At 53.2% G+C, this 484709-nt stretch overlaps 130 protein-coding genes across 130 annotated transcripts; 53 read left to right on the top strand and 77 right to left on the bottom strand.

The window, feature by feature from the left end:
• Window positions 1-4894: 4894 nt before the first annotated feature.
• EsH8_IV_000313 (cytochrome P450) lies at window positions 4895-6463 on the top strand (the record flags this gene model as incomplete). The annotated part of the gene is made up of 1 exon (XM_083265203.1): window positions 4895-6463. One exon carries the CDS (start codon window positions 4895-4897, stop codon window positions 6461-6463), a length of 1569 nt encoding a protein of 522 aa, XP_083124098.1.
• Window positions 6464-6842: 379 nt separating this feature from the next.
• On the bottom strand, window positions 6843-8202 carry EsH8_IV_000312 (uncharacterized protein; the record flags this gene model as incomplete). The annotated part of the gene is made up of 3 exons (XM_083265202.1): window positions 6843-7397; window positions 7457-7915; window positions 7975-8202. The coding sequence occupies 3 exons, from the start codon at window positions 8200-8202 to the stop codon at window positions 6843-6845; spliced, it is 1242 nt and encodes a 413-aa protein (XP_083124097.1).
• Window positions 8203-10728: 2526 nt separating this feature from the next.
• On the top strand, window positions 10729-15473 carry EsH8_IV_000311 (uncharacterized protein; the record flags this gene model as incomplete). Its single annotated transcript, XM_083265201.1, has 6 exons — window positions 10729-11817; window positions 11877-13406; window positions 13471-14418; window positions 14471-14704; window positions 14759-14988; window positions 15050-15473. 6 exons carry the CDS (start codon window positions 10729-10731, stop codon window positions 15471-15473), a joined length of 4455 nt encoding a protein of 1484 aa, XP_083124096.1.
• Window positions 15474-18610: 3137 nt separating this feature from the next.
• Window positions 18611-20599, top strand: EsH8_IV_000310 (tetratricopeptide repeat protein; the record flags this gene model as incomplete). Its single annotated transcript, XM_083265200.1, has 1 exon — window positions 18611-20599. One exon carries the CDS (start codon window positions 18611-18613, stop codon window positions 20597-20599), a length of 1989 nt encoding a protein of 662 aa, XP_083124095.1.
• Window positions 20600-21293: 694 nt separating this feature from the next.
• EsH8_IV_000309 (aromatic alcohol reductase) lies at window positions 21294-22232 on the top strand (the record flags this gene model as incomplete). Its single annotated transcript, XM_083265199.1, has 1 exon — window positions 21294-22232. One exon carries the CDS (start codon window positions 21294-21296, stop codon window positions 22230-22232), a length of 939 nt encoding a protein of 312 aa, XP_083124094.1.
• Window positions 22233-22483: 251 nt separating this feature from the next.
• EsH8_IV_000308 (uncharacterized protein) lies at window positions 22484-23613 on the bottom strand (the record flags this gene model as incomplete). The annotated part of the gene is made up of 2 exons (XM_083265198.1): window positions 22484-22878; window positions 22956-23613. The coding sequence occupies 2 exons, from the start codon at window positions 23611-23613 to the stop codon at window positions 22484-22486; spliced, it is 1053 nt and encodes a 350-aa protein (XP_083124093.1).
• A 5343-nt stretch (window positions 23614-28956) lies between these two features.
• EsH8_IV_000307 (pectate lyase) lies at window positions 28957-29991 on the top strand (the record flags this gene model as incomplete). Its single annotated transcript, XM_083265197.1, has 2 exons — window positions 28957-29758; window positions 29819-29991. The coding sequence occupies 2 exons, from the start codon at window positions 28957-28959 to the stop codon at window positions 29989-29991; spliced, it is 975 nt and encodes a 324-aa protein (XP_083124092.1).
• Window positions 29992-30850: 859 nt separating this feature from the next.
• EsH8_IV_000306 (uncharacterized protein) lies at window positions 30851-32655 on the bottom strand (the record flags this gene model as incomplete). Its single annotated transcript, XM_083265196.1, has 3 exons — window positions 30851-31655; window positions 31714-32198; window positions 32260-32655. 3 exons carry the CDS (start codon window positions 32653-32655, stop codon window positions 30851-30853), a joined length of 1686 nt encoding a protein of 561 aa, XP_083124091.1.
• Window positions 32656-39002: 6347 nt separating this feature from the next.
• On the top strand, window positions 39003-40176 carry EsH8_IV_000305 (cytochrome P450; the record flags this gene model as incomplete). Its single annotated transcript, XM_083265195.1, has 2 exons — window positions 39003-39415; window positions 39480-40176. The coding sequence occupies 2 exons, from the start codon at window positions 39003-39005 to the stop codon at window positions 40174-40176; spliced, it is 1110 nt and encodes a 369-aa protein (XP_083124090.1).
• A 1553-nt stretch (window positions 40177-41729) lies between these two features.
• EsH8_IV_000304 (uncharacterized protein) lies at window positions 41730-42865 on the top strand (the record flags this gene model as incomplete). Its single annotated transcript, XM_083265194.1, has 2 exons — window positions 41730-41921; window positions 42050-42865. 2 exons carry the CDS (start codon window positions 41730-41732, stop codon window positions 42863-42865), a joined length of 1008 nt encoding a protein of 335 aa, XP_083124089.1.
• A 3546-nt stretch (window positions 42866-46411) lies between these two features.
• Window positions 46412-47395, bottom strand: EsH8_IV_000303 (chaperonin 10-like protein; the record flags this gene model as incomplete). The annotated part of the gene is made up of 1 exon (XM_083265193.1): window positions 46412-47395. The coding sequence occupies one exon, from the start codon at window positions 47393-47395 to the stop codon at window positions 46412-46414; it is 984 nt and encodes a 327-aa protein (XP_083124088.1).
• Window positions 47396-50366: 2971 nt separating this feature from the next.
• EsH8_IV_000302 (uncharacterized protein) lies at window positions 50367-51446 on the bottom strand (the record flags this gene model as incomplete). The annotated part of the gene is made up of 2 exons (XM_083265192.1): window positions 50367-50970; window positions 51028-51446. The coding sequence occupies 2 exons, from the start codon at window positions 51444-51446 to the stop codon at window positions 50367-50369; spliced, it is 1023 nt and encodes a 340-aa protein (XP_083124087.1).
• Window positions 51447-51605: 159 nt separating this feature from the next.
• On the bottom strand, window positions 51606-51806 carry EsH8_IV_000301 (uncharacterized protein; the record flags this gene model as incomplete). The annotated part of the gene is made up of 1 exon (XM_083265191.1): window positions 51606-51806. The coding sequence occupies one exon, from the start codon at window positions 51804-51806 to the stop codon at window positions 51606-51608; it is 201 nt and encodes a 66-aa protein (XP_083124086.1).
• A 16687-nt stretch (window positions 51807-68493) lies between these two features.
• On the top strand, window positions 68494-70116 carry EsH8_IV_000300 (major facilitator superfamily domain-containing protein; the record flags this gene model as incomplete). The annotated part of the gene is made up of 3 exons (XM_083265190.1): window positions 68494-68647; window positions 68710-69713; window positions 69775-70116. The coding sequence occupies 3 exons, from the start codon at window positions 68494-68496 to the stop codon at window positions 70114-70116; spliced, it is 1500 nt and encodes a 499-aa protein (XP_083124085.1).
• Window positions 70117-71157: 1041 nt separating this feature from the next.
• On the bottom strand, window positions 71158-72200 carry EsH8_IV_000299 (oxidase ustYa family protein; the record flags this gene model as incomplete). Its single annotated transcript, XM_083265189.1, has 4 exons — window positions 71158-71351; window positions 71422-71655; window positions 71710-71835; window positions 71891-72200. The coding sequence occupies 4 exons, from the start codon at window positions 72198-72200 to the stop codon at window positions 71158-71160; spliced, it is 864 nt and encodes a 287-aa protein (XP_083124084.1).
• Window positions 72201-73868: 1668 nt separating this feature from the next.
• Window positions 73869-75211, top strand: EsH8_IV_000298 (uncharacterized protein; the record flags this gene model as incomplete). The annotated part of the gene is made up of 3 exons (XM_083265188.1): window positions 73869-73976; window positions 74038-74106; window positions 74171-75211. The coding sequence occupies 3 exons, from the start codon at window positions 73869-73871 to the stop codon at window positions 75209-75211; spliced, it is 1218 nt and encodes a 405-aa protein (XP_083124083.1).
• Window positions 75212-76727: 1516 nt separating this feature from the next.
• Window positions 76728-77819, top strand: EsH8_IV_000297 (JAB1/Mov34/MPN/PAD-1 ubiquitin protease-domain-containing protein; the record flags this gene model as incomplete). The annotated part of the gene is made up of 2 exons (XM_083265187.1): window positions 76728-76752; window positions 76819-77819. 2 exons carry the CDS (start codon window positions 76728-76730, stop codon window positions 77817-77819), a joined length of 1026 nt encoding a protein of 341 aa, XP_083124082.1.
• Window positions 77820-85546: 7727 nt separating this feature from the next.
• On the bottom strand, window positions 85547-87235 carry EsH8_IV_000296 (uncharacterized protein; the record flags this gene model as incomplete). The annotated part of the gene is made up of 1 exon (XM_083265186.1): window positions 85547-87235. One exon carries the CDS (start codon window positions 87233-87235, stop codon window positions 85547-85549), a length of 1689 nt encoding a protein of 562 aa, XP_083124081.1.
• Window positions 87236-94164: 6929 nt separating this feature from the next.
• On the bottom strand, window positions 94165-103107 carry EsH8_IV_000295 (mitochondrial protein from FMP27-domain-containing protein; the record flags this gene model as incomplete). The annotated part of the gene is made up of 1 exon (XM_083265185.1): window positions 94165-103107. One exon carries the CDS (start codon window positions 103105-103107, stop codon window positions 94165-94167), a length of 8943 nt encoding a protein of 2980 aa, XP_083124080.1.
• Window positions 103108-105174: 2067 nt separating this feature from the next.
• Window positions 105175-106875, bottom strand: EsH8_IV_000294 (uncharacterized protein; the record flags this gene model as incomplete). Its single annotated transcript, XM_083265184.1, has 1 exon — window positions 105175-106875. The coding sequence occupies one exon, from the start codon at window positions 106873-106875 to the stop codon at window positions 105175-105177; it is 1701 nt and encodes a 566-aa protein (XP_083124079.1).
• A 464-nt stretch (window positions 106876-107339) lies between these two features.
• EsH8_IV_000293 (uncharacterized protein) lies at window positions 107340-108227 on the bottom strand (the record flags this gene model as incomplete). The annotated part of the gene is made up of 4 exons (XM_083265183.1): window positions 107340-107659; window positions 107711-107827; window positions 107887-108000; window positions 108107-108227. 4 exons carry the CDS (start codon window positions 108225-108227, stop codon window positions 107340-107342), a joined length of 672 nt encoding a protein of 223 aa, XP_083124078.1.
• An 811-nt stretch (window positions 108228-109038) lies between these two features.
• On the top strand, window positions 109039-111182 carry EsH8_IV_000292 (uncharacterized protein; the record flags this gene model as incomplete). The annotated part of the gene is made up of 6 exons (XM_083265182.1): window positions 109039-109042; window positions 109117-109173; window positions 109291-109332; window positions 109462-109557; window positions 109610-109906; window positions 109960-111182. 6 exons carry the CDS (start codon window positions 109039-109041, stop codon window positions 111180-111182), a joined length of 1719 nt encoding a protein of 572 aa, XP_083124077.1.
• Window positions 111183-112482: 1300 nt separating this feature from the next.
• EsH8_IV_000291 (GTPase RIA1) lies at window positions 112483-115768 on the bottom strand (the record flags this gene model as incomplete). The annotated part of the gene is made up of 2 exons (XM_083265181.1): window positions 112483-115650; window positions 115706-115768. 2 exons carry the CDS (start codon window positions 115766-115768, stop codon window positions 112483-112485), a joined length of 3231 nt encoding a protein of 1076 aa, XP_083124076.1.
• A 1032-nt stretch (window positions 115769-116800) lies between these two features.
• On the top strand, window positions 116801-118432 carry EsH8_IV_000290 (translation initiation factor 3 complex subunit L; the record flags this gene model as incomplete). The annotated part of the gene is made up of 3 exons (XM_083265180.1): window positions 116801-117115; window positions 117211-118251; window positions 118349-118432. 3 exons carry the CDS (start codon window positions 116801-116803, stop codon window positions 118430-118432), a joined length of 1440 nt encoding a protein of 479 aa, XP_083124075.1.
• Window positions 118433-125142: 6710 nt separating this feature from the next.
• EsH8_IV_000289 (universal stress protein) lies at window positions 125143-128094 on the top strand (the record flags this gene model as incomplete). The annotated part of the gene is made up of 3 exons (XM_083265179.1): window positions 125143-125684; window positions 126946-127327; window positions 127402-128094. The coding sequence occupies 3 exons, from the start codon at window positions 125143-125145 to the stop codon at window positions 128092-128094; spliced, it is 1617 nt and encodes a 538-aa protein (XP_083124074.1).
• Window positions 128095-128838: 744 nt separating this feature from the next.
• On the top strand, window positions 128839-130464 carry EsH8_IV_000288 (Abscisic acid G-protein coupled receptor-domain-containing protein; the record flags this gene model as incomplete). The annotated part of the gene is made up of 1 exon (XM_083265178.1): window positions 128839-130464. The coding sequence occupies one exon, from the start codon at window positions 128839-128841 to the stop codon at window positions 130462-130464; it is 1626 nt and encodes a 541-aa protein (XP_083124073.1).
• Window positions 130465-131007: 543 nt separating this feature from the next.
• Window positions 131008-132406, bottom strand: EsH8_IV_000287 (M20 family metallopeptidase; the record flags this gene model as incomplete). Its single annotated transcript, XM_083265177.1, has 2 exons — window positions 131008-131972; window positions 132082-132406. The coding sequence occupies 2 exons, from the start codon at window positions 132404-132406 to the stop codon at window positions 131008-131010; spliced, it is 1290 nt and encodes a 429-aa protein (XP_083124072.1).
• Window positions 132407-135068: 2662 nt separating this feature from the next.
• Window positions 135069-136759, top strand: EsH8_IV_000286 (uncharacterized protein; the record flags this gene model as incomplete). The annotated part of the gene is made up of 3 exons (XM_083265176.1): window positions 135069-136187; window positions 136241-136669; window positions 136736-136759. 3 exons carry the CDS (start codon window positions 135069-135071, stop codon window positions 136757-136759), a joined length of 1572 nt encoding a protein of 523 aa, XP_083124071.1.
• A 1596-nt stretch (window positions 136760-138355) lies between these two features.
• On the top strand, window positions 138356-139694 carry EsH8_IV_000285 (uncharacterized protein; the record flags this gene model as incomplete). The annotated part of the gene is made up of 5 exons (XM_083265175.1): window positions 138356-138556; window positions 138620-138656; window positions 138733-138803; window positions 138859-139040; window positions 139109-139694. The coding sequence occupies 5 exons, from the start codon at window positions 138356-138358 to the stop codon at window positions 139692-139694; spliced, it is 1077 nt and encodes a 358-aa protein (XP_083124070.1).
• A 94-nt stretch (window positions 139695-139788) lies between these two features.
• EsH8_IV_000284 (uncharacterized protein) lies at window positions 139789-141117 on the bottom strand (the record flags this gene model as incomplete). The annotated part of the gene is made up of 1 exon (XM_083265174.1): window positions 139789-141117. The coding sequence occupies one exon, from the start codon at window positions 141115-141117 to the stop codon at window positions 139789-139791; it is 1329 nt and encodes a 442-aa protein (XP_083124069.1).
• A 2459-nt stretch (window positions 141118-143576) lies between these two features.
• On the top strand, window positions 143577-145704 carry EsH8_IV_000283 (Zn(II)2Cys6 transcription factor domain-containing protein; the record flags this gene model as incomplete). Its single annotated transcript, XM_083265173.1, has 2 exons — window positions 143577-143626; window positions 143862-145704. The coding sequence occupies 2 exons, from the start codon at window positions 143577-143579 to the stop codon at window positions 145702-145704; spliced, it is 1893 nt and encodes a 630-aa protein (XP_083124068.1).
• Window positions 145705-147395: 1691 nt separating this feature from the next.
• Window positions 147396-149464, bottom strand: EsH8_IV_000282 (uncharacterized protein; the record flags this gene model as incomplete). The annotated part of the gene is made up of 2 exons (XM_083265172.1): window positions 147396-148255; window positions 149164-149464. 2 exons carry the CDS (start codon window positions 149462-149464, stop codon window positions 147396-147398), a joined length of 1161 nt encoding a protein of 386 aa, XP_083124067.1.
• A 1188-nt stretch (window positions 149465-150652) lies between these two features.
• EsH8_IV_000281 (saccharopine dehydrogenase (NADP+, L-glutamate-forming)) lies at window positions 150653-152932 on the bottom strand (the record flags this gene model as incomplete). The annotated part of the gene is made up of 13 exons (XM_083265171.1): window positions 150653-150691; window positions 150751-150866; window positions 150919-151034; window positions 151127-151215; window positions 151334-151592; window positions 151651-151735; window positions 151828-151866; window positions 151973-152055; window positions 152176-152299; window positions 152352-152372; window positions 152440-152721; window positions 152781-152860; window positions 152919-152932. 13 exons carry the CDS (start codon window positions 152930-152932, stop codon window positions 150653-150655), a joined length of 1347 nt encoding a protein of 448 aa, XP_083124066.1.
• Window positions 152933-154131: 1199 nt separating this feature from the next.
• On the bottom strand, window positions 154132-155236 carry EsH8_IV_000280 (uncharacterized protein; the record flags this gene model as incomplete). Its single annotated transcript, XM_083265170.1, has 2 exons — window positions 154132-154984; window positions 155055-155236. 2 exons carry the CDS (start codon window positions 155234-155236, stop codon window positions 154132-154134), a joined length of 1035 nt encoding a protein of 344 aa, XP_083124065.1.
• Window positions 155237-156505: 1269 nt separating this feature from the next.
• Window positions 156506-157874, bottom strand: EsH8_IV_000279 (TauD/TfdA family dioxygenase; the record flags this gene model as incomplete). Its single annotated transcript, XM_083265169.1, has 3 exons — window positions 156506-156669; window positions 156737-157463; window positions 157557-157874. 3 exons carry the CDS (start codon window positions 157872-157874, stop codon window positions 156506-156508), a joined length of 1209 nt encoding a protein of 402 aa, XP_083124064.1.
• Window positions 157875-159133: 1259 nt separating this feature from the next.
• On the bottom strand, window positions 159134-162447 carry EsH8_IV_000278 (hydantoinase/oxoprolinase family protein; the record flags this gene model as incomplete). The annotated part of the gene is made up of 6 exons (XM_083265168.1): window positions 159134-159388; window positions 159456-159905; window positions 159987-160242; window positions 160311-160780; window positions 160837-162349; window positions 162407-162447. 6 exons carry the CDS (start codon window positions 162445-162447, stop codon window positions 159134-159136), a joined length of 2985 nt encoding a protein of 994 aa, XP_083124063.1.
• Window positions 162448-165725: 3278 nt separating this feature from the next.
• EsH8_IV_000277 (uncharacterized protein) lies at window positions 165726-167593 on the bottom strand (the record flags this gene model as incomplete). Its single annotated transcript, XM_083265167.1, has 5 exons — window positions 165726-165987; window positions 166042-166199; window positions 166279-166510; window positions 166583-166992; window positions 167048-167593. 5 exons carry the CDS (start codon window positions 167591-167593, stop codon window positions 165726-165728), a joined length of 1608 nt encoding a protein of 535 aa, XP_083124062.1.
• Window positions 167594-168445: 852 nt separating this feature from the next.
• On the bottom strand, window positions 168446-172528 carry EsH8_IV_000276 (uncharacterized protein; the record flags this gene model as incomplete). The annotated part of the gene is made up of 8 exons (XM_083265166.1): window positions 168446-168595; window positions 168648-168740; window positions 168795-169010; window positions 169062-169309; window positions 169368-169926; window positions 169983-170086; window positions 170137-170181; window positions 171025-172528. 8 exons carry the CDS (start codon window positions 172526-172528, stop codon window positions 168446-168448), a joined length of 2919 nt encoding a protein of 972 aa, XP_083124061.1.
• Window positions 172529-173546: 1018 nt separating this feature from the next.
• Window positions 173547-175674, top strand: EsH8_IV_000275 (uncharacterized protein; the record flags this gene model as incomplete). The annotated part of the gene is made up of 4 exons (XM_083265165.1): window positions 173547-173838; window positions 173950-174561; window positions 174630-174725; window positions 174785-175674. The coding sequence occupies 4 exons, from the start codon at window positions 173547-173549 to the stop codon at window positions 175672-175674; spliced, it is 1890 nt and encodes a 629-aa protein (XP_083124060.1).
• A 590-nt stretch (window positions 175675-176264) lies between these two features.
• On the bottom strand, window positions 176265-178050 carry EsH8_IV_000274 (FAD-binding oxidoreductase; the record flags this gene model as incomplete). Its single annotated transcript, XM_083265164.1, has 5 exons — window positions 176265-176760; window positions 176826-177138; window positions 177212-177383; window positions 177547-177710; window positions 177780-178050. 5 exons carry the CDS (start codon window positions 178048-178050, stop codon window positions 176265-176267), a joined length of 1416 nt encoding a protein of 471 aa, XP_083124059.1.
• Window positions 178051-180556: 2506 nt separating this feature from the next.
• On the top strand, window positions 180557-182098 carry EsH8_IV_000273 (uncharacterized protein; the record flags this gene model as incomplete). Its single annotated transcript, XM_083265163.1, has 7 exons — window positions 180557-180740; window positions 180803-180822; window positions 180904-180937; window positions 180998-181071; window positions 181141-181517; window positions 181582-181677; window positions 181741-182098. The coding sequence occupies 7 exons, from the start codon at window positions 180557-180559 to the stop codon at window positions 182096-182098; spliced, it is 1143 nt and encodes a 380-aa protein (XP_083124058.1).
• Window positions 182099-183454: 1356 nt separating this feature from the next.
• On the top strand, window positions 183455-184963 carry EsH8_IV_000272 (DUF1593 domain-containing protein; the record flags this gene model as incomplete). Its single annotated transcript, XM_083265162.1, has 1 exon — window positions 183455-184963. One exon carries the CDS (start codon window positions 183455-183457, stop codon window positions 184961-184963), a length of 1509 nt encoding a protein of 502 aa, XP_083124057.1.
• A 184-nt stretch (window positions 184964-185147) lies between these two features.
• EsH8_IV_000271 (Mpv17/PMP22 family protein) lies at window positions 185148-185714 on the bottom strand (the record flags this gene model as incomplete). The annotated part of the gene is made up of 1 exon (XM_083265161.1): window positions 185148-185714. One exon carries the CDS (start codon window positions 185712-185714, stop codon window positions 185148-185150), a length of 567 nt encoding a protein of 188 aa, XP_083124056.1.
• Window positions 185715-190897: 5183 nt separating this feature from the next.
• Window positions 190898-191962, top strand: EsH8_IV_000270 (uncharacterized protein; the record flags this gene model as incomplete). The annotated part of the gene is made up of 1 exon (XM_083265160.1): window positions 190898-191962. The coding sequence occupies one exon, from the start codon at window positions 190898-190900 to the stop codon at window positions 191960-191962; it is 1065 nt and encodes a 354-aa protein (XP_083124055.1).
• A 2250-nt stretch (window positions 191963-194212) lies between these two features.
• Window positions 194213-197028, top strand: EsH8_IV_000269 (uncharacterized protein; the record flags this gene model as incomplete). The annotated part of the gene is made up of 6 exons (XM_083265159.1): window positions 194213-194621; window positions 195556-195601; window positions 195663-196109; window positions 196168-196599; window positions 196661-196771; window positions 196839-197028. The coding sequence occupies 6 exons, from the start codon at window positions 194213-194215 to the stop codon at window positions 197026-197028; spliced, it is 1635 nt and encodes a 544-aa protein (XP_083124054.1).
• Window positions 197029-197515: 487 nt separating this feature from the next.
• On the bottom strand, window positions 197516-198449 carry EsH8_IV_000268 (ceramidase; the record flags this gene model as incomplete). Its single annotated transcript, XM_083265158.1, has 3 exons — window positions 197516-198165; window positions 198224-198297; window positions 198364-198449. 3 exons carry the CDS (start codon window positions 198447-198449, stop codon window positions 197516-197518), a joined length of 810 nt encoding a protein of 269 aa, XP_083124053.1.
• Window positions 198450-199191: 742 nt separating this feature from the next.
• EsH8_IV_000267 (EthD domain-containing protein) lies at window positions 199192-199575 on the bottom strand (the record flags this gene model as incomplete). The annotated part of the gene is made up of 1 exon (XM_083265157.1): window positions 199192-199575. One exon carries the CDS (start codon window positions 199573-199575, stop codon window positions 199192-199194), a length of 384 nt encoding a protein of 127 aa, XP_083124052.1.
• A 704-nt stretch (window positions 199576-200279) lies between these two features.
• Window positions 200280-201635, bottom strand: EsH8_IV_000266 (heme peroxidase; the record flags this gene model as incomplete). The annotated part of the gene is made up of 3 exons (XM_083265156.1): window positions 200280-200519; window positions 200587-201003; window positions 201057-201635. 3 exons carry the CDS (start codon window positions 201633-201635, stop codon window positions 200280-200282), a joined length of 1236 nt encoding a protein of 411 aa, XP_083124051.1.
• Window positions 201636-204259: 2624 nt separating this feature from the next.
• On the bottom strand, window positions 204260-209682 carry EsH8_IV_000265 (uncharacterized protein; the record flags this gene model as incomplete). Its single annotated transcript, XM_083265155.1, has 3 exons — window positions 204260-204796; window positions 204849-209228; window positions 209284-209682. 3 exons carry the CDS (start codon window positions 209680-209682, stop codon window positions 204260-204262), a joined length of 5316 nt encoding a protein of 1771 aa, XP_083124050.1.
• A 544-nt stretch (window positions 209683-210226) lies between these two features.
• EsH8_IV_000264 (uncharacterized protein) lies at window positions 210227-213035 on the top strand (the record flags this gene model as incomplete). Its single annotated transcript, XM_083265154.1, has 4 exons — window positions 210227-210436; window positions 210503-212222; window positions 212275-212554; window positions 212612-213035. 4 exons carry the CDS (start codon window positions 210227-210229, stop codon window positions 213033-213035), a joined length of 2634 nt encoding a protein of 877 aa, XP_083124049.1.
• A 1174-nt stretch (window positions 213036-214209) lies between these two features.
• EsH8_IV_000263 (mitochondrial-processing protease subunit alpha) lies at window positions 214210-215928 on the bottom strand (the record flags this gene model as incomplete). Its single annotated transcript, XM_083265153.1, has 1 exon — window positions 214210-215928. The coding sequence occupies one exon, from the start codon at window positions 215926-215928 to the stop codon at window positions 214210-214212; it is 1719 nt and encodes a 572-aa protein (XP_083124048.1).
• Window positions 215929-225022: 9094 nt separating this feature from the next.
• On the bottom strand, window positions 225023-227931 carry EsH8_IV_000262 (tethering complex subunit VPS16; the record flags this gene model as incomplete). The annotated part of the gene is made up of 4 exons (XM_083265152.1): window positions 225023-225274; window positions 225480-225561; window positions 225694-226936; window positions 226995-227931. 4 exons carry the CDS (start codon window positions 227929-227931, stop codon window positions 225023-225025), a joined length of 2514 nt encoding a protein of 837 aa, XP_083124047.1.
• Window positions 227932-228527: 596 nt separating this feature from the next.
• Window positions 228528-229280, top strand: EsH8_IV_000261 (autophagy-related protein 16; the record flags this gene model as incomplete). The annotated part of the gene is made up of 3 exons (XM_083265151.1): window positions 228528-228612; window positions 228707-229056; window positions 229125-229280. The coding sequence occupies 3 exons, from the start codon at window positions 228528-228530 to the stop codon at window positions 229278-229280; spliced, it is 591 nt and encodes a 196-aa protein (XP_083124046.1).
• Window positions 229281-229598: 318 nt separating this feature from the next.
• Window positions 229599-231132, bottom strand: EsH8_IV_000260 (histone methyltransferase DOT1; the record flags this gene model as incomplete). Its single annotated transcript, XM_083265150.1, has 2 exons — window positions 229599-230520; window positions 230579-231132. The coding sequence occupies 2 exons, from the start codon at window positions 231130-231132 to the stop codon at window positions 229599-229601; spliced, it is 1476 nt and encodes a 491-aa protein (XP_083124045.1).
• Window positions 231133-232647: 1515 nt separating this feature from the next.
• Window positions 232648-233691, bottom strand: EsH8_IV_000259 (uncharacterized protein; the record flags this gene model as incomplete). The annotated part of the gene is made up of 1 exon (XM_083265149.1): window positions 232648-233691. The coding sequence occupies one exon, from the start codon at window positions 233689-233691 to the stop codon at window positions 232648-232650; it is 1044 nt and encodes a 347-aa protein (XP_083124044.1).
• A 3044-nt stretch (window positions 233692-236735) lies between these two features.
• EsH8_IV_000258 (NmrA/HSCARG family protein) lies at window positions 236736-237799 on the bottom strand (the record flags this gene model as incomplete). The annotated part of the gene is made up of 3 exons (XM_083265148.1): window positions 236736-237073; window positions 237147-237564; window positions 237626-237799. 3 exons carry the CDS (start codon window positions 237797-237799, stop codon window positions 236736-236738), a joined length of 930 nt encoding a protein of 309 aa, XP_083124043.1.
• A 1134-nt stretch (window positions 237800-238933) lies between these two features.
• Window positions 238934-240934, bottom strand: EsH8_IV_000257 (HET domain-containing protein; the record flags this gene model as incomplete). Its single annotated transcript, XM_083265147.1, has 1 exon — window positions 238934-240934. One exon carries the CDS (start codon window positions 240932-240934, stop codon window positions 238934-238936), a length of 2001 nt encoding a protein of 666 aa, XP_083124042.1.
• A 975-nt stretch (window positions 240935-241909) lies between these two features.
• EsH8_IV_000256 (uncharacterized protein) lies at window positions 241910-242893 on the bottom strand (the record flags this gene model as incomplete). The annotated part of the gene is made up of 2 exons (XM_083265146.1): window positions 241910-242572; window positions 242639-242893. The coding sequence occupies 2 exons, from the start codon at window positions 242891-242893 to the stop codon at window positions 241910-241912; spliced, it is 918 nt and encodes a 305-aa protein (XP_083124041.1).
• Window positions 242894-244085: 1192 nt separating this feature from the next.
• Window positions 244086-245436, top strand: EsH8_IV_000255 (uncharacterized protein; the record flags this gene model as incomplete). The annotated part of the gene is made up of 3 exons (XM_083265145.1): window positions 244086-244578; window positions 244634-245003; window positions 245079-245436. The coding sequence occupies 3 exons, from the start codon at window positions 244086-244088 to the stop codon at window positions 245434-245436; spliced, it is 1221 nt and encodes a 406-aa protein (XP_083124040.1).
• A 1538-nt stretch (window positions 245437-246974) lies between these two features.
• Window positions 246975-247933, top strand: EsH8_IV_000254 (SDR family NAD(P)-dependent oxidoreductase; the record flags this gene model as incomplete). Its single annotated transcript, XM_083265144.1, has 3 exons — window positions 246975-247467; window positions 247538-247711; window positions 247926-247933. The coding sequence occupies 3 exons, from the start codon at window positions 246975-246977 to the stop codon at window positions 247931-247933; spliced, it is 675 nt and encodes a 224-aa protein (XP_083124039.1).
• A 263-nt stretch (window positions 247934-248196) lies between these two features.
• EsH8_IV_000253 (uncharacterized protein) lies at window positions 248197-250994 on the bottom strand (the record flags this gene model as incomplete). The annotated part of the gene is made up of 4 exons (XM_083265143.1): window positions 248197-249663; window positions 249719-250389; window positions 250444-250771; window positions 250881-250994. 4 exons carry the CDS (start codon window positions 250992-250994, stop codon window positions 248197-248199), a joined length of 2580 nt encoding a protein of 859 aa, XP_083124038.1.
• Window positions 250995-254410: 3416 nt separating this feature from the next.
• Window positions 254411-255919, bottom strand: EsH8_IV_000252 (uncharacterized protein; the record flags this gene model as incomplete). The annotated part of the gene is made up of 1 exon (XM_083265142.1): window positions 254411-255919. The coding sequence occupies one exon, from the start codon at window positions 255917-255919 to the stop codon at window positions 254411-254413; it is 1509 nt and encodes a 502-aa protein (XP_083124037.1).
• Window positions 255920-257211: 1292 nt separating this feature from the next.
• Window positions 257212-258224, top strand: EsH8_IV_000251 (uncharacterized protein; the record flags this gene model as incomplete). The annotated part of the gene is made up of 2 exons (XM_083265141.1): window positions 257212-257568; window positions 257751-258224. 2 exons carry the CDS (start codon window positions 257212-257214, stop codon window positions 258222-258224), a joined length of 831 nt encoding a protein of 276 aa, XP_083124036.1.
• A 153-nt stretch (window positions 258225-258377) lies between these two features.
• Window positions 258378-260044, bottom strand: EsH8_IV_000250 (M14 family metallopeptidase; the record flags this gene model as incomplete). Its single annotated transcript, XM_083265140.1, has 2 exons — window positions 258378-259762; window positions 259813-260044. 2 exons carry the CDS (start codon window positions 260042-260044, stop codon window positions 258378-258380), a joined length of 1617 nt encoding a protein of 538 aa, XP_083124035.1.
• An 841-nt stretch (window positions 260045-260885) lies between these two features.
• On the bottom strand, window positions 260886-262601 carry EsH8_IV_000249 (major facilitator superfamily domain-containing protein; the record flags this gene model as incomplete). The annotated part of the gene is made up of 3 exons (XM_083265139.1): window positions 260886-261014; window positions 261071-262348; window positions 262425-262601. 3 exons carry the CDS (start codon window positions 262599-262601, stop codon window positions 260886-260888), a joined length of 1584 nt encoding a protein of 527 aa, XP_083124034.1.
• A 1047-nt stretch (window positions 262602-263648) lies between these two features.
• Window positions 263649-265664, top strand: EsH8_IV_000248 (uncharacterized protein; the record flags this gene model as incomplete). The annotated part of the gene is made up of 5 exons (XM_083265138.1): window positions 263649-263752; window positions 263821-264518; window positions 264655-264819; window positions 265364-265380; window positions 265452-265664. 5 exons carry the CDS (start codon window positions 263649-263651, stop codon window positions 265662-265664), a joined length of 1197 nt encoding a protein of 398 aa, XP_083124033.1.
• A 6765-nt stretch (window positions 265665-272429) lies between these two features.
• On the top strand, window positions 272430-273372 carry EsH8_IV_000247 (uncharacterized protein; the record flags this gene model as incomplete). Its single annotated transcript, XM_083265137.1, has 3 exons — window positions 272430-272613; window positions 272676-272747; window positions 272813-273372. The coding sequence occupies 3 exons, from the start codon at window positions 272430-272432 to the stop codon at window positions 273370-273372; spliced, it is 816 nt and encodes a 271-aa protein (XP_083124032.1).
• Window positions 273373-273967: 595 nt separating this feature from the next.
• EsH8_IV_000246 (uncharacterized protein) lies at window positions 273968-277013 on the top strand (the record flags this gene model as incomplete). Its single annotated transcript, XM_083265136.1, has 2 exons — window positions 273968-274071; window positions 274121-277013. 2 exons carry the CDS (start codon window positions 273968-273970, stop codon window positions 277011-277013), a joined length of 2997 nt encoding a protein of 998 aa, XP_083124031.1.
• A 189-nt stretch (window positions 277014-277202) lies between these two features.
• Window positions 277203-278032, bottom strand: EsH8_IV_000245 (uracil phosphoribosyltransferase; the record flags this gene model as incomplete). The annotated part of the gene is made up of 3 exons (XM_083265135.1): window positions 277203-277609; window positions 277681-277780; window positions 277844-278032. The coding sequence occupies 3 exons, from the start codon at window positions 278030-278032 to the stop codon at window positions 277203-277205; spliced, it is 696 nt and encodes a 231-aa protein (XP_083124030.1).
• A 787-nt stretch (window positions 278033-278819) lies between these two features.
• EsH8_IV_000244 (CrcB-like protein-domain-containing protein) lies at window positions 278820-280322 on the top strand (the record flags this gene model as incomplete). Its single annotated transcript, XM_083265134.1, has 1 exon — window positions 278820-280322. The coding sequence occupies one exon, from the start codon at window positions 278820-278822 to the stop codon at window positions 280320-280322; it is 1503 nt and encodes a 500-aa protein (XP_083124029.1).
• A 267-nt stretch (window positions 280323-280589) lies between these two features.
• On the bottom strand, window positions 280590-281617 carry EsH8_IV_000243 (uncharacterized protein; the record flags this gene model as incomplete). Its single annotated transcript, XM_083265133.1, has 3 exons — window positions 280590-280949; window positions 281011-281187; window positions 281246-281617. The coding sequence occupies 3 exons, from the start codon at window positions 281615-281617 to the stop codon at window positions 280590-280592; spliced, it is 909 nt and encodes a 302-aa protein (XP_083124028.1).
• A 3259-nt stretch (window positions 281618-284876) lies between these two features.
• EsH8_IV_000242 (uncharacterized protein) lies at window positions 284877-286463 on the top strand (the record flags this gene model as incomplete). Its single annotated transcript, XM_083265132.1, has 1 exon — window positions 284877-286463. The coding sequence occupies one exon, from the start codon at window positions 284877-284879 to the stop codon at window positions 286461-286463; it is 1587 nt and encodes a 528-aa protein (XP_083124027.1).
• A 610-nt stretch (window positions 286464-287073) lies between these two features.
• Window positions 287074-288155, bottom strand: EsH8_IV_000241 (uncharacterized protein; the record flags this gene model as incomplete). The annotated part of the gene is made up of 2 exons (XM_083265131.1): window positions 287074-287637; window positions 287931-288155. The coding sequence occupies 2 exons, from the start codon at window positions 288153-288155 to the stop codon at window positions 287074-287076; spliced, it is 789 nt and encodes a 262-aa protein (XP_083124026.1).
• Window positions 288156-296522: 8367 nt separating this feature from the next.
• On the top strand, window positions 296523-297193 carry EsH8_IV_000240 (uncharacterized protein; the record flags this gene model as incomplete). The annotated part of the gene is made up of 3 exons (XM_083265130.1): window positions 296523-296690; window positions 296764-297030; window positions 297113-297193. The coding sequence occupies 3 exons, from the start codon at window positions 296523-296525 to the stop codon at window positions 297191-297193; spliced, it is 516 nt and encodes a 171-aa protein (XP_083124025.1).
• Window positions 297194-300185: 2992 nt separating this feature from the next.
• EsH8_IV_000239 (uncharacterized protein) lies at window positions 300186-300836 on the bottom strand (the record flags this gene model as incomplete). Its single annotated transcript, XM_083265129.1, has 2 exons — window positions 300186-300716; window positions 300786-300836. 2 exons carry the CDS (start codon window positions 300834-300836, stop codon window positions 300186-300188), a joined length of 582 nt encoding a protein of 193 aa, XP_083124024.1.
• A 417-nt stretch (window positions 300837-301253) lies between these two features.
• Window positions 301254-302102, bottom strand: EsH8_IV_000238 (glutathione S-transferase; the record flags this gene model as incomplete). Its single annotated transcript, XM_083265128.1, has 2 exons — window positions 301254-301448; window positions 301503-302102. 2 exons carry the CDS (start codon window positions 302100-302102, stop codon window positions 301254-301256), a joined length of 795 nt encoding a protein of 264 aa, XP_083124023.1.
• A 2166-nt stretch (window positions 302103-304268) lies between these two features.
• On the bottom strand, window positions 304269-305524 carry EsH8_IV_000237 (zinc-dependent alcohol dehydrogenase family protein; the record flags this gene model as incomplete). Its single annotated transcript, XM_083265127.1, has 4 exons — window positions 304269-304443; window positions 304521-304875; window positions 304945-305035; window positions 305093-305524. The coding sequence occupies 4 exons, from the start codon at window positions 305522-305524 to the stop codon at window positions 304269-304271; spliced, it is 1053 nt and encodes a 350-aa protein (XP_083124022.1).
• A 1107-nt stretch (window positions 305525-306631) lies between these two features.
• EsH8_IV_000236 (NmrA-like family protein) lies at window positions 306632-307576 on the bottom strand (the record flags this gene model as incomplete). Its single annotated transcript, XM_083265126.1, has 1 exon — window positions 306632-307576. One exon carries the CDS (start codon window positions 307574-307576, stop codon window positions 306632-306634), a length of 945 nt encoding a protein of 314 aa, XP_083124021.1.
• Window positions 307577-308944: 1368 nt separating this feature from the next.
• On the bottom strand, window positions 308945-311760 carry EsH8_IV_000235 (ankyrin repeat domain-containing protein; the record flags this gene model as incomplete). Its single annotated transcript, XM_083265125.1, has 4 exons — window positions 308945-311022; window positions 311092-311305; window positions 311361-311675; window positions 311746-311760. The coding sequence occupies 4 exons, from the start codon at window positions 311758-311760 to the stop codon at window positions 308945-308947; spliced, it is 2622 nt and encodes an 873-aa protein (XP_083124020.1).
• Window positions 311761-314424: 2664 nt separating this feature from the next.
• Window positions 314425-316472, top strand: EsH8_IV_000234 (uncharacterized protein; the record flags this gene model as incomplete). Its single annotated transcript, XM_083265124.1, has 3 exons — window positions 314425-314711; window positions 314824-315440; window positions 315538-316472. 3 exons carry the CDS (start codon window positions 314425-314427, stop codon window positions 316470-316472), a joined length of 1839 nt encoding a protein of 612 aa, XP_083124019.1.
• An 869-nt stretch (window positions 316473-317341) lies between these two features.
• On the top strand, window positions 317342-321694 carry EsH8_IV_000233 (uncharacterized protein; the record flags this gene model as incomplete). Its single annotated transcript, XM_083265123.1, has 3 exons — window positions 317342-317894; window positions 317943-318014; window positions 318066-321694. 3 exons carry the CDS (start codon window positions 317342-317344, stop codon window positions 321692-321694), a joined length of 4254 nt encoding a protein of 1417 aa, XP_083124018.1.
• A 4277-nt stretch (window positions 321695-325971) lies between these two features.
• EsH8_IV_000232 (uncharacterized protein) lies at window positions 325972-327644 on the bottom strand (the record flags this gene model as incomplete). The annotated part of the gene is made up of 4 exons (XM_083265122.1): window positions 325972-326153; window positions 326217-326913; window positions 326991-327512; window positions 327579-327644. The coding sequence occupies 4 exons, from the start codon at window positions 327642-327644 to the stop codon at window positions 325972-325974; spliced, it is 1467 nt and encodes a 488-aa protein (XP_083124017.1).
• A 2044-nt stretch (window positions 327645-329688) lies between these two features.
• Window positions 329689-331548, top strand: EsH8_IV_000231 (uncharacterized protein; the record flags this gene model as incomplete). The annotated part of the gene is made up of 7 exons (XM_083265121.1): window positions 329689-329788; window positions 329870-329920; window positions 329978-329992; window positions 330042-330292; window positions 330348-330381; window positions 330443-331349; window positions 331404-331548. 7 exons carry the CDS (start codon window positions 329689-329691, stop codon window positions 331546-331548), a joined length of 1503 nt encoding a protein of 500 aa, XP_083124016.1.
• Window positions 331549-334755: 3207 nt separating this feature from the next.
• EsH8_IV_000230 (concanavalin A-like lectin/glucanase domain-containing protein) lies at window positions 334756-335678 on the top strand (the record flags this gene model as incomplete). The annotated part of the gene is made up of 2 exons (XM_083265120.1): window positions 334756-335523; window positions 335598-335678. The coding sequence occupies 2 exons, from the start codon at window positions 334756-334758 to the stop codon at window positions 335676-335678; spliced, it is 849 nt and encodes a 282-aa protein (XP_083124015.1).
• Window positions 335679-336017: 339 nt separating this feature from the next.
• Window positions 336018-337071, bottom strand: EsH8_IV_000229 (uncharacterized protein; the record flags this gene model as incomplete). The annotated part of the gene is made up of 2 exons (XM_083265119.1): window positions 336018-336253; window positions 336312-337071. The coding sequence occupies 2 exons, from the start codon at window positions 337069-337071 to the stop codon at window positions 336018-336020; spliced, it is 996 nt and encodes a 331-aa protein (XP_083124014.1).
• A 1368-nt stretch (window positions 337072-338439) lies between these two features.
• Window positions 338440-340116, top strand: EsH8_IV_000228 (HET domain-containing protein; the record flags this gene model as incomplete). The annotated part of the gene is made up of 1 exon (XM_083265118.1): window positions 338440-340116. One exon carries the CDS (start codon window positions 338440-338442, stop codon window positions 340114-340116), a length of 1677 nt encoding a protein of 558 aa, XP_083124013.1.
• Window positions 340117-344139: 4023 nt separating this feature from the next.
• Window positions 344140-345666, bottom strand: EsH8_IV_000227 (uncharacterized protein; the record flags this gene model as incomplete). Its single annotated transcript, XM_083265117.1, has 1 exon — window positions 344140-345666. The coding sequence occupies one exon, from the start codon at window positions 345664-345666 to the stop codon at window positions 344140-344142; it is 1527 nt and encodes a 508-aa protein (XP_083124012.1).
• An 11224-nt stretch (window positions 345667-356890) lies between these two features.
• On the top strand, window positions 356891-357438 carry EsH8_IV_000226 (uncharacterized protein; the record flags this gene model as incomplete). Its single annotated transcript, XM_083265116.1, has 2 exons — window positions 356891-357054; window positions 357192-357438. 2 exons carry the CDS (start codon window positions 356891-356893, stop codon window positions 357436-357438), a joined length of 411 nt encoding a protein of 136 aa, XP_083124011.1.
• A 2741-nt stretch (window positions 357439-360179) lies between these two features.
• On the bottom strand, window positions 360180-361205 carry EsH8_IV_000225 (uncharacterized protein; the record flags this gene model as incomplete). The annotated part of the gene is made up of 1 exon (XM_083265115.1): window positions 360180-361205. The coding sequence occupies one exon, from the start codon at window positions 361203-361205 to the stop codon at window positions 360180-360182; it is 1026 nt and encodes a 341-aa protein (XP_083124010.1).
• Window positions 361206-364575: 3370 nt separating this feature from the next.
• Window positions 364576-366434, top strand: EsH8_IV_000224 (amino acid permease/ SLC12A domain-containing protein; the record flags this gene model as incomplete). The annotated part of the gene is made up of 3 exons (XM_083265114.1): window positions 364576-366019; window positions 366080-366191; window positions 366257-366434. The coding sequence occupies 3 exons, from the start codon at window positions 364576-364578 to the stop codon at window positions 366432-366434; spliced, it is 1734 nt and encodes a 577-aa protein (XP_083124009.1).
• A 1506-nt stretch (window positions 366435-367940) lies between these two features.
• On the top strand, window positions 367941-370045 carry EsH8_IV_000223 (sugar porter family MFS transporter; the record flags this gene model as incomplete). Its single annotated transcript, XM_083265113.1, has 10 exons — window positions 367941-368041; window positions 368099-368256; window positions 368312-368416; window positions 368475-368834; window positions 368900-369088; window positions 369145-369231; window positions 369284-369506; window positions 369558-369659; window positions 369716-369880; window positions 369943-370045. 10 exons carry the CDS (start codon window positions 367941-367943, stop codon window positions 370043-370045), a joined length of 1593 nt encoding a protein of 530 aa, XP_083124008.1.
• Window positions 370046-371290: 1245 nt separating this feature from the next.
• Window positions 371291-372081, bottom strand: EsH8_IV_000222 (uncharacterized protein; the record flags this gene model as incomplete). Its single annotated transcript, XM_083265112.1, has 2 exons — window positions 371291-371341; window positions 371398-372081. The coding sequence occupies 2 exons, from the start codon at window positions 372079-372081 to the stop codon at window positions 371291-371293; spliced, it is 735 nt and encodes a 244-aa protein (XP_083124007.1).
• A 2815-nt stretch (window positions 372082-374896) lies between these two features.
• Window positions 374897-375568, bottom strand: EsH8_IV_000221 (uncharacterized protein; the record flags this gene model as incomplete). The annotated part of the gene is made up of 2 exons (XM_083265111.1): window positions 374897-375487; window positions 375557-375568. The coding sequence occupies 2 exons, from the start codon at window positions 375566-375568 to the stop codon at window positions 374897-374899; spliced, it is 603 nt and encodes a 200-aa protein (XP_083124006.1).
• A 766-nt stretch (window positions 375569-376334) lies between these two features.
• On the bottom strand, window positions 376335-377344 carry EsH8_IV_000220 (dihydrodipicolinate synthase family protein; the record flags this gene model as incomplete). Its single annotated transcript, XM_083265110.1, has 2 exons — window positions 376335-377143; window positions 377206-377344. The coding sequence occupies 2 exons, from the start codon at window positions 377342-377344 to the stop codon at window positions 376335-376337; spliced, it is 948 nt and encodes a 315-aa protein (XP_083124005.1).
• An 887-nt stretch (window positions 377345-378231) lies between these two features.
• On the bottom strand, window positions 378232-380290 carry EsH8_IV_000219 (transcription factor domain-containing protein; the record flags this gene model as incomplete). The annotated part of the gene is made up of 3 exons (XM_083265109.1): window positions 378232-379662; window positions 379723-380050; window positions 380199-380290. 3 exons carry the CDS (start codon window positions 380288-380290, stop codon window positions 378232-378234), a joined length of 1851 nt encoding a protein of 616 aa, XP_083124004.1.
• Window positions 380291-384024: 3734 nt separating this feature from the next.
• Window positions 384025-386188, top strand: EsH8_IV_000218 (general substrate transporter; the record flags this gene model as incomplete). Its single annotated transcript, XM_083265108.1, has 7 exons — window positions 384025-384130; window positions 384365-384492; window positions 384546-385517; window positions 385577-385600; window positions 385684-385766; window positions 385822-385955; window positions 386010-386188. The coding sequence occupies 7 exons, from the start codon at window positions 384025-384027 to the stop codon at window positions 386186-386188; spliced, it is 1626 nt and encodes a 541-aa protein (XP_083124003.1).
• Window positions 386189-386973: 785 nt separating this feature from the next.
• EsH8_IV_000217 (uncharacterized protein) lies at window positions 386974-387795 on the bottom strand (the record flags this gene model as incomplete). The annotated part of the gene is made up of 1 exon (XM_083265107.1): window positions 386974-387795. The coding sequence occupies one exon, from the start codon at window positions 387793-387795 to the stop codon at window positions 386974-386976; it is 822 nt and encodes a 273-aa protein (XP_083124002.1).
• Window positions 387796-389020: 1225 nt separating this feature from the next.
• Window positions 389021-390875, top strand: EsH8_IV_000216 (aldehyde dehydrogenase family protein; the record flags this gene model as incomplete). Its single annotated transcript, XM_083265106.1, has 7 exons — window positions 389021-389338; window positions 389421-389653; window positions 389707-389922; window positions 389982-390042; window positions 390091-390123; window positions 390191-390494; window positions 390580-390875. The coding sequence occupies 7 exons, from the start codon at window positions 389021-389023 to the stop codon at window positions 390873-390875; spliced, it is 1461 nt and encodes a 486-aa protein (XP_083124001.1).
• Window positions 390876-395192: 4317 nt separating this feature from the next.
• On the top strand, window positions 395193-396968 carry EsH8_IV_000215 (uncharacterized protein; the record flags this gene model as incomplete). The annotated part of the gene is made up of 2 exons (XM_083265105.1): window positions 395193-395660; window positions 395718-396968. The coding sequence occupies 2 exons, from the start codon at window positions 395193-395195 to the stop codon at window positions 396966-396968; spliced, it is 1719 nt and encodes a 572-aa protein (XP_083124000.1).
• Window positions 396969-398444: 1476 nt separating this feature from the next.
• EsH8_IV_000214 (Gfo/Idh/MocA family protein) lies at window positions 398445-399700 on the top strand (the record flags this gene model as incomplete). Its single annotated transcript, XM_083265104.1, has 2 exons — window positions 398445-398505; window positions 398574-399700. 2 exons carry the CDS (start codon window positions 398445-398447, stop codon window positions 399698-399700), a joined length of 1188 nt encoding a protein of 395 aa, XP_083123999.1.
• A 482-nt stretch (window positions 399701-400182) lies between these two features.
• Window positions 400183-401409, bottom strand: EsH8_IV_000213 (uncharacterized protein; the record flags this gene model as incomplete). The annotated part of the gene is made up of 5 exons (XM_083265103.1): window positions 400183-400442; window positions 400502-400796; window positions 400846-400942; window positions 401007-401218; window positions 401299-401409. The coding sequence occupies 5 exons, from the start codon at window positions 401407-401409 to the stop codon at window positions 400183-400185; spliced, it is 975 nt and encodes a 324-aa protein (XP_083123998.1).
• Window positions 401410-402086: 677 nt separating this feature from the next.
• EsH8_IV_000212 (major facilitator superfamily domain-containing protein) lies at window positions 402087-403660 on the bottom strand (the record flags this gene model as incomplete). Its single annotated transcript, XM_083265102.1, has 6 exons — window positions 402087-402895; window positions 402952-403019; window positions 403073-403166; window positions 403220-403307; window positions 403361-403525; window positions 403577-403660. The coding sequence occupies 6 exons, from the start codon at window positions 403658-403660 to the stop codon at window positions 402087-402089; spliced, it is 1308 nt and encodes a 435-aa protein (XP_083123997.1).
• Window positions 403661-404665: 1005 nt separating this feature from the next.
• On the top strand, window positions 404666-406032 carry EsH8_IV_000211 (uncharacterized protein; the record flags this gene model as incomplete). Its single annotated transcript, XM_083265101.1, has 4 exons — window positions 404666-404759; window positions 404818-405080; window positions 405181-405581; window positions 405666-406032. The coding sequence occupies 4 exons, from the start codon at window positions 404666-404668 to the stop codon at window positions 406030-406032; spliced, it is 1125 nt and encodes a 374-aa protein (XP_083123996.1).
• A 95-nt stretch (window positions 406033-406127) lies between these two features.
• EsH8_IV_000210 (isopenicillin N synthase family dioxygenase) lies at window positions 406128-407247 on the bottom strand (the record flags this gene model as incomplete). The annotated part of the gene is made up of 2 exons (XM_083265100.1): window positions 406128-406814; window positions 406864-407247. The coding sequence occupies 2 exons, from the start codon at window positions 407245-407247 to the stop codon at window positions 406128-406130; spliced, it is 1071 nt and encodes a 356-aa protein (XP_083123995.1).
• Window positions 407248-408265: 1018 nt separating this feature from the next.
• EsH8_IV_000209 (uncharacterized protein) lies at window positions 408266-410305 on the bottom strand (the record flags this gene model as incomplete). Its single annotated transcript, XM_083265099.1, has 1 exon — window positions 408266-410305. The coding sequence occupies one exon, from the start codon at window positions 410303-410305 to the stop codon at window positions 408266-408268; it is 2040 nt and encodes a 679-aa protein (XP_083123994.1).
• Window positions 410306-411389: 1084 nt separating this feature from the next.
• EsH8_IV_000208 (uncharacterized protein) lies at window positions 411390-414179 on the top strand (the record flags this gene model as incomplete). The annotated part of the gene is made up of 6 exons (XM_083265098.1): window positions 411390-411545; window positions 411666-412117; window positions 412278-412599; window positions 412659-412984; window positions 413170-413499; window positions 413579-414179. 6 exons carry the CDS (start codon window positions 411390-411392, stop codon window positions 414177-414179), a joined length of 2187 nt encoding a protein of 728 aa, XP_083123993.1.
• A 2520-nt stretch (window positions 414180-416699) lies between these two features.
• Window positions 416700-417860, top strand: EsH8_IV_000207 (uncharacterized protein; the record flags this gene model as incomplete). The annotated part of the gene is made up of 1 exon (XM_083265097.1): window positions 416700-417860. One exon carries the CDS (start codon window positions 416700-416702, stop codon window positions 417858-417860), a length of 1161 nt encoding a protein of 386 aa, XP_083123992.1.
• Window positions 417861-418134: 274 nt separating this feature from the next.
• EsH8_IV_000206 (uncharacterized protein) lies at window positions 418135-418779 on the bottom strand (the record flags this gene model as incomplete). Its single annotated transcript, XM_083265096.1, has 1 exon — window positions 418135-418779. One exon carries the CDS (start codon window positions 418777-418779, stop codon window positions 418135-418137), a length of 645 nt encoding a protein of 214 aa, XP_083123991.1.
• Window positions 418780-419938: 1159 nt separating this feature from the next.
• On the bottom strand, window positions 419939-421509 carry EsH8_IV_000205 (uncharacterized protein; the record flags this gene model as incomplete). Its single annotated transcript, XM_083265095.1, has 2 exons — window positions 419939-420739; window positions 420790-421509. The coding sequence occupies 2 exons, from the start codon at window positions 421507-421509 to the stop codon at window positions 419939-419941; spliced, it is 1521 nt and encodes a 506-aa protein (XP_083123990.1).
• A 1485-nt stretch (window positions 421510-422994) lies between these two features.
• EsH8_IV_000204 (uncharacterized protein) lies at window positions 422995-425087 on the bottom strand (the record flags this gene model as incomplete). Its single annotated transcript, XM_083265094.1, has 2 exons — window positions 422995-424718; window positions 424772-425087. The coding sequence occupies 2 exons, from the start codon at window positions 425085-425087 to the stop codon at window positions 422995-422997; spliced, it is 2040 nt and encodes a 679-aa protein (XP_083123989.1).
• Window positions 425088-427383: 2296 nt separating this feature from the next.
• Window positions 427384-428619, bottom strand: EsH8_IV_000203 (uncharacterized protein; the record flags this gene model as incomplete). Its single annotated transcript, XM_083265093.1, has 2 exons — window positions 427384-427790; window positions 427968-428619. 2 exons carry the CDS (start codon window positions 428617-428619, stop codon window positions 427384-427386), a joined length of 1059 nt encoding a protein of 352 aa, XP_083123988.1.
• Window positions 428620-429996: 1377 nt separating this feature from the next.
• On the bottom strand, window positions 429997-430960 carry EsH8_IV_000202 (40S ribosomal protein eS19; the record flags this gene model as incomplete). Its single annotated transcript, XM_083265092.1, has 4 exons — window positions 429997-430046; window positions 430110-430415; window positions 430487-430550; window positions 430928-430960. 4 exons carry the CDS (start codon window positions 430958-430960, stop codon window positions 429997-429999), a joined length of 453 nt encoding a protein of 150 aa, XP_083123987.1.
• Window positions 430961-431739: 779 nt separating this feature from the next.
• Window positions 431740-432900, bottom strand: EsH8_IV_000201 (Zinc/iron permease; the record flags this gene model as incomplete). The annotated part of the gene is made up of 1 exon (XM_083265091.1): window positions 431740-432900. One exon carries the CDS (start codon window positions 432898-432900, stop codon window positions 431740-431742), a length of 1161 nt encoding a protein of 386 aa, XP_083123986.1.
• A 2341-nt stretch (window positions 432901-435241) lies between these two features.
• On the bottom strand, window positions 435242-436695 carry EsH8_IV_000200 (mitochondrial distribution and morphology protein 10; the record flags this gene model as incomplete). Its single annotated transcript, XM_083265090.1, has 2 exons — window positions 435242-436527; window positions 436599-436695. 2 exons carry the CDS (start codon window positions 436693-436695, stop codon window positions 435242-435244), a joined length of 1383 nt encoding a protein of 460 aa, XP_083123985.1.
• A 1640-nt stretch (window positions 436696-438335) lies between these two features.
• On the bottom strand, window positions 438336-439203 carry EsH8_IV_000199 (uncharacterized protein; the record flags this gene model as incomplete). The annotated part of the gene is made up of 3 exons (XM_083265089.1): window positions 438336-438626; window positions 438688-438750; window positions 438814-439203. The coding sequence occupies 3 exons, from the start codon at window positions 439201-439203 to the stop codon at window positions 438336-438338; spliced, it is 744 nt and encodes a 247-aa protein (XP_083123984.1).
• A 1534-nt stretch (window positions 439204-440737) lies between these two features.
• Window positions 440738-442426, bottom strand: EsH8_IV_000198 (Zn(II)2Cys6 transcription factor domain-containing protein; the record flags this gene model as incomplete). Its single annotated transcript, XM_083265088.1, has 2 exons — window positions 440738-442256; window positions 442323-442426. 2 exons carry the CDS (start codon window positions 442424-442426, stop codon window positions 440738-440740), a joined length of 1623 nt encoding a protein of 540 aa, XP_083123983.1.
• A 1004-nt stretch (window positions 442427-443430) lies between these two features.
• Window positions 443431-443931, top strand: EsH8_IV_000197 (HotDog domain-containing protein; the record flags this gene model as incomplete). The annotated part of the gene is made up of 1 exon (XM_083265087.1): window positions 443431-443931. One exon carries the CDS (start codon window positions 443431-443433, stop codon window positions 443929-443931), a length of 501 nt encoding a protein of 166 aa, XP_083123982.1.
• An 827-nt stretch (window positions 443932-444758) lies between these two features.
• Window positions 444759-446738, bottom strand: EsH8_IV_000196 (uncharacterized protein; the record flags this gene model as incomplete). Its single annotated transcript, XM_083265086.1, has 2 exons — window positions 444759-444927; window positions 445042-446738. The coding sequence occupies 2 exons, from the start codon at window positions 446736-446738 to the stop codon at window positions 444759-444761; spliced, it is 1866 nt and encodes a 621-aa protein (XP_083123981.1).
• A 977-nt stretch (window positions 446739-447715) lies between these two features.
• Window positions 447716-449199, bottom strand: EsH8_IV_000195 (RICIN domain-containing protein; the record flags this gene model as incomplete). Its single annotated transcript, XM_083265085.1, has 2 exons — window positions 447716-448795; window positions 448864-449199. The coding sequence occupies 2 exons, from the start codon at window positions 449197-449199 to the stop codon at window positions 447716-447718; spliced, it is 1416 nt and encodes a 471-aa protein (XP_083123980.1).
• A 1321-nt stretch (window positions 449200-450520) lies between these two features.
• EsH8_IV_000194 (glycoside hydrolase superfamily) lies at window positions 450521-451740 on the bottom strand (the record flags this gene model as incomplete). Its single annotated transcript, XM_083265084.1, has 2 exons — window positions 450521-451197; window positions 451248-451740. The coding sequence occupies 2 exons, from the start codon at window positions 451738-451740 to the stop codon at window positions 450521-450523; spliced, it is 1170 nt and encodes a 389-aa protein (XP_083123979.1).
• Window positions 451741-458110: 6370 nt separating this feature from the next.
• Window positions 458111-458924, top strand: EsH8_IV_000193 (chitin deacetylase; the record flags this gene model as incomplete). Its single annotated transcript, XM_083265083.1, has 2 exons — window positions 458111-458175; window positions 458240-458924. The coding sequence occupies 2 exons, from the start codon at window positions 458111-458113 to the stop codon at window positions 458922-458924; spliced, it is 750 nt and encodes a 249-aa protein (XP_083123978.1).
• A 2327-nt stretch (window positions 458925-461251) lies between these two features.
• Window positions 461252-463001, bottom strand: EsH8_IV_000192 (CFEM domain-containing protein; the record flags this gene model as incomplete). The annotated part of the gene is made up of 8 exons (XM_083265082.1): window positions 461252-461625; window positions 461683-461750; window positions 461799-462181; window positions 462246-462313; window positions 462368-462404; window positions 462468-462625; window positions 462710-462845; window positions 462900-463001. The coding sequence occupies 8 exons, from the start codon at window positions 462999-463001 to the stop codon at window positions 461252-461254; spliced, it is 1326 nt and encodes a 441-aa protein (XP_083123977.1).
• Window positions 463002-469438: 6437 nt separating this feature from the next.
• On the bottom strand, window positions 469439-470215 carry EsH8_IV_000191 (40S ribosomal protein uS9; the record flags this gene model as incomplete). The annotated part of the gene is made up of 3 exons (XM_083265081.1): window positions 469439-469729; window positions 469964-470035; window positions 470147-470215. The coding sequence occupies 3 exons, from the start codon at window positions 470213-470215 to the stop codon at window positions 469439-469441; spliced, it is 432 nt and encodes a 143-aa protein (XP_083123976.1).
• A 440-nt stretch (window positions 470216-470655) lies between these two features.
• On the top strand, window positions 470656-471438 carry EsH8_IV_000190 (ESCRT-II subunit protein SNF8; the record flags this gene model as incomplete). Its single annotated transcript, XM_083265080.1, has 1 exon — window positions 470656-471438. One exon carries the CDS (start codon window positions 470656-470658, stop codon window positions 471436-471438), a length of 783 nt encoding a protein of 260 aa, XP_083123975.1.
• A 672-nt stretch (window positions 471439-472110) lies between these two features.
• Window positions 472111-473090, bottom strand: EsH8_IV_000189 (Mpv17/PMP22 family protein; the record flags this gene model as incomplete). The annotated part of the gene is made up of 3 exons (XM_083265079.1): window positions 472111-472485; window positions 472545-472820; window positions 472920-473090. The coding sequence occupies 3 exons, from the start codon at window positions 473088-473090 to the stop codon at window positions 472111-472113; spliced, it is 822 nt and encodes a 273-aa protein (XP_083123974.1).
• A 1906-nt stretch (window positions 473091-474996) lies between these two features.
• On the top strand, window positions 474997-476306 carry EsH8_IV_000188 (uncharacterized protein; the record flags this gene model as incomplete). Its single annotated transcript, XM_083265078.1, has 4 exons — window positions 474997-475200; window positions 475248-475421; window positions 475475-475813; window positions 475863-476306. The coding sequence occupies 4 exons, from the start codon at window positions 474997-474999 to the stop codon at window positions 476304-476306; spliced, it is 1161 nt and encodes a 386-aa protein (XP_083123973.1).
• A 471-nt stretch (window positions 476307-476777) lies between these two features.
• EsH8_IV_000187 (prephenate dehydrogenase (NADP(+))) lies at window positions 476778-478575 on the bottom strand (the record flags this gene model as incomplete). The annotated part of the gene is made up of 4 exons (XM_083265077.1): window positions 476778-477823; window positions 477909-478020; window positions 478104-478271; window positions 478519-478575. 4 exons carry the CDS (start codon window positions 478573-478575, stop codon window positions 476778-476780), a joined length of 1383 nt encoding a protein of 460 aa, XP_083123972.1.
• A 581-nt stretch (window positions 478576-479156) lies between these two features.
• On the top strand, window positions 479157-480254 carry EsH8_IV_000186 (regulator of chromosome condensation 1/beta-lactamase-inhibitor protein II; the record flags this gene model as incomplete). Its single annotated transcript, XM_083265076.1, has 1 exon — window positions 479157-480254. One exon carries the CDS (start codon window positions 479157-479159, stop codon window positions 480252-480254), a length of 1098 nt encoding a protein of 365 aa, XP_083123971.1.
• Window positions 480255-480348: 94 nt separating this feature from the next.
• On the bottom strand, window positions 480349-482017 carry EsH8_IV_000185 (Rad9-domain-containing protein; the record flags this gene model as incomplete). Its single annotated transcript, XM_083265075.1, has 6 exons — window positions 480349-480492; window positions 480552-481156; window positions 481210-481425; window positions 481479-481626; window positions 481688-481825; window positions 481904-482017. The coding sequence occupies 6 exons, from the start codon at window positions 482015-482017 to the stop codon at window positions 480349-480351; spliced, it is 1365 nt and encodes a 454-aa protein (XP_083123970.1).
• A 382-nt stretch (window positions 482018-482399) lies between these two features.
• EsH8_IV_000184 (uncharacterized protein) lies at window positions 482400-484354 on the bottom strand (the record flags this gene model as incomplete). Its single annotated transcript, XM_083265074.1, has 3 exons — window positions 482400-483141; window positions 483478-483867; window positions 484167-484354. 3 exons carry the CDS (start codon window positions 484352-484354, stop codon window positions 482400-482402), a joined length of 1320 nt encoding a protein of 439 aa, XP_083123969.1.
• Between the last annotated feature and the right edge of the window lie 355 nt (window positions 484355-484709).

Here is a 484709-nt window from a genome sequence, read left to right as displayed (position 1 = left end):
CTTTTAACGGCAGATATAATAATTATTCTAAACCTATATAAATATACAAAAGTCCGAACGGATAATTAGTATAAACGTAAACAGCATTATAATCTTATTATAAATATAATTTAGGTTGAAAAACTAAAGAAGATAGAGACATCTAAGATATTCCTAAAAAACGTTAGTAAGAAGGAAAATAAATTTATATAAAATAGTTTATATATACCCTCTAGAAAGCAGACTATCCCTAGTATAAACGGTTCTACTAACTCTTAATCTTAATATTATAAATACTTTTACTAAAGATCTAGTAATCTTAAAACTTAATTAGAACCGTATTATTGCTACTCTTCTTTATATAAGACTTTAATAAAAGCTAATAGCTTCCAGCAGTAATAGTCGTTTTAATACCACGATCTAAACGAATAATATAAGGCATCCAGCCCCGTTAAGCTAAGACTTTTATATATTAGGCTGTTACGCTTTAAGATGTATACGTAGAGATCCTAACGTAGAACTATATAATATATTAAGAGTATATATTAATTCCAGTGTAAATTTTAAACCCGTATAGAAGTAATTTGTTATATACGTCAAGTAACTAAATAAAATTTAGCCTTAATATTGTCTATTCCTTCCGTCTATATTGAATTTCCTTTAGACAGTTTAATACCTCTTCTAGAAAGACTTCTTAATAGGCGTTATAAAGGATATTACGGCTAATAATATAACCTTGTTGGTGTAGATATATATAGAGATATTTACAACCGTAGCTTTAAGCCTTTTAAGCTTCTACTTCTATACTTTAGAAGAAGGCTACCGTACGGGCTTATGTAATTACAAGTTGTTCCTTATTTTATCGTCTAGGTATTCCATTCTTCTTTTACAAACTTAAAAGTCTAGTTAGTAAGATTACTACACCTTTACTTTAAAGAGTATAAAGGATAGCAGGATCTATTAATCTCTATTAAAAGAAGAGTATATAGATACGTTGGAGTAAAGCTTCTGTAAATATAGTATAGACTTTATACTAAACGTTCTATTTTACAAGTTGCCGTTTAAAAGTTGATAACGATATTTTTACTTTATAGCTTATATAAAGATAAGTAAGAATATTATTATAAGGGTATTACTCTTTAAGCTTTTTAAAAATAAGAGAATAAAAGGGAAGAAGATTAATTAATAGTTGTAGCATATTAGAAAGAAGAATTAACTTTAATATAGAATAAGAAACGTAGTTACTAAGATTTACGATTTACAGGTGTTGTTAGGTATAAGTATATTATATTATAAACTAGCTAACATGCTAGTAAACACTAAGACGGGATTATACGGATTATAATCTAACCTATACCTAATAGGGGGCCTCTATAGGGTCTTATACCCTAATATACACACTAGTACGAGTTATTACTATTAACTCTAGTCCTTTACGGCTAGGGACGGCCTATTCCTAAACGGATTAATACTAAGTTGTAACGTACGGCTATATACTCCTCTAATTACTTCTTAAAAGACAAGCTAGCTTCCTTACCCTTCTTGCTGCTTTTATACTCCTCTATAGCAGCCTGTTTAGAAGTAACAACGTCGTCAACTAAGCGTACGTATTAGTAAAGGCGTATTTATACTAGTATAGACGTATACTAACCTGTAATCTTGCTATTACTTAAGTCTGCAAACTAATTTAATATATACGTCATGCTACAGAAGGTAGAAGGCTTATACGCTTTCGTAATTCTTAATACGGCTTTAGCATTTAGTGTATCCTCCTTATTAGAAGTATCCTCCTTCTTACGCTTCTAAGGGGTAGAGTTAGAAGTCGTACTAGACTAAAAGCCTTTTTTCTTAACTGTTAACGTTAGTATTATTCCCTACAAGAGTATATATATACGTATAGTTTAGATTACAAGTGCTACTACTAGATCTATAGTTACAATTAGCGTAAGGACCCTCTATAAACGCCACGTAAGTTGTATATAGACCGTTACCCTTCTAATAATTATTATACGCTTTGTCTTTAGGCAGTTTAAATCTATATACCTACATCCAGACGCTATCAGCAGCTTGCAAGCGGTTACGGTTCTAAGTAGGCATGCACAGCTCCGTACTACAGTACTTCTTTTAGCACTTAATTATACGCTTCAGCTAAGATATATAAGTATATATAAGGCGTTATAGGAAAGTATAAGGGAACGTACATCCTCAGCATCTTCATTATAGCGCTATATAAGAGGACTAGAGACGTAATCTTTATAGACTAGACCTGTAGTTAGCTGTATGTTCCCAAGCAGGCCTATATAAGGGTGTATATACGTTTAAGGAGGTACTTAGTAAGTTCTAGAGAGTTAAGATTACGTTTGCCTCCGTTCGGGACCGTACGGGGCGTATCAACCGGGAGATCGACTTCGCTAATCTATAAGGGGACGTTAAGAGCCATGTTGACGTATATGTATCTATATTATATTATAAGCTAACGTATAGAGATGAAGGGGAGTATATATAATAATGTAAAGGTGTAAGGAAGCTGTAAGGAAAGTAGAAAAAAGAGAAACAAGGTAAATCCAGCAATAAAAAGGGTAAATTAAGAAAATAAAATAAAGTAAACGTATTACTGGAATCGCTTTAATTAAGAGCAGCTGTTAATTATAGCCAAGCTGATGAATTTATATTAAAGTAAAAAGAAATAAAAAAGGCAAGATGTATTAAAGGGGAATATGTTGTAAAACGGATGGGTACAGGTGGGTACACTTATAATCTTGTTAGTTGGCTAAAGAGAAAAGGAAGAAGAGATTCAAGGCTGGCAGCAAGGGGATAAAAAGATTTAATGTAGCCCCTGCGCTCGAGTCTAACCAATTACAGTTAGTGCCAGGCTACGCAGCGCTGTGGTTATCTACGGATATCTACGTATCTACTGTTCCTGCCCCGATTATAAGGCCGTTAACCCTACGGCAGGTGCGCCCCAATTGAAAAATGGAGTTTTGACACACTCCTTCTTGCAGGCTGCCGTACATTGGTGGCATGTGTGCCCTCATGAGCATCAAAATGTCGGTGATTTTCTGTAGGCGAGCGTCAATGCGCTCAATCTTGTCCTTGCTTCTCATTCGTATTTTGTTAACGTTGATGGTCCATCCTGTCGCCGGATAAATGCTGGAACTCATGAATGGGAACTTACTATTCTAATGATAAGAAGACTCTTTGCCCTTTGACTTTGTTCTCCAACTGGAGCCTCCGTTCACAAGTCACGTTATTTTGAATGCAATTTGCGCAAGGCGTTTCTCTACTGCACCGGACCTGGAAAGGTTGTTTTATTATCCATGAACACGCATAAGTGTTATTGGGAGTAGAATTGGGAGTATGGCTTGGTTGAAAGTGCCAGTTGTAGAAGTGGTTAAGTGGGAGTCATCGAACCTTGCGAGAAACACATAAATTACACTATAATTTTCACTTAGCTAGATCAACGGTCATGGTTGTTCTTCGAAACTCACCGAACGGTATACCGGAATCGCGTATCCAGCTTCAGTTTTCTCCACTATGGTTTTGTCCATGTCTGGTCGGTCACCGATTGCGCTGAAGCCTCTGGTCGAGGGTGATAAGGCAAGGAGCGATAGATCCCAATCAGGATTGTCACACCGGCAGGATGATCTGGTGCTAGCCCAGAAAGAGATAGAGAAAAAGAGATAGGCTGGCAACAACCCGATAAAAGGACACACGTCAGGACAGCGCGGTGCATGGGCTCACATCCATCATGTGGTAGGTATACCGGATGCCCGCCGGAGCCCGTGAGCCTCGAACGCGGTGCAAAACGCGGGTCTTATAGCAAGTTTGAACCAACCGATGGGGGCTAATATGGTTTAGGAAGGCTCAACGTTCCCCATCAAGAGCGGATGTCGCTCGGATACAGATACGGCCGGATGCAGTGTTGCTCCATGTGGTTGTGCGGCTATGCCTTGTCAGACAGAGACCTCCGCCGTATCAATGGCTTGGCCTATACCTTTTCTCACCTCCGCCAAATTCCCAACCTATCGACGAATTGTTGGATGAACTGCTAGACGAGCACGGGCATCGACTGGCCGTACTGCCATCCCAATTTCTATGTGTCATCATTTCCCGAATAGCGCAGGATACAATCGGGTTACACATTTTGTTCGAACAATACGACAAATTGTAGAGGTCCATTCTCCAAGGTAGTGCTTCGGTGCCGGAGCGCAAGGGAACGCGACCGCGTCCCGACGGACCCGACCTCCGAGATTTCTGGGGGTGAGGGCGCCGGGGACTTGGGTCTCACGGGTTAGGTGAGTTCCATGGGGGCTGCCCGGGCAGTGATACAGTGGGTGGACCCGCGAAGTGCGGAGGGAAGTAACTGGTGGTATTGCGCATTGCGCGCCCTTCCCCTACCGAATCAGACCACACATCATATTTGAGCCATGTGGCCATGGGGCCATGTGGTACGCACATATTGCTGTGCCATCTTGGCGCAGCTGGGTCATTATGTACACAACGACAACAACAGTAGAGGTTGAGATGCTTTGCCAAAATACTATCGCTTTTAACAGTCATGGTATTCATTATGCAGCAGAGCTCTTAAACCAATCCATGAGTATCTTAATTGAGTCACGCTAGACAAAGACAATGAACGATACGGCCTTGAAAATCTCAAGGTGAGCATGACTCGCGACACTGCGCGCTAGACAGTTCGCGACATCCCGTTCATAGGCTCGGTGACGAAAGCGCCTTCACCTCATTGGTATTCCTTTGAAGCGAGTGGGGGTTACGTCTGCTATGATGTGGAGTCGTCAGCAGACAAAGAAATGCCGGCAGTTGAAGAGTTGTTATGAGCGCCGGAACATTATCGCCAGTGCATGTCATGTCGAGAAGCATCTAACTCAGCTTCATACTCTTGTGTATCGGTAGAATGCCTTTTTTTGAAGGTATCGTCAACCCGTATCTAGGGGCAGGGGCTGCCATCCTCCTCGCCCTCATCCTCGCCGTTCTTCGTCCTAAACAGCCCGAGCTCCCACCCGGGACTACCCTTCCGCCTGGCCCCAGACCAAAACCCCTCATTGGGAACTTACTTTCGATCCCACCGGTGCACTCCTGGCTCACGTTCCACAAGTTAATCAAAGAGCACGGCCCCATCGTCCGTCTCTCCCTCCCAGGTCAAGAACACGTCCTTCTCGGCACCGAGACCGCCGCCAACGATCTACTCCGCCAGCGAGGCAATCTTTACAGCGACCGTCACCATGCATCGGCCTCGTCGCACCTGCTTACTGATGGGCACATGCTCCTGCTGCTCCCCTACGACGAGAGATGGCGAAATTATCGCAAATTCTTGCACCAGGTGACCATGTCGCCTGTCGCGCCGATGTATGAGACGGAGCAGAGGGTCGAGGCTATCAGGCTGCTGCGTGATTTGATCCGCAAACCAAAGGACTACGAGTCACTTTTCGAGCGCTTTAGCGTCGGGCTGGGCCTAAGAATAATCTACGGCCTGCGATTAGAGACTGGTCACGACCGCGATGCTAGGATGATTCTCGACATTGTCCACGAGTTAGAACGCGTGGGGTCCCCGGGAGCATACTTGGTCGATCTATTCCCGTCGCTCATGTATATACCAGAGTGGCTGGCCCCCTGGAAGAAGTACCTCCGAGCGAGGAGGAGGCGGGACGAGGACTTCTTTCAGGAGCTCGTTGAACGGAGCAAGTCGCCATCCTGGGCCAGAACTTGGCTGGAAACCAAGGAGCAATGGGGTTTATCGCTACGAGAGGCAGTTTGGATGCTCGGTTCTGTTTTTCAAGCAGCCGCAACCACGTCAGGATCTGCGCTCGCGTCGTTTGTACTCTGCATGGTGCGGAACGAGGGTTGGTTTGAGAGGCTTCAAAAAGAAGTGGACTCAGTCATTGGGCCGGACAGGCTGCCCACCTTCACTGACATGCCGCAACTGCCCCTGGTCAGAGCCTGTGTGAAGGAGACTTTGCGATACTATCCCATCACCGCCGGTGGGTTCCCTCATCGGCTTACAGAGGATGATACGTACAACGGGTACTTCTTTAAGAAGGGCACGGTGGTGCATGCCGTGCAGTGGGCGATTCAGCGCGATCCAGAGCTCTATCCCGATCCAGAAACTTTCAATCCCGACCGCTGGCTGGACCCGACATATCCGACCTATAAAGAGCCACTCACGGTATATCCAAACTTGCAGCAGTTTTCCGCTTTCGGCCACGGCCGCAGAATTTGCCAAGGCATCAATATCGCTGAGCGGAGCCTTAATCTAAAGATTGCGCTGTTGGCTTGGGGGTGTAATATCTCTAGATCCAAGGATGCCAATGGGAAGGAGGTGATTCCTCCAGTGTACGATTTTGTTGAAGGGTTTAACGTCCAGCCGAAGGCCTTTGATTTCGAGCTTCAGCCAAGGAGTAGCGAGCGAGCTGATTTGATAGAAAAAGCGTATGATCTGTCACTCAAGGAGGATCCACTGTTGTAACAATTTGATGCTAAAGGGAGTAGCAACTGCCACCAAGTCAGATTCAACGTCATTGAAAAGTAATACAACAGTTGAATCCAAACCGACTGAATTGTAACGTTGAGCACCAACGCATAGTATCTATTGCAGTGTTCCAGCTATCAATTTGAAAGGCTATCATGGCCAGACTTTATGAGCCCCAAAAAAAACTTAACAGGGACCAATGACATAGTCCGTCAGCTCCCAATAACGAAAGTTTCCATGAAAAACCCTAAGATACATGTTCAATCTAAACCCCGGGCACAGTTATGTAACTGCAAGCTCAGGTCAGTGAAGTCGAGTATTCGCAGTGATCGCTACAACCACATCGATCTGAAAGTGGTAGAAGCATACACAGGTCTTATATCAGAAAATCATGATGATTACCAGTTCCCGCCCCTGCTTCTATATCTGCCTGAGTCATCAGCCCCTCCATAGCTGAAGCCTTGTTGACTTTTCTTTTGGTCTCCATACACAAGCTCTGGAGAGCTTTCGACAACGGCACGAAGTCCTTCTCAACTTTTGACATCTTGAGCATCGTAGCAGCCAGATTCTCCAGCAGCTCAATGTCTTCGGAGTGAGAACGCGCGTCTGCGGCCCGAAATACACTGTTCAACAGGCAGGCGTAGGCGATGTAAGCGCGGTACATGCCGAATAGCAGGAATATTGATTCGGGATAGGAATTGTCCATTGTTAACAGGTTAACGACTCTAAGAAGAGACCGCGAAGCGTCAATAGCCAGGGGCGAGTCGGGAATGTCGGCATCGCAAGACATAGGGCGTGGCGAGTTGGAGCTCAGAACGGCCAACTTGCGTAGCATAAAGATGATGTACGTATAGCCTGTCAAGGTCACATCAGCTAGCAACCAGCAATTGGCTTTGTCGCCGCTGGCTACAAGTCGTCCCACCCAATCGATCTGCGACAGCCGTCAGCTTTGTTCAATCCGCAGCTCCCACGTTACAAGGTAGTTCTCACAATCTGGTACTCCGCAAATAGCTGTCCAATCTCGCGGCAGTATTCTTCGGTTTTGGACCTAATTATCGTCTCCTCGCAGTCTGGTTCCTCCAAGTCCTGGAAGAAGCGGACAAGGACGAACGTGAGCCTTGATCCAATCAAGAATGTTGCAGTAGGCACGGCGTTGAGATCCGGTAGCGTGCTCCCCGATAACCAGGGCAAGTTGACCTTCCACGTATTCATACTATCAGTTATGGCTGGGGGCCGGTTGAAAAGCAGTCTGAAGAAGAAGTCGATTTGGATGAGTTCCCAAAAACCCTTTCTATCAGAATCGAGCTTGGTCTCGTTCACAGCGGAAGGGTCGAGTTTTGAAGTGTATGCATCAAGATTGTGGAGGTTGAGGGCTTGTGCATATTCGCATGCATATGTATACATTCTCCAACTGAGCTCCTCGTCGAAGGTTTCAGCGGCAGTGCGGCACTGATTACAGAAAATGTTAGTAAATCGTGTGAATGGCTTAGGATGGCATAAAATTGTACCATGAAGAGGGCGGCGATAAAGTCCGTGGTGGTTCCTGTTGCCTCTCGCTGCCAAAGTGGAAGTGAGCGAAGGCAGCACAGATACAGCATTCGAGTGTATTTCAGAACTTCGAAGGAGTCTTCAGTCGTCGGACCAAGAGCACAGCCGTGGTAGAGGATGCCGTAGTACACGACGAGAATTGCTGGGTCAAGATGAACATGGGGCAGTCCAAGGAGATCAGGAATCATCTCGATTAAGGTTGGATTTATGAGACTGAGGAACATATCCGTATGCATATGTGTAAAGTAGTCTGGTGGCGTTGTCAGTCAAGGGATGATTCGAATTTCTGGAAGACCCCCCAATCCAGATAGAATCAAAGAAGACAACTGATGCCTTACTCTTAATCCACTGTTTGCACAGCTCAGAAGGAATCTTGACGTCTTGAGTTATGACAGCAGCCGAAACGCTCTGCAGCCTCAGTCTTTGCACTTGGTCGACCGCATCTTTGAGAATAGCTGTAACATCGAGTTCGGAAACAGCACTAGGGGTGGCGCATGAAGTCCAAGGAGAATCGACGACATGCCCACCGGCAGTACTTGATGGAGCAGGAGAAGAGGCGTTGGAGCCTGATGCATGCTGTGGCAGGATGGAGGCTCCGGTAGTAGAGGTAGGTGTTCTTTGCTGAGCTACCGGATTCTGGCCTGCTTTCGGAAGTGCCGTGTAGTGTTCTTCGACGCGCTGCAATCTTTCTAGGATGGTCAACAGCGCACCATCCGTTGTCCTGGGGCCGCCAAGACTGGGATGTTAGCCAACGATTTTTGCGTCTCATATCCAAGATGGAGGGCGAAGCTTACGATAAACGGTCCGTCAAAGACCGAATCACTTTTCGCTTAGCCCTTTGAGGGTAGATACACTCGGTGCCGTGTGTTTTGCATCTATCGCATGTTGGCATCACACGGCTGCAGCGGACCTAATGACGTAAAAAGAAAAACGGTCAGTCATGGCACTGAACGTAGTTGAAGAATAGCCAATGTTGACTCACCTTTCTGTGCTTGCATCTTTTGCACTATTCAAAACAGATTCAACGGCCAAGTCAGTCATGGGCCAAGGAGCGGGATGAGCCACCTTCGGACCCAGAATCGCGACAGGACGGACGATGGAGTGATGTGAAGGTCCGTCACTTACCGATAGCGGATTCAGCTGTGTTGGTTCGTCTGGCATGGCTAACTAAGCTGGCAGGAGTCTCGGAGAGCGGAGAATTGGTCGAGGGGCAGTAAATGCAGTCAAGAAAGACGGCGTTGGGGGACAAATAGCCCATGTAAAGGCCCGCAATGAGCCTACCTGAGCCCCTTGACGCATCGACGATTGCAATGCCGGCGACCACAACAGTGTTAGCTCTAAAGTTAGAGGTTCCGCTTTACGACTTGGCAAAACCTTGTCTGACGCAAGTCCATGCACACCCGCTTAGCGGAGGCCGCGGACATACTGACACGGAACCCGAGACAACTGGACCGCAGCGGAAAAGATAGAATGGCGATGAAAAGCGCCGGTGAGCAAAGTAGCTAGCGTCTGATGATGCTGGCATCAGCTGGCGACTAAGGAGACAAACTTGTTGGCAAACTCATAAATAAGGCCCTGATCCTGCTTGCTTTCCATCGCCGATTGCCAGTCACCAGCAGCACGTCACCAAACGCCATGGATCTAACAGCCTCTTGATTAGGTAAGCATGATAGTGAAATTCAAGGCGGTCCAGGATATCATTGCAGAGAAAGACAGCTGGCAATTGCCAGAAACTACACCCCCGAATGCGGTCTGTCTCAACCACTGATTTAAAAAGAAGCGTTGCATAAATCTGGCTTGAAAGAGAGCAGATTCAGCAGCGAGACTACAGCTACAAGTGGTTCGAAGGCGCAGAAAAGGGGTTTCCGCTGTTTTGATGAACATATTACATCGTAGGCACTTGGCGAAAGAACGCAAGTCGATCAGGGCCTAAAAGTACCGGGAAAAGTTGCCAGGAAGTTCCGCTATCCTGTTGCTAAATCATAATCAAACATACCAATCCTAACCAGAAGGCTATTTCCCATAATCTAACCTTGATCCTATCAACACAGACCTTAACCATAAAACCTAACCCTCAAACACAGTCTTGGTTCTAACAAAATCTGTCTACCACTTTTGTGGAATTACTTACATCAACTTAATCAAGAGAATTAAATATAATAATATATTTACGAGTTAAACTTTTACAATTCTGAATCATCACTTTGATTTACATGGGATGTACGTCAGGAAAGCTGGGATTGGGTGACACTCTATCCCAACCTTAATAATGGTGCAAGCAAAATGGGCTAAAATCAACTTCTTCTCCCTAGGTCTTGGCAAAGTCCGAGGCGCAGGCAAAACCGGCCTCATAGGGCTGAGGACACCCTTAATCGCGGACATTCGGACTGGAAACACCGAATGTCCGCCAGTCCGCCACCACGACAATCGACAACAATGGCGATGCTGCAAACTTCGCAAATTGGAGGGATCGGACTTTTGGACTGAAAAGGTTGACATTTATAAAACATCATCTCAAACATGGGATAGCACTTTTCCTCATTCTTTCCGCCGCAGTCAACTCATCTTCTCCTTTTTAAATTTGGATGCAGTTCGCCTGTCAGAGCTCACTTACACGCCGCATATCGTCCCAAAATCAGAAACTACAAGCTTCGGCCTGCCTCCCCTTCTGTGATATCTGGATCCGTCTGGTCTGAGCGACCTTCAAAGCGACAATGCGATCCAGCAGCGATACAGAAACGGGAAGCTGCGTTCTGCCTTCAACCCCGAACGAGAAGAAGGCTCAGCCGTCGAAGTCTGAATCTATTTCCGGCGGGGAAGTTGCCGAGAAGGAATGGGCGAAGCATGAGAGCGCCGCCGAGCAGGAGGCTCGGGTCAACAACGACGTCCTGCAACTCGCTCGCCGGTACACCACGCAATCGCTTGCCGCCCCAGGTTCTCTCTTCCCGGTACCTGCAGAAGGCCCTCTGAACCCGTCAAGCCCCTCGTTCAACGCCAGGAAGTGGGCGCGAGAATTTTACAAAATCCGCACCGACACCTCTGAAGGGAACCCGCCCAAGACGACTGGGATCGCCTTCAAGAACCTCAACGTTTTCGGATACGGCACATCCACCGATTACCAGAAGAGCGTGGGCAACGTCTTCCTCGAAGCCGCAACCGTCACGAGGAAGCTTCTGGGTGCCAAGGAGCAGCGCATTGACATTCTTCATGACCTCGAGGGTGTCGTTCATAGTGGCGAGATGCTTGCCGTGCTGGGCCCGCCGGGATCCGGATGTTCAACCCTTCTCAAGACCATTGCCGGTGACACGCACGGGTTCTACATCAGCGACGACGCCACGATCAACTATCAAGGCATTCACCCCGATAAAATGCGCACGGCATTCAGGGGCGAGGCCATTTACACGGCAGAGGTCGACGAACATTTCCCCCACTTGACCGTGGGAGACACATTGTACTTTGCAGCCCGAGCCCGGTGCCCGAAGAATATCCCCGAGAGTGTGTCGAGACAGGAGTACGCCGAGCATCTCCGTGATGTCACCATGGCCATGTTCGGTATCTCGCACACCAAGAACACCCGCGTGGGCGATGATTTTGTGCGCGGTGTCAGCGGTGGCGAGAGGAAGAGAGTCACTATTGCGGAGGCAGCGCTCAGTTACTCGCCACTGCAGTGCTGGGACAACAGTACCAGAGGCCTCGACAGCGCAAATGCTCTCGAGTTCTGCCGGACCCTGCGGACGCAAGCCGATGTCATGGGCTGCACGTCTTGTGTTGCCATCTACCAAGCATCCCAGGATGCGTACGACGTAAGTTTTCTATCTGGTCAGCATAATTCCTGACATGTTTTTGGCTGACAAGTTTCCAGGTTTTTGATAAAGTTGTCGTGTTGTACGAAGGCCGCCAAATCTTCTTCGGAAAGACGACCGAGGCGAAGGCCTATTTTGAGGGCCTCGGCTTCGTTTGTCCCGAGCAGCAAACAACGGCCGACTTCTTGACTTCAATGACCAGTCACCAAGAACGCGTTATCCGGCCCGGATGGGAGGGCAAAACGCCACGCAGCCCGGACGAGTTTGCCCGGGCGTGGAAGGCAAGCCAGCACCGCGCGAGACTCATGGACGACATCGAAGACTACCTGCGTCGCCATCCTTTTGACGGAGAGCACTACCAGAACTTTCTCAACTCCCGCAGAATCGACCAGTCCAAATCCCAACGCCAGAGGTCGCCTTTCACGCTCTCGTTCATGGAGCAGATGCGCCTGACCCTGTGGCGCAGCTGGGTCATGCTCAAGGGCGACCCGAGCATAACGCTGACCATGCTCGTCACCAACATCTTCGAGAGCTTGATCATCAGCAGTCTCTTCTACAACCTCCCCTCGGACACGTCCAGCTTCTTCCGCCGCGCCATTCTGCTCTTTTTCACGGTCATCATCAACGCCTTTGGAAGCATCCTCGAGATCATGACGCTGTACGCGAAGCGCAAGATTGTCGAAAAGCACGCCCGGTACGCCCTGTACCACCCCAGTGCTGAGGCTTTGTCAGCCATGATCGTGGACATGCCCTACAAGATCGTCAATGCTATCCTGATGAACACGACGCTTTATTTCATGGGCAACCTCCGACGCGAGCCCGGAGCCTTCTTCTTCTTCCTGCTCATCTCGTTCTCGATGACGATGACCATGTCGATGATGTTCCGCCTGATCGGCTCGGTCACCAAGTCCGTTGCCCAGGCGCTAGCTCCTGCATCGATCATTCTCCTCCTCATCGCGCTGTACACCGGTTTTGCCATTCCGACGCAGTACATGCAGAACTGGCTCGGCTGGATCAGGTGGCTCAACCCCGTCTACTACGGCCTCGAGAGCGTCATGGTCAACGAGTTCGTCGGGCGCGACTTCAGCTGCTCCGCATTCGTCCCCATGGGTCCTGGCTATGCCTCGGCCGCCCCCAATGAGAGGGTCTGCTCGACTGCGGGTTCCGTCCCCGGCCAGGACTTTGTCAGCGGCACAACCTATCTCACCACTTCGTACGGCTTCCAAAACTCTCACCGGTGGAGGAACTTTGGCGTCCTGATTGCGTACATGATCCTCTTCATGGGGCTGCATTTGTGGGCCACCGAGTACATTGCGTCCGAGCGATCAAAGGGCGAGGTTCTGGTGTTTAGCCGCAAGGCCATGAGCAAGCGCCGCAAGCAAGGCGTTACCGACGTCGAGACGTCTTCCTTCACCAAACAGCAGCAGAACAGCACAGACGACTCCGAGGGAGTATCCGGCATGGAGAAGCAGACGTCGGTGTTCCATTGGAAGGATGTCTGCTATGACATCAAGATCAAGGGCGAGCCTCGACGGATCCTGGACCACGTGGACGGCTGGGTCAAGCCCGGCACTCTGACTGCATTAATGGTAAAAACCAGCACCGTGGATGATTAACCCCTTTTGAGAATAATCTCGCTAACACCCAAGGCAGGGCGTCTCTGGAGCCGGCAAGACTACATTGTTAGATGTTCTCGCCACAAGAGTGACAATGGGCGTCATCTCCGGCGACATGCTTGTGAACGGACAGCCTCGGGACGACTCCTTCCAGCGGAAAACCGGATACGTCCAACAGCAAGACCTCCACCTCCACACTTCAACGGTCCGCGAGGCACTCAACTTCAGCGCCCTACTCAGGCAGCCCGGCCATTACTCGAGGGAGCAGAAGCTCGATTACGTCGACACCGTGATTGGCCTTTTGGGCATGGAGGAGTACTCGGATGCCGTCATCGGCGTCCCGGGCGAAGGCCTCAACGTCGAGCAGAGGAAGAGGCTCACCATCGGCGTCGAACTCGCGGCGCGCCCCCAGCTCCTGCTGTTCCTCGACGAGCCCACTTCCGGGCTCGACAGCCAGACATCGTGGTCCATCTGCAACCTCATGGAGAAACTGACAAAGAGCGGCCAGGCGATCCTCTGCACCATTCACCAGCCCTCGGCCATGTTGTTCCAGCGGTTTGACCGGCTTCTTCTTCTCGCCCGCGGCGGCCGCACCGTCTACTTTGGCGAGATTGGCAAGAACTCGCAGACCTTGATGGACTACTTTGTCCGCAACGGCGGCCCCGAATGCCCGCCGGGGGCCAACCCTGCGGAGCACATGTTGGAAGTCATTGGTGCCGCGCCGGGCGCCCATACCGACATCGACTGGCCCGCCGTCTGGCGCCAGACACCCGAGTACCAGGCGGTGCAGGACGAGCTGCGTCTGCTGTGCACCGGTCGCGCTGGCCAGCCTCTATCAACCACCACCACTCAGGCCTCGGCCAGCTACGAGGAGTTCGCGGCCGGTTTTTCAACCCAGTTAGTGGAGGTCACGAAGCGCGTTTTCCAGCAATACTGGCGAAGCCCCTCGTACATCTACTCCAAGGGAGTGCTGTCCTTTGGTGCTGTAAGTCCTCCCGCGGAGGCCTTGTAATTGAGCTGCAAATTAACCTAGACAGGCGCTCTTCATCGGACTATCTTTTCTGAACGCCAAGAACACGCAGCAAGGCCTGCAGAACCAGATGTTTGGCGTTTTCATCTTCCTCACTGTGTTCAGCCAGGTCGTGGAGCAGATCATGCCCGTCTTCGTGTCCCAGCGCACCATGTACGAGGCCCGCGAGCGGCCCTCAAAGGCGTACTCGTGGAAGGCGTTCATGTTTGCCAACATTGTCGTGGAGATGGCGTGGAACTCTGTGAGTAGTTGTCGTCGAGATGTTAGCCGTGGCGGCCCCGGCTAACCTTACCAGCTCGCCTCCGTCCTCTGCTTCGTCTGCTGGTACTTTCCCATCGGCCTGTACCGGAACGCCTACCCCACCGACGCCGTTGACTCCCGCGGGATCGCCATGTTCCTTCAGGTGTGGGTGTTCTTCATCTTCACCGGCTCCTTTGCCAACATGATGATTGCCGGCCTGCCCAACGCCGAGGTTGCCGGCGGCATCGTCAACCTCTTTGCCATCATGATGTTTGTGTTCTGCGGGTAAGTGCTGTTTGCTTCTAACCACGCCGCCTCAGACGTGACTAACACCGCGCGCGCGCAGAATCCTCGCCGGGCCGAACGACCTGCCGGGCTTCTGGATCTTCATGTACCGCGTCAACCCGTTCACGTACGTCGTGGAGGGCTTCCTGGGCACGTCGCTGGCCAACGCCGCGGTGCGCTGCGCGCCCAACGAGTTCGTGTCCTTCGCCGCCCCGAGCGGCCGGACCTGCGGCGAGTACATGGCCGACTACGTCGCCGCCGCGGGCGGCTACCTGGCGGACCTCGAGGCCGGCGGCGGCACCGACTGCCGGTACTGCGCCATGTCCGACACGAACGCGTTCCTGAAGCGGATCAACGTCGACTTTGACAACCGGTGGAGGAACTTTGGCCTGCTGTGGGCGTACTGCATCTTCAACATCGCCATGGCCGCCGTGATCTACTGGCTGGTGCGGATGCCCAAGACCAAGAAAGTCAAGAAGGACTAGCCGATGCCAAGTGCATCGAGGGGTTGGATTTCGGGAGGGGTGGGGGGAGATATAGACTTGCATCAACATCATTTCACACTCGGGTCGGTGTACGGATACTCAACATATAAAAACTGCCAACAACACTTTCCTTGACTTTTTTCTCGGTATTTAATAAATATAGATTTTCTTCTTTTGGTACAAACCTGGTGTCAACGGAACTTGGACGCGTGCGTGTAATTCCATCATTCGCAGCATGGGTGACGACGAGGGACCGCCTGTGAGCGAGCATCATGACATGGAGACGCAGAGTACTGTTAGTGAAAACCCCTGGCGGTCTTGCGAGAGAGACGGATGACCGAGAGACTCTTCATGAACACCTACTATGGAGGCGCCGTCAAATATGACTTCCTCATGCTTGCGCGACATCCCGAGGGCGTACGTGAAGTCCCGAGAGCAGGTAGAAAGTTGCAGGCCACGACCTGCCGACAGAACCGCCCCCGGAGATACGGCCTGGCTTCGATGGTGCATCAACAAACTCAAGGCTCTTCTGGGGTCACCGCCCACGGCCGTCGATCCCATTCCGACTCGTACCTGGCACCCCGGCTACGTCCGCCCCGTTCCAGCGCACGCACGACGGGCGACGCACGATGTCACCCTGCCAGTCGGGGGCGGGCCCGACGGGCGATCGCCCATGCCCGGTCAAGGCGGAGTGCGAAATGTGCTAACGGACGTCTTCAGCATGCACCGAAGGGAGGATGTGTTTGAGCCCGAGCCCGAGTTTCGGCCGCAGCGGTGGGACGGGCTGCGACCCGCGTGGGCGCATCGAGTCTCCCTTTCAAATGACGGAGCGCGAAAACGGGTCGCGACAGAGGCCACGCTCTCCGGGTGGTATTTGCCTGGCGTGGGAATCCAGAGCAATTCTTGGTCTCGTTGACCGAGGCGCCGTGTGCCCGCTGTCATACTGGTGCAGAGCAGTAGTTTCTTGGGCATTGGGGCTCGCGACGACTGGCCCGTACACGGAGAACAGGTAGACCGTCGCACTCGCATCCGAACACGGGCGGGGGTCCAGACGGGATTTAAAGCATGCAGGATGACGTCCCATGTGCGATCCAAAGAACAATAAAGCGCATGGAAAACACGGGCGACAATACAATGTTGGCGGGCGCGCACGATGCGAGGGCGGCATGGCGCATGCCTCGGCCGGGTGGGTGTGTCTGGTGTCGGCGTGGCTGAAGCTGTCGTATAGAATTCCAACGTCATTATTCCCGCAGAAGCACTAAAGCGCATCCGTGTCCTACATGGCAACCAGGCGACGGAGTGGTCGAAATGGGAAACGTGGCTCTCTGCCGGCATGGACGGGCGCCGTGTTTACGTTGGGGGAAGAGAAAAGAAGAAACTTGTTTACCAGGGCCCAGCCCAGGGGGTTGAGATCCGGGAATGCGCTCAGTCTCACTCACTGCCAGCGCAAACCCCCCCTCTCTCCCCCCTCCCCCCCCAAAAAAATAAGAAGAAAAAAAAAAGGAAAAGAAGAAGAGGTCTGTCTGTTGTTGGGCTGTTTCAGGTCATGTTCCTTCTGGAATGCGTCGTGCAGCTGGGGGACGGCCCCTAGTGCGGTCCCCTGAATGAATAACCAATCTTCTGTGAGTGTGCCCTGCTTCCTTTTCCCGGGCCATCCCATGTCATGTCAGTCAGACAGACAGGACTGTGCCGTCCCACGCGATGGCAGCATTGTTGTTGCTGCAGGGTGCCCGTAAGCTTTCCCAAGTCCGATGTACCCCCTTCCCTTCTTCCCTTAGCAGCGCTGCAGGGAGAAGGGCGAAGGAACAACTGATGCCGGGGGGGTGGGCACGGGGCGTCTTGGGGTTTCTAATAGCGCTATTTGTTGTGTCCTTTGAAGGGAAGAAAAGCTTCCTGGTGCATGTTTCTTCGAGCTCTCCCCCCCTCTCTCTCGCCGCCACCGCCACCGCCACAGGCGTCCCAATCTTGTCCAATGTCTCACCCAATTCAGATGCCCTTCAGGGAAATAAGAGTCTCCCGCTGTCCCTTTCTGCCCTTTCTGCCCAGGCTCGCTTCCTAAACCAGAAGGCCTGTCTGATGCTACTTGGCTATATTGCCCAGCGCAGATATCCCTACCGCACGACCACCAAGTTACGAGCACCGGCGGCCTGATCCTCCCACCTCCGTACGGTACGTGCCGGTGTTACCGGTGTTACCACGGCCGGGCCTGCGGTGATTGGGCGTCGGATGGCTTCGTTTTGAAGCACGTCCGCTGGCACGTCCTGATCTGCGGGACAAGTGCTTCGGCCTGAGTGGCCGCATGGTGCATGCACGCGGCCCAGCCCCCTCACGACCCCAAATATACAGACTGTGTGGTTCTCAACCTAATACCTCCGGCCCGCGGGGGGAGGGGGAGAAGGAAAAGCCAAAAGGTCAAGGGAGATCGCTCACCTCAACTGTTTGGGTTGGGCTCTGCGGCCTGCAGCAAGCGTTTCTTCCCGTCTCGCCGCCACCCCTCACCTTGTCTCGCCTCGTTTTCCATCACGCCGTCCAGCAGCCCATGCCGCTGACCGAGAACCACTTGAAGCTCGCCATACCTAGCTCGGCCGTGGTGTGGTGGCTAAACGGCGAGGGGGGGCTCTACGTGACTTTGTCTGTCTGGCACTGGCACCCCTTTTCTTTCATTTTTCGTTTTCCTACACAAGGTACTCTCCCACTCGTAACACTCAGACCCGACCTGCAGCAACAGACACACACACACACACACAACACACGCACGGCTCGGGTCAGGCTGAACTTGGCTTCTGAGGGAGAGCGGCCACTGGTCCGGGTCGTCTGGTCAATTGTCGCTCAATCCAAACCAATCCTTGACTCACTTTCATCTCACTTCACCCGCTGCTCACCCGGACGACGCGCATTCCTCACTCTCATTCTGCTTCTGCTGCTCCTCGCCTCCGCCGTCTTCTAGCTCTGGGCCAGCTGAAGATTTATAACGATTTTATTTTATTTTATTTTATTTACTTTACTTTCTTCCCAGCGATCCCAGGACGGCAAACCCCCCCGCGACGACGTGCAACGACGAACAAAGTCCCCCGGGGCTATTTCCCCCCCACAGCGCAACCCCGACGCGGTGAGCCAGCCCAACCCAGCCATTCGCCATGCGCCCGATCAAGGCCACGCAATGGAGGGCGGCGAGCCGCAACTCTGACAAAGTCTCAGTCCTCACCCTGCTGGGCATCTCCGAGCTCCTCAAGGTCCGCGGGAAATGGGGCATGGCACTCCGCCTCGGCAACTTCGCCCTGCACCGCTCGCAGGGCATGGGCACCCTGACCGAGGGCCTCGCCCTGCTGAGCGTCGGCCACGCATACCGCAACCAGACCCCCGAGGACTGGATCTCGGCCCAGCACCACCTCCGCATGGCCAAGCTGCTCCTCGAGGGCCTGCCCCCGAGCGAGGACCAGGCCTTCTACCTCATCCGCGCCGTCCTGCTCCTCGGGGACACCCTCGTGCGCCGCGAGGACATGGGCGACATCGTCGAGGCCGAGGAGCTGGCCCACCTGGCCGAGCGCCTGCTGCGCAAGAGCCGCGACCGCCCCAGCAAGACGTTCCGCTGGACCCTCTTCACCGGCTCGTGGCGCGACTTCTGCCTGCACTCCATGGTCGAGCTGGGCGAGATCTACTACTACACGAGCCGCTGGGCCGAGGGGGAGAAGCTGCTCAGCGAGCTGGTGCCGACCCTGGTCAAGAGGAGGGGGAAGCGCCACGTCACCACCATCGAGGCCCAGCGCGACCTGGCGAGCATGCTGGTGAACCAGGACAAATACGAGGAGGCCGAGGTCGCCTACCGGATCGCCCGCGACTGGAACGAGGAGGTGCCCGTCTTCGGCCACGAGGAGAAGGCCGCCATCGACTACAACATCGCCATGTGCCTCTCGGAGCGCGGCCGGGACAAGGAGGCCCGCGTCGAGATCGGGAACATGGACCTGGCCGCCGACCTGCTGCACTACGCCAACGGCGAGTGGACGCTGAAGCTGGCACGCCTCACGAGCCTGCGCCTCAAGAACTACGACGAGGTCATCGGCCTCTGCCGGCGCTTCCAGCGCGTCCTCGACGAGCACCGCGCCCGCTTCGGCCTGTGCAGCCCCGTCACCCTGCGCAACATGGAGGACCACGTCACCGCCCTCAAGGCCCTCCGCAGGTGGGACGAGGCCATCGCCATCCTCCGCGACATGTGCCGGCGCGAGGCCAGCGACGTCGCGCGCGTCGTCGAGCAGACGCTCGAGACGCGCCTAAACCTCGCCCACACCCTCCGCTACGCCGGCTACCACGAGGAGGCGGCCTTCGAGTACCGCAAGTGCCTCGAGATCGAGCGCGCGGCGTCCAACGACTTCCGCGACGAGGCCCAGATCCGCAACGTCCTCAAGTACCTGGCGTACCTATACGAGCTGGCGGGCGACCGCGTCAACGCCCTCATCGCCTACTCGCAGCTGCAGAGGGAGTACTGGAGCCGGCCGAGCCAGCACCAGAACTTCATCAAGTACGAGTGGTGCCGGGGCAAGATGTTCATGCTGCAGGGGCGCTGGGAGAACGCGCTGCGGCTGCTCCTCAGCGCCCTGGCGGTCAAGAGGGGCATCGAGACGGCCGTTTCCATCATCTCCGGCCTGCCCATCGAGGCCGTCCACGCCATGCAGCCGGGGAGGACACCGCCGGAGCCCGCGCGGCCGGACGACATCCTCGAGGTCGACGACGAGACGGACGACGAGGTGGACCGGGCGCCGCCGGAGAAGGCCGAGACGGGCGGACAGGTCCACGTCAAGGAGCTACATATCGAAGAGGGCGACGACGACGACCAGTCCTGGGACGAGGTCGACTGGTGGGAGGAGGTCATCAAGGACGCCGTGGACGCCGTCCGGCGGGAGGAGCCCTTCCAGGCCTGCACGCCGCTCGACGAGGCCGACTCCGAGGTCGACGAGGACGAGGTGCGGGAGACGGTCGACGCCGTCCTGACGTCCAAGAGCGGGTACCCCGCCGTGCCGGCCGGGGACGAGTGGTCACAGCCGCAGTGGCCGCGCCTCCCGGAGACGTACGAGGAGCTGGTGGTGCAGCAGCGGAGGGTCGTGGAGGAGACCCGGCCGTGGGTCCCGTAGAAAGCGATTTTTTTTTCCGGCGAACATTTACGGCAGAGAGGCGCAGCGGTGTGTGTGTGTGTATGTTTTGATGATATCCGGAGTTGAGCTTCGATGCCCGGTTTGGGCGCGTGTCTTCTGGCACCGGCGGACGGGAGGAAAGGTACATACGGGGGGATTTGGCGGGACTGGACATAATGACTCTTACGCCCTTCTACCACAAATTAATGATAGCTTGATTGTTCATCCTTGCTTCGTTGCGCCTTACCTCCAATCCAAGCTTTCTACGTTCAAAATGTTTAAAACAGCCCTTCACCGGGCAGGTCACGTCAGCCACGGCCGATCCCATCCTCCGGCCCCGCACATGTCACCCTGCAGTCCCGCCGATCCGCACGGCGTCCCCACGCGACCGGGGTTTACCGCCGTATCACCGGCGCTTACTCACCACGAAGCTCCGTGGAGGATTTTCGGCGACCAAGTTTCGCTGCGTTCTTACGTAGGGCTTGGCGCTCCTGCGGTCTTGGGATGGCAGCAAGAAAGTATTTCTGCATCGCCCGCGCGCCTTGCTGAAGCCGATAACCCAAAATCTACTCTCCCACCCTCTCAAAGCTGATATTCAACCCTTAGAATTCCGAATTTCAAAAGAAAAAACTCAAAAAAACATCACAGTACAATCCCTCAAAGCCGAGGAACCAATCGTCGCGCCGCACCAAAAATGTCGGTCCTCGTCTTGGGAGCCGGCGAGCTGGGCACAGCCATGCTCAAGTCCCTCGCATCGCACCCCTCGCGCCCGGCGGAGTCCCCCGTCTCCGTCCTCCTGCGGCCGTCCACCAACACGTCCGCCGACCCCTCCAAAGCCCAGTCCGTCGCGCAGATCAAAGCGCTCGGCGTGTGCGTCGAGGCGGGCGACGTCGTCGCCGACCCGGTCCGGGACCTCGCGCGCACCTTTGCAAAGTACGACACGGTCGTCAGCTGCACCGGCTTCGTCGGCCCCGCCGGCACGCAGAGGCGCATCTGCGAGGCCGCGCTGCTGGCCGGGGTGCGCCGGTACCTGCCCTGGCAGTTCGGCGTCGACTACGACGTCATCGGGCGCGGCAGCACCCAGGCGCTGTTCGACGAGCAGCTCGACGTCCGGGACATGCTGCGGGCGCAGCGGCGCACGGCGTGGGTCGTCGTCAGCACGGGGCTCTTCATGAGCTTTCTCTTCGTCGGGGACTTCGGCGTGGTCGACTTTGAGAGGAGGAAGCTGCGCGCGCTGGGGGCGTGGGACGTCGAGGTGACGCTCACGGGGCCCGACGACATCGCCAGGGTCGCGGCGGAGATTGTGTTCGACCCGCGCGATATCGACGGCCGGGAGACGAACGTGGCCTACGTCGCCGGGGACACCGTCTCGTACGGCCGGGCCGCGGACCTGGTCCAGCAGAGGTTCCCGGGGGTCGGGTTCGAGCGGGAGGAGTGGAGCATGGACGTCCTGCGGGCCAACCTCGAGAAGGACCCCCAGGACACCTGGAACAAGTATCGTGGCATCTTCGGGGCGGCAAAGGGCATCTCGTGGCCTGTCGAGAAGACCGTCAACTACGAGCGAGGCATTGGGCTGGAGGATCTGGAGACGTACTTGAGCAGGATGGAGACGCCGGCTGTGCTCAAGACCTAGTCGAGATACCTCGCTCAAGGCACATGGGATTCGATTTGAAGCACGAATTCCAACTAATATCAAATTCTATATTTAACGCCATTTAATGCAATACTTCTAACTCTATATTTTACCGTGTGCTTGTGCTCCCAGCGCCATTCTCTCTAGCATACAATGCCCGACTGTAACCCAGCGCAAACCTCCAAATTGACCACTCTAATATCGGGCTGCGTAGCTAACCCGAACATCAACCTGGCCAAAGAAACTCGCTCTTAGTAGTAAAGAATCATGGCAAGAGCGACATGCGCCGCCATGATCATCGGCCACCCGGCAAACGGCACCTTCAACCCAGCAGCGTTGCGTCCCCAATCATCGTCGTCGTCATTGTCATCGTCATCATCATCGTCGTCGTCGTCGTCATCCTCGCGAAGGTTCTGGGGCGCAACGCTGCCCGAAGTCACGTCCTTGGCGCGGACGCAGTGCAGAGTGGCCCGGCTCTCCGCACCGTCGCCGGAACCGCCCCAGGTCAGCATGACGGGCCAAATCATGCGGCTCGCGACGGCGTACTCGGCGCTCTGCCGGCTGTCGCGGTCGTTGTCGTCGTTGTCCCGGTCGTAAGACTGGGACCCGTAGGCGAAGATCTGGGCGCCGGAGCCGATGTTCGTGGCTGGGCGCGACGCATGTCAGTAACTGTCGCCTCACGATACCTGGTCAAGAGAGAGAGGGAAGCCCGGGCATGCTCACAGTAGCCGAAAGCCTCGTCTCGGTCATCCTCGATGAAGTCCTTGCACGCATTCGGCAACCCCGCCACCCCGCAGGAACCGAACTGGCCCGACGAGGTCTCCAGCAGCTTCTGCCTGCACTCGCTCGAGAGGAAAACGCCGCAGTCGCCGTTGTCGTTTTGCGAGTCGCTTCTCGCGACGCGCCGAAGCTTGGGCAGGAAGACGTTCACGCAGAGTTTCCAGCCGTTGTCGACGCCCCGCGGCTCGCCGACCTTGTTCAGCTGGATCGCGGTGCCGGTGAAATAGTCTCCATTTCTATCGTTGTCATCGTCGTCGTCGTCATCATCATCGTCATCGTCTCTCCCTCGGATCCGGTATGAAAGCTGCTGCAGCTGCCTCTTGTCGTTGCGGGTCGCATGGACGCGAGCAGCGACATTCACGCTGAGATCGAATGCAGCAGAGGTCCATGCTGCGTCACTGGCGGGCGGGAACGCCGAGGATACGTCCGGGCCATTGACGCGGTAGGTGGTCGTCAGGTTGGGGTTGGCGAGCGCCGAGTTCCAGTTCGACGTGCTGATCCCGTGAGGCGCGCCCTGGCCCTTGACGACGGACCAGTCCCTGTCTGCGAGAGAGGGGACGGCTGCGGCGACGAGCACGAGAGCTGTGGTAAGGTGCTGCATTTTGGATGTGATGACTCGGTGTTCCAAGACCTGGTGTGTTGTCTTCTTGCTGTTTCCATCTCATCGACGTGGACTTTGTCGCCATTTAAATCTGTCGCAAAAGTCTTGGCCTTCTTGAGCGACCCGAGATGTTCATTCGGGCCTCCGGGAGCTATGACAAGCGCTCATGATGTCGTCGGGGACTTATTCACAGAGCAGTGACACAAGGAGCATCAATTAGCCCAAGTTGGCCAATCGGAACACCGCAGGTTCCCGTCGGCATGTTGTGAGACGTGGTGTGCGATGGATGCTGCGGAGAAATTGGGTCTCCGGCAACGGACGGGGGTCGCACGAAAGAACACGGCGACGGCGATGACGGCTTGCCAAGGAATGAAGAGCACGACGATCACGTCCAAATAGAAATCGAAAACGAGGAATAGGCTTATTATTAAGCTTAGGTCGAGGTTAATCACGCCATGTGGTCCCTGTTCTCCATGAATGCCGACTCAACCGGCCGTCTTAGCCGGATGGTGTCCATAGCTCTTGACTACATCCCAAAGTGTTATGCCATTATAGGTGACCGAATGGAAAACAAAAAGAAAAGAGATTTTTTTTCTGATAAGGAGATATATAAACAGACTGCCTCGAACTTCAAAGGAGGTCTTCCATTACCATGTTAAAAAGTAAGGTATCAAGCTATGGAGCTGAAAGCACCGTATCAATGCTCGTTCACAATACAGTTTAGTAATACTGCAACAAGGTCGCGTTATCTATTTTTGCCATCTATCACTAATTTAAATTAATGAAATTTCGGTTTGAGCTGTTTTATGAAGTTGAAAGAAGTGTATTCATTGGGAATAACCCCCGCGGAGCGCATCGGTCGATGTTGCTATCCAGGCGTGACGAAAGACTATGCCTGCCTGTTGATCAAAAATGCTCGTTGCTTGTTGCTTTAAGATGCTAATAAAGTAGATGTGATATTCCACACCAAATCATTAAACTCAAAGCTTCCGTAGAAAAATGGAGTTTCACAAGCAAACGTGCACTTGAGCATAGTTCACTTTCGTTGAGATGTAATAGCACATCAAATGAACCATGATGCGATTATACAAAAAGTACTCGATGCTGGTCTTCTAGGTGCAAGTGATGAAGATGGGAACGAAGAGAACGGACTGATGCTCATGCTTTCTATCTTCGTTGAGTATACAATCACGTTGAAACATCCCAAATGCATGCGAAACCAATTTTAAGAGCAAGCGAATAGCATAGTACTACAATCCAGATCGTTCGCGAGACAGAATATGTTGATATGCTCAATGAAGGAACGCTGCCCATTGCATAGGTCCCATCGTTAACTAGAGAAATACCACATAATACCGCATTCTTGTCACCAATAAGAGGAGCGCGACAAACTGCAACATGGAGTTTGCGTTTGGGCGGCTCGTACCCGCACAATTAAATGCCAGTATTTCGCAACGAAATTAGGCTACTGAATAAACACCTCTTTATCAGTGGTATGGCGGGACACGTATTTTGCGCCAGCAGCAAAACAACTCTGGGCAACCAGCAACAAATAGGGATTGGTCCGGAGCTGTGAAGCGTACACCTGTCATCTGCTGTGCACTTAGCGTAACGTGAGAGCCTTCTCAGTAAGGCGAAAACATGGGATCCTGTCAGAAGTTTGGTGACGATAATGTTCTCAGCCTGAAGACGCCGCCGAACTGAAACCGTTGAATTGGCTCTTTTGGTACTCCATGTTTAGACATGTTAGCTGAGGGCGAGCCGGTACGGAAAATAGAGCATCCTGGGGGAACCCGTGGCAGCAAAGGTGAATGGAGACCGATGACGCGGATGTTGAGGATTCGTAAGACGAATTTTGTCGGTTCGGTCCTGTTCATTTCCCTCACACCCGAGAGCTTATCGATAACTCAAGTACCATCCGTTCCTGAAAAGCCTGGACTTTCTCTCAATGCGCGACTGCGTCTTCAACGTCTAATTTCCTTGCCAAGAATTTTGTGATGAACCAGTCAAGGAATAAATGGCCGCACGCCAGCTTGGACGGGGCAGATCCGAGGGTCAGCATTACGTCTGTTACTGATCGACGGCGACCAACAACAAATCCCCGATGTTTTCCCTCAAGTCAAAACATGACTTTATGTGGCCTGACGACGGAGGATCTGGTTTCCATGTATTATCGATATTCAACCAGAAACCGGCTGTAATGACTGAGTCGGTTCCTATCAGATCCCCGGAAAGCGACCGCAGCAATGGTTCGATCGGGTTGGTTGACGGGCATGAATGGACAAACAACTTGCAGATACGGCATTGACTTTGGTATTTGGCTCCCCGGCATGAACAGGTGCCTGCCGCTGGCGGATTCGAATTGAGTTTTCTGGTGTTTCGACAGCAAAGCATGCACGAACCAGCCGCAGCCTTGGCCAGTTCTAAGGGCGTCCTCGACTTTACTAACAGAGTTTCGGGAGGAAGAGCTTGACTCAGTTGCACGCACGAATTTTTTGCATCTGGCACTCAGGGAAAACCTAGCTACTCGGTTCGATTGTGTGATGGAATTTTCTGCCCCTTTTTCCTGGCGATGTTTCGTTCCAAAGCTCGGCGCCAAGCTGCGTCTGTCACATCAGCAAAGAGGTTGGACGTGCAGCTGGCGCAGACTTCCGGGCACCTCGGGCTTGGCTACTTCGAAGGGACGAACACGCTGCAGTACCTGTAAAAACGCGGCGGTGACCGCCCGACTGCAGTGAGTGAATGGAAACGACAACCGTTGAGGGTTATCGGAGATGTGTGTGCCCAAAAGAGATGCCGACAAGAGGCGCCAAGCCCCTTGCCATTGAAATGATACCCGTGTTCGTGTGCTAGTTCTATTTCGGTCTTGTCGCGCAGCTTTCGGCGGCTGATGCGACATTGATAACTGGATACCAGGGGCGCGGGAGCAGCAGGGTGATCGCAATCTTCCTGGCGCAGAGGGTGTAACGCCGCCGCCCACAGCGGCCGAGGCGTACCAACAGCGTTGAAGCTCGTCATCAAATGCACCGCCCACATCGACGGACATCGACCGCGAGAAGACGATTGGAGATGCTACATGCCGCCTTGAAAGATGCGTTGTCGTCTCAGCTTCACCCACCTCTGCTGGTCAGAAACAAACGTAGAGGTCACATGGGCCGCGGCGTCATCCTTGAACTGCATTGAAAGCCATCTGTCCAAGACAGAGTGAGGAGGCCAGGCCGCTGCGTCATTACCATTGCAAGATAAAGATCCTATGTTCCACGAATCACGAAATCAGACGAAGACGAGTCCTGCTGACAGCAGAGTCCGAGGATGGGGGCTGGTGTGTCGGTGGAGAAGCGCCTTCGTCGAGCTTATTATTATCCTAATTCTCTATCTCTGACAGCGGGCCAAGCTCTTCCCAATAGGAAAGGTGAGCTTAGGAGGCGGGAGGCAAAGTGTGAGTGCGACACAGGAGTATTCCGGCCCCCACATTGGAGAAAAATTCGGCCGGGACACGTCCGGTCTCTTGTAAATGACTTTTTACCCAGAGGGCCCGGACTCCGGAGGGTGGGCGAATGGTCCGGCCACCCTCCCCGACAGAATAAGGATTGACAAGCGGAAAATAATCACACCGAAACAGTGAAAGGTCAAATTTTCTTTCTCCAGGCCGCACGGATTCACGGCCGCCACTCCTAATGGTCTGTGGCCTCACACCACACACCTCCATAATAGGGGCCGATATATGCCAACTGCGTCACCGGTATTAACCCGTAGCGTCGGAAGGCCGGGCTATCCTTGGCGCATATGCGAGGGTCTATAGTTCTCAGCACACTGGTGCTCGACCCTTTGGTGTTATGATTTACCGAGGTCACGGTTCGCAATGGAGCCGCTCTAGACAAAGTTGTCATGCGACCGTGGACGACGATCAGAGCAAAATATCAGACGGGATCCTCCATCAAGACGACCTTAAACCATCTGAACCGAGGAAGCCGACACTTCGCCAGCCTGATGCGACGTGAGCATACCGACTGACTGACCAGGAGAGGTGACCGACCTGCAAGGTGGTAATGCGATCAGGGGCGACGACGGCAGTCAGGGGCTCCATGTCCCGTCACCGTCACCGTCACCCGTGGTCTGACTGACAAGTCTTCCCCGCCAAAGCACCGATCGACTTCATTCGCCTTCGCGGTCACGCCAGTAGACGGGAAGGGCAATATGGGCATCATCAATTAATATTTTTTCGTCTGAGAAAGTCTTGGCGATGCTTTAGAAAATTGGGGATTGTGGAGAACTGTAGATAGATGCGTTCACGGTGGTTGGCTTGGCTGATTTTCGGAGACCACTGGCGCTGGGCACGACTGTTTCGAAACGTCCTGCAAGGGGGCGGTTCGACATTGAGATGCGCCCCGAGCTGCTTGACAGGGGAAGTGGGCAGCAAGAATCATCGTGTGTGTGTGTGGGGAGTGCGATGGTGCGTGCGGGTGTGAGGATGAGTGGTGAGAAGAAAAGAGTCGTCGTGGACGTGCAGGCTACGCGGTGCGGATACAGTCTTGCGATCGTTCACGTCGGTGTGGGTGCGTGGCTTAGCCACCAACGGCCAGGGGCTCCTTGAATCCACCATCTCGTCGATCACTTTATTCCAGACCTGGGATTCGTCTGCGTTCAAGCTTCGAGGCCAAGAAGATCGAATTAAAGGGCGGGCCTGGCTAGTCAGGATGCCGGGGTGCCCAGTCCAGCGGTTAGTACCACAAGAGCCAATCTTGGCCTCTCTTTCAGGCAACGACTTGCGCACGATCAATCAAGTTGGGATGAGTCCATGTCCCAACGTGGAAGACGACTCCGTTTTGCAATGGAGCCGCTCCCGATGGGATACCACCCACCACGCACCAAGTTGGCGGCGTTGACAGGATCTCCTAAGCCCACTTTACGGAAACATGGTGGATTGGGCTCTAGTGCGATCTTCACTGCCTGCATCGACGCTTTCATTTCCTCCACGTCGCTTGTTGATTGATGCTGTGCACTCTGCGGAGGAAATGGAGCCTCCTAGTCTGCAGCAGACCTGATTCCCAGCCCGGAATCTGGACCTGGTCTAAGAGCCTGGTCGGCAGCAGTGTAACTGTGCGGTAGACATGGATCTGAGCAGACCCCAACTATCCCGGCATCTCAGTTGATATAAGTAATCGCGAGATATCCGGCCACATTCTGCATCTGTTCCTCATCACTTTCAACTCACCACCTCTTCAGTTTCCTCTCTTCATTACACTCTTTCAAGCAGGCTTGAATCCACTTCTTCACTCTTTCCTCGAGTAGACAAGCCTTTTCCCTCTCTCTTATCTCGTCTTTTTCACCAACACATTCACAATGAAGTACTCTTTCGCTGTCGCTCTTAGCACACTGGTGCTCGGCATCGCTGCCGCACCCGCCGCCAACCCGGTCGACGGTGGCAAGGCCATGGCCCACGCCGAGCGTGGCTACTTCGACTTCCTCCACCACGCTGCCCGCGATGAGAAGCCGACCAAGACCAAGTCCGCCAAGGGCGCGAAGAAGACCAAGCACGCCACCAAGACCCGCAGCCCGGGCTCTATCATCACCTCCGCCCCTGGCAACGGCACCGCTGAGTTTGCCATCCAGGCCGCCAGCAACGGCACTGCCGCCGCCGGCGGTCTCCCCGCCTCCTCCGGCACCTCCGTCCTCAAGGCCGCCCAGACCATCGCTGCTGGCGAGTCCTTCGACGGTGGCATGAAGGCCTTCGACCGTGGCGTCTCCTGCACCGGTCAGGCTGAGGGTGGCGACTCCGACGCCGTCTTCATTCTCGAGAAGGGCGCTAAGCTCTCCAACGTCATCATTGGACCCAACCAGATCGAGGGTGTCCACTGCATGGGTGGCTGCACTCTCAGCAACGTTTGGTGGTCCGCTGTTTGCGAGGACGCCTTCACCATCAAGAAGCAGGACGCCGGCGAGACCACCACCATCACCGGTAGCGGTGCCTTCGGGGCCGACGACAAGGTCCTCCAGCACAACGGCGGCGGTACCCTCTCCGTCAGCGGCTTCACCGTCGAGACTTTCGGCAAGCTGTACCGCAGCTGCGGTAACTGCAAGACCATGTACGAGCGCCACGTCATCTTCGACAACATCAACGCTTCCTCCGGAAAGCTCCTTGCTGGTAAGCCGCATCATTCTCCCCCGGTAACATCTTCCAGAAACTAACAGATCTTGTTTACAGGTATCAACTCCAACTACGGCGACACCGCCACATTCACCAACATCGTTGCCAGCAGTGTCAAGGAGGTCTGCACGGAGTTTGTTGGCAACGACAGCGGCGCCGAGCCTACGGAGAAGTCCTCCGGCCCCTCCACGTACTGCAAGTACTCCACCTCTGACATCAAGAGCTCTTAAGCTCCAAACACCACACGAGATCTATTCGGGCACATTTGACTCGAATGAGAGACCACAAGTGCCACATTCAGTGAAAAGGCACTCCAACATAGGCTTGTTTACTTGTAGATATTCTTCCTTCTTGTACATCCCCAATAGCGTATGTACTTAGAATCAAAAGCCCTGCGGGCAGTTCTTACAATCTGATGTTCCTAAATCGTTGCTTGCATGAACGCAACCCTAAATTCGGAAGTCCTGGTATTGCTACCATTCATCTTACTTCCGAAAAACTCATGAAGCGGTTGAATTATATGGCTGTTAATGAACTCGGACGTTTCCGCTAGTCGTAATATTCAACATCTTGAACTGGAAGTGTTTTATGCCTCTGCTTGTCATAATGACCGATGAATCCGTATCATGGTTTCAATCAAAATCAAACCCACTGGGAATCAGTTGAAGGACCCCGATTTCAATTTGAGGATACTTCTCATCCATCTGCGCTTTCATCCTTCGTCACGGGCTTCTTTTCTTCCGCCTCCGCTGAAGCTACGATTATAGCGCCACAACTGAATGCTGCAAAGCATGCAGTATGTAGATGGCGAAGTGGGTGGTGCAGATTTGTTACAGTTAATTATTTTAGCGGTGTCCATGCCTTTGCATATCTGCTCGCTTGTACTCCACACGTACAGCTGATTGCTGTTGGTTACAACACCAATACGCATTTTTGCTCCTCCATCAGTTTATTTCGCGTGACACCTAAGCCAATAGGGCAACCCCAGCTGGTCAAATGTAGAGGAGCCACCTGAAATCACGCCCCTTCTCGTTGAAATGATAACAGATGAGCCGACATGCCGCTGGAACAACAATACATGGTCGTCGCTTAACTCAAAGACCTTGGCGGTAATACGAGCTGCTGCAACGGGTGTACTATGTTCTCGCAAAAAAGCTTCTGGAACTCAATGTTCCACGACAAGTTCCTTTTGACGCACTGGACGAGGCATGCCTCGATGGCATTCAGATGATGCGGCAGCAACTTGTCGTCGCTCAGTTCCAGCCAGCGGTTGGCTGCTTGCAACCGCTCCCCGAATGTCTCCGTGCGACCATGCTGGTTCTCCGCAGCCCAAGTCTCGACCGACTTGTGTTGCAATATCTCCAACATTAGAATAGCCAACTCTAGCACTGTTGCTTTCGTTGCTTGTGTGTCCAGGCTGGAATCAAGTGGTTGGGCCAGTAATAGCTTAGGATTGATTGCCTGCTCTACGATTGGCGCCCATGCTGCTACATTCCCATTTCGCTCAACCAAAAACTTGATTGTTTGGTTGTTCCAAGGATCGCCACACCAAGACGTATGGCGAAGTTGGAGTACAGCCGTTGCCACATCTAGAGCCAGCAGAGTCTGTTGTTTTGGTGTCATGCGGGCGTCTTGGTTCTGTGACGCGGTTGCAAGGAAGTCTCGTAGGGTCGTAGTCGAGTTGAAAGACTGCTGTGACCTGATAACATCTTCCCTCAAGTTGAGCACATCGGCAGCGAGTTCGAGGGCAAGAGTATGGCCCTTCCTACAGGCCTCGCTAGCTTTCTCACACATGTTTGTAATACGGACACTAGTAGGTTGGGAACCATCACTACAAGCTGCTGTGACTGAGATAGTCGGGATATTTTGATTTTGCCCCTCAAAATTATTTGGCCTATGACGCCGTTTAGCTTGTGCCCATGCATTTTGCATATGAAATGTGTAATACGAACTGTGTCTGCCAGTTCCCAGTATCATTGATTTGGATTTCATTGGTGCGAGCCCTCACTTCAGCCTCTTGAAGCAACGATTCTTCGGCAGGGAAGCAGACACGGAAGATGATGTGCGCTGGCTGAACAATTTGAGGCGAGTTGACTATCCTGTTTTCTAGTCGAATCATCAGCGTGCCTTGGCCGTGGCAATCGCAAGTCCAGCATTGGCATGCTGCTCTGTATAGTGAAGTGGCACTGATCTGGACTTGAGAAAAGAGCTCAGCCATTTTCGTAGAACCGTTGGAAGGCTGTCTAGCTTCCCAATCTCGCTTCGTCTTAACACGTTTGAGGAGTTCCTCAAGCGAGTGTCTCTCGGTCCGGAGATCCTTAACAAGTGCGTCCAAGCTTCTTCGATCGATGGCGAATTTGAGCCGTCCTTTGATCAAAGAGGGGCCCTGAGGATCCGAGCTCGCACGAATGATAGCACTTAAATCATCCTTCGCCGCCTAATGACGAGCAAACTGTTAGTGACAAATATTACTTCGTCGCGGTAGCGGGTGGGCTTGCAGTCTTAGGTCGCACAATGTTTTCGAGCTTAGATGTGATGTCTTTCAAATGTTTTTCGTAGTAGCTTAGGATCTCGAGAAACCGTGGATAGAGCGGACCCAAATACCCCATCACCTTATCTCCAGTTTTGGCATCCCTTAGGACTGAGATACACCTTTCCTCAGGAGGGTCTACATCGTCAAGTATCTCGGATACCCTCGATTCCCGGAGAAGCTGCAGGATGTCCAGATAGAAAGCCGTCTTCTGTATCAAGAGTTGATGAATCAGATCATCGACGAGTCCTTGGAATTTCAAAAGCGTACTTAAAGACCCCTTTCCCTCTCGATAGTCGGCCAAAGCGTTGATTACAAGCGGAAGAACACCGAGAATGACACCAGCGGCTTCAAAGCCAGACATTGCGACTCGGAGGCCGGGTTGCCTGTTGATCCGAACTTAGGATGTCTTCTTTCTGATGACAGTCTCGGCAACGAGCGGAGCGTAGGATGCTTAGATTTTTGGAAGCTCGAGAAGCGGGGTAAGTCGCATCCTGTGGCAGTACTACTTAAACCACACTTTTTTGGTAGACTTAACGCCCGTCGCGCTCACGCCATGCATGCCTGCTTGTTCAAGCCTACAGGGCGCCTGATTCCTAACCCGCCCACCCACTTTTCGTACAGACAAATTGCATCCTTCTTCCTTCGCAGAGTTCACTTTATTTCGCTCAGCATACTCGCCGCCGTCAACAACCACCATGGTCTCGGAGGAGTCTCACCAGCACGAACTACAGTGCCTGGGTCTTGAAGTATTCAGGAGGTTCCAGGAATTGATCGAGATGCCTTGGGCAAATGACGAGGATACGGTCATTCCATCACGACGGGCTATCGAGTCAGAAGAAGAGAGGTTCAGGCTTTGGGCACAAAGCATGGGACTCATGCAAATGGGTCACGCATCTCTCGACTATCGGGTTCGGGACTCGTCGATAATCAAGTCGTCATTGGCTGATGTGCTATCTGAACTAGTGGCCCATCTCGAGAATCGTAAGCGTTCCAACTACGGTCATAGCAAGATACTAATCAACCAAAGTCGCATCAATCATTTTCGGTAATCGGCCTCCAGTAGAACAAAAGCGTCCTGCCGATAATTGCAGCAACACCACTTCCAGCCATTCTGACGAAGAGATATCTGTTTCCTCCTCTGACAACGGCTCCTTTCATGAAGCTGATTTTCGCTTGGCTAGCGTAGTGGAACGACTTGACACACTGTACAGGTTAGCAGCCAAGATAAGAAATCCTCGAAATCGCCCACAACGGCCGACCAAGGATCTATACAAGTATATACCAGAGAGCGAGCGAGCAGAATACAGAGCGTGCCAAGAGCAAATTGAAACCGCACTTATAGCCTTCGTGCAGCAACGTCAGCTGCTGGAGTCCGTCACGGAAACACAGCTCAAGGTCCTTGACATGAGTCAGAAAGAGCTCCTCGAGCGATATTCTTCAGATACACATTGGCTGGTCCGCCGGATTGGTATAGCCAACGCGCGAAGAAAGCAGCAGTTTGTCTACTGGGAAAGGCATGCTGAGCTTCTCGCCCGGGATGTCACCATGAAGATACCTACAATTCATAAAGAGGCTATGGCTGGTGTCTCCATTATGGCACCCACAGGAAAGCCAGCACGTTCTGTAGCAACTTCGGCAACTAAACTTGTCGATGCAAGATTAACAGGACCAGATGATCTCAAATCTGAAATCTCCCATCACAGCCGTGTGTCTACAGTGGTGAGCCCGCAGGGAGAGAAGTTGGCGTGGCCACCAGCGCCTCACCGCCTCGCTGGAAGCAAGTTCTTTTGCTGTCCTTATTGCAAGGTGCTATGTCCAGACACTTATTTAGGTGATAACCAATGGCGGTATGCGGTCACTTCTCAGTCCAGACGGCACACTACGTACACATTTTCTGACCATATCATTTCACTCAAGCATACATCAAATCCACGATTTGCAGCCTTATCAATGTACATATGAGGACTGCCCAGACCCTCATCGACTTTACAGCCAGCGACAAGAATGGATAGACCATGAGAACCAACACCGGCGTGTATGGTATTGCTACACCCATGACGAAGAATTCGAGACTCTGCCATCATATAAGCAGCATGTTGATGACAATCACCCTGGAGAAGACTCTTCCCCGGAGCTGCTGGCAGCCCTTGTAGGGTCGTCCTTGCAGCCGCATCGAGATTGCCCTCTTTGCCCGACCGCGTTTTCAGGCCTTGACCACATGCGAAAACACATAACGTATCACTTAGAGCGACTTGCACTCTTTGCACTCCCTAACACCGAGCAAGGGATGCATGACCAAACCATTTCAGGGCGGTCTGCAGACAGTATTCAAGTTGTAGAACACCGAGGACGTCGAGATTCTATAAGTGGCGACTTCAACAAAGAAGAGGCTGTTTCATTCTCTGAGTTTCTGAATTCACTAGCAGGCGAAACACAAAACACTAGCTCGTTCTCAGGAAAAGTGCAAGATTTTCACACAGCAATCCTGGAGTTAAAGGCGCAACATCTCGAGAACGACAATAATATAGACTTTGATCAATGGATTTCTCAAGGTTTAGTTCATGGAGCTGTTGGAGGATTTGGAGACGAATTGGAGCCATCTGAGAAGAAAACACGAGACGGGGACGAGGGGGCTACAGAGAATGGAGAATTTAGCAAGGAAATAATGAGTCTGTTGCTTGATCGACGAGGCGATTATATTACTGTCACAGAAGACATCGTCAAGGCGGCTGCAGGGAGTGAGTGGTATGGCAAAGAACTGATGAGCCTGTTGCTTGATCAGCGAGGCGATGATTTCACGGTCACAGAAGAAGTCGTCAAGGCAGCTGCAGGGAATGAGAGATCTGGCCATGAAGTGATGAAACTATTACTTGATAGACGAGGCGATGAAGTCAAGGTCACTGAAGACGTCATCAAGGCAGCTGCAGAAAATGACGGGTCCGGCGAGGCACTGATGAGGATGTTGCTTCATCAACAAGGCGATGGAGAGTTTGAGCTACAGCAAGTAATGGAGACGAGAAAGAGAGTACTTGGGAAGGAACATCCCAACACGCTCACCAGTATGACCAACCTGGCAGCGAAATACTGGGCCCAAGGGCAGTGGAAGGAAGCGACAGAGCTAGAAGTGCAAGTGGTAGATATAACAAAGAGGGTATTTGGGGAAGAACATCCTGATACGCTCACCAGTATGGCCAATCTGGCAGCGACATATCGGAATCAAGAGGAGTGGAAGGAGGCGGAAGAACTAGAGGTGCGGGTGATGGAAACAGCAAAAAGAGTACATGGAGAGGAACATCCTGTTACACTCGATAGGATGGCCAACTTGGCAACAACATACCAGAATGAAAAGCGGTGGAAAGACGCAGAAGAGCTACAAGTACGCGTAGTAGATATACGAAAGAGGGTGCTTGGGGAAGGACATCCCGATACGCTCACTAGTATAGCTAACCTAGCAGCGACATACTGGAACCAAGGGCAGTGGAAGAAGGCAGAAGAGCTCGAGGTGCAGGTGGTAGATATAAGCAAGAGGGTAGCTGGAGAGGAACACCCTGATACGCTCACTAGTATAGCTAACTTGGCAGCAACATACTGGAACCAAGGACGGTTGAAGGAGGCAGAACATCTAGAGATTCAAGTGATCGATATAAGTAAGAGAGTATTTGGGAAGGAACATCCTAATACAATTACTAGCATAGCCAACCTAGCAGCAACATACCGGAACCAAGGGCGGTGGAAGGAAGCGGAAGAGCTTGAAGTGCAAGTGGTAGATATAAGGAAGAAGGTGCTTGGGGATGAAAATCCTGATACAGTCACCAGCATGGCTAACCTGGCAGCAATATACCGAAATCAAGAGCGGTGGAAGGAAGCAGAAGAGCTAGAGGTGCAAGTATTAGACACAAGAAAGAGGGTGACTGGTGAGCAAAATCCTGATACGCTCACCAGCATGGCCAACCTAGCAGCAACATACCGGAAACAAGAGCGATGGAAGGAAGCAGAAGAGCTGGAGTTGCAAGTGGTACATACAAGGAAGAGAGTGCTTGGGGAGGAACATCCCAACACACTTACCAGTATGGCCAACTTAGCCCATACTTGGAAAGGCCAGAACCGGTTGATCAACGCAACAAATTTGATGCGCGACTGCCTAGAGCTTCGGCAACGTTGCCTTGGCGAAGATGATCCCGACACAAGATCCTCTCTTTCATATCTTAGGGAGTGGGAAAAGAGCATCCTAGAAGGTTAATATGTTCCGGTTGAGAGATGCGAATTGACTGTAAGCACGGTTTATTTAGATGGCCAGTAGCTTGGTTATGGCCCTAAAGAATACAAGTGATTACATTGCCGGTCCTGTTGAGCAAATCAAGCCCACTGATCTAGTCGCTAACCTGATCTGCAAGTCATATGACAATTATTGTAGAGGGTCAGAAACTTCCTCCCGAAATTTTGAATGAGGAATTCTGCTAGTTGGCACTGATACACTAACTGTTTGATTAATATGCTACATAGGGCTTCTACATGGGTAATATCACGTAAGACGCCAGCAGTTCTTCGATGAGCCGCTCCGGCTGTTTTCTCTCTGGATAGATTCTATGGATGGTACGTACGGTGTATGAGTCTTTCGATGTTACTACAGTATGTCTCTGGGTCTCTTAATATTCTGTTGGCAAGTTTCCTATCAGGATATGCTTCGCAGTATTCAGATTCGGCGCCGCGGATGTGGAAGAAGAGAAGGCTGGAAGGGGGGGCACAGGAGAGTACAAAGCACTTTTCGGTAGAGGTGGTTCTCTGGACGGATTACCAGTAGTGTACCAACGGCCAATTATGACTTTGTTGGGGATTGCTCTTTAACTGATTATCTCAACTAAAAATCCAACGACATTTCATTCGCCTTCTACCGTAGACATTAGCGAGTATTCTGTGGATTGCCCAGTCAGAATACGGGCGGGCGGTCAGCGGCAGCGGAACCAGGAGACTCTACCTTGGCCTATGCATTTAAATCGAGACTCAACCGAGAGTTGAATTCAGCAATACATCATAGCCCATTACTAAGTTGAACCGCGTATATTGCTTCATTCTGAAGCGTCCTGGACACTATAACGTAAACCGTCAATTTGAATCTAGCTACAATGTCATGTATTGTGCTTTCTATTACACCAGTGGGAAAATTTCATTCTATTTATTTTTAATTACCAGCGGCGCCACTGGTAATTCTGCCGCTCGGTTGTGACCGGATAACTTGCCATCCCAAGTTCACGCGGTCTGGCGGGCCAAGGGTGAGCGAAGGTTGACAGGGGATCAGTCAGGCATCTCTGCAGGACGCTTGCTAATTCATCAATGTTCCTTTAATCATCCGTATTCCGTCGGTGCTGCTTTGGAACCCCTGTATCTATTTATCAATTTAGGACTTGCAGGCCGCGTTGGCATATTCTCCCAGGTCGCAGACGATCCACTATTCGTCAGAGTCAGTTCACTTTATATGATGTATGTCTATTTAACGAAAGGCTGCACTTGAATGTTTTGTAAAACAAATCCCATGCGCAGTCTTCTGATGACCTCGCAGACAGTCTCGGTAGCTCAAGGGATAATTCTATGCCAAGGAATGAAGAGGCAACGGTCCCATCCTAGACACTAGGTTGCAGCAGCCATAAATGTTTGCATCTGCCATAAATGACTTTGAGCTAATACAAGCATATTTATTATTATTATTACTGGGGGTTTGGTTTGCCCCAAAAGTCTGGGGTGGTAATTGCTCGAGGTAGGTTGTTGTTTGCCCGAGATATCAATGGTACGTGCTATGCCCTTTGCTGCGCCTTACGACGCCAGGGGACATCATGTATCTGTGACTCTAGATGCATAATAGCCAGCTTGAGTCGCGGTGCAAACACCCTGAAAGAATGGGCATTTCCAAACTGGGTGCTAACTGGCCAATAGTGCCGCCTTAGCGGGCTGGCCGAGATGGTAGCAAACAGTTCCAACCAAAAGGATGAACTCAATGCACACGTTTCCAGGGGTCCATTGCATGCAGGGCCTACTTTGGCTGTTAATTATTCCCCAACAACTGTGAGGACTGGTACCAACTATAAACAAACAGAAGCATGACAGAGTGTGGAAATTTGCAACCTGCTGGCGGATACAAATACTCAACACGATCTATCCCAACATTGGAATCTCGACTTCTTCCTTAGGTTCTTATTCCAAAACGTACAACTACTCAATTGAACGAAGCATTAACATTGTGTTGTTATCCAAGCCAGGATGGCTGTGTCTTCGACGGATAATAGTCATGTATTGGCTTTTGCAGCCATTTCCCTGGCCTTCTTCTTCATTTATAAAGTCTTCTGGCCAGTCCACCTCGACTCGCAAGAGCCACCGATTCTACGTCCCAAGATTCCTTTCATAGGTCATCTTCTCAGTCTCGCGCAGCTCAAGTATAAATACCACGCTAGAAACCAGTACGTTGTTTTTATTCTGTCCCTTTAGTTCCATCAGTGTACATGCGTTGTTCCATGAACAGGAATGTCAGAGCAAAGGTAGAGACTTTGGGACGTCAGTATACGAGCCGATGGTGAACGGAAGAGACTGCACAGAACTAGCCACCTCACCAAAGCCATTCACTCATATACCAACCCAAAAATCACAGTTGTGATGTTGTGCGACGAGTATTTCATCATTAAACTAACAACCAATCCTCTACTCAGCGAAAAGTGCAAGATGCCTGCACACACACTGCCCATTCTTGGGAGAAAACTCTACGTGGTGTCGTCACCATATCTTGCGGCAGCCGTTATGCGAAAGCGCACGCTCAGCTTCGCACCTCTTCTTGCCAACTTCACAAATATTATGCTGGGCCTAGACGGGCCTGGTTTGGACATGTGGAAAGGTCCCGACTTTCACGCGGCATATTTCAGAGTTCTCTACAAAGGATTGGGTGGGGAATCACTGGCTAATCTTACCACCGCTCTTGTTGGCAACACTACCAATATCTTGAGCAGAATGCCTCATAGCGATGTTGATGTCACCAACTTTTATGAATGGATTCGTGAAGTTCTGACGGCAGCCACCACAGCCGCTTTATATGGAAGCAAGAATCCCCTGAAGGAGCCCAAGATGATAGAAACTTTCTGGTACAACTCCTCACAAGTCTTCCTCTTTCCAGGCCGTTCAGTCATTAAAAGTTTACGGTTACAGGACTTTCCACGACGGCATGCACAGGTTTCTCATACCTGCCGCGCCTTCGATCGTGGCCCCCACAGCTTACAAAGCGAGATATGAGGTGCAAGAAGGCATAGAAGCATACATCACAATGGAAAACGAAATGGCCGATGACGTTCCTCAATTCACCCGGGATAGAATCGGTATTGGGAAAAAGTTCGGCTTGTGCGCCAACGACATCTCTAAGATCGAATTCGGTTTCGCTATTGCGTCTCTTGCGAACACAACTGCTTTACTCTACTGGTTTCTTAGCCACATTTACAGCCAACCAGGGCTCCTGGCCAATATCCGCGAAGAGCTCCTTAATGTTGTTGAGGAGCACCAAGCCAGACAGCCGGAGCTAGCTGAAAGGCAGATGACACTCCATCTCGGAGGGATCAAAGATCGTTGCCCGCTGTTCTTTTCTTGTTTCCAGGAGACACAGCGTCTCACCGCCGTGGACAATGTCAACAGGGTCGTGACTGCGGATACGACCCTCACAGAGGGCGACAGAACCTTTGTTCTCAAAAAGGGACAGCACTTGCAAGTACCGTTGGCTATTCTACACAGGGATCCTGAAGTATGGGGGGAAGCCCCGGAGACTTGGATTAGCGATAGATTCTTGAAGATGGGTGAGAAAGCTGTCTCTCAGACTGGCTTTTTCCCCTTCGGCGGTGGCAAGCACCAGTGGTAAGTAAGCCCAAAGAAGAACGAAATGACACCCTTGAAACTAATCAAAGCTACAAATAGTCCAGGACGAAACCTTGCACGCGGTCTGGTTCTTGGTTCAGCTGCTCAACTGCTGCTGGGCCATGACATGCGTGGAACCGATGGTGGCTCCGTGATGGTCCCGACTGCGGAAGTCCCTTGGCCAACATCCGGTGTCGGAAAACCGGAGTTGGGGCCTGGGTTGCAGGTAAAACTTAGTCGAAGAAAGGGATGGGAGAATGTTGCATGGTCTTCGGCACATTGAAGTCTCTAGGTATGATATTCAGGTGCTGGTGTCAGAACTGGGTTGGGAACATGAAGCATTATTTCCCTAGCCTCTTCTGAAAATCAGTCAACTTTGTAACTTAGCATATGCAAACGTCTACTTTTCACAATACATGTCACTTAGACGTGACTGGTGCGGGTTTTCTTGGATTTTCAACTAGTTTAGCCTCTTAATATAACACCAAGTTTGTCGCCCAACTTGATATTATATTGAACCAAGGTCATCGAACATGATGGCTGCCAAGTATTTTGGATTCTCGGATTGACAGAACGCCAGAACGCCGGCTTGGCTCTGGAGTACTCTATTTGGTTTACTTCTCGTTCTGGACCTCATACTACTCTAATCATCTCTATCAGTACGGATAGAATATCTTTGTCCGCGTAGTTACCATGCTACATCATATGCCAGTAACATCCATGGGTATCTCAATGTTTGAGGAATCGATATCAGATACCATCACGGACTCCTCAAAATACAGGTACAGTCTTTTAGGCTTTAAATAAGAATCCAGCTTGCCCTCTGTATTTCCATTTCGACAACCCACTTCATTCAATAAACCACGTGGCTGTGTGACCCAGCTATGCCCGATCGCGCCTTCAACAAGATGACTGCACAAGTCAGGCTCTATCCAGACCCCGGGATTACGGAAGCTGATAGCAATAATGACGCCACTTTCTTACGTGCTGGTGCCGCCAAGATGTTTCTTATCACTGCAGCTTGTCACATAGCCATGATGAATGAAGCCCGGAGTAAAGGGGAGAAAAGCCAACAAAGAGCCAGTGAAGTGAGTGGGAACAGTTTATTAGTACTTAGTCACGAAGTCCGCCGAACTCCGCTCGGAGTTCGGGTGGGGGGGTCCTTACCCAATTCGATATGCTCGTTTCAAACAACCAATAATACAGCTTGCCTGCTGTTGCAAGTCAGCCATGCAGGTGAGCAAAGGCCATGCAAGTTTAGTTTGTTTGTGATTCAAGGCTTACACTGCAGGATCATCTCGGCTTTGATTTCTCGTCTACCATGCCCCTTAACGATGAATGAAATTCCGCTTTCAATTATGTTATGTTACTAGCGGGGAGAAAAATGCTTCAAGTTTACAAGATGTACGCGTTTATTACCTTTGTACATAAGAGAGACGTTCTCCCTCGCGATGGCAGCACTGCGTTTTCTTACATTCACCGTCTTCCAACTTCGACCCAGCTTATTGTTTTGAAATTGCAGAGAACACACCAATCCCAACACCAGCCATCGCCAATATGTCCCTAGCCTCGCTGCGCAACTGGCGCGCGCAGTGGTTCCCTCCTAGCCCAACTTTCACTGAGCAGCATCTGCAGCCCCAAAATGGTCGCGTTTTCATCGTCACTGGTGGCAACGCAGGCGTCGGCTACGAGCTCGTTAAGATGCTATATACCACCGGTGCCACCATTTACATGGCATCCCGCTCCAAAGTGAGTTTATATGCACCATTGAAACTACATGGGCGCTACTTAGTTCCCCCGGGTCTCGCTGCGTCACTGATACGGCCCCACTTCCCAATTTCCGTCTAGAGACTGACATTCGCCGCTTCGATCTTTAGGACCGCGCTGAAAAAGCAGTTGAAACTATCACGTCCGCCAAGCCGTCCCCGAAGACCCCCGGCTCAATCAAGATTCTCTCACTGGATCTCAGCGATCTTGATACTGTCAAATCAGCCGCCGCATCTTTTGCACAGCAAGAATCAAAACTCGACGTGCTGTGGAATAACGCCGGCACCGGCGGGCTGAATGTCGAGGTTGGCGCGAGAACGAAACAGGGCTTCGAGGCAATGGTCGGCATGCATTGCATTGGCGCGCAGCTCTTCACACATCTTCTGCTTCCTCAGCTCCGCGCAGCTGCCGCCGACGCCCCGAAGGGCTCCGTTCGTGTTATATGGACTGCGAGTTTCTTGGCCGATGCCTCGTCGCCTACCAATGGAATCGAGTTTGACCTCCTTGAAAAGGGCACATCGGACCGCGCACGCAATTACGCCGTGTCAAAGACCGGTAACTGGATGCTTGGCCGTGAGATGGCCACCCGGTACGGTGGTGATGGCATTGTTAGCGTTACACAGAACCCCGGCAACCTCAACACTGGAGCGTATAGCTCTATGCCGGCCCTGGCCATGTTATTCATTAAACCGGTGCTCCATGATCCCATATTCGGCGGCTATACAGAGCTGTTCGCGGGTCTTTCTCCAGAGATCTCACTGGAGACCAATGGCGCCTATGTCATTCCTTGGGGACGCATTCGCCTTGACGAGGACTGTCCTAGGAAGGATATCATTAATGCCTTGAAGTCTGAGGCAGAGGGTGGTTTAGGTTATGCCACAAAATTTTGGGACTGGTGCGAGTCGCAGTGGAAACCCTTTGTTTGAATCAGCCATGGATATTAGCATGCACACCAAAATTCATGCTATCTAACGAGAACGATCCTTTAGTGTCACAGCAAGCAGGAGTTGGAGTCTGATAACAATACGGAGACAGTATCTTGGACATAGATAAGCTAATAATTTGTTAACAAATATTCATTTGCTTTTGTTTGCTGAAACTGAATTATTTGAAGTGTACCTAAGGAAAGCGGGTGTAGCGTAGGAAATCAGATTGCACGTGCTTGCGGCCCCTGGAAGCAAGGGCGGCCGAAAACTGGGATGGCAGATACGCAACCCATCTTCATCTACTAGGTTGGACGGTGTGACTGAGTGTCGAGGGATGCGTAGGTATAAGGCGACACAGGTATGTGGTAAACCTAATTATGTCCCCAGACATTGCCACGCCCGTTATTTTGAATCCTGGTCGAGCTGCTGCCTAAAGACTTATTTGTTTATCCGCACACTCGGCTACAGATACGTTCTGCCACGAAGATACGCTCTGTGACGACTTATTACTATTCTCAAATTTGCAACAATTTCAGACGGCACGGTGTCATCAAATTGAACGCAATATTTTCCATTAAATATGTTCCAATCTCCAATTTGCCAATTTCGACAGTGCAAAAATTGTTGACTTTCTCTGCCAGCATTGCTACCCAAACCCGGAATGCGAATATGGCCCGGAGCGTGCCGGCCAATGCGGCATGATCAGCCATGAGCTTGATAGCTGCGTTGCTCTCGCCAGCTTGTGCCGAACTTCACGACTTCTGGATGCGGTCACAACTCCAATATTATACCATCATCCCTTTGGCTTCCGACTACGAAAGTCTCCCCAGCGTTCTCGGTGTGCTGCACACTCCTTGTCAAATAATCTCCCAGGTTGAGAGTTCGTCCTCGTCATCCGTCCACATCTCCCCGTTCATGGCTCCATCAACGATAGTTGGACCGACGAGTACCCAGCTTGATCCTTTCGGACGAACAATGAATGGTGCATCAACTCCAGCAAAAATACAAATTGAGTCCCCCGGGCGCAGGGTGTGAAGGCCTACTCCAGCTCGTCCATCGGCTGTGAAAAAAAACCGACCATTTTCCATATCTTTAAGTAGCATAGAGCATACTATGTCATTACTCCTGAGAACCTGGATCAGGCTGTCGACGTCGGTTGTTCCTCCGCTAATACCCAGACTGTTCGACAAGCTGTTGGTCCATGGGTAACACGCGAGTATCCAAAGTAGTAGGTCCCAAGCGTTCCGCAGTCGAGATCCTGGAGAAACTGCCCCGCAGGGCTCCTCAGCTGTTGATAAAAAGTATGTCAAAGCTTCGAAAAATGACACAGGAGCGGTGGGTGGGTGCCTCGAATAGTTGGTGCCCAACGCTAAGTTAGGAGATCCAATCTTCTCGCCGACGCAGTTTCCTATCTGGCCTATCTTCTTTCCGAGGAGGTATAAAGTGTAGCCACAGCTCGAGAATGAAATTGAAGATGCAGCTAGTCGGCAGGCGTTGGAGTCTATCCTTGATTCTGACCAATGATACAGTTCGGATCGTTCGCGGTTGGGAGCCCAGTCAACTGCCCAGGAAGGGAGTTTATCGGCACCATCTGACCCTATCGAGTAGAAAATAGTAATGAGGTTTCGAGTCTTCTCAATCAAAATCCTTGTAGCGTTGGCAAATATTTCTTCGACGGGCCGAGTATAATCCACGGTTATTTCGCCAAGGAGATGCGGGAATAGCTCTCGTACCGCAAATACCTTGTCTCGAGGATCAGTTGCGACCTTGCCGAGGATACCTTCCCAGAAATCCAGAAGGCTTAGTTCGCCAGTACTGCCGAGAAATTGAACACATACAGCATGAAAATACATGCTCGTTTGGGGGTGGAGATCAGCCCATGCACTCGTTTTCGACAGTGCCTTGAGACGACGAAACTGACAAAGGCTTGCATCAAGACAAAGAAGTGTAGCGGAAGGATGTGCAAACTCCTGCAAAGTCCACGTACGGGACCAGTAGGGTGCAGTCAGAATATGGTAAAGAACATCCTGTGGGCTGACTAAAACATTCTTTAGTAAATCTCCATCGTGTCTGGCAAAGTGAGTGTTGAGGTAGAAAGAGAATGCCTAGGATTTCCGAAGTATAAAGAATTGTGCAGTAAGGGCCGCCATGCCGCGATCGCCACATACCTTTGAGCAATATCTTAGTTATTGCCCGAGCAATAGCTAGGTAATAAAACCCTAACCTTGTATATATGCTGTAGTCAAGCCGTCTAGAGATATACGGTCTGAGGAGCTTTGAGAATGGACCCCAAACATCTATGAAATTTGTTTTCACAAAAGGCCCGATGATCTGAGTGGGCAGGAGATCTCTCCAAGTTCGTGGGGTCCATTCGTCACCCAACCACACCACCACATCTTTTGCCTCTCTATAAATGCTTGCCATCATAGCAACTTGCAAGCTTTTCTCATCATTCGAAGACTGATTGATGCAGATAGCATCAACCCAAAGCCCGATATTTGCAATATTTTGCTTGGGTTTGATGCGTTTGCGAAGCAGTCGTAGAGCAGCCGCACAATTGGGCGTTAAAAGAAGAGTTTGGGGGTGATGAGACGCATCACTGTCAGCAGTTACAGTCATAGGCTCAATGGGAATTTCATCTGCCCAAGTATACGATAAAGCCTGGTATGGTATAGGATTGTCGACATCAATCTCCACGAGTTTGCAACTGAGGGGTACGTCGAGGTCTTTGCTGGGATACAGCATGATCAATCTCGTCGATCGTGGACCAGAGAGAGGCGAGTAATTGTATTGGTTGTTGGTGCTCATCTCGTCGCGCAGGATTTCTGAAGTTGATCTATTGATGTGTTGCTCTCTGAGAATGTGAGTTGTCGCGATGATTTGCTAGAAGAAAGGGGAAAGAGACGAAGCTCAATCAGGCTGAGGGAAGAGGGGAGCTACAGGCTGTGAGTGTGACAGGGGTAGGGGAAGGCGTAGTGAGAATTAATTGGTCACGATCTCGGAACACCCAAATACAGACAGACAGACTCCTACACGCGACAGGGTGCGGCAGTTCGCTTATGAGCTGCCCTCAACATACACATGGGGTGTTGAGCTACACTCATGTCAACCAATGGGGATGCACGTCGAGACCACATCACAGATCCATCTTTGTTGTTCTGTAAACGACGCGTTATTGATCTTTGTTTAAAGCACGATACAAATTAACAAATAAGGCTCCAGGAAATTCCAACTAGAAATTAATTATAACGATTACTCTTTGAATTTAGACAGTTGGTATGCAATAGCCAACGTCACACACATCCGTGACGCTTCTCGGTCATAGCCAACATTCCACCCTTGTGAAATCTCTTGCTCTTTCTATTTACTCCTTCCATATCTGTATTTTCTGTATTATGGAGTTGGTATCGCTGGTAGGTTTAGTTCTCGAATGAGAGAAGCAATTATTATGGGTTCCTGGCACAGCTCTGCTGTACCTCCATGAAAGAACTTTTTGTATTATTCTTCAGCTACGATCTCGAGGTTTGTTCAACTTGACATTCGTTTTTACAACTTATTGTGACCTACTCCATTTTTGCTCGGATCCGCCCAGAGTCGTCCTTGGACCCCGCCTTTGTCCAAGGCCTCAAGTCCGGCGGGGATATCTGCGAAATGGATCTCTCTCAGTTCCGGCTCAATAGATTTGTTCGCCAGCAGCTCGAAAACGTTCTTCAAGTCGTCTTCGCTAGCACCAAATGATCCGACTAAAGTGGTGCTGCATCCGACCAAAGCATAGCTCCCGATTGTGAAATTTGCTGATGCCAATCCTACAACCACCACTTTCCCCCCTTCCTTCACACATTCGAGAGCCGAAGTTGTGGTAGTTTCGGTGCCAGCGAAGTCAACGATGACATCGAACGCCACATCCTTGGCCTCGTGAACGCTCTTAAAACAGCCTTGCGCTCCCAGGCGTTTGGCTTCCTTGAATTTGGAGTCGACAATGTCGATTCCGTACACATTGGCCCCCTTCAGCGCTGCAAAACCTAGGCCTGACATCCCCAGACCACCGATCCCGATAATGCCAATCGTCATGTCTGGATTTACACCAGCCTCAATGACCACGGCATGATATGCCGTCGCCATTGCGTCCGTCGCGACCGCAGCTTGAGAAAAGGGTACATCGTCTGGAATTCGAACCAATCGCGCCACCGGTGCAAGAGCATACCCGGCATAACCACCATCAAACCCAAGCCCAATAGCCATGTTCAGATCTCGTATCTTTATGGGGTACGCGAGGAGAGCCACAGCAACGCGATCGCCGGGGCAATAATCCACCACATCGGGGCCGACTGCCGTTATCAGCCCTGCCACCTCATGACCCAGAGTGAGGGGTTTCTTAAACACAGGGTTGTTTTCTTTGATTATGTGACAGTCTGAATGGCATAATCCAGCTGCTTTGACTTGAATCTGGACCTGCCCGGGTCCAGGCTTAGGGATTGGAATTTTGCGGAGGTCCAAGCTGCCTTTGGAAGTTAATTGGAAGGCTTGCATCTTGGCAACCAGTTTAGAATTTGAGAGTAGAAAAATTAAGACGATTTGATCTTCGTGTTGAACAGTTCACTCTCCAGTTGGATTTTAATAATGGTGCAACACCCTTTAAATGAGTGGTTTGGTCCCACCCCCGCACTTCAAATAATGGAAACCAGTGACGTTTCGCCCAGCATGAAGGATACAAACACGCGACAATCATCCCACTCAAGGGCGTGACGTCAGCAGAACTGATTCTGCGTTAGTACTCAAGATAATTCCAGCTACTCTCAGTGACAGTGGGAAACGGAGACCGCTCTCTGTGGGCCGGGCTTGGTCTTGAATATGGGGATAAATGTGTGCATAAGTAATTGCGCAGTCTGCCAACAGGTCCCCGACAACCCGTATATTGCTCAGATGAGGATGCCTCGGACATTGCCCGTGTAATGTCTGTGTCTGGACGACATGACTAGTGGAGGAGAAAATGGGCTAGGAATCCAATTATGAACGGTTGTTTTCAATATTTCTTCGGTTTAAACTACGTCTCCAAGAAACTGATATATATTTGGGATAGATATTACATCCTGCACTCTATATTCCACACTTATCACTCAACCAATGTGCAAATCGCACCGACCTTTTATCTACCAGTCTCCAGTATATATCCCCCAACCATAAGGACAGCAGCATCGTATTAGCAAAACCGACGGCCCAAGCAAACAGTAGACTATGCCCAGCCCCCACTAGCCGGAGCGTTAGGCCCTTCGTGAGGGGGCATTTACAGACGATCCAATGGACTAGATAGAGACTGTAACTAATCTCGCCAATGTAAAGCACCCAACGCGCGTTAAGGCCGCGTTGTACGATCGGCAAGTTCTCTAACGCAAGAACAAGCGCTATAGATGAGAAAAAATGAAAGAAATGCTCCGGGCTCATGCCTCCCATAGGTATCCAGCTGAACCGCGAGTATCCGGCGGCAGCGAGGCCGTCGCCATGTCTTGGGAAACCGCCGAAAAACAAGGCAAGAATGAGGACGTACCATGATGCAGCAGCAACGGTAGCACGAGCCCAGCCTCCCAGCAGGTCCGCCGGCAGCTTCGCCCGCACATGCCGGGCCTCCGCAATAAGCATCCCCACAAGGAAAAGACATTGCTGCAGTACACCATAGTTGAAGATGTAAGCCAGCAGCAGGAGTATTATTGGAACCCTCACGTAAGCTGAAGCCCGCGCAAGAGCCATACAGCACAAGAACACAAGCAGTGATCCTTGGTACTCGGCGGCCAGTGTCCAGCCTTGGGGTACTACGGTGGAGGCGCCAAGTGAGATAACGCCAACTAGTGACTGCCACAGATAATACACCTCTGCCCACAGACCACCTGGCGTAGGCTCCAACGTGTTGGGGCTCAAATGTAGGTAAAATGCCCGGAAATGAATCAATATGCCTGTAGCTGCGACAATAGGGATGACGGGAATGAAGAGCCGGAATGGGCGGCGGAAGAGACTTGATGGGAGAGAGTTGACCGCGTCAGTACCCCTTCCGGCGTGAGACTTCTTCAGTGGACCGTACGTCAGAGCGAATCCACTGATGATAAAGAAGACGGAAACCATAAAGGTTCCGGAGGTTAATATCCGGATGAATGGTAACTGTATCAGGTGATAGTCTTTTTCTGTTTCACCCCAGCCGCGGTTTATGAAATCGAAGTACTATACAGAGGCATGTTAGTCGATGTCGTAATATAAATTAGTACGTTAGTGTTTGCGCACGGTATCGGCAGAGCGGAATCAGAGCAGAGGACTAAAGGAGCTTTCTTATTTGCCAAGTCGGAACCGCTAATGCCCCCGTGAGGCCGACAAGAAGGAAGATGGGCATGTAAGCCCTAGCTATCACTTACATCATCTGTGCTGTGCTGAATAATGACAGTAAGTGATGCGATTCCGCGTAGGCCGTTAAGATACGACGTCTCATTGGGCTCAGGGATCACTGAGTCGTCGCCAGCGTGCCCCCAAGTATCAGCGATAAAGGATGGTATCGTGGCCCAAAACAGGCTTCGTATGCCCCAGCCAGTATAATAGCGGCGTGGTGGCTTCAATTCGAGTAGGGGGCTGCGCGGGGCGCCATACTCGGCTTCAGGGAGCCAGCTGCGTATTTTTTCGAGTGAATCATTGTACGTGATTCGAACCAGTACACCTAAGTTACCACGATTCACCATTTTAATCCAGGGCGACGGTTCAAAAAGGTGAGGGCTGGGCCTGGCGCAAAAGTGCTCTCGTCAGTAAGCAAAGTGGCAGATTGTGCTGTGATGATCAAACGAACGAGACACAGGGTATGATATTCCTTAGATATAAACAAATATGATGCTCTTTCGTCCGAGGGAGCACAGGGAAGGCCCAAATGGTGTTCGGAATTCGAAGGGAGAAATGGTTCCAAAGGGATATGCACAGTATCCCTTTCCCTGCGCCACCTCCATTTGCCGTATTCGCGGGAGGCGGCACGCAACAACACAATTATAAACATAAAGTAAATTTGCGAGTAGATCTAAAAGAATAACTATCATGGCTATGTTAGAATATACGCATGGTGTCACAGTCTTTCTGGCAGCCGTTCCGGATCTGCTAGAAGGGGTAAGACTGTCGTGGGGACGGGATCGATCCCGGAGGGATCGTGAGATGTCGCGAATAGAGGGCCAACGTAAATCAGGCAAACAGAGCAGAAAGGACCAAACAACACAAGCAGCAAAGTGAAAGCTAGGTATAAGCAAAGTGATATCTTCAAGGTTGAACCCCCCCCCATGGGTTCTGGCGTGTATCTGTCTATATACACCGCGGTCACGTGTTCCATCACGTGTCCTATGCCAAGCCTGGTTGACTTAGACGAAAAGACGTTGACAAGTGCCCCTCCTTTGAGAGGTAATCGTCCCGATTACTCCAACCGATCCCTGTATCCTTCATGTACAAACGCGAAATATCTCACAAGTCCCATATATTCTCTCGATCCTCACACGAACGACAGTCGAGTCCTCTTGGGCGCCGGTTCACGGACTTCCTCTTCCTCCACTGGCTCTGCCGGGCGCTTCGCCTGGCTGGTGCCGACCTTCCCCGCAATGTCGTCGACTTTCGCGACGAGGTCAGCGAATAGGCCCTTCTTGAACTTATCAAGCGCGGCCGCCGGGCCGACTTTCTTGCTGAGTGCCGACACAGTGGTTTCGATGCCAGTTATGGTGGCCTTGTGCTTCTCGAACCCTTCGCGTACGGCCTCTTGCATGTCATTAACGTACGTAGAGACTTTATTGATTTCCACAGTGTTCTTATCGACCTTGGGGATAAGCTTGTTCGCAATGTCGTTGCCTAGACGCATGTGGTTCGCGTTGGCTGTGTCAAGGTTCGCGGAAAGCTTGTTAACGGTCTCAAGGGCACCCTGGAGCGCTGTCTCCAGCGTCTTGATGCGCTCTTCATATGCCGCCGTTGTCTGGACGACGTTGTCGACTTTCTCGTCGAGCTCCTTGACAACGTTGTGAGTCGCCGGATTGATGTAAACGTACTCGAGTTGAGCGGCAGTCAGCAGGTCGAGTCGTCCCACCATAAGGAGGGTGCCGGCGATGCTGGCGTTAAGGTTGCCGGGTGGTTCCACGAAAGTTGCGCCGAGGATCTAGGCGTACGTGGGGAGGTACTCTGTCCATGGTTCACCTTTCAGGTACGCTCTGCGAACCTTGTCGATCTTGTCTGTGACCGTACGGAAGTATGCGACCGATGTAATGCCAGGGCGCTTGCACGACTCCTTAGACTCGTAGAATTTCTCAATCCAGTTCCAAACTTCGATGTGAAGTTCCGGGTTCGGGTTGGTCTTGAACGCCTGTTTGGCGCGTTTCTTAGCTTGCTCGTAAGTTGGGTACTGGATGGTACGGGGACCCTTGGGTGTTGCAGGGGTTCGCGAGCGCGCGTTCCTCGGGGTCTTGGGGGTCTTAGCACCCGAGACGACCGGTTCGTCCTCGCGATCCTCAAACGACTCGTTGTCGGTGTCATTAGACCGGTTGTCTTCCTGATCGGAGTCGGTCTCGGTATCCTCGCGATCGTCCATACTGTCCTCAGGATCTTAGGCCCCACTAGCTTGGGCGTAGTGGCGTCTTCTCAGGTTGGGGAACAAGGGCTTAGCCGAATCGGTGCCCTCCGCGTGTTCGGTGCTCTGTTCCTCGCGAGCGGACTCGTTTCCCGCAGGAGGCCGGGGCGGAGTCAGGACCTAGAGGTCCTCCTTGTCCATAATCGTCTCCTCGACTTGCTCGTCATCTTGCGCGTTAGACGCGGTCTCGTTATGGACTGGTTGTTCCATTTGAGCCTTGTTTTCCGCGATGAATTGTTCGAAGTCGAATGCCGCCTCGTCGAAGTTGCCGGCCACGTTGGTGGGCAGGTGAGCAGGTTGGTATTGACGGTTACCGCTCATTCTGGGTCGCGTCGCGGGTTACTGGTAGAGACGCACGCGAATATTCGTGCCTACTGTGTAGGTCAAAGGGAGAAATAGGGTGTAGCAGAATAGAAAGAAAAGAAAAGGTAGATATCGCGAGATTCTCGCGGCTCTGCTGCTAGAGGTTGGTTGTAGAAAGGAAAGTTGTTGTAGTGGTTGTAGGTGGGGATAAATAACCGTGCTGGGCCAATATCGGAAGGGGCAGTGAATGTAGGCAGTTGCGGCAGGAGCGGTGAATCTACGTAACTACGGCAGGAGCTGTGAATCCAAGCGGAGTTTGAGTAAGGATAGAGTAGGCAAGTACGGCTGGCGCAGCGATCTACTATTTATTTTATCGCCCGCCGTATTACCCCCGCCTAGCTGGAAATATCGCGTTGTTCGCGTTGTTGTTGGTAAGAATAATCCCTCAGCTTTGTTCCTGTTGAAGGGATTGTTTGAAGTGAAAGGGAAGCTGACCTTATTGAAAGGTGGTAGTTCGCAATCCGGCCGCAAACAATCTCTTTATACCTGGTTCTATTGTCCAGGCTGTTGTCTGGCTTCTCGCTTCGTTGCCGCCAGGAAGTTGTCTAAGGCCGACTGTAGTTTGCCTTTCTTACGGAATTCCACTGCCCAGTCGATAGGATTCGCGGTATCATACTCATCTACCTCCTCCATTGCTTTAGCGTTGAAGTTCTCACGAGGTTCCCAGGTATCCACCGCTACCGAATATCCCCGCCATCGCACGAGATACTCGGGCGCTGGGTGTTTGCCGCGTCGCCACCTGATCCTTCTCTTGACAATCCTTTCGACTTCATATTCTAGTACGCCGTCCACCTTAACTGGCTCCGGGGGAGATACCTCGCGATTAAAGGGATCCTCCCCCTGTAGTGCCTTCCATAGCTGGGCCACAGATATCACCGGGTGAACTCGCCAGTGGCTGGGGATGTTGAGCTCACAGGCGAGCGGTCCTGCTTTTCAGATCACTTAGAATAGCCCTGCTCTCTGTAGGGACCACTTGTGTTTCGGCTTGCCTGGGAGAGAGTACCCGTAGCCGAGGCGGATGTACACCTTGTCTCCCACATCGAAGTCCACCTGTTGGTGGCGCTCGTCATATCGTTCCTTGCGAATAAGCCCGGCTGCGTCTATAAGCGCCAACGCTTCTTTCTAGTATGTGTTCCGTAGTACGTCCAGAGACTCTGTCGGCGTATCCGCTTCACTAACAACGTCTATCACAGTTCGTAGGCGGAATCCCAGCGTCAACTCATTAGGGGAGCATCCCAGAGTGACTGATAGCGCGTTGTTGATCGTGTGTTGAAGTGACGGGAGGATCTCAGTCCACAGTATTTCCGGGTCGGTGAAAGTGTGGTATCGGATCGCGATTTCGACCGTTTAGTTCGTTCGCTCGCTCTGCCCGTCTGTCTGCAGGTGGTAGGCTGTGGCCACAAGTAACTTGGTGCGGAGGGCGTGGAATATCCCCCCCCATACGGCCGATACGAACTTTGGGTCTCGGTCGCTAATGATTTCCTTGGGAAGTCCCCAGTCGCAGAAGAGAAGTACCCGGATCAGTACCTGTGCCTAGTCCCGGGCCTTGTACTTTGTGTTTCCTGGAATCAATAAGATCTTCTTGCTAAACTTACATGTTACAGTATACAGGCTATCGTACGCCTTATAGCCAGGAACCATCCAGAACGAGGCCGTTGAGGAGGTCTCTGGCATGTCCGTAATGAAGTCGATTGTGATGGTGTGATATGGGATGCCGGGTGTAACGATAGGCTGGAGCGAACCCACTGGCTTCGTGCGATCCGTTCGATTTTCCTGGCACGTTGGGCAGTATGCAATATACCGTTTGACGGCACGTTTCTTGTTTTTAAAGTAAATGCCCCGGAGTTCAGCTAACATCCTGTCTGTTCCTAGGTGGAATTTCGCGTCATGCGCGAGAGCGAGCACGTCTACTGCCACGCTCTTGGGCACACAGAGTTCGCGCGTCCCGTCAGATGCAAGGTGGTATAGGCGTCCCTTCTCGTCAATCATGTATGGTTTCACTCTCCTATGCGATCTCGGTTTTTTGCGTCTCAGCTGTTCCGCTAACTTCCTTGCTTCCTGCGGGGAGATGTAGGGGATGTTACTTGCTTCCATCTTTTAGACTATAGCGCGCAGGTTGCGTAGCCGTTTGTCACCTTGGTATCCTGTTACAATCTTACGTGTGAGTTCTTCCGGAATATGGGTGAACGTTGCAGTCACCGTTCCTGATGGCATGCCTGCTGTGGTGGCTAGGTGTGCTGTCTCGGGTTCATCCACGTCGTCTTCGTCATTGATATCTGCCAGTTCATCCTGGTGTGGGAACCTAGCCGAGATGTCCGGGCGCGTCGTGGCCAGTCTGCTCAGCGCGTCTGGGACCACGTTAAGCTTTCCCGGGACATGGAAGATTTTCAGCCTGAACTGCAAGAGGTAGTTCGCTGCATTTGCCAGTTTAAGGTTTGCCTTATTGAGGTCCATGGTCCTCAACGAGGTATAGGTGACAATCCCGACCGTCGCCGCATGGTCGGTAAGGATGTTCACCTCGTTTCTGTTTGACTAGACTAATTTCCTGAGTTTCTTTACAGCCCAGACTACAGCCGCCACCTCTACCTCAGTGGCGCCGAAACGTTTTTCCGCTGTTGTAGTGGTCCGTAACAGGAAAAGTATAGGTCTAACGTGTTTCTACGCAATATCCCTGCCAGGGATCTTTGCGCCATCCCATTCCTCATCCAGCTGGAACACCATAAGGCCGAACCCATTAAGACAAGCGTCGACTTTAAAAAAGAGGGGTTTCTCAGGGTCGTGGTGATGTCTCACGGTTTAGTCGCAAAGTTGGTTCTGCAGGGCCCGCCATGCCTCAAGCTCTGATTCTGTTGGCTCAAACTTGGCCTTAGCGAAGCGAGCTGCCCGCGTCGCTCGGGATAGTTTCTTGGGTAAGTCGCCTTTCTCCCGCATCTGTGCCTGCATGTTGGTTTTCCGTTGCTGAAGTGGCGCAGTTATCACGTCATGCCAGGGTATCCCGTGGCGTAACCACCCTGACATTCCGAGATACATCTCGAGTGCCTTGAGATTTCGCGGGAACTCCAGTTTCCGGAATGCAGCTATACGGTCATCTGTTTTCCGGATTCCATCTCCATCCACGACGTATCCAAGCAATTGCACGGATGGGAACCCAATAAACGATTTTAAAGCGCCAATATGGATCCGGTTCTCATCCAATATTCGCAGGACTACCTCCAGGTGCTGAAGGTGTTGCTCCTCGGAGTCGCTGAAGATCACGATATCGTCAATATATGCCTTGACAAAGTGGCGGTGTTCATGGAACAGTCTATCCATAAACCGCTGGGCATAAGCTGGAGCGTTCTTAAATCCCATCAGGACCACGTTGGAGTACTCAAGTCCCCTAGGACTTATCATTACCATCCTGTCCCTATGTTTTAAGTACACGCCAAGTTGGTGGAAGAACCCAGATGCATCGAACATCGAGATTCGTTTCTTTCCGCGCAGTGCTCCCATAATATCCTCCTGGTCAGGGAGTGGGTATACGTCTGGGATTGCCCACCTATTGAGGGGGCGCATGTCACTAACTACCCGGCCCTTGTGTTTGGTCCCGTCCTCCTTGAATTTCCACACGATGAACAGGGGACAGGCGATTGCCGCTGGCTGCATCATCCACCCGGCTTTCCCGGCTGCATGGCGTTTGTCCATGTCCTCATCGAGGAATCTCCAGTCTTCCAGGCCAAGTGGGAATGGCTTGATGTTCTGCTTCTGGTTCTGCCATCCGTCTAGTAAGTTGATGCGCATCCTATCCTCATCCGGCATGGGAATTATCCCGCGATCCTTGTATATGTCGTTCTGGTCGATTAACTCCAGGAGCTGTAGGGCGAAATCCTCGTCGTCAGCGCATATTTCCACGCCCAGCTTGCTTTTCTTCGTTAGGTACGTGCGTGGCTTTAATATGCCGTATGACGGTGGCTCCCGATATGCCGGTGGTCGATCTGTTGGCTGCTCCGGCTGGTGGATGGCAGTCATGATGTTCTCGGGTATATCCGTGAAGTTCACGCATTCCATGGCAGCTATCTCGTCCAGATCATCTTCATCAATCAGCTGGGCCACCTCTTTCCCGCTGTATGGGACCAATCTTCCCAGCTTTACGCCCTGGCGTACGTGTATTGGCCGGCCTGAGGTGTTGAAAATAGGCATACGCCGTGGTGTGTGATGGTCCACTATTGCTTCGAGAAGGAACTCGTGGGTGGCGTGGAACGTATATGCGGCAGGTGTACCATCGGTTGCTTCCTTTGCGGGGAGTGGGATGAAGTCCACTGGGACCAAGTGGACTACCCCTGCCGGTATTGTCAAGTTCGCTGCGGCTGTGACTCTGCGGGTCACTAGGAAGCGGGACTCAATGGTTGCTGGTATGTTTATCCCCTGGGCCGAGCGGAGTGTGACTAACTTCTTGTTGAAGTCCACTACGACGCCGTGGTCGTCGCAGAATGGTGTCCCAAGGAGAAGTTTAGCTCCTAGGCCATCAACCAATCCGGCGGTAATTGTGATGTAAGCCATCACGTTGGTATCGCGGATGATCCCTAGGAGGTAGAAGTCGAACGTGGCCACCTCGTTGACTTCAAACGAGGAGTTGACTGCTTTCATCGCTCGTGGCTCTATCGGACGGATCCAAGCTTTTTTAGCGAATCGGGACACCCACTGCCTGTCCGCGAGAATCGTGGATGCTCCTGTATCAATACAGACAGAGTGGTCTTCGCCGTCAGGGTCCGCCCGCACGTTAATTCGGAGATGTGTTCGTCGGCGGCGTTGCCTCTTGGGGTCGGGTCGCACCGGGGCTTCAAGAATCTGTCCTTCTGAGATTGTGAAGTTGGCGGAGTTTCCGAGAGTGATCTCGGGTGGGATGTGAGTGCTGTCTGTAGCCAATGTGGCTTCAGTGTCTCCCTCCGCGCCTCGCAGGTAATCCTCTATGTCAGTCCATAGAGGTATGTCGTCTGGTGCTGATATCCCCGGTTGTAGTGTGGGTTTGTTTCGTTAGGCATCAGTTTTTAGTTTGTCCGTCCAATTAACAGTTGAATCTACTAGGTTATGCTCGTCGTCGTTCTCGGGATCTCCCCCTATCATATCGAGTGTGTAGCCTTCGTCAACGAGTTCATCAATGCGTTCGTCTCGGTCCTCATCGTCTTCCCACACGACCTGGGCGCGATCCATGTCGTACCCATTCCTTCGGCGGTATGACGCGTATCTGCAGCCATTGCCCCGGTCGTTCTGGTGGAACGGGCGTCTGTCCTGCCATGGCTGGTACCGTCGCTGTGGTTTGTCATACCGGTTGTCCTGGGGTCGCCGTTCCGTCCCTACGTTTCCGTGTTGGGTGCGGTGTCCAGCGTTATCATCCCGTATCCGCTGCGTTTTAACTCCGTTTGGTTGCCGTTCAGCGTTACGGTTGTCGTTCCACCTTTCACGTGGTCGATCCCCGCTACGGGGGTAGCTTCCGGCGCGCCGGTCCTGGTCTTGTCTAGCGCCCCAGTACGCTTCCTCTAAAGAAGTCGTGGTGTGGTGATCTTCACTTTCCTCCGTGCTGACGAACGCGGATCTGGTGGGGGCCGCCAAGTGGGCTTCCCGGATAGCCTTCCGGCGTTCCTCTGCCAGCGTAAGGAAGGAGTCAATAGTGTCTGTTGCCGTTGGCTCATGGAGGAATTGTCGGAATATGGGGGCGAGGTTTCAGTAGAACCGGGTTAACCACTAACGTAGCTGTAAGTCTCCCCATGCCCTTGCGTATTTAAAACAGTCCTAAGCAAATGACCGTAGGTCCCTGTCACTATGTATCATAGCCATTGTGAAGTGATGTTCCTGGAACCACTTTTCTGCGTCTGCTAGCGAAGGTCTAAACCGAAGTCGGATTCGTTCCCGAATTGCAGCCCATCCTTTAGCCCTCAGGTTGTTCTTCTCTAAGTCTAGCAGCTGGAAGTCCCACCAGTTGCAGGCAGCACCTCAAAGATAGAGGTGTATGTTGCTGCATAGCTGGTAGGCCTCGCCTAGGTCTGCCGTGTATAGGTCAACACCTTGTATCCAAGTTTCGACTTCTCGGTGTACTATCACCCCATTGTCGGTAAATATAGGGTCAGTTCCGTGTCGTCTTGTGTCAGCATCCGGGTAGAAGTAACTAATAGCCGGGTTTACCATCATATGTGGTTGGTGGGGCGTAGTTGATATCCTTAGAGCTGGGGTCGTTCTTAGGGCTTCTGTAAGTACTCAGACAAAAGAGTGGATCGCCATGTCCTGGTTGGCTTGCTGGTTTAGAATAGCTGTGGGGTATGTATTTATCCCCTGGTATTACGGGTTGTACGGCGTGTAACCTGTGTATTGCTGGGAGTAGGGCGGGGTGTTTTGTTGTGCCTGTGTAGGCGCCGTCAGATATAGCGGTGGATTTTGCCTGACTGTCCCATCTGAAGGTACACTGGCTGGTCCCGCTTGGTGCTGGAGTAGCGGTGTGCTGTTGGGTATAGGGGGTTGTGCTGGGGGATATTGCCCGTAGATGTTGGGATACATCCCGGGTGGAGGGTTGAAATTCTAGTGTGCCATGTTTAGCACATAGGCTTGTCCCTAGTATTAATGTAGACCTAGTAGGGGTTGCTGAAAACCTTGCTGAGGGTATAGCTTGTATTCCCATTGGGCCTGGGTTGTCATCGGATATTGCCCTAGAAGTCCTGGGAGTAGTCCTGGGGGTGTGTTATAAGGCCCTTGCTGTTGAAGCGGTTGTTTGTGATATCCCTCAGATGAATCAGGAGGTTGGGCTGTAGGGACAGCGTGATCTCCTTGACTCGTTCGAGGGGGTCTCACGGGTTCCTTTCCTTTCGAGGAGGATGCCTCCGACTGGGGGTTCTAGAGCGCAGTCATCGGGATTACCGTGGCCACTTCGTCCGGTGGAATAGGGGGCGGTTTTCGGGGTGGGAGTGGTTCCCGTGTCTGTTGCGGTCCTGGGGGTGTTATCTGTTCTTCTACGTGGGAGGTCTGCAAGTTTGTGCGACTGAGGGCTGGCAGTGGTGCGTGTTCGTGAAGTTGCGCGTTAATAAGAGGATCTTTCCGCGCTGCTCGTACGAGTCTGATCACCGCACGTATTGTTGACGTTGCTGCCCATGAGTCGCTGTTGTATCCTGCTGGGAGTTGGAATCCGTTCTCCCACTCTTCCTCTGTATATATTGGTTGAGAGGCTGAGTCCCAATCTAGTGTACACAGTCGTTGGGCGTCCTCAAGGAAAAATTAATCAAGTTCCTGTACGCACGGATCTCGTGGATTCGCCCGTCGCCAGGCTGTAAACCTGCAGCACTCTTTGATGTGCCCTGGTGTGATGAACATGGGATATGTATGTCGAGGTCGGTTGGAATTAGGGTCCTTCTCGTGACTGGTTACGAAAAGAAAATTCCTGGTGTCGTAAGAGGTTGTGCTACCACTTGTCACAGTCTTTCTGGCAGCCGTTCCGGATCTGCTAGAAGGGGTAAGACTGTCGTGGGGACGGGATCGATCCCGGAGGGATCGTGAGATGTCGCGAATAGAGGGCCAACGTAAATCAGGCAAACAGAGCAGAAAGGACCAAACAACACAAGCAGCAAAGTGAAAGCTAGGTATGAGCAAAGTGATATCTTCAAGGTTGAACCCCCCCCCATGGGTTCTGGCGTGTATCTGTCTATATACACCGCGGTCACGTGTTCCATCACGTGTCCTATGCCAAGCCTGGTTGACTTAGACGAAAAGACGTTGACACATGGTATGCATGGCGTGACAAATGTCATAATAAATATAACATCATAACAAAATCATTCTGACAGGCTTGAAAGCCAAGATCAGTTTCAGAAACTGCTCATAAAAAAAGAAAAAAGAAACGAAAACTGAAAAAAGAAAGGTTTATTGGTCATTTTCAACTCATTTCGAGGAAACGGGGTGAATGCTATTATGCTGAGATTCGAGTTGGACTGGGTGAGAGATGGAAGTAGGAGGACCTTCCGGATACTCGCTGTTGAGCGAGATCTAAACAGACCTGCGATAAAGGCTTAATCAACGGAATTTACTAACTAGCAGTCGCCAAACGGTACTTGGGTAGGAACGTGGTAGCATACAAAAGCCGTCTGGTTCGGCGGTCCTTATGACGGGTGAATAGAGAGGCCGAAACTGGATAGACTTTGACACGGAGCTAGAAGACGTTTAGAAAATACTAGTATAGAAACCACGGGTTACAGAGATGCCTAATGTCATTTACAATGTCGACAAGCTCATTGTTGCCAGGTATTTGGAGAGAATTCTATCGAGCTCCAAATCCCACCACAACTATCTGCTGATCGAACCCGTGGTTCCGATAGCTGAGTGCACCACTCTAATATATTACTCTGCAAGGGCAATTTTTTACAATTCCTCGGGGTCAGCGTGTGTATTTTTCAATTATACTCAAAACAGTCTTCAAAATCCTGTGATATATTGGAACAAGTAACGCCAAGCCAACTCCTCTGTCATTCCAAGCTCCCGATATTATTTTGGGTTCCGAGTTTAAATTATTATGGAAACAGCTGTAGATCCCGGGTCGTTTGTGTCCCGGTCGTGCTCCATTCTCCCCCACGTATTTAACAGTGGCATCCTTGGATCTTCAGCCATCACGTCACCAGTTGACTGATTGACGAATTCAAATTCCAGTGTCCTGCCAAATTTAGGAAACGCCTGCTCTCTCCAGGGACTTGGTGCTGCTAGATGAAAGTCCCTTCAATCGTTCAATCCTTACACAATGCACTTTCTTATGAGGGTATACCATCCGTAGGTTGCGCTTTGAGTAGATGTGGGTGGTACAGCAGAGGAACACTATGATTAAGTCTTCTATTAAAGTCTTTGTCGTGATGTTGCTTAGATCACAGAGATCAAAATAATTTTATAAAGACTAGTATAACCCAAGCGTGTTGCAAGACACTCAAATCCAATTCCCCATGGTATGGAAGCTACTTTAAAGACTGAGCACCAATATGTTCCCGGTAAAATACGTTGAACACCGAATAACAACCTCTGTGGGCTCTCAATACTGAGATAAATACTAGTGAATAAGCGAGAATAAACCTTATCAGGGCAGAATGTTCAGGGAAGCGGCCAACTCACTGGATCTACTGTTTCTGTTGGAATCACAGGGTATCTGTTGTATACAACAGGACTGCCCGTATGGGCTGGAGCTCGCCGAATATCTATGGTATATTCGGAAGCTGTAAATCGGTATGTAGAAGGGAAAGTAGAAGGTTGGCAGCGGCAGCAGCGGAAGTGTAGATATAGCTGTTGGCAGCCCGGAGACGTAATCTCCGGGCTCCGCTGCTGCGGCCGCTGCCGCGGCCGGCGGCCGGCAGCTGCTGCTGACCGCCTGCCCGTATTCTGGTCACATAATCCAACAGTTTCCGTGTGGTGGAATGCTGGCTGCATTCCATGACACCATATGTTGGCAGTTGGTCCTTGTATCAGAGTGCCAATTAGAGTCTCAAGTTTGTTTTTCCACTCTTGATTGTTGCTAAGGACTATCTAGGTGGTGAAAGAGAGATGATCACAGGGTATAGGTTGGGGAGAGGTTGGAGTTGGGCTCCCGTGCCAGAAGTTACAGTCTCGAATGCGAAAGATGATGGATGCGTGTATTCATTGGCTAGTAAACGACGAAGAAAAATAGCAATTTATGCTGGCAGTTATATTATGATTACTGAATCTATCGATTCCGTTGCCAGTCTTCACAATTCTAGATACTGTCCTTCGAGACGTCCATCTCCCTTGGCCTAGCAAATAGCTTCGACAGGCAGAGGAAAAGGGGTTGGATGGTCATCCTGGTGATGCTGAGTCAGACAATAGTCCAAAAGGATCAGGCAGTAGGGCCTGATCGGCTCGATAATTGTAATTCAGAGGCCTGCCAAGGAGCAACTTGCCAGCCACAACGGTGGTGCCCAGGTGGCTGATGTACCCCTATTAGTGCCCATTAGCCGAAGTTTGCCGTATACCGCAAGCAGCGAATGTCTTACCACCCCCTCCCTGTAGTCAAGGATCAGGGAACACAAAATAGGCTGCTGGCCACCAGAATCCAGTTCTAATTATCTAGCCCTTCAGGATCCAAGTGTATACAGTCCTTCTGCCAGTATTACGTTCAACCGCTATGGATTCTGATCATGGGTCCGATCATAGTAGTACCTCTGATAGCGAGGACCCCGCCCTTGACGAAATCGAAGTAGCAGCATCCCCTAGTGCCCAGTCACTTCCAGCCACCCAACGAACAGCTGAAGACAATGAGCAGGCCCTTAGATCCACTAGTGACAGGGTTCGCTGGGACCCTGTATCCACAAAGAGGTTCCTGCAGCTGTGCCTTGAAGCACGTATAGAAGGGCGTATCGGTCTTAGTAATAAGACCGTTGTGCTTAAGCAGGCAATAGGCTATATTGTACTGATCCTCCGCCGCGAATTCCCTAAGAATCCATATAGTATTAAGAACCTTACGATTAAATACCGTAATCTAAGCAGTATATTCCAAAAGGTTAAAGGTCTGACAGGCCTGTTAGGTATTAGGTACGACAATCGATCCGGAATAATCTCAGCACCAGAAGAACGGTGGATCTGGTGGCATAAGGCACATCCTGGCCACCAGTAGGTACAACGAAGAGGATTTCCATAGATGGTATCGATAATGGAGGAGTTGTAGCCAGCAGAAGTAGCAACCGGCGAGAATATACTCAAGGCTACTAAAATACAGCCTCTTCAGCAGCGGCGGCTCCCACCAAGATTCCGAGATATTAACGAAGTTGGGTCACCTGCTAGACAGTCAGTGCCAGCTGCAGCAGTACGGCAGGCTATACCTCTATCCCAAGCCACTACTGTGGCTTCGTCAGCCCCTCAGCCTGTAGCGGCAGCAGTACTAATTATCCCTACAGCCAACGGCCGTAGTAATAAGCGGTAGTGGGATCCAGACGAATTAACTGTTGTAGAGGATTCCGAAGTAACTGTAGTATCGTCAAGGGTAGTTAAGCAGCGTACGCCACGTCAGCAAAGGGACAGCTGCGTATTAGCAGCTGACGTACTTAGAAATCACGTACAGCGCGCGTAGGCTGCAAAAGGTGCCAAGAGCCCTGTTAGATCAGAAGATCTAGCGAGAGCTTTAGAGGCCTGCCAAGATATAGGTATTACAGCAGCAGGATCTAACGAGTTGATAGAGATTACAGGTGCCTTTCTTCATACGCCAATAAAAGCAGTAGCATTTAATAGTCTGCAAGCCAAGGTATTAAAGGTATCGTTTATTCGGGCTAATAGAATCGTGTTATCAGAAATAGTTAGTAAAGTAGAAGAGCAGTAGGTTGGTTGTTGGTTGTTAGAGGTTAGAGGTTGGAGGTTGGAGGTTGGAAGTTAGAAGTTAGCAAATTAAACAAGTAGAAGTTAGGCTGGCAGGTGGAATTATTATTATTGCCTGTATTATTCGTACTGCTGTTGACTTCTCTACGCAATACGTCGCTGCTGCTCCCTCTACAGACACACCGCAATATTAAACCGTACTTCAAACCCAGGCCTCTTATCGATCCAATAATCCGCCCTTATTTATAAGGCTCTTAATACTTCTTTTGCTTCAGCTGAATATTCTACTTCTTCTGGTGCTGGCGCCTTAAAACGAAGTAGGAAGTTCCATACAGCAGTTACTCTATATACCAGCTGAGTTTGTATAGCAAAGTCGTATTCTACTGGGCTGCCTTGCAGAATCTTGAACTTCCTCTTCACCAACCCAAGCACCCTTTCCGCCCAGCCTCAAATACGTGCGTAGGAAATATTATACAGCTCCTTCTTCAACGTTAGCTTGCAATCGTTAAATTCCTTTAGATAATATCGCTACCCAGCAAATAGGGTTACAATACCAGCCCGGCTATCACTAAACCCTCCATCAGCAAGGTAAAATCGACCTGGCGGCGGCTTGAAGTCTCGTGCCAGTGCTTAGGATAATAGCTGCTTATCGTTTATAGACCCTTCTGCACCAGCAAGTACGTACAAGAAGGTATAGTCAAAGTTAACTACAAAAAATACGTTCTATAATAGATTCCCCTTTCGATTAAAGAACCGTCGTTGCTAACTGAGAGGAATATAGGCAGGCAAGAGTGTACCGTCAATAGCACTAATACACCCGTTAAACTGCTGCCGCTTATTTAATAGTTCGATATACGGCGCAACGTACGATTCTTCTAGCTGCTTCACTACTTCGTTGTGAAGCTGGGCTACCGCATTAAGTATATAGTGGAAGATATTAGAGACGGTACTTTGCGCAATTTGGAATCGATAGGCTGCGTTCCGTTAAGGCTTGCCGTACGCAATGATATACAGGAAGACCATCAGCTTGTGTTCTACAGACTAATATCGCGAGTCTTTAACTCCCTACCGCTGCAGCCAGCAGGCTAGGCTGTAGAAGGCAGGTTTCGGCATTCGGAAGCAATCTTGGAATTCGACGTTACTGCCGTCCATTAGAAATTCCGCGATTTCGGTAGCCCGCAGCGATTACCCTGGATGGACAGGGATGCAGTCGAATATTACTAGGTACGCTCGGGTATCGTCGTCATCGTTAATCAGGTGCTTAAGCCCGTACAATACAACAAGGGCTATTGTATCGTCGTATTCGTCTTCATCTTCTTCATCTTCCTCATAGTGGCTGGGCTCATCGTCAACAGCAAGCACTACTTCAAACGGATCGATCTCATCCATATCAAATCGTAGAAAGTCACATCACCAAAGGGATAGATAGATCTCCTGATTCAACGCTGCCGTAATAGGCTGACGGCAAGGAAAAACCCTTTCCGGCGCCTCATCTCCAGCCTCACTAGCCCAGTTTTACAATTCCCTTATGCCGAGAATGCTTTTTGCGATTCTGGCCCTGATGAATGGATTCATTAGCCGCCAAACTACTTCCAGAAGTAAGACAGTCGATCACATCGATTACCAGCTAAAATATAGCGTGGTACGGTGGCTTACATGATCAGCAGCCCTCGGAAAGGTTCGTCAAGCCCTGTTTTGACTTATGCAGAGGAATCCAGGCTCAATACGGTATAGTGGTGACGGAAAAGCTATTTCCGCTGATTTTATGCTAACTGTGGCTCAGTTTTCCAATTACAATAATCGAGCCGATCAGGCCCGTAACAGGCTACTTAAATACACTAAATTAACAGGAAGAAACCCTTGCCCTATGGCTTTTCAAAATAACTATCTACCATGTTCAGCCATATTGATGACAATTCTGTATAGCTTCACCCAAGCTGTGCATGGTCGTGCCTTTTCTCGATCATGGAGACCCAAAACCTGCTGTGAGATTATTGTAGAATCGGAAGATCATTTTTGGTTCGGTGCCAGGTTTTCATGCTAGGGTGTTCTCCATTGCCACCTTCGGGTGTCAGACTGAGACAAACGCAGGGCCTCGGTATTGGCGTCGCCGGAAAAGGCGCGCCTGCGGCAATAACAGACGGGGTAGTTTCTGTCTTAGGTGAACCTGCGGAAAGGCAGTTCATCATCCTCCGCCTCCGGCTAGCCGACGGGCCAGTCACACTTTTTGTTGAAGTCAACATGGACGAAGGTCCTGTGGAGAGTGTGAGCCAGCTTCACCAGGACGAGACCCACAACAGACGGTCAATCTCCAACGCGGATTCATGCTACAGTATGCATTTGTTACGAAAGGGGGTGATAGAATTGGCCATGGGGTGGTGTTTGGCCGATACAGTGACAATGCCAGCTGGATTAAACGCAAGGGGTTTCTCCCAGGCAGGTTTCTCGTCGGTAAAAGACCAAATGTAGGCAGAAAGCGCGTCGATAAGCAACTGATCCGGGACGCTTAATTTAATTACTACAGGAGTCAACGTAATATTCCAGCGGTGTCTGAGACAGGGCGTGCTTTTAGAGGAGACAGGGACGCAGTGATTCCCCAGCGGAGCTCCACACATATTCCCACGACGAAGTGGTCGACACGCCAGTCTCGAGGGTGACGAAGGCTTGGCCGGGCTGGGCAATGACCCTGGAGACTCGTAATGCTCTACCCATGCAGCGCGTTGGTGAGCGGGATGCAGAACTCGATGTAGCTGTTCCCGCTCTGCCACACGGGCGGATTGGACCAGTGCTGCCGCCGGCGAAATGGAGTACAAAGCTCCAACCTGATTGCGGTCTCCAAAAGGATTTGGTCATATAATAATATCCGAAGATTGCAGTAGGATAATGGCAAAGGAATACATCCTTATTCGCTCAACGTGCCTACCCAGCTCATCTCCAACATCACTCGGCCGTATTACAGCGGCCACGTGTGTGTGTAGTTGAGTGAAGAGACGACACTTAGGTAGTGGATATCTGTGCCTATGATCTGGCGTATCTCGAAAATCAAATTGTGTGGCTTGAGGCCTCCGTATTGCCCTTTGACTGTGTTGAGTTGATGGATATCCGGTCGAGAGGATTTCGTTCCTACGGAGGATTGGAGTGATGCGAGATACCAAAGCTCGTCATCTCGTCTGTCTCTTACGAGACCGAGACGACTATTCGCAGTCTCGAATCGTCGTCGTGGCGAAAGAAGTATGTAGACCGAAAAAGTTGTTAGACTCAATGTAAACTTTCCACGCTGCTGCAACCTTGCCGATCGGCTCGGACGCGACCCACTGATGCCCGCCGGGCGGTGGGCCCAGGCCTGCAGACTGGTAGTGACATGCCCGCCGGCGGGCGCGGGCGCGGGCGCGGGCACTGCACATGCTCTGGCTGCGCGCCATCATATCGCGCTCCTCCCGACACGACACCATCAGAAATGTAAAATATTAACCGCTATCGTCAACCGACCCTCCAACCCCCCCGGAGATCCAGGCCGTGCCGCGCACTAAGCTTGCGGAGACACCGTGCCACATCCCGCGCTTCCGGTTTTAGGCGAACATGTGCGCCCAGACTTGGCATAGAGCAGATCCGACACTGCTATCTTTTCGTTTACGATGCGATAATTCCTGATAGGGTTTCGGTCGTAGCTATGACTGGCTTGTTTGTTGGCGCGGCTGCTGTCCTGTCTGACATGTCCCATGCCCGTGGGACGCAAAATGGATGGCCTTGATGTCATGGGTTAGGTGAGAAGACTCCCTCCCGCCCAAAGCTGGAGACTGGAGTCCGCTCTCCGGTAGCGGGGGGCTGTAGGCGCTCGGCTGGATCGGCTGTAGGCGTGTATGGGGCCATCTTGATCAATCGCTTTGTGTAATGGATGCGGTCTTCATGCAGACAATTGAAGTTAGACAGAGACAGAGAAGTCGGCCACTTTCCAAGCACCGATCACAGCGTCGGCCAACCTCCTAGAAGGCCGTTATCAGGAGCAATGCTAAGAACACGAGCTGCGGCACAGCGTTCTTAGATACACGAGTCAGGTCCCGGACGTCAGCTAGATGAGACGAACAAGATTTGGTTGCCTTCGCACCCTTCATTTGGTGAGCCTCTAATGACAATAGGCAAAGTCAAAAGGGAGACGCGGGATAGCAAACAAGGTATAACCCTCAACTGCCAGGCCCTTGTCTGACTCTTTCACCCCCGAGATAGAAAGCGTCCTAGTGTACTCCGTAAAGAAATGTTGCTGCCGAGCGGCATCATGCACGAGCCCCCCCGCCCCCCCATTCGGAGACCCACGGAGACTCTGAATAATACCATCATGTCTTCTCATCTGCAGTCTTGGCTAACGACAGGCTGAGAGATGACCCGAAGACGGATTGACTTCCCTCCTCGTCCTCGGTCCATGTATGTGCTTGCTGGCTGCGCGGAAATGCGGCATGCTGACAGGCTTCCAGTCCAAGTGTCTGGCATGTGTCCCTCCCAATGTCTCGAAAATTTTCTCTCGCCCTCTGCTCTGTGCCCTTCGAAAAAATTTTAAGCCACCCCGATTACCGGACGTAGGGGCGACTAAACCCCCAAACTTGGACGGGCCGCATGCAGGAGTCTAGTTGTGTCTTTCTGGGAAATAGTTCACGCGGTGCTAGTTTCCGAGTCCGGGGTCGCCCCCGGGAACGCAGAGTTGGAGGTGCCCAGACAGCCTTGCTTTGTCGTTATCTCAGGTGTCTCCGGGCCTCTGATTGGGCGAGGCGCTATCTCCCCCGCCGGCATTTACCAATTGACTTCACCCAAACGCTCGAATGGGTGAAGGGGGCGGAGACACCGAGCACTCGGGACATTCTCTGGGCGGCCTATCACAGCCCTCAATGGCCCAAAATTATAGAGATAAGGCAGCATTAGTTGTGTGAATACCGTTTCTAACAACCAGATTGTCGCGGGGTTGCGAAATGCTCTATGGGGATTTTACGGGTGGGAGTCGGGATGGATCGAACCATCTGCGTGGAACCCATGTGGCCGCCGCTAGGGTGGCCATTTGACTTATAACGCGTCAAGTTCCTCCAGGTTGCGAGAAAAAAGAGAAGAGAGAACTCCAAGTGCTCAACCAACTTCGCCAAACATCTAGTCGCCCGCCACCACCCCGGCTTAATAGACCCTTTACGTCAAGGTACCAACGGTCGTTGAACCTAGAGTTTAAATCCTTGACCGGTCAACACCAGGGTCCCCCCTCCACCGAGGTCAACAACGACATTCACCGAAGCCTCACCGAGAACATTTCACCAGCCGAGCCCATCGACCAACAACTCCAGTCGCCAAGATGCCTGACTGGAAGGCCATGTTCGCTCCGGCGCCGTCTCTGGACGTGCCCGGTCTCGAGACCGTCGACCTTGCCGACAAGGAAATGGAGCGCCGCATCGTCCGCAAGCAGGATCTCAGAATCCTCCCGTGGATCTGCATCACATATCTCCTGAGTATGTTTCCCCTATGAGCACCGCGAGGCTCGAACAAGTCGCCCCCTAACCCAGCGCAATAGACTACCTGGACCGTGTCAACCTTGGCAACGCCCGCACTCTCAACAACGACACCCCCGAAGACAACATCGTCACCCAGCTCAACCTCACCGGCCAGCGCTACAACGTCGCCGTCGCCCTCTTCTTCGTCCCCTACGTCATGATGGAGTTCCCCTCCAACATCATGCTCAAGTACTTCTCCCCCTCCAAGTGGATCTCCCGTATCATGGTCTCCTGGGGCATCGTCACCATCTGCACCGCCTCCGTCACCACCTACGGCGGCCTCCTGGCCGTCCGCATCATGCTCGGCCTTGCCGAGGCCGGCTTCTTCCCCGGTATCATGATGTACCTTTGCTTCTGGTACAAGCCCGAGGAGCGCGCCACCCGCATGGCCATCTTCGCCTCCTCCGTCGCCGTCGCCGGTGCCTTCGGCGGCCTCCTCGCCACGGGTATTTCCTTCCTCAACCGCAAGGGCGGCCTCACCGGGTGGCAGTGGCTCTTCATCCTCGAGGGCATCCCCGCCGTCATCGTCGGTGTCTTGGTCTGGTTCATGCTCCCCGACTACCCGCAGACCGCCGCCTGGCTCACGCCCCACGAGCGCGCCTTCGCCGTCAAGCGCCTCGGCCCCTACGCCCCGTCGATGAAGGACAAGCACTGGGACAGCAAGGTCGCCAAGAAGACGGTCGCCGACCCCTACTTCTGGCTCTTCGCCGTAATGTACTTCCTCATGACCAACTCGCTCAACGCCTTCGGCTACTTCGCGCCCACCATCGTCTCCTCGCTCGGCTTCAAGGGTTACAACGCCCAGCTGCTCACCGTCCCGCCCAACGTCTTCGCCATGTTCATCATCATCGGCAACTGTCTGCACAGCGACAGGACCATGGAGCGCTCTCGCCACGTCATCGGCGCCCTCATCTTCGTCGCCACCGGATACCTGCTCCTGGCCGTCGTGAAGCACTGGGGTGTGCGGTACATGGCCGTGTGCATCATCGCCTGCACCAACGCCGCCGTCCTTCCCTTCGTTGCTGTAAGTTGACACGCCCAGACCCCAAAAAAGCATATTGGATGAAGACTAATGAATAAAACAGCACCGAACTGCGACCGTTCAGGGCTCCACCGCGACCGCGCTCGCGACGGGCGGCATGATCGCCATCGCCAACTGCGGCGGCATCTCGGCTCCCTTCCTCTTCCCCAGCACCGACTCCCCCATGTACAGCATGGGCAACTGGACCATCTTCGGCTTCCTCGCGGCCACTGCCTTCCTCACGGGCTACGTCTGGTACGTGTTTGGCAGCCACTCCGGCTACAGGACGGGCGCCAAGGACGCGGCGGGCAACCTCGAGGTTCTGGACGCCGGTGCCGGTGACCCGGACGAACTCATGAACAAGAAGATGGGTATCGTGGTCGACAAGAAGGACGAGGAGGTGTAGACGGATATTTGATGGGAAAGGAATGGGAGTTGCGAGTGTGAATATGTGGATATAGAGACTGTTGATACCCCCGCCAGACTGGTGGAAAAACCCCTACAGAGGTTTAATGATGTTTTGTTTCGAGAAATTCGTAATTTTTACTTAAAGATGTGAGCGCGACGAACTTTGTGTTGGTCGACTGGGTTTACCGAACCGGTCTTCCCCCATGGACCGCGGCAGCTGGCAAACAAACCTTGTGGAATAAACCGTCTGATCCATTACCCAATAACAAGTTGTAGGATGTCCAAAGGGGAATCGCGGGTTCCACTGTCGACCGAATCCAATTCTCGCTAAGCCAGAAGCTTATTCAAAGTGAAAGAAGCTTTCGGGAACATGCACCACGAACCGTTTGTCCTACCCGAAGGTCAAATGCAGGGATTCCATAAAGGTGCATGAAGGCTTCGACATGCGTTCATTCCCTGTTACCATTGCATTCCTCGTCACTCACAAGCGACTCATGTAAGACAATGTTCGCCTATTTACCGTCCAGCAAGCAATTGGGCCTTCTAAATTAAGTGGTAAGTGGCTGGAGCGGCTAAGGGAAAAAATGAGACAAACCGACGCACGATTCATTACGAGAAAATTGCAAAAGAAATGGGCCCTAACCAGGGATCGAACCTGGGACCTCTCCCAGACTGAATTGTCTCAGACAACCCTAAGGGAGAATCATACCGCTAGACCATCAGGGCTGTTGTGGATTGGATTCCATGTGTTACCAGCTGGCGCTGGTGGATGTTGGACAGCTCGTTCCAATCGTGCCCTATAGTTCGCGCAGTGGACATGCCATCCAATTTCCAGGTATGAATAGCGTTCAGGTTTTGAAGGATGAGACGCTTTTCCCCAGAAGGGACTGCGCGCGTGCTTGACATAAACTCTGTCGATGCCTTGTATTTTTGAGTTGTTTCTAATCAATGCCATGCTTTGCTGATGCATCCTTGTCCTCGTGTTTTTATACATTTCCAAACACATACACACCACCACTCCGGTACGGACCGAAGCTCTCTATTCATCGTCCTCAAACGTCACTGAGTGGGTCAGTGCCCAGTCCCGGATGTCGTCAAAGTTGCGGCAGGTGTGCAGGGTGCTGAAGTCGGGCCAGTGGCCTTCGACCGGGAGGTCGGGGTACATCTTGAAGGTAAAAACACCGATGTCGGATTCGCACATGAGGTTCAACCTCAACGCTTCGATGCAGTGGTCTATACACGGAATGTCACATTAGCCATCGCGCCCAAATATCGGGTGTGAGTCATGATATGGTATGCATACCGAGGTGTCCTCTCAGGTCCGCGGGGTCGGTGGCGACATCACCGCCAACCTCCTTTCTCGAGTAGTAGTCGGGGTAGGTGGCCTGCCGCAGGAGGTTGAGGCAGTGAAGCTGGTGGAACACCTCGAGGCCGGCACGGTACCCCTCCTCGCCCGTGATGGGGTTCGTGATCTTGATGGACTTGGGGTCGAGACCCAGCTTCGTGAGCTCGCCGTGGGAGATCATCTGGTCGCCGACTGCATATTGTTAGCGCCGTGGAACCCGACAGTCCAGACGTTGTAGCTGCTCACTGTTGTTCGTGATGTGGTCCCATGCTCTGTCGATTTCGTATCCAGCGCCGACAAACGGTGACCAGTCCATGATGGGCGTCAGGTTATATCTTTCGGTGTGGTACTTGACAATTGGCGCCGCAGGAGCTGCAGACTGTTAGCCGCGATGAAGCGCGGCGGAACGCGACGACTCGATTCTTACAGTATGATGAGTACTTCTTCGTGTACATGGTGTCGTCATCTTGGTGGTTGCCATAGCGCATGCAGAACGACAACGCGAAGAGGGTGACGGATGTTGTCAACAGCACGGCGTGGGCTGCCCAGGGCCAGTAGCGCAGCATCCGGCGGGCCTTTTCTTTGCACGGGTGCTCATCGCCGAGCCTCATCCGTCTCCATGCCGGCTTTCTTGTGGTTTCCAAGTTCTCGGTGCTTTCCGTGTTCAGGCTCCCGGCGAGACTCTCGACCTCCTCCTCGGCGTACGGCACGGATTGATAGATCTTTTCTGAAGACATGATTAAAAAAAGGGTGGTATGTTACAAAAAAAACCGGTTGCACGCCAGGTGCTGATTAGAAAATTGAAGTGAATGCGAGACAATGACAGCAAGTGTGATGAGAAAAGACGAAGAGAAGGGCCAAGCAAAGAGAAGAGAAGAGAATGAGCAGTGGCGCGGACAAGAGCCGAAACGAACGGTTGAAGAGGCCAGCCCAATTGTCCGAGGGTAAGAAGAGACGAGTGCCAAGGGGATCGCTTCGGGGACGAAAATCAGATTACCAGAGTGCTGGAGGGATCAAAAACGATCAATGATGGGCGCATCGCCTTGGCCGTAAAACGCCTCCTCCATTGACGAAGAGAGTCGCTGTCTTCACTGCAACTGGCATAGCAAGATCGTCCTGTGGGCGTCTTTCAGCCACCAGAAACGTTTGGGCTGTTTGATCTTCGTTGCATGGTAACGGAGCGGCCATGAGACCTTTCATCTGAAGCAAGAATAGACGACACAGCGACTCCATCGCAACCTGGGCGGGAACCACGACCTCTCGTCCAATCACCCCGGCACAAACCACTCCTTTTGGAAAATCCCATGGACGAACTCGTGCGTCTTTTGGTTGTCAGTCTTGTCGGCTCTCCTGTTGGGCCCGTGTTTGGCCAAGCTGAGGCGTTGGTGCGGTGTCTCAGAACAGGGGTGTACCGAAACGCGGAGTTGGTGACACAGGGACTGGCTTGTGGGGAACCAACCACGCCCAACCAGCACACCCCAGGGACGGCCTGGAGCGTCTCTGCGGCTCAAACCCCCGGAAACTTGTTGCCGCGCTGTTCTCAATTCGCCGTGCAAGCCGGGTTCTTGCCCAGGTTCGGTCGCCGTTCCTTGGCGCCTGGGACTGTACCTGTATCAGAGACCCTTGTGCGGCTCTCAGGATGGACCACCATGGACCCCCTTTCGACGTATTTCTCCAGCCGATGGCGCCGTGACGACCTTCCGTAACAGCCTGTCGATCAAGCTTAGCATCAGATCCTGTTGGGTTCGGGGTAGAAGACACCCTTACCATTGGTCTGATGACTGCTGCAATGACCCTCGAGACCAGAGCTGGAAGCGAGGCCAAATGAATGTCATGTAGAATTGCAATAAGGCAGTGCGCTAGTCAAAGGACGGTAATGCACGCGCGGGACGCGGGTTCGGTCCCATTCAAGCCTCTCCGCAACTACGGTGGTGCCTTCGTCGTCATCTGGTTTTCCCCGGCAAGTATTGGCCAAGTCCCATCTTTGCGGTTGGTTCAGTCCAAGCAACCCTACGAAGCCGTCATAGCCCGTGGCCCTGTCTCTCTCGCCCCCCTCCAGACCCTTCCACCTGACATCCACAGTCTGAGACGTCTCTGGTCCTACACAGCAGGTCGATCACAGTTTGAAGCCCTCTAGTCGAAGGATGTCGTCTCAACCTTGGAGGCCTAGCCCATGCTCAGTGCTTTCACGATGGGACCTTGTCGCCTTGCAGGGGGAGAGACCGAGACATGAATGAGCTAGATATAAATCTCTCAAACCCGCTCATCAGCCCACCATTGCCTGATTCATCCGCACCTCTCATTCTACCTATCGGCCCTTGATCGCTTGACGCGACCTTTCATTCACTTCTTTGCTAATTCAGTTGCTGTCATTTGCTGCCGGCCAGCCAATCCTTCTTTTCAAGATGCATTACCCATCCTTTGGCCATTTCCTCTTGGCGAGCATCCTTGCCGCCCAGGGTGCTCAGTCTCTGTCCCTCATCCCCACGAGCGGGGTTGCCAGACGCTATGTAGTATGTTCAGAACGATGATTAGGGTTGTACTGTATGTGAGGACTAACGCGAGTTTAAATAGGCTCCCGCCTTGGCACTTGCCATGCCGGTTCTGGCTGCGCCGCAGGCTGCCGAGATTGAGGCACGCGAGGTAAGACATTTATCTTCTCAAATCTGCTCACGTCAAATACTTTATACTGACATGCCATACCTAGCCCCACCACAAGGGGAAGAAGACCAAGGCCGCCAAGGCCAACGCCAACAAGCGCGAAGAGCTCATTGCCGACGATGAAGATGACCTCGAGGCCCGTGATCTCGAGGCTCGTGAGCCTCACCACAAGGGAAAGAAGACCAAGGCCGCCAAGGCCAACAAGCGTGAAGAGCTTATTGAGGCGCGCGAGCCTCACCACAAGGGCAAGAAGACCAAGGCCGCCAAGGCCAACGCCAACAAGCGCGAAGAGCTCATTGCCGACGATGAAGATGATCTCGAGGCCCGCGATCTCGAGGCTCGTGAGCCCCACCACAAGGGCAAGAAGACCAAGGCTGCCAAAGCCAACGCCAACAAGCGCGATGAGTCCTCTGCCGAGGGTCCTCTCGAGGCCCGTGAGCCCCATCACAAGGGCAAGAAGACCAAGGCCGCCAAGGCTAACAAGCGTGAAGAGCTCATTGAGGCTCGTGAGCCTCACCACAAGGGCAAGAAGACCAAGGCTGCCAAGGCCAACGCCAATAAGCGTGATGAGTTCATTGCCGAAGACGAAGATGACCTCGAGGCCCGTGATCTTGAGGCTCGTGAGCCTCACCACAAGGGCAAGAAGACTAAGGCTGCCAAAGCCAACAAGCGTGAAGAGCTTATTGAGGCGCGCGAGCCTCACCACAAGGGCAAGAAGACCAAGGCCGCCAAGGCCAACGCCAACAAGCGCGATGAGTCCATTGCCGAAGACGAAGATGACCTCGAGGCCCGTGATCTCGAGGCTCGTGAGCCTCACCACAAGGGAAAGAAGACCAAGGCCGCCAAGGCTAACAAGCGTGATGAGTTCTCTGCTGAGGATGCTCTCGAGGCCCGTGAGCCCCATCACAAGGGCAAGAAGACCAAGGCTGCCAAGGCCAACAAGCGTGAAGAATTCATTGCTGCTGAAGGCGCTCTTGAGGCTCGCGAACCCCACCACAAGGGAAAGAAGACCAAGGCTGCCAAGGCTAACAAGCGCGATGAGCCCGCGGCTAGAGATGCTCTGACGGCTCGCGCTTTCACGGCCTAAACAGGACCCAGTTGACTGGCAACTCGACTTCTCTGACAAGAACGTCCTTGACCTCAGACGACCGCCCGTCCACCGTGCGCAGTCCAAGATTCACAGCGAAGCATTTCCAACTTCGGCCTTGGTGTCGGGTTCGTGGTCGAAAAGCATGGCCAATATTGTGTAGATTAGAATCAGCTATTCATTTTCGTATATTTTTAGCAGTAATAACCCACGGTACCTGAGAGGTCCTTCTCTTCGCCCATGTGTATTTTGATGTGATGTCAATCGTGAAACTGCATAGTTACAAGACCAACAGTTCAATGAACAGTCTCATGTTCTTAGCAACTTGCATGAACTGTCACAATGTTGCGACGATGTTGGTGTTTTGCATCCAAGTCACTTTGGGATGAAGTAAAAGCACCACAGAGTCGGCGCGGTTGAACGACGGCTGAACGACGGTTGAACGACGTAAGACGGCCAGGGCATCCTCGCGTTCGCGCTCGCGCTCGTGACAGGGATGTGGGCAGTGCGGTGAGGTGGAGAGCCCGTGCAAGGACAAAAGATTAGTCAATGAACGTCTAATAAATGACAGTGGTACGCGCAGCCCCATTCGGGACTGTAGATATCCGGGAGTGCCGTGACGTGTCGCTGCTGCGGCGTCCAGACTCAGGGAACTTGAGGCTTCCGAGTTCCACCTGCCAAGTGTTGCTTTGTCAACACCACCAGGACGCCCCAGTGATTCATTTTGGGGGACTCTGAGGCAGGAGTCGCAAATCTTGAGCTGCCGTCCAAGAATACTCTTGGTCACGTTCTCCAGTGTGACGGTGATCCGTCGGCCATCTCCCGCTGAATGGACCATGGATCGTGTAACCATCTCCCGCGATTGTTCGGCTTGGCAACCCCCGAGTTTCAGCGAATCGACGATCCGCATCGGCATAGCAGAAGGAACGTGCGAGCCCAGTTGAGTGCTGCTTTTTTAAATAGCATCATGAAGCGACCACGACATTGAACCTCGAGATTTCTGTAAGTTCAATAGCCCATATCGGCCACTGATGTTTGTGTCTGCTTGTGGCAAGTCTGAAGAGTCCAGCTGAATAAAGACTATTTGAACGTGTCGTCCGCGTTAAATGTATTGTCTCAAACACTGCGAACTCCATCTTGTCTTCTATCCGAAAAAATTAGAGGAGCTGGAATATATCCCGACTGACATGAACTTGGTATCGCGAATTGTCGTTATAGACTTTTCTGCCACTCAAATGTGGTCGGGTATCGGAGGAAAGAATGAACAACCCGCATGTCTCCTCCACGGGGAAGGATGGTCAGTGCCACAAAATATGGCTTACATAATACACGTGCCCGGACTTGGACTGGAGCCGAGTCCAGCAGCTTTATCTTATCGATAAGATACAGATGAGGCAGGCGCCTGGATGGTGGGGTAACTGCTGCACCAACGTCTCCAACCTTACCGTCAACCCTCACTTTCGCCATCGCCATCTCCTTCATACAGATCCTGCTCGCGCAGAACCGAGCAGACAAGATGGAGACAGCTCTCAAGTCGTGGGGTACGCTCTAATATTCCCACCTCCCCCTCATTGCCTCCCTGCGCCTGTGCTGACCGCCTCGTCTAGAGCTCGACAACAACGTCAAGTTAGTCGACCCCAAACGCGATGCCCTCTACAACCTCGACATCGATGCTCAAAAGGAAGCAATGAACGCCCGCCCGTGGGCAAGCAACCCGAACCACTTTAAAAATGTCCGCATAAGCGCCGTCGCCCTCATCAAGATGGTCATGCACGCCCGGTCAGGCGGCAATCTCGAGGTGATGGGTTTGATGCAGGGCTACGTCAACGGCGACACCTTTATCGTCACAGATGCTTTCCGACTACCCGTCGAGGGAACCGAGACCCGCGTCAACGCCCAGGGCGATGCCGAGGAGTACATGGTGGAGTACCTGAGCCTGTGCCGCGAGCAGGGCCGGATGGAGAACGTCGTTGGGTGGTACCACTCGCACCCGGGCTACGGCTGTTGGTTGTCCGGCATCGACGTCGGCACGCAGGCGCTGCAGCAGCAGTTCCAGGAACCCTTCCTTGCCGTCGTCATTGACCCCGACCGCACCATTAACGCGGGCAAGGTGGAGATTGGCGCATTCCGGACGTACCCCGAGAACTACGTCAAGGAGAAGGAGGGCAGTGGCGGTGTCACGAACGATGGCTGGCAGGAGGTACCTCTGGCCAAGGCGGCAGAGTTCGGCGCCCACGCGAGCAAATACTACAGCCTCGAGGTCTCGCATTTCAAGAGCACGCTCGAATCACACCTGCTGGAGCTTCTCTGGCACAAGTACTGGGTGCAGACGCTGAGCCAGAGCCCGCTCTTCACGAACCGCGACTACGGAAACAAGCAGATGCTCGACCTCGCATCCAAGATCAAGGAGACGACGACTCAGGTGGCGCGACAAGGTCGCAGCGCTTCGAGCATGAACTCTATGGGAACGGGCGGCAAGAAGGTCGACGGGCTGATTGAGAAGCTCGTCAAGGACACCAACACGGTGGCGACGCAAGAGCGGACCGGACAGGTGGCGATGGAGGTTAAGAAGAAGATCTTCAACGCCGTGAGCACGAATGCGTCGTGATCGGGGGACGGACATTTGCTATTTAATTCTCGGCCTCTTCAGAGGATTCCACAGGGCCTCTTGGGCATGATAGATGGCGTTCAGAGGATAGGGCGGGCGTTGGCCCCGAAATGACGACATGATTTGAGCCACTTCTTATGACACGGCTGATGTGCCTCCGACTTTGATTTCCCTCTCATTCAAAGACTCAAGTGAGTGCCTGGCGAGCCTCATGCGGTAAGTTCAAGGTGGCCGGGACACCGCCACTCGTAGTAAGGCATGGTATGAACCGTGACGTCCCGGCCCGGTTGGACTCCTTCGGGGAAGTACGCCCCCGTGATTATCTGCCGGGGATAATGTGGATACCTTGAGCCGTCGAGCGGGGCATCGGAGCCCCCGACTCGCATCCATCAGGAGACAGTCCGGTTCTTGGCTTGAGCCTCATTTCCTTTACGCAACATCTGCAAACAACCCCCGCGGTGCCGCACCCACGTTGAAGTTAATAGTTATCCCAATAAAACATACATTATCATAATTAAGATGAATAGGTCCGCTTGTGACCGTTAGTCTTGAGTGAAGACAAAAGAAAACATATTTAGATGCTGGCTCGAAAAGTTCCTTGCCTCCGGATTATTTTAACAACCGCCGCTTGGGATTTTCTTGGCTCTTCTCCCTTGAGTTACATGCTTCTTTGGCCGCATCTTGTGGTAAACATCTGTCATAGCTCGCCCTCTCTTTCCATTTTCACTTCATCTCGTTTTGATTCCATCGCTCAGTTGGAATATGCCTGCCCAGTCGGTTTCTTTTACGTTCCGTGTCATAGAAGGCACCGAAACACGGGCTCTTACAAAGTATACAGCACAGTCTTTAGAGGAGCGAGATTTTTAGTTGCAAAAATTTCAAGCCGTTTTAGCATCCTGATTTATTAGAAGCCTTCGTCACACAATATTCGGATATCATGCGCAAAAGAAATCGGCTTGTCCGCACCACGTTCTCCCATAGACGCGTACCAGCAGAATCCTCTCGACATTCAACCGACCGAGTGCTCAAGAGCAAGAGTATGACTTGCGGTAAGCAAACCCTCTTGAGGCAGAGTCACTTTTTCATACAGTGGCTTGACTCGGCAGCTGGCCCACTGATATGGCTTTCATGACCTGCTTGCTGGCTTCCTTTGGAGGCTGTCCAGCGCAAAAGGCTATGCCCTTCACGGCCACCCAAAATATATGGTATTCATCCGAGTTGGGTGATATGCCATTGCCCATAGTTCATGTTCCACGACGATAAACCATACATATCGACTTATAATCCTTGAATATATCGTATTCATCATCTGATATACGGCAGGGGTTCTTTACGTACTTTCACAGGCAAATGGAAGACTTCGTTTTCGCCCGATGGTTTAGGAGTTAACATTTGCAGCAGTGATGAAACACGAAGACTGCTTCAATAGCATGGTAGGGCTCACGATGTTGAGTGGGTGGAACTAACATCCGTATCACCGTTACAACTAACTCATCACTATGATATTACCCCGCGTGTCATTAATACTGTACACTGTCGTTTTTTCGCCACATTATACGCATCATCTCTAACCTACTTTGTGTTTTATTTCAATGTAGCTATCTTACAGCAAGATTTTAACAACAGCGGCAGGAGTTGCTCAGGCCATCTCTTGACAGAGCCCAAGCCAACAAATGCTCCTCGGGACATTCTACACCACAACGTCTACACGATTACGTCCCCGATGGACTGCCAACACTAGCGTATACTTATGATGCTTCGCGCAGGATCCTCGCCATGTGGCCAGCATGCCGAGAGGTGGTAGAATATACACGGCGGCGTTGGCCAACGGCGAAAGCTTGGACGGCCATGCTTGTTCCTCGAAGTCCTCGGCCCAGCACCGTGACATTGCAGTTTCCCGGGTGCGAGTACACAGGTTGAGGGAGGCGGTGACCGAACTGAATGGCACCCGGCATTGTCTTCAACGTTCGATGATACTCGGGTGTCCTGGACAATAAACCGGCAAGGACATCGCTCGATGGAAGTCGAATCCTTGAGAGGCCCCCAGTTGACAGCAGCACTCTCGCCGTGTTCAAGCGATCTCGGCCTCGTACATCAAGACCGTGTGTTTTCTTGTCGTCAACAAAATCTCTGTCCACGGCACCTGATCCGCACAGGTTAATTTGGATTGGCCCCCAAGTCATAGTGGCTCAAACAAACGAAAAGTTGTCATGAGAACAACCAAACTTTGGGCGTCACGAATGCACGTTTCTCACCACACTCCAAGGTCATATCGGACATGATGACAAAGCCCAGCGGTGTAGTCCCTGGCTTATGGCTTTTACCTGGCGAATCTCATGTGAAGCTCTCGACGTGACAACCCCCTCTCATCAATCTCTGTTGGTGATTCGTGATGTTCGCTCGAAGCCAGTTGTAAGTTGCCTCTTGATAGCACAACATGTCCAAGCGTCCGACAGTTCCATACTCACCAGGAACGACGACGAATGCAGCCCGGCAGGCGATCGAAAACGGCGGAGCCAAACAACCAAGTCGCCGCGGATTATAGACGCCGTCCTCATCCACCATGCCCATTTCCTCGTATGGGATTTTGAACCGGCGTGGATTTGCCCTCGGGGCCTCGCCTCAGAGTCGAAGGGTCCACTGAGACAACGGAGGCAGACTGTCTCGGATCGGGAGAAGAGGTCGAGACTCGGAAGCCGTCTTGTCGGCAACATCCTTCCTCCCTGCCATCAATCCTCCCCCGCCTTCGTGTCGTTGACGTCGACCAAGATGTCGATTTCATTGCCCTTCCGGTATCCGGCCAGCAGGGTCGAAGGGCATCGTCGAGTGTCCCTGGCTTAGACCGTTCTTATATCCCGTCCGGCAGCGCTGGCCACTTTCTCTTTCTCTTCCCCCTTGGGACTTTTCTCTACTCATCACTTCAACTCTTTTTCTTAACAAGGCCTCCTCTTCCCAAGTTTCAAAAGGGCATCCCGCCCCGCCTTCATCTATCGGTAATATCGATTCGGGCGTGGGTTCCGTCCGGGTTCGACCAAACACGCTCAGTAGCGCCAACCTCATGTTGTATATCGTGATACCAGAACACCCTTTGACGCATCGCCCCCGAATCCCTCCAATGTCTCACCGTACCTCGACCATAGGACCCCCGCATCTCAGTCTTGATATCTTTGACGGCATGTGGGATGGCAAGGAGACAACGACCCTCCAGGGCACCACATAATAACATAATAGGGAACAACGGGGAAGTGAGACGGGGGAGGGGGAGGGGGAGGGAGAGCCTCTTCTCTAAATAACCCCTCCTCCCTCTCAACAACACCTCGCCCAAGATGTCGCCATAAAACACCATCCTCATCCGACGGCACGCAATCCCCGCCACGGCCGCCACATCTCACACTCTGTTTTGTTCTACTCAACCCAGCCCCCCTCTGCATTCATCTTCGCAAACACCCCTTATCCTTGTCGGACGCCGTGAAACCTACCTGCCGTAGTTACACACGCAATCGTGTTTCTTACTTCAACCTCCCACACACACACACACACACATCCCCACAGGCCCGGGAATCACTTGGCGGGAGGACATGACACCCCCCCCCCCTCCTGCTGCGACACCAGCCACACCGCCCGCTCACAAGCCACCGGACCCTGAAGCCCGCCGGATCCTGAAGGGGACGGGGACCCCCTCGGAGACGGGGGACGAGTCCAAGGTACCCCCGAACTAGCCGGCGCATCTAGCTATGCCAATGCATGTCGCGGGTATGCTCCCCAAAACTCTCTTTTTTGTGTATTATTCATAATCCTTCACCCGTATCGTGATGTTCATAGTCACCTTCCCTAGCGCCCGTCACCATCCATGTACGGTACCACATCCACACACACACACACACGCACACGGTGAGGGTAGAGGAGGAAAAAAAAAACTCCCCCAAAAAAACCACGCCGTCCTCCGGCCGCATGTGGCCGCCAAAGCCGTATCTTCAGTAGGAAGGAAAAACCCATCGAGATCGCCTCACTGTCAGACGTGACATCTCTCGCGGTACGGCCCGCTATAGGACACGGCTTGCTTCCCAAAGGAACCCTTGGCCGTACCGAGGCAGAAACGTGCACTACTTGCTTTACCGGACGAGGAAGGCGGGAAAGAAAGAAACGGGAACGAGAGAGAAAAATAAATAAAAATAAGGGCACTTTTGTTTTCCCATGCTCATCTAAAGGGAGGCTACAGAAGTCCCCTCGTGTTCCATTGCCCCCCTTTCCATGCCTATCTCTCTCCGCCTTCCGTATGAGCTTCTAACGCCCTTTCTCGCCGTCTTGCCTCCTTCTCGAATGGGGAGACGTAGGGGCCATTCCCGCGGGGTGGCATCGATCAGGGTAATCATCCCAACCTCCTTCTAGAAGGCGTTTGGCTCCAGAATGCCGAAAAGCATAAAACCACACAAGATCACCCCCCTGCAAACCCTGTGAAGCTAACACCCCCCCCCCCCCCCCCCCCCCCCCCCCCTTCCCACCCTAATCCCAATCCCAATCCCTCAGGGATTAGGAGGGTGGAATTCCCCTTCGTACATTATCCTTTCTTTTTCTTTTTTTCTTTTCTTTTCTCGTCTTGACACCGCCTTCTTCCTGGCGCCAAGGGACCAAGGGAAGAAGAGGAGGGAGAGGGCAGGGAGGAAACAAGGGTCTCGTTCCTCAGCGCTTGCAGCGCCCGCACAGAGCTGGACCCTTAATCAATCCAACCCCTCAGCATATGGTAGAGTTCGCACTAGACCCCCTTTATTATATTTTTCCCGCACACGCAATATCCCCAAAACCCTGGGAAACGGAAAAATTGCATCGTGAACTCTGATGAGACGCACACAGGGGAATGCCAAATGGCAGAAAATGCCCTACTCTGGCGCACACACACGCCCCCCTCCCCCTCGCCACCGCCATGTGGGAGGAGAACACAAAACACAAAAAACGGGCGCACCATCGCGTAACGCGCGACGTCCCGAGCGGATCCCGACGATGTGGTAACATCATCTGCAAGGAGGTGGCGGAAAGATCCCCCCTTACCCACCCTTGCTGTGGACAAGCAACAATAACAAAAGCTGCTCCAGCTATCCGTACAAGAAACCCTCACAGAATGATTAAATCTGGAGCCTTTTATCCGCAAACCGCGAACCGCGTAACCGAGGGTGGGAATTTGTGTCCGTTTGGGCAAAGTCGCAGCTGTCAACTGCCGAGGCGTGGCGGTCCCCCGAGCGCACAAGCGCACAAAGTGGGAATTTCCTCCTTGACATCCGTAGAGCCTTGGTTCCGAGGGCGCCTTTGCTAGTCTCGGAAATGGAGCTGTCATGGTGAGCCACTGTCGGTGCGTTGCCGTCAAACATGAGATCGCGAAAAAAAAAAAAAAAAAAAAAGGTACCTCCACTCACCAAGGGCATCCGCCCGACATGTCCGATGGCATTTTCGGTCCGCCGAGCAAGCGAGCCAGACCTAATAAACAGTGTCTTCGGCTTGGCCGTGCCTGATGCGGTGAATGTGGTCCGCAGGCTGACCCCGACAACGTGTGACCGCCAGTCCACACACCCCGTTATCTCGGCCTCGCACTTAGCAGTGTCCTTTCGCTTGCAAGAGCAGCGCTAGCTCTGGTCTGCATGCTGCTGTTGTGTATGCATGTTGTTGCCCCGAGACACCGTTGGGTTAGGCCTCCTTGCATGCTCGTCCGACCAACGTGTTCCTGAACCTTGCCCTGCAAGGGTAAGAGTCAAGTCAGTCATTCAAACCAGTTGCCTCGCTGCCCAGTGAATGTCACCATGTAAAAAAAAATTATGTATCCAATATGTGATATAGATTGGTCTGCAACTAAAATCAATTGGATGCGCCCGTAGCGCGCACGCCGTAGCTCCTATGCGAATTCCGATGCCGCATTTCCTAAATCCTATACAGGTCCTGCTATTGTCGCAGTGCTGGAACAAAACCCCACCATGGGCGGTAACACCTTCCCAAACAAAATAAATAAAGTAAACTCCGGCTTTCATGTCGTCTCATCTTTCTAGCATCTCTATTGCAGAGATAAGGAAAAATTTCCCCAGCCCTGTCCTCGTCTGTTTGTGTGCGCACTTCCCTGACTCACGCCGCAGCCCCCCCGTTTGATCACATTGGCGTCACAATAACTTGGCCTGCACTTCACATGCAAGGCTCGAGTCAAAATTTGCCAAGGCGTGGGCTGTTCGCGTGGGGAACACCCAAAGGGGTTGGGTCAATGAGACCCAGTTCGTGCCGCGTGTGGGTTGTGCTCCCGGTGGGCGTCGAGGATTCCACGCTTTTCGACCAGCCCGTTGATCTCAGGGTCTGGCCTGAGTCCAGGTGAGTCGAATGACGAGGGCGACCGGGAAACGAAGGGGGAGGGGGGGAAAGAACCTCCCCCAAGAAAAATAAAATAAAATATGCATGCGCCTTCAAATGCTCGTGATCCCAGTCCGTCGCTATGCAAATGGTGTCGAGTCAAATAAAAATCAAGAAAGGTGTGAATGGCCCGGTTCTTTTGGTGGCAGGAGCATCCCATCCATCTGCAATCGTGCAGAGTGGGATGCGTTGCAAGGTGAGATGCTACCCCACAGCGCTGGGGTTGTCTTGGCTCTGCTGCAATTCGGAGCATGTCGGTGGTATCAGGCCACGCTCTCGGAACCGGGTCTTGGTGAAAGAAGTCGTGTGGGTGGGTATGCGTGTGCGAGTGTGTGTTGGAATGCGCTGCTGTGTGCGCGGTGTGCCGGACGTGTGTCCACCCCCCTCTGTTGTCCGTATTTTGATTTCCCCGTCTGGCTCTTCCAGTGTCATGTTGCCAACGCATCTCGCGTCTCCCAAATTTCGTGGATTGCTCCGCCCCCCTGTTTCATACAATTCGAAATGACTGAATGCCCGGATGGACCGAACCACTTTCTCTGCTCGCGATTCGCCTCTAGTCGGTCATGTTTGGTTCTAGAAAAGTCGACAAAAGAAGCAGGTGGTGCTGACCCGCTAAGGTGCTCATTTCGAAAATCGTGCCGCCGGCCAGCAAAAAGTTCCTCGCCATAGGCGGCAAGCGGTCGGCGGAATGCAAAAGGTCCCTCGCTATTACCAAACGGTAAGGTAAGAGCATGGAAAAGGCCCGCAGATCGACTCCTTCTAGAAGCGCAGAAAAAAATGGGTGCCGTCTCGGTTTGTCTCTCGGTGCCCCAGACGGTTTAGTTGACTATTCGGGCAGAAAATGGAACCCCTGGGCAGGGAGCCGGACGCGCGATGATGCTGACCATTCCGCGATATCGGATAAGGCAGGCACTTAGCACCAGGCCCCTGTCCGCTGGAATGCGGGCCCCAACGCTTCCCCGTAAATTAGCGTCCTGGGGGCCCTGTTGAATGACGATTCCACCCGGCAGCGACGGTGCAATCAGGGCAGCGCACACAGGGCGCAGAGCCCCGACCCTCCCTTTTCTGCCATCTCCGCGGACAACACCGTCGTGCGTAGCGTCACACACCGAGGGAAAGTCCCCACGGCAATAAACAAACATGCCGCCGGCCAAGGAACCTCACCGCCCCGAAGGCATCTGGCGTGCTCAACCCGTGGAGCACTTCAGCGCTGCGGCATCGGTGCCTGGTGATGGTTCGTCGAATGACTGTATCGTGAAATGCGCTGCCTTGGATGGGGTTCCAATATTCCGAATGTGCTTAGAAATTGAACTTGGGTGATGCCCACATCCGATGGGCGTGCTGCCTCATTGCGACACCGGGATCCATCGTGCCGGGACGCCGTCGGCGCCAACTTCATAGGCCTTTACACTCGATTTCCGTGGTGGCAAGGCCCAGCGGGCGCGGCCTGGTCGCTGGTCGTCGAGCTTTCCTTGCTTGCGCATGGCCATCTCCATGACGGCGATGCGGATAAAATCCGAATTCTCCCGCATTTCTCGCTGGCGCATGACCCCTGGAGGATAAGTGAATGCCGTCTGATTCGGAGATTGTGCTGGGGGCTGATAAGGTGTTGACTGAGTCGTGCCCGCCGATGTCGTCGGGGAGGGGCTCCGGGGTGGTGCGCTCCGGCTTCGCTGAACCTTGTATGTCTGCATCTGGATCGAGGCAGTAAAGCTTCGCGTGCCCGTGGGTGTAGCCGTCACTGGGTGGGGCTCAATTCGTGCGTTGGTCGTGGGGTTCAGGTACCGACGCAACGCGGCAGACGGCTCCTCCTCCAGTACCGGCGGCCGCCTCTCATCAGTGTAAGGCACCTTGGGGTCGATGGTTAGAATGGACCGGGTGAGGAAGTCGTCCGGCGGGATGGATGAAAAATTGATGGCCGAGATGGAGCGCGCAGCCGAACGGAGGGCGCGGAGTGATGCAGTAAGGTTGGACTTGAAAGCCGACTTCAAGGGTCGCAAAGGAAACGTGTAGTCGGAAAAGGAGAACTCCGACTTGGTGTCCTCCTCATCCTGGGATTCGTCGAAGACTCTGAAGTCCATCTCATCCACGTCAACCCGGTCATGAGACAGCGGGTGGTCCTCAGGCTGGCCGGGAGGTGATGAGACAGGCTCCAGAGAGCGCCTGGGCTGTCGGGATCGCTTTCTCCGCGGGCTGGATTGGTAAGGTGATCCGAGTGATGACAAAGTGTCGGTTGAGAAGGAATCGCCCAAGGAGGGCACCGATTCCACGGATACTGTCCTGGTGGACAGGACGGAGCCAATGCCGCTGTCACTGATGGACATATCATCGTCTGTCAAGTCGTCGGGCGGCGAGAGCAGCAGATCCATGGGGCTTTTGCCAAAAGTAAGACTAAGCTCCTTTTCGCACACCTGCTGCCTCTCAATGACAGCCTCCAAGGTCATAGGGTGATCTCTGGAGAGCCTTTGCTTGAGGCTTCGTCGCGGTCTGGGGATATCAGTGACGGCCAGCAGGGCCAACATGGCAGGAGGGACGGCATCCGGCGAGTGCACATCCCTGGGGCGGGAGGGCTTCCTCTGCGGGTGGCGATACGAGGTGCGGGACGGGTTTGACTTGGGTTTGGAAGGAATTTGAACTGGCGTAGTCGGTGTAGTCGGCCGGATGGTTACGCTGGTGGTAGTCCTGGGAGGGCTCGACGGCGCCAACTTAGAAGTTTCGCGGCAAGCATCCTTCCTTTTGGCCATGGTAGCTGTGGCGGCAGTGGGAGAAGCAGGGATAGGCGTGACGGTGACAGAGACGTTCTGGGCATCCTTTTTCCGATCCAGCAGGGCAGAAGGCAGAGCCGTTCTGTAGGTGTTGACGGAAGTGGTGTTCGTCGTTGCGGTCGTCGTCGTCGTCGTCGTCGAACTCGAACTAGTAGCGTAGAAGTTGTTGGTTGGTTTGCGCGTGAGTAGCGAAGAGGGAGGAGAGGAATCCGGAGGTGCGGTCGAGGCCGAGGGCTGCCTATTGTAGTAAAGGAAACTCCTTGGGGACATCATGGCGGCGTCTGGACATTCCCTGGTGGGCCAGTGGCTCGGCGGGGCAAGCCGGACCCGACAGGCAAGACAGGTTGACAGGGAAGGGGGTGTGTGTGGAAGGGGTGTAAGGGGACCAGATCAGGCACGCACGAGCACAAGCACCTCGGGGCCGCAGCAGCAGAGGACAGGGCAGAAAAGCAAGGCAAAGTGGGCTCAGCAGGAACCGGCGACGGCGGCCCAAACTAGTGCAAGGACAAGATGGGCTGGGTCGACCAGTGGAGTTGCGTGGCGGGCTGAGGCAGTCTGCAGAGGGCACGCACGACGTGGATTTAGGGGACCAGTTCGATGAGTTCCGGGCGTGGAAACGTTGCAAGGGACGTGCTCGCTGGCTTTCCGCGCCTGTTGGCCTCTTCTGGGAGTTTTATTGTGTCGTGTGCCGGGAGCAGGGGTCTGTCGTGGATGTTTTGGTAACGTAAAGCCAAGGGCGAACCAGCTAATCAGCGTCTAGGTTTTGTAGAGAGCTTCTGGAACGGGAATCGAGAGGGATGATTCAAGGGCGGTGATTGACAGGAGGTGACGCAGCGGAGACCAGGTCAAAAGGCTTGTAATGCGCGGTTGGCTCTCTGTGGAATTCGGGGGCCCGGCTTTTGCTGGAGCGAGCGAGCGACGTGGAAACAAGGAGGCCCGACAGACTGTGCCGCCTTTGCAGAGCGTAATGTCGGACTGAGGGTGGATTTGTGTGCAATGTCGGTGCGGGTGCGGTTTGCGCAAGGTTGCGGAGAGTGGGAAAGTGCGCGAGTCGGGTCGTCGTCAGAGGTTGATGGTAGATGGCGGTGGGCAGCGAGTGCGACGCGAGGAGCACCACAGGGAAGGCCTGGCGGTGACCGGGACGATGACCTCTTGGGTGCTTGGATATCGAAGGAAGATGACCGTCACGGGGGTGAATGCGAGACTTGAGATGACGATGGGCTTATTAGTATTAGGTACGAATAATCGAGATTTGGTCGGCGAGGAGGGCGTGGAGTTCGCGATGGTCGGATTCGAGGGTATCGGGTCGTGAGCGGTGCAGGCGAGGTTGGGGTGCAGAATAATGAGAGCAGCGAGGATGACGACAGACCAAAAAGCAGGGCGTGGCGAAATGAAGGAGACGACGCAGCACAGAACAATCGATGTTAGCCAAGATGGGAGGCTCTTGGTTTTAGGCGGCAAGCAGTGACATAGATAACCACACGACGAGACTACCAAGGCCGAGGCCTCGACTGATTAATCCAACATGACACCTCACTACCTAAGCATACGGAAGGCCGATAGATACAAGGCGAGCACTGACACTGATACGGGCGGAGATGGAGATGGAGATGGGCGCTGGGAGATAAGGACTCAACCTCACATGGTACGGAGTACCTGGGGGCCAGCGAAGGGGGGAGGGGGGGGAGTCAGGATGTCTACCTATCTTGGGTCACCTCAGCACAACACAAGACGGGAAGGGGGCGGGCAGTGAATGACTAGAGCAGAGACACGAGGCGAGGCGAGGCAAGGCAAGGCAAGGGAAGGAGCAGCTGAGCAAAGCAAGGAAGGGGGAAGGGAGGGCGGGAGGGAAAAAGAAGGCAGCCTGCGTGCCTTCTCGCCTTCTTGCTTATTGCTTCATGCCATGCCATGCCATGCCATGCCTCTCTCTTCTCTTGCCTCTTACCTCCTTCTCCCGATCTTCCTCCCTCCCTGTCGCGCTTGCTGCTGCTCCTACCGTACTCCTGCTCCTGTTGAGGTCGGGTGTTACCAGTTGCGCCTGCCCCGTTTGGGGTCTCACTCCTGCCTGCCCGATTTGGAGTTGTCTCTCATCCACCCCAAAGAGCAAGAACAAACGAAGGATGGGGCGCACAAGCCCCCTAGCTGAAGCCTGAGGGGATGGGGGGAGCACCACACACGCACACACACACACACACACACACACCACATAAACACACACACTTACGGATACTTGTGCAAGTCGCTGATAAGGATCCTAAGCTTCCAATTGCCCCTTCCCCTTTCCCCCTTCCTCTTCCCTTCCTCTGGTGACTTGTGACTGGCCAGCGTCACCCTTCCCACCCGCATGTTTTGGGACTTAGAGTTTGGGGTGACATGGGATTGGGGCTCAAAGATGGAGTCCACGGGGGGTCGCTGTGGTCACGCGTTGGACCTTCCCTCGGGGAATACGGCAATTCTCAGCATACCTACCTATCCAGCCAACGATAAAGAATATACTAAGATATGTATGTATTATGGTACGCCTGCGCCACACCCCCCGGGATGTTCAGCATTTCAGCCGACGGACGGCCAGCCTTCCACTGCCGGAATGTGTTTTTACCGGTTGTGTATTACCATTACCAACACAGGGCCTGGCCCAGGCTGACTGCCCACGCCGACACCGAGTTCTGTGACTGATAAGCGAGCACGGTGCACTATTGCGCATAGCACATAGTGTAGACCACGGCACTCACTGACGCGGGAAACACGCACCTGATTGGCCCCGGCGTCACCAGGCGGCCCTTTGGCTGTGGCAATAGCCGTCATAAGAGTGGGCATGTCTGGGTACCAAGACATTTTAGGACTCTTCAGCAGGGACACACCGTGTGAGCTGTGTCAGTGCCTGACTGACCCGATCGGGGTCCGGTCCTGCTAGCGGGCCACCTCCAAGGCGTCCCTCTACTCTCTACTGCCACTGCATAGTATGCACTAGTTATGCCGCACCCAATGAGGGGGCTCGGGGTTCGGCTTGGGATAAATCAGGAATAAACCACCTTATGTAAGACGCCGGCGAACGCTCGGCAGCCCCACTTGCTTCTGTCTGGTTATGCGCCGCGTGCCTTTTATTTTATGCCCCCGTCGCTTTTATGCGTGCTATGTAATACAACATCGACTCTGTCGTGTGCCCTCCACACCTCCCTCCCTCCTCCCTCCTCCGCCCTCTTTCCTTATCGCCGCCGAGCCAAAGACACAAACACCGCCATCCATGCTCCGTGGCATATTGTTCCATCCATCTCATCCGACCGACTGCAATGTGCAGTATGCCCACTTGCACTTCTTCCCGAACTCCTCCGTGTCCCCTCCCCTCTATTTGGATATGGAGAACAGCACAACATGTCGACCGAACCCCCGTGGGCCAGTGCGTGTCGTGGTAGCCTGGGGCCACTTCCACGCTGTATCCGACGTGACGACGGATGAGCTATATGGTGCTCCCCCCGGGATGACAGACTTCCCCCCCCCGACTCCCATCATGAATATGACCCTGACTCAAAGCCACGTTAGGATGAGCTCGCGCAAGATGGAGAAAAAGGAACTTGTGCTCTGCCACCTAGTCGAGGCACACCCACCACTGCTGCCACCGCCGCGCATCTGAGTTCTGACGGGGCCTTGGCCCCCCAAACGTCAATGAACGTTGTCGGACAGCTGCCCTTCCTCCGGAGCTTGCCCCCCCCCGGAGGGAGCCTTCCCTCATCCTTCGCAAGGTCCATCAAAAGCTCTCGTCGGCCTCCTCCGATCTCAGACAGGCCCTCAAGTGGTACTCGGTACGCACCTATGCTGCCCTTTACCCGATTCTCTGATAACTGCCCTCTCGGCTTATGCGATTCCCCTCCAGCAATGAGAAAGGAGGCCACCGGAGAGCACTCCGTGAGTGATTGAGGTATCGGTACACCGCGGCTAGTTTTAGCGTCGTACATACCTCGCCTTCCGTCCAATCCGTTGTCTTGGGCCCCCCCGTCTCGCTCGTTTGTTTCCTCAACCCAACAACGGGGGAGGCCTTGGACTACGTCGATCACCTCGGCGCCTCTCCCGCTTTCAGCACCATCAGACGTGTCATCGCCGCATTCACCAAGGCAACATCATCGGTCCTCGGGCATCGGGCAAAGAAACCCAATAGATGGTCGGTCCGTGTAGCTATTCCTCTACTCGGAAGACTGTCGTACCATCAGATAGGTGGCATGCTCTCAACTGTCTCTAGGGCTTTCATGGCTCATCCTGTCCCCCACGGCCGCGAATCTAATAATCCACTACGCCTGGGAGTTGTGCCTAATACGGACGACGGTCCAAGGTATCGGCGAGATTGTGCCCGCTGGCTTGCCCAGCCGTAACTCTCCGCCCCTCCCGTCCCAGCCGACATGGCAACATGATGTCCAGTGCTGTCTCTCGTGTCTCACTCCCACTCGCCCACCTAACCCCGCCATCTTGGCCATGCCCATTGTCCATCACTTGCCCTTCAAAGACCGCAAACATCCATCACTGATCAGGCCTTCTGCATCAGTCATCCATGCCCAAATGCGACGCCATCGGCCAGTCGCGACCGCCCAGTTCAAGCTCACACCAAACAGAAGTTAGATCGTCTTGTTCGTCATTTGTTCTCTGCACGACGGGGTCAATGTGCAACGCCGCCGTGCTCGCAGATGAGCAAGGCCAAGGCCACCACAAAATCTCGGATGCATTCCCGCAGCTGATGTTCAGGGCGCCGGGCCGGCCGTCTGCATACACTGTACACACGGAGGAACAGACCCAGGGCAGCTACACAACCCAAGTGCGAAGGAGAGGCATCATGCACCACGCTGAATCCAGCGGCGCCATCCCACACTCCCACGGAGGTCTCAGGCGCACCCTTATCGCCGTCCTCTGATTCGCTAGCTTCCACCCCAGCCCTGCGTCATACAACGCCGGCGTGGTCGTTGGCGTTGGGAGTGGGTGGGTGGCCACTATGTAAACCATTCCTCGAGCTCAACGAGGACCTGAGTCACCGCCATCCCACAACAAGTCTCCCGCTATATGATTTTGCGGGGTAACCCCAGCCCAGCGATGTGCAAACAACAGGCATGCAAGGGGGCCTCACCCAGTCGTTGTCGGATTCTTTTTTCTCAGGGCCAAACGTCCGTCAGCTGATCCCCAACCACGGCGCGGCTTCTGGCGCTGCTCATTCACCTAGCATCGGGGGCCATGGGCTACGCGTCGCATCGCGCTCGCACGAGATACGAGCACGAGCAGGCGCGGGCCGCACAGGCTTCGATATTATCCGTTGCCCAAGCTACGGCGACATGGCAGCTCCAACACCATCGTCAGTGCCAAGACCCCAAGACACGGCTCCGGATCTCAACGGCGCCCTCTAGCACGACGCCCTCCCCCTTCATTCTAAACCCAAAACCGCCAAATGCGCTTCACACTTTTTCTCCAACAATCTCCCGTTGTAGCCCGATTTTGGCCGTCTTCGAGCCGGCTTGCCGGCCACCCCTGTACCTCAGAAGATTCGTCTCACGCGTGGCTCAATACCTCACGTGCTTTATGTCTGTCCCATTTCGTGACCACCCTTCCAGCTACCATGTGGTCCTTCACCACCAATCCGAGCATAGTCATGGCTGGCCCAAGACAATCAGACGAGCTGTCACAATAGGTTCTCGAGTCGCGAGTTGGACCAGACCAAAGAAAGGAAGTACGTGTAAGTTTGACAGGGAAAGACATACGGGCTGGGGATCACTCGAATTTCTTCTACGCGAAAAGGCTCCCTCCCGCCAGGTCCAGACCTCTTTCTAGTGCTTTCAGCGCCTCACGCTCCTTCCCATGTCTTACATGAGATGGCTGCCCGAGCACACCCCCTCCCCGCAACGCCGGCGCCGCCCGTGGGCATGCGCCGTACGGCCTCGCCCTGAATTGCAACCACATGCCAACGTCTGCCCGTCGCCTACAGCTTGTGAGCCCGCAGAGAAGCGTAACGATGGAAGAGATATGCAGACTCGGGACCTTTGACCCCGGCAGCGCCGGCGTCTCCCATTCTGTGTTGTGATTCCTCCGCATGTTTCAATAGGCACATGCATCGCTGTCCCTCCTTGCCATGTATAGTTTCTCCGGCCATTTACGGATGGAACACTCATTGGGTAATTGACGTTATCTCTGTGACCTCGCGCCGCTCATAGCTCAAAAGGGAGATCGGAAAAAGAAACGGGGACGATCCTCCGTTTCTTGTTGGGCCTTTCAGCCGTCTGCACACATCAAAGTATGTGGCGCCTTGATTCCCAGTCATTTCTTCCAGGTAGAGCAGGGAGAAAATGGCTCTTGAAACACACCCTTCTTATCAGGCATCTGAAAAGAAAAAAAGGGGAGAGGGGAGGAGGAACCAGCCGAGGAGGGGGGAGGGGGGCGTGAGGCCTTCCAGATGGTTCCCACCAAACGCGACGGCCAAAACATCAATGTCAACTTGTCGTGATTCTTCGAGATTGACGGCACTGCGTCGTAGACCAGGCATGAAGCGCACAAAAACAAACATATGCTTTAAAAGGCTGACATGACATGTATTGATATTACACCAAGAGAGAAGAGGCGGGGAGGAGGGGGAGGATATACCATTGCCCCTCGAGGAAGGCCCTAAAGACCACCATCCCAGTGTTGAAACCCTTTCTTTTTTCTTCTTCTTCTTCTTCCGCTGCTTCTTCTTCGTCTTCTCTCTCTCTCTCTCTCTCTGTTTTTCTCTCGCGTCCACCCTTTCCCAACAAAAAAACCAGAACCAGAAACCCCAAAAAAGGGGTTTACGGAACCTCGTTGCTATGTACAAAAAAACACCCGACGACAATGACAACGACGACGACGCTGGATTGCTCGCTTTGCTCGCTTTAACATCCACCCATCCTTTTTAAGAACCTCCCCCCCTCCGCGTTCCCCCTATAAAAATGTTACAGAAAAAAAAAAAAGGGAAAAGAAAAACACAATAGTAGGGAACCGATGTGGTATGTGTGTTTGTGTGTACCGCCAACGCCGGGTATTGCAAGCGAACGGATCTAAGTTGCCTCCCTTTCCCGCCCATGTGATCCTCCCACTCACACAGTCTATTCTGGTATCTGTGTTTTCCTCTCTCCTTTTTTTATTAAAAAAAAAAGAAAAAAATCACCCTTGCTCATTACCACCGCCTGGGTATTGACACCCCAAATCTCTCTCCATTACCCCGACTTGACCCGGCTCGACAATCCGGGGAACCGCTTCGTGGCTTTGGGGCTCTCGGGGACATCGTCGTCCGGGTCCTCCTCCTTCTCCGGCGTCTCCTCCCTCTGGCTGCCGTCTCTTTGGCTATTTTCTCGTTGGGCCCCATCACGTTTCCGATGCGTCAGAGCGTTCAGCTTGTCCCGAAGATACGCGCTTCCTGCTGATTTGCGACGGTCGCCTGGCTCCACGCCAGTCCCGCCCGACCGCGACAGCGGTCTCATTGTCCCGCCGCCGGCCTTGTCGAACGGCGCCAGGCTGCTTCTAGAAGACGGCCGCAGCAGGTCGAAGCCCAGCCCTTGTGATGGCGCGCGACTATCCAGAGGCGTCGGCGGTGTCATCATGAGGAAGCTGGGGACGGCAGGGCCTTGTTGGTTACTAGACCCGGCCGTCCGCTGAGAACGTGCACTCGTGATGCTGGAGCTCCTGCTCGTAGATCGCGGTATGGGGATGCTGCTCGCCGAACTGCCGTGAAAAGAGCGCGGGGGTGATCGTGAATAGTCCACCGGCGAGTTGCCGTACATGCTCGACGAGTCGTCGCTGTTGTTAATACTGTCGGCGTCGTGTTGAGACGCGGACGAAGTAGTGGGCGCGATGAGCGAGGAGCCGCTTGCCAATTCTCGAAGCTTGCTCGCTTGTGCGTTGTTCGGACGGTGCTTGAATTTGTTACCAATGATGGCGCCAGTGTGTGAGATCAGAGCCTTAATGACGGCCTTCTTGAGGGCGAGAGCCAGGTCGAGGTTCGACCATGTCTTGTTGCGCCACTCGACTGCCGGCATGCGGAACACGAAGTCGTGTACGTCCTCCACGTTGCGATTGTCTTTGCCCTTGTAGCTGAGGCAAAGTACCACGGATGGCATCTTGATATGCGCGAAAGTCATGTAGTTGCTCGCACGAGACATCATCTTAGTGAGATCGTCCGACGGTTTGTTCTCCTCCGCCTTGGACTCCTTGCGCAGTCCGAAACGCGACTTCTTACCGTCGCCTCCGACCGAGCTGTCCTTTGACGAGAGTCCAGTTGAAGTACGGCCGACTCCAGGCCGGGGCTCTTTCGTTGACTTGAGTGACTCGTATGAAGGCTTCTTGGACGGAACTTTACCCGTGCCGACAGACCGGAAGAGACGGAACGTGTGGCCCTGGCCTTCGCCTGTGTTGACTGTAAGGGATTTCTTACTAGCAATCGACTTGGTCGGAGAGTCCGAGTTCAAAGTTGGGTGCAGGCGCAGCTCAAGTGAGCCCGGTCTCGTGTTGAACCCATCCTTGTCGCTGGCAGTGAGGCGGCCAGACCCGGACATCGAGTCGTCGTCTTCCTCGTCCTCTTCTGTGGGGAGGTGCTTCAGCATGAAAGGAGAATCATTCTTTCCGCCCGTTTTGTTTTCGCCGTCGATGCCCGGGAAGATGTACTCGAATATCCGCTTGCCAACTTCACGCTCTAGTTGGATCTTCATGGGGAATAGATTGACCTCGAAGTGGTCCATGACGGGTATGCCGGCGATGGCCTCGAGCATGTACCAGTATACCCGGATCATCTCTTGATTGCCCAGGTCGGCTGCACTTCGGTCGCCGTCGACGTACGGCGCGATGATTTCCGGGTACATGGCGTCGGGAAGGAGGTTCAGGCCAAAGACCTTGCCAACGCGAATCAGGTTGATGTGCGACCCGTCTGCGTTATCAGTTCGGTCGTACTCGACGTCCTTGAGCTGCAACTCGACCAACGGCTCCTTGTTGTCGCGAAGCATGTGCCAAACAGTGTCACGGGCTGTGATGCTCCACCTCAGCAGAGCGGTGCTCTCTGATGCCGTCTCGTACCTGCGCTGGGAGGATGTGATGGCCTTCATCATGAAGAATAGCTCATCCTCGCATGCTGCCAAGTCTCGTTCGAGAAGAAGTCGATCCTCCCAGCCTCGCTGATCCATGTATTTGGAGTAGATCTGGAAGTGGGACTTGATGTCTTGCAGTTGGCGAATCCGCTCCTGAAGCTTTTCTACCATCTCAGGCGTACCGCTGAGGTCGCTAAAGTCCGAAGCCAGCATGATCTTCTCCAGGCGCTCGCTTCGTGTCTTTTCGAGAGGCTCATTATACATGAGTAGGTCCAGTACAATGACGTACATCGCGTAGTAGTCACCAGAGTTGCAAAGAGCCCTGGCTTGGGGGAATTCGACCCAAAGGTTGTCCATCTTCCTCTCGTTGTTGGGGTGGGACGCATCGCCAGCGCCTTCGGTGTTGACCTCATCGTTATACTTCAGACGCAGGGTGTTGTACTTTTCGTAGCGGAGCATGGCGGATGTCTTCTGCACAACGCGGTTGAAGCCGAAGGGGTCTGTCTTGAAATCGAACATGACTTCCATGGGGACCCACGGAGGCCACGACGACGTGGCAGGGGTCCCATATCGACTGCCAGCGTATGTCGTGACGATATCCGAGAAGTAGGACTGATGAGTGACGAAGAATTGGGTGCTGTCCATGTTCACGAGGAATCTCCTCTGGACAAGACCACTGACTACGTCGGCAAGTCTCTTTTTGTCCATGACCTCGACAACCTTGAGTTCCATGCCCTTGGACGTAAGGATGACCACGTTCTTCTTGTTCTTGTCGCTCTGCAGCTGGATCTGCGGAGCAATGAGCCGAACGTGGTAGCTGTTCTGGGGTGTAAACTCATCCGAGATGCCGCTTGACAAGTCTTCGATTGGCACATTGGGTACGTCGTCGCCGGCATCTCCATCAGCATTAACGTATTTCTTGCCGTCTTTCAGGATGCTCTTGATTCGATCCTCAATGTCCTGCTTGAATTCGCGCTCTGCGGCATCGAGATCGGGAGAAGCACCCGCCGTGGCGCCTCCGGTTGGGGTCCTGTTCTTGCTTGCAGGCTTGGGGTTCTGCTTGGCCTTGTACTGTTCCTCCACGATGTCTAGAATGAACTTGACTGCAGGCCGCGATAAGTAGTAGACGAAACCTCTCCGCTGGCTGACTTGGTGGATATATCGAAGGACAATATTTCGAAGAGTATTGTTCCACTTGAAATGGAGGTTGTGGATGACGAAGCGGTTGTTGAAGTCGCTCTCAAATTCTGCCCCCGAAGGTATGGTCAAGGAATCGTCTTGGTCCAGCTCAACCGACTCGTCGGACTTGTTGCTCTCGCTCTCGCGCTTGAAGAGGTTGCTGCCGTCTGTCGGCGACTTGTTGTTCATTTGGTTCAGCATGTTTTGGAGGTAGAGCTTCTTCCTCTGCAGAATGGCCCCTTGCTGTTGCAAACTCTCAAATGCCGCGACCAACTTGGGGTCCTTCGCATCATCGCGCACAACCCTGAGTTCGGCCTCTCCGAGGCTTCTAGCATAGTTTTCAATCTGCACCTCAAGTTGGGCCAGTCGCTGTTGAATGAGCTGTGCCTGAACACGTCGCGGGTCGTCATCGTGGCTCATGATGCAGAAATGCGTCGGCTCGTCACCGAAGGGACTTTTGCGGTCCGGATCACCCGAGATGACCCCGCCGATATCCGTTTGCCGGAAGTACGTCAGACGAGGCGCATACGCAAGTGGGAGGATCTTAGTGTCAGGGTTAGGCTCGGTAGGTAGGATCCAGTCTAGTTCCACAAAGTCGTCCATGTCGATCCAGCTCAAGTCGTTGTCGGGGATCGTGAAGCGGGAGAGGTCGGCGTTGTCCTCTTGTTGGCTCGTCATCAGGTCGGCCATTGTGCCTTTCTTCATGGCCTCCGTTGTTGTCCCCCGTATACTAGCTGAAACAGCGCGGACATCGGCTGCGGCTAGATCAAGTTGGGCTGCATGAAGCTTAATGCCACTCGTCTTCCCCTTTGTCTTACGACCACGATCTCGAGTGTTGAACTCCTCACGCCTTTGATGAAGGTCTAGCATGAAGCTGTCAAACCGGACTTTGAGACCCGTTGCAGAGACGCCGCTGTCTGAAGCATCTTCAGCATCCTTATGCTTGTAGATGTGACTGAGGAACAACGGTGCCAGCAAGAGGTTATACTTGATGGTAGACAGATGTTTGCCAAACTTCTTGCTGTTTCTCTCCCTGCCTGGCCACAGTGGCCCTTGTCGGATAGGCAGTGCCATAGCCCCGCCAAAGAGGGACCACCAGGCGAAGAAATGAGTGAAGAAGCGAGGTGTGCAGTGGACCGTGTTGTAGCTTCTTGAGGGTTCCACGTTTGTTGCCATCCAGTCGCGGTCGACAGGAGCTCTGACAGCGATCGACAAGTGTATGTGCTGACTTCGAAATCCGCGGAAGGCATCGTACGGTTTGTCTTCGGGCTTGACGTGATGAGGTGCCCGCAGCATGACGTCGTAATGGGGTCTGAATTCGAAGCTGCGTTCCCCATTTTGAATTGCGCGTTCGAAGACGAGGCCGGTCATCCACTGCACCTTGCCAGAAAGCTTCATCACCACCTTCTTGAAGGAAGCTCCAGATTTGTAGCTGTCTTCACTCATGAGGCTGTCATCTTCCCCAGTCCGTCTTGCAGCCTCCCGTACCTGATGGCTATAGTCGGGTATTGCTAAGACGTACTCACCCGAATCGACCGTCATGAATCGCTTCGGGTCATCGTCAGCATTGATGTTCCACTTGACGTCGTTTCGCCAACACATCAGGAATCCAGCGCCATTGCCCGTCACGCAGTAAGGATCACGCGTTCCCTTGAGCGCAAGATGCATGTCGCCATCGCCTCTCCATGCAACGTGTATCCTGGAGTGGAAGTTGAGCCGGATCTTGTCCCAGAACCCGACTCTATCAGAGGGATCGACTTGGGGTTTGGTAAAGGACTCGATACCCATCATCATATCTTGGATGGCCGGCTGGTAGGCTGGACCCCAGGTGATTCTTGTCGGCAGAGCCGTGTTGATCTCGACTCGCATATTCGAATACGATTTGACCGGCCCAATGGTGCGACGGACGTCAATGGCGAAGCTGCCCTCGTTGCCTCCGCCAGGCTGATGGTTCCGTGGGGGTACAATGTTGACCTTGATCCTGCGGGTAGACTCCATTCCGCGGAATTCTTCCGCTATCACAAAGTTCGTCCTGAGAGACATTGCTGGTAGTCTTGTTGACTGGCCGGTCTTCAAACTGGGTATGTGTATCAGGGGGAGAGGGTAGTCACGCAAGGATATTCTCGCCTCACTAAGGTCGATTGAGACATGCATCGGAACAAGCAGCCCGTACTTCATATCCTTTGGCATCCCCTTTCCGACGGAGTGGATGAAGTCCGGCAGGTCCTTCATGGCGAAAGTGGGTTTGTCGATAATGAACTGAAGATCGGTAATGAGTGCGGACATGAGTGCTGGCCTTTGGGGCACCTCGAGGATGTTTTCCGTGTCCTCCAGGTCGTCGGGGAGTTGGTCAGGACCCCAGAAAAGGCCACGAATCTCCTTCATGCCGTTCTTTGCCATGAGGTAGAACCGATCGATTCGTTTCTTCCAGCTTTGCGCATTGTAAGCGTCCAACCTTGCCTGTGCCTCCTGCTCGGCGACCTTTGCGGATCCTGTGAGGCCGATCCCGCCACCATCAGGGTCATATCGTGGTGCTCTGCCTCTTGAGCGGTCATCGGTGCTGCGTCTCCGTCCATCTGCACTTTGGCTTCTGGCCCATGAGGCACCATTCTGCTGCCGTCCTCTGTGGAAGAGCGAGCGAGCACGCAACTTTCCTGACTCTCTTCTCGATTCTTCCTCGCGGACCTTTTTCTTTTTGACCTCAAAGGCTTCTTCTCGAGCAAGCCGCTGCATTTGTTCGACTCTACCTGCACGGTAGATCATCCCAAGCTTCCACTCGAAAGCGCCGTCTTCCAGCTCAAAGAGTAACGAGCGTGTGCGAACAGACACCTTTGGGACATTCTTGGGACCGCCAGGGACCTTGTCGAGGATGTACTCGTTTGTGCCGGTTTTGAAGCGGTGGTGAAGTTGCTTTATCGATTTGAGTGTATTGATGACATTGTCCGAAATCTTGTTAACCTGAACCTCGTGTGGGACAGCAAGCCTGATGGCGTCGGAGTTTATGTCAATCATCTTATCTTCTTGGAAGCCGCCGCTGTTGAGCTTTTTTCGGGACTTGCGGTAGTCGACCCGGCCTCCCTTTATGCTGACCATTCTGGCCCAGGTGCTTCGCATCCTGGGTGGCTGCACGTACAGGCGGACGAGTTTCGACGACAGGTACGGTGCGGACCATCTGTGCCGGCCAGCCTCGACGCCGTAAACTTGAAGCATCAACTGAGGGTCGTTAGGCAGTTCGGCCTTGACTTGAACAAGGGCTGCCTTGAGGTCGATGGCCACAAGTTCTGGTGTAACTGTGGATTGTTCACCCATGTCAAGGAAAGCCGATTCTGGCGACATTGGGGGAGCCAAGAAATCGCTGCAGGCATCTTTCCGCGGTGTCGTCGGCGACATTGGTGTCGGCATAACATCCTGGCCTGACCGCATGAAGGCTTTCCGAAGGATCATGATGGCCACGCCGACGGAGTAATGCCGGAAGAGAGAGTATTGCAGGAGGACGGTCCGTATTCCGGCATGAATATGGAAGATGGGGCCTTGCTGGTCACTCAAGGCCTGGAAAGCTACTTCGAACCGCGCCATGTTGACAAACGGTTCTAGCTCGACCCTGTCCTCCGACTCGACGATGTAAGCCTCTAGGCCACGGACATGAAATGTGACTCTCCGCCCATCCCCGTGGTTTTGCTGCTTCTTTCTAGGCGGCGGCGAAACAGGGTTTCTAAGTAGGTCCGAGTCAGGGGCCACTGTGCGGCTATTAGCCCTGCGACGAGACGGCCGCCGTTGAAGCCCTTCCAGTCTTTGTGCACGGTATTCCGCGGAAAACTCGTCGAGTTGCAAAGATACGCCGCGCGTGTCGTCCGAAATGTCTTCGTCGATGCCTGCAATTTCGATGCTGAAGTCCGATGCTTGAAGCTGGAACTGCAACAGCCATGACGGCATTGCACGAAGAATATTTTGACGCTTGGCAGATGTTTGTGAAGTGAAGCGCTTCTCTGGCTCCACGTTCATCCGCAGCTGTCGCACAATCTGCCTGAGACCGTCGGTGATCTCGGGTCGCACCATCTTGATTGCAAATGTTTGCAGATTGCCCGACGCAACAACGTGGACATCAGGGGTCGCACTGAGCTGTACCTTGAGCTCAAAAGACTCGGTCCGGATCAGGTCGAACCGATTACTCGATGACGTCTGGTAGTACAACTCGTGCGACTGTATCCTCATGGTAGAAGCAAGCGAATAATGCAGATCCTCCACAGTAGAATGAAAGGATTCCATGTCGAGTGAAATGGACGAAATGGACGATATAATTAAGTCAAAGTCGTCAGAAGCAGCATGCTGGTCAACGGCTGGAAGAGTAACCCGAAGGACTGGCTCGTGCATGGTAAATTTGATGTTAGCCTTCGGCAATAGTCGTGATATGAGCACATGCCGTGGTTGGCGGCCAGCTCGCGGCTTTGAAGATTTTGGCCGAAGCATGGCGACAAGGAGCGGCAGATGGCGAGGGTCCAGATCCACCGAGGGGGATGTCACTACGGAATTGGCGAAGAGTATATTTGCGTTTCTCTCCTCGGCTCCCACATCCTGCGCCATCTCGACTGTCTTGGACGGCAACGTCGTCTTGACAGTGGTTGTTGCCATGGGGATGTAAATCAGCCTCTCTGGCTTTCCGTCCCCGTCGTCAACACCGACAGATATGGACAATGCTGCAGCGAGAGCCTCGTGGGCGATGTCCTTGGACGGGAAGTACATCCTATGCGATGGAGACTTGGGATCGAGACGGTGCAGGTCGATACCGACCTCCTTCATGGAAGCGTTCAACAGAACAGGCTTGGCACCGGGCTTTACAGTCTCCACCCTCTTTGTCATGCCGACGAAACTGACTGCGAATTGGACCTCCTTAACGCCCCTCAAGATTGAGCTGATAAATTCCTTTGAATCAGATACCGTTTGGATCAGTTCCTGGTGGGTGCTGCCAGGCTGGGCAACCTCATGGATGATCTTGTCCATGAACACATCAGCCGGTTCCTCCGACAGGGGAGACGAGCGCGCAGCCAACTTGCACTGCTTGAGTCTCTGGACGCAAAGTTGAACGTCGTCATAAGGTATGTGGACGCGGCCCAGCTTCAGAGCAATTGCGGCATCCCGCAGGCCGTCCAGCGCTTCGTACAGAAACCCATGGATATTCAACGTGGCATTGTCCAGGATTTCGAGGGATTCCTTGCCCTCTGGTGTAAACAACACGCTGCGCAGCGTCACTATCCACTCGGCTTGGCGCTGCTTCTGCTTGTTCTTGTCGGTCCGGGATTGGAAGAAGAATCTTGCACGGTCTACCATCTTGCGCCGTGTGTCAACAGCAACTGTGAAGCTTCCAAACTGCACATCGCCCACGTCAACGACCTTGATCGTGGAGTTGGTGGCAACAACATCAACCATGCGCAGCCAGTTAAGCTTGCGGTGTGCCCTCTTCATCCGGTCCTTCAGCTTCATGAGATGTTTCCAAGCTTCGCTCCGAGACGGAGGTCCGCCATTCCGCCGCAACAACGGCACCTTTGACTGCTCCGCGGCCTGGGTGTCTGCCTCTTCCTCTGCGTCGGTGCTGTCGGAGTCGCCAGAACTGTCCTCACTCTTCTTCCCGTCAAGTTCGCCGATATCGACCGTAACAACCAGCTCGCTTATTACGACGCTCAGCCATGTGGGCTGGGCGAATGTCGGGCGGTGGACGTTGAGTCCCAGCCCGCGAACCTCGATCTTGAATCCATCTCTTGGGGTATAAGCGAGCCTCCTGAGGGAGAAGTAACCTATTCTCTGTATCGATACACCGGTGAGGATTCGAACGACGGCGAAGAGTATAAAGGAGGACAAGTAGAGGAGGACGACGACGCCGAAGATGAAGGTCGGGTTAAGCAGAGCCATAATGAGCCCGCAGACTACTCGCGCGTTCGATGGCTCGCCTCAGTATCTGTACCACCACCACCTCAGCATTAGCACAGCGGCTCCCGGCACAGAGTGGATGTTAAAGGGGAGGAGATAAAGCTGGCGAGACGGAGATGCAAGGGAGGACGACATGCCTGAAGAGAACCAGGTCTCTCTCTATGGAATCCCGCACGTTTACTTCCGCTTCCAACGATCCGAGCGCGCCATGTCGTCGAGGGTCGGTCCTTTTGTGTGGGTTTATGTGGCAGGTCGGTGGTGGGCGGTGATGTAAACTCAGCTTGCTGCAGCAAAAGCTCGGCGCCGACGCGGTGTGGTATCAACGAGGGTTGTAGTGCGGATAGCGGGTCGCAAGGGTCGAGCAAGAATCGCAAACGGTCGCAGGGACGGACGGCGGGCCAGACGATGATCGGATCCCTTGGTTGGTTCAGAAGGGAGAGTTGTGGGATCGAGCGGTGGGCGGTTTAGAAATTTGACGGCGGTGCGGAGAGTGCGTTCCGTTGGGGCAAAAAATAGGCTTGGTTAGACCTGGTGTGGGAGGATTCTCCAAAACGAAACGGGCGGATCGAAGATACAGGAACTCTTGCAGAAGAGTGACGCAGCTCAGCAGCAGGAATCTGGGGACCGGGTTGGCGAATGGCGGGAGAAGTCGTCTAAGCCCTTGGCCGCCGTCTGGTACTGATTTCTCGGCCCAGCATCCGCTCTTGGCTGAGTGTGTATTGGTCGGAGGGGGGGATGATCGGATATTCGGATGATCGGTTAATAACTGCGAAATGTATAATCAATATGAGGGATGACGGAGAGGCAGGTTGCTAGCCGGCAAACAAACACAGCCTATCTCGACTTGGTCTCAATGGCAACGACTGCTGGGAGACAAGAAGAGGATTGATTGGTAAGACATGCAACGATGGGCTTAATTAACGGGATATTTGGGACAGACAGGGAGGGCCAGGAGATTCAGCGTCGGTGCAGGGCGGGCTGGCGCTGGGTCGCGAAGTGACGGACTAGACGGAGCGACGGAATCCAGGAACAGGGCACTTGGGGATTGGCGGATGGGAAATGACACCAAGTACTGCGTCGCGGTAGTTACTGCACAAAGGTACTTTGGGGAGGGTCGATGTTGAATGCCAGCGGTTCCAGGCCCGCCAGATGCATGGCATTCCCTCGCTCTCAATTAATTCCCACCCCCGGGTTCGTAGAATGCCCTCGCCTCGCCTGGCCTGGCCCTCGGCCAGTTCCGTCGCTTACCTCATCCCATTGGCTGCTGGACCCCTTCCCCTGTGGGCCACTCCGGGTTCGCCAGGTGTCCACTGTTATCCCACCACCTGCTGGCCGCTGCCGCTGCCGCGCTGCCGCAGAATCGACGGGATTCAACAATTGCTTGCATTAGAGGGCCGTGCCCGCTGCTCAATGCGCCCGTGCGTTGGATGGGACGCTGTAGCGTCGGAGCTAGGGCTGCTCCAGTGAGCTAGCACGTGCAGTAGACGTCTCCAAATCTGCCAAACCGCGCCCGTCCGTCCCTACCGTCATCACCAGGGCTTGGAACCTTGCAGGGCCGATATCTCAGACCGTGAACCGACCCAAGATGGCTATGTCTTAGTGAGTGAGATAAACATGGCAAGGGGCATGGATGTGCGCAGGGACCAGCGAAACGTCGCTCCGTCAGTCCCAACGTCCAAACACCTTCAATTGAGCCATCTCGTCGTGCAAAGCAAGCTCATGTCTGGCCGTCATCCCCTTGGTCAACGGTGTATGACCCCGTGTTATTCGGGCGCCTGGTTTGTGTACCATCTGGGCCGGGACATCTCCCATCCGCTTACGTTATACACGCGCTGACTGCCCTCACCATCCCTTGGAGAATTGAGACAACAAACACGGCCCAAAACGTTGAATTACACATGGCAAGCCAACGGCGGCTACGCTATCATTGCTTATGCGAGTCATGCGCAAATGACATCAATTCCCCAGACATATAGCTATCATCTACCACTATCTCACCTACACTACAGTCAGCCAAGCATCATTATCAAGCCTGCATGTCAGTGATCTTCAGCCCGTATGAACACCACCGTACAAATCTGGCCCAACACTCGAATTTATGTCGAAAAACAGCGGCACAACGGGACTGTATATATCACTCGGAGGATTGTGCTCAAGTCCAACTTCGACCCTCAGCCTGCCACAGACGGCTCCATTCCCGGACACCAAAACCCGTGACTCGTCCAGCTTGTTCAGCCAACCATCCATGAATTGTTTGCGAGCCAGTGTACTCTTTTCGTTCCTATGCCTCTCAAAAAAGACGCGCCTCCACCCTGATTTCTTACAGCTCATAATGATGAGAGCCCAATCCCCGCCGTCATCGCCAATGTCGAAGTTGCGAAGCCGTATGCAAAAGCCCTTGATCTCTTTACCAGCAAGCGTTCTGGTCGAGTAGGGTGCCACCTGAACAAGCCCAGCTGCGGGGTCGAAGCCCGCAAAATCATCGTAAACGTGCCACCTCTTCAACGCGTTGTTGCAAGAAAACAGCCGGAACAAGACCTGTGTAGATCCAAGGCCGGATGGTTGAGTGTGTTCCCGGGTATGTCTTATTACAATGAGCTGTGATAGCTCAGAAAATCTTGGAAAGTATACAGCGATCGCAGGCTCCGCCACGTGCTTAGTAGGGATCGACAGATTCGCCAGTGGCCTGAGTCTATCTCTCCTGAACGTCGAGGACACACCAGTGGCCCACAATGGTATACAAATGATAGTGTCCTCATGGTCATCCGTGTCGTATCTGCAGTCGAGAGCTGCGTAGACTGTCGACGAAGAGTAGGTTTTGATGAGCGGGAGTGCTATGGAAAGGCCAAGGTTTGACATGGTGAACTCCTTTTGGAACGGCGAATTTCTCAACGGATACATTCCGCCCTTGATCACTCTACTGCAGCCAGCAAACACTGAAGGGTGTGGTGCCATCAGGGAAATCCAGTGCTGGCGCTGGGGTTCCATCGTCTTATCGGTCCAGTCCCAGGCAAAGAGGCTTTGATCCGTTGACATCTTCATGATCTCTTCTTGCAGTCTTCGAAAGGCCTCGGAACCTTCGCCGTACAGTAGAGGCATGTGTATCTGGAATATTCCCAAAAGACAGTAGGCCATGTCCTCGCTCCGCGTCGTCTGGCGGGTTGATGCCCATGACATTCTCTTGGCGAGGCAGGCCGAATACAGAGCCTCTGGATGGAGGAGAACATTAGTTTCGATCCCGGTGATGGAAACGAGCGATTGCGCGAGGACGGCCTTGCTGCCAATAGATTCCCAAGTGCTATCATAGAACGTCATCCTGGTAGGTGCAAGCAGCTCTTGCAAGGTCCAGCCCCTTGTGAACCACCGACATTGACTCAAGGATGTTTGGGATTGGCCGGGCTCGAGGTCTTCCAAGTACACATAGCAGACGGAGGATCCCTGGTACCATGCAAACATTGAGTTGATGGCTTCCGACAGCTCGGCGCTGCTTTTCTTGTCGATGCAGTCCGTGTCCACCCAAACATGACTGATTCCTTCCTGCTGAGCTATACGGCATGTGTTCTTGATCTTTTGGAATCCATGTTTGGCCTCTGTCCGGACTCGTGAGTCCGGGCCGCCTCGCTCCCATTCCTGCCACTCTTGAAGCGCAACTTCGTTCAGGCCCCACGTATGCGAGAGAATGGCGTACTTGGGGCGAGCCGACTCGAAGAATTCTTCGAGGTGCAGAGTTGAGGTATTGATTAATCTCATGGTAAAGCAGATTTCATATAGCTCGATCGGGGACTAGCCAACACCAAGTGGAGAGGTACCGTTGCAAGGCGATCGTGTTGGGAGGGGCAATTCAGTCTGCAGAGCCTCACCCCCAAGGATCAGGGGGACCTCCATGGTGATTGGCTAACTTCTGTGCGTGCAAACCAATCAGCATCAAGGGAATGTAACGCGAAGACTGGCCGTCGCAGTACTTGCGATTCACCGACTTCAACCAACGTCACTAAATCAATTGCGGCTGGTCATTCGGGTCGGCTAGCAAGGAAGCATATTCGTGTAAATGGTGCTGGTACCGCAGTAATAACACCGCAAAGGAGATGGAAGGAGTATAGAAAAATACAGCGGTCAGGGAGGGGCCCACTGATATAATGATACAATTTGTGTCTGTTGGTACATTCTATTATACTGTTGACAAGATAATACACACAAAGGAAACAAAACAAGGCCTAGTTCCTTGAACCTGGCGGCTGCGCTGCGGGCTCTTGTTCTTGCGACGGTGGTCGGGCTGCTTCCTTTGCAGCCCGCAGCTCGACGATTTTGTCGTCGATCAAGGCAATTTCGGCATCGATCTTTAGCATTTTCTCGTCAATCATTCCGCGATACTCGTCGTCTGAGAGCTTCTTGAGAGGGCTCCAACTTGATTCGAAGATGCTCTTCTTCTTCTCCGTGACTTCAGGTCTGCCTTGCACACTATTGACGATAGCCTGGCCCGTTCCTCCAACGAGCGAGAAGACAAGCACTCCGGGAATGATGTTTTTTGGGCCGCCTGAAGGTCGCTCATTAGACTGTATTTCGTGACAGAGGAAAGAGCACTCACGAATCAGTCCGCCAACCATTCCTGCCGTGCCTCCAGCAATAGTACTTGCTTGGATCTTGGATGAGTTGGTGAGCTTCCCTTCACCACCCCAGGCAGTCATAACCACTGTCCTTGAGACTGAACATTAAGAAAATCAGCATCCGGCCTCACACATAACAAGGTTTGATGCAACGTACGCCAGTAACTGGAGCCAAGGGCAAACCACTGAATCCCGGATGCCAGAGCGAACAGTGCTGGTGTAGAATCGCGGACGATGCCGGCAGCGATGCCACTGAACACGCCAAAGGTGCCTGCGTAAGACTTTGGTGAGCCATATGATCCAGCATTGTGGATAGATGCTCTTGAATAAGAATCAAGTGAGTTCCGATAGCATCCTTCTCCTATATAGCGACTTACCAGTCAAGGCGCCAACTTTCAGGGGCGGGCCCATGAGTTCGACCAGTCCCGGCGGCAGCAGACCCCGGCGCTGCTGCCGCGGCGGCTGCTCTGCCGTGTTGCCGCTCGCATCATCTGCCATGATGAATATGGCGGGAAGTTGCAGGAAGACGTCGTTGGGGCGGCGAGTGACGACCTGAGGGCCCGGCAGATATCAGATATGGCAGTTGATGTTCTGGAAGCTTTCCGCAAGGGGGGCTGACATGCAACAAACGGGGCGAAACCAAACAAGCGAGGGAGCGTTGCAAATGTTTCGTGCGGCTCAAAACAGTTTTACCCGTGCATACCCGCTAGATGCAAATGCGGGCTTGACTGCAAGTGCACATCATACCCTTCTGCCGCCGACCTTAAGCTTCCACAGTGAAGGGAGCGCCCAGTGCTTCAGCGTTTCCCCTCCCCCCGTGGCTCCGGAAGCCCCTCTCAAAAAATGGGATTGTTCAATCACGGGTTTTCCCGGCGTTGGTGGACCGTGCACTTGGCGGGGCGCTAGGTCGAAAAGGTGAGCTAGGCCGTGGCGGGGCTAGTGCCTCCCACCTCCGGCCACCTCGAGAAAATTGTCCAACCCTCACAAACTTTCAATCACCCTCTCTGCGCGGGTAAAACTTCGACCTTTCCTTCAAAGACTCAGCCCCAGCAAATCAACGCAAGCTGGGCCCAACAAGTCTATCGCATACCTCTGACGTATCGTATCGCCCATCGACTTCATCGACTCCCGGCGCTCGAGATTCCCTTTCCTAGGCGGCATCTCACCCTACAAAATATCCCTCGGATATCCAGTGCCTCCGCACCACCACCCGCACCCCTACCGAATAGCCGCTCCGTTCGGCCACTACAACTCCCTGCATCGCGCCTCGATCTAAATCGTTGCGCGAAGCCGCCTCAACACCGCAATCATGGGTGAGTAACCCGTCCTCTGTCGCACACTGCTGCCTCGCCCCGGAGCTGGACCAACGCTAACCCTGTCGTCATAGCGCCCAAGAAGAAGGAACAGCAGAAGATGTCGCTTGGCGACTTCCTGCAGGACTCAAGTCAGTCGCAACCCCTCGACAGCCTTTGCTTCATACCCCCGACTGCCGCCCTGTCGGCCCCTCTTTTGGCCGACAGGTTTGCAGCGCATATTTCGGACATGGACTGACATCTAGCAGGCTACGGAGGATCGTGGGCAGATGAGGTCGAGGATACCTACAGTGAGTTTCCGATACTGCTACCCAGCCATGCCCATAGACTCTTACTAACATTTCTGTAGCCGGTATGCGATACTCCCATGTCTCAGCCTCGCGCCCAACCGTTCTTTTCCCACTGACAAGTCGTTATAGGCACCCAGGCTCTCCCCCCTGCCGAGCGAGCAGGCTACCGTCCCAGCCAAGGTGGCTGGGGTAGCAGCGGCGGCGGTGGCGACCGCCCCGAGCGAAGTGAGTTTAACAAACGTGGGGAAACAAACGACCGCTTCTAACCATCCGATAGGAGACTATGGCGGCTACTCTTCCATCCGTGAAAACCTTCCCCAGCAGCTTCCCGACAAGCCCCCTTACACCGCTCACCTTGGCAACCTCTCGTACGATGCTACCGACGAGACTGTCAACGAGTTTTTCGAGGGCTGCAACATCGTTAGCGTTCGCATCATCGAGGACCGCGAGCAGCAGCGCCCCAAGGGCTTCGCCTACGCCGAGTTTGGTGACCTTGAGGGTTTGAAGCAGGCCCTGACCCTGGATGGTCAGACTTTCCAGGGCCGTGCCATCAGAATCAAGATTGCCGATCCCCGTAAGGACTTGTCTCTAAGAACTATTACTTCACAAATGCTGACTCTTCTATAGCTCGCGGCGGTGACCGTGGTGATTCGACCCGCGACTTCAGCGACTGGTCCCGCAAGGGCCCCCTGCCCGACTTGCCCGGACGTGGTGGAAGCGACCGCCGTCCCTCCGAGTTTGGTGAGCGTCGCGCCCCGCGTGAGCCTCGCGAGCCCCGTGAGGATGACGGCAAGGTCCGTGACTTTGGCAACTGGGAGCGCAGAGGTCCCCTTTCCCCTATCGCCCAGCCTGAGTCTGGCTCCCGTGACGGCAGCCGTCCTCGTACCAACGACGGACCCCGCGAGTTCCGTGACCGCCGTCAGTCTCCCGCTGCTTGGGGTGAGGGTCAGCCTCCTCGCCAGGAGTCTCGCCAGGACTCTCGTCCTCCCCGCCCCGAGCGTGTTCCCACCGCTGCCGACAAGGACAACCAGTGGAGAACCAGCATGCGCCCCGACGCCGCTGCCAAGTCCGGTAGCCAGTCTGGCGATGGCAGCGAGGCCCCCTCTTCTCCTGCCGCAGCTCCCGCTGCTCCCGTTGGCCGCCCCAAGCTGAACCTGGCCAAGCGAACTGTGTCCGAGGCCACCGACCTTCTGTCCCCCTCCGGCACTGACTCTAAGGCTAGCCCCTTCGGTGCCGCCCGTCCTATTGACACTGCCGCCAAGGAGCGCGCGATCGAGGAGAAGAAGCAGCAGGTGATCAAGGAGAAGCGCGAGGCCGAGGAGAAGGCCAAGGAAGAGCGCCGTCTCGCCAAGGAGGCCGCTGCCAAGGAGGCCGAGGAGAAGGCTGCCAAGGAGGCTGAGCAGGAGGCTGCCAAGGCCAACGGCGAGAACAAGGAGACCGAGGAGGCCGCCAAGGAGGAGGCCGCCCCGGAGGCTGAGGCTGCCCAGGAGAACGGTGCTTCCGACGAGCAAAAGGTCCCTATCCGATCCAGGGAGCCGAGAGAGCCCAAGGAGCCCAAGGAGCCTCGCGAGGCGCCCAAGTCCCGCGCTACCGAGTCGAGCAGCTGGAGATCCGCTGCTTCTGAGCAGAGAGGTCCCCGCGGCCCCCCGACCGGACCCCGCCGTGGCGGTCCTGGCGGTCCTCGCGGTGGCCGGGCTGAGGGTGCCCGTCCCCCTCGCGCCAACGGCCCCCCCGCCGACAAGCCGGCGTCCACTTCTGCGGCCGCCGAGGGTGATGCCCCTGTTGACGATGGTTGGACTACGGTCCCCAACAAGGGCCGACGCAACGTTGGACCTCGGGGCACTGCCTAGAGGGCGGGCGTGCGTAGTCCTATCATCCTTCAGCGTCCAGCCGGGCCCGATGGGGTTGAGTCCGCATTTGTCGCTGAGAAGATGCGCCCGCGTGTCTGCATGCGGAGCCTAGACGATATTTCTCGTCACATATACCCAGATGACTCCGAATACGATTCTGACGAACGACTTTACGCCACGAACCGCTTACTTGGGGCTTGACGGGCATGATTCTCCTCTTTTCCGATACTTTGCTTCCTCCCACGAACAAAACCGGCTCACGGATCGCTCAAGAAACATTTTCCTTTTTCTCGGCACCTCTGCGGTCCTTGCTTTGATGGCATTGCCATCATGGGCAAGACGGTCTCCTCGACTCAGCGACTGGAGAAGGCGCGCATTCGCACGCATTCATCGGAGTTTGCGAAGTGGTTACTTAAAAAAAGGTTCATGGATGTTGGAATGGAGGGGCTCATGACCATGTTTTATTTTTCTTTTCTCTCTTTTTCCTTTGTCCTCAACCCTCTGCTGCACTCGACACTCGCCGAGGGTCATGTCAAGGTCAGCGAACCTATCCGCCAGGATTTTCTGCTCCAAGTGACAATGGAGCATAGGGAATTCACAATCTCAACCAAAGTTCTACCACTCTCGACTCCCCTTTGCGGAATGCGACGCCCAGTGCAACGATAGATCCGTCCAATCGTGTTATTTGAACACGGACGACTGTTCTACGTTTTGATGATTTCTACTTTCCCTGTCCTCCTCGCATCACCCTCTACAATGTTTCGTGGCTTTTAAAATGATTTTTCAGGCCCCCTCTCCTATCCTTCCCTCTCCCCCCCTTCGATACCAAAAAATGATGGCGAGCTAGCTCATATCTTCCGGGCCTTGGTTCTTTTTCTCTGCGATGAATGGAAAATGGAACGATGGTGTCTGGGGACGGAGCGAAGTCTTTTTTGACGATGTTTTTTAGTGTGTCGGCGACTGTGGGTAGTTTGGGGGACGGGCCCGTGAAATGCAAATAGACGATAGGCAAGGGAATGAAATAAAAAGTACAAAATAATTGCTAGTCTCCGCGATTCGCGATGTGCGGCTCATGACCATCCCCAATGGGGTTTGTGGTGGGCAAGTCATTATCAACAACCAACGTGATGCTCTCTTTAAGAGCTTTTGTTTACAGAATTTTCTTTAAACCCATCACGGTGATGAAGGTCACTCATGTACAAATCAGATTGTCTTTGGATTACTCGCTACCGTTTTTCTAACCTCTTATTCCCAAGCCCTAACCCATATATATATCCCCAGCCGGCCCAGCCCAGCCGACTTACCTCTTCAAGGTCTTCTGCTTCTCCGCGTCTCTCGCCACGTTGCGTCCTTCGACCAGCAGGCCCTTCTTCCTCCTGACGCCGTCCATGTACCTCTTGGCCACGTTCTCCTTGTCCGCCAGCTCGCCGAGGTCCTCGAGGTCATCCTCGGTGAACGGCACCCAGAAGGGGTCCTCGTCGAGCACCTCGTAGCCGGCGAAGATGAGCTGGGGCTGCGCGGCGCCGCTCGTGCGCTTGCGCATCTCGTCGGCGAAGCCGAACGACTCGGCGACGGGGAGCACGGACTGGATGGTGAAGAAGGGCGTGCCCTCCTTCATGGCCTCGGAGAGGACGCGGCCGCGGCGGCGGGTGAGGACGTCGTAGACGCGGCCGAGGACCTCGGTCGAGGCCTGGATCTCGACGCTGTACATGGCCAGCATCAGCCGCGAGGACCAGTCGAGCATGCCGGCGCGGAGCGAGGCGGTGAAGGTCTTGATCACCTCGCCCGTCAGGCGGGGCAGGCGGTCGCGGGCCGTCGGCGGCGTGGGGTCGTCCTCGGTGGTGTGGATGACGACGTCCTCGACAAAGACGGCGATGCCCTGGACGGGCTCGTGGCAGAGCGGGCCCTGCGCGGTGGCGAGCTGGAAGGCGTAGGGGATCTTGTCGGCGACGTGGACCGGGCGGAGGGCCTCGTCGGCCTGGGGCGCCGCGGAGCCGTCGCGCTCGGCAGCCGGGGAGAAGAGCTTGGCGAGGAGGCCGTCCTTGGTCGAGTCGATGAGGATGTTGGGTCCGGTGCGGCGGGGCCCGAAGGCGGCGATGCGGTCGACGGCGGATTTGAAGTGCTCGCGGCCGCCGCGGCTGGACTCGAGGGCCGACTGGAGCTTCTGCTTGAAGTCGTCGAGCGACATGATCTTGGCGGCGGTCACGTCCGTGTCGACGTCGACATCGATCTTCTCTTCGCCGTTGGCGGCGCCCTCTGCCTCGCCCCCTGCGGCGGCGGCTGTGCGGTCCGAGTACATGCGCTTGATGACGTCGCCGTTCTTGAGCAGGAAGTCGGTGACGTCGGAGGGCAAGGGGCGGACCTGCAGGCGGATGGAGACCTGCTTGGAGGACGTCGTGCCGACGACGACGCCGCGGCCGAGTTCCTTGTTCGCGGGGGGTCGCATCTCGTCGGCGCGGACGATGGTCTCGCGGTACGGCACGATAGGGGCGCCCGCCTGGATGTCGCAGCGGGCGAAGCGCTCCTTGAGATCCGTCAGGCAGCGTTCGAGATGCAGTTCGCCGGCGGTCAGGAGGACGTGCTCGCCGCTGCTAAACTGCTCGTACTCGGCACAGGGGTCGGACTGGACGAGCAAGCGCAGGCCGTGGATCATCTTGTCAAGATCGGCGGGGTTGACCGGCTCGAGGGCGACGCGGACGATGGGCTTGCCGAGGTTGGCCACGCCGGCAAGGTTGACCGCACCCTCGATCTGGCTGCAGAGGGTACCGTTCTTGAGGAGGTGGCCCTCGAGGCCGCCAATGCCAAAGACGACGCCGGCGGGCACGGAGTCGAGGGCCTCGAGGTTGCGGCCCATGAGCATATACAGCGCGGTGACGGTGATCTGCACCGGCCGGGGGGAGGAGTTGGGGTTGGCGGGGGACCACTTTGGCGGCACGACCCAGAGGGAGTCGCCGACGGTCAGTGTGCCGGAGTACATGCGCGCGAAGCCGATGAGGTGCTCGGGGTCGATCTCCTTCTCCTCGTGCTCGGGCGCGTAGTCGTCGAGGTTGACTTCTTCGAGCGCCGTCGTCAGGTCCTCGACGCCGTTCGCCTTGGAGTTGGCCGCGGCTTGGGCGCGAGCGGCCTCCGCCCGCTTCTTGCGCGCAAGCTCCCGCGCCTCGTCGGCCGTCAGCTGGCCCGTCCGGCGCTTGTTCTGCGGCAGCTCGCTCTCGGGCACGGAAACCATTTTGCTGACGTACGCGACGACCGGGTCGGACGGGGAGGTCTTGAACGAAACCATGGCGTCCCTGATCTTTGCGTCGACGGCGTCCGAGCCGGGGACGTTTTGCAGAATCTCCGGCAGTCGTTCGGCCTGCGCCGCCGGCGGTGACGGGAGGGACTCCACAACGGAGACCAGCATTGCGGTCGACAGCGGGAGCCAGGACGAGAAGACGGTGGTCAGCAACAGCCGAGGGTCTCGGGAACGCATGATGTGAGGGGGGATGGTGAGCCCGAGGGACTTGGTGATCTTCTCCAACAACGCGGGGTCACCCTTGCCGTGGTCGCCGCCGACAGTCGCTTGGTAGGCCGTCCAGATGGGCTCCAACACCAGCTGAACAAACATGGGCTTCAGGTTCCTCCCCTTAAGATGCTTCTGGCCCAGAATCTTCTTGGTCTTGGGGTCGAGGTAGAAGCTACCCCAGAGCACCTTTTCCATCGTGCCCCGCTTGATGCCGAGCTTCTTCTCGTACAAGCCCGCAAACTGCCGCACGGTAAAGGCCCACCCGTCGATGGCACTGCTGAAGATGACGTTGTTCTTCTCCGGCGCAAAGTAGAGGTCCTCGTCGTCGCGCTCCTCGAACTGGAACTCGCCCGACTCGCTGACCTGCTCGACGCCGGCCTCCTTGGCGGCCGTGGCCTGGACGCGCTCCTCCATCCGCTCGCGCCAGTTGAGGTCCTCCTCCATGCGCTCGCCCTGGAAGAAGCTGCCGAGCACCGCGTTGACCTGTTCGAGGATCTTGCTGAGATGGGTGTAGGCCTCGCCGGGCGACATCTTGAGCTCGGTGACCAAGCGGTCGATCTTGTTGATGACGAGCAGGGGCTTCAGCTTCTCGGTCCACGTCTGCCTCAGAACCGTCACGGTCTGACTGCAGACTCCCTCGACGGCGTCGACCAGGACGACGGCGCCGTCGCACAGGCGCGAAGCGGTCGACACCTCGCTGCTGAAGTCGATGTGGCCGGGCGAGTCGATGAGGTTGATGAGGTACTCCTTCGCTTCCGGGGTGGCGTCCGGGGCTGACCTCCTCAGCATGGAGAAGTAGAGTGAGATGGCGGAGGATTCCATGGTGATGCCTCGCAGCTGCTCGTCGGGCCGCGAGTCCAGGTACCGGATCTTGCCGGCGAGCTTGGGTGAGATGATGCCGTTTGTGGCCAAGAGGGCGTCCGTCAACGACGTCTTGCCGTGGTCGACGTGGGCCAGAATGCAAATCTGACAGGATCATTAGCGACGTCATTTTGCGCATCCGTCACGAGGGAAGACGTACATTCCGCACATCGGTGGCATGCCTTTGCAGGCTGGCCAGCTTTTCGGGTGTGACAACAGGCATGATGAAAGGCTTATGAGGTAAAGAGACGGGGGACGTAGGAGGGCGAAGGGGGTATCAAAAGGTCTATGGACAGAATGTAATGCGGGGACGAAAGAGCAAAGTGAATGCGAAGCGCAGGTTGGTATGTATACGCCTCCGGATCTTGTCTAAAGCGACCGGGTTTCTGCGTCGCAAGAGGTGAGGCCTGGGGGGCAGTGTGGCTTGCGCAAGTCAGAACCGTTGGCCAAAGTCGCAATGAGGATGATGATTCGACAACTAATTGGTCCTGGCCTGTGACTAATAGACTGCACCCAACCGGGATTCAGATGAGTTCGAGAAACGTGAACGAAGCGCCTTGATTCGCCACTTTTTTTCTCTTTTTTTGGCTGCAAGTTTTGCACGGACAGCGATGACTCTTTTTTGTCCTGCAGCTCGTCGGAATGAGTAGTGGTCCTGGTTGTTCTTGACCAAAGCTTGACACAAAAAAAAGAGGCGGAGGCTCTGTGATGAGATGACGAGTGATGAGTGATGTTGTATAGCGTATGTATCTATGCAACTTTTTTTTTTCCCTTTCCCTGGCCTGCCCGACTGCTCCCTCTGCGTGGCCCGGCTTGGGATTGCTTGTCTGGGAATCGGGTCGGTTTAGTGACTTCAGGTTGGAATTACCTCAGCGGCAAAGCCTCCCTACCCCGCCACGACCCCGCCAAAGCACCGCTTAGTCGCATTCACCACGCTAGCCCCTACGCAACTTGTCCCCCTCCACAGGCATATCGCTCTATCGGGTAACCCTAACTCGCCAAAAATTCGGCCAAACTCTTGCGATAACCTCAGCAAAGCCCCTCAAACCCGCGGGATTAGCAGCGTTTCGAGGAAAAATTTCCCCTACCCCCCACCCACGCGAGCGATCGACCCGACCGCCTAATCTGTCCTCAACTTTCCCGAACGAGTTGACGACCACCTTTCCATCGCCCATTCCCCCTCGGATCCGGACGCATTTTCTCAACTTCTATTCCTGGTACTAGGAATAGTGGCCCCCCGAAAAACACCGACAAAATGAGTGGCTACCAGAATGGAGAGCGGCCCGTCCGCGCCGTGGACGACGACAGCGACGTCGAGGAGGAGGCCCTCGTCAACGACTACAAGGAGCAGGTCCAGTACGAGGACAACATTGGCGAGGACCTCGAGCAGGTCAACTCCCTCACCATGGCCCAGCAGACCGACGACATCCAGTCGCGTCTCGCCGCCGCCGCCCAGCCCCTCGACTTCTCCGCGCCCCTCGAGGTCAAGTTCCAGAGCTACGACTCCTACTGCAGTCTGTTCCACTTCATCCTCAACAGCGAGGGCCCCGTGGACCTCGAGCCCCCCTCGGTATGCTCCCCTCCCCTCTTGGATGCCGCGGTGCCGCGCAGCAGAGCAGATGGCGAAATGTGTGCGACGTGACCAGCTAACGTGTGCCGCAACAGTACTACTGGGCCTGGGACGTCATCGACGAGTTCATCTACCAGTTCAACTCCTTCTCGTCCTACCGCATGCGCATCGCCCGCCAGGGTAACAACGAGGAGGAGATGCAGGTCCTCAAGGAGAACCCCAACACCTGGGGCTGCTACAGCGTCCTCAACGTCCTCTACTCGCTGATCCAGCGCTCGCAAATCACCGAGCAGCTGGCCGCCATGCGCCGCAACGAGGACCCCATGGCCGTCGCCGGCGAGTACGGCAACAAGAACCTGTACCGCATGTTGGGATACTTCTCCATCATCGGTCTGCTCCGCGTCCACTGCCTTCTCGGCGACTTCAGCCTCGCCCTCAAGACGCTCGACGACATTGAGCTCAACAAGAAGGCCATGTTCGCCCGCGTCATGGCCGCCCACTTCACCACGTACTACTACGTCGGCTTCAGCTACATGATGATGCACCGCTACGCCGACGCCATCAAGATGTTCTCCCACATCCTGGTCTACGTCTCCCGTACCAAGAACTTCCAGAAGAACGCCCAGTACGACTCCATCACCAAGAAGAACGACCAGATGTACGCCCTCATCGCCATCTGCGTCGCCTTCCACCCCACCCGTCTCGACGACACCATCCACTCCGCCCTGCGCGAGAAGTACGGCGACCAGCTCCTGAAGCTCCAGCGCGGCGGCCCCGAGTCCCTGCCCATCTTCGAGGAGCTCTTCCGCGCCGCCTGCCCCAAGTTCATCTCTCCCGTGCCCCCCGACTTTGAGAACCCCGAGTCCAACATCGACCCCGTCGAGCACCACCTCGCCGTCTTCATGGAGGAGGTCAAGATCAACATGTGGAGCCCCACCGTCAAGTCCTACCTCCGCCTCTACACCACCATGGACCTCAACAAGCTGTCCGGCTTCCTCGAGGTCAAGCCCGACGAGCTCCGCTCGTGGCTCCTGGTCAACAAGCAGCGCACCAAGCAGCTGCGCTGGACCGACCACCCCAGCCTGTTGGATGGCGACCTGATCAACGTCGGCGACCTCGACTACGCCATGCAGGGCGTAAGTAACACCCCGTGCCAACAAGGCCACCTCCCCCTCCCCAACGCTATATTTCGTTTCGCGTAAGATATGCAAGTCAACTAACATGGACGCGCAGGACCTGATTCACATCTCCGAGGCCAAGGTGGGACGCAAGCTGGTGGACTGGTACCTCCGCAACCTGTCCCGCACGTACGCTTGAGCGACGGCAGCAGGAAACTAGGGCCTATACCAACCAGGAGGCAAGGTGGGGGGGGTGTAGGCGTGGAGCTGGCCGCGAAGGGGAGGAAGATACGAAAACGGGGGACCGCGGTCGGCGAGGCAGATGTGCGTGCGTGCGCGCGTGTGTGCGTATGTGTGTGTGTGTGCGTGTGTGTAGTTATCGAGACCTGCCAGCGGGTACATCTCCTCCTCCTCCTCCTCCACTTGACGACACCTGTGGTCGAGGCAGAGAGAGAGAGAGAGAGAAGGGGAAAAAAGTGGAAAAAGCTTGGGAAGAAATGGGGGGCCCGGTAGAGGGATGCTCGCATTGTTACGGCGTTCAGGCGTCTTTGCTTCCTGGAACACTGGACCTGGTTGGCTGGGCGGGAAGAAGTGAACCAAACGGGAATAATTAGAATTGAGTACGACGTCCATCCGAAAGACTTTCGAAGCGGTAGCTGCTGCTGCTGCTGCTGCTGCCGCGGCCGCTGCAGGTACACACGGGAGGAGCGAGAGAGACGTGCCGGCGCTGAGAGTAGGAAGAAGCACGGCGAAGGGACCAGGGGCTCTACGTTGAAGAAAGACGCCTAGTAGGAGTTCGTCACGAGATCTGAGCTGCCCCGCGTTGGACAATTTCACAGTGTCCAGCTACTTTTTCCTAGTGAAGTCAAATCAAGAAATCAGCCAAGAGGATCCGTCCCTCCTCCCTCCCTCGTGCGTGCAAGATAACCCGGATGCGGATCGTCGCCGAGGGTGTTTCTTTCAATTGTTTCCCCCCCGTTCCCGCGATACCCCTCCGAGTGGTCTACCCCCTCGTCCTCGCCATGCACGTAGGAGTGGGAACTTGGTGAGAACATGTAGGAGAAACACGCCAAGGCCGTTTTTCTGGGGAAGATTGCGACGTTGCCCGCTCAGACATGTGCATCTGACGCGATCCACACAAGCCGGGAAGCCAAGACGGGTACGAAGTATATCGAGACCATCGGCGGCGGCTGGCAGGCCTCTTTCTTTCAAACTCGATCGAGCTGGGCGGCGGAGTGGCTCACAGTCTGGTCCGAGGGAGGGGGCATCTGGGGAACATAACAGAGGAAAGGGGTCCGGTGCGTACAGCGTGAGGGGCTGAGGGGCTATCCTAGTTCATGGGGGAAATCTCGAGTCGGAGGTTGAAATGTGACCGTTCAGATAGATGAGGAGGTCCGTCAAGACCAGTCCCGTGGGACGATGCCGCACGTCCGATGCCCAAATTCGCCATAAGGGCTGAGCGGAGCCCGCGGGGAAGGGAATTCCGAATCAGGCATTGCGTCCGCAATACAACACCGTCGGCCAACCGGGGAAATCGTCGGGAGGGACGGGATGGTCCGCAAGGAGACTGGAGTATTGTTCCCTACTCAGTGTTCCCCAGTGGCTCGTTGCGAGCATGTGCCACTCGCGTGAGGCTAGTCTGTTTAATCTTCGACGGCGTCTCACGTTATTCTTCCTAGTTGGCCTAATTCTTGACCTTAAGTCTTGGCTGAGTCCCTGCGAGTCAGATTTCGCCCTGTGTGCGGCGTGCGCTGGTTTCGCCTATCCTAGGGTTGCCAAGAGTCAATCGAGTCGCTGGGCGTGTATTGAGAACATTGAGCAATGAAGATCACGGGCGCGCTTGACGTCGCCTTTTTGGACCAACCTGCATCACTGTCCGCACCAATGACTGGGGTGCTGGGACGAACGAGCATGGGAATATGGCAGATGAGCAATTGTCGCTCGGCTATTGTAGGCGCATTGGCATGCAGAGTATGCATGATTACGTCTGAACTTACGCAAGCGATCGCGGAATTCTGAGATGAGATTGCAGATGTGCACAATCTTTGGACTTGGCCGGCAGGAGGCGCTGATACTTGGTGGTGTCGGCTGTAGATCAGATAGGAAGGCTGCAGGGAGGAAGCAGGCAGGTTCTTAATAAGGGCTCGCGCTGGGTGAGATGGATGGCTAGCTGCGGGCCAACGACGTGCGCGGGTGCAACAAGGCCGGCCTGATAGACCTTACACCGCATCAGCTGCTGGCCTGCCCATAACCGCCGTGCGAAAACGCAAGATGTGGAGGCCAGCCACATCTAGTTCCTATGGCACCCTTGTTTCGATTCTGACTTGTGTGTCTGTCTGGTTGGTAGTTAGCCGGGCTCTAAGAGCGCCGTTATCTTTCGGGGGGGGGAAACAGGTTGTCTGTTCCGTTGATCGGCGGCGGCGGCGTTGGAAGGAAGCTGTTTTTTGGTTGTTGGAATTGGCCATAGACTGTCAAGGTGACAACTCCAGGCGAGATGAGATTTGACAGAACTGCTGACAAGAGAACGCGGGTCCCTGCCGGCCTCGTGGCTCGGATAAGTGATTTGTCTGGCCCCGTCGATGGACACCGCTAGGCCACCCTGCACCATTTGCTTCGGTGACACGGCGCGACGTACATGGTGTGTCTCGTCACGACGGGCGCTGTGCCGGTGAGAGGTAGTACATCAAGAGTGAGACGTTATCGACGGCAAACAAAAGAGTGCCGGAAAGATCGGGAAGTTTTTTTATTTTATTTTTCCTGGGCCGAATGACGGGCTGCGAATGGCATCATTGCAGCAAGAGGTGGTCGTCGAATGAGATAGAAAGGGTGGCAGGTGGGCGTCATCTCCATGCTCGCCTTGGCATGGGCTGCCTCCCCGACCGCTTGTGTCTGCCGGCTTGGTGTCTTGGAAGCGTACCCTTTTTTGGCTCTCTGTGTATTCCATTCTCGTGGCTGCATCGTTGTCTCGTCTGCAAAGTCGGCGTGGTCTAGCCGAGCCCTTCGAACTGTACCCTGGCGACCAAGACGGCTTCCTGCGACGTTTATGGGTCCTGGCCAAGAGATTCGCGTGCCGGAAGAGAGGTTAAGAGAATGAGCCGCGGCCCCCAGCTCCAATACGGGTTCGATCCACTGAGACAGAAGGCAGGCATACTGAAAGGAGAAGAAAAGGCAGCGAGACAAGGCAAAGAGATTCGGTTGGCTTGGCTCAGGCTTGGCATTGGGCACGAAGTGTGGATTGCATGGGCCGGCTTGCGAAGTTGCGGACCAGGGCTCAGCAGCGAGGCATGCCGTCTCATTAACGAGAAGAAATGAGAAGAAGCAAGGTTGGAGGGGAGAAAGCAGCTTAGGGCGGCGCACACCGACTCGAGTGTGAATTCTGAACAAGTCTTGTCCCCCCTCCTCCATGCTGGCAGACGAAAGAGATGGAGCGGCACGTCTGAGTGGTTTGCCAAGACATGTTTGGTGGTGGACGAGTGGTTGAGAAGGACGAGAGGGGAGGGAGGGGAGGTGTGAAGTTGCGACGAGTTGAGCGAAGGCGGCAAAACCAAAAGGGACAGACGATATTAGCAGGTCGAGGGCCGGCTGGGCAGACGTGGGAGTGCGTCGTGCCGTGTGCGACGGTGGTGTTTGGTGCTTTTTTGGTGCGTGCAAAGTAATCCACTGTTGGCGGAGACAACCCTGATTTCTCTGGGCAGGCCCGGCGGCGGCGATAATCAGCTTGGCGCACTACCTTATGCTGCCGGGTGCCGCCATCCACGATGGTGGGATTCCTGGGGGGGCTTCGGAGGTCGTGAGACGGGAAATATGGGAATATGGTATGATGCGAGGGCGATGACTGGTGAGGATGATGGGCGGCAGAGTCTGGATTGCGTTTTGTGAGCCCTAAGCCAGACACCGCCTTTGGGGGATGATGGCGTAATATTCGCCGGACAGAGTCTCATGCTGGAGCAGCCCTGGAGCAGAACACGTCAGGATGTCTGGGTAGGGGACTGGGACCACGGACGGGCATAGTTGGAGGAGACTTTGCATCCACCCACCTGCGAGCGAGGTCATGTCATGCCATGTCATTGCAGGACATGACAGGGCCGGAGGCGCAACGACTGGCGATGTGACAGAACAGCGCGACTGGCGCCGGCGTGTTCGTCCGTTCAGAGTTGACTCGAGCTGCGCCGTGTCGAGTCGAGTGAGGGTCGAGAGAGGGAGAGAGAGCTACTACTGCTGTATACTACGGCGTAGTGCATCAAGAAACATCGCCGACAGGGATGGCAGTTGATGGCGGGTGCTTGACGACGGGTCCGCAGAAGCTTGTAAATGAGCCAGATGTGTAATTAGAGCCAGCAGAGAGGCATTAGAGGCGGCGTAGAGGGCGAGTATGATTGGGCTCGGTACTTGGGGCTGTCTTGGCGGGGGTTTGGGTGGTGTTTTCATATTTATTTTGGGTCCGGCGCTGGCCGTGAGGAGGGGAGGGAGGGGAGGGCCTGGGAGGAGCGAGAACTGGAGGGACGCGGCCGACGTATGTACATACGTGTGTGTGTGGGTATGAAGTTCACCACTAACTAGGTATCTGGCCGGACAAGGAGGAGAGTTCTTTGCAAGGCCCCTTGTGTGGTCCCCTGTGTGGGTTGGTGTTGTTGGAGTCACTGTCCTGGCTGTGTGGTTGCAGTGGACGTGAGGGAGTGAGTTGAGGCAAGTCAACTTTGTGTGTTTGTTTGCATGTAACTGCTGCAATGGAAGTCGACATCTGCAGAAAGTGACATGCGGTAACATCTGTGGCCATGAATGGATGGGCAGACAGATACGCTCTCAGCCTGCGGACACTCTGCCGCTCTCTCGGCCGGGGAACGGACAGCAGCAGCCAGAGGCAGAGAGGCAGCTCCAGAGGCAGCTCAAGCAAGCCTACCTACATAGGTACGTCAAGTCAGGTGCAGCTTGTGCAGCAGGTGCCTGTGGAGGATCCTAGCTCCCACCCGACTCCACCACTTCACCTCGCTCACTCTCACTCTCTCACTCTTACCGCGGTACTATGCATGTACTTTGGGCTCAGCTGAGTGAGGTGTCACGGCGTGTATCTGTATCTGTATCTGTATCTGCAAATATCCTATCCTGTCAGCCTGCCTCGCCAGGTGGCAGCAACTAGGTAGGTAGGCTACAATTCACTACAATGCAGCAGTGCTGCTATAGTGCCCGTCTCAGGTAAGACCTGTAAGGCGATCACGAAAGAACGACGTCGGACGTTTCCCATGGAGGTCTCACTCACTCCTGCACAGAGGGAGTAGCACTGCATACACAGACGGTACTCAGTGTGGTATATTATGCGACTGTGCTGTGTGTTGTGTGACCGTACCTAGATACCTAGTTTGTGTAGTGTAGAACAGAACAAAACAGCCCCCCAGCCACCCCTGCTCTGTTTCCTTTCTTTTTTGCTGCTCAACACCCAGTGCTTGCTTGCACCTGCACCCGCACCTGCACCTACCTTACCTACCCTTACCTGTCTGCTTCCCGGGCCCCTCCCCTCCACCTTTCCGCCCTTCACCCCTTCCCCCTTCGGTGTGCCCCTCCCCGCCTGCCCTCCACCGCACGCAGGCCCAGCCCAGACCCGGCCAGGGCATCACCCCCCCACCCCTGCTCCTGCCTTTGCCTCAGCTCCTCCTGTCGCTGCGTTAGGTTGCGTTGCTTGCTGCTTGCCCGATGTCCCTCCACTCCACGCATTGTCCTGTGCGTCACGCTCGAGATTGGCACCGACTGAGCGAGCACTGCACTGCCGGTTGTACTTAGATGGGAGAGCTCCTCCGCAGTTCATCGCAAGCATCCATGCATCGCCTCGGTGCTTTTCTTGATCAAACAACGGCCCATGTGCCCAGACTTTTCAACACCATTCCTGAGCTTGTTTTCGCCTCGATTGTCTCATCCTCTCCCCATTCCGCGCCCGTCGACGGATACCATCCCCGCATTCACTCGTCTGGCGCAGCCTCGAAAGGAGCCCTCACTACCTCTGTAACCCGCCAAACCGCACCACCACCGGCTACAATCTGCCCAGCATCCAAGGCCAAGCAAATCCGGCTCTCGCTCTCTCTCTCGCCCCGGGCCTATCCAGTCGTATCCTCCAGCTCGTACCATTGCAGAAGCTGTCATCCCGGTCCGCCAACATCACCTGCTGACCGGACCCGTCTGCCATCTCTTAGCTTCTGCACCCGCGCTGCAGCTACGCCACACTCCGTTTCTTTCCATCCGCGACGACGACACCACCATACTCGGGCCTTTCTGTGCCTTGTGAGGCCCCGCGGGCCTTGGCAGAAACCGCCTCATACGCCTCATCTCTCCTAATAAGAGAGCACCCTCATCCACGCCCAGCCCGCGCGCCCGCGATACTTTTGCTTCGTTGGCATTGCTGCTCCATCTCTCATCGAAATAGCCTTTTCCCACAGCCCCTTCCTGCCCACAACGACGACCGAGTACCGAGGAACCCCAGCAAAACCTAGTCCGAACCAGCAGTACCGTACTCACCAAAAAACCAACCATAAACCTCGCGAGCTCCCCCGTCCATACCCGTCGCACTCTATCCATCCCATTGTCATACGTCCCTACCTTGGCCAGGGCACGTAGCGAGGTGACGCTCTGACCGTGTCCCCGTTTGGTTCGCAGGCTCCAGTCGACAGACGCCCCTTTCCATATTTAGACCGTGTAGTCAGTCCACCATCAGCCACCTGCGCGCGCAAACCATCACTTGAGCTTTTGCACATTGCTTTTCAGACCCTTCCAAGACACCTCGCATTGCGCTTCCTTTGGGCCCTTTTCCCCGACCCTGGCAACCCGACACACTTGCAACTTCATTTTGGAACCTGCTGGGCACGACTGTTTGCATGCCGTCCCCAGGCTAACCCGAGTCCCACAGCACCTCTAACGCCTTCGATGAGGCCATCAGAAAACTGGCGCAGTGTATTTTTGCTTCCGCAGAGCGCAAAGGAGAAGAAGAAGAACAAAGGCAGCAAGGACAGCCCTTCGCCGCCGCCGAGAATATCATTTCCCAAGCCTCGGTCGCCGCAGACTCCTCGTCGACACACAATGTCGGGACCTAGCCCACGTTCGATGCTCCCGTTTCAAAGTCCCGATTCCGATATCTCGCCCAAGACACCTCTGCAACCTTCGGATAAGACAAAATTAGATTATTTCTCCATTGCCTCGCAGAGGAGAAGGGACGACGACACCAAGGGCGGTGATGTAGAGCAATTGAGCCGCGCGACGACGCTTTCAAGCTTTGCAAGCCCGTCACTTGAGAGCAGAACAGGGAGCGTCTCTGCCGAATCGTCAAGAACAGAGTTTGAAGCACGGCATAGAGGGTCATCGATATCGTCGTTGGCTTTCGCACCGACACGCAACCCGTCGCTGCCGCAGGGCAATCAGAAGAAGACGGACAAGGAGCGTATCAGGGCATCGTCACCCCCACCCGAAAGGTAAGCGCATCATGTTTTCTTGTCGTCAATTTCTCAATTTTCCTTTCTTTCGCCGACCTACCAAAAAAAAAAAAAAAAAAAAAAACCACATCATCCGCGAGCACCGAGTTCCGGGGCCTCGTTCGGCAGGTTGTCGTGGGTGCTTGGTTTTCCATGTCAGAGTCGGAGAGGACGCAAGTACGTCACCGGCCAAACAGCATGGGCCAGGTGCAGCGTAGCTCGGGGGGGCCGGTCTAACTTATATGCCACCCCCCGTTCGCCTTACATGCGCCGATTCTGCAGCCCTTTTTTTCCACAGCAGCCATCAATTTGACAGCCTACTTCTCCGCGACATTCCCGCTCTCCGATTCGCCCCGTTTTCCCTCGGACGATGGAATTTTCCGGGTGCAATCCACACGGTATTCACCAAAGCCTACGGAGCTGCAATGCGCAGTCTATGCGGGGGAATAAGGATGCTGCGAGGAACGGCTGGGCTGGACCATTGACTCCGGCGTCTAGACCGAAGTGGTGGGGTTAGACGACTCGGTCACCGACGGAGCCAGAAGTCAACTTTTCCGGTTCTTAATCAGGACGGTGTCACTGCGACGGACCCCTATTCTCCATGAACAAGCGTCAGCGGAGCATGCTTTCATTTTTTGTCGGCTGCCGTATTGTCGAGTTCGTCCCCGGGCAACTCCAACAACAGTCTGTCTACTTGGACCACCCTCGCATCTCATCCACATACCTACAACCAAGGGCTTCTGTCACTGCACATTGCAATTTTTGCATCATGGCATCACCCGATGATGAACCCCTCCAGCTCATGATGCACTGTTATTCGCCGGGGCTACACATGGCTACCCCACTACCCCGCCGCATGCGCCTGTGCCTCCGTTTACACTGCACAAAGGAGCAAAGTCGGGCGGAGGGTGTAGGCTGCGGGCGCGAAGACCCAGGACCGTGATGGCACCTAAGGCGCTCATCCTCCACAGCCACCCCTAGCCTGGAGTAACCGGGAGGTCCCCGCAGGAGGAGGAAACGCTGTCATTGTCGCAATTGCCCAGCCATTTTCCTGCGTCCCGGCTGCCTCTTACCAAACCACAACATCGTTTTTCCCCCTCTGACTCTTACCCTGACCAGTGGTCTTGTCGCTCTTCGCACCCCACTGTGCTTCTCTCTCGATTAATCACAAATAATCTCACCCATCTCTCTGTGGCTCTGTTCGCCGTTTACTGTGTTATTACTTAATGGCGACGCTAACGCAATCCTCCGTGCCGGACAGGTTCCAGTCTCATGTCGCATTCGACAATCTCCCGCTGGGCGAAGCGACCAAGAACAACACGCTGTCGCTGACGTTGAATGTTCGACACAAGGGGTATCAGGCCCAGAGGAGATCGCGCACATTCATGGTCGGCGTGGACGAGCACGCCTATTCCGATTATGCGTTGCAATGGTTGCTCGACGAGCTGGTCGACGATGGAGACGAGATCGTGTGCGTGCGCGTGATTGAAAAGGAGCTGCGAGCCAACGACCCCAACAAGGCATACCAGGACGAGGCTCAGAACGTCATGAACTCGATTCTCAAGCGCAATGGCGCCAACCGGGCCATTAGCGTGGTGCTGGAGTACGCCAGCGGCAAGCTGCACGCGACCTTCCAGCGGCTGGTGAGTGAAGTCTTTGCGCAGCATACCTTGGCAAACGTTGTGGAGCAGGCACTGACGCACGTTGCAATTCCCAGATCCATATGTACCAACCCGCGATGCTCATCGTTGGCACCAGGGGCAGGTCGCTCGGTGGTCTCCAAGGCTTGGTCAACACGCGCAACTCCTTCTCCAAGTACTGCTTGCAGTATTCGCCCGTCCCGGTTGTTGTCGTCCGCCCAACGGAGAAGCGTGAAAAGAAGAAGTCCAAGAGGCGTAACGATTCTGACCGTCAGACGTACGTGAGAATGCTCTCGGCGACAGGAGGCAAACACGAGGCGGATAGTGAGAGAAGCAGCATGTACGAGGTGGAGATTTCGAACTCGCTGGACGATGAGGCACACCAGGTCGCCAAGGCGCTCGGACTGCCGGCTGCTTTCGATCCCACCATCAAGCCAGTCGACCTGAACGCTCTTCTGCATCCCAGACAGCCGTCGACACCGCCTGCGCTCTCTCAAACGAATACAGCCGGCACGGGCAGGTCATCGGCGCCGCCAAGCACTGTCGGGGATAGCGACGAAGAGGAGGATGATGAAGAAGACGAGTTCGAGGTACTCTCGGGCGATCAAATCATCAACTCTTCACAAAAGGATAAGCTCCATAAGATGGAGGCCAGTGAGGCGGCGGCCCTGAGGCAGAATAGGAAGTCCAGTCTCGACTCTAGCGCCAGCGGGGCTGATGAAGATGAAGATGACGAGTTGAAGGCGTCACGAAACAGCAGCAACAGTTGAAGCGGCTGGTTCGAAGAGAGAGGTCATGGTCGCGGCCTTTTGTGACGTTGAGCCGATGAAGCTCAGCTGTGCATAGGTATTCTTTCAAAGGGCGTTTTGGTTGACAACATGGGCACCTCTTTCGCGTGTCGGGAGGGTTGCTTTGCTATACGAGGTTCAGAGGGTGAATTGCACCCAAAGTCGACCCAGATATGTTCAGGCATTCGGCGTGGTAGCACTGCTTCTGTATGGAGCCCACGGGCTGATACCCAATAAAAGACATGAATTACCAATATAGAAACCATCCACACCAGTATCCTCTCCTCCCTGTGTCCCAACGCTCAATAAGGGGCCTCTGCATGGACAGGGCTTTATACGGAAGTAGAATCAAACGTGCACCCGTATAGCCTGAAAGCATGAGTGAGTCGTTCCTGAACGCCCATTGGCCGCTTCATCGTATCTTGCGGGGCTGTCAGTGGTAAATGTGGCACATGTGGCTGAAGCTTAACCGGAGGCCAGGTTGGCGTGGCTGGAGCAGACTCCGACGCAGAGGTTACGAATGTCTCTCCTCAGCTGTCGCACGTGGATCAGTTGGCCGAACCCAACAACTACATACCAGACAATGTCGAAGACAGCCCTGCTAATTCCTCGCTAAGGACAAATTCGCTGCCATCCCACGGGGCATAGGATGAATTCTGCTTCGCTCCATTGCCAATCACACATGTCTTTTCGATTTCGCGACAACGCCCCACCAAGCCGCCCCAGATGCCCTGGTTCAGCTCTTCCTGCGACGAGTCCGCTTGCGCCGCCGTAGACCCAAACGCACCTTCGACAGCCGGCCTTCTCCTGTCGCTATTTCCCTTCATTGTGACCTTCGCCACAGTCGCCGCCGTCGCGGGCCGGAACATCTTCCCGAAGCTTGCAAAAGTACACGATGCCCACGATGGCGAGGACCACTACCTGCCGCCGCACGCGCCGCCCAGCCTGAGGCAGGTGCACGCCGAACATGGACAGAAAAGCGCGAGGAGGAGGACTGCGGCGGTCGTATTCTCCGTCACGATTGCGCTGGCCACGGTGCTGGGCGAGCTTATACTGAGCGAGATCTCGGACCTGGTCAGCCGGCGGGCTAGAGAGGTGGGGCTGCGCTTCACGGTGCCCACGCTCCTGGTGCTGCTGGTTGGCGTCATACCCTTTCTGGAGATCCAGAGCGTGGTCTCTGGTTTCGGGTGGAAGTTTCAAAGGAACAGCAAGGGCAGGATTCCGAGGTTCGCGTGGGGGGTCCAGCTGCTGGTGTTCGCGGGGTGGCTCTTTGCCTTTTGGAGCTTGGGGAGTTTCGTGGGCCTCGACAAGACGACGACCGCGGGCGGCGGTATTCTTCGCGCCTGCCTCGAAAGGATTGGCGTCATTGGCATCTCTCTGATGGCCATGCTCAGCGGCTTCGCCGCCGTGTCCAGCCCTTGGCACACTCTCGGCTCCATCTCGGAAAGGAAGAAGCGGCCCGTTACGGAGACCGACATAACGAGGAAGGAGACCGGGCTGGAGGCTACGAACGAGATGCTCCTGACCAAGCGACACCGCCTCCAGGCATTGGAGCGCAAAGCCGCCGATACGCAATCCGCTTCGTCGTCCAGCTCTGGCGGCTTCATGGGCAAGATGATTGGCGCCGTCCGCGGCATAGGCGGCGACGAGGCCGAGATGCGCGCGCTCCGACTGGAGATTGCGGGCCTGGAGACGATGGAGGCGAACCTCAACTCGTCCCTGGGTATGATGCGCTCGCGCCAGGCCGCCGACGCTCGCGCGGCGACGCCTCTGGGGCGGCTGCTTGCGATACCGCACTACATCTTCAGCGTCTACTGCCTGTACCGCATCCTGGCCACCACCCTGGCGATGCTGCGGAGGGCGTACTACCCGTCGGCGAGCTTCAGCTCCTCGGACCCGATCAACCGCTTCCTGGGCCTGCTCGCGCGGCACTGGGACCCCAAGCTGGACCAACTCGCCTGGGCGCGCCAGATCAGCTTCCTGCTCTCGGGCGTCATCCTCGCGGCCAGCGCCAACAGCGTGCTGCAGACGTTCCACCTCTTCTCTAAGTGGATGCCGGGCCTGCTGTACCAGGCGCAGGCGAACCTGGCGCTCGTCATCGGGCAGATCACGGCCGTGTACGTCATCAGCGCGGCGCTGCTGCTGCGGAGCAACCTGCCGAGGGAGATGGGGAGCGCGGTGGGGGATGCGCTCGAGGGGGCGCTGGAGCCGCGCTTCGTCGACTGGTGGTTCGAGGGGTGGTTCCTGCTGAGCTGCGCCGTCACCGGGCTGGGCGTGTGGATTTCGAGGAAGCTTGGAGGGGATGAGTGGGACGAATTCGCGGCGGAGGAGATGGGCGCCAAGAGGATGTAACACGGGAGGGGATGCCGTAGGGCAGCCCGGAGCGATGGCAGACCACGGGACATGTTTTGATATGGACGTTTGATATTGGGATGAGGGAGTTGGGGTGTATTAATACCTAACGGTCGGGGATATCACGGGACCTTGTAAAATTTGATCAATCAAAGTGTTTTGCTTCTAGGAACCTGTCTGCGCGAGACCGCGTGCGTATGTATGCTCCGCGCTGCTTTTGCCGTCACACATCCGTTCGTGCAAGAAACGACCAAATCTCCTGCCGCCCCTCAAGTCTCGTTGGCCAAGACAACAGAGCAGGGCTTCGGTTTGGGTAAGGAAAAAAGAAAAGAAAAGAAGGAAACCAGATGTGCCAGCATTATGTTTTTGCGACGTCCATCTTTGGTGGCTAGACTTTTCTCCTTTCGGCACCTATGTCATATAAATTACAGAAACATCAACGCAATGCTTTAGACTGGTGCTGTCCCCGATCATACAGGCTTGTTCACTCCCCCCCCGTCAACCCCGGACCCTCCACCCACCTCACCCCCTTTCCCAGCTCCCTCATTTCCCCATATCCTTCCTCCAGGCCTTCTTGACCTCCTCCAGCATGCCCTTCTTGGTGTAGATGTCGATCGCCACGCCGGCCAGCGCCTCGCCGACCCGCAAGCTCCTCTCGAACGCGACCCTCGTGCCCGCCGCCTCGGCGAACTCGGGGTTGTGCGGGCCCTGGCCGCCCTTGCCGGCCGGGATGGCGAAGCCGGCGCTCAGGCTGGGCATGGCGTAGCTGATGTCGCCCTGGTCGGTGCTCGCCATGGTCCGGCCGCGGATCTCGTCGACGTCCTCGTCCTCGGGGATCCTGGCGGCGGGCGAGAGGGCGTTGAAGTAGCGCGTGTAGCTGCGGCCCAGGACGCGGTTGGGCACGTGGTCCATGTAGCTGCCCGTCTGGGTGATCTTGAGGCGGGCGCCGGCGGCCGCGGCGCCGGCGGCGAAGCACCGCTCGACCTTTGCGCGGAGCTCGCGCAGGCGCGGCTGCGTGTTGGAGCGCACGACGAAGTCGCCGGCGGCGTAGGCGTGGATGATGTTGGGCCGGGCGCCGCCGTCGGTGATGTTGCCCTGGATGACGTCGCCCGGCATGGTCTGCTGGCGCAGCACCGAGAGCGCCGTGTACGCCGTGACCATGGCGTCGAGGGCGTTGACGCCGAGCCACGGGTTCGCGGCAGCGTGGGCCTCGAGGCCGAAGAACTCGACGCGGAACGAGGCGTAGGCCGACGTCCGCATGAGCGACGTGTCGGCGACGATGCCCGGGTGCGAGATGAGGTTCAGGTCCACGCCGTGGTCCGAGTAGGCCCCGGCCTCGAGGAGCCGGATCTTGCCGCCGCCGCCCTCCTCGGCGGGGGTGCCGTAGAGGACGACCTTGCCGGGGAGGCGGTGGCGGGAGAGGAGCGTCGCCGAGACGAGGGCGCCGGCGACGGAGGCGGTTGCGATCAGGTTGTGGCCGCACGCGTGGCCGATGCCCGGGAGGCAGTCTTTGTTTGTTTTGTTACTGTCAGCGCAACTGCTCGGTGCCCTTCTCATTTTACCCGGGGGTTGCGGTTCAAAAGAGATTGGGGGGATGGGACTTGGGGCCGAACTCACCCATCTCGGCGTTGAACGACACCACAGGGCCCTTCCTGCCGCTGTCCCAGACGGCGACCCACGCCGTCTCCATGCCGTAGGCCGAGGGCGTCACCTTCCAGCCACTCTGGGTCCTCATGAACGAGGTGAGGGCGTCGTGGGCGATGAACTCATGGTAGCCCAGCTCCGGGTTGTCGTGGATCTTCTTGTTGACGGGCCAGAGCGACTCGGCGAGGTCCGCGATGATGGACGTGATCTCGTCGAGGTACTCGAGCGAAGACGAGGAGGAGGGGTGGCAGTCTGAGTGGGAGATGAGGACGAAGCCGTCGTCGTCTACAGAGTCCATTGTGAGATGGCTTTATGTTTCAGTACGGGGGGGTCAAGTATGGCTTGGTGTTTGGTATGATCAAATAGGGTTCAATTGAGAGGGCAGGCAGTTGGGCTTGTGAGAATGAGAGATCTCGGTGAGCGATGGGATCGTCTGGGTGCGCGCACGTCGATGAGGGTGGTGCTCGGCAGCTGGCGAGCGCGACGGCTACAAGCGGCGGCGCGCCTCCGACCACCGGCCGGTTATCTCCCGTGGGCGCGGGCGGGTGTGGTGCGATGACAGTTGCCGGTTTGGGTTAGCACGTCCGCTATCATTGACCCCGAAGCTCGGTCCCATGCACAAAATTTCACCTCACATGCACAAACGTCGCATTTTGGGGGGGGAGCATAATTTCGGGGTGCGCGCACGTCGGTGTAAGGAGACAAGACGTTGTCCGACGATGGAGACGCGGTCGACCATAACCGTCTTCTATTCCGTTTATCTAGTTGCGAGTATGTAATAGTTCATTTCGTCTCCCTGGGCATGGAATCATAGGGTTGGTGTCCCAGTTCCAAGACATCTATCCGTCTAACTTACCGCAAAAGCTCGGGTTTGAAGCATCTTTTCTCCAGCTATTTTCGAGCATCCTGGAGTGGTAAGATGTAGGAGAATATGTTTGATGACTCTCTTAGCTTTCTATTTTACTTCCTATTCTTGACATGCGGTTATATAGACTGTTGTTTTAGCGCTTAGTAGAGGAGTACTGGTACGTTAAAGTCATAAGAAACGGCATGCTTTGGGTTGCCTCGATACTGCGACATTATGAAACCCTTTTATATTTGACTTTTGATTTTAATATATCTTGGATATAATTTCGACTATGGATACTAGTTTTTCTCCGTGGCTCCCGCATGTCATCAAGAGACCATGGTAGTATTGGATCACACGTTCGAATAACCATCTAGCAAGCATTGAGTCGATTTTATCAAGGAATTGATGCACGAATGAGACGTCCCGCAGTATGAATCCAGAGTCGCCTTACTAGCTCTAGAGTACATGTTATCAAATATCTCAAAGGTAAATAAACATTGCAAAAAATCTTGCTCTCTTCGCTACACGTTTCTCGTTTCTACTCGGTGCTTAAGGCGTACAACAACGTTCCCAGAATTTTTATGACATGGACGAAATAATAACCACCAGCTGGTATGAAACTACATCAAGACTGGCACCAAAAAACAGGATGGGGCATCAGCTTAGCCTTTGATCTTGAAATAGTGAAGTGGGGTATTCTCCTCGCTGCCAACTCCGGTAAATCCTGATGAGTCTTGCTAGCCCATCGAGAAAATCGTTGATAACAAACGGCGCGGAGTAGATGATGACGAGCGCAAAAAAGATGCGGAGAACCCAGGGAAGAGGCTTGTGTTGACGTGCTATTATTTCAAGGAGACGTATGAAAGATTGCGTCTCCGAGAGCCCAATGGCACGCTGCTGCGCCGCCGGAGGGTTTTCGGGAGGGGTTTGTGAGCGCGAGTCGCGAAGCAGCGGATGCTTTTCAGAGTCCATTTTGACAGTGATCTGGTGAAGTGTTAGAGACGCGAGCATCTGTTTGGAGGAGGCAGTAGTAGCTCACACCTGGATGATGACAAGTCACAGGATGGCTGCTTTGCTAACGGTGTCTCGAAATATGCAAATGTCAGGCCTTGAGACCTTTAGCTACTCCGAGAATAAAGGAGAAAGTTGGTAGTGCCTGCCAAGACCATATCATTTGGAGAAAGGTAAGGACAGAGATGCGTTGGAAGTCATGAATGCAGGTAGTTATACGAGGTAGAAGCGCAGCTAGCTGACAAAGATCTTTCTGAAATGGCGGACCAATGGCCTTGCACGGTAAGCAACCCCCACTGGCTTAAACAAGAGACACTGCGTGGCAGTGAAGTAAATCCACGAAGTTATAGAAATGCTGATTTGCCAACGAAGTTGCCAATGCTTGGCTCCTCTTCGCGTAGGCTGCCACCTTCGTGAATCTTGAGGTGCACAACCCGTGCATAATTTATGCAATCTGACCCGTGCACGAAGTCGAGGGCTGCTTGGACGCAATTGGGTTATTCCCCGCGGGAGATATCTAGCCGACTTGCGGACCCCTGCTCATATCACTCCGACAACCCCTGTGTTGGTCTTCAAGCCTCCGGTTGCGCTGAGAAGCAGCTGGAGTTTCCCAAGCGCCGGCGAGTTTGTGATAATCAAGGGATTTTTTACTTATCGTACTCATGCAACATGATCCATCATGTCCCAAACGTGAAGTCCCCAAGCGCAGTTTTCTAAGTGGCAAACGCAATCCTGACTTATCGTGACCAAAACTGTACGGGATTTAGAGTCTTTGTGTTATTCCGATGCCAGTGCTTTAGGGAACACCGACAAGCAGAATTTTAGCAATCTAATCATCGAGCAATTTGCCGCCGATTGTGGGGTTTGGAAAAGGGAGTGTTCCGAGATAAGACCATTGAAAACCTCCATTTGCCGATGGTCGGATGTCCTCCGATAGATAGTCCCCACTAGCCCAGCAGTTTGTACAGAACGCTGTTGATAAAGGCTCGAAATCTCCCAAACTCCTGGAGAAGGGGATCTTGTTCTCCTCGTTCAATGCAACAGCCCACCTAGTGAACCCAAGTGTTTGGTAACTTCAGGCTCCCCCGTCTGCTCCAGAATGGCATCTAACGAGGCCCCGGGTTCCGACCCGGAGAAGCGGGTCACATCCGGCATCGACCCCGCCACCGGCCCCTCCCCCGCCGACGATGAGATGGTCTCGAAGCACCATATTTCCGACGAGGCTGGAGCGCTCGCCACTTCGGCTCTGAACTCGGCGCCCCTCTCGGAAGAAGAGTCCCGTTCACTCCTGCGCAAATTGGACACTCGCATCCTCCCGTTCCTGTGCATCACGTACGCCCTGCAGTTTATCGACAAGACCTCGCTGGGCTACAGCTCCGTCTATGGCATCATCCCCGATAACAAGCTTGTGGGGCAGCAGTATAGCTGGGCAAGCAGCATTTTCTACTTCGGCTACCTTGTCGCCGAGTACCCTGGTGTCGCCATCCTCCAACGCTTCCCCGTCGCCAAGTTCCTGGGCGTTAACATCATTCTCTGGGGCATGATTCTCATGACCACGGCAGCATGCAGCTCCTTTGCGGGCCTGGCGTCAGTGCGGTTTCTCCTGGGTGCCACGGAGGCAACCATTTCTCCCGGCTTCGTAGCCGTCACCGGCATGTGGTGGACCCGCCAGGAACAGGCGGGCCGCTCGGCGCTCTGGGTGTCCTTCCTGGGCGTCGGCAGCTTCATCGGCACGTTGCTGGCCTACGGCATTGGCCACATCACCGGCTCATTGTCGCCGTGGAAGTACATTTTCCTAATCCTCGGTGCCCTGACGACGATCTGGGGTGTCATCTTCACCCTCTTCGTCCCTGACAGCCCGGCCAGGGTGAAGTGGTTGACTGAGCATGAGAAGGTTGTTGCTGTGCAGCGAGTCGCAGAGAACAAGACGGGCACGGGCCGGAGCAGAACATTCGTCAAGGCACAAGTTATCGAGGCGGCGAAGGACCCCGCGATTATTATCCTGGGACTCATTTCGTTCGTGAATGCTATCGCATCCGGCGGGCTGGCGTTTGGATCATTGATCATCCAGGGGTTCGGGTTCAGCCCCCTGCAGACGACTCTGATGAACCTCCCACTATCTACGGTCCAGGTTGTTACGCAGCTTGGAGCCGGCTTTTTGACCAGCAAAATAACCAACTCTAGGTTGCATATTGGCACGGCTGCTATGATCCCCCCGGTACGTTGCCCCTGTCCCGGTAAATGATGCAACGGGACTGACTGGAGACTTAGATTATCGGCACGTGCCTCATCAACCAGCTACACTTGGACAACAAATGGGGCCGCCTCGCCGGCGTCTGGCTGCTCGGCAGCTACCCCGTTGGTTTCATGGTCATCCTCGGCCTGCTGTCGACCAACATTGCCGGAAGCACAAAGCGCTCGGTGGCTTCGGCCTGGGTCTTTGTGTGCTACTGCATCGGACAGATCTCCGGCCCCCAGTTCTTCAAGAGCAAGGAAGCCCCGGCGTACCACAACGGCATCGTGGCCATGCTATGCGGCTTCTGCCTGAACCTGGTCCTCAACCAGGTGCTGAGGTTCATCTACGTCCGAGAGAACAAGAAGCGCGATAAGATGCTCGAGGGAAAGTCCGCGGACGAGATCGCGGAAATGCAAAGAGAAGGCGAGGTGCTGGGATTCGAGGACGTGACGGACAAAGCCAACGTGAGTTTGAACCACCCTATCCCTGGTTATATATCCTACGACACATGTGTACTAACACTCTTCAAGCCTATGTTCCGGTACGTTCTCTAAGGCGATGGCCAACAAGGCCATTGTGGCCGGTATTCTAAATGGAAGAATAAGAGTTAATGTGGACTTAATATCAAACGGGGTGGCGACTTGGCATGTATTCTGCGCAAGTTGCACTTCGAATACTGAATAGTAGTAATCTAAGCGAGCAATAACAATCGATGAGCTTCATCATAATTATGTAAAGAGGCCGAAACCTACCCGATTCTGACGGAGTAGGTATGGCGCATGGTTGTCTCATCCACCTGCCAACTCAATAATTGTCCCCCCAAATAAGCTAGATACTTCTACTCTCTTGTCAGGATCCGATTAAGGCATGGTAAGATCTATTAGTTAGAAGAGTTAAACTCCATGGGGGCATGCAGCCTGCCGGCAGCTCGGATAACATCCGCCTCATGGGGCGGCCATTGACGAGCGCAGAGCTGCCCACTTTCTGTCCGAAACCACTGGGAGCACAACACCGGCCAAAGAGCGTTCCGAGCGGATTTGCGCTAGTAGCCGAGGGCCATTGCTTCCTGGGGGAGGGAAAGGGGGGATGCCACATTCCCTCCAAGGACAGAAGGGTTACCAGATGGTGGGCTTAAAGTGTCGAGGCCGAAGGCCGGTTGAAACTAATAGAGATTAAACGAAGGCCCAAGAAATCAACAATATAGTCTTTCTGATCGGACGACCGCCGTATTTACTATCCCAGGGTAGGCGGCAGCGACTTGCAAGTTTGCTGCGTGTTTGCTTGTCGCAGCCATGTACACATAAATTCTAGCAATCCGGAGCAAGAACCCCCATCTGACACATCTCTAAACTACATCCGGTCACGGTGCGTGGATTGAACCTTCGAAATCCAATAGCTCAGATCGAAGGGCGGGCAGTGGGGCGGGCTCATGAGGGCCCAATAGTCTGGGCCAAAGCCGGAGCCACGAATTATCATCTTTGTCTGCATCCATTCCCAACTTATTTTTCAATCGAAGAATTTGCAGACCGTCGCCGTAGTGCTGGCTTTGATGCTCCGATGTTGACGTAAGTGGATATATTCGCAAATGTCTAGCTGCTGCAAGCGCAATGGCTTTGTTGCTACAGCTTTCTTTGAAAATTCCAAGTGCTTTCCGTCCGGGCCAAGTACGTGCTGTTTTCCCGCACACTCCCAGAAAACTGCCGAGATTTTAGTCTCGGCCCGAGCTCGCCCAAGACTCACATACCTATCTATCAGGCTAGTCCAACAATCGCATGTCTTTTTCCGAGGAGGAAAACGCGATGGCGTTCTCGCGCACATGGCATACTAACTAGTACCAATCCGTCTGCAATAATCATACATCTGGATTTCTAAGACACGTTCTTTCAGCTTTCGTGCAGCCATTGTGGGCGCCATGGATCGAGAGGCGCATCCGTAAAAGCTATTCTTCATAATAGGGGGCAAGTTAGCTTCGTGGAAATTTTCTGGAAGATTTTAGAAGTGAATATATAGGCTCTGCAGCAGGGAGCTCGTTGAAAGAAACACGTTTCATTATTTGACTCGGCGTAGAGGCCGTCACAGAAACCCTACCATTGAGGTTTTGGATCGCGACAACGACACACCAAAATCCGAACCGCTACGAGTCCGTCACGATGAGGATCCCACCTCTTGCTGTCCTTCTGGCATGGCCACGGCCAAATTACATCAACCCGGAAAACCGTGGCCCCGGTTTGCTCATCATCGAAATGGTCTTCTTGGGCATAGCCACGATATGCCTGTGCCTGCGGATGTATATCAGGATATTCAAGATCCGCCAAACTGGGTGGGATGACTGGCTCATGGTTGCAGCTATGGTAAGCTATGTTTACGTGAAACTGTATTCATGCCCGGAAGTAACTGACTGGAGTTTCTGGCAGGTGTTCTGTATTGGTGTCACAATCTGCGTTATTCTTGGTACGAACCATCCCGGCCGAACGAAACTCCCACTGCTTGGGTGAGATCAATAACTAACGCTGTTTTGGCTGGCTAGCTACTCAACTATATGGATGGAACCTGCACGTATGGGATATTCCCTTGTCGTTAATGAAGCAAAGTCGCCAGGTAAGTTTGGCAGGTTTTCCGCGATAGGCACTCAATACTGATAGGCTCGTTGAAGATTTCCATGGCTGCGCAGACTCTCTTCCTCTTCGCTTCCTGCCTCTCAAAGCTCTCCATTCTTTCGAGCTACCTGAGACTTGCAGCCCCTGGTACTACATTTCAACGACTGACTTGGGCGACGGGAGCCACCGTCTTCACCCTGATGTGGGTCTTCCTTATTCTGCTTTGGACGCAGTGCAGGTGAGTTTCTTTCGCACAACCTATGATGTAAATAGGTCGTTTAAATGGCTAACCCGTGCTGTTTTCAGGCCAATTTGGCATTACTGGACTTTGTTCGCCGACTGGGGGAACTGCATTTCAGAATGGCCGCCCCTCGCCGGCCAGGGAATCACCACTGTGTTGACCGATATTGCCGTCTACCTGCTGCCAATGCCGACTCTCTTCAGACTTCAAATGCCTCGGTCACAGCGCATCAGCTTGATAATTCTCTTTGGTCTTGGCACAGTGGTTGTGATTGCGGGAATCATGCGAACCTATTGGGTTCTCCGCGTCGAGATTCGATACGTGGAAGATCCTTCATACGACTTGACTTGGGATGGTTTCAATATCTGGGTTTGGACCGCCCTCGAGGCGAACCTCGCTATTGTCTGCGGTTGCGCCCCGACACTTCGCCGCTTATTCACCACCGGCAAGGAAGCATCGCAGCCAGTCAACAATTCGATAATGACAATTGGTTCTTCCGGATGGAGGAAGAATAAAGGGTCGAAGGGCTTGTCTCAGGGCACTCAGGACGAGGATGTGGAAGAACACGTACTCACGAACTATGAGTCTCGGGGTACGAATGAAGCTTCGGTGACAAAATCGGTGGATATTCAAGAACACCATCATACATGAATGGTGAGGCGCTGAATGATGCTTAGAGATAGCGCATGGGGGATCACACAGTTATATCTTCCTTGAGAGCGGGCATTATGCCCAGCCAAATCCGTTAACAGGACCAACACACTGCCTCACCTTCCGTGTCACAACCACTAACACAGAGACTAGGCGCCCCTTGCCAACCAAACAAATTCTTGAGAGCTTGGAGGGCATTACCCCATTTATTGTGTTCCAACAAGCAGTCTGTGAGCTCAATGCGCTTCAGCTCCTTAAACCGTCCATCCTTTAGCTTGAAAGCGAAATCCGCCAGGGCCACTTGTGTCAGTTCCTTGAAACAGTCCCGCACGCGGGTGATTTCAAGGGTCTCTAGGTTTTCTGGAATCAGCTCGTCTAGATTGTTGACTACAAGGCAATCGTTTGATTGGGATCGGCAGGTGAAGCTGTTGGAATCAATGCTTAAACGGAGCAACTTCACAAAATTCTGTAGGGTGTCAATGGTTTCATCGTTTCTCAAATGTTCGTCGCTATCGATGGGGCTGAAGTCGATGACCAAAGTGCGCAGCTGGCGATGTAGGTCTGGAAGCTGGACTTGCGCAGGTCTGTTGGCCTTATCGCCAGGGGTATAGGCAAGCTCGAATTCATTACTGAGGATGTGGCATAGAATCTGAGGTGTGAGAAGGGGTTTTTTGGAGGTAGTCCTTCCTGGGACCGTAGAGAGGTATTCGAAGTGGGTGATGTTGGGCGTGGCCAAGAGCACGTTCTTCATGCTTTTGCGGTCCATCGAGCAGTTGATAAATTTGATACTTCGCAGATTCTCGAGACGACAGCCTTTTGGAATTATGTACGAGTAGGAACTGTGAACCTCAAGTGTAGCCAAGTTTGGTACTCCCCCTAGCAGAATCCTGTGGCAGTCGAAGCTTCGTGCCTCGACTGACAGCAGCTGTATTTTCAAGTGACGAAGGTTCGGCAAGAGGCTGGCGTAACCGTGTTTCTGTCTTCGGGCCCACGTTTCAAGCAATTTGAAGCTCCATTTGAAGGCAAAAGTGACATCCAGCGTTACCAGATTCGGCAGATATCGCATATAGAGCTGATTGATGTGCTCGACAATGTGATCCCATTGCCCGTTCTCCAGGCGACACTGGTTCCACCCGGGAGGGAAGTCAATGTCAAGATCGCCTGAAATCTTGTTGATCCAAGGCTCGCAAGTCATTGACTCCTGATCCTTCGACCATTCGTAACCAACGGCGCTGTTGCGATGCAGGTTGGTATGGAGGTCTGCATGACGCACGAGCTGGAGACGGGTGTCATCCGAGGCATCGTGTAATTGATTGGGGCTGCTGGTATTGGGATCGAGTGCCTTGAGAAATTTGAGGGCTTCGGAAGTGTGCCGGATGTGGAAATAACCGAAGTAAAGCATGCAACCTGCCACGTCATGCATCATGCGACAGGTTCTCATCAGACGAGCTAGAGATACCCGACATTCGAGGGCATCGTGTTCTGGCTTGGAATGAGAGTGCCAGGTCTCATGGCGCTCGTCCTCCATCGTTTGCACCAGCTGTCGACATATTTCCAGCAAAATCTCCGCTGGACAGTCAGTAATCCGGGCCATATTATGGTCGGGTTGGGCTGGTACGATGCCGAACTTCGGCGGCTAACGGTGTGTTCTCGGACCCTAATTGAAATACAACAACGGCTAGTGATTACAGAGCAGGAGTTTTTCTTTTTTTATCAGGTATAGATTCGAAAAATCCCCGTCCTTACATCGATAGGAGGCCCCTAGGGCTTTCATTCATGCCACCGTCCCATTTCTTTGAAGAGCACTGAGGTTCCAAAAGCAGGGTCACGGTAGATATGCCTGCACGCTGATTCCGGCAGAATGTGATGTAAGGAATTTAACCACAGCCGCAATAGTGCTTCAGCTCTTTGTTCGAGATTGGTTTGAAATGAAGACTGCATCCGCAGGGGTGCGAATCAATCAGGACTGGGCTTGCAAAATGCGAATAGGTCCTTTTTGCTTTTGTTCGTCTGCGAGCATTGAGTGCTGAATACCATACATAGCGCTACATTGCTACATTTTCCTAGTGGTTTACTCGCGTTTGGTGATACAAAAAGGAAAGAAAAATAAAAAATTATAGAACCCGTAAGAATGACTATGTCAATCGAGGTGAGGATTTGAGCCTCACGCGGGGGTCGAACCCGCAACCTTGAGATTAAGAGTCTCACGCTCTACCGATTGAGCTAGCAAGGCGGGTCTAATGATTGTTGACAATCAGCGACCGTCACAGCTCAAGTTCTGCGATCCTCCACACAAGCAATGCAATCAGAGTCGTTTGGCATCCGTACCAAATCTTCATCTCAATCCAGATTTCTTGAGCGTCGTTACCTCTTTTGCTGAGCACGAAGATTGTTCTCTATCCGTCGCGTGTCTTGGCTTCTTGGCGCTATATTGCCAGTCCCAGTTGTCTTAAAATGACGTTGTGGCTTCTGTAAGGGAGCATGGGCGCACGTTACTACTTTCAGCACTTCAACTTTTTACAATAACCTCTTCGGGTTGTCAGTACACTGGGGCCGCGAAGAGTCAAAGACGTTCTTCCTCTCTCTTCAAAAGTTGTATTTTGTTGAGCCTTCATTCTCCTGCCTGGGCAGACTAAACCGGCCAGGATCAATTCCGCAGACCTCGGTTCGGAAACAAGCCAAAAAACCTCCCAATTTCCGACGTTCAACTAACAAGGCACCAGCGATTCTCGAGCTTCCATCAAATCAAACCAAAACTTGGCTAGGGAAGTACCTACGTATCAAAGCCAGCTTTGTTTCGGAAGGGGATTTTTTTTTACTTCATGCTGACCATTCAGGCATCTCGAAGAGAAAGACTGAGAACCCTGTCTCTCTCTTGCAACCCCGTATGCGAAAGGATCGTGATCATGCCAGTAAAGTATTTTGATTGGGTTCGCGTTGATCCACCTCTTTAAGCCCGTCATCTGCTAATACCAAGCGTTAAGAATGACCCTTGACATAATGGTAACCCCGTCCTTGACAGAGTACGAGGTAGCGCTCAGTCATCTGCCGATACTCCGTAGCTCACTCTGAGCGGGCCGAGGACTGTCGGAAGACGTGTCTTAAGAAAATAGGCTCCCGACAGGGGCATAGACGCAAGCCTTGCCTGCATCCATCTCTTTTGGCTGTCTTACTTTGCGTGTTGCCATTGGCCAGCTGTCATTGTAGCTGAGCTGCCCACGGCAGGGTCTAGAATCCAGACGAGTCCAGACGCTAATTCCTCAATTCATTATCCGAGCCCTAACAATTTAGCTCGTGACATCCGATGGTCTGATTTTAATCAGTTGGCCACAACGGCGGCGAGGTATTCCGCCCCGCATCGTGGATAGAAAGAGGAGATACAAAGTGCGACCTCAAACAGCAGCTTTTTGCAAAACGACTCCTTTAGAGCAGCCAGTCTTTCTGCCGTTTTGCCGCTCGCCAAACCCCGGCCTCAACGCCAAGTCAGGGTTGACCAAAAATAGCGCCATGGTCAGCCAGAGCAAGGTTCTCAGGTGACCTGCCTAGGGGAGCAAAAATATTTGACATTGAGGCACCACGGTTGGTGGGTTGTCGCGGCCCCCAAATTGCGGAGGGGACTGACGCAGGGAGGCGGAAGTGACACCGCGCAACCGCGCCCGCCCACCCGTGCAGGACCATCGAGCCCATCAGCCTCGGTCGCTGGTTCACCGGCGCGGCTGACTGATCTCTGCCCCCTCCAAAACTTGAAACATACCTTTTTTCGAGATCGCCAGAGCCTCTTTATAGGCCAATCCGGACTTTGCAACAACCCGCAGCTCTGCGGCTGCTGACGTGCCTGGCGCTCGGAAGCTCAGTTTAAGCTCGCGGGCCGGAACAGGCATAATGACACGAAAGGGCCAGCCGAAAGTTCGGACCGGCTGCTTGACCTGCAAGTAAGTGCCTGGCCGTCCTTCTCCTTGACGTCGCGTTGTGTTCCATGACTCAACCCAACACTATGATCTATTTCTCGTCCTGGTCGTATGACAGGCACTGAACTGGATCGGCGCTGGGTCCAAACGATATCGGCCAAGTTCCCGGCCAACTCTGACCGGCTATGTGTCCGGACGGTCATATAACGTTAGTTTCCACCCCTGAGGACCCAGTCTAACACGTCACCCCTCATAACAGGTCACGCAAGGTGAAATGCGATGAAGCGAAGCCGGCATGCGTGAGGTGCACCAGCACCGGGCGGAAATGTGAAGGTTATGCGGTCGTGGTGCCGAGCAATCGGGCCATCGCCCGGGCCCGGTCACGGACGACGCGGTTGAAAGAGGCTCTGGCACAGGCCAGAGCAGGGTGGGAGGGAGAGTCGGACACGGCGGCCTTGGACCACTTTATCCAGGACGTCGCGCCCAAGCTGCCGCAGAATCTTGAGAACCAATTTTGGAACGTCTTTGTGCCGCGCATGAGTAAGTCGGAGCCCGCCATTCGGCATGCCATGGCTGCCATTGGGAGTCTCCTTCCACAACGAACATCGAGTAACCCGATCGAAGGCGGCAACCCCGAAGCCGATGGGCATTACGCCCAGGCGTTGCGAATTGCGGCAAAAAAGGTAGTATGGTCCGAGGCGGAGGCGGTCGATGACCAGACCGCAACTGGCAAGTCGAGAGCCGAGAGTAAATCGTTCAATCTCTCGGTTGGTGTTGATTCTCCCTCCAGTTTATCTTCTCCTAGCCACTCCTCGGCCGGCCCGTCTTCGGCCATCCAATCTCCAACTTCTCTCACGCCGGGAGTCTCAAACATATCGGAACTCGTGGCGACAGACCGGCCGGAAAGTCAGGGACCCAACAATCCTTTCGCATCCCCTACAAGCCAAGAAGACGAGGGCGACGAAGACACGATGCAGCACAACGATGTAGACGTGGTCCTCTCTTGCTGCATACTCTTCATTGCCACAGAGTTCTTACGCGGCTGTCTCGACATTGCGATGAAGCATCTTGCCAACGGCATCAACATCCTAAATAATGTGGACTACGACGAGCTAGAGCAGACTACGCTTGACGAAATAGTTCCAAAGTTTCATCGCCTGAATATCATACAGCTATGCTTCTACGACAAACCGGGTTTCCCGTCACTCGATCTCCAACATGGCCCGGGGCTTAGGTATAACCTCGGACCCTTTGACAAGAGCAGCAGCATCTACCTACCTAAACGCGCCATCGACCCTATAATACTCGACGCAATACGCTATATCCGATCGGCAGACCCGGGCTCGCAAACCGATTCACGTCTCGCGATCCAGGGACCCGCAATGTCCGACGAACAGACCAACATCTGCTCAGCTTTTGAAAAATGGCATACGGCTTTCTTGGCCTTCATCGAGGTTCCACGGAAGGACACGGACCAGCATTTACCCAAGCACCAAGGGCTTATCTGCGCGGAGACGGAGATGAAGTACCAGACGGCCAAGATCTGCATCAGCGTCTGCCGCTCCCACGACGAATCCGTCTACGACTGCTTCAAGGATTACTTCCGGCGGATCGTGACGCTTGCGGGGCTGATTCTGGAAAGCTGCCCGGACGCCGCGCCCGAGTCCACGGAATACAAGTTCGAGTTCAAGACGAGCTACCTGCCGCTGCTGGAGTTTGTCATTGCCAAGTGCCGGTGGCTTGAGATTCGGTATCAGGCCTGGCACATCGTCTGCGAGCTTGCCATGGCGCGGAAGGAGCCGGTGACGCTCGGGAATTTGCATCTCGTCGGGAGGCGGATGATAGAGAGGGAGCACAACGTCAACATCGAAGAAGTCACACGGGAAAACGCCGGTCTCTTCTCGCTACCGGCCGAGGAGATGCGCGTCAAAGATTACACCACCGACCCCCGGTTCTCGGACCTAGTAGCAACCGAGGACGTCGATATGGATGGGCCGGCAAAGGTACAGGTTCCTTATACCCAACGGCTGCTTCTGCGATGTGGCAGCTGCGAGCTGGACGACCTTGCCGGATGGATGGAGGGGAAAAGGCCCCAACAATGACATTATCATTCAGCATGGGATGGAGACACGACTCATGAGTTGGCATTCATTTCAATTTGATCACTGCATTCGGTTGCCATATATTTGTTATATGGCAAGGAAAGGCTCCCGTGCCCTAAGTGGCAAGGTCAGAGCATATTTAGCATAGCCCTTTGCGATTCAATACCTGGATCCTATATCAATAGACCATGGCTAGCTCAACTGTTCTCCGTATCCCATCGGTAAGAGCAGCTTCGGTACATCTACATGTTTTTGGTATCCCAGGCGGCCCTTGTGGAAGGACCTCGGCCAACATCCCTCGTTACAGTCAGACGGCTCCCCATCCCAGGACTCTAGAGGGGCCAGACTATCTATTACCCTTATCAGAGCAGACGGTTAGAGTCATGAGGCATAAGGGGACCGCCCATTCAATCAACTTGGTGTGGTCTCCGAAGAGGATCGACGTTTGCCTATGTGATTTGATTCGATATGAACAGCACTAGGTATCGCCCTCGAGTTTCACTAGACTGACTTTACAGATTGTAATGTTCACTTAAGGTTTCTTACGGCATAGGATCAACGACGTGTTTGCTTGGACAAACCTAGTTGAGCTCAGATACCTTACCCACGTCCAGTAAGCCGAGTGAATCTGATTGGATCAACGAGCTTTACAGCCCTACTATATTTCCGTGTCATCTGGGGCTATTCATCCGAGCTGAACGCTGCACGAATTCCTGCAGCTACTCGGCCGGACCGGAGGACATGGAGATGCGGGGTGCCGCGTCTGCTGGTTTATCATCCGGTCATCCCAGCAGTTTCGGGTCCCACGACTATACAAAGGATAAACTTCCCTCGCCACCCGTAGACTCGGATTAACTTTTTATTCTATCTTTATAGTATCTGCTCTAGTTTTGGACCGTTGAATCGTCGTAGGTCAAAGTTGTGACTGCGCATCTATCTCTTCCCCTCGTTTACGGTATGCCCTGTGGGGCCAATTCCCAACCACCTATCTAACAATGTTGAGTAACTGTGTTAGTTGGGTTATCCGTTGCCTAGAGCTAGGTAGGTAATTGCGCTGTTAATCCAAGGCCTTGACGCAACATAGGGATCGGAGAACCGCCTGGCTTAGTAATGTCTCGCAGTACGCCAGTGGATGGGATGCGAGCCGCAGTTTGATTCGACCTCGGTCTTAGTAGTACTGACGAGAGTTCAGATTTTCCATTCCGTAATGTCTTTGCACCAGCTGGCAGAGTTGCTGTCTTGGGTGGGGTTTGGTGACGTCTCGGGGAGGATCTCAATACACTTGAAGGAAGCCAAGTCTCCAAGATCCGGCTCGATATTGCTATATTGCTAACCTCACTGGAGTACATGTCACAGCTGTGCGACGTATACGAACGAAATTCTAAACTGCTTCTGCTTGACAGTACATGTCGGCCTAGGCGGCTCTTCCTAATATGCACAGATGGCAACTACACACAGGTGGCACGAGGGCCGGAACCCACGTTTGACAGCTTGCAATGGGCGACGATAAATAACCAACAGGGATGGGCCGCGATTTGAACAAGCCCGGCAAGGCGCAGCCACTGATCGCCAATTCCCACGCAATTAGCCTTTTCTTGCGGGGAACGTTTAAATTGTCGGCCAATCTACCCGTTCAATTGGATGCTACGCAGCCCGGTCTACGCCAAGGGAACAATCTATAAATGACTCGTCTAGGAGCCAAGCAACTTCGCAGGTAGGCTCTCCGTGCACGTCGCCCGCGCAATCGGACGGCCGGGAATGGTCACCCTCGATGACGCTTTGCAGTGGTGCCTCCCGCACAAACCGTGGTGTTTGGGAGACCGTCTGTGGCAGTGGCTTTCCATCCCGCCGGCTGCGGGGGGCCCGAACTTCCTCGAGACGGAACAGTACTCGTGCCCGGGAGGCACCCACCCGCTCAGGTGTCTCTGGAGTTCGCAGCGCGAGAAGCCGCACATCTCGCACCAAAACCGTCTGCGGGTCCGGGTTGCCGAGCGCGAGCCCTCGTCGCCGCCCTCCGCAGCGGCTTGGCTTGTTAGTTCCCCGGGCCCCGGTGGGCGGCGGAGCAGGTCGCCGGCCGCGCGCCACGCCCATTCCAGATCGTTCGGGCCGTCTCGTGCGGTAGACAGCGGCACGGAGCCGTGGCAGCGCCGGTGGACTTTGTAGAAATGGCGGTTGGCTAGCCCGAGGCAAGTGCCGTCGAGGAGGTCGAGCAGGTCCAAGATCATTTCTTGTATTTCGGTCGGTAGGCCTGCAAGAGTCGGTATCGGACCGGAAGTACGAGCTGGTCTTTCTGGCTTGAAGCCGACCTGGGATAGGCGCTGATGCGTTGAAGGCGTCGTATGCGGGAAGCGAAGGAAAGGAACCGGAGAAGGCAGGGTGTAAACTTGGCGGAAGGGAGTAGTGCAAAGTCGCGGAGCGAGCGAGACGGGCTCTCTCCGTATGCTCTTGTCGAGTTCCCTTTCGTGCGTGTCTTCCATCATGATCCGGAGTTGATCGCCGCAGGCTGCCATGTCGTAAACTTGTAATGTGGCCATGCTGAAGAGCACATCCACTTTTACAGCATTCAGTAATTCGAGTAATGATTCCAGTTCAAGACAAGAGGTGACGAGAAGTGAACCAAGCCTTCCCCAGACATGCCTTCTTTGAGCTCTACTTAAAGCAAACCCTCGACGCCCGTACCCCGCATCGTGACTCTCTGCTCCGGGCACAGCATGGCCGGGCGAGCACAACTCGGCCAGGCAACTGCATCGCGGCCCAATTACAATCGATGTCACGACGTCCGACACTACTGCTGCGTGGGTCCATGCAAGCCCGCCGAACCCGCCAAGACGGCTGGCCACCTCGCACGGGGGGGGAGGCTGAGGCTCGCATCGTGACCACCGCGGCGCGAGCCTCATCGCGGTATGCCCTGCGACGCCGCCGCACACGGCCGTCTACGCGCAGGAGCAGGCCCCAATTGTAGTGTCATAGGTATTGTCGACCCGGCGTTTCTGAGCCACGATGCCGTGACGGAGAGTGGCGGGCTGCTCGGGCTTACTCCAACCGTAGAATGATCATCGGTGGCTCGTGGAGAGACCTGCCCAATCATGGCCGATGTGGCGTTTTGCCCTCACCGACAATGGCGGGCTGTGCCTTTTCGACATCTCGAACACACGTACTTGCTTGTGAGACACAAACTGTCCGCACCGGGTTAGAAGAGCCCAGGTGTGTGTAGGCTTGACTGCAAGTAGGCAATACATGTGGACTGTGAGAACAGGCAGCTGGTATATCGGTAGAAGCCGGAGCATCGTGGAACCAGCCCACCCGCGTGACAACATGATTGAAGGGCATCCTAATGGCGGCTAGACATTTACATTTGTCAAGGGATATGTAAATACCTCCCGCTCCGGCTTTTTTGTCCCAAGTCTCAGAATCCGACAGTTTTGCGACTAGAAGCAAACTCGCTGCTGATATCCTCACCCCAATCCTCCCTCTTAATCTCATCGGAGGGCAAGGAGCAGACCGCGGCCCACTCTTCCCGGGTGTATATCGCATATCCAACCGGCTCAACCAGCGACCGTTCGGGGTCATACACATAGAACCTGCGCGACAGGGGCTCGGAGAAATGGACGGCCGCAACTTGAACCCCCTGGCCTCCACGACCCGTCATGGTCGGTCGGTCGGCCTGGGCCATGGCGGTGACGCGCTCGGCAACCTTTTGCATCTCGTAGTCCCGCAGCTGCCGAGCGCGTTGGAGTTTGCAATACAGTATTTTTGACATGCCCTCGGCGGCTTCTCTAGAGGAATCATCTGCCAGCAGAGTAGATTAGCGGGCGGGCAAGGACCCGGGGCGGGGCGTGTAAAGGTGCGTACAGAAGATGCCTCCTGGTTCTCTGCCCAAGTACTTCCGACCCGCGGGTGACTTGGTCTTGAGGCAAGACCGTAGAGAGGCGGCGCAGGGCGAGTGGCCGTGGCAAGGACTGTCAGCCATCTTGCATAATGAAGAGACGCCGTAGCTGATAGGAGGCGAGAGATGTGTAAAACCAGAACCCGGGATGAGCTCTTGGAGGCTGCTCTCTACTTCTCATGAGGGGGAGAAGCTCGAAGCAGGATAAAGTTGTACAAGTGTACGGTCCTCGAGTATCGTTGAGTGAAGGATTGGCACAGTCGCGTTGCAACGCTTGAGTGTTGCTGAGGCGCGATGGATAAAAGGCTCGATAGGTTAGGTCTTGTTCAGACGGCAGGTCTAGGTGAATCGCAAACGAGACGCGTTGGACGAAAAATTAAGTCCTGTTTAGACAGCCGGGCTAGGTGAAGTGCAACTGAGGTAGTCCAGTACTTCAGACGAGAATTGCTGTCACGTTATCTGACTGATTCCTGCAAATTTCAGAGGCTTTGAGTCAGAGGGGGGGAGCCTGCTATTTTTCTAACTGCAGTGAATGCTCGTTCAAATCATTCAGCCGTACCCCCTTCACAAGACGAGGAGGCTGAAAAAAAACCACTCCCTGATTCCTGGCACGATAGTCTCTGCACCTCGTCTCCAGGGGCGCCTCCCGCCCAGCATCTTCTGGGTGAACGTGTGAACTGGCTGAGGCCCATGTTCAATGCAGATCAAACAACGACAAAAAGCCCCCAAAGTGATTCTAGCTTCGGCAATAATCCTAGGAGTAGTCAAAGATCATGACGGTATCGATGAAAGGGAGGCAAAGGCGAGAACATATCAAGCGTGGCGGTGTAGGGCGGCATTATGATAAGATACCCAGGAGGCGGTACCGGTCGGCAAAAAGTGGCGGGGTTGATTACCCCTCCATCATTAATTAAGCATGCGGTGGAGGGGTAGCGATGTCACAGGCGAATAGTGCACGGCAAAGCAGATGCGCGCAGTCAAGCTCATATGATGAGGAAAGCAGAGTGTGACTTGGTATTCGGTCTTCTTCTACTGCTCTACTCAACGATCGACTGTTACCAATTAAGCAAGGATCTCCTCCTTGCAGGCAATGCCGTATTTCTAGATTGAGTCACAGATTAGCATGCTGAGCCCGGTCACGGAGGGATGTGTGTATTTACCTTGAGCTCCTCGATCAAGGGGTCGTTGATCTTGCTGCTCATGGGGGCGAGAACACCCTTCTCGGAAAGGGTTCCGTTCAAGACCTGCTTGACGGCAACCGCGCAGGGAATACCAACTGTATCCAGTTAGACAACGAACATAGCCGTTCGGATTTGGGCAGTGCTTACCAAGCTTGGCCATGGCGGAGTAACCGTTGGGCTCGGTGCTGCCGTAGTCGACAAGGGTGGAGAGTCTGGTCTGCTTGCTGCCATCCTTCAACTCAACCTCGAACTTGTGTTGCAGGCTTTAGAGTGTTAGCATTGCGAGTATAAGTCTCGGGTTGACGTGTCATGGCACTTCAATCCACTCAACCCAGTGTGGGAATTCTTCACTTACATAACGAGATCGCGCTCGCCCTCAGCGAACTGCATCTTCTTCTCAAGAGTGGCGCAAATGGTGTCCAGGGGGTTTCCTCTGGGGATAATCTGCGACCCAACGCGTTAGCAAGAATGACCGATTGAAACATCGCGCCGAGTACGATTTGCGCCTGGCTGCAGCAGCCAGGGCCCCAACGCGACGGGGGTGCAGAACATGGGCACTTACGTTCTCAGAAGAGAAGATTCCAAGCCACTTCAGGCCGGCCAAGATGTGCTCCCGCTGCTCGTCGTCCTTGAAAGAGGCCTTGGAAGTGACAGTAGCAATCAGGTCCTTCTCCTCTGATGAGGGAGCACCGATGATCTGCTGCGTGACCTCCTTCCAGGGACGCGCCTCCTTGCAGTAGCTCTGCTCCTCGTCCTTGAGGAAGCCAATGTCGACAAGGACCTTGACGAACTCAGGGAAACCGGCGTAACGCAGAGTACCTCTGTGTTTGTATGTCAGTGGCCTGTGCAGACACTAAGCATCTGATGTTGAGAGCGTACCTGATGATGGTCTGGGCCTCGGGGATGTTGTAGCGCTCCTTGTATCCGGTAGAATCTCTGTTGGGGTATGCGACGGTAGCAAATCCTGCGACGCACGCGGGTCAGCGTCAAGAACGGCGGCAAAGCTCATGTAGAAGACCACGTTTGTAGAAACGCTGTAGAAATGGGATAACATACCAGGGTAGATGTGGTAAGGCTTGGCGGTAGCCATGAGATCTTTATCATGTTATGTTAGCATTTGCGTTTACCTGCCGAGGACCGGCTTGCTGCCCCCATCCGTGACTGTCTGGAGGCGCCGATGCTCAGTACGGAGGTTTCTTACCGGGGCCAGCGACGTTGACAACCTTGCCAGCCTGGTAGAAGCTGGCAGAGTTTCTCAGGGCGAGCAGGACACCGCGGGGAGACCTTGAATGCCGTGTTAGCAACATGATCGCAATCACTGCCACGGCACCCATGACAGGGTGCTGGAACGCATTGGCGGCAGACCATAGTATGATGAATGGCCGCCGGGGGGAGGGCTCTTACCAAGAGAACTTGTATCCCAACGGGTTTCCAGAGCTCTCGGGCGCGGGAAGACCTCCGCAGTATGACAGGAATGACGTGATCTTTCCGCCCTCCTTGTGGACCTCCTCAATGGTCTTAACGGCGTCTAAGTGGAATCAGTATTGTATGCTTCGTTCACATCGTGGGTGGCGTCTTACAAAGGTGGTCGATACCGGGGTCTGTAGAAGAGCTGGTTAGCTTGCGACGAGTACGAGGCGCGTGTTTGGACGAAGAAGGGGAACTCACCAAGACCGATCTCGTTCATGACGGTGATGCCGGCATCCTTGCACTGCTGGTCGAGCTCCAGCATAGCGGGCGACACGTAGCTAGTGGTGACGACATGCTTCTTCTGGCGGATGGCAGACTTGATGACGGTGGCGTGGAAGGTGTAGGGGATCAAGCTGATGACAAGGTCGTGCTTGGCGAGCTCGGCGTCGAGGGCATCGTCGTTGGTGACATCGAGCGAGATGGGGGTGGCGTTCTTGACACCGGCCGAGAGAGACTTGGCGGATTCGAGGGTCCTGCAAGCTGCGGACGTGTCAGCGGGATGGTCGCGGAGCGCATTGGATTGGCCGAGGGGGACGTACCGACGGTGACGGGGATTCCCGACTCCGCGAGGATATCAAGGGTCGGTCTCGTGACGAAACCAGCGCCGAGCATCAACACCCTAATGGCAAGCTGTGAGTTTGTGTGCCCAATTCAGCGCAGGGCGGGCCGTGTCTTACTTCTGGGGCGCCATTGTGAATGTGAATGTACAGGCTTGTGGTGGGATTTCAAAATTGACCGTGTGTAGTCAATGAGGGGAGGTGTAGCTTCGACGAATCCTCACTCAGTGTGGTTTGTGATGTCGGCCTGTCAAGACTGCCCCGCCGTCAACGAAAATTTCGAGGCGGGGTTGTACCCGACATCGGTGAGTTTGCACGGTATGGCGTCAGAACTTGCAATTAGCGAGGGGCACTCCCGCCTGTTCCCGTATCTGTTTTACCGATATCGGTATCTGGCTAGCGGTTGGGATTCCGAAAAGCCTTACTGCTATGCAGTAACCGAGGAGCTGTGGGTTCGAATGCGACCAGTCGACGGCCTGGAGATGTCGGCGTCGCAGCGAACCCCTTAACTACGTCAGCTGCTTGCTACACTGGAAATGTCTCACATCATATCCACTGATAAGTACCGGCACGGCAGCCCACAAAACGATGCGGGGAGGGGTGAGGAGGGGCACCGCGGGTCGCAAAATAAATACGCTATTGACGAACTGGGGTCCTGTTTCGCCGAGTTCTGACTGGACGGGAACAGCCCTATCTATAAGTCCTGGTGGGGGTGACTTTTTCGTACTTTTCTCGTCGACAGCACTGCGCTGCCGTCGGGATTCGCCCATGCTGTTAGCAAAAAGAAGTAGCGACCTCTTTTCTGGTGTATTTCTTTCTATTAATGTGTGTTTTTGAACAATTTTTTATATCCCTGTATTTGCATGTTGTTCGATATGGCCGACCGGTGGCAGGACTGCCGGCCGCCTAATGCACATATAATCGGGTACCCAGGTTGCGTTGCGTTGCCGGGCATTCGTGTAAGACGCCATGAATTTACCCCCCATTCGTTCTACATGGAGTCACTAATGAAGAGAGTCACTAATGAGACTGCCGTACTCCCATACATAGCGCGCGCCCGGGAAATGTCCCGATTGACTGCCCCTGGCAAGGTACCCGGCTCGCCGCCCTCGCTTACACACTCGCCCCGCTGGCACGAGCCGTAGGCGGCAGGTGAGCGATCCCGGCGTCGCGCCTAAACCCGCACGGCTATTCCTGGTGTAAGTAGAACAGCCAGCACCGCAAGCTCTTGCTCACTAAAAATTCACCGCGGGAGAAATGGGACGGGATTCATTCTTTTTTGAACGTTGAAAAGGGGGTATTTTTTATTATGTGTCATCAAAAGCATCAAGCATTACATGCCGGAGTAGGCGTTGAGGGCCAGCTGGCCGCCCAGGTGGGCGTACAGGACGTTGCTGCCCGCGGGGATTTCCTCGTTCTTGATCAGCTGCATCATGCCGGCCAAGCTCTTGCCCTCGTAGACGGGGTCGGTGATGAAGCCCTCGGTGCTCGCGCCGAACTTGATGGCGTCGATGGTGACCTGGTCGGGGACGCCGTAGACGCCGCCGTGGAAGCGGTCGTCGAGGATGATGTCCTCCTCGGTGATGTCGGACTCGTCGAGGCCGATCTTGACGCCCGTGTTCTTGGCGATGCGCAGGACCTGGTCGAACGTCTGCTTGACCGTGGCCGAGGCGTCGATGCCGATGACCTTGCGCTTCGGCGAGCCGTTCTTCTGGGCGAGCTTGAAGCCGGCGACCATGCCGGCCATGGTGGAGCCGGTGACGGCGCAAACGATGACCGTGTCGAAGAAGACGCCGAGCTCCTTCTCCTGCGCCTCGACCTCGAACGCCCAGCGGGCGAAGCCGAGGCCGCCGAGGGGGTGGTCCGACGCGCCGGCGGGGATGTAGTAGGGCTTGCGGCCGGCGGCCAGGAGCTCGTCCTTGAGGTTGGCGACGGTGTTCTTGTGCTCGATGCCGAACTTCGAGGGGTCCAGGCGCACGTCGGCGCCCATGAGCCGCGACAGCTGGAGGTTGCCGACCTTGTCGTAGACGGGGTCCTCCCAGTCGACCCACTTCTCCTGGACGAGCGCCGCCTTGAGGCCGAGCTTGGCCGCCACGGCCGTCACCTGGCGGGTGTGGTTGGACTGGACGCCGCCGATGCTGACGAGGGTGTCGCAGCCCTGGGCCAGGGCGTCGGAGGCGAGGTATCTAAGGGGCGCCGGTCAGGATGCGTGCTACGTGTAGAAAGGGGTTTGTTTCTAGAAGAGGGATGACATACTCAAGCTTGCGGGTCTTGTTGCCGCCATATGCCAGGCCCGAGTTGCAGTCCTCGCGCTTGGCGTAGACGTTGACCTTTCCGCCCAGGGCGGCGGAAATGCGGGGGAGGGGCTGGATGGGGGAGGGGCCGAAGAGGAAGCTCTCGCGAGGGATGCTCGCAAAGGGCTCGGGGAGGAGAGACATGGCGGGCGGTTGTGTGAGGAAGAGGGGGTATCAAATAAAGAAGTGAATGGGATAAGGATCTGAGAAAAACAACACAAGCAAAGAGAAGTATTACAGCGAAAGACACGCCTTTAATAAGGAGTTGGCGATGCGCCGACGAGAGCGACGTCGGATGGTTGAGGCCAAGACCCGGGGCCCTGACTCGGCGGGCGAACGCGGGCTGGTGGAGATAGGATTGCGATGGTCCACCGTTATCTGCAAAAGGATCGCGGGGCAGCTGACGATAAGGCGAGGTTCGAGAGTTGCTAGTGATGGTTTGGCGCCGTGAAGCTGCTGTAAGGAGATACTGGGTGGTTTTTTTTTCCTCATCAAAATTTTCAGATGTGAATTTTTGAATAACACCTTGGTATAATAGAACCAACATACGCGGCGTTCAGTGCAATGGAATGCTCTTTGCATCTCCAAATGTCATGTTCAGTGCCTGGTTGCCCGCCGCTGCCCCTCCATCCGTGGCGTTTAGGGGACCTCCCGCCCCCTGCATCTGGCGAGACAACTGCCCCTCACTCGCTACATTGGGGACCATTTGGCGGGGCCCTTCACTGGTCTGGCCAGCAACGACCCCGCGATGATGCGACCGGGAAACTGCGGGATTCCGGGAAACTCGGAAAACTGCCGTTCGCCGCGGGAAACTTCGCCGAAGCCACCGCACTCGCACGTCTTGCGCAATCTCCCATAGTAAGGGACCGAGACACACCACAATCGCACCACTTTCCCGACGGGCAACTCTTGACTGCGCGGTTTTCCGCAATGCTCCCTACTTTCTCTCTCACACGGGCGAACACAGTAGCCCCTCAACCGTCTCAGCAAAACCGCCCAAAGACATCACGAGACAATTACATGGTACGAACAACACCCCGCAAAAATAAAAAAAAAGAGGATCAGTAGATGTTCAAATTTTACTTTATTTTCATATTTGTTCATGCGTCGCAGAGGTATCAATCACTCTGGACGAGATGTGTGTGCAGCTGCTACAAACGGTCTTTAGACCGCACCAAAAGACACTTAGTGTTTTCCTCCCCAAACCCATCCGGCCCTCGACAGCGTCCATCTCTCATCCATGTGCTAACTATATATATATGCCTGTTTCATTTTTCGAGATGAACGCGTCTTGCCGGTCCCTTCATTTTCAATCATCGCTTTTTAAATATCATCATGCACGAGGAAAGCTAATACAACGACCAAACCCGCTCAGGCAATGCTCCCAGCGCAGCGCACCAGAGAAGCGCCGCTTTACTCGGCGTCCAGCGGCGCCCTGGGAGGGACGTTGTTGACCTGGATGCCGCCGCGCTTCAGCTCCTTGCTGTCGGGGAACGGCAGCACCCATCCGCCCTCGGTCTCGGGCGTCGACAGCCAGAGGCGGAGGAGGTGACGGCGGGGCGCGGGGGGAGGGTGGTCTGGTTCGTCGCGTGTTAGCCCGGATCCGTTTCATCCCGCACTCATCATCATCATCTGGAGACTCACCCGTGTAGGCAGTTCTGGCGTGCAGCAAGTGCGCATTGCTCAGGAACTGGATGTCGCCGACCTCCAGGATCATGTGCAGCGCCAGCTTCTGGCAAGTGTCCTCGAGCGTCTTGAGCGCGTGCAGCTGCTCCTCGCTCAGCGGCGGGATGACGCCCTTGTCCGAGAAGCGCGTCAGCGACCGCACGTAGTACGGGTCCCACTTGCAGTAGACGCGGCGCTGGCCGCCGTTCTCAATGTAGAAGACGGGCTGCCGCGTCCACTCCTCCTGGCCCTCCGACACCTCGCCCTTGCGGTCAAAGTACCAGATGGGCTTGGTCAGCGTCTCGGCCACGTCCGGGTGCGCCCGCTGCAGCTCGTTCCACACGGCGTGGATGCTGACGAGGTCGCTCTCGCCGCCCTCGGCCGACCGCTGCACGCACAGCAGGCCGACGAGGTCGCCGTCGTCGGCGTGGAAGAACTGCCGCGCCGTCGTGCGGTAGATGCGCACCTTGTCGATCTGCGTCGGGTCGTCGCCCACGTCCTTGACGTGGCCCAGCACGTGGCCGCGCCCGTTCTGCGACACAAAGTAGCCCAGGTACGTGCCCAGGCCCATGTACCCGACGGCCGTCTTGTGCGGGCCCCACTCCTGCGCGGGGAAGCCCTTGAAGAGGATGAAGCCCTTGCCGTTGATGAGGTCCTCGCGGAGGGCGATGAGGCGCTTGCCCAACGTGGGGAGGGGGAAGTTGCTCTGCGCGGGGTCGTGTTAGTCCCGCACCGTCTCGGAAGGAGAGAACCGCCGGGGGGTCCGGCAGGCGAAAGGGGGAGCGCGAGTGGTACATACCTTGGAGATGCCCGTCAGCGGGGTGTTGCTGGCGATGAAGGCGTCGGATGTGCGGCCGAGCTCCTCGACCTCCTCCGGGGTGAAGCGGTGCGTCCACTTCTCAGGGTGCTGCTCGAACTCCTCCTTTTGCCAGACGGTCGGCCCCGTGATCTCCTTGGGGAACTCCTCGTACGGGCGCAGGGCCTCGTAGAGGGGGTTGTGCTGTCCCGACGTCCGGATGCCATCGGGGAAGATGTTCCGCGGGGCATCGTCGTTCTTGCCCTTCCAGGGACCCTGGGTGGGCTGGACTGGCTCGTCAATGAGGGCTCCCGGCGCCATGGTTGCTTTTTATCTCGGGGTATCAATGGGGAGGGGGGAGAGGAAGTTGTGGTTATCACACAATGAGAAGAGGGATGTGAGAGAAACGAGACAACGGGCGGGAAATGAATTGAAGGAATTTGGAGAAGAGGAAACTGCAACGGTAAAAGGAGATTGATCTACCCCTCATGGCACGCAAACTCTCTGGCGTCCGCGGGGGGCCCTGCGCTCTTTATCGCCGGCCGACCATGCCATTGGGATGGGGGCGGCGCTTTACTGTCGAGCTCGACGCAACAGATGGCGTGCTCAGGGACCCATATCGCGATGTCGTCCGATGACGCGAGACAATATGGGTGTGGGGTTCGCCGATCGGGGGCGCCCCGCACCGCCGGCGCCAGCAGTTTCCTGTGGTGCTCCGGCGCACGGCAGCGAGGCCGGGGGTCGAATTAGACTTTTGTTTTTTTTCCCTCTCCCTTCCGGCAGTTGGAAAATTTCTCTCGCAGGCCGTGCCACTGTGCGATTGCGCCTTTGCCCTTTAGGGTCCCATCTTGGTCGGGTCTCCTTCCCATGGGAGCCGGCAACGGCGTGCCCCCTCCACCCGCGACTGTTGCGACGGCGCGGGGGCATGGAAGGGCTCCGTCGGCTTGGAGAAAAGCGCCCATCACACCATCTCCTGGCTACTAGCCCCGGTTACGTTATCGCACCCTGGCGGCTAAAATGCTGGACCATGAGTCCATGGCGTCCTGAACCCCTGCCCGAATCTGCAACGGTCGCACGAGCTGCGTTCCCACCCGGCGGGATTGCAACACGTGTGGCTTCACAAGGGAGCCGCTGAGGGATTTGCAACTTGCTTAGTGCGGGCCTGGGTGAAGCGGTTTGGGTATTCCGCGGTGATTAATGGCATTGGTAATCGCTGCGATAATTTCACATCGCTTGCGGAGGCGAACGCGCCGCTGGATGCTGCGGAACCTCGGCTATCTTCATGCGCTGCAGCTGCTCAATAGTTTATATCTTGCGCCGGCATATGCGCATGCGTGCCAAGTACGGCGAGAGCAAGGAGACACGCCGGAAGCTTCCGATCTTTGAGGTTTGTTTCATGGCTTGAAATTGCCTTGAATGTGTGGGGTGAAGCTAGGTTGGTGATTGCATCAATAGACAGGAATACGCGGCGAATTGAGAACTTGAAGTGAAGTAAAACGTTGGCTGGCAGCTGGCAGCTACCAACCTAGCAGCATTCACACAAATATGCAAACCCCTATGGCCCGTACTAGTCCCCTTGTCTACGATGCTCTGCTAAACTCGTCTATAACGCTTCTGGGCTTCGTAAACTTGCCAAGCGGCACATATTCCAGATCATCCATGCCGAAGCCCTTGGGCCCGCCGATCTCAATGCCCCGCGCCGTCGAGGTCCACTTCTCCGAAGCCGTGATGCCGAGCACGACGACGAGGAGGCCGTACCGGTACTCCTGCGTGCCGAGAGCCTCGCCGTTCTGGGCGTCGATGACGCAGACGAGGTCCGGTACAACGGCTAGGATCTGCCAAGGGGGGTTATCAATGGGTGCTTTTCGCAGTGGCTAGACAGCCGGATACGTGCGGGCTTACCTGTTCCTTGCCGTCTGTATCGACCTTGGCGAGAATATTCTCATTCTTGAACGGTATCTTCATCCGCTCGCTCTTTCTGCCATTGACACCATTCTCACCTCTGGGAGACGATGCACTGCCCTCGATGATGACCTCGCCGTAGGCGTGCCCCATCCTCGTGACCCTCTCGACCCCGACAATCTTACCCCTGAACAACACCCTCGCCGACTCCTCCCCGCCAACCTCGTCGACAATGGCCTCCGCGACGGAGTGAATGGTGTTGCTGCACCGCGACAGCGCCACGGCGCGGCCGATGCGCCACGACAGCGACACCGTGTTCTCGACGACCCACGACTTGGTGTCGCGGCCGCTGACGGGGCCCTTTGCGCAGCCGACGTGAGAGCCCATCTGCGAGAGGGCGGCGCGGAAGGCGCGTTCGGCGTCGAGTTCCGTGCGGGCTTTTGTCATGAGCTGGGCAGGCAAGTATTAGAAATTGGCAACCTTAGGGGGATGGGGGGAGCTTGGCGGTCGTGGTGTGGTGGACAGACGTACCATTATCCTGCCGTTACCGTCCGAGATGCATGACGGGATCATGGTCGCCTTCTTCTCAAAGACTACGGGCGTCGTTTGGTGCGAGATGGGGTAGGCCCTTCCCATCCAGTCGCCGTCGATGGCGGGCACGTCGAGGTTCGTGCTGGCGCCAAGGATGAGCCCCTGCAGGCCGTTGCCGCCTCCGATCTCGAGGGAGATCACGGCGGTGGGCTCGGTCTTCAAGTAATCGTAAAGCTCTCTTTGAGACTCCATTATCCTTGCGAAATTGATGAGTCAGTCGAATATCTCGAGCGAGACAAGGTACAGGGGGAGCTGTCAACTTACTCATCGCCGTAAGGCTTTTCGATGGAGACCTGCGGAGATCCCTTCCCGCCGCCGCAAGCTACGATATCGTCGTCTTTGAGGTCCCTTGGCGAGATGATCCGCACCGTCGCCCCCGCGCGCATCATTTCACGTAGTCTCAGCATGTGTTGGTACGGCGACCCGCCGCCACCCGTGCCGAGGATGTAGCACCCTGTCGTGATCCAGTCAAGATCGGTTTCGGAGAGATGCCACTGTCGGTCGATGACCCTGGGCTTGTAGGAGTCGATATAATCCTTTGAATAAACCAAAGACTGCGATGCTGGTTTCTCGTCTTCGCTGCGGCTGTCAAACGTCCGCTCGCCAGCAGCACTGGGCTCGTCAGTAAAAGCGTCGGCCCCATTGATGGTCGGAGTTGCGTCGGAGAATACAGTCCTAGAGAAATCAAAGTCTCCCACGGCTTTGATGATTATGCGGGACTTGTTCGCGATGTACTTGAGGAGTTCTCGTCAGCCTTGCGTTTTCAAAGTCTTCAAACCGTGGCAATCACCTGCAGCGGGAAGCTCTCAATCTCGGCAATGGTGACCGTCTCTCTAAGAGCCCCGTTGTCAACAGCCCTATCAACAGCTCTTTGCGACAAGTCCTCAATGACCTCCGAAACGCTCTTTGTCTCTGTGCTCTCGATTGAGTCAACTACACCGCTTACCCTAGCAGTCGCGGCACCGATGGCATTCGCAACCCCGGACCATTCCGGCTTGATGACCCTGCTCGCTCCGACTAACGTATCCGGAGCTATCACTGCGCCTCCTCCAACAAGCACGACGGGCATGTCCTCTGGCGATGTCTTCATTGTGTCAATGATCCTTTCCAGCATCTCCTTAACACGGGCCTTGAATTCTGGCAGGTCGTTCTGGAGGTCTGAACCCTCAACAAGGGATCGATCACCAATCTTTACGTCGGGATCCGCCAAAACAGTGTAGTCAGTAGTCGTTGCAACATCCCCACCAAACACCAGCGCCTTCTGCTGAATCTGGTATCCCACGCTCTGTGGCCCGATCGTCAAATCCCCGTCCCCGCCCCTCCTGACGACCGAGCCCCCTCCGAGACCGATGCTCTTCACGTCAGGGTACGAAAAGTTCGTCCTCACGCCGGAAATCTCGCTGTACGCCGCCGCCTGCCTCGGGAAGCCGTTCTCCAGGAGCAGGCCCACGTCGGTGGTCGTGCCGCCGATGTCCACGACCATCATCGCCTCCTTCTCGAGGTGCCGCGTCAGGAACGCCGCGCCGCGCATGCTGTTCGTCGGGCCGCTGGAGAAGGTCCTGATGGGCAGCCGCGCCGCCGCGCCGGCGGGCAGTATCGTGCCGTCGTTCTGGGTGACGAAGACGGGGCACTTGAGGCCCAGGCGGGAGATGGCGTCCTGGAAGGAGTGGATTGTCCGCCGGGCGAAGGGCAGGATGGAGGCGTTGAGGACCGCGGCGTTTTCCCTCTCGAGGAACCCGATGTTGGCCACGTCCTTGGAAATCACGACGTCCGCTTCGGGGTATGCTTTCCGGATGATCTCTGCGGCCCTCTCCTCTTGCCTGTGCAGAACATCAATGGGGCTGAAGATGCCCACAACCACGATGCTCCGGATCCCCTTGGCCTTGATCGTTTCAACCTCACGTCGGACGCCATCTTCGTCCAGGTCGGCAATGAGGCCCCCGTCAATCTCAAGCCCGCCGTCGACCAGGCCGCGATGGGCGCAAATGATTTCCCTCAGCCGCGGGGGCCAGTCGACGCCGATGGGGATGCTCGCCGAGAACGGCCCGCAAAGGCGCAGGACGGCGACGCGCGCAAGGCGGGAGGCGTCCATTTCGACCACGGCATTTATGAAGTGCGTGGTCCCGATGGTGACGCTTGCGATGGTCGCCGGGTCGACGGAAGATTGCTGGAACATTTGGGCGATGACGGTGTTGATGCCGTCGCTTGGGTTGGACGTCGTGCTGGACTTTTGGGAGGCGAGTATGCCTCTGTTCGGGTTCGAGGACGCCGTCGGGTCGAGGATTACACCATCTGTGTTTGTGCTTTTGCATGTGGTGAACATGGTGATGGGGGGTTGAGAGTTGAGGGGCGAGACTCACCCACCTACGTCCACTCCTATCCTGAGGGTTGGAGACGCCATATTCTTTGCGATTTGGTATTGCTTCTACTGGGAGCCTCAGCTATTGTGATCGCTTGATCCCAAGTGTTGCCGTGATTGTCTAGAGCAAGTATCAAGATATGGGTATCGGCATCGGGGAGCAAGGATATTGTGGGTTAAGGCGGCAGAGCTAACCATCATAGAATCAACGAATAAGACCAGTCATGGATGATGATGCATCGGACGTTCTCCGACGCGGGGCCGGCATCGGGCCAGTGCCGATAACAGGTTCCTGATGGACGTCTTTCCACCACCTGCTGCCTTTGTCTCGATCTATGTGCAACCGTAACAAGCGTTTCTTTAACATAAATGCCAAGGACGCAAAGATTCTCACATGTGAACTTCCATTGATCCATGGCCCGGTACCCTTGCGCTATCCCCCGCTCAGGCGGAGGGGGATCGTTCACAACACTCTTATCGCTGACGGGGGATGGTCCCACTTGCTGAAAGCCGTTATCACCAGCGTCAAATGCACGCTGGCTGGCGTCATAGGTTGCTTTTCAACCATCTGATGGTCGAAGCATAAAAGACTTGATTCTCTAGCCTTGGCGATCCTAGATTGTTACCTATTTTCAACCGAGACAGGTGGCAAGGTACAAGAAAACTTGGTAAGCTGTCACAGAATCTGTTACTAGTTGCATAACTGATTGGATAACGAGTTATTAAAATGCATGAATTCAATCTTTGGACGTTCCAACTCTTGTAAATAACCTGTGTATATTGTTGCTTTAGCCGGGCTTCTGAAACAATGGATCTGTATGATGCTTTGGCTGCAGCGTAGGTAGAAATATGATTACCGCAGGCGCACATTAGAAGTGAAGCTTCCAACAACATTGCTTGATAGCCACTACTAACGGGGTTTTTATTTTTTCACTTTGGCGATTCTGTTGTAGTCAATTTCCAACCATTCTGAATCTTTTCTCTTATATTATTAGCTATGCCTCGCCGCGTTATAGATAGGTTAGGCTGCCTCCTTGGGGCATTGCATCATTATCTGCCCATAGTAGCGATTATCACCAAAATCACTCCTTGGCACTCTCTTCTCACCGATCCAACAATAACCCAGGAGGTCACTCCTGCTCTGATTGGTAGGTGGTGTTAGGATGGCTACGCCGCTGGGATACTTAAAGGGTTGGTTCTCCCAGAGTTTGCACAGGCAATTCCCTCCCAACTCCCCCAACCTCCACCTGCTTCCACCAATTTGCGCGACAAACAAAATGACCAACAGAATTTCAAACTGGATCCGTAACAGATCATTCGGTAGACGCAATCGCAGCAAGAAAGACCCAGATAACGGCCCGGAGACTTTGTTCCTCCCGGCGACTCGACCTCGTCCTATCACACCAAATAATGCATCATCCAGCAACCTGAAATTCATTCGACCGAATGGCATCTTTTTTGAACTCCCACCAGAGCTACGCACGGAAATAATTACGGAAGCTTTTGGATACAGGGGGGTACATATGGGCATTGAATTCGACCATGCCCTGACTAGAAGCCCCTCCTGCCATTGCAAAATCCCAGGTTCTTCAAAACCAACACGTGTTGTTGCGCGCGATACTTCAATCCCAAAAGCGTGGCGATGGAAGAGCCGGGTCTGCGATTATACTGTACCGTACGAGGAGTGGCAGGGCTGGCAAACATATAAAGATTACTGTCTTTCAGACATGAAGCCCTGCTGCGACCGGTGGTCCATACCCGAAATATGCTTTGTTGATGCCCTGGGGTGGATCCTGTCGTGTCGACAAGCGTAAGATTTCCAATTATCTCCCAAGTTTCGTTCTCAGGGTCCTGGTATTCAAATGCTTACTACCTCTTCCATCGACTGACGTTACGGAGCTAACATATCATAGGTATGCGGAAACCATTGGCATTCTCTACAGCACAACCACGTTCAGGATGAAAAATGACGACTCTTTCATGCATGATATCCCTCGGATGCTCCTTCCGCAACGACTGGCAGCTGTGAGGTTTGTCAAAATTGAGTGGTCTTTGCGTTCAGAACAGCTTTCCGAGTGGAGCAATCCGTCGTCGGGTGCATCCTCTCCCTTTGCAAAGATCATCTCTACCTTCCCAAACATCGAGATGTTGCATGTTTACTTGTATGGAGGCGCGCTAAACAAGCGCTTGATTTTAACAAGGCCCATGGACTATGATCAGGCCACCTCAAAACGCATCATCTACGACGCAGCGGATAGATTTGCAGAGGCGGCAGGTTCTTCGCTCAAGGAGTTCTACATTACAGTTCCTATGTTCATCTACAGAAAATGGGCCGTTGGGAAACAAGAAGTATACACTGGTTATCCAGGTGCCAGATTCTGGAAGGATTTGCCGAAAAAACCCTTGGCAGAAGCGCAGAAACAACCATCAGGCTACTGGATAGTTGAGCCATATACAGATGAAATCTGGGGAAGCTGTGAATATGACTGGTTGTAAATACAGACTAATCAAGAGACTTTTCTATTTTCAGAACTCAACCCCACCTCAATTCGACGGATTTTATTGTAGTGATTATCCCGCTATATACGTATGCATAACGAGAACGTGGTTAAATAAGCAGTCGAAAGCGACAGACCCATCAACGTCGACGAAAAAAAAGGGGTGCAGGTCTTGAAGAAACACTACCAATGGCTCTATAATTTTATACTTGCTTTCGGCTTGTGGAAAGCCTTTAAAATTGGGTCGGTCATGTCAGGAGATGCATTTATGAACAAACAAGGAAGTGGACGATGCGCTATTAGTGTGGAAGTGTTTCCTGAAGGCCTTTGCCAACAACACAACATTTCCGTCCAGGCTTTTTAAGAGATATCCAAGTGACATTTTCTTTCCTAGAGCTCAGGCACTTGGGATCAGTTGAGTAACCCATCAAGAGAGCAGGTGATTCCCAGTGTAGACATGGTTACATGTATATATACTTGGGAACAGAGAGATTACGCCTACAAAGGCCATTATTAATACATAAAAGAACTTCACGGATTGGATATTTGAGGTTCTAGGACACGTATCAAGTAAGTAGACCCTTGTACGTAAGCAAGAGTGTTTTGTGGTGACTTTGGAATGAACGAGAACTTTGGGATTTGATCGAAATCGGACTTTTGAAAATAAAAGACGGCTAAAAGGGGGCCCTATCGGCCGTATGAAAATCCAACAACAATCTATCCAGCGCTTTCGATTACCCCCTACAGATTACTCGATTCCCAACCCATCCTTCCCGGCATTCTTGCAAGCAACAAGACCTCCAAAGACTCTGATTTAACAGTTCACAGCGGGTAGATGAACTTAAGGTTCTGACGATCAGTCAGGTCAAGGTCCTCATTGTGAACTTGAATGACTTCATCGCCCATGTCCAGCATATCATGTCCTTCTTGGCTTCCGTTGTTTTCCATGGTAACCTGGCGGCGATTGTTCTCCCGAACAAGGTAGAAGCGGATGATGAGGCACATTGCCGGAGAGATGAACCAGAATGTTGTCATGAAAGCCCAAGGGAGTGTGTACCGCGGCTTATACTGGGGTTGCCAGAATCTTTTACACTGAGTTAGCAAGGCCGCTCAACTTGAATTAAAATGGCAAGCTTACTCGGGTGAAATCATGTTTGCAACAGATGCGGCAACGACGCAAGTGGACATGACTGTGAGCTTCTTGGTGTATCCTGTCGTCGCAGTTCCGGCCCAAGAAAGTCCAAGAAGATAAGACGGCTTGAACGTAGAGATTTGCGTGCCAACTACCAGTGCTACCTTATTGGACCAAGGAGAAGCAAGCTTCAAAGGATCAGTTTCGGACGAGGGATTGATGGTTGTGATACGAAGGACTCACTTCGATAATACCGCCAACAAAGCAAGGAATGTACGAGATTGCACATGTATAGCCTGTACCGAGGCGGGTAGAATATAGCATTGCAGCCGACACGAGAACCAAGAATGAGCCGATGAGTGGTTTGGCGATGTTGAACAGAGCGCTTTCCGCGGCAGTGAAGCCAAAACCGACAATAATGAGCGGTAGCTGTTGCGAAGTATTGTTCGGAAGCTCGTTAAAGAACATGTGAAGACTAGTAAATTGTCAAAACTCTCGCTTCAAGGAAAGGCAAAGGGAAGAGTCAGGCAGGGCGAATGAAACATACATGAAAAGCCAACTTTTGAAATCCGTAAATGCTTCACGAACTTGCGACCATTTCCATGAAGAATTCTTGACGCCAGCCTGAGATTCACGGATAGCCGAGATGGTATGGATTTTCTCTTCTGTCGACAGCCACTTTGCCTCTACTGGCGAGTTCGGCAGGAAGAAAATCAGCGGCACACACATGATGAATGTTAATATGACGCAGATGATGTGCAGCCATTTCCAAGATGACAAGCCGCCGATGAGAGCGTTATCAGTGTCGAGGAGAATGAGTTTGTAGGCGACCATGGTGAGAAGGACGTTTGCGAAGCTTCCGGAGGCCCACCATAGAAGCTGAACCCAGGGGCTTTTATTAGGAGGGAAGAAAGCCTGATGAAGCAACGTTGTACTTGGGACGATCTGAGATTCTGTCTGTTCGGGTATGTCAGTAAGTTCAAGTGGCCTAGTGGGTGTAGACGCAACGTACCATTCCAAGAATGAATCTCAAGGCAATCATCTGGCTTCCAGTTTTGACCAATGGATGCATACCGAGCAAGATAGCCCAGAGTAACAAAGATCCAACAATGAACTGTTTCTGACCAACTCGTTGCGAAATCCAGGCACCCGGCCAGAGAGCGATGAGATAGCCCGTGTAAAAAACAACAAAGAGGTCATTGTACTGTTTCTTGGTCATGTCAACGTCCTCAAATATGCCCATTGTGCTAGCTTGGGAAAGAGTTGACTTGTCCAAGTGGATGAGAAAGGCGATCCACCATGTCTGGCCAAGGAGAAACCAGAAGTTCTTGCGGACAAGCTTCTTCTCAACATCCGGTGTCAGTGGTCCAACCTTGTCCTTGTTGATGTTGTAAAACACAGTCGTATCGTCTACTTCGCCTTTGTTGACAACATTTTCACGCCTTTTGGGACTTTCCTGAGTTGGTGCCGGAGCAACGTTGGAGGAAACACCATCTTTTGCATGAGAGGCGGTCTTCTCGCTCACATTGTTCGCGTAGGGATCGATGTCGTTTCCCATGGTGTTGAAAGGAATAGGTTCGATCTTACGAGTATTGTGTGGAGGGTAGAGAATACTAGTGATATTTGACCACCGAGGCTTGATTTTCTGAGTGCAATGTCTTGCTGTGTCGGCTTCACGACTTATATCAAAATTTATAATTCGCACCTTGGTAGCTTGTGCTTTTTTGGCCAGATCAATTTGCAGTTCAGCTCCTTCAATCTCTTCCACAACTTCAACTGTTCTGTCAATCTTCCCGACAAGGGCAAAGTTCATAGAGGTGCTTTGATACAAACATCAGACACAAAAACAGGCATCGTTTCCGAAATACGACAGCCGCTGATTGGATCAGATGACGTGTCTTGCCTCGGTCCAGGAATGAGATCTCGACCGATTTAGCAGATCCTGCTTCGAGAGCAAGTATTGCTGCATCTCTAGCCCTAATGCGACGAAACTTGGACATCAAGGTTGTTTACTCTCCCTGTGGTTCGCGCAGATCTCCCATGTAACCCACATGAACACCCCTGACAGGATGTAACCTTCATGATTCTGGTAGGCATTATTACGCCTTGCAGCCAAGCAATGTCGGAGGACAAGACTTTCTTGGCGAACGGCCCGATGCAAAGATACATGGCGGCAATATGGAGACCCCTAAGCCACCCTTGAGCTAACATCACGAAGGAACATTGACAAACAAAACTTAGAGTGCGGTCTTTAACCAATGGCTTGCTGAGTCGTGTCAAACGCAGGGATACGCCCGAAAATGGCACAGAATTTGTGGTCGTCAACGATAAATGATTCAATGGCATACATGGACTCCAAAGTTATGCTGTTCTTGCATGAGTCGAGTGAGCGACACACTGGTAGTTCTGTTCAGGCAAACCTCCCTGTTCCTCCAACATTTCTCGGCCCGTTGGGACCTTCCTCCAGACCGTTTCCTCTATGAGCATTATCACGCCAGCGCCAATACGGGCGCATGAAGGATGTGCTTTGATTCCCTTGCTGCAGGATGTCGGCCGCATGCTGTATAAATGTTAGTCAGTGTGCCAAGCTTAATCGAAGCTTTTCAACCCACCTCGCCAAGCACAGGAAGAAACTTGGCACCGTGCCCGCTACCTCCAGTTGCAACAAAGACAGAACTATCGGCGTATGTAGGTACGTAATCAATCTGCAATGGAATAACGTCAGAGAAATAGAACAGACTCCATCTTGGGGCACTTACAACGAATGAGTTATCCAATGAGTCGGTGTACCAACAAAGCTTAGTCGAGTTGAAATCTGTATCGGCAAACTCCGGAAGGAAGATAGATACGAACTTCCTGATTGCCTCCTTGGCTGGCTCGGGGACTATGCGACACTCCGCTGGTGGAAGAGGCACAGACCATTGGCCATCTTGCGTGAAGTTCGCCTCAGGAGGAGCAGATCGGAAATTAGTGAACTGGGGCATCGGGTCAGCTTGACTTCTTTCGAAACCAAGACGCGCAAGTACCTTGATACCGCGAAATCCAATCTTGACTAGCCCATCAGAAGTCCTGGGGAGTACGTAGACGCTGCCCGTGTCCTTGCCGCTAGGATTGCGTGGGGCGCTTCTCCATGTAATAACAGGGAAGCGCTCAGGTGAGTATTTGTCCCACAGGACTGAATCTGTCTTGTCAATTTTGAAAGTGACCACACTACCTGCAGAAGACTCCAAGTGATAAGACAAATCAGGCAGCAACTGCGTCGAGAAGGAGCCAGCTATACAAGCGATCAGTTACATAATTTTCGGAGGAATTGCAGCTTTGGGTATGCCTACCAGCGATGACGACGACATTAGCTTCGTGAGAAACACCGTCCTTCGTTTTCACGCCAATCGCCTTCTTCTGATTCGATGTTGACGGACTCTCCTCGATAATGCTCCCAAAAGCGCCCTTTTCAGGACCGAAATGGAAGGTAACACCTTGACGGAGGGCCAACTTGTAAAAGTAGGCACACGATTCGCTGCATTTGGTGAACCCGGCAAGTGAATCGAGAACAGCTTCATAAGTTTGCGTAGGCGAAGTGTGTGGAATTTCGAATTTTAGAAGCTTAGCATCCCACCCACGTTCGCCAGCACGTTGGCGATCAGTGGCGTCGCTTTTGACGAACTGGGTGTCTCTCAGGCCATCGCGCTCGAAGTTCTTCAGGGTCTCGTGCTCAAGGACATCAAGATCAGCGGTCGGCTGGACGCGGAGCATACCACATTCACTGAAGAGGTCTGACTGGTCACCTTCATCCTCTTCCTGGTGACGCTTTTCGTTGATCTTTTTCCAAGCATCTCGACTTTCGAAAGCAAGTCGCTGGTAGTGAAGCTTTGTTCCGTACGAAGCTCGAAACTATTTGGATGATGTTAATCGGGTTCTAGGTTCATTCTCCTACGAAATAGGCTCACAATTTTGTTATGATCGACGGAAGCAGCTTGGGTATTACCATCTAAATCTGGTTCGTATCTCGTTTGGTCATACCGGTACCTATCCAATACGGTAACCCGGTATTCTTCAAAAGTTAATCAATTATAGATGTCGTTCTTGACTGAAAAGACTCACCGCGTTTGCTGAGAGCAACGGCCAGGGAAAGGCCGAAGATACCCGCTGATAATGGTTAGCCATCTAACAAGAATTATAGCCAAGACCTTCTGCGCACCACCCACGATGACAGCCGACTTCTGTTCTGACATTATTTTCACTGTTGGCACTATGCCTGTCTCTGACTGAATTCGACTAGAAGATGGTGACATGCAATTGTGCAGAGGCGGGGAGAGACACACTTTAATGCTTCCGAAATCGCTGATCCATGCCTATCAAGGTACATGGATAGCCGGTTGGGGGTGGGCACGCCATTCAACATCAGATGATTTGCTGCATAACCGCAGGATCGTCTCCACCAAGTCTTTATCGGCGAACACGATGGATCACAAGCTATTATCATTATTGCACAGTTTTTGGGTAGAGCGGGTGATATCACAGCTAAGTCAGAGAATGATATCAAATCATGATTGGGGCGAGATTCATCAACTTTACGATAGCTACTGAAAAGTTGAAATAAATCCAATTAGGCTACTAGGTCCATGGTTTGTTATTCGTGCCTGGCTCAACTTGATCGTGCGCTGGTGCAGTTACACCGAGAAATCTTCCGACAAGAAACAGCATCCTAATTCCTTTTACCAATCCATCTTCCCATCCATCTTTCGTTCAGCTCCTTGGCCTCTTTTACCAACCCCAACTCAAGCAGCAGCTGCACCGAGCCTCTGACAGATGAATGAAGCGACGAGCTAATCCAAGCATGAGTCGGAGCCGTGTGTTCCCCAATGAAGATGGTATTGTGCTCCGTGCGGTGATAAGATGGGATGTACAGCTTGTGCTGTGCGACATCTGGCCGACACCACGATGTAGCTGTATGCTCATCCTCAAGCCAGCAAAGCCGTGCGTAATCACCGGTATAGAGCTCGCGGACCTCCTCGCCATGCAAGTTGGCAATCGAATCTAGCACTGAGCCCACGTGCTCTTCCTCAGTAAAGCTGACAAATCTGTCGCTCCAATCTCCTCCTCGGTAATGAGTGATAAGTCCCGGACGGGATTCATTTAAGCCATAGACGGGGTAATAAAGGGCCCCAATGGCTTTATCATCGGGCCTTGAATAGCCACCGAAGATTGGCCGCTCGCCTTTCTCCCAGAATCTCTCGGAGAATAAGAGGGAGACTTTGCAGGCTGATTTAAAACGAAGGCCAGCCTCGCTGATCGCACGACCAAGGACAGAGGAGAACTCAGGCAGGTCCATAAAGCGAGTCATTGTGAAAGGAACAGCCATGATGGTATAGTCGTACTCCTTGGACTCGAATGTCCTATTCTTCGCATTGGGATACCATGAGAGTCGGGTACGAGTGCGGTTATCCTGTCCTTGGATTGACTCGAGCTTGCGGACCTTTCTGTTCAGGACAAGTCTGTCGGAAACGTGAGGTACGAAAGCATCAGAAATTCGGTTGAACCCCTTGTCAACACACTTCCACTCTGTTTCACCAAGGGAATCAGCCGACCCATCGAGTCCAAGATTGGAGTTGTGCACCATTTCATCCCAGAAAACATCGTAATCTGTGGCAGTCCAGATAGCGTCTGTGACATTTTCATCCGCTTGTAGACGATTGCGCATGAGTGACTGCTCGCTCCAGTCGTCATAGCCCTCGTCCATGACCCGCTTGTGCACTCGCCAAATATCGCTCTGGATCTCTCTAAGAAGCGTTTCATTCTTCAATATCCTGTTCATTTCCTTTTTTGTGTTGTTGTACTCTGCGGAGGTCATGACCGGGGGTGTGCCGAGACTAGAATCTGCCGCGATCTCAGCACGGGTCGGGACCCGTCCATCTGGATGTCTGCCGGTCCCCAAAGCAATAAGCTCGTTTGGATGATGTTGAAGCCAGGGAATAAAGTCGATTTTGAGACTAGGGTCGTTGTTATTTATTTCGTTGAGGTATTCGGCCAGTTGAAACGTCATGCGGTGGTCTGTGTATTCATGCGTAGTGTTGTCGCTTTTGTAGGTGACCTTGTAAGGCAGTCTCATCGGTCCCATCTCTGCGTATTCATCCGTTCCGCCGACGTATATGGTTCTGAATCTCCCACCAACGCGGTCGCTGGCCTCAATGATTTCCCAGTTATGGATTCCCACACTGTCCAGCATCAAACCGGTGGCAAGACCGGAGATGCCTGCCCCCACGATGGCAATAGAGACATTGGTGTCCTTGCGGAGAATAGAGCTGGCGTCGAGCGATGCAACTTGATCGAACCAAGCACCGTTAGAATCAAAGTCTTGAAATGACGACTGGCTGTCTTCAGCAGCTCTTCGAAAATCATGAGGCTGATGCAGCGTTCGCCCAAACACAAGTGGGCTAAAAACAAGCATCAGCAGAGCCGAAACCCGCCTCCTACTGTTTGTTGTTGTGACCATCGTCTGATAAGAGGAGTATGACTTGCTTTCTCGGCCTTAAAAGATAGAAAAAATAGCTTGGTTGGCCAAAATATCGGTCGTTTGTTGGGCATCTCGAAGCTTTAGTAACAGACGGTATGAGCACACAGTTTCTTGCGGTCAACGACTCGTCCGCTGATCAGGTTACCCCCGGATCCTGAAATCACTCAAATACAATAACCTTGATAGCTGCTGTTTCTATAATTCCATGTTTTTCAACCTAGCTAGTGTATAGTCCACATGAGCACATGGGGTCCATCCATGCAGCTAACACGCGATAGACGACGAGCGGCAGTGTGATGCTATGGGTCTATGTTCCCATTATTGTGTGACAATGAAACTTTTGATATGCATAAACAGAGCCCAACTGGGAAATATTTATTGATGTAGTATCCTGGACCAATGTTGCATGCTTAAATATGCAGGTCTGACTCTGTTGCAGTAGTGTGATGTTTTCCGTGATATTCCCACAATATATAAATCAAGTGGGACGAAACTCCAACTGCAACCTTCTGTAGGCTTCTGCATCCTGTATTGGCTATTCATCAAAGATGATCTTCAATCTTGACTATCCGGGTTCTATTGGACCTTCTTACGGGACCATCAAGGTCTCGGCATGGGCAGGGATTGGATTAGGCCCTGAAGCCGATCCAGATATGCCATGAGCCATTTTGGTAGATCTCCGACCGGGCAACGAGACAAAACCGAAGACGAAGTCTTCAGAAGTTGAGTACTAGGGGTGGATGTAATACGTTCTCAGTTACTTGATGTTAAATGGAATCATGCATACATCTTTCAAAGGCTAGCTGAGATTCTGAGCGGACAAAGGTGCACACCGCTAAATGTCAATGCTTACAAGTGACACACTCCCCACTAATATACAGAAGGAGAGGTCAATCTCTGTTAACAATAAATACCAGTTAACATTCGTCTTCAATTCGGCGTTTGTGTCAAATTTATTCCACAATATCTTTATCGGCTGTTGTTTTCCTCAGGGGCCATGCAGTCATTTCTCTTTGCGGTTGTACTGACCCTACAACTCAAATACGTTTGCGCTCACGTATTCTTTGCAACAGGCAGTACTGCCCAACTCAACAACGTTGCCTACTTCGTGCCTCCAGAATCTGTTGGAAAGGCCCAAGGCCATGCTTTCAACATCCCAAATGGACTCAGTGTATTACCCATCACGGTAATAAACGCAAATACAAGCTCTGTCAATCTTCAAAGTATTGAGAGATTACTGGACAGCTTTTCCACCATCGATGATGTTTTCCAGGACGGCTTCCGCCAAGGTAAGAGTCAAGTTTTCTGATTATTTTCCGGACTGCCAAGTTATATGGGGGCGGCAAAAGCCACCTTGTTGTATTGGCCGTTCCGAATAGATTGCTAATGCTCATATGCAGTCTTGTATGTTCAACCGGGGATTGCAGATAGCAGTGAAGCGCACCCTCGTGTTTCCCAGTTAGGCGACTTCACAATTTATTGGGGCCAATCCAATCTCACCAACAGCCCCACGGTCCCGAATGGGCCATACTTTGTTTCTGAAGCCGGCTTGCTTCATCAAGCGTATCGCTTGTATGCTGACGTTCAGGGTGCCTTCAGTGAGACAATCATCTCCGACAACAATGGATCTTACACGGTCTTGCCAGCTAATGTCCCAGGACAGTCGTTGGCAGTTGCTGTTCCTTCGCGTTTATACTACCAACAGACGGACAAAAAACCTCTGGCAGGGGTGCGGGTTGGGATCAAGGACATCTTCGATATCCGAGGACTAAAAACATCAAACGGGAATCGTGCGTGGTATCAACTATATCCGCCAGCAAACACAACATCAATTGCGGTCCAAAACCTGATCGATGCGGGTGCCATACTTGTCGGAAAAATGAAAACTAGCCAGTTTGCAAACGGTGAGAGCGCCACAGCTGACTGGGTGGATTATCACGCACCGTTCAATCCTCGTGGTGACGGATACCAGGATCCGTCTTCATCATCTGCTGGGCCTGCAGCTGGCATAGGTAAGTGCAACGAGACTCAAGCTTTTAATGGTTCGCTCTACTTATTACTAACACACTTGATTCTATAGCGAGTTACGAATGGCTTGATGTTGCGCTTGGCTCGGATACGGGTGGTAGCATAAGATCTCCAGCTCAGGTACAAGGTGTATTTGGAAACAGACCAAGTAAGCCTGGCATAATTCAACCGCAGATTATTTCTCAGGAGAGAAGCTAATACATATAGGTCATGGCATTGTCTCTTTAGAAGGCGCCATGCCACTTGCGCCCGAATTCGATACGGCAGGGTTGTTTGCTCGCGATCCTAGACTGTGGACTAAAGCAGCAAGGGCATTATATGGTCCTAACATGACAACTTCAACATCGTACCCGTCCAGAATTGTCACTATTGGTTTTACGGACAATGGAACCTCAGAACTCGATATTGTCTCAAACAATTTTCTGACAAAAGTTACCGAGTTTCTCTCCGCGGATGTAACGCCATTCAACCTTACCGACTCCTGGGATAAGATGAACCCCGAGCAACCGAGCCTTCTTTCTTTCATCAATAACACTTACGAGGTTTTGTCTGCAAAAGAACAAGCAAGACTTGTGCGAGATTCGTTCTATGCCGATTACGCCGCAGCAAATGAAGGAAGACTGCCCCATGTCAACCCTGCTCCATTGCAACGCTGGGCTCTTGGTGATGGTTCTTCTTCAACCATTGATGAGGGTATAAGGAACAAGACAATATTCATGGATTGGTTCAACGATAAAATCCTCTATCGTGACCCCAGAACTTGCTCTAATAGCCTGATTCTTTACGTTCCAAGAACACCAAAGGCGACAAGTCGGGACACTTACATCACTGGACCGCAAACACCAAGAGCATTCTCTACAAGCCGCATTGCAGTTATGAGCGAAACACCTGACATGGTGGTTCCTATAGGGCAGGTGGAATACTACTCATCGATAACCAATCAAACTGAGCATCTGCCCGTAACGATTGATATACTAGCTGCGAAGGGGTGCGACGGGATGGTCTTCTCACTCGTAGAAGACCTCTTTGCCGCTGACATAATCGGTCTTAGTCAACCAGGGAAAAGTAGTGTAGAAAGAAAACAGGCTCTCTTTTGATCCTGAATGCGTTGCATTTGATTACATCAAATAAGTTTCATAAGTCCCCACACTGTCTGGAATGTTTGAACGGATATCTCTCCTCTCACTCGAAGCCTACATGTACTGCCTCCTCTCGATTATATACGTGATGACCTGCCCACAACTGGGTACCCTCTCGTGGAGTCCTCATATATCTTCCAATGTACGTTTTGTACCCCCCCTGGTACGAAATGTGTCTCATTTCTAATACCTGCAGATCAAACTAATCATAGAGGTAGAAAATGTCTTTTTCCCAGTGACAAGAGTTCCAGGAATCAGAATAGACATACTTAAACACGGAATTCAAACCAACCCAAAGCTGCACTAGATTTGGTTTCAAGAAGGTGCTCGTGTCAAAAAGAAAATGCAGAACATATAGAATAGAATTTAAGTTTTCTTGCTAATAATACAAGAAAAGAAAGGTAGAAGAATTAATAAAACTAGTAAAGTTCTGCCGTTGCAGTCTTGTAAGTTGTGGGATTGTGGTGAGTCAGGTGTTTTCACACGGGACTCATAAACCCAATGCTGACAAACGAAAAATAGTTGCATGGGAATCGTCCCCCGAATACTCAAGCAAGCTTGAAGCCAGTCCTGCGAAGCTTTTGGAAGACACCCTCGGGATCATACTCTTTTGCGACAGAGTGGACGAACTCAATGTTCTCCGGGCCGTGGGTAGCGAGCGGGTCCTGATCCGCCCAAGCGTAGTTGGTGTACTTCCAGTCCTTGTAAAGACCGAGATCCTTGGCATAAGCATCAATATCGGCTCTGAAATCCAGTGCGAAGGGGAGAATCTTCTCCTGGTTCTCGGCTGTGTCGACCGTCAATGCAATGAGCCACATGATGGTGGGGCCGTCAGCGACTACGTCTTCCAAGCCAAGAACATTGCCGCCGGCCTTAAGTCCATGGTTGACGATGGACTGGGTAACCGGTTGAAACTGGATGAGAACGTTGAAGTCTGATTCGGGAGCCGCAGCCTTCATCTTCTGGGAGTACTCCTTCAGCTTTCCGTCGATGAAATCCAGGACACGGAAATCGTTCGTGGTTTGACCAACAAACCAGTTTGCGCTAAGAAAGATGTTGTCAGCCTTGCCAAACAAAACCTACTCGCATGTTATGTTGGAATAACTTACTAGAGACCAAGAGGTGTAGGTCCGGTGAACTCCGGGACAAGCTCTGCAACTGAGCCGACTCGAAGGGTGCTGGAGATGTTGCCAATAGCGAAGTACTCATTGAAGGCAGGGGCGGTTTCTTTAGCCTCGATGTTGGTCAAGATAGATCTGAGAGTGTAGCCCGTCTTGTCGTAGTACAAAGCGATGATATTTTGACTGGCGGGGTCTTCATCCATATTCTCTGCGAAATCCAGGTAGGCGTTGAAAACTGCGTCTCTATCTGTGAGGTTATAGGTTACAAAGCCACCCCACATCTGGGTTGAGTCGACCGTGTCTGGAAGATGTTAGTCTCATAATTCATACAGGTGTAAGGCTTAAGCCCCAGTGTGCTTAAGATGACAACTAACATTGATCAATTCTGGTGACGAAGCCGAAGTTGCCAGATCCTCCCTTCTGGGCCTTCCAAAGGTCGGCATTTTCGTTCTCGTTGGCGTTTACTACCGAGCCGTCGGCAAGGACGATCTCAAAGTTGACTACCTTGTCGCATGAGAACCCTTCGGAGTTTGTGTGGAAGGAGTACTGATGCAATCATGGTTAGCTGCGTGCCTCGCCCAATATTTACAGACATTCCCAAGACCAAAGACTGCTCCGAGATGGACGTCTTTTACGTAAGATGCAACGAGGTAGAAAGACGTGGCGGGAAAGAAAAAGGACGAAGAAAAAAGAAGTTATGGTCACTTACGCCACCGCCCGTAACAAAGCCACCGACGCCAACAACAGATGCTCTGCCTCCAACAGCAGTAACGCCGTAGGGGTCCAGTGTTGAGTACACCATCTCCCAATTTGATCCAGGCTGAATCGAGGCGACTTTTTTGCTCTCATCGTACGTCGTGGCGTTCATGTAGCCTACAAAAACTCCGAATTAGCTTCTGCTGTCCTTTGGTTTTAGGGTGATGGGCAATGGTGAATGCTTACCGAAGTCAATGGTGATTCCATTTTTGACGCCGTTCGAGCCTTGGAACGCCGAGTGGGCGCCACTGCGAATTCCGAAAGGACATTGCTTTTTTGAGATGATCTTTGCGATCTTCGATACATCTGCAGTGCTCTCCGGCAACACCATGCACCAGGGCTCCTGAGCTGCGTTGGCGGAGTAGTAGGTCTCCAATCTCTGGCTGTAGAAAGTGTTGTCTTTGTAGTAGACCTTACCCTTGAGATCTTCATCTCTGGCCAAGGCAGAACACTTCATAAAATTCAGCAATGATCATCGTTATAGAGAGCGTGGATTACGAACACAAACGCATTGTGGGCTGCGACTGGCAGAGACGGCGGTGGCACTTGAGAGAGCCAAGGTAAAGATCGACAGACCCGATGAGAACTTCATGTTGCACTACAAGAGTCAAACTCACTCTGAAGGTGCATGAGCTCCCGTATAGTTCCGAAGGAGGTCTGAGGGAAAGGTCGGGCGTGGGAAGAATTCAAAGCGAAACAGAAACGGAGGGGCTAAAGGACTCCCAGAGGCAATGTAGCAGATATCTATGCCGTTACAATCAGAGAGTGTGATCAAATCTCCAAAGTTGCTGTGTCCGCAATTTAAAGTTCACACCGTCCCGGCCTCCACAGCATCCTAGGGGATATCGAGGAGAATCGGCACGAGTCGAGGTGATTTGACCTAATGCAACTAGCGGCCATGCATTTCCCACAAGCCGAGTGCCGAAGCGCGTGGGCACAAATTCGGCAGGTGAATAGAAAACTGGGAATGAAGACATATAGGCCCATCAAATATGAACAATTAGACGAAGGGGGGGGGGGGGGGTGATGCCTGTTTCTCCCTCGGTTTTCTATTCCGTATCTGTACTGCTCCGCGAGCTTATAGCAGCGGCCTGAAGGTGCCGAGACAATATGTTGGAACCCGTTCCAATAGTCAACGGGTGCCCATGTACATGCGCACTCCTCCTGTGAGGAGGCCAGCTTCTTATGCAACTTTGTATCACAAGCAAATTCTCGCGGCTGCAAGCCAAGCTGCTCGTCCCGTCTTCATGTCTACTAAGACCGAATGCACTATATTTGTGCGTCCTCGGGGATAACTTAACTGGTGTCTTCATTCAAGAGGGAATTTGAACCAACAGGTTATGGGCCATCGAACTTGGCATTCCAGGGTGTCTTGCTCCCAGTGGGATGGGATGGACGGGAAAAAGGCGCAGATGAGCTTGGCACCCAGATGGCATCGTGCCCACTTCCCCAATTCAGGGTGGCTTGGTTGCTAACATACACCGTGCCACACTAGGGGTTTTATCCCAAACCGGCCAATCAATAACTCTGCATGTTCAGCACCGTCTCCCTGGCTTCTACTATGTCGGAGGGCCCCCCTCCGTACCAATCTTGCCAGCTCTCCCGATCAGATATTTGCCGTTGTTATTTCCCTAGGCGCAGGTTGCGTTGCGGAAGGGCAAGCTTCTTGAATTTTATTTTTGTTGGTAGTCCGTCCTCTGTCTCATTATTCGATGTGACGTGCTCGCCTCCATTTTGATAAACAGCCGTGTGTACCCAACGCCCCGGGTGGCGAGTCAGGCCGCGTTATGCGCGCCTCTCTATCAGGTCTATCCCTGAAAGCTACAATGGAAAAATGGCAGATGTGATAGGCTGCAGGCAGCATAAGATCACAACAAGAAGCCGCTAATAAAGATCAACGTGACGGAACGCAACGACTGCCCTTCTTCTGCTCCATTTCGGCACAACTAAGGGGCCATTGTGGTGGAGACTCATGCTTCCCGGCAGGGCCTGTTGGACATGGACTGCCTACCATGTGTATCAGGAGAGTAAGGAACATTGTAGAATATCGTGCGGACACCGATTGATGTGCCATACCATTATCTTGATTTCTCGGGGGAATCAAGGATGTGCTCCTCTCCCCGAGGCTTGGTCCAGATCACTCGGCAACGGCGGAGCAATGTAGCCAGGGTTGTCCGTTCCAACACCCTACTATTAAAAGTCAAACCCGGATGAACCCTGGTTTCTTGCAAGGGGTATGCCTTGAAGAGGCCAACTGGGGTCAGCGCAGAAAAGGGCCTCCGGTGCTTTTGTCAGGACTTTTCTAGCCCCCACCCGACCCCCACATCCCCCAGCTTCTCACAATCTTGTCCTTTTGTATGGGCGCTCCATTTCGTGCCGGGCGCACTACGGGGTGGTGTGGGCCAATCACCCTTGCCGAAATCGAGAAGTTCCAACGACGGTTGAACCTTAATATGAGTTCAGACTAGATTTATGGAACAGGGTACAATGCAGCTAGCTCGATTCCCACGAATGAAGAGTCCATCGCTTTTAAGAAGCTTTGGTTGGGATCAAGGGCAGAAAAAAAAAGCATAGCAGCACACAATATGAATTGAATTGGTACAAATTCTGATGAGATTTTCGCCCCTAAACGAACGATTCTTTAGTACTCAACGATACAAAGCACGCAACGGTTTCTTCAGGCGTCTAGGTTTGACCCATGTCTTCCAACGGCGTGATTCCACAGTTCATCCCATTAAAAGGCGGAATAATCCTCTGGGTATTTAATTACGGGGCAAAGGAGGACTGTCAGCATTTTATATTAGATCCTTGTCTTCTGAAAATCGGGAGATCCGAGGTTCATTTGCCCAAGGCGATGTGAGAACAATCTTGAAGGATTCGTCTTGATATATCATCAAAACGAATGCTGCCTCCCGCTAGTTCCAGAGTTGCGGCTGTTCGTCAACTCAACAAAGCTAGCCAGTATGTCGGAAGTTTCTGTGATCCCGCCCCCGCCCGGCGTTGAGGTCAACTTCGACCATCCTCGACAGCAGAAGGTTCTCGAGCACTACCTGCTTTTCGGTATTGGCGGTGGGCTTGCTTTAATCGCCCTATTACAGAGGTTCTACACCAAGATCTTCCTTTCGAAAGGTTTGCAAATTGACGATGGTATGTTTATCTCGTTTTGGCCTAGGGCACTTGGTCGATCATTTGCTGATTTTACTTTGAAGCATTCATGTTCCTTGGATGGGTAAGTAACTTTTGAAGATCCCATTGTATTGGATTCCATCTACTTGGCCATTTCACCATTGGCTGACCCGAAATTCCACAGGCTGCTTCAGTGGTCACACAGGCTATGCTCGTTGGTATGTATCACGCACTTTACACTCCGCGAGTCATCGATACTAACCCAATCGCTACTGAAGCGTCCATAATTGAGGGCGGCATGTGCGCGCATGCTTGGGAGATGCCTCTATCTAGATTTGAGCGTTATTCCGTCGTAAGTATTTACCAAGGCCAACGAATCCAGACTTGAGAGATGTTAGAAACAGGCACTGACATACATTAGACCACCTACGTCACAGCACCGGTCTTTATGCTATGTAACGGCTTTACGAAGCTGTCTTTGTTAACATTTTACCTTCATCTATCACCACAAAAATGGTTCCGAGTAGCGGTGTGGATAGGCATCGCCATTGTCTCCCTCTACACAGGCTGCATCACCACCCTCATGCTCTTTCATTGCAACCCCATCCGGAAGGCCTTTGATTTTGGCATCGTCGGAGGATCATGCTTAGACGTCGGTGTGCTTTATATGGCAACGGCCGTGTCGAATATCATAACCGATGTTATGCTGTTTATCTTGCCTATGCCGATGATCTTCAACCTTCGCATGAAGCTGGCGCAGAAGATTGGAGCCGCGCTGATCTTCGCTATCGGATCCATGTTAGTGAACAGTCTTTGGAGTATGGTGGCCGCTACGAGTCAAATAGCTAACCCTTTCTGGCAGAACCGTCGCTACATCAGTTGTTCGCCTAACCTATCTCCCTCCATTGCTGACGAGCGTCGATCCATCGTGGGATGCTGCTCCGGCGAATATCTGGACGTGAGTTGCCCCATTCCTCCACTGCTTTGACAAGTCTAGTCTAATTTCCGTAATCTTTAATAGCTTTGTCGAAGCCAATTTGTTCGTTATTTGCGGTTCAATGCCGACACTGAGAAAGTTCTTCAAGCACTTTGCCCCCCGTTTAATAGGTTCCTCGACAACTCCTTCCTCGTACGGACAATACCATGCGTCGTCGTATGCGAACCAGCGAACGGCCGCCATGAGGAGCCGGCAACGAAAACAATACGAGCAGTTCACGGAGGAAAATGAAATGCGTACATTCAACTCAGATGGAAAACGAAAGGATGAAGATGGAGGGTTCACGTCTGTTATTGTCGCTACCAGAGGCAGGGAAAGTGCAGACGATATGAGCGACAAGGCGATATTGCAAACCAAGACCGTCACTATACAACGCGACTAAGGGAAAATGATCTAATGAATTAATATTGCGTTATTTTTCTTTTACCCGTGAATATTTGGAGGTGCCATCCTCTGATGTATTCGAACTATTCTTTGGACCAAAAGGATTACACCACTTGCCCCTGTGCGCTATTCAAAAACACCTCCAAGACTTGTGTATTCAGACCATTAATATCACTGATGTACGATTTGTTTCCATATTTACTCGCTCATCGCCCTTAACCGAAATGTTGCGGCTTTCAATCGCAAACTTAACCAGTGTTGTTGTTATTGTTGTAGAAGTTTTCTTTAGGGGCAATATGATGTTCAGGGGTTGTCACATTTCTTGAAGGAACAGATGATTCTGCTGCAAATCCACCAAGTCTCCTCTTCTTGCGAAGTCAAGTCGTACGCTCTGCTATTTCCTCCAGATCGTATTGAATAGTCTGATTCAAGAACATGTCCTGGTTCAGCAAGTTGTCCTCGTTCCTGTTATCACAAATATTCTAAATTTACATTGCCTTAGGGGTCTTTCTACCGTGATGGCGGGTACTTGCTTGCGGGTTGTGGATACCATCATTTACTCATCGGATCAGGATACAACCTGTCGTCTTCAATTTGGCCGTATCTTCCTCTCGGCTGGGGTACAAATTGGGGTTGGTAACATTCCTGCTGGTGTGGATTTGTTAGTCCCGGATAACGCCGAGACTTACTCCATAGGGGCGTCAGCAATCACATTTTAAAGTTTGATTACCCCCCAAGCTTCAAATGCACGCTTGGTTCTTCATCAAGTTGCGACGGAAAAGAGCGCTTTTTTTGCGGGCGTTGTATACAACGGTAACCCTGTTATGTGCTATGAGGTGACTGAGAGAAAGGGGTCATCCCGAGGCATTCAGCTGCGCACCGCCCCTACGCTGTGGCACACTCATATCCCAGCCACAGGCAACGGTCACGTGCTCATATCGTCATTTGTCTAATTTTAGACTCAAAAGCCGTACCCTTCAATCTCACTACTCATCTTTCTGCACCGTACTATGTGTATTGCGTGATAATCCAACCATTCTAAGGAGGTTGTGTTTGTTTGACAGAGTCTCTTTGATCCCAATTCCAGCGTTGACCACTACTGGATGTTTTCTATCTCAGCCGGATAGAAGTCCGAAACATGGATCGATTTCCCACCTGACTGACGCAATGCTCTCCAGAGAGAGCTGCCTGCCCCATAAATGCCCCTACCAAACACGGCAATCTGTAGCGTAGCAAGCACCGGGCACGAAACATCGCCTTCGGTTTCCCCTCATTTTCGCTCAAATGCGTTCACTAGAGCTGGAGAACGATATTTCTGCACCACTGCATAACCAAGTCGGTCAGATGATACACAATGGTTCGGTTCGGGAGCTTTCTGAAGACGGTTGTGGTACTCTCTTGCCTTGCCCCATCGCTCGCGTCACAATGCACGCCCTCGGCCGCTGAAAAGCCCCGAGTATTCCTGCTCAGCGACATTGCGAACGAGCCCGACGATGCGCAGTCTTTTGTGAGGCTACTTGTTTATACCAATGAGCTCCAAATCGAAGGTTTGGTGGCCACGACCAGCATCTGGCTGAATGACACCACCCGCCCAGATCTGATGCACGACATTGTCGATGCATATGAGAAGGCACTTCCCAACCTGCGGAATCATGCAGTTGGTTGGCCTGAAGTCAGCCATCTTAGAAGTTTGATTACATCGGGGTTGCCCGTCTATGGTATGGAAGGAGTCGGCGAAGGAAAAGACAGCGAAGGGTCGAAGAGGCTGGTGAATGCCGTCGATGCTTCGGACGAGCCGCTATGGGTGCCGGTGTGGGGAGGCGCCTCCGTTCTTGCACAGGCGTTGTGGCATGTCAATGCCACGAGATCACACTCCGATATCGAAAAGTTCGTGGCGAAGCTTCGCGTCTATACCATCTCTGACCAGGACAACACCGGCTCGTGGATCCGTCGGCACTGGCCACAGCTCTTCTACATCGCTAGTGTCCATCACTTCAACCGCTATGCCCTGGCTGCATGGGGAGGGATCTCAGGAGAGGAGTATTACAACTTTCCAAGTTTCGCCAATTCGGAGGTTGTTTCGCCTGAATGGATTAAGCAGAATATACAGAGCGTCGGGCCGCTAGGCGCAAAATACCCCGATGCAGACTTCATCGTCGAGGGTGACACGCCTTCGTTGCTCTACCTTATTCCAAACGGTCTCTCGGATCCTGAGCAGCCGGAGTGGGGGTCTTGGGGAGGCCGCTACGGTCCGGTTACCTATGGCGAGGGACACTACGCCGATAGCGTTGATGTCATCAAAGGGGCTTCAGGGAGGACGATCATGAGCTCCCAGGCGACTGTGTGGAGATGGCGAGAGGCTTTCCAAAACGACTTCGCTGCGCGTATCAAGTGGTCCGCCAGCGCGAAGTTTACCGATGCTCAACACGCTCCGGTCATTGTGCTGAACGGCGACACGTCTCGCAAGGTTGTCAAAATGGTTCTCAAGGAAGATGACGTGGTTGGGCTTGATGCGAGAGAGTCCTGCGACCCCGACGGAGGAGAGCTGACGTTCAAGTGGTGGCAGTACCTGGAGCCGTCTTCGAACAATAACAACCCTGGGAGAGATGTTGGAAAGCTCGAGCTCAGTGACACCGACGCACCTATCATCACAGTCACCATGCCGTCGAAAGAGACACTGCGCGCTCCTGGGCGCAACCGCCACCCGGATGACGACAAGCACATGCATCTGATATTAGAAGTTTCGGACGGCTCCCTGGTATCATATCGAAGAGTTGTCTTCACAATTCTAGGACCCAAGTCGAGCGATGAAGCCTTGGATATCGAGAAGGCAGCAAAGGATATCAATCACGACGAACTGTGAGCAGAAGACGATCATTCTTGAAATTGGGAATTACTCCGTATACAGCCCCTCCCCTCTACTATACTTTGCAAGGCAGGCCAGGCTGCAATGCATGGATCAACCATTTCCAAACCCAACAAAAACTCCATGCTCTGATGCAACCTTTTTTTGGTACACAAATGAAGAAAGCCGCTTGCTTGAAAGCTTATAACAAGAAAAACGTGAGAAACATGTTCCATATAAACCCAACGCACATGCCCACTAGCGCCCTGTATCCCACAGGGACGAGGGCAAAGTTCAGCATGGCCACCAACGGCCAGAACTTCCAGGCCGCCTTGATTAGGTCGAAGATTCTCTCGCTCCAGATTTGATAGACCAGAGGCGACAACCCGAACCGTAGGGCGGACGTGATTATGAGAAAGGCCGAGTTCATCATGAAGAGACCCAAGGTCTGGTCGACCAGGACCTTGCGGGCGACATTGAAGTAGTTTTTGGTGGCGGGCTTCTCGGGTTTCTCGACCTTGGGCTCGACTATGGAGCCCTTCCTCCCCCTGCCTTTGGCCGAGTTGGGAAACTGATCTTCGAGAAAGTGCTGCCACCAGTAGTTGATGTGGCCCTGTATGAAGCCGAACGTTGCGAACTCGAACACGCGGCGCAAGTCAAGGGAGGGCCCACTGCCAGCCAGCCTGTGCTGGTTGACGATCTGGGCTGTGAGGTTTGCGCTGCCCTTCAGTAGTGATGACTGGACAGCCGTGGCGAGCATGGATGGCATTATGACGACTGCTCGGGTTGTTCGGGGGCTCGCTGGCGCATTTGAGGCTGAATGAGCTGGTCGGTGTTTTGAAGTTGCGGTGTGTTTTTTAATTGGGACCACGTTGTACATACCAGAGTGTTGGAGCACAGAGCTGCTCTCGGTCGGTTCATGTCAGCGCCGATATCGTGCCTAATCTCGGTACATCCTGCCGATCCACACATGAAACGGGCAGGTATAACCACCCGTTTTAAAGAAGGATTCAGACAGACTTGCCCAAAAGTTCCAGGCTGAAGGTTATGGTCTGAAAATGACTGGCAATTCTTGCGACAAGCGAGGCCAACCTAAAAAATTAAGAGAGAAGGCCTAATTGAAGCTGGCTGTGAAGTGCAATTGCAGGGGTGCGCAATCCCGATTAGAGCCGAGCTGTGCACGTGCATTCATTTTCCAAATACGGAGAAGGCCCTGAATACCTTGTAGTATGACGCTTAAAAATGAATTCCAGGCGTTCGCATGGGTTGAAATTTGCCAGGGATACAGGCATAAATCGTTGATTCGCCAAAGGCATTGGCACCGCGGTATTACTACCTACGCCTGGTGCGTGTTTCAACTGCAAGATTCCTACCGTGAGGTATCGATTGGGCATCAGAGAATGCAGCATCTCACCAAATCAAAGAAGAAATGAAAAAAAAAATACATATTATCCTTAAGCCTTCTTTCGCATTGGAATTCAAGCTTGTCTCTCTTATGCCTACAATAACCTGTTGACAAGTTGAGCCGCAGTCATGAGCCAGGGTATTCAACGATACCGTCCGTGCCGCCTTTCCCGTTCCTCGACTTAGTCCGTGCAAGTCATAAAAACACTGCCGTGCCTCCTCCTTATGCGAGAAACAAAGTCCAAGTGTTTTGAGAAACAGGATCCGACCGCAGATAATGAAACGTTTCGACAACATCCTTCGCTGTGGGATCCAGCTTCGCATATGCTACATATACCTCTTTCTAATCACCTGAACCATGAAGTTTGCTATGCGTCCGCAGCGAATCTACCACCTGGTTGGCATCTTTTAGTCATATGTAGTTACTCATGGATGGCTAATAGATATGTATGTATCATTGAGGGGCCGCTATGGTGAGAAATGACTGTGTCCCCGGATCCGACGTTGAGAACATGCCAGCCACGAAGGGTACAGCCAATGCTGGTAGTGTTCCGTCAAATTTCTAGACGCTCTACAAGAACTCGATATTTTGGAGGACGGTGGTTTGAATGGGGTTCATGATGTACTTGTCCGAGAATCCCCGACGCTCTTAGGTGTGAAGTCTGGCTTTCTGAGCGGCGTATTCTTTGGGGGAAACCCCGCCAGTTCTCACGAAGCGCTGTGTGGATTGAAGCAGATGTATTTCGCTACTAATTTATAATTCATTCGGTTAACTATCTGACTGGCTGCTGCTCAAAGTCTTCGGCCTGGCAAGTACCGATAGGAACAAATCTTCAATAAGCTACACGCAAGTTCATGTGTAGTGACATTCCATCAACGGTTTTTTTTTTTTTTTGGAGTCATCCGCTATTATTAAATCAATGAATGTAACTAGCTTGTTTGAGATAGTCGATGATAATACTGTTTTGAATTCTACATCTTTTAATCTCAGCAAAAGTACGTCTTTGGATCCCGCAATATTTTAAGGAAAGGGGAAAAAGAACATAGAACAGCCTTGAGCATTATTTATGCGTCAATCTAAATTGGAGAGATATGCAAAAATTGCCTTGTAGAAGAACCCCCAGAATGCATGCTGCTGGTAGTTCTGTCGTCTGCCGGTGGCCAATATCTAAACTGAACATCGCAGAATGTGCTTGTTACATTTGCAGAGCATCCAGCTTGGCCTATCTGTAGTAAAACCCTATGTGAGTGTCGCCAAGCTGGTTATATGCACCCAGCCCCATACGGTTTTTCGTTATTCCCAAAAGGTTAACTGTGTGCTAAACCCTCATCGACTTACCAGTATTCAAGCATATAGAGAGATGATAACTCGCCATCATTGTTGCTGTATATGTTATATTCCGGAGACCTATCGTCTGATCAGGGCCTATATGCCCAGGAGCAAACGTCGTTGGTGGTGTTATCACATTCCAGGACCAGCAGGCACAAGTCTCGTGCTATGGCCGGGCGTCAGTAGCTTGAAACTTACTGGTATGGGACCAACATAATGCTATGTATGCTATGGAGCTTACCTTCATGATCGCCTCTACGCGCAGAGGCGAGGTAGCAGATGGTATTTAGGGCGAGTGAAAGAGCGAACATTTCGAAGGCAAGGAGTCTTGAACTTAGCGGAAGCACATTATATGGGAAACATAACTAGCGTCATGCCCCAGATACCATCTCGCCTATCGATAACACGGATTTTGAGTTGAGATGCCGCTTATCTTTCGCTTCCTGCAACGTGACCTGTCTTGGGGCTGTGGGGATCCGGGGTAAGTGGAGTTCTTGTTCTGGGGTAAATGTAAATGACAGCTGGATGTAGGGAACGAGGGCAGGCACGGTGAACTGTTTGTGAATGTGCAAGTACATGGGAATGTCACCAAATAATTTATGGCATCGGGCTCTATAAGAATATTACTTGCTGTCGCTCTCGGTCTCGTTTGACTACATTGCGCCTAATGTAAAATGGTGTTTATTGATGCGGCACTCCATTGCCTATTGCTGCTGCCAAATCACACCGCTCTTATTATTCTGACGCTAACTGTTTTGTATATCATAGTCCGGTGATGGAACGTAGAAAATACAAAAGTCACGGTCACACTCGTCGGATGTGTCGGTAAGAGCAGCCGTTACCATCCTTGCCTATTCGATACGGACACAAAAACACGAGAGCCTGGCCCCTAATGGATTTGTCACTGAGACCTAGCATGTTTGGTCTATCAACATGAGGCTGCGCTTTTAGAAAAAGCTTAGCACCTAGACCTCGGTGAAGTGTTTCCCGAGCTTACTTGCACGAGATGGTTGTATCCTCGTACAAGCGCATTGTGCGATCTTTGAAGACATTCTTTATAGAAACCTTGATTTCGACAAGACTTATATTGCCGAGCAAATTATTTTACTGCGATAGTTGTTGACACCGTGGGCCAATGCTTTCAACCTGGACTGGTACCAATGTCAATGCAACGATTTGGCGAATTCAATAACAATTAAGCCTGAGGCTCACACAGTAGTACACGACCCATGAGCCAAATACGAGGCACTTTGATTGGTTATTATTGTGAACGAAGGCTCGAACCACAAAAACCTTCCCTAAGACTTAGAGTTAGTAAACGGGGCTTAGGACAAACATTGTCGTGGTTTTCTATGTGGAGGTGGAGCCACCCCGCGATATGGTTGGGTTGGTGGAGCAGGTGTTCGTCTGGCAATAGTATTCATTGCAAGAAAAGTTTGATCGTCCCGTGGCCAGCCAGAAATGAGGGCCAAAAGAAGGAAATCCATCGTATCTACTAGGCTACAAAAGGAGCTTCCTACGGCGATGTTCCCTGTATGCACCCTTTGTAGTTAGCGTTGCAAGAAGATGGGGCCTTGCGTCTGATCATTTACCCTTCAAGGGGTTGACAAGCCGATGTCGTCAGCAGCCTATTGACTACTTTGGACGATGCCCTTCCACTAAGCACTTCGGTTCGGCCATGTTTGGGCCGACTGCCGAATAGTTGTGGTCAGCTGTCGATTAGAGAATGCAAAATGAAGTCACGCATAGTATAGTCATGCATGATGTACTAGTCCACCATCAGGCTAGACTTATTTCTTAACCCCATTTCATCACCGCTTGGCACTCTCGCCTACAGACAATACGGCTAGGCGGTTTTGTTGACTTAGATGCCATCTGCACTGGTCGGAGATCGAACTCGTATTTGCCGGTTGAGGGGTTGTGGCCTGCCAAGGCGGACTAATTCAACACCTTCTTGTCAGGACCAGCTCACTCCACATTTTTACCGCCCCCCTCCCCTGAAGCGAAGAAACGTTTTGGTAAAAGCCGGAGTTGTCGGTAATCACTCTGTGATAGTATCATTGGCACTGCATGTTTAGGGGGCGGGAAAAGAACTTCGGCTTATTTCTGCGAAGAGCCAAAAACAGCAAAGAATAAATGTCAAAAAGGCGGGGGAAATAGGATCGTGCATGAACCCACTAAATAGAGTCTTCCGCTCTTTCCACGCACTTGGTCAACCTTGGTTACTTCCCGGGCCATCTACTGACGAGACGATGACCCCGTACCGAAATATCCGACGCGTGCTTGAAGGCTATGATTGATGGATTCCGAGCGAGGTTGTGTGAAACTCGAGTGAAGACTTCGGATGGCGTTTGTTCTCGTGTGCAATGGTGGATCAGTAGCGGGACCATTGAGTTCGTGAGACAGGTGAGCCCGCACCGCAATGTGGCTTAGGCCAGAAGTAAAAAGTATTGTCAATTTGAGACGTTTCCCCTGGCACCAGCATGTATGCTGTACTGCCAAGACTTGACATTTCGTTGAATATAGTACCGCCCGTCTAGACCTGTTGTTTAATTAGTCTTTGCCAGAATTGGAGATCGCAGAAGAAGACAATTTTAATAACCCCCGATTAACAAGCGACTAAGCCACAAAATCGCTCGTCTTTAGGTTCCAGCTAGGGAACGAGTCCTTCTAGAACTCATCAGCTGTTTCTGCGAGGAATTCATTCCATGGCCCGAGCGCATGGCCATCCCATGAACCATGCCCAGCCCCAGTCAGCGTTGTGCCAAGACTCAGCGTGTGAGCCAAGGTGCGGAAGTTTCAAAAGCATGAATCGGGGAGCTCAAGGTTCCAGAGTAAGCAAACCACTCTTTATTTCTGCCCGTTGGGGTTCCATTCGTGTAGCATTCGACCGACCTGGCAACCACTAGCCCCCAATCAGTTGGCGATCCCAGCTGCCCCAGAACCACTCCGGAGCCATGCCCAGCTCCCTCCAAGCTCGCGGTAAATGAATGCGGAGGCGACATCCCCGGTCCAAGGGCCGGCCCAATTTCGTCCTCCAACGAACGTGCAGGCCATGGGGTGTATCTGCCGGAGTGGTGCGCATCAAGCCGATCGCCGTCTCCACCTCGTCGAGAACGATATAAACATGTTGCCGTACCTGGTTCCCCAAAGAGGAAAGTTATCAGAGCTATCTCCTCCATCCTCATTCTTTACTCCTCGCTAGGTAAACAGTAATCATGGCCAAATTCTCTTTCATCACGGCAGCGCTGGCCCTTGCCTCCTCCGCCGCCGCCCAGTGCGGCTCCGGCACGCCCGATGCTCGCGTCACCGGCTCCGGAAGCTCCTTCGTCGCCACCAAGGGCTCCAGCCAGGTCTACGCCGGCTCCGACTACCGCGCTGCCATCCAGGCCGCGCTCGACTCCATCAGCAGCGGCCAGCGCGTCTCGGTGATTGCCTCCGGCTCCATCGGCGCCAACACCATCACCATCACCAGCGGCAAGACCTTCGAGGGATGCGGAACCATCAACGTCGCCACCCGCTCCGGCCGCGGCGCCATCGAGGTGACCAACGCCTCGGGCGTCAAGATCCCCTACCTCACCATGACGGGCAACCCGTACTTCGGCCTGCGCTTCTCCGGTGACAAGGACCTCACCCTCGGTGCCATCACCATGAACCTCAGCGGCGGCCTCGGCATCCGCTTCGACCGTGACTTGGCCGCCAACTCCAATGTCAAGATGGGCGTTATCAGAGTCACCGGAGCCAGCAGCCACGCTGTCGAGACCTGGAACATTGACGGCTTGACCATCGACCAGGTCATCGCCAAGGACTGCGGCGAGTCAGGACTGCTGCTCCAGAAGACCACCAACGCGCGCGTCGGTCTCGTTGACGGCAACAACGTCGGTGCCGGCTCCGGCTATGGAACCCTCCGCTTCGCCAACAACAACGGCCAGCTGGCCAGCGGAGCCTACACCACCAACGTCTTCATCACCAAGGTCGTCTCCCGCGGCGGCGGCCGTGGCGTCTTCTGCGTCTCGCAGTCCGGCGCCGCCGAGATCGGCAGCATCGACCTGGCCAACAACGGCAACAACGCCATCCTCATCGAGAACTGCTACAACGTCAACATCAAGGGCGGTACCGTCAACGGCGGCGGCGAGGTCCGCATCTCTGCCCGTACCGAGTTCCCTAACACCCGCGACGTCACCATCACCGCCAAGGTTGACGGCACCACCGTCCGCGAGTCCCCTTGCGGTGACAACATCACCTGGAACCTCACTGGCAACGGTGCGAGGAACATCTGCTAAGTGCGAGGATGGGTTTGTGGTGGACGATAGCAGCGTGATGGAAGCGTGTTTTTCTCTTTTCAGCAGTACATTATTTCCTTCTGGCCACAGCCAGCTACTGTCCATATTTCTTATTCACAATTGGTGGCGCTCGATTTCATCAATGGTCAACAAAAAGGTCAACTGAGCGTTCCGTATCAAAGCGCAACGCGGCAGCGAGAAGCGAGATCTTCCCAGAGAGGAAGTGAGAGTCATTATAGCTCATTTAGCACCCTACAGGGTAGTAACAAATGCAAAGACAGGCTTCACTCTCAAAATGACTGGATCCCCAAACCCATTTACCCGCCGACTTTTTGTGTTTGCTCCTGCTCCGACCTCATTAATGCGCGGTGCAGATCACTCGCGAAGAGGAAAGTGGTAGCCGCTTTTAGCCCCTATTCAAGGGGCCAACATAGTCACCCCGGCTGGTCACCAAGATCGTCGTATTAAGCTTATAACGAGTGCCGCAGTTGCCGCTGTAAAGAGATCACTGCACACCATTTGGCAGCGCATGTTTAGATAAACCACAGTATCCGTAGGTATTGTGCAATGTTTCAAAAACCCCAGCTTGTCACTTTTGACTCCGATCGCAGGGGGGCCAATCCGTCTTGTTTTTCGACTGTTTAACTGAATCAGAAATCAAGTTCAAGGTTCATAATAAAAATCTCAGATCAGTGGATCCGCTGGCATGGTTTCCACAGGAGGTGTGTATTTATTTTATTTTTGAATTGCGCTGCTGGGCGAGAACCTTATTTGGCGCGCGCCTGGTCATGACAAACCATGTCCTGAACCCTGAAGCTTTGTGCTTGGACCTTCGACATAAATTGAAAAGATTACCCGGCCTATTTTAATGCCAGAGGAAGCCGGGCCGCCACCCCGGGAAAGATATTGGCTTGTTCCTCTTGCAAACGCATCGCCAGGCTGCAAAGCCGCAGGTGTGAGGGAGTTGAGGTAGGTGAGCCAGGGGCTATGATAGTGGCTTTAGAGGGCATCGCACGAGCTGCGGATCGCTTTTACGCATTACGAAGATACGCCAGCACATACAACAGTCCCCAACGCCAAGTTGACAGATTGGGTAGAAATTTGGTCGAAAATGTCCATGAACGAAGAAATAAATAACTTGTTGGCTCATGAGAAAGCTATGTTCGCTGCTTTATCGCATGACAGTAGGCTGATGTTCAATATTACGATGATCTCTCAGAGAGGTTGACACACTCCCTGAGAATGCAGATTCTAAGCCACCAAGCAAGTTTATTGGGATATGTGCTAGCTTGCCGATAGGAAGTATGGGCGGTGTAGGCGGCGAATTCATGGATCTCGACTTTCTCGCTGTGGTATAGAGGCGGGTGGGGTTGTGTCATGTGTTCATGGGTACCTGGGAAGCAAAGCAAGGACTGGCCATTGATGCCAAAAAAAGTTGGGAGAGGATGCTCCTGGTAAGGAAGCAAGAGAAATGACGTCTTGGAGTTATGGTAAACTTTCCTTCCAAAATAGGCAGTAATAACACGGGGATTGGGCATAGGTAGGACATTTGCCAAAGAAACCGTAAGGTTTCGTCGTGATGTATGGTTGGCGTATCGAACTTCAGGCATACTAGTTATTGCAAACTGTATGATTTGCAGGTTTGCAGTAGCGACGTCTTGGTATCTGTTCCACGTATTTTCAATATATCCAAAGGGTGTTTGAATACAGCAGACTAACCACTCGGGCAAGTGTAATAAACCTGTCCGAGCTTTCCATGTCTTTCTTCTATGTTGTTTGCCTTTCCAGTGCATCTAGCTTGGTGATTCGCCGGGACTGATTTCAGTGACAGAGAGTGTCCCGTTCGTTTTTTCCCCCTCACAAGACGTTCACTTTGGGCATGAATACAAGGTTGAATGTCCGCAGAGTTGCTATTGCCAGGTGAGGAGTAGGGTGAAAGAATCGCATTTAGAAACAGGCCACAGCACGCACCCTCCAGGAAGAAAGAAAGCCGCCAGAGATGCGTGTTTGTTATGATAAATCAGAAAAAGCACTCCCTGCAAAAGTCAGCGAGCAGTCTAGTCCGCCTCAGCCTCCAGAATTCACCTTTCTACCTCACCCTGCTCTAGGTCGCCGGAATCATATCAGACCATTTCCTATACCCAACTCTCAACCATTCTATCGAAGCCACTGTCACATTTGTTGGTAATCCAACACACTACGCAATCTTCCATCCGTCAATCTCGACTTCTCGTGGAACTGCCGAGCAATATGGAGGTGAATCTGACAACAGCTGATTTTCCCCATGCGATTCGCGATGCCTGGAACGGCATTTGTACCTCCCAACAACGGGAGTTCGCTCTGGCCGAGTTCACCAAAGCCCTTAACCGGAACCTAAGACTTTGGGAGTGCTTCGCCATGGGTCTCCTTGCCCTCGATCTCGTCATTACGCTTTACGGCCTTGGTGTTAAGATCCCCGATACCGTTCTCCACATCTCCAGCGACATTGCCGTCGTCGCCTTCACCGAGCTGATGGTCCTCATCCAGCTCATGCAGATCTTGCTCCCGGTTTATCCCGCCGAGGAGTTCGAGCTGCTCGCGCTCCCCCAGAACATCAAGAACCAGAGCCTTTGCAGGTGGGCAGCAGGCCTCTTCGGGTTGCAGGATGCAAAATTCCCCAGTACGCGACCGAATCTGAACGATAATGATGTGAAGGCCTTCGGGCTCATTTTGGTTCCTGTTTTAGCGGCCGTTGTTTGGAAGTGGCGAAGGATACGTAGACGGATGCAAGAGATTAGAATGGAAGAACAAGCGGTACTGGTAGCGGAGGCATTCCGGGTTTGGGAGGCTTGGAGAGATGATGTTTGATTGTTTGGTTCCCGGGGGTTTTGGCAGTTTGTCTATCCAAAGCTAGAGACTAAAACCACCAAAACACCAGAATCAAAAAGAGGCAAATCAATTATTCCGGAGAGAATTGTGTAATACAGAGCTGGATACTTCGCTTTCATATTGTTGGTAGCCGAATCGATTGAGCGCGCAAAACTGAAAATGTCTTCCATGGCTAACAGTAAATGGGAATGTCATCAACAAAAGGCTACATAAAACAAGAAAGCCCCCTTGCTTTTCAATCCTGTAAAGAATGAGAGCATTGAATTATTAGTGATCTCGGCATCGACAGAAGACAATGCATCTCAACCATTGAAAGCCATAGACCAAACAAAGCTTGCTAGATCATCAAAATCTGGAGACTCGAGTTGATACTATACTGAGCTATCATCCCAAAGTCAAGATCTGCGGTATCGTTTGAACCTCTCCTCTTACCCTGAAACATCCCTGAACTTCCGAGCTCCTTCCGTTTTCTACTTGCTAGTTCCCCTTTCGCTCTTTCCAAGAAAGTGTGGCAGACCAACCGAACACCTTTATTCACTTCACGTTGTCTCATCACATTCACATCCCCACTTCATTCACCAGGTTAAGGGAATTCATTTTCAGTCGAGCCTTCTCCCGGCTTAAAGTCCACCTTGAGCAAACACAAATTTTCTCTCTCAGTTTGCGCAAACCCTGCAACCTAACCTTCCTGACAAAGACAAATAAACCCTAACAAAACAAAGGAGAATTCGCGGCATTCAATATGGCCTCAGCTGTTTTGGGTGTCTTCTGGTGAGTTTCTTCCCCTTTTGTCTACCAAGCGATGAACCCGAAGCTCACCTGTACATCTCAGGGCATGGTACGCCTACGATGAGGCGCTCACCGCGCGCCTTGCCAATGCGTACAAGCCTCTTCCTGTTCCCGAGGCGCCTAACTACAAGAGCACAGATGTCAGCATCATCGTCGCGACCATTGACACCCCGGACTCGTTCACGGATTCCCTTCGCCTTTGGCTCTCCAATAATCCTGGCGAAATAATCATCGTCACCATCGAACGCGACCTCAAGCGTGTCCATGATCTTGTCGAGCCCGTGATTGCTGAATGCGGAGACCGCATCAGCCTCATGACAGCTGATTACGCAAATAAGCGCCACCAGCTTGCTGTCGGAATCAAGGAAGCCAAGGGCAAGATCCTCGCTTTGGTTGACGACGATGTTTTCTGGGGCAATACCGAGGTGCTCCCTTACCTCCTTGCTGGCTTCGAGGATCCAGAGGTTGGCGCCGCTGTTGGCAAGCAGAGGTAAGTTGAAAACATTCCCTATATATCTGACATGATAATCATTGTCTGACTCCGCCAGCGCCCATATCACCCAGGATCGCCGTAACTCGGCCATCATCACTCCTTGGGAGGTCGCCTCCCTTCGATCTCTGGACAACCAGAATAACGTCCAGGCAGTCCGCTTCGCCGCCGACGGTGGCTGTTTCTGTCTCGTCGGCCGCACCCTTCTGATGCGCACCGAGATCGGCCAGGATCCTAGATTCACCCACGCCATCACCAACGATCGCTGGGGCGGCAAGATTCAGAACACTGGCGATGACGTCTTCATCACCCGTTGGCTTCAGATGGAGGGATGGAAGTTCAGCATTCAGAACGCACCCGAGGCCGAGGTCACTACAATTGTCATGCGCGACTCTGATCTGCTGCGTCAAGTCATCCGCTGGCAGCGCAGCGCGATTCAGTCTTTCCTCGCCACTGTGGTGTATGAGCCTGGTATCGTCAAGATTTCCAAGTAAGTTGGCATTTACTTTCAGTGCCTCCTACAGCCGTACAAAAAGCTAACTATCCCATAGGAACCACCCATACATGGCCCGGAAGCTGATCGAGCGGCTTCTTCGACCTATCCTGGCCTGGATCCACATCGCCGCCTTCATCCTAGGTTTCCTTAACCAGTCTCCCATGGCGTAAGTTGGCACCTCGTTCCAGGTCAAATGATTATAGCAGCTTTCTAACAAGAAAAAACCCAAACAGCTATTTCGCAGCCTTTTGGTACATTTGGGGCTGGATCGACACCTACAGAGCCTTCGTTCGCCGCTTTCCCTGGTCCGTTGGTCAGATCTGGGCTTGCTTCCTGCTCGACAATGCCCACCCTATCCTGGATATATATGCCTGGCTGACTATGAGCTCTGATGTTTGGGGCACTCGCAACGAGAGTGCTTGATGGAAGTGAGATAGGATGTAATTCACGTAGTCGGCGTTTCTTCTCGCAGGGTTTCTTTACTTCATAGGCACGCTGATGCCCAATAGCCGAAACGAATAGTCATAGTTTCGATGCCAATCAAATTCATTTCAAAATGGTCTATAGTAAAACTAAATGTCACACTGAGTGCAGGTTTCCAAGATGCGTATGGGTAGCCATCGAGGTGCAGCTCGGCAGCCACAAACTCCATTAATGGCGAACTGCCGTCGGCGGGGTATCATGTTAATAGTCTTCTTTCTACCTCGTGTTTCGTCCTGGCTTTTGCGGGCGATCGTCTTTGTTTAGTCTGCCTGATACAAATGGTCCCGGTTTCGGGCCCTGTTTTCCGTGTGATTATGCGATGCTCGTCGTTTCTGGAGAACACGCTCTATCCTCTTTGTTGACTGGATTTTTCCGTCCATGCAGCCGAATCCAGTGATTGCGTAGACAAGGCGAAGACGCGCTCTTTTCACCTTTCCTTCTTCGAGAGACTCGTGCGGTCGTCGGACGTCAGATCCCTGATCAATCTCATGTACCAGCTAGCACCGATAGCAGTGAAAAGGTGCCACCATCCGTGCAATTCCAACAGCCACGCGAACGGCAGCCCGACTGTCTTCCTCGCGGCCCTCAGCTCAGCACAGTACTCCAGGTCGATATGCCACAGCGTGAAACCGACCACCAGCGCCACAACCGACTTCCAAAACTCTCGCATCAGCCGCTTCTGCTCGTCCTTCGAGAAGCTCCCAGTCCCGTAGACGATGAACAGCGTCCGAGGCCAGACGAGGGTCAGGAGCCCTGTAAAGGTCGCGACGTGGATGAAGATGTCCCCTGAACGGACGTAGATGACGGCCATGGTGCCGATGCCGAGCCAGAGGATCGTGGCGATTGCGACACCTACGGCGCGCGACTGGCGGAAGGCGTAGAGGGGTTGCACCAGCGAGCCCGCAAGGATGAGCATGGAGAGGTCGTCGAGAAGTTGAGTCTCTTGGTGCATGGTTCCATGGAAGACGCCGGAGAAGATGCCGACGAGAATGAGGCCGACGGACTGGATGTCAAGGTATTTGTACCAGGGAACCGCGGCCTTGGGGTTGGCCCGGGGGTACTTCAGTGCGAGGTAAACTGCAGGATCGATGAGCCAAGCGAAAATGAGAACGCCCAAACGGGAATTGAAACTCACTGTACGCGGCATTTGAGATGCAGTTGATGAACTCGGCAATGTACCGCGTGAAGACATAGTCTTCCTCGCAGAAGCTGAGATGAGAGCCTACGTCAGTAGCGTCTCTCAATCGGCCGAGACCCGGACAGAGTCCTGCTTACTTTGCCTTGCTAGTCGGGTATCCCCAGATTCCATCGCCCGCGGTGGCGTCCTCCACGAAGCGGAGGGTCTGGTGCTTGTGGCTCATTGCGCCGTCGTGACGTTGCCCAAAAATCCCTTTTCGATGATGGTAGCGGAGGAGCAGAAAACGTGTCCTGGGGTGATGCGGCTGCGATTTCTCCTTTTGAGAGAAAAAAATGTCGATCGCCGGAGCACAGCGCCCAATCGGGGTTTCGGAGCCGGTGCAGGTCCTGAAAGGCCACGAGGAGAGTCACCTGATATTGAGCCGCACTTTGAGATGCGTGTTTTTATAGTCTGTCTGTTGCATGTGACGATTGAAGGGGGACGATAGCAATCTAGATACGGCAAAAAATAGAACGGAAAAAATACTGGACCTCGGCAGGGATGGGAGAGACACGTAACCTGCAGGAAGGCCGAAGGGGCCCACTTTAGGGGTCGGTCCGCATCCCCGCGGGTGCCGGAGTCGGGGCGGACGTGGGTCTCGGCTCCGCTGTGCCAGGGCTCAAACCAGGGCGGGCTTCTTCGACGATGGGTCCGGGCTATATTGAAGACCGGCCGAGATGAGCAAGAGTTCAACGAAGTAAGCATGAAATCTATCGTCAAGAAAATGCCGCTCGGCCCGCGAATTGCCTTAAAACAAGAATACGGATCTGTAATTTCGCTCTTCCACCCGGAAATTACCAGACTAGTGACACGGAAATACAGCCCGGTCTCGCCATTCATGTTGTGTGTTCGTATTCAGGTTCTACTGTCAATTTACCTCCATCAATGAACCTCAATCATAGTAACCAATCCCGAGCCACAACGGTTCAACTCTCCCTACGTGTCTCAAAAGCGTCCCCAACTTTCACGACCCGCATCATATCCCAATCCAAAAACTGAGCACCGTCCTTCTTCAGCCTCTCCTGGATCTCCCCAGAGTTCGTTGCCGCGAAGAACGCCTGCGACGCTTCTTTGTTTGCGAACGCGACCTCAACTACCACATCGCACTCACGGCCCGACTTTTCCCCGATGAGCACATTCGGCTCGCCGTCGGGCGAGCGCTCAATGTACCGCCTTACGTGAAGGGAGGGGAACAGAGAGCCCGTGAGTTCCCTGGCGAGAGGCACGTGGATGTATTCGTAGTGGTCCCTGAACTCGGCATGTGTGATGTCTTTCTTGCGGTAGAGGAAAAGGAGCAAACGGTAGTCCATGGTTGCTACTGGTGTGACGCCACCTGGTCGAGTTGATGCGAAAGATGTTGCGATCTCAAAACCTTGAGAAATATGATAAATGACCAAGAGGGGATTTTGGCGGTTTTATGTAGGAAGTTTAAGATGATATCGATGTCACACAGTACATCAAAGGTAACATCCCTCTCAATCTGGACTGTGCCGGTTGCATTAAAGAAAGCGCTGGCTGGCGCATGCAGGACGAGCAGCATATGGCAACAATGGCCCCAGGGATGAATGGCTAAACGGATGGCCAAATGAATAAAACATTCTGTAGGATTAACAGGACAATTAAAAAACTTGAATGATACAACTTGCGCATTTATCGTCAATTATCGCTTGTGCAAGATCAGCACGGTGTTCTTGAAGCTGTCGTGGAGGGGTTTTCGAATAGACTTTCCATGGGGTTCGGCTACCGAGTCAGTTACGGCGGTAAATCCATTATTCGCCTCTTGTTGGTTTATGATGTTTGGGAGATGAATTTTCAAGGTAGATATTAATGGTATTAAATTATATGACTGTTCAACCCCGTCTTCAAGTACGACGGGGTCTACACATGTACAGTTCCAAGTTGAGTTACCAACTCGGCGTCCCCACAACCCCAATTATTATACACTCTAGCCCGCAACACCACCGAATCGTTCATAGTCTGTTGTCGCCCTGTGCCAGAAGCCACTTTATGCGCCCTAGTTGGCGTTGTTCACGGGAGGCACATCGACGGAAGCAGGGGCTCCCTTCTCGATGTCTTGCGCAACCTTCTTGGCAGCACCCTTGTTGCCGACGCTGTTGAGCCACTTGTCAAGCTTGTACTGGTCAACGGCGCGGAAGCCCTTGGTAGCGGGAGGCAGCACCTTGGTGCACTCTGTCAGCTGGTTGATGTTGTTGACGCCCAAGAGGGAGAGGCGGATGTATTCGCGGGCGTAGTCCTGTTTGCGTATTCCGTTAGCATCGGATTTATTCTCGAGCAGATTCAGGACAAAAGGGCGTGCATACCTCGTTCCAGTGGTTCTGTCCGCCGGGGCCAGCGAACTCCTTGAACTCCTTCGCAGTCTCGGGGTGCTGGGCGATGGCGATGTCACTGGGGAACTTGAACACTCTGGGAGGAGAGTTGGAGCTGAGCGTCTCCTTGTAGTACAGAACGTCCCAAACACCGGGAGTGCTGTCCTGCGGGTCGCCGGCTCTGGACACGTTGACGAAGTTCTGCTGGCTGGTGGTGTGCGCACCAAGCAGAGCAACCAGGCCGTGAGGGCCGATAGTCTTGTCGCGGAAGAGCTGGATGAGCTGGTCGGCCGGCTGGAAAGGGCTGGGGAGAAGTCCACGAGGCGGCGGCGTGGCGCTGTCCTTGCGGCCGACGTAGGACTTGATACGGGGACCCAACGGGCAGACAACAGTCGCGACATTAGCTCCCATCTACTGTGTGTTAGCATCTGACACGGACGCCTGCTGTTTGCCTAGCGACGTACCTGGATGAAATCGGCCACACCGATATCCCAACCCATGGCCTTGTACTTGCCGTGCAGTTCCTTAAACTTGGCGGTGACCTCCTGCAGACCGAGGTTCTCGGGGCGGTCGATTTCGCCGGGGGCGAGGAGCATGCTGCCGTCGGCGCCACCACCCTGGGAGGCCGTGGCCTTGGACCAGGTTCCGGCGTCATGGAAACCAAGGCGAACGGCGGCGCGGGCCAGGCCCGTGCAGCGGCCCGATGAGCCGGCCATGAACTGGTACATATCGTCGGCGACGTAGCGCCAGACGCAGCAGGTGTCCTTCTTGCACTTGTCCGAGGTCAGGTTGGGGACGCTGATGTAGCGGTCGTTGGACTCGGGGTCGCCCTTGCCCTGGAGGAGTCTCTTGATGTCCTTGCCAACCGGAGTGAGATCCCTGTCTTTGAGAGTGACTAGGTCGCCGAGGAGCTCAGTCGAGTCACCGTCGTCGGTCTTACGGGACATGATGTCGGCCATCTGCTGGCCCATGCCTGGGTAGCCCATGGCACCTGGGACAGAGGCCAGGGCCAGAGAAGTGGCGAGGTAAGATGTGAGATGCATATTGACGATGCGTATGTAGAAAAGTGAATGTAAAATATATAAGGAGAAGCCGAACCAGGGGAGCGAATGTAACCCAGATGATTGTCCAGAAGAAGAGAAAGGGAGAAGCGATGACCCGATGAAGAGGAGAACAAAGTCTGAAAGGAAGATGGAAACAACACCTTATATCATATCTTCAGTCCTAGCTAATCTGAGCCATTACATCCGTATTGTCGGGTCCATGTTGACTGCCCTCTGGAAGCCCTTAGACGTTAGCCTTTGCAAAAGAGTTCTTAGTCGAGCGTGCACGGCGCCACCCCGGGACAGGCTTCTCGTGCCTGAGTCTAAGCCGACACCAACACTTTAGTCAGATCTCACCGCACGAGTAGCTCAGCCGTTCGGAAGCCATGGCCTTCCGCGCCAACTCGGTCAGAGCCTCATGCGTTGTTCTAAGAGGAGTCCGAAGAAACCAAACATGCCACCCCGGACTTTGAGATGCCACCAAAAGGAGCCAGAAACATGAAGGCTAGCGTGGGTTCGGCCTAGTCTCCCTCGGAGTTATTGCCGCCTAACCCAACATCAGCAAATATCTTTCGATCTTCATTCGTCGGAACGGTCGGCCTGACGGTCAGGAGAGTGCCACAAGCCTAGGCCGGGAACAGTGCGCCGGGGCTGTGATGCACGCTAGGCCGGCTCTAACAATAGACTTAAATACATGGGGATGCCATGAATGTATGCATACCTTGACAATGCCCCGGCGGCGGGTAGTCCGTGGTCTGCTCCCGCACCCGTGTCACGGTGCGCGCTCTCGCTGAGGGCAGACCGAACTCGTATCGTGCTCCACTAGGCACAATGAGAAACGCCACGCCAAGCACGACGGCGAAGGATTGGACGATGGGCGTTTAAGCTTCTTGAGAAGTGTCTGCCGCTACAAGGGTCCGGTCGGTGCAAAAGCCGCCCGCCATGGACTTGGAAACGAGAACTAGAAAAGGTGTTGCCCGGCAAACTCGGTGGTGGTAAGCTAGCAAGCCGTCAGATAGATCCGAGAGGCCGTTGCCTGGGCTGCAACGCAGTAATTGGCGGTGCGGCGTGACTCGCGTGGCCCATTGGCCAAGCTCGCCGGTCTTCTTGACTTCTCCCATCCCGCTCCGTGTGTCTTCCGCCTGACGCTATTGAGCGCCGCAATGCGCTGTCAAGTGTTTTCCTTACCATTACCTTTGGCCTGATTGGAACGTGGCCAGCCCAGGGGCCCATCCGATATTCACCGGTGCTGGGGTGCGAGGGCATGGCTATGTGCTGCGAAGCATGCCGGCTGGTGCTCGGATGAAAATGTCAGTTCTATACATATACGAGTGCCTGCACGCACGCCTACCGTTATGTGATCAATGTCCCCATCCCACGGCCTGATACCGCGGGGGCACAGGGCAGGGAACGGCACCGAGTCTGGAATGTTTTTTTTCTTCTTCTCCCACTGTGTATTGTGTTGCTGATGCTGATGCTGGCACGATCTGCGCCACGATGGATCAAAACATCCAGCTCAGCTCCGTGCTGTGCTTTGGTTTGGGGGCAAATTCATCGGACGAGCCTCCTCTGCAATGCAGGTACCGTCGCTGGTGGGGATGTTTGCTCCATTAGCCTGTTTGAATGGCGCTCGTTCCTCTGTCGACATAGGCGAGAGTGCGTGTGTTTTCACGTCAATTGATCGATGAGTTTCGCTCGTCTCATGGAGTACGATGGGACGAGGGAGGACTCCAGCCAGGCTGTGCAGACAGATACGAATGTCATGCGAACAAGGTGTGTAAGAGCTTATTCGGATGATTGATTTGTCCAAGTCTGCCAAAAGCAAGAAAAAGAGCAAGGCTGCGAGACAAAAGACAAGGCAACATATGTCCAAACTAGGCATGGCTATTTTCAGCTGTGGCGCATGACAGCCAGCTGCACCGCGCATGACCTCCTGGGCCTACAGCTAAGGTAGTAGGCCATCTCGACTCACCGTCAAATGTTACCGCTCGTCATCTCAACAAACGGGGCGCTAGTAAGCTTGGCTGATATTTAGGCCGAGAGATGCAGCTCACCGCGTCTGCCGTGGGAGTTCTAAGCTGACGGGATTTGCGATATGACTGCAGCGCTCAATTTCATGCTGTGTTGCCGGTGCCAACGAAAGAAAAGCCTACTACATCTCATCGCGTTGGAGATTGAGCCCCGCAGTCAAGGCATCGTTCGTAGACATTGAGCAGTTGGCCGCAAAGGAAAGTCGCTGTTGATCAACCCAGAAGCCAGGAGATGTCGACCAGCAGTTTCTTGGGGTTGCGCCCGCTGGCAGTCGGAGAAAATGGGTAATTTTGAATCCTGGCGTCGATCACGGGCGATAGCATCACTTCCTCACCCAACCCAGGACGCTATACTCCATGTGGCAATGCGAGCGAGCTACAAGCAGGTGAAGCCCAGAACAGAGCCAAGTACACTCTATTGATTTCTTGCAGATGCAGGAAATACTCGTATTGTCCAATTCAAACTGATATTGACACATAAAAAACTACTCGGTCTAATCCGAGGACAAAAAAAAGGGCGATGAGCGGACCGACCCCATGCAGATTTTCATTACCTCCCAGAACTTTTCCTTTTCTTGTGAAACACCCGGAATCTTACTCGTCGTCCTCATCCTCTGTAGCGGCAGCACCCTTCTTGGCCTTTGCCGCCGTCACCCACTCCTGGGCCTTGGCCATCACCTTGTCCCGAGCCTTCGGGTCGAGCTTCTCCTCCCACTCAGCCCACCGCTTGAACCACTTCAGCGCCTTCTTGGGCTTCAGACCCTTGGTCTTCGTGCCTCTCTCAAAGACATCCCTGATCGCCGTCGTGTCCGGCTCGGCGGCAGAGATCTCGAGATCCGCCAGCTGATTCCACAGGTCAAACCGCTTCGGCCACGTAGCAAGGATCGTCTCGAAAGTCGTACGACCACGCTCAGCGTCGCCATTGGGCGATTTGAACTCAAGAGCACCGAAGCTAGCCATCAGCTGCGCAGTATGGCGCTCCTCGAGTGCCTGGGTAGCACGAGGCAAGAGCGCGCGCGCCCTGTCGGGCTCATTCATTGTCACATGCAAGAAGTGAGCGTAGTTCTCCCACACCTTTGGTGCCTTGTTCTTGAACTTGGACACGAGTGACTGGAAGACGTCATCCGCTTGCTGTGGGAATTGGTTAGCGAAAATCCTGCCATCGCATCACTGGGTTTCTTACCTTGAGCTTTCCGGACTGGATGTAAATGCTGGCCAGACGCTCATGAATCTCTTGCTCGTCGTTGTATTGGCAAGCACGCTTGAAGACCTCCTCCGTGGAGGCCTTGGTGCCGTATGCGACTTCCAAGTTGAGATACGCGATCCAAACGTTGAGCTTCTCAGTCTGCTCGCGGATGTTGATCGTCTTGATGGCCCGCTCGGCGATCTCACGAGCCTTGGCCAACTCGCTAATCTTCATCTGAAGAGCCATGTACTCGATCCAGAGTTGAGAGGAGTCTGGCTGACCCAAGAGGAGACGCTCGTAGTCGGTTGCAGTCTGAGGTCCGTGGGCATCAAGGTCGCCAGTGCGATCAACCTGGATCTCCCCCTTCTTCTTCTGCTTCTTCTCCGCCGCACCTGACTTCTTTGTCTTGCTCGTTGTCTCCTTGTCAGAGTCGTCGAACGCGTCTCCTGTCCAGTCGTACTTGCCGGCGCTCAATCCCTTGCCAGCAGGTGCTTCCTCTGCCATATCAACATCACTGCCCTCATCTCCGGACTCCTCGTCTTCCTCTTCGTCTTCATCCGAGTCCTCGAAGTTGTCTGTTCCGCTAATGGTGAGCTGAACACCGCCGTCTCCCATCTCGACGTCAGAGTCATCATCACTATCGAGTTCCGCGCCGCCGTCGACGTCCTCCATGTCGCTGTCCTCGTCGAAGTGGCTGGGCTTGAGACTGAAAGTGATACGCCTCTTCTCATCGTCGACAGAAAGAACCTTGGCCTTGACCACATCGCCTTCACTGTAAAGCTTGCGAGCGTCTTCGACAGGCTTCTCTGCCATCTCACTACGATGGCACAGGCCACTAACGTTGAGAGAGTTGTCGACGACAATAAAGGCACCGAAATCCTCAACCTTGCGAACCTTGCCAGTGACGATCTGTCCGTCCTTGATGTCCTTGTAGGTGACAGGCGGGACGTAGTCATTCTCGACCACGGATGCCTTGAGACTCAGCTCGACCTGGTTGATAACGGCATCGACGTTGATCACACGGCCCTTAACCAGCTGATCGACCTGGAAGTTGCCCTTCCAGTCTTTAATGTATCGGTCCGACAGGTTGCCAATCTTGACCATAGCAGAGACGCTGCCTCCAAGCTGCACAAAGACACCCTTATCAGTAACGTTCTTCACGAAACCCCTAACAATGTCTCCGGAGGAGATCTGAGCCAGCTTGGTGATTTCGCGGTCGGCAACGGGCGACGTAGAGCTGAGAATCCGGGAAGGGCGGGTGGAGAGTCTGAGTCTTTTGTTGCTCTTGTCCACCTCGACCACTGAGACGCGAATAATTTCGCCCTTGGTGTATTTGAGCGTGTTAGCCTCATCGTAGTCGTCAGAGAGATCCACAAGATGGACAGGGCCAGAAACAGAGTCACTGAGCTTGACCATGACCGAGCGGTCATTGACCTTGGTAACTCTTCCGGGGAGGGCCACATTCTTCTTCAACGAATCCCAAGTGACCTCACTCGAACCGGTGGAGGAACGAGAAGACAGGTCCAAGTGTCCCTTTTCGGCGTCAACAGACAAAACACGGACCTTGAGAACTGACCCCACAGGGAAGTATTTCTCAAGGTTTCCAGCGTGGGACAGATCGTCGGAAACGTCCATGATGCCGATTCTGCCACGGACGGTAGGGGACAAGTTGACCCACAGGCAGTTCTTCCCATGGTTGTTGACAAAGGCGATGTGAGAAGAACCGACCTCAATCTTGTCGTATGAAAGAAGCTCGACTTCCTTGGCCTCCAGGTCAGTCTTCTTGGCAGTGAACTCAATGAGGGAGTGTGTTGACCGATGGGAGAATGGCAAGAAGCGGTAGTTCTTGGAGTCGTGAATGCCGATGGCGCGGACGCGGATAATCTCGTTAGTTTTAATCTTTTGCAGAGGATTCTTGCGGTTCGTGATATCCTCCAACTTGTCGAAGTATTGCGAAACATCGATGCGGCCCTGAATGTTGTCGGCAACCTTGACGTTCAGTTGCGTGTTCTTAACAGAGATGACCTTGGCGTTGAGAATGGTGCCCAGAGCAACGTCGTTGATCGTTCGGATGCTCTCGTCAACAGAGTTCACGGCAGACTCGGCCGGGATTGACGCGGGCTCGTCGGCGGAGACGGGGGCAACGATGATGCGGTTCTGCTCGGGGTTGGAAGACACAATCTTGACCTCAATACTTTGATGCTTCCGCATGCCGAATGCTTCCTTTTCCTGAACGTCCTTTGGCAACTTGGTCTTGGGCAGGATTCCCGTAAGGTTGCCACCAAACTGGACGTACACGGCGTGGGGACCAATTTCTCTGACGTAGGCCGGAGCAACCGTACCAACGGTGGCGTTTTCGGCGGTTGACAAAAGCTTGCCGTTCTTGCTGGCCTCAACGAAACTGGGCTTTTGCGTGAGAATGATAGCACGTCGGAGTTCGTTCTTGTCCAGAACGACGAGGTCAGACAACACTTGGCCAACGTAAATACGCTTCAGAGCAGACGCAGTCTTGCTCGCAGACTTGTCAGTCAGGTGGCCAGTGCGGATGATGGCCTTGAGGCCGCTTTCCTCAAGATCGACGAAGACCTCATCCTCGGTCTTCTGGCTGACCTTGGCGGAGACAAGGTCCCCAACCTTCAGGGCCTTGAGCGCAGCTTGCTTATCCAAACCAAACGCTGAGGGGTCCTTGCAAGAAACAACCATTCTGCGCTCCTCGGGCGTGACGCTGAGCACGTGCACACTGACGACCTGGCCGGTACGGAAATGTTCCCTGGGGTCCTTGATATAGGCCTCGCTCATCTGTGACACGGGCAGGAAGCCTCTCACACCTCCAAAGAACTCGAGATGTGCGCCGGAAGAGCTAAGATCCGTGATTGTTCCAGGCGTTTGCATGGCAATCTTAACCTCTTCATAGTTCTTGATGATTGGCGCATCCGAGTTGACCAAAGTCTTCTTCAGCGTCAGGCGAAGCTGGCGCTTGCGTGGTCTCACTGAGAGCACTCTCGCCTTGACGGTAATGCCCTCTCTGAATTTCTTCTCGGGATGCTGGAGCTTGACATCAGCAAGGTGTGACTCGTGCACGTAACCACTGATGCCCTCTGCCAGCTTGACGATGAGTCCACTGACGCCATTCTCGCCGACAATGACCTTGTCGATCTTGCCCGAGACGACCTCTCCAACAGGAACATCCTCAAGGCGGATAAAAGGTTGATCGAGAACTTGCTGTTCGAACGACAACAGGAACATGCCGTCCAGGGCACTGTAGCCAACAACTCTGCCTCGATGCGTTGTACCAACTTTGAGGGGGCCGCTAGTTTCGTAAAGTGCATCAACCTTGCCGTCCTTCACCCGAGAAATGTGGACAAAGCCGGAAATGCCAGGCACACCAGTGTCGACGTAAAGACCAATCTCTGGCTCGACTTGACGCACTGTGCACTTTTCGACAAATGAAGCAATGGGCAGCAGATCAAGAGGAGACTTGGCTCTGCTACCTTTGCCCGATGACTTTGTTTGCATATTGGTGATGTGCGGCAGCAGGGAGATACCGAGCTTGGGCTCTCGCGCGGCCGGGAAGTTGCAAATAATTCTCGCCTTGACTCGGTTGCCGACCTTGTACTTGGATTCGAGGTCGACGCCATCAGGTCCGACACCCGAGTGAATAAGATCAGCGGTGACTGGCAGGTGGCCAAGCAGCTTGCCCTGCAAGCCCCTCTTGGTAACCTCTGTGAGCAGAACATCGGCTAGGGAACCAGGCAGGAAAGAGTTGATGGTAGGAGCAGTCGAGGCAACGAGTGAGGTGTTGCCCAGCTTGAGAGGGTCGGTAGACAGCTGAACGATGATGCCAGTGACACTCTTCACAACGCACAGGCAAACAGCACCTGGGCGCAGGCTAGCCTCGTCCATGTCCGGATCAACCTCCTTCTTGGCAAGGAAACCTTTCAGGTCTCCATCGACACCCAAGTCCATCTCGTAACCGTGATCCTGAACACTGGCAACCGAGGCCATAAGGGTGGTGTATGCCACGATATCATCGCTGGAAATGCCCGTGTTGCTCTCGGCGGGCCGAAGAGAAAGCTCGATTTTCCGCTTAGGCTTGCCCGGGGCCGATTCATCTGCAGTCGACAAAACGTATGTGCGGACGTACTGGCCAATCTTGAACATGGACTTCAACTCAATGCCTTCATCATCCTCGTCCTCCTCCTCGTCCTTGCTCTCGTCGTCGGCAGCATTCAGATCCTTCTCGAGCTTCGAGTTTATGGTGTCCGAGATCGATGCGATTGAAACATGACCCGTCAGGTTGTTGGGAAGGGCAATTGTAAGCTGGACGGGGTCGATGTGGCTGATCTGGCCGAGGACCAAAGAACCCTTCACCAATCGCTTTTCATTTTCGTCAGCGGCAGTCCTCTCGGACACACAGAAAACTGTATCTTACCTTGAAGTTGAGACCCTCAATCTTGACCGCATCTTCGTCCCGAGCAGGCTTCTGATCCTTGGTCTCCTTGGCCTTGCGCCTCTTCTCCTTCTTCGCCTTGCCCTTCACGTCGGGGTCGAACAAGTCGGCCTCTTCCTTTGCGGCGTCCGCCCTCGCCTCCATGGTGATCTGCTTCTGCTCGAGGGGGGTGAGAACGCTGGCACCGCCACGAGGGAAAAGAGGTTCTTCATCCTTGAGCAGTTTCGAGACCGTCGGCGCCTTTGGCGCGGGAGCATCAGCTGTCGTTGTCTTTTCCTTGCTGGGTGTGTCGCGCTTCGAAGGCCGGGACAACTTTGTTGACTTTGCCGATTTGGATGGAGGAGTACCCCCGGGGGCATCCTTCCGCTTGAGTGAACTCATATTTGTTGTTGCGCCCAAAAACCAGGTGCAATTGCTTGCAACAGTCCCGGACTCGATGTTTTGGAAGCAGAACAGAAAAAAAGAGAGTCCAGGGACCTTTCTTGCGATTGCTCCACACTGAACATTTTTTTTCGGGCGGGATGCAGTTCGATAAGCGATAATCCGATAAGCGATAGCGATAAGACTTGACTTATCGCTGCATCCACCAAACCACACTAAGCGGGTGGTCAGCAAGGTCGCCTCGGCCCAGGGGACCACATTCCGCGAGTCTCGATCCCTTATCTAATCAGCTTGGTGTGCGGGCGGTTCATTTGGAGGGGCTGGCCACAAGCACCGCACCCGGTACCAGGTTGCGCTTGCGCCCAGATCCTAGGCCAAACATGGGCGCCACCACCACCCATCCTAGGCAACTCAACAACAATGGCCATCTGGTAATCACTTAATTTCTCCCGACCTCTAGTAACGAATTCTCCAAACAAACATGCGGCAGGTTGACTTCGAACCTGCTGGCCTGATTTCGACTCACCACTGAGATCCCTCCGCCATGTCTCCTCGAAAGCGCCAGCGACACAACCCATCGGAAGCGAGCTCATCGAATCCACCTGCGGCAATTGCCCCAGCGATAGCAACGTCGGCTACGTCACAGGTCACGGCCATCTCAGAACCCACGAGGCGCCAACCCCGAGAGATGCCTCTGTTGAGGGACAGAAGCGGCAGCGAAACGAAAAACACCCCTCAAAATTCCCAGAAAGAGGTATTTCGAGATTGTTGCAACACGCCCATATGCTCAAGGCACAGGTTTCTAAACATGGCTGTACAGGTTCGCAAGGCACGAAGTTGGTACGGCTCCTGGCCACGCGTCCCAAAATCTTCCGCGTCGACCCAGCTCGCACGAGAAACAATATTCGGAGGCACTCTGAAGACTAATAGCACCCCTGATTTCCGCCGATTTGATACGAAGAAGGGCATAGACTCTGCGAGTTTCGACGGACCCGCAGATTCATCGACCTCCTTGCCCCAGATCCCAGAGAACGGCACCGCCACACCAGAAGAGAACGCAGACACCACAACGAAAAGTAGCGACGTCACAAACGGACAAGCGAAGACTACAGAATCATCGACAGTGCTATCTGGCACATCAGCAAAAACTGACGATACGGCGAAGTCTTCAGAAGAGACAGAAAATCCCCAGCGACCTGTTACGGCATCAGGCTGGTTCGGTTGGCTGGCACGCGCACCAGTGACGGAGACGCAAACATTTACACCGACGGAGGAACCGCCAAAAGAGGTGGAACCTGCAAAAGAGCCAGAGGTTCAGGGTATACCCATACCGTCCGCCGAACCACCAGCACCCGAGGCGCCGGAACAGCAGCCTGAACCAAGCACACCCGGGCCGACGACATCGTGGTTCGGATTCTGGTACTCAAACACCGCTACGAAGGACAATACCCCCAATACCGATACTGCCAAGGCGAACGATACCGCAGAAACCACTGGTACAGTAGAGCAGCCAATTAAAGATCCTGAAGACGTGGCCATGGAAGATGCACCACCACCAAAGCCCGAACCTCCAAAACAGCCATCGGCTGGGTCGACTTGGGCATTCTGGTCCAGGGACACACCATCAAAGACGGAGGGAGTAAAGAACCCGACGGCACAGTCGGAGTCCGGGGAGCTGGCGGTTATTGGACAAGGATCAGAAGCCCACCCAGAGCGCACTGGCATGAAGGTTGACCAGAACGGATCAGACATTTCTGCGAAAGATGGAAAGAACTCCAAGGGACCCAAAGATACAAAATCTTCCAAGAGTACCAAGTCGGGCATCGCGTCTGCGCCGTCGACATTTGGCAGAAAGAGTAAGAGAAATCGTCCTCAGTCCATGGATTTAGACGAACCGTCAAGACCGCAGACACCCACTCGACCAGAGTCAGTGGCCTCCTCAAAAGCCTCAATCACGGAGCAGGCACCCAAGGAACCACCCCTCAAGCTAGGGACGCCAAAGACCAGTACCAGCCAGGACACGCCGACGAATCTTCTGCTCCCTTCGTTCGGGAGCACATATCGGATGAAGGAAAACCCATCCATCATCAAACAGATAACCTCGTTGCTGCTCCGGACTCATCAGCCTCAAGTGAACCATGTTTATAAAGCAAAAGAGATACCCAAGGTAAAGAAGGCCATTGCGATCGGAGTTCACGGATTATTCCCAGCGACGTACCTACGACCAATGGTTGGACAACCTACTGGGACCTCGTTGCGGTTCGCAAACCTAGGTGCCGAAGCAATCAGGAGGTGGACCGATGCTCACGGATGCTCCGACTGTGAGATAGAGAAGATTGCTCTGGAGGGCGAGGGGAAGATTGCAGACAGAGTGGACAATCTGTGGAAGCTCCTTCTTAACTGGATCGAGCACATCCGCAACGCAGACCTCATCCTGGTGGCTTGCCATTCACAAGGTGTACCTGTAGGGGTTATGCTGTTGGGGAAGCTTATTGATCTCGGAATCATCACCAATGCCAAGATCGGCGTCTGCGCAATGGGTAAGTTGGTAACTGAGTCCGACCCCAAAAGCAGTGCTAACTGTGCGGGTAGCTGGCGTATCATTAGGCCCATTTCAAGACTACAAGTCGAGCATGGGCATTCTCATGGGGTCCGCCAACGAGTTGTGGGAATTCTCTAATCCGGATAGTGAGATTTCGAAGAGACATGAAAACGCCCTGAAGGAGGTTCTTCAATACGGCGCGAGGATCACGTACATAGGCAGTATCGACGACCAGCTCGTCCCGATGGAGTCAGCCATCTACTCGCCCGCATCCCACCCCTACATCTACCGCGCTGTCTTCATTGACGGCCGCATCCACGCCCCAGACTTGTGAGCCCCCCCCCTCCCCCCTTGTCGTTAGTTACTAGAGCCTAACGGATTTACCAGCATCGCCCACCTTGTCGGCTTTGCCCTTAAACTCCGCAACCTGGGCGTATCCGACCATGGCCTGGTCAGGGAGCTTTCTATTCCACTTGCGGGCAGCCTCTACTCAGGAGAGGGCCACTCGCGCCTCTATTACGATGACCAAGTCTACGATCTTGCCGTCGCTCACGCCCTCGAAACCTCGGACATCCGCCCCAACGTCCCCGCCACCATCACCCACCGCCGCGACGCCGGCTCCCCGCTCATGAACCCGAACCCGTACCACTTGCCCTGGATCATGCGGGGCCTGCTTGAAGAGGACTTTGTCCGCACCGAGCTGTCGTCCGAGACGGAGGAGCTTCTGCGGCAGTTTGACGACTGGAAGCCGGTCACCAAGGCGCTCAAGGACGTCAAGTACCGGCTCGAGGCCATTCGATCCAAGCTTTAAGTTGTTACACTAAGCTAGACAATGGGCTTCACTATGGCGTACTCATATGACGTGCGTGGAGATGGGTCGGCCAACGGTAGAGGCGGGCGAGCCTCGGGGTCAGTTGCGCAAGCCCCAAATTTCTCTTTTGTCTTTGGATTGTGATTTTTCTTTGCTTTTCTTTCAGCCTGGTTTTTTTTGGGGGGGGAGGGAAGGGAGTTTGGCGTTTTGCACGAAATGTCTCCGGCGGGTTGGTTTGGTTTGCTAAGCCGTTGGCGCTTTTCCCCCGTCTTGTGTGTGTGTGTGCATGGAAGAGACCGAATACCTAGAACTACACGATGCTTGGGTGTCCACGCACTTGCAGTCATGAGAACAGACAAAGACTCGATATACCAGAATACAGAATAAACCTTTTTTTATTAATACAATTTAAATGGATTTGAAATCATAATGTTACAAAGAAAACTCTCACTTTTTAATAGCTTTATTTTAATTTCAATTCGTTACACCATGAAGTGGTCTTACGGTTTCTCGAACTCCTGAAATGTATGTATCTATATCTACATTCAACTTGACCAAAAAAATTGCCACGAAGAACGAAATACCACAACCCCCCTCCCCCCAAAGCCAAGACGTATATACACATAATACAAACAAGCGTCTGTGTGAAGATGGAATGTGATTTGGATTTTTCTTTTTCCCCTCGAGGAAGAATCTATTTTTACAGAGTTGTTGTTGTTGCTGCTGCCGCCGCCGCCGCCGCCGTGGAGGGGGGGGAGAGGAAGTTCTTCATACAGTCCCGGCCGTCTATTCCTTCCCCCACCTCGAAAGCTGTTTCTTCTTCTTCTTTTGTTTTCTTTCTCTCCCGTCTCTCGCTTTCGTTTGGTCTTTCTGGAAAGAAGGAAAAAGAACAACCTCCTTTGCCAGCCATTACTTTTTTCTTTTTGTTTTTACACGACTACAGCCCCCTTCCCCTCCCCCCAACGACATGACATGATATGGTACAAAAAATTGGTTTGCTTCTTGCCTCTCCTCCCCTGCTCATCTCTTCTATCGTCTGCCCCTCGCACAAATCTATCTAGACAAGCTTTCTCCCCCGCTGTTTCTTCTAGTGTCAAGGGGACAGACGTCCTGCTCTACTGCGGGGAAAAGGGGGAGTTCAGACGAGAACGGCCCGGCTGCGCGTGCCTTCTCCTCACCTCCGCCCCAGCTGCCAGTCGTAAATGGTGTTCTGGATGGCCTCCCACTCCATGGTGTGCGTGCTTACGCCGTGCGCCTGCGCCTCCTGCAGGACGACGGTGGGCGCGCCGCTGCCCTTGCCCTTGTTCTCGACGAGGCCGCCGGCGACGATCCTCGCCACGCGGCGGAGGTCCTCGACGGTGAGCTCCTCGATGCGGCGGCACATGTCGAAGACGGGGATCTTGCGGCCGTGGACCTGGACCTGGCGCCCCAGGTCCTCGAGCTCGACCATGCGGCTCTCGAGGTTCATGAGCAGGCTCGAGCGCAGCTGGTTCTTGGCCCGGTTGACCTCGGCCGCCTTGAGCGCCGAGAAGCCCGTGTCGAGCGTGAGGGCGCGCAGCTCGCGGCACATGACGTCGAGCATGCTGGCCGTGCGGCCGGGGATGCAGCTCGCCGAGATGCCGAAGAGGCCGGAGTCGGTGTAGGAGTGGTTGAAGGCGACGCAGGACTCGACCCAGCCGTGCTGGTTGAGCACGTTGGTGTAGAGGCGCGAGTACATGCCCTTGCCGGGGCCGCCGGCGGAGAAGGAGCCGCCGCCGCCGAGGAGGGTCTGCAGGGTCGCGAGGGCGTAGATGTCGTCCGAGGAGATGGGGAGGCCCTCGAACGCGAGGTGGATGTGCGTGAAGGTGGGCATGTTGGGGTTCAGGGAGGGGGGTTGAGGGGGGAGGGAGAGGAAGCCGCCAGTGTAATGGGCCGGCGAGTTGATGTCAAAGGTCTGCGGGGCGGAGGCCTGGACGGAGGCGTTGTTCGGCGCCGATGTGGACAGGTTCTTGAAGAAGGGGACCTTGGACAGGAGCTTCGAGGGTTGTTGGACGGGCGAGGCCGAGGCTGAGGACGCGTTGGTGGACTCCGAGGCCTGGGAGCCGATGGATGTCTCTGAGCCCGTCCTGGAGAGCGTCGGCTCCTGCTTCATGTCGCCAAAGTACTGCTCCGTCAGCTTGACGGCCTCGGCGTGCTCGACGCCGGCAAACGCGACGACGATGCGCTCCGGGCGGTAGAACAGGTCCCTGTACCGCTGGATTGTTTCCCTCGAGATGCTGCCCAGCCGCTCCTCGGGGCACAGCAGGGGGTTGCCCAGGGTGTTGTCCTTGAACGCGGCCGTGTGCACGAGCTCCGGCAGGATGAGCTCGGGCTTGCTCCAAATCTCCTTGATCTCGTACTCGGCCGTGCCGAGCTGCTCCAAGACCTCCTCCTCGGTGAGCTTCGGGTCGCGGATCGTCTCGGCCAGCAGGCCAATCGTCGTGGGCACCGCGCCGTTGAACGTCGCCGCCTGGTACATCATGCTCTCTCTCGAGCTCGCGCACTGGATGTTGCCGCCCAGCGCCTCGACCTGCTCGAGCATCGAGTCTGCGCTGCGGCTCCCCGTCGACTTGAACGCCAACCTGTCCATGATGTGACTGACTCCTCGTAGGCCGGCGTCCTCGTACCGGGAGCCGGCATCGATGTAGACGCCCACGCCGGAGAAGGATCCCGGTAGCGCTTCAGAGGCGACGCGCAGGCCATTTGGGAGGGTTGTGATTGCGTCGAGGTCTGTCGGCTCCTTGGCGATGGGCTCGATGACTGTCGCGAGTGCGCGGCGAGACGAGGGGATGGCGGAGGGGGGAAGCGTAGTGGCGAGGCGGGAGGATGGGCCGGCAGCGCGCCGCGGGAGGCGCGTCGCTAATGATCGAAGCATCGTGTGTTGTGTATGAATCGGATCGCCAACCAGGTTGTGTGTGGTTGTCTGTGTCCAGGGTGTTGCTCGGTGGTCAAGGGTATCGCGATGGCGAGGCTCTGGAAAAGTTCGCCGGTCTCCAAAGTAAGTTGACGCAGCCAATTCTTGGTGGTTGCTTATCGGCTTATCGCTTCGGAAATATCGGGAGAGTGGCCTGCCGTGTCAGCCAATCACAAGACAGGGGATGCATTCAGTAGAAAGACGTCATCCGGAGCATCCTTCGTGTTTCGAGAGTCGCACAGCATGCCTAGGGCAATGTCATGCTCGGGCATTCTTTTGATTGTCAAAGGTGCATAATCATGCCGGTGGGTTTTAGTGCAATGTTGATTTCCGGGTCCCAGCCTGCTTCGCATCGCATCCTGCGAGAGCTGTAAAGCACCCAGGCCATGAAGTGCTGTGGAGAGGGTCGCTTCGATTTCACCACTTTCTCTCACAGATGCAATGATAACGAGACAAACGAGGTTATACCAGAAAAAAAGGAAAGGAGGCGAAAGTCTGTCGTTCGCCAAGTCTGTATTAATGTAATGCTATAAAATTCAACTCCTCTGGGTGCAAATGCTCCATTGTCATGCGTAAGCTGCTGCCGTAGCCGAAATCGACAATGCTAGAACCCCCAACAAGTCCGCTCCAGTTAAACCAGTCATCATGAATTAACATAGTTCTGTTCCGCCGTGGTGAGCATAGAGCGCTCCACAATGCATTCAAACGCCAGACACCACCATCCCACGTGTCGCTCATGCAGCCGGCCTCTTTTCATACTCCATTGATAAAGCCAATCCAGTTCTCAGTGCCATGGCTAGTGTCCTTCATGGCACGTTCACATCCGAATATATGCGGCCGGGCGCCATCAGGGGCGAGAGGGGCGACCTTTCTGGGCCAGGACCGGCTGTTGCCACCTGGGGCGACTTTTGTAGCTCTAGACCGGTTCTACCGGTCAACTTCCATTTCGGCGGCCGCGTCGAGGCTTCTCATTCCGTTGGACGCCTCGGCGGCACGACGTCCGGCGCTCCCGTCAAACACCCACGGCCCTGCATCGTTACGCGGGGTGATGGGACCCTCGTTGCTGACCACCAGGTGGTTACCTATGGGCGAAGGGGTACGGGTATCGCGGCCACTGCGTGATACGGCCGAAGGCGCTGCCCCAACTGCTGGAATGGGAACGGGCGGGGTCGCGGTGTTGGGAGCGACGGTCCGCGGCGTGGCATCTGGTACTTCTGCGACGGTTCTGGCGCGACCCAAGGCTTCAGTGAAATCCATGGCGTCGTCATCGGTGCCAATCTCTGGCAGTTGAGGCCGCGAACTTGCCGCAGGAGGGGGAAGAGGATCGCTCGGTACCGGCGCTGTCTCTTTGGTCTCCTGCTTCTGTTGCTTCTGTTCCGGCTCTTCATCCTCGTCCATCTGCTCCCAGTCCTCTTCCGGGTCCTCAATGTCCGCCTCGAGATCAGCGGCCATGCGGCAGTTCGGGCACACAAAGATGGGGTATTGTGGAGAGTTTAGAAGTGATCGAATGCACTTGAAGTGCCAAGTGTGCGAGCAGGGCGCCACAAACAAGCACTGGCACGGCTAGAGGGTTGTTAGTTTCCGAACTGGCTGGCATACAATGTGGGGCAGATGTATGCACCAAGTGTGTGCATATCGGTTACATACCGCGATCGAGTTAAGACAAATAGAGCAGTCCTGCGATGTTGTCGAGTTGGCCGAGCTGGCCGCTGTCATGTTGCGCAGCCGCTTGTGCGTGGCCATGCTGCAGCATCATGTCAGCGCTGCGATGTCAGAGGCAAAAGTAGTGATGCTTACTTGAACGTGTTTAGCTTGTTCTGCCAACCCCGATTTAGCTCCAGCCTCATCTTGACGCAGCGGAAGATCATCTCTTCGCCGCCCTTGAAGTCGATTCCCAGCTGCACAATGTCGCCGTCGTTGACGGGAAAGGGTTTCGACTCGGTGCCAGGGGGGCTCAGGCGGATGTGGTTGAGGAATGTACCGGAAGAACTCTTGACGTCCTTGATATACCATTTGCCCTCATCGTACCAAAACTCGCAGTGACGGCGACTGACGACTTTGCTCTTGAAGCCAACGGGCGCAGCCGAAGGTGTGTTGTTGGGGATGTTGGGCTGGTTGTCCCGTTCCGAATAACGACCGACCCTGATAATCTCGCCGCCCGTCGGCAGAGTTCTCGAGACCGGAGGGAAAGTCAAGCTAGGACGGGTCGCGCGCGGATCGTAGTAGGCAGAGAGGCGGATCGAGGGCAGGTTCTCGGGCGCTGAAGAGGGCGCGGCCGGTGCAACGTCGCCCGTCGTTGAGGCGCGTGCTCTCGTCATGGTCGCGGCTTCGGTATCGGGCGTTGCGTGCTCAGAGTGTTGGTTCTGTGCTTGGCTGCTGCTGCTGCTACTGCTGGTGGAAACGGCGCCGTCCAGAATTGAGGGAAGCGAATCCACTGGCAGACGCTCTACGGCGGGGGTGGATGGCGTGGTGGAAGCCCTGTTCGCAGACGAAGCCGACGATGGTGGCTCCTGCAGCGAGGCGACAAGGGAGAGGGGATTCAGGTTGGCGTCGGTGTCGGCACGGCGTGGGCTTGGGGTGGGCGAGTAGCTGAGAGACCGTTGCAGGCTTTGTGTCGGGCGAGTAGAGCCGGAACGGTTGCTCTGATTTGAATTTTGGGGTTGGGCCTGAGACTGCGGGTTGGTGCCGGTGTTGTGGTGGAAGTGGGAGTGAGAGTGCGAATTCGAGGTGGGAGAGTTGGAACCCTGGCTGCTGTGCTCTCGGGATAGAATATGGTTGTGAGTGTAGCTTCGGAGATAACTGAGGCCTCGCAGACGACTGGGTCGCGTTGAGGACGAGTTGGGATTGGTGACAGACGTCGGCACGGGGCCCACGGTCGGTGGCGATGAGACTGGTTGTGTAAACATTTGCGCCTCGAGGGGGGGAGAGAGGGGCGGGCAGCCTGGTGGTGGTAGTGGTAATAAGCAGCGGTGGCCTCTGCGAGTGTGTTGTTGTGGTAAGCAGGCGGGAGTGTGTGTGTGTTGCTTGCAATGGAGCCGACTCGACCCGTGGGTTTCGGCTGGCTTGGCTGGCTGGCTGGCTGACTAGCTGGCTGAATCACTAGACGGCGGACCGGGCTCAGTGACCTCGTCTGGTGAAGATGGAATTGTGGACTGGCTCGGGGGGGCCGTCTTCCTTCGAATCCGGGTATAGAGTAAGGATATCAAAAAAGCAAGGGTAAATAAAATGTGACGAAAGAGGAGGGAGAGAGGGAGAGAGGCGGCTGTTTGGAATGTCGCAGATTGTCTCCAGAAGCAAGGTGAGGCACAGCTAGCTACGTCGTAGTGTACAGCGAGGCGAGGGTCAGGTAGGATGAAGGGACCAAGTGGAATACCGGTAGTCGAGACGGGAGGGGAGAGAGGGGGTCCGAGAGTGAGAGAGAGTAAGAGTAAGAGAGAGAGAGAGAGGAGGAGAGCGAGAGATACGGATGATAATATTATGGACCAGGAAAGGCAGAATGCGTCCGGGATTGGAAAGCCTGGGGGAGGACGGTTTTTTTAGTCTCACTGGCCGCTGCAGGCCATACAATATTGACAAAGTCGAGAGCGAAGGGTGCTGAACGGCCGTCTGTGGTGTCGACTGGATTGGGGAAGGGGCTAGTATTTCGGCGGTGGCCAAGCAAGACGGGCGCCGAGTCTTTTCCCCCCCCTCGTAGTCGTCAGTGTCAGTCCCGGTTGGGTCAAGTGCGTAGGGAAGGGCCCGGACAGCCAGACGGACTGGGCGTGCAGGAGCGCCGCAGACGGTGAGGTTGGACGAGAGTGACAGTGAGTGAGAGAGAGTCAGGTACTTGTCAGCGCCCTGGGTCTGGGTGGTACCTTGGCAGGGCAGTCCGGAGCTTGGGGGAGAACGGTAGAGCAGGGCCAGCGAGATTGGCGGGCAGGCCGTTGCTTTGTTGCTGTCGATGAAGCAAGGGCCCAGGGACAGGCCGGGCACAGTAGTGCAGGCCAGGGTTAGGAGTGAGCAGGTTGGGTCCAGCCCAGTCGGTCAGGTTTTCTTTGGCGCGCGTGCCACTCTTTTTTGCTTGGTGGTGACTTGCGAGGGGGGGGGGGCGTTTATGGGGATAATGACGACGTTCGAAGCAAAGCAAGAGACAGTGCCGTAGGGGTCGAGCAGGGTATTCTGAACGGCAGGGAACGAGGTTAGGTCAGCTCGGGTTAGGCCCGGACACGGGACAGGCTTGATGGAGGGAACAGGGGGGGAGGAGGAGAGGGTGGTTGTTCACTTGATGCTGCGAGCGTGAGCGTGAGAGAGATGTCCAGTGAATGTGGGCAGTGAAAGTTTGGTGGGGATGGTCCGCCCGCGTGGCTGGTGGCTGTTTGAAATGCCGTGACCGAGAGCGACGATGATGTTGCCGTTGTTGTTGGTGATGATGGCAACAATGATGATGATATAGCGGCGGTTGGTGACCCTATGTCTCTTCCGCCGACGATCGCCAGCAATTGACTCGGGGACTTCTGCTACCAAGAGGACGGGGGTGCCGTGGATACCTACCGGTATGTTGGCATGCATATGCGTTACAGCCAAGTCGATGAAGGATCCTCGGCGGCCATGTACAGAATAATGGAAGAAGCAACGGGAGCAGCAGGGCACGGGGGGGTATGGCAAGGTCATATGCGTCGACAGTCTCAGTGGCAGGCCATCTCCGGGAGGCCGCATTGGAAGGAGACGGACAGACGGAGGAGATGCGCCGCATGCATCCATTCACGGGCGCCTTGCCCTGGAGGAGATATATATAATTCAGACATGCCATTGACGGCCTCCTCCTCCTGCTCCTCGTGGTGAGGTCGAGTAGGTAGGTAAGGAGATAGGTAGGTAGGTAGCGTGGGCAGATTTTTGGTTGCTAGGTACCCCGAGGAAATCCGAGTACTGGAGCAAGACATTGGAGCTGTACCGAGGGGCAGCTCGGTGAGGGTGAGAGAGGTGCACACTAGGTACTCCATAGCAAGATCTGAGATGCAGGGAAACTGTCCAAGCGCCAACATGCAGCAGCAGCAGCGGCAGCAGTAACGGGAGCAACGCACCCTCCTCGTCCCAAGGTTAAGGGTAATAGAGGGGGCTTGCAATTCTCCGTGCTGCCTCCCTCGTCCGTCCGGGGGAAAGCACGGAACTGCGGCGCAAGACGAGAAGCGTGCATCCATCCCTCCGCGCAGCGGTCTATGCATCGTCCATCTCCTTGCTTTGGGACACCACGCTGTTGTTGGTACGGGGCTGCTCACGATGACTGATGGGCCTGCATGGTAGAGAAAGGGGGCTGGTAGAGCAGCAGAGTGTGCATGGGGAGAGGAGGGGGTCGTTGACACCACCAAGCCAGGATGCACATCATATCCATTGGCATCTGTTCGTATCTCCCTCTGTCTCGACATCCCAGATCGTCTCATCACCTTACCCTGCGCGTGCGTGCCTGAGTTAAGGTGGATTGGCCTGAGGTGGTGCAAATCACTCAATGCGGGCAGGCGCTGCTTGAATACGGGTGGCGAGAAAGCGGCCGAATCCGAGCAGCAAGAGGAGGAAGGAGTGGGTGTGGGAGTGAGGCACTTTCCCTTCCCTTGGTCGCCTCGTGCGCGTGTGCGTGCCCCATCGCGAACATGTCGCCGCAGCTTGCCGGGCCTTGGATTGTAACAACCGAGAGATCTCGGCCGATTTAGAGCAGAACCAGTCGGCGGGACAGGGAAGGAAGGGGATAAAAGAGGGTTCTTCGTCTCAGCCTACTGCATCTTATTCCCGGCTCTGCCGTCGCCTCTCCACCTTGATTAAAAACTCTGCCATGAACGACGACGACAACGACGACGGCGGCGACGACAACCACCACCACCGCTGCACCAGCCTCCCTCGGACCGGACCACAGCATTCAAGATGCCCGTTTGTCGGCTCACTTTCCTGGCCTGCACCTCACCTCGGCGCGTCCCATACTTCGTCCACTTCTCTCCCCCCCTCTCCCCCGCCCGCCCGCCTGGTGCACCGCTGTCGTAAACGGGAATGGTTTGACATGCAGCCAACCAACATCGCCGGCGCATTCACTGGGCCTGCAGCTGCATGTTAAGTGACCTCCGGCGGGGGAGGCCCAGTGACGGCTGACCATGGCCACCCGCGATGGGAAGGGCACCGCGTGAGATGTGCCGCCCTCTTCCACTATCAGCCACCTCACGCGAGGAGCATGTTGGACACTAATTCTTCAGGGGGGTGTTCGCGCTAACGCAATCACCAGGCTAGATCCCACACTCGCCGCCCTGCCCTGGCCCGCTGGATACTCCAGAGCACAGTACCTGGCCTATGTACCTATCGCTCACCGAGGTGCCCTGGTCACTCCTCCTTCGTCCTCGACCGCCTGGGCCTGTCCAGGCGTCCGAGACCCGCCCACCATCTCCGTCCCTCTCACCGCGTTCCTTCACCTGACAGGCCTAGCCATGATCCGTCTTGAAAGAGCTCGCCCCCTCGCCAAAAGCCCAGCCCAGCAGAAAAGGCTCAGTCGGCTTTGCACAACGACGACGACACTTCGTTCGGCCCCTCGTGCACTATGTCTGTACCCAGTGCATCCCACGACACCAGGGCACCTGCACAGCATCGCAGGCTCCCTTCATGATCTCGCTGCCGTTTTGCCGTTCTCCTGTCTCGTTGATGCCATCCCGTGCAAGCTGTCTGGCGAGTGCAGAATGTCACCCACCGCCTCCAGGAATGTGGCTCGTCCTTCGCCCCCTCCACCCATGACTCGCCCGGCCCGTCCTCCGCTATCCCGAGCCTCCTCCGGCTCACCACGGCGCTGGGTACCAAAGAACAATGACGAACGCTAGGACGGACCACCCAAACTTTTTTTTTTGGATCGTATGAAGAAAGAACAAATCCAGAAGACATGGAGCTTCATCAGAAACACGGGGATCCGAATCCGACTCGACACAGCCCGTTGTTTATTCCACAGCCGGGAACCTCGTCTGTCCTCGCCACCCCCCAAGTCTGCGACCTGCTTGCCATGACAAGCAACACACTTGCCAAGACCCTTTTCACGCCATCTCCTCATGCGCCTTCCGATTGTTCTCCGGGACCACGGCCGCGATGGACCCTACACTGTCCGTCCTCGTCCCACATATCCTTCTTTGTGAGGATATTCTTCCGGGTTTGTTCCCAGATATTCCGATCTCTTAACCCTCCCTTATGTTGCCTTGATCTCTCCTTACCCGATGCGTATTCCCATAAACCCAGACATGCAGATCCAGATCCCCCCCCCTTCGCCTCCCCCATTCCCAGCGCCCCGGTTAAAGTTGACAGCACTCTTTCTCTTTCTCTTTCACTGAAGACGCCACGTACTGCTTTCTCTTGAATTCAGGGAGGTGGGGGGCATCTCAGGCACAACAAGGTACGGGGGTGCCGCTGATGGTGTTTGACGATTCCGGCCATCCTCTGGCTTTTGCTGTTTTGTTTCTCGACCCCCCTTCTCACCTCTACCTGCTACCTGTGCGTCACAATAAAAGAAGGAGAAAAAGGAACCTTCTAAACTCTACTGCTAGTGCGACACCCCCATCCGCAAGCGTCAACGTAAAACCATGTCTGGCGGGAAAGGCCATTTTGCTTCAATACCGGTACCTTTTCTCCTCCCCCGCCAACGTTCCTAAACGAACAAGTTCACCAAAAAAATTTCATCCAACTTACGCATCTGTCACGCATATCGGACCATCTCCTCCATGCTTTTTTGACATTGTCAATGGGGGGTTGAGGGCGGCGGCGCTTCCCCCCCGGAACCCTACTTGATTCAAGACCTCTTCCCGCCTGTCCCGCCCCGGGTCCAACCCAGGATGCACCAGCAATGCCTTCCTCTTTGAGGCCACATTACATCAATCCTGCACGTTAGCTGTGCCAAACGGAGGGGCACGAGGGCAGAGGGGTTCCATATGTGCTCTGGAATGATCTCCGATATGCTCGGTGCTCCGAGACTCATTGACATCGTCGTCGTGTGTACAACAAAAACGCAACAACAAACAACAGCAGCAATAGCAGCAACGACAGAAAGTGCTTCCAGAACAGTCCCACCGCGCTAGCTCAAGAGCCCAGACCCCCAAGGCGTGTGCCCGTGTCGGCGCGGCGGCGCGGCGGCGTGCCCGTCTCCCGTGGCCCACGCACGTGTTGACCTCCTTCCTCGGTCTGTCTGTGTGTGTCCCTCTCCATCTCCCTTACGCGGCCTTTTCGGCGGCTATTCCTGATGAGAGCTCCAAGTGCGCGCTACTTGACCTCTGCCTGACTGCCTGGCTGCCCGACTGCCAGACTACCTGACGACCCGACTATCTGGTGACCTGGCTGAGTGACTGAGTGACTGGAATTTGGCCGTACGACGCCTGCTCGGGACGAGCCGAAATCAGGAAATGGGCCGCCTACTATGGTGCATAGTAAGAAAGGGAAAAAGAGACTTGCAATATTGTTAAATTCTTAATTTGATATTCCCCGTCATCGCCGGACAAAACGCCCCGAACAGAGGCTCCCCCCTCACTTTCCCCCTTCAATAGCCGCGCTCTGCGGCCCGGGGGGTGGGGCGCTGGCATTCGATATCCTTTTCACTGTTGTTCCGCACATCGTAGACGCCGTGAAGTCTGCGGCTGTACATGTCATGCTCCCCGGGGGGGCCTGATACGGGCGGTTCAAATAGAACAAAATATCCCTGGCCCAACGCAAACTCTATACCGCACTACAAAGTCGCAACCAACACACACGCGCGCGAGAGGGTGAGAGAGACTGGTGGGGAGATCCCAGTCACCGCCCTGCAGCCAGGCCAGCTTACCCCGGATCGCCCATCCCCCTCCCCCTCTCATCGCACATCGGACCCAATGCGACCTTACTTCCCCCCTCTCCAAATCTCACAACGGCGCGGCATCATCACCTTAATTCTGTCAGATTACGTAGGTATGGTGGGAATTAGACGTCGACTCCCCTCCCCCCCCCCTAACCACCACCCCCTCTCTAATTTTTCTAAATCTCCTTTCCCATCAACCGTCCCGCCCGTCCCTTGCCCCTCCGCCCCAACGGTTCGAAAGCCTCACTTCTTGAACACGGCGCTACCGATCCTCTCAATCTCCCGCCCCTCCTGCGTGCCCCGCCCCGCCGCCTCGAGCAGCCTGCCCCACGCCTCGGCGTCCTTGAGCTTCACCGCCTCCTCCGCCGCCTTGACCCGCATGCCGCACTTCTCGTACATGGTGATGGTCGTGCCGGGCTCCAGACCCGTGCACTTGGGCACGAAGACCGCCGCCAGCCGCGGGTTGCCCGCCTGCAGCGTGAGGTTGTAGAACGGCTGTGGCGCTTGGAGTTAGTCTTCGTCGTCTTCGCCAATATTTTTTCTTTCTTGTTTTTGTTTTTGGTCCCTGCCATCCGGCGTCACACGGAGCCGCCAGGAATAGTCACAGGAACTCAAAATAAAACATGATAGCCCCGAAAGAAAAAAAAGCAATTGTGAAATGTGACCTGGTAGAATCACGGGGGAGGAGGAGGATGCTTACCTCCCACCCAATCGGGCTCCTTCTCGTCTTCGCGAGCTCCTCAATCTCATTCCAGTCTCTCTTTGCAACGAGGGCGCGTAGTCTAGAAACGCAGGGCATGGGTTAGCAGCTGCATAACCCCGTCTTGGCAAGGGGGCCAAAAAAGAATCCCCCGACAAGAATAGCACCACGAAGAGGGGTATTGGGAGGGGGGGGAATGCGGGGAAGAACTGACCTGAGCCACCATGCAACCTTCTCCGGCACCTTGAACTCGCTCTGGATCTTGGTCGCGCGCTTGTGGTACCCGAGCCTGATGAGCTTGAACATGGTCTCGTTGACGCTGAGCCCCGTGAACGTGTCCGTGAGATCGCGGTCAAACGCCTCCTGCATCTTCAACAGCGTCTGGGCCTCCTTCAGTGCGTGCACCTCGAACGACGCCTCTTTGGAGTCGGAGAGCAGCTTCGCGGCGAGGGCGAGCTTGTCCGACGCGGTGCGGGCGTCGGGCTGGTGGAGGGACTCCCGGAGGAAGACGCTCGCGCCGTCGACGCGGCGGTCGTCTTGATAGTACAGGTCCTTCAGGAGGGCGTTGTCGCCCTCGCGCGCCGCAGACGACTCCACGAGGGCCGTCGCCGTCGGCCGCGCGTTTATCACCCGGAAGAAGGCGGCGAGCGGCAGCTTCTTTTTCAGTTGGAGGAGGACGGTGTACATGAGATCCGTGTCGCCGCTCTCAATGGCCTTGTCCAGCGCCAGCTCGTCCTCCTCCATGCTGAGAAGCAGAGGCACCTGGCGGCCGCCACGGGGTTCGTGGTTGAGTAGCTCCGTGGCCAGGCGTCCTCTTCCCTCGTCGTAGGCCGCGCGGGCGATTTCTTCAAAGGAGATACCTGGTTTGCCCGAGAGCCGCTCAACGACTAACCTACAGATTGTGTCGTCATCCTCGGTGCCGGAGCGGACCTTTGCAGACGCCCAGTGAACGTAAATGCGATCGGTGGGCAGACGTAGGTACCCCGCGATCTTGAGCGCCAAGAGATACTCGTGGCGGTTAATGAGCCTCTTGATTAGCCCCTCGGGCGTCAGGCGCTGGTACTGCTCGAACGAGAGCGGCAGTCCGATCTCGAAGAATCGTACCGCGTTGAGCACACGTAGGATCTCGCACATGTCGACGAACTCGTCGCTGTTATAGATGTCTAGCACGGACTTGCCGAACGAAGCGGCCTTGAGGAGCTGCTTCTGCCAGTGTATGCTAAACTCGCGGCCGGCGGCGTTGACGCACGTGTCGACGGCCTCCGTAAGGTTTGCGCGGATGAGCTGAATGTAGTCGTCGGCCTTGGGGGACTGGAGCTCCAGCTGGCCGACGGCATCTAATAGAATTGAGGCCGGGGAAGATTCGGCGCGGGTGCCGAAGACGTCCTCCGTGGCACCCGGGACGCGTTCTAAAAAGTCGCAGACGTCGTTTGTGATAAGTCTCGCGCCATCGTGTTCTGCTTCTTGTCAGTCTCTCGGGCATAAATGGCATATCCACGTCGTTGGTCTACTCACCTGAAACCACATGAACGCGGCCATCGTAAAAGAACTCGGCCGTTGCGCTGTCCGGCCCGATGATGTGCACCTCGTCCTCCCACGCAATAAGCGCGTCAGTCCCGCACCACTCGACGTACTTGGGAGGAATCCTGGACTGCGAATCGTGCTCGACCAGCCGCTCCTGGAAATCGCTCGACACAACATGCACCTTGCCCGTCTTAGTATATAGCGCAATGAGCCTTCCGTCTGACGAGACGCTGACGTGGCTAAAGGGCCCAATGTCAAGGAACCTATCCTCGCAGTCCGCAGCATCGACGACGTATATCGTCTCACCAATGCTCAGCAGTACCTCTACAGACCTCGAGAGCGTGTGGTCTGGCGAAACGACAGCCCAAGCGTGGATCTCGCCCTGCCCCTCGGGCGGGCTCGCAAGCAGCCTCGGCCTCGGCTCCGCGTACGACGTAACCGACACGAGCGCGTTGCTGCTCAGCAGCGCCACCATACCCGTCTCGTAGAACCGACAGCTGACGACGCCCACCTCCTCTGCGCCATTCCCCAGCGTAAATTGCGTAAACTCGCCTTGCAGGTCATAAACCCTCACCGTGCCGTCCACGCTGACAACCAACAGCTTCTCCTCCCCGCCCTGCACGCTTGCCCAACCCAAGCCCTTGATGGAGCCCGAACCTTGCTCCCACGGGATGCTCCGCAGGAGCTTGCCGGCGTACGAGTAGATGTCGATGCCGGGCTTCGAGGAGGACGGTTTGTTGGCGCGGTAGGCCTGAATCTTTGTGTCATCCCTCAAAAGTGCGAGGGCCCCGCCATAAGGGGCGCCGGCGACGACGTAGTTGTCGAGGTCGAGGTCCTGGTCAAACACCTCGGTGTAGAGCTGGATCTTGCGATACCACTTGTCGCCGACGTTCTCCCATCCTGCCGCGGGATGAGACGCTTCCATCATATCATCTTCTCATTGCCGACAAGTCTGTATCTTTGCGTCTCGCTCTCCAAACTCCGAGGTCTGAAATCCGGGGGTGGCTGTGTTGTTGCGTTGATGCGAGATGCACTGAGACCAAGGTGTGAGATGAGAGAGAGGCGGCGTGTTGAGGCATGAGCTTCCCGCCGAGCTATCGCTTAGCTGGATGTACCTTACCTTGGCTGGAGCTTACGCCACGAATCAACGAAACGAGCCGCCTCAGTCAACTGGGGTGCGGCTAATCTCCGGCCCAGGGAAACTGCGTCATGGCACCCCACCACAGCACTACACACTGATAAGACAAGCCAGGCCCCTTTGGTCCCGGAGCGGATGATGCGCTGCGACAGCCTGCTGCACACGTTCCGGTGAAGCTGTCGGCGGTGTGTGTGTGAGGAATGCAACGCATGCGCCCAGTCCCCCCCATCACCAATCCGACCTAAGGGTCCTTACCGGGATTCACTCACTCGAAAATCCTTTCTTCAAATACTGCCGCAATAAGAAAGCCTGTTCCAGCTCTCTTTCATAAATGTAACCAACCGACAACCTCCCCACGTTCTCCCTTTCCCCGCCAAACCGACACCATGCCCGACTGGCGCTCCGAATATCTAGCCTCCATCCGGGAGCAAGAGAAGAACAGCCCCGTGAACCTCGAGATCATCCAGCTCTGTAAGCGTAACCCGTACCACTTCACTCTGGTCTGGACCTTTCCCGCTATTTGCGCAGAACCCACCGATTACTGACTCCTTCCACCCCTCCACAGGCTCCCAACTATCCGACCGTGTGGCAGCCCTTGAGGCCGAAAAGGAAGTCCTCAAGTCCAAGATCGCCCCCGACAAGAGCGCCCCCGACAGATCATCCACGAAGACGACAGCCGAGCCCAGCTCTGACCCCAGCATCGCGCAGCTGCAGTTCCAACTCGCCGAGGCCCTCCGGTCAAATGGCACACTACGAGACCGGGCAAAGGTTGCCGAGGACGAGGTGCAGGCCCTGCGCGTCAAGAGCAAGGAGGATTCGAAGAAGGTCAGGGATCTTGCGGCCGACAAGACGTCATTGACGACGAAGCTTCGGGATCGCGAGCACGAGCTTCGCGAGAAGCGGAAACTGGTCGAGGTACCTCGCACAAACGGCTCTACAACGATGTTTGGGCGGGAAGGAAAGCTGACTCGTGCACTCTACAGAATGTCCAGGATGAAATGATCACGATAAACCTCCAGATGGCCATGGCCGAAAAGGAGAGGGACAAGGTCAAGAAGGAAAACAAGGAGCTCGTCGACCGCTGGATGAAGAGGATGGCCCAGGAGGCCGACGCCATGAACCTCGCAAACGAGCGCTGACGATGCGGTCTATTCAATATGTGCCCGGCAAAATCACAAGCCCGCGCTCCACGATGCCCCTCTGCTATCTGCTGTCTGCCCAGCTCGCTCTATGGAGTATCAAATTCTACAGGTAACAAACCCAACGCTATTTCCTCACCGTATGCCAATGTCCTTTTTTTCTCGTTTCGTTTTTTTTTTGTTCCATGCACAATGTACAGCGAACGCATACTGCGTCTCGGTCCTGCTTATATCAGACACTGCCCCTCATCCTCACACCCAAGCCCCGTGGGACATCATACAGCGCAATGACTGATGCTGATCATAATGGCTAGTGCTCTACTTCTTCGTCGAGATGCAGTAGTTACCGCCGGCGTTCGTCCAGCTGACGTAGCCACCCTCCGGGTACGTCAAGGGTTCGACTTCCAAAATGTTGCTCGCAATATCGTTAGCGTTGCGCGTTCCTTGATCGTTGACGAACGACTTGAGAGACACAATCTTGCAGCCTTGCTTCAGGTCGAGGAACATGTTGACAAGCTCGGCGTTGAGTTGAGGCGTAAAGGCTTGGTTGTTGACGAGGATGACGTCGGCACGCTTAAGGGCGTCATGTATCCTGGTGCTCTTCGTAAAGTCGCCCCGCTCGAGGTTGACGCGACCCGGCAGCAGACCCCACATCTTGCAGCGGGCGCCAAACTCCTTCTCCTGCGCTTCGGCGAAGTCGCACGGGTTTTCCATCATCTCGCAACCCCAGCTCTCGCAGCCAATCTCCAGCGCTGCCTGGAACACGACGTTGCCCACGCCGGAGCCCAGGTCGACAAAGACTTGGTCCGACGTCATCCGGGTCCGCTCTTGGAGGATTTGCGAGATGAACTTGTATGTTAGCTCGCCATAGACATTGTCGGTGCCGTTCTTGTACTGCTTCAACTTTTCGACGTCTGGTGATACTGTGCGGTCGTATACCTGGGTGAGAATGAACTCTACGAGGTCGCGCGGTATCCCGTGCTTGCTGTCCAGGTTTTTGCGTATTGTACCGTCGGCGGCGAGGGCACGGATCCTCTTGTTCGCATCCTTTAGCGCAGTGACGAAGCCGTTGAAGTCGTTCGTGTTTGACGCCTTGGTCAGTCGCCGTATCAATCCGTTGTTGGGTTCGGTGAAGTCCTTGGCCTCGTCTTCGGTGAGGTAGACATCGGCGACGAACCTGACCACTTTCTTGATGTCTTCGACGGCATCGATGTTGCCGTTCTCGAGTAGAAGCTCGTAGCTGCGTGGCCGTTAGCAAATAGTGCGACGTGAACAATAGGGCCCGGCAAGTGACTGACTCTTCCGCCCCGTAATTACTCGGGTACTGCAGCCTGACCCGAACATCGTCCTCCTCCGTTGCGCCCAGCGCGCGCTTGGCCTTGGGGCATTTCTTGAGATTCGTGATATCGGCCGCGTGGATCAGCCGGCTGAGGGGCCGCAACCCCTCCTTGAAGGCGCTCGAGCGGGTCAGCACGCGCTGGGTGTCGACGAAGCGGCCGTCCTCGAGGCGTTGGCGCTTGCGCGGGTCCAGCTTCAGGACGAAGTCGTCGTTGTCGTCGCCGTCGGAGTCGTTGTCGAATTTCGGCTGGGAGGGCCCCGCGCTGCCGCCCTTGCGCTTCCGCTCGGTGCGCTTCTCGTCCGAGGAGGAGGGGTAGGGGGAGGCGCTCTTCTTGCGGGCGAGGAGCGACTTGCTGTTTGGGTTCGGCGATGCGCGGGGGGAGGCTTTGGCGGAGGAGGTGGAGGATGCCGCGTGGGGGAGCCGTGGGCGCGGCTTCGGGGCGATCTCGACTTTCTCGACGCGGATGGCCGGGGGTTTGGCGTTGAACTTGTTCTTCCCGCCGAGGATTGGCATGGCGGCGGCGGGCGACCGTCAACGGTCGGCTGCTGGAGGGGTAAAGTGGGCGATGCTCGCGTGACCTCGTCCAGGCAAGTCACTGGACTTGGGCCTTGTCGCGGGTGGTCGGGTTGTCGGGCGGGGGTGCAGTGAATGCGGTTTTCGATCGATCGACTGGTTTAGCGAATGGGGAAGAAAAAAACGAAGGTGCCGGTTTTATTTTTATTTTTTCGCTCCGTGTCACGGGTATTGGTGGACGACAAGTGCGTGGTCGTCTGTGGGGGGGTCGGGACGGATGGAGAAGTGAGGTTTGGGTGAGACGAGACGGACACGAGGCGATTTTTCGGGGGAAGGATGTGGAACTGGACCCGGGTCGTGACTGGGAAAAGTGGAGTGGACCTGGCTTGACCCAGGACCCCGAAAGTGAAATTCCCCGGCTGAAGGGGCAGGAAAGGACCGAGGATTTGGATTATTAAGGCGGGAATCGAGAAAACGCAGCCCAGGCAGAACCACCCAAGCACCAAGCCGCTGGGGGGAGACTGGACGATGCATGGGCACAGGCATGTGCAGGCGGCAAGGGCCCATCTCATCTGCTGTTCCCGCCCACCCCGTTGGCCGTACAGCGCATCGAGTCCGCCTTGATGCAGCCTTGAAGCTTCGCATTCAGGTGCAGCGGCACTGCTCCAGTGTCCTGCCTCCGCGCCGGCGTCCTGGATGGCGACCCCCACTTGGGATCCACTGCGGATGCCGCGTCAGCCGACCATGACCTGCAGAAACGGGGGGTTTGATTGGCCGCCTGGCGACTGGAACAACTCCGGGTCCTAGCGTGGCTGTCAGTGTCATCCAGTGTCAAACTCTCCACCGGCATCCTGTTTTGGAGGAAACGTTGGATGCGTTGCCAAAGACTTGATATCAAGCGTGTTTGAAAGAGTCACTACCGAAATCTCGGTTTAAGTTTGCGGTGTCTCTGCCTGTGTCATCAAAGACATTTTTATCGTCAGCTTTGTCAGCAGCACTTAGGCTTAACGGTTGTGATCTAGCCACCAAATGGGTTCCTCGCCGTGTGTCGACGATGTGAAGGGGAACGCTGAATTGACAGATCGTTGTATCTGCCGATCACAGAACACGCCATCATTGAACCCTGACTCTGATCAAAGTTTTAGCTCCATCTCTTGACATCAGACGCAAAAGTCTTGACAGAATGGGATGTTAGCCTGGTCCGGCCCAGTTCCACATACCCAACGGCAATGCCGAAATGTCCAACTTAGTGTCTCCCTCTACCTCCTTCTCTTCCTCTCTCTATCGTCTTGGTTAAACCAGGAAACCATTTCTTGGTAATTTTTTTTGTTGTCTTTACCGCGGCGACGTCTTTCACTGGTGATAATGAACATGAATTTATTGCGTCAAGTATTAAAGTTAAGTAAAACTCCCCCAATCCCATGTTATCATATTCCTTAGGAAATATGCCCTAGTAAGTCGCAGGAAACCAAACTGTCTAGGTCTTGACAGCAGTCCATTCGGTCTCAGTGTACACTATACCCTCTCATCGTCTTCCAATATCCAGTGCCAGACAACATAACGGGGGTTGAAATTGGGGAACTCTACCGCGTCGGCCCCCGTTTCTTCAGTGTCGATTTCCACCTCCTTATAATCTTCGCACCGAAACATGGCATCAAACACCTTGGCGTCAGCCGGATCCTGGGGATGGTTGACAAGGGTGGTATCGTCTGCATGCATGAACTCTACAACGACACTCGTTTGCGACATCAGCCTCTCAAACGTGTCTTCCACGTGCTTGAACGCAAAGGAGCCGGTCGGCTTCCCCCAAAGGACTCTGAACCAAAGTGAGTGGCGCCCGTGATGCCCAGCTTGATGCTGGACAATGTCGTAGAGCTCCCCCATCCGCAGGCCCACAAATGACGTCTCGGATTTCGGTTTTATCAAGGAGCTCAATACCTTTTGTCCTTCCAACGTTAAGTTGCAGATGTCGAATCGCATGTACCCCAGAGACGGGGGCGGAGGCTGCGAGACAAGCATCCGCCGCCAGCTTGCGCCGCGACGCATAAAACGACGCCGAGATTCCTCTTGGGCTCGGGCTGACTCGCTGTCGCCCTTTTCTGGCCTGACCTGGCACCAACCGCCCCAATACTGCTTGACGACCTGGGCAGGTTCTGGCCCAGACGCCCAGGGGAGCTCGTAGAAGGTGTTTGCCCGGCGGTGACACGAATACGTCTGCCCAAAGTCGAAGAAGCAACTCTCAAACTTCTTTGCGAGTAGCGGGTTGATTACTTGCCGCTCGCTCATCTGGTCGGCCGCGGCTTCTTCGCCGGGGACACTCGGCCAGGAGGCATCCCCCAGGCCGTGTATTACGGCCTGGGACACGTCGGTAGAGATTGGCCTGAAAAACAGAGCTTGCTGTATGGCCGGGGACCCGTCCATGAAATCTTTCCAGGCCTTGCTGACACGCGACGCCGAAACCAGCAGCGTCACCATGTCGACCCGGACCAATATGGATTCCAAGAGCTCCGGGATCGCGAGGACCGTCTCCGCCGCGCTCCGGAATTGACTTTCGGCCATTTTTGCGCCACGTGTTCGTGATGAGCTGGCAATCAACTCGATTGTGATCGCCTATGATGTAGGTGAGGAGATGCGCTTGGCCCTCGCCGGCTCGCGCGGGGTTGATACGTTCTCAAGCCTCCCCTCTCACGGGTAAGTCGAACCGTGTGCCTCATTTCGGGCGTAGATGACTAAGCTTACATCACCATCCATCTCAGGAAAGATATCAATTAATGTGCATAGCTGTCATGGAATTTCGTGTGTAAATAATCGGACCTATTCTGAAGAGGCTGGAAGCTGCCGAGGCAGGGACTCCAAAAACCAAAGAGGGATCTTTTGCACTACACAGCATTGGCTTATTTGGGCCCTCTGTCAGCGTTTCATTTTGCTACACCCTACAATATTTCTTGGTGCAAGGTTTATGCCCTCGAGAACTTCCATCGGTAGGCTTGTGTGGATTCTTCTGTCCATAAAGACGCACTAAAGTTGGTAAAGAGGCCGTTGTTTCTTCGTGGAAACCGGCAATGTAAAGTCGCAGAAGTCTGGTATTTTGTTGCAATGTGTATCAAGACCAACGGTGTGCAATGCCTTGGAATATCCAGGCATCTCGGACGTAAACTCGCTCTGCATTTGGATCATCGTGTCTAAAGTTGGATGGAATAGCTGACTGCTGGAGAACTCTGACAATAATGGGACCCGGGAATCTACACATCTGTCTGCTTTTGGTCGAGGCCAAGCAACGAAGCGAGATATCAGTATTTGATTTATGGGTATATTTCGTCTACTCATCAAATTTGTAACCTTTTAAACACCCGGAAACCCAGTTGTGTCCAAAGACAGTGGCTGTGTCTCAAAATCAGGCTTTTTGTGCAAGTCGTCTGTAATATAACCTCTAGTCCGCAGCCCTACCCGACTTGATTTTGGTGCCATGTCCTTTTCTCTATGATAGGTCGCTTTTGACTCCCGAAAAGAAACTTGATTTAGTATCGCCCTGGCGGAATAGATATGAATGTGGAAGGGTATCTTATTTTGCAACTCGCTGCGAGAAAATGAGCTGAAGTTGCCCATAGAAAGCGTGGGTCTACCGATGATTTGCTTCCGGCAACTCAGCGCCATAGAGTTCGAAGCGTTGCTGATCCGAGGCCATTTCTTTATAGGAGTTGTCCGTGTGAGCTGCTATAAACCCGTGGGACTCAACGGGCGGCTCAACCGGTGTGGCGATTGCTTTTGCCCCCCGCCTCCTCCTGTATACCAGATAGACTGCCACACCTACTATCAGCATTACGCCCCCAACACTACCCCCGACAGCTCCTCCTATGACGGCGGACTGATTTGACGAAGACGATTCCTCGGGTGCGGCAGTGTTTGTTGCCGAAGATGATGCTGTCAACGTTGGTAGCTCGGTGATAGAAGCAGTCTTTGATGCCGAAGAAGTCACCGATGCTCCTGCTTCGAGTACTTGGCCATCAACAACCCTCATTCCTTTGGCTTGTAGGCAACAAGTCTTGGCCTCTTCGCCGTTGCCACAGCAGTAAGTCCCATCGGCGCACTCCGTGATTACCACGTCTGTTTCACTCATCATCTTAGTCGAACCCGGAGCAGCTGTTCAGCAATGGCATTAGCTAGCGGCTTTTGGAGTGTTGGAAACGCCCAGCCCCCCAACAGGTCTCTAGGGCAGATGCTCACCTAGGGCAGTGTCTATGCATAATTTGAGGCACTTTGGTGATTGCCAAGTCGGATCAGTGCAGCTTTCGCGCCACAGGAGTCGTCCTGAATCATTCCAGCAGAACCCATCCCGACATTGGTCGCCCGAGAATGTGTTACAGCACATGCTGTGTCCGTCGCTGTTGCATGGCTTATACTTGTGAGGTCCTATGTCCGCCACGCTGTGTCGTTCTGTACCGTTTGGAAGATAGCATTGGCCGATGACAGCACCGAAGAGGCATGCCAGGCTGAATGCCTTGTAGATGAACATGATGGCAATGTGTAGCCCTTCACCGGCGGCTTCGATAGGTCGCGGCCCACGACGATGAGGGTGATCAGCCAGACGGGGGGTTTTGGCGGCAGTCGTCGTGGATTAGAAATGGATGGCATGGAAGAATTCAGTCACGCGAAAGGTGAGAGAAGAAGTCGGAATAAGAAACCTAATGGCTTGATACTTGCTTACTACTCTGGGCATGCAACGCTTCTCTTACATAGCCCTGCTAGAGGTGGGCTGTTGGCAAATAAAGACAAAATTGGGCGCAAAACGTAGCTGAACTATTGGGCTAGACAGGCGTCAACATAACCAAGGATCGTTAACCTAGCGATTCCCTCGTAATTTTGGTGACGGTAACGGCCTGGAATGGGGATCTGAGCATGCTTGGTGCGGCAGCCTGCTTTTGTGTGCTTGATTTCGAATCCTTCGCGTCTGACACAGACGCAGTCTTTACGAGTTGCCCATAAAATTAGGGGCTGAGAGGACAACAAGACTTGCCAAGCACAACCAGCCTAGCACCATGTTTAATTTTGGACTCTTGAGTCCAGCTCTCAAACTCCATGCAATTAATTCTCTCCAGTAGTAAGTGTACTTCGCCGGCCAATGCATCGATGGTTTTCCACGCAAAATATTGTGCTGCCTTTGTTAACTAAGACCACCAGGCTGGAGGATGAACCGAGATGAACGTGCCTTGGCGTAAGCAATATACACAAAAAAAAAGGGGGGGGAGACCACGGACGTCGCTTTAGGCTACCGCGCACCCGCAGAGCATGGACTTGACGCCACTGAGATCACGGCCAATGAGAAAGGCCCGGTGAATAGCGGAGAATTGCTGTAATTGACTGCAGTTTACCCACGGATGCTGGGAGATATTCTATTCTGTGCACGAAGCAACTAACCGAAGAGATGCTGTAGATGAACCGTAACCTGCGACCGAGGTTTCCGGACACAGGGCTCACTTTATATACTGCGTGCTCTGTCCCATTGTGGCCTTAGGTGTCTGGTATGGACCGCGTAGTTGTTTTTGATGCTAAATATATTCCAAAGGTTATGTATGTTTTACGTCACAAGAGATCGTTTATGCAATCTACTGGAATGCAGCCTTGTTCGCCTCAAAGAACTCCTTCAAAGAGGTCGGCTTCAGGCCAATTCCTGCCAGTAATTCCACGCTCTCACTCAGATCTTTGCCGTTATAATATCCGGGCTCTTCAATGAAGAGGTGGTTCTCGAGCATTTCTTCGGCCATGGGTCCGGGAAAGAAGCCCTTGTAGGCCTCGGAGTCAACGGTCACAAAGCGAGCCTGCTTTCCAGTAACCTCCTGGAACTCAGAGATGATCCTGCTCGGGGTGTAGTAGTCGGCAGCCGCCAGAATCTGCTTGCCAAGGACCTTCGCCTCGTTACGAATGGCCGCAACCACAAATTTGCCTGCCCCAATTGATTGTCAGTCCATGTCACCAGATAATTGTGGGGGTTGCCGTTTCGCAGAATTGTTACTCACCAACATCGGACCCAGCATCAATAAGCGGGAACTTTGCCTTATCGCTGACTGGATAGGCGAGGTTATAGACTCCATCCGCGCCCTTGTTGATCATCTGCAGGGCGACGAAGTTGCTCATGAAGTAGCCTGGCATGACGAAGGTGCTCGGGATGCCCTTGGACCGAATGTAGCGCTCAACTTCTGCCTTGTCATCAAAGTGAACGACGTGCTTTAGCCGGCCGTTTGTCGTATCTGTGACATGAAGCAGAGATGAGTAGATGAGGTGCTTGATTCCAGCTTCTGCGGCCACGTCTGCCACATTCTTGCCGTGGAGCTGCTCCTGACTTCCGCCACCCGTGAAGTTAGGTGTGGTAACCAGGAAGACTGCGTGGGATCCCTTGATGGCTTCGAAGAGAGAGCTCTTGGAGGTCATGTCGGCCTTTTGTATATTAATATTAGCAGCAAACTCTTAGCGTCACGGAATAATGGAAATAACGTACCGATACCACCTCAACACCCTTGTTTGCCAAAGCCTGGGCAGCGGGCTTAGAGACATCTCGAGTGATGCCCCGAATCTTGAACTCCTTTGACAAGACGGCGTCAGCAAGAACTGCTTTTACGACAGAACCACCCTGGCTTCCAGTGGCCCCGAAAACAGTAAGGAGCTTCGACATGGTTGATTAAACGAGAATATTTAGTTGAAAGATTTGTGACTTTGACTGAAGTTATAGAATTGGGGTTCAGTGCGTATGGTGAGGATATGTCTTTTGTCAAGAGAGGAGCGACCCTTGAGCTCCTTTATATCTACATTTCCATAGAGGTACGTATTCAAAATTCTTTCTCTGATCTCTCAGGCGTCGAGCGGTTTACGCAAGCATGGCATGAATCGAGTATTCCGGCATTTGAAATGGTCCGACTTTGAATGTGGAGGCTGCTTAGCTGGGAACACCGAATGTGGAGTTGCCAGACAACCCAATGCATCATGGGATGGGCACTTATTCCTAGCCATAGGCTCACATAAGCCAATCGAATACCACAGACCCAAAATGCTACCCGCTAAGAGGTTTCTTGCTGCGTTTGGGGCGAGATTAAGGTTACTCTTTTGCTGGGACTTTGTCAGCAAATGGACTCCATCGCTGTTCGTCGGACACCGACGTTACCAATCACAGCCCTGACTCGCTCCGACACGATCCATTGCTAGCGCTTTCACACTCTTTCAGGACCAACAGTGCCGTCAACAGTTGATGTCACTTACCTGGCTTTATTTTTTTCAACCATGGAACTAAGATGTAAATTAAGACTTAGTCATCCACGGGCTAGACCACGACGTGACAGGCAAGAGTGGCTGCCTTTGCCCCTTACGCACTGACTGAGCGTTCGGAGGAAATCTCAACGCCATACGATTCTGCTAATATCACCTTTCATCCATTATCCTTGCCCCTCTTCTAGAAGACCCCAGCTCGCGCTCGGAGTATTCTTGCATCTCTCGAAGTGCTCTAATCTAGTTTGGATCCACTCCGCCGCCCCTGTCTTTCGTCCACACTGCCCTGTAGGCTGAGGAAGACATTCTCGTGGATCAGTGCCGAACCCTCTGCCCCAAGGTAACACCGTTCCTTGATTTTTTTAGAAGATACCAAATGTAAGCCATACGAAGGGAAGCTTGGAATTCGAGGTGTTCTCAGAAACAAACCCCGAAATTGTCTCGCACGCACAATAGCTAAAGTAAGAGTGACAATGACGCAACGCCTGTTCTATGCCACATATCCAACAGGCCGTATCCATCGGGCCCCCCAAGATCCACATCAGCCTTAGATGAGCGTAAATTCTTTAGTATAAAAGTGCTTGAACAGTTCTGGGCCAACTTCATGCTCATGATAACGACCCGCCCATCCCACTCGGCGGAAAGTATCTGCATCCACTTCTTCGAGAAGCAGTATTCTCGGGTTACGCTGAGATGTTATCAATACCCAAACATCTCGTGATATGCCCCGTTCAAAGTCCATGATGGCATGCGTGGTGAACACGGCATTTTCTACTTCCACGGTACCGACGTTGACGGTGTGGTAAGGCCCTACTTCCTTGGGGGGTCCGAATCTCATCCGCGCTATGTGACCGCGCACCTTTAACGAGCCCTCCACCGTTGCCGCTGTCGAATCATTCAAGCCATGGGCCACTTCGACGTCCAAAATCTTGAACGTACTATCGGCCGGCAAATCCTGTGTGACATTATGGAACTGGATTGGCCCATCAACACTAGTCCAACTCCAGCTCGGGACTTTACGTCCAACTGGCTTTGTAAGAACGTAGCTATCATGGAAACCAGATGCCTTTTGCATGGGGAGGGTCTTCACTCTGGCTCCCCAGAAAATGCTGGCCTCAAGGTCCTGCGTCCAGAGCCCAGCAACGTAAGCGCCCGCCAGGCCAACCGACTGAAACCGACTGGCGACACCAGCTAGCGCCGGCAGCTTGTCGTTGCCGTAAGTCAAACTGCGGTAACTGAACTCCTCTACGATCTGATACCAGGATCTGATATATGTCGGTGGCGCTGCGCTGAAGGTTTTCCGTACATCCGTGAAATTCGACGTACTGTAGTTGTAACTCGTAGTACTGACGCCAACATGCCGATTACTGTTGGTATGTCCACCTGATTCCCGGGCTGTGATGGTTCGGCACTCCCAGAACATCTGGTCTTGGCCGAAATGAAGCAGCAACGGTGACAAAAGCCGCTCCTGCATGCACCATCCTCGCGTGTTTAAGATGCAGTTTTCGATCGCATCGGTGAAGTCTAACAAGGTGCTCTGAATCGCGAAATCGCGACTTATGACGGCACTTTTATAGCGTCTGGGTTGCAGGAAACCAGCCGTACTGCATTGAGAGTCCAACGCCGAGACGGTGAGTAGAGCATCGTTGTAAACAGATGCCATCTTCGCCGCCTCAGATTCCCAGTCTTCGGCTGAATCCTGGATGATACAAAGAGCATCAACCCACAAGGATTGGATGCCAAGCTCCCTAGTAAGAGCAATCGCATCTTTGAAGTTCTGAGGCAACTCATCCATCGGCAAGGCCACCTGGTAGTCCTTCAGTGTATTTGTAGTCATCTTGCAGGGGATGTTTCCGCCCCAGCAGTGGCTCAAGGCAACATACGGCTTCCTTTCACCTTTGGTGACGTACAAAGCAGCTTTGTTCTCTAGAGCGGTGCCAACATCTATAACTCTTTTCGGTAGAGTACCCACATCATTGTGGCACTTGGGGTGGTTTTCTAGACACTCTCGCAACCAGAAACGAGCCGTGTCAAAGGCGTCTTGTGACATTGTGCTGTCCGGGATGGCGCGAGAAAAGTCATACTCGGCTTCCCAATGCATAGGCTGAGGGATCTTTGTACGAATGTCGGAAGCGTACGGGAGTATCCTATTGACGCGGAAGACGTGCCGTGGCTTGTATGGCACTGCTTGATCATCGGCAAATGTTGCAACGACTCGTCGCTTGAGGCGAAGCCCGACGGAACTCTCTTGCGAGAACGGAAAAAGACCAAGACAGGAATCGCCGTCCGGGCCTTCCTGCTCGAAATGGTCGTGAATCACGCGACACAATGTGCATGAAGCGGCGCTCGCCGCGAGCTCTGCGATGGTTTTGTGGTGCTGGAAGCCATATCCAAACCTATACTTCTCTCCCGACGCCCTTGTGTCACTCCAACGCCCATCAGCGGGGAAGTTGTCCTGGAGTTCAAAATCGGTATTGATAAGGTCCGTAGTAAATTGCTGGCAAAGCTCGCACAAGGGGCCCACAGTATCGTGCGTTAACCCGGACATGGTCGTAAAGTGGAGCGATCGTGGGAGCACCGGTAGATTTACGGTTAGTAAACTGTAGGAGGAAATACCCAGCCTGACGTCCTTTGGGTTATGAATCGATTCTTATCTGCTTACGACATTAAGCGGTGTGGTGCGTTGTGTACACGTGTGCATCATGTGAATGCGTTATAGGGCCCTCTTTAAATCCGTACCTAGTGACTGCAGTCAGCCCTGCAGGGCTCTTTTACCCCAAGCTCTCGGTGCAATCAGCACCGAAGATTCAACCATTGACTTGGAACGGTTTATCGAATGGAATAATACTACTTTCTGTGTAGTGTTTCTTAACTGGCAACGCAAGGCGACACACGGTACATAAAAGATCACAATTTAAAATATCTTGTCTCTGAGCTACCGTAACACTAAACCTTAACTCCCGATAATAAAACCCCAACATTGAAATCTTTATTATGAAAACTAGGAAATAATGTACTGGAAGGGTTTGGGGGAGATAGTAGGTGACTCTGGAAGGAGTTGGGGTGCACAGAGAAGACACAGCAACACCCCTCAAAGCTGGACGTGAGTTTCTGATTCGGGGCGCCTACAGGCGTAAGCTAGCATTGATCAGATAGATAACTCTCTGTCGCTTATTCCTACTTGCTTGGGACTGTAAATCGAGGTTGCTTAGCTTCCTGATTAGAGATCTTAATGATTGACAGGTGTAGCCTTAATTGAGGGCTTCCGTTTGCATGAGAAGACTCAAAACAAAGAGAATGATACACTATACACTTTTACTTGTATGTCCATTTAATAGTGTCAGGTCTATAATATCTATGTCTTTGATCTATCTCTAAATTATCTATCTTGATTTCTCTAAAACAAGCCTGAAGCCGAATTAAAATCACGATCGTACACACTTCTAATTAGACATTAAGAAACTTGAAAGAAAGCCACCCTTGAGTAGGGTGGGCAGCCGTCCCCCACTCCATTCTAGTACCCCTATGATTGAATGAGGTTCTTAAAGTCGCTTTCGGTTTTCAACCAAGTCTCGAAGTTCTTCAAGGCTGGATACTCGTTTCTCAACTCCGGGATATTCGCCGCATATCCCACGTCGTAGAACCACTTAAACATGTACCCAAAGTCCTTCATCATTGTCATCAACAGCCAACTGAGAATCTTGTAGGATCCAGCAGGCTCTTTTCCCGTGTTGCTCTTGAACACACGGGCCACCTGATCCAAGGTCAACTCGTCACCAGCGAGGGATATCGCACGGCCCTTGTACTTTTCCGGGTGGAGGAAGGCTTCCGCGCCGAAAACGCCAATGTCGCTGACGGCAACCAGCTGCAGCGGCTTCTCCTTAATGGCCATCTTCCACGACGTAACGAAAATCCGCCCGAAGAAGTTGTCCATAAAGTTTTCCATGAATGCCACCGGTCTGAGCACGAGCCACTCCATGTCGGTGCCCTTGGTCTTGTTGAAGAGATGCTGCTCGATCTCATGCTTGTGGGCGAAGTGAGGCACGTTCGTCGGATTGTTGATGGAATCGTCCCCATGCCGGTCGACAGAGGTGTAAACGAAGAATTTGACATTGGCCTTCAGCGCCGCGTCGACGAGCGACTTGCCTTGCCCCAACTCGCCGCCCTGGCCGGATCCCATGGCCACCTGGGTTAAACGTCAGCGGGTGTATTCATCAAAAAACTGAGTGGGGGCACTGGGATTCGAGCATACCTGAACACTGAAAACGCCCCAAATGGGGGACTTTGCGACTTCCTCTGCCGTCTTGAAGAGCGCTGTTGGATCCGCGAGATCACCTTGAACGAGTCGGATTCGAGATGATTTTTTCAATAGTTTCTGAGCAGACGCAGAGGTCGCATCTCGCGTGACGGCCAGAATATCAAGGTCGGCATTCTGTTCAATTAAATGTGTAATAACAGCGCCACCTTGCTTTCCAGTAGCACCGCAGATTAACACCGCTCGTGACATCTTGAACAATGAGATACTAGCGTTGGGGGGAATATTGGGAGTTGTGTGTTGGAATCTTTAGATGTAAGTGTGCAATAGATGCAAGTGTGTAATATAGATAAGCGTATGATGGATATAATTGTGTGATGGATGTAAGTGTGTGGTAGATGTATGAAGTCGAAATGGTTGTGTTGTGAAGAATTTGGTGGAGAAGTTGCGGGGACATTAGTTGGTATTTGACGGCGCAGGTTTTCCAGCGCTCAACCAATATCTGACGCCGGAATGGTAACGCTCGCGGCATTGGCGTCCCAAAGCCGACAAACATGACCAATCTTGCGGCTCATGTTGCGCCGGCCGATAATCGTAAATCTGGTAGGGTTGACTAATGTGTCGACCGCTCCGGCCTCCGATTAAGAGCGAGACGCGAGACGGCCTGCCGGTGTGGGGCCCGCATCGGCAGGTAGGTAGCGAGCTGGGCGGTTGATTACGCAAGCCAATTCTCACCCTTCTCTTGGAGTCGGGCGTATGCAAGGAACCCAGAAAAGACTCGGGTCTATTTTTATCGTGTGGCCCAGCGCTACTGTTCAGGCTCATTGGGTCGCGCGCGGGACGTCTTGCATCGGTTTTAAGGCACCGCGAGCCAACTTTATTCCGAGTCCCAACTATCAACCATCAGGCTGTCCTCAGTCCTCAGCACCATCGCTCTTCATCATCTCGCATCTCTAAAAATAAATGGAAATAATGACCGAAGTAGCCAATATTGGATGTGGTCCAGGCGGGAGGACTGACCACCGGCAAGGCTGATGGAAACACCCGGGCCGCCGGCAGTAACGGGATTGCTCAGACAACAGTTGCCATCGGCGTTTGTGCCAAAAAGAAACGCGAGAATCCAACCCTCCTTTAGGTTCCCAGACACGAAAAGAAACGCGCATGAATAACCAAAAACATGCCCAGGCTCATCCTATTCGTCCCTTTGCGGAAGGTTCATTTGGGTCGAGTTAACACTTTTGTTTAGACTCTTGGCACATCAGCGCACACCGGCCATGAATAGAATTTCGTTTGATGTCTCAAGAGTCTATCCTAGGTTTCGCGGGAGGGGGGCGACTTAGATAGGAAGATTCAAGAATGGTAATTTTCCCTATTTATGCCGCCAGGTTGGTACCCCTCACCAATACATGGGAAGCGATCAAAATCATCAAAACCACGCAAGATAATGATCACCGGTACGAACAAGCTCCGCATTGTAGTCATAGGTGGTGGCATAGCGGGGCTCGCTGCCGCCGCGGTGCTCCGTCAGCGACACGACGTGGTCGTCTACGAGCAAGATCCCCCCGACGAACCCGAACGTGGCGCCGGCATCGGGCTCGGCCCCAACGGGAGCAAGATGCTCAAAAAGCTGTTCCAGTTCAGCCCGGAAAACGTCAAGGCCACCGTATGCTCCGGCGCAAGAACGTACGATAGGGAGGGAACCCTTCTGAGGGAGATCACGGGCGTGGCGGAGCCGTTCGGGGGTGAGTGGTTGTTGATGCATCGCCAGGACCTCAGGGACGAGTTGTTGAAGCTTGCATGCGGGGACGCTGCTAAGCTGGGCATCTCTGGACCGCCGGCCACGGTTGTGAATGGGGTTGAGGTCACGGGGATTGATGTCGAGGAGGGGAAGATCTTGTTGAAGGATGGGTCGGAGGTTACCGCTGATATGATTGTCGGTGAGACTCGCTTCGCCTCGAAGCATTGAACGAAACTCACATTACGATTTTGCAGGGGCGGATGGCATCCACTCACTTGTCCGGAAAGCCGTATTGGGCGGCGAGTGTGCCATGATCTCATCAGGCGTCTCGGTATATCGCTTCACATTTCCCCTGGACAAAGCTCGCGAGATTCTCAAGGGATACCCTGACGTAGCCGACCTACTGGATGGGGATTATTTTAATATTATGTCTACCAGCGACCGGACGAACCGTAACATCATCTTCTATCCCTGTCGAGACTTCACGACGCTCAATGTTGTGGCGCGGATTCCCGACGCAATGCTGTCCATGGAGAGCGTGTCGTCATGGAATGGAGAGGGGAGCTCAGAGGAGATGCTCGATCACTTCTTTGACTTTGCCCCGTGGATGTTGGAAATCATGAAGTGAGTTTGTTCCATACATGCCATTCCTTTTTCCAAACCCAATAGCCAAGATCACTCACGCGGACTGGTAAACAGGCAGGTTGAAGACGTGAAGCTGTACAAAGTAAAAGACGCGGATCCTCTCGGCACATATACCCGCGGACGGGCCGTGCTGGTCGGAGACGCAGCGCATCCCATGACGCCCTTCCAAGGGCAAGGCGCGACGCAGGCGATTGAGGACGCCGAAGGCCTTTGCCTTCTTCTCCACGACGGAGTGAACGCAGAAAACGTCTTCTCGATCCTGCGGACGTGGGACTCGGTACGGAGGCCACGGGCGTCGCAGGTCCAGAAGAACTCACGACATGTCACAAGCATGCCGGCACAAGCACAGCTGGATGGGATGAGGTTGAACTGGACGTACAACGGGATCCATGCGGCTTTAAGGAACAGGTAGTGCAGAATTCATTAAAGTATCGGCAGCTAGTATCGTTGCGGCTCAAGGTTTCTTAGGTCTCTTGGCACAGGCGGATCCTGGCAAGTCATGAAGTTCGAAGCTGCAAGACCATCAAAGCAATGTGCCTGAAAGGGGCCGCAAGCTTGGATAAATACTACTCACTTCCGATGTAGAGCTGAAATCCCACACACTTGTCAACCTAGACGCTGTTATCGACTTCATAGTCGTGATGCTGTTCCAAGCAGCACAATATCACACGCCGGTCATGTACACTATTTCCGCAGGGCAGCCCATACCACCAAGGTATGTCCCTGAGAGAGCAGCTGGAAACCCAAATACACGCAGGGTTCCTCCGATTTAATGCCAAGAGCATGGATTACGGTTTGGTCCGGGGTATTGCGTACCCTGGTAGACATCCCAACCACCGGTATGTCAGTCACTCAAGAGTTGTCCAGAACGGTCTGTAATCGGCCACGCCACAACGCCATCCATCGCAGCCCTCCATATTCCGTATTGTCCAGAAACCCCCTTCCTCAAAAACACCACATTAAAAGACCTGCGACAGACGCCGAGGAGTATCACGGTCGGTGACTGACCGTCAACCGCTGGATCTGCACAGAAGTCCTGACCGGATCCAGCAAAGCCAATCTTCCACTCTTTCCCATGGGCGGCTTCCACGCCGGCGCCGGAACCTCCGCAAAATCCTGCCTTGGCTTCGGCAGCAAGCCGTTGAGATGAGCGGCACCTCGATGGCCAGGAAAAGACGACACGGGACCCCACCGCAACGGGACGCAGGGCCCGTGTGGGGCCCAGACCGAGCAGTCGGCCGATCCCCACCCTGCGAACAAAGAGGAAACTCGACCGTGGCCGGGAGGCCTGGACTAACGTTGGGAGACGGCCGACAAAACGATCGGATGTCTGTATGCTTAACACCACGTAGCCCTGCCAATCTCGCCCGAGTTTGACAACCAGACCCCTCATGGGACCTCCAGCTAGCCAACTCAGCCCCAAGGTGGACAGGGCGGGGAGAGGCCTCATCCGAGTCAAGCATGTTTTCGTTCCCGCGTCTAAAACCTCCCCGTTCCCTTCCCCATACATCAGCACCAATCACTGCCCCCATCCCCGCCACAGTTATCCATGTCCTGAGCCCTGAGGATGAACTACCGGGAACTCGCATATCCCGTGAATCCGGGGAACAGCAACCGTGCTTTTGTAACCCCACACAGTTCGTGGTCGGATTCGGTATCGGTTTCGTAGCTTTGGACTAAACAATGAGGGAAACCTATCCATCGAGCCTTCACATTGAAACAGTTTAGAAAAGCGACCCATGGTGCCCATCGTCCAGAAACTCATATAAACACCCAAATGCTTGAACTAATCTCACTCCCCTCCCTCCACCCCTCTCATCTCATCTAGTCCATCACCCTCTCATCTCAACTGTCAACTCCCAAAACTCACACCAGCAACTTCTCCCCCCTCCATACTTATAAGAAAAGAAAAGGGGCAAGCAGAAAAAGATAAATACAGAGAAAAACACAATGTCGATCGACTACACCTCAAAAACGGTCCTCATAACAGGCGCGGCCTCGGGCCTGGGCCTCTCCCTGACACAGCACTTCCTCGCCGCCAACGCGACCGTCCTGGCCCTCGACGTCTCCCCGGACTCCCTCGCCTCCCTCCCCTCAAAAGTCCCCGAGGACCACGCCGCCCGGCTGCACCCCGTCCGGGCCGACATCACGTCCCCGGACTCCGTCGCCGCCGCAATCTCGTCGTGGGTCGACGGCGGCGACGCCCCCGGCACCCGCCGCCTCGACGTGCTGGTCAACAACGCCGGCATCTCGGACAAGATGGACCCGACGGCCGACTGCGACCTCGAGATGTGGGACCGCCAGATCCTCGTCAACATGACGGGCGCCTTCATCACGTCGCAGCACGCCATCCGCCAGTTCCTGAAGCAGGAGCCCGTGGGCGGCCAGAGGGGCGTCATCCTGAACGTCATCAGCGCGGCGGGCCTTAACGGCGCGAGAGCAGGTGAGAACCCTCCCCCCTTTTGACTTGTAGCTTCCATGAGCGTTGCTTACAAAATTTTCCAATGCAAAAGGCGTCGCATACACGGCCTCCAAACACGGCGCTGTCGGCCTCACCAAGAGCACGGCGGCGTTCTACGGGCCACAGGGTATCCGGTGCTTGGCCATCATGCCGGGTCCGATGATGACCAACATGGCCAGAAATGAGCACCACATTAACCAGTTCCATCAGGAAGGGCTCAAACTGGGTAAGTTGTGCCATTGGTAACCATTCTCCTACTTGCTAACATTGTGGGCTAGTTTCATCAACATTCCATACAATCCATGGTGACCCTACCAAGGGAGGTTGGAATATAGGATGGTCGCCACTGGAACAGGTATCAAAGACGGTATTAACTCTATGTTCTGATGGAATGAACACCATAAATGGAGCGCTTGTGCCCACTGATATGGGATGGACAGCACTGTAATGTTCTATGGGGTAGAAAATGAGTAAAAAGCCCAGGTTGCACCAGTCACACGTCACAATTACATGTTCACAGGTTTTTTTGATGGATAGAACCGATTGAATTCTGCCAATACAACAATTATTACCAAAGGAACGCGTCATTAAACTATGAAAGTCATCCGTTGACCCAAACTCTCAATCCGGGTATAAGCCTTTTCGTTTGCCGTCAACACGTCGTGCTATCTCCATTTCGATGACAAAGGAGAAATATTATTAATATCGCCGCTAGTATCCACTGACGTGGGCAGGGTTGGCAAGTGTGTTGACGTTGCCGTTGAGGCCATCAACCTGAGGTCCGTCGAGGCCGCCAACTGGGTTCCCACCCAAGTTACCGTTGAGGTGACCGTTAGGAGCAATGTTCTGTTGCTGAGATGGCAAGCCGTGCTTCTTGCGCTCGATGCGAGGAGCATCGGGAATATCGGTCGACTTGTTGGCCTTGCCGATGGAGAAGACCGGGCTCTCCCAGCGCTCACCCTTGCGTGCCAGCTCCTTGTACTCGGTAGCCTTGGTGCTGATGCCGCCAGGAAGGTGAATGTTGGGGAAAATGGAATCCTCCTTGGTGATGGCGTAGTTGACCTTCTTGTCGGCGGTAAACTCCTCTGCCTTCTGCTTGCCCTGCAGAGCGCGCTTCTGCATGGCAGTGACGTAGCGGTTGTAGATGTTGGGGGTTTGCTCGGGGTCAGAGCGAGCTTCATCAATGGCGCGGTCGGCTTCCTGCTTGACCTGGAAGAGAAGGCTATCCAGCTGTGAGGCTTGATCCTTTATGGCCTTCTCGACGGCCTTCTGCAGGGCCGGACGAAGGACCTTGAGCATGACGGGCTTGAAAAGGCCGAAAAGAAGCTTGTGGTTGGACTTCTTCAGCTTGATACTCATGTGCTTGATGTCAACATCAACCTTGTCAATCTTGAAGAAGTTTTGGCTGTCCGACTTATCGGCCGAAGAAAACTTCAGCTTAAAAGAGAAACCATCCCCAGCAAGGAGGATGTCCGCAACACCAGTGTCGGTGATGGAGGGGAAGCCCTGCTTGCGCTTGACGTGGTAGCTGACATCACGAAGGTCTAGCTGGACACCAGCAACCTTAACCTCGAATGACTGCTTGTGCTTGTTGACAACCTTCTTTCTTCCCCAACGGAAGTAGTTTTCGCTGTTAACCTCAAGGACGTTGGGCATGAAGTTGTCAGACTCGAGAACAAGATTCTCAATGATCGCATCGAACTGAGGATCGCTGTATTCGATGCGCGGGACAGGAAGGTAGGCCACGTTCTCGAAGATGGCTGGGATAATGACCTCCGAAAGATCCTTGAGGAGATGAGGCTTGAAGGTAGGCTTGCCATTCTCATCATTGCCGAGGTCGGTAAAGAGCTTCTGAACGGCCTGGCCGAAGCGCTTGTTCTGAGGGTCCTGATCAAACTGGTCGATCAAGAACTTGATTTCATCGAAAACATGGTCGGTGTGAGCGCGATACTTCTCGCGAAGCAAGTAGCGGCCGTGGTCGTAGAGATGGTTCCACTCCAGGTTGGAGTCCTCGTCCAGGATGTATCCCTGTTCAAGGAGGCAGCGGCGGACGTACTGGTTCATAGCCTTGAACCAGTCCTTCAGCTCGCGGTCGTTGTCGGCATCGCGGTAGATTTGATTAATCGACTCGAACAGGTCCTCGGTCGAGGTGCCGTTGGCAAAGCGCTCAATCAAAGTCTGCAAATAACGTTAGTACTGGGCCATGTGAAGTGCATCATGAGAATTGTCTCACCTTGAGATCCGACTCGGCCTGGGCGAGCCCAGCACGAGTGTCTCTGACAGTGCTGGTTCCTCCCTGAGCAATGGTGCGAGAATGACCGGCATACTCCTCGGCAAGGTCGAGCAGAGTCTCAATTGCCTGGGCATAGTCGGGGTGTTGCTGGCACTCTAGCACCATCTTCTTCAGGCGCCAGATAGTTTGGTCCTTGCGCTCTTGAGGCATCTTCTTGTTGAAGTACTCCTTGGTGCGGCGGCGGTACTCCTCTTTGCGCTGGCGCGCCTTCTCCTTGGTCTCGTCGTCAACGTTCTCGTTGTACTTCTTCTCCAGTACATTTCGGGCAGCACTGGTGCCATTTTGGGCATCTACACCAGACACGGTTCCCTGCTGCTGGTCACGAGCGGCAATAGCGGCCAGATCTTGGGGGTTCTGTGCTCCGTTGGGGTGGGCAGCTTGAGTGCCAGCGTTGGCGACGTCGCGGACGTCGTCAGCGGGAGAACCCTTGTAGACGTTCTGGGCCTGCTTCTTGAAGTTCTCCTTGGAAAAGTCCGGTGCATCGTGCCAAGTGTTGTCCTCAGCAGGCCGGTCGAGGTTCTCCAAGGCCTCACCCGAGGGGCGAACATGTTGGGCGGCATTGGTAGCGGCATCGCCTGCCATGTCGCGAAGAAGGACGGTGGCATCCTTGACTGCATCGGTGTTAGGAATAGGTAGAATGAAAAATGACGGGTAGAACGACTTACGAAGCTTGCGGAATTGACCGTTGGTGATGATCAGGGTTCCCAGGGTCCGCAGACCCTCCATTGCCTTGTTGCCATGCTGTTGTGCTATCTCCTTGTCGACAGGAACTCCGGGTACATCGACGGCCTTGGGGTCAAACTGCTCGGTCTGCCAAATAAAGTCCTGAAGCAAGTTGCCTTGGTTCTTGGACAACAAGAGGTTCTTGGCCTGGATAACCACCTCGCGCGCATCGGCAATGAGTGCCTTGCCCTCGGGGGAGAGCTTCTCGTGGGGGCTGGACAGGGCCTTGGAGGCCAGGAAGCTGTTCAGGGCGACATCAATTTGGTCATTCTATTATGAGTATTACGTCAGTGTCATGCAATTGCGCAGCGTGCAGGGCTCCCAGGGATCAGCCCAGCGGGGACCTGCGGGCCTGGCCGCCATGCCGGCATTTACTTACCGATGGAACCTTGCCAGCCTGGAAAGCGGAGATGATGCCATAAAGCTGAAGTTTGCGGTTGACGTCGGCCTCCTTCTGCTTGGAGTCGGTCGGTTTGTTGACGTTGGCCGACATGGTGGGGGTATCGTAACAATCGTAATGGGGCTGTTTGATTGAATCTGTTTGTTTGAGGGTGATGGTATTGGTATCGAAACGGGGAGATTATCGAATCTGGTGTACAGAACAAGCAAATGAAACGGTCGTGGTATGGGGTATCACAGAGGAATTGGGTATAATGAGAATCGCAAAGCTGATTGGTCCTGTTGGAAGAGGAAAAACAGGAAGAGGTATCGTATCGATGGGGAGAAAAAGTCAGAGGAAAGGGAGCGCAGGAAGGGGGCGTCGGCTGCGAGGTGATGTTTATACGTCTGGATGCCCGCTGCGTGTGTGTGCCCCAGACGAAGACAAGAAAGATGCGTCACAATTCCATTACATTGGAAGGGAGGCAAGGCAACGCGCCGCGTGTGGCAGGCGTTCGTCTAGCACCAGGAAAAGGCAGGCGCACTGGAGCTTGGTCCCTGCCATGGTGGTTCCTTCCCTTGCCTCTTTTTTTCCTGGTCCTGGTCCTGGTCCTGGCCCGGGTCGTGGAACCGTGACGGTGACGTGAAGGAAGGGGCAGGAATGTCGATGTACTACGTCATAAGCCGATTGGGCAAGCAGGTACTTCCCGCCGCCCTGTGGTACCTGTCGCGCCTCGAGACCACCACACGGACACAGCGCAGCACAGCACTGCACACACAAGCTTGGGGGGGAGGGGGGGAGGTCCGCCTTCCTTGCTGCTTCAGATGTTCTGCCCCCCATGCTCTGCTGGACAGCCATTACTGGGCGGGTGGGAGAGTTCCAGCCGGCACTGCGTTGGCATTTATTTTTTCGCTGGACTCCTTCTTAGCGGCATGGGGAGATTCGCACCGGTTTCCTTAGCGGCTCCGCCCCCCGCGCCTGGCCCAGCATCCTCTCGTCCATCGCAGTGCACCGCGACCATCGTCGACAACGCGCCAGCATCGATGCACTAAGCCTAGAACTGACGGGAGGACGACTTGTCTCGTGTGATGCAGCGATCGAAAGCACGGTCTAGACTCCTGCCAACTTGTACCACCCAATCGTCTTCATGTACTCCGCGATCCCATCCCCTTCAATTGTTGGAACAGGTCCCAATCCAATGTACATACATACGCTCGGGCGGTTACTTCTCAGACATCCGTTTCCCGGCCTCCCTCGTGATGGCATCTGGGTCGCACCAATGCGAATATCGGACGGGCCAGCAGAGTTTCGCGCCAGGTGCTTTCTGGCATCGTCAGCGGTAGAAGCATTCATCATCTTTGCGCTACCGAGTTGAATTCTCCTTTACCCCTGACATCTCTCGCTGGATGTGTGCGGTGGTGATGGTAACGATGGGTGTGTGGTGGTGTAGATGGTGAAGGTGGTGATGGCTGATCTCGCAGCTGGGGTCGCAATTCGTCTCATCTCTCGCCATGTATTGATGAAGAAGTCCTGATTCTCTGCCGCAGCAATTTAGCAAGACAGGTAAGCAGCAGCCATTCAATTGGGCGACAACATGTCTGGAAGAATCGATGATGTGCGCCAGGGTGCAGCGGGATGCAGTGGGAGATGGTGTGGATGTCCGGCCGCCCTGTCCAATTTCTGCTGTTGATGCGTAGCAGCGTAGCGTGCCTGCCTACTTTTGCTGCTCCTCCTTTTCTTGTCAATTAATTCTTCGTTTCCTTTATTCCTGCTCGCTGGGTCGAGATGCTAACGAAGCGCCGGACACGTTGTAAAGACAGGCCGGATTTCTGTGGATTTCTGTGTCTCAGCAGCATCGTAACCTCCCAAGAGTTGCATCCTTCACGGCGTAATTCTGGCCATGTCGTCATGTCAACGATGGCGCGGGTTCGAGACACGCGACAGGTATCGCGCTAACGACCTTCGCGGAAGGGACCCGTCCCTCGGTCCTGGCCTTTCCCGGTCTGCTCGTTCCGTGCTCCTGCCAACCCTGCACAAACCAACAGCGAGACTGGAAAGGGAAAGAGAGGGACGGCCGAGACATGTCTCTGCTTCCCGCCGGCTCTGGGGCAGGGTTTTTTTGTCATGAATATCTCAACGCCTCACTACACGTGCCTGTTTATTCCCTCCGCATTCCCATCTTTCCCGCTCGGTGTAGTATAGGCAGTTGACCGTTATCCCTACCAGATGCGTCCGAGAAGCTGCAACATTTGCCCCCCCCCGTTTGATCCGCGACCCCGGCCACCCACAACCGCATTCACAACGACCCTGAATGCCCTCTGCTGGCCAGGCAGGACCCAACTTCGTTCCCCAGGCTTCAGCCCCCAAGGGCAATATTGGTGTCCGTAACTAACCGCATCCAATCCAATCTAATCCAATCCAATCCAGCCCAATCAAGGGATCGCCACGGCATTCGAAAGGACGGACACAAATGCAAGGACCTGGCCAAGCGCCGCATCCAATCCATGGGCACCTCTGCAGTCTGCATTGTCAATCATTGGCACCACTGGCGGCAGCATCACAGCCGTCCAAGCCGCCCAGGATGAACAATCATATCCCTTTCTGTCTCTTTATTACCCCATGTCACCTCATAGCACTCCCCGATTCGTAACCCTGTGGATGCCACTACGCGACTGACACGTAATCGCCTAGTCTGGACATGTCCAAGTCTGTGTGACCTCGAGATGCTTGTCGACTTGCCCATCTCTTTCCCATCCAGCTCCGATTTTTGTTTTCTCTCCCCATCTCTCCCTATCATACAGGCTCTCTGCTCCTTAATCGGGTTAATTTTTTCCTCCTTTTGACGCTATGCGTGGCCCCATGGAGTCGCGATCGCCAGCAAACACAGCACAACGCTCCGGCCCGAGATCCATGACGTCAAGGCCAGGTCATTAGTGAGATGCACCTCGCGGGTATCTCATCTCCCTGTGACGCCATCTCCTTTGCTACAGCAAGCCACTGCATCACCAAACCATCAAGCCATCAAACCATTCCATTAATCCTGCAATCTCATTCTGCCAATGCCTGTGCCAGGTCTTTGACTTGACGGATGGTTTTCTTTTTCTTCCTTGCTTTCAAGACCCATGATCTGTCCACCCATCGACCCGCCCGGACAATGCCATCCTGTGTGCCTGTCCAGTCCCCCGTTCCCCATGCCTACCCTGCGCAGCCGTCTTCCTTGGCATGAGCCGCTTGTCCCCACACGGCTGGAGGAGAGACTGGCCACTCCCATGAGCCCGCCGGGATACCTTACCAAGCTTATTTGCATTTCAAGGGCATGCTACGGAGCAATTCCTCCTGGCGGCTGTCACCCAAACCTCCGTCCCGCCAGCCTGGTCCTGGTCACTCCCACTGCACCCTTACGGCGCGGCTGAGGATCATTATGCTGTTATTGGGTACTTTATGAATATCTTTCGAGCAGTTACGGCAATTTTATTTCCGAATTGGAAGAGACACGTTACCGATGAAACAATTATACTCTAGGAAGTTATCTACTCTTTCTCCCTGTACCCTAAATCACATAACTCTTGCCCAGCTTGCCTAATCCATCGGGTTTCTTCGTCCCTCCGCAACGCTACATTCTCGCACACCTCCTTCAATGCCCTCACCACGGCCTCTTTCGCCGTCCTGCACCTCATCGTCCGTTCCATGACACTGGATACTTCCTTGCATGGGAATTCAGACGACTGGGGTTTGCCCGCGAGGGGCACTTTGACGGAAAGAGTTTCTCCTACGCCGACCTGATAAGGGTCGATAATGTCTCCAAGTCCAAATCTTTGGAAAGCTTCGTCTAGAGTGGTAACCACATCACGCAAGGGGACCGGCATGAGCACCGCGTTTTCCCATCCCATAATGGAGGCTAACTTACCATGCTCGTCAACGAGTACGTTACCGGCGTGGAGGTCCGCGTGAGATACAGTGACCGGCCACCCGTGCATCCTACCTTCGCCGCCGTTGTCCGGCAACGGCCAATAGTCCTCCGGCAAGGCCTCGACCTGCTTCATCATGTCCTTGATCACCGTCGTGAGGTCCTCGAGCCGCCGCAGCATTGCCTCGTCGTCCAGATTCTCCCGGTACCAGATGGCGATGTATTCAAGGAGGTACGCCTCGATCGATTCAAACGGCCCATTGTTAGCATGCTCGTGAAACAACCTGTCAGCGCTGTAAAAGTGAGGAGAGACGACGGGGCCGGTGTAGATCTTGCCAGTCGCCCAGTCGATCCGCAAGCTGCCGATCAAGACCTCGTTCGCCGGGACGCCCGGGGCGGTGGTCTTGGTCCGCTCGACAAAGTCGCACAGCTGCCTGCCAACGTCCAGCATCGCCTGGTGCGTGAACTTGGGCGCCGCGCGGGGCCACATGAACCCCTCCAGCCCCGTGGTCAGCGTCGACCCCTCGAGGAACAGCTCCTGCAGCGGGAAGCCTGGGGCGGGCTCCATCATCAGCCACTCCAGCCCGAGCGGGTTCCGGCCCGAGGGGTCGAAGACGACGATCCGGGGGACCGCGGCGGAGACGCGGGCGGCCCACACCGTCGTTGCGACCTCGCTCTCGAGCTTCACGTACGGGCACACGGGGAGGCAGAGCCGGAGCACGACCTGCTGCGGCACCCGCCCGGGCCGGTGGTGCGGCTCAAAGTTGACGAGGAAGAAGTAGTTGGTCCGGCCCCGGCCCATCAGGTCGACGTGCACCACCTCGGGGAACCGGTACGCGCCCGTGAGGGTGTACCAGCCCAGCATGCTGCGGACATTGTCCGCCCTCGGCGCGTTGACGTGGTTCCAGTCGGCGGACCACTCGCCGTTGGGCAGCTTCTCCCAGCGGACGTACTTGGACCGGATCTTGTCGTAGTCTGCGGCGGCCGGGATGTTTTGACCAGGGGCCTTCTGCTCTGCGGAGGGGACCGAGGGGGGAGGTATGCGGTCCGGGAGGGTGTAAGGGGCTGGCTGGGCAAAGGGCTGGATGAGGGTCTCGGTCAGGCGGCGGGTCATGCTCTTGAAGGAGCCCATCTTTTGGCCGAGGTGAGCGGATATTGCAGAATGAAGATGTAGGCTCTTTTTCAATCAAGACTAGTTTTGGTGGTTTCAGTGGACTTATTGTTACTTCATACGCTTAGAAGAGACACTTGCGAATGGCTATGGTTTGCAACCTTTGAATCTCGTGGTGTTACTGCTGTCCGTTTATCCTGTCAATAAGGGGCATCTAGATCCGTCTAAGTCGGCGGTTTCGTGACCGGTAGCTTTCCCATTAATAAAGATGACGAGATTGCAGCTATGTTGACGCGGTCGTGAAAGCGGACTTTGTTCTGAACCATCTCTGGTATTCTCGTACTTTGCCTGGGCTATTGTTTCGTGATCATTGAAGCATTGTGGGCGACACAACCAAGTCGCAGATCAAAGACTCCTTGTTTTTCTCCCTATCTTTCCTTTACAGCCATCAAAGAAAACAAGAGTGTTCATCGTCTGATTTTCAAAAGGGAATATGGGCTCGGACACATGTGTGGGGAAAGGAAAATATCAATAATATGTTCAAGGCGACGATCCAAGATTCGTCTCCAGATCTACCGCTCCCACAGTGACGACTCGGTTCTAATGATCCGCGAAAAGGGCGAGACGGTTTGCTGTGAAGGTTAAAGGGAGGGATAACCTTTGAGATCTGGCGCTGTACTGGTAGCCGCTGTGAGTATGTGACCTGCGCGCCTCTCACCGAGGTACTGGCCTCTTTGCTTACTTGATGAACATTCCTATCCTATCTTTGTATTACTGCGGCTCAGCCGTACTTTTCTTTACTCTTCATTTTGTATGCGCATTCGCAACCTTTAATCCGGATTTACATGCCGTTTTTGAATCTAAAATTAGCCTTCGTAGTTAGATGGGACACAGCAACGACGAAACAACGGCAACCATAGGATACAGCCATACAGCCAAACCACTGGAACTTTGGTCCCACTCCCGAGATATCCTCGAGAATAGGAGGCATCAGCGAGCCAGTATACGTCTCTTCCACGACCGGCGTTTGCAAGACAGGCGTGCGCATGAAAATGAAAGCAGACCTGCCATCATCGCCAGATCGGCCTCGGACCACCGGCGCAGATCCCCAAGCGCGGCCCCGTTCGAGGTCTAGTATGACTAACCCCCGCATCCCCGGTCCGCCCCCAAAACCTCCGCAACCAGCACCAATCGGCCCCTCTCATTCCATCCGACCTTCATTCAACCTCACTTTAACCTCAGTTGAGCTATATCTCTCTCATTTGCAAAGCCCTGCGCAAACCTCAATTCTACACTCATCGTTTCCATCCTCAATGGCGTCCCAAGCCCTCGCCACCTTCACTCCGCTGACCCGCCGCCCCCTCCTCGCCTCCGTCACCGCCGCCGTAACCACGACCCTGCTAGTCTGGGCCTTCCGTGATTACCGCGCCTACATTGCCCTCGGCCCCGGCGGCGTGCCCCACAACTTCGCCGGATGGCTCCTCGTCACCCTCGGCATCCGCCCCTTCGCCCTCTCCAAGGCCTCCGCGACCTGGACCGGCGACTACCCGGAAGACGGGTACCATGAGGAGATCGGCAACATTCCCCAGAGAAAGGGCGAGAGGGCGGTGTTGGGCGGGATCGTGCCGCATCGCCAGCTGAGTCAACAGGCGCCGGAGCGGATGAGAGAGGTACGTCTTTTCACACACTCACCCCAGCCTGCCTCTCCCCGTCCTCGTGCTTGTGTTGTCCCAAATACCATGTCAAGTAAACCGAAGAGAGAGAAGGACAAGAAGAAAGAAGCAAAATCACGTTCTTGCTTCCTTCATTCACGTCGCCGAGCCGAGCCCGCCAGTGAGCTGACATGAAGCAGTTCATCCAAAACCTCTTTGCAAACGCCGTGGCCCAAAACCCGTCTCTCCTGGAATCTAAGCTATCCATCTACGAACGCAACAACCCGGCCCTATTCGTCTCCCAAAACCTACTCACCCCTCCCGCCGCCACTACTACCACCACCAGCACTACATCCGTCCCCCAGACCGCCCTCACAGCCCGTGGCGAAATAGCCCACCACCACGGCGACCTTTCCGTGCACATGTACCTCTCCCCCGCCGACGCCAAAGTCGCCATCGAAAGGGGCTGGGCCGAGCGGCACCGCCTCGCCCTGCCGCAAACGTCGCTGTTCGCGAACCGGTTCCACGTCGCCGACTCGTATGTCATGGTCTACGGGCCCCGCGACGAGGAGGAGATGGAGGTCCTGGCCGTCATTTTCAGGAACGGCATCCGGTTCATGACGGGACGGGAAGACGTCGAGGGCGTCGAGTGGAGGCGCCGCATCAACGCGTGACGCGCTATGACATGCCTCACGTCGTAGTATCATCAGTTATCACAAAGAACATTGCACGAGAAAAAGAAAAAGAATAGCGGCATGTATGTCTCATGTATTTGTATTAGATGCATTAAGTTAGCATTCTATATCACCACTGAATTTATGCCCGGCTCAAGCCAAGACTCTGTAGATGGGGTACTCGTCACCCCGCTCGACGGGCACGATGTTGAAGCTGGCGTACGAGTCAATGTTCTCGGGCTCCAGCGCCACAAACGCGAGCGCGGCGTTCTTCTGCCTCGTGCTCACGAGGAAGCTGCCGGCGGGCAGCTCGACCTCCTTGGTGAAGGCCGCCGTGGCGACGGTGCCGAGCACGGCGCCCTCGTAGTACCCGGACTCGAGCGCGGCGGAGGTGATGTTGAAGGCCTCGACGGCGCCCTTGTACGGCGCGCTCAGCGTCTGCACCTCCAGGCCGGACACGCGCAGGCGCTCGGCGAGGTCCGCCCACGCGACGGGGATGAGGTAGGCCTCCGGGCGGGCGCGGGTGAGGTTCGCCGTCACGGGCGTGGTGGAGAGGAAGTTGATGGGCACCTGGACGACGGAGCCGTTGTTGATGTTGACCATGGTGTAGGTGCGGTCGACGAGGGTCGACGAGTCGGTGACGACTATGTCGGCGTCGGACGACTTGAAGTCGGCGATGGAGGACTCGATGGTCGTGTACACCTTCTCGGCGTTGTCGGCGGCGCTCTGGAGGACGCTCGTGGCCATGGTCAGGCCGGCGACGGTGCGGCGCTGGAACGCCTGGTCGGCGAGGAAGATGCCGCGCATCTCAATGAGGAAGGTGACGCACTGCGTGAGGCCCATGCCGTTGCGGCCGATCTTGGCGTCCGAGCCGGCCTCGGCAAACGTCGGCTTGAACTCTGGGTTCGTGCTGGTGGAACCCGTCACGTAGGGCTCCCAGCGCAGGCCCCTGGACTCCATGGCCGCGCCGATGTTCTTGGCGAACAGGTCCTCCGAGAGGGCGCGGATGTCCGGGTGGATGTTGAGGTTCTTCGCGGCGGAGAAGAGGCCGTCGGCGGCATGGTAGTAGCTTCCGTAGCGGGAGGTGGCGCTGTACTCGTGCATGTCGACGGCGACGTGCGGGCTGAACTCGCCAAAGAGCGACTTGATGTCGCGAGTCTGCTTGCGGGCGAGCTTGACGTGGTCGCGGTTCGGGTCGTAGTTGGTGGCCAGGGTGCGCTGGAAGTAGAAGACGCCGTCGGGGTTGTAGCGCGGGAGCACCAAAATGTCCAGCTTCTCCAGCAGCGAGGCGGTCCAGGTCTGGTTCGCATCCAGGGCTCCGAGAAGGGCCAGCATGGACTGGTCGCCGGCGGGCTCGTTGCCGTGCACGGCGCCTTGGAGCCAGACGCGGACCTTCTCGGTCGAGTTCGACACCCTGCGAGTCTTCTTGGTGGACGACAGGCGCAGGTAGGGGAACGGGCGGCCCTCCTCGGAAGTGAAGTTCGCCTTGTGGTAGGTCAACCAATCATTCTTGTCCGCCAGACCTTGGACAAAGGCGTCTTTGAAATGTCAGCAATTATCTTTGGAAAGGATTTCATTTCGAGCTTACCAAGGGTATCGTCATCCGTTGGTCCCTTTGTGCCTTCAGAGAAGGCCGCGGGTATTGTGTCCGGGGTCAGGAACGCAGGCGAGAGCAAGTCGACGCCCTCGATATCCTTGAAATTGGCAGCCACAATAGCGCTGTCCTTGCGGACAGTGACATGGTTGTAGCCATATTTGGCCGCCTCAACAGACGCCAGGAGTGAGAAGCCGAGCAGGCCCAAACGAGATGTGGTAACCATGATGTTGGTCAACCTGCGAGGTCTGCCGAATTTCCTTCTTGAGTGCCAGAACAGAGCCGCACTGGAACCTTGTCATTGAGTTAGGAGAGCAGTGGGCGCCAAAGTCTTTTTCAAACTTTATACCCTTCCCCGCCGTGGCATTGTAACCCACCCGGGTGTCGTAAAATGGCTCGCGAACTCATGGTCGGAGTTTGTTCCTGGCATGGCAAAAGCCTTGGCTGATCTCATCTGCTACCTTGCAATCGGTAATACCAGCAACATCGCTGCAAAAGCCGATAACAAGCGACCGCGAAGGTCAGCAAAGTCGCGTTCAAACGCCCCGTTGAAATGGTATCGAAATTGGCAACGAAACTGGATAAGGCAGTTCAGTAGAGGAGGTGAGGGGAAAGCGGGGGGCACCCCATGGGCCAGATAACGGAGGCCATGTCGCCAAGGCTTTGGGACCCGTTGCGAAATATCTCATCTGCCATTGACGTATGGAATCCCCCGAATGAGCGTCAACGGACCCACGGATTGCAATTGAACTGCCGATGGTCGGGACTCGAGGCGCCCGACCGCGCTCGCCAAGAACTGGCTATGCTACGAATGGATCGAGAGATACGCAAGCTGTCCGTCGCCGCGGGCAGTGCCCGACACCCGGGCCGGTTGTTGATGACGTTAACTACTGCTGGTAATCTCTGGGAAGGCCGGCGACCGGAGCACGCGTGGATGTTTGAGAGTAACTCTTGAGCGGCATGGCTCGCGAATCATGCTAGATGCTGGCCATGATGGTATTATTTCGTATGGGCTTTGAACTAACTAGGTCTTTGAAATACAGAGCCGATTGAGTATTGTCTCAACCTCACAAAGCTGCTTTCCCTCTAGACTCGAACGGCAATATTAGCACCAATAATCCAGCAGCGATGAATAGAGCACCACTGGTGTACACCGGCGCGGCCGTCTTAAGATTGGCGAACATGGCGACAATAGGCTATGACCATCTATTAGTAATTCTCTCGCGAGTATACATGGAAAACGAGTTCTCACCGCCATGATTCCGAAAATGCGATTGCATGTCGCCGTGAGCGCGTTGCCTGTTCCGCGCTGTGGGGTGGGGAAGAGCTCCGGCGTGAACCCGTAGAGGACGGCGTACATGACGTTGCTGCAAAAGTTGAAGGCGCAGTTCCATCCAAGAAGCGCGTTGCTAGTAAGCGCCGTTGTCGAGCAGTAGAGAAATACCCCCGTCAGTACGGTGCTGATGGCAAGTGTGCCTTTGCGTCCCAGCTTCGGCACTTCTACCAGCCAGCCGCCAAGCAACGCACCGGGGACGCCCAGGACAGCGATAATCAGGCTGTTACGGTAGGTCAAATAAGTGCTTCCGTCGCCGAGCTCCGCGCCTCGTGTGGCCTGGATGTACGGTATGAAAGCGTTGTAAAGGGGGTAACCGAGGCCGATGAGTCCCCATATGGCCATGATCGTGCCGGTGCTTAGTGCGAGGCGGCGTGTAGAGAACAAGACACGAACACGGCTGAGGTCGAGCTTCGACAGGTTCCTCTTGACTGCCTCTGCAGCGTTGGTGCGCGCCACATACCCTTCTGGCTCGCACGCCCTGAGATCCTCAATCGACAGGGAGGTGGTCTTGCCATTCCGTCTCGCAACTTCGTGGACGATTCGGACAGCATCTTCGTCGCGGCCCTTGCCCATAAGGTACTTTGGCGACTCATAGATGGTGAAGAGAAGGAACCGAATGAGGAACATCAGCAGGGTCAAACCGCCCACAGTAATCATGAAGTATCGCCATCCCATGTTGTCGGCTTTGGTACAAGTTGCGCCTTCCTGGCAAGTGAGGTTGCCGAGAAGTGGCCATGCGATCAAGGTTGCTATGACTTGAGCGATGGCCCAGTCAATCGATAGGACTGTCAATAAGTATTGATGTGTACCGGGGAGGAACTCGAGAAATATGGCCGAATCGACTGGCAAGTTACCTCCAACACCGAACGACCAGAAGGCTGCAAAGATTCCGATTCCAGCAAAATTGGGAGCACCGGCTGCAACCATCCCCCAGAACGCAGTGAGGCCCAGAGTCAAGTTGAACGCCACCTTTCTCCCGAAGAGATCACAGCCAAACCCCCAGAAAACGGCGCCTGCTAGCAGACCGATGTTCTGGGATAACGTCAGAAGAGGCGGGCGAGAAGGGCCAAACTCATTGGTGATCGGGGTGAAGATGAGCGAAGTCACGATAGGCCAGAGGTTGTCGCTTGCCCAGCCAAATCCGACTACGATGAATAGCTGCCACTGGTACCATCCCATACCGATATCTTGTATCTGGAGGCTGAAGTTAGTAATCGTTCCACACGTCTGGGTCCATGTAAAACCGATATAGAGGCGGGGTGCCACCTACAGCATGGTTGAGGACTCGTGCCTTGGCCTCGTAGACTGGGTCCAAGGCGCCCGTTGGGATGATAGTTTCATCATAAATGCCGTGGTTGTCGAGGTTACCATTGCGACCAGCGATTGGAGGCGAATCGACCTTTCGCGCCCCTTCCTCCTTTCCCACGATGTCTATGTCGGTGCCCATGCTGTCAAAGCTTTGTACCGGTCGGGGAAACACGATCTGCGGAAACGTTCGAGCAGTCTCTAGACTAGACTAGCTTGCCGTTCTCGGATATTTAACGAAGTTGAAGGACGGGAGATCAGCGCCATGAAATAGACCTCGCGACCGACGTTGTCTATAGCTCTGTCTGTGTGTAACCCTCGAAAGTTCCCCAGACAGCTCAGCTTTTCACGTCGTACCCAGCAAGAATGGCGCAATCCGCCCGGTCAGTGATCGATGTGGCCATGATTGGCCTTGCTGACCGTGCAACGGCCGGAAGACATGCCGATCTGCACTCTATTATCTGTAGCATTGCAGCAATGGAGAGGGGAGGGAGGGATCCCGCGTGTGGGGGATCTCCCTATTGGCTTCAAATATGCGCTTTGTCTCATCCGATCTGTGCCAGCTGGTTTTCACATCCCTGGACCGTGATTGAGGGGGAGCGTTGCCTCCTGCGTCATCGACAGTACTGGATTGGTGGTCTGCTGACTGTTCACAGGGTCGTTTCTCGGTGGAATGCAGGCGTCCAACTGCGTCTCTCCCTTGTCACTTAACGGAGCCGAAGAGAGCAGTCTTTACGCTGAATAAAAACGGAAAGACTGGCTAGCGGCATGGTGTGCACTCAGACATGGTGTGGTGGTGGGCTAATGTTGTAAGAGTGTTCGAGATGCTAGCCGAAGGACAGGCTCACCATGGGTTGAGACAGCGCTGCCGAGCCGAGTCTGCAGGGTTCCGTCCCGCCTTGAGGCCCCCAACCCCAGTTCCACAGCGGCCATTAGTGGGGTTGGTCACTTAAGGTGCGCACACGAATGGAGCCGCTAGAACATAAGGGTACCACACGTGCCGCCACCTGGGTGATTGCGTAGCCAGCTGTCTGCAATTATCCTGATAATCGCCCCCGCGTTATCTTTCCGCTCACCAACGAGAAGATGAAGAGTATGAGAAACAGAAAAACAAGCCAGAAGATCCCTTTTGCCGAGACATTGGCATCTGGAGTCAATTCGCTAGGTAAACAAGGAACATTCACTCACCATGCTAAGCGCGGCGATATGGTTTTGGGTGGCATTTCCTCTTTTCGCCATCACATCGGCCCGGAAGAACTTGATTATCGACACTGACTTGTTTAGCGACTGCGAGTGAGTAAGCGACTCTTTTGACCGTTGTCAGTTTAATGAAGGTAGAATTTCTGCTAACAAAACAATAGCGATGCTGGTGCACTCCTTCTCGCGTCAACTTCGGCAGACGTCAACCTGCTGGGAGTTAACATCAACTCCCAGTCATCATATTCAGTCCTGGCTACGTCGGCCATCCTCAGCCACTATGGTCATTCACACGTCCCAGTCGGTGCTCGCCGTCCGCTGAACGATGTACCCTTCTTTGACAACTGGGGCAAGCGCCTCGGAGAGTTTGCCAGCAAGCTTGCAACCCACTGGCCAAAGACCCTATCCGATGCCGAAGAAGCCTGGGACCCCGTCAAGCTTTACCGCAAGCTGCTTGCTGAAGCCGACGATGGATCTGTGACAATAGCTTCTATCGGCTTCTTGCACAATCTTTCGGGCCTTCTCAACTCAACTGCCGACGCTTATTCTAGCCTCGATGGCCCTGATTTGGTCAAAGCCAAGGTGAAGGAGCTCGTTGTCATGGGCGGGGACTATCCCAACGGTTTCGAGTTCAACTTCTGGGGTGACAACCCATGCACAACGGCACAAGTGATTCACAACTGGAAGGGTCCGGTCGTCTACGTCGGATTCAAGCTTGGAGGCTCAGTCTACTCAGGCGGGCCACTCATGGCGGATGGACCAAAAACTGACCCCGTACGAGCAGCATACATCCTGTACTCTTATTATCAACCGCGATGGTCGTTCGATCCCATAGCTGTTCTCTATGCTATTGGGGGCCTTGGTGGGTATTTCAAATACGGAAACGACCATGGATACAATACCATCACCCTTGATAATGAGGGCGGCTGCAACGGATGCAATGTCTGGGTATTTGACGAGAATGTGACAAACCAGCACTGGCTCACAACAACGGTCAGCTACGAAAAGCTCGGCCAAGAATTGGACAGGCTACTCCTACTGGCGGCAAGGTCCTCTGAGAGAAGCTCAGACCCGGTTGGAAATCTTCCCCAATTTGGCGAATGCACTCCGGGGCAAGCTTCAAAGCCAGGGGCCCCGAATGAGAGATCTGAGCTGTGACGTGGGTAAGCATTTGTAAGCAGTGTGGTAGGAAAAGAAAAGTTTTATTACTTACTATCAAGCATTCAATGCTGAGGAATGGCGTATGTTTAAAAAGACTTGCAGATTTGTTTCCGTATACCGTTGTATTTCTGGTAGATCCTGGGGATGTACAAGAAGTGTGACAAGGCATAAAGGCCAATATGGGTCTGCCATTTTGGATCCTCCACGCCATGCTGCCTACGACACTAATCCACTGGCTTTGGTACCGCGACCTCCTGGCCTGGAACTGTGTGTCTTGTACCCCATGTTGGCTTGAGATGGCCAAGATTGACTTATTTATACGGCACTAAATCTACGAAAGGTTCAATCAAGAAATTGTAACTGTCCTTTTAACAGCCCCTTGTAACCAAAGAGGAGGTGTGCCGCCGCTTGTAAGCTCCTCCAGTGGCATACCTTCGCTGTTCACATAAACGATCTGGGGGTCAAAGTCTCCAACCGCAGCGGCACGTGTTTTATGCCAACTCGGAACTCTAACAAGGCCGATCCGCTGATGATACTCCCCGTCAGACTTTAAGAGGAGAATGGTATGTCTCCGTTTGGTGTACGGTATTGGGCACTTTGGTCTAAGAATGAGCCCCAATACTTTGCAATCCAGTGGTACCTCCTCGTCCAAATAGGCATAGGTCATGGCCGTGACATCTTCGCGAATAGGAAGTACTGCATGGATTCCATTCATAAAGCTCATGCCTGCCAGTTGACTCATTTGGCTGCGACTCTCGTCCAGGTCGTCCCAGCTCTTCTCTTCAAGGCTGATCTGGACTGCCATGGCAGTGATGCGAAGCACCCGAGGAGCGTTTGGACTCGATAAGCTCGGGATTTTCATTTCTTGGCAGAACCATTTTTGCAACGAAATGACGTGGCCATCTTCTCCTACTAGCTCAATCTCGCATTCGTCCGAGACGCGGATATCAGGCTCGTTCATACGGATGCCTCCTTCCCATCCCGACCAACTCCAGCTGGGGAACTTCTGTCGCCGAATACCGAGCGCTTCGTGATACCATGCAATGGAGAACTCAAACCCAGAGGCCGCCGCCGGTTGCGAAATTCTGCGTATAGGTATTCCATGAAGATGTCGAATGTCAGTTGGCTCCAACGCGCGAAACAACCCGAGAACCGCGTTGAGAGAATCCGAATCCTTGGTCAGCCTACGCTTCGTGTAATTCACCAGCTGCTTTTGCTTTAGGTGCTCCCATTTATTATTCGTGGAGGTTTTGTTATATGTAGAAGAACTAGGTATCATCTCTAGGAAGCTAGAAATTTCGGCATTCTGTTCGAGTCTGGAGAGGGGTTGCAGCTTTCTCACTGCCTCTGCGCAGTACATGACGTTACAGAGGTACGAAACCTGGTAGTCGGTGAATATCAATCGTCTGGGAGACAGATAGCCCTCCTGGTAGGTCCAGCCACGTTTCGCCCACGTTGACGCAGAAAGTTCGGCTGACGTATGCGGAAACACCCGGGTAATGGTGACGTTGTCGACAGAGAACCGCCCCTGGGGATGCCGATACTTCTTCCTAACCCCCGGCAGCCCATAAGAGGCGTCTTCACCAGCCGCTGCCACCAGTGTCAGGTGAGCGTAGGAATAGATCTCATACATCTGGGCGATTTGGGCTGCTTTTGTCGGACCATCGTTCTGGTCAATACACTGTCCCATCCTGGCGGTCAGAAAACTTGATCTTTGTATCATAAGACCTGGGGCATCAGCCACTCCTTACCAATTGGTCTACCCACAAGTACCGCTCACCAAGAGAAAGAGTTACGTGGATAGCGTCAATGACCACTGGAGGAAATTTGGCTTCGGCTTTTATTGAATCGCCATTCTCTCTCTGCGATTGAGCAGTTGCGGGGCTTCCCCAGACGTACGACAGAGCAAAGTACTTGCAATCCGCAGGCGCCTCAATCGTCCTCCTTGAGTAGCAGTCGATGACCCGTAGCCCCCGTATGTCGCTGCTACCGCCACCGGTGTTCTTGCAGGCATCGTGATGTTGCGTTGTGCAATGCTTCAACCAGCCTTCAATCAGCTCAAAGTTGACTGCTTTCGAAATCTGTCTCGGTCCGGTGTCGAGCAGATGCTTCTTGTCTTCATCCCTCACGAGGGCCAAACACCCGGCCTCATACCAATCCTGTGCGATGCGTGACTTGGCTGTCTTATCGGCGAACTTGGCTTCAAGTACAGGGAACAGCACCGTGCAGTCAGAGTGCTCCGTCCGTTCGCCGGCGGGTACGTTGCGGCCGGCGATTGCGAGCGATGACGACAATGCGACGAGCCGACAACACTGGCCATTGAGGCCTTTGGGAACTACTTGAGCGAGCAGCTGGCAGATAGGACAGGACGCCTGGCTAAGGGCGTCTCGGTCTACAAAGGGTAGATCCGCCGCGTTCCTGCCACTTTTGGTCGCTGGCGGAGTCGCGGCCAGATCCATCCATCGAATGCCCCGGCAGCGATTGCAGATAGCGGGGTCACTCGTGGTGGAGTGGGTTGTCGGCAGCCGCTTTCCCGCCGGGGACGGGCTATCGCCTTCGGCTCTCCTCCGTTTCTGCAGATCGCGAGGAAACTCGGATAGCTCCATTAGAGGAAATCATGCATTCATTGACCGATCTTTGGTGTTTGGCATTGATTTCAGGCGATGAGCTTTTATTCCACGCGAAAACCCGGGGTTACATGGCAGTCTTGGCAATAACACAGCCTCGCTCTTCAGCTTGAGGCCAGCTGAGGTCTCAATGGGGTAAGGGAATGTCTGACTCATTTCACTGCTTTCTTAGAGAAACCTGAATTCAAATACTTTCTTTTATTCCCCTTTACTTTTCTCTCGAATCATCGGCATTTCACCCTGATCAGGACTATCTAGCGTGAAATACAATAAAAACTGCCTGTCTTCAAACTGAAATTTGTTTACATAGCAGTGCAGGAAGATCTAAGTGTCTTCAACTGGAAAAGATCAAATCACAATATTCTCAACCCGGTTTTTTCCTACTAAACCTCGTTGCTCTTATGTGTCTTGATTGAGTTCTTTGCTATTTGAAGCATGTAATTCCATCTACACTCAATGGTTTCACTCTATTCCTGTCGCTCATGTAATCCCATTGGTACTGACACCACATTTCTAGCGTTGTTCACTGAAGCCTCCAACTTGTAAACACAAGTCGTGAAAACGCCAGTCAAAGCTTCGAATAGTAGTCCACCGAAGATCCCGCCCAGTGACCAAAAGGCGCGATGAAAGCCATTACCCAATCCGGTTGATAGTATGGAGTACGAGGCCGTAGCACCGAATCCCATAATGGCGGCAGTATAAATAGCAGCGACTCTGTTCGGCCAAGCGTATGAAGTCTCAAGGGCAGCGAAGAAGAGAGAACTCAGTAGGATGAGAAAGAGGATTTTCGTGAAAGCAGCGGTAGCGTCGATAGTGATGATTGTGCCGTTGTCATACGCCAGGGCTCCCATAATGAGCCAGGCAACGAGGGAGGTAGCAAGAGTGCCGATAAGAGGTCCAGCAGAGAAATGAGAGGTCTCAGATGGCATTTGAGGCCCCTTTGATTCGTGCACTGAAGAAAGTGATGTCATAACTCCTAATCATGAAATATCGGGATCTTTTAACTGATGGCCTGACCTGGTGAGCTAGCTGAGTTGATAGAGGCGAGGAGGATTGAGAAAGGTGTCCCAGTTTCGGTTTGGGGTGTGGTCAACGGTAATACAGGGGGGGGGGGGATATTCCTGCTTACATATAATATTAACCGAGTAGGAAAGAGGGCATCTGACAACGACGCACTTTCTATGTGAGCGTGCGCCTAACCCTTCTCGGCCCGCATTTGGGCCTTTTTTCCCCCCAGAGTAATCCTTCTCAGCTGTATGTATTCATGTCAGATAAGCGCCGGCAATAGTACAAGTTGACAGGGTTCATAGAAACTATCAATTATCATAAGAATTCTGAGCGACATAAATCAAACTGCACTTTTTGTAAGTATGAACCGTTAATCCAAGTCACTTGGACCAAGTGACGTACCAATCAAAAAAGGCTTGGAAATCATGAGGCAGAAAGACAATAGAACTTATTGACTATAGTACAAGGCGAACAAAGCTTTCATTTCTGGCACTGTTATGGTGTTGACATGGTAGTGTGTTGACAAGAATCCGGGAAATTCCAGGAGGATACAAATGAGAAACCAACTACCATCATAAGGATGCATGGTATAGGTAACTCCAGGCTCTTTAGTAAATGAAAGAAGCGTCATATTAGTCTGTTATTCAACCGGAACATCTTTATCATATCACTCACATAGATTTGACCCTTAGCAAATGCTACAGTGATGCTAAAGATGGACTGGGCAAGTAGATTACTGTCTTAGCGTAAGTCCTGAACTACGTATTAACTACATACAAGAACAAAACGTCAACTTTGAGGCAGTATTTATAAGGTACAAGAATAAATACTAACAAGAAGGACTCAGAAATAGTTTGTATGCATAATAACCATGGCAACTTTATTGTGTAACTTGAAAGGTAAGCTAATAACTCCGTCCCTAAGCAGGATATATTTAGTTACAATCACGAGGCCATAACATGTACAAGAGGTTGCAAGTCTGATATTTGGAGATGCAATTCAATTTGGAATAAATCGAGAGAAAGAATGTGAGCACTACAACTACATAATACACCTTTGAGTTGCGAAAAACAAGGAACTCGGATTTGGCTTCATCGCATGTAAGATAAATGCAACTTTAGCACACATTCCCCGTCAAAACATAACCTGAGCACTTCCACAGCAGTTCATATTCTATTGTGGATGATTTGGGAAACTGGCCATCACGTATAGTTGGGTGTGGTAGGACTATAAGTATAATTTGGTGGTTTTTATTCGCTGCACGTTTACTCTGTCCTCTGATTAGTTTCTCAACACCATCTTTACCAAAATGTTCAACTCTAGATAAATTTAACGTCTGATAACAGACCGCGTTGGAAAGATCAGGCAGTGGACGACTCCGTACCTTGACCACCATAATCGATTCATAACTAATAAGAATGATAGCGCTTAAGGTATGAAACTGGATCGCCTCTACATCCTTGATATCTTCTGGGACATCTTGATGATCCCTAACCTCAAAAGGACCCGGTAGGATGCTATTGAGCTGCTCACCTAGATTTATTGAGTCTTGGCGTTGTGACGTTCTTAGTAATATCAACTTTAATAAGCGCAACAATACTGGGCTCGGCGACTTGTTAGTCATCGGCGAGAGCCCCGCTCGTTCGGTGCAGTCCCTAACGAGAGATAATTCACCTAGGACCATAGAATTGCACCGAAAAACGGGAGTATTCACTGATTTCCAAACTCATGCATAAAACTGGATCTCTTAGGCCCAGGATGTACTCTTCGACCATGCCTACACTTGGCGGGTGGACTGACGAACCGTGATTTACTTTCAAGGTACCGGGGATAGAGTCGAGTGTAACGGAGTGATGAAGTCGTCGAGTCGACTCAACATCTCGGAAGCCTGGTCAAAAAGGGACGTGAGGTTTGTGGGCGAATCTTGTAGGCAGATCTCATAATGGATCTGCGTATGGGTGGCATTGTTTACTACAAGGATTTGTGAGATCGGGGGATAATCCTGTTTTACAAATGTAGCAAGGAGCAAACTCCTCAGATTATGCAGTCTAGGGCTAGGACCCCCAAACCTTACAAGAGTGGCACGATTATCTTCATGCATCCTTCTTGGAAACTTTTGGCCGCAGTGGCACCCCAGCCATGTGATGGGCTCACATGCCACCTGTGGGTACCACACCTCACGAGTAAAATGGGACACAGCATGAGAAAGACAATGTGATGGTCGGAGAGTTGTGTCATTCATCGACGCAGTCTTCTTGAGGATATTTGGAGGGACAGGCAGTGCTTGACGTCGACCAGCTGATGATGAGGAATATTATTTAAACCTATACGCCTGAATTAGACTTTTTTCCAAACGTTGAATAGTCAGGAATTCTGGGTATCGCGGTAAGTAGCCCCGTCAGTGCGACTCGTAGGGTGTGACGCCCAGCCCTGACGGGTTTAGTTTTGGTACCAAGAAACCTCTCGGCGGAGCGGTGGCGGCGGCATAGCCAAGGTTGGCGGTGATAGCGTCGAAGAAGGTGACAGGCTGGAGAGGAACTTTTGGTTTCGTCCAAGCAGATTTGGGACAAACGTAGGGATTTCGTCGGACGATATCGGACAAATAGACTAGGCATGATATTGGTCCAGTATGTGTCACTGGAAACAACAACTTTTCAGGTATTCGTGAGTTTTTCTTACCTTTCCTTTCCGTTTCTTTCTTTTTCTGCCTTACGAAGCGGATGATGTTCCCAGAGAGCTGGTTTACTTCACACGGATACATCGGCTAGCGGAGTCACAACAATCACCACAGTCAATGCGCAGCTCCACAGAACCCCAGTAGGTTCACATGTTTGAACTTCCTATGAAGAAACCACCTCAAAAGAAGCGCGCCGATCCTCCGCGAGATCGAGGGATCGACCGAGTCAGACGAGTCCAGCTTTGCACGTCGCGGATGCTGGCGATTCGGTAAGCCTGGACCGAGCGAGATCCATCCAGCAGTTTTGAGTAATGGAGCAACCGGCGGGATCACAAGTAATTTCCGGTCTCGCAGGCGATGGCCATGTAGCACCGAGGCCTTATATTGGCGCGCTACCGCCGATGCTGCGTCGACGTGACTTCGGAGACCGAGTTCATTATTTTGCCGAAATCTGATTCGCCATCCAAGAAAATAGTTGCTGGCAACGGGTGCCTGCCAAGACCAGTGGCCATATGGAGCAGCCCGTAAGATAGCTGGCACCTCGCGCGGCGGCCGTTGCCATTTTGAACGCGTTCAGCAAAACCATCGAGACTCAGCAACCCAGAAATTTTTGCCAGAGCCGGGGGCAAATACGAGAACGGGGCCTGGAGCCCGAAAGTGAGAAGCTGGCCGTCACGCCGTTACAGTATGGAGTGGATACGGTCACCGCGCCGAGAGGCACTAGTGATGCAGCGTTGATGCATCCGGCGAATGGTGTGGTAGGGATCCATCTTATCAGATGATCAGATATGATGCGATTCCGCTCCTGGTGGAGTCGACGAACTCTGCGTGCCATGTGTGCCAACAGGCTAACAGGCACATCCGCTAGTGGGACCGCACAGACAATCTCATCAGATAACTTTCCCTGGTGGAGGGGCCCAACGAAGGTGGGGCTGTAACGAGAGACCGGGACAGGGCCAGGTCGTGATCGATGCCAGGGGTTGGTTGCCTTCCACCGGTTTTGTCGGCCCAATGTCACCTTGGCGGATAAGCCCGCCGAGAGGCTTCTCTGCGTTGTTCGGCATCGGAAGCGGTTGGCTGGCTGGGCGCCTAGCTTCCTGTCAAGCCCGCGTGAGCATATATGGAGGGCCGCATATCCCGCATCCTCTCTCTTGGATTCTGCTTCTTCAAGTCACTCCCCATCGCAACATCATCTTGTGATCCTTCGAGCCTTGAACCTTGCTCCTCCTTGCCTGAGAACAGCTCTCCTCTTCTCAGCCTCTTGTCAAGTTTGTTCTTGTTCAAGATTTATCCAGTCAAGATGGTTTCCGCCAAGTCAGTCGCTTTGTTCGGCAGCATGCTGCTGGGCAACGTCATTGCTGATGACAAGATGGGCCCGGCCGCCTTCCTCTGGCCCGCCGACCGCGAGTGGTCCGCCGATGCCGACAACACGGCTCCTTGCGGCTCCACCAACGGCCCCGGTGTTCGCACCGCGTTCCCCCTGGGTATGTCCGACACCGTACAACGAGACTCCGGAGGTCAGCCATTCTAACACAGCAGTCAATAGTCAACGGCAAGCTCGCCCTTGTCACCCAGGACACTACTCGTTCTGTTCACCTGAGTGTTTCTTACGAGAACGGTAGGACACCCCTCACCACACACTTGTGCGCATGTTCCAAAGATCCTTTCTGACATCTGTCACAGACCCCAAGTCCGTCTCCGACTTCGAGACCTTCCTCGGCCCCAGCGAGGTCGGCAGCCTCGACCTCGGCCACACCTGTGTCACCGTCCCCAGCGCACCTGAGGGCGTTACCGCCGGTTCCAACGCCACTTACCGCATGCTGTATGTCTCCAACTTCGAGGAGAACGAGGCCAACCGCGAGACCTTCTACGCTTGCGCCGACGTCACCTTCGTCGACGTCTTCACCGCTTCCATCCCCTGCTTCAACGCCACCGTCAGCGACCCCGATGTCGACGTCGACACCACCGTCAACGTCACCACCACCGACTCTGGCGGTAGCACTCCCCACACTGCTGCTGACTTCACCGTCAGCAAGTCCAGCTCCGGCCTCTCTGTTGGCGGCATCGCTGGCGCCGTTGTTGGCTCTGTTGCTGGTGTTTCTCTGCTCGGTCTCGTCGCTTTCTTCCTGTGGCGCCGCAAGAACGCCAAGAAGGAGGCTGTTACCGAGCCCATGCAGCAGCGTTGGGATGCCGAGAAGGCTGTGAGCGAGACCTCGTCCGTCAACAGCCAAGCTCGCAACTAAGCAGCTTCTCGGCCCCGCCTATGCGCATCCGATTCCATCTGGTTGCGCACGATGGCCAAGTCGTGGCTACGCTCAACGTAATTACGGAATGAGACATGAAATGATTTATGTAGATCACGATTGTAGGGAAGTCTAATAAAGACAGAGCCAATATGGTTCAGTTTTACACCCTGATTAGATGTGTGTTTGTCCAATGAAGTGATGGATGCGAGGTGTGAATATTGAATCGTACCTTCCTAATCCGATGTAGTCATTCCATTAATGCAACAAAACAGCCCTCGAATATCTAAATATGCATTAAGACGCAGTGGGGCCACATCCACCAGTTAGTTGCAACTACTCTAGGCAGCATCACCCAAGGCAACCAATCCACCGTAAATTGTACCTCAACAGCCTCAGGGGGAACCAGAACGGGTATAAGTGACGGAAGGAACCCAGCACAACGAATACTTCTCCAAACCCCATAGGCTTACTGTTTACTTTCGCAGGCTGCACCCACCATATTTCACTAATGAAATTCATTTGACAATTTTCATCAACCAATCTCGTCACCGCAGGCTCGCCTCCGCGCCAACGCCGCGTCAAATTACCCATCATGAGCCAACGGAAGCGACAGAGATTGCCGGATGCAACGGCAATCGAGGAAGATGAAAAACAGTATGCAGTCGGTGGAATGACGCTTGAAGAACTAGACGATAAGTGAGTGGCCTTGTCAGCATTTGTTGATCTGAGGCTCATACCACCGCAGATATCCCAATCGTCCCCGCAATTATGCGCAGACGATGCGGTTTTCCGAGCTCTTCAAAAGTCTTTTCAACCCTCTGAATGAGAACAAGAAGCAGCCAGCTGGTCGTGGTCCTCCTCGTGCAAAGAAAGGGCCCCACGGCCCTACCAAGCTATCACCTCAAGAACAAAGGCGACACATAATCGAGCGTTTCATTTCAAGATGGCGGAATGAGGTGGGAAATGACTTTTATCCGGCTCTTAGGCTGATTCTGCCTGACAAAGACCGCGACCGAGGCGTCTACGGCTTGAAAGAGAATGCTATAGGGAAGCTTCTCGTCAAGCTCATGAAGATCGACAAGAACTCGGAAGACGGATACAATCTTCTCCACTGGAAACTTCCTGGTCACACTACTGCCTCCCGTATGGCTGGTGACTTTGCAGGCAGGTGCTTTGAAGTCTTGTCAAAGCGACCGATGAGGACGGAAGTCGGCGACTTGTCCATTGCCGATGTCAACGAGTTGCTAGACAAACTCGCTGCATCAAGCGGCGAGCTCGAAAACCTAGAAGTCTTCGAAGTGTTCTACGAGCGCATGAACGCTGAGGAATTGATGTGGCTGATACGCATTGTCCTCAAGCAGATGAAGGTCGGTGCGACTGAGAGGACCTTCCTCGACCTGTGGCATCCAGACGGCGAGGCACTTTTCAGCGTGTCTTCCAGTCTAAGACGCGTGTGCTGGGAGCTCTATGACCCTCAGGTTCGACTTGAACAGGATGATACAGGTGTCTGTCTCATGGAGTGCTTCCAGCCCCAGCTTGCACAGTTTCAGATGCCATCCTCTTTCCAGAAGATGGTCGACTACCTCCGACCGACCGAAGAAGACCCTGAGTTCTGGATTGAGGAGAAGTTGGATGGCGAGCGCATGCAGATGCACATGACGGAAGACTCCACCGTCCCAGGAGGATGGCGGTTTTGCTTCTGGTCTCGCAAGGCCAAGGATTATACCTACCTTTACGGTAGCGGCCTGAAAGACGAGAAGGGTGCCTTGACCCGCCACCTTGCAGATGCCTTCACGGCTGGCGTACGAAACCTCATCCTCGACGGAGAGATGATTACGTGGGACCCAGATGTCGACAAGATCATGCCTTTTGGAACGTTGAAGACAGCTGCGCTAGCGGAGCAGAACAACCCCTACAACAACACTGGACCCCGCCCACTCTACCGCGTCTTCGACATTGTCCTGTTAAACGACCAGCCGCTGACACAATACACTCTCCGGGATCGCCGTCGAGCACTGGAAAAGGCCGTGAAAGGTGTCCACAGGAGATTGGAGATCCATCAATACGAATCTGCGACATCATCGGAAGCGATTGAACCCCTCCTTCGTAAGGTCGTCGCTGAAGCTTCGGAGGGGCTGGTCCTCAAGAACCCGAGATCAATGTACAGGCTCAATAGCCGCAATGACGACTGGTTGAAGGTCAAGCCAGAGTACATGTCTGAATTTGGAGAGTCGCTAGATTGTGTCATCATTGGAGGCTACTACGGCTCAGGTCGGAGAGGAGGCGCACTCTCCAGCTTCATGTGTGGCCTTCGTGTGAGCGAGAACCACATTCAAGCCGGCGCCAACCCCGAGAAGTGCTTCAGCTTCTTCAAAGTCGGCGGCGGATTTCGGGCGGAAGATTACGCACAAGTGCGCCATCTGACAGACGGCAAGTGGATTCCATGGGACTCGAAGAAACCCCCGGTGGAGTACATCGAGCTTGCTGGAGGTGATCGTCAATACGAAAAACCGGACGTCTGGATCCGGCCCAGTGAATCCATCATCGTGGAGGCGAAGGCTGCGAGCATCGGTGCCTCTGACCAGTTCGCCCTCGGCCTGACGCTGCGTTTCCCCCGATTCCGCCGCTTGAGGACCGATAAGAACTGGGACGAAGGGCTTAGCGTGCAAGAGTTCCTGGACCTCCGCAAGCGAGTCGAGGAGGAAGCCAAGGAGAAGACCATGAGCGTCGAGAACCGTAAACGAAGTGCCACAAAGCGCATCAAGCGCGAGGTGGTGATTGCCGGGACGGAGAACATGCCGGCACAGTTCAAGGGGCAAAAGTCGAAAATGTTCGAGGGGCTCGAGTTTTGTGTCTTGTCAGAATCGCTCAAGCCGTTCAAGAAGACAAAGGCCCAGCTCGAGACATTGATAAAGGAGAATGGGGGTAAGGTCTCCCAACGCGCGACACCACGGTCGGAGATGATACTGTTGGCGGACAAGAAAGTGGTAAAGGTCGCAAGCCTGGTCAAGGAGGGACAAAATGAGGGAGGCGTCGATATCATCAAACCAAGGTGGATTCAGGATTGTCTCTCCCAGAACGACGATTCCTTGCTTCTGCCGTACGAGGAACGGCACCTTTTGCACGCAACAGAGGCGCTCAAGACAGTCGCTGTGCAGAACACGGATATGTACGGCGACAGCTACGCCCGAGATATCAGCTTGGATGAGCTGCGGGAAATCTTCAAGGACATGCCGAAGAAGGAGCCGGATGCACAAAGCTTCAACAAATCCCATTTCTTGAATCAGCTGGAGGAGCGCGGCCATAGCATGAGCATGTTGAAGGGGTCAATGTTCCATCAGTGCGTGGTGCACTTGTACGACACTGCCGAAGACGGCGACGGCGAGAACCTGAAGCTGCTCAAGCTAAGGAACTACTTGATGTTTGGCGGTGCGCGCTTGGTAGGCGATGCAGATGATGACCAGGCCACTCACATTGTGGTGGTGGGTTCTGGAGATCGGATGACAGAGGCGGCAGAGGTCCTTCGACGAGGTGTCAGTCATCGGCGCAAAATTCCGCATATCGTCGGTGGCAGCTGGGTCGATGATTGCTGGCGAGAGAAGACTTTATTGGACGAGGAAAGGTACACGCGGATGTGATATGGCGGCAAACCCGACACTGTCATACGGACTGAGCATGAAGGAGGGCTCATAAATACCCAAAATAATTGTCATTGAATTCAACTCCAGCGCCCAGATGCCTCTATGAATGCCATGACCCGTCCATGAAGTGACCCAAAACAAGGAACGTAGATCATGATTAGATTCATCGTCACCGAGAACGCCAACCTATTTTCCAATGGTAAGGAACAACCGATCACCGACATCGCCCACACCAGGCTTCAGCATGCCGTTGGGCGTCAGCTCGGCGTCCACGCCCGCGATCCAAATGTCCGTCGCGCCGGGCCACTCCTCCGCAGCACGCTTCACGCCCTCAGCCGCACCAATGACCGACATGACAATGATGCGCTGCACACCCCACTCGCGCAGCGTCTGGATGGCCGCGGCGCAGGTTCCGCCCGTCGCAATAACAGGGTCGAGGATAATGGCTATGCTACTGGCCTCCGAGTTGCTGCCATCGGCGGAGATGTGGTTTGGCAGGTTGTTGTAGTACTCTACCGGCTCGAGGGTGGAGGGCTCGCGGTAAAGGCCGAGGTGGTGCACTGGCACGGGGCTTGGAAGGATTGTTTGGACGGCTGTGAGAGGCGTGTTAGTCGGGCTGGCGGAACAAATCGCACGGAGAGTAGGGAATAGAATGATTAGATACCTTCTACCATGCCAAGACCCGAGCGGAGAATAGGTACCAGGCAGAGGCGGGAGGGGGAGATCTCGGTCGAGGTGAACTCGAATCCTAGCGGGGTAGCATCCTTGGGACAAGTCAGCACTGCTCAAAGGACATTGGAAACGTGCAATTCAAGGGAGAAGCGCACTTTCGGTCCATCTGTCGCTTTTGTAGAAGCAGCAAGGGCCTCGTATGCCACCATCAATCCAATGTCGTGGACAAGCGACTTGACCTCCTTTGCGGGTGTTGATTGAGATCGCAGCTGCGAGAGCTTCGCCCGCAGGCAGGGGTGCTGGGAAACGTGAACGTTGGGAGGGAGCTCGGGTGTCGCTGCCATGATTGCTGATGTTGTATGTTGGAGGAGAAAACGCAGGAGAGCTTCTATGGAAGAAACAAAGAAAGGAAGTGAAGAAAGGCAAAGGGAAGAGAAAAGACGAGCCTAAGAGTGGTTGGGAGGCTGGAGGAGGAGGAGGGGTGTTCGACGGCTCGAGGTCCGTCCCTTGTCCTCCTGATCAGCGCCGGTACCTTGGGTGGGGCATCGTGCATGCGGATGAGCTTTGATAAGATAGGCCGCCCCTGGGAGCACCAGGTAAACTCCGGCATCCGTTGAGGGGGTCGGAGGTCGCCGCCCTGCAGCTCACCTGGGGTTCACTGATAGCTGGCATACATGGGGGCGTGAATGGATAGGAATTGACTTATTAGAAACGTGTTATTCTTGACTTGTTCGTCTGATCCGCCGACCTGACCAGAAGACGCCCAAGTCGTCTCCATTGACATGTGGAACGTCACTTCTCGGTGTGCTCCGCCTTTTCGGTGAGGAACCCCACCAAGACGCCCTGGCCACCACGGTGAGAAAATACAGAAAGGCCGACTTTGCAGCTTCCCCTCTTGCTGTCTGGATGTTGCCGAAATTGCTGTCCGCCTCAGCAATGTCCCCGACATTCCACTGAGGCCGTTTCCGGCATTGTAGTTATTTGTTATTACCAAAATGTCCGACTGCCCGACCGAAACGCCTCCTGCTCGACTGAGGATACGTCGTATTTCAATCACAATTGCATCATTCCGACCCGCCGTCGTGAAGTGATAGGAGACGAGTTTGCAGCACCAGCAAGACGGAAAGAACAATGCAATACGGCAATCCTCGTACACCAACTCATGCCGAAAATCCCGACGATGATCTCGATGATTTGACGGCTGGGTTCAAGCGGAGGGGCACCTTTGGGATGCCGGCCCTCATGGGCCGCGTGAGGAGCAACGGGCGAAAGTCGGGATCCGCTGAACCCAACCTGCCGCTGGCGGAGAGCAGCACTGTCGAGGAGGATTTTACCGAACCCGTCATCCACAAACCGGACGAGAGTCACATGGGAACAAGGCTGGGATTGGAGGAGATGGGTTCGAGCCGGAGAGAGGAGGACCATCGACGTCCCTATGATGACGTGGAGATGCAGAATGGCCAACATGCCGTGCATGACAGGACGGTCGAGACACCGTCTAAGCCTACGATGAACCCAACGCCCGAATCTAGGATGGACCTTTCGAAGCTGGCAACGCAGCTGTACACGATATCATATCTTGTTTTCTTCGCCATCTTCGGCACCCTCGCTCGTCTGGGGATCCAGGCTTTGACGACATATCCCGGCGCGCCCGTGTCGTTTGGCGTCCTCTGGGCGAACGTCGGCGGCAGTCTGGTCATGGGATTTCTGGCAGAGGATCGCAAACTATTCAAGTATGAACGGGGCACCGCAACATACCATGAACAAATCAGGAATTCGCGTTTGCGGGAAGACGCTGAGAGGGACGCGGCGGATCCGACCTCGGTGGCTACTCTTGCAGCTGCGAAGAAGGCGTATCTGGCGACGAAGAAGACAATCCCTCTGTACATCGGCCTCGCCACGGGTTTCTGTGGATCATTCACATCTTTCTCGTCGTTCATCCGTGACGTCTTTCTCGCCATGAGCAATGATCTCCCCGGGGCTGGCGGAGCAGCTCCCGTGCCCCGCAACGGTGGATACTCCTTCATGGCCCTGTTAGCCGTCGTAATTACGACAGTGAGCCTTAGCCTCTCCGCCCTGACCGCCGGCGCCCACCTTGCTGTGGCTCTCGAGCGCATCACCCCGTCCGTACCGTACCCCCTCGGCCACAAGATCCTAGACCGCGGGGCCGTTCTGTTGGGCTGGGGTAGTTGGCTCGGCGCGGTCTTCCTGGCCATCTGGCCGCCCCACGACGTTTGGCGTGGCCAAGCCGTCTTCTCGTTGGTGTTTGCGCCTCTGGGCTGCCTTGCGCGGTTCTATGTCAGTCTCTGGCTCAACTCGCGGGTTTCGACGTTCCCAATCGGCACCTTTGTTGTGAACATTATGGGCGTCGGCGTCCTGGGTATGTGCTGGGACCTGGGACATGCAGGACTGGGAGGCGTGATCGGGTGCCAGGTGCTGCAGGGCGTGGAGGATGGGTTCTGCGGATGTCTGACGACGGTGTCGACGTGGGTTGCTGAGCTGGCGGTATTACGCCGGCGTCATGCATACATATACGGCGCGACAAGTGTTGTGACGGGCTTTGCCGTGTTGGTTATCCTTATGGGGGCGCAGCGGTGGACTGATGGTTTCGGGGCGTTGATGTGCACCCATTGATATCTCTCGCGCGATTGGGCAACGGCGTTTGAGATGGGCTTAATCTGAGATATTTGGCGTTTTTGTGTGCCAGACATCGATATGAACTGGACCGTCAGACCGTTGCCAACGAAGACTCTAAACTTTTCTGCAACTCTTGATCGTACAAACTAGCTATACTACTGGATACTATTAATTAATGAGGTTCAACGATGATCGTACCCGTAACAATGCGTCCGTTCGTGCAGTCTGTTTCGTTGCGCTCCTTACCTACAGACCGTGGTGAGGTCACGCAGCGCCAAGCACGCGCAACGCCTCAATAAGATCCGTTTTACCCCAAACGGTATTCTCATCTCCGTCAAAATCGGGAACCATCACACCTCCAGGCAGAGCGGAAATTGTCATCTCGACTAACTCCCCCACAAGCTCGGCGGGCACCCGTTGGCCAAAGAATTCAGCGAGGGAGTCTCTGCCAATAGACACGATCTCTATCTTCTTCCTCGAGAGCTCCTCGACGGCCGCCTGGATATCCAGAGTGCTGTAGTTACGAGGCCCGAACAGGTCAAAGAAATAAGTGCGGTGCGGCAGCGGGGTCTTGATATCCAGCAGCATGCAAGCGCATTCCTGGCCGACGTCTTTGAGACTAACCTGTAGTTCCGTTAGCCAAGGCTGTCGTTTGGCAGGACTTTTACGAGAGAGCGAAGCTTACCATTGGGATTTTGTGGTCAATGGGAGTTGCTGGGGAGTAAATAACCGGAGGCTCAGCTTTGGCAGTCTCCAAGGTGTGAGCCCAGTTCTCCATGAAGTATCCCGGCTTCACGATGGCGACTTCCGGAGCGGCGGTCTTGAGAATAGTGTCCGAGATATGGTTGACTTTCAGGATCCCCTATCATTTCCGCAGTTAGTTTCCATACTACTGCATTCTTATGCACGGAAAGGCCTACAATGTCGCGCTCATGTTGAGCCCCCATGGAGGAGAGCAGGACCAGCCTCTTGACGGAGGTTTTCTCGAGGGCTTCCTTGACGTGATTCGCAGCCGTGGTCGCGAACTGGGCCACGTCGGCGTCTTCGGCGAGGTACGGGGGCGGAGGGACGTAGAACACCGCGTCCGAACCGTTGAAGTCGAGACCCGCGCCGGTCGACACGTCACCCTGGACGGCCGTGAAGTTGGGGTTGCTGCGGAACTCGGCAGGGGCCTTTGTCGGGTCGCGGTAAACGGCCTGGAGCTTTGGGTTTGATTCCTCGCGGAGGAGAGCCCGGATAGTCTCTGCCCCGGCCTTGGTTGAGGCGGGTACGATGGTGAGGGTGAGCGTCATATTTGTTGTTTGTTGGGTAGTGTCTGATTCTGAGTGGGTATCATCTCACTGGACCACACGGGTCAGAACAGATACTTATGTAGGGGTTCCAACTTACCGCCATGTATCTTGACTCTGTTGTTAGCTTACCAAACATCGCACGAGTTACCGTATAAACCCGGCGTCCGCGGGTGTGCGAAGTCCGCACTGCGTTGTCCCTACTTTACAAACTCCGCAGGACAAATGAACTAACTGAAAGTACGGACAGCTCCGTGTCTAGGCTAATAGCAGCCACCAAGAAATGTTTTCCTAAATGAGCTGTTGGAAGGCTCTTAACATGATTAACATCTAGAAAGACAAAGTGCCAATCTTCAAATTCACCAAGAAATCAACCACCAAGACCGAAAAACAATTACGGTGATATGTTAGAAACGATACTGGTCTAATTCTGCCAGAACATGCACGTCAGCAGCAGGTCATTGCGGCACCCCTCATCATCAGAATAAAGGCGTTTGCGACAACTTGATAATATAGCCAATATTAAAGCCCAATAGTTGCAGTTCTTTCAAAACCCAGGCTCACAAAGATATGCGCTAGACCAATAAGGGCATATTTCGTCGTGTTGGCCATTTGGAGACCACCGCATCTCATGATTATAGTTCCAATCAGCAGTACTCTGAGATCTTGTCCAAGTTTAGCTTCTGTCCAATTTCATACCATATATACCGACTTGCATAGAAGTCGTAGGTCTCCGAGATCAACGCAGTATGGCCACGGTCGAGATAGAGATCCTCAAACTCCGCTGGCCGGGACCCACCCGGACGGCTCCGCATCGGAAGTTCGCGTGGACCGGCGGAACAGTTGTGCCGGCGGACGCAGCATATGCCGCCGAATGGCCGTTCAATCAATGCGTTACACTTCAATCGTCAGATAATTTCTTTTTTAACTAGATGTTGCTGGAAGGCCAATTTCTGCCAAAACCTATCGCCAACCACCACGGCCCATGATCATGGGCTGCAAACGTTTCGCCACCCATACATAAGCGCTGCAAGTGCTCATATCAATGCAGGAATGCCTGCGAGCAAAGTTTCCTTAGCAAACTAGGGCTGCGATGATTCGACGAGAACTGTAAGCTAGAGAAAGTCATTGCAAAGACGGTACTACCTCTATCGAAACCGGGTTGTCGGGTTTGGTGTCTTGGGCCATGTATGTTTTGCCCCTTGCTTCTTCCTCAGGCCGAGCACCACTTAAAGAGGGATTCTGGTTCAATGTCCCTGGCAACGACGGCGCCGAAAGGCTGGGGACCTTTCTCTCACACCATCTCTCCATGAGAGGGTCACCTACGGCACTCACGAAAGCTGCTCTTGATTCGAAGATGCAAAACGCTCGGGGCAGGGAGGCTGTGCAACCGGCTTGTTTGCGTGGGCTCGTGGATGCTGCGTCTTGGCCGTGGCAAGATTTGCGCGGAAGGCTTACGAAATGGCTATTTCTCCTCCTGTATGGATGATGCACGTTTTCAAGATTGAAACCTCGAGTGGCTGGAAAAAGTCCTCGTCTTGCCAGCAAAATGCCCCAAGAAAAACATGATGCTGGTCGTATTCGGAGGAGTTTGAGAGAGTTAGGCCAAAGAGGCCGCCGATGCAAGCCTTGGCACGAAGAGGAGAAAGACAGAGAGTGACTGGAGTTGATCCTGAAAATCTCTTGGCTGAAGGGAGACTTGCCAAGAAAGAGGTGGTTTTGTGCAAACGGGCGCAGGTGCTGATCAAAGGTAACCAGGGGGTAATCGTCCTGCTCCTGGCCCGAGTCCGTTTTGGAAAACCCATGTGGTAGGGCACGACTGCCGGCGGTGACAGGACGTTCCCCAGATGCGCGATGTTGCTTGTTCACTCGCGTCAAGTCGACCAAGAGATGGGCCGCAGTGTTAGTGAAGCAGCTGTGAGATAAGCTTTTGCCGTATCTGGGGCGCGCTCTCGGTACCTATCAGCGGTCAATTTTGGGGACTTCAGTGGTGTGTGTGGTGACACCCCTTGTGGGGTTGTAGGTACGTACCCGGATATGTGCTTCCAAAGAAGGAAAGCAGTCATCCGTCCCCCTTCTTGTCCATCTACTTTTCATCGAAAACCCGTTCTTTTTGCTCTGGTTAACTATCTAGACAACCAAAAGACAGAAGAAAGGGAGGCCATGTGTTCAAATGGTTGGCCCTCATCGACTGAAATAGTCCTGCGCCATTTATTAACCCCAGCGCCAAGACATGCAAAAAGCATAAGAAGGCGCAGTCTCGCCCTCGACGCCAAGAACACAACCGCTGCCAAGACGTTGAATTCATGGCATCAGCAGGCAAAGAAACGGCGATATGGAAGACGATTACATTTATTCTATGAAAAAGAACGTCTTTTGGACACCCATAACCGTCGAGCACAGCCTCCTTCTCGAGCCCGCCACCAATCATACCGCAATCTGTCCACGTCACGATCTCGATAGATGTTGAAGCCAAACTGTTTCCATCACCGAAATCCATGGCTGAATTCCATCCCGAGGGTGCTTTCGAGCAGTCAACCGGAACAATGCCCCAGATCAGACTGCAAAGCTTAATCGACGACCTGCGGGCGGCAGAACGCCAAGTACAGCGCTGCCCAGGCCCGCCTAGTCGTTCGTTGTATATTTCATTCCATCTTCTGTGCCACTAAGAACGCATCTACGATGGAGTGGCGGAAGGCGTTGACATGATGTACACCTCGGGTGGTAGGTCAGATGGACAAAGGCGATGAAGCGCTGCAGCGATTATGCGCCTCCCATACCTGCCCGCTTCTATCTCACAGATGGGCCGCCCAAGGCGACGACGTTACTTCCATTTTGCTGAGCCTTCGCCCTAACCTCCATGTTGAACTCTGAGCATGTGTCGGGAGAGGGGTGCTCGGGGCAGTCATCCCGTTGCGGCCGTCAACCTAAAATGCCAAGACCATTCGACTGGTATCCTCTTTCCATGGATCAGAGCAAGCTAACATTCGGTCCTTCCCAAGATGGATACAGACTAAAGTCGCCAGCCAAGACCTTCTTCTCTTCCTTGGACAAAATCCACGTGGATGCATAACCTGTCTCTTATTCGACATGTCATGTTGCCCTTGAAGAGGCATACGATCAACGCAACATCTTCCTTATATCTTTGGAATTCGGCCACGCGAGAAACTGTCTTCTAGCCTTAACTCAGCATCAGAGAGGAATCCCTTTGTTTGTTTCCGCGCTTTAGCTTCGTGTCGTAACATCCCCCTTCTCAACTGCCATGGCGATCTTCAAGGACTTCGCCGAGAGGCTGCGGTCTTTTAGTCCACAGGAGAGGAAGGCTATATTCTTTTACATTTGCGGCATCATGCTGTACAAGTTCGGCCTGGAGGCATTCAACGGCTCTATTACCGCCTTGGCTACCAACAGATACGACTACGAGAGCGACACCAACGGCACTCCCTCGCGCACCTTTGAGCGTCTCGGCCTCCTCCAGGGGTTGAACCAAGCCACCCAGTGCGTCGGCTCCATCCTCATTGCTCCGCTCATCAAGCACTATCCGACCAAGAATGTGCTATCAGCTGCCATCCTACTCTTCGGCTTGATGACCGCGATCCTGCTCATTCTTGATGCCGCTACTGGCGGCACTTTTGTTCCCGCAGCCTACCGCAAGAAACATCCTAAGGATGAATGGTCATACTATGGCGATTACGATAACGACGCAATCATACCAATTTACACCGTGACAGGCATCGCCTACGGAATGGTCGAGCTGATCCGCCGTGTAATTCCTCGAGATATTGTTGGCGGCAATGTGCAGAAGCTCCGACAGATGGACAGCATGGTGCACATCTTCTATGAGATTGCGGGTACTTCGGGCGCCTTCGTCACCGCGCTTGTCCTGATTCCCAATCTCGGCAATAACCGTTCATTCGTCATCACTCCGATCTGCTTCTCCTTTGCGGCTATCCTGTGGTATTTTGTTGTCGACGCTAGCTCCGAACGCAACGCGCTCGCCCGAGCTGAAGCTCGCAAGAGTAACTACTTCATCGCCATAGGCAAGGGATTCCTTCTCTTCTTCGAGTCTATTTGGGTCGGCGCAAGGATCTTGTTCACCTCTACAAGATTCGTTTGGCTTGTCCCCGCCTATGGCGTTGCGCTCTATGGTCACCGATACCTCGAGAACGGCATCGCGCCCCAAGTCGCCCGCCGATACCTGGGCAACTCAGCATGGTCGCAAATCATGGTCGGAGGTTCCAACTTTGGTGAACTCCTCGGTGCCCTCTTTGTATTCTTGTTCACGAACGTGGTTAAGACGCCTATTCCGTGGCTGCGCTTGGATGCTCTCATGTTGCTCATTGTCTGGTACATCCCGTACTGGTACCCGCCTTCAGGCCAAGTCGGGCAGGCATGGATTGTCGCTGCCACATTTTTACCAGTATCATTCGGCTGGGCTGCCGGCGATGTTTCCCTTGCAGCATTTATCCAAGCTTCTCTCGCCCGTCTCGAGAGCAAGGAGCATAGAGTCTCGCCCCTGGGCGCCGTCATGGCCTTCCTCTACTCGTTCTACATTGTCACCTACGCAATCGCCGGCACCTTTCTCGGACGGTATCTTGACGGTGTCTACAATCGCACTGGCTCGGTGCGAGAGGGCTTGGTGAACACGGCTGGAGTCCACTTCACCATTATTATGGTCATCGTCTTTTCCGCCACATTCATTCCCAAGGGTTCCCGGTCTTTCAACCCAGAAATGTTGGATGGCACTAAGCTTGATGAGGATCTTGCCGAGGACTCTCCGTCGCCTTCCATGAAGGAAGTAGCGGATGATTCGAAATTGAACGAAAAGATGCCCGCAATCGTTGTTTGAGTCTGCGTATAAGCACCATTATCGTCCCGTCTCGTCCAGTGGATGTTATAGAAAAACGATTCTCTCACTGCCCCCGGAAGACACGCGATTTCAGTGACGTGGATGGGATTATCGCAGGTCAACGCAGTCAGGAGACAGACAGAGAGTCCAGGGACTATCACCGCAGTCGAGATGGACCATTCATATTAATGCCTCAACAAACTGAACGGACGTCTGCTCATTCGACGTTTCGGTATGATGAAAGATTGGAATTTTAACAGCCAGTAAATGATATTAGTTTCTGAAACTTAGCACAATTCTCGTTATACAGGGCTCGGTTATGATCCCGGTGAGATGCTCTGATACGTGCACGCTTTATTGTCTCGCAAACAAGAAATATTCGGCTAGTCTCTAGTTGGTGCGTGGCTAGATTTGATACCTGATGGCAATGCATATCCACCCGTCGTAGCCTTTTCCAAGTTTCAATGGGGGCCATGTCTTTCTCCCAAGTGACAGTCCATACCCTCCCACCAGCTCCAAATCTTGCCATGCTTGACTCCAATCTGCCTAGCACAATAGAAGGACGCTTGCCAACCCCCAACAAGCAAAGCATGTGCAACTTCACCCGCTTTCACGCACGGGGGCGACGGGAGAGTGGAGTGAATAGGATGCCCAACTGGTTCAGGTACACCCGCATGTCGGCATCGCTTTGGACGTGGTCCGGGAGGACCCAGCTACCGGGGACATCCACCAGCGGCGGCTGCCACCCGGCGCCCGGGCTGAGCGACCCCCGTGCAACCCAATAGCCTTCGCATCGCATTTCCGGCTTGACGATGCGGTACCACTTCCTGCGCCTGGCGAGCTCGGCTCTTTTCACCGCGGCGTCGTCCCTGCGGTTGACGCCGGCCTCGCGGTCAGCGTCAGCAGCGGCTTCTCTGCGAGCGGCGCGCGCGGCTTGGCGTCTGCTGCGGGCGGATTCTGCGGCGCGGCGGATGGCGGCTTGGCGCTGGTGCCAGAAGGCCTGGACGGTGGTGAGGGTTTCGCGGTATTCAGCGAGGTCGAGGGCCGTTGGGTGGGCGGCAGGGAGGGAGGGGACCGGGTCGGCGTAGAAGTTGCGGTAGAGGGTCGCGCGGATCTCGCGGATGCGGAAGTGGAGGGTGCCGCGGGCCATCGCGATCTCGACCTCGCTTGGGGACTATGGGATGGGTGTCAGCGGCATGGTTTTGTTTTCTTTCATTTTTCCGTTCTCCGTGGATTTCACCGTGGGGGATCATAGTTTCTTCATGTGGTGATGGAGCTGGTAAGATGAGAGGGAGTGTCCGAGTGGGAAGGAAAGCTGTCGAATAAATCGGGGGTGGGGTCTCATGGAAGGCGATGCAAAGATTCTCTTTTCTTTTTTGGTGGATGAGGCTTGGTGTGTGCAATCTGAGAGTTTGATGATGGGGAAGGGAGAAACGAGGGGAGAAAGGCAGGAAGAAGGGACCGTACTAGATTGTTGGGGACTTTGTATCCCTCGTCTCTGTATTCTTTCTCGAAGTCTTGAATCTGATGATAAAGTGCTTTGGCGTCTGCCTTGGTGAAAGGCTTCGGCGTGGAAGGCCGGGCAGCGGCAGAACGTTTCATTTCTTTGGCCGGGCCGAAAATTCGCTGCTTCTTGGAGGGATGGGCGGCTAAGACCTCCAAAAGATCCAAGGCGATTTTGTGTTTGCCCATTGTTGAGCGCTGACTGCGACGGCTACAAAGCCAGGCTCTTGACTTTTGCCGATAGCAGTACCAAGAAGCTAGCCGGCGGACTTCTTTCTGCTGAAAAATTTCGGCTGAAAAAGTATCCCATGAGAAGGGGACAAGAGAAACTGGTTGCCGGCGCCCTGAAAAAGCCATTGATAGTGGATGCTTGGTCGGCAGTCATACTATGGTTCTCCCGTGTGTAAAACTGGTTAACTGAAGAGTAGGTACTTCAATCTACGTCCCTGAGATGGATGGCGGGGTTTTAACAGGAAATCCTGAAAGAAAAAGGAAAAAAAGGAATTTTATGTCACTCAAAATGACCAACATCTGCACAGTAATTTCAAAAATATAGCCAAAGCAAGCGAAAATTTGATTATTTCTCCATCTGACTAACCTTACTGATGTGCTCAACTATCGCCTTAGCTGCCTCAGCGGGTGTCATTCTTGTGACATCCAGTTGCAGTTCCAGTGGCCCCCCAAATTGGTAAATATGCTCTTCACTTCTGATACTTCGTAAAACGTACTCATCCTTCAATTTCGTGTTCCATCCTGAATTGCGTTTCTCATCTGCTATTCTTCTGATATTTTCTTCCAAATCGCAGTGAAGCACGACGGAGATAAACGGTACGCCTCTTTTTCTGGCTGCATTCAGATAATCATTAGCAGCCGCCGTGCCGGTAGAAGTCGTAGATCGTGAATCTGTGAAAATCCATGTAGTAGATCTCGCTTCTTCTAGGGTGGCAATGATGCCTAGAATATGACAGCGCAAGCTTGTTCGTACCGCATGGTATTCGGTCGAGGTACGGGGAACGATTGGTGCGATAGGGTCGATCAGTAGGTGGTTGTGATAAACTTTTGAGTCTGGGAGAAGGCTCTGTAATTCGTTTGCCACAGTTAGCTTTCCGACACCCGGAAAGCCATTTATGTAGATGTAGCATGGCATTTTGGTGACCAGGGCAATACAGATACAACCACCATAGGCCTGAAAGTGAGGCAAGGGCTAAGAGGCTCGGTGGACAGAAGGGCCCCTGCGACTCTTTATACCGGCTGAAGGTCAGCCCAAATACATTCAGAAGCGTATTTCCGATCTGTGTCACATATTGTGGCTAGTATAACTATCTTGTGAGTCATTTCTGGAGCGGGTGCTTCGCCACTTTCCTGTTTATGTCATTCTTTCGGACTTTGTCATCAGTGACCCAGTTGCAAAATAGAGCAACGTGCCAGACTGCAAAGATCCGTCAGCAAACATGCAAACATGCAAACATGCCTGCGCAAATAAGGAATGGCCACTGCACTTGCCCATACCAGCATATCGCAAATCTTAGGAACAGCGCCACATTTCGAACCTGAATCCTGGAATATGGCCCCGCGTAAACGCCAAACCATAGCAACAACAGAGCTACCACCCATGCTGCTATTAAAAAAAGATAAACTTGTCCTCTGAGTGCGTCGTCTAAGGGAACCCTAAACTTAGAATAAATGACCCAACATCACCGTTTCCAAATTATCAGTCTCAATAACAGTACTTTGTGACGTATTATACTATCAGTGTAGACCAAAGTCACAAAATTTCAACATCACAGACTTAGTTGTGCCATTGATTTCTATCCCTTCGAGCAGTCTGCGTGACGATTGCCCCAACTATGGCCCTTGACCCCTCGTGGCTCAAAAGGTGATCTCCCCGAAGGTCATGGCTCCTCAGTCGAAAGACATGCCCCCGGTGATACGTCGTCAACGGACATGCCCTCAAACATCCACCGATTTTCCAAAATAAAACATGTTAGAAGGCCACCAAATGGCTGCAAATGACCATTTCCTTCCTCGCCAGACTTTGTCTGCATTCAATGGTTTAATGGAACCAGGCATTTGTTGAGATGTTTTCAGCGTTTTCCATTTGATTTATTAGTCATTATTTGACCAGACTAAGTATGTGGAAAGTACGTAACAGGGTCATGTCCGCTGCAACTAGAGGTAGACAGAAACAGCCAACTCATACCCACAAGCCGCAATACTCATACATAATTGTTTTCCAGAATGATTTTACTTTTCTTCAGCAATCGTTTTCCGCGTGCACGCCGAAAGGACGACCAATATAAATTTAAAGTATTTAAAGAGTTATTTCCCCTCACAGTGCACGTGTTGGTCTGTCATTGTCCCTCTGTTGTTTCTTCCTGGTCCTTGAGGCATGGGATCAGGTCGGGGCTCAACCTAGGACTAGGATGGGAAGGAAGGTTGCATAAAAGGTTGGGGACTATGTTTGATCGCTGCACATGGGACAGGTAAGATATTTGATGAAGAACCGCCAGATGACGAAGTGAATTGGTGTTCACGCCAGTTAACAGTGACTCATTTGACTTCTTGTGAAACCCGGTGACAGTGGTGGGGTTCATGGGGGTGATGTTCAACAGTTTGCCTGCTTCTAGGCATCTACTCCTCGTTCTTGTTGGATTACCTAGCCAAAGTACGGGCAGGCGGTCAGCGGCAGTTGGCAGCCAGCAGGCGGCCGCGCTAACGGAACCCGGAGATCCAACCTTCGGGCTGCCGACAGCGATATCTTCGCAAATGCTGGTGCTGCCAATCTACATACGGTCTCTTCTACACACAAGAATACAGTACCAGTTTTGACCTTTTGTTTACGCCTGAAATACCACCCATACAGGTATCCTGTGACACCAACACCAACAAAAATCTCCGCAAAGTTGTCCACCTTTCCATCACTCTTCGGGGTTGCACAAACCTTGAAGCTACTATAAGCGTTGAGACTATTTTACAATACAAGAAGTTTTGCTTACCTGAAATGCAATGAATTAATCTTGCGGCCAGGCTTTGTCAGTCGGAATTGAGAAGTCGAGGGCCTGATAGTTTCGCTAGCATCCTTGGCTTGGAGGCTTTGACGTACTGAGAGACGGAAAGAACCATTGACTGTTTCTGTAATACTTCTTCCGCAAAGTGCAACTTGGCAAAGTCCATCGCATATGTATGCGCTTCAGCGAAGCTCTCTGTTGTTAGAGAGTTGCTGTTGAAGGCCTTCAATTTTTTGTATAGAGCGCCGTTATCGTCAACCTCTGTTTGGAGTCTGCTGACGTGATAAAATCCATAATCAAGATATTGTGTGTCGAACTTGAAGCGTGCCAACTTGATCAAGCAACGATTCCACGCGTTGAATTCACTGCCGGCGACAAACACATCGCCACGTTCGAGACGCCCTTTAATCATGAAGGCTAGCACAATCAGCGCTGTCAGAGTGGAATCCAGGGACTGAGCGGCGGTATGAATCATCCGTATGTGCTCACTGACCGCTTCGCTATGCAGACAGTAAAGTAAGTCATTGACCTTGTGCATATCAGGTTGATTACGTCGGAACATTTCTTGTTGGTGAAGCACGGACTTCAAGTTGCTCAAAGAAGGGTGTCCTTGACAGGAAATGTAGAGGTCGAGCTGATATAGTCGTGAGCCAACTTCCAATAGGTAAACAAAACCAACTCCTCCGAAATCCTTCACGATGGTGTCAACCCATCGCTCTCCTATTACAATGTGATACTTTCTCATGTTGATGTCAATCTGTTCAATGAAGGAAATGAATTCCTGGCAGCTGACAATGCAGAGAAGATCAATGTCGGAGAAATGGTCGACCTCACCACGCGCTAGCGAGCCGCGTACATGGACTTTCTCTAGCCCTGGAATCTGACGACAAGTTTCTAAAACGCTGTGGAAAATTTCGAACTGCGGTAGAGTACTCGCAGCGGCGTGCGGGTTCGAAAAGAGCATACCAGATACACCAGCTGTAGTCGAATGTTGGTGAATCTGAGGGCGACGGTATATTCTGGTAATCTGTTCCGAAATCCAATGATTTTCTCGGCTTCTAAATCCAAGAATTCGGTAGAAGTTGATGAGGAGATCATAACTGGTGTTCTCAAGCAAATAAAATTTGTGAAACAACTTCAATAAATGCCCTTCAGCCGCCTCGCTTCCATGGTGGGTGAATAGCTCTTGTGCGCGAGTAAGTTTCTTTTGCTCCGAGATTCGGTCCAGAATTGGAAGCTTTTGTATCTTTATCCTCGAGAATTTCACCCACTAATAATCTTTCCAAGCTTTGGTTCTTGTAACAATCGAGGATGAGGTGTATCCGGGCATGTATTCCAAAGTTGGAGATGGCGTGACTGACAACTGGATTAAGTTTCCAGATCGACCCAGAGTCCATATGCACTGAAAATTTGGAGAAATGGATCAGAGCGGCTGGGTTGGTTTTAATTGGGATGTGTAAGCGTAATCTTTCTCTGCCTCGTAGAAGCTCGATGTAATCGCGGTGTTCCCATAGTAAAGCATCCGGTTCGGCTCGAGCAATTCTCACAGCGAAGTAATCAAGCTTCAATCCTTCAAGGTATCTCCGTGTGATCGGTAGTCTTTCGGCTAGTGGGGTTGGGGTTGCTACGCCATCGCGCAGTAGGCCATCGCGTTTGGTTGCTGGTGGTGCGTAAAGCGTTGCCGTATACCAGCCACCGGAATGAAAGTCCGGATAGTGCTTCTCAAAATTGATTTGGTGGCCAAGTATCTCATCTGCAATCGCGTGGAATATTAGAGGTTCGATCAAAAGAAGCTTCGAAATGCTCTCCATGATATTATCTTGTGAGGTATCTTGGAGGTCCATGACGAATGCAGATCATGTAATGGTCTCGAAGACAAGAAATTACAATTGCGAGTGAACTCGACCACTTTACGGCGCTATATTACTGACTTTTCAGCTATGTGATCAGTGTGTTGTGGCCGCGGCGTCTCTATTATGTAACGGGCCGGGGCTCAATGTATGTTATTTGTTGAACCAGTCACAAAAGAATGAGATGCTGAAGGATCTTAGATAGTGTCTCACGTTAATTTACTGAAACATGGGGCTGTTTATTGAATTAAACCCATGTTTAGAGAAACATTGGACGGGGGTCTGCTGATTGCTTTGGTAAGTCTCGTTGTGTTCCCTAGTGGTCGCATATTCAAGTTGTACTGTGTTGAGCATCAATTTGGGGAGAAGTAGACCAGTCAATACGTATATTCGTGTCGTACTGAGTCTTGATTTACGTTGTAGGTTGTACAAGGGCACAATCCCCCCCACCCCAAACTAGATAAATCAGGCTGGCTGCAGATGGGCTACTTGGTGACACAATCACAATTAGAAAGCAGAGTATAGCACCAAAAGTGGATTTAGTCGAAAAGCTCATCAAGATCTAATATAAAGTCAACTTCCACAGCATGGCGGATGCAGAAGAGTTCTGTAAGAACGACACCAGATCAGTGGGGACCCGTTTCCAGGAAATACAGATAATATTAAAGGCCATGAAAGTGCTTGAAAAGACATTGAGCGAGTTTTACTCCTCACCAAGAACTACGGGTAGGAGGTCTAGACTGTGGGGATAGATATACGAATTAGCGGGTTTCTGCCCCTCACTTCAGGTATAGTACAACGCTGCCAAGAAGGCAGCTTGTGTGTCCATGGAACCCTAGACGGCTCGTAATATGCTGTGTTATCCGATAGTTATGGCGACCAGAGCTCCTGGTAAAGAAGGGAAAACATCGACCAAGAAAGGGCTCGGCTGCTGTTGGGGGCATTTCTATTAAAGGTTTTAGTACTAATTATGTCCCAACCGGTGTGGTACGCCACATCAAACTAATAGTGCTTTCCCATATACCTTTATCTTTCAAAATCTTTCTTTACTCTGCTGCACATACTGGAAGCGCCAATGCTCCTTCGTATAATCCTCAAACAGACTCAGCTGATTACTTCTAGGGAAGCGAAGTACCGTTGAAAGGCAAGGATAAGGGAGGCTTGTATTTCCTCTGTCCAATATCGCACGAAGGGCTGCGCCTTCTGCCATCAACCCGCCCCTTTTCCTAACTTCCTCTGTTCTACTTCTCCCAAATTTTCTATCTCTTCTTCCATGTCAGTGATCTCATGTCCCACAGACCACAACCCAGCAAATCCTCTTCTTTCACATACAACTTGACCTCATCCAACTTGACCTCATCCAACTTGACCTCATCCAACTGATTTTCATCGGGCGTACAATTCCTTGATCGTTCTCTCACTTGCGTCAAAATACTTTATTCCGCAGTCCTGCGCGGTTGAGGTGGATCAGGATTGATCGAGCAAGACCCCCTCCAGCATGGAAAACATGATCAAAATAAATATGCAAACTATTTTGCACTGCCTTCTTCATATTTCTCTGCTATCCAACTCCGGCTTGACGAAATTGAAGAGAACTTCTCATGTAAAAATTGTTGACTGACTGCTTTCGGACTCTGATGAAAGAATACGAGGTCGTTACCGACCGACTTCACGCCACTGCTGGCACTAGACATAGATGTAGCCGATTTCACCGCAACCAAAGAGGAATACGAAGAGGGCAACTTGATTTTGTCGAGTTCAAAAAGGCCAAATAAATCCACCAAGGGGGTTCAAGTGCATTCTTATTTGGATCAGGACCAGTCCGAGATTTCTGAGGGGGTCGAGCAAACCACTACTGACGTTTCATTTTTCATTAACACAAACAAACCTGGCACACAGGAATTTGGCGGATGCTCGGGCTCAAGTGCCATTTCTGAAGATAAGCATAGCTCCATTTACCCTTGGGTTTTCGCCAAGCAGACCAAATCTATTGAGGGCAAGTTTGCCGAAGTCTCGATTCGAGACCCCATGACCGAGGAAGATACCGAGGAAGACATATAACTTTTGTTCCAAATTCAGACAAGTTACACCGTCAAATAAAAGGATCAACTCCGGGCTAATGGGTCCGATTATGGACGAGTTCAAACACGATCCCAAGAAAGAAGCGTCACCCGAGATTGAAGGCACGTTCATGTGAGAGGTGGAGGAAAAGCTCAAAGTTGAGATAATGGCAGATATCTGCGGGAAGGTTGACGAGAAAATTTAGCATGAAGTCAAGTGCGAGATAATAATAATAATCAAAAACAAATGGCGGAAGCGATCACACGCAGACTCTGTGGTGAATTCTATGAGGTGCTCAAGGACAGTGCCAAAGTCGACCTCAAAGTGGTTTTCAAGAAGCTGATCCCTGAGGGCCGTAACATGAAGCTCAAGAAAGATAACGAGCTAAAGTAGTTTGATATGCCCCTCATGGAAGAGCGACGGGTGGAACGGGGTGGGATGCGATGGTTTGATTAACGCTCATGGTCGTAACTCGTGATTACAGCATTTCAACTGCATTTTGGCCATTACTGAATGGAGAACCACGGAAGGATAGAAACGCGATTGATTGCTTCTTATTATTTAAATCTTTCAGTAGCTAGATATATAGACAGAACTGATCTCAGTCAAGCCAAGTTCCATTAGCCTCCAGAATGCATATCCTTGGCACGTTGTTAATTCTCTCGAGCTGTATCTGACAAGGAACTCAACACATAAAAGCCAAATATCACAGATGTAGACTGTTTAGAAATACTTCAAATAGTCGGTATCTGGTCAGAAAAATCCGATAGCTGTCAATTAACAATGCGATTCCCTGATACTCACCATCACAGCAGCTGGATTTGGAAATGTAGAGGCCGTGCAGATCGAAAAGCTACAGGAGTCCAGCACGTTCTAATCGATACCGAGTATGAAGTGTAGGAATCAAAAATTATGAAGAGGGTTTTTTCTTTCTTTTCTTTTTCTGAAAATTTGAGTTTATAAAAAGCAGGAAGATGCCATGCCAAAGCGAAGGCTCGTCAGCAGGAAGGACCCTGGCGATGGCAGGGTGGGGCAGGACGACAAAGGTCATCAGTGGCATGAAGGCGACGATTCGGTATTACAGCTGAGCACGCCACAAGAAATTTATGGAAAGATTTGTTTGCTACTGTTCAGGTAAGATTGACCTGATGATGGGTAGGCATATGAAAAGTATGGTGCACGTGATGGATTAGACCTGAGCTACATCAACTAAAGGTCCTAAAGCTGCCTGCTGAAGATGAAACCTCCTCAGATGCCTGCGCGACATGTGATTGAGCTGAATTCAAAGGCCATGTTTTTCATATTGGATACAGAACTTGCGTGTTGAAAGTGAAAGTGAAACTGAGGCGGGTGGCTGATCCCGGAAACTGCGGGCGGTGTGGTCGTTTGCACGGGAGCCGCCAACGCTCGCATATTTTGACGACTTTTCTCGGTCTGCCGCACAACTTTTCAGGTCACCCACATATCATTCCAGATAAAACCTCATTGCATTTGCTCAGGGTTTGTAAGGGTTACTCAACTCCTCACAAGCACTTTCCACGGCGTCACCTACCACTGCTATCATCTCGGCCTTCCTTCCATCAACGCGGCACGCCCAAACACACCCACCCACCCACATCTCTGCGCCGTCTTCCAACATGCCCAAAAAGGGTAAAAAGCCTGGCAAGAACCAGAGAACACGCCTAAAGGCCAGGAAGCAGCGCCTGGAGATGGCCGAGACGCTGGGAGACCAGAACAAGCCGACGCAGCGGGTTCACGTGGACGAGAAGGGCAGGCGGCTTACGGTTGTACTGGGCGGGGAGCTGGTGAGTCTGCCTTACTGAATAATACGCATTTTATTCGTGGATAGAGTATGACGCTAACATGAAATTCGAGCAGGAGATGGACAAGCTGTGGACACAGATGAAGATGGCTCAGGCTTTGCAGAGCGCCTCGGACGAAATCCACAAGCATCTCGATACACTACGCGTTGCTGTTTCTGAAGCAAAGGGCAGAAATGATGAAGCCAAGGGCCATTTCGAGCAGCTGGCGGTCAATGCTGAGCAACTGGTCAACCGTATGGAGGATGTAATCCTTGAGAACAACAGTCAGGACTTTGGTGACAGGATGGATATGGCTAGTAAGGCCGAGGGTGGAAACAACTGGGTAAGAGAAGAAAAGGCACCCGCCCCGCAACAGAAATGCTGACGATAGGGAGATCCGGTGCAATGTGCCCGTGGATATCAAGCTGGACTCTCTGGAGGTCGTCACCGGATTCGAGGAGCAGATTGCTGAGATTCAAGCTAGCATGGAAAGGCTCATGCTGTAATCGGGTCCTCGCGGTTTGGAATAAGATACGCGTGTATTGCTGAATCATCGGCGCGGTATTGATTTTGGGCAGGGCTTACAAGAAGACAATTTGCAAGTTCTTTCGGCTACCTATTCCCTGTTCACGCCTGCGTTTCATTTCTCACTCGAAATTCCAGCAGGGTAGAAGCAGAACAAAAGAGCAGACATGTAATCAACTACAGGCCGTTGGTTGGCCTGAGCCACAGAACACCAAATCTAGTTTGTGAACTTTACCCCTCCCCTAGTTCCCATCTCCTCCACCTCCGATGTGGTCTTCCTCCAGGCATCCACTATGATCTTCATCTTCGCAACTGTGACAATCACCTCGCTGCTCAAGTGTGCGCCGTGATCGTTGCCCCACTCGATGAAGACGCTCGCCAGCCCACCCGTGAGCTGATTCCAGTCGACCTCCAGCGCTTGACGCTGAGCAATCAGCTCTTGAATGACGAAGGAATGGAATTCATGTTCGGACTAGCCGCAGCAAGTGTTTGTCAGCATAGGCCACGGGTGGATAAGTCAACCTCAACGGGAAGTGTGACAATACCTCATCTCCCACCGCGTAATCGAGAGGTAGGTTCTTGAACTGGCGTGCAATCTTCATGAGTTCAATGCATCGCGGAACAGTACAGGCGTAAACTTCGGCAGGCATTGTCTGAGTCTTTCGTCAACACCACTCTTTGGGCAAACATGACTATGCTGGTGTGATGATATGGCTTGATCAGAATCCCTGCAACTCACATCGATATTATTTGGACTTTTCTCTATAGAAGTCAGGCTTGTTTTTGCTCGGTATACTGCTGAGTGGATGAATGATGAGGATGATTGCTGAAAGGGATGGGATCATGTGGCAATACCGAGGGTAATTATAGGCGTATGGGAAGCTGAAAGTATTTTTAGCACTGAAATCATACTCCCAGTCTATCTGCCTTCTGTTCAACGATCTAATCTTGGAGAGATCAACAAAGACGTTTTATTTCTGCTCTTCCCTGACCTAGCGCTTACCTTTTTGACGTATTGAAGCGTCATTGTCCCTCTCATTTCTCCTTGGCCATCCATCCCTTGTTCCACAACCAAGCCCAGGTCTGGAGATATTACCATCTATGCAAAGTGACACAAAATTGACCAACAGTCTGGTATTTCTACTGTGGTCCCAAGAAGATTTCAATTGGAGACCTTTTTTCTTTATTTTAATTTTATATGAACAATTTTCCGGGCTAAAAAGCATATAGAGAGCCATAATTCGGGGTCGGCACTCCTGATAGAAGCAAATGGATTCGGGCCTGCATGCAAGGAGTTTGGAGACAACATCTCCGCCTTTGTTGATGCTCGTTGTTCCGGATACTCTGAGTTCCATCACCCTTGCTTCACTTTTCAGTACACCTTGACCCAGTCCTAGATGGACGTCCTTCGTTTTCAGAAACCGTGGCATTTGGTATGTATTGCTTCTCTGGCATACATCATAATCCTAAGTATCTGCTATCGACGTCCCAAGATATCTTCAGCGACGATTCGTTCTCGATCATCAAGAGTACAAGTGTCGTTCTCCATTTCCATTTTTAGGCAATTCCCCCTCCCGCTCAATATGTAATTCTCTGGAGTGATCACTCGACAAAGAAAATGTAGGCTCTTGGCTAACCCCGCCTTGTATGCATCTCTGTTATTCCCGAAACCGCCCACCTAATTCTTCTAGAAATAGTCGTGAATTGTAACGGTGATCGCCAGGAACATCCCCACCGCGTTGAGAATGATGTAGCCGAAAATACAAACAGGCCAAAGATGGCTCAAAGCCCATAAGATATTCCCCACGAGGCCGGCAATGGTGAATTGGTTCTCTTGGACCTCGTATATGTATGGCTCCCCGCAGACGTTGATGAACAAGAAGGCAGCATGCAAAGGCGGCTCGTCGGGAGTGAACACAGGCTCCCAGTCCAATGACGGAACAATGGAGGGGTCATCCAACATGGGCTCGGGCGCAGGAGGCAAAGGCTCCCAAGGCCAACTGCTGCTGATTATTTCTTCAAAGTCCTCATCTGGTGGCGCGCGTCGTCCCTTTTGTATCTGCCACACAAGCGTCAGCTGCATCTCTGGAGTCAAACAAACGGGATGACTGAAGCCGGTTGCGAGTCTTTGGGGGCGAGAGGGAGTAAATAGCATACCCTTCTCCATTTGCGCCTTCTTCTGTGCCCGCTAAGGGTCCTTAGGCGGTGCTGGGATACCATGTTGGACTCGGGCTCAGCTTTGTGACCGCTTGAAGGTCCCGGTTCAGCTTTGTTCTGGCAAGAGAATGATAATTTGACAAAGGGTTGTCAAAATCAACAATGTTGAATTCTGTCTGTAGCATTGCCGAAGATTGTGAGTTGTGGAGGACGAAAAATTTCAGATGTTGTGGTCGGAAAAAAAGAACTGTGGCCGGTGTTGGTGAAGGAAGGTGCGCTCTTGCCGTCTACATCTGGGTGAAGCTTCCATGCGTACTAGTGAAGCTGTGCCCCAGCAACACTCTTACTTGGCTAGAACGATACAAAGATTACCCTTATGGATCAAATTCACTTTACCTCTGCGGTCACTGACCGAATGCCAGATCAGCTAAGGAGCCTTCAATCAATATTCTTTCACAACGGAGACACACATTCAAGTAACTCAAGAGTTCCTGCCCGTCAGAGTACCAACGCCTTGTGTAACTAGCATGTTTATTTTGTCATACTTGCAGTCGACTGACCTGGTCAGGCCTCCTAAACTATCACAAATTTCATGGTGAATCACACAAAACAAGAGAAAACAGGGGGAGTTTCACTTCTTCATTCATCAAAAACCACTTGAACATTCCCAGTAGCCCTTATACTGAATCAATCTCAGTCCTCAAAATCTCTGCGCTTTGATCCCCTTTCTTCCATAAAATTGTGTCATTCATCATGCAGAAGCTAGCAATACCGCCAAAGAAGCAGTGCCCAGGGTGCATGAGGCACAAAATGAGTCTACTTGGTGACAGAAGCGACATATTCCTGAAAGGCAGCATCGCCGTCTTCAAATGCCTGACCACACCGAAGCACGCTCATGTGAGCGGCAGCTTGAGCTCTCCGAATCTTTTCAACATCCTCTATAGTGATTTGGCGCTTGCCAGTTCCCTCAGCAGCCTTTTCCAAGGGGCGCTTCTTGCCCTTTTTGTTTCTTTTGGTACTCTCAGCAGCTTTGTCCTTGGGACCCTTGAGCTTTGCATCCTTGTTGTTGTAATATTTTGCCTGGCTATCATCTCGTTGAAGACCCGTCTTCTCCTTTTTGTCCTTCGAAGCATCGGCGGTCGCTTCTTTCTGAAGCTGGGAAACCATGGCAAGGACTTCAGCGTTCGCGATTTGCATTCGAAGGAGACTGACTGTCGTGACCAAGAATGGCTCCTTGAGAGTGATTGGAAGGGGTTCCGCTAGTTCGAGGATTGCTGTGGCGTCTTGACCAATCTTCCCGGCGAGGTCTTTAATCTCCTCTTGGATCCGTCGCAATGTGCCGATGGCCTGGGTGCCTGAGTCAGCACAACGTGCATTGGTGCAATTTAGGACCAAGAGATGATTGGAAATACTTACCATCCCGTTCAGTTCACCTTCAAGGGCTTCCAGATCGCCACCTTTATCCATGATTGTCGCGAGAATGATGACTGTTCTTGTGGTTTATTGCTTGATACTCGAACACAAAGCTTTGTGGGCGAAGAGCGTTGGTAGATAGTGTGAGTGAAGTTTGGGTTACAAATTCCAAGTGCTCGTTATGGAAGGAACGCAGAAGTAACCTGCTTGCAATGTGTAAGCATATGCTTATTCCATCGAATCTCAGAGAATCACTGAAACAAGAAGAAGCACCAATAAGGACGGGATACGCCTACGATTTAGGACTCTGACGAAATTGGAAAGCACACTTTTCATGATAATAGCTGTGTTCTATAGTGAAAACCGATGTCCAGCTTTGGATATCTAATTTATCGGGACCCTAAACACCATTAAGGACACAATACCATTGTTTACTAGCAGACGATTTTCCTGCTGTTACTTCCTTGGCCCTTATTCTTCATCCAACTCAGGGTAATAGCGGTAAATACCCTCGGAGTATTTCTGTCTACGCTCGCTGGCGAGATACTCCTTGATCTTGGGGCGTTCCTTGACGGCTTCGTAGAGCTCAAAGACGCCCTTGTAGTCGCCACTTCCCTCGATGCGCTTGAGAGCATTAGGGAAGGCGAACTTGAGGCCATCAAGGCACTGCACAAGTCAGTCCGGCATGTTACGGAAAGCTTGGGGGTCAATGGAACTCACTTGGAACAGGACCAAGTCGGCATACGTCAGAGAACCTCCATAAAGCCACGGCCCCTCACCGCTGGCCTTGCTCTGCAACACGCGCGCAAAATAGCCAAGGAACTTGGGCAGTCGGTTTTGAATGTAATCCTTCGCCTTGCGCTTGCTCTCCTCCTTTTGGTCCTCGTAATATAGACCTGTTGCAATAGGATGATGCGTATCGTGGGCCTCATTGCTCAGGCCATCCAGGGCTGTCAAGGCGAGGCCATTAACGCGGTAGATACTATCGTCATCCTCGGACACCTTGGACGCGAGGCCTAGACGGGGGCCCAGATACAGTAAGATGTTGGGCGTCTGATTGATGAGCAAATCGCCGTGCTTCAGGATAGGAGGCGCCAGTGGCGGAGGGTTGTGCTCATCGCCCAGGTTCTTGTCGTCGATCTGGGCCAGAACGGTCTTCACGCCATCCTTGATGTGAGCGGTATCGGTGTACTCGGCGCCGGCCTCCTCGAGGAGAAGACGAACGTGCTCACCACGGCCGGGAACTCCAGGCCAATAGATGAGCTCATAGGGGACGTCCTTGGAGGATTTCTGACGCTTTGCGCTAGGGGAGGTGGCCATTGCGTGATGTGTTGGTTTGTTAGCGTGCGGTAATGCTGGTGCGATGAGATACCAATTGATGTTTTGGAGAGGAGTCTGCTAAATTGGCGATGGCGGTGAGTATTTAAATGAGACAAAGTACAATATCTCAAGCTGAAAGGCAGCCGAGGATGAAGTCATAGGGCTTCCTCGGACAATTCTGCCTCCGGGGTTGACGGCGGGGTAGTGGGGCACTTGCAGTCGATAGCGTGGCAGAACGGCACGATGACAAACGGCTGAGCCGGCCGTCATCCGCAAATAACGGGTCCAAAGACCGACTATGTTTCTGTCATCTTTAAATTGATGGCTGGTAAGAAGGCTATCACTCTGACCAACCATTTCTTCTTGTTCGCCTTTCTCATGGACCATGGGATATTGCAACCGATGTCCTGCCCAGCCCCGGTGTATGCACGACTCATGCAGAGTTCGGTCGTACATGAAAACAATGCAGAGGTCTTTTTTCTAACTGGCCAAATCAGCCAAGAATCCTACCTCTGTGTATTGCGCTGGTTGGCCCCGTATCGGCTGCAACAGCGCAGAGACCACGGCAAGCTGCATCATAATGCTGAGTGGCCGGCCAAACTGCCCAAAGTCCCCAACAATCGTCAGCATCGTCAGATTCGAAGGCCCAGAGGTCGTATTCTGCCCCATGGCGTATCATCCCTTTGGCGAGGCGTGATGACAACTGGCATTGACGAACGCCACTCAGTTCCATCTGCAAAAGGCTTAATCATCACATTCGCCAGGAAGTCATCGGCAATCAATAACGTTGAACAACAGCACATTGGCATTTACACTCGACGAAGAGATGCGATCAATATCAAATTAAGTTTGTCGCTGACAAATTTTACGACAAAAAACTCAAGAAGATATGTTGACTGTACCAAATTTAGCATGAAGCGCATTATGGGTGTCAGTGAACATCGCTGAGGAACACATAGTTATCCTCAGATCTATTGCCCCTATTTCTTGTTTGTTGTAGCAATCGGCATACTCAACACTCGGCATGGGGTCGGTGACCTCTTCTTTCTAAATCGTTTCCAAGGATAGGTATCGCTCTTACCCGAATGGCGGATTGGTCAATTTCGGGCGCTGCATTCGGCAATGGAATGGTGTATGGAATTTCATATACCCGAACGACCCGCCTCCAGCGAAACCACAAGTCAGTGGCCTCATCGATGAGCCTTCGATTATGCTTACAGCCGACTGGATGGAAATCGGACGAGATTTCGAGGCCACTTTTTTATACCAGCGATCGTCACCAAACTACTTTCGAATCGAATGGCTGAAAATCTGGCTCTTTGGAGCATTTTGGAGGAGATATTGACTGGAATACTTGGATCAGATACCATATGAACTGGGCGGGCTATAACAACCGAAACCTCTCTGCCGCTATCAAATTGCTCTCTTGTCGTGATGTCTCGTCGAAACCTCTGAAACCAAAGCCATCGGGGTGTAATTTGAGACTATTCAGGCTTAGGAAGGACCCGCAGACTGTTTAGTCAAGTCATAGGGCAGGGCATAGGATATGCCATTGATGTTAGCTCTAGCGTCATACGGAGTACGATACAGGCCCCGAAAGCTTCCATAGACACTTAGAGTAAAACGATGAAGAATGCTGGAGCTTGAAGTTGTGGTAGCTACTGACACATGTACATATGAACACCATCGTTCCTATTGTGTTGATATGTGAGTTCTTGTGATTTATTCTACAGAGGCTTATAGTGCTAAATTCTATGGCCATATGAATGGCCGCCACGAAACATGACTCAACCAACAGGATGTCTAAAGAAGGTGACAGCCATGGTAAACTCAACAGTGCAACTGTAAATATCACCAACTCTAAACGTTAGGGTATTAACCTAAATAATGTGAATAAAGGGGCAAAATCGGCCAGACTCAGCAGAAGACAGACAAACACTTGCATATATATCCGTACATCAATACACTAGCGACAATTGTGCCCATATGTTCGTTCGAGAACTCAATTTATAATCCACATGCAGAATACGCAGAATCTTCTATATAGACATGATTCACTTGGGAGTTATAAGTAAGACATAGGTAGGTAAGATATTGGAGATAAATGCTAATTTCGGGATCAAGAAGACTCCCATATAGAGATCCATGACTCATGCCTAAAAGCCATCATAGTTTGATGACAATCTTGCCAACATGCTTCCCTGAATACAAATAATCGAAAGCTTCCTTGGAGTCCTGGAAGGAAAATACTCGGTCTATCATAGGTTCAAGACTCACATTCTTCTCCTCCAGAAAGGCATTCATACGCTGATAGTCCACCTTGGAGCCGACGGCGATACCCCTGTATCCAGGTGTTAGAAACATTAACAACATGAAGCTTCCAAAGACGCAGCAAGTCGTTTCGGAACCATAACTTACCTCAGCTTCGCAGCCTTGTGCATCAAGGCCATTATGGCAATTGGTTCCCAGTCGGGCTTCACCCCATCCAAAAAGCCAACAAGCGACACAGTGCCGCCCCGCCGACGCAAGAATCCAATATCCTCGACAATAGATGAAGGACCTGTGTTGTTGACGACGAAATCCACGCCCTTTCCTCCAGTAGCCTTGAGAACCTCTGCTTTCTGATCGGTTGCTGTTTTGTAGTTGATGCCGTAGACAGTTGGACTAAGCTTCTTGATTGCTTCAAGCTTTTCATCCGAGGATGAAGTAATGATCGGCTTGATGCCGCTGGCAATACAGAGGAGAAGTGAAAACAGGCTGACACCTCCAGTACCTGACTCCAATAGTTAGGGGTTATGGGCCAATACATCATCAACCGTTCAAAACTTGAAGTGTATCGTACCTTGCAGCAGAGCAGCAGCGTCTTTGCGCGCTGAAGTCGGAGTTTCCAAAGCGTTCCATGCAGTGACACCGGCACAAGTGAGTGTCGCCGCCTGTTCAACGTCAGCAGGTAAAAAAAACATGTGTATCATATTAATGATCCAGCGCACCTCTTCCCAAGTCAAGTATTTTGGCAGATGGACAAGGACTTTTTCGTCGAACACAGCATACTCTCGTAGGACGCCGGGAACGTCTCCTCCCAGAGCCCGCATCGGCCCATCCTCGCCTCCGGTAAAGTTGTCCACGTCGAAAATGGGGGCAACTCGGTCTCCGATAACAAAATCCTGCACAGCCGATCCAACAGCAATGACCTCGGCAGCGCAGTCTGAACATGGAATGCCACGAGGCTCAACCTCTACGGGATATCTCCCGTTCAACATTGCCACATCGCGGAAGTTCAGAGACACGGCGTGGATCTTGATAAGCACATCGCGAGAACCAAGATCGTTTAGCGCAGGCAACGGCTCCGATGATTGTTCGATGGATTGGGGAAGATCGCCATCGGTACGTCTGAAGACGACAGAAGTGGTCGGGGATGCCATTTTGGAAAAGTGGTCGATTCGAGAATGGAAAGAAATACCAAGCAGGAACGAATGATGAAGCCCAGTGTGTATTGCAGGAACACAGCTGAATGACTTTGATCTTTTATCTCGGCATCAGGCTGTTAATAGCGGCTGACAAATTGTACATATGCGGAACACATTGCTGAAGTCACCTAAGCTACCCACGGGTCTGACGTGTTGCCTTGACATCTCCCCGGCCGTCTTAAGGCCGTCGGCAGGATTGTGCAGAAATCCTCTGTGCGTCCTACCTTACCCACTGCCGCTAGGCCAGAGACAGCATCCGAGCCTCGCAACAAGCGTTTTGGTCCTGGTTGAGGAGTTGATAACGACACAAACAGACCTCCGCGTATGGATCCGATCGCAGATCTCTCTAAGCTGTTGGCATGTTTGACGGGCGGAGTTCTGGTGGGGTAGCATGATGGGTGCGCTTTTCGTCAGTTACATTATTAATAGGTAGTCCGCAACGAAATGGATGAACCCCACCTTTCTCAAAAACTACCAGAGCGTTGTAATTCTGATTGGAGCGAACTCCGACGTGACTGACTTTGATTGGCTGTTTCTCCGGCGCTCCGCGAGCGTCCACCGGGCAGTAGGCGGCGTTTCTGACTGAGGAGAGCCCGGACATGATTGACTTTGATTGGTTGTTCCTCCGGCACTCCGCGAGCCACGTCGAAGCCCACCGGGCAGTCGACGGCATTTTTGACATACGATGACACATAGTCCGCAATCAAATACTCATGTAATGTTGATGCTTACGAATAATCATATTTTTTCACGTTAGGCCAGATTTTGGGGGCAGTAGGACCAGCTACTGTATACGGTATACCTAGCCTGCGGACTGACAGTCCTCCACGCCACATGCCACTCGTGTGGTTAACCACAAGAACCTCCGGTCCTTGCCTTTGTGGCGTAAATCACATGCATGCACATATACAGGCATGGTCTAATCTGACTTGTTCGTGCTTCCACTAGAGTATATGTCCGATAGCACGTAATTAACTATTGCTGTAACTAATGTGCTAGGTTATGCCTAACAGATAGGCTTCTGACAGAAACACTGAACAGACCCCAGTACAAAGTGCTCTCTTATTCCTCGAGCAACGTCTTAAAAAACGCCGCCGGAGTAACCTGCGGTGCGGCTAACTGGAGGACTTCTTTGCTGGTCGTGGATGCTGTGCATTGTCCGTCCCATGCTGTCTTCGGAGCGTGCTTGATCGACATGATAATGCTCCTTGATTCCGAACTCTGGTCTGCCATGTATTCGAGGAAGGACAAGTCCTTAAACCGAACATCGTCAACCTTGGTGCCGATCTCTCGCTCAACCATTTCCACAATCTCGTGTCCAGTAATGTCCTCTGGGCCGTTCAAGACATACTTGGCATTGTTGTGCCGTGTGATGTCGTACTCAACCAAGAGGTGGGCGGCGAAGATTCCAACATCGTTAGAATCGATGATGCCGACAGGTGCATCCGGTGAAGCCATCAGCTTCAGGGGGCCCTGTTTTCCGCTCTTGCGGAATTCCTTGACCAGCTCCGCAGCAGGGCCAAGAACAAACGACGAGAAAACGTTGGGCTGCAGGGAAGTCCATCGTAGGTTATGGAATTCAGGCGAGCCGAGCAACGACTCAATTGCCCAATGCGATCTCGGATAATAAGCAGCGGAGTCTGGGCGCACATTGGCAGCAGTCGTGGAGATTCGTACGACGTACTCGACGCCGCCGTGAAGAGCAGCCAGGTGGAAGCTCGACTCCTCGGCGAACTGGTTAGGCTGGTTGTGTGGCGCAATGAAAGCCCTTACGACATTTCGTTCGCGGAGCCAGTCAGCGGTGATATCGACCCAGTTGTACTCTTCGACATCGACATTGGGCAAAGCGGCAAGCTGCTGTGCTGCAGTGCCAGCCGAGGACCGTGTAAGGGCAAGAATCTTGTGGCCCGAGAAGGGTGAATCAGCCTGCAACAGCTTTGACAGGGTTGCAGTGACGCCTCGTCCAGTATTGCCTGTGGCGCCGACAACGAGAATGGTTGGAGTCATGATGAGATTGGTGTGAGCGAAAGTTGATAATCTTAGAAACGTTGTGTGATGATACCATGCTAGGTCGAAGAGGAGGATGTTTTTTATACATTTATAGTCACTGATATTGTGAGCGTTAAGCTTACTAATAACTCGAAGGATGTACCAGTATGGGGTGTAAGTTCGATGGTGTAACAATCAAAAACTGGTACCGCTTATCATTACTAGCCCAAGTCACACCTTCTAACCGTATTTAGAACTTACCTCGCCGAGGTATCATGACGTCTCGGGCTTTAACCCAGATCCACTGAGGGTGTGCAAGTACCACTTCAAAGTGTACAATTTCAACGTGTAGCGGTAAATGGAGCCGTTGATTCTTCATATTCAGCTTCAACATGGCTATGATCGTGTTCGCATCATCTCGTCTTCTGTTTGAGCACTGGCAATTCTGATGTCGGTTAAGATCGGGTCTTACAGAGTCAAACCAAACAGAGGAAAATATGCATCACATGACGAACATGGAGTGAGATATAACAACGAAAGGCGATCATGAGTGAGGATAAAGCTCAGGTCAAAGGTCTGGGGAGTCGGGAATCCCAAGTAAATTCAGAGCTCCACAAAGAACAATGGACAGACCAAGCTTAACTTAGCCTACATAATGACGGAGGCCCACCAACATCCGAGAAAGCTTACGTGAGTGAGTTTGAGAATGAATAGTAATCCTGCTGAGTTTTGCTTAATAATCTTGTGAGCAACCGTGTGGCCAAACTAGGACCCATATGCTAACCTATTTCAGTAGGTTGGTGCGTCTTTCTGTAATAAGACTATGCTGCAACAGATGATACTTTGAAAAGTTTCCGTTCAGACTGAAAATACCTCGTCAACATGGGCATTTTCCATCTTACGGGACAGTAGATCTTACCCGCAGGTCGTGGGAGCGGCTCCCATTCCTACTCCATCGAAGATCAGATCGTAGTTGAAGAAGAAGACGAGAATACACGACCCCGTCCAAAAGCCTACGCGTACTCTTCGAGGCGGTGTCCTCCCAGAGATTTTTTTCTAAGGCATCATGCGGAGAGGAACTTATCTGTCAACTTTCTTTTTATAATCATTTCTCATGATAGCGATTGTTGATTTCTAAGAGATCAAACCTATTTGGCATGTTTTGCAAACTGAAAGGTTCATGCACTGGTCTATTAATTAAATATATAGTTAGTTTACAAACATTGAACAAAAATGGCATGCGTTAAGTGGGCAAGACTCTGGAGTTTTGCCGCTTGCCCAAATGAAGACGTCAAGGTCTAACGACCGCAACCCTGGCAATCTTCATGAAGAATCTCGCTCTTTTCTTTTGCTCTTCGCAAACGTCTTAAACATGATATCTGCAGTTCAATCAGGACTCAGAAACGACGGCATCTTCAGCATTTTGAAGCTTCCAAACCACAACTTCCGGTTCCTGCCCCAGTGCCCTTCCATCCAATCCCTAGCATCGTATTCGCCTTTGAACAGCCATCCTTCGCTGGGGTAGAGCTTGATGAACCAGATGCTGCCCGTCTGGTCGACAAAGCCGTGTAAGCTGAATTCGTCTTCGTCCCCTCCCTCGTAAAAGAATGCGGAGGGCGGCAAGCCTTGCGGAGGGAGTTTTGAAATGCCAATGCTCCAATGCTGCTGTTGCATTAGCCTCCATTCTACGTATCGGTAATGTCCGGTCCAGAATCGCGATATGAACTTCCTGACTTTCGCGGCAGTCTCGCTTAGAGCCTCGCTCGGATGCGTTTCGTTCAGGGATGGGAGGCGATTATTGGTGAGGCCAACAAAGCTTTCCATGTGCTTCTTGATGAAATCCGTCGCATTCTGACCGTGGGCAATTGCCAGCTCGAAGGGTGTCGACCCGGAAATATCCTCAATCAAGACGCTGGCCCCGTGCTCGGTCAGAAGGTTGGCTACGGAAAAATGCTTCCTCATGATCGCATGATGAAGAGCTGTGCGTCCGTTCACGTCAGTCAAGTCAATCTCCACGCCATATACAAGCAGAGCCTCGACAATGTCAAGATGGCCCAAAGCCGACGCGGCCATGAGTGCTTCGCCAAGGTGGTAAGTTGCGAGACGAGTTGAACCCCCCAAGATGCTTCTAACACCCTGTAGGTCGCCATCAAATGCCTTCATAGTGAAAGAATCGTCTTCCAAAGCCTCGGACGCGGGCCTTGGGCCCTGATTGCCGTCTGCTGTGGATACATGGAAGCAGCCTCTGCGGACCAAAAGCCGCCTAACATCGGGGCCAGAGCTTTCGTCCATGTCCACAGCATCAAATACGGACATATCTTGAGTCTCCCAGATACCCTGCATAGACGCACCCATATCCAGCATCCATGCTACAGACTTGAGGTTAGCCTGTGATACTGCAGGCAGCAGAGCAGTCACGCCATGTCTGGTCTTGTGGTTGATGTCTGCGCCGTGGGCCAGGAGCAACTTGGCTACTTCGAAATGCTGCTCGTCAATAGCGGCGTGCAGCGGGTTACAGAGGTGGTGCTCGGGACTAGGATTGCCGTTGACCCTCGCGCCACCTTCGATGAGAGCTTTCACAACCTCGATATCTCCGATTTTCGAGGCAATCACCAATGGCGGCCACCATTTCCCGTTGTCTTCATTGGCGTCGGTGCCGTTCGCAATAAACTTGCGAACCATGGTCGCTGATTTCATGGCGCGGTCGAGGGCAGTCGTCCGGTCGGGGAAGAGGATGTTCCCCGACGCGCCGTGTCTGAGCATCGCTTCAAGGATGCTGTCTGCCCACTTGTGAATGGGCGGCATGAAGCTCTCTCTGTTATTTTTCCCAGCAAGCCGATCGAGCAGCTTGAAAAGACCCAGTAGTTCCGTCGACCTCTGAACTGCGGCTATAACCTCTTCTCTCAGCTCGCTGAGGCATATCAAGGTGGCCGCCGTCCAGGAGTAGTCAGTTGCTTCGTCGATCTCGTATCCCTCGTCGAGAATCCATCGGATAATACCCATGCATTGGGGTCGGATCCTACGGTATAGCTCGGATGGGTCCAGGTCTTCGATATTTTCTCCTTCAACCACAACCTTATTATCGACTCCAACAACATTAGGGTTCGATATAGATGATTCGAAGATTCTACTGGTCGACATGGAGACAGCGGCCATGGCAGCCCACGTGAATTGTATTTCGTCCGAGTTGAGGAAATGAGGGACTGCGTCGTATTCAGTCTTTGTCTGGGGAGTCTCGACATTCAGAATCGAAGGAATGAGGGCCCCTGACTGTCTACGGTTCCACGAGTTGTAGGCTTCGACATTGTCGCTAATGGTCTGATACACTTCGCTCAGGCCGATAGTGTATCCTTCTTTCTGAACAGCCCCCAACAGGTTTCGGATCTTCTCTTCGTGCTTCTCAAAACGAAGCAAGGGCTCGCAGAAGTCGACGTCTGGACTGTCGCTGGTATTCTCAACTGGAACTTTTGCATGCAGCGTTAGTGGTTCCACCCTATTGACAATGCCTGGCTGCCTGTTCGGATTAAACGTACCGAGCTGCTTTTGGCCGAAATATCGGATAGCTTGCACGATGTACCTCAAAACGGAGCCATAGAGTTGAATGACACCGGCGGACAGCTCTTCAACACAGTCAGAGTTTCTGTGGAGGACTTCGGCTTCAAGCTTCGTGTACCTAACAATGATGCCCAATATGGCCTCAATGTTGTCGAGCGTTGTGCCAAACATCTGGTTGTCAATGAAAGAGACCTGTGAAGTATGTTAGTGGCAGATGCACAATGGGCCAAGACCGGAGTCAACCTACTTCGAGAAGAGTCTTGAGGCCCGCCCAGAGCAAGTGGGTGTAGGCAGAAGGTAGCTGCACTTGGTCTGCTTCCTTGAAATTTTCAAGTGAGTCGTGTATCCTACGCAGTGCGTCCTGCAAGCCCTTCCACCCCGTCGAACGATGTACGTATTCTATCCATTTCTTCTTCTCGCAAGCCAGTTGCTTTTCTTCAATAGCCCGTAGAAGGTCTGAGTATTGAGATTGCCCAATGCCATGGCCCAAGCTGAGTTGCTTCTTGTCGTCGTCGGCCAAAGACGCAAAGGCCTTGTCCCACAGGTTAGGGAGCCGGGTTTCCTGTAAACTGGTGTCAGCATGGGATCTCTGGTAGCTTATTTGGGCCGAACGTGGCTGAAGAATTACTTACGTTCGAATGCTGCATGCTGAAAGTATGCTTGCTTCGAACGAATCCGATTGGGTGATAGACCAGTTGAACAGAGGATTTTGATGTCTCTTTTGTAGTGTGCTGCACCAGGCAGCAGCAGGGTTTACTACGGCGCAGTCGCTGCGTTGGACCAACCGTCGCAAAAAACGTTGTGCTGCCTGCTTAGTGGGGCCATCATTAGCAAAGATCTGTTGGTCGCGTTACAAATCGATACGGGGCATGTAAGGTTAACTGGACAGTAGTATTTGTTGACGTTGCACATATGTTCTTCGTCGGCACGTCTGGTCGTCAGCTACTCACCATGTTTGCGTTGCAAATAGCGCCTCTCCAGCGACTATGTGGCGCTGCCGTACCTGCTGGCCAATGGGGATGTAACTATTCGAATGTGCCAGCGAGGGCCCTCCGCTGGTTAGGGAAAGCCGACCTAGGCCTTTCGATATGTGGCTACCAGAATTGGTAGACGGCTTGAAATTGCGAATAGGATACGCCATGTTTCGGTATTAACATGGCTGGGTAGAAAGTGGCCGGAAGACTGGAAGTCTGCATCGTCAGGAGAGCCTTTGGAAAAACTTCACGAAGCAGCTGCGGGTCCTGTACGGCGCAGCCAGAACTTCGGGTCATAAAGCCCAAAATTGTCTGTCGATGGCCCGGGATTGCTCACCACTTGGCGTTGTCGAACCCATTGCGAAAGCTGTCTCTGTTTCCTCTAGAAGACGCCAGTATTCAGGACGACAATCATGTCTGGAATGAATCCACGCCGTACCAATTGCAGAAAATAGGATCCCGTCCGATCCCATATATGATATGGGCAAGGGTACAGGCGACAGCGAGGTTTCCAAGGAGGAACTCTACGGTCAGTTCAGCTTCCTGTCGAGGGATCCGAGGTGCCAGGAGCATTAGGGATGTCAGAATTACTCGAAGACATCGCGACATTACTCAAAATGATGGGTTTGGTAGTGATGGTAGGTATAGAACGTGGGGAAAAATAAACTATCTTCATGACTGCGGAGTAAAATTGGGTACCATCTTAGCAAAAATGTCGTGGGGTTGGCTGGCAGTCGTTAATTAGTGCTCAGCAAAAAGTCTGAAAACACCGCTCAATTGCCACTTGAGTGGTGTTTTCGCATTGCGAAGGTGGGCACTGTAGCCATGTCAACCCTTCGAAGCCAAAACCCGGCCACAGCATCACTCATTCCGTCACGCATAGGGAAAATGGAAGAAAGAGAAGTTAAAAAAAAAGAAGGAAGGAAAACAGAGGGACCCGGCTTAAAAAGAGCGTTCCCGCACATCTGTTACCCTAGAGTGAGGTGCATCCTCGTCATCGGAACACCACGTGGTGCATCCATGTGTGCGCACATGGGCCAATGTACATTGGCAAGGCAAGCACCTACGCATTTGTTTGATGCATGTCACAGACCGGTAGTAGATAAGAGTCTCCCGCTTTTTATGGCGGTAGTGGTCAGATTGTCTGCTGTGGTGGCTGCACAGGGGCTTGGGCGGGGAAACATACATGGATACCTTGGCTGGTATGTTGTGATAGCTTCGCCTGTGTTGGGTTCGGGCAGTCTAATGGTCACATATTAACTATATAACCCTAATGAGACGGCCCGCGGTCAATCGTAGGCTTCCTGCAGTGACCTGCCAAGCTAAACCAGCCACCTGGTCTGGCCCTGGACTGGATGAACTTGAACTATCGACGAGTTTTGCCGACGTCGCATGATCTGAGAACGGAGAGTGGTGCCAGGGAGACCGGGGATAGACTGTGACTCGGGACTCACATGTCCTACCAGCCACCCAAACACAGAACGGTGCCTAGTTTTGGTGGACTCTGTAGGTGGCTACCCCTCCCGTTGAGCCAATGATTAGATCAATCTTATCTGATTAGATGAAAATTTCGACGGTATCCGTACCCTACAGTCCACTGTAAAAAAAAACACTAGTGTAGGCTAGCCTGCAGCAGCGCCTTAGTGTGCGCCGTGTCACCAACCGCACGCCCGGAATGTGGGGCAATAGGATCCACGCCATAAACTCACACACCTGTTCAGGGTTCTAATAACTCCGACAAGGAACCAGATCCTGATCCTTCGCACCAGTCCAACCAAGCCAATAGCGGAGAGAAGGCAGAGGGAGAAAAAAAAGCTCAACGAAGAAACGAGCCAAGGGTCGTGTGGGCTCGGCATTATCTCAAAGCAGAATTTAGCTGTAAAAGGTGAAAATGGCCCGTGAGGAACCCGAAATCGGTCCACGAGGGGCCCCATCCCCGAGGCTTCCCGACGTTCTTAGAGGCTACGAACGTGTGACCGACGGCTCGTCGACTATATGCCATGTCTAGTGTCCTTGGCAAGCTGGGAGACCGATGCCAGCGCGTGGTCCTGACTCTTTGCAGCCCCTCCACCCTATGCACGGCACGCAGCAGCAATCGCCTGTTCTCGACCTTGTAAATGGCAGTATTGGGCTGCAGCCAAGGCCGTTGTCGTCGCCGCTCTCTCCCGAGATGCCGGTAATCAGGACCCGGATTTGATGCATTTAAGACAGGCCATGCCGCTTCGTTTTTTCGTCTGAGTCCGCCCCTTTGACTGCTGCTGCAATCTTCCATTCTTGGCCTGTCGCCCCAATCTCTGTTGTACACCCCCGATACATTCGGTAGCAACAGCAGCAACAATGCCTCGAACAGTGGTCTCATTCCTCGACAAGGTGCGACTGCGCGGCACTCGGGCCCCCGCCACCGGCGACTCGCCGGAGGCTGGAGACCAGGAGGCCGCGCAAGTCTCGTCGCCCACGGCCAACACGGTGGAGGCCGGCCCGGCAATCGATGCTGACGACATCACCACGGCCAAGGCCATCAACGACCCCTACATCATTAGCCCAAAGGCCCAAGCCGGCATCCAGAAGATTGAGGCTGTGACCTTGAGCTGGAGCAAGCTTTCACTCGTCCTGATGCTCCTCAAGTATGTGCTTTTTGTATCTTCCTTTCTATTCCTGGCCTCGCCAAGCTCCAAATCAGGTTGCAAAAGATGTTCAGAATTGCTTACACGGCACGTTTCTTTTCCTCCGCAACAGTATCTGGCTCATCTTCCTCACCAACGGATTCCGCATCTCGGTTCTTGCCAGCTTGGCGCCTTTCGTCACGAGCGAATGGCAATTCCATTCGCTTACGGCTGTCATCTATGTTGTTTCAAGCGCCATGGCGAGTGCGACCTATATCCCCGTAGCCAAGCTGCTTGATACCTGGGGCCGTGCCGAGGCCTTCCTCTTCATGATTGCTCTCGCCACTCTCGGTGTCATCCTCCAGGGCGCGTCCAGGAACCTCGCGACGTTCTGCGCTGCTGAGGTTCTCTACGACGTAGGCTTCAGCGGCATCGTCTACACCATCTGCGTGCTTGCTGCCGACGTGACGTCGCTCAAGAACCGTGCCCTAGCATTTGCCTTCACCTCGTCTCCCTACATGGTCACAGCCTTTGCCGGCCCCAAGGCTGCCGAGGGCTTCCTCTACAACGTTACCTGGCGGTGGGGCTTCGGCGCCTTCGCCATCATCGTGCCCTGCGTCACGGTTCCCATGTTCATCCACCTCAAGTTCTATGAGAGGCGGGCAATCAAAACCGGTCTCTACGAGAAGAAGCCGCGGAGTACCGAAACCTTCATGCAGAGGGCCAAGCAAGCTCTTATTGAATTTGACTGTACGTTTTTCTTACCACACTTTTTAAAATTATTGCTGTAAGATCTGCAAGTACGGAAAGCGTGCGAGGCTAACTTTTTTTGCTTTTACCATGACAGTGCCGGGTGTGTTTTTATTTGCTGGTGGCCTCGTCGTTTTCCTGCTCCCCTTCACCATTGCCGCAAAAGCTCCTAACGGCTGGTCAACCGATTACATCATTGCCATGCTCGTTGTAGGCTTCATCACCCTTGTAGGCTTCGCCCTATACGAGATCTACCTTGCTCCGGCGCCTTTCATCAACGGCAAATTCCTGTTGGACCGGACTGTCGCTTCGGCGTGCTTGATCAACTTCACGTACCAGATCTCGTACTACTGCTGGAACAGCTACTTCACGTCCTTCCTGCAGGTCGTCTGCAACATTACCGTCTCTGAGGCTGGATACATCAACAACACGTTCCAAGTCGTCTCAGGCGTCGTCTGCTTTATCTACGGCTTCGCGATCCGCTACACCGGCCGCTTCAAGTGGCTCTACTACGTCGCCATCCCGCTCTTCATCCTGGGCCAGGCCTTGATGATCCGCTTCCGACAGCCCAACCAGAAGGTCGGCTACATCATCATGTGCGAGATCTTCATGTCTCTGGGCGGCAGCGTGTTCATCCTCCTCGGCCAGGTCGCCTGCCTCGCCGCCGTCGACCACCAGAACGTGGCCTCGGTGCTCGCGTTCCTCTTCGTCACCGGCGGCATCGGCGGGTCTATCGGGTACACCATCTCGGGCACCATCTGGACCAACACCTTCCTGCCGGCCCTGGAGCGCAAGCTGCCCGAGTCCGTTGTGGGCAACGCGACACTGATCTTTGGCAGCTTGCCCACCCAACTCTCCTATCCGATCGGCTCCCCCGAGCGGATCGCGATCCAGGAGGCCTACGGCTACGCTCAGACACGAATGCTTGCTGCGGGGACTGGCGTCGCCGCCGTCATGTTTGTCTGGGTCTACTTCATGAAGAACATCAACGTCAACACCAAGGCGGTCCAGACCAAGGGTACTGTTTTCTGATCGCAGCCTCTACACATCCATTACGCTTAATACACAACATTTCAAGTCAAGGATTCGAGAGTCAGGAATCTCAAGTACCGATTTTATGATAATAGTATTTGTAGTCTTGGTAGCAATATCACTGATACCGATTTCGTTCACTTGAATATTTTGACAATCAGGCACGGACATAATACATTAGTTAGAACCCCTAACCTTCACTCAACTTATCTCCCGATCACTAGATTCTCAGCTTATATACCCCAGGGCATAGCTTATCATAAGTCTACTTGGAGTGCATATCTAGAACCCCGTTTTTATGCCCCCATTGTTCTAAAATCACGCATCTTGTTTTAATGTATGCCGCACTCCTTAAATCACTATCTGATTATACTCTCCACTTATGTCCCTTCAAGACGTCGCCATGCCATTCGCCTGTCCCCCTCTCGTAGTTTGAACCCGAACCCGCAACGGCTGCCAAGAAGACTGTGTCACCTTCTTTTATAAACGCCTTACCCTACCTCTTTAAGATATACACTAGTTGCAACTGTACACGTGTAGGGAGCTGTTTGGTAGTGGCAGTGATTGGTTAGATTTTCGTCGTTGTCCGGTGGTGTTGTAAACCCTAATTGGCTCGACCCCGCCCTGGAAAAATTGTGGTAATACCGGTACTGCAGTTGATTTGATGCACATTGACAGGACTTGTACGACATAAGCAGCACAAGTGGTTGGTTGCCTTGCGCCGACTCAGCCTACCTTGAAGACGCCTCGATGAGAGCCTTGCTGCCTAAATGCCTCAAACACAAAGATAGCACCCCGCCCACCATAGGTAGGAGAATCGAGGTCGTATTTTCTCATACAACTCCCCAATTTTCTACACACACGCTGCTATGGAGCCTGCTGGCTTTGCAGTTGGCGTCGTCGGGCTCGCCGGTCTCTTCAAAACCTGTCTAGAAGCGGTCAACGTCTTGCAATCGTATCGTTCAGCCCGGAGTGACGCAGACGTTCAACACACCCTGTTTAATGCCGTTAAAACCCGCTTTCAGCAATGGGGCCGAGGCGTGGGGATCGAGAACGGGAGACTCCTAGACGATCATCATCCCGGACTAGACGATGAAGCTATAGCTGCTTCTGTGCGGGACCTCTTGCACTTCATTATCAAATTCATCTGCGATGACATCCACGCATCGTCGCGACACTCGATCCTAGGTGCCAGTTCTAGCGATGACCATTCTCAGTCTCGGTACAGCCTATCCTCTGAGCCGAAAAGAAGGAAGCTGGCATGGGCATTTTGGGGTAAGGGAGAACGCACAGAGAAGGTCAATTTGTTTGAGAAGCTCGTACAGGAATTGCATAACCTTGTGCCACCATATTCCACACAGGGCCTACAACAGATGCACAAACCGGACACTGCGGTGATAGACAATCATATAGATGTTTTGGGTTTGTATCTCCGACTACGTTTGAGTCTCTCTGTCTAACCGAGACCAGCGACTTCATCAAGCCACGGCTTGTCTGCCGAACTATGGCAGATCCTGACACGAATTGAAGGGGAGATTCGAGGTAAGGCTATGCTTTAATCTCCCAGGCTGCAAAGCTGACGATGCTACTTAGCTGAGACACGGCGAGATATCCACTTGTGGCTTGATCAGCGTCTCCCAAACGAACGCTATCAGGACTCGCTTCAGAGGAGACTAGCAGGCACCTGCGATTGGATTCTTTCCCAGCCAGCGTTTATTCAATGGCTCTCCCTAGAGTCGGCTACAAACTCGAAGCTGCTGTGGATTAACGGACCGCCAGGATTTGGGAAAACGATACTCTGCGCCAGTATCGTTGAGCATCTCTCCACGACACTTCAAACGCCCGTGGCCTATTTCTTCTTCTCTTCCGATCTTGAGAGCCGCAACGACCCTTTCTCGGCTATGCGTTCATGGATATCTCAGATTATATCGAATCATAATGACGCATTCGACTATGTGCGTCAGAGATGGGAGGCCGACTCTAGCCCTATCGCAACGCGGGCTACCTCTATAACAATCTTTACGCAACTCCTAGATATTGTTCCTGGGTCTATATTTGTTATCGACGGACTAGACGAATGCACTTCCTCGGATACTAGTAGCAACTCAGTTGCAAGGTTCCTTCACTCTGTTGTTGACGCAATGTCCGGAACAAACACCAGAGTCCTCCTAGTGAGCCGCAACGAACACAGAATCCACTGCGCCCTTGCAGACAGCGCTCTTGACACCTTCGCCATACATAAGATATCACCTAGAGACGTCCGACTGGATACAGAGGCTGTTTCAAAGGAAATAGTCAACAGGAAATTGCCTAATAAAGGCGACGATGTCCGGTCAACTATTTCTGAAGCAATGACGAATCGATGTGACGGCCAATTCCTCTGGCTTAAGATGCAAGAAGAATCTCTCCGAAAAGGGATGAATAAAAAGCAACTGCAACAAACTATCAACAACAGCCCGATTGGACTTAATCAGGTATACGACTATTCCTGGACCAGGATCACTCGATATGGAGAGCTGGAAAGACTCCGTGCTTTTGCAATCCTGCGTTGGGCGGCATTTGCACTCCGACCGCTGACTGTCTATGAAATCACTGAAGCAGCCCTACTCGACGATCTTGGAGACTTGCAGTTAGAAGATCTCCCTGACGCTGTGGATGAAGACTACATTGAAACCGAAATCGTTGGTCTTTGCAGCCCTCTTTTAGACATTCGAAATGAGTCTTTACCTACAGATCAACAAACGGTACATTTGGCGCACTTTACAGTCCGTGAATACCTTCTTCTTAACCTTCCCCTACCGAAATGGCTACAGAAAAATGAACGCCTACATGCATCCTATGAGAAGATGCAAAATACATTTCTTTCAAAGGCATGTCTTTATTATATCAACTCTGATCGAGTTTGGAAGAACAGCATCGTCGATCCATCACTCACCTTGGGTATATCATTCCGCAACTACGCAGCGACATCCTGGCACCGCCATATCAAATTAGGTCTTGAAAGCGATAAAACATTTCTTAGAATTGCTGTTGGCTTTTTCAGCAAAATGAATTCAGCCTGGGATGCATGGAGAGTGTTTATGGAATCTGAATTTGCAAAACAAGAAAAGACGCTTGCGGAGACGAATCCACCCGGTCCTTTGTATAATGCTGTAAGGCTTCATTTGACGGATTTGATAACCATACTCATTCAAGAAGGGGAGTGTGACGTGAATGAGGCTAGTTCATGGGGAAGGTCAGCCCTATTTTATGCTTGTTGGAATGGGTCTGTAGATATCGCGGCCATGCTTCTCAGAAATGGGGCCGACGCTACCTTTGCAGACAAAGATGGACGGACGCCAATGTATGCAGCGTCAGATCAGGGCCATGTCGAGGTAGTCAAGCTTCTTCTGGAAAACGGTGCCGATATCACAGTTGAAAGCAAGAACGGATGGACGCCAGCCAACATAGCATCTCAAAATGGACATATCGAAGTAGTCAAGCTGCTACTCGAAAACGGTGCTGATATTGCAGTTACAACTAATGACGGATGGACGCCAGTCAATATAGCGTCTGAATATGGACATATAGAAGTAGTCAAGCTGCTTCTTGAAAACGGTGCCGATATTACAGTTGCAGAGAAAGACGGATGGACGCCAGTCAATATAGCATCTCAAAATGGACATATCGAAGTAGTCAAGCTGCTTCTCGAAAACGGTACTGATATTACAGTTACAACTAATAACGGATGGACGCCAGTCAATATAGCATCTCAAAATGGATATATTGAAGTAGTCAAGCTGCTTCTCGAAAACGGTGCCGATATTACAGTTGCAACTAATGACGGATGGACGCCAGTCAATATAGCATCTCAAAATGGACATATCGAAGTAGTCAAGCTGCTTCTCGAAAACGGTGCTGATATTACAGTTGCAACTAATGACGGATGGACGCCAGTCAATATAGCATCTGAATATGGACATATTGAAGTAGTCAAGCTGCTTCTTGAAAACGGTGCCGATATTACAGTTACAACTAATAACGGATGGACGCCAGTCAATATAGCATCTCAAAATGGACATATCGAAGTAGTCAAGCTGCTTCTTGAAAACGGTGCCGATATCACAGTTGCAGAGAAAGACGGATGGACGCCAGTCAATATAGCATCTGAAAATGGACATATTGAAGTAGTTAAGCTGCTTCTCAAAAACGGTGCTGATATTACAGTTATAACTAATGACGGATGGACGCCAGTCAATATAGCATCTCAAAATGGACATATCGAAGTAGTCAAGCTGCTTCTTGAAAACGGTGCCGATATTACAGTTGCAGAGAAAGACGGATGGACGCCAGTCAATATAGCATCTCAAAATGGACATATCGAAGTAGTCAAGCTGCTTCTCGAAAACGGTGCCGATATTACAGTTGCAGAGAAAGACGGATGGACGCCAGTCAATATAGCATCTCAAAATGGACATATCGAAGTAGTCAAGCTGCTTCTCGAAAACGGTGCCGATATCACAGTTGCAGAGAAAGACGGATGGAAGCCAGTTCATATAACATCTCAGAACGGACATATCGAAGTCTTTAAGCTGCTTCTTGACAAAGGCGCTGATGTTACAGCTGTAACTAACAGCGGATTTACTCCAATGCATTTAGCATCGCTAAGAGGCCATAAGGAGATAGTGGAGTTGCTCTTAGCTACTCCGGCTATCGACGTCGATAAAATGGATAATTACTCCCGTACACCTTTATTTTTCGCATCCAGATACGGGCATACTACTTCAGTGCAGCTCTTACTAGCTGACAGCCGAATCAATCCGTTATCGACCGATTGGTTCGGCTCATCGCCATTATTTGCTGCCGTCAGAAATGGCCACCTTGAGGTAGCTGAGGCTCTAATCGAACATGGAGCTTCTGACTCTGGAATCAACGTGCAAGACGGTTTTAGACGGACTTTGCAATGGTGGGCACATCGAACAGGAAACTCAAAACTTGTGGCGCTCCTAGCAAAACATAGTAGCTGGGCTGGAGATACTATGCACGAAACCGCCCCTACCGATACACTTTCGGTCATTTTTAACTGCGAGGACGTGTGGTGCGATGCGTGTACACTCGGCATCCCGGAAGGCTGCAAGATAATTTGCGATTGCGATGATTTTTGTTTGTGTGGCGAGTGCCTCAATATGGGCATCAAGTGCCTAGACGAGACGCACACAATGTTGCCGCCGCCACCGCAATGACTGTTTAGTGAAGTGTTAGGACTATTTCGATCTCTGATAGACGCTGTGGCAACACTTTGAAAGTCCGAAATCACGCAGAGAAGGCGAGGTGACATCAATAGCCAGTGGAAGAACAGAGTGGTCTTAATGATTTATATAACCCTGTTGGGTTACTCGGCCAGAATATGGGCAGATGTTCAAGCAGCGGGAAGCGGCAGCAGTCGGGCTCGGAGATTCCACCTCCGGGCTGCTAACGGCGATATCTTCAGCTGTTGCTTCCGCTGCCTACCTCTCCATCTTTCTCGTCTACACACCGATTTACATTTTACGAATATACTATTGATATTGGGCGAGCTACCCACCCGTACGGGTATTCTGTGATACTAACAAACCCCGTTTGACATTCTCGTGCCGCTATCTCCTTACCTTCTTCAGGACTTCTAGTGATCGAATCTCTGTTATTAACTCGTGCACTTTCAATTTTGACACAGCATAAGAATCGTTTAAGGGTGGTGGAATGCCGACTAGGACTTAAAGAAACAACTGTTTATTCCCCTTACGGATTTCTAACAATAACACCCAGTCTGGTCGCCGAAGATAAGGGGGGATGTACGTATCCTATGCATGGCTCAAATGGGTTGTATTAGCCTGGCAAGCGATGGTCAACTCAATGATTTGGGTGGCCGGACGTGATCTAACGCGTGACATGAAAGAAACTTATCATTACGGAGAATACTTAGACGCGGTTAGAGCAATGCTTCGAAAGGAATGCTTGCGGACAGTAGTAATTATTAAATGTTCTGATTATTTTGAATCAAAAGAACCAGTCCAAAATAGGTAGGTTTATTTACTTCTAATCTGAAACTATCACTAAGTATGTCCGATATCAAACTGGACCCTTATTTTTGCATTATGGGTATATGTTTCAACGCATATTTTCCTCAACCCCTGAGTTACGATGACTTGTTATTGGCGATGACATTAATCTGTTTGAGTCATTTGGACTCAGCTGATCGCCGCTGAAAACCATGTTGTTATTCAGCCTTCTAGCTGATTCTCCCGACTGTATTGCGTGTACTGAAGGCCCGAGTCTATCTTTTCTCTTTAACTTCAGGACTAGCTCACGCCATACTTGCCGTGTGGAAGGTAGACAGGAGACAATTACGGCGACGGAGAGCTCGATGTATGACCACATATGTAGGTGAAACACATCATCTTGACAAGTTTCAGCTAAATTTGTTGCTAGATACATTCCAGCAGAGATTGTGTTCCCTAGACACGGACAATGTGGACTGGTACTTACGGGTAGGGTTCGAAAAGTTGCGGAATTTAAACAAAACTTTAAGCCGAATCGCGCTCACTACAGTGATACTGCACAAAAAAGATGTTAGATTCAGAATCCTAACAGCAGTCATCGTTGGGAAGTCCCGCCCATGCAACGAGAAAACAATCTCTTCGCTGCTGGAGGTAGTAGAGAGTACTCACAAAACTCCAAGCCCGAACATAGATAAAACCTCTAGCTTTTGTCTCTTTCTCATATTTAACCATAAGACCTGCGTCATTGGCAACACAAGCATCCACGCATTTATGGCTAAATTCACTGCCGCTTGAGATATCAGCAGAGCGTGCACGTTGACACAACGCCCCGGATGTCTTCCATCCCATCCTTCCCAAGAGTAGCTAAAGGGCTTGCACTGGTTCAGTTTGACAACTGTGAATACGACACAATTTATAAGGTTCGAGGCCTGGGTGCACCAGAGCACTGTCGTGAAAGTTTGGCTTGCCAGTCCGAAGATACGAATGTAAAAGAAAAGTATAGAAGCTTTGAGAGCGCTGATGCTTATGGTATAGAGTACTTCAAAAGCGAAGAAGACCTAGCATTGTTAGTATTCCCGATTCCGTGCTGTTCAGAAACCAAGTGTATGGGAAGTAGATGCGGCTGCTTACTTGCATAAACAGATTTACCTGCTCGTGGGATAACGACCAAACGTCTCTTCCTATGCCTAAGCGATATCCTAAAGAAATATAAGTAAGGATACAGCTTTGAACTACCTTTTACCTGGAGACCATTACCATAAAACATAGATACTGCAAATGAAAGCGAAAAGACCTGATCCAGTGAGTCAGAGATGCAATTATATAGAGACACGGTTCGTTTATTACTCACATATCCGAGTATTAGCGCATAGTCATCTGCTCCCCAGGCTGATAGCCTTAATATTTTGGCGAGCTGCCGCAGGAAAAAAAGAAGAGCTGTAACAATAACTAGGGCCACTTTCTCAAACGTAGAGCCTGTCTGGTTCTGATAATGGAAGTTGCACCATGTCCAAGTGACATTCTTAGCAACTTAAAGATGCGTGTTAGCTTGATGCATGCTAACTATCAGAGATAAGACAAAAGAGAATGACGACTTATGTTGATGACCTGGGAGAATGCCATTGGGGTAAAAGCAATAAGACAAATCTTACTCAGCACATTTCCAATATCACAAGAAGATCGCACACATAGTCGATACGTCTCGACGTAGCTACTGTCTTTACATAGACAACCCGATGTCAAATTGGCTACGGCGCATGTTGCGAAGTCGAGCGCCTTTGATGCGCATGGTGCCTTTGGGTAGTAATGGTGCATTAGCAGTGTAGTGAAGTGCCAAATTGGTGAACATTAGGCAGGCTACTCACGGCGCAGAGAGGGAGGCCGGCCGTTAATTCGGGTAACAGCAAGGCCATTGAGCCCAAGTATTCTGGTAGCAATCAACCAGAGACCAGGAGTCATGGCACTATCATCATAACCTCCAGGATCTCTGGTTGGATTCAAACTGGCAAGCCGTCGATTGCGAGAGGAGGTTTCAAGATGTAAGAAGTTTCGTGGTGATTATGTTGGAGGAAGCACCGGGCTGTTCTCAGCCGTAGGTGTATTGGTTCTGTTGCCCGGAAAGGTTGACAAGTATGTCTGGGAGTGAGGCTGGTTATGTCCAGCCTCTGCTTGAGTCTAGCCGAGACTGGCAAACATGTGGCTGGACCGTTTCCGGCTGAACCGTTTCCGGATGCTAAGACATTAGTAAACAGCCATTAGCACTGAAAGACAAAGCAAGCCCTATAAGATCAACCAATTCAGACAATTTCCAGTTTGATTAATGTACTTATCTATGTGTTTGCCTATGGCGGAAATCGAGCCATATGGATATTCAATGTTCAGTTTTACGCCATATTCTTGGGTATCTGGCCCTGCTTTTGGCTGACCCAAGACCCTGCATGCGTTAGAAAGGGACATAATGACGCCTCCATAGTTTAAGAATTTGGTTATTGAACCGAAAGAAATTGCCGTCGGTAATTTCAGTGAACCTTAAAGACTTCGGAGCAGGCTCGCCGTAGTTTTAGCCTCGATCATCTATGAATCAGCCAACGGGTCAACCTTTACATTAAATTTCTCCATCAAGAGGTATGAAATCTTTTTTTGGCAACCCCTTGCAAATTAGTATGGCATATGGAGCTCATTAAAATGTTGGGTATACTGCAGAATTGTCAAGTAGGCAAAAAAAATATTTGGAAGGCGAAAACGCAAGCAACCAGGGTTGCCAACCTACACTGGTCCATGTCTCAAGGGAGTGCCGAATCTAGACTAAACGCTGACTTGATTTCCGCAAACGACGCCAAGAAATATCCCCCAAGGATACATCCACGTGACCGCAAAGAAGAACAGGATGCGTGGATGGATGCAAAACACCACGACACACCTACCACTGTCTATCCTATCGATTGCCAATTAGCCGCATCTGCCAGAACCGATAATATCCACCTGATTGTCCACTTCTCCTCCTCACTTCAATCGATACATGACAATACGTCATTGACCCCAATGCCCTTTTACCTGTCATTACCACTAAAACCATCGTTTGGACTATTGCTGAAATATCCTCTGGTGATTCCGATGCTTCCGATTCTGCTGGCACCTCCGTACAGAGCTGTATAGCATTTGAGGTGCTTCAGAAGACCTTACTGCTGCCTGTACTGCCGACTATACGCCCTTGCAAAAAGAAAAAACCAAGGATAAAAAAGGAGGAAAAGGGTTGGGGTGGATGGGTAATACGGCTACAGCTGAATACGGGTGTATGTCAGTCCAGCATCGCAAAATGAACATGTCGAAATATTTGAGTTACTTCTGAAAAGCAGTACATTGTCTTGAACACTCGATATACAATATTTTACCTGTGTACAACAGGTCTGATTCTGCTTATGCGAGAAGCATTCGCTACCTCTGGCTTTGCTGGTCTATGAACCATCAAATACAGGCACAGTTTATCCGTCCAGCTTGATCAAGCATCGGTGACCGCTTGGGACCATCAAGAAATGCAACGCCGGCTCCATATCCTTGTCACACATTCCCTCTATCTCAGACACCGTAGCATTCGGAAACGCTTTGAAGAATCTTGCAGTGATCAAGCGAAGCTCAATTCGAGCCAAGTGGCGACCTAGGCATGCTAATTCCCCATGTTAGCACCAAGACCTAACTGATATGCAGATAGGAGAGATTAAGGACTTACTCCTGGCGCCTCCGCCGAACGGCATGGTACAATCCTTCATCTCCTGTGTGGTATGCTCCCACCTCTCGGGGTAGAATCGGTACGGGTCAGGGAACGCATGCTCATCGCGATGAAGACTATAAGCTTGCGTCGTGACAGTGAATCCGCCAGGGATGAACTGGCCGGCAAGCTCTGCGCCACCAGGGGGTACTAGTCTCGGAAGCCCGCATGGAAGAGCTGTATAAAGCCGCAGAGTCTCGTTCACGATCCAGTTCACGTAAGGAAGCTCCCTCAGATCGTCGTAGCTGTAGTCCTCAGGCAGAGTATCTAGCTCCTTCAAAAGTCTGGCCTTGATTTCTGGGACCTTGCACACGGCCCAGACGAGATAGATCATGGAGTTGGCAGTTGTGTCACTGCCGCCAACGATGAAAACCTGGGCGTTGTCGCGAATCTCGATTGGATTCCAGGTCTCCTCCGCGCCGGCGTTGTAGAGCTTGGAGAACACGGTTGGGTTGGGGTCGGAGCCAGTCTGTTCCACGCGTTTTGCGTGACGGTCCAGTGCGCCTTGGGCATATTCAAAGGTTCGCAACTGGATAGATGTCGCCTCCTTAAAGACCGGGATGGGAAGGTACAGCGAGATTTTGGCAATTGTTGGAAACATGGACCGGAGGCCACCGACAAAGCCCAGGCTAATGAAGTCGTTGACAGATCGGTTCTTCTATTGGGGGGGTGCGGATTTATTAGCAGATGCCTTGGCGGGATGATATCATAATCTGCTACGCAAACGTAACTTACCTTGCCACTTTCTAGGTTGCCAAAGGACTCGCCAAAAGCCAGGTCGCCGATGACGTCAAACGAGAGGAACATGAACCACTTGGCGATGTCGGCGGCACCGCGGGTCTTGTTCTCGTCGCGAATGCGCTGGATGGCGAGGCGCACTTTGCTGTCGATGCGAGGCAGGAAAGTCTTCAAGCCGGTCTCCGACATGGGGTTTGACAGGAGACGCTTGTACTTGCGGTGGATTTCGGGGCGGATCTCGTTGAAAACGCTCGAGGAGTCCGTAATGAGAAGGGAGTAGAATGGTGATTTGAAAAACCCCGTCTTGACGCTGTGGATGCGCTGGCATGTTTTCGGGTCAGAGACGTCGACCTCGTGCGGGCTGTATCGCACCACTGGACCATATTTTTCGTGCAAGTCGTGAATCCAGTCAGGATGGTGGGCCGTGATGACTTTGAATGTCGATGGCAAGGTGGTGAATCTGGTATACCACGGCCCCGGTATGTTCGACAAGGGGTTTGTGAGACCAGCATAAATGTACTGGGATAAGTTGCGTTAGTCCAGGCATATTATACTACCTAGAGGCTTGAAATGATAATTACATACCGCAGCCAGTACGACGCATATGATGGCGCCTCCAAGGTAAAGGGGGTTAGTTTTAAAGATATCCATGTTGATTAAAATGACACAATTGAGTAACAATGAACCAATTCTACCAGACTTTCTGCGATATGAACGCTCTTCGATTTTATACGATCCGGGGATCTTAGTAATTCTGTTCGGTATAATCGGATCCCCCCAATTTGAACCGAACAGCTTAACTAATCATTAAAGGTTCATTGAGTACTGCGTGAAACCATACTGACGCGGGATACATACTCTTTCACAAATTTGGGATGACGATTTGGCCAGTCAAGTTGAAGTATGGATTGGCGCTGTGGCCTCGGGCGAACATCTGGAGTCGTCCGGTATGCAAGGTTTGAAACTCAGACGTCACGTCCGAGACCAAACGACGTGGTCCACCAGATGCACGGTACTCCGGTAAAAATGTCGCCGTCATGAGCCGTGCGTGCCACTCCGAAAACTTGGGATGATTTTTGCATCCGCAAGACACGGAAAAGACGGACACCGGGGAATCGTAAAGAGTCCATCGGCTCTTATATGACGGTCACATCCGAAAAGTAGCCATCGTCGCGGCAGACCGAGACAACCGTACCTGCCATATGTACTGTGCCAAGCAGCGTATGGCCATGGGGGTTTCTTCGTGTGCTTTACGGCTATCTCAATCCGTCAGGAGAACAGAAGCTTTTCAAGTTTATATTTTGACCATGTGTTGAGTTATGACCTACAGCTACACCAAGTTTCCCCCAAGACGCCTAATGTCACACGAAGGGTTGAGTTATCAAGACCAGGAGGGCATCACTCCCGTATCATCCGCATCAACTGTATGACATTTCGGTGCGTGACCTTGTTTAGGAAATATTGCGTGGTAACTTGCGATGTGTTATTGCTGGTATTCCCAACTGTGCTCATCCGAAGCCTGTCCAAAGAATCATCTAGGCCAATCATACGACCCGCTGATATTTTCTCTTCCGGGTATTTAATAAGCATCGAACAATTTAGCAAACTTGAACTTAAATGTAAGCACGTACCTACCTAAGTAAGCCTTATCTGTTATATCTGTCACTGTTAGTCCCCCAAAGTTATTCTTAACTACAGCTGCAGTCGAACACCATGTTTCAAGGGCAGGAGTACCTGAAAGACATAGCTCATTTTTCGTGCTTTGGATATTTATGTCTTTATCCAAATGGACATCCCCGGGCTTGTACATTGCTCAAATAGTGCCATCTTGCAGACAAGGAGCGTCGCACCGCATCCTGCAGTCAAGCTAGTTTTTTAAATTTCGTACTTTTGAGGCTTACCATCAACTTGCCGGAGTATCGAAATTGAACAGAATTCACGCCTTGATGATGGAATGGATCGAGGGTGTTGACTCGTGAGGAATTTTGTCTGTGCAGTAGTAAGCTGCGCGTGTAACACCATCGCCAGCATCAAGCACGTCATTGCTAGCCTGCCAGTCAACAGCACCGACATTTTGCAGCGGATGCTCCGCAAGTACCACTCAAAATCTTCCAAAGCTCTCAGTACCAGGCTTTATTTCCGCCTTTAAGCATGTCCCGGTCAGCAAACCTGCGGGTCGGGTGCTGTTGAGCCTATCTCATCCAAGCCGAAGACGCATCCCATCCAGCCACAGCCCCACTCACATCCCTTTCCAGGACGAACGACCCTCCATGCCGCGTGTTGGTATCGCAGGATGTCGGCCACTTCCCGGCAGGGTCCTGCACGATGCAGCAGTCGCTACCCATTCTCGCCACGAGGTTTCCCCGCGGAGAGAGCCATTTCTCAATGTCGGACGGTTTCCGACTTCCGAATGTGCTCGGAAAGCGGGACTTTCACACAACATCAGGTTTAGTTGCTGGGCGGCTTGCATTGCACAAGGCCGAGAAGCTCTGGCGCAATCGATAATGTGGGAGGATTTTGACGTGCAGGGGGTCCGCGGCCGGCAGACATGACATAGATATCACTTGGGCCGGCCGAACTGATAACAGCCCAATCGCTCCATCTCAACGTCCCGAGCCATCGACCTTGAAAGTTCATTCCCAGGAATACCTTCAAGCCTCTTGACCACCAACGCTTGCCTGCACTGGGGTTCAAAATGGCGACAGATAACACGGTTCCGAGGGAGAAGTGGTGGAAGATTCAGTGGTACTCCGACGATGACACTCCCGAGGAGCGCAAGTTCATTTGGAAGCTCGGTACGTTCGCCACTCAAGATTTATGCGGCAATCGCGAGTCGTTGCAGTATTGCCATGCAGGATTTTCTAATGCCAGTTCAGATATGATCGTAGTCCCATATGCTGTCCTTGCATACTGGGTGAAGTACATCGGTAAGAAAACATTCGCTCGAGAGAAGTAAGAAAGTTAAACTAACTGATTTTCGATAGACCAGGCAAACTTGAGTATGTCCGCTTTCCATCCATCTCCAGACACCAATTCTAACCAAACAAGACAATGCCTACGTCGGCGGTATGAAGGAAGAGCTCGGCTTCCAAGGTAACGAGCTGGTCGAGCTCCAGACCATGTACACAGTTGGCGCTGTGGTCGGAATGGTACCCTTCATGTTCATTTTCACGTATATCCCCATGTACTGGACGATTCCAGCCATGGACATTCTTTGGGGACTCTTCACACTTCTTCAATACCGCGCAAACTCATTCGGAGAAATGGCGGCGTACCGCTTCATGGTTGGCTTCTTCGAGGTACGTTCTGTCCTCAGTGGTGTTCGTTGTCAAAGGACTTCAATTAATAATTCAGGCTGCCTTCTTCCCGGCTATGCACTATGTCTTTGGTAAGGCGAATTCCTCGCACGCAAACCCTAAATACCTTCTAAGCTCTGACCATGAATGCAGGCTCCTGGTATCGAGGACACGAAATCGCGCGACGAGGTGGCATCTTTTACACCGGACTCAACCTCGGAACCCTGACAGCAGGCCTCATCGCCGCCGGAGCCTCACATCGTCTTGAGGGTGTCAACGGCATGTCCGGCTGGCGATGGATGTACATTATCTGCGCCATTATCACCATTCCTGTCGGCATCCTCGGCTACTTCCTGCTACCGGGAACCGTTGAACAACCGAACCGTTGGATTCTTAACGATGCCGATATCAAGATTGCGAAGGCTCGTCTCGAACGTGGCGGACACGTCACACGCGGAAAGTTCAAGGTCAGCCACCTCAAGCAGATCTTCCTGAGCCCACAATTTTGGACGGTCGTCCTCGTCGATGTGTTGTTCTGGAACGCCGGCATCCACAAGAGCACCGGAAGCTTCCTCCTGTGGATCAAGAGCCTGGGACGCTACAGCCCGGCGCAGGTCAACGAGATGGGAACCATCGCTCCAGCGCTGGGAATCTTGTACAACATCGTGGCGTGCTTCCTATCAGATCTAGTCTTGGGCCCGGCATGGGCCATTACGTTCGCCTCACTCTGGAACGTCACTGGTCTCATTATGCTCGTGGTCTGGGATATACCCGAGGGCGGGAAATGGTTTGCGTTCGCGACGATGTACTGGTCCAACGCACTTTCAAGTGTGCTCCACGGCTGGGTCAACACCATTCTTCGAGATTCTCCCGAGCAGCGGTCGTTCACGCTGGTCATGATCACCATCATCGCCCAGTCATCGACGGCATGGACCCCCTTGCTTACCTTCCCGACCGTCGAATCACCAAGTTATCCCAAGGGTTTCTCTTTCTGTCTCGGCTGTGCAGTCTCTCTCATCGTTGCAACACATGTTCTCGATGTTTACATCAAGCGCAAAGAGTAAGTTTACCTGTATACGGAGAGGTGATTGTGTTTTCTAACTTGCGGAAACAGAAAAGCAAAGGTCGCACACCTCGAGAGTGAGAGCGAGCACGAAGTAGCCTACAGTGACTCCCCTGCAGTCGAAACAGGCAAGACTGCGGATGCCCATGTCGCGCCCGCAACCAACACATCTGAAGAGTCTATCGCACGTCGTTAATTTCGAACCCAAAATTGGATTTCCATTATATTTCAGCACATAGAGATCGTATAGCAAACTCTGTAGCCTCGTCGACTCACTAGGGCCATTTTGTTGGCCTCATGAATAGGAACAAGACGCATATTCTAGATGAATCATAACATTACTTGGCTGCCCAAATATTGTAGCGTGTGCATCCGTGCTCTGCTCCTGGATTACTCAACTTCTCTAGTAAATTACTCGAGAACTGTGTCGACACCAATGCCATCATTTGCATGTTTTAATATCTTCATGAGCAAATCTATGTCCGTACCTAGCTTTTCATAGAAGAATATTACAGTGCAAGTCTATGTTAAGAGGAGGTGAGTCTTTATTGCGGTCTGAAATAACTCACCGATGCAGTCGCCTTTTTAACGCTACCACTACTCACTTACTATTCCGAGTGTCTATTCCATATCATTCCGTACACAAAGGTTCCATAGACTGTTACATCATGTTAGTGTGTGGGGAATGCCGGCCTTCGATACATAGTGCTTTTACCACTATTCTCCTGCTGAGCTGGCTTGATCAGATCCAGCCAAATTTTCACGCCTAAGCCCACTTGCCCATCAGAGATGAAATCCCCTTGAATATCATGCAAGGAAAATTCTGGTCACGCTCAGCCCACGAGACTTGGAAGCATGTTACCCAGGTTGCACATTGCTTTGTTAAGCTTAACGCCTAGTGCCTGGCCTAGCGCGAAATTTCAAAAGCTTGGGGAAATAATCGGATCGTTGACATGGCAAATGGACCAACATGCTTTGCCACTGCTGTTTTCTGCTACGTTACAGGTCGTGCGAGCAAACAAGGACGCATAGAAGAGGATTCTCCCTTGGTTGCTTAGTCTCACCCGAGACATCAAGCGTTGCGCAGTGTCTGGTGCCACGGCTGTCGGGGACAATAGGGAACGAGTATGCAGGAAGAAGCGTTTGGCAATACTATTCTCCGCATCGTGACAGTGTCGCATGACCTGCCCGCGACGACGATCACTCCGAAGTGGTACCGACAACGCCGAATCCAAGACCGCGGGGATTGTGGGGTAGCGCCGGCACACCGGTCGGAGGCCACCAGACACCGGCCCAGTGATCGGGAGCTGGTGACTGCTCCATCATGATGCAAGAAGCTCTTGGGTAATGGAAAGAACACCATGAATCATGAGATTTTCTCATGACGCACATTGTCTGATTCCCTCGCCGTCATATTTTCTCCTCCCTTTTGCACTGCAACTCTGAGGCCATGCATGCATCCACGCCAGCCACACCACACACCAAGAAGTTCCCCTTCAGGATCACAACCCCCTTGCACTTTCAACGCCGGCCAATCAGACTCGGATTCCCGCCCGACCTAGGGAGTTGCCCGCGTTGGTAAAGGCGCCTTTCACCCGCGCTAAAGCCGTGTTGGCAAGGTGCCATCGAGCCTTTTCACATGCCCTTTTCTTTCAACTCGGACGAATCGCCGGCCACAAACGGCTTTGGCGCTGGCGGTGATGGGGTCCCTGAAACTCGCTTTGCTTGGGCAGAGCCAACATCAGCTGCCGAGTGGTCTGCCCTTAGCTGCCTGGTAGAACACCTGTCAGCGATGCAGCTGGCCACATTCGCCTCCCCGTGCAGTGGTTTCCTGCATTCTTCCTTCCTCGACTGCAACTTTCTAGTGCCCAGACTTGTGAGGGGAAACAAAATAGTGGTCTAAGTGCAGATGTCTAGATCTTGCAGCTGCTAGACTAAGTACACAACTGCCGCTAGCGCGGTGGCGTTCAGGTACCGTTCTCAACATCTAACTGGCCCGTCGCAAACAATCACCAATACCTCTTGCCTAATGTCTCTCTATTGGTCTTGGGGAGCTTCTGTACAATCACTGGACGTGACAAAATGAAAGGCTGCCGGGCGATGACGGGAGGGTAATTAGCAAACCAAGTATAGCAAGGCCAGACCTTGGGATCATCTGAAGCGTCCTAGGATCAAGAGGTGTTAATGTCACTTCCCGCGTGGCAATCCAAGGGTCGAACCGAAATTTCAAGCCGCACCAACCAGGGCCACGAAGGGCGACTTGGGCCGCGCCGTTGGTAGCGAGCACTACCATCCCCCTCCCCGGTCGCGGGGCCCTCCTGCAAAGGGCTGCCATCGTCCGTCGCCGATTGGCAGACAGCAGAGATGAAATGAAGCCTCTCCCGACACGTCTCCCGAGGGGTACGGCCCCCAAGCCCTTCTGGCATCTCCTTAAACAGGGCCACATCCGTGCAGATGCTGGTACGCCGCTTCTATTGGTTACCCTTGGAGAGCCTTAATCTTTTCTTTTTCAGATTATGCACGTCTTCCAAGCAGCCACGATTCCTCGCTTCTTTCAGCCCCTGCTCCTCTCGGAATATCGGCCGTGCAATCCATATCCAGACTGACCAGGCCGTTATTACTGCGCAGGGGGTCCGTCTTATTGAGCCATCATCCATCGGCTGGGCCCCGCGATGGGTTGTCTCAGCGAAGCACGCTTTCCTTCCACCGCGTGCCGCCCTATTCTCGCGTGGTAGTCTTGGGAGCGGCGTGCAGTCTGGTGTCGCGGACGCTATCCCCGGTCCTGTGCAACGCTAGACGACAGACGTCCAGGGGGAGGATATAGGAGCTAGGCTGCCATCCACCCTCCTTGAGACTCGTCTTCTCTGTTAAAGATTGGGTGCAGCTCTGAGACTCGGAGGTCAGGCCAAATTAAAAGGGAAAAAAAACTAGGGTATTCTTCTCTCCGTGCCGTATCGTAGTACCATGTTCTGCAGGTGAGAGTCTGGGCTCGATGTGCAGCTTTGTTCCGCTGATGTGGCCACACTCCCTGGAAAGGACCGAGCAAACTCTGGGCCAAACGCGAAATATTTTTTTGTTCTGTATGTATGCCCCTCCCTCAATATTGTTTTCTTTTAAAGCAAACCAGTCCCATGATGGATGCGTTCATTCTGCCCCCATGGTCTTCCCGCCCCCATGGTGTTCTGCCCCCATCCCCGTGCAGCCACCAACAGTAATCGCCATCGTGATCTTGTCCCTCGAGACATGCCGCTCCTTTGCGAATAGCCACAAATACCCTCTTTTTTTATAAAACCTCTTCGTCGCAGTCTTTTCTGCATAGCCTGGGATCCCTACCAAACCCTATTCACTCCTTCCGAACAGACAACCACACATTCCTTAGCTTTCGTGTCAAACCACTGCAGACATGCATCTCAAGTCCCTCCTTTACACTCTTCTCCTCCTCCCAGCCGCCCTAGCCTGGGACTCTCCGAACTACTCCCCCTACACCCGGATCTGGCAAGACAACTTTGCCGGCGCCGCGGGCACCGGCGTCAACGAGGGCAACTGGAACATCATCACCAACCTCCGGGTCAACAACGAGATCCAGGACTACACGACGTCCCGCTCGAACCTGCAGATCTCGGGCGGCGGCACCGTCCAGATCGTGCCCCAGAAGGACGCCAGCGGGCACTGGACCTCGGCCCGGCTCGAGTCCAAGTACACCTTCACGCCCGCCGCGGGCCGCCTGACCGTCGCCGAGGGCCAGATCCGCTTCGGGGACAACGCCGTCGCCAACAAGAAGGGCATCTGGCCCGCGTTCTGGATCCTGGGCAACTCGATCCGCAACGGCGTCGACTGGCCCCGCTGCGGCGAGCTCGACATCCTCGAGACCGTCAACGGGCAGCTGACGGGGTACGGCACCGCGCACTGCGACGTCCTCCCCGGCGGCGCGTGCAACGAGCCCAACGGCATCGGCGCCGCCACCGGCATCCCGGACCAGGGGTGGCACACGTGGCGCATGCAGTGGGACCGCCAGTCGAACAACTGGCAGACCGAGACCATCACCTGGATCCTCGACGGGCGGCAGTTCCACCAGATCAGCGGCGCGCGGATTGGTAGCGAGGGGATCTGGAACACCCTGGCTCACTCTCCTTTGTTCTTCATCTTGAACGTTGCCGTTGGGGGCAACTGGGTAAGTTTTTCCACGTGCCTCCCCGTCCCCCCCCTCCTTGTCTGTTTTTGAGAGACCATGCTGACCGTTCGCAGCCCGGAAACCCGGACAGCTCTACCATCGGTGGTTGGGGGAGCATGATGGAAGTCGCCTACGTTGCTGTCTACCAAACTTAGATGGTGCGTAGTTCTTACAGCGTTGGAAATCTTTCGGCGATCTTGTCCTGTTCCTGCGCCTGCGACCGCGCCTTTCGCTGCATATATGTCATCTGCGTACTTATATATACCCCTTGTCGACTATATAGCTTACAAACAACCACACTCTTTTGAATAACAACCAGATTTTATCTCTGCAAGGGCCCAAAGTCACGTATTCGCGAGCTGTGATCACGTTTGGCGAGGCTGCGGATGTCTTTCTTCTCATTTATTAAATTAACTCATTGTGAACGTAGCTCTCATCATGGAAATCTCTATATGCGAGGTGAACGCGGTTCCCAGCCTGTCACATCCAAAACTCTAGTCGTAAAACACCAGACATCTGACTTCAATACTCTGGCGCCCCTTTGCGTCCGCAGGGGTGGCCGGGTCGACAAAGGCGGTGTGGGGCGTGTAGTCCGCCACCCCGGCCTTGCCTCCGGGCTGCCCTTGGCTCCTCGAGTCGAAGCACTTGATGAACATGGCCTCGTCGGGGGTCATGTCCTTGGCGTAGTACAGCTTGTGCTTGTCGCTCGGCGCAACAGAATACGTCTCACCTATAGTAGCGTTAGTAAGCAAGCTTCAAACCCCTTTCCCCTCCCGAGTTCGACTTACCCTTCACCTCGTACCCCTCTGTCGATAGCGCCGACGTCGGGTCCGGAAGCACCTCCTTGCCCCTGTCGTCGTCATCCGCGGTGTCCGTCCGCTTGGGGTACAGCAGGTCCACCGCGATGAGGTCCTCCGGCGCCGTCGTCCGCCAGTCAATCACCGCCAGCGGGAAGTCGCTCGCCGCGTGCCCGATCGGCCGCCACACGTTAATGATCTGATACCTGCCCTTCAGCAGCTCCTCGGCCTCGTCCCCGGGGACGTGCCGCCTCACGCGCACCTCGGCGGCGCGGGGGGTCTGGTCGACGTGGACCTGCTGCACCGGCTGCCTGGGGCTGCTCTTCTCCCTCCTCCGGATGGTGTGGTCGAAGATGACGACCTTCTTCACGCCGGGCAGCTTCTCCCGCAGGAGCGCCTCGACCTCGGCGTAGTACCCGTCGCGGACGGCGGCGTCGTCGGTGAAGTCCTTCTCCGCCGCGGGGGAGTTGTAGACGGCGAACCCGGACACGTCGGTGCCGAACTCCTCGCCCGCGTCGCGGATGTTGGCGACGGAGCGCCGGCGCTCGATGCGGCTGAACGAGGAGACGTCGACGTCGACCTTGGCCCACGGCTTGCCGTCGAGGGTGGCCGGGTCCAGGTAGCGGAAGACGCTGGTGGTCATCGTGGCGATGGGTCTGCTGTGGGCAATGCGGGGAACGCCGCGGGTTCTGGCGATGCTGGGTTTCAGGGCTGATGCGAGGATTGGGGCTCGTCGCAGGGTCGTGCTCATAATAGTGCGCGCACACGTCAATTACAGGGCTGATGGTGAGATATCTGCGGCTTCCAAGGGTGAATTAGCTTCGTGCGGGGTGGAGGCGCTTTTATGCCAGATCGGAAACATGCGGCGCGACACCCACTAGGTGATTGCATCACCGTGGACCAGTGGCCATTTGTCATTCAGCATTTCTAAGCCGCTCCCGAGACCCACCTCCGCATCGGCATCTAATGTGGACCTTGATTTCCAATCGCCGACATTCCGCGTCCCGATCTGCTCCCGGGCCGGTAACCTAATCCCGCCCAATCATCAGCTGCCGTGGCAGCGACTTTATGAATGTTTAATCTAAAAAAAGCTTCTCCTTGTTGCGGCTTACCCCGTTTGCTTGGCCAAGACTGCGCAACCCTGTCAGGGCGACGTGGTCAGCTCAACACTCGGGTCAGCCGATGATGCTCTGTCGAGCTGTTAAAAGCCGACAAAACCTGGCTTCGGGTTACTTCAGGACGAAACAGCGACTACCGACAATTTCAAACATGGCGTGATTCCCGGGAGCGCGGTGGTGCAAGCCCCAACTGCGATGTATGCAACCCCGTTGTGAATCGACAGGCCGAAGGGGAACAAACGCTTGACGGGTCGCCCCAGAGAAGTGCAGAAGCTAGCAAAAGCTAAACAAATGGCCATGAAGAACGATGAAGCACATTTCATGACATCACGAAAAGAACCAGACGCAAAACGACATCTATTCGTCGGTTTTTTCAATGTGTTTCTCCCTTGTTTAAGTCGCCTTACGTTACGAGGTGGGGGTCCATCTTGGGGGCGGCCAGCCGCCCTGTCCCCCACTTGACAGGCTACCAACATCAGGCAATAGAGTATGCGACGCACCCAGAGCAGGCGGGGTATGTCAGCAACCCAACGTACGGCGTTGCTGCCGATCTTGGCCCTTTGATGTCCACGACAGCCCCACGAAGATGCGCGAAACCCCCTCAAATGACCAGCACGACGAGGCGTGGAGACTCTCGGTGTTCTCCAGGCCGGCCAGCTGGCTATGTTCCATTTGCACCTGTGCCATTCAACGTGAGAATCTTGATTTGAGGGACGGTGAATTGTTCACTTTGGAACAAAGTCTGGGGGAATTCCGACGAGATGCCGCCAAGTGCTTCGTGTGTTACAGGGTATGGAACGCCAAAAAGGAATACCCTCTGGCGTGGGAGCGGATGAGAGAAGAATCATGGGTCCCCTTCAAGTTTGCTCGATGGGGCCCGGAGGAGAGATGGGACAGCATGTCCTCGACTCACCTATGCATTACCTTCCAAGACCCCGCGATAAAAGTCTCCATCGGAGGCAATTCTGTCGAAAGCATCACCATAACCATACACCACTGGAATGGCATGTTTTCCAACCAAACTTTCGTACTGGGAGGCGCTCGCTGACGTTGGACAAGGTCCATGGGCAAGGGCCAAGTTTCCGGCGATTGACATTGACGGAAACACCTCTTCGCCAAAGACGTTGGACATGGCATATTCCTGGTACGCAGAGTGCCTGGGAACCCATAAAAGCTGCAACAACCTGCCGACGCTGAAGCCGGGGTGGCTACCCACTCGGCTGGTCGATATCGGCCTGCCGGGAGACACGCAGTGGAAGGTCATGGTCACATCCGAAGACATCACAAGCTCTCCGCCTCCGCCGTACATGACGCTGAGTTACCGATGGGGCTTGAAACCGCAGCGCCTGACTCTGTCGTCTACCAACGAGACGGAGCTCCGCCGCGGCCGACCAATCGACCAGTTGCCCAGGACATTCAGGGACATGATTGTCGTCGCCCACCGGTTCCGCATCCGGTACGTATGGATCGACTGCCTGTGCATCATACAGGACTCGGCAGACGACTGGAAGACCGAGGCCCCTACAATGAAAGACGTATACATGAACTCGGCCTGCAACGTGGCAGCGGCGGCCTCTGACGACCCCGACGGTGGCCTCTTTCGCGAGCGGGACACGTCTTCCGTCGCCCCGGGTCTCGTGGACATACAGTTCGCGTCGAAAGCGCTCGACAGGTACTTCGTCTTCGACAATGAGTACGAAAGGAGGTACATCCACGCGGGCGCCCTGCGCACGCGCGGCTGGGTCTTCCAGGAGCGCTTCCTGGCCCCGCGGGTGCTTTCCTTTACGGAGAGCCAGGTGGCGTGGGAGTGCTACAGGGAGAGCAAGTGCGAGGGCTTCCCCCACGGGAGGCATTCGGAAACGAGGACGAAGAACATTGACAACCTGCTCTCAACGCTGGAAGGCGACGCATCGCCGTCGAAGAGCGGGCGGATGGGCGAGAAGACCTTGCAGTCGTGGGCCGGACTGGTCGGCGAGTACTCCAGCTGCCAGCTGACGAGACCGGGAGACCGGCTCTATGCGTTCGCCGGGGTTGCGAATTTCTTCCAGGACTTCACCGGCGACACGTACCTCGCCGGGATATGGCGGGACCGGGCCCTGCAGCAGTTGTGCTGGAGGGTGGTGGAGCCGGCGCCAAGGCCTACAAAGACAAAGTACAGGGCGCCCTCGTGGTCCTGGGCTTCCGTCGACGTCCCGGTGTACATGCGTGACATACGCGACAAGGACACGCTCCTCGTCGACCTCGTGGATGTCGGCGTGACTCCAGACCGGGACGGCGGCATGGGGGACGTGGTCGACGGCTTCGTCAAGGTGAGAGGCGCCGTGATGGCCGCTCGATACAAGCCATCGCCTGAGCGAATAGGGCATTTCGAAATCACGCCCCGCCATGGCGCTGTGAAGCCATTTACAGCAAGGCTTCACATGGACGCGGCCGAGATTAAATATTCACAGCACGGGGAGTTTACGATGCTACCTTTTGTCGTCAGGGGTAGCAGTGCAAACGACAGCTCGAGGGATTCGCCATACTGGTCGATGGACAGCTTGATCGTGGCCCCCGTGGGCGACTCGGAGAGCGTCTATCGAAGAGTCGGGGTGGCAATGGGGAAGATTTACGAGAAGGTTGGATTGCGGTATGTGAAAATACAGCAAGCCGAGAGAGCAGAGCTGGTCATAATCTAGAGCTGGCGCTCCCCCTGTTTCTTCATAGTTGAGCTTGTCGGCGTTGATGATTTCATACAAGCAAGGCGCAATGTTAGCTTAAGCTGCTTGGTTAGATCCGACCAGTTGCATACTACTGGGCAAGCTTGTCACGATACAACTCCTGACATGTTGTATCTAAGCTGTTGATATCGAAGTGGAACAGTAGGGATGGATGGATGGATGGATGCACAACACCACAACACACCCAGCGACTGCCATGCAGTCTAGGTCCCGCATACTGTAGAGTGACTTTCCGTCCGCAGAGCAACAGAAGCATCGATTGTCTGGTTAAGATGGGCCTGATCAGGCCTATATAAGTAAATAATCCTACTTTTTAGGCTTACGATGAGGGTCGAGTGTTTGTGGGTGGGGATATAAAACAGTCATGCTACTCCAAGGTCGAAGAGTAAAGGAGTCCGGCCGCTACAGTAAAACAATACAAGCATAGACGGAGTAACGGCACGTGTAGGTGAGATACGAGTCCTGTAACTGGCTGGGTAGTTGGGTGGTAGGTAGCAACACCAAAAAAGGCAAAAGCAAAAGATAATGACCAACGCGGGGCTCGAACCCGCAGCCTTCAGATGTCAACCGATCCTCTTATCCAAGCGAAAGAGAGAATTAGAAGTCTGACGCGCTACCATTGCGCCAGCCGGCCATTTTGGAATGGAGATGCGATGATCCTGTGAGACCCATCTCCGGTGGGGATGTTGTTGCAGCGGCGGAAAACCATTCATGTGTTGCGCAGGCACAGGTTTTTTTTTTTTTTTGGCTGGTGGTTGGCGGTGGTGCGTTGGCAGTGTGTGTGTGTGGTGTGTGCTTCGGTGGGGAGGATCCCGTTAGTCACCGTACCCATCCGTTCTACATTCTACGCACACAAATTTGCGGTTACACATTTGCACAGGTGGGGGGAACGTCTCCCCTCGCCAGCCTCTGACGCAATGATTCGTTGCCGGGATCATTTCAATTTTTATTTGCTTTTTAGTGTATTTTTCCTAGAGTGCTTGCATTTCTCTTGCCCTTCTTTTTTTTGTGCTGCAACCCAAACCAAGGAAACGAACGGGGGGAGGGAGTCATTCAACCAACAACCAGCCCAAGTACACTACACCCCCCAGCGGTGATCCATCGGGAGACAGGGGTTGGGGGGCCCAATGCGGTTCGCTGCGGGCTTTGGAAGAGGGGCGGGACGATGGAGTCAAACGACGGGGTCCCAGGGGTGTAGGGGGGAATGGGACGAGGAACAAGGACGGACGGGGAAGGGGGGAGTAAAAAAAAGACAAAAGGCAAAACTGGAAAATTCTTCAGTAAAATTTCTTTCCCCAGAGAGGAAAAAAAATAAAAACTGGTTCCAAGGAACCTGGAAGTGAAAGCGGGTACAGTTCAATGTACACTATCCGCACACTACATACACTAATATAGAGGAGCGAGGCCGCGCCCAGGGAAGCCATGCGCGCGGAGCCTCCGCTCCTCCGTCCAACACGGAGACGGCGCTTCTGCGACTCTGAGCGTCGAAAGATTCCAAAACAGTGCCGCGTTCGTACTTGGACCTGCTCGACGACGAGACCCGGCTCCACCGCTGCGTTTGCGCCGTCGCCGTGTTGTGTTTGCGTACTGCCAGACGTTTACCCCCCTTGTACACATACATACCGCTGTACCATAATGTAAAGAAAGTAGTACGTAGTACGTGGTCATAGAACGAACCCCCCCAACCTCGCCTCTTGGTCCTCCCGGCCCTGCACTTCGGCGGACGGATCGACTTGGGACAGGCCGGTCCCCGGGGAGCGCCGCCGGGACGAAGAGCGCCCAGGAATCACGTAACGAAAACGACGCCCCCGAACCATTCCAGACCTCCCCTCCGTCCGCACCCCGGGGGCGGGCTTTGGGCCTCGCACTCATCACCACCACCACCACCACCACCACCCCTCCCCCGGCTTTGCCCCCGAATCCCAGCAGCGCAATGGCGCGCCCTCAGGGACCTCTGCCCTGGGGGGGAGAGGCCTGGGCCCGGCTTCCGTCCTGACACGGCGTCTGGCATGACTTCGGCCTGACTTGACTCATGGGGAGGGGGTGGTGAGTGTGAGCTCCAAACCGTACCGGTATGGCTGCGCCAGGCACCCACGCCCCCCTCGGGATGTCATCCGAAGGTACGGATGGGGCGTTGGCCAACGACACCGGCCCGGTGCGCGCCGGCAACGCAGCGCCAGAAGCCCTTTCTGCCCGCCGGCGACGCCTCGGGGGCAGACTATCGTGAGATGAGTTATTGGAAACCGTCCGCGTCGGGTCGTCAATGGCGCCATCCGCCGGGGATGGGACGCCTGCTACACGAGCAGCCCGGGGCGACGACGTGGCAGCGCCGGGTTAGAAGTATCAGGGCGGGTATGAGGTAGCAAACACGACCGTTGCATAGCAGCAACAGGAAACATGTGCGGTACGGGGCCTCTCGACCCGGGAAACTCAAACAAGCTCAGTCAGTCGATGTGACATGTCACGCAAAAGGCCTCACCGACACCACCGACCTGCCTACCTGCCGAATTGACTTTTTTGCCATCACCATCCCTCCCTCCCTCTCCAAAATACAGAGTACATATAAAATATTATTACCTAACCTCCAAAACCAACAAAGCTCAGGCCCGGACGCCAAGGGGGGAACACACACCCAACGCGCCCGACGTTCTAGACTCCCGTCTCCCGCCGGCCAGTTTCCGTCATGTAATCGTTGGCTAAGATTAACCCCAATAGCCTCAAAACACCACCACCACCACCACCGCGCCCTCGCCGGCTCCACCCTCCCGCTCCACACCCGTCCTCTTCCCATCCCTTCGGGGCCTTTTCCCGTCCCAAGGGAGAACATGGGAAAATTTCCATCCAGTGTGCACACCATGTATGTACTCCCGCGCAAGCGCGACCAAGAGGAAGAGGCGACGCGCAAACGTGGGATGAGCCGCAGGGTGTATAAGCTCCAGCCTAGCGTAGGTACCGCCCACCGCACACCACGCACCGTACCCATGCAATCCATGCATCCCATTCACTCATCCGTCGGATGGGGGGGGGTGGGTTTCCTTCTCGTCTCGTCTCGAAATTTCACATGTTTGCGAAACGGGAAAGAAGAGGGTCCCTCCCTCCGATCGATCTCTGGTCTGGAAGCTGAAAATGCCTCCATCCACATCCGCATCCGCATCCGCATCACCACCAACGCAAGCGCAGCACAAGAGCGAGTTTCCGTCTGCAGTGCAGCTGCTACCAAATATGAGACGAAGCCCGGAATGACGTAATCATATATCATCATCACAGTCAACATCACGATCGTGGAGAGGAGAGACTAACACGGCAGTAGTGTAGTAGTGGTGGTGGTGGTAAATGTGGTGGTAGTAGTAGTAGATGTGATTACTATTGTGGCCAAAGTGTGTGTATGTGATACGTATCTCGTCATGAGCTAGCTACTGAGAAGCCAATGCGACGGGAAGCAGCACGGCGCCGTCCATCCGTCAGCTCTTCCTTTCCTCCTCTCTCTCTCGCCCCGCGAGTCCCCCCAGACACTTTGCAACAAAACGCCTCGCGATGCAAGAAACCCCATGGTCAAATTCACTCGGAATTCAGATGCCACGAGATTCGATCTTCTTGTCATCCATGTTGGAAACCCAATAAACAATAACAGCGAAGTGGCAATAAAAAATAAACAGTGTTTGAGTAGAGACATTATAGTCTTCTTGGCCGCCAATAAACTTGTAAAAACATAAAAAAAAGTCCTAATATAGGAGTGTAAAAAAAAGAGGCGCCCGGTTCGTCTGCCCGGGAGGGGGTATAATGCGCGCGCGTTCAAAGCCCAAATCCGAAAAATTCCAAAAAACTTTTTTCTTTTCCGTTCCCGAGTCCCAGTTCCCTTTCCTCTTGCAATTGCTCCGATGTCCCTTCGGTATGATATTATTATGCTTCTTCTTCTTCAAAAGTCTTCCTCTGTTGTCTCTCTCTCTCCTGTCGTAGTCGTAATGATGGTGATGATGATGATTATGCCGCCGTGACGGATCCCTCCCTGCTGTGCGCCTCGCCGTCGAGGTGCTCGAGGCTCACGTACTCGATGGGGCACGTCTGGTCCGGGTAGGCAGGCGGCGAGGGCGGCACGTCCTGGTAGACGGGGGGCGCCTCGTTGTCCCAGCTGACGCCGAGCCCCGGGCAGTCGGTGAGCATGACGTGGTAGTGCATCCTCAGGATGCGGCCGGTGCCGGTCTGGGTCGCGAGGTGGGGCTTGCCGATGGGCGCCCACTCCTTGGAGACGACCATCTCGATCATCAGGGCGTGCGTCACCTCGGTGCCGTCGAGCGACTTGGTGTCGCAGGCGTAGCGCGGGCCGTGGCTGTGCTTGCCGGCCACGACGCCGTAGTCGAACTCGAAGTCGACGTGGCCGTCGGTGCTGCTGTAGTCCGACTTCCAGCCGTCGTGCATGTACTTCTCGCCGAGGATGCGCGTCTCGGTGCGGGGCACGCCCTTCTGAGGGCCCTGGCCCGCGGCGGCGGCGGCGGCGGCGGCCGAGGCGGTCGGGGTGTGCTTGTCGCAGGCGGGGGCGACCGTCTTGATGGTCTCCTCGAGCTTCCACGTCACCTTCTTGAGCTTCCAGAACTCGATCGTCTTGTTGGTGGTGTTTGCGCTCGTCAGGCCGTCGAGGCGGAACGAGACGTTGTGGGTGCCGGCCGGGTGGATGACCTGGCTGTAGTGGGCGCTGGCCTTGATGTTGGTCGGGGGGAAGACGCGGACCGAGTGGTGGGGGAACTCGGACTGGGGGAGGGAGCGCTTGACGTCGAGGTTCTGGACGAACTTGATGGGGGTCTGGGAGCCCGGGGTGCCCTTGACGAGGGTGGCCTCGGCCTTGAACTCGTAGGCGATGGAGGTGATGGGGGTGTCCATGGAGGCGGGCAGGTGGCCCTCGAGGAGGATGGAGAAGGGGAACTGGTGCACGCCCTTCCTGAGCGTCGTCGGGTGGGCGAGGAAGGTCCAGTGCTTGAGCTCCGTGTACTGGTTGGTGCACTCGCCGCAGTGGTTGGTGAAGGGGCGCTTGTGCTGGACGTGGATGTTGAGGCGGGCCTCGAAGCCCTCGACCTCGAGCTGCTCGTCCTTGACGTTGAGGAACATCTGGCCCGACACCAGGGCGCCCGTCGACGTCTCGGCGTCGCCGAAGAAGACGATGGGCGGGCTCTCGATCTTCCAGTCGAGGCCGGCGTGCGGGTTCTCGTGCGACTCCTTGCTGGAGCGGCCGAAAGGCAGCGAGAGGCGGTGGTGGTGGTGCTTCTTCTCCTTCTCCTTGACGTGCTCGACGGGGTCTGCCGAGAACATCTTGTGGTAGGGGACGTGCTCGCCGTCGTCGGACGAGTACGACGAGTGGCGGTCGAGGGGCAGTCTGCGGAGGATGCCCTGTTCCTGGGCGTTGTTGTGGTGTTGGGAAGACTGGTGGCGGACGGTCTTGGTCTTGAGGTTTGCAATGGCGGAAACGCTGAAGTTCTCAGTGGAACTGCGCAAGAAGTTGGCTACGCGGTGGGGCATGGCTGGATGTGGTGGTGGCGCCTGTTCCCCGGATTCCGAGGAGCGCAGCTGGATCTGGGTGGTTGTCCTTTTTCTATTCGGTCGTACCGTTGCTTTACAAATCTTGGCTGGCTAAGATGGGCAACACCTTAGGCAGTGCAGGGGGGGCGGATAAACCGCAAAATGGGCGAGGTGGTGTGACTCTTCGGCGCAGGGTCGGCCGAGTGGGATACGGGCTCCGTCAGGACCAGAAAGGGAAAACCAGTGGAAGAAAAAAGAAGTGGTCGAATCCCGAAGGATGGGCGAGCCGAGGCGAGGGGCGGCGGCGGTGTGTGTGTAAGTGCGCGTGTGTGTAAGTGTGATGAGGTGATGGTCGGGATGTCGGCCGGGGTCTGCTGATGTCCCTAGCTGGCTGGTGATGACTGACGAGTGATGGCGGGGCTGCTGTGGTGGTAATGTAATGATGGCCGGGGCCCTTTCTTCCCTTTGTACTTTTTTACGTTCAGGTACGGGAGGGTGGAGAGGGGGAAATGATTTTCTCTCTCTCTCTTCCTTTGCTATTCTTGAATCCTTGCAAGCAGCTCAGGTGGGCTTTGTGCGGATTCCTCGTTCCCTTCTCTTTTGTTCTCGGGGGCGCTTTTGGGTTCTCTGGCGTCAAACAGCCAAGAATGAAGCTTGTTCGCGCTGGGTTGCGGCGTTTGGGGGGGTGGTGGACGGAGTCTGCTTCCGCTAATGGGGGTGGCAGCAGCAAGGCCAGATGCGGGTTGGAATTGGGTTTTGGGGGGTGTGTGTGTTGGTGGTGGTGTGCGGTATGCGGGTCGATGATGTAGTCTCCTCGTTCTCTCGTTGCGCAAACAAGTCTCGAGTGATCCGTTTTGGAAAGAGAAAAAAAAAGAAGACGAGCGATTCTGCGACTCTGACTCCTTCTCTCGAAGAGCTTCCTCTTTCAGACTTTGTGTCTTTTCTTCTTCTTTTGCGTCTTCCTTTGCACGTCTTTTGCTGGGGTGTGCCGTGTAAGTCGTTGGTATGACCGGGGTCGGAAGTGCTAAGGCGAGCTGCAGCGCTTAACGGCGGCTTGGGAAGCGACGTGAGATGAGATGCAGCGTGTGGAGGGAGGGCGACAGGGTGCTTTCTGCAGCAGATGACTGAGTCTCTCTTCTCGTATATTAGTCGGACGAGGAAGGGGGGGGAGGGTTGAGAGTGTGTCGATGAGGGTATCGTGAGATTTGGAAAGTCAACGAGGTCAAGGGAGAAGGTGGGAATAAAAATGACGGTCCACGGTGTTTGGGGTCTTCTTGTTTCTTGTAATAGCCGTCTTCACCGTCGCAAAGAAGCAGGACGTCGCGTTATTATGTCTCGCCAGCTCGTGATGGTCAAGCTTTTCATAGGGTAATTATGTGTCATGAATTGGGAGGGTACCTGGCGACAGCAGCTCCGCTCTAGCGTTTGTGACACGGCCCAGCCCAGCGCGGTGCCCATCCATCGAGCACATCAGCAGCCATCGGGGTCACCCATCGAAGTCGGTACCAGTACCGTACCGTACCGCTGACGGGGCGGAGGAGGGAGGGAGGGAGTGCGTGCAGGAATAGACGAGTTGGATTGGGGAGGGCAGAAGAAAGCCAGGGAAAAAAAAAGTGCGTGAAAAGAGCCCAGACCATCTCCACTGGCGCGGGTCCATCAGCCAGGCCAAGCAAAGTAAGTACCTGCTCCAGCCTGTTCCAGGCGTAGCTGTACATGCAAACTTGCACGCGCCAGCGCCCTCGACGCTTGGGAAACATGACCAACGCCAACCCGGCCAGGACACACACACACCACACACACCCAGCCGGAGCCCACAACGACGGGGGGAGCCAGCAAGCAAACGCAAACACTTTTTTTTATTTTATTTTATTTTTCTTACTCTCTCTGCAAGGCCCTGGCGGCGTGGCCTGCCACATGGGTCGCGCTGGGCCGCCTGACCATTTCCCCCTTCCTTGGCCCTGGTACTTGCTGTACCGTCCTGTAGTGTACTGTACCTAGGTACTCTACCGTACCGTACCCGTACCGCACACGACCCGTCCGTCTCCTGGCCATGACACGGCGGACGTGCTGCCGGGCCCACGTGTACGTACCGGCTGCGTCCCAGGGAGCAGCCCCCCCATCCACATCACTAATACCGCTGTTTTGTTTTGGAGGCATGCCGCCGCCGGGCTGCGTACTCACTTCGTGTACCGTTAGCGCAGCGGTCAGGTAAAAGCACCGCATAATAATGATAAAATGTTACAAAACTACAGCGAGGCGGTACGTATCCTCAAACTCGGCTCGGAAACGCCCCTCGCCTCCCACCCCCCTAAGCTACAGTGGGAGGGAGAAGACAACAAAGACAGAGAGGCGAGTGGCAGGTAGCCAGGCAGGTAGCCAGGCAGGCAGAGGCTACTGTGCCTGGCGGCTGCAGGGAACAGCCAGCCTCAGCGTCGCCCTCCGGCGGCCATCACGATTTGCGACCCTAACACTAGTGCCCGGGTCGCCCACAATTGCGCAACGCCAGGGGCACAGCGTCGCAATGGGCGGCGATGGGGAGCAAGAGGATACACGTGCAATGGGTCGGTCCCGTTGCAGCAGGCAAGGCAATGCAATGCAATGGGAAACACGAATGGAGACCGAGATGGGGGTTTGTTTCGCGGTTGCAGCAGGTTACGGCCACATGGACTGGAGAGCCCAACGTCTCATGCCATGGCATGGCATGCCGTTGCAATGGGCACGCCATGGCATATGGCATCATGTTGCTGCCGCCCGTCGTCGCAAAAAAGAAGAAAGAAAAAAAAGAAGAAGCAAAAAGAAAAACAGGCCCGGTACCGGCAGGGGGAACCGGGCCCATCCCATCCATCCAGGTGTTTCTCTGGGCCCCCGTGGTGCAGCGATGATGCCAGCGTCGTCCGGACTGATGCCAGCAAGGTTGGGCAGATCGGCCGGCGGGCGCCTTGCACCTTCGCCGTCTGCGACTGCTGCCGGGCGGACGGTAGCCAGCCAGGTTCTTCAGACGCTCCCGTGGTGCTGTTGCTGCCGCTGCCGCTGCTTCTGCTGCCGGCATCGTCCTTGAATGATGCCACTGGAGGGGAGGGTGGGAGTAGGCCGTCCCGTGGCCCATGGGCAACGTCGAGGTCCAAAACCACACAAAACCGCATTCCAGTTACACACTGCCATGTGGTACGATGTATGCTTCCGTTGCACCTACTGCCGAGCCTTTTTTTGGCTGCGGAGTCTCCCCCTCTCCCTCCCCCCTTCAAGACACGGCGCGCTCGACGGAGTCATGGTTGCAGCTGATCTGTGAGGTGAAGCAGAACGGGACGATTGTGAAGTAAGCCAAGTAAGGCAACTTATTCCGGGGGGGAGCGATGGAATTGCACGGCCCACGAGGGGGGGCAGCACATGGCCCGGCCCCCTAGCCGGTGACATACCATCGTGACACTTGGCTTCGTCGGCGAACAACAGGCGACGGGCGCGAACGCCGACGAGCCGACATTGATGCGAATATCGCCGGCCGGTTGCGCCATCAGCAGGAAAATGCACTTGTGAGAATGGCATCAGTCGGCAGATGCCTCCGACCCCCCGTCTCGTCGTACGTCGTTGTTCCTTTGACCGTGACGGGCTGACTAGGTAGGTAGGCTTGCATGATGGCGCCAGGCCCGTTGCGCAATACGCTGGTGTAAGTCGCGGCGGGTGTAAGCCCCAAACATGCACTCTAACTAACGAACGAACGGCCGAGGCGTAGGAACGACGAGAATAAGACGAGACGGGACGAGGCGGCCGGTTCCTCGTCGGAGTCATCACATCGCGCAAGCAACACACACCCCCGTATCCCGTATGACGGCATCACCGTCTCACTCACTCCGAATCTCGCCCGTTTGCACCACCTCGTGTCATTGCTGCCGCTGCCGCCGCCGCCGCTTGCTTTACTTACCTCCCCAGAGCCGGATCTGAGATCCCATCATGCCACCGCATCTCTTCCCGAGGCCCCCCTTCCCTGCCCGCCCGCTCTGCCCGTAGCGGGAAGAAGGGAAAAAAGGGAAAAGGTCGAGAACATTTCCCCCTCCACCACCCCCCTGCCGCACGCAATGCTGCTGCTGACTGCCTGACTGACTGACTGACTGACTGACCGACGGAGCGCACCGTCTCTGCTGACAGCCGTGCCACTCCCCACCGCCGCACCGAAATAGCGTCCTCGTACAAAGATCCAAAAAAGAAGGACGTCAGAAAAAATGCTTTGATTCTCTGCCCTCCGTCTCCGTAACGGATTGCGATCCCGGTCGCACGTCAGTCCCAAAACGACAGGAGCATCACCCTCGTCGAGGCCCAGCCCGCAGAGGTTGGCCCCGCCAAGCCAAAGCCACCCGGTCGTCGTCCTTCAACGACGGGGCTCCCCTCCCCGAAATTTTTCTCTCGATGGCGTGCGAGTGCCGTTGTCTGCTAGCAAAACGTGCTCCCCTCTCTTTCTCTCCTCGCCAACGAACCTAGGGGGGTGGGCGGTTGGGGAAGGGTGCACGGAGGAAAAAAAGGGAAGAAAAATTTAAAGATGCCCACACTTGCAGGTAGGTAGACATACTGGGACGACGGGGGAGAAAGAAAAGTGAGGGAAGAAAAAAAAACAAGGTGACGGGGCCACTGGGCCCCAAAGTCCACTTCCAAGGCCATCTGGCCACTCACGCCGTTTCTCTTACGTATGGCCGCGGTCACCTGCCCGTCCATTTTCGACGGGATTTTCATCCTCTGCATTTTTTTTTCACTCTCTTTTTTTCTCCTAGGGTCGTTTTCTTCACTACGGCCACAGCCACAGGTGCCCCAGCGCGGCTCCAACAGGCCGGGGCCCCCTACCGGAGAGCCTCCAGAAGGGCATCTTCGTCCCCTTTTGGGAGCCTCCCACAGACGGCTCTGCTCCTCGCTGTGGAGCTTCGCCAGAGAGTCATCGTTCGTTTCGTCGTCGACGCCCATCGCGTCTCTCCCAAAAGGGGAGGCAATTTAGCCTCACCCGTCGACACTCGCCCTCTCCTCGCCCGGGCCCCCAGCTGAAAATTTTCTTTCCAACCCCGTGGGTAAATCACGCCCCCTCCCCGGGCGGTCGTACATATCCACCGATTCCCACACATGTCACTGCCACGCCTGCAGACTGGAGCATCAGCTGGAGTACACACCCCCCGTTCCCTATTTTAAAAAAGAATGAGAGAACACTCAAGAAAAAAAAAAGGGTCCCCTGCCCAGAGGAACAAGATCCAACCGTTCCATCACGATCCAGAGCGTCCCAGGGGCCCGCCCTCGTCCCCTCCCACGATCCTCGGCGCTACGCCGTATTTGGGCAACGGGCCACAGTTCCTGCAGCCCTGCAACGATGGGGGTGTGTGTCGTTCGTGTGGGTGTTTCTTGTGTCACCGTTCCAGGGCTTTGAGTGTACGTACGGACATCACTTGTCGACCGGGGGGGTGAAGGGGAACGGCTGGACCAACCCATGATGTCAACACCGCCAAACTCGTGCAATATGTTCCGCCTTGATGTCTTGTTTGTAGTTCTTCGTTCTACAACACACACACTCACACACACTCACCGTAGAAGCTTATTCCGGGGGTGGCGGTGTGCCTTCTCTCCCCTCCTCCCCATCCCGCATCGATGTGACGTGCCCCGCCAACGTAGAATGATTTCCCCCTAGACGTCAACGGCAAACGAAGGGAGGTAGTGAGGGAGGGGGCCCCCCCTTGCCGTCACCGCTGTTGTGTTCCCGTGCGCATTGATGACTGCTGTCGGGCCCTGAACCGTTCAGGGCCCCCTTTGGCTCGGTGACCCGGGATGCATCCCGAACCCACCCCGCCGGGCTCCCGTCAAGCGACGCCGACCTCGCTCCATGGGAGCAAAAGAGTCACACGCGCCAGCCCCGGCCTTCTGTCAAACTTGCCGGTTGCCCCATCGCGAGGAGGCCCTTTTTCCCCCTCCTCCCTGTTATTGTGTTATTGGCATCAGGGTTTTCCCTTCCAAGGATTTTTTTAGTTTTATTTCGTCGTCCGTGTTCCAGTCTGCCTGGTAAATCAGTAATACCACGTCCCTTTTTTTTTTTTTTTTTGCGGGCCGGCTGCTGATGTCAGGCGCCTGCAAGTTCCCCGACGGGACGACCGTTTCCCTCCCCCCCCACGTGTGGCCCCGTTTTGGAAAGCAAGCCCTCGCAGAAACGAAGCGCCGGAGCCCACACGGGACCAAAGGGCAGCGGACGACAAACAAACGAAAAGAGGGCAATAATATCATGCCTCAAGGGGGAAGAATTATGGCTTGCAGGACGGCTGCTGGCCACGCCTGAAACGCCGACAAGCCGTAGTCCGAACTCTTCCTGGCAAGTCTAAACTTTGGACAAGACCCGTCCTGCCCTCCCATCATCCCCTTCCCGCTTGATATCCCAAACACGTGTGCGCGCTCGTTGTGCTGAAAGGCAGAAGAGTGCTTCAGCCAAGAGCTCGTTGTTTGCTGTACTCGGCACTTGTCCCCCCTCCCCTCCTTTCGTTCTCGTTCACAGACGTCGAGCTAGAATGGTGGTGGGCTGGATGTCACATTGTCACCTCCCAAACCGCCACGCCACGAACACCAACGGCTTCCTCCGCCATTCGTCCAACTCTATATCCCACAACAGGACGGACGCCCTTCCTTTCGCCGCTGCCCTCGGGCTCCGAATAGAGAGGGCGCAAAGCCATACGCGCTCACAAACACATGCTTACACAGGCTCTCGAGGCGGATTGGCATCCCAAGATAGCTGGCGTACAAACAACACCAAAGCACATCCCCTCTCCTCATCTCGCCCAATCACGCACTCCACGCCGCCCTGTCAGGCTTCCTTGGCCTGCCATGCCCAATGACTCCCGTGTCTCTGTGAAACCCTCGCGCAGACAAGACCAAGACAACCCGTTGGTTCAATCGGCCTACTCGCCCCTCTCCTTCCCCGGGTTTTCACTCCATTTTCCCCCGCATTCTACGCAGCGCGAGGCGGGATGGCTACAGTAGCCTCGCCTCCGCCGTAGGTAGTGCGACGCAGGCGCGCCGCAGATCATTACGACGCGGATCGCCGCCTGCTTTGAGCGCGATGTCTGCATTTCCGCGGGACGTAAACCGTCGCGTCATGCGGACTGTTCACGTGCTGTTTTGCCGGCGGGTTTTTTATTAGTTTTATGGGAAAACCTGCTCTCGCACCCATGTCCCTTTCCCCGGATCTTTGATTAGATTAAATAAATAAAAAGACCCGTGACTGCGAGGTCTGCGGGGGGGCTGAAAATTAAAGAGCCCTCCAGACGGGAAACCGTCGTAGTCGGGCGCGCGGGCTCGCCAAGACGCTGCAGGACGGTTTTACTTGCAAGAGAGCAGTCGCCAAATTGGACGAAACCGGCCACCAAGAACAAGGACAAAATCGAGCCTTGGCACAAGCCTCGCTGGCGGTGGCCTAATTATTTCCCCCAGCCATGGGTCGCCCAAATTGCCATTGCCCATCCCCCCCTCCCGCCACCGCGGCGCCGGCCGACGGATTGAGTACCGGGTACACCTCCCCTCGGAGATGTCCAAGACAATGTGGTCGAGGGGAATGTAGCACAATACGCGCCGCAAATTTTGTCATTCCTAGCGCCGAGCGCCCATTCTCCTCTCCCCCCCCCAAACCACCTCCGAACTCTCAGCTCCGGCCCGGTCACGCTCGCTCTCCCCCCCCCCTTCTCTCCGCCCCCTTGCGATCCAGCTCTCCCAGTCTCGTAGTCGTCCGTTCGTCGTCGTCCGCCGGAAGAGCCTCCTCCCTCGCTAAGCTCCGGAGCCTAGAACGCTGCGCCTGTCAAGCATGCGTCCCGCGCACCACACGCGGGCGTTCCTGTTACCTAATGGGGCCCCGCATGCCAGATGGCGAGGTCTTCCCTCCCGCGGCTGAGAGGGGGATTAGATGGGGGGGTGATATAGCCGCAGCCGCAAACTCTCGCTAGCGCGGTTGTGGGAGTGAGGGACGGGAACAGAGATGCATCTCCATGGAGAAAGGCGAGCAGCGGAGAAAGGCGAGGCGCGGGGGAAGGTTCAACGCCTTTCGGGCGTCCCTGCACCGCTCCTTTCACGTGGAGCTGGACTTCGGCGATCCGCGACGAGGGGGCTACTTTGGGGATACATGCTACGTACAGGTTCTCATGACCTCGGACGGTGGCTCTTTTTTACTTTTCGGCGAGGTTACCTGGCCTCCACTCTGGCCTTGGCTGTTCGCTATCCTCCCCCGCCCCCCGCGATTGAAACGAGACACGTAGTGACACGCCGTGCTGTGTTTGCGAGCCTCGACAATGGTGAGGGTCGTGGGTGCCTTGATGAACATTGCCAGGACCCGAGCCGTCCATTATGCCACGGGGCGGGACGCCAATGGGAAGAGCATCCGCCGCGCTGCACTTCCTCGCCGTCCCGTTTCCAAGACTTTTATTTTTTTTTCTTTGCCTCGCGCCCGTCCGTGTGGTGCGTTGCAGAGCCATCCGATCTCGACGCGTAGGTAAGGCGAGTGAGAAGGAATGCGTACCGGCTGGAACTCGACCCCGACAATGCCAGGCGTTTTAGGAGCCGAGCTTCTTTTTCTTTTCTTCCTTTTCCGCCCTGGAGCTGCCTCAGCCAAGGCCTGGGCAGTAAGCCAAGGCGTTTGTGCTGTTTGGGGAAGAATCGTAGCCCACTCGTGGAACGTCCTCGTCGATTCTGCAGACTTTACTCTCGTCCCCTCGCCTCCGGGTACCCGTGCCTTCCGGGTTTGAGATGCGGGTTGATGTGGGGACATGGGGACGCGGCACGGCGGGGGTGGTTCTCGCCCTGGTCCCGCTTATCCCGCGATCTCGAGCCCTGGGAGACCCGGCAGATGCAGGGCGGCCTGCACGGCCGGCTTGGCCGACTCGGAAGGCTCGCCCCACCATACACCGTCACCCATTGCGGGACAAGGGGGGCGGGTTCGGGTCGGAGGCCCAGTTTAATCTCGGAAGCCATTTCGCTCTTGGCAGGGCTTCGAGTGTGTGCACCGGGGCCGCAGAACACGGTTCATGGTCCCATCATCGCGCGGACGAACTCCGAATGAAGATCTATGCCTATTAAGCGGAAGCGCTTGGGGCGAAGCGATTCACATTGCAATATAAGCAACTCCGTTGCTCGCCGCCGATCAAAATAAGTCTCAATGTCCTACAGAGGCTTCCGAAACTCCGCAGATCAAGTAGCAGCCGGAGGATTAAGCACGGCTAGGCGAGGCGGCATTTCGGCAGCAGGCGAGAGCATCCCGAGAAAAGAAACGGGGGGAGGGGATTCGGCCCTAGGGGGGTGGTCTATTATTAACAAGCTTCCAATGGGCCTGTCTTGCTTTTTCCCCCTGGTCAGTGCGTATTCGCCTCGCTCGTGTCCAGCATAGAGTGGGAACCCTCGGACAGTAGGCGAAATGAAGGGCGGCGCATTTTGGTACGTGTTTCCCCCTCGGCTTTACCCCCGGGACAACTCTCGACCTTCATGCGGTCAAGAATGTCGCAAGAGGGAGGGCCCTTTCGCCGCCTCGGTGAGAGGAGATTAAACAAAACTGACGTGATGTCAGGGGAGCTGCGAAGAGCCATGTTCATGTTTTGGGGTGGAATCGAATTGACTCTGCTGCCACCGTGAACTATAAATAAATGAAGGGTAAAATAAGGATAAAAGAAAAAAAGACCAAAAAAAAAGTAAGATCCCTTGGTTGTTGTTGGCATGCGTGCTTTAGAGTTTCCGTCGGGATGAACACCCTGCCCGGGCTTGGTCAGCTGCCCGCGACCGACGACTCAGGAGCTCATCTCGCGCGCGCGACGCTGGCGGGAGACCACGGCAGAATGTAGAGATAAGGGGAATGGCAGGGCAAGTCCTTGCCGGGCGCGGCGAAGAGGTGTTCGGAATGTGAAACAAGAGACAAGCATTTCCCCGCAAGCCCTATTCTGGCAGCCACTTGAACTCGGTGAACTCTCGCACTCTATCAAATCTGCCATGCCCACGACAAACCCCACGACGTGCTCCAGAAGGCCCCCTCTCACCCCTCTCTGTCACTTCGTGTCGCTGTCACCGACCATCGACGTTGGCGCATCTGACGTCGAGGATTTGATTGGGTTTGCGTCGGCGGCGGCCGTTGATTGGCTGTCGCCGGTTGACTCGGATCTCACTCAGGGTCGTGTTTGCTAAGGACCGTTTTTAGGGGGTAGGGGGAGAGTGGAAGGGGGGCCTCGGGCCAATCAGCGCCGCCAATTCCGGCTTTCTCGGCCTTGGAAAACGAAACCTGCCAGTCTGAGACACAGCCACATTCCTTCCCGTCCTCTTTCCTCTCTGCTTTTGCCGCGCTACAGCAGATTGCAATGCCGTGCCGTGCTGCGCGAGTGAGGGTGAGTTGAGCCCCGAGGCAGGTGAGGTGAGGTGAGGTAAGGTGAGGTGTGCCGTGGGCGTCGAGCCCGGGAGTCTGAGCGCGTTCGTTCCTGCATGCTGTGCCTCTGCCCGCGTCTGTTCCTGCCTCGTACCGCATATGCACAGTAATTAGTGTGTCCGTACCTTCTTTCCCTACCCCTGGACCCTGAGACGGCCGCCCCTCCCCTGAACTGGCAGATTGCCTCACCTTCCTTCCTTCCTTCCGCCTTCCACCTTCCCCGTGTTTTCAACGAGTTGGGTCCCGTCCCCTCCCCTTCCCGCAGGCGGCCAGCCCGAGCGCATGCCTTCCATTCCTCCTCCCCCCTTACACTTCTTCCCCTTCCCACTTTCCCTAGACCTCGCTCCTTCCTGCATCTCACAAAACCGTCGACCCTTTGTTCATTCGTACACTCCTTCCGGCGCCTGCCACTTTTTTGTGTTGCTCTTTCACTTGCCGTTTGCGTCTGTTTTTTCTTCACAGTCACTCCTTGCATAAAAACCGTTGGCAATTCGAGAATGCGATAGTAGCCGGGGGCACGATTTCGGTTTCACCACAACCGACCCAGGGGGGAATCCACTCATTGCAGACAGGCCCGCCGCCACCACCACCGCCCACCGCACCCGATTTGAGAGGAATCTGAGAGTAGAGTCGACACGGGAAAGTCACAATCTCACCTGCCTGCTGTAGACGGACAGACGGACGAAACCGAGCAACTCGCATCGACACCGACGCGACACATCTTTGGAGGGTTGCACACCGAGAAAGGCCGCAGTCACGACACCGAAAACAAGCCAGCCCTCACCGAACAGCATTACATCATACCGTCGCATACAGATCTTCACCATGACTTCTACCACCTCCGCCGCCTCCAGCCTTCTGGCTCCCATAGCCCGCGCCGTCCACCACCTCGCCGCCCGCGGTGATTGTGAGGATGGCGACAACAGCTCCCGCTGCGAGAAGCCCTTCAACTCGTCCAAGATCATCGGCATCACCGTCGGCATCACAGCGTAAGTCTCAGCTCCACTAAATCCCCGGCTCATCCGCCCGCGTGACTGGCACCATGATCCTCTCGAAGCCCTATCTCCGGATTCGCCTATGCTCTTCGCCGTCAGTGACCCATGGCTAATTAAACCCCCGTATTCAGCGCCGTGCTCATCCTCGGCACCATGACCGTCTTGGGCTTCCTCCACATGAGGAGACAACGCTTCGAAAAGAAGGAGGACGCAATCGACCTCGAGATCGACGGCGACGTCGACGACCACCCGACCATGGGCAAGCCGCCGCGCGCGTGGCAGCCGCACGCCCAGCGCGGGCAAGAAAACCCATTCGAAGAAGCCGAACGTCTCCCGCACCAGCGAGCCGAGAACCCCTTCGAGCCCGAACGCCGGTAGTTGATAGCCTTGGCCCCGTGATAGGGGCCTCGTCAGACTAAGACGCCGAGCTTCGGCTATCCGGTTGGTTTTTTTATGGTTATCACATAAACGATGTTATTCTTCGGTGGTCATGAGTTTTTTGGAACATGACGGGTTGGAAACTCTCTTTCGCTCGTTCGACGGGACGCGCATGTCCGTCCCCCGACGATTTGATTTGATCAGCCACATATGCGAGCATGACGCTGCGTCTTTTACACTGTTCTTTTCGCCGTTGACGGGAGAGGTCGGGAATATTACGAGCTCATGGTCTCCGCGGGCCCATCCGACCGATCTCATGGCCTCAGCCTGGAGAAATGCCGTGGAGGATCACGGGATGAGGAAGGGACGGGATCCCCGTCACGTACATGTTTGTATCGAATGCGTGGGCAGCCTCTGCTGTCCACGCTAGAGGAGAGAAACCGATTGTGGGGAGGTATTTTGCATGAAGGAATGGACTTGGCGAGATCAAGCTCGCCAAGCCATGGGAGGAGTCTTGTCTTTCAAGGGATGGCCATGAGGCATCTGCGATGCTGCCCGCCCAGCATGATATAACAAGCATGATCATAAGTAATGTTTGTGCTCTTTTTATTATTCATTCTTGCATTGGCCCTCCTCGTCGTGATCGTAGCCTACCAGTATTGTGCTACGGTGCGCGCTGGCTTTGCCAATTCCGTCCCGCACTACTGCATTTCATAATGCTTCTGAAGTACTCGTTGGGGGCAAGACCGAGGACCGCGGCCGCAAACTTGAGCCAAAGGTTCTGGCGTAAAGGTTTGTGGCATCCTGGATTCATGTCGTCGCTGTCGTCGCCTGAGTTCGGCGAACCATCCGATCTCTGCGAACTATGAACTACGACAATGCGCGCACGGCCGAACCGTGGCCATCTGATGTCGTAGCGCGCGTGGTTAGTGTCATGCCCACGCCTTCCGTTCGCGGCCCGTTTGGGAGAGGGGGCCCGTTCGCCGGGGCCCGGGAGATGCATCGTCGTCGCACTCGCGCGTACGAGAGGGGACCGGCGGGGCGGGGGGGTTCTCCTTTTTCGAGGCCGGAGACGGGAGACGGGGCTGGTGCAGTGTGAAGCCGTGTTCGGCGTGCTGGTTTGGGACCCCGGGGCAAGGAGTGGTCGGACGGCGTGGGAGTGGTGCCGGACGGCCGGCTCATGTTGTGGCCCAAACAGGAGCGGGGACCGGCGGTGTGATGTTCTCCGGGGGGGCATGCACTTGAGTATGTCGAATATGAAGCGCTATTCCCCTTTTTATCCCCTTTTTCTCTTTCTCTTTCGTTTTCATCTGTGTTTGACAGTTTGGCTGCTGAGTCCCGGGACTACCCGCACGAGGGCGCACGGCGCGGGCGGGCGAGTTGCTGTCACCATCCGACATCAGCCCGCCGAGCCCGAGTCCAACTGGACGAGCCGGCAAGGAGGCCTAGCGGTAACTGGCCAAGTGCGGGCTCGTCCAACATGGAGCCCCCCCTCCTATGGCGAGCGGAGGAATTGAAATGGGGAGGGGCGGAATCTGAGTAGGGCGGCCCCTCAATCCCACCAGCTCCACTCTCGACAACGCACCGGTTCTTCTTTGCAAATTTGCGCCGATCTATCATCAATCACATCCGATATGGTGTAGTGGCCAACATGATGCCCTCTCATCTCTGTGAGAGGTTAGGCATAGCCCCGAGTTCGATTCTCGGTTTCGGAACATTTGATTTTCTTTTTGTGTTTTTGGGCCATGTGCGTAAAGTGTGCGGACTATGTGATGCAGCTTGCCTTTTGCTCTGTGTGCTTGTGCGCGCTCGTTTTGCTGCTGGGGTTGTCAAAGCCAACGCCGCCATCTGACTGCTGGAGACCTCAAGGGAATAGATTCTGTTTTTCATTTTTAAGCAGTTACCAAATACCTCGATGCTAGTTGCGGGTATTCCGCTTACCCCCACTGGTGTTCTTCCTATATCGTTTGTCCTGGTTTACTTGGAACTGGGTCGCCTATTCTGCAATCTGCACGTTCTTGTCGCGTATCATCTTGCGCCGTATGGTATAGGTGGCCGGCTTTATGCCGTAGGAAGCGTCACAGTTCTGAGGTCGACATGTTTCGCACCTCGTTGCGGACCGAGGGGGATGACCCTGCCAACTGACAAAGTTCATGGAGGATCCTGAGCCGATACATTCTCTAAGTATCCAATCGCACAAGTTTGAACAAAAAGTTGAAATGTCGAGTTGGCCGATACATCCCCGCTGGTCTTAATGAATCTATCTGTCCAGCCACTTAATCAAGTAGACTACAAGCTGGCAGGACTAATTACGATATCTACTTCTGATAACATTTCACACCCATTGATCCCAGGCCAATCTACACAGCAGTGCGCTTCACGTCACTCAGACTAATAAACAAGGTACAACTGCCCCAACATTCATTAGCTATTTACCGGAGGACGAATTAGGAGCACAGCAACGGCATCGATTTAATGGCTGCATGAGAAAAGAAGGTTTTATCTATCTCGCATTATTCCCAAGTCATTATCCCCAAGGCTTTGATCATCAGTCAAGTCCAGCCGTCTCTCGTTCCCTCAAGCGTTTGGGCGTCAACAGTATCTAATATACAAACAGCCCGTCCAAATATTACGCGCTGCCCTCGTGACAGCCGCGGAAAAGAAAATTACATTGAATAAGCGAGGACAAGATTATGAAGAGAAGTGGTCTCTGGAAAACACTCATATACGACGCGACGTCATCAGAGCAGGAAAGCGACGACGCCCAGAGTACCCAGCGCCAGAGCGAGGAAGCTGTTCTTGGCGACGGACTTGCTGGACCCGGCAACTGCGGCAGATGGTGTAGGGTGCTGTCCGGCCTTGGAGGGCTCGCCAGGGGATGAGGAATGGCTTGGCGGGGTCGGGGTTTGGGACGGCTCCTGAGGCGGGACGTCGGGAGATTTGTGAGAGGGCTCGGCGGGCGGCTGGTGGGGATGGCTGGCGGAGGGTCGCACGTGAGGCGGCTTTGCGTTGGTCTCCTGCGGAGGACCAGCAGGCGGCTGTGAGGGATTGCCGACGGGAGGCTTCTGGGAGGGGGGTTTCGCAGGAGGCTCCTGAGGAGGTTTGGCGGGAGGCTCCTGGGGGGGATGAGAAGGAGGCTCGTGGGGAGGGTGAGAAGGGGGTTCGTGGGGAGGATGAGAAGGGGGTTCGTGAGGAGGATGAGAAGGAGGCTCATGAGGAGGCTGAGGAGGCTGAGGAGGCTGAGGAGGCTGAGGAGGCTGAACAGGGGGCTCATGGGGAGGATGGGCTGGAGGCTGGGGCTTGGGGCACTTCTCGCCATAGCAAGGGGGAGTGTGGCATTTGCCGTCCTTGCAGGGGGGCGAGGTCGGAAAGGGGATTCCGGGGCAGTAGGTCGTTGTCACTGTGACGACGGAGGTGGTGAGGCACCCGACGGTGCAGGAGGGGACGTCAGGCTTGCAGCTGGTGATGGTTGCGGTGATGGTGGCCGTGTAAGTGGCCGTGATGGTGGGCGGGCCCACCGGGCCGGGGGTGCTGGGGATGTGTGTTGTGTTTGTGAAGGAGGGCTTGATGGTGGGGTAGGTTACGTTCTTGGAGACGTAAACCGTCGAGGTAGCTGAGGCATTGGAAGAACCGGTGGGAGAGGCGGTGCCGACGGTCGTGATGCCGGATTCGATGAAGCTAAGCACCAAACTCGGCTGAGCAGGGACCTGGCCTAATACGACCGGGGCCATGAGGGCAGCCGCGCCAATGGCGGTGGCAGGACGCATTTTGAAATGAGTGACAAAGTCGATTAACGAATGACTAGACCTCGAAAGGTTAAAAGAGTGGATTGTAGTCTGTGTAGACCGAGTTGTTGTGTGAGAATGAAGCGCAAAAGAGTCTGGAGGCTGGGAAACAAACACCTTCTTATGTCTTTCCAGAAACCACAGAACCATCGCACGAGTCTCTGTGCCTGGCATCCTCGTGCCAGCTCAAAACACTCCGAACCATGTGTTACCTGCCCTACGTCCGGCCCGTCGCCCGTTCACCGGCCAAGGCTTCGATCGCCAATCTCTAGAGGGTAGTAAGATTGCGCGGTGAAACATCCTGAGCCAGTTTTCCAAGCCGAGTGAGAGTGAGGCTTCGTGGATGGTAGCCTCGTCGTCCGTTGCAGTCTCTGAGTCTTGGAAATGTTTCTCTTTACGACCGGTCAAGTCTTTCTTATACACCAATTTGATGCATGTAGATAACTTTATCAGGGAAAAAGAACTGCACTTCCCTGTTTCGCGTGGTGCAATCTTGCCAAAGCCCACCATCGCATGCATCTCCCATTCCGTCTTTTACCATCGCTCTGTTTACCCCATCGCAGAACATCGAGGTTGTTGGCCCGCATAAAGTGTTTGGTCAACTGGAGTCGGCGCTTGCCCGATCACCAACGCAGGGATAAACATCGAGCGGACCGGAGCCACCCGCCGCACGATGCGTGGCGCTCTGGTCCGAGACAATTTATCTTAATCTCGCTCGGTGGTCTCGCGTCACAATTTGCACATGGGGTTGGCGTGGCACCGAACCAGCCGTGTGTCCAAACCTGGCCGATGTCTTCTATTGCAGTCTCCCCTTGCGTTTAGAAGATTAACACACGACGTTGGCATCCCGAACAAGCGCCGCCTGGGAGCCGGTGGCTCTGGGACTCGGATTCGATAGTGCGCTTCAGACCAAGACAAGACGGAAGCGAGCGGTGCCCATCAAACCCAGAGATTTCGGGGCAGCTCATAAAGCCTTACAATTTAGATGTTTGTCTTGATAGTGTTCGGGCGGTGTAATGCATCTCTGTGTGGCTATCGAAAGAGCCTCCATGCATGCTGGTGTTGCATTGCATTCTGCGCTGCACCATTGTCCCATGCAAGCCGATTCCCCAGAAAGTATCAGCCTCCGTAATTGACCTTGGGCTGCATGGCAGCAAGGGAGAAGAAATAAGGTCAAGGAAGTGCGGGTGGCGGCGAAATGGTATTACGATGCTAAGCGCGAGTCTGAGACATCCCGACTGTCTCGCTGTCTCGGTAATGCCAACAATGTGTGCAGGTGTGCTTGAGACGCAGAGAATGCAGGTACAAAGCCATTCTCAAGACCGATTGTCTACCAGGAACCAGAATAATTGGGTAAAACCGGCTGGAGGGATTAAATAGTTACGAGACATACATTCAACTTGTGCAAATCATTAATAAAATAGATTAGATAGAGCCCATGCCTTGTCAAAAGACGCATTTCGATCGCTGACGACCCTCAACAGCACCATGTTCACAGGGCACAATAAACCATGTATACATAGCTCTGTAAAAGTGATTTGTCTGTCAACTACCGGTGCATGCCTGCCACCCAGATCCAAGCTGTCGAATCACTTTGTGGCTGCCATGATAACTCCCCAGTCAAATGACGAGCCAGTCCCATCGATTTTAGGACGGAAAGTCTACGAAGAAGTAAAAAAGAGAAAAAGACCAAAGAGAAACTAGCCCATGTTCGCCTCCATTCCACCCTACTCCAGGACTTACAAAGCTGCTGCGTCTCTCATTATAGTCTCGTCGATTCTGACTCTGGCCGGACAGTCAATGGCCTCCAGCCCAGCTCGGCCCATGGTTGCTGCCTTCTACTTGTTACCCATCAAAAATGCAGAAGACCCGCGCAATAGTCCTGAGCTGAGGAGTTACGTTTAGATTGGCGGTCTTATTGAGAACGGCCCCGTGAACGAAGTCAATGTTGATGTCATCTCTAAACCCGAAGCTATCTTCTATCGATGGTATTATTGTCGTATTCAATTGTCCCCTCTTGTGTTCTTGTATCTATTACGCGCGACACTTACCATCATGCCAACTCAGTAGTTTCGGAGCCACTACACAACGTGGTAAAGATACGAGTACCGCGAGCAGTATTGATCACTAACATAACTAGAATAGGCTCTCGTCAAGACAAGATTTTGAAGAGGTTTCAAGTCCGGCCTGAAAGGCAAACTATGCGACGTTTGTGCAGCCTCAATGTGTCACATGCGCGATACCCAACTTTTTATTTTACTGATTCCTCCTTGCTGGATCCATCATGTTAAGCGGCCTCAAAGTCGTTCATTCGCAAAGTGCTGACCAATGCTTGTTTGCTAGGCTTCCGTCTGTCGCCCACCTACCCGACCTTCCAGTTTTGTAATAGCACTGACCGAAATGCCCCATTCAGTGAGATGTCCGCAACTCTCTACTGGCCACCCTACTGCTTATGCCGGCAGTTGAAAAAATGCCGCCGAGCGAGGCCTATTACGAATTGTGCGAGAGATGCGACTCCAATCTACAAATATCAATCTTGGTCTTGGGCTCATGGCAGTTCAGTTGGTATTAGGGCCAATGCTGAGTGCACTCTTCACTTGCCCAGGGGTCGAAGTTGAGGTCGGGGGGGTGGGTTGCTGATATGGGGACCTACCGTATCCGGGTAAACGGCAACGGTGAGATAACCTATCGGAGGACGCAGTGTTGCGCAGGATAATTAGATGCCCGAGTTCGCCGCCTCGCGTCATTGGCGCGATGGCTGCAGCTCAACCAACGACATTTTCAACGCGTCCAAACCGATGCACTTGAACAGGACGAGAACGTCCAGGTAAACCGCATGAGTCAGTCACCGAAGGACGCAACACACAAAGTTCCGCAAAGAGCCTTGGTCTCTGATAATGATAACGCGTGGTTGCGCGCACACCACCAGTAGCGAGCTCGCAGTGCAGGTGGACCGGCCCCGCTTAGCGCAATGGCACCATCAAATGAGAAATCTCACCTTCCCCGATGCAGTTCGCGATAAGACGACGACGAAATTTCTTTGTTTTCCCATCCCACCGATCTCCGCGAACCTCTCCAAGCCAGACATGGCCCAAAGCTTCATGTCCCAGGAATCGGTGTAACAGTACGGCTATCCTCATTTCGATGTGGTAGAATTCCCCGCTGCCCCTTCCCGTCGGTATCCCAGCCTCTCAATCTCGTGCGACCGCGACCGCGATCGCAGCCCAGCATTACATAATCTTTGTCTTGGAACGAGCCCTGCAGCAGGAAGAGGCAAGGTTCAGCCAGATCTTATCAAGGCCAGCTTTCGTCTCACCGCCAGACACTCACCTCGGTGAAGGACTCGTGAAAGATGAGAGGACAGGGAGCGATGAGCACCGAAACCATCCCGTTTCCCGGCGCCAAGTCGCCTGGCATCACCGATGTCACCCGCCACGCCTGGATCACGTCGGATGATGTCGCCGCCGCCGAGGCCGCCGCCGAGGGTGAGGCGACCCGGCGCGGCCCGTTTGAGTCCCGCGGCGATCACAATGGCGATCTGGTCACCACCATCGAGGACCGTAACCTGAAGCGCGGCCTCGAGCAGCGCCACTTGTCCATGCTGGGTATTGCCGGCGCCATCGGCACCGGACTGTTCCTGGGTCTCGGCGGATCGATCCAGACCGGCGGTCCGCTTGGCGCCCTACTCGGCTACGCCACTGTCGGCCTAATCGTCTGCGCCGTGCAGTTCGCCCTTGGAGAGGTCTCGGCGCTACTGCCCGTCACCGGCTCGTTCGTCCGCCATGCCGAGTTTCTCGTCGACCCCGCCTGGGGCTTCGCCATCGGCTGGAATTTGGTGTACGGCAACATCCTCTCCATCCCCTCCGAGATCACGGCCATCTGCGTGCTCTTTGAGTTCTGGACCGACATCAGCCCCGCCGTCTTCATCGTCGTCTTCATCGTCTTGACCTTTGTCGTCGGCATCGCCTTTGTCAAGGTCTTTGGCGAGGTCGAGTTCGTCTTCGCCCTGCTCAAGATCCTGCTCGTCATCTTCCTTATCATCCTCGGCCTGGTCATCGACCTCGGCGGCATCCCGGGCACGCCCCGTATCGGGTTCCGCTACTGGCAGAACCCCGGCCCGTTCGTCGAGCACATTGCGACCGGCGACTGGGGCAAGTTCCTGGGCTACTGGGGCGTCATGACGAACGCCGTCTTCTCCTTCGCCGGCGTCGAGTCCCTCGCCATGGCCGCCGCCGAGACCCAGAACCCCCGCCGCGCCATCCCCCGCGCATGCAAGCGTGTCTTTGCCCGCATCGTGCTCTTCTACATGCTCGCCGTCCTGGTCGTCGGCATGCTCGTCTCCAGCGACGACCCCCGTCTCGACGACTCCTCCGGCACCGCCGCGCAGAGCCCCTTCGTCATCGCCGCCTCGGCCGCCGGCATCCCGGCCATCCCCAGCGTCGTCAACGCCATCGTCATCACCTCCGCATGGTCCGCCTCCAACCAGAGTCTCCTCGCCGGCACCCGTGTCCTGTTTGGTCTCGCGCTCAAGGGACAGGCCCCCAAGATCTTCCTCCGAACGACCGCGTGGGGTACGCCGTACGTCTGCGTCCTGCTCTTCACCGCCTTCATGTTCCTCAGCTTCATGAGCCTGTCCAACGGCGCCATGACCGTGTTCTGGTGGCTCGTCGACCTGACCGCAGCCGGTGTGCTGGTCTCGTGGTCCTCGATCCTGCTCAACCACATCCGCCTCAAGCTTGCCATGAAGAAGCAGGGCATCCCCTTCAGCAGGCTGCCCTGGCACAACTCGTGGACCCGTAAGTGCACACTCCCCCAACGTAGTCTTGCGAGATCTGCTGACGAAAGAAAACTTGCAGTCTACAGCTCGATTGTCGCACTCTTCATGTGCATCGTGATCCTTCTCACCAGCGGTTTCGAGGTCTTCACCAAGGGCAACTGGAGCGCCAGCGGCTTTGTCTCATCCTACCTGTAAGTTTTGCTTTCCGTTTTTTCTGCCGCATATTCACCGGCCACGCTTACTGATCGACTTGTAGGGATATTCCGCTGGTTGCGTTGGCGTTTGTCGTCTGGAAGTTCGTCAAGAAGACCAAGGTTGTCTCTCTTGACAGCATCCCGCTCCATGAGGCCTTCGAGCAGTCTGATGAATACCCCGACGAGCCCGAGCCTAAGAACACTGGTCCTATCCGCTTCATTAGCTGGCTCTGGGAGTAAGGTTTTACGGCTCTGAAGCCGGCTACACCTAATGATTATCCACCACGTTGGAATCTCGTAATATTGTAGAAAAATACTTCAACACATACTTGTACATATAATATATAGACACCAGTATAGAAAGCACGGTGCTAAATACGGATAGTTCAACACTGAGAACGGTTGGACAAATTAGATTCTTGTGGCATATCTGCTTGACCGTCAGTCGTGACTCTAGCCCCTGTGGCTCTCTTTCGTCTGCGTCAAAAATGCCCATGCAGGCCAAATCCGGGGGTCGGTCCGACTTGCAACCAGGCTCATCTCATGTTCCCCGGACGCTTAACGAAACCCCGCATTATCTTAAACGTGTGGTTGGGTGCTGTCGTCAGTGGGCCGCCTACAGCAGTGGCTCTTTCTGGAGGGAGGATAGGGAGAGCGACTAGTATGCAGATGCGACATCGCAACGTGGCTTGCCGAAAAACTTGGACACAGATCATAGTACCGGTAGACAGAAAGCCACGTAACCTCCAGAGATTCGCAATATCAGATGCAAGGTCGAATTCATGCTCACCCGAGTCCGCTGTGTCTTTCGAAGGGCCGGCCTTGCGTGCACCTTGATCAGGAAGACTCTTTCATGTTTACCGCATGTCATAATCGGTCGAGTCTCCGGCGAACCACTATTCCGCTGGCATGCGCTTGGCATATCCTTCGCAAGCGCTCTCGGTTCATCTGATCTCGCTTCAGCTGCTTGCGAAATCAATGTCATGCCCAAGCCCCGACAGTTCGGTTCTTTGATCACAGCCCATCGGATTTCCACGTGCGAAGTGGATATAATCGCCGGTAGTTCGCGTCGGGTCGCTTCTCGGGTCGCGTGTCGGAAGCCGTAGCATGGGTTATGCAGCCATCACCGGACCAGGATCCACAGCGCTGGACTGGCGACGGGGCTAGCATTGACTGTGTTTTTTTTTCCATCGAATGTCGGAAAATATCACCTGACCTTCTCCTAGGAGAGCCTTCACAGCCAGTACCGATTGTTGGCTGGCGTCGCAGAAACCGGCTGCGGGTGTTAACAAGTGCTACATGGGAAAGAAAAGGATTTTCGCGGCTCCTAGCGTGTGGAAGAAGACGGGCCCACTTGATCGGGTAAGAAGCCCGTCCATGACATCGTCTGCGGACGACTTCCGAGGCGCGCAACCTAGGCTGAGTTGGTCAAGGCCCGCGAGCGCGAGTCAACCTAGCAAGCATTACCCCATTCCCCCAAGTGCCCGTGCAGTGACGGCGACGCGAATGAGGGACTCCAAAATCCTCCATGTTTCTCCACCGCGTACCCCGTGGGGATGGGCTTCCGACAGGTGATGGCGAGAGGGCAGGATAAATACTCTTTGACAGCCGTAACTCGGTGCATGAATGTGACTGTGGTGTGTGCGTGTCATCGAGTGCTCCAAGTAATCGGCAATCCAGTCCACTCGCCGTTCGCCGTAATCCTTTGAACTTGCCAACAGTCCCGATAAGCACGATATTGCAGCCATGGGTGGGTTCAAGGCTGTCGAGGATCGGCCGACGCCGAAAGAGGTCTACAACTGGCGACTCTACACCGAGGCCGCCATCATCGCAACCGGATCATTGCTGTACGTACGAAGCGAGTTGGATACGGCTGAGATCGCAAGCTAATTGTCTCCCGTCAGTTTCGGCTATGACTCGGCGTTTATCGGAACCACCATCGCCCGCACCGGTTTTAAGAAAGACTTCGGCATCAACTCCGAGAACTCCAATAACATCTCGAGTAACATCACCTCAGCCTTCCAAGCCGGAGCGCTGGGTGGTGCAGTGCTCTGCTTCTTCAGTATGAGCTTTCCATTGTCCGAAGTTGATGATCAGAAGAACTAACCTGGAACTAGTTACCGAGCGCCTGGGGAGAAAATGGACTCTTCAAGCCAACGTCGTCATCTTCCTCGTCGGTGCCATTCTGATGGTTGCCGCCACCAACCAATTGTCATACATCTGTAAGAAAGACACTGGACTCTAGCGTTGTGGGCAACAGTTGCTGACCGTCAATGATAGATGCGGGACGCGCGTTGACTGGAATCGGATGCGGCGGAATCACGGCCACAGTTCCTTCGTACATCGGCGAGTTGTCGATCCCCTCGATCCGCGGTATCCTCACCGGTCTCTTTGAAGTCGCGTACCAAATCGGCTCAGTCATTGGCTTCTGGATCAACTACGGCATCACACAGAACATCAACCCGAAACTGCCCATCAGTTGGAGAATACCCATGGCCTTCCAGCTCGTTCCTGCCGGCATTCTTTTCTTCGGCTGTTTCTTCATCCACGAGAGCCCGTTGTGGCTCCTGCGCAAGAACAAGACGGAACGGGCACACAAGGTTCTCGAGGGCCTCAGAGGTCTCCCTATCGACCACAAATGTGAGTGTCCCATCGGCATGCTAGCAATGATAGTCGAGGGAAGGGTCTAACTCGGGGATGCACAGATATGCAAGAGGAACTTGATATGTTCCAGAAGAAACTCGACGAGGAGAGAGCTGTATCGGCCCAGTATGGAAACGGACAATGGGCTTACCTGCGCGGTGTTGCCAACATGCTCTGCCGCAAGGGCATGTGGAACCGCCTGGTTCTCGTCTTCTGTGCTTTTGCTCTCAACAACCTCTCTGGCGCTGCTGGTATGTTGCAATATCTTATCCAAAGTGTTTAATACTTGATGACTAACTCACCCCAGCCATCAACTACTACTCGCCGACTCTCTTCGCATCGATTGGAATCACGGATGTTTCTCTCTACACTGGAATTTACGGATTGATCAAGGGTAAGACTAGAATTATCATCAATCCTGAGCATCTTGCTGACTGAGCAATTAGCCATTGCCTCAATCATCTACTTCATTTTCCTGATCGATCTCCTTGGAAGACGTTGGCCCGCCATCATTTCCTCATTCGTCTGCTCGCTTTGCCTTTGGGTTGTCGGAGCGTACGTCAAGATTGGTCACCCCGCCGACATCATTGCTGCGGGCAAGGAACTCTCCGCTTCAACTGCCGCCGGTGGCAAGGCTGCTACTGGCATGATCATGATCTACTCTATCTGGTATGAATTCCAGTACCTACTTTGAACGACTCATTCTAATACGATATGCAGCTGGTCTTTCGGTCTGAACGGAATCCCCTGGATTGTCAGCGCCGAAATCTTCCCCGGTGCTCTCCGCAACTTCACCGGTACCTATGCCGCCCTTGTTGTTTGGTTAGTTGTCCCAGCTACGCTGCATTCGTATGACGGCGTCATTAACAGTGTTAAAGGGCTACTCAATTTGCCATTACCAAGGCCATGCCGTACATCTTCAGCTCCTTCGGCTATGGAACTTGGTTCTTCTTCGCAGCCTGGATGGTTGTCGCAACCGTATGGGGATATTTCTTCTTGCCCGAGACAAAGGGTCTCACCATGGACCAGATGGATGTCCTCTTGTACGTCCCCCGGCTTCCAACCACAAATCATGGAGTGCTCTTACTGACTCACTTCCCTATAGCGGTTATGCCCACGATTCCCGTCCCGAGCCTTCCACCAAGTTTGTTGATGCGACGTTTGATGACAACAAGGCGAAGTCAAGTGAACATACTGAGGACGTCTAGGTACTAGAGAGTACGACAGTTAGATCACTATCACAATGTGGAAGTCGAAGGATGTTAATGGACCCATAAAAGATAATTTGTACAATGTTATTCGGAAATTGCCAAAGAAGTAGCACACCTTTCCATGTTATTGATGGAAGCTGTAGACCAATCAGAAGCGAAGAAGACTACCATAACCTCATCCAGACTTGATTGACCTCATCTGCTGCAGCAGTCGCGGTTTCCTTGTTGTCTTGCACGCCATGGATGTATGCTTCGCCCACCAACCGATATGACTCGTCAACATCTGATAAGTTATGCTCGCCACCAATACCGCCCGTCTCCTGAGGTTTGTCTTGTGGGCCCTTTTTCTTCTGCAACTCAGTTTGTATATCAGACGGGAGAGTCGAGGGCCGGATTATCAAGAAAAGCCTCTCCGCTTCCACCCAGATCGCCAAGTCACCAATGCTTGCTCCTTCTGGGACCAGACACAAATGTCCAGAATCCACAATCGCAAACTTCCGCCCTATGGTGTAATCTACATACTCGTCGTATACAGCCAGTATACTGGGATTGTTCCTATTAAGCATTTGAAGCGGATTGGCGTTCTTCCCTGCAGATTCCTGGTGTTGCCAGCGATATTGGTTGAAGCTTTGTAAAATATCCATCTTCATAAGGTGTGCAAACTTGCTGTTGGAAGAGGACTGAACTCTTCTTTTGTGAAGATGCAGTTTCGACAATCTCTCCAAGTCTTTGTGGAGGTCGGGTATTTCAGACGACTTTAGCGTCGACCCAGAGCTGGTGGAACCTTCATCCCCTTTTTCCAAAAGCCCATGAAGCCGTTCAATCTGTTTCCAGAAGTTGGCTAATTTGATGGAGTCTTGAGGTGTGTGCATCCCACCATCAGGGTCTGGGCCCCCCAGAAGGACGCGGAAGAAAGCTTCCTTGATATTGTCATCGGACTCGTATAAAGCTCGGCCGTGCTCCATTGCAATAGCGAGGGCTTCTTTGTACTTAGAAAGTTGGAGTACTATATCAGCCCTTGCAACTCCGAGATCATCACCCTTCTGCTGCGCAATGTCTTCCGATAGTATCGTTGCGTGAGTAATCCTACCGATGACAAATCCTTTTACGTAAAGAAGGTTGATACCGCCATCACGAACCACGCATCTGTCTTCATCAACCTTCTCAGCACCTTTTTCAGACCACTTTCTGGCTGGCCTAAGTGTCGGTCGGTCATGGTGCGGTAGGATGTAGACTCCAGTGTCAGCTGACCAGTCTGGCACCCACGACGGCAGACTCTTGAAAGCAGGCTTCCTTGAATGTCCTATGCCTGCATATCTAAGGAACGAAAAGACATCCCCGTTGCTTACGAGATCTCGAGCCACCATGGTATAAACCATCTCGGGGGTGGTCTTCGCGGCGTAATCGGGTTTGATCTCAAGTTTTGGACGTTTGACCGTCTCAGCGAACCGAACAAAAGAGCCATCGATGCCGTCCAGCAACTCATTGATGTGCCGAAGTGTTTTTGAAGGTGAATTGAGAATGGCCCTCGTTGTTCTTGTCGGCAACTTTTTTCGCCTGGCACCCGCATCGAGAACATTTGAAAGAATTGCCGCGTTCTCAACCAAGTCGTCCAAATCCCCGCCCTTGGCAAATGTTTCCTCTGAAAAGTTTTCACTGCGCTCAAAGCGGGGATGAAACAGAGGCATTTTGCGCTCTTTGATGATTCCCAGAAGCCCGAAGACCTTGTCGACAGGCAATGTCGCTTGGAACCTTGCGCCAACCTTCAGTGCGTCCTTGAGCGCAAGCGGATCCACGTCGTCCACCTGAAAGCGCATGTTTTCCATTATCAAAGTGTTCATGAGGTGCTTGTTGTCGAACAACTGCCACTCTTCCTCGGAATGGAAGCTGAGGATCAGGATTCGGGCCAGAACGCTTGCGAAATGGTTCCAATCAAACACTGAATCGCCACACCGGAGGATGGTCTTTTTGGAGACAGCCAACTCTTGGATGATCCAAACCCGATCGAACCAAGTATTGGCCATCAGCCCCATAAACTCCGGCCAGCCAGAACTTGGCTCTCGCGTCAGCCTCAAGAAATTGTCACGGTCGATATTTCTGACAGATGCAATTCGTTCAACAAATTTGAATGATTTTTCGGCCCTCGGATCATCACCGAGCCACCCGATGGTGCTCACAGCTTCTTCAAATATTCTCCGCATCAATCCAACTTGTTGGCTCTTTTCTTTGACGTTTGTCTGGTCGATGCAAATGGAGTCAATCCACAGCAGTTGGGAAAATCGGGGCTCCCGTAGCCTCGTGAGAAGATTGTGTATGCCCTCCGAAACCAGAAACGGTGCTCCATCAAGAAGAATGATCTGTGGTTGCTCATCTGGAGAGCCCCAGCGGTGAGACACAGCTCGAAAAGGTGGAGGAGAGTCTATTGTCGTATGGACGATATCGCATTGTACTGGTGAGTTCCGAAAGCAAGGTTGGGCTTTGAGTCGCAAAATACGGAAGCTTTTTGGCTGCTGCAGAGGCTTATGTCGGAATTTTGTCATTCTCATTGACATACCATATCTAAAGAAATAGGTTATCGCTCCTACGAGGACAGCGAGAGGCAGCCATAGATTGAAAGGTATATTCAGCGGCCGGATCTCCTCCGAGATTGGATTGAGATTGACTTCCAAAAGTCTTAAAACGAAGCTTGTTATCGCGAACCAAACACATCCACGGCGCTCCTTCTGTAGTATGACGGAGGCTTCTCCACCATTACGGCGGAGCAAGGACTCTTGATGAGGGAATTGGTTGATAAAAAGATGCAAAACATAGGCGGCCTGAAAGGGAATATTATACGAAAGCCAGATAAAGGAGCACAGAAGCCATTCAATGCCCATCAAGGGCTGGTCAACGATGCTTGGTCCTGTAAACCAGATCCAGAGCCCAAGATGAAAGTACCTTGGAATGACAGCAATACATGCCCAGGCAAAGATGGCCATGGTGATTCCTTGCGTCCCTTCTGGAACGAAACCGTTGATAGTCTCTCTAGGAGTGTTAATAAGGAGTCCTGGAAGTAGGGGCATAATGGCTGCTGGCCAAAACTTCGAGGGCCCCAAGACAATCTCAAGAAGCGGGGTCAAATCGCTGAAATCAAAAAGTAGGCGAACACAGATAATCGACAGGGTGTATCGTAATGGTGCCCACAAAATGAAGGCTGTGTCTTCAGGTACCCGGCTGTATTTCGATCGAAGTACATTATCTGCGACCATCGCGATGATGTAAACTTGAAAGTCGATGGTTGGGAAAAGCCAACTAAGGAAGATACCGATGTAAGTCCAAGGATAGATTCTACTGCTGAATGTTTGCCGGTATTGCAACAAAAGTGTAAGATAGATCCATCGTTGCTCCTGCGGCAGGGCGTCGATGATAAGCGAGAAAAATGCGGCCAAAATTGAATCCGTTCTTTCAAGTGTGAATATTTTCGAGGGTTCCTCTTTGTATTTGTCGGGGCCAGAATCCCCGTCCCGTGATGTTCGCGGCTCAGGTTTTACAGTTGAATCGTTGTTTTTAGGTGACTCTGACCTTCCCACGAACAATTCCTTGAACCATTTTAAAGATTCCATGATGATGTCCAACGCTTTTAGGGTAAAACCCCTCGATGACAATGGACCGTGGAATATGAGGCACTAGGTTCAGGGAATCCTAATAACACGGCTATAAGGTTGGGGCTGTTGTGTGGTAAAACAAAGCAGTCTCAAGAACGGAGACGAGCGTCGACATGTATGTCCCATGCAGGTGTTTGGGGCTGCTAGTTGTCGCAATGGAAAAACGCAAACGCTTTGTAGCCACCAGGAAAACCGCTCCCTCCCCATTTCTAGTTAGACTCGTGCGGCTGACCAGGCTAGCTGGATTGGATTGCAGCTGCAAACCATTGGCATGCACCTCTGTACCGATTGGGAAAGAAGGTCTTGCTTGACGAGCAAGTGATTGGTCTGTTGGATATAGCTCTCGTAGTTTTTCCAGTTCAAGTTCATGTGCGGCTTTAAAATTTGCAAAAAAGGGTGTAGTGATATTTGTTTAGACATCGATGCGTTTCCTGTACTGATTACTGTAAACTGTTCTCAATGATTTTAATCTACAAAACTGTTGGAATCACAGGGTATCTGTTGTATACAACAGGACTGCCCGCATGGGCTGGAGCTCGCCGAATATCAATATGGTATATTCGGAAGCTGTAAATCGGTATGTAGAAGGAAAGTAGAAGGTTGGCAGCAGCAGCAGTGGAAGTGTAGATATAGCTGTTGGCAGCCCGGAGACGTAATCTCCGGGCTCCGCTGCTGCGGCCGCTGCCGCGGCCGGCGGCCGGCAGCCTGGCTGCTGACCGCCCGCCTGTATTCTGGTCACGTAATCCAACAAAAACAATGCATAGTTATCTTCAGCTCGGACTACACTATAATCCCAATTATGTCAAGGAAGGACGAAACTAACAATAGCGCCTATGTATAATATGTATCGGTTTGAAATTGAGAGGGTTTCCGCCTAGGTACTCTTAGTAGAAGCGACCCTGCTAGTTAGGTAGGTAAGAATTCTATAGCTGCTTCATCTACAGGGTTTCTGCATTATACTTATTTCTGCTCGTCTATTTCTTCTAGGCCGCATAGGAAAGATCTATCTGCCCGCTGTAGGTAGTTATTACCTAGGCTTGTAAACAGGGCGCAGAACTATCCGACCAATCACATATTTCACCTTTTGTTGTTTCATTGCCTAGCTCAAGTCAATTCTAGCGAGTTGTTTCCGATGAATAGACCTGAGCTGAAGTAGGTGGACTGAGAACTTATATCAGGAGTTCCGATCTGATTCCCGAACTAACTACTGCGGGGCTTTGACGAAGATGTATTTTCCTGGGGTTCCAAAAGTACCAGCTGCCGGACCGCCGCCAGCATAAATTTCACACCCAGGGTTATACACCCTGTACTGAAAGAACTCGCCACCTCCCTTCACCCTGTTCTTGCCTGACAAGACACAATCAGCGTAGCCCTTGTGCAACATCCTCCTAATGTTCTCGCCTGACGCAAAGGTACCGCAGGTGCTGCATCGGCGCTTCAGGTTCGCTGTCATTGCTCGACCCTTGAATAAAGTACCGAAGCCCAAGGGCAGGGTGCCCGAAGTCAGGCTGTACACTGTGTTGGGGATGTTATCGATGAAGGTGCGGAATCCCAGCTCAGGGGATTGCCAGATCTGAAGGACGTTGCAGTCGACGACAGTGGTGTCACGATTCATGAGCTTGAATTCTGCAAGCTCAGTTGCGTTGAAGAAGCCTTCAGGATCTTCGAAGTCCTCAACTTCGTAGGGCTCGCGAGCGCCCAAGGCACCATCCTCGATCTGAATGTCGTCGCTACTTGTAGGGGCTGGGAAACCCGAGACTGCTAGCGATGCTAACACCACGGTGAGGAGCGTATTCTAGAGGGGGCGGAGTCAGCCAAGAGATACCCAGGAATAGTCGCTTGAGTGTATGAGGGAGTATCGTACCTTGACCAACATGATGGGCACTTCGATGACACCTGAGAGACGTTGGATAATATATAGTGAATAGGTGAGTTAATTAAATGTTACAACTTGCGGCGAAGCCCATTATTTATGCTCTCATGGGTCTACCAAACATGTCCCACTGAAGATTCTGCGTTCCTATTGTGAGCGGTAAATATCAGTCCAACCGCCCAACCGCCAAGTATACTTGCGGCACGGAGACATGCTCGTATGACAGCTGCAGGGGATGCAATCCTGAAGGATTCAGGATCCCTTTAAAGCTAAAACAGTCAGGTATTTATTGTATTTCATGATCTGACATTGAGTTAGTTAGCCACATAGGAAAAGCTGATAAGGTCTTCGTGTTGAATTGCAAGCGTAGCTGGTGAAAGGCATCTTGGCTACGGCGGAAAGTCTCATAGGGCCATGCTGATAAGAAATTTTCTGGGACCATTTGACTGAATGCTTTCGACTCGTTGTAACGCTTCAGAAAGCAGAAGTTATAACTTCCTTCCGTTGAGAAAGGTTCTCCTTTTGTGGGGAAAGACTTCCCCTAGATTACCCTCCTATCTGCACCCTCTAATTAGCTGGCTGTAGTCGTAACAGTTATAAAGTGCTAGTCGGATACTGCAGTCACAACAATCAAACATCCATCGTCGTTAAAGTGTTTATTCGTGGTCTTCTATTTTTGTTCATGCCGTATAATAAAATTCACATTTTCCCAAACACCATTATATGTCATTAGATCCTCCCAGCGTGCCGGCTCGGTCAGTGGGCCCGGTTAGTTAAGCTTAGCCTCCTCCTCAGCCAGGGGTGCCACCAAGTCTGAGATCCAAGCCTGCTTCTTCTCGTCGGTGTACTGAGGGTAAGGCCGTCTGCAGTGGCAGCTGGTGAAGGGGTATCCGTGGGACTTGGCAACAACCCACTTAGTGCCGTTGATACCGCCCTTGCCGAAAGCCCACTCCATCTGCGCCAGCTTGAGCTGGGCAGCCGAGGCCTCCTGCAGCTTGCCGGCGTTGTACAGATCGAAGATTTCAATGCAGTACTTGGGGTACAGGTTAGCGACACCGGTGATGGTGCCAGTGCTGCCGACGGAGAGGGCGGGCACAAGCCAGTCGCTCTGGCCAGCAAGGGCGAAGAACTGGGAGGGGTCGAACTCGGCGCGGACGCGGGCAACCTTGGCAATGCCACCGCAGGTGAGCTTGACACCGACGATGTTGGAGTGCTTGCCCAGACGGGACAGCATGTCGGAGTTAACATCAAGGCCGGCAACGACACCGGGGAAGTTGTAGATAATGACGGGGATGGGGCTGGCGTCGGCGAGCTCCTCGAAGAAGCCGACGATGGCCTCCTCGTTCATGGCGAAGTGGAAGTAGCTGGGGACAAGGACCAGAGCGAAGTCGGCGCCGGCCTCCTTGGCGAGCTTGGTCTCGGCGATGACTTCGCGGGTGGACTGGCCACCGCAGCCCATGGTGATGGTGAGTTCAGGACGGCCGGCCTTGACGGCGACCTCCCGAGTCGTCTTGACGAGTCTGGTCTTCTCATCACTGGTCAAGGTAACAGCCTCGCCGTTGGTTCCAGCAAGGACGACTAAGATAGAGTCTGTTAATAACTAGATTTCTCAACAGCCAGGGCCCAGGGGAGTTACTCACCTCCGTGAAGACCCGACTTCACGAGGAACTCAATGTGCTTAGTCTGAACATTCCAGTCGATCTCCTGGCTGGCATCATCGCCAAACCACGTCAAACTGGGCACGTGGATACCGGCGGGGAAAAGCTTGGTAGAGGCCATTGTGGAAAGTTGAATGATCGGGACAGGGAAGGGCGTAGAGGGGACAGACGGCGGAGATGACCTTGGATAGAAAAAGATAGAATCTAGGGTATCGATAAGCCAAGCCAGAAGATGGCTAAGAAGTTTTGATGGAAATGGTCCATACAAGTATCTATTGAGCTCCGTGGTTCGGAACCTGTAACCCCGCGCTGGAAGTCGAGGCGCGGGGGCTCCTCAGAATGGCCTGTTTCCGACAAGCCGACCTTCCCCACGGGCATGAACCCGACCAGAAAATGCGGGTACCGTATGGAGTTGAAGTCTTAGCTAGGAGACGAACAAGAGCCCAAGAATTGCGTGGCAGTTGCTCCGCACCCCGCATGACCCTTGCTCTCGTGGTCATCCGGACCAAGTACTCTAGAATGCTCCAATTGACGGTGTCGGATGTGGCCAAGCAACATGCATTTGAAAAGTTCCCGATCGGGGTGGATTCCTCTCGCGGAGCCGTAAGTGGGTCGTCCGATCGGAACCCGCGAGTGTCGGATACGCTAGTTTGGGCCCATCGGTTGCAGCCGATGAGTTCTCCCACATTTCCTGACTGAGGGGTATGCCATCTTTGGGGTCACTGTGAGGAGCTTGTATCAGGCCGACCCGTGCATGACATAGATATATTGGCTCGAAGTCACTAAAATGATGGTATTCTGACAGCAAATTGGGTATCTAAATAAGTCTAATGGCTTAGGCCGGTACCGAGCAGTTCTGGCTTTGCCCAGGGAGCGCTTTGAACTTCAAAAAAAGTCGACATGGAAGTTTAGGGTACAAGATTGGTATTTCAACCAGGCTAGTCGCCTGTCGGGCCGTTGGTAGGGAAGATGAACGGATGTCATCAACTTCCCAAGCTCGACGGCGCCTCATACTATGGCGAAACACGAGTTGAAGATTGCGTGCATAACGGATCGTATGTCAACTCGGACCTTCTCGGCATCCTGCCTGGCCTGTACCTCCTCGAGCACCTGAGCCGTGATCTTTGCATTGCCAGCAACCCTCTCCATCCTAAGGATCTGGGTCTTGATCCATATCCTCTCTTGAGGATCCAGCTCTTCAGAACCCAGCATCAACAGAGGCCAAAGCATGTTGACCGGTAACGAGTTGTCTGCGTCCAGCGAGTCAACAAGTAGTCGAGCCAGGCGTCGTATCTGATTGAGAGCATCATTTGCTTCTTTTGTTAGCGGGAAAGTTTTGTATGCCACCCTGTGTAGGTGGACTTTGCTTGCATGATAGTTGGCGAGGTATGTACGGAATGCGCGTGTTATAACAAAGGCGAGGTGGGGAGATACGTGAGGCTCTGTCAACTTCCCCGCCACGGCGTAGTCCATGAGGGGGGGCCGCTGTTCATACAGGGTTCGTAGATCGGTTGCGATGGCAGCCCCGATATTCATAACCTCCGTTTCATCTTCGACCGTGCCACGTGACCGATGCCACGGGTCGATCTTTGATATTCGCCCCATGAAGCTCTGCACCTTTTGGAAGAAGACGATTCCCGGTTGATAAAGGACTTGGAACAGAACGTCTTCAATGTCACCATCGGCAAGGTCTTCTCTTGAGGAGTCAGCAACCCCTCCATCAAAACTTGCCGGCGATGCTTCAACTAGGAGTAGCTCATCGTCTTTGGACAAGAGCAGTCCTTGACCTCCAGCAGAGACAGCGCGAGCATCGAGCAGACGCATCCACTGGAGAAACTGCTTCTCAATAGCGGCAAAGCTGTTCTTATCGCCTTGCTGGAACAGCCCGTAGGCTCGCTTCAGAAACGAGTCTGCAGCCTTGATCTGTCCCCTTAGGATGTCGACATAACTCAGGAAGAAGAGCGTCGCAAGTAGGTGCTCCCTGCGAGAGCTGCGGCTATCATCTGCTGGGGACAAGTCATCTCCACAGGCTGCCACTTCAGCAACGGCCTTTTGATAATGGTCTTCCGGGCTAGCAAGCCACGCGCCCTCGCGACGCGATAGCATGAGGTTGGAGAAAGCGAGGACCGACCACATAACCATTTGTGATGCTCCTGCCATATCAACCACAACCTGTCGAATTGCCAGCCACTTTTTCTGCGTCTCGACCTCGGCGAGTATTGGCGGTACGACGACACGACTGAAATAGTCCAGCAGTCTGTCATCTTCAGTCGGCACCTGTAGAGTCATGGCTTGCTCCGACTGGCTGCTAGCATCAGGTATGGGCGATGGGTTGGGCAAATCCTCCATCGCAGTTCGATCAGGAAAGGTGATGTTCGGTGGACTGCTGATGAGTGCCGGTTGCCGACCTGTGAGAGGCTGTCCATCATATTGATTTCGCTACGAATCGTTAGATGTCATAGAGTCCAGAAACTCAGTCAGAGTACAGGACCACCATACCAAGACCTGCCCGTCAAGGCTCATCTGTTGACCTGCGTCGGGATTCACCTGTTGCCAGGCGTCACCAGCGTCCCACATGAAGCTGGCATAGTCGAATATTTCATCGACAGCCTGCATGGGCTGAAAGACTGATGCTGCTGGTGACACGGAGGCATCGGTAGCATGGGATGGCATGGCAGGGCTGCGACTAGACCCAGAAGGGCCAGCAGCTGCCAGCATTGCGTGGGCTGCCATGCTACTGGACTGCGATCGCCACTTGCATTCCAGGTTCAAACGTTCGCAGTGACTGCATCTAGGCCTAGACTCATCACATTTGACTTTGCGGCGTCTGTGGGTCAAGGTCAGCGAGATGATCATCCACCATCAGAACGGTGCGGGCGTTGGTCCGGTCGGGACTGGAACGTCGGGAGTCGGGTGATTGCCCGACGGCCTTTCATCGGCGGGCAGGCGGCGGCTGGAGCTGGGTGTGTACTCACTTGCAGGTCAAACATCCTTCCCTGGACCTGACTGATCTTCTCGGTGTTCGGGAGTAACTTGGCAGAGCCGACGTCCCACTATTCTCCTGCATGTTTGCGGTTGCGGTCGCGTGCTGGCTCGTTGGCAGTAGCGGACATCCTCTTTCTCTCCCTCAGTAATTAGGAAATCTTTGCCTACCTGCCCCCCTTGGTTTGGGCCGCCGCTGTGCTGGTGTGGATGAGCGCGTGTCTTTGCCCGAAGCTGGGGAAAGGAGCGCGGGGGAGGGGGTTCGATATCCCCCCCTTTGACTCCACGATGTGGGGGGCAGCCGAGGGGTGAAAATTTCCCCTGGAAATTTTCAGCGGTGCGTGCACTGACTCATGCATCAATCGTCCTGCCCATTGGAGCCAGTTCCTGGCCACATGTTAGTAATGCCAACTCGGCGAAATGTGGAGTGTTCAACCGCCGAGTTTCTGAAGAACGGAAACAGTACTGGAAAAGGATGGCAATTTGGAGAACTTTGTAGTGGCTTGCACACCCACCAGCCACAGCGTGGAGGCTTCAAGTCGGATACCACAGCACTTACCAACATCAACTACAGACTGAATGAAGCGGTTTTTATCTTTGGGGGGTTATTTGGTGATTTTTCATAAACGCAAAGGCCTATGCCACCCTTAGAGCGCCTTGTACTTCAATATCATTTTTTATCAATTCCGTATGTTAGTTTACTTTCTTTCGTTTCGATCTTTCGAAGTCTTGACTGTACATACTGACTACCCAAGTAAGAGCGGCAAATTAACGATAGGTATGCGTGTTTGCAGGGTTTAAAGATGTCTTGAATCCATAAATTCATTGGAGACATGCAAATTGAGCATCGGTTACTTTGCTCATCGTCATACACTCATAAACCTTACTTGGGTTTCCCACTGAACTTCTGCTCGTGTTTTCTTACATCAACTTTGAACCCCCCACAAACATTCCAAGCCAAACCAATACCTCACAACTTTGAAAGTGAATGTAGTTGATATGACCATCTATTTGCATCATCTCGGAAATATTTGTAAATGCAGCAAAGCTGAGCTGCACACACTATGCTATGTGATGTATATCGTCAAAAACGGTATCTGTCAGGTTGATACGTATAAGGCCTTTTTTCCAAAGATCCTGCGACTTGATATTCTCACAGCAGCGAAAATCACTGTTTTCCGGGGTCCATAGAGGCGCAGCAAGCGACTAATGCAAGCGAAAATCAACTAGACGAAGAACGTATAACCCCAAACGTACGAGCATCCCATCAAGTGCGGAGTAAGGCCTTGGCAAGGTATTAACAGCAGGGGAGACGTTCGATAGTGCTGCCATTCTATAATCTCCTCACGGAAGTTGTCCGAAGGTGTGTAAACGCAACACACTTCGTTGTGTGCCTGCCTGTGGTGGAGGGGCACACCTTCACATTTATGTAAGACCCTAGTACATGCCTTCAATTCAAGTCACTGGCTGGAAATCACATCCAAACCCGAGTACTTCTGAGTATTGACATTAATCCGATATTACAGCTTCATCCCGACTCATCCATACTCGTATAATCATAAATGGCAATCCCTGGGTTTGCTCTTCTCTGGAAATTGGAAGTGACAGCCGCAGCAGCAAAGATGCTCACGCAAATGTCCACTCTGTGCTACATCGCCACCTGTTGCGGCCTAGGTCGCTGTATCATTGGCGTGTGGCATCAGCACAGCTTTGAACAGCGAGACGAAATTGACCCCATACAAGACCAAAAAGCAATCAGAGACGTGCAGAACAACTGAGTCCATGTTTCTGGGCTCCCACACCACCACTAAAAGATTGCAACTGTGATCTTGGTGGCTTGCTCGTCTTGACATGTTGTGATAGTTATATTATTTGCGTGACATCGGCTCAACGGAAGAAACCTAATATCTTCATCGGTCTGCGCATCTGATGTCCCGCCGGGAGAAACAAGTTGGTAGGTCTGGTATATCCACGGAAAAGCGCCCCCACATTCCATGGGAATTCCGCGCCAAGCTACGCAGGTCTCCATTTGCAGCTTCACGGGGACCAAACCCCAGGCCGGGGGTGGCTGAGCACTGCTAAATTTGTGGGAAGCTGTGGTACCCAACGTTAAGGCAGGTATAACCGACGCGACATGGCAGTAAGTTTCACCCTTCAGTACACATGAACAGTCTTTTGTGATATGGTACATGCCACGAAAGACTGGGGAGTTCTCTGATGCGAGTATCTCGCATGCATCGCATCATCACATGGCCTTTGGCGGTTAGGGAACGAAGCATGTAGAGCCATTCTGGCATTGCAATTGGACACGGTGAGTGCGGAATAAGCTCTGCATAGGTGCTAACAAGATCTGAGGCGAAACAGTGCATACGACATAGGCAAGAGCCAAGAAAGCCCAAGAGAAGCCATCAGCAGTTTAGGTCCTCGCGCCGAAGCCAACGGGGATTATGAGTGGTTGAGCAAGGAGCCGCCTTTTGACAGCGCAGCGGCTCGCTTGGTCTCGGAACTCAAACTTGACTACCGATGAGGAGGTTGGGGGTAGATCCAGACCCGCCACGGACACAGATGAAATGCCCAGACGAGGGCGCACCCTTGTTATGCACGGCTCGCCATCCACACTTTGATCCAACTTCAGGGTAGAACCGCCATGTTGTACCTAGCCGGCCCCTTGGGACCTCAAGTCGCTTTCGGGAATCATACCTCAGATTTCCGCTCGTTATATCAGCTTGGATGCACGTCGAGCCTCTTGCTTCCGATCCTCTCCGCATGTTTTCGTCTCGGCATTCCCACCGGGCTATTGTCGCCGTCAGCTTGCATGTATACGATGAACTTTGCTTCCTCCGGTGCAAGTATGAGTTCAATGATATATGCTAACCCCACGGCCCTCAAGACGGATCAAACCTCTTATAGCTGAAGCGACTGCGTATCGTTACTTTACTGAAACCATGAATCATTCAAGCAAAGGAAAAATATCCAATTGTTTGCTCTGGGACACGAATGAATATTTGAGACCGTGAAATCTACCTGTTCGCATCATTTTCTGCGCGATACAATGATGTCCTGGCAAGGTCAAACGTGCGTGTTGTTACCCCTCATTTATGTACGGCTCGGGGGAGTAGGCCGTGTGCATCCCGTTGTGACGGAAAAGGGGCTTGGCGTATAACCTATTTGTTGGTACCGGCAGATACAGTACACGGAGCTGCAAATGAAGTCCTGGGACTACAAGCGCAGTGGAGGCAAGCAACGAACTGCCATAGAAAGAGAACAGTTTCGTTTTCGCCGTTGCATCAGACAAAATGACCCTCCCTGTTCGCTCCTTGCGTGTCTTGGCCGATCCACACATCTGCTGACGCCAAGTGCTTGCTGCCCAGCTTATCCAATTGTGCAAGGGTCTAATGCTATCATGATCAACGCCGTTGAATGGTTGGTGATTCGCTGGCACGACAGTTTTGTTGCCCCGTGGGACACCCAACTCTCGGTTCCAAACCAAGGCAAGTTTTGACGATGGCCACCCAGTTTTCCCCACGGGGGTATCGCGGGGTAAAGACCGCCGATCCTCGTCCATCCCACAGAACTGTCCCAGTCACTGGCCTTCCATTCGACAAAGTGTATTTCAAGCTTATTGCGAGTGGGACGTCATGGCGGTCTAGATAAAGCTTGCCTCCCCGCCGGGTCTCCTTCGGCTTGCTTGATTCTTTTGCTCACTTACGCAATCTCTGGATCCGCCGACCCTTCCCGCCCTCTCGCGTATTACGCTTTGGCTCCACGGGATTCACGCAGTGCTATTCGAGCTTTTCCTCCACTTGTTTGTCGCCCAACATGGGCTTCTTCAGCACCCACGCGTCTGGGACGCTCGATCCCCCAGAGGTGCGGAATTGGCGCATCCACTTGATCGCGCTCGTCGCCAGCATGTCTGCCTTGGCCAGTACGTGGATTCCCTGCCTTGAAAACCATGATGTGGCGCGTAGTTCTTCTATACCACTTTTATGCAAATCCCCTGTGCGCGTTCTTTGCCAGTATAATGCACGGGTTGTGCTGGAGTTCCACCGGCTCCTTCTCCGGCTGCAGTCCGGCAAAAGTGGATCGCGAATCCGGGTCGCCGGGCGTTACGAAATCACACCAGGAGTTCAGTTTTTTCAGGGCTAACCTTGTTTTCCAGTGGGTTATGATACTGCAGTCATCGGTGGAACGATGGCTCTAGATTCCTTCCGACGTGATTTCCACCTAGATGAAGTCAGCACCAGCACTCGTGATACCATCCAGGGCAACATTGTCTCGACCTTCCAGGTATGTACTCTGGCAGAATCATAGCCCCGCCCGTTCTAACGTTCCCAATCTAGGCTGGTTGCTTCTTCGGTGCTCTGCTCACATTTCCCATCGCCGAGAAATTCGGCCGCAGAAAAACGGTCATGATGGCCGGAACGGTATTCCTTATTGGTGGCACGCTCATGACCGCGGCCGGCGGAAATCTCAACCTGATTTATGCTGGCCGTGCTATCGCTGGACTTGGAATCGGAGCATCATCATTAACAGTCCCCGTTTACATCGCCGAGACGGCCCCGCCCTCCATTCGAGGCCGACTGGTTGGTATCTTCGAAATCGCGTCTCAGGGCGGCGGCATGCTGGGCTTTTGGATCAACTATGCCACCGACCGGACCGTAGATGTCAAGACCCAGACCCAGTGGATTATCCCCCTCGCCTTACAACTTGCTCCGGGCCTGGGTCTCGCCCTGGGCATGATTTGGTGCCCCGAGTCCCCGCGTTGGCTTGCCCGAGGCGACCGCTTCGATGCCGCGGAAAAGATTCTGACCCAGATTCGTGGTCTCCCTGCCGACCACGAATATATCCGTCGCGAAATGAACGACATTCGCACGCAGGTTGAGGAACGCACATCCAACCAGCTGACCAAGAAGCAGATGTTCCAGAAGCTCTTCCAGAAGGGCATCCGTAACCGCATGGGTCTCGGCATGGCTCTCATGTTCCTGCAAAGCTTCACTGGCGTCAATATCATTACGTACTACGCCCCGAGAATCTTTGAGAGTCTCGGAATTACTGGCACGTCCACTAAGCTCTTCTCAACCGGATTTTATGGCATTGCTAAGACCTTTGGAATGTTCCTGTTCACCTTCTGGGTCGCTGAGAGAGTCGGTCGCCGAAAGGGTCTTCTCTGGGGCTCAGCCCTCGGTTGCATTCCGATGTGGTACATTGGAGGATATGTCATGAGGGCAGATCCTGCCAAAGCTGCTGCTGCTGGGGTTGTCACCCGTGACGGTTGGGGATACTTGGCCATGGCTTGCGTATACATCAATGGAGTAAGTAACGACCCAGCCATACGCCATCCTACCCATTTAACTAACTTTCCCGGCAATAGATCATAATTTGCGCAACTTGGCAGGTACGTCAGGCACTTTCATTTGCTGCGTTGTGTTTGAAGGTAGATGAGAAGTCCAATTAGTGTCAATACTAACACACCCGCAGGGTATTACTTGGCTTTATGCATCCGAAGTCCAGACTCTCGAGATCCGAATGTTGGCTGTCTCGATTACTACAGCCACGACGTGGTAAGTGTCATAGGCAGTTATTACCATACGACATCATTACTGACCGCATCTGAAGGCTCGGTTCTTTTATCATCGCCCGTTCAACTCCATACATGATCTCAGACCTAGGATACGGAGCGTATTTCTTCTTCAGCAGTATCCTCATGTTGATGGGTATCTGGGCATTCTTCTTCGTCCCTGAAACCAAGGGTAAGCAATTAAATTCGCCTCAAGAGTTGCTGTCGGTTTATTGACACAAGTTAGGATTGACTCTCGAGGACATGGACGCACTGTTCATGAACCCTACTCATAAGACTGTGTGGGCCCAGATGAGAGGTAGGAATGTCGTGGACCAAGGTCGTGCCAGGTCGCCTTCAATCACCGACGAGAAGTTTGAGGCAAATATCGAGGCCGCCCAGGTCGAGGAGCGTTCCAAGTCATGAAACTAGTGGAAGCCTTGCTGCGGCCCGACAGTCGAAGACAAGGCGTCTGTTGCGCTTACCCTTCTGTCATCCTACCTTGCCATGAAGTTTGCGTGTGTGTTATGTGCGTGTTGGGGCGTGAAAGGAACAATCACTATATGTATCTCGAGGCGGAGTCCTGCAGTGGAAAGGCCTGTGGCTGGCCGGTCGCATCTGGGTCTGGTTTTTCTGGCATGGAAGGATCCGGGAAAATATCCTGCACCGAGCATGAAGAGATTACTGTGCGCCGTGTGCGGCCTCAAGTCCTCGATGCTTGCCAATTCGCTTCTCTCTCTCTCGTTACTCTGTGAGACTGGTCCCCATCTCAACATGGAGGGCCATGCTTCCGTTGCTTCAACAGCAACGTCTACAGATGTCACTGAAATGTTTGCATGATGCTTCTGCCAGAAAAAGCGGTAGTCGGCCCATGCTTGAACGCATCAAATATCACAACTTTTCCCAGTCACGTTCAGATGAAGGATGACCAGGCTGCTTTGACATTGTACAAGATATATGGGAAGAAAGCTCCAGTAACCCTACCAAGGTACATTCTACATCCTTAACGCATAATCGGAGGGTTACTCAGAACCAAGTCGCTATGCACGACTTTCTCGCTCGGTCGGATCTTGGTGTTGGTTCACGCATGGGCACACTGTCATGAAGGGACGTATGGAAGTAATAGTATATTTGACATTATTGTCGTAAGACATTGGGTATGCGTGGTATCTCGTGTGGTATAACTCCCTATCCTAGCCTTTCAAACCCCATCAACATGAACCTAACATGATACACGTCCACAACAACGACCCAGCAACCAACAGCATCATCGCCCCTCGACTTGGGGCACCGTTCTGTGTTGGAGTAGGCGCGGCCAGGCTTGTTGTGCTTTCGCCAGGAGTGGAGACCTTTTCGCCAGTCGAGGCAACGACGACATCGCCCGTGGGATATTGGACATTGTAGACGGGCGCATCCTTCAGTTCCACCGGCATGCCCAACGAGTGTTTACAGGTGGGCTGGTTCGCCGTGGGCCAGTCGAGCTCGCACACCTCGTCGTAGCCCCACGAGCAGATGGAGTCGAGCGCGTTGTAGAGCGCATAGTTCTTGGCAACCCAGCTGTCCGGCTGGGCGAGGCAGCTCGCGAGAAAGTTCATGCTGTTGGAGGCGCTGAGGGCCAGCTTCTTGTCCTTGGTCTTGAGAAGCTCCTTGCAGTCGTCGGCGGGCAGCTCCTTGTACTCCATGCCGAGCGGGCCGCCGGCGACGGGGGCTTTCTTGGCCGACTTGCCGGTGTAGAGGTAGTTCCAGGCATCGTAGCTGACGTCGTATGCGCCCTGCGACTGGTCGATGCGAAGGAGTTTGACGGTGCGCTTGTCGGTGCCGTCGTCGTAGCTCAGCGAGATGCAGAGGTTGTCGCAGTCGACGGAGCCGGGCCAGTAGGCAACGCGGTCGGTGTTGATCTTGCAGCCGAGCACACCGACGGACGACGAGTAGCTGTCATGGGGAGTCGCCCACACAGTGCCATCCGCGGCAACGCATGTCGAGAGGGCAAGCAGCAGCAGTTGCGACAGCGATGAAAGAGCGGCGCTGCGCATTTTCAGAGGGAGTGACAGGGGGGAACGGAGCCCCCAAGTAATGAGTGACTTTGGTGATATGCGATAAGGAATGGGCCCAGCCGCGGTCGCGGCCGATATGCGACTCAAAGGAGTGAGGTCATCGATAAACACCGGCGGATGCGTGCGGTGGGTTGCAAAACAGAGAGAAGGGGGAAAATCGGATCACGAATGTTGGGCGCGACTCACCTTCCCCCGGGATTCCAGGCACAGAGCAGCTCATCTCGCTTAAACGTCGCAAGCGCCGCAAGTCATTCGCCAGTTCGTCCGATCAGACCCGCCAACATGCCCGTGATCAGACCGAACAACCTTAAAAAGGGGTCCAGGCTGTCCAAGGGTTCAAGGGACTGCCCATAGGGCGGCGCTATTATGTCAGCGCATCGCAACAATAACAACCCCATCAGCAGGGGGGCCCTACAATGCATTGTTTTGATTGCTTCTTGATCATCACAAAAGAAACTAAGCTCTGCAAACACTTCGATTATACACAATAGGCATAAGAAGGCCTAGGGCACTGTTACGGAAGAAAATGGTTATCAAAAATAACAAGATGCCAAATATTCAAGCAAGCATCAACTTTTTTCCATCTTGATAAGTTAGTCAGCGAGGGCAACAGACGTATTGGCATGGAATGCGGTATTGGCCATGACCGCAGAATCCCTTCTTAGCTTCAAGCGCAAATCAATTCTAAGATATTTTTCTCTCGTGGCTAACGTCATGTATGCACATCTCCACGGTTGAAGAGTCGAATGGAGGATACCAAGCGCCGAGTTTAGCGAGGCACCCGCCCTAAATGGGTACTGCACACTCCTCAACACACCGTCCTTCAAGATCACGAACATTGATTCAAGTCTGCGCTCTTCCAACCACTTAACACAGAATTGGCCGCTGCAGGTGAAACAATGATCATTGGGCTCGCCCAACCAGGTGGAGCCGTTGTATGACGCACACACCGCCCTCAGGCAACCTGGAAAGAAAGCAAGACAAGCTTAGTAAAAGGATCGACGTGGCTTCGCCCGCATAACCGAAGATTCACAAAAGCATTGCCAGCTGGATTGATTGAGGCGAGCCAAGCCACGGAACGGACCGAGAAGCGGGGTAGACAGCGCTGCCTATTCAAGAGGCACGATTTAGTTGGCAGCACTGCCCACTTCACTTCATCTTTCAACCATACTTCTCCAATCAACCAAAGAATATATCGCTCAACATGGGAGATTTCGCAGATAAACCCGCCGACTGGCTTAGCTTTCAAGAGAACTTCGTTCAGATCATTGACGGGAAGCCGAGCTCTACCGAGAAAACCCGCCACGGCATCAACCCCGCAAACTTGGAAGCCAAACCAGAGGTCCCGGTAGCCACCAGCAGCGACGTAGACCGTGCCGTCGCCGCTGCCAAAGATGCCTTCAAGATCTGGTCCAAGGTCCCCTACGAGGAACGACGCAAGGCCGTCCTTGCTTATGCTGACGCTGTCGACCGTCTCAGGAGCCAGTTCAGGGACCTTCTAATATCGGAGCAAGGAAAACCGGTAAGGATTTGAGCTCCTCATCTCATCTTTCCCTTTTCTTCTTTTTCCTTTCTTATTTTGACATGTGTGTTTACTATATCAGATTCCCCAAGCAGACGCAGAAACCGACTCGGCAATCAGCTGGATAAGGGGCATGGCCAATATTGACCTGCCAGAAGACGTCGTCGAAGACAGCGAGACTCGTACCATCATCACGAGATACACTCCCCTTGGTGTAGTTGGTGCGATTGTCCCTTGGAATTTCCCACTTCTCCTGGCTACCGGGAAGATTGCACCAGCCCTTTTGACAGGGAATGTCATCATTATCAAGCCATCGTGAGTCCGGGGTCCCATGGTTTGCTTCGAAACAATAAAAACTAACTCGCTAGTCCGTTCACGCCGTATTGCGGACTTAAGCTGGTAGAGCTAGCTCAGGAATTCTTCCCCCCAGGTGTAGTCCAGTCCCTGAGCGGAGACGATAATCTTGGGCCATGGCTCACGAGCCACCCGGGAATTGACAAGATCAGTTTCACTGGCTCCACAACGACTGGCAAGTTGGTTATGCAGAGTGCGAGCAAGACACTGAAGAGAGTGACCCTAGAGTTGTAAGTCTTTTTGCCTACATCTGTCATGAGTTGAGTGTATAACACTAACTTCAACAAAGGGGTGGAAACGACCCAGCCATTGTTTTCCCTGATGTGGATGTCGACAAGGTTGCCGAGAAAGTATGTCATGCTGTAGACCTCGAAAGTCTATATACTGATAAAAACTAGGTGGCTTTCTTTGCCTTTCTCAATTCTGGCCAGGTGCGTCATCCTACATAGCGGATCGCTCTTTGTATCCGAATTTTTATAACCCACTGACAAGTTGCAGATATGCTTGAACCTGAAGCGAATCTACGTCCATGAATCGATTTTCGAACAATTCAAGGAATCGTTGGTCAAGCACGTAAAAGGCTATAGCGTAGGGGATGGTTCTCAGAAGGGTGTCACCCACGGCCCGCTTCAAAACTCGATGCAATACGAACGGGTCAAGACCTTTTTCAAGGACATCAAGTCTCAAGGCTGGCAAGTGGCTGTGGGGGGCGAGATTGAAACATCCCAGGGGTATTTCATCACCCCGACAGTTATTGACCGGCCTCCCGAGACGTCCCGCATTGTGGTAGAGGAGCCTTTCGGTACGTTTTCCGAATCTCTTGCGTGATCAACTATCACCTCGAATCACCTGGAACGTTACATTAACAAGCCTTGATGTCTTCTCAGGTCCCATCGTGCCGCTTCTTTCTTGGAAAGATGAGGACGAAGTCATTGCTCGCGCCAACGACACTTCAATGGGACTGGGTGCGTCAGTCTGGACAAACGACCTTGATAAGGCAGCTCGAGTAGCCAAGCAGATCCAAGCTGGCAACGTGTGGATCAACACGCATTTCGATTTGAGTCCCGCAGCCCCCTTTGGTGGCCACAAGGAGAGTGGTATCGGGACTGAATGGGGCATAAATGGTCTGAAGGGGTTTTGCAACGTTCAAACGCTCTTCATGAACAAGCACATCGTTAGCTGAGAAGCCTTTTCTGTTAAGGATGGTCTAAGATCGCTTTCTATTAGCTTGCGAATGGCTTGGTCAAACATACCAATGAGTTCTCGTTAGATATACGTTAATAAATTACTATCACCAAAACTAGCCTCTTTAGTCGGGTTCAGAATGAATAAACCACACTTCACACGCTCATGCGCCATCAACCTTGGAACCCCTACCATAGAGGGGACTTTTACATTTGCGCACCATTCACGGCACAAAGCCCTCAAGCTGGGGCTGCAGAACAGGTCTTTATATTCTCTGAGCCACGACCAAATCATTGGAGCACAAGTGAGTCCGGGACTGAGTTACCGACTCTCATTTACGGTTACTGCTTGATTCCAGGTCTCCAGAATGGTTCCTAATTGTACTATTCATATAACGGCATGAGTAATGTGGCGCTCATTGAGGGGCAGATAGCACGAGATATGATAGTATGGGAAAATATGACAGCTAAGCGATTTCAAAGATGTACAATAAAGAACACAGATGACGTCTTAAACAACAGGAAGACGAAGTTAGAGGTGGAAACCAAACCTGGGAATTGACTAACTCATTATTAATCAGTAGGGTGGCAACCATATCTATAATCTTTTCATAAAACACCCATTTCGACACCGAGATTTCCAATGGGGAGATGGCATGAAGTTTCAGGTGGGACTGTAAAGGTGGGCAATTGGCATTTACACTTCTTCCTAGTCAATGAGGCTCCTGTCCTACAGAGGCCCGGCGAATAATACGTTTCTTGCATTCGAAATGAGTCCCAAAATAAATCAAAGCACTAGAATATTGCATCTTTTATTACCTTGCCATCTGCGGAGTACAGGCGAGCGGCGTCAGCGGGCGGAGAGACAAGGAACAGAGTGAGCCCAGTATCATACAAGGGGCTTCTTCCTACGCACCCACGAACGACATGGGCCTGGAAATTGAATATCAGGGTCTCCCTGAAACAAATCCTAAGTTCTCCCGTGTTCCAAACATATTCATAATTTGCTTGGGTTACTCACCACAGGCCTCTCTCGGCTACCTGAAATGAGGCTATGTCCAGGAAAGTAACTGGGTGTAGCAGACGCACAAAAGGATCACACTGTTCCTACGAAAGGGTCTTACTTAACCACTACTTTCCAATCATTATCCTTAATACTTACCTCCCTATAATTTTCCTCTGCCAAGCTATTTACTGAGGGCCCTCAATGGTCTTTACTCCCTGCGTAACCCGATGTCCGAGATAAGTCGGCTGTTGCCTAGTAGCGCCTCCGAATGTACCGAAGCCCGGCCGAACCGGAGGTCGGCCGATTGTCATTCAGCAGCTCGGTCTACTCGAGCCGAAAAATGCCCGCTACCCGGATATGGTGGGGGACGTGGTATCACTAGCATACAATGCGGGAGTTAGCAACCGCAGCTATGTGGGTTAAGCAAATGCTCTCTACTCAGATTGTTCTCTGTCGAACCATCTATTCAACTGTTAATGATGCGTTTTAAAACAATGGGTGCATCTGGTTGTCTGATTTTACCTCGCAATCATACCATTGCTCTACTATTGGCATGCATCCCTTGCATCTTTCGATTCGGAACGACCACGTGGGTACATTTGCTGGGTGAAGATCAATGCAGGGATGGACTAATATCAAGGCAGTAGAGGGCGAACGTGCAATTTGACCATAGCTCCACCCTGTGTTTGCAAACATCGCACCACTGAGTATCTTTGAGCCATCTCGTAAAAAGAGGCGCGATTCATCATGGTACTTTTGCAAGGTTTCCTGCAAGGAGTTTACCAGAGAATCTATTATTGACATATCTGGCGGAGTGCTCAAATTGTTCTAAAAATTGTTTAGGGTCGGGCGGGTTGTTGCAAAGAACCGATGCTAGGACGCATTGACAGGCAGAACACGTTCTTGAAGCCTAGACTAGCAGCGTGAACTAGGTCCATGACGGCTACGGCTACCCTTAGTCTCGATCTAATTATGTTTCCCACTTGTCAGGACAGTCTTTTTGTTGCGATCAAAGAACTTGAAACTAATACCCTAACCACTTTGGCAAAGCTTGCGAAGCTTGCGAAGCTTTCCTCGAAAGTTGACTGTCCTCCGAGATCGAAGCTAACGGCCCCCTTTCAAAGTCCCTGGCCCTTGCCGGCTCAACAACTGCGGGTTCGTACGGAAAATACTTCAATCTATGAACCCGGTGCCTGGGAGATGGAAAATGGCTCATGGAGCAAGAGAAAAAACCACATCAGTAGAAACGAGATTTCTAGAAGCTCGATGCCGGGGTAAGGTGGATATACCTTGTAGATGGAAATTTCTGAACAGGTCACAAATGGGTCCTCCAGCTTCTCAGCTCCATAACTGTTGAGAAGCCGACACTTTAACCCCCCGCAACGTTAGATTAACTACGCTTTAAGCGACAAGCGGTGAAAGAACAAATGCAAGGTGCCCAATTTCCACTTTACAAGCTTGCACGCAGCATCGAGAGTGAATATGCAAAACATCATGTCTTTCCGCAGGAACAGACACTCTAACTAAAGTTTTCTGGAGGAAAGACACATGCCTGAGATCTCAAAGCACATGAACGCGTCTTGAAATAACCGGACCGAGGCAGTTTGACGGATTGAGTGTTCTGCACGAGCTGAAAGCCAAATTTGGACGGAATCGTTACGGAAGCTGAGTCTAAATGCACAGCATTACTCGGGCGTGGCCCGCAGGCACGGGAGCTCGATATTTCTCCGTTGCGTTGTTGTGTATGCCATTTAGGCCGAGAGCCCGGTCCTCGCATTCGGGAACTCCCACCATCTTTACGAGGTGTGGATGGCCAAGGCAGTAAAGCACTCCGCCGAGATGCTAGGGATACCATCGGCCTTCTTGTGGGCTGCGGATGCCGCTGCTTTCGAGCTAACAGACTGGTGGAACATCCCGCTTCATCCGACCCCAACGAATTTTGCCGCTTGTTCTCTTGCGCTGGTTCCACGTTGCTCTCAAAAGGACATCGATTCTTTCGCAATTACCTCGATCTAGGGCCCCACGCATCTCGGGCTCATTGCCGTGGTTGGATACCAAATCCGAGAGCGTCGTGCCTCGTGGATGGCTGGGACCAGTGCCGGTACAGGGATCCAGGTTGCCGATCTGCATCAGCCGACCTTCTTCTGGATGGGGCGTCCTTTCATTACCCCAAAAGAACTACGCAGTTCGGGCGGGATAGAGCTAATTTTCACCCCGCATTTCCGATTACGAAAGCCCACGCACTATTGAGAACGTACAGCTTGGCCTATCGCCCGCACACCGTTTGTCGGGTGGCTTCCAGGGCGCTTATGCTGTCCAGACGGTCACAACGGGGAGCAGAATCACTGCTGCTTCACACCCTCATCTTTAAGATCAGGAGAACATCGATGCCTGATTGGGACGAAGTTCCTGGTTCCTGGTGCCCGTCGGTGGATAGTCTTACTGTCACATGCGCTGCGAAAGCAAGAATCCCACGTCGTCCTCTCGACCAGACCGCTCTGTCTCTCCCTTGTTTCCCTGTGCTTACATGCTTCTGCATCACTGACAATGCGACCGCTTTCTGCCGCCCGAAATACCGAGGCGGACGACGGGGATGAACCTGGCTCTCACATGTCATGTTCCCATGTGAAGTTTGGCTCTACGTCGACAAGGCTGTCCCGCTGTTCGCTGTGCCGTCGATGGCACGCCGAAGATTGCTTTCCTGAACTGCCGTGGTCATTCGGCGCGCTCTCCGGTGCCAAAATGCACTCAGATGCATATCGACACCCCGGCACCAAGCCCCGCTACCCCATGGGGAAGTCGCATTCCCAGTTTGTTGAGTTTTCTTTTCCCTGCTAGGCAAGTTCAGCACGCACGACTACGGTATCCGCTCGACTAATGACGATCACGACTCAGTCGGCGGGGACTGAGCTCCTCTCGAGCTCAAGGTGTCCCCAGTCCTAATTAGCACCATGTCCGGGCCACACGCAGACATTAATTGCAGCTAGGGTGGTTCAGGTTCAAACTGATGGTGGGTGCGGTCTTGGGTTTCCACTGATCTATCCACCCCAGACACAATTTTCCGTGGGTTGAATGCAGGCACCAGGCCCTCGTAGGAGTTGCACTTAAATAGCCCATGGGAAGCCTCCCCACGGTGTCAATCCCTCTGGTCGAGGCGTTCGAGGTAGCTCATTAGGATCGTCTTTAGCTAAGCTAAATAACCGGGTGCATCCTGTGGCTCACAACAAGCCTATCGCCCTCCAGTTCCACCCTCCCGCCGGTCTCAAGCCCTCTCACGACGCAGGTCCCAGTGACAGCCGTTCGTCCCATCATGCAGCTCCCCGTCCTCATCTCGACTCTTTCCCTTCTAGGGGCCGCCTTGGCGGTTTCAGATGACTACCAGCCTTTGGAAGATAGGGCTGTGAAGAACGCGACAGTAGTCCTCCAGACAGCAACCGTCGTCGGAAATGTCATGAACAACGTCGAATCGTTCGGGGGCATCCCTTTCGCGAAACCACCTACTGGAAAGCTGCGGCTGAAGCCTCCCGTCCGGCTCACTGGAAACATCGGCACCTTCGACGCCACCGGTCCGGCCGCAGCCTGCCCGCAGATGCTTTCCTCCTCCGAAAGCGAAAACGTTCTCTTCGACCTCTTGGGAGACATTGCGAACTTGCCCTTCGTTCAGAAGGCTAGTGGTCAAACTGAGGACTGTCTCACAATTACGGTGGCTCGCCCTGAGGGCACCAAGGCGGATGCGAAACTACCTGTGTTGTTCTGGATTTTTGGAGGCGGCTTTCAGGTACGTTATCGTCTGATTATCCACGTATTTGTATCATGCGTTGACTTCAAGTGATAGCTCGGATGGTCTTCTATGTACGATGGCACCAGTCTCGTCCAGCACGGTGTCAGCATCGGCAAGCCCTTCGTCTTTGTCGCAGTGAACTATCGTGTTGCCGGCTTTGGTTTCATGCCAGGCAAGGAAATTCTTGCAGACGGCTCCTCCAACCTCGGCCTTCTTGACCAGAGAATGGGCCTCGAATGGGTTGCCGACAACATTGCTGCGTTTGGTGGTGATCCTGACAAGGTTACCATCTGGGGCGAGTCTGCTGGTGCCATTTCCGTTTTCGACCAAATGGCTCTCTACAACGGCGACAACAAGTACAATGGCAAGGCTCTTTTCCGCGGTGCTATCATGAACTCCGGCAGCATCACCCCTACCGACCCTGTTGACTGTCCCAAGGGTCAAGCCGTCTATGACAAGGTTGTGTCTAAAGCGGGATGCAGTGGCAAGGCAGACACACTGAACTGTCTCCGTGAGGTTGACTACACTACGTTCCTGAATGCCGTTACCTCCGTGCCCGGAATTCTCTCATACAGCTCAGTCGCACTGTCCTATCTGCCCCGTCCCGATGGCAAAACCCTCACCGCGAGCCCCGACGTCCTCGCTAAGAATGGCCAATATGCGGCAGTTCCAATGATCATTGGAGACCAGGAAGACGAGGGTACTCTCTTCGGCATATTTCAGTCGAACCTCACTACCACCGACAAGCTCGTCACATATCTGAAGGACTACTATTTCGCCGGAGCCACCGAAGCGCAGCTCAAGGCATTGGTCGCTACTTACGACGATGGCCTCACCGCCTTGATCAACGGCAGCCCCCATCGCACTGGCATCCTCAACGAGATCTTCCCAGGCTTCAAGCGTCGCTCGGCCGTGCTGGGTGACCTTGTCTTCACCCTCACTCGCCGCCTCTTCCTCACCTTCACACTCGCCGCCAATCCCAGCGTACCCTCTTGGTCTTACCTCGCATCCTACAACTACGGAACCCCTATTCTCGGAACCTTTCACGGGTCCGATCTGATCCAGGTATTCTACGGTATCAAGGACAACTACGCTGCCCGCAGTATCCGCACCTACTACACCAACTTCCTTTACTCCCTGGACCCCAACGTCGGCAACGATGGAAAGTACCCCACATGGCCGCAGTGGTCACAGGGCCAAAACTTGGTGCAGTTTTTCGCGGATAAAGCCGGCACATTGAAAGACGATTTCAGAAAGACGAGCTCCGACTGGATCTTGAACAATGTTGGCAGCTTACACTTCTAATGTTAATGCTATAATTGGATGGAGGTTCAGGTCGTCGTAGTTGAGGGAAAGGCGTTTCGGGTTGATGATTGATGACAAAGGATATCTAGGAATTACGATAATATAATCAAAACCTCAATATTTTGAGAGAACTTGCACAGTCAGCAATTGTCTTATTGGCGGAGCTTGGGTGACCTATACATCATGGTGATTTGAGCATTTTTGCTCGAGTAAACTTTAAATGCTACTTGTCAAGACCGTTAAGACCTTATGATAGGCTGTTTCAATCGTGAACAAAGGGTGCGATAACTCTTAAAGCTTAGCTTTCCATCACTAGTAGGTCGTATAGTGCTTTGATGTTGGGCAGAGACTCCTATTGTATAATGTCAAGTTTGAATACATTGCTGGTGTCTCCTAGGTTCATGGCACCAAGTAAAGATGTGAAATAGAGAATACGGGGTACAGTCTATTACCAACTGTTCACTCGCTGGGTATCATCAGGAAACAGAAGTACTGTTCATAAGAGATACCCCAACATGAGAATGTTGGGAACATTTGTTCAGGATGTTTTCCATTCAAGCCATGGTTTCGACTAGGTTAAATTTAAACACGATTCGATAAGAATCCGTCTCAATTGGTCGCAAGACTTAGTGAAGAGCCAACAGATAAAATGCATAGGGTTCCTTGGGTTACTCTGCACCAAAGACCAGTCCAGAGGGCTCCCAAGTTGCTTCAGAGATGGTCGCAAAGGTATCAGTTAGCCATGTTGTCTACAGATTCCGTGACTACCCTAAGCTATTTGGCACAATTTGAACATGTCACCATTGTATTCAGAGCTGCATGCCGCAATAGCAATTTGGAAAAGAAGCACATGCGTATTATGGCAATGAATATTATAAGCGAAATGCACTTCTAGTTGTCTGATATTATTAAGAGGTCGTACAAAGATGTTTCCCAGAGCAGTTTCTATGCGAGTAAGTTCCATTTGATGTAGTGATCATATAACAAAAAGCGATGTGATACGACCACAACCAATCGGCAACCACTTCCAAAAAGTTAAATTTCCATACGTTTACTGTCTATTGGTGGGGTAGTCATCTTTGTGTAATTTACCCCATTGATCGGGCTTAGGGCTTACTTTTCTATGGTTAATAGCGCCTACGTTGTATTTGCTGCTAGTCTCGTATAGCTAGCTTGCTTAACTACAGCTAAGAACTTAGAAGCGGCGTATATTAACCCGAAGTACCGGTATCTCCGCGCGCTCTTAAAACCTTAGCCCCCACTGGTCTCCCGTTGTCAATCATTTCCACAAACCGACATTGTTGCGAAGCACCTTCATCTTGCTCACCCTCAACTAGAGTACCAGTACCTTGATCAAAGGTTAATTCAACAAGAACAAGGTTGATTAATCGTAGACGCGTTTTCGTTCCTTTCACCCAGTGGATTTCGGGGACCGGCCAGGTTTGGGTTCGTCAGGTTGTGACGTACCTTTTCGAGATGGCTGGTGAACGATTTACACTAAGATGGGGGATCATGGCCACGGGTGCCATGTCCGAATGTAGGTTATTTTCCATATCGCTGCAATAGCTTGCCTGTTGTTTCTGCGACTTTTGTTAACCAGATAAGACTTTTGCAAGGATTTGCTCACAAACCCGGACATCCGCGGAGTCACCGATGTCGCCCATACCATTACCGCCGTGTCATCATCAAATGACGCCAAGAAGGCTGAGGATTTCCTGGCTAGAATCAACCATCCATCACCATCCGATGTCTCTACTTATGGCTCATACGCGTCACTAGTACAAGACTGCAACGTTGACATCATCTACATCGCGACCCCGCATAGTCACCACTTCCAGAACGCCATGCTAGCTCTCCAAGCGAGCAAGAATGTTCTTTGCGAGAAGGCGCTAACCGTTACCGCGGAGCAAACCCGTCGATTATATGAGACGGCTCGTGACAGGAATCTCTTCTTCCTTGAGGGCGTTTGGACGAGGTTCCTTCCCCTGAGCATCAAAATCCGCCAGCTTGTTAGATCTGGCGCCATTGGTCAGGTCTACCGCGTCACTGCAGATCTCTCCCGTGCGAACAGTAGCAAAGAGCCCGCAAGTACAAGGCTTGATTATGAAGACTCTCACCGCATGGTAAATCCTTCATTGGCTGGTGGCGTTCTGCTCGGACTCGGTATCTACTCTTTGACCTGGGTCTTCCAGATTCTGTACCACTTGCAACCCGAGGCTGAGAAGGAAAAGCCTCATATTCTGTCTGCTGTGCATAAATATGCCACAGGAATTGACGAGTCCACTACCATTCTTCTAAACTTTCCGGGTCACGGAACAACCGGCATTGCAACATCGTCCCTCCGAATAGCAACCGACCCCGGTAGCACCGGAAACCCGGCAATCCGCATCCAGGGCACGGCTGGCGAGATCCAGGTCGAGCACCCCGCTTACAAGCCGCTCGCTTTCAAGTTAATCAAGACAACTAGTGACGCAGCAGTTGAGGAGGCTTTTGAGTGCCCTCAGCCGCAAGACGTAGAAAGAAATTGGGGAAATGGTACATATTGGGAGGCCGATGAGAGTGCTCGTTGTATAAGGGATGGAAGGCTTGAAAGTAGCATCATGCCATGGTCGGAAAGTATCCTCATCATGGAAACGATGGATCATGTGATGAATCAGGCCGATATTACATATCCGGAACTGATTGCTAGTCACGACTTTGACCCATCCAGCCCACTCAATACTGGCAACTAAAATTGAGATGAGTTCAACAGACAACTTCCATATTAGCTTCGTTTACGAAGAATAAAATTACACACTGTATCTCCCCTTGGCCATGTGATTGAAAGGACTCGGTCGCTTGATTGGAAACCCGAGCTGCTATATTCGAACTGAAGCCTATAGATTTCTGCCGGTGGCAAACACAGCTTTCATACACGGTCAGTTATTAAAGTTGAAGAAGACATAGAGAATCATCATTATTGTCATAACCATAATTTAAAGCTTGTTGTCTGCGCGTCAAGGATTGTAAGCTAACGCCGTCCACTGCTCGTTGGTGAAGCTTGTGAAGACGAAGTATAGTTGCATAGGTGACCAGTCAAAACTAGGGGGGAACATATGAAAGCACAGAGCCTTTCGAGAAATACAGTTGATTAGGCCCTAGCAACCTTATCTAGCTTGGGTGCCTGATTTAAAAAGTTGCTATATCCTTCTCATATGTTGAACACGCACAGTGATCACTTGCTACCCAAAGTCTTCTGTAGGAATTCCTTAATGCCAGTGGGCTTGAAATCGGGGAAAATCTTGTTCCACTCATCAGAAACTTCCCAAGCACCTTGTCCCGTCGAAACCGTCATTCCGATACCAACCACCTTGGTGAAGGACGCAGCCTCCTCCGGCGATATGCCGGGGATTTGGATCTGCGGGAAAAAATCGGTCTTGAAGATACCCTCCTTCAGGTCTTCAAGCTTCAGTCTGTCGATTTCGAATGGTTTTCCTTTGTAACAAGTTAGCTTCTCTTTTTCCCCAGATTGCTGTGCTATGTCGACAATTTACCTTGGATCTCCTCTAACAAACGAATAAGTTCTGCGAGTGTAAGGGTCTGGCCATTGATGCCTCCAATAGTAGGCCATTCGCCTTCGTACTCAATAGCTCGAGCAGTCACCTCGGCAATGTCTTGAATAGTAGTGAACGTAACTCTGGTGTTTTCAGAGCCCTCCAGAATTATTCCTCGATGCTTGCTGAGGTCGATGAAGGTATGGTAATCGATTTTGTAATGCTTGGCAGTTTGGTGAGGGAAGGCAAGGTAATTGGTGAACCCGCCAACCTGGAACAAGGTGTACTCAATGACCTGTAGTCGGGTTAGAAAGTGATAATATCCCTTGGTCGAAAAGAATAACCTTCTTGTCCTTATTGATATCCTGTAAATACTTGGAGACCACAAGCTTATTGGCATACCAGGGCGTGAACTCAATCACATCTGCCAACTTGAGGCCCCTGTGCCATTATTAGTTTTAATTCAGCATCTCAGATGGAGACAACGGTGGTTGAAATTACTCACGATGCCCATTCGCTAGGAGCAAAGCGCTTGACGCCGGATTCGATGGAGGCGTCGATGAGACGCTTTGATGTCTCTGCACCTGGGTCTGTGTGGGCGACGATGAAGGAAATGACTGTGTGTACACCACGTAGAATCTCAACCAGCTCAGACTTGTCTTGATAGGATGTTTGCACCCATTTGACACCAACAAAAGTTGGCAGAGACGAAGGATCCTAGCGTGTGTCAGAGTGGGTGGTTCGAGGACGGTTAGGTATTGAGTTTAGGTGCTGCAAGCACACTATGAAATTTATACCTTTCGTATTAATCCGATGATTTCATGTTTCCCAGACTCGGCCAATTTGTCGATGACCTCGAGGGCGAGCTCTGGAGAGCACCAATAGTTGGTTAGCGAACCGTTGAACATAAACCCAAGGTAGCGGTCTGGAATATCCGGCTATATATGGCAGAATGACGTACTTCCAGAAGCGCCCGCAATAGCGATTTTGACCATTTTTAGTTCTTGGTAGATAATTTTAACAATACTGCGGTATCAGGATGAGCAAGTTGATATTCTCTTGAGAAAATGGTGATGTAGAGGTTCCATTGGTCTAAAACTTTGCAGGAGGCTCAGTCTTATATACCATTTTTTTACCCACAAACATTGCTCTTCCGATGAGTCCTTCCGTGATGAGGAGTTGTGAACCGCTCCGCACCCGAACTCCGATCTAACAGGTATTACTGCATACTGAAGGAGTGGCATCATTACCATAAACGATATGGGACTGTACCATGAGGCATACGAATAACTGGACATTTTGCGGAAGGATTCGTTAAGATGCATGGTTCAAGGCGCGGAGTCCGCAACTCCGCCACCAATCACCTTCGTTCTCAGCAGCGCAAGCCTTACGGACCTGCTTAATAATTCATCCAAGAGTGCAAATCCATTTCTTATTCCCGTTTGTGAACTCTCATATTGCTCTATTTTCTTCTCCTAATAAATAATCTGTTTGGGAATTCTTTGCGTATGTATCGAGTATTTTCGCTGGTAGTGAAATTACATGGCTACAGCTTAAGATCTCCCAAGGGTTTTTTCTTGAGAGTCTACGCGCTTTCTTCGTCGTCGCTGTGCCTTTTCCTCAAGTCTCGATCAACAACATCGTCCAGAACAGCCAAGCCTTCATTCTCAGCACGAACTCTTGCTCTCTTCAATCGCCGAGTGTCGGACTCCGTCTTCCTTGTGACCCACCAAGTGACGAGCGTGACAATCGCACAGCACCCAACCAAAGCCATAGCCGCAGCAAAACTCGTCTGGTAGCGCGGGGCATACTTGGACCTGAAGATTTGGGGGCCAATGGCGCCACCAATCTGGCCGTAACTGTTGACAAAACCAATGCTGAACGCCGACCCGGTTGCCCGTGAAGTTGTTTGCACGCGCCAAGGCCACATCAAGGGGAAGAAGGCGGCTGTGAAGGCATTCCCTATGAGGGTGGCGGCGTACACAGCGCCGTTAGATGGGTAGGCAATAAGTACGCCGTAACAAGCCATGATAACGACGAAGACGCCAAGGGGGTACAGCGGCCGAGGTATGATGCCCTTGTCGGCGAAGAATCCAGTGACACCAATGACGAAGATGGCCAGTAGAGATATAGGAAGGTTCAGCAGCTGGGCCCTCGCGATTGTAGTAAAACCGAGATTGGCGATGACTGTTGGCTGGTAAAAACGGACTCCAGATGTTCCAACGGTGAATGTGGCCCAAATCAGAGTGAAAAGCCAGAGTCGTTTGTCCTTCAGGGAGTCCACAATTTCACTGAAGTTAAAGTTCATCTCCTCAGCTCTGGGGGCATTGGGTGGGAGGCGAGCTTGAATAAAGGCCTTTTCCTTATCGGACAGCCACTTTGCGGTCGGAGGGACTACTCAAGGTCAGCATTGAGGGCTATTGTAATAACCAGTGTCGGGTCAAGCATACAGTCAGGAAGTAGGAAGTAAACTGCGACTCCAAGTACAAGAGTAATTAAACCTTCGGTCAGAAACAACCTAGAAAAGTCCCTTGTGAGCTTCTTTTCCTTAATGATACAGCAGGCGCTTACCATTGCCAGCCAGAGAGTCCCTTGGCCCCAGAAACTGTGTCAAAGGCAAAAGAGAGAATGCCGCTGAATATTCCAGATAGGTTGCCGAGGATGTCTGTAGTAAAGTTAGTCTAACGGTCATGAATGAGATCAAATTAAGCTGCTCACAGAAATACAGAAGGCGAATTGACATTTCATCAGGTCTATACCAGTAGGTCATCTGCAATATAACACCTGGGAACATTCCAGCCTCGAACTAAATGACATTAGCAGACATAAGAACTGATTTTCTATCATGGGGTCACTTACTGCTCCAAGTATGAACCTTGTGGCGTAAATGCCACCTTTGTTGGTCACGGGAACGTGGCAAAGTAGGGCAATACCCCATGAAATCATGATTCTCGATTGCCATGCGCTTGGTCTCAGTCGCTTCAACAAAAGGTTGGAGGGTGCTTCGAGGACAATGTAGGGTACCTCTTCAAGTTAGTCTAAAATGAATACGCGAACTTGTCAAATAGCTCTTACATAGTACAAAACGTTGAGCAAGTTGTACTCATCGGAAGTCATATTTAACTCCGTCATAATATTTCTTGGTGTTCCCTTGTTCATTATTCTTGCGTTGGAGATGTTGTCAGAGTCGATGTTTTTCATGAGAAAGAGCAACGAACAGATTGTCATAATCCGAAAGTCTACTCTTCTCATCAATTTCTTTTCTTCGTCGGCCGTCAGCAGAGACCGAGCTCTCATGCGTTCCGCATCGAAACCAGACACCTCATTGGTTGTGATTGCTTCATCAACCTGCTTTCCTCGACGAGCAAATGTCAACCCATCTCTGCTGGCCGCGCCGTTGTCGGGCAACGATTGTGGGGGAGTTGATATCTCCTTGGCGTCAACCATTTTGAGTCGGTCGCTTTGCACTTTGCAGTCAAAGAGTGAAAATGAATTAAAGTTTAACAAGTCTGAAAACGATAAATCTGCAAAGTACTAATGCCGCCCATCTATCTCTGATGTAGAAGGGCAGATTCGCTGCCCCCCCGACAGGGCAAGTGCCGCACCGCTCCCTGCGCAACGAGAGCCAACGGAAATAACCCGAGCGTGCAGGCATATCCCGATCATGCCATCTCTGCTAAAATCGCGACCGTGAAAGAATGCAAGGGTTCTGATTTGCCATTCGCAGTTGAGCAGGGGTTGCAAGGTTGCACTCTAAATGGCGCTGTGATTCCTCACAGGACGCTCACTCAACGACATGTTCTTGATTCTTCATCTTCCTTATTCTTTCGTGGGGGTTTCGCAGAGATAAAAACACGCGGGGTTTGTCTTCTGCGTCACTGTGCGTTGATAGCAGCGTGAAGAGTGCCAAACAGCAGGCGTTTGGTGGAAATCCCTGTATTCGTGATCGAACCCCGCGATGACGAGATACAGCTACATTACCATATTCCCACCAGAACGGGCCGAGTCCGGAGGTGTGTCATTTTTCGGACATTAAATAGTGACCTGCCGACAATGGTATTATGGGGTTATAGATAGATAATGACAACGAATCATACGAAATCAATTGCATCAAAGGGTTCAGCTCATTTCAATCAGCCAAACAAATTTAGATCAACATCCCCCATGGCTACAGTGGCGCAAGGAGCCTCAACGGCGTTCGTAGAAAAGTACACCTCTTTACCTATCTACAACCAAGTACCAGAAACCAAGCACGAACGTGAGTGAGCAGAAGCTCAGTGATGTATATCCACCTGAGCGCTTACGCAGTTTTGCAGTTGAGTGGGCAGATTTGGTTACACTTGATCTCTCCAAGTTCGATCAACCGGGCGGAAAGGAGGCTCTTGCACAGCAACTGTTCGATGCCATCCAGAACATCGGCTTCTTCTACATAGTAAACTTTGGTCTCAGCCAGGAAGAGATTGATCGCCAATTCGCCATTGGTAAATCTGTTTTCGAGTTGCCCACAGAAGAGAAGCTTAAGTACCGCGCGGACCTTGAGAATGGAGGCTACAATGGCTACAAGCCTCTTGGACTCAGAGTAAGCAAACCCCATGGGAATAAGTTTCTATCATTTTTTGAATTGAAGCTGGCCGTTGCCAACATGAATGTTTGTTGCGATTCCAACTAACTCCGTATAGGAAGTTCGTCCTGGTGTCTTTGACAACACAGAGATCTTCAACATCCCCAAGTTCATCCCTGCCTACGAGCGCCCGCAGCCCGAGGTGATCAACCAGAACAGACCTGAGATTGAGCACTTTGCTCGCCATATCCACAGCCAAATTGTTCAAAAGATCCTCACGCTTTTCGCCATTATTTTGGAGTTGCCCGAAGACTATTTCGCGGCTCGTCACCGCTACGATGAGGCTTTGTCAGACTGCCACCTGAGATATATGAAGTACCACGCGCGAGACACTGAGACGAACGCGAAGTTGGACAACGTCTGGGTCAAAGGCCACACCGATTTCGGCAGCTTGACTCTGCTGTTCCGACAACCTATTGCAGCTCTGCAGGTACGGGGGAATGACGGCAACTGGAAATGGTATGCTTCCCCGAAGTCCAAACTCGGTTACCATATGTTGTGCATTGAGAAATTGATCTTAACAATGACTAAATCATATTCTAGGGTCAAACCATACGATGGAAGCATTACTGTCAATGTCGCCGACGCGCTAGAGTTTCTCAGCAACGGCTTTCTAAAGAGCAGCATCCATCGCGTGGTGGTCCCCCCTCCAGATCAAGCCGGTATTGACCGCCTCGGGGTTCTGTATTTCGTACGCCCTGAAGATAGCCTCGAGTTGACACCGGTTCAGAGTAAGGTCCTGGAGAGACTGGGCTACGACTCAAACAAGAACGCAGAGGTAGCCGGGATCACGGCAGGCGAGTGGGTTAAGGCTCGGGTGAGGGCTGGCGTGAATCGCACTAATCAAGCAAGGAGCGAGATCTCAGAGCAAGAGATTGTCAACGGTGTGAAAGCAAAATACTACGACTGAGTTTGTTAAATATTTAGGGTGCTGATCAGAAGGCTGGTTAACATATCTGGATCTTTCTTTTTTGACTATGGAGGGAGGCAAGGTCGACTTTGCATTCAGTCGTCGTTGATGTAATTGTCAAACACGTCCGCATAGAACTTCCTCCCAACATCGCGATGACTCCTGATCTTAGTCCTCAGCTGGCTCTCTCCCCATGTGTCGTAGTTCCCCTTGAGAAATGCCGAGTCAATCTCCCTCCCTTCCTTCGACTCCAACGCTAACCCCTTAATCTCGCCCGCGAAATGCGCTTTCAGCGAGCCCACCGCTTCCTCTTTCGTCAAATCCCTCCTCACGCCCTGGAAAAACGGCACACTGAACCTTTCCAAAGACCCAGATAGCACGCGGTGCGTTGTAGCTTTGCAAACCCCATTCGTCACCACCTCAAATGCCTGGCCAATATTGACTACAAACGACCCAGGTAGTACTGGTACGTCGATCCAGTCGCCGTCCTTGTTGAGGGCTTGAAGGCCCTTGATATGCGGCGGTGAGGCCTGCAACAGAAACGTCCACCATCCGGACGAGTCTTTATGGGGGCCGACGCCCTGGCTTCCGGCTTCGCTTTCCGGGAGGGCCGGGTAGTGGACGAGTTTAAGGCGGTGCTGGTCTGAGAGGAACGGCAGGAAGGTTTCCGGCGGGAGGGAGAGAGCTTTTGCCACCAAGAGGAGGAACCTCTCGCCCAATCTGGTCATTTCTGAAATGTAAGACTCGATGATTGGGCGGATTGCCGGGTATGCTAGTGGCCACTGATTACTGGTGAGACAATTTCCGCGGTAAAGTGATTGTTGTTCTCACCTGATTGGGGCCGCGAAGTCGCTCCCGTAATGGCAATCCCCTCCTCCACTTATCCGCAAGCTCTGTCGCGAACTCAACCTGCTCTCTGCGGTCGCTCTTTCCTGCGGTGGTTTCTGAACCGTCGCCACTATAACCCAGGAAATGTGGCGAATTGCTCAGCGCGATTTCATTCTTCGCATCCGCTGGGAGCGCGAACAAGGTGGGCAAGGCATCTATGACGTTTGAAATGACATCTCCTGGAACGCCATGGTTCACGACGTACAAAAAGCCGACGTTGATGAGCGCGTGTCGGAGTTGGTCGAGTAATTCAGGTTCAGTTGCACGGTCGCCAGCGAGAGATAGATCTATCGTCGGGATTTCTGTGAAGCTGCGCGCTCTAGACATCGCGGAAATCAGACTCGGGCTAATGTGGCGGAGCTAAAATTCATGGTTTGGACCCGAGGAATGACAGCAATAGCTACCCGACGCCCGGTGCCTGCGATCTCAAGAGGTCCGTTGCCGGCGCCGGACCCCGCCCGGAGATGACGTGACCCTAAGTAGGAGCACGTCAGCCGCGACACTGAAAACCATCTACCTATCAGATTCTTTGCAATTCGAAGTAAAATGACAATCCAGTAAAAACCCTGCAATGACATCCTGGGGGGAAATGAACCGCCACCCATTAAGTGTATGTAAGAATAGTAATAGGACAAAAGCGGCGGTTTTCAATGTCACCCCACCCGAAGGCATGCTCAATCTCGATGGACGGGGCTTTTCTGGTGCGGGACATGCGGGGTGGGGCATGCGGCTCAAATATCGCCACTCGTCAATCAGCGCCACATAGCTTACTTCTTATTAGTCTTTTTAACCCCAGGACGATCATTCGATTAAGTACAGCTAGGTCATATCATTTGTTTTATTTATTGATAATAGACACACTCATACAAAAAAATATGTAGTGTATCTATTTATCTCCGGAACTTTGTCTCTGAGTCCCTTCGCCAAGCATGGGGAGGGAGGGGAGGCACCTCGCACTTTTCAAGATATGCAACAAAAGGGAAAGTCGAGTATGCGACAAAAGGTTCAATGCTCAGAGGCGGATTCGAACCGCCGTCAACACGGAAACTGTGTGATACAGACCACAACGTATCATCCTAACCAACTAGACGATCTGAGCCATCGGGTTTGATCGTGCTAGATCCTTGCCCGGCACATCGTGCGATGGGTCCATCAACCCTAACGGGGCCCGCAGCGGGACTGTATCACAGCTATCCCTGTTGACTTCAAGATACTGTTGTTTAGTCCTCTAGCAATGAAGGAGTATCCTGCAAGATAATGGCCAAAGTATGTTTGATATGTACACGTCATTAAAAGGCGGGCTACAACTATCACCACGAATATTATTCTCGAACTAGGCATTCCATCACGACTTGACCACTTGGCACTGAGCAGAGGCAACAACGGAGGGGTCAGACTCCGAGGTAACTTTCAGCGTCACCACAGCCGTGTCTGCCGCGTCAGCAGAAGCGCCGACGGATACACTAGCTGTCTTGATTTCGTTGAACTTGGCTGTCACGAGGGTATTGGGCAGCTCCACACGCCAGCCGGCACCTTCAACCTCGGCACTCAGCCGGTAGACGTCCGAGCCTAGGAACGCAGATACGTCTTCGGGGTGCTGGACGTCGTTCGGGTCAACGGCCACGTAAGAGCCGCTGTTGGTGAGCTGAAACGAGCAAGTCACACCTTGGCCGGTGGGCGTGTTGCTCTTGAGGTCCGTCACAAGTCCATCCTCCAGAGAGACGTCGTGGATGCTGGCACCACCTTCGCCCTCGAGTGAGCGTACGGCAATGCTGTATGAAAGAATTCCTTCATCATCGCGGTGGCGATCAATGATATAAAAGTGTAGGTTGTTGGGTTTGTCGATGTATTCGAATTCGCTGCCAGAATTCGTTCCCGCATGGAATAGGGCATCAGCCAGCTGGCGATAATCACCAAGGGTAATCATGGCAACAGAACCGTTGGGCCGGTTAAAGTCGACCAACTCAATGTCTTGCGGGTTGGCATCGATGACCCACTGGAAAGGCTGATTATCAACGTCCTTAGACTTGCTGATCAAAACGCCCGAGTCGGGCTGAAATGAGTCGGAGCCCATGCGGTCGACAATTTCAACGTCGTAATTATTCCAGCCCCCACCATCGCATAATACCTCGGTTGTGATGTTGCAAGCAGGAGATCTATCAGCATCCATGATGATGCGAAGACCCATTAAGCTATCAGCCGGGTCAACTGACCGAGCCACCAAATTTGCGACAACAACGCCCGAAGTAGCCAATGCTTCACGAGAGAGCCAAAGGATGTCAGTCTTATCAATCAATCCGAGCTGGAACTTGTCACGGAGTGTATGCAAAGATCCCATGGATGAGCCCTGGAGCGCCGGCACCTGCCAACGAGTGTGCGGGCCGCCAGGGCCATTGAACGAGCCGCGTGACATCATGGACCATGGCCCTGTATAAGCTCTGCGCAGCGGGAGGCCATACGGGTTGTTGTAGTTGTCTCCGATGTCTAGCAAGTGACTCAGCTCATGGGCATAGACGGCCATGCCTGAGCTTTCGCCCTGGGTAGAAGAGCCGCCACCGGCGTTGGGCCAAAGAGTTGAAGCGGCCGCCCATGATGACCAGGGCACATATCGGGTGCGCGCATAATTGGGGTCGGAGCTGTTTCCCTTCCGGGGAGGGCCGAATTCGTCCGGGACATCCTCGGGGCCGTTAAACTTCATCTCGCCGAACTCCTGCCATGTGGAGGATTCGTCCTGGCCTGCGGAGAGAATGAAGACGAGCTCGAAGGCGTCGGCCGTTTCGTTGCCCACATCCGCGCGCCATGCCCCGAGCGCATCGGTGCGAATGTTCAACCCGCACGTCTCTCCGGTCGGGCATGCACCGGGGTTCATGCCGCTGTCGATTCCATATTGATACCCGTTGCCCGACAGCCGGTAAGCGCCGAAGGCGGTTAGGTCAACTCCAAAGCGACCGGCTGAGTCTTCCATCCAGTACTCGTGGAGGGTGTGATTCTGGTTCAAATCATTCGGCGTGTTGAGAAGGTCGCGGTAGAACGTAGGCACATCTTCCCGAGGGATGTTGGCAGCTGCGGGCTGTGGATTGTTGAAGATGGTGGAGTGCGCCGGCTGGGTGATGATGAAAGGCCTATCTGGGTAATCGACGACAACGAGGGCAATATTGAAGTTGCGATTGGAACCCTTGCGCGTCGGGTTCGACCAGTCCGTCCCCGGAGGCTTTACCCAGTCGGCCCAAGTCATGTTATCCGGATTCACCCAATCCTGAGGGTCAATTGGCGTGAAAGGAGTGTACGGGTTGCACGACGCGGCCACTACTGGGCGGGCGATGAGGGCCCCGAAGGCGGCCACCAGGAACGCCTGGAGGCCGAAGCTGCCCTCTCGAATCTGCATGTCGCCGTCGATATTGCGGTAATGGGTCGATGGCGTCCGAATAAACCACAAAGAACAACTAGCGAGAACTAACAACAACAGAAATTGAATGAAAGGGCGGAGGAAGCTGGCAATGAATAAGTATGCCTGCAGCGGACGCAACGCGGTCAGTCGGGTCGGGTGCAACCGACCTCCTTTCTCTGACCTCATCATAATTGATTCTCCGCCCCAACGTTACCACATTCCCATTTAACAATTTGCAAGAAGAGGGCCGCCCATATATCTGCCAGGTTCTAATCTGCTCGTCAGCCCGGTGCGATGGCACCTGCTGCTTCGGGGAAAAAGCCATGTCCACTTAGGCGCGTTGATTCGCGGATGCATAGGGTGGTATTGACCAAAGTTACTGGGGAAGCTCGGTCGTGTCGGGGGCCTGAGATAACGTGTTTCTCGCGTTTTGTGAGAAGACAGGTTCACCGAAAGATGAAAATCAGTCCTGAATGTTAGAGACAATAGAGAAAAGAGTGGCTTGGCAAGCAACGAAGGAATTAGGGGTTTCACAAAGACAAAAGCTCCTCGCCTCCGTCGTGGCTTGCTTGCTTGGGGCAACCGGATCAATGAGGCGGGGTAGCTCGTATTGTGGAGATTAGAATATATGGGTACCTTACATGATTCCACATGGTCGGCTGATGTAAGCAGACCATCCAGCATGTCTACAACGATAAGCGAAGCCTCCCTTATTTACACTTGCATCGAAGGGTGAGTGATTCGTCTAAAAGATATGCAATATACCACATATGCCTTCTGCATGACTAAACGCGTACCATTGAAAGGTCTGAGCTTTGGCCAAAAAGCCCAAGATAAGATCAAATCAGTGGCGTAGAGTCGGCAAAAGGCCAAAAAAACATTCGCCACACAGGCTAGCCGGAGTTAACTCCGGCACATCTCCCTAGGCTTCTCGTGAGTACTTAGGCGAATACAATTTCTTTCCTGTCCTTATGTTTTGCGAGCGCTGTAGCTTGCAACTATTTTCCAAATCTTTCCTTCGTCTCTTGTGCTCCGACCAACCCTGGAATTGCCGCGATTCACCGGTTGGCCATCGATTTGAATGCCGCTAGACAACCAACGACTTCGAACAATTCTTCCCCGACCCCCTGTGGACTCTGCGCCGACAGAGGACGATCAGGGAGGGTCCAAGGCACGCAAGAGAAGGCGGCCATACACGACTAGAGCCTGCAACTTCTGTCGAGAGAAGAAAAACGCTGTACGTTAACTCTCGTTCTTTCCCAAACCCCTTCCAACGCCCCCCCCCCCGAGCCCGGGCCTTTTCCTGTCTCTACGGCAGGTTCTTACGCAAAGACAACTACTGACAGGCCTCTAACAGTGCGATGGACAACCAACTTGCTCCCAATGCCTGCGCCGGGGCATCAAGTGCGAGTATCGTCGAACGATTTCGCAAACTTTGCTCAACTCCATTCCCGCCGGGAGCCAGATTGTGGACACGGAGGAGGCTTTGAGTAATGCAGACGCAGCAGATCTACTTGGACTCCTGAAAGATATACCCGATGAAGATGTGCTCGAAGCAGTACAACTTCTTAGAAGTGGCAACCATCCGGCAGAGGTTGGCTCTGTTCTGCGAGGATACGACGCTGGACTGTCCCAAATTGCGCTTAATAGGGCGATTTTGCCACCAACACAGACATCCTTGGAATTCGAACTGATGATGAGGCACCCGATTGCATATCCCACCTGGGCACCATTCCTGCCCTCTAAGCAAGACTTGGAGTATCTTTTACTCCCGAGCAAAATCTGCTTGGATGGAAGTAGCCCAGCTGCGTGAGTCAACCCTCCCTAAAGAGCTCGGCACAACGGGCTTCCTTTTCCTCGCCAGCCATAATCCGACTCCGTTGAAGTACGTGTATACAGCGTCTTGCACCATCTGGTGCTCTTCGCCGCCACTGTTACTATAACTAATTTGTGTGGCTTCTTACTCCAGTACGATAGGCCCCTCATTTGCTCCTTCCTACTTTTCACTATTCGGTGAGCAACGCGGAGAGCGAAGCTCAGGCGCCTCAAATCCGGTTGCCCTTCCCGAGCCCAGGACATTGTACGACAATAGATTGCTAGGGGTGGACATATCCCGGTGGACAGATTTACCCATCACCAACGAGTTTTCTATCACGGTGCTCTCGATCTACTTCGAAACCGATCATCCAATGATGCCTCTATTCGATGTCGACTTGTTCTTGGATGGGTTGCTGGGCAAGAACCAATTCTGTTCTGGGCTGCTAGTCAATGCTCTATTTTCTTGGGCATGTGTAAGTATTCGCAGGCTGGGAATTTCTTTATATGTGCATATTGTCTCACCATGGTACAGCAGGGATATGCCGCCTTTGAGCCAGAAGCCACTCTGGTAGGTCACGACTTTTATGAAGAGGCAAAGAAGATTTGGAAGGAACATAAAGATACCAGGACAGATCATATCTGCAGCGTAGCAGCGGTACAATACTTGTCCATAACCGCGGTTTCTCTTGGGGCCGGGACAGAGTACCTTGAATTTCATGATGATCTCCTTGAGATGATCAAAAGGCTCGATCTCTTTGATATAGACGTCTCTGAGGTGTCAAGAGGCGAGACCGACGACGGCATAGACTGGCGGCAAGTTAAGGCGCAGATTGCCTGGGCACTCTTCAACACTGTAACGTATGTCAACCCGCTAGAACAACAACCGCCGTTTTCAGCTTTTCTGTCTTTATTTTATTTTACTTCTCTATTTTATTTTCTCTTTTTTTCTTTGCCCCCAACTGAAATGGCTCCATCTAACGTTGAGCCTTCTGCGTACGCGTTTACATGAAATTGGTGTGTCTATGCTAACCGGTACGGCTCAGACTCCTTTCTATGCACGTCCACAAGCGATTGGTTGAACATCCACCCCGCTTTCCCACTCCAGACATTAGCATCCCATCCATACGAGGGAACGACATATCCAAGGAAGGAAGGAGACGAGAATACTTCGCAACTTTACTTCACGAGAGTTGCAAGTTATTCTTGATAGTCGATGATATGGTGCAAGTCATGTACGGTCCGAACCCGCATGCTGAGGCCATATCTCTGGCTTTTGCCGAGGATACCTACAAGCGATTTCTGTCGTGGGCAGACGGATTGCCACTCGAGTTGGCTCAAGGTGACCAGTGCACACACCATGCGTTGGTCTTGCAGTAAGCCACCCATATCAACCCCAATACCTGTCGGTAGGGCCCATATGATGACGGAGAAGTTGACTCGAGCATCCCACAGTATCTGCTACCACCTAGCCATCCTTGACCTATTCCGCTCGCTTGTCAGGCAAAACGACACCTCCAAAATACGACTTCGTTCTTTTTCTTCCAAAGAAGCGAGTCCCAAGGCGGTGCAAGCAGCATCTGTGAATCAGCTCAAAAGAATTGTTCTCCACTATCGACACAGCCATCCGGAATCGGCGTTCTCCCTATTCTGGCATTCGGCGCTGCTCTATCTCTCAAACGCCATGCTCCGCGAGGCAAACATTTCAGGACGAAGCCCGGAATGGCGATTCTACTTTCGTCTCTGCATGTCAAGCTACCAAACGCTTTATACCTGTTTCCGTTTGGCCAAGGGAATTACGCTGGGGTTGGTTTCAATGGCCCTCGATCAGGGCATCATGAATCTTCGGGATGCAAAGGCTATCAGGAGGGACCTTGAGCTAAGGGGCAAGCACCACGACCTCTCGGATCGAGTGGCGGCAGACTTGGTGGTGGATTTGGACCTGGCTGTGACGGACCCTATCGCAGCGCAGGCGGAAAGTTTGATTCAAAAACTCCGGGAAATTGAACTCCTTGAAACTGATGGGAAAGGTAAGGCGAAGGCCAACAGCCAATGATAGGCTAAATGCTGGAGAAAAAAGAGTATTCATTGGATTTTTCACAGGTTTATGGTTTTATCTAGGCTATGCCATATGTAGCCTTGAAGGACAATTAAATGAAACGTGTTGTCACGCCTTGACTGGCCGTGCTTCACTAATACACTTGCAATCCCACCAAGTTCTACTTCACGAAAATGTTCCAGATGTGGCAAGCTTGGTCCATTGGCGGACTCCCACGACGCGGCGGCCGTGACGTCAGCGAGGTATTCTCGGGTTTGCTGCGCAAATTTGAATACTGCCGATGTGTTGACTTGTGGTACAGTAAGCGGCCTTGATGGGATGTTAGGAAATATTTCTACTTCATCCTTCCCTAACAGATTGTTGCGTTTGTCCAATCGTGAGAGATTTCCTACTGTTACCGAAGGTCTGGGTCGGCAATGCAGGGATAACTTCATGACTGTCCCTTGACATGTGGAGCAGTCGTGGTGTTTACAGCACCATTTTGCGCCTGAGACCTGACATTCGACCACGGCGACTCCAAAAAGTGTCTCGCTGCGTTATATTGCAAACAAGGGAGCCATGCCAAGTCCAATAAAGCGCTGAATAGGCGACAATTGAAGACGCCATTGGGCGTTCAAGCCAGATCTGTCTGGGAACTGGGATATTGAATTGGTCCGACAAACCTTGCCCCTTGGGACCGAGAGACAAGAGCGACTGAAGGTTTCCCTTCGATCGGCCCGGGCCTTCGGTGTACCTAGTGCCAGTGGTCTGCAGCCTCGATCCAAGGGGCTAGCCCCTGGTACCTGTGCCGAGATCGACAGGTACGCAAGGGGAGAATATCTCGCCATTATTGCTTCTTTTGGCCGAACCAGCTAGTTTTGTACGAAGTACGTTAAGCGAGAACCTGGCTGACTTAAACCGACTGGCCCAATGCCAGCCCGGTGGCATAATTTAAATTTTGCCACCAAGCGGGATTGACGCAGGTAATAATTGCAACATGACAACGCGGAGAGTACTCACGCGAGCGGGAATCCATGGAAATGAAGCACATCTGCCAAACTTGTAGTAAGTTTTGTTGTCCTAAACGATTACACCGCCCTCACGCAAGCTTCGCGGAAATCGGAGATTGGTCGGGTGCCGTCAGACGACAATTTCGCGTTTGAATGGATAATATAACCTCTACCGGACATCATCGATGCGAGCGCGCATAAACGACCTTACATCTGGCGTATTTGACAAGACTGGATAGCACCAACAGATGTAGTCAGTTTTCTTCTTTTTGAAGGAATGAGCTCACTATATTGAGTAGGTTTAGACAGAGACTCAAACTTCAGACATCGAAACACATCTGTTCCAGGTACATCCGGTCCACGCGGATACGCCCTGCACGCCGCCCTTTCGGAGCTGAGCTGCGCGCAAATGCCACTAAAAACTACCTTAAACATTAAATCCCGCCTTAATATACACGTGTTTCTACCATTCTCACATCTGCCGGTATGGTATTTTCAACGTCCGGACGCTTTGTGCACAGTTCATGTCCCCCTCCATGGTTCTAGCCATGGTAAGAGACACGCATGCGGCCGGGAAGCACCCTTCAGCAGCTGCAGGCGTGCACGTACCGACAGCCCGTATTTGGGGGCGCAAAACCGCTATGGAATATCCGCTCGGAGTGTTTAGTAGGTGACAACGGTCTGAAAGCCAAACCTGCACCACCTTGCGAAAGAACCCTTTTGTAGGTTTCCAGAAGCCTTTGGTCTACAGCCAGCCTCAAACGGGTGGCTTTTCGGCCCAGAGAGGTTAAATACAGCTCTAGAGACGGTTTAATGAACGAAAACGCCACATTTCCATGGCCCTGCGGCAGTGATGAAGTGTACAAAGCATTGCAACATCCCTTGGGAACTTCAAGACAGAGGGTTTCAGCCGTACAACAAGACCGCTCTGTCCAATATCACACTTCTTTTACCAGAGATGGCCGTGAACAGCTCTTGTCGCAAGCTCAAGTACTAGGCTTTGCCACGCCCAAGACCTCTTCAGCCACGCTCTAAGCCACAGCTGTGGCATATGTCGCATGCATCAAAAGTTCCTCATGAAACGGCCTGATTCTTGTTGGGCGCAAGAAGCTTTGCTTCTCTCCAGCCATGGCATAACTAGAGTCTGGTTCTATTTTCTCGTCAGGATGGCAGACGGCGTTACTCATTCCCTGAAGACATGGCTAGAAGAACTTAGTATCTTGCCCTATCACAGCCAGGGCTGGACCGAGGGCGCCGAATAGGCTTGCACAGTAACGGCACGATATCCAATGTAAGGGGCATCCTCCCTGCCGTGAGCGGCCCATGACCTACATAAGCGGCTGCCCTCGCGCTAGTAACTATTCGCTTATCTCTTCGCCTCTCCGAGAGAGTCGTTCAGTCGGCTTTTCAGATATATCGTGGCTTAATGGCCAGACATGGGCCCTCCCTTCGTTCCTGCGTGTTATAATCAACGGCATTCCTGTGCGGACCCCCATTCCAAGAGAAGCGTCTTTCTTGGGCAGGCATCATGGCAATCTACGACGCTCCCGCTTCCCCCGTTTCTTCCGCATTCCCTCGACCCCGGTGGATCATCGGCCAGCAAGGCCGACGCTCCCAGATCAAACTGATCACCGGGCTCGTCATTTGCATTGTCTCCCTCGTCTTTCTCGCATGGCCTTCGACCCACACATACGTACGGGGCGTGTACAACAAGGCGTCCGACGACAACATTCCTAACCAGGTTCACTTTGTCTACGCTCTTTCCGACCCCAATGGGGACTTCAAGTTCAAGTTCTCCCAGTACCTGTCCATGTACGGGTGCTGGTACTACTGGAAACCCCACACAATCTTCCTCCACACCAACGCCAACAAGACGGCCGTTGCCCGGGCGCGGGACGGCGTCGTGGGCAAATGGGGCCAGCGCATGCTGTCGATTCCCGGGGTGAAGGTCAACTACATGGAAATGCCCAGCAGTTCGGCAAACGGCGTGGCGCTCGGCGGCATGGAGCACAAGTCGGACTTCATGAGAGTCAAGGCCGTCCACGACTTCGGCGGCGTGTACATCGACTTCGACGTCCAGCCCCTAAGAGACATCGCCGTGCTCCGCCGCAGCGGCTTCAACGCCATTGGCGGCCGGCAGCTCGGCGGGGAGCTGAACAGCGGCACGTTCATGTCCAAGAAGGGCAGCAAGATGATAGTCATGTGGATGCAGACCATGAACAAGGTCTACAACGGAGGGTGGACGACGCACAGCAACGGCGCCCTCACGGCCGTTGGCCAACGCCTAGTGCAGCAGCCTGGCGAGATGTTGATCATGGAGCCCGAAGCTTTCGCGCCCCTCGGCTGGACCCCGGATAAGAATGCCGAGCTGTTCGGCATCCACAACGAGACATCCAACCTTGAAAACGTCGGGCCGGGAGACCACTTGCTCTCCTTTGAAGAGGAGCTTACTGACAGATGGGATCGGCGGACGGACTTCCCGGAATGGGCGCGAGACTGGTCCATGACTTACCTCCTGCACGGCTTCAGTCCGGCGCGAAACGGTAACCCCGTCGAGGGGTTTGAGCATGTCACGCCTTACTATGCTCTCAACCGGCAGAGCAATTATGCTCGTGCTGTTTATCCCGTCGCCAGAGACATGTTTCACCAAGGCCTCATCACACTCGACGATACGTGGGATGGCAAATAAAGGCGGGATTGCGGGGTTGTTTTCATAAGACATTTTAAATACTGAGCGACACAATTGGCATTTCCTTTGTCTTTTCAAATGGGGGTTAAACTGGGCAATGGGACTTCATGCATAGACGGCTGAGTCCCCCGGCGTTTTAGTTACATAAGAAAATATAATACATCGTAATAACATGACCGATCCCCGTGGTCAGTCGGCAAAGCTCCAATCCGATCTTGGTCAGCCGTGACGGAAAGCGTCAAGACGAAGAACGCTACAGCGTTCGCAATCTCTATTACCTCCGACGCCGGCTGCTATGGCTCCTCGCGCCGATACGCAGAAACTCGTCCAACACTATCCAGAACACCCAGACCTTGATCTGGTCGTAAGCCCACTTTCTCGTCGACTCGGGCGTCGCGTGCCAACCAACAAGCCACAGTCCAGCAATCACGGCGCAGACGATGCCCCGTCTCAGCAGCTCGCTCGGGCCAAACTCGGCGACGCCCAGGAGCATGGCCTCGCAGATCACGTAGGGCCAGTAATTGCTGGGGTGCCAGACGAAGCCCATGGAGGAGTTCCTGCCAATACGGCCGTTTCGGATGGTGGTGCTGCTGGCGCCCGGGAGGAATACGGCCAGGGGGGCCTTCAGTCCTGCGATGCGCCATTGGAAGTAGCAGGCCGACAGCACGATGATGCCGGCGAAGAGGCGGTCGAAGAGTGTGGCTCCTTCGATGTCCATGACCCAGACGACCGGGGTGAATGGGATGGCAGCCGTGTAAAGAAGGGCGGTAACGGGTAGGCAAACGAGTTGGCGAGTAAGGACATTGAGCTCGCCCGGCGGACCGTAGTAGGCCGTGTAGGGTGCCGATGACGGGGCCGGAGGCGGGCCCTTGAAGGACGGGCCGTCATCGGGAGTTCCGTCAACTCTGCAAGAGACCATATTGAACAGAATGGGATGAAAGAAGAGATAAATCTACCCAAGGATTTCAGAACAACCGAGGTTGAGACCTCAGCACGAAAGTTTTCGGGTTTGTTTAAAAACGAGTGTGGATTCAGTTGGTGGTCTCAGGAACCTGGTATTGAAGCAAACGAAAGAGTACTGGGGAAAACTCCTCGGCAAGTGTCGAACGGCCACGTCTACAGCAGAAGACCCGATGCGATATTTATGGTTTGCGGGCTGTTGCTGTGCCTCTCGGGAGGGGGGGCTGTTGCCTGCGATGAATGGCCCCCACAACTTCGAGGGGATTCGGAAGCGCAATTGATTTCTGGTTAGGTTCCAGAGCATTCGACAAGGATCTCAAGCCACAATCAGGCAGCACAGCTGCTGTCGACCTTAACGACGACAAACAATCCTCTCTGCCCGCGCGTTGGACTACCGTCCAAGCGACGTTTCCATGTTCCCGAACTGTCGGGATGCGTCTCGACGGCCTTGCAAGGCTGCAAGCTGTCTAGTTCAGGGCTGGAAAGAGATTGCGCTTGCTGCACACCCAAGGTTGTTAGTCATACATATATGGTTAGTTGGTCGGTGCGTGCTGGCTGCTCAGGTCACGTCGGAGGCTAGCTTCGGTCGAATTTTTAGCTATGCTCAAAAGTTCCTGCATCACAGGCCACGGCGCTAGATGAAGAGCAAACAAGCTTTGCTCGCCTTCGTCGTCGAGGCGCCCTTGCCTCGGCAACCCAGTGCCCCTGGATTGGCTGAGCTAAATTAAACCTTTCACTCGTGCGTATGCCCACCAAATCAAACAATGCAAGCAAGAAGCCGCTGGCGGACCCCTTGGAGACGGGTCCGTGGTGCGTCCGGGCCATAGCCGAAGTTTATGGGGCCGATCCCGGGAGGGGGTCAGGGAAGACACTCGGATGGTAGGGCAAATTCGTTTGTCAAATTGTAAATACAAGAAGTGGAAATCGTCATGAGTCGTCGGTCGCGATCCCAGCTGGCAGGTATCTCGACGCAGACAGACCAAGAACCCCCTACAGTCCCTACTATATCCTTTACAGAAGAAATGAAATGTTTGTCGACTTGCAGCGCGCGGCGGATCCTCCCCGTCACATGCTCAAGCCGCTCCGGCACAGAGCCGGCCGCAAACCCCAATCTACTCTCACTGGTACTTCTTCAAGACCTCGTTGTAGTAGTTGTAGCCTGCGCCCGTCACGGGCTCGAAGGAGTACATGTAGGACGCCCACCAAGGGCCGGCAGCCCACCACGTGGCGCCGAGCCAGACGTCGCTGTTCTCCTGGAGGTAGTCGAGCAGGCCGGTGACGGCCTCCTTGCACTGCGCGTTGGCACCGCCGGCAAACTCGCCAAGAACACCGACCTTCTTGTTGGAGCGGAGCCACTCGGTGGCAGCCTTGACGCGCTCAACACCAATGGTGGTGGAGACACAGTCGGCGGAGGTTCCGCTGCTGTCGCCATCGAGGTACTGGTGCATCTCGTAGACGGTCTTGCCGAGCGGGTCGGTGAGGCCCTTCATGTTGTCGTTGACGTCGGTCCAGCTGTGGGCGCCGCTCCAGGAGTTACCCTCGGCCCAGATCCAGTTCTCGGAACCAGCGGCACGGACACCGTCAATGGCGGCCTGGTTCAGCTTCAGGACGAGATCCTGGTCCATCGAGTTGTACTCGTTGTTGGTGTCGAAGATGACCTTGTCGTTGGACTTGAACTGGGTCGCGAGGTTGGTGAAGAAGGTCTTGAAGGCGGCAGTGTCGGTGATGACGTTGCCGAAGTAGCGGCCGTAGTTGTGGGGGTCGAGGACGGCGTTGCCGCCGGCGGAGGTGATGTGCTCAATGACCTTGGTCAGGCCAGAGAGGTAATCGGCGTTGAACTTGCCCGTGAGGCTGTCGGGAGTCAAGCGCTCCATGCGGAACTGGACGCGGAAGGTGCTGTACCCATCGTTCAGAAGAGTCTGCCGTGCGTCAGTATTGAATGCGAGCCAACTGTCTGGTCATGTCTTACCGTGATCTTGTCCGTGTCCGGGAAGGTGTAGTCCTTGCCCAGGGTACCGGGGAAGTTGGACTCGCCAAACTCGGCGCCGGACTGGTTGGTGCCGAACCACTTGAACTTGCCGGACTTGCCGGTACCGCTGGATGCGGACGTGGAGGGAGCGGCGGCCGAGGTGGTGGCGGCAACCGAGGAGGAAGGAGCCTTGGTAGTGACGACGGCAGTAGTCGAGGGCTTGGGAGCAGTGGTGGAAGGCTTGGGAGCGGCGGTGGAAGGCTTGGGCGCGGTGGTGGCGGGCTTGGCCACAGCATCCTTGGACACCACGGGGGCGGCCGAGGACTTGACCGGGACCACGACAGCGGCCGGGGCGGAGGTCGATGAGGCTGGCTGGGTGTCAATGGGTTTCGCGGATGACACGGCAGCAGCTGGGGCGGAAGCTGAAGGGACGGCAGAGCTCGTCGTGGCGACCTGCGGCACGACGGCACTGGCGGACGCCGCCTTGGACTTACAGCTCCGTTTCGTCGACGTCTTCAACGTGGTGGCCTGCGCCTGGGCGCTGACGCCGCCGCCGCTTCCTTGGACGCACTGGCTGTAGAACTCGTTCTGGACGACGCAGGTGTAACCGGACACGCAGGTCGTCTGGCCGGTGAACCCTTTGCCTCCGCAGGGCATGTAGGGGCCGGCCTGGGCCATGGCCCCGCCGACGAGGGCAGCGCTGATGATGAGTCCCTTCATGGTGAATGCCGGATTCAGTGAAAGGAGCGTGTAAGTCGAAAAAATGAGTGACTGGGAAATCAAATGAGCGTAAGTGGTGCAAATGAGCGGAAGGCCCTGAAAGAGAGGCAAAGAAGAAACTTGGTGCGATGGAACGAGCTACAGCAGCACCTCTGCGAAGGGCATTTTGCCTCAGAGCTTTATATCTGAGTTACTCCTTGAGATCGAAATTGCCCTCCAAATGCGACCTAGTCGACTGCGGTGCCGCCTGGCCGGAACGGTGAAGGTCGAGATCCCTGCCGCGTGGATGCGATTCGTGGAGCCACTGGCTCTGCTGAATCGCCCCATGGCTCTGCGCACCAGCGTGAGTGGTGACGTGAGGGGGAGAACGGTCGGATTGTGGGCACGCGATGCGGGAACTTGTGGTGAGACGGGGATATTGCCTGCTCGCCCTTCATTTGGCTTCCCCCTCCTTCATTTCCTTGGCGGTGTTCTGGAGTGTTCTGGTGGTTCGTCTGGTGTTTTTTGGCTTTTCGGCAACGCTTCCGGGGGGAGGGAGGAGTGCCGCCGGACGGGGGCAATCTTGGGTCGGCCATGCGCCTAATTGAGTGCGTTAATATGTATCCGTAATACCGTTGAAATCAGCGCCTTGGGCCGTTAACCCACCTTGAGGAATTAAGTTAAGGTTCAGCTCTGCCAAATATCAGATACAGTTGGGACTGGTGTGCATGTAAAGTCTATATGTCACCCCACGACATTGCAAAAATGTGCTTTCCGACCTCATCTTGCTGTTTTTTTCCCGCCTCTGCATCGGTCCCTTTGGCGGGCCTGTCAAAGTCTTGGCTTTGCCTGGATGAGGACGATCTTTCTGGGGGAGACGCTGGCCAGGCATACGTGCCGTAACGCCGTGCCGGATCCGATGGAACCAGTGGGTCGTTGTAGCCGGGCTTCCGAAATGTTTCGAGCTTTGAGTGGTTTATCATTTTGACTTTTCCCTCCTGAGTTGTCGCGGCGCAGGCACCGCATTGGGCAGAGCTGCGCTGAGTGAGCAAGGGAGTACCCTGACTTTTCAAGTAAAGCTCATCTGCTTTTCATCTCTTACCCTTTTTTTCTCCTTAATCCCTGTGTTCTGTGGCCTTCTCCTTTCTCTCTTCCCTCGTGTCAAACTCACATCTGCGTATCGCCTAGTGTTTGCTGGTGGCACGCTGCGGAATCCCGTAGCGTAATTTTGCTGATACGACGAGGACCGCAGCATTCCTCTGGGTGGATAAATCATCGATTGCATGCCGACCGTCCTCGACTCTGAGAATCATGTCTAGAGGAGGCACGGGGGTAAAATATGATCGACATGACACGTGGGATTGAGCACACCTGCACTGCTCAATCTCTCGGTTGACTGACCAGGGTCACAACAACTCACAGGCACCCCTTGAAAGTCGAAGCTTGAATTGGGTGGCATAGCATTATTAACCTATGCACGTCCCTCTCTTCAACGCCTGTGTTGGTTTACAGGATAAACGCCAAGATCGTTGCAAAAGTCACCAAAGACATCACTCCCCAACTTGCCCGAAGCGAGCCGGCTGCGTTCTCGTCTTCGTCTTCGCCACCGCTTCCATCGCCATTGCTACCCCCATTGCCACCCCCATTGCCACTGCCAGAGCCCGCCCCTTCTACCACATCGCCAGGGCCAGCGGCCCACTTGAAATTTGACACCACCTTGTCCGAGTACGCTGGTGCAGACGACCCAATTGTGTCATCCTCGTTGGTCGTCGAGCCCGGAACGCACTTTCCTTTGTTCCACTTGACGTTCGCTACCGCCGTCCACAGGTTGGTCATGTTCGTCAGGGTGTCCCAGGTGTAGTACAGCTTGCAGTTGGCCGCCTCGTACCTGAACTGCACAGGGACGCCGTCCAGGTCGTCATCGAGGTATATGTTGGCCGAGTTGACGGTCCACGTATCCGTGGGCAGGCCGGCGAGCGGCGGGTTGGGCTGGGCGAAGGGTGTCATGTCAACTCCCTCCGGGGGTAAGACGAATGCGCCCAGCGCAGGGTAGATTGTTTGATAGGGGTACAGCGAGATGACGGGTCCGCCCTTGGTGCCTCCCACGGATTGCATGGGCGCATCGATGGGCCGGCCGCCCATCGCAACGACCTGGATGCCGAGTTCGCGAGTCATCATGCCGACAACGTAGGAACAGGCGGATGCGCAGTGGCCGTCGGTGAGGATGATCGTGTCCTCGGGCTTGAACCACGCCTCCGGGATCTCGAAGATGCCGGGCAGCCCGGTATGCGCATACGACACGTCCTTCGGCTGGACGACGTTGGTGTAGTTCTTCCCGTCAATGGTTTCGGGCCCGTAAAAGTCCTCCCAGCTGGTGAAGTTCTTCAGGTCCTCGTCGACGAAGCCATTGAATCCGATCGGGTAGGGGAGCGTCTGCATATCCGCGCCCAGCTTCTCCGCCGTCGATCCCACCCAGTTGAGAGCAGCATGCGCGCGGAGGCGCAGGTTCATGTGCGCCTCCTTGCCGGCCTCGGGGAACAGCGTCGCATACAGGCTCATCGCGTTGGCCACCAGACCTCCGCCGTTGCCCTGCAAGTCAATGATGAGCTTCGACTTGCTCTGCCTTCTGCTTGCTTCGACAAACTCGCTGGTGACTCTGATGAATTCAAGGGGGTCCTCAAGAATCTCGGAGATGGTTTTCCCGGTCTGGTTTAGCGACGTGAAGATGTTGACTGCTAAAACGGCCGTGTCTTCCAGTGTCGAGTCATTGAAGAGGTAGCCGCTGATGTACTTATCCTCGTGGATCACAAAAGGTTCCGGGTACCCCTTCAACTCGGGCTCAAACTCCCTTCGTGTGGTGTTGAAGCTCACTTCCGGCTCGCCATCCTCCCCGGGTACCTCGAAGCGCTTGTGCACCGCGTCACCGGAATCGATGCCGGAGAAATTCGCGGCTATTCGGGCGGTGTTGACAATGGTTACCTCGGTGCCGTTGGAGAACTCTATTACACTCTCGTCGGGGAGGGTGGTATGCAGGTATCGACCAGCCGAGGCCGTTTCAAGCATATTTTCCAAGGCAGCGCTGTACAGCTGTTCATTGTAGGCTGCATCAGGGTCCTGGTCGCGGGAGTTGTCGACGGATCGCTGCTGGATGTAGTCCACAATCGGTGTCGCGTCGAAGGACTTGACCTCCGACGCATTGTATCCCTGCTGCAAGCTTCGCTCATAGTCGGCTGGGTTCACGTCAGCGATATTCACCACACACAGATCGCGGGGGTCGAAGTACAGTGAAGATAGACTTTGGGTTTTGTGACGCCGTCTTCTGAGATGGAGATGAAAAGCGCCGGGGTTGAGAAGCTAATCAATACGGCCAACACTGGAGACCACGCGAGGTGTCCATCGCGGGGCTTGACGTTGATCAGCCTGTAAAGATCGACAGTGAAATCGAGCTGTGATTCGTAGCCGTCATTCTCGAGCAGCTGAGTGATGTTGTCGAACCCGCCAAAGATGTCGACTCCGGGGTAAAGGTACTCTTCAGGTGGGTCGGGTAGTATGCCGATGGTACTCTGGAACTCAAGCCACGGACGGAGGTACTTGACCATCGCGACGTCTCTCTCGACGTCCGCCGGGATTGATTTGAGGCATCGGTACGCCACTGACGGTTTCACCACTACATTATCTGCGAAGAATGTCAGACCGTGCCTGCAGTATGTGTGTTTACACATTCAATGTCGGATGACTAGAGGTTCTGAAGTGACCTACTCGCGGTGTTTGCTGAGACTGCCTCATCATACGCCCTGCCAATCTCGGCACAGGCGTCGCTGCTCCCGGTTTGTCTTCGGAGCGGAGTGGAGACTGCCGGGGCGGCGACGGCGAGGCCCACGAGGGGTAGAACCCGCGCAAGCATAGATGCAAGATGCATCATTCTATCGACAAGGTCGTGGAATGAAGCTTGTGAGCACGCAATGGACGTTTTGGCGATTTCCTCGCAGCCTTACATGATGCCAGACGGGGCGCGTCCGCTCTTTGTAGAGCGCGCGCTTCCAAGACAATCCCCGGTACGTCGCACCCAACGGACGCATCCTTCTGTGGCACCGGCAAGCATACCAAAGTCCCCTATTCGAGGCGATGAGCGAGCCGGAAAGGCTAGGTAACATTGGCGGCTCTTGGCAACCATGGGGCCTTTTCGCGACTCTGTCGCCCTACGGGCGAAAAGAAAGCAACAGGACCCAAATTTCGCCCGGCTTCCGGCCATCCTATTAGGTGAGAGAGCCCCTGGGTAAACCCCCAGGCAGCAAATTAACGCTGGCTGGGATCCATCTGCACTCAGCTCGGGCGATGCATGGATCCAGCTAATGACGTCGCGCGTGAGGATTACAGCTCTGGGCATTACGTACGGGCTTCCTAGTCCGATTTGACCGGTTTGTTGGTTGTTTGGCGTTCCTTGGAATTGTGATGCGCGTGGCCGCGTTTGTGGACGCTGCCAAGGCACATCGGAAGTGTTGGCCCGCGCCTCAGCTAACAAATGCAGGGTCTCTTCCAGAGGAATGATTTGCGCAGTCCTCTTGGCCTCATTCTTATTATTATTTTGAGGACGCATATCGCGCATCCCAGGGTTTCTTTGCGGCTCTAATATGCGCAGAGGATGTTGTCTCTCTTCTCTTCCCCAATTCAATTAAACACCCCAGCAGGGACCAATTGCCAACTTATGACCACGTAGTTCCCTATCGGAGCGATCTACAGATTTCGCGGCAACCTGCAGCCAGTCGTCCACAGCTCCGAGTTGAAAGTAAAATTTGCTTCAAATTCCCTTTCCAGTCAATTCACTGTGATTCATTCCAGTTTATGTTCTCAGAGATTTATAGTCGGAGCGGAAGGAGAACATAGGCAAGGGACAGATTGATATTTCAACTCCACTCAACGTCTCGTAAAGGATATTACAAACCTAAACGAGCTTCTTAGTCGGAGAAAAGGCGACAGTAGGTATGATCATTATCACCGTCGGCGCTTCTTATGGGTCTGTGGACAGGGGGCGTCTATCTGCAACAATCATCAACTATATTCACCTAGGCGCCATGCCTGCTGAGTGTTGCTAAAGTGCACCAAGAATGAAGAGAAGAAGGAAGAAAGGTGCCATATGTTACTGGAGATGCGTTGATACCGTCTCATCAATTTGAAACCCAGGTTTTTCTTTTCTCCTGTTCTCCGCCACCTAGCTATAGTGCCGACGTCGACATGGAGGGGTCTGGTTGGTGATTGAGTGATCCCAGCACATCAGAAAATCAGAATGGCAACTCATCAGAACATAGGACATGCCAACTTGCCACTATCATGTGTATGAAGTGGATGTCGAGGCTTTTGAACACCATTCCTATTAACTTGATATTTGTTCTTTTTAGGAACAAAGTCTGACAATGATAAAAATGATGCCCTCTCGACATCTCTCTGACTCCCCACCTTCTGTAAATCCACCGAGACTGAGAGACGGATTTCAGCCCTGTGGTAACCTATAAGACTAGAGATAGGCGAGACAGAACAAGAAGAGTTCCAACAAGTAAAAGTCCGTAGCAAGCAAACCAGTCTCAGTCAAGCCATACACGAGTCCTCGTTAACCACGTATTTCTGTACAGCACGTCTGTTCTAACCACCGACCGTCGTCGCTGTCAACCAAGCCGACGGCTGGAGTTGGCAAGGTTTCCGAGTCGACCAGCAAACACAGAGGTCCCTTTTAAAACATCTAGTCAGCTAACTAATAAACTGCCGATGTTTCTAGGTCTAGGCCTTACCTGTGCTGTGTTTCTTAGCTTGGGCCTTGGTTGCCTTAGCCGCCGCTTGAGATCTTCGTCTCTTAAGCTTCTTGGCCCGTCGTTGATTATTGCTTGGATTTTGCTGTTCCTCCTAGAAATGGCTCTGAGTCGGCGCGTGATCATACGGGTTATGTGTTTGCGAGAGTTCCCTAGTGAACGGAGTGGGCTCCTTAATGACTGGAGTAGGTGGATACGGCTTCAGTATTATTTCCTTGGGAGGCTTTTCCTTGTAGCTGAACCTCTCGCGTATGACTTCGCCGAAACTATCTGCGACTTCAGGGTGTATTTCTAGTTGGGGCAGTGGGGATGAAGCGATTGAATCAGACTGGTTAGACTGGTTAGACTGGTGAGTAATGTCTTCATCTTCGGAGTTCCAGGCGTTGGTTTTTCTTGACTGATCCTGGTCATGTGTAAATCCATTGTAGACAATGTTATTCCAGCTGCCCTCCTCGATTTCCTGGAGATGTAGTTGTAACTCTTCGCCCTCGCTATCCTGGCCTGTAGCACTGTCGGCGCTTTCGTTCAGTTGCTGTATGTGTATATCCTTGTTGACAATTCTGGTCTTGGGTTTAGGCGGTACCGTACCATCAAGGATCAAATTCTCTTCCTAGGAGTGAATTGTAAAGCGAATTCCTGTGGCTAAGGCAAGCTTCCGAACGAAAGGTACACACTGACCAGAGCGGCGCGGCGTGCCACAAGGACCACGGCTCAGATGAATCTCGAATGCAGGTGTAAGCCCCTGCTCTTTAAGATTTACTTTCAGCTGATTAAGATGCTGAATAGTAACTTCCCCCTTGATGCCAAACATAGCAAAAAAGGTATAGACGATGTGAGCGGATAGCTTCTTCTCAACATGACCGGCCCTCCAGTTGCCGAAATCCTCCTCCGTAGCCTTCTTCTTCCGGCCGTCATAGATAGTCCTCAAGTTGATTCCTACCTCTTTAGCGAGACGTTTGACGCGTTCTGTCCACTTGACATGGTACAAGAAATCAATTTTGTCGACGTCTCGTTGCGGGGTAAACGAGGTTCCACTGACCGCCATCTTGTGAATGTGAAGTTCGCCACGGTCATCACGGCTGCCAATAAAGCCACAGGTCTTTTGGCTGAAAAGGTGTTTTACCTTCTGGATCGGTCTACCTTCACAGCTGTACTCAACGCTGCCGATAGACTGAAGAGTTTTGACCACATGACCGTCCTGTCTGTATATATAAAGATCTCGATTGACTTTCCAGATGGCGTAATCGACTTCGGTTTCTTTGGCGCCAGCACGTAGCTGGGCTTCGCCGATCTGAATAAGGACATCGACACGTGGGTGTTGATCGACCATTCGCTTGAGAAAGAAAATCTTATCTGAATGTTGATCGCGTACCGCATCATTTCCTAGGCTCTCGCGCTTAAAGTCAACGATGTCGCTGCTGTTGGTAAGGGCTGTTTCGTCGGCAGAAGGCGCGGTGGTAGACAACTTCCATCCGGCGTTTTGTGAGTGTTCGACTGTGGGAAACGGGACATCACAGTCCATGAGTTCCAATTGAATTGCTGCACTATCCGTACAGCAGAGGGTCTCTGAGGTCAGCCTCGCTAAGTCTGACATGGTGTTGTGAAATCCGGTTTGCGTTGAGCTGAGCTTTGGAGCAAGAATAGAAACAGTGCGTGCCTGCTTTGAGTTATAAGATGAGTTGGAAGTTCTTTTGAATAGCGACCGGTATGAGTATTGTCTTGGAGAAGGATGGACAAGAACAGACTTTAGAATGTGAAAGTAAGAAGTGGCGATGGGGAGGCAAGCGAGACTTTTATAAGGAGGTAGAAGACGAAGGTACGATTCACGAGGAGTTACTTACCTACGGTGAGGGTATAGTATCGTTAATCACTAGCCCATAGGCAGGATATTTTGAGGGTCAACGGCGAAAAGGAGATCGCGATCGTGACTCGCAGTTTTGCTTGTGATTCTTAATAACTACGGTCGATGGCTTGAAACTGAGACCGCCGTAGATGAGCTTGGAAAGGTAATCTCGCGGCACACGAGAAGGAGGGTTGAAATGGTGATAATAGACGGGAATTCGAATGTTCATGACATGTAGTTGGGAAAGGAAGATGGTAAGAGGTCGACGCGGCCGGGTTCTTCTGAGAAATCAACTTCCGCACCCCGACGGTGATGTGAAATAGAGAAAGGTGGGGGTTGCAAGTCGAAGGTGTCGATAAATAAGGTAACCTCCAGTAGTTGCGTTGGAACTAGGAAGGCAGGCAGCTTGAAGGTAGTGAGGAAAGAACGACAGCGAGGGGGAAAGCGATGAGAGTACGTATGAGTGGTACGGAGATATGAATATTCATGTGCACGAAGAGGATGCACCGATATCCAGACTTTGCAGGACAGAAGTTGGGACAGGAAGGTGCAAGAGTCGTAGCAGCCGACTAGACATCTCATACATCCCATACTACGCCAGCAATACAACTCACGACATGCCCATGCAACGTATTGGCGCGAGTCAAGATGGGCTGACGACTGAGGTCCAGCATGAATTCAGCGGGCGCAGCACTACATGTCAAGAGAGTATAAAACACCAGGTGAAGACGGAACTTGAATTTGGGGGTTCCAAATGCTCAATCGTGAAACCGTGATCCATTTTCAGACGCCTAACCCAATGCCCTTTGCCGTAGCCATGAACCGAAACCTCATTTTACCACAAGCAGTTGTGTGGGGAATAATTTACTCGTCATCCTCCTCCTCCTCAGCCTCAGCGGTGGTCTGGGCGATACCTTTGGGGATAGTCAGCATACGAGTTCGCATGTAGTAGGGTCGAGATGAGGGGTGAAACTCACGGTCCAAATCACGCTGGCCGGACTGGGTGATGCGGCGGCCACCCTTCTCCTCGTCCTGCTCAAGGACACCGATCTTCTCAAGGGCCTGGACGATCTTGCGGTCGACGGAGCCGGAAGCATCGACGTGGTGGGAGGGACGGACACCGCGGTTCTTGGCGGAGCCGTGGACCTTGCGGAGACGGCCGACACCGACGGTCTTGCGGAGGTAGATGTGGCGGGCGACGGAGGCAGCGCGGACGTAGAACCAGTCAATGTTCTGGGGGGGGAGCTCCTTGGCGGGGCCGGTCTTGACGATATCAACCCAACCTGGCGGTGGATGTTAGCATGCGGCCTAGGGAGTGAAGGGATTATAGACTTCGAACGTCAGTAGAACATACCGGGGATGGGCAGCTTGCCCTGACGCTTCAAGAAAGCGGCATACGCGTTGATGAACTTCTGCGCCTGCAGGGAAGAAAAAAACACCAATTAGCATGATTCCGTCATCAGAAGTCTTTCGACTCCCTCGCGCCTGCTCGTTTCCTCAATTGTGTTTTTCATCTTTCTCTTCGTATTCCTCGCCGACTGCCCCCCTCGAATAAAGCCCGCCCCCTTCAAATGTCCCGCTTCGTCATCGCGATATCGCAAGATCTGGTGGGGGTATATTTCAACTCCTCATTGGAATCAAGCTTCGGCGGTGCGAGACAAATGTCGGGGGTGTGTTTTCGTGCTTCCGAGTGGGGAGTGCGGTATCATCGGAGTACAGAAATCTGCATGTCGCAATTCGAGGTTTCGAAAAGAGTGCTTCGAGAGGTCTGTTGGGTAGCGTGGTTTCAACCTACATCGACATCGCGAACGTTGACACCTCCGGCCATTTTTGCGGTATTGGTTGGGTATTGGGGGGGAAGGAGGGTGGACTGGTGCGGCGCTGGGCGATGAAATTTGGCGATGAGGTCGGTCGATCAAATCAGTGTCGCAAAACTGGACTCGCGATTGGAAATTTTGGTGGTTGACCCGGAATCTTGGCGGAGGGCAGAAAGCCCTGGGCGGAAGCGGGGCATCACGTGCACGTCCAGAGAAAAATTCTGCTACAGCTCCCCCTCACCGAAACTTTTCTCCCAGGGTTATCTCAGACATCTCGCGCTAGCCCCGAATGGTGCCGCTTCACGTGGGGTCAACGATGCATCCCTTGTCATTGAGGGGTTCAGACCGCACTCATCCGAACGGCACTGGACCCAAGTCGAAGTCATGATCAACACTTCGAGGATACGGCTTTCTTTTCGAGAACGGCCTCAGGGCCTAGAAGACTTATGATTCCTTGCTACAACTCAAAATCGCATGCATTACTGCCTTACCGTGCCTCTTGTACTGACACGAAGGCAGCAACAGCATCACGGGTGACAGATATACAGACATTTACGATGAAATAGCCTTCTTTCCTTTCTATCAATATTTTCTAATTCCATGCCTAGAAGGCCCCATACGAAACTCCTCGTTATGCAAAATCCAAAATGCCTACAACAGAAATATTCCACACCATGCAATAAAGGCAGGCTCACAGACCCAGGTATCATTCTCACCCATTTTCCCATTTCCCGTCTCTTCAAAGTATAGTTCAGTCCATACAACGGCCGTCACGGCCAGCACGTTACCTCTAGGCCCAGTTGGCCAAGACGGCCATCACTCCAGCACCCAGAGTGACGCAGCCAAACGCAAACAGTTGCACCTTGAGCGGCGAGTTTCTCATTTGCGGGTTGAACATGAACTCGTGGGCCAGCAGCTCAACCAGACCCGTGTACATCAGAATACCGGCGCTGATAGAGTCGAAGATTCCGTTGACGAGAGTCTGCGTCTGGGCGCTGCTCGGCTTGGCGGCAATACCAACGGCAATGGCGAGAGGAGTTGAAAGTCCGTAAATGGTAGCGAGAATATGAGGCCACCAGCGGCCGTGAGAAGGCCAAGATGTGGTGGCAAGACGAGAGCCAAGACCGAGACCCTCAAAGAACTGGTGGAAGGTGAGAACGATGAGAAGGACGACGAGCTCATCGCTGGTGGCGAGGACGAGACCGATGAAGATGGAGTGGAACACGACACCAAACTCGAGGATGAAGATTGCGGTCAGCTGACCGGCGAGACCAGAGTGGCTGTCTCCCTCGACGTGTTCACGAGCATGGCCGAGATGGTCCCTTCCGCCAGGAGGGTAGCTAACATCGTCGGCAAGCCCAGGCACCTTCTTCGGGTCAACAAAGCCGGTACCCCTCTCGGCATCACCGATGTCATGAGGACAAACATCGCTAGCGCTCGTCCCGTCGGTTCCTTGGTCCTTGATCTTGGTTGCGATGGTGTTGCCAGCTCCGCCCAATTCATGGCTGTGGCTGTGAGACAAGGCTGAAGCGGTCACATTGGAGGCAACCATTTCGATCAAGAACATGACCATGACAGTCATCAAGCCGATGGCGAAGGCCCAGTCGTACTCGCCCAGCATAGGCGCCAGGCACTCGTTGTGCAAGGCCTCGACACCGGGAGACAAGAGATGCATCCAAGCGGTGGCAATGATGACACCGGTACCGACGTACTTGAAGACGAAGAAGGTCATCTTGGGGACGTGCATTCTGGTGGTCCGGGCCAGGAAGATGGGCAGGAAGCCACCGAGAAGCGAGGCGACGAGGATGACGAAGATGGAGGCGATACGCAGGGGCATGTTGCTCACGTCGACGGCGGCAGCGCCGCACTCGTTGGCGGCTTCATCGGCTCCAGTGCCGGCGTCCTGGCGGAGGGCGAGCAGCTTCGCTGCAGAGATTTCCAAAGGATTCATGTTTTCTGATGTTTTTCAGGTGCCGTGACGAAAAAAAGAGTCCGCAAAAACGAAGTTTGCTTTTTATGACTGTGGCGGGAGTCGGTCTCCGAGAGGCAGTGGCCGGAGACAGGTGGGCACCCGGAGGGACGACTCTGCGGCGCAAAAGGTCGCACACGTTACGAGACGGCAGCTGAGCAGCACAAGTCTATCGGCGATGGGGCGATGGACTCAGAACCTGTGCGTCTCCGAGAAAATGGATCGAATGCCGGCCGGGTGCGCGTGCTTCAGGGTGACACAGGAGGCCGAATTCGTTGTAGAGTGGCGGCGAGCGGGGGTGAGAGACAGCGTAGGGCGGGAGGCTCTTGGAAGATGGATCCTCGCAGGTCTTGGCTCGCAGCTTGGCGTCTTGGTAGATGGGGAGAAGTGAGGCTCTGGGACGGCGCTGGGCAGTATATAATATGCGCCAAGAGCAGGGGGTCTGGTTGATGTGATGATGAAGAAAGACTTTGCGTATCCAAGAGGGGTGGGCAGGTGGTGGTGGTGGGCGGCGCGCGAGAGGTGTCGAGAACCCGGATGGTCGTCGGTCGCGGGGGTTAGATGAGCATAAGAGGACGGAGGTACCCCCCGCTTAAACACAATGGGCTTGACGAGGACGGAGGAACCACAAAACGTCGGGAAACCCGGCACCCTGCAGACGAAGGGAGTAAATCAGGATCTTATTTCGTCGTCGGCAACCGATTTCTGTGGTCCTATGAATGCGACTGGTGGGAAGGAAGACGTCAAGCAGTGGGTGTACACTACGCGCAGCCGCAGCTGATTGTCTTCGCAGGGTACAGCTTGCTTCTAGAGGGATTATAAAAGTGAAATAGGGCAGCTGAGAGAGAAGAGCCGAGTTTCGGCAGAGCGGTCAACATCAACGACCTCTTTGATAAGTCAAAAAGCCGTTCCAAGAGAAATAGAGTTTCGACGGCCTCTCGTTGATTGTGTAGTCATATCGCAGAAGTCGGCACCAGAGCGATGCAGACACAGGCACGGGCGGGTGTGCGCAAAATGGAACAAAACGAGAACCTTGATGGCCAGCCGCGACATAAGATCCACTTTTCGCACCTTGTTCTTACCTCGCTGCCCTCTTATCAAAGGAGACCACAGCAACTGCTCCCCTGCAGCTTCCGCATTCAGAGAGCCAATATCGTTTGGCCCGAGAGGTCGAGCCTGACTACTTTGTCCGGTTACAATACCTGCGGCTTTCTATTCAAGCGAACCATGACGCCGGAGCTGGAGCCTGTTTGGGCAGCAACGGCCACGGCATCCAACATTCATTAGTTGGCGCATTCCTCGCGACATCCCACCCGCCACGTTCCCGTGGCTGGCAGCTTTGAAACTGGCTCCATCCCTGCCCACCCTCGCGCTAGTCCGCTGTGCCCGCCCCACGCTTCAGATTTTGTGCCAGATTGTGGCGTTCCCTATTGGATATCGAGCTGTCCATCAAGGTTCTCCGCACTAGTTTAGCCATCAAGGTCCTCGCTCCGATATCAAGAGCGCGCAAGTCTCTTTGCACGACTGACCACTCGACTACATGACTGGTGTCTGTAGCGTTTTGACATGCATTGGCTAGGAACGAATATAGCAACACCTACCATTGTGTCGGGAACACCTTGTTATTCATTCCTCGATGTGACTCTGCACAAAATTCTTATTATTATTGCGGCTATTGTGGCACCATGAAAAAAATCATGGTCTCTTCCCATTTGTCTTGTTATACGATATTCCATAGGCTACGGCACCTCGCCCGAAATAGTGGCATGTAAGCCACCAGTGACGCCCAAGGCTAGACTGAGCGCCTTTGTAATACCATTGACGCATGTGGTTGTCGGTTGCTGATCGTCCCATCGCAAAAAAAGCCTAGCCAAGACATCCTCTGATGGTCAAGCTTTGGCCAAGCCGGCTGCTTGCTTCCGTCATGGATACTATCATGTAGAACCTAGACGTCTAACCAGCACTCTTTTGCAAGGTGCGGAGCTTGGGAATCATATCCTTGGTCTTCCCGGCATGGCTATCCCAGAAAGGCAAACATGAAAGGCAATGTCGCATTTCTTCCATTCCACTTTACGCAGCTGCCATGGCCTTCCCGACGCCATCTTGCGTCAATAATTTGCGGCGTCACCTCGGGATGCGCCCATAGGACCCATTGCCACGACGCCGGAATCTGAGTCCAACGCTCGCATGTGGTGCTACAGTAGCCGCGCCGTGATACCGGGGGCTCAAACCATGCTCCAGCTGCCTAAATTTGCGACCGAGACGTCGGGGCTGATGTCGCATCGGGAATGATACCCGGTGGGTTTCCAACGTCGCAGCCCATTCATGACGAGAACTGGATTTCCACTCCCAAAGTGCGAAACGGCGAATCAAGCTTGCGCAGATCGATTGCGCTGCCGAGGCTGAACAGGAGAGACTTGACTCTGCCCTCCCAGAGGACTCCAATCTTCATGTTCTGGTCCAGTCGTGCCTTGATGACACTGCCGTATTCATCCACGCCCTTGGTGTCCGGCGTGCCGGCACCCGTCGCTTTCGTCCCATCTAGCGCGGGATCGTCCAATCTCCACTCCATCTTCGCCTGAAAGCTGCGCTCTTTCAGCTTCTCTATCCGTTTCTCGGCGGCAGGTCTTGGTTCCTCGGGCTGGGGCTCGTCTACTCTCCACTCAAGTTTGGCCTGGAAACTCCGCTCCTTCTTCACAAAACTCTCGGCCGAGAGGGCGGGCTCGAGGTTGCGGGTCAGGTTCTTGCGCCACAGCTCCATGCCCACAGACCAGTCGCTCTCGTAGCTGTACACGTTGAAGTCCATCCTCGTCGCGAGACTGCAGTGCTTGCCAGCCACCACCGCGTAGCTGGCACTGATGTTGCCCATCAGGGGGTTCAGAGTCAACGTCGCCGTCAGCGGTGTTCCGCGGTGTTCCGGCAGCGTCGCAAAGCGACCACCAACACTGACACCGCCCGACTTGTTCAGCGTGCCGTAGTAGATCTCCCCGCCGGCGCTGAAACGTCCGTAGATTCGCTCCTTGGCGTCGTCGCTGGGCCCGTTTGGTTTGCCATTCAACCGTCCGCCCGTCCGCGGCGGCGGAGGCGGAATATTCCCCACGTCCCCACCAAAGTTATAGATGCCTCTGAATCCAAGCAAGCCGCCATCGGACGAAGCCAGCCCCTCGATGGCGTACCTTCCAACGTCGTACTGGGCCAAGCCTAGCAGCGTCCCGCCGTTGCGCAAGAACTTACCCGACACGGCGCTGAGTTGGAGCTGCAATGCTGGGGACACGCGCTTTACGACGAGCGCTTCGAGGAGGGATTCGGGGAGGTAGAGGCGACCGTACAGCAGCGATGCGGCCGCCGGGCTGAGGAGGGGGTATAGCGTTTTGTCGGTTCGAGGCGGGAGGTCGGCGAGGGGGCGGTAGGAACGCAGCAGCGCCGGCAGCGGAATATCTTCGGACTTCGGCGTAAGGCTGGCGTGGAGTGGCACTGAGGAGTAGAGGTAGGAGATGGAACCGTCGACGACGCCTACAGAGCCGAGCTGGTATGATGTCGCGAAGTGGGGGGTGGCGAGGGAGGAGAGAGTAAGGCGTAGGCCTTGCGGCGTCGGGAAGTTGAGCAATGCTAGATTTCACATGTGTCAGCTGTTGTATAGTACAAGGACAGAGAGTACAATGCATCAGCACAAGACATACAATCTGCAGTTGCGTTAAGCGACGAGTACGAGTTATCGCGGTTCCAGCCAGTCGCCTCGTAGAAGGCGCTCTGCACATAGCTCATGAACTCGCGCATGGCGGGCAGGTCTGCAGTGTTGCTTCAATGAGCAACGTGCTCTTCGTTTGATACTGCTACAGGACCATTTGCTCGGGGATTGCGCAAGGGGCGTGTGGGTTTCGTCGCTGAATGAATTTCTGATGACCAAAGGTTGCCGTTGCCAATTTCCGGCATCAACGGCTGGAGCGGGTCCGTGACGGCATCGTTTGATTACATAAGCCACAAAGCCAACACTCCCCTTACCGAGATCAAACGCGCAATTTGGACCGGCCAAGTAATCATTATATCTCAAGGTTTTGAAACTCTGAGAATGAAAATCTACCTTTGCATAATTGACATTCTCTAGACTTGTTATGCCATCTGTTGAACAACACTGATTTATTCGCATTTATAACTTAACTGGTCATTCCTCATTAGCTAGAAGCAAAGAGAAACTCTAGCAATATTTTTGTGAGGTAAATGTATTGAACTTATTGATTTGGCCTTCCCGTCTCCGGATGTTTCATCTGTTTTGCTGATATTCTCCCACTAGTACTGGTATTCTCTAGTTTCCTCTTGCTCGTCCACCTGGCGATACTTGACTAATACAACAGGATTAAAATCTACCACGTTGCCCCTTGCAAAGAGATTTCTCACCCGCTCATTCTAAATCATCACTGTAGTTTATACCGGAAGACAATGAATAAATTCAGTGGCTTTCAACCTCAGAAGGTTGCGATGTGGCAGTGCGTGTTTGTTACATTGTCGACTCATGCCTGCGAAGTTGTTGGCGCGAATAGGCGACAATCTTCTTAGAAGTTCAAATTCTGTTAATTTATTTAGAAGGTGAACACAGATTTATTTCTTAATACTTCCGAGTAGCAACTCAACTTGACGGTGGTGTGTCGTAGACTGAGTCTCTACACTCATGGCGATGGAGGATTGGGCCATTACTGTTTTATGGTCCGTGCATTGGGGTTTATTAGTATTCGGTTTACAGAAATCCAATCTCCTGGGATAGAAGGTTTGACGACCTGCAATGGGTATAGGACTCTGCCCATTACCTCATTACCAGGCTGCCTATTCATTTAATATGTTAGAAGTACTTGGAGGGTATGTCGTAGACATGTAAGTCTAGCTATAATGAGACTGTGTATCTCACACCGACGACGCGCCAGGTTGCTGCTGAGTTGAGCTAGTAGTCTAACAACAAGCTAGCCAATAACAAGCTAACTTCGGCAACACTTGAGGGAGCCATGATCATTTTCGCTGTTATTTGCCTAATAGCATTTCACCCCGGTCTGGCATTCCAAGGGCAAGGCCAAATTATTGGCTTCGACACATCGCGAAGCACGAGTCTTCGACATCCGTAATATGTCAGTTGACACGACTGATCCGCCTCAATTCATAACTTGGGCGTCGTAAATGTCTCTTGATCCTGTAATGCATTGAACAATTGCGTGTGATTTCGTTTCCTTCCAGAGACTGAACCCCTAGTAGCCTTCTGAGAAGAACAAGAAGAGCAGTAGGCTGATACTTATGAGCAGTCACGATTAGTGGAATTATGAGGTGGTTTTTGTTTTTTTGTATTTTTTTGTATTTTTTTTTTAACTTTTTTATATGTATATGTACTTCGTTGGAGGAGGGGCACCCGTCCTATCAAACCGGCAACCTCTGTCTCAAGACATGGCCCAGCTCGTGATCTTGCGAAAAATGAGTTCGCCGTCCTCCACGCTTGATGACATGCCCGCATAGTAGCGTTGGAGGTCCTCCTCAGTCGGCAGCGTTTCGCGGTAGTACGGGACATTGGTCTCGAAAACCTGGCGTGCCAGCTCGCCGTGAATCTCCGGGTGGCCCTGGAACGACAAGATGAGTCCAGAGTCGGAAAACAGAATCTCGTTGTCGCAGGCCAGCTGCTTGAAGCCTTCGGGCACCGTCTTTACAAATCGCTTGTGGAACTTGGTGATTTTCTGCCCATAGTCAGCAAATCGTGTTACCAGAACTTCAACGTCGCTCATATGCATATCTTACCAAAGTGTCTTTGCCAAACAGTTGCTTTCCCATTTCATTCAGCTGAAGCTCATCAACGCCGACCTATACATTAAAATGATTAGTCCGAGACGCTCTTGTCGAGGGCGAATGTGGATGAGAACATACTCTTGGGTGTTCAAAGCTTCCAACCTTTCCGGAAAGTGCTGTTGCAATGGCCTGGTGGCCCCAGCAAACACCGACGAGTTTCGTGCGTGTAGTCTGCTGCTGCGCAACTACCTGTCGAATCCACTCAAGCGTGTTGTTGACCCACGGTTCGTAAGTCACCTGGCACAGGTTGCTGAATCCGCCAGTAATAATAATCAGGTCGTAGTTCGAAGGGTTCGGGAGGTGCTCATCCTCTTTCATGGGCTGGTACGCGTCGACAATGGCGTCGGGGACGTGGAACAGGACGTTGTCACGGAAGGACTTTACCATTCCCCTGTGCTTCGGCTCCTCGATATCGTAGGTCTTGACGATGGCAACTCTCAAAGGGATCGGTTGCGGCAAGGAACCCATTGCTGTTGTATTCGAAGGTTGGTTATAGCTTCCGGAACTTGACTTGGAGAGTAGCTAAGGCACGGCTTGGGGTTCAGGCTATCAGACAGTCGTGTTCAGAGAGAGTCGTGGGAGAACAAGATTGGGCTGCCACGCATTCTTGACTTGTCATCTTCGGGGTTTCACGGAGTGCGTGATGAGCTAACAGTATCTCTCCGCAAACTCGGCGGGCGTCCCGGCATACCTGGAGCATCCACATTATCTCCGGGAATCGGTCATCTGAGATGTAAGGAATCATGAGGACCACCGAGCCCATGGAAATTAGTAATGGAAGCAACGCTGCGAAATTATCTCCAGCTTGCATGTGGCCTTCAACTATTGGCAGCTTCGGAAGACATCCATCAATATCATGTGTCAGATGCGCCTTATTACCTTATAGATGATTAGTCACAGTTTCCGTTTGCTGCAAGAGAGCCAGCAGCTTGTTCCTGACCGATGCTACAAACCCCGGAGTCTCGGGTTCGCACGAGACCCTGCATGAGTCGAGTCCAAACCCACAGGTCGCCGCAGCTGCTACAGGGTGATTATGTCTAAGCGGCAGTTCCTCTTCCGGATGTCGGTCGTCAAAAAGACGTGATTTTGCTCTCAATGAATGTCGGTTACGGTGCCTCGTGGATGCGCAGCATGTGTTTCAGTCGAAATTATGCTCCATCGCTTCAAGCGTCCAACACTCCGCCGATTGTCGGGCGATGTGTCAAGGCTCTGATTGCCTAATGTGGAAAATTCTGCCCGTCGGTTCCCGGCGTCATGGGACCCTAAATCCGAGGGCCTCGCGAATGACCCGCCTCCGATCCCCCGCAGCGGTGTTGTGTCCACGACATGATGACTTCTGCTGAACAATTTTCGCCATAACCCCCATGCTTCAAATGCCCATGTCCTGTTGCATCTGTCCGATTCTTTCCGGGGGCATGGTACCGCAGGCGTCTGCATTAGGTAAATCGAAGCTAGTAAAAGCTTAGCGTTATAGCTGTGCTCTGTAGTCTCGATCATATTCCGTTTGAGGGGAAATTTTTAATATAGAAAGACCCATACTTTGATTTCTATTAGCTATTACAGCCAGGTTCTTACTTTTCTCAACAAACTGACACGCTTTAGATCGGCTTATCAGATCTTCTGATCCACATCCCCGCACGTCAGCCAGCGCGGTGGGACCCAAAGAGGGGCTTCAGTTAGGCTACACAAACTGACAATTGAGCTGGCGTTGATATCCAATAACGTTGTCTCTGTGGCTCAGTTGGAAGAGCGTTGGTCTCATAGTAACTCTATGACTCTGTCTTTAGATCGGGATATCCAAAGGTCGCAAGTTCGAGCCTTGCCAGGGACAATCATTGTTTCCTTTTTTGTTTTTCTGTGGTGTAATTCCAATGCGATATTGAACTCTATTGTGTCTTGGTATGCCGCACAGCCTCTGTCTCATTGGTGACTATGGTCAGCGCACGGTTCTCCTTCGGCAAACTGCCGAATATTATCTCTTCCATTGATTGTCCCGATGGACTTATAATATGCTAAATCTTACGTCATTGAGCCTCCATTCTGACATCTCAGGATCCCATAGTTTCTTTCGAAGCACGACTGTGTGGTCCTGAAAGACGACATCGCAGTCAAAAATATGACGCTTGCCATCGCTGACCTGGCCGACGGAGAACTTTTCGTTCATCCACTCCACCATGACCAGGAATGCGTGCGTATCCCAAAGGCCATCACGGCGCGGATATTGCCTGAAAAGCTGAACGGCCTCGTTGCTTACTTCAGGGTCGGTACACATGATGCATGTAGAGCCCAGGGGCCAGGTGGGGCTGTCTTCTACTGTAAAAATCTCCCGGGAGGACGTGGGTGGTTGCCGGGCTGCCTGTGCCGCGAGGAGCTCCCGGCTGAGCGCAACAATGTCGCGGAAAACGGGCGTTATGCGATCGATCTCCTCCATATCGGTCCAACCTGCGCAGCGGATTGCGCCCCAAAGGTATAGGTAATGGATTCTCAAGCTAAGTGCTTTGAGGTAGTTTGCAATGTTGGTCTCCTTTTCGACCTCTGCCTTTACGGCGAGGCGGAGAAAAGAAAGGTGCCAAGCATCGATGAAGCGAGCGAAGCTTCGGATATGTTCTTGAGACTTTGGCGAGCCGTATTCCCATGGAAGTTTTGGTGTCACCAGGGGAGCCGAGCCTTGGACTTTGAAGCCACTGTGCAATGGTGCATGGTGCTCGACATGGTGTAGGACCGTGTTCCACCAACGGTGGGCCATTTCCAGGTTTTCGAAATCGGAAGGCATCTCGTGAACAGCATACCGCAGCTTTCGTCCGCGGCAACACCACGGCACTCGCGCATGCGTCTCTTTCGGATGCATGCCTCCGTGGCTCCATGCCTGCAGGCTCAAGTGTTGGAAGCTAGACATGACCTTCTCCAGCAAAGGGTCTGGATCGGCGACTTGAGGGTGGCACTGGTCCAGAATCCGGACCCCATGGTTGATGTGGCTCAGCCCGCCCGCCTTATTCCCTCGCAGATTCTCGAAAGTGATGAACAAAAGGCATGCGACTAAGGTCCGTTCAGATGACATGGGCGATGAGTATAGAAGGTTGAGTGCCTTGCCATAGTGAACAAGCGCGTCCGAGTTATATCTCCCCTTTCCAAGCAGCCGTTGTTTCCTGGTGCTTCCGCCAAGAGCCGTCGCGCCGATAGCCAGGGCCGCGTGCTTGATCACCGGGTCGTTCCATGAGAGCTGTGGGATGACTTGGGTGAGCAGGTCCGAGGTAAAAAGCACCGTGGTGCGTGTGAACGCCAACCAGTAATCGAAATGATCTTTCTCCAGCTGGTCGGAGAACACGAGTGACGTATAGTTTGGCTCCTTCAACAGGTCGGCCCAAGTATTTTTCTTCACCGGTTTCGGGAGAATACTTCGCTGCTGAGGTTGTCCTGAGAGGGGTTGAGTCTTCTTACTCGCGTATCCCCCACAATAGCCTTGGTACTTCAAACACACAGTGCACTGTGGTTTGTGCTCGTCGCACTTGACTCGGCGACGTCTAGAAGAGGAAAACGTTAGAAATGGGTTGCAAAGCGACCTATTCCCCTCGGAACCGTAAGCTTACCTGCATGTTACACATCCAGTGCGAGCTTTGGGCTTGCCAGCTCTAGTGAATTGTGGCCTTGTGTCAAGGGCGAACTTTGTAATTAGTGCGCTGCAGTCGGCCATGTCAGCCAACATGGGTCTCTTGCTGTTTCTAGGTTTATTCTGACTGCAGTCTTAGGTCGAGATCCTGTACCGTCGCGTCTATGGCGGTTTTGGAGAGTTAGAGAGCAGAACGGAGAGAGTCATCATAGGGGAAACGGAACCGGTAATCTTTCTTGCGGGGCATAACAGGGGTTCGAGATGTTAGTGTTCTCTATGTAAGCCTACCACTTAACATACTGGTCTAACGCAGGCATTATGCACCCACGGAATTGACCAGGGCGTAAGCACTAAGTCCATATCAGGACATCGCCACATAAAATCGCGACATTCTGACCAGATATTTGGCTACCTAGAGCTCTCCAACCCTCCTTCCTTTTTCGCCTCATCAAGATGTCAAGTTGGTGTACCCTAGTTTCAATCCTTGACGAGTCCTACAGCGGCTGTGTTGTAATGGCTTTAAGGTTGTGTCAACACGTTCTTTTTAAACAACGGACCAGCATCGCTCCCTGATTCAGACGTCTAACTCTAATGCTTCCTGCCAAATGTCATCCGATGCAAGGCCGCGAACCGGTCCCCATCGGAATGCGTCGGCCGGCTGGAACTCGCGCGGCTTCTGCACATACTGCAAGCGGCATTCGTGCATGATGTATTCCCCGTGGCACACTCGAGGGCTGGGCGCGTGAGGCTCGCACGTCCCAAGCGACCGTGATTTCCGCGGGATGCCAGCCCGCTTGCCCGACGACGTTTGCGGCTCCAGAGCCAACCCATTCCGAGCTCGACGGGCAGATGTGGGGCCGCGAGCGCCGACTTCGGACGGAGTCCGTCCGTTCCTGCAGAGAAACCTTCGGCGCACGTGATCCCCACCCTTCCCATCCTCACCATGACTGTCTCACTCAACAACCCACCTCCAGTGCTCATCTGCCCCCCGGTGAGATCTGCTTTCGCCGCCCCTATCCTTTTTCGATCTCGTATCCCAAAAAAATAAAAGTAGGGAGTCGTCCGTCTCGGTTCAACTATCGCGCACCATGTCCTCAACGCCGTCGCAACCCCCGCCCGCCGCCGGCACTTCTGCGGCATCGGACCCGGCCACGTTCGCGCACATTGAGAACTACATCTCGACCCGCTGCAACGCCTCGCCCATCTACGCCTTCCTGTTCAACCCGGGCCTGAGGCTCACCCACGCCTCCAAGGGCCTCATCGTCGCGCGGCTGCCCGTGACGGCGAACCACCTGAACACGTCCGGCAGCATCCACGGCAGCGTCTCGGCCACCATCGTGGACTGGGCGGGCGGGCTGGCCATTGCGTCGTGGGACCTGCGCGAGGCCACGGGGGTGAGCGTCGACATCAACATCAGCTACCTGTCCGGCGCGAAGCTGGGCGACGAGATTGAGATTGAGGGCAAGGTGGAGAAGGTCGGGGGCAGCCTGGCATTCACCCATGTGAACATCTACAAGGTTGCCGCTGATGGGGCGAGGGGCGCTACCGTGGCCAACGGAAGGCACACCAAGTTCGTGAGGAGTCGGTAAGCTCGCCAAGCCGTGCGTGCCTGCTTGTGCAACAGACATGATGTAAGACCATGAACTAGAGGGGGGGTCAACAAGACGGGACGGGATCGCATAGACTACTAGACTAAGAAAGACATGGCGTCGTTTTCTCCAACAACGGGTGCCCCATGCTCTCCGTAAGCCATCATATTTGTGCGAGAAACCGAGTCTATCAACTACAAAATCCCAGTAGACGTTGCGACAGAACTTGGCATCATGAATAGGTACTCTATTCATACACCAGTTCGCTGCTGCATGCGGAATCCTGCCAAGCCTCAACGAGTTTGAGGGCCAGACATGGACTTCGGACGAGCCCGTGGCCGTTCTACTGAGGGCCATGGAGGAGCTCGCGGCAGAGATATTGGGAATTGATGAGCAATTGATGTGCTCGATGAGGTGAGCCTAGGGCAACGCCGGGAGCTTAGGGGGTTTTCCGGGATCGCTTCTCACCAAAGACGCCGCGAAGGAATCTAGAGTCCGGTGTTGAATTACTTTTACGCAACTTTCAAATCCCAATAATCCCGAATATTATCTGATATTCCTGGTGCAAAGCGTCGTCGGGCTCCGCGCCTTTAATTCCTCTCCATTCTTCCGTCGATTGCCTCGTGATCCAACACCCAGCTCCCAGTTCAGCACGATCCAAGAACAATCCGTCTCTTCCTGCATGGATTCAAATATCTAATACGAACAATCGATTCTCCAAAGGGTATCACAAAAAAGTGCTATAAGAGAAAGAAAAAAGAAACGCCCAAGCATCCATCTCAATTTCAGCCCTAGGAGGGGGAAATGCGAGGGAGCGGAGGGGTCCCCTAGTCCGCCTTCGCCCTCCTCTTGGCCCTCTTGTCCCTCTTCCTCTTTTGCTTCTTCCTCTCCGCGACGATCTTCCTCTTCTGCCAAAATGACTCAAGCCAGTGGACGATCCAGGAGCGCATCATGATGAGGGTGGTGCAGAATATCACGGGTATCGCAATGACCCAGCTATGTTTCCACGTCTGGTTAGAAAAGAAAAAAAAGGAGGGGGGAAGGAGGCCTTCGTCCTGCAGCACAAGGGTGGACGGGACTAGGAGGGAGAGGGAAATGGTTGGTACTTACAAGAAGTTGATGCCCAAGCGGTTTTTGAGGTCGGGAAAGTCGTCAAAGTTCTGGCCGAAATACCCGGTCAAGAAGGTCAGGGGCAGGAAGATGATGGTGATGATGGTCAGCTGCTTCATGCTCTCGTTCTGGTTCGCCGAGATGGTGTTGAAAATGAGGTCGATGAGGTTGTCGGCGGAGCGCTTGATCTGCTGCATGGACTCGGTGATGATGACGCAGTGATCGAGCACGTCGCCCAGGTATGTGTGCGTGAGCGGGGTGACGATGACGCCACTCGCCGGGTTCTGGAGCTGCCTCGCGGCCTCCTCCTGGCTCATCTCGGTGCGGTGGTCGCGCAGGACGTTGACGAGGTTGTCGATGGGGTTGAGGAAGGTGAGCATCTTGTTGATCTCGCTGATGCAGATGTACAGGCTGCGCGTCTGCTTGATGCTCGGGCTCGTGAGGACGTCGAGCTCGAGGTCGCCGATGACGTCGCTGTAGACGGCCGTCAGGGGGATGGCGAGGTCGATGATGGCGTCGATGATGGCCTGTACCACGAGGGAGGCGTCGCACGATTGTCGCAGAATCGTGGATGGGTCGCCCAGGCGAATAGTCATGGGGCGTTCGATATCCTCGGCCGACATCTCAAAGAAGGAGATGACGGTGTTGTCCGAGGTGAGGAAGATGGCGACCTGCTCGGCGGAGACGGCCAGGCCCCGAGAGATCAGGGAGGAGTGCCGTTCCATGTACTCGGTGCGAACCTCGTTGGCCGAGGCGTGGTAGCGCTGGAGGGTGCGGACGAAGGCTGTCTCGGGGAGCTGGGAAATATTACTCGCGGGATGATTTAGCTGATGTCCGTAGGCACTGTTGCTTTGGGTTATAACCGGCGGCCTTTTTGCGGCTTCCCTGACGGCCTCGGGATCCCGTCGCGGCTTGCCGCCCATTGTAAAGTGACGTTTCAGCTTCTTCAGCCCCTTGGACTTGTTGGTCCTGATGCTGGCGTCGTCGTCCGAGTCGTCATCGCTGCTGCTACTGCTGCTGCTGCTGTCGTCGTTGATGAGAAGCACGAGCTTCTGCAGCGTCAAGACGATGAAAGCGTGGTTTGCGTACCAATCGGCCTTTGTCCGGTTCCTCGTGTTCATAATGTCCTCGATGGCCAGCTTGTGCAGGTTGTAGTACTGGCCGCAGGCCTGGATGACGTCCCAGCTTAGGCCGTTGATGTTGATCCAGCGGCTCTTCACCCAAGGCTCCTGTGGCGTTTTGAGAAAGTCGATGAACCCGTCGTTTCCAAACTTGTGCTGCACCATGTTGCCCTGGCTGAAGTCGAAGACGGAGATGTCGCAGTCGGCCCTGAGGGTCGGCATGGAGGCGTGTCCGCCGTCAGACTTGTTGGGGTCGAAGCCGGGCTCGGAGCCGGGCTGCCATCCTGGGCGTGACATTTCGAAGTCGCCATAGTCCTCCACCGGCTTGAAGGTGCCGGCTCGGCGTCGTAGTGGAGATATATCTTGGTCGGTGGAGGAGCGGGTCAACGGCGCGCCGTTGGCGTCGTGGGGAGGAGCGGAGATGCGGACCCTTGTGGGTGAGGTTGGGGAGCCGGGGAAAGCATGATCGAACGTGTCGACCTGGAGAGACGGGAATCGGACGGTGCGCGTATGCTCTTCTGGACTGCTGGCAGTCTTCGACATGGGTGCGCCGAACGAGTCGTCGTTGGTCGACATGGCGAGCGCGCCGCGGGGAGAGTGGGTAGGGAAGAAATGTCGAGTGAAAACTAGGCCGAGGATTCAAGACATTAATATTTCAAAAAAGACCAAGGTTCGTCGCGTGGTTAGCGGTGCGCTAAGGATCCAAGGGATTCTAGCGGCGCGAGACTTGGTTCAGACACAAAAGGGACCAGAGTTTCGGGTTGGTCGTGGCGTCGAATCAGCCACTAGGCATCGCAGGATGGGCTTTGTCAGCCGCATCAAGAGGGGTCGCGGGTATCTTTAGAAACGAAGCTGAGATGCAGTCTGTGCAGCGCATTTGGCGGCTGAGAGATGCGATGGCTGACAGAGGTGGTGAGATGAATTGGTTGGGATGGTGCGGTGTCGCGCGCAGCTTCGGAGAGAGAAGCGAAGGAAGGGCCCTCGTCCTAGGTTTTCCAGGTTATTGGTGAGAGTGAATTCCCCCTAAATGACGTCGCTTGGCAGCTAATTACAGTGTTCGTGACCCCACTGTGCTTCCCACCGTCGTTTATTGGACGATTCACCATAGGACCTCGTTTAAGCTTTCGGCTGCTGCCGTTTAGCCGGTTCATGCCTTTCCTTGTGGGTGATGGAGGTGGATGTCGAGAGACACGCAACCAATGACCACCAACTTGTGCACTCGAAGCCTCGGGAGATTTGTGGGTGAGTGCGTCAAGCTTTTGCCCAGCGATCTCCAACTATCACTCGGAAGTTCGATGCCGGTTGCAGTTGGAATTGGCGCTGTGAGAACAGACTGGCCAGAAAATTGCCTGTTTTGACATTGCTGCTAACCTTCTAACTCTCGACGCGGCCCTGGCTCCATTTCGCCCACGCGCACATACCTAGAGAATCCATACTCCCAAGTGTTCGCCTACAAGACGAGTTGTTACACAAACCAGTTGCCACCGATAGTGAGAAAATGATGAAAACATAAAGAAAACGCCTCCATTAGACACCCCCGAAGCCCCAACGCCTTAGCCAACGATACTGTAGACCTCGCTGTTGTCTCCCTTGCACGCCGCCGTGACCAGTCGTCCCTGATTCCCAGGGACCACGCACGTGGCCTTGTCGTTGACAGGAGCGAACACGAAACTGTCTCCGGTAATACTAACCAGCTGCCCTGCGTTCGTTCCGCCCTCTCCTGCGGCGCGACCACCGCACGAGAACAAGGTGACCGTATCACCATCGGCCCGGCGGCCGTCAGTGCTCACGCATCCGTTCGTCAGACTGCTCACCACCAGCGCCCCCTTGTCCTTGCCGTCGTTGTGCTTCCCCTTTGTGACGATGTCGAACTGCTGGTTTGGCGTGTTGTTGCACTCGGCCAGGGCGACGGGGATGAGGTTCTGGCGGAAGTCGCCGGCGGTCGGGTCTACCGAGAGGCACTGCCCGTTCGGCGCGCGGATGGCGACCTTGGTGAAGGCGCGGGTGGCCGTGTCGTCAAAGGCGTTGGCCTCGGCTGCTGCAGTCGGGTTCAGGGTGCCGCCGGCGCGGGAGACAGGAACCGGGCTTGTAGGGTTGGCGGCCGGGATGTTTCCCTTTTGTCCTCCGTTGCTGGTGCCATTGCCAGTACCGTTTCCAGCGGCCGGGGGTGCGGCAACCGGTGGAGACGTCGCGGCGGGGGCTTCGCCGGCATTACCCCGAGCCTGGGTAACCGTGGCCGTCACCGTCAACGTGACGGTCTCCTCCTTGCCGCAATCAGCAGCAGGCGCCTGGGTTGCCACGGCCGCCGCGGTCGTTGAAGGGGCGGGCTTTTGAGCGCCGTTCTCCCCGCCCGCCTGGCCGCCAGCGTTGCCTCCGGCACCACTACCAAAAGAGAAGGATTGCGCCTTGTCGCTCGCATTGCAGTCCGCAATGTCCACCGCGTTTCCTTTGACTGTGAAGCACTTGCCCTTCTCGTTCTTCGGCTGCAGGGTCAGGGGGCCTGTTCCATTGGCCAACGTGAACAGTTGAGAGTCCGTCACCAAGCCTTCGCCCGCCGCACGCCCGCCGCAGGAGAAGAGATTAACCTGGTTACCCGCTGGGCGGCGAGGGTCGAAGTTGAAGCATGCTTGAGTCTGTCATCGCCAGTCAACATCTTCCCCCTCTCCAAGCTGTGTGGGAATCCGGACGGGGGCGAACTCACCAGAGTGCTCACGACGAGCATCGAGTTGGGCTGGTCATTATGCTTTCCGGCCGTAATGACATCCCAACCCTGACCGTCCTTGGCTCCGCATTCCGCGACCTGGATGGGGGTCAGGTTCGCTCTGAAGTCGCCAGACAATTTGTCGACAAAAAGACACCTCCCGTCAGAGGTCTTAATCTGGACGTCGGAAAAGGCGCGAGTGGCAGTGTCGTCGCGCTGGTGCGCCTCCTTCGTGGCCTCCTCGTTCAGTTCCGTGACGGCCCTGCGCTGGATGACGGGGCTCGCCGAGGCAAGAAGCGCGGTATAAGCCAAGATGGCCGCAAACTGAGGAATCATGATGATGGTGAAGAAATGAATGCAAGTGTCTTGAATGAGTGTATTCGAACGAATGGGAAAAGCCTGCTCAGCAGGGCGTGGCCACAAGGCGTAAAGTAACGAAGGAAATGGGGAGAAAAGAATGAAGACGTAAGGTAAAGCACGGAAAACCACAGTCGATGCAGCGATGTCGTAAACGGGGGGCCTTTGGAGAAGCTGGCGGTGAAGCAGCCCTTATACTCGGCCCATCATGACGGCCTTGCCTTTCGTCCATCATCCGGCATGCACTATCCAAGCGCCATCCCATCAAACAAAAGCCACTGTCGCTCCCAAGCAATCTCATCTGCATCTTTCCCCCAAAGCGCCCGAGTTTGAACAAAGTTTCACGGCATTCCTGACTGCAGCGCGGTTTCGTTTGGCGGCCTGGGGCCGCCCCCAGTCTGTCAATCCGCCCGTCACTCGCCGTGGCTCCCTGTCGCACATCACTGCCCTTGCCGTCCGAACACTTGTTCAACGGGACAAATAAGGGAGACTTGGCTCGAGCTCGGGCGACAGTGGCAGGTGTCGCCAGGTTCGAGTGGACGCACGAGTTGGGCTCGTCTGGTCGGGGTGACCCGGCACATGAAACGGCTCGTGTTGCAGGGCGGCAGATCCTGAAGGGATGGCGCGGGAATCGTGGCGTAGGGATGAGACGGAAAGGGGACGAAAAGGCAGATGCCAGCGAGAATTAAGAAGAGGTCCGCGCTTATGGTCCCTGCTCATGCTCAAAGGGAAATCGATTGGACGGGAGTGTTGCCGGGTCCGAGTGGACCCCGATGCCGGCAGGCGGGTCCTGGCCACGGGCGCTTGCTGGAATGTCGGGCAATTAAAGTACGGGTGCCAGTCATTCCAATGAAGGTTGCTGAGTGGCCATGTACCTGGGACTGATTTCAAGCTTAAACCCTTTTTCTTTCTTTCTTTTTGTGGCAAGCGCTTGTAGCTTTGAAATCGTCCAACTTGGTTTGGCATTGCACGGCGCATCATTATCCAGCTTTACAGCCCTCGGCTCCAGGCTCGACTGGGATACAGATCTGGTGCTGCAGGTTTTCAAGTGGTTCCGACTATATTTCTACCAGGATCAAGCAAAGTGTGTTATCATCGTGCTTGTTACCTTTTGCCAAGACGCACTGGGAGAGGGAAGGGTGGTAGAAGAGCAATATTAGATGGGATATGATCCCCATGTTGATTCATTTTCATTGTGCAAGGTCATTAACCCTGTTATGGCTGTCTGAAAATATACAGCGAAAAGTATGTTCCGGAACTGCAACCCATGTAACCCTTTTTGGCCCAATTCATTCATTCATCATGCCTGCTTTAGGCCGTTCAATTCGTTAAAGCCAGCCTGTACCAAGCTCTGCCTTCCTTTCCGATCTCCCACGCCCGTCCAGTAAAACAAACCGCCGAGTGCTTTGCTCTTCGCATACTGGGCCTTGATTGCGACCGTCTTGGGCACATCAAAGGTCATGAAACCATTTTTGCTATCGACATAAGAAGCCGCTGCAGCAGTCGTGTCGACGGTAGCCTTATCCACAGCGTCGTTGGACAGGTCGATATAATCTATTTCGCCCGAATTTTTGCTGGATCCACCGGGCCCTTTGGCGAGAGGGAATGTGCGAGCATATGCGGGGATTCCAAGCAAGACTTTGCGGCTCGGGAAACCGTTGTTTATCACGTAGCTGATACCGTCGGCGCATGCGACCTTCAGATTCGGGTTGCTGCTGGCCAAGGTTTTCGAAGCCAGCAGCTGTGCGTGGTTGCCGGAAACGTCAGTCCACGGACCGGTCAGGTCGTAGCACATGAGGTTTAGATAGTCGAGGAGGGAGGCGGCGCTCCTGAGATCGATGTTCCTGAGAACATATTGGCCTGGTGGAAGGGCCGAGGTGATGAGGTATTTGCCCGCCGGCATTTGTTTGCGGACGTCGCTCAAGAGTCTGATGTAGTTTTGGCCCTGTGTGGCATCGCTCGGGTGCTCCCAATCAACTAGGACATGTTAGAATAAAGAGGCCATGGAATTGGCCGGTGCTACTTACTGTCGACGCCATTAAGCTGGTACTTGTCACAGAATGCCTTGATATCCTTGGCGAAACGAGCGCGAGCGGTAGGGTTGGCAGCCAAAGCTGGGAACTCGGCACTGCCAGTGCCGCCACCGACGGAGATGAGTGTACGGATGTTTGGATTCGTGGTCTTGAGTTTGGCGAGGGCTGGGAGACAACCTTTCACTCCGTCAACAGGAATTTGGTTATCCGCCCAGTCATCGATGAGCTTCAAGGATCCATCTATGTTGACTCGGATGAAGGCGTATAACACATGGGTGACCTGGTTTACCGGAAGCGAAGCAGGTGTTTGCCCTTTGTAAACACGCCAATTGGGGTAGTAGACAGCGTTTACCCAACCTTGAGACATGACGGGCTGAACGAATGCTGCGAGATAGATGAGGTTGAAGATGAGGGAGGACAGGTGCCGTGGTGATGTTGATGTTGAAGACGACGGGACGGCGCGGGGGCGGGGTAGCACGCGGGCCATTTTGTAGCTTGGGGGCCGTCCGGGTGCGGCGGGGTGCTGCTGACGTAGAGGCTTAGGGGCTGTGCTTGTCGTAAAGCCGCTGCGTGGCGCCCAGCTGGATCGCTATTGGGGGGCAACGACAGCGGTTGTGGACCGCTGAGATGATGAGCTCACAGCTGCAGGTGCCTTCTCTGGGCAGCCCGAACTTGCTGACTGACGCTTCCGCAAGCACAAACGACCTGACAAACGACTTCAGGTCATCGGATTTGTGTGCTTTCAACTTCAACCTGCTTCCGCCACTGCTGTGTTTTCGACAAAGAATCACAACACAAGAAACGTTTCCCAGCTACTGTTGTTTTCCCCTTTTCTCTCCCTTTCGTGCCCGGCCTAAGGGGTTATATACCGGCCGCGTGGAGATTCTTCTGGAATTCGATTAATATCTTGGCGAGAGGCAACGATAGGCTGCATTTTCCCCGGCAAATATGTGGACGATTCACAGGCCGTGTCTCTCGAATAATGCGACCCTCGAGCTATCCGTTGCATAAAGCCCCGGAGCAATGAAACCCTGGAGATCAAAAGCGATTGCGTATCGGAGGAATGTCGCCCGTATTTCTCGATCGAGCATAGAGAGTCGCGTGCCGGCGGTCCGGAAGGGAGATCGACACGGGATCCCCTGAGTGAAATGCACCTCTCGCGTCACCGAGCCACGCGGCAAGTAATAAGGCTGCAATTAGAGTGAAGTTTGGGGAATCAAGAAACCCCGGTGGCACAGCAAGCAAAGAATGGTTTTATGTTGGGCGAATTTGGGCCCTCGAGAGCGCTGTTCCAGACACCGTCGGCCGCAATATCATCCAGGACCAAGGGCAGAAACCCTTCCCTGCCTGGCAACAAGCCATTGATATGGTAACCGGCACATGTTCTTGACAGTTATGTGCCATCTGGAAAGGACAAGAGACGCAGTGGTGGATTTGGTCTGGACTTGGAGTTCGTCCTACGGAATCGGATGCATGCGGACAAGGCTGAATACCAGTGGTGGTAGTTGGATGCTTTCGGAAGGAGGGGCATGTCTGAGGCGGCTCCTTGGAGACTCTAGTCCATTTCGTTATCTTCTACGAATGGAACAGAACACAAGGCCATTGTTTCGTCGCATGGCAAGGGTCCACGATCGAGGATCTGGGTCATCTAGGTGGATTCATTGAAACCATACTGGGCAGCGGATGTCAACGCGGCATGGGGTTATATGCTGGGCCACCGATGCAATGATATTCAGCACTTCCGAGTTCCCTCTATCACAGCACTTCCTGGCAACGTCAAATACTTGGGAGTCGGAGCGGTCCTTACGTGTTCTGACTAACTCAGCCAAAAAAAATTAAAAAAAAATTGGCTTGGTTGCTTCAGCGTGGGTATTCCGACGTTACGCTCATCACTCGATGTTGGCCTTGCTCTCGATAGGTCATTGGCAGCGCCTCCGAAATCTCAGGCTCCGGCGACCTCTAGTCTAGCCTACTGCGCAGCTGGGCCTGGCCACGACGACATCACAATGACTTGAGCATCGGGTTTTCGACCAATCTCCCAATCGCCAAAAGTATGACGAACGGGCTTTGACACTCTTCATGGTTCTGGGGATCTGTGGTCGAAGACAAACAGCAGCGGTGCCGACGGTACTTGCGAATGACTACGAGGGATGGCAGGAACTCCCAATAGTCATTCGTATCTCGGCTTCCCCGCTTATCCGGATTATAACCTTTGATTCAACATAATCGGTCTTCTGGGGCCTTTGCTCCGTCATCTAAGTTGGTTGCTTCCTTGATGCCGAACCATCAAGTGCCGTCTTGATCATCCCTATGAGGAACGAAAAAGCGTGAAGTGAACAGTCACGGGGTATAGTCACCTGCTCAGGACGAGCCGTAGCTTACCATCTCGAGCAGCGTTAGCTGATTGAGGGAGAGAACATCGCTATCCCCGCTGTCTAACAACCTATGGATTCAAATACCGAAATGGAGGCTTGAGATGGCTGGCGGGGAATGGAGGACTTTCATACGTTATAAGTACGGCAGAGCGATTGGTGGAATCGAGGACGCGAGCGGCTCTATGAGCTAGGGTTCCAAATAATGCGGAGATTTTCAGAGAGATTTCCCCGGATAATGTTAGGCTGAGAAAGATGAAGCTAATCTATGCCACTAGGGGGGTCGTCAACCTCGAGATTATACGACTATTTGCAGCGGAGGATGACGGACCTCTTTTGGGTGGGCCGGATGTTCACGCCGGCAACATACAGACAGTCTAACCCCCAAGAACTTCTTGTCACGCTGCCGGCCGCCATCGGCGAGGACCATCTGCCGTTCTGCGTTTGCTTGCCCAACCTCTTTGAGATACACTAACGATGCGCACCACCGGCCACGAGAGCTTGCATTGAGCTACTTTGGCCTGCGTTGGCTTACTGTAAGTCATGCAAAAGAACCACTTGGAATATGCGTCGACTTGGTAGCCATCCACAGCACCAGGCAGCGCGCACTACTGGTAGGGACGAACGAGAAGTCGGTTGTTCATCGGTTCGGGACAAGTCATCGGCTCGGAGACACACGCGCAGGGAATGCCGGCAGCCAAGAAGAAGTCTGGACGATTCCTCGAATTAGCGGCCTGAAGTAGGTCCACGTCGAAACATTATTAATTCACTTTTAAACTGCAGCGTCGCAATCGCGGGCAGGATAAACACGTTATTTGACGACGCAACGCCAACGTCAGCGTAGCTGAGTCAGTAAGGAGTTCGTGTTTGGGAGTCATTCGCAAACGAAGGCGTCTTGGCAAGTTAATGCCCGTTGTGGATCTTGGAACTTCGTCGCCGTGCTTCAGATACATGTCTTGGCGCCATCGGAACATCCGTCTGAAAGCGAGGCTGTTAGTTACATCAACCTGTAGCAGAATTAAAATCTCTGCGGGCTCCGCAATGATCCGGGCTCTTTTGGAGTTTTGGAGTCTTGGAGTCTTGGAGAGAGAGCATAACTCCGGCGCCCCTCCCCCCACCAAACATTTGGACGTCGATCGCGGGTATCAACAGCGTTCCGCAAAATGAGTGCGACGATTGGATCCGTTTTTTTTAATACGATGGGATGGCGCCAGCCTAACAGTCGGTCCAGTGATCATTGTTAGGTTTGGGCGATGTTTTTGCAATACGGACCCGGGGGGAAAATGAGATTTTGTTCCGCTGCGACACCAAACGCTTACGAGACTCGACTACGGACCTGACGTGGCCTTGCATCGGGACGAGAGCAAGGAAGATCGCTCCAGCGTGGTGTTGACGTCAAGCCATGTCTTGTTGTTCCCGATTTTATGTCTCAGGAACAATGGTTTCCCACATCGGCCCGCGCAAAAACATGAGGATTCTTTCCCGACCATCATTGTGCACCCGGGGGGGTTGCATTCAGCAGTGCAGCATTGCTTGCTTTTTGAGGTCTGGGCATAGGAACCCGCCATGGAGCTGCAGGCTGACGAATGTTTTTCTGGAATTGTCAGCTGATTCACCTGCAAGATGCGATGGTCCCTCAGCCATCAATTTCTGAGCTCAGCAACTTGCATCGGCACTTTGTTCAAGTAGCGGAACTTTGCCTGGCAGCAAGCAGTGGGAGAGATGAGATGCCACGCCGGGTCAGCACGACCTCCCTCTTTTCCTCTGCCCGCCACCACAGACAGAGCAGTCGAAGACCAGGGATGGCAGAACCCACACATCAGAACCCACACATCAGAACCCACACATATGATGCGGGGTTCCGACGGTTGGGGTAGTCCCTGGTAGGGGTTCTGGGCTTCTACGTACGAAGAGGTACATTACAGCCAAGACGCTTGGCCCCCAGAGAAAAAAGTTACGAAGATTAGGGTCCCCACGTTGATACGGCACTGGAGATTCTTGGTGTTTCCGGGCGGTAGCATTGCGGTCCCAGTATCATGGGTCTGTTCTATCTGGATTTGTACCGGCATCCAAGATCCCTTATCCGCAAGTCCCAAGCTCGAACTCTAAGCGGTTCACCCAGTCCGCGCCGGTCCATCGAACTAGACAAGTTCGTCCTTTGTTCCGCCGCAATCGTGGCGCTGTACTACACTCGTTTCAGCTTCTTTTCCGTTGCCAACCTCACCCACCAGCACTGAACATGCTGTTTTTTCCGGGCCTGGTAGCAATAGTGCTTGCTTTTGTCTACTGCTATGGAAGTGAGCAACCCCGACCACCTCGAGAATAGGTGCTTTTCTGAGGCGCAGATGCGAGCAGGGGTCGTGCATTTGACCGGCCTGCCAGCGGCGGCAGCAGCAGCGTCCTGTTAGGCGCAAGGACATCGCGCTGTTCTCTCATCCAACAAAAGTCTGCGGTCGCATTGCCAAGTCACCCTGCACCGACAGACCCGATCCTGACAGGGGACGAAAAGCTCTGGGCGCCGTAAACAAGGAGAGCCCGGCCTTCTGAGACTCGCCGCCCATGGCTCCTCAGCAGCTGACAACGCGGTAGGCTAAGCTTTCCGTCACACCATGTCACTTTTGAAGTCAAAAGTGCGCCTTGCGGAAGGATCAGGATAACAAACTAGCGGGCATGTTTCGATAATTCGGGAAGGCTTAGGGAGCATCCCACGACAACACCCTGCATCGACTTCACGGTGGCCTCGTATTCCACACCAAAGGCTTTGGACGGCCACAAACAAGGGACCGAGGGGGGACCAGCCGCAGCCAGCGACCTGGTCTTGGCTCACATACCCGGGTGCATTACCCCCTTGCAACCAACAAGAGGGATTCGAGTGTCGGCCTTTTGGCCGTCGTAGGTCAGTTCTTTTCTCAGCTCGTCGCCGTCTTACGACATCGACGTCCTTCTTCTTCCTCCCCCCGGGGGCGGGGGCTCTGCTAAGCGCACCGTATCCCTGGAAGAGTTGCGCTAACCCTTACAAAAGACCCCAGAAAGCAGCGGCGTGTAGTAGCCAGCGGGACGATCCATCAATATCCGCGAGTGGGCTCGCATGCATCCGCATCCCCTCCATCCTACTCCACGCTCTCCCCCCAGCCTCTAGGGGGGCACTGGAGGGGAATTAAGCACGAAAGAGCCTCGCTCGGCGATCAGCATCATCGCCGAATGACCTCAGAGTCACCAATGCCGCGCCACGATGCAACGTCCGTGTTGCTGCCTCACTCCTCACTCCTGGACGTGTGTGAATGTGTGTGTGTGTGTGTGCTCCCCCTCTGCACAAGCCTTTTCTGCGACGAGGCCCATGTTTCTGTACTGTGACAGAGACCCCTCGAGGGAAGCCACTTGTTCAGCATCAGAAACATGATTTTTATGGAGGAAGTCCGAAGACCTACCGTAGTTGTCCAGTCGCTTTTCCTTCGTTCAGACAGGTCATGCTTGGAAGACCAGCAGCGGCCTTGTTCCCGTAACGGTGCGCCAATCGTTCGGTCCATCGTCCATTGTCCATCCCGAGACAGTAACGGGTGGCGCTTGTGGCTGACCCCACCCCCTGGCCATGCGCGAACGGGCGTTTACACTCGACCAGCCCACCATTTTTTTTCCAGCGCAGTTCACACCATCCCAGCCATCTCTGAAGGGCCAACCTGGTTTTCTGGTTGTGCCGCTCCTCAGCCGGCCGGACTGTGTCGAGCAATCCTGGTCTACGACGCAGAATGACAGACGTTCGCATGAGAGCTCAAGCGTCGTCCACCCACATTCCGCCAGACATTTCCTCTTTGCTCCCCTTCAACTTGGTGTTCTACGTCTCCGTACAGACTCTAACATGCATGCGGGAAGAATCCATCCAGTCAGCTTACATCGCTCTAAGCCTCTTGACGTCAAAACGCGCCGCGGATCCTCCTCCCGGCTATCTTTCCAACTTACCCTGCCCACAATGCCCACCACGGTTCGTATCGGAGCCTCGTCGGGTGTACTCGTCGCGATGCCAAGACATCATGGCGCCCAGGGCTGGACGGCCAGCTAGTCAAGCAAGTGCTGCGACGAGCAGGGCCACCGTCGTCGTCCCGTTTCTCAAACTTCTCCACGAGGAGGCAGTCGTATCCACCGCCAGGCTATGCGGGTTCTTCCTCTAGAGGACATTCATTAGACTCTATTCCTGGAGGGGTCGACCCATACATGGACTCTTGGCTAGGGCCCGCCATCAACACTGACTGTTGTCTGTTCCATGTGTCCATGTTCAGACCGTTTTCTTCTGCGTCCCATCTTTGGTTCATATAAGACTTCTTCCTCGTCCCCCTTCCTGCCAACCTCTCGACTTTGCTTCACCTCCATCCAGCTTCACACACCAAGAAAGCTTAATACCAACTCACGTCCGAGTCCCAGTCTCACTAACCCTTCCCTCTCCTGTCGTTGCCCCTTCACCTGCACAAGTCCACCACCACATCATCAACCATGCACTTCTCGGCAATTATTGGCGCTGCTACAGTAGCTGCCCTCTCCGGTGGTGTCAACTCTAGGTATGTCCGCCCCCCTCCTTTCTTCACTTATGGGACGGGCTTGAGATTAACCCGTCTGCCACAGCCCTCTTGTCCGCCGTCAGTCTCCTCCTGTCGGCCAGGTCCTGTCGCAGTGCACCCAGCCCGGCCTCGTCGCGCTCACCTTTGACGATGGCCCGTTCACCTTCACCCCCCAGCTGCTTGACACCCTCGCCGCGAACAGTGTCAAGGCCACTTTCTTCGTCAACGGCAACAACTGGGACAACATCGAGAACGCCCCCAACCCGGCCACCATCACCCGCATGAAGAGCGAGGGCCACCTTATCGGCTCCCACACGTACTCCCACGCGGACCTGAGCACCCTCTCGTCCGCCGACCGCATCGCGCAGATGACGCAGCTCGAGGACGCGACGAGGCGCATCGCAGGCTTCGCGCCCAAGTACATGCGCGCGCCCTACCTGTCCTGCGACGAAGGCTGCCTCGGCGACCTGGCCGGCCTGGGTTACCACGTCATCGACACCAACCTCGACACCAAGGACTACGAGAACAACACGCCCGAGACGACACACATCTCGGCCGAGAAGTTCACCAACGAGCTCAGCGCCGACCCCACGACCAACAGCTACATCGTCTTGTCGCACGACGTCCACCAGCAGACCGTCGTCTCCCTCGTCCAGAAGATGATCGACACCCTCAGGGCCAAGGGATACCGCGCGGTCACGGTCGGCGAGTGCCTCGGCGACGCCCCCGAGAACTGGTACAAGGCGTAAACGGCCCCGTCGCCAACCCGCGCGGGATAGTGGATAAAGGGAACAGGAATTTTGGGGGAGGCTATAAAATTTCAAAAAACCGCAAGACATGACTCGGAGAGTTGATGTCGTTGTTGCACATAAAGCCGGGAGCCGTCAAGGCCCGTTTTGGGTTGCGGATATTTTTGTTATAGTTTATTTTTATTTTTTTATTTCGGGTTTATTGTATATACAGGGAGGACAAGGACATACCAGGGGCATCCGGCGGCGCAAGTATTCGAACGGAGATACCAATGTCTAATAACGAAAAAAAGACAAATATCCAAGCTTCAACAAGCACACCTATCATTCATCATGCTCGCTGCGTCGTCTTCTATTTCTCCTTCGTGACTTGGAACCATGTAAACCGAGAAGGCTCGTACCCACAAGTATCACACACATGCCCCACCTCCATGTCACACTCCGCTCCGACTCCGCACCCCTCCACCCCCGGCCACTATATCAGAGGGCCCTGTCCTGCTATCTTCCATCGATGAGTAACCGCTCATTAACATCCTCGGTCTGGTGGCTCAATTGGTAGGGCGTCTGACTTCGATTGATTTCTACATTCTCGGAATTTATCAGAAGATTGCGGGTTCGAGTCCCGTCTGGATCAAATGCGATTCCTCTCTCATCAGAGAATCGTTACTTTTTGGGTATTTTTCTTCTCGGGGTGGGCGAGTGTGGTGCATTCTGTCCGTCTCGTTCATCCAGGGAACGAACGAACGTCCCGTTTAGCTTCCTTTTTTTTTTTTTTTTTTGGCGCTCGGCGGGGCTGGCCCAGGAAGCATAAAATCTCCTTTTTTTAAGCTTCGGCCCCGACGTGTATTCATGGTTCATCTATAATATGTGTAGCGTCCAATATTTAATTAACCTTTTTTTCTTATTTTCGCATTCCATTAATTTAGTTACTTCTGTTTTAACGGCTCGCATGACGTTATCCGCGGTCGGATTTTTCGTTGACATGCCTTCCTTCGTCTGTGGCTGATTCCTCTGCTCGGAGGGGCTAATTAGTCTGGCGACGACGCCCAATTCCATCCTGCGTTGTACTCGAAGGAGGAGTCCGACTTAGAGTTTTGGCGTCCCTCTCCATGTCTCAAATCAGGATCTGCAGCAGGTGGGCAATAAACTCGCAACTAATTAGAGTGCCCAGGTAATGGTGCCCGCGCGCTGCCCGTGTCGGAGGATGACGTCTATAAATGGGATAACAAAATGCCAAGCCCCCTCCTGGGGCCCTTTTCAGGGCGGTTTCCAGAGGAGCGATGTGGCGCAATGCAGGGCAGGGGTCAACGTGATCGGCGCACGGAGAAGGGCGGGGGATGCCCAGGGTTGCGGATTTGGGGCTTATTAGCGCATGGGAACGAACGGCGATGACGGATCTGTCAATGAATGATGTCTTGGTCTTTGTTTATTTGTTTCTTTTTTTGCGGGGTTTGGTAATGGAAGTTGAGAAGCAGTCGGACAAAGGTTCCGGTTGAGGGGGTACAAGAGAAATCAACGCTCCAATTCTCCAAACTGCTGGAAAATCCATCATCACCGACCCCTCTGCGTCGTCCGTCTTTCCACTTGTGATTTTCAAGCACACCCCCCCCCCCCCCCCTCGGCGGCATAGAGGCTGAACATGTCTTTTTCAAAGAGAATCAAGAGAGCTGGTTTTTTTATTTCGTTGGACTTGCTGATAAACCCACTCAGAACTCAAATCTGAGAGGCGCTCTAATAGCCACTCTCATCAAAGGTCATTGAAGTCACATGTGACTCGAAACGCACTACAGAACAGAAGTTGTATTCTATGTATTTGTTTGACTAAGATTGCTGATTTCTTCGGTGCTTCAATACAAATTTTACTAATGATTACAGACTGGTCAGGTACGTGCCAGGTGTTAACGGCCCAAATCGTACATTAATCCCCATAGCCCAAAGGCTCTCGTGGCCATCTGAGTCCATTCCTTCTCCAACTCTTCCGAGGTTGGATCGTATCACGGGTCTTCGATGGCCAAATGCTGCCCCCCCGGCAACAAGGTCTACCAGACCATGTTGTCTGCTTCTCGGGGGCGGCGGCACGGCGGCCCTTAACCCCCTCTAACCTGCGTACCTGCGTACCGAAGCGGCCTTGCCCAGATTGGATTGCCTCTTTCGTTTATGACTCATCATTCGTGTATCCTCTAGTGTTCGTCGGCGCCGCCTCTGTTGCTCGTCCCCGTGCCGGGTCCCCTCGTTTATGGCCACTCTCGTGTTTCCCCCTTTTAATCGGTGGTGGGTTCTCGGACTTTGCTGAATTCCGTACTTCTCTCATCCTCTCGGCCCGGGTCTCAACTGCCTCTTGAGCTCGGTGACAAATGCTCGAGCTTCATTTCGGTTTGGCTTTTCGGTGTTCTCGGAAAATCGTCCTCCGTCGGGCTCGTGTCGTTGAGATCGGCGCGGTTGAGTCCCCCGACCAGGTGAGCTATCGATGACTCCTCATAAGACAGTTGTTGTTGTCTATCAGAGTGGACCGGCAGTGTTCTTGAGTTGTTGCTCCCGTAGTTGGAACCCTTGACTGATTTGCCCGTCTTGGATATGTGGGTTACTTCGAGGATCTTGGGGAATATTGTCCTCCAAAGCTGTCGCGTGCTCGGTAGACAGGCCACAAATATTCCTACACAGAGTTCGATATGGGACCAGAGAGAACTCTGGAACGAATCGGCTAGCGATATGGTCAGAACAAGCATCAACACGCATGCGGGCGCTGGCGAAAACAAACCTGTGAGGTTATATGATGTCGCAAAAATCAACAGCGCTTTTATTCTGTAAGCACTGACTGCTGTAAGGCTATTGTTGGTTAGCAGTGTCTCGTCGAGTAAGAGCCATCGTACTCACAATATGCCGACGCCAAACATGAGCAATACGCCTATCTTCCTCTTGAGCTGCATCCTCAACCCCAAGACTTGCGTCGACGGTAGAATTAGTATCCAAAAGTCCAAGGCAACATTAATAGCGCCGTGGCACATGGCGAAAGCATTCAAGTTGAAGCATTTGCCCTCCGTCTCTTTTGTCCAGCCATTCCAGAAGAAGTTCAGGGGCTGGCAGGAGGCAAATGTAGTGGAAATGAATGAAATCCAGAGAAGAAGGTTGAAGACCTGCGTGCACCACAGTATCTTGCGGAAACGTTCGTCGGGGAAGATTCGAAGGTATAGAAAGAGAATCGAGGATTTGATCAAGGCTATACAGGTCATGTATAGCATTCCGAAGATGAGGAATAGCTGCCCGGTGTTAGTCCAATTTCTCCAGAGTCTGCGGGGAGTTTTCCGGAATGACCGCCCTTACCAAAAGAAACTGAGTGATTTGGTCCGGCTTGAGAGTCCATATATCTCTTCCTGCGCCAGAGTCTTCGGCTGATAAGGATATAGGTCAGCCATGATGCAGTCTCAAACGCCAGGAGAACTTACCAAGGTACGCTGCCGGCAGGAAAGCAGCGAGCACAATCTGCGGATCGGTTAGATTGTCAACGAAGGTTAGAACGAAGTAGCGAAGACGGGTGAATCGTACGTATGCGCCAATAATGGTTGCGTCATCCCATCCCCAAGACGAAAGCTTCATCCATTTATTCGACACTCGTACCACGATGAAGAACGTCGGGAGGCCGAAGAGAACTGCTCGAAACCACTTCATAACGGTGTCCTTCTGGGCCATGGGAACCCCACAGGCTGACATTGATTGATTCAGGGCAGCTGTAACATGGATGAGCTTCATTCTCTTCCTACAATAGTTAGATAGATCGCAATGCTTACATAGCGACTCCTTGACTGTGCAATTAGCGAGGACGCATGTCTCCACGTAGCCCGCCAGAACAGTGTCGTTGCAAATGCATGTTTGGTTTGTCAAAGAACAGCTGGAATGACCGATCTCCTGGAGAATGCAGTTGATCTATGTCCGTCAGCATCTTTCGTGCTACAGTCGATGAATCAAAGGCATACTCACAGCACAGCTGGGGATGCCCGCGTAAGATACATCCGCCCCGGCGACAACGTTGCCCAAACCGACGAAGCAAGCGAGGAAGATCAAGAAGCGAATGGCGGCCATGTTCAAGAGAGCGACTGGTGATGTGGATGATGTGACGGAAACCTCTCGTGTCCAACAAGGGTCGTTCACGTATTGCTGTCGGATTCTCTGTCCACAAGGGTTGATGGGGATGGACAAACGTCAGGGTGGGCTTCGAGGGGGGTCTTGGCCATAATGTTAACAAGCCAAGATGACAAGGAAGGGGGCTATGGCAAGGACTACCTACCGGGCGGGAAAACTTCTCAGGGAGGGGACTTAAAGACAAATGCCATTCTTTGCAGCTAACGGAAGCTAGCATAGGCCCTGGAGGTCTGACAGGATGTGTGGCTTCCCTCCTCGTGGGAAACCTATGCCTAGCGTCGGTTTCTTTAGTAGTCCGGACCAAAACTCCGGACCAAAACTCGCAAGTACAGTGTTGTTTCTCGCGGGATCTACTCTGGTTAAGCCGGATTTGGCGTTTGCGGCGCTATACTACCGTTTAGGGCCTCGGCCAATCCCCTCGAAGTTGCTTGTCAGACTACTTCGATTTGCCTCGCGTATCACCAGAGGCGCCATGGCCAAGACCATCGAGAATCCATGGGCACGGATTCCTCTGGCCGAAATTGGACGAAGGCGCTTGATAGCGACCGCTAGTGCAGTCATGGTCGCATTATCAAATGGCAGATTGGCGTGGCGACAAGAGTTAAGGTTGAGCTAGTCTCCAGCTGGGCACAACGAGACAGGGGCGACTTGACGTTTGCATCAATTTCTTTCCGCTTGCGGACTGAGAAATGTCTTGGAATGTGGGCGAGTTGTGCTGCTCTTGTGTTTTCCATCGGTTGAAGGCGGGAGGGTTTGATGTGTTCTTAACATCAATGATAAAGATAACCCCCAAAACCTCCCGATTTCACAGGTGATTCGGCTATTACATTTCGCATTGTCACGGTGTTGAGCGAATTATCGCGAGGTGTTCTGGTTCGCTCTTTGGCTGTGAGGCTCAGACCGGTGTGGTAAAGACGGCGGGTGGGTTGCCTCATGAGACCATGTCTCAAACCTGAATTCAAAGTTTCAATCATTCTGGGGGCCTAGGACTATCCTTTACCACAAATTCCTGACCTCAGAGGCGCTTAACTCTTCAAAGTCTTTGGCCACATGGGCATTTCTCCACCTCTGCTTTCCTTGGATCCTAAAAGCTAAGCGAGCGTTGTGTGTACACCCCTCGGCTCATCAAGACAACTGAGCCTTGCTGTTTATGGCTTTTTTTTTCGAACTGCGAAGTCCGGGTTCCTGAGTTCGCCCAGGGACATTTTGCGCCGATAGACTAGAGATCAACCAGTTAGTAAGCTTGCAGGTGCGCGTGTTAGTTTCTTTAGAATGTAGAATGTGTCCAAACATTTACTCATCAAAGGAATGAGGGTGTGCTAACCGGTATTCTACGGGTATACCGGTAATGCACGTGGATTGCCTCTCATTTTTTTTTTATCTCCTCGAACTTACTCGAAAACGCTTTACGCCTCGGGAATTCGTGAAAGGTATGCTGCCGGCCCAAGCAAAGGACCAAATTCTCATTCTGAATCTTCATGGTATATTCTCCGGCTTAAATCCACTATCTGAACTAGTTTAGCCAACTTCCAGAATGAATGAGCATGAAGGAATCCCTATTAGGCGTTGAGGGACAAGAACTCGGACTTTTAGATTTCGTCCAATGCTTCACTTCATTAACCCCTGATAACGCAACTATTCTCGGTGGCAGAGATGTATTTTGGGGGTTGGCATTTCGGTGCCTGGCAATTCAATCCATGGTGGGCATTCAGGTTGAGAAAGAACCCCGGGTATTAACATACTTTCGTTAGTTATACAACTATTTTCTATTTAAACAGAACTTCTTTTTAGGTAGCCTTTTTTCTATATAATTGTCATATTACGAACTGAAGCTTCTCCTATCATACTGGCCGAGGAGATATGTGTGCAACGTTGACTGGGTCGAAATAGTGTGGAAGCCAAATCGGGGGTTGTCACTCACCACCTTCCAAACACATATGCATAACACGAGTTATCTATTCTCAGATTTTTCATTATTGAATCTTTTTTTATCAACTTTCTTTTCTTTTCGACATATTTAGCTACTCTCTATTATTACGAGTTATATTCTCAGAACTTACTTATGTCACGATTATCAGAACTACCAGTGGCAGTGTACCTTTTCGCTTTCAAGGCAACAACAACAATGTATAGAGACCTCACAGTGTACACCACGCACGAGGCTCCTCGTGTTATCTAGGTACGTGGCTTAGACTAGGCCACTTATTCCTCAAAGCTCGAAAGACTATACTGAACACGCCTACAAACTGAATTAGTGGAGAATTAATGGATGTATATTGCAACCAGAGCCAAAAAAGCAAATCAATGCTACCCGCCCTCCCGCAGGAGCCAAAAGGTAATGATCAGTGTGAGGCTTGAACTCACGGCCTTGGCATCACTTGATATATCTTGATGATATATTAGTACCACGCTCTAACCAACTGAGCTAACCGACCAGTTGTTTGCGATGTGAGGCTGAAGCCCTAAGCCCTACGAGAGGGAACTGAGCGAATATTGTGAGGATCCACTGGAGATGCGTGGATCTACTTCGTGATGGGGCGGCAGACACAAGCGGGTGGGGGGCATTCATGGCTTTCAGTGACCGGAACCCGCAAGATGTTTCTCGCTCCTAAGAGGCTCTGTTTCCGTCGTCTCGGACCCTATCAAACCCCATTGAATGAGTCCACCGCCCTATTATGGGGTTTCTTTTGAGATTATATAGGACCCAGTCGGTCTAGCTCATAAAGCTAATGGCATAGACATTCGCATTGTGGTTTCGGGTTGTTCTTAATGCCCGTCTGAGATGGGCACCGGTGACGAGCTCCGCGCTGTCGTCCGTAAGAGGTTCTTGATAGGTTTACCACCGACAATAGCAAGCTGTTGCCTGGCATTCTCGTGGGGCCGGGACTCCATAAGGAGGGACTATAGCCGCATGGGCTTGGTGGCGCTCAATGGGATGCCACTGGCCAGAGGTTCTTCCGCCGAGGCCGACGTATTTCAGAGCCACAAGGACTTCAGTCTCGCTAGCAGTATAGCGAGGATAAGCCGCTGGACAGATAATATGCGCCTGTCTCGACAATTTGGTCGAGCACCCCGGTAATCCAACCCCGACGGGCACGGCGAGCCTCCGAGCCCTCTGCTTGCAGAAGTGGTCAGGAACATAGACAGGTATAGATAGATGGTTTTAGCTGGTTCGAGGAAACTGCTGAAGGCCGTAAGTACGAATTGACTATTATCAGCACAAGTAATGGTAGTCTAAGAGAGATATGGTGCAAGAATGCGGTGGTGTCTAATCTCAAGTTCAAGGGTAGCCTCGTCAAGGACAGCGGGCGCTGGACACCGATCGCCATCTGCAGACATCACATGTAATGGTCTGCCGTAGCTTTTTAGTCCAAGACATAACAAGGCAAGCAGAGATAAATTATTGAAAATAGGGCTAGCATTCATCAACTTCATGTCACATGGTTGCATCGCGACTAATCACACACCCTCTGCGGCGCCCATGTCTGCAATAACAAAGCTATTGCCGTGCCCCGATACACATGTGGGGTTGGAAATTTTACCTAGGCGCAAAGCGATTCAACAGCCAAGGTTTCTGCGCATGCGTGGGGCCGCGAGCAAGAGGAGGAGCTACTCACAGCCAAATCGGAGTACATAAGCTTCAGGCACAAGCAGCACGTGTGCCCCTGCCCGTTCTTTGATGCCAATGAGGCTAAGGACTTACTTTATTATGTAATGATCAAGCACTATTTCAAACTGGATAAGGGCGGTGATTTGAAGATTATCGATGTAGTTTTCGCACTAGGTCTTGATATGATGAACAGCACTCTTTGCTGAGAGGTAGGAAAAATAAAGATGTAAAAGGAGTGTGTTAAACAGCTGCGCAAGTGTTATGACGGGTCAAAACGGCATGAAGCAGTGGACTGCAAGCTGTGACAGACCTGCTTATTAACAGAGAGGCGCCTTGCCTATAAAGCAGAAAGTAGTTGAAGCATCGGATTTTGTTCAGAAAAGCAAAAAGCAAAATAAACGTTCTCAGGTGGATTTTAACCACTGCATCTCCCCGAGGTGGGCTCGAACCACCAACCTCCAGATTAACAGTCTGACGCGCTAGCCAATTGTGCCATCGGGGATAAGCTCTTAACGAGCTGCTTGAGTTGTTGTTGGAGACCGACTCAGTTTGAGTCACTAAGTACTATAGCGTTGAATTATTGGCTGTGCGCAGTTTCAAGCCCTAGGATTGCGGGTCTCCAGAAGGTGGTTTTGCGAATGACGCAACCTTGATTGGTGGCATGTCCATTGCTGACCCACGGGATTGTTGTTTGGTGTGGCTCGGGCGGGCTTAACCCGCTGGTCAAACGTCGTGTTCTTGGCTACACTGTGGCCCTCTCGCGGAATACGTCGAAGCTGTGTTGCGGGCCATCGTGTACTCAGGAAAACAAGCCTAGTCAGGACCAATAGGAACGAAACGAAGGTTCTGTTTCAATCTATGCAAACTGTTGCTAGCTTTGGGTCATGCCTTGGGACCATGATTCCTCTTCTACCTCGCTTGAAAAATAGCGATACTGGGACTCTCGTTTAAGAGTAAGGAAATATTGACCCTTGATTAGAATGCGCTTGTAACTTTATAGCTCTGGGAAATCTTGAGTATTTGAAGCCAATTTGTGTGTTTCAAAGGAAGATAACAATGCAATTGAACCTTAGAAAAGATACTTGTATGTTGGCAGGTACTAGTCTTGCAAAAGGCACACACTTGGAACCACAAGGAGGATCAGGAGACTGCTCATGAGAGTAAGATGATGATAGCAGGAAAAGATGCTTCGACAAAAGCTAGATGCGGGCTTGCCGCCTTGAGGTGCCTAGCGATCGTGGCATTAAACTAGGGCCAGCTACACAACAGGTCAATTCTTCTCTACTGGTGTCTGCATCTCGTGTAAGGGAAGTCATGCACTCGGGGCCGAGGCCATCAAAGGGAATACTCTGCCTGGAGATAAGCGTCTTGGTTGATAGCGGATCAGAAATCGAGTATATATCTCATCCAGCGAACTCGCCCCATCATAACATACGCCCACGCATCTGTGGTGGGCCTTCGCGATGTTCCCTCAGTTCCCTCTCGTAGGGCTTAGGGCTTCAGCCTCACATCGCAAACAACTGGTCGGTTAGCTCAGTTGGTTAGAGCGTGGTACTAATATATCATCAAGATATATCAAGTGATGCCAAGGCCGTGAGTTCAAGCCTCACACTGATCATTACCTTTTGGCTCCTGCGGGAGGGCGGGTAGCAGCAAATGCTTTTTGGCTCTGGTTGCATCATCCACCTAGCCATCTATCTCTATCGATTGATTGATTGATTCATTATGAACAACGGCCAGGTTTACCCACGTCTCCGGGTTCCCGCAAGGCACGGATCCAACGACGAGTTTACCATAGAGGTGGTCATACAGTTTATACATGCTGCCCTCGATGAATCGTCGTAAATAACGTTTCATGACTGATACTTCCGGGTCATGGCAGAACGCATGCACAACAAACCTACAACCGCGCGCTCAGCTCACTGTGCAAGTGTGCAGGACGCAAGCATGGTTGGATAAAATGGCCCGGGTCTTGAGAACCAGGACAGGACAGAGGGCTGCAAATCAGCAGGAAAGGGGCCTACGTTCGAAGATCCAACACGTCTGGGTAGGCATGGACACCGATATTCGTACCAGTGTGGCATACGAGTTTCCGATACCGAGGCAGAGCCAAAGATCCATGGGCGGGTGCAGACAGGACATTCTCCGGGCCGGGTATGTCTAGTCACACGGTCACTTGACGATGTCCACCAAGTCCTTAGACGGGGGTGCTAAGGGCATGCGGGGGAACATGGAGACAATACCGGCAAAGGAAAGCAGTCCAAGGATGTTGGGTGTTGTTGAATGTCATTGTTGGAGAACCGTTTGCCCTGTCCTACACCTACCCATGTTTATGGATGTGAGTCCCAGCCAGACGAACAAAGGAGAAAAGAAACACGGCACACGCATAACTCGAGCCCAAAAACGCCGTGTCATGAAGTTTCAATGTTTCATTTGCCTGCCTGACCCTTTACAAACCAAGCCAAGCAGCGATACCGCGAGGCATGCCATGCAATGCATCGACGAACAGAGAGCAGAAAAGGCATAATGCCGTATCCCACATCTCCCCCATCGAGCTCTGGCCGTCTCGGTCTGTTTCCTTCAAGACACGAGAAAACGAACCAGATCTTTTGATCCACGTTTGACTCCCCCGTAAAACAGTAACTGCCAAATTTTCGCGGGAAACACCAAAAGCTGACCGGACCGGAAAACCCACGTTTCCCCCAGAATTTCTTCTCCCTTTTCCCACCACCGCACGGGTACCAGAGTGGCAAGAAGACAAAACCGTTTAACGGTAAGACTTCTGGAATCTGGAGCGGGCACCCTTACCACCGAACTTCTTGGGCTCGCACCGGCGGTTGTCGGCGACAAGGAGGGTACGGTCGAACTGGACGAGGGCCTGCTTGAGCATGTTCTTGGAGTGCTCGTCGACGAACTTCTGGTAGTAGGCAACGACGGACTTGGCGATAGCCTGACGGATGGCGTAGATCTGGGAAGTGTGACCACCACCGGTGACGCGGACACGGATGTCGATGTTGGCGAACTTGTCAAGGCCAAGGACGAGGAGGGGCTCGTAGACCTGTGTGGAGAGTTAGTCCCGCCGTTTCTTGAGGTATGTCTCGTCTAGACTCTGGTCGCCCCGTTTCTCGGTCGATTGGCCAACTGGTAGTGAAGACCAAGGCGCTGCGCGGATTCCTCGTCGATAAGAAGAGTCAGACGTTGCAGCGCTTGCTCTTCACATCCCATTTCTCAACCCTCTTTAATCCTCCTCTTGCCGACCGGTTCAAATGGATTCGCGCGGGATAAATCGTACCTTGAAGCGAAGGATCTCAGGCTGGACAAGCGAGAGGGGCTTGCCGTTGACCTTGACGAGGCCCTTGCCAGCCTAAATGTCGCAAACGTCAGCTTGACAATTCCCAATATCCAAAATTCGTTCCCCTCATTCGCTTTTTCTGGGGTAATTATTCTCGGGGAATTCGAGGGCATCGGATCGTACCTTGCACTGGGCAACGGCGGTGGCGGTTCTCTTCTTGCCGAAGCACTGCACGCTCTGGGTGGACGACATGGTTGCTGCGGGATGGAGGGGGGACTGTGAGGAAATTCGCAGCGCGATCGTGAGGCAGGCGACTGTAGTGCTTTGGATAGACCGAAATTTTGCGAGTTTGCAGTTTGGGAGAGGGTTGTGCCCTTTTTGCCGGGGGCTATGCCCGTTTAGTGGCTGGTGTGTCCGAAGATTCTCCGGGTGGGGGAATGCACGTGATTTTCCATTTCGCTGGTCTGGAACTTTTAGGACCTCAGGAACCAGAAAACGCGGCCAGTGGGGTGCTTATGTCATCCTTGAAGACTAACGGAGTGTCCACGGGCGGGACCCGACTGACATCGGTATCAAGAACGCCGACATGGCATCCACCAAGACGACTGCCCCTCTATTCACGACCTCCACCCTCCTCCGCAAAGGAGTATAGAAGCTCCCATCCGCACTTCACTCAGACGACCACCGCAACCATGTCTCGAAAAGGCGTCGGCCTCGCAGCCTTCGACCGCTCTCGCCTTACCTCGGCGCAGTACGCATCCCACGGCTCCAACCTGCGCAACAGCAACGCGCAGGCCCTCGAAACCCAGCTCTCTGTCTTCCGTTCTCTTCTCCAGCAGTTCGCGCAGACCCACGCAAAGGATATCCGGTCCAACCCGTCCTTTCGTGCGCAGTTCGCGCGCATGTGCTCCGCCATCGGCGTTGACCCGCTAGCATCCTCGTCTTCGTCGTCCTCGGGCGGCGGTTCGTCCTCAATATGGGCACAGCTGCTGGGTCGGTCAGTCAACGACTTCTACTTTGAGCTGGCGGTACGCGTGGTGGAGGTGTGCGGTGCAACACGCGATGAGAATGGTGGGTTGATCGGGGTCCGCGAGGTGCGTGAGCGCATCATGAAAGGACGCATGGAGGGTGCGAGCGAGGTGACGGAAGACGATGTTTTAAGAGCAGTAGGGACACTCAAGCCGCTGGGCAGCTCATACAGTGTCATCAAGGTCGGAAGCAAGTCGTATATCCGGAGTATACCCAAAGAACTTAATACGGATCAGAGTGCCGTGTTGGAGGCTGTGCAAGTACTGGGATACGTGAGCATATCGATGCTTATGGTTAACCTCCGATGGCCAAGGGCACGGGCCCAGACTGCGTTGGAAGATTTGCTCGGTGAGGGGATGTTATGGGTGGACAAGCAGTGTCCGGAATGGGAGTACTGGAGCCCTGGGTTTATGGTGGACACTGGGGAGACGTCGGCTGGGGAGTGAAACGACGAGCTGACTAAAGACGCAAACCAAACAAAGATATGCGGCCTGCTGCTGCATTGGGAGACATTGGGTCAGTCTGATCTTCAGGCCAGGCGGCCATTCAGACATCACCTCAAATTTAGAGGATCCGCCCGCCAAGTCTACGATCAGACACTGGCACATCGGAAGAAGGCGAGTCTCGCCGGAAGGCCTGCAGGATTACTCGTTGTGAGATTTCACCAACGGTCTTGCAAACGGCATAAACTGCACCTCATGCCATGGGATTGGCCGGGGAGATTCCACAAGATAGTAGATGACGCAAACTTACCTTGTGTTATTACAGAGGATGTAGGGCCGCTAGATGATCAACGACTGCGACAAGACAATGGTACCCTGCATGTCGAAACTTAAATCCAAGCGTAATTGAACCTATCTACGGGCACACAGGACATATAACATGATAGCAACGTTTGAAGCAAGCAAATTGTACAAGGACACTCGGCGGTTGATCACAGTCCACCCAAGCCGCCTGCTCCCCGCTCGCTCACGTATCTTCACACTGCCCCCCACGCCCCTCAACTCCGGAAATCCGCCCTAAGGGGCTAGATTCGTTTTCGTATTAGATGTTACCAGATTTCATCAACTGGGCGTTAATTTGCCGTCATCTCAACCATCTCGCTATAGCAGAGTCATTTAGTAAGGAGGGTTGGGGCCTCCCATTTGGCCAGGGTAGTCCTTGGGGCCGGGGTAGTCCTCAGGGCGGCCACCCATGGAGGGAGAGCGGCCGTCGCCGAAGTGCTTCTTGCGCAGAGCAGCGAGACGCTTCTTCTTGGTGATGGTGTTGATGTAGGTGCCAATGATGAAGGCGACAAGGTTGAAGAAGGGAACCCAGAGCTGATCCGGGAGGAACTTCTGGGCAAAAGCAAGGCACAGCGGAGAGGTGACCCAGCTGACCTTCATGACCTTCCAGAACCCAACCCTGACCGTTGCGCGAACCTGGTGGTAGGTCTTGGCACCAGCAATGAGGGCCATTGCGGTAAGGTAGACGGAGTTTTGAATAGGCGCAATCTGTTGGAAGTGGGTTAGCAGGCTTGTATCAACCATACCAGAAAGGTTGGGCCACATACAATCAGGTTGCTGACGATAATCTGCAAGATCTTGGCGCGTAGGCTGGTGCGGCCAGCAAAGGTCTTCTGCAAGGCCCAGATGAGGAAGTGGCCGAGAGGCGCGCTGACAATTGCGCCGTAGGCGGCCATCTTGGGCACGCGCGAGGTGAAGTAGTTGCCATGCTTGTTGCGGTCCTTGGCGAGGAAGGACGCGATCAGCTCCTGGGCGCCAGCGAGGGTACCGGCAGTCAACATCTTGGTCCGCAGAGGGTTCTGCTCAAGCTCCTTGATGTAGGCCTAGAATGAACAGCGTCAGCATCATGTTCAGGGCTGCTCCATCCACTTTCTCCTGCCCCCTTCGCGCATGCGGCAGGATCGAGGGGTTGTAAGACGAACCGCAAGATAGCCCTTGGATCCCGCATTCTTCTTGCCGCCGGTGATGGCGGTGCCGATGGCCTCGGAGATGGGGTGCTTGCCGCTGGTGCCGGGAAGAGGATCCCCAATGAGGCCCTTCTTGACCTCCTCGACACCCTTCTTTATCGTCTCCTTCTCGAATTTGACCGACATAGTGGGCTAAAGCTCCAGGGTATCGCTAACGTAATCGGAGATCGCGGGGGAAACTGCGGTGAAGGAGGAGTATTAGCTAGGAGGCCCGTTGTGAGGGTGTTTGCGATGGATTTTCCGGGGGGGTGTTCGTCAATTGAATTGCGGCTCCAGAGTGCTGCCCGGGGGCCAATGATTTGTTTACCGCGTCGCTCTGCCGACCGACCAGGTGCGATCGGTAAATTACGCGGCTGGAGCTTCGCTGACTGGAGACGCCAATTGCAATGCCGAGCTGGCCCGGAATTTCACGCGAAAAGATCTGGACAACGTACTGGATATTCTTCGATCGCAAAACCTGAGCGTTTAGCTGTCGCAGAAGGGGGGAGGTTGGGCGGCAGCAATGAAGAAACGGGTGGGTTGTTGATGTGGTGGTTGAGGAGGTTGACACAACCGGGCCCTGGGGCGTACAGGTACGATAGCAATTAATGACCCAGGTATGACACGGGAAACTAGACAGGCTGGGGGGAGGGGAGTCGGCTCGATTGATGGGGTGGTGCCGACCTGGACCTCAGCTGTGAAATGCTCATTCGTCTCCAGCGCTAGATGACCGGGATGTTGTATGATGGGGCAGAGCTGGCCGAAGCTGCAGGGGTGCTCCAAGTAGAACTGTGATTGGCTATTGTTTGCCAATGATCCGAGGTTTGTTTTCACATCTCTGAGGGGGTGGGATGGCCACAAAATATGGGCGGCAGCGAACAGACGCACGCCAGCTCATCCTGACAGGCAGCCCGAGGTCCTGTGCACTTCGCTGGGCGTCTCAGTGCTAGGTTGACCCCTTGAGACACACCCTCCCAAAAGCTGGTTTTAATGACCGCGGTTCATGCTCTGTTTTTCCCGGATCGTCCGAAAGTCATCTGAACGATCGTAATCGGCGTGCATACAGATGCCACCCCCTACAGCTTAGAATCTATCGAACGTAATTTTGCAGCATCGAGGAGGAGCTTGGTGGTGGTGTATGATCATCAGGCACAGACAGCCTCGGATTGGAAACACCCCTTAGTATGGGGCCAAGACAGGCTCGCATGCAGATACTACCACTACTACCACTATTGACCATGGCAAGAGGAGCGACAAATATCCTTTTCGTGCCCACTAGATTTGAGAACCTTGAGGTCGGCCCTCGGTGGATTGATTAGAGCAACATCGCCTGTTCACGGAGCTTCATTGCATACCAACCAGCTCAGCCTCCTGATGGCCTGTGGTGAGATTGTGAGGCTGATGAGCCCAGCATATCGCCAAGTGCTCGTGTTTATTCGGTTCTTCAATTATCAGCTTACCTTACGGCCTTTTTTCGTTCTTTGTCATGTCACAGCCGGACATGGCATCGGGCGATGGTTGTCAGTGTTGGATGGTGCCTCATCGTTGATTAACCACCCGGCCTTTCGACCGTCAGTTGTTTCAAATTACCCAAACGAAGGTCAAAATGGAATAGACCAGGTTGCCAACGAGTTTCGCTGGAGAAGCTGCGACCCAGAGGTGAAGCCAAATGAGGCAGGTTATGACGATATTATTGAATGTTGAGGCAGTTCCAAGGATTGGCACAGATATGTGCCGGTGTGAGCAAGTAACGGATAGGACGAGAACGAGGAAGGGAAAGAAACACAAACAAGTGCATCTAATATTTACTATTTTACACCTGGTACGGAGGTGAATGTCAAGGTGAAGGGCAGGTGAGGTGAAGTGCTCCTTCCCAACAAGGCCACTCCGACCGCGCCTTCTTTCCAAGTCCAAACTCCTTCACATGGCCGCCGCTAATAACATCTATTGAGTAATTAGTTCCACTCTCGCCAAACAAGCATCAAACCTAGGAGCATCTTACATATTCCCGCCCACCTCTTCAGCCGGCTGTCTTCCTGGGATCGTGCCTTGGATGCTTGATATCGATATGGCCTCCCAGCAGACTCCCCAGCCGACGCGCATCTACGCCGCCTGTACGCATGTCACTATGGTCCGTGTGTACAGCTACATTCTTCGGTGCGACTCTTGTGGCAACTCAGGTCCGTTCGGCTGGCTGTATCGATGTTCCCAAGATCAGGAGGAGATCCTGCGCGATTCCATTTGTAGCGGAGAAGAGGTAAAAGTTGTACCATTTTGAAGAAAATACTCGGCTAACAGGGAAAGGTCACTTTCGATGACTTGGGGAAGCAGCTTATCACGGCAGTACGGCCAAGGAAACGAGGTCCCGAGAAGCGGTCCGGAAACGCCGCCAGCTTTCTCGAGGAAATGCCCCCGAGGGATCTTACAACTACATATTCCAGCGACCAGCTCCTAACCATCTTCAACCAACGCAAACACGTATGTGTGTTGCTAGAACATATTTTTGGGCCAGCTAACGTCTGGATTCCCAGCTAGGGGAAGTTCTTCGCCGAGAGTCTATCCGAAAGATTACGACGCCTGGTCAGGTACTGCACGATGCCAAAAGATCAGATACTTATGATCTGGACGAAATCCTGGATCATAATGTCACTAGCCCCTGGGTTCCCAGACTCAAAGATGAGTGCCAATACAAGATTTGCTCCTACTGCCGCCCTGGCGGAGCAGATAGAGCATACATCAGCCTCGATGGGATCGCGGAGGGCAGTATTCCTGCTACGGCGGCCACCGGATACGGGTTTCACTTCTTCCGCCAGAGACCCATTTGCAGCTCTAGGCTTGTTGCCAACTTGGGTGTCCGATCTACCTTCAATGTAAGAGCGTTCTTTGTAAGCGTGTGCTCGATATCTGACATTGGTTCAGTCGACAGAGTCGTCCAAATCTCCTTCTTTCCGCACATCGTCGAATATGTGCGCCAATGGTAGTGTTACCGATGCACTTTTGGCAAACCAGCTGGCCTCGCAGCTACATTTGTCAAGTCTGGCCCGAGACAAGACGCCACTCTCGCCGCACCCTATTCGCAACAATCGTCTACCTCGATCCCCAGGCACGCCGAATCTTGCCGCTCAGGCTGAAAGTTGTCCAGGGTCACAAGAAGCCGATTCGTCTTGTGAGGGTACCACGCCCTCGACTGTGAGCCCACCGTCTGACGCAAGCGGTCTACTTGGAGAGGATGCCACAAAGATGGAAGAACATGAACATGAAGAGGGCAAATTCTTCGCTCAACCGCTGGAAGTTCACAATGGAATAGCCGTTCTAGAGGAGAGCGTCGAGATGCATGTGCCGGATCTTGTCACTCAGGTTTGAGAACTAGCATGAGAGGAGCGGCGGCACTGCTTCCTGGCGTTTGTCGCTGAAGCGTTGGATTGTACGATACACCCTGAGGTGGGAAACCAGTCTTTATCCTTTCACACACAGATACACAGTAGTGGTCGCAACATGCGATTCATAGCTTACAACTCTGCATCTGCCATGTGAATTTGGTCTTTTTAAAATATGTGTAACTCTACAACCAGGGCTGGGAATTTGTCATTTTCCTGTACTATCAATGCCACCCCCCCCCCCTCACCATCATGAAGGTGTTTCAAGTCACAAATACAACGGTAGCACCAAGGAGAGATGGGTGTCGGCTTTCGTTAACGTAGTTCCGATATAAATGGAACTTTCAGCCAAGCAATCTAGTTCAAATACATTTGTCTTCTTGGCCTCAACCTCGGCCGGTGCACTGAGCAAGTCTCTAGAAACACCCTGAACCCACGGTTTCCTTTCTCGTTCTCGTTAATCCTTTGTGCTTTCCAATACGGCCTTCATCATGGCGTTGCCCACGGCCACCGCATCCTTGAAGCGCGGCTGGAAGAACTGCTGCGTCGTCTCGAACCGGTTCTTCCACGTCTCAAAGTGGCCCAGCGACACGCACTCCGCCCATCCCCTCGCCGCAAACGTGAACTCGAGGTCGTCGGAGCGGTACGTGTGGTCCTCGACGGCCGTCCGCAGCGCGTCGTCGAGCAGCTCGCGGCTGCGGAAGAGGTGCTCTGCGACGCCGAGCCACAGGCGGAACAGAGGTGTTGAGCAGATCATGTGGTCGTAGGGGACGATGCCCAGCTCCGCCCAGCAGTCAACCATGGCCAGCAGGCTCAGGTGGTTGTTGGCGCGCTGCGGCTCCGTCTGGTCCTCCTTGCGGCCGAGAGAGAAGCGCTCCAGGAGGTCCGGGTTCAGAAGCGGGCGGTCCGCCCACTTGTGGCTGCCCTCGTGGCCAAACACTTTCTCCTTTGCGGCGAGCACGCGGGCGCGGAGGGCGGAGGCGTTGCCCTCGAGCATGAGCTTGTAGAGGTCGGTGACGGAGCGCGCGAACTGCGATATCTGCTTGCGGGCCTCGGGGTTCAGGATCGCCAGCCCGGCGTAGACGTGCCACTTTTGGGAGTAGATGCGGAGCATAATGTTGATCTTGACGTTCTCGACGCCACCGACGTAGCGCGACATTTCCCAGGGGAACTGCGTGTTGGCGTGCCACGCCTTTCCCATGGAGAGGAACGCGGCGTGGGTGACGGCCTGCGTGTCGGCGGTGATGCGGTCGTGCTCGTGAGCGGTAAGGTAGACATGTTTGGAACCCAGGACGGAGAGAACGGTCTCGACCTTGCGGACGGATTCCGGAGAGGCACGATGGGAGATTATGACGAGGGGTTGGTTTCGGGGATCAACGTTGGGGCCATGGAGGGAGTGGCAGGAAACGATGTCGACGTCGGCGGGGAGGTGGCGCTCGAAGGCAGTGATTTCGGGGTCTTTGCACGATGTTTGGCCGCCGACGATGGCGCCCAGTTTGGTTGCTATAGTTTGGGGCCATTGTTAGATAACTAGGTGAGATTCCTCATAGTAGGCCTGTATGGGTAAGACACGGAGGAGGCATCATACATGGTCCATACTGGGCGATCACGCGGTCAATGGCGGCAGCTTCAACGCTGTAGATAATGTAATCGCTGGCGCGAGATACGTAGTGGCCGTTGCGGCAGATTTGTATATTTTTCTATCACGAAACTGCTCAGCGGGTTGACGGATAAAACACCGAGGCGCCGCGCTGAGGCGGGCAGGGCAGGCTGGCTCCCATACATTTCCAGAGAACTCTTCTTTCAAGCTCTCGTATTTTTCCTCTTGGTCGCATGCCATGATCCTGCCAAAGCCCGAAGTGTCAGCCTTCCCGTCTTCCCACTGTCCCGCGACACACACACGCGATGTGTTTTGTTGTTTATAGCAAGGGCTTGAAGCTATTGCGGATTCCTGAGAAGCATGTTAGCCTCGCTGCTTTCTGGGACAAAGTCTTAAAAAGATAGATTGATGTGAAGGTTCAGACAGGTAAAGTTTAAGGTAGCTAGGTGTATCATCATGGAAGGCCGTCAGCCACTCCCGGGGCCAGAATAGCTTGCCGGGCTGCCTCAGGCGATACTCTAGCCAAATGCGCTCTTGTCATCATGACCAAGGGGGTGGGTATTGTGCTGGGTGAGAGGACAGGAGAAGGGTAGCTTACCAAAAGAACCGCATAGCGCAGAGGCCCGGCTGGGGAATGATAATTACTCACTTCCATCCAGCGGCAGATAGCCTCTGCGCATACATCTTCCCCATATCCCCCATACCAATCAGGCCGACCACGAAATTTTCCATTTCGGCGGGAATGCCACTGGCGGCCTGAGGCTGGGTGGGAGCTGAAGAAGACATTTCTGCGATGTGTTGTCCTGTTAGGTTAAAATATTTGTTCGCAATATGAGCTGTCGAGACTGCACAGGTCTGCACGAAGCAAGCCTCTCACATCCTGAGAAAAGAAATTTCTGCAGTCGATGCACCTCTGGCAAGGTCGAGAATGAGTCACGACCGACCTGGAAATGGAGTTTTCGGGCTCTGGAGGAAGCTCTGTTGTGTGTGATGCAGATGAGAAAAAAAAAGTTGATCGCGGTTCGAGTTCCGCTTTTTGATCTGCGGCGCGCGAGGCGGAAGCGCTGGAATGATTGGCCGAAAAGCCCCTCCATTGAATCGTCTTGATGCATACGAGAAACTGGTGGGGGACGAGTATGCTTACTACGATATTCGACTACCATCCACCACATACTCCCATTACCTAGATGCAAGCTACATTTAGAGCGCCGATACACAAAGGCCCAAAATTTCAAGATGTCGGTTCTCTTTGCCGTCGGCTCCAACGGTTCCGGCCAGCTCGGTATCGGCCACAAGGAGGATGTCTCCGTCCCTAAGCAGGCCATCTTTGTTCCGGATCACCCCGACTCTCCTGTGGTGAAGATCGCAGCGGGCGGAAACCACACCCTTCTTTTAACACAGGCAGGACAGATTTACTGGAGCGGAGACGCCACAAGCGGAGCCTGCGGTCTGACTTCGTCCACAAAGACTGATGAGCCGGCATTTCAACAAGTTCAGCTCAGCAGGGATGGGCAAGAGGACGCCCCTAATGCAACAGCCTTGATTGCCGCGACTTGGGAGGCTTCATTTGTCGTTCAGAAAGATGGCGAGGGGAGACAAACGAAACTTTACAGCTTCGGTGCTGGATTGAAGGGTGAACTGGGCCTCGGCGAGCTGCTCGTTCGTTCGCCTTCTGCTACTCTTGTCAAGGAATTCCCGCCAGCTGGGAATGAAGTTATAGATCTTTCGGCATGCATGGGCCATGTTGTGGCGGTACTTGACAACGGTGACGCATATTCCTGGGGCAATGTGCGGAAGGGACAAGGTGGAAGCCCCGAGGCCGTTGTCCACTCGCCCAGGAAGATCGAAGGAGTTGGCTTCAAGGTCGCCAGGGCTGTCTGCGGAAAGGACTTCACCTGTCTGTTTGGTGCCCCGGATTCAGGCAAGCTGCTTGTGTTGGGATCCGACAAATGGAACATCAAGTCCTCTGCGCCAGACTCTGTACCGGAATGGAAGGACGTTGGCGCTAGCTGGGGTAACGTCTTCGTCCTGAAGAAGAGCGGCGAGCTTCTAGCTTGGGGAAGGGATGACCACGGACAACTTCCGCCACCAAACCTGCCCGAACTATCCAAGATCGCCATCGGTAGTGAGCACGTTATCGCATTCTCGGACAAGGGTGATGTGCTGGCCTGGGGATGGGGAGAGCACGGCAACTGCGGCCCTCAAGTGGAGAACAACGATGTCAAGGGACGATGGAATATCATTGCATCGTCAAGGTTCATTCCGCCTGGTTCTAAAATTGCGGGTATCGGCGCGGGCTGCGCGACTAGCTGGGTGACTATCATCACCGGTTGAGCAAATGGTCCATACATACCCCAGTTCCTCCTGGGCAGGCCGACGTCCGAAAACAACAAGATATCAGGCTAGGCCTTCGAACATCCACGGATCTTTATGGGCCCTGGTAAAATAGGCCTAAACGCCTAACATCAGAAAGGCGCTGTGTGGGTTCCAACCCTGCGCTGCTAACGGGAGTTGGATCATGTTCGCGACTTCCCTCAGCGACGTCACGGCCTAGGTGCATAGCAGATGCGTGCTGGAGCAAGACTTAGTAAAAATCAAAGTCCGGACAGGGCGATTTTGGAGAGGACTTACGGGCTGATTACTATGATCCCACTCCAGTCTGGCGTTCTCCTCCGCATCTTCATCCTCCTCATCCCTGACGGGTTCCCACTCCTGGTCGTTATCCACGAACAAACCCTCGGATCGCATGGTTGCTGGGGGCGGCCGCTGAGACGGGCGCAAGTCGAATAAAGAAGTCCGCGCGGCGATGCCGCTCCTGGCCGCAGAGGCTACCGGCGGCGGTGGCATATCCTGTACAAGCGGCTGCTCGGGGGGTTGCGGAGTCTCGGACGGCGCGGCGCTCTGTCTTCTAGACGCCGCTTCGAGTTGCTGCCGTGGGGCGGCCTTGGCGCCGTTCGCCTTGCCCTTCTTCGTCTTCTGGGCCGGGTTGCCTCTCTCGCCCACAGTCATGAGCAAGAACTCGCAGCTGATTCCATCGCCGGGGTATGTGAACTGGATCGGTCGCGCGGGGGTAGAATACCGGGCGGAGAGGTTGTTACCAGTGATGCCGGCGTGCTGGATGATGGCGCGGAAGTCCTTGACGCTGATCACGATGCGGAGCTTATCTTCGACTTCTATATCTTCGAATTCCTCCACCTCGATGGCGATTGATGTATGCAACGGCTTCTTGAGGACCTCTGCAAACAATGTTAGATTTCTGTAGTAGACCCATTAAATCCTGAAAACGAACCATCTCCATTTGTCGTCTTCTCTGTGAAGCATGTGAAGTTAACATGCTCGCCATCCGAGTTGATGTCCAACAGCTCGACCCCGGGACCAAAATGTTCCATCAACTGCCTCAGAGTTCGTGAGGGAATAGTCCAGTGGTGGGCGGCCTCGTCACGGTCGAACTTTGCGTGGACCGGCACCGCAACCTCAAAGGGCAGTCGATGTGTAGATGTGACTCCTGCATCTCTCATCAGCAGCTATTGCGAAACCCACTTCAGTGTGGACACATACCGTTTCGAAAAACCAGCTCCACAATGAGGCGGCTCTTGACGCCTGGTCCATCCTGAATGGCTACGTCGCAACGGTCGATCGTGCTCTCCTTCTCGCGGTCTCGCTGCGGATCACCGCCAACGCGGCTACGGAAGATGGAAGCGAGGGCCTGCGCAGGATATTCAGCTCCGGCTCCAGCAAGATGTGTAGAAGTTTGAACGGGGATTTACTCGTATGTACAGCGTACAGTAAAACTTCTCCCGGTACTGCGCGCTGCCCTCGAATTGGTAGCGGGAACAGAAGCGGTTAGTGGCTAGGGTGAAGCAGGCGTAGGCTGATTTAGACGAATTCAGCGCCGTGAGAATCAACTGATCAGCAATGAATCGCCGCGTTAGCCACTGATTGTACGTGTTCAATAGAGTGTGAGAGGTGTATGGGCGATGAACCTTGTCTTTCTTGGCCTCGAGGGAGACGTCATCGCTGAACTTGTTCAGGCAAGCGAGGACGTCGCGGAAGGCAGCGACGGCGTCCTCGCTGAGAGTGAAGTTGAGAATGGCCATTATGACATTGAGGAGTTGACAAATGGATATATTATATCATTGACGCTAGATTCATGGGCCTATAGTTCGATGTCGGGGTGAGAAGTTATTTGCATGGATGAATGAGAGGAGCCGTTTAGTGAGCCGCGTCTGATCGCGTAAAGTGGTTGCCGGGTCGGTGCGGGGCATTTGAGGCACTCCTGCCCACTGAGCAACCACAAACACAGGGCATCCGACTTTCACACCACTTCGGTTATCACGACGCAACTTGCTTCGACATCACTGATGCAGAGAACGTCAACATCGGCAACGCTTATCCTACTCTATCCTCTATAAACTACTGTGGATTTGCCGCCGACTTTCAACTGCCTTTTAAATAGGCAATGTTTAACTTACCAAGCGCCTAGACTATGCGCGTACCCATGTTTTCCATCAATCCCATAAACGGCGGGTACGGCCCCGAACCCCGGAGCAACTGCAGAGCCTCGGCCGGGCCCCTGATGTCGTCCCAAAGATGCACAAACATGCGCTCCTCGTCAAATTCGTAATCATTTCCACGCCAAACCTCCCCATGGCCGCTGCGGTCTCTCACATACACGGCGAAGAACCTTAACATTTGTTTGATCCTTTCCGTCGCGGGGTCATTAATATACGTGTAGTCGGAGACTCCCACACCCCTGAACCAGGACCGCCTATCCTGAGTTGGCAGGCTCAATGAGAATCCCTCAGGGCGGAGATGGCATTGCGTCCATTCGATCCACCGAAGCATGTCTCGCGACGAGAATACAGTCAGTCCTAATACCGTGAGGCCGGTGAGATGCTTGAAGTTCTCAAGGGCACGTAATGTCCAGGTAGGGTTCTCTCCTTGACGGCAAACGAAAGAGATGGTCTCGAGCCTTGGCACATATATAGCGATATGTTCGAGCTCTCGATACCCCAAGGGGAAGTAGGTGTGCAATCTTAAGTCTCTCAGGCATGGCATGGCCAGTACGGCGGTCATGACGTGTCCGCCGCGCTCCCTCCACCCGAGAGAATGGCTGATGATCTCTCTATCGGGGCATTCGGCTACAAACAGGTACTCCAGCTGCTGCGTCTCAAGCGCACGGTAGAAGTCGCCGTAGTATCCGGTTGAGAATACGTGCAGCCTGTTGAGACGTAAGTGTCTCAGGGCGTCCGCAATTGCGGGTATAAGGTCTGGGAAGCGGAAGATGTGTAGACCGCGAAGATTTTCGCAGGATATAAGCCAAGTCGCGAAGGTGCCGCGGTTGTTAGTCACCCAATCCTTGAATCTCGATTGTGCAAAACTGGAGGGAGAGAAGCTAAGGCCCAATCTGAGCGACGTCAAATTTGTGAGCTTGAACAGTTTGCGCAGTTCAAGAGGTGGAGAGACCAAGAACTGCAAGGCTAGATCTTGGAGAAACGTTTGTTTAGAGAGGGCTTGTAAAATAGGCGCCTGTGTCCGATTGAGCGAGCAGCTAAACGACCGTAGTTGATCTGCTTTCAGATTAGAAAGGAAGGATGCAAGTTCTTGCGCGTGCGACTCGTCTGCCTGCACGACCGAGAAGGTTCTCAGCTTCGGAAGATGTCTGGTGATGATGTTCGCCGCGGAGGTGCCCAACCCGTCAATGAAGACGAGCGAAAGGCTTTCCAGCTGAGTAAAGAAACGTATTACGGGGAAGACGTGCGTCCATCTATCAATTGTCAGGCTTTTGAGCATGACATGTAGGTCTCGATCTTGAGCCATGCGGGTCAGGTCCCGGAGGATACGGGGACCGACAGGTCTGACATCTGGGTTTCGAGCTGTGACTTGATCAGCCGCAAGGATGCTCTGGTCATTCGCGTTGGAACTGAGTTGCTGCTGATTGGCCTGACTGATCGCCCCGGAGATGAACTGAGAGTCCGGAAAGTCTCTACAACCATTGATCGAAAGGAAGTTGAGAAAGTCTAGATGGCGGGTGTAGATGAGGTATGGGTTCGATGTAGAAGATCTTTCATTTCCGGGTGCAGAGAAGGCCAATGTTGTCCATAGTTCCTCTGTAGATCGTGTACCCCAGCTTGTGGATGCCAAAAACTGCTCGCTATGGTCTTTTAGTCAATATATACCCAAGGAGACGAGCTTTTTTTGATACGTCGATCTGCTTGTTTCACGGGCCGTAAACTGTTTACTGACCTATAGAGATGTCGAAGAGCTAGTCCCGATAATTCTCTACTCAGCTGGGCGCACTGAGCCAGGGTCCCATAATACTCCAGGACAGCAAGCTGCTCGAAGATAGCTTCCCAGATGTCAATGTGTATGACTGCTTTGATAAACGTAGGCCTTGCTGGTCGGGCACGTCTGGAATTCATATCAAACAACATAAAGTGGGTAAGGTGTTGTAATTGAGGTAAGGTTCGAAACTATTATCAGTGAAATGAAATCGATATCCAGAGATGAGGCAGGAGGCATCTCCCCTTAAAAGTTGGAGATCTTGCGATGTTTCATATTGTGATTGGGCTCGAGAAGAAAAAGTCGCGAAATTCACCACTTTAACCCTCATCAGTGAATCAGAGGCTCTTCGTCTTCAGCTAGCTGATGAGGCATGCGAGCAACATTATGGTCCTCATTGGCGTGTAGGTATGCCACGCCATGGACATAGTAATCCATCGACGTGAATCATGGCGAGAGTCCGTATAGCGTAAAGACATAACACTCCGGTTCGTTGTTATGGACGTG

The sequence above is a fragment of the Colletotrichum jinshuiense genome, chromosome 4, assembly GCF_051148585.1.
Source record: "Colletotrichum jinshuiense chromosome 4, complete sequence".
Classification (NCBI taxonomy): Eukaryota; Fungi; Ascomycota; class Sordariomycetes; order Glomerellales; family Glomerellaceae; genus Colletotrichum; species Colletotrichum jinshuiense.
This window is presented reverse-complemented; position numbering and strand designations above follow the sequence as displayed.